Here is a 561,246-nt window from a genome sequence, read left to right as displayed (position 1 = left end):
CAGAAACCAACCCGGGTAGCGTATAATTGACCAACAGAGCTTGTGGATGTGGGGATTCATGAATCAAGATAAATCAGCAGCCCAAGATTAATTTTATATTTAATCACTAAAAAGGTGCACTGAACATATACAGGCATATATTTATAGAACAATAGACAAGTATGCAGGCAAGAGTGTAGTACAAAGGTAAGGTATAGATAGGTTGCAATTACCATGTTATGTAGCATGTGACCACAGGGAGGCGCTGATGGATCACAGGTCCAAATCTTAGTTACAGGCTTTCCTGGCTGTGTCAGCTAACGGATCCTCCTGCCAGTAGACAGTTGCTCATTTTGAGCTTAGTTGTCTCTTGTCTCCTAGGTTGTTCCCTCTCACACTTTGTGCCCACCCCTGGGCTTGTGCAGCCGCTTTCCTCCCATATCTGAGAATATGATTTTCTGTCCAGAATCATAGATGGCAAATAGCTTTCCGCCCGAAACTCTGAATGGGTTGGTGGCGCTGCCATTGAAGTCCTCTGGATTTTATCCATGCATAGAGACTAAATATGCCTACCGTATGTAATTGCTGGTAGCTATGCTTTATAACTCAATAACGCAGAGTGCTACATGTGGCTGCTGGGCACGGGCGTGTGGGGGAAGGAATGTCTTTTCCGATTATGTGCTCCGCTTGTCTCAGAGACATTGCATTCTCTTGTTATAGGTCATTTTCCAGATTCATTACCTCAGAGCCTTGCTGTGACCTATAGTGCCACGCTGTCTCCATATGCTTGAGTCAGACAAAAGAATCCAATTTGCCTGTTGCTGCAGAGAGCTCACACCCTGGTGCTAATTGGAGGGGACCGAGTCTCAAAGAGCTTCTTCCTGAAGCTTATTAAAGGAACACATTGTATTGCTTTTTATGGCCTGAGGAAATGCAAGGGTGGGGGCACATTTCAGGAGTGGAGGGGAGCTCTACCTCAAACTCCCCATAAGTGATCCAATTTACAAACTACCCCTCGCAATGAATTCATCTAAGAGTACAGTGAACATATTGACACCATGGCTGTGTGACAGCATTTTATACCATTGGGCAGCAAAGAAAAAATAATTACATTTTTAGCACAAAAATGTAGTTTTAGCACCAGATTTTACATTTTCACACAGGTAAATGGGTAAAAATGGCACGAAAATTTGTCCCACAATTTGTGGTGATCGTGGCAATACATCATGTGCAGCTGTACAGTACTGCTTAGCCACACTTTGAGACCCTCTGGAGCGACGGAGCACTATTTGATTCTTGGGGAACAAATTTTCTTAGAATACTTTGCGGACTCTATATGCAGACTCCTTAATGGGGTTGTCCCACGAACAAAAGTTCATTTTAATCAATAGATCTTGGAAGAATATATGTTCCATAATTGGATGTGTTAAAAAAAAAAAAAAAAAAGTCACTGTGTGAACTAATCTTATACATATGCCCTTGCGATGTAATGTGTAATGGCTATGTCTGACCATGCAGGAACATGGTCTGATCATACGACAAGCTCCTGCGCAGAGGTGGAAACAAAAGAGTATAATAAGATTACAGAACAGGATCACAGCTGGCCTTTACTACGACCTGCAATGTCTCCGGACTTGTCTCCCATTGATCACAACTGGGACGTCATGAGTTGACAATTGCAAAGGGTGCTGCCAGCCGCAGATCTGACGATTTTCTTGCCCAAATGTGTTTAGCATGACAAACATTAAAAACCTCATTGCTAGCTTCCCAAAGTGTGCATGTACTTTTGGGCAAGGCATTCATACTTGATTTAGAATAAATTAAATAAATTAGGATGTTTTGAAATTTTGCTTCTATTTTTTCATAATTTATATATCATTAACATGTCTGTCCATCCTATGATTTCCATAATTCCACAACTTTTCCTTCTTGGTATTCCAATTTCAAAGAAGAGAAGTGTATACTAGTGTTTGGGTTGGCCTCCATTGAGTCGGCATGCAATGGCGGCCAACGGTCATAGAGGTCTCGCCAGTGGGCCATTCTCCACAGCATAAAAAGGAGAAGTTGTGGAAGGGATGCAGGATCAGCCGGTTTCAATCAGCGATGTCCAGACCTTGGGTACAAAATGTAAAAAATAGCTTTTACTGGAGCAGTTGACAAAGATGATTACAGCTCTTCACAGTTATTCAGTATACTCAGCCAACAGCCCCTCATGGTGTGATGTACCCAGCTCTTTTCCAGCAATGTGTAGCAGCTCTCCTCACTTCTGCTGCATATAGCACTATACCTGCACTAAAACTTCTCCTCTCAGCCTGGTCCTTGGCATCCACGGCACCTTAGGCTTAACAGGAAAGTATGTCAGATCTCTTCCCATGACTGACGACTAAGTATTGTATCTAGAAAACCATTGTCCTATCCCTAACTAACGTCATCTGGCAGTTGAGCAGTTCTTGAACTGCGCAGGACACTGTGTCCCACACGGCTGCACAGATTTCACTGTAGTCCCAACAATGACCGCAGCAAAGGTACTGACTGGCCTCCTTGATCTCCAGCACCTCTCAATCCCAGGGGCGCAGGGTTGCTTTTTCTGGGCTTAAGGGTGTGTGCACACATTGAGTATTCTGCTGCGGATCCGGCCCTGCGGATCCGCAGCAGTTTCTGCTGCGGTATACAGTACCATTTAAGGCAATACAAAATGAAAAATGCAGTGCCCACGGTGCAGAATTTTCCGTGCAGATTTGCTGCGGTTTTAAATCCGAAGCATGTCGCTTCTTTGTGCGGATTCCGCAGAGGTTTGGCACCTGCTCCATGACAGGTGTCAAACCGCAGGCTAATCCGCTGAAAATTCGCAGATAAACTGCAGGTCTTTTGACCTGCGGATTTGGACAAATCCGCATGGACCATTCCGCAGCAGAATCCGCAACGTGTGCACACACCCTAATTCTTCCCCTGCAGGTGCTGCTACACACCAGACTTCACAAAAGCCCTTACACTAGTTACGTGTGTGTAAAAATGGCTGAGGAGCTGGCATTTCACACCATGAGAGTTCACAAATATATGTGACAACAGGTGTCCATCAGGTATCCAGTTTTTAAATATTCTGTACTATTTTTTTTCCCCAGTATTCATATACTGCCAACAGTGTGACATAACATATTGAGTAATTTAATAGGTACCATAATATAATCCTGTATTTCACTGCTTCATGGAGATTAATGAAGGCTAAGCACCCAAATAACCACTAAGCCCTACGTAGAAAAAAATACACAAAAGTCATATAAGAAGTAAAAAACAATAATCTTTATTAAATAACATAACCTGTAACCATAATAAAAAAATAAAGTAGCTCAAATGCAATGGTGACACCACATCACAGTAGGTTAAACAGTTCATAATATAGATATACATAACAGGTGTTCTAAAAAACACAGATCAAAAGTCATAATATATCATATGGGACCAAAGGTATGATTAAATTGTGCTATCAAGGCATTGTAATAATAATACATTTTATTTCTATAGCGCCGACATATTCCGCAGCACTTTACATTTCAGAGGGGACTTGTACAGACAATAGACATTACAGCATTACAATAACCACATAGATCATAACAGATACCAAGAGGAATGAGGGCCCTGCTTGCAAGCTTACAATCTATGAGGAAAGAAAGGGAGACACGAAAGGTGGGTGGTAACAGTTGCCCTGATTGTATGAACCAGCCATAATGTTAACTGTGTAACAGTTCAGACATAGAGGGCTAATGGATGTATAAAGCATGTGGGAACATGATGCGGGGAACCTGGTTATGGTAACAACTTTTGGCTGTGCCACAGAGGGATAGATTAGGTTATTGTGTTGAGGTGGTAGGCCAGTCTTAATAACTGAGTTTTCAGGGCACGCTTAAAATTGTGGGGATTGGGGACTATTCGTATTGACCTGGGAAGTGCATTCCAAAGAATTGGTGCAGCACGTGTATAGTCTTGGAGATGGGAGTGGGAGGTTCTGATTATTGTGGATGCTAACCTCAGGTCATCATCAGAACAGAGGGCGCGGGTAGGATGGAAACTATAGTGAAACAAGGGAGGAGATGTAGGGTGGTGCTGCACCATGGAGAGCTTTGTGGGTGAGGGTAATAAGTTTGTACTGGATTCTGGAGTGGATGGGTAGCCAGTGTAATGACTGGCACAAGGTAGAGGCATCGGTCTAACGACTGGCGAGGAATATGATCCTGGCAACAGCATTCAAGACAGATTGGAGGGGGGAGAGTTTGGTAAGAGGGAGACCGATTAGAAGAGAGTTACAATAGTCGAGACGAGAATGAATAAGAGAAACAGTAAAACAGTGTACATAAACGTATGTAGATAAAGATATCCGGCAACTGGACAGTAATAAAAATAAAAAAAGAGAATCCTCCTGTGAGCCTTGTGGCAATTCCAATGCAGGGTTCAGCGCTAGCATTCTTTAGATGGTGGTGTCTCATTGAATGGTTGAACATTGGTGCTTTATTCAAACACCAGCCTCCAATTAGAGAACTTATTAATTTCTGGTAAGTCACTGGCCATCGTACGGCACATGAAGTGGTTGCAGCATATACCAACAACGCTTCAAGTGGAAAGCATCATCAGGGATATGATCGGAATCCCGATCATGTGAAAAGTCATAAAGTCCGGAAGCCGATTGTGTGACCTTTGACATAAACTGCCTACAGATACGCGCCAATCTGCTCTAGCCACACTCGTTACCATACATGCGCATATCAATGTCAAAAAGATGATTTTATTTTTTGAAATACCAAGAAAAGGGATAAAAGATGAACTCATTCTAAATAATACCATAGTAATGACCATGGTAATTATTAATATAAAGTGCTCAGTGTATGAAGACTCTTTTTACTCATACTTATGATTTCATTTGACATATTGTTTAGCACCTTTGCACTGTGTACTTTTGTAATTCCTATTATGTGAATATGCCTGCCTTATATCTATATTATTAGCTACTTGATCCATTTGAGTGACTCACTTTTTATTTCCATTATGGTTACATGTAATACTGTTACTTAAAAAAAGTTGATGTTTTTCCTTTTTGTGGCTATTTGTGCACTTTTCAGATACTATGTATTGGTCTTTATTAATTCTGATTTTGAGCTTTAATTAAAGTATGCAGTGCAAAGTAAAAATCCTTAGTACAGAGTAACTAAATCCAAATTATTTTAGTGTGAGACTTGAGCCACTGGGAAGTCACATTTCATACAATTATGAAGAAACTTGTGTCACATATATCTGATTTTTTTTTAAATAAAGATGCAGTTTAAACTAAAGAAAATAATAAAACTGCATATAGCAGTTGTGTAATAACTCACTGTCACGTGTATTTTTTTCAGGTTATTGTAGGTTTATTAGTTGTACAAATATATAAATTCCATATAGGCTATCTTCAAACCCTCCCTTTTCCTGACATTCGAATAATATTGTTAAGTTATATATGTTGGGCATTCCTCTTTTATTGCACCTTTCCCAACATTTAATATCTGTGTTATTTTACCATCATCTGACTCTAGCACAGGGATGTGCGCCATTCCACACATCTATCGCTTCCTCCTCAGTTCAATGTGATTTCCTACACCTGAAACCTGTTGAAGACACTCGTTTCTGTCATGACGACGGTCCTAATTAGATAAGCCTGTTACTGGCATTTATATGAGACTGCAATTTAGGCCACATTCACACTATTCAGTAATTGGCCAGTATTTCACATCAGTATCTTAAAGCCAAAACCAGGACTGGGTGATAAATACAGAAATGATGACGTGTTTCTATTATACTTTTCCTCTGATTGTTCCACTCCTGATTTTGGCTTACAAATACTGATGTAAAATACAGACCAAATACTGAACATGCGAACATGGTCTTAAACCTTGTATTGCAGTACTTTGGTATTACAGCATAGAGAACAAGTGATTGGATGATCACAGGTTTAAGCAGAGCTGCCATCAGGGTATTACTGTCCTGACTGGCGAATGGTGCCCAATGAACAGATGGGGCCCGCATCTTCTGCTCACCAGGCCCCAGCGGCAGGCTTCTGCCGGTGCAGTAAATGAAAATGCATCTGAGATGCAGGTTCAGTTAAACTCTTTTGCTGTGCGGACCTGCATGGCAAAAGTTAAAAGCCACCAGCCAGTCGGAGGCTGGCAGCTGACATCAGCACGCACTTTGCCGGCGTATGACGTCATTGTCATTCGCTGGCGAGTCTGCAATTGAAATGCCTAGAGGGAACATCGCCGCAGGAACGTGGCCAGACAAGGAGAAAGTTTTTGTTTTTATTTTTATTAAAAGCGGCAAGCCGTAATATGTTTCATCGGCAGGATGGAGACACATGGACCATGTTACTCCATCCTGCCCGGGGCAGAATGGAAACACGGGGGCAGGATGGAGACATGGTGCAGGATGGAGTCAGATGGGGCAGGAATATGGGGCAGGATTGAGACACATGGTGCAGGTTCATGGGTGTTATGAATGGGTTACCGAGGAGGATGGCAGGAACAGGCTAAGCCACCAGAGAGGTTGGTAACTAAGCGGATTGCAGACCCCTGATCCTATCAACATAACTAGCAGTAGCCATGGAGCATTCCTACGATGCCCTAGACGCCTCGGCACAGCCGGAGAACAAAATAAGCCTAAAGCCAGAAAGGTGGAATCTAAACTGCCCCGGAGCAGATCCCCAAAGGAATAGACAGCCCCCCAAACATATTGTCAGTGATAAAAGACTGAGCAAATGGTGGGGTCCAAGCTGTCTAGATAGGACAGGACAGAAAAGATACTATCCGCAATCATGCAAAAACCCTAAAAAATCCAACACAACATCTGATATTCAAAAAACCTGAGGCCACACGACCTCACCCCCACTAGATCAGCACTCTGGTGTGAACTGGAAGCAAAGCAAAAGATACTAATATAACAGGGGACTGAACAAACTGACACAAGCTGTAACATATGGAGTGGGGCCCAGTGCTACCCCCAGCAGGGAGTATGCTGAACCCTTGCAACAAAGCAGGAAGCAAAAAAAGGCGCAACCAGATTAGATGCAAAGGATTAGTAAAAGAATCACTTAACTGAACCATGCAGATCAGGCAGGAGACTAAAGAACTCCAAATGCATATGGAGGAAATCACCTGCAACCACTAAGGGAAGCCTGCTCACTTATATGCTCCCAGCCACTAATCCCAGATTCCCAATCATCGTCGTCAGGGTGTAAACTTCCATCAACCTGGCCAGCTCCACTACTCCCAGTAACCACCAGAGGGAGCTCCGGCTCAGAAGTCTGAGCAAGGGAATTCACAACACATGGGGCAGGATGGATACAATGGAGACAAATGAGGCAGGATCATGTGACAGATGGGGCAGGATGGAGACTGATGAGGCAGGATACGGAGATCATATGGGGCAGGATGGGACATTACATGGGGGCAGAATGGATATTCATGAGGGCAGGATGGGAAAACATATGGCTGAAGCCAGGAATGAGACACACGGGGGCCGGGATGTGGGATATTATTACCATAGGGGCTATTTAAGGGATATTATTACTGCAGTGATGTATTTTTTATTTTTTGAGGATACTGTTTTAAATGGGGGGCGGTCCTGTTACTGTGCAGAGTGACACTATGTCACCTTTTTTTTTTCTTCATGTGGTGTAGTGTAGAAGTTGGTGCTCTAGATAACTGTTTTAGTGCAGAGACAAGCCCTGGCTTGAAGAAGTGATGGCGGTCAGTGCTGGATGAAGATGAAAAGTGAAGATGAAGGACTTCACCTAGAGACGTCACTGGTGAGTCAGCGTGTTACTTGTACTCTGACACTATACACTGTATACTATATATTCTATAGTTTTTTTTCTTTATTACAGGAGAATGAGGATGTCGCATGGATTAGCAGAACAATAAAAATGGAAAACTGTGTTTATTGTTTTATTTAATTAAAAGACTTTATTCTGGCTGTGTGGTTTATTTTACCCTTTAACAACTATAGGATTAGTAATGGATAGGCATCCTATTGATGCCTCTCCATTTATAAGCTGGGCTTGATGTCACCTTACAATAGAAAGGTGGCATCAACCCCCAACTATTATCCCATGTGCCACCTGCTACAGGGCAGTGGGAAGAGAGAGGCTAAATGCCGGAATTGGTGCATCTTAGAGATGCGCCATTTCTGAGGCGACTGGGGGCAGATGTTTGTAGCCGGGGGGCCAATAACCATGGTCCTGTCTTAGGCTATGAAGATCTGCCCCCAGTCATTTGTTTTCTCTCTCTGGCACAGAAAATTGTGCAGGAGCCCACGTCATTTTTCCCCCCGAAAAGTTTCTTTTATTAAATACTCACATGTCCCATAATTTGCACACACACTATACTAATTATATTGGTCACTGACATCTATATATCAAACTATTATGCATGTGTTTACTGTATGTAAACCATGTCTCCTATCCTGTCGGCTCCTGCATTGATTTTACAGAAACCGACAAATTAATTAATGGCTAATCTATCTATATCTCTATGCAATATAAAGATATACTGTATATATGTGTGTCACTGACCTATTCTACAGTCATGGCCAAAAGTTTTGAGAATGACACAAATATTATATTTTCACATGATCTGCTGGCCTCTGGTTTTTATGTGTGTTTGTCAGATGTTTTTATCACATACAGAAATATAATTGCAATCATATTATGAGTAACAAAAGGTTATATTGACAGTTAGAATGAGTTAATGCAGCAAGTCAATATTTGCAGTGTTGACCCTTCTTCTTCAGGACCTCAGCAATTCTCCCTGGCATGCTCTCAATCAACTTCTGGATCAAATCCTGACTGATAGCAGTCCATTCTTGCAAAATCAATGCTTTTATTTTGTCTGAATTTGAAGGTTTTTGTTTGTCCACCCGTCTCTTGATGATTGACCACAAGTTCTCAATGGGATTAAGATCTGGGGAGTTTCGTTTTGTTCCCTGAGCCATTTAGTTATCACCTTTTGCTTTATGGCAAGGTGCTCCATCATGTTGAAAAAGGCATTGTTGATCACCAAACTGCTCTTGGACGGTTGGGAGAAGTTGCTCTTGGAGGACATTCTGGTACCATTCTTTATTCATGGCTGTGTTTTTAGGCAAGACTGAGAGAGAGCCCATTCCCTTGGCTGAGAAGCAACCCCACACATGAATGGTTTCAGGATGCTTGACAGTTGGCATGAGACAAGACTGGTGGTAGCGCTCACCTGGTCTTCTCCGAATAAGCCGTTTTCCAGATGTCCCAAACAATCGAAAAGGGGATTCATCAGAGAAAATGACTTTACCCCAGTCCTCAGCAGTCCACTCCCTGTATCAGTCTGTCCATGATGTTTTTCCTGGAGAGAAGTGGCTTCTTTGCTGCCCTCCTTGAGACCAGGCCTTGCTCCAAGAGTCTCCACCTCACAGTGCATGCAGATACACTCACACCTGCCTACTGCCATTCCTGAGCAAGCTCTGCACTGCTGGTAGCCCGATCCCGCAGCTGAAACACTTTTAAGAGACGGTCCTGGCGCTTGCTGGTCTTTCTTGGGCGCCCTGGAGCTTTTTTGGCAACAAGGGAACCTCTCTCCTTGAAGTTCTTGATGATTCGATAGATTGTTGACTGAGGTGCAATCTTTCTAGCTGCGATACTCTTCCCTGTTAGGCCATTTTTGTGCAGTGCAATGATGACTGCACGTGTTTCTTTAGAGATAACCAGGGTTAACAGAAGAGAAACAATGATGCCAAGCACCAGCCTCCTTTTAAAGTGTCCAGTGGTTTCATTCTTACTTAATCATGACAGATTGATCTCCAGCCCTGTCCTCATCAACACCCACACCTGTGTTAATGGAGCAATCACTGAAACGATGTTAGCTGGTCCTTTTAAGGCAGGTCTGCAATGATGTTGAAATGTGTTTTGGGGATAAAGTTCATTTTCTAGGCAAATATTGACTTTGCAAGTAATTGCTGTTAAGCTGATCACTCTTTATAACATTCTGGAGTATATGCAAATTGCCATTAGAAAAAATGAAGCAGTAGACTTTGTAAAAATTAATATTTGTGTCATTCTCAAAACTTTTGGCCATGACTGTATGTGTATATATGTAATCTATCTTTTCTATGCTAACCTTTCAGTGTGTTTTTACTGTAGCCGCATATGAATTGCCGGCATGGTTTGAGTGCTGTGTAATTTTTTTTATCGCACCCATTGACTTATATTGCGGAATGCGATCTGTTTTCTGATTACAATTGCAGCATGCTGCAATTTTTTTCCAGCCCAATCGTGATTCGATCAGAGCTGGAAAAAAAATGCAGATGATCACACAATCACAGATTAACATTGGTCCGAATTCAGTCCGATTATTGATCGGATTAAATTTGTTCAATTTCATTGCAAGTGGGCATGAGCCCTTATTGTGTGATTCGTGAGGATTCTTGTGAATTCTCTCTCTGGCTTCCCTCTGGTGATTACTGAAGATAGTGGAGCTGGTCAGATTGAGAGTTCTCTTTCTGGGCTCCCTCTGGTGGTACCTGGAGGTAGTGGAGCTGATCTGATTGACAGAGGCTTGCCACCTGATAATGAGGAAGACGATTGGAGATCTGTGGTTTCTGACTGGGATTTAAGACAGCTGACTCCCTCTATCCCTGCTGGTGATTTTTTTCCTGTGCCTCCTGAGGTCTGATGTCTCCTGCTCTTTTCCTGCATGTTCAGCTAAGTGGTTCATTTGCTATTCTGTTTGCATTTGATCTGGTTTTGTTTATCTCTACCTTGTGCGGGTCAGCTTGCTCCAGCTGGGGCTGTGCTGAATCACCACCCATATGTTACTGCATGTGCCAATTTGTTTTGTCCCCTTTTATACTGGTCTCTTTTTGCTTTGCTTTCAGAATATACCAGAGTGCTGATATAGTGGGGGCGAAGTCGTGCGACTTCAGTGTTTTTGTGCATCAGAAGTGTTGGACTTTTTGCAGCTTTTTTTTTGCATGATTGCAAACAGAGTCTTTCCTGTCCTGTCTAGTCAGTGTGGGCCCCATCGTTTGCTCAGTCTATTTTTCTTCCTGCGTTTGTGTTTTCATCTTGTCTCACCCACAATATATGTTTGGGGGCTATCTATTCCTTTGTTGTCTGCTCTGGGGCAGTTTAGATTTCCCCTTTCTTGCTTTAGGCTTAGTTAGCTCTCCGGCTGTGCCGAGGCGTCTAGGATCATCATAGGTACGCTCCACGGCTACTGCTAGTTGTGTGTGGACAGGATCAGGGGTCTGCATCCGCTTAGTTACCAACCTCTCTGGTTTTCTGTGGCTTAACGTGGCCTGCTATCCTCGGTGACCCATTCATAACAGAGGATGTGGTGCAGATGTGGAGTTTTTCTATGAGTGGGCGGTGGGACTGTGGAAGGTTCGAGGGGTGAAGAAGGGGCTGGGGTGGAGCCTGGGTGGAGTCTAAAGGGGGCCCCGAAAATTTTGCCAGTATGGGGCCCCCTAAATTCATAACGGCAGTCCTGGGTTCAAGTCCAATGATGGAACTAGTAGATAAAAAAGAATCACCCCTCTTTTCCCTCGTTAAAAATTAAGAGCTATCAAATGGGTTTTTTTGGGGGGGGGGATTATGTCCACGTCCATAATAGTCTTGTCTGTTAAAATATAAATTAATTAAGTGCTAAATACAGTAACCAAAAAAAAAAATCTAGTTGCCATAAACGTGATTTTTCAGTTGGCACACCTCAGCTAAAGAAAAGCTATAAGTAGCTATCATAATGTATGTACTCTAACATGATACCAACAAAAACATCAGCTCGCCATGCAAAAAAGAAGTCCTTGCTTTCAGGTTTGATATCGAGGTAATTGTAATGACCTGAAATCTAACAATGACCAGTCATGTTTACCAAAAAATACCGTAAAAGCAAAACCCAAATACAACTGTGGAATTGCATTTTTTTCCACAATTTCACCACATTTGGATTTTTTCTTTTGTTTGCTAGTGCAATGAATGGTAGGATGAATGATGTTGTTCACAACAACAGCTCGTCCTACAAAAAAAGTTGATGGAAAAATAAAATGTATGTCTCCTGGTCATGAAGAGGTTAAAGGCAGGGTGGCACGGAGGCTCAGTGGATAGCACTGCAGCCTTGCAGCGCTGGGGTCCTGGGTTCAAATCCCACCAAGGACAACATCTGCAAGGAGTCTGTATGTTCTCCCCGTATTTGCGTGGGTTTCCTCCGGGTACTTCCTCCCACACTCCAAAAAAACAAACATACTGATAGGGAATCTAGATTGTGAGCCCCATTGGGGACAGTGATGATAATGTGTGCAAATTGTAAAGCGCTGCGGAATATGTTAGCACTATATAAAAATAAAGATTATATTATTAAAGGCTTCTCTAAACTGTATCTACCAAGTTTCAGATGTGCTTTATATCTTATTTTTAAGTTTATTATATATATATATATATATATATATATATATAAATGAGGGTAATGTTGCACTCAAACACCCATGTGTGATCGCATCTTCATTGTCTGCACCTCTTATACCATAAAACATGAGATTCCTGTAAAGTGTAACCCTCCATCACCTGAGCGCTGAGTCATCATCTCTTTATAAGATGCTGTTATTCATCATGTCTTCTCTGAGCAGCTGTGGCTAGGCACAGTAATTTCCTTATTTCTGAAATTGCCAAATTGCAAGCATCTGGGTCCAAGTCTCAGAGGACTGAGACACTTTAGAGTATGTGCACACGGCATCTCTTTCAGGCGGATTCCACCTGGAAATGGCGCTCAATAAACGTTAAAAAGAAGAAACATAAGCACAGCAATGTGAAAACGACTCTCTGTGCATCAGTTCAGTCTTTTTCAGCTTCTTCTATTCACTTCAGACTTCGAAAGCGATGAAGCAGCAGCAAGAAGTGACCGGTCCATTCTTCAGGCGGTTTCTGTTTGGAAGCCGCTCACTACTTTATCTGTAGTTATTTTTTCAGACACAGTCTAAAAAACTTTTTGAAGCAAGAATTACCTCTTAATAAAACATGATAACAACACATTCCTAAATATAGAATTGTTTAGGAAAAAGAGGATCCATTGCAAGAGATACTTAAAAAATCAGTTTTTAATTAATTATATTAAAAAATGTGATAATATAAAAAAATTCAAGCAGATAGAGCAAAAAGTGGCACACTGACGTTAATAATCTGATGAATACATCCTGTATAGAGTCTTCATCAAGGGCAAATTGATGTAAGGTGAGACATAACCAAAAGTATCCTAGCTACAGATTCTACCCTCCAGGTTTCAACTCAGTTGGGTCAATGCATAATTACTCATAGGTAGCTTAATTGTAAAAGGCATGTGCATGTGATATAAAGCCAGAGACGTCAGAGGCGTAGATAGGGTTTTGGTTCGAGGGGGACGAAACTTCTAAGTGGGCCCCTAACCAGGTAACCTTGATTACAACTCAGTGATGCACCCTAATAGTGGAGGAGAACCTCAGCAGATGACCGCGCTGTTGCCGAAAATAATCTCTATATAAAGACCAATATTGATATTACCGCTATATGGTCAGTGGTAGATACCAGTCCTACAGAACATATAAGAGATCACAGCAGAGTTACAGATAATGACTAAGGGTCCCGTTACACATAGCGACACTCCAGCGATCCCGACAATGATACGACCAGGTAAGGATTGCTGGTACATCGCTACATGGTCGCTAGTAAGCTGTCAAACAGGCAGATCTACTCAACGACGCAGCAGCGATACGGAGATTCGTATAATGACCTCGGCGGTCGTTGGGACCTTGTCACACAGCAGCAATTCTGACGACTCAGACCTCGATAGGCGTGCTTCAGCGTTGCCTTTTCCACACCCATCTGCTCCGATTGGTGGCCACTACTGCGCTATCACTACGCGGTTTGCAGCATCCCTGTCTGAGTCGCTAGTGTGCTATTCATGGATCCACCGTCACTGACACGGGGACATGCGATTATTATAACTGTACATGTTAAATGTTATGATTGCTTATAATTGATATATGACCTATAAAAGGAAACGCTGCAAAGATCCTAATTTGAGACCACAAATCGGAGCGGAGGGGACGTTGAAAAGACAAAGCAAAATTACGCCTGCGTCCCTGAGTTCTGAGTCGCCAACGAGGTCACTCGTCGTTGTTATGGCATCAAACACAGTGATGCATGCTGGCCAGCGGGACATCAATGATCAAAAAATGGCCTAGGACATTCGAGCATGATCAGCGATATTGCAGCGGGGGGCCGGTTGCCGCTATGTGTCACTCGTAGCGAGATCGCTGGCGCGTCACAAAACCTGTGATGCTTCAGCGATCTCGCTAACGATCTCGCGATGTGTAAAGTACCCTTTACAGTTGACGTTCTTTCTGATGTAATCGTTCACTTTTCCTGTCTTTTCCATCTGGCCCAGACCGACATGACAACCCCATAGGCAGCCTCTATATTATAATGCACCCCATTGGCAGCCTCTATATTATAATGCACGCCGAGAGGCAGCCTCTATATTATAATGCAGTCCCCCTCTCATAGGCAGTCTCTATATTATAATGCACCCCATTGGCAGCCTCTAAATTATAATGCACCCAGATAGGCAGACTCTATATTATAATGCAGTCCCCCTCTCATAGGCAGCCTCTATATTATAATGCAGCCTCCCTCTCGTAGGCAGCCTCTATATTATAATGCAACCCCCCTCTCATAGGCAGCCTCTATATTATAATGCAGCCCCCCTCTCATAGGCAGCCTCTATATTATAATGCAACCCCCCTCTCATAGGCAGCCTCTATATTATAATGCAGCCCCCCCTCTCATAGGCAGCCTCTATATTATAATGCAGCCCTCCTCTCATAGGCAGCTTTTGTATTATAATGCAGCCCCCTCTCATAGGCAGCCTCTATATTATAATGCAGCCTCCATTTCATAGGCAGCCTCTATATTATAACGTACCCCTATTAAAAAAATAATAAATCTAATACTCACGGCTCTTCCTCCCGTCTCCTGCACTGCTCCCGCTCATCTCCTGACAGCAGGCAGTGACATCATCGCACCTGCTGTCAGTGTCTATGTCAGACGCTGACAGGGAGTTGATGGGAGAAGGAGCATAACGCTCCTTCTCTCATCAATGCGGTCAGCTGTATTAGCTGGATGCCGATACAGCTGACCCTGTGATGATGGGCGGGGGGCCCACTGCTGGCATCGGGCCCCCCACCGCCTGCTCAGGGGCCCATAGCGGCCGGGCGGCAGTGCAGGGAGGTCGATATTTGCAGACACGTGTTTTTGGGGTGTTGCCACTTGTCAGTGCTAAGTATGAAATCTGATAAAACCTTACATTTAAGTGAAAATGAAAAAATATATGGTATCACCTAATTCATTATGAAGTGTAGAATAAAAGTAACCTTTCATTTTTCTCACATGGTAAACAGTGCTGCTAAAAGCATACTTGTTTCTTTGCATGCCACTATATTATATACACATATACACATACATACACAGCCATTGTATATACATATGTAATTCATAAATTAAAATAATCCCAAAATTGTTAAATCATACTAATAAAAAATCTCCAACTATTTCTCAAGTCAACAATCCCTCATATAGCTATGTTCAGAAACAAATATATATTTATGAAGTTGTGGGTCTCTGATTGAGATGACACAAAATATTTTTTTCACGTAAAGCATGTTTTTTGTACCAAAATAATACAACTGAAAAAAGTATATTTGGCATCACCATATCGATAAACTGCAGAATACAGTTACTGTATTCTTACTATAGTTTCTTCCAAAAGGGTTGATAAAAGTTATTCAATAAGTTATATGTATGCCAAAACAATGCCACTGAAAAAAAAAACTCATTCTACCAAGAAACAAGTTCTAATACAACTACACTGATTGGAAATGACAAAGTTATGCCTCTTGAAATGTGACAATGGAAAAATTAAGGAAAAAAAGGTTTTCAAGGTATATAGAAGATAAATATTTTGTTTGGATTATTAATCAATATGTGTTAAAATTGTGATTCAATTTGCAACAAAAAACTTATTTCAAGACTTGTACCATATTATTATTTTTTATTTTAATTTTTGAAGAAACTAATATAAAGATATAACATGAGTAAAATCTGCAATCATAAAAAACTGGTCATCAACATGGGAAAACTTGTACGTTGCTGCCTTATTTGAATGATGGCTGTGTTCTATTGTATCTGTTGTACGTGTGAACACGTATATAGATTTTACTGGTACAGTTTATGGAAACTGGGAGGGAGGTAAAGCTGCACATATGTTCCAGGAAAGTGAAGCCTGCAGCTGCATGCCCCCCTAAGGCAATTAAAATAATGTAAAATTTATGGTTGATAATTTGTTAGTGTAGGAAGTGGAAAGGATTTACTGTAAAAGGGGAAGCCGTAAGGCTTGTTTTAGATACATTAGTCACAACTGTAATGTCTTGCCACAAAAACGTTTAAGCCTACCTGTAAATCCATAATGTCAGTGTTCTATCACATATGTAGGAGCTGATCTATTCAGTAATTTAAATAATTTCTGCTAAATTTGCACGTAACAGATATCAGAAATATAAATACTCTTAATTTGCCATTCCAAAATATATTTCCTGGGGTCCTCTGGCAAGTGTAAATTATGCAGTGGGACTGTGGTGCCAAGGGCCCACCAGTAACCAACTCCAGGGCCCCACTTTTCAACTATATGCAAATGTGACATTATCCTCAATCACAAATTTATGTAGCAATGAATAAGATGCTGCCTTTGTCTGTGCATAGTGATTCTGTTAGGAGTCTGATTTCTCCCTTCTCTATGGTGAAATCTAGACCCTTACATGCTGCAGTCTCCTGCGGTTCATCTGCAGTAAAGGAGAATGCAGAGGAGAGTGCTTTGTGGCAACTCTCTCCAGAGGCTAAGTCCTCTGTTCCCCCCACTGAGCATGCTCATGGGACGAGCTCCCATTGGAGTTCGGGAGTCACATGCTCAGGTCCTGTGTCTAATCCTATTGGCTCCTTCTGGAGTTTGGGAGATCTCCGGAAGGTCCCGTTTGGCATAAAAAGCACGCATGACTGTTCTGCCATGCGCTAGTATTTCATACTGCTGCTGTATGTATGGTGACGAATGCTTGGACTGGTGGCTGACTTATTATGAAACCCCTTTCCTCAGATAATACGAATGTGTGAGTGATTGGGCAGCCGCCAGTAGCAGCGCTTGCGCCAGCGTGCTCCAGCTATATCTGTCTCAGCAGCTAGCGTCCTGCATCGCGCCAGCGATATTGCAGAATCTCTTCTTGGGCTTCGTTCACACAGCGCTGCGATTGCAGTTCTCCGAGCGTTCGCAGTTGCGATGCCACGCACCTCTTTTTCATGGTAGGTCCTTTTGGGAGTAATCCTGATGTTTAAGGCTACTCCTGTGACTTTTTAATACCGTGTCTATATCGCTGTTGTTCTGTGAGTTAAACAGACACAGCGTTTTTGTGTGCTTTAAGTTTGCAGCTCTGTGTCCTCAACAGAGCTTGCTTTGGTGCACTCTAGGTGCAGTTAACCCCGTGCACATTAACGCCACAGTGCTCTGCCTCTCTAGCAGCGGTCATATCACCTGCCGCACGGTGGACCCCGAGTGGCGAAGGCACTTTAATTATTTTTTTTTTTTAGTACCTTCCACCACTCCTAATAGATTCAAGTATATAGTGCCAAGTACTGCTCATATAAGAGTCTGGTGGCCCACTGGAGGATTCTATGGTTCTCCTGTGGGCTGGTCAAAGCCTGTGTCAAATCACCGGACCTCCAGCATCTCAAATGTAAGGAGCCTTTACTCAGTTTTGTCTGATAGATTTGGATTTTTATGATACCGTAAAATAATAAAATGTGATATCTTGTCAGTCCCTAGCCACCTTGTGTCAAGGTTTCCTTGTCCCCTGGAATATATTTATCATGCTTCAGCAATGACCAGTCAATGACGTATGACCACTACAGGCAATGGCTGATTGTAGTGGAGTCTTGTGATCATTGCTGCCGACAGTGAAAGGATGTGACAACCCCTTTACTTGTGGCAGTGGTCAGTTTTCCTATTCGTGCTTGTGGTGACCCATTTCTTAGGATAACCTGAAAGAATTATCCTGAGCTGCTCAAACACCTACTCATGGGCTATGTAGCAGCTGCGTAATCTTTCTTTATGATATGCTTTCAGATTATACAAGTGTATTTTAAAATAGGAGCTGAACCTGCTCCATACACGGAGGGTGCTGGCTGTGTTATACCACTGGCAGCCGCCTCTAACTGCAGCAGTGAGCGTTAGCTAGTTTGAAGATTTAGATGCCAATCTCTCAGTGGTGTTTTGCTGGAATATGTTAGGTGCAACAACTCCATTCCTGTCTATGAGTGTTCAGTTGCTAGATTTGTATGCTGCTTATAAAGTTAGAACAAAAAAAACTCCCAGAGGCTCACACAGGAAGAGCATGTGACTGTATTTCCTGTTTTTCCTGTGTCTGTGTATGAGAGAAGCAGCCTGCTGTAGATGCTGCACAGATGGAGACACACAAATGATATTTACTGATCTATTAAGCTTATCATATATTGCTCTTGATTGTTCCTAAATAAAGAAGCTCTGTTGTCACACGCTTGGAGAGTATCTTGAATAATCCACTGCCAGCAGGTTATGGGCCCTGAGTGACACAGAACCCCAGAGCAAAAGCAGCACAGAGCAACAGAGAAGATTTCCACTAGCAGGAATTTTGTAAGGTTCTCAGTGCCAAGCCTCACTAACCAGAACTGCCAGTCCTGGAAATTCAAGGTGAAGATACTGCTCATAAGAAGGTACCTGGAAATATACTCAGGAACAAGTGCCTCTTCCATTACCAGATGATTGGCTAGAGAAGGATCAGAAAGTACAAAGCACAATCTCCCTCAGTGTAGATGATAATCAGATTGTGAATATATGCAAGTGTGCAACTGCAAAGGAGATGTGGGATGAGTTACAGAAAGTGCATGAAAGATCAAATCTCAGTAATAAGCTTTATCTAATGAGAAACCTGAATCATTCTAAGCTAAGTGATGGACAGAATATGCAGGACTTTCTTCCAGAACATAAGGCATACTCTTTACTGCACTAGATGCACGGCCAGATGATGAGCTTACACTAGAGTATGCTAAAGGCAAACGTGTGAGCGAATTCAAGAAAAAAATGCAGCATGTAAGCAGCAGTAATGAATCCAGAGCAAAAACAGAATTAAAGACACAGGATTTCCCTAAATATAAGAGCAATCTAAGAGAAACGCATGAATGTTTTGTGTGTAAAAAGCCTGGCCACCTTAAAGCAGACTGCAGAATTTAGAAAGCAAGAATGAATCAGCTTAAAAAGCAGAACAGTCATCAAAGGGTTAAAACAGCGGTAAAGAAAGATTCTGCATGTGTTGTAGCTGCATTTAACGCCAGTACAAACCCATCTGCAAAGCATATATGGTGTATAGATTCTGGTGCAAGCAGCCATATGACAATAGCAAGGATTTCTTCACTGACCTTAATGAAAGCAAGTCAGAAAAGGTCATCTTAGCTAATGGTCACTATATGACTTCAGAAGGCATAGGAGATGGCTACCTCCACTGTCCAGTTTCCTCAGCACAAAGCAGAAAGTTGCCAATAAAGGATATACTCTATGTTCCCAGCCTTGAAAGCAATCAGATGTCAGTAAAGAACCTCACGCAAAAAGGGAATGTAGTCACTTTTTGAGATAACAACTGCATCATCTCAAAGAAGGTTCATACTCTTGCAGATGGAAACATCCAAGATGAACTTTATCAGCTAAAATGAAAAGAAAGAGTGCACAGTGCTAGACAAGATCTACATAGGAACTATATCCATGTATGGCACAGACATCTTGGGCACAGAGACCCAGAAGCAGTACGGAAGCTAGCTCAACTTGCAAATGGTATTGAAATCAACCAGTGTAGTCAAATGATGAAGTGCACTAGCTGTTTTAATGGGAAAATGTCCAGAAAATCCTTTCCTAAAATAAGTACCACAAGATCTGCACAGCCACTGGATCTGATACATAAAGATGTATGTGTTATGGTTCTGCAGCACAGGACTAGGGTAGGAGGAGGGAAACTGATCCTGCACTGCGACTAGGCTGATACCCTATGATGGAGTGGGCGACCCATTCCTTGCGAATAGACCCACCAACGATCCTAGGTTAATCTCAAGCAAAGACCTATAGATAGGGGGAAGGGGGTCCCTGAAAGATCTAAGGACTGGGTACAAAAACAGGTCACCTCCTAATAGAAAACAAAGAGAAGGCTGCAGAAACAAACAGAAAACAGAAACTAAGACTAGCAGAACAAGAGGTCCCAGCACTGCACTAATTAAACACACAGAAAGCAAAGCTCCAAGTCAGAACTCAAGTGGATTAACACTGTTGCCCAGCAAGGAATGGGAGACAGGTGCAGGTTAATAAAGGGTGATACAATCACCTGACCCAAGGCAAACCCAGCACAGGGGAGAAAGACCAGCAGCCAGAACACTACAAGAAAATGGCGGATAGTCACAAACTGAACAGATTCTAACAGTATCTCCCCTTTAACGAGGATCCCCCGGATCCTCTAGGCCGAGCCTTTATCAGAAATCTCCTGTGAAAAGCCTTAATTAATCTTGAGGCTGAGACGTCCACAGCTTTCACCCAGGAATTGTCCTCGAGACAGAAACCCTTCCAGGACACAAGATACTGTAAGCCTCCTTTGTGCCACCTGGAATCAAGAATGCATGAAATCTCAAACTCACAGTCCTCATCAATTGGAGGAGCAGACAGCATAGCCACCTTATCAGGCGTGTCAACTTTCTTCAGCAAAGATACATGAAAAACTGAATTAATTTTCCAGGACGAAGGAATGTCCAATCTGACCGCTGCAGAGTTGACAATCTGAACCACTTTGAAGGGTCCTACAAATTTAGGCACCAACTTTTTAGAAGGGATCTTTAAAAACAGATTCCTAGAGGACAACCAAACCATGTCTCCAACAACCAACCTCGCCTCCCTTCTTTTCTTGTCAAAATATTTCTTAGACCTCCTATTAGCCTGATTCAGATTATGGAGCTCACTGGTCCAAACCCATTCCAAATTTCCAGAAAAACTCTCCTCCTCAGGCACCGCTGCCCCAATCCTAGACAAAGGACCAAAAGATGGATGCTTCCCAGTGCAACAAAAAAAAGAACACCCAGCCGAAGAAGACGTATGATTATTGAGAGCAAACTCAGCTAATGGTAGATATTCCGACCACATCTCCTGATTGTCTGCTACAAAACATCTCAAAAACTGCTCAACATACTTGTTCTTGCTCTCGGTCTGTCCATTGGACTCCGGATGATAACCCAACAAAAATGACAAATGAACCTTAAGTCTGTCACAAAAGGCAAGCCAAAATCGAGCCACAAACTGTGGTCCCCTATCGGAGACAATGTCCATGGGGACACCATGGAGTCTGACAATCTCTTTCACAAATGCTCTGGCAAGTGGCGCAAGGTAATTTATTGAATGGGACCAGATGACACATCTTACTAAACCGGTCTACCACAACCCAGATGACAGAAAAACCCTCAGAGACCGGCAGATCGGTGATAAAAATCCATTGCAAGATGCGTCCATGGGGAACTAGGAACCTCTAATGGGCACAGCAACCCTGCCACTGGAGCAAGAGAAGCCTTAGACCTATCGCACATGGTACACTGACGCACCCACTTGACGATTTCTCTTAGCCACCCTGGCCACCAGAAGTTCCGACCGATCGACTTTCTAGTTTCAGCAATCCCTGGATGACCCGCCAAACAAGACTCATGACATTCAGTAAACAAAGCTCTCCTCAGGGCTTTAGGCACAAATAATTTCCCATACAGAGTGTTGGTTGGTGCTGCATCCTGGGCTTTAAAAATGCTATTTTCCAACTCAGAACCTAAGGCTGCCACCACCATCCCTTTCTGCAGAATAGATTTCTCCTTTTCAGTATTAACCGCTGGGGAGAAACTTCGAGACAAAGCATCAGCTTTAACATTCTTTGTCCCAGGGATATATGTCACAGAGAAATGGAACCGGGCAAAAAATAATGCCCACCTAGCTTGACAAGCATTCAAACATTTAGCAGCATCCAGATATATCAGATTCTTATGATCAGTAAAGACTTGTATAGGATGTCTAGCGCCCTCCAAAAAATGTTGCCAATGCTCAAACGTAAGCTTAATAGCCAGCAATTCTCGGTTCCCAACATCGTAGTTGAGCTCCGCCTCCGAAAATTTCTTACAAAAGAGCGCACAGGGATGTACCCCATCCTCTCCCTCCTGTGACAGAACAGCCCCCACTCCTACTGATGAGGCATTCACCTCTACCAGAAAGGGCTTAGTCTCGGCTGTCTGGATCAAAACAGGAGCAGAGCTAAACTTCTCCTTGAGATGCTCAAAGGCCTTAACAGCATCATGGGACCATTGGACAGTATTGGCACCCTTCTTAGTCAGATCAGTAAGGGGTTTGGCCATAACAGAAAAATTATTCATGAATTTTCTGTAATAATTAGCAAACCCCAATAATCTCTGAATTGACTTCAAGCATTCAGGTTTTGGCCACTTCAATACCACCTGAACCTTCACCGGGTCCATCTCAAACCCATCACTGGAAACAATGTACCCCAAAAAGTTAATTTTCTGTACCGCAAACTCGCATTTCTCCAGTTTAGCAAAGAGTGTGTTTTCTCTCAGAATCTGCAGAAGCTTGCGGACTCTCTGCCAATGCGACTCCAGATCGGGCGAGTAGATCAAAATATCATCCAAATAAACAATAACACTCCTACCGATCAACGGCCTCAGAATGTTGTTGATAAAATTTTGAAAGAACGCCGGAGCATTTGTAAGGCCAAAAGGCATTACTAGACACTCAAAATGACCTTTTGGAGTATTAAAGGCTGCCTTCCATTCATCGCCTTCTTTAATCCGCAGCAAATTATATGCCCCACGGAGATCGATCTTAAAGAACCACTTGGCTCCAACTAATTGGTTAAACAAATCCGGAATTAATGGCAAGGGGTAAGGATTGCGCACAGTGATCTTATTAATCTCCCTGAAATCCAGACACGGCCTAAGACCCCCATCTTTCTTTTTGACAAAAAAGAATCCCAAAGCCACATCTTATATGACCCGCAGTAAGACTAGTCTGCAGGTATTCCTTTAAGGCCTCCCTCTCGGGAATCGTCAGATTAAATAAACGACGTTTAGGGAGAGTAGCACCTGGAACGAACTCAATAGCGCAATCGTAATCTCTCTGCGGTGGTAGAGCTTGTGACTCAACTTCAGAAAATACTTTCCAGAATTCCTGAATGGCTTCATGTAGCTCATTTTTCACCAGAGCAGCGATGTGTACATCACAACATTTCCCATAACACCCCTTGACCTAAGGATCTTATAGTATTTGACGACCAGTACAGTACAGGATTGTGCACTTTTAAGCAGGGTAACCCCAGGATGACTGGAAAAGGCAATTTATCAAGTACAAACAAATCTAAAGATTCCTGGTGCTCCATATTCACAGTGAGTGGAAACCCGTGACCTTTTGAGAAATGCACCCATGCTCTAGCGGAGTGTTATCAATCGCCACTACTGGAAAAGGGGATGTTAAAGGTACAGACTCATTCTTATACTTATGACAACACACAAACCATCCACCAATGCCAAATTTAGGCAGAGAAAGGGAGGTCAAGAGTTATTTTATATAAATAGAATTATTAATTAAACAAAGTTGCAAAATCAAACAAAGAATACCGCTAACCAAGCAGGTAAAGGGGAAAATTTCATCACAATTATTATAACCAGCTTTCAAAAATATCAAGGAAATCTATTTATGGACCAAAAAAAGGGGTATTGTGCCTAGTAAATTCTGAATAAAGTGTGGATGCTATAAGAATTAAAGTGCCAAGAACATAGAATTATAAATATGATAATAAATACATAGTAAAGTGACAGTGCACAGATAACTATGCTGATGGCAATGAAAGTGCCTTATAGTGCATACAGCTAAGATTAGCAAATACCCTCAAAAATGCCCTAGTCCATGCAACTAGAGTGTCAGTGCACAACGGTTTTTATCTATTTCTAACCGCATATAAGCCCCACATAATGTCTGCAAGCTAATAAATAACCTAACAAATAAAGTGCATAATCCTAAAATTGGGTAGGAATATGACGAAGAACGGCGAAACGCGCGTTGAGGCGGCAGGCGGGGGTCTATTTTCATCCACATGTAAGTTACCCAATTTTTGATCGATCAAATTCAGTGCAGACCCACAGTCTACCATCACTTGAAAATCCATAGTATGACCATGACAGATAGAACTACCAGAAAAAGAAACTCCTGCGGACAAAATGCAATACGAACGGGAGGGTTACTCTGACCCTTTTTTTTTTTTTCTTTTCCTGATTTATGCAACCTTCACATTGCTTGATAAAATGGGCAGTCTTACCACAATAAAGGCATAGCCCCTCAGATAACCTTCTCTCCCTTTCCTGGGAACGAGAGGACATCGCCCCAATTTGCATCGGTTCCCCATAGTCCACAGGGGTCTCTTGAGAGAAAGGACCCAGCAGAATTGAAGCCTTCTCCTCATTCTGCCTGTCTCTCAATCCTCTATCCACCCTGATGGCTAACTGCATAGCAGCCTCAAGTGTAGCAGGTGCAGGGTATGCAATGAGTAAATCTTTAACCCTGTCATTCAAACCTGCTAAAAACTGACTCTTGAGCGCTGGGTCATTCCAGCTGACTTCTGCAGACCATCGTCTGAACTGGGTACAATATCCCTCAGTGTCCCCAGAACCTCGTTTCAGCTGTCTGAGTTTTGCCTCGGCTGCAGCGACCCAATCCGGATCGTCATATATTAACCCCATAGCAGGAAAATCTCTTCTACTGACATCAAACAAGGGTCATCTGAGCGCAATGAAAATGCCCAAACTTGCGGCTCCCCTCACAGTAAGGACATAATAATCCCCACATGCTGTAATTCAGCCCCTGAAGACCTGGATTTAAGCCAAAAATAAAGTAAACATGCATTTTTTAAATGAAAAAAATTCCTGCCGCTTACCAGAAAAACATTCAGGTAAACTCACCTTAGGCTCTTCAGGGTGGACTCTTGGGCAATTACTCACATGCTGATGTAAGCTGGCAACTTCCAACGTTAACCGTTGCAGGCATTGATCAAGATCCTGAACGCTGTTCATATTGCAGAAATCCGGGAGGGTTTTTTTTTCTTTTACTTTCTCGGGCTGGGCAAACTGTTACGATTCTGCAGCATAGGACAAGGGTAGGAGGGGGGGAAACTGATCCTGCACTGCGACTAGGCTGATACCCTACAATGGAGTGGGAGACCCATTCCTTGCGAATAGACCCTCCGACGATCCTAGATTAATCTCAAGAGAGGACCTATAGATAGGGGGAAGGGGGTCCCTGAAAGATCTAAGGACTGGGTACAAAAACAGGTCACCTCCTAATAGAAAACAAAGGGAAGGCTGCAGAAACCAACTGAAAACAGAAACTAAGACTAGCAGAACCAGAGGTCTCAGCACTGCACTAATTAAACACACAGAAAGCAAAGCTCCAAGCCAGAACCCATGCGGATTAACACTAGGACTACTGGTATAGTCATTTTGACTACTTGAACTTTTTATTTCTCTTCTGTGACTACATTTTTTGGAATTCTGGCTTGAGACTCGGTGACTTTTCCTCAAATAGGATGTGAAAAAAGATTTTGTGACAATAAATAATTTTGGTGAAAAAATTGGGCTTTTTTTTCAAAATTTATCTTTAACTACTAAAGGTAGTCATTTTGACTACCTACTATATTTTGCTGTCCTTTTGTCACTAAATGTTGCTGTAAAGTTTTGTGCATAATTTTTTCACTGTATCTTATTTCCCCTGATGTTCATATAGATGTAGTTCAATTCAGATGTCAACTTTTCACATTTTCCTTGTGTTACCTGGTTCTATTACTGTGTAATGCTAACTGAAGTAATACTGTAGGCTCTTATCTTATGCTAAAGAAGCGTGTTGTTTTTCTCTGGTCCTAGCAGTAGACAGTAGTCTGGATAATAAGTTTACTTTCAGTTCAGCTGAAGAGACAAAGAGAACACATGCAGACATAAGAGCTCAAAAAACTCATACAAGTATATAGCAGATACAACATTTTATTGTCATATTATTCGATTATTTTGTACTGTATAGTGTGAAGCAGCAATTTTTTTGGGGGAAAAAACTATATTTGCATACAGCTTGATGTTATTAGTTATAGTTTACAGCTAGAAAGAATATTTGTTTATCTGCAAATGGGCAATATGCATGAATATAGCAATAATGCAATGTAATGGTTTATGACGCGAAAACGATAAAAATTACATGTTTTTTTTCATTTTTCTTTTGTTTATGATCAACCATGTTCACATGCAGTATAATTCTGCGAAAAAATGGATAAATTGGCTAAAACATCAAGACTTTTATAGGTCCAGTCAAAAATGAATTAACATTATATTTGTATAGTGGTAGCGAACAGAACAGCAGGGATATGTTACTGGTGATTCTCATTGTATGCTGTGTTATATGAATATACTGTATACTGTATATATGTCCAGGACTACATCTTCAGATGTGATGCTTAAAAAAAAATTTTGCCAGATAAAAGAAAAATGCAAAAATAATAGATCTGTTGGCTATTGTATGACTTGCCGTAAGTCTTTGTGTGGGCAATGTACCGCCGTAAATGAAAGACGATGCCTGAAATGCGAATCAACAAATGTTTAGAAGGTCAATTATGCCGTACTTTTTAGGAGGAGAAGGAAAATGTAGAATTGGAGCTGGATCTCAATAAAACGTTATTATGAAGTACAACCGGTATCGACCCAACGGCCTTCTTCAGGTACTGAGGAGAAGGAGCACTGACTTACCTAGTAGTAATTTTCTCTGCTTGTTGTTCTTGAGTTGTTGTTTATATGTGTTCACTTTAATAATAAATGATTGTAAAACGTCTATTATTATTGTTTTACTTAGTTTACTTTTGTTATTTCCTGTAGAAAAATATGAAAAATCAGAAAGAAAACAGTCCAAAGCATTACTGTTGGATCTCACAATAATAATACATTAAAAAAAATATAATTATTAATAAATAACCACAAATGAAACTCTAAAAATAAGTGAAAACAAGTCAGTAGTCAGAATGACTACATTCAGTAGTTCTAGTCGGGGTCACGAGTCTAGAAGTCCTAGTGTTAACACTGTTGTCCAGCAAGGAATGGGAGACACGTGCAGGTTAATAAAGGGTGATACAATGCCCTGACCCAAGACAAACCCAGCACCAGTGGAGAAAGACCAGCAGCCAGAGCACTACAAAAAAATGGCGGATAGTCACAAACTGAACAGATTCTAACAGTATGTGGTCCAATGTATGTTCAAACTCCTAGCAAGAAGAGATTTTTTTCTCACTTTTATTGATGACTACTGCAGATATACAAAAGGGTTAAACCGCACCTCTCAAATGTCAAAATCTTATAGACAAAGTTCCTGAGGCACACATCAAATACCAGTGAGTCCAACCTGGAAAAATTTCATGACAATAAAAAAGAAGACAGGGCCCCAGACCGTGGTGAAGAAATAAGTCTTACATTTAGTCTGCCTCCTGTGGCGACGTTTCGGTCAAGAGACCGAGACTGCAAGAGACTCTGCTTGAAAAAGGTCTCTTGACTGAAACGTCGCCGCAGGAGGCAGAATTAATGTAAGGCTTATTTCTTCACCATGGTCTGGGGTGCTGTCTTCTTTTTTATTTTTTACTCCAGATATACAGTCGCCTACCTGCTTCACAGTAAGGATGAAGTTCCACAGAAACTTGAAGAATATCTTGCTGTAGTGTTTAACAAATTTGGAAGAATGCCAAAAGCCCTGTGTGCAGATAATGGAACCAAATATACAATTGGTAAGGTGCAAATCATTTTGAAAAAGGATGGAATCGTGTTCCAGACTACCATTTCATACAACCCAGAACAAAATGGCATTGCAGAGAATAAGAACCTTACTCTCTGTGAAAGTGGAAGAAGTATGTTATTTGATGCAAATCTACCTACAATGTATTGGGGAGAAGCCATCATTCCAACTTGCAATCTTCCAAACAGAGTGCCAGGTAAAGCCACGAATAAAACTCAATATGAGCTATGAAACTGTGAGAAGCCTAACTCAAGCACCTCAAGATATTTGGAAGCAAAACGTTTGTGTATGTTCCCCTAGAAAAATGTTCCAAGTGGGAATCACACGCAAAGCAAGGAGTCCTGGTGGGTAATAGCAAAACTCAAAAGGATTACAGAATCCTGCACCCACAGACCAACACTGTAACAATCAGCAGAGAATGTGTGATTGATGAAAACTCTGTATCGCTCAAATTCCATGAAGTTACACCAGTTATTCAACCTAAGAAGCAAGAACAAGAATCTCAATCACCAAACCCAGATGTCGAAAAGGAAAACACTAAAGTGTGGATAAGCTCTGAAGCCACCAAGGATTACACAGAAGAACCAAGTCAACCTCCAGCCATGAGATCAGAAAGGCAAAATAAAGGTATCCCAGCTAGACGCCTTTCTAATATGGTCAGAACACTTCCTGAACAAGAGCCACAGTTATGGCAAGAGATGCAAAAACTACCTGTCCACGAGAAGCAGTAGTGGATAAATACTGCTCATGACGAGATGGAGTCCATTCCCCAACTCCAGACATGGTAGCTTATTGAGCTACCACAAGGAGAAAGAGCTATCGGATGTAAATGGGTCTTCAAAAACAAATATGACTCAGAAGGTAAAGTTCACTGGTTTAAGACAAGATTGGTCACAAAAGGGTACTTGCAAAAAGTATGGTGAAGATTCTGATGCTACATTTTCTCCAGTTGCGAAGCAAGCCACATTCAGAACTTTAATGTCCATAGCTGCAGTTCAACAGATGACAGTGAGACATTTTGAAATCAAAACAACCTTCCTACATGGTGACATTGAAGAAGAGTTGTACATGAGCCAATCCGAGGGATACATTAAAAAGAGACTTTGTTTGAAAAATCTCGCTATGGACTTAAGCAGTCGGCAAGAGCTTGGAACTTGAAAATGAATAAAGTTTTGATGGATGAAGGATTTAAAACATCTCAAGTTGATCCATGTTTGTATATGAAAAAAGTAGCAAAGGAGTGGATGTATGTTCTCCTATATGTCTATGATGCAATCATGTGTCATCAAGATGAAAAAGAAATTCCAAAGCTAGGTGAAATACTAAACCAGCACTTTGAGACTAAGGACCTTGGGCAAGTGACATATTATTTGGAAATCCAGAGGGAGGAAGATGGGAGTTTTCTTCTCAATCAAAGTTCTAAAATTTCCGCAATCCTAAACCAGTTTGGAATGTCATTAGCCAAAGGTGCGTCAACACCAGAAGAAGATCTGCTACCCAGCAATGAGAATTACAGACAAGCAGTGGGGGTGCTTCTGTACATAGCAACCACATCTCGTCCGGATATCACAGCCACAGTCAGAATTCTCTGCCGACGTGTAAGCAAGCCACGCCAAAGAGACTGGAATGCAGTTAAGAGAATTGTTCAATATCTTAAAGAAACTCAAAGGCTAAGGGTACCGTTACACTTAGTGATGCACCAGCGATCCCGACAACGATATGGATCGCTGGTGCATCGCTAAGTGGTCGCTAGTGAGCTGCCACACAGGCAGATCTCACCAGCGACATAGCAGGGGTCGGGGGTCACTACTTACCTGTCAGACGCGGCGATCCTGATGTCCTCCTGCCCGCGTCCATGCGTCGCTCGTCGGCGCTACAGGAAGCCCAGCAGGAAGCACCCGACGAGAAATGATCCAGGACGTTCTCGCGCGACCAGCGATGAGCAGCGGGGGAGTCGGTCGGAGGTAAGTATCAGACATAGCGATATCGCTAGCAATATCGCTATAACGTCACAAAATCGGTGACGTTACAGCGATATTGCTAGCAATATCGCTATGTGTAACGGGGGCTTAAATCTTAAGATATCTGCATCAGGAGATCTCACTCTCAGAGGCTATGTGGATGCAGATTGGGCTGGAGATTCAAGTGATCGGAAATCAACAAGTGGTTACTTGTTCAAGTTAGGAGAAAATTCAATTTCTTGGTCCAGCAGAAAACAATTGTCAGTTGCATTATCTTCTACAGAAGCAGAATATATGTCTGCTGCTTATGCAAGTCAAGAAGGAATTTGGTTGCAACAACTTTTGGAAGATATCGGCAAGCCATTAGCTCAGCCAACAGTTATTTATGAGGACAACCAAGGATGCATTAAAACTTGCCAGCAATGAGAAGATTAGGGCAAAGACTAAGCACATTGATGTAAAACATCACCACTTACGTGACTTAGTGGAACGTGGTGTACTCAAATTTGTTTATTGCGAGTCTGACAAGATGATAGCTGATGGTGGACTTCAGAACCGCAATGGGACTAACAGGATAAGTAGTTGTTGACTGGGGGTGTTGGAATATGTTTGGTGCAACAATCCCATTCCAGCCTATGAGTGTTCAGTTGCTAGATTTGTTTGCTGTTCATAAAGTTAGAACAAAAAACTCCCAGAGGCTTACATAAGCAGAGCATGTGACTTTAGTTCCTGTTTTTCCTGTGTCTGTGTATGAGAGAAGCAGCCTGCTGTAGATGCTGCACAGAGAGAGACACTCAAATGATTTATTCCTGATCTAATAAGCTTATATATTGTTCCTGATTGTTCCTGAATATAGAAACTCTGTTGTCACAAGCTTGGAGAGTATCCTGAATAATCCGCTGCCAGCATGTTTAAATGGTTGACTTCCATATGGTGATTTTAGGTTACCATGGCAGGGAGAGTCTTTCAAAGTACCCCAATCACTGCCATTTATGTACTCACACCTCCCATAGGAGAGCACCATTTTTACTGCATGTATTTCAAAATACAGTGAAAGCATTCAAATAATCTCAGATTGGGGTTCCCAAGGGTGACTATAGGTTTAGGGTGACTAAAAAATTGCACACAAATAAGCCTCCTTACCTTGACAAGCCAGAGCTGGCATGTCACTCTCCACAAGGAGAAACCCTACCCCTTAGACCTCAGTCCAGAGCCTCTCACCTAGCCAAATCAGTTCTCATACTTTGCACTGACGAGAGCCAATAGCTCGAAACACCGTGTCTGCAAATTGAGATTCTGATTTGTCTTTTATCCTAAGTCATATTACAAGACTCGTTAAAGGGTTGATTATGACATGTAGGATCGCTGCTACCAACAGGTGGCGCTATAGAGTTCAAGTCCTCTTTTTCTCTGAAGAAGCAATTTGCATAAAAAATGAGTGAAAGTGAACCGAGTGATGAGTGAACCGCTAAAATCTACAGCTCAACAAGACATGACAGAGCTCCATATGGAAAAATAAAAGTTACGTGTCTCAGAAAGAGTGACTAAAAACTAAAAATTTTTTAAAAAGTTAAGATTATTTTAACCACTACTATACATAAAAAAAGAAAGCAAACAAATTTGGTATTGATGGAATCATACTGACCTGGAGAATCAGGCTGCAAGATTATTTTTACTGCATAATGAATGCCATCAAACGAAACCCAAAAAACAATGGTGGGATTGTGTAATTTTCACTATTTCCTAACACTTTTCTCTGCAGTTTATTACGTGATAAAGTGAATAGTGTCATTTAAAACTACATTTCATTCTGCAAAGAACAAGACCTCAGATAGGTATGTTGCCGAAAAAAAATAAAAAAAGTTACGGCTTTTGGAAGAAGGAGAAAAAAAAATGAAAACACCAAAGCGAAAATGAGGCCAGCCAGAAAGGGGTTTAAATAGTGTTTTTACTCTATAGAGTGAGGACATTCCTTCATTTTATGGTAAAAAAAAATGTAATAAATAAAATCTAAAGAAACAGGTATTCAATGTAAATGCTAGACTGGATCCCTAATATCCCTGGTATAATTCATATGAGGATATAGAACATTTGTTAGAGTGCTGTTTTGATTTCATTCATATTAGGATGTCACTGAAGGCTTGTTCTCATTAGTGGTTGTGTAAAGTACTTCTCTTCCTAATTAAAATCCTTCCAGAAGTTCATGTCAAGGTCAATGTGAACAAAACCAAATGTGCAATATGACTTTCGTCTGTTTTAAGAGGAACCTTTTAGCAGAGGTATTCAGAAGGACTACAGCTTAGACTGGGACAAACCAAATAAAAATTCAGCAGCACGCTTCACAAGGATTAATATACCATGGTTCATATTCAAGGACGTATGCATATGATAAACAACACCTGCATAGAAAATAATAGATACAATTTTCCAAAATTTTTCTTTTCGCATGTAAGTCTTCAGTGACTCCCTATTAGGCTGCATTCACACATGTATGAAGTGTTGGCGTGCTGCTGATTTTTTGCCGGATGACACACAGACCCATTTAATATGTCCTATACAGATCGACAAAATTGAATCAGAACAGGACCCATTCTGAGTTTCACGGACGTCATTCTCATTTTAGCCAATGTGTGGATACAACATTTTACTGGCATGGCAGAGAACCTGATAAAGCAAACCATTCTTGTTATTTAACACCTCTTATAAATAATGAATAAACAGCATTCTTGTAGCAGAAGGTATTGAAATTCTTATTGATAGTTTGTAACAAGTAGCATGTACTCAAGCAACCAAGGTAATGAATAACTTTCTTAGTTAATTATGATAATTCTACATAACTTGCTTATGTTGTCTATGTACACAAAGTTTTTAAAACATATTTCAGTCTATTTGCTCAGTGACAGTGCACACACTATTTTATGATGCTCTTGGGTTGTATAGTTTGAACAACCTACTATTGTATACATTGTTTGGGTGTTTCAGCATTATAAAGTGCTCCTCCCTTACCTTTCCCTTTTCTTTCTTCCCCTCTCTTCTCCTTCCCTCCCCTTCTGTCTTTCTCCCCAGAGAGGTGCTACAAGGAGCAATTTACCCTTTTCCAAACCCATCAGTTTAACATTAAGTGGCCTTGATCAGGCAATGCTTCATAGGAAATAAATTATGCAAAGTAGCTCATGCCAGTCAAACCAGAGATTCAGTTGTGGAAAGCACTGTTTCAGGCTTTTTGCCTCTCATCTGTACACAGCATGGTACTGAGTGACTGAATGTCTAGATACGGTTTAGAGATGTCCTAAAAGCGATGCACCTTATTGAACATAATCTTGATATAATGAATATAAAAAAAAGAATTACCCAGAAACCCACAAAGAGACTCTTCATACATGCAGGTCACCTGCTCTCTAAAGTCCACCTTGATATGTAACATTTTTGATATGCTGTATGGCTCATGAGGAATGTAATATAGTTCTACAACAAGCACACCCTGTACGCCAGCTCTCACCTACGGTATATAATAATAATAATCTTTATTTATATAGCGCCAACATATTCCGCAGCGCTTTACAGTTTAACAGTTTCAAAACACAAGTCATAAGTAACAATGTTAACAATACAATAATTAAAGCAAAACAAGACGACCCTGCTCGTGAGAGCTTACAATCTACCATGAGGTGAGGGAGATACAAAGTACAGGTGTGTATTTACAATTGTATATTTACAATGAAGGTCCAGCCATCTTGAGGGAGTGAAGGATGGATGGAGATAGTGAATGGGCTATACACGCACACTTACACATAGAATGACTTTGATTAGTGAATGTGATAAGCCGCTCTGAGCAAATGTGTTTTGAGGGAGCGCCTAAAACTATGCAAATTGTGGTTAGTCCTAATTTCTTGGGGTAGAGCATTCCAGAGGATAGGAGTAGCATGGGAGAAGTCTTGGAGTCGGGAGTGGGAGGTACGGATTAGTGCAGAGGTTAGTCGAAAGTCGTTTGCAGAGTGCAGCGATCAGCTAGGCCGATAGACAGAAATGAGGGAGGAGATGTAGGGGGGTGCCTCACCGTGGAGAGCTTTGTGGGTGAGAACAAGTACTTTGAATTGGATCCTATAATGAATGGGCAGCCAGTGTAATGACTGACGAAGAGCGGACACGTCCAAGTACCGATTAGCCAGATGGACGACCCTGGCTGCTGCATTAAGTATGGTGTTATGAATGGGAAACTGAGGAGGAAAAACAAGACAACAAGCTAAGTCTCAGAAAACCAGACAAGTTGGTAACTATGCAGATTGCAGATCCCTGATTTAACCGCACAACTAGCAGCAGTCGTGGAGCGTTCCTACGTTGATCCTAGATGCCTCGTCACAACCGGAGAACTACAAAAGCCTAAAGCAGGAAGAGAGGAAAACTAACTGCTCCAGAGCAGACCCCAAAGGAAAGACAGCCCCCCACATGTATTGACGGTGAAACAAGATGAAAATACAAACAAAGGCAGGAAAATAGGCTGAGCAAACGATGGGGCCCGGCTAACTAAAAAGGACAGAAAAGGAAAGACACTGTCTGAAATCTGCCAAAAACAACCTACAAAAATATTGTCCAACACTTCTGATAGACTTCAAAACCTATATCAGCACTCTGAAATATTCTGAGACAGAGCACAAAAGAGGCCAATCTAATAAGGGACAAAAAGCAGATTGGCAAATACTGATTAATAGGAGTGGAATTTCAGCATAGCCCCAGCAGGGGCAGGCTGATTACACAACAAACTGAATTGACCAACAAGCGCAAGTGTGAACATTAGCAAAAAACAAACTTAACTTGAGAAGACTGGAAGAGAGCTGAAGTCCAGGACCTGAGAAGCAGACTGAATCACCAGCACCCGGATAGGGCATCGGCTGTCTTATATCCAGTCTGATACTCCAGAGATCCAATCGTTATCTTCCTCATCAAGTGGCAGATCACTACCACTTAAACCAACTGCACTACCTCCTGTCACCACCAGAGAGAGAACGGAAGGGGAACTCTCAACTGGTGGAGCAGAAAATGAGTTCATGACAGTATGGACTGGAGAGGGGATAGTCGAGTGACGGGGAGGCCAATTAACAGAGCATTGCAGTAATCCAGGCGGGAGTGGATCAATGCTACAGTGAGGGTTTTTTCTGTTTCCATGGTGAGAAAAGGGCGAATTCTATAGATGTTCTTTAGGTGTAAGCGGCAAGAGCGGGCAAGAGATTGTATATGGGATGTGAAGGAAAGATTGGTGTCAAACATAACACCCAGACAGCGCGCCTGCTGCCGGGGAGTTATTGTGGTACCACCCACGGAGAGGGAAATGTCAGATTTATCGAAGTTAGTACCTCTGCTGCCTCTCTTTTCTGCTCCAAAAAATCCAAATGGTAATCAACTGAGCCACCCTGCTTGTATTTACTCCATTCACTCCTAGCAAGCAGCCAGAATGGTACAACTTCCCACCTCTGCTGCCTCTTTTCTGCTGCAAAAAATCCAAATGGTACAACTCCATACTTCTGCTGCTTTACCATTTTGCTGCATATTTTAATGTGCTTGCTAAAGCTTTGGTATAATTCATATGTTGCACTGTATGTAATACTTACTGCTTTAGATCCGTGACTGGGGCCTCTCTAGATCTTATCAGGTTGAAGGTGCTGTAGCATATTGACACAGCCTGGTCTAGTGCCTTTGATCATCTAACCATCCCCTGGTATGCTGGCCCCAGCTACCATATTATACCCAACCAAATCCCACAATCCCTCTCTCCTGACCCTGTAGTGTGGCCTATATATGTAGTAGTTCCTAAGGCGAAGCACGCAGTGTGGGGTGCAGCACGCAAGCATCCCATAAGCAAAGCATCACAGAAGCTAAGCATCAGGAAAATGGCAGTTATACATGGCAGTTAATCAGGGCAGGAGTCAGGTAACCCACACTTTGCTCTCCCCTTTAACTATGTGCTTTATTTTTATCCTCCTGTGTTCCTTTGCCATCCACATTCACCACCCTATCCCCCCTCCATCACGACTCATACACATCAGCCCCTCTATACTTCCCTTTCCCATGTACAGTTCCCATGCACTCCTCACCTTCCTGAGAAACCTCAGCCCATCTTGCCCAAACACATCACAGAAAAAAGCTACTTACAATTCCAACAACTATTTGCTCTTTATCTTCCTACTCCTACTGATTTCAGGGGACATCTCCCCCAACCCTGGTCCACTATCCCCCAACCTCAACCCCTACCCTACCTCATATCGAAACCATAATAATCTTATTAATATTACTTGCACTCCCTCTTCTCCATCTTTTAATTGTGCCCTCTGGAATCCACGGTCTGCTTGTAACAAGCTTCCTTTCCTACACAACTACTTTCTGAGCAACTCTCTTAATCTGTTGGCCCTCACTGAAACCTGGATTCAGGATTCTGACACTGTCTCTCCTGTTGCTATTTCCTACGGTGGCTTACAATTCTCTCACTCCCCGAGACCCACAAACAGACATGGTGGTGGAGTCGGCATACTCCTGTCCCCACAATGCACTTTCCAGGTCATCCCCCCTGTTCCATCATTCTTATTCCCTTCTTTTGAGGTCCACACCATCAGGCTCTTCCATACCCTCTCCCTCAGAGTAGCGGTCATATACCGGCCCCCAGGCTCACCCACCCACTTCCTTGACCTCTTTTCAGCCTGGTTGCAGCGCTTCATGTCCTCAGAACTTCCAACCCTTATCCTGGGAGACTTCAACATCCCCATTAACAGCCCTACTTCCACATCTGCATCCCAGCTTCTATCACTAACCACCTCTCTAGGCCTCTCACAGCTTTCAACCTCTGAGACACACAAGGACGGTAACACCCTTGATCTGGTCTTCAGCCGGCTCTGTTCAATCTCCCACCTAAATAACTCACCGCTTCCACTCTCTGACCACAACATTCTCTCCTTCCCGCTCACAAATCCTCGCCCACCCCAGCTCACTCCTACCTACCACACAGTCAGAAATCTACAAGCCATTAACCCTCAGACACTTTCAGACTCCCTACACTCATCACTGTCCCCAATCTCCTCTTTTTCCTGTCCTAATCTGGCTGTTCATCACTACAATGACACTCTTAGACCCACCCTTGACCAAGTAGCTCCCCTCACCCTCAGAACCTCCAAGCACAGAGTAGAACAGCCCTGGCTCACATCTCAAACTCAACTTCTCCAGCGATGCTCTAGGAGTGCTGAACGTCTATGGAGAAAAACCTGCACACCAGAAGACTTCATCCACTCCAAATTTATGTTAAGAACCTATAACGCTGCCCTTCACCTCGCCAAACAGACCTACTTCACCACCCTAATCTCCTCACTAGCCAACAACCCCAAGAAACTTTTTGACACTTTTCACTCCCTTCTCAGGCGAAAATCACAAGCTCCTATCACAGACATTTGTGCTGATGACCTGGCCTCCCACTTTACAGAAAAAATAGATAATATCTGTCAGGAAATCTGCTCCCAACCACCAAGTGCTGTGACTCCCATCCCTTCCTGCATCTCTCCTGGCTCACTTTCCACATTTGATCCCATCACAGAAGAAGTCTCCAGACTCCTCTCTTCTTCTCGTCCGACTACATGCACTACCGACCCCATTCCCTCACATCTTCTCCAGTCTCTCTCTCCAGTCGTCACAACCCACCTAACTACAATCTTTAGTCTCTCCCTCTCCTCGGGCATTTTCCCATCCTCCTTCAAACACGCCATCATTACTTCATTACTAAAGAAACCCGCTCTCGACCCATCCTGCACAAACAACTACAGACCAGTCTCCAATCTCCCTTTCATCTCTAAACTTTTGGAGCACCTAGTTTACTCCCGCCTTACCCGTTACCTTTCCACTCACTCCCTTCTAGACCTTTCACAGTCCGGCTTCCGCCCCCTACATTCGACTGAAACTGCACTCATCAAAGTGACCAATGATCTTCTGACAGCAAAACGTAACAGTGACCACTCTCTGCTCATTCTTATTGACCTATCTGCAGCTTTCGATACTGTTGACCACCATCTCCTTCTCTCTAGGCTCCAGTCACTAGGCATTAAGGACATTGCTCTCTCCTGGTTCTCTTCCTATCTCTCTGACCGCTCCTTCAGTGTTTTGTTCTCTGGCTCATCGTCATCTCCTCTTCCTCTTGCTGTCGGGGTACCTCAGGGCTCAGTCCTTGGCCCCCTTCTCTTCTCTCTCTACACAGCCCCAATTGGACAGACCATCAGCAGATTTGGTTTTCGGTACCATCTTTATGCTGATGACACACAACTATATACGTCTTCCCCCGACCTTACCCCCTCTGTACTACAGAACGCCAGTGACTGTCTGTCCACAGTCTCCAATATCATGTCCACTCTCTATCTGAAACTCAACCTCTCCAAAACTGAACTTCTTCTGCTCCCGCCGTCTACTAACCTCCCTAAATCTGACATTTCCCTCTCCGTGGGTGGTACCACAATAACTCCCCGGCAGCTATATATATGGTATGAAGTAGTGTGCCTTTTTAATCACCATTTAACAATGCAGACAATATTAATCCCATGTCACAGTTTTTGATTGACAAACCAATGAAACATCTGCCCACTGTGCCTTTTTCACAAATGCAATAAAAAGTAAACATTTCTTTAGTCTTCCATTACATAAGAAATGAGCTTGTTATTCATAAATGTATGCAATCAATCTGCCTGTGAAATGTGATTCATTTATTACATTCCCTTTTGTGATTGATCATGATTGTTAAGACCTTTAGAGCGGTAGAATGTCATTCATGGTCCAAAACAAATTACTCATTCATTTGCATGATTATGTTGTTCTTTATTTAGTAGGTCTGATTGAATTGCACTTGCTTTACTGTATGTTTGTAACGTCTCGTTATGTTCAGACTTTTCACTATTTTTGGCCCAGTTAGTTGTTCAATAAAGTTCAAAACCTACAGTACTTATACTGAGGTTTCCAACTTTCAAAGACTTCTTTATACATTAGAGAAAAGTCATTGTCCACCAACTGATGTGTATTTGAACTCCCCAAGTCTTCCCTGACATACGACCCAATACAGAACTCAAGCATGTATGTGGAAAAGGGGACTGGGAAAGATAGCAGTCAGCCGAACAGTTTGGACAACGGTTATCTAGGATATATGGACACTTTTAGAAAGGACCTCTATAGACCGATTCATGTCAGAGATTCATTATTTTACTTTTATACTTTTTTTCTGTGTTCTGAAAGTCACATATAGTACTAGTTTATTCTTTAGCATTCTGGTTATCTTATTTTAGGCTATTATGATGTGTCCTATTTCTTACATATTTTAATTTAGTAATTGCTGATTTGTGCAATATGTTAATCTCCCAAAGATTTGAGACTTTTTCTCTTGTTCAGAATTAAAATGTATTTGATATTAAATTATAATTTGACATGGAATAGATCCATAACAATATTCAGACAGCTCAATAGACATACAAGGGGATTGTGTTTGAACTACATAATAAAGAGGGCTCACCAGTATTGTAACCCATGTCATATTACACACACTATGACATAGCCAATTAATACAATGTATGTGCAAGAATCACCAAAAAAATAGCTGCTTGACAAAGTATCACAAATATTTTAACTTTTATATTATTATTATTTTTAAAAAAAAAATAATGTTTTATTAACATATTTAGGATAAAAAAGCTAATGTATATAAACAAAGGAAATAGGAGTAATAAATGGTTGATTTCACTATAGAGAAACCATTCTATATACAGCATGACTTTATAATACACAATAATGTAGCAGTGTAAATTGCTGTGCAATAGGTTAATGAACAACAAAGTGAACAGTGGTGTCAATTGAGCGCCAATAACAACAATTGCCCATGTTTCCTCCTCTCTTCCATCGAGGAGAATTACAGTGATTGTAGAGGAAATAGTAGTCAAGAATATAGGATACATACACACGGGCCATGCACACAGTGAACAAGTCTATAGGACAGTGTTCACACCACCAGAAGACTGAAACACAGAAAATCACAGTAAAACAAACAAATAAAAATACTCTGCTGTAAAAAAGTAACAGTAAACAGCAAGTGCTAGTAAAAAGATAACAGAACAGGGTATTTGGTTGATACATTTTTTGCAAAAAATGTATATTAAGCCGCACTCCAAACGTCAAGGTAACCCCATATCAGAGCAGTCCCTAACCTATGTATTTAAAAACCTGATCATTTGTACAGTACCTAAGAATATAGTAGTAAAAGAGGATCTCATCCTCGTGGTGCGTGGCTTTTGGTCTCAATGTGGAAAACTAAGGTAACATTATCCGAGGATCTCTCGTCTTTGTTTATTATTTTATCTTTATTATTATATAAGAAAAAGTAAGCATGTGCATGTCCAGTGTAGAAGCGGGTACCTTAATTAAAGCTTTTGCCCCCATTCATCAAGCAGTGTTTTCAAGTATACTGAAAAACTGCTTGAAATGTAGCAAATTTTTTTTGTGTAACTCCTGTTTCCACAAAAATTTTGCAACTTTTGGTATTTTTCACACCAGCTCTGCCCACTTTATGAAAAATAAAAATACAAATGGGCTGACCCAAGGGACTTTGTTAGGTACCATAATTTATTGCCATGGTAATCCATTGGCATTGTGCAATTACATCACATGGCGTTGATAGCCCTCCCTATGTCATGCACCTTAGATGCTATTGTCAGTATTGACCATTTCATATATGGGGTTAAACTACTGAGATTGTTGTTATCTCCAATCCCGACAGTTGTTCAATATATACCAACTGCAGACACAGTCACCCAGATCACAAGGCAATGGGTGGCATTCGTCCTCACGTGTCATCATCATCAAGGTGTTAATCCTCGTGGTCACTAAAATACAAGTTCTGCATTAGTATTGCTGAGCCTCATTAGACCCATATCCATGCTAAATTTAACAAAAAAAATCTGGCCATACAGAGCAGTCTACTTTTATATAGTAAATCAATAGAAATGTAATTATAAATATATATATAAATTAAAAAAGAAAATCAACATTAAAAACCCTCCCCCCAGACATGTTGCTTTGATTTGTCTTCTTAGTCCTTTTCACTGGTCAAATTTGGCAGATTTTATATTTCAGGAAATAAAGTTCTTTTTTTAATGAATGGTTGAGTGTCTGTGTGAGGCATTGGATGAGGAAGTTGCTCCGGTAATTGCTCGTGACTGTTGAACTCAGGGTAATAACACAGAAACATCCTGCAGGAGTTAAGTGAAGGCTCATAAGTCAGAGCTGCAGTTAGTGGTAGACCACTGTGACCTGCTCTGTGAGGAAAGTGTGCGCTTGTGTGCATCGGAAATTCCACTACCTTTAGATTTCTTATTCAGCACTATATATGGAGGAGGATCAATCCAATAAGATTAAGCGTATCTACAATAATGGACAAATACACATGGAAATCTAGATTATTTTTCAGCATTTCAGGTTATTTAGAATAATAAACATGTAACACTTTTTAGTTTCGCCCCCATTATCAGCCACTGGTTACTATTTAAATATCTATAATATCAACGCAGTAGTCCATAAAAAAAGATGCCTGCTTCTTTTCTAGTGGGGGGAATTTGTAGAAAAAAATAAATTATGTTGAAATATAATGCTGCAAAATAATGTCCTAAGAAAGTCAATAAAAGCCTTGATTTAATTACAACTGACCTGTATAATAAACTTATTATACTTATTTATATTTAGAGCAGTACAATGGTGGTATGCAGCGTCGCAACTTGAAGCTCATGGACCCCAGTGTTAAAGCTTCTGTGCGGTCTCTAATTATAGCAAGTCTTTGACAGTATTGGTCTTTTCATGTAGGCCAAAGAGACTTTTGGGGCCCCTTAGGCCGCTTTCACACTTCAGGCTTTCGGTATCCGGCATGGGGCGGCAAAAAACCGGACTACCGGATCCGGCCGCATACGCAGACACCGGATCATTCTTTCTGCTGGATATATTCCTGGCAGAGAAGGTTTCCGGGCATGCGCAGTGTGAAAAACCGGTCCGGCGTTGGGAAAAAACGTTGCATGCAACGTTTTTTCCAGACGCCGGACAGGCTATTTTCTCCAAAATCCGGAAAAAAACAGATGCGCAATGCGGCAGCAATGAAACAGCACGGGGGAAAAGCCGGATCTGGTCGTAACAGGCGCCGGATCCGGCAGTCCGGTTTTTCGCCGCACCAATGCGGATACCGAAAGCCTGAAGTGTGAAAGTGGCCTTAGATTCCAGGGTCCATGTGCGATTGCAACCCTTGCAATCCTGGGGGTAATGACTGGGTTTTTCTCCATTCCCTCCCTCCAAAAATGTAATGAAAATCAGTCAATACTTTAGCAGAAAAACAAGTCAGTAAATGATATGTACTACAAAATAGTAATGGTTAAAAATTACAACTGAAACAAGCTTTCATACATAATAGAAAAAATAGTTATGGTTCTTGTAATGCAGCAATGCATAAATAAAGTATACATGATCTTACTTTTTGGTAAGAGCAAAAAATCAATAGAAAACATGGAATTGCTGTTTTTTTCCCATTTTCTCTTTTAAAAAAATTAAAAAGCATTATGTCTCTTGGAATATGAGGATGAAAAAAAAAGACCCAAACATGCTTGGTCGTTTGGTCAAAATCCGCATTTTCAATTATATTCAATGAGAATGTGGATGCTCCGGGAAAAAAAACGCAAAAAAACGCGAATAAACAGCGCAAAAAATGTGCAAAAAAAATGCGACAAAAGCACGAAAAATAAAAATGCCGATTTGCTGGGAAGGAGTCAGGTTTTGCTCAGGAAAATTCTGCTTACGTGTGCACATAGCCTTAGGAGTAATTGCGCTAAATAAGACTGCTGCTTCCTGTACAGTAGAGATCACTTGTTGGACTTTATACACACTGACTAGCATAGACACAAAGTGTCAGTGCTGCCCCTAGCTGCCAATGAGGGCATTGTTGTAGTTTCAGCCCAGAATGCCATAATCTGGTTTCTATTAGAGAGTGTGTAAATCTTTAAGACGTCCATTCTCCATTGATTGTCCAACATGCAAATCACTCTGATTTACTGCAAATCTCAAACCTGACATATTGATTCTATCATCTATAGTTGCTATTGAGCACTGTGTATATATAGCAGTTAAAGACAGATTTTTGGTGTCAAGGTGTGAACAGACGTCACATTGGGATAATGAGCCTGACCTTGTTAAAATCAGTGGACGGACCATGTTGGGCATAGACTTGCTGTTTCCAATAGAGACTATAACGGCTTTTCAATCCGGCTAATGATGGCAGACTTGAATAAGTAAATCATCCATACTATCCAGCAGGTCCTAATACAGGATTTTAAAAATGAATTGTCTAAATAAAAAGTTCCCTTAAGGCTATGTTCTTATGTTGCGTTTTTGATACATTTGTTCCCGCAGGTAAAACTTGCTCAAAGAAACTTGCTTCAAAAAAGCAGGTTATGTTTAGCTTTTCTTGCGTTTTTTGCTACATTTTTGATGCATTGTCTTTCGCGTTTTTGCCATGGTACATTTGTCTCTTGCGCATGCTGATAAAGTTTAGTGCATTAAAAAAATCTGATTCTAATTCATCAGGTTTTGGCACCAAAAACGCAGCAAAATCAGATACTTTGGCACCATCCATGAAAAACGCTGAAAAAACGTTGAAACAAGTGACATGCTCCTTCAGCAAAAATCAAGGTATTGCACAAAATACTGAGGACAAAAAAAAAACAAGGTGTGTGCATGGGATTTCTGAAATCTGATAGACTTTGCTGGTACTGTAAAAAGCAGCTAAAATTTGCATAAAAAAAAAGCAAAAACTGCTGAAAAAACAACGTGTGAACATAGCCTATGTGTTGAAATAAATAGCTAAGTTCACATTTTCCATATATTTTCTTGTTCCATCTCCTTCTGGATATTTGTCATCTATAACTCCTGTAACAAATTGTATAGTTGGATAACAAAAGAATATAAGGGACATCACTACGGGAAATATTCCTCATATCTTTTTTTCTCCCTCTTTTTCTAAAATGTATGCCTCCATTTCTGGGCTCCTGTGTGGCCAGGTTGCACCAGTGCTATGTCTTGGCAAGAAGTGTTGGAAGTGATAATATGGCCTCTACAGATCTCTGATCTCAACATCATCAAGTCTGCCATGGATAACATAAAGAGAAAGACGGATTTGGGCAGCGTACATCCACAGAAGATCTGTGGTTATTTCTCCGAGATGTTTAGAACAAGCTCCCTGCCGAGTTCCTCAGAGAACTTTGTGCAAGTGCATCTAGAAGAATTGATGTTTTGATGGTAAATGGTGGTCACCAAATATAGATTTGATTTATGATTTATCTTTTCTTCATGCACTGTGCATTTTGTGAATAGGTTAATTAATAAAAAAACACTTCTATTTTTTTGTAAAGCATTCCATATGTGCAGAAGTTGCAGTCACACCTGCCTGTGCCCTGGCACCCAAGGAGCCAATAAGATAGTTATTAGAGCATTCAGGCAAGTGCTTTGTGCCAGGCCCGACTGCAGCCATAGTGTAGCTTACAAAACATTTTTTAACTCTTTCATGGTTTCTTAAAGCAAAAAAAAAAATGCTCCTGCCAGTTACAATTTTTGGGGAAATCTCAGAAGAGAAAAACACACATCATTCACTTAAAGTCACATTTAATAGATTGAATGACTCGGATTTTGCAGACTTTTACAGTGCAGAAACCACCTTGACTATCTTATTATTATTATTTATTTATATAGCACCATTGATTCCATGGTGCTGCACATGAGAAGGGGCTGTACTGCCCTCTAGTGTTGATTACTTGTTATGAGCCAGTATATACATACAGTGTGTCTGTAAAGTCATGGTGCACTTTTGACCAGTCCCTGGATCTGATGCCCTTAGACTTTTACTTTTGGGATATTGTGAAGCAACATGTGTGCATTGAACGTATCAACGACATTAATCACTTAAAACAGAGAATCACAGACGTTATTCACTCTGTTACACCAGACGTCCTTACCCGAGTGTGGCAAGAACTTCACTATCGTTTGGATGTGTGTAGGGCAACAAATGGGCACACATCGAACTCCACTAAATAGATATGAAACTGGGAGAGGTTTTCTTTTATTTGGTACAGATTTCACATTTCTATTGTTTTTTGGTGCATTTCAGTGACTGGTCAAAAGTGCCCATGACTTTACGGACACACTGTGTATTGCTTGTGATATAAAGATGTGTCATTGTACTAGATATAAGCATACAATTCTGCCCCAATTCTGGGACTTGTAGACTATTATTTGATCTTTCTTAATTAAGAGAAATGCATTTGATTGATGCCATTACTATTTTCAGTGATTGTGACCATGACCCAAAGCAAATGGAAATCCGAAACCCTCCTTTCCAAGATTATCTAATCAGATTTTGTTCCACATGGATACAATAAAATATATAGTAAGGCATGAACTTGTTGTAAATGAAATAGTAAGGAAATAGTGTTGCACTTGCTCCTGTTTCCCCTCATAGTCTTCTATGACTGAATTTTCCCTTAAATATAACTAAGAATGACAAATGAAACTTGTCATCAGGCTTTTATCCTAAGTCATATTACAAGACTCGTTAAAGGGTTGATTGTGACTTGTAGGATCGCTACTACCAACAGGTGGCGCTATAGAGTTCAAGTCCTCTTTCTCTCTGAAGAGGCAATTTGCATATCTAAAGGTTTGAGACTCTTCTTTTTTGATTATAGACACCTATTATTATGCAGTTCAATGTTTCCCACTTATTGGTCGAGCAGGTGTTGACATTTTTATGAACTTCAATAAATGTGGTCATGGCTTCCCCAATCTCCATGGTGCAGAGATTATCTCTTAAAGGGAGCCTGTCAGCAGGATTGTGATGAGTAACCTATAGGCAGTGTCACGTTGGCGCTATTATACTGATTACAATGATACCTTGGTTGATGAAATCCATCTTGTGTTTGTTTCTTAATCTTTAGTTTCAGTTTCGTGTTAATGAGATTCTCGTTCCCTAAAGCAGAGTTGGGATATGAGATGCTCTGATTAGGTATTCATAATGCAGACTGCTGACAAGTGACTTGCCCCTAGTTTTCATAATGAATACCATCACATACTGAATTTAAAAAAAAAACACTTCTGCAGACAGGTGCCGGGTGTGGCATCTGCGCTGCAGCATAACCGCATGAGTAATGTGCACTTAATCCCTTTTGCAGATTTACTTGAGCGAGGAAAAAAAAAGCCATTTTGAAAATAGCGCCCGCCACGCCTGTGCAGTAGCAGCTATTGGTTTATATAGATCTCTTCTTTGTATAGATCTTGGTGCAGGACATTTTTTCTCTTCTACTGCAAGATGTCGCGGCTGGTGCCTGCGCAACAGCAAGCTATTGGATCTCTATACAAGCCGATACACATGCAGATTTGGAAGTGTGGTAAATGCTGCAGCGCAGGTTTCCATGGTCGGCACCTGCCGCTGAAACTCAGTATGTGTTGTTATTCATTATGCAAACTAGGAGGCAGGTCACTGAGGGATCAGTAACCTGTCAGTAGTCTGCTTTATAAATATCTAATCAGAGCACCACATACACCAACCGCGCCTTAGGAAACGAGCAGATCATTAACACAAAATAGAAAATAAAGATTAAACAACAATCACAAGATGGATTTCATCACCTAAGGTATCATTTCTATCAGTATAACGGCGCCGACCTGACACTGTCTGTAGGTTACTGTGCACAATGCTGCTGACAGGTTCCCTTTAAGAGATGATCATTAAGTCTCCAAGAAAAACTTCTAGAAGGTTGTAGAAATAAGTCAAGTGACCCAAGAACTGGAGCGTGATCAGACCATGAAAAGCATCCTAAGTGTGGAAAATGTCTAGAAGATTGTGCGAAACGAATATGGAATCTATAAGGCTGTATATGTTATGTATGAGGAAGTGGTAACTGTAGTCCAGAGGTCCCTAACCACTGGTCTGTGCTGACAGTGTGCTCTGCGGTGGCTCAGAGCACACTGCTGGCCTGGACTGCACTTGTCCGGTGGGCCGCGGTGTGGCGCTGCTTGGGGGGCCAACAGATTGGTTTTACGGCTGCCGACCCCTTTAATTTTTCCGGGCGCCTGCCCTGGTGGTTCATTGTCACTGAGGTGGGGCACACATTCAAACTTAGCATTTATCATCTGAAGATGCTATACACATGTGGCTGCAGACAGGAAAGCGCTGATGTTGTTGTGTCAGCGCTGTCTGTGGGTAGAGAGCGTGCACTCTGCTCTCCTGCCCGTGGCCCTAGTTACGCTGCAATCGAGGCCCAACTGGAGCAGCAGGGAATGAAGAAAGGAAGAGAGGTGAGTATTTTTTTTTGTTATATATTAATCAGTACTTTGTGGGGCTATCATACTATATATGGAGGATTACATGTGTGGGATCATCATACTATATATTGAGGATTAAATGTGTGCGGTCATCATACTATATATGGGGGATTACATATATGTGGCCATCATACTATAAATGAGGATTACAAGTTTGGGGCAATCATACTATATATGGGGGATTACAGGTGTGGGGCCATCTTACTATATATGACCAAAGCCACACCCCTGTCCCAACCTGCCAAGGAAAAATGGTCTTGCTTGAAGCCAGTCCATGGTACATAAAAGGTTGGGGACCACTGCTGTAGTCTTTCTGGCCTGGATTGAGTACATGCCGTAAATCTACTAGGTGAAGTTGTTTTAGCCTTTTTTTAATCTAACGGATTGCCAAAAAGGGAACAAACGACCTACCCGTATAGGAGTCAATTGTGGGATCCAAGGGAATATTAAAATCTCTGCGCAAGATGATACAGGACCCCCCTGCAAACTCGTCTAGGGTCTGTAATAGCTTCAAAACGGAAGTCCCTTGATCTGAATTAGGAAAGTAAATGTTAGCAATAAGAAAAGTTGTATTAGCAATAAATATCTTGAGAAAAATGAATCTGCCTTCAGTGTCTATTGTAGAGTCTAATATCTGGATATGTAAGGATTTGTGAAAGGCTATAGATACAACCTTAGCTTTAGTAGAGGGATTAGTAGATTTAGACCATGCCATATAGTACTTCTTTATGCATTTAGGAACCAAAGAAGATTTCAAATGTGTTTCTTGGAGTAGGATTACTGTGACTCTTTTATGAAGGTGATATAATATTTGGTTTTGTTTTGTAAAATTGTTTCACCCTATCCTCCATAGTAACTTTTAGAATCAGGTGGTCTTAATGTATAACTTAGTTCTCACAGTGCTATAATTTAATTTAAAACTCTTTTTAGAGCTTCACAGTTTTTTTTACTTCTCTATGATATATGTCGGCATCACAGATCACTTATCCATTTTGTGAATCATGAAAAATGTGACTGCCTCTTTTTTCAATTTGCATTGTATTAGTTTTATACTAATACTTGATATTGATTTGAACAATCCTATATTTTTAGAGATGACACACTGATTGATACTTTATTATTATTTTCATATTTATTTTTATTTTTGATTACTACACTGCATTGTAGCTGTCCATGATTTTACTTAGTAACATATTCATTACACTGACTGCAATATGTTTTTCAATCTGAATAAATCCCGTATTCTTTGGAGTTCCCTTATTGGAATAATGGCTCTCTTATAGTTATAATGACACTTTACTTTTCACTAATCTTACATACAAAGCAACAGCTCTATCATGAAATTGCAATGTACGTGGTTGCCACCAGGGTGCAGCATAGCACGCTTCTACCTATGGCAGAGCTTCGTGTCCATCTTGTTTTGGGGAACTTGACGTCAGATGCCAAAACGAAGGACAGACGCTGGTTAGAAAACTGGTAAAGAGCCAAATAGTAATAAGTAGATCATCTTTGCTACTGATAAAAATCCAAAGGAAGATTCCAGGAGACAGGATTGGTAGTGATGCGATTTATTAATCAAGGCGTTTCAAAGTCATCTGTCGTTTTCATCAGGAAATAAACCCACAAACTGTTCATCAGTAAAATATTTAATTCCCGTCCCACCCAGCCCATAATATAATAATATCCCTTTCAGTGCATCACTGTTGCTTAAACATATACATAATTTTCATCAAATCAATAACTTTTTCCTGAATCACCTTCCTATAAAAAAACCAAAACGATGCAAGTATACCAAAGTCTAAAAGATGTATACATACCCTTAGAGCTCCACTTGGGGCAGAGATCTTTCACAGTACACACAGTTTTGGCTTCTGACTAAGCTGAAATTGCACACAGCCATCTTTTACTCAGCTACAACACCTCTCAAGGTTGAAATCTTATCTACAGAGCTTCTGCAGTTCTCCAGATGTTCTACATGGTATCAGTCGACCACAACCACATCTCACTCACTGTTCAAGCAGCTACTTCACAGGCACACCATCACATACTCAAGCTACCAGCCTACTGGAGCACTCATCAGTGGAGAAGCTCAGGTGTCCTCTCATACAAGCCAAAGATAGGTACTTTAGTCAGCACGTATAATCTTAAGCCTCATTAAGACATTCATGATATTTCTTATATGTAAAAATAAAAAGGTTCATTAGTGTTTTGGATCCAATTTTCTTCAGTAATTTTTCAAGCATGAAAGAAAAATGCAAAGCTTCTATTATCCACTATAGCTGTGTCCCCAACCTGTAGCTCGTGGTCCCATGAATTGTGGCTCGCGACTGTCTGCCAGCTTGGTGCATTAGGTCCAGATCTAGCAAACAGGTATGAAGAGTACATCTCAAAATGGTGAATTTTGTGCATAGCCCTGCACAGAAGTACAGATGTGGATGCATATTTACTGGTCTTAGGGGTTTAGAGATGTTTTAGGTGTGGTACGCTGGAGGATGGTACTACCTGTTAGAGGAGGTGCTCAAAGCTGGATGTGACTGTGTGTTGGGAGTGCTTGATGGGAGAATACTGAATGGGGGTATTGTGGGAACCCCTGGATCTCAGTGTACTGCTTTGGAGTGACTTCTGTGGAAAAGCTTTGGTTATCATTATACTTGTAATGGGGGCTTTGGTTGACACTACTTTGAAGGGGGTGGGAGCTGGATGTGGCTCACAGCCCTCTCTCAGTGCTGAATGTGGCTTGTGACCCTCTCTCTAAGGATACTTTCACACATCAGGTTTTCGGCGTCAGGCGCGATCCGGCGTCGTGCCGGAACACCGGATCCGGCAAATGTTTAGTAAAACCGGATGTGACGGATCCGGTTTTCTGCCGGATCCGTCTTGTTCTTGACAGACAAAACCGGATCCATCTCATCCGGTTCATCCGTTTTTCTATCCGTTTTTCGACGGATTACGCCGGATCCGGTTTTTAAAATTGACCCTTGTGGCCTTCCGAACGGGATTGGCTACTGGAAAACTATATATAGAGTGTTCCTACAGCCCTTCTTTGACAGGTTGTCGAGGAGAAAGTGCAGGTTGGAGAGAAGAGCAAGTTACTGGCGAAGATGGATGTTGTGATTGGAAATATTTTGAAGAATTTGGCGGATTTTATAGCGGAGGCGAATCGTTTGAGGGTGATTGTTCTGGAGAAGGAGAGAGCGAGACAGCAGCGCATCAGGCATCGTAGACGACGTTTGTGGATCCACCCCATCACAGCCAAGAGAATGACGCGTGGGGTCTATTCTACACTCTGCATGGACCTTCGACGAAACCCGGATAAATTTTTTGGATATGTTCGGATGAAAATGGAGAATTTTGATTACTTGGTCGAGCGCATTGCACACCTCATAAGAAAAGCAGACACCTATTGCCGCTTCTCTGTTTCACCCGCAGAGCGTCTGATGGTGACTTTAAGGTAAGCCACATTTATTGGATGTGATCACATCAGAGCACACTTTCACTGCAATCTTGTTGGTGGTAGTTTGTATCTCCAAGTGTTATAGCTGAGTTTTGGTATGTAATGCTGTGATTTTAAACTAATTGATTGTTTTTTAATTCCCCACAGATTTCTTGCAACTGGAGAATCCCTTTCGTCACTGCATTTCCAGTACAGACTCGGGATTTCCACCATATCAGGAATAGTGAAGTACACATGCCGTGCACTGTGGGACTCCTTAGCTGAAGAGTTTTTACCAGAGCCCACAACAGAGAGGTGGATTGAAATTGCTGACAAGTTTCAACAGATATGTCAGTTTCCCAACTGCTTGGGCGCTGTGGACGGGAAACATATCCGCATTGTAAAGCCAGCCGGATCGGGATCGGAATATTTCAATTACAAGAAATATTTTTCAATTGTCCTCATGGCCATCGCTGACGCGGAATACAAATTTATTGCTGTGGATATTGGGGCCTATGGCCGCTCCAATGACTCTCAAGTTTTCAAACTGTCTGCCATGGGGCGTAAACTGTATGGAAACACCTTCCATTTCCCACCCCCTAGACCGCTGCCGCAAACATCTGGTCCACCTATGCCATTTGTCTGTGTAGGGGATGAAGCCTTCCAGCTGTCAGAACACCTTTTGAAACCATACTCTAGCAGAGGATTGACAAGACCAAAACGCATTTTTAATTACCGCCTCACAAGAGCAAGAAGAATGGTTGAATGTACCTTTGGTATTCTGACAGCCAAATGGCGGGTCCTATTGACTGCGATCAACCTCAAGACAGAAACTGTTGACGAGGTGATCAAAGCTTGCGTGGTACTCCACAATTTTGTTATCTGCAAGGAACCCATTTCCATTGAGGACACCTCTGAAGAAACCACCTTGCAAGATTACCATGACATTACCACTAGAAGTTCTGTGACGGTTTCAGTAATGAGGGACAATTTTGCACTATACTTTATGTCACCTCAAGGCAGAGTACACTGGCAGGATGACAGAGTGTGAAAGATTTGTGCCCTAACCAAACTTGTGTACCTTCTGTACCAACAGTATATACCTTTGCCAACCAAAGTTGGCTATCTTGTCATGGTCTCTATTTTTAGCTTTAGGCCACAGGTGTGTACCTGGTTGTGTTTTATGCAAAGTATTTCACCTTTTAACAAAAGTTGTGTACATTGTTATGAAATCACCAACAATAAACACAACTTTTTAGGTGAAATACTTTGCTTCAAACACAACCAGGAACACAACTGTGGCAAAAAGCTAAAATTTACCCACAGTTATATACCTGGTTTTGAATACCTTTTTACCTTTTAAATACCCTTTATTTAACCTTTTTTTTAAACATATTTCGCCGCAGAAAGAAATGACAGACAACCAGTGTAAACAATAATTTAACTTTTATTTAAAATATTTTTTTGTTTGTAAACTGTTTTTAAAGTTAAAAAAACTTTTTTAATAAAGGTTTGAAAAAAAACTGGGCATTTTTATTACAAATCACATCATAAATCTGTGTAGTGTGGGGTGGAAATACTGCTGGAGGGGCTGCGGGACACTTCGACACTGGGAGTGTGGAGAGAGGATTGGGATCGTGGTGGGGAAGGAACAGTTAGAGGTGATGGTGTGGAAAAAGCTACAGAATGGGTGGACATGTGGGAGGCAGAAGAGGTGGTGGGCGGTGGAGTGGAGGGTTGGGCAGGGACTGTAGGAGCAGATGATGTTGATGGAAAGTTGTATGGGGAAGGAGTTTGGTACGGGGAAGGAGTTTGGTACGGGGAAGGAGTTTGGTACGGGGCAGGTTGCTGGAAGTGGGGACATGTCTGGTACTGGGGAGGTTGCTGGTACTGGGGAGGTTGCTGGTACTGGGGAGGTTGCTGGTATGTAATAGGAGGGGGAGGATGGAAAGTGGCTGGAGGGGGTGCAGATGTAATAGGAGGGGGAGGATGGAAAGTGGCTGGAGGGGGTGCAGGTGGAGGAACTACAGTGGTGGGAGGTGGAGGTTGGGAGGTAACCTGCTGTAGAGCACCGTGGCACGAATGCATTACATGCATCTGCTGGGTTGGAGATAGTGTTGCCATGCGCTCCACAACAGACCTGAAAAAGGTGTGGCTTGGCGAAGATCTTGCTTCTGAATGCATGGTTTGCAGAAGTGTCTTCACCTCCAGAATGCTGGAGTTGATCTGCTGAAAGCCTGCGGAGATTTGCTCTGACAAGACTTTTAGACAGTTCTGGAAAGATGCATTCAGATGCAAGAACTCTGGCGCATAACTCTTTTCCTGACCCCTCTGCCGCTGCCGCCCAGTACCCGCAGGTGTACTAGAGGTGGCAGGGGCAGAAGGGTGGGGTAAAGGGAAAGCGATCTCCTCACCAGCAGCTTCATGTAATGTAGGCGGCCACGATGCTCCTGTGCTGGTGGATGGGACAGATGGGTCGAATGTGTGGGAAGGCTGGGAAGGTGCAGATGTACCGGGGCGGTCGAAGTGTCCCTCGGTGCCGGTCTCCTCAGGGATCGCCTCAGAAGGGTCCAATCGTGCAGGCTCCCGAGTGCTGCTCACCGTGCTGTGGAATAAAGAGAAAAAAAACAATTAAAATAGTGACATGGTATGGCCCTGGCTGAAAAAAAAAAGTTACATCTAAACATTTTTTTGTCACATGTGGTGTGTAATATTTACCTTCTGGTGAGCATTGTCTCCCGGAGGAACGACAGGGCTCGTGCGTACTTGTACTTGCTCCTGCGTCCTCCAGATCCACTCGGGGCCCGCATCTCTTTATTGAACTCCTTCTTGAAACGATCCCTCACAGACCGCCACCGCTTCACAATTCTCTCCCCTGAAACGAGAAAGGACAAAGTGGTTAGTATACAACATCAGTGTTTCCCAAACTCCAGTCCTCATGGTCCACAGGGGTCATGTTTTCAGGATTTCCAAAGTAAATAGAAATCCTGAACACATGATCCGTGGGGACCACGAGGACTGGAGTTCGGGAAACACTGGTTTAAATCAAGCAACCGGTACTGTATATACTTACGCTCTTTAATCTGGGCCCGAGCTTCGAGGTCCTCCCAGCGGTCCACAAGGAGCGAACAGATTTCCTCCCAGAGTCGTCGGGTAACGATCAGGTCAGCGTGGCGGCGGTCAGCCATATTCCAGAGCGGCTCCCTTTCTCTGACGAGATCGATGAGGCGGTCCACATCAATCCCTCCATCCTCACCGTCAGAGTCGGGAGCACGCTGTGAAGGCTGTTAAAGAAAAAGACAAAAATAACATAATTAGCCTCCACAAAAGAAATGAAATAAAAAGTGCAAAAAAAACAAAGCAAAAATATTTATACTTACACGCTGGTGACCGCCGCGTTGCTGTTGCCGACGACCCTGGGAGGCACTGCGAGGACCTCTTGGCCGAGCACCAGATTGGGAAGACTAGAGAAGAAAACAAAAAATGTTATGTCTTTGGATGTAGGCATTTGTTTGCTGTGTGTGGTCTGCAGAACATTGTTTTCTATGTGTTATGTGTAGTGTGATGTCGTGTTTCTGCGTTTGATGCAAAAAACTTACCAATTGTGAGCCCACTCCAAGTGTCTGTCCACCCCTTCCTTCTTCTTCTGGGAGCTCCTCTTCATCTTGTGATTCCTGTTTTGAAATAAAAGGCAATGAATACACATATATTACAGACATGATGGATTTTGGAAATAAAAACTTACCGTCAAACGCTGACGATGCGAGGGAGGGCTCCCAGAAGAAGATGTGCTGTCTTCCTCATGGACAGACTCCATGGCTGTGGGTGGTGTTTCTGCTGCTGCCATTGCTGCTGCTGCTGCTGCATCTATTGGGCGGCTGTTGAATAAAGAGAAACAAAGGGCCAATGAATATCTTGATATTCCATAGCCCTAGTTTGGAGGAATGGGGGATTTGATAATTACCGTCTCTCATCTGCTGCTGGACTCCCCTCCCATTGTTCAGCATGCTGCTCCATTTGGGGTGGTGCTGATGGTGCTGCTGCTGCAGATGTCTGCTGCCTTCTCCTGCTCCTGGTTCTTGGCTTGGGTGGCATGTTGGGTGTGGCTGAGGGTCCCACTGTCTTGCTTTTATATATGTCTTGTGGGCAGAGCTACTGAGCATGCTCAGACCAAAGAAACCGGATCCGGCCGCCGGATCCGGCTGTCGCCGGATCAGGCGCATTGCGGCGCTCATAGGCTTTCATTGTATGAAAAAGCCAGACACGCCGGATCCGGCGTGTCCGGCTTTTTCGCCGGAGACAAAAAATGTTACAGTAGCCGTTTTTTCCAGACGCCGGATCGCGTCACATTGCCGGATCCGGCGAAAATCGGATGAAACGCATGGCCATCCGGCTCGATCCGGCTCTAATGCAAGTCAATGGGGGGGAAACCGGATCCGGCATTGCATTTCGCCGGATCCGGTTTTAGTCAAAAGCGCCGGATCGCGCCTGATGCCGAAAACCTGATGTGTGAAAGAGGCCTAAGCTGAATGTGGCTCTCAAGGTCAGAAAGGTTGGGGACCACTGCTCTATAGTGTCAATCACGGACAGCACATGGATTGTACTGTACACTGATGCCATCTGTATGCTGTCCATGATATTCATGAATCCATAAACTCATATGGGTAATTCTGATCAAAATGAGAAATCTCTCCATGATTTTTCTGCAGACACACGGACACCATAGGCCTTAATGGGTACATGTTCTGTCCTTGAAAATCATGATTCATGTATGATTCCCAGACATCTGTTCGAGACCTTAGTCTTATTAAACCCAGACAAGTACAGCATCTCCAAAGGAGAAACAATTGATAACCTGCCCCAGAGCTGAAGTTCTGCTCACAAGGGTTGAATAAGGGCCCGTTTACCCTACCCGACCTTCAGTAGTAGATCATTCACTGTGCATAGGTTACCATTGTTCTCATGTGCTGCCAACAATGATGATCTATTGTGCAGACCAAAAGATAATTTCACCAGACAAATGAACATTTTGATTGACTGTGTGTTTAATAAATTGAGCATTCCTAGGATCATTGTGCAATGCAAATGGACCTTGTCTTTGCTGGAACCACTTCCCTATTAACATGTCTATATCTACAATATGGTTACTAGACTGATCTGACGCTTCACCTTTGACAGCCAACCTCAATGGGAACCACTCCATGCATCTGGCCTAGTTCTCTTCTCTCCTCAATAATATGGGACCCATAACTTCCATATGGCTTCAACCTGAGAAAGGCAGCAGAGGTAACAGGGTTTTAAAACCAGCCATTGATAAAAGATGCAGAAGCCGCATCATAATCTGTAAAATGCGCCCACGCAGCAGCACAGCTCTTCATGGTACCTACCGAAGAGATGCCCTAGTAGGCCAGGAGATGCCATTTATTATCCATGGATGGCTGTGCTGAATGGTTTGATCAAGTATTGATTCAGTAGTATTTGTAAAGTAGTTCTAAGGTTGTTGGGCGCAGTTGTCAGTGTGCCACTGGTTTGTCTGTATCTAGTGAATATGTTATAACCTGGGTTGAGGGATTCATTAATTTACCATAGGCGAGTCTGGGGAAATAATTAATAATTTTATGTTGTGGGGGGATTTGTGCTACAAGGGGTAAGTGATTGTGATGGGGTGAGGGATTCAAATTGCAGCATCTTTCCATTGTACAGTATAAATAGAAAAAAAAGTGCAGCTTGCTTGCTTGTTGTTAATGGCAGTATAGTTTTGCAGCTATTAGCAATAAATTAATTTGTGATTAATTTCTAATGATACAACAGAAAGTTTCTGAGATATTTAATATTTAATTAATTACAGTAGAATTCTGGCTTCAAAAAGTCGCTTTTATAGCATTGGAAACTTACAAATTGAAATAAAAAATAATTATATGGGATATTTAATTGCCTAAGACATTGTTAAAGAGCCAAAAGACCAAAAGCCATAGCATTTGTTATCATACATACATCACATTGGGGAATGCATTATTTTCGTGGATGAATTATCTAAAAAACTAGAACCAATTCAGCAAAAATAATGAGATTTTTTTAATTCAGCTCCCTCAAAATATCCTAATTCCATTCAAAAAACTTTGGCACCTGAAAAATTTATTTTTTGTAGACCTGTGTTATATAACAAAGAAATGTTTCATACATACATAAAGAGCTAATACTATAAGCTGTCCACACAGGATATATTGTGAAAGACACATTTGTGTAGTCGATTATCTGTAGCATCAGTGCCAATTTCTGCTTCGGCCTCTAGGTGGAGCCTATGTTGTGGTTGATGCTTGACCTATTTTGTTACTGCTTAAATGTCCACCCTTGTTTCATCTTCATCATCTTAGTAGATGGCAGTAGACATTTATCAGGAATGTCTTGGTACATTCATCCTTCCTTCAATTATATGCAGTTTACCAGTGCGATATGCTGAAAAACAGCTCCACACCATGATGTTACCACCTCCAAACTTTACTGTGGGTATGGTGTTTGGGAGGTTACATACAGTGTCTTTTGACTTCCAAACATTATGGCATTCAAAGAGTTCAATTTTGGTCTCATCTGACCAGACTATAGTCTCCCAGTATTTAACAGGCTTATCTAAATGTTGCTAAGCAAACTTTAAACAGGCTTGAACATACTTTTTGTTCAGTAATAGAGTCTTCCTTGGTGAATGTACATACAGTCCATGGAGGTACTACTAAACATTACTTTTAATTTTCTTTGAAACAATTGTACCTGCTAATTTCAGGTCTTTCTGTAGCTCTCCACTGGTGGTCCTTGGATTTTGGACAACTGTTGTAATAATTTTTTTCACTCCTCTGTTTGAAATCTTGTGGGGTAGCACTTGTTTGTGGCTGGTTAATGGTGAAATGATGTTCTTTCCGCTTCTGGTTTATGACCCCAACAGTGCGCATTGCAACCTTCAGTAGTTTAGAAATTCTCCTGCAACCAATGACATTAGTATGTTTTGCAACAATAAGGTTGCGACAGTCTTGAGACAGCCCACTGGTTTTACATATCATGAGATGTTTCTTGTGTGGCACCTTTTTATAGGCCATCAGCTGAACCAGCTGATATTACTTTTCACTAAGTGGCTAACATCCGCCACTCACAATATAATGAGCAATGACTGTAGCTGTGCCAGCATGCCTGCATGACTGAAAGCAGGTGGCTCTAAGGAGGAATATACAGTAGTTCATTTTCTCCCATGTTCCTCACCTTCAGTACAATGTTTGGGCACTGTCATGATGCTATTAACCTGCAGATTAATCCTATATAAGCAGGTTTAAGTGCTTAGATAAGAGCTAGGTTTGGTCCCAGCACACAAAGCAGTTTAGCTGTTTAGAACAGCCAGTTTCATAACTGTATGGGCTCATACTCACTTGCGAGAGACTCGCACGATTCTCGTGTGAGTCTCTCAGATGAAAACCTGGCTCTGCCGCCGGCATTTGGACTGGAGCATGCGGCTACATGTATTTCTATGCAGCTGCACGCTCCGGTCCAAGTGCCGGCGGCAGTACCAGGGTTTCATGCGAGAGACTCGCACGAGTGAGTATGAGCCCTTAGTCAAACTGCAGGAATACACTTGCAATATATGTTTAGAGTTAAGGGGGCTTTACACATAGCGATATCGCTAGCAATATCGCTAAAGCGTCACAGATTTTGTGACGCAGCAACGATATTGCTAGCGATATTGCTACATGTGATACTTACCTACTTACCTCCGACCGGCTCCCCCACTGGCTATCGCTGATCGCGCGAGATCGGCCTGGTCCATTTCTCGTCATCAGCTTCCTGCTGGCGCTGACGAGCGAGCCATGGACGCAGGTGGAAGACGGTCACACCCGCCTCGTCTGAAAGGTAAGTGTGACCGCCGACCGCTGCTGCATCGCTAGTGAGATCTGCCTGTTTGGCAGCTCACTAGCGACCATTTAGCGATGCACCAGTGATCCTGACCAGGTCGTATCGTGGTCGGGATCGCTGGTGCATCGCTAAATGTAAAGGAGCCTTTACGCTGACCAACTAACTTGAAGATGACAATCCCATGACCTACAGTATCCCCAGAACATTACGTCAAGTATTTTTATTGAATTTGTCTCCATTGTATTTAAGTTTTATAAAATAATTGACTATCCCACTCAACAGGTAATAATAATAATCTTTATTTTTATATAGCGCTAACATATTCCGCAGCGCTTTACAGTTTATCATCACTGTCCCCGATGGGGCTCACAATCTAAATTCCCTATCGGTATGTCTTTGGAATGTGGGAGGAAACCAGAGTACCCGGAGGAAATCCACGCAAACACGGGGAGAACATACAAACTCCTTGCAGATGTTGTCCTTGGTGGGATTTGAACCACTGAGCCACCGTGCTGCCCCAGGTAGTGTGTAAATAGCGTTCTTTCTGATATATATATATAAAAAAGCCGTTTTAGGCTCGCTACTCTTATATTCAACCCAAATTGTATCTGTACATAACCAATTGCATTTATTAGTCTAACAAAATACATAAATAAACACATAAACACATTTAAAAAAATAGATGGCATAGAGAAATATCCACCAGAGGGCAGTATGGTATAATACATACGAAAAGTCTCCACACTACAATAATCTAACAATACAATAATCTAATGAATTAAATAGTAGATAGCAAAACATAAATATACAGTTAGTATAATATATTACATATGGGTCTCTTGTCCTTCATAATCTACTATGATATAAATCCCACTCATCAAGGTACTACATAACTTCTGCATCAAATCAAGTCGTCAGCACAGCAGATAGAGAGATCATACAGACCTAGGAGCTGACCAGTCAGCTTCTTGTTAGCTGTGCTTACAGTCATGAGAAAAACTAAATACACCTTCTTCAAATTCTATGGTTTTACGTATAGAGGTATAATAAAATTAAAATCTGTTCTTTCCAAGGTCTTAAGATTATGTAAATATAACCTCAGAAGTAAGCAGTGTGCGGAAAAAGCCAAAAGTAATGCATGCTAAAGTAAAAAAAGTTTTTAAAAATATTAAAAAAAATAAAAAAAAGTAACAGTTCAAATCACGCCCCTTTCGCCTCATTCAAAATAAAACAATAAAAAAATCAAACAAACGCCAGAATTACATTTTTTTTGGTCACCATGACATTGCATTAAAATGCAATAATGGGCGACCAAAAAATCGCATCTGCACCAAAATGGTATCAATAAAAACATCAGATCAGCATGAAAAAAATAAGCCCTCACCCAACCCGAGATCACAAAAAATGGAGACGTTATGGGTTTCAAAAAATGACACAATTTTTTTTTAAACAAATTTGGATTTTTTTTCACTACTTAAATAAAAAAAACCTAGACATGTTTGGTGTCTATGAACTCATAATGACCTGGAGAATTACAATGGCAGGTCTGTTTTAGCATTTGGTGAACTTGGTAAAAAAAATTCCAAAAAAACGTTGTGGAGTTGCACTTTTTTGCAATTTCATCGCACTTGGAATTTTTTTTTCCGTTTTTTGAGTATACGATATGGTGAAACAAATGTTGTGGTTCAAAAGTACAACTTGTCCCAGAAAGAAACAAGCCCTCACATGGCCATATTTAAGGAAAAATGAAAAAAAGTTATGGCTCTGGGAAGAAGGGGAGCGAAAAAAAGAAACGCAAAAATGAAAATGGGCTGCGGAGCAAAGGGTTTAAAATATAACATGAAGTAACCAGATTGATAAATGCCTTACAAGAGAAAAACAATCAAAATGCCTGGTCACCTCACTTCCTTAAAATAAATGTAGTAACCAATCAAAGCATCATATGTACACAAAATAGATATCAATAAAAATATCAGCTGATCACTCAATAAACAAACTCTCACCTAGCCCCATCAACAGAAAAATAAAAATGTTGTCAGGGTCCAGTTAGCGCTGGCGTGCAGCCTCCGCAGAGCAGGGACTCACCCACACTGTAGGGTGGCCCGGGATCAGGTACGGCCAGGAAGCTCAGACAAACAGGACCTGGGGACGCTGAAGTTTAGCAAGCAGTGAAGGACCTACGGTCATGTGACTGCAAGGGGCAGGGCTTAGCGTTCTGCTGCCAGAGATCGGCAGGACACAACTACAGGAATACTCAAATTCAGGCAAATGGGGGTCAAACACAGAGATAGCAGTAAAATACCAGGGATGAGACAGAACGGATAGTCAGGGCCAGAGGTCAAAACCAAACAGACATAGAAGGTACCAAGCAGAATCCAACAAGCAATATCCAGAGAACAGGCCGAGTCAAAACCAAAGTATGAGGCAACCAGAACACAGCACAAACACACTCAGGGGTCAACACTCTCTGCTAAGGGCAAAAGTATAACTGACGGGGATTGGAGCTTCCTTAAGCTATAAGAAGCCTTCCCAGAACCAAGGAGAGGCCACAATAATAAGCCCCAGGTGTGCAGGTAAGAGTCTGCACTGAGATCATAACATTAACATTAACTCTCCACCTGGATCCTTAACTACCTCACGAACTGACCTCAGTTTGTAAAGGTTCGGGACAGTGTGTGAGACACGGTGATCTGCAATACAGGGGCACCTCAAGGTACAGTTCTTGCCCATTTTCTCTTCACACTGTACACTGCAGATTTTAAGTGCAACACATCTAGCTGCTACTTGCAGAAGTATGCTGATGACTCTGCAATAGTAAGCCTCATCACAGAGGAGATGAAAGAGAGTACAGAGATACTAACCAAGCTTTTGTGGAGTGGTGTCAGAGAAACCACCTTAGGATTAATTCCGGGAAGACCAAGGAATTGGTGGTGGACTTTCGCAAGGGAAAAAATCCACCAGTAGTGGTGAACATTCAGGGAAATGACATTGAGATAGTCGACACCTATAAGTACCTTGGTGTGATCCTCAATAATAAGCTTGACTGGGCCCATCAATTGGATGCAGTGTACAGGAAGGGCCACAGTAGGCTTTATCTGCTCAGAAGTCTGAGAGCCTTTGGCGTTAGGGGGGCACTCCTTGCATCCTTCTTCAACTCTGTTGTGGCATCAGTCATCTTCTTTGGTGTGGCGTGCTGGGGTAGTGGCATATCAACCAGGGACAGGAATAGGCTGGACAAACTGATTAGAAGGGCCGGCTCTGTCCTGGGATGCCCCCTTGATACAGTTCAGGAAGTAGGCGACAGGAGGATACTGGCCAAGATGAGCTACATGGTGCAGAATGATTCCCATTCCATGCATGAGACCGTGACAAAGATGTGCAGTACTGTCAGTGACCGGCTACTTAATCCTAAATGTGAGAGGGAGTGCTATCGAAAGTCCTTCCTTCCTGCTGCAGTTAGGCTGTATAACCAGCACTGTCCAAAACGGAGAACGACCCAAACAGTGAACTGATAGATCCAAAGTTGTGATAGTCTGGTTATATCTTTTTTTTTCGTATATGTACCTACCTACTGTCAATGTAATGCCTTTATGCATCTGTATCTGTACTTGTTCCTGCCTTGCTGCTGTAATGCTCTGAATTTCCCCATGGTGGGACGATTAAAGGATTATCTTATCTTAATCCCAGAAGTGCGGTCCACCAGCACTGGTTCCAGACATTAACCCAAAGTGTGCGGGTCCAACCCGCACTGAGATCATGACAGTACCCCCCTCTCAGCAGGGGGCCTCTGGACCCCCAGGCTTGCTCGGGTACCTAGCATGGAAAGCCCGAACCAGGTGATCCGCATGCATCAACCGGGCCGGCACCCAGGACCTGTCCTCCGGCCCATACCCCTTCCAATGAACCAGGTACTGTACTGACCACTGTACCAACCTGGAATCTACGATATGACCAATCTCATATTCCACATGTCCCTCAACCGAAGCCGGAGGAGCAGCGGACTCAGATTCTCCCCGGACTGCTTCAAAAGGTTTCATTAGAGATCTATGGAAGACGTTACGGATCTTGAAAGAGGGTGGAAGGCACAGCCTGTACGCCACTGGATTGATTTTTTCCACAATCTTGTACGGGCCAATGAATTTGGGGCCCAACTTGGCTGACGGAATCATTAACTTAATGTTTTGTGTGAAGAGCCAAACTTTCTCTCCAACCTGAAACGTGGGACTAGGTGTTCGCCTGTCCCTATCTTGCAACGTGTGACCAATTGGGGGTCAATAAGATTAATGGATGATCCGCAGTCCACAAAGGCTGTAGAGGGAAAAGAACTACCGTCCACAAACAGCTCCACATGAAGCAAAACTTTAGAAAACAAGGAAAAGGCTACCTGAGGGTCTGAGTAGTCTCCCCACTGACTACCCAGACCTAGTCGTTTCCCTCCGACCGGGTCGAAGATGGGCAATCAGGACACTCCCTTTTCCAATGTCCCGTTTTACAGCAGTAGAAGCATAACTGCTTGTCCCTCCGGTGTTTTCTCTCCATATCCTTCAGGGAGAGGGCGCCTACGTCCATGAGTTCAGGAACAGTCTCTTTTCCACTGGGGAACAATGGAGTCTCCACCTGCATCACCCCTCTGGCCCGCAACCTGCGGTCAATCCGGACGGCCTGGGTCATGGCGTCCTCGAGAGAGTTAGGTGGGGGATGTAACGCCAAGGCATCCTGCAGCCGCTCAGACAAGCCTCTGCGAAAGAGTCCTCAAAGCAAGGCGGCGTCCCAAGAGACCTCTGCAGCCCAGCAGTGGAATTCAGTACAAAACCGCTCAGCCGAGTGTTTCCCCTGAAAGATGCTCATCACCATGTCCTCTGTCAATCGCACTCGGTCAGGCTCATCATATATGTACCCGACGGCCTCAAAGAATGCATTCACAGACACGCTCTCAGGAGCAGTGGGAGGAAGGGAAAATGCCCAAGCTTGTGGGGACCCTCTTAATAAGGACATAATGACCCCTACCTTCTGGTTTTCGTCCCCAGAGGAACGTGGTCTCAAACTAAAAAAAAGTTTACAACCCTCCATGAAGATCCTGAACTTCTTTTTGTTCCCAGAAAAGAAGTCAGGCACTTTAACAGGTCGTTCTGGGGACACCAGAACAACATCACTCGCCCCAGCCCTCAGAGACCCAGCAGATAAAGCCCCCCTCACTGTCTCAGAAACCTGCTGCTGATAAAGAGCAAGAGCTTGCTGTTCCAGAGATAAACCCTGAAACATCTGACTCAGATTTTTCATCTGTTCAGCCAGAGACTGTATGGAATCCATAATTCTCTGCACAAAAACCCCCCAAAACTTAATGGTCAGTTATAATGTCAGGGTCCTGTCAGTGCCGGCGTGCAGCCTCCGCAGAGCAGGAACTCACCCACACTGTAGGGGGGCCCAGGATCAGGTACGGCCGGGAAGCACAGACAAACAGGACCTGGGGACGCTAAAGTTTAGCAAGCAGTGAAGGACCTATGGTCATGTGACTGCAAGGGGCGGGGCTTAGCGTCCTGCTGCCAGAGATCGGCAGGACACAACTACAGGAATAATTAAAGTCAGGCAAACAGGGGTCATACATAGAGGTAGCAGTAAAGTACCAGGGATGAGACAGAACGAATAGTCAGGGCCAAGCAGAGGTCAAAACCAATCAGACATAGACGGTACCAAGCAGAATCCAACAAGCAATATCCAGAGAACAGACCGAGTCAAAACCAAAGTATCAGGAAACCAGAACACAGTACAAACACACTCAGGGGGTCAACACACTCTGCCAAGGGTGAAAGTATAACTGACGGGGTTTGGAGCTTCCTGAGGCTATAAGAAGCCTTCCCAGAACCAAGGAGAGGCCACAATAATAAGCCAACCCGCACTGAGATCATTCATGACAAAAGTTATGGGTTTCAGAAAATCGTGACACAAAGTAAATTTTTTTTAACAATACTCTGAATTTTCTTCTTTGTTACTTAAATAGAAAAACTCCATTTTTAGTATCGTCGTAATTGTAATATGCAGGTGCTGGGATGCAGTAACACAAATGCTGCAGAGCATTAACTATTTTTAATCAACAGTAGGGAACTCCACGCAGGGAGATAGCAGGGTAAAAGGGTACAAAACTAAACTGAATAAACGGTTGTTTAGCTAACAGCCTCTGGTTAACAGTTCACTTATTGTGACTCTGCAGCGTGTCACTCGCTGAAGATCCCGTGGGTAGCAGGAGGCTGGCGGCAGTCGATGTGATGTCTGTTGGCGTCCTCGCCCAGCACACGGTCCTACTTCTGGCTGCAGCGGGCAGTCTCTGGTTTTGCCCGCTGAGCCTCTAGTCCATATATCTGCGGAGCAAAAGAATAGAGCTTTTAGGACTCCTGTCAGCGCGTCTCTTTGAGCAGCCGTCATCACTTGAGGGGCTGCACTACAATGCTCTGCCCAATGTGCGCCTCTCCAGATGTCAGAGCTGCGATCCTCCGCCGGTCGCATGCTCCACTGTACAGCCGCAATTTCGGTGAGTCCCTCACTATGCCGCCCTTTCTCTTCACGCCGCGGCCTGTCGCTCCCCTCTCCGCATTTGCGGTCTGTACCTCATCAGCGTTCAGGCTGGAAGACCGCTTCCTTTGCCACGCAACCCATTTTACCTCACACTGACTGGCCATGCCCCCTTCACCCTGGTTACTGGCTCGCTACGGCTGCAATCTCATTTCTCCCAAGAACAAGAGGTTCAGCCCCAGCAGTTCTGGACCCAGCACTTCAGCAGCTCTGGCAGTCCGGTCTTCCCTTCTACATAATCTCTCAACTTGGCCAATCATGTTTTTAAAAAAGTCAGATTTCCCATTTAATTTCTCTCTCTTCTGATGTGATTGCACTTCAGAGGAGAGAGAAATGGGGTCCCCCAATGACTCCCCGGTACCTCCGGTGCCCCTGGACCCTCCTGCCCGGGCCTGTCCCCTGGCAGCTCCTTCCAGGAAGAAAATGGCAGGTGCATGCGAAGTTCGCCTACTGGGATCTGCCGGCTGGCACCCAGCAACAATAGGAAATTTTCACTATTGGCTCATTTTGATTACTGTGATAGACCCTATCACAGTGATCAAAATAAAAAAATAGTAAATCAAACCCCTCTTTATGACCCCCTTAGTTAGGTAAAAATAATAAAATAAAATAATGTATTTCCTTTTTTTTTTTTTGAAAATTCTTTATTTATAATAGATGAACAGGAAAATACATCATGTCCAAGTTAAAATCACATCAAGTATCATTAATCCAATCAAGTGACATGAGGGATACAGTGAGGGAGGGGTAGTGGGAAGGAAGTTATGAGCTCAAAGAAGGCCCAAAGTGGGGGGAAGGGGGGGTGACATGGGAGAAATGGGAAAAAGATACTAGGATATATAACAATTGTGGTTAACAAAAAGCCAAGATGGGTACACAGGTCTAATCATTGACATCAGTACTAACCAAGTGCTCGGGTATTATATGGTCTATCAGGGTAAACTCACTTCAGATGATTCAATTTTTACCTTTGCTTTGTAATTCCTTCCATGGAGTCCAAATTCTCACACATGAGTCATGGTTATGGATCTCCCAGCTAGAGAGTTCCTCAAGGCGAGAAATCTGATTCACTTTTATTTTCCACTCATATATAGATGGGGGGGACTCGTCCTTCCAATGTTATTGCTGCACTAACCAATAAGGGGAGAAGTCCATGCTTTTTTGGTTTAAAATGTTTTGATGGGCATGAAAGTAAAGCTTCGGAAGCTTGTAAGTCAAATTTGATCAACCCTAGTTCTTTGAAGATATTGCTGATCCCATCCCAAAATTCCCTTATCTTAGTGCACTCCCAGAATATATGGGTGTGATGACCTCTCGAGTTATGGCACCTCCAGCAGATGTCTGTGTCCGACAACCCCATGTGATGAAGTTTGACTGGTATAACAACAATAGTCCAATTAAGGTAAATAGGGCACTTCAACCAATGATACACAACAAATCCCACATATCACATAGTAGGATAAAGAAGAGATCCCACAATATAATATAATAAACAAGGTGTATACTTTATTGAAAAAATCACTAAAACCAGCGTGAAATAGCAGCAAGATTGCCATGAAGAGGACACACCGCAAAGGCCTTTATCAGGACTATATATGCATGCAGCATGGCATATAAACATGCAATTAACATATGGTTACATAAAAAAGATATATATATATATATATATATATATAAATATGCAGTGCTTTGTTATAGTAAATGCATAAATATGAGCTCTACAATAAAGTAATCCCCAGACACAATGGCTGTAGCAAACACCATAAAAAGCCCATACTGCATGTAGTGCTGACGAAAACTATGTCAGAGAGTGGACCCTCTGGATCGCGGATCCGGAGCCCCCGGGTCGAGCACGCCAGGTGAAGACCGACCCCTATACAGGGACCGTTTGGGGCAGGACCACAGAGGACGGAGGCGCGACAGCCGGAACCAAGAGGGACGGCTCCACAAACAAAAGGACTAGAGAAGCAGCGGACAAATATACTAGCAGGGACAGGTGGCTCAGGGAAGGGCTAAATACGGAATGGCAAAAGGAGGAAACAAGGCGAACTGGAGACAGGGGAAGGGACGTGGAATGGAGGAACCGGAGGGCCTGGACCGACTAGGGAGAGCGGGGAGGACGACACAGAGACAGGCAGGAAGAATGGGCAGAGATAGGACTAACTACAGAAGAACTGTAGGGGCCAGATTGCTACACAATCATCAGGCGTCCTCCTAACAGCGAGGACGCCTGAAATATACCTGCCCCCGGAAGTGCGTGTGCCGGGCCGACCCCTCAGCGCCGCCCACCGCTGGAGACAGAGGAGGGGAGGGGGCGCGCGCGTGACAGAGAGAGGAAGCCAGGAGCCGCCGTGAGGAAGCGTGGACGACGGGCGCGAGGCCGGACGGGGGCGCGCAGGTAGGGAAACGCTGCGGTGCGCGCTGCTCTGGAAGGGACATCGGCGGGCATAGCCGCCGATGTCACAGTACCCCTCTCCTTACATCCCTTCTTACTGAGATTAGCAAAAAACCTTTTCAGAATCCGGGGAGCATTGACATTCTCCCGGGGTTCCCAGGACCGTTCCTCGGGACCAAAACCCACCCAATCGATAAGAAAAAGGGTCTTACCCCGGACTTTTTTCATAGCCAGGATGTCTTTGACCTCGAAGACGTTGTCCGAGATAACAGGTGAAGGAGGGACGATGGAAACTGGTTGGAACCGATTCAGGACTACGGGTTTCAAGAGCGAGACATGGAAGGCGTTGGGAACCCGGAGCGAAGCAGGCAACCTCAGTTTGTAAGCCACCTCATTAATGCGTCCAATTACTTCAAACGGCCCAATGTACCGAGGACTCAGCTTATAAGAGGGAACTCTCAGACGGATATGTCGAGTTGAAAGCCAGACTTTGTCACCTGGATGGTACGGAGGCACGTCCCTCCGTCTTTTGTCTGCATGCTTCTTGATTCGGTTGTTGGCACCCTTGAGCGCGTCCCTGGTCTCTCTCCAAATCTGCGAGAATTCTTTAGCAAGAGAATCGGCTGCGGGTACTCCTGTAGACGTGGAGAAAGGTAACGGAATACCTGGGTTTTGACCGGTTACCACAAAAAAAGGTGACTTGGTGGTAGATTCGCTGGGATGATTGTTGTGCGAGAATTCAGCCCAAGGTAAGAGCGCGACCCAATTGTCCTGATGGGCGTTGGCGAAATGACGTAGGTAGGTGGTTAACACCTGATTAATTCGCTCCACTTGCCCGTTGGTCTGAGGATGGTATGCGGAGGAGAAGTCGAGAGATGTTCCCATAAGCCGGCAGAGAGCCCTCCAGAAGCGGGAGGTGAACTGGACCCCCCGATCAGACAGAATCCGCTGAGGAAGACCATGCAGCCTGAAGATCTGGTGGATGAAGATCTCGGCCAACTTCGGAGCGGATGGTAGTCCCGGTAAGGGAATGAAGTGGGCCATTTTGGAAAAACGATCTGCTACGACTAAGATGGTGGTACATCCGGCTGAGCGGGGTAAATCAGTTACAAAATCCATGGCGATCTGCTGCCAGGGGGCCTCAGGAACTGGCAATGGGTGAAGAAGACCGGCGGGCAAGGTCCTAGCCACCTTGTTCTGGGCACAGATTGTGCACGAGGCAACATAGTCCATCACATCCTGGCGAAGCGTGGGCCACCAGTAATACCGAGACAGCAGTAGGAGAGTCTTTTTAGACCCAACGTGCCCTGCAATTTTGGAGGAATGCCCCCAGCCCAACACCTCCGTACGTCTGTTTTGAGGGACGAAAGTCTTACCGGGCGGAGGAATAGCAAAATTCACAGGGGCCACGGTGATCATCTTGGTGGGCTCGATAATATGGGATGGGACTTCCTCCTTCTCCGATGACTGTAATGACCTGGAAAGGGCATCGGCCTTGATGTTCCTATTACCAGGACGAAAATGAAGTTGGAAGTCAAAGCGGGAGAAGTACAGGGCCCATCTGGCCTGCCGGGCATTGAGTCTTTGGGCAGACTGCAGGTACGCCAGGTTCTTGTGGTCAGTGAGGATGGTAAAGGGATGTACAGCCCCCTCGAGTAAATACCGCCATTCAGCCAAAGCCATCTTAATGGCCAGTAATTCTCGGTCTCCAATGGAGTAGTTGCACTCCGCAGGTGAGAAGACTTTAGAAAAGAAGCCGCAAGGAACCAACCGTCCGGATGAAGCCTGCTGGGACAGGACTGCTCCAGCTCCAGTGGAGGAGGCATCCACTTCCAGGACGAAGGGCCTGCTGGTCACAGGCCGATGCAAAATGGGTGCTGACGCAAAGGAACGTTTCAAGGCTTGAAAAGCGTTTTCAGCTTCAGGGGACCAGCTGTTGGGCTTCACACCCTTGCGGGTCAAGGCCGTGATGGGTTTGGTAACCGTAGAAAAGTGAGGCACAAACTGACGGTAATAATTTGCGAACCCAAGAAATCACTGGATGGCCTTAATCCCCACTGGACGGGGCCACTTGAGTACCGCACTGAGTTTTTCGGGATCCATCTTAAGGCCGGAATCGGTGACGACATATCCCAAGAAGGGCAGTGACGACTGCTCAAAAAGGCATTTCTCAATCTTGGCGTAGAGTTGGTTCTCTCGAAGGCGGTGCAAAACCAAGCGTACGCTTTTGCGATGGGAGGACAAGTCGGGCGAGAAAACGAGAATGTCGTCAAGATAGATGACCACACAGGAGTAGAGTAGATCCCGGAATACCTCGTTGATAAATTCTTGAAATACAGCGGGAGCGTTGCAGAGGCCGAAGGGCATAACCAGGTATTCATAATGCCCGTCACGGGTATTGAAGGCCGTTCTCCACTCATCCCCTGCACGGATCCGGACCAAATTGTAGGCTCCCCGCAGATCCAACTTCATGAAGATCCGGGCTCCTCTCAGACGGTCAAAGAGCTCAGGAATCAACGGAAGGGGGTAACGATTTTTTACGGTGATATTGTTTAGACCCCGGTAATCAATGCAAGGCCGCAGTGATCCGTCTTTCTTCCGGACGAAGAAGAAACCTGCGCCCGCAGGAGAGGAGGATTTCCGGATAAACCCCTTGGACAGATTTTCTTGGATATATTCCGTCATGGCAGAGGTTTCGGCAGGAGAAAGAGGGTAAGTTCTACCTCTGGGAGGAACCGCTCCGGGAATCAGGTCGATGGGGCAGTCGTAGGGCCGGTGCGGAGGCAGGGAATCCGCCTCCTTTTTGCAAAAAACATCAGCGTAGGCGTGGTATGGAGCAGGAAGGCCGGGGAGGTCCGTTGGTCTAAGCTGAGGATGGGAACGAACCAGGGTACGTAAACAGCTGGCATGGCAGGGGTGCCCCCAACGTAGGATCTCTCCGGAGCGCCAGTCGATGACTGGCTCATGCCGCCTAAGCCAAGGAAGTCCTAAGAGAATGGCATGGGATAATTGAGGCAGGACATAGAAGGCAATCTTCTCAGAATGAAGTGCGCCAATTTGTAGCTTTACTTCAATGGTAACCGTGGTAATGAGCCCAGGAAGAGGTTTGCCATCGACGGAGGTGATTGCTCGAGGGTTACTTAGGACGACCACGGGAATCTGGAGTTTGTCAACCTCCTCCTGGCGGATGAAGTTGCCTGCTGCGCCCGAGTCCACATACGCCTCCACAGAGCCATGCCCCCGACCTGCAATAAGCAGAGCTGAAAGAGTAAGTGGGAGAGAGGGGGTCAGATTACCTAGGGGGCCCTCTCCTACCTGGCCTAGGCGGATGCGTTTCCCGGTCTCTCAGGACAAGTACGGACGAAGTGATTGGCCCCTCCACAATATAGGCAGAGTCCCTTAGTCATCCTCTCCTTACGGCGTTATTCGGACAGCTTGATGCGATCCACCTGCATAGGCTCGGGAACAGTGTTACTAGGCAGGGCAACGGTGCGCGGAATGGGAGCTTGGTATAACCTAAAGGACCTCCTCTCCCTGGCTGACTCTCTAGCGCGTTCCTGAAAACGCAGGTCAATACGGGTAGCCAGGGAGATGAGATCCTCCAGGGTGGTAGGAAGGTCACGCCCGGCCAACTCGTCTTTGATTTTACAAGAAAGGCCTCTCCAAAAAGCACCAACCAGGGCCTCGTTATTCCACCCCAGCTCCGAGGACAGGGTCCGGAAACGGATGGCGTATTGCCCTACAGTAAGGGACCCCTGGCAGAGGTTAAAAAGGGCCTCTGTAGAGGAAGCAAGGCGTCCGGGTTCATCAAAAACCTTACGGAAAGTTTCCAAAAAACTCTGGATGTTAGTCACCACCGGGTCATCCCTCTCCCACAACGGATTCACCCAAGCCAGCGCCTCCCCCTCTAGATGGGAGATAATAAAGGCCACCTTGGCACGGTCCGTGGGGTATTGTTGGGGTAGAAGATCAAAGTGCAATCTGCACTGATTTAAAAATCCCCTACATAATTTTGGGTCCCCACAGTACCTAGGCGGCTTACCAAGACGGGGAGGAGGGAAAGAGGCAGCGTCCCGGGCTTGGTTAGAAGCGGCCGCTGAGGACTGCAAAGAAAGCAGCCGATCATCCACGGACGCCATATACCCCAAAATGTGAGATTGCGCATCGCGCTGCTGTGCGAGCTCCTGCTGGAGACTGACTAAGAGGGGTGCATGCGCTGGGTCAGCGGTTTGCAAGGCGGAGAGCCGGGTGTCCATGGACTTCATGAATGACATGATACGGGTCTGATTCTCCCTTAGGAAAAGCAGTTCCTTTTGAGTGGCCGCCGCGGCACCGGCGGGGTCCATGGCCTGATGATACTGTAGTGCTGACGAAAACTATGTCAGAGAGTGGACCCTCTGGATCGCGGATCCGGAGCCCCCGGGTCGAGCACGCCAGGTGAAGACCGACCCCTATACAGGGACCGTTTGGGGCAGGACCACAGAGGACGGAGGCGCGACAGCCGGAACCAAGAGGGACGGCTCCACAAACAAAAGGACTAGAGAAGCAGCGGACAAATATACTAGCAGGGACAGGTGGCTCAGGGAAGGGCTAAATACGGAATGGCAAAAGGAGGAAACAAGGCGAACTGGAGACAGGGGACGGGACGTGGAATGGAGGAACCGGAGGGCCTGGACCGACTAGGGAGAGCGGGGAGGACGACACAGAGACAGGCAGGAAGAATGGGCAGAGATAGGACTAACTACAGAAGAACTGTAGGGGCCAGATTGCTACACAATCATCAGGCGTCCTCCTAACAGCGAGGACGCCTGAAATATACCTGCCCCCGGAAGTGCGTGTGCCGGGCCGACCCCTCAGCGCCGCCCACCGCTGGAGACAGAGGAGGGGAGGGGGCGCGCGTGACAGAGAGAGGAAGCCAGGAGCCGCCGTGAGGAAGCGTGGACGACGGGCGCGAGGCCGGACGGGGGCGCTCAGGTAGGGAAACGCTGCGGTGCGCGCTGCTCTGGAAGGGACATCGGCGGGCATAGCCGCCGATGTCACACTGCAAAGAGAGATATACCATACCATTGCTAAAGAAGTCCTAATAATGCCCAAGAACTCGGCTCCATAATAGCCATCTAATGGAACCGGTATATAATAAACCGGGTAAAAGGTAAAGGAGCAGAGTAAATAAATATATCTACCTGTGGCAGAGCGGTGTCCCCACACCCCGACGCGCGTTTCGCCGCCTGCTTCTTCCGGGGGGCCTTTGCGGTGTGTCCTCTTCATGGCAATCTTGCTGCTATTTCACGCTGGTTTTAGTGATTTTTTCAATAAAGTATACACCTTGTTTATTATATTATATTGTGGGATCTCTTCTTTTTCCTACTATGTGATATGTGGGATTTGTTGTGTATATATGAAGTTTGACTGGTGTCAAGTGCCATCTGGTTAGTATTTTATGAGTTCTCTTGGAGTAGCATACATCTGGAGAAACCACATGCATTGAGAAGAATCCCAGAAATTTGTGCATCAGAGAAGTTAGTGTGAAGCTCTGACTCCCAAGAATACAAAAATGAGGGCTCAAATTCTAAAGGGGGGACATTGAGTCGGGAATACACACAAGATATAAGTTTTAGTCGTGGAGGTGGGAGTTTATTCATGATATATAACCAGGACCAGGTTGACTTATGGGGATATGTTTGTTTGAATTGTTTAAGGATACCTTTTATGTGTTGCAATTGGAGAAAAAATTTTGGCTGGTTAAGCGCAGTGACAGGCCAGTCTCCATTTTTGAGAGTTTTTCCATCATAAAAGTTATTTAATGTTTCCCTGGGTAATTTATACCAGAGATTGTAGGGGTTTCGGAAACCGGGGTCTATCAAGAAATAGGTGTCTGTGTGGATGGATAAGACTCAGGGGGGAGGTCATTGTTTATCATACATTTTACCTGTAATGTGGATAAAGTAATTTCATCCAGCTGAAGAGCTTTACCCTGGTCCACAGATAATATACATTTTCTAGGCCTAGTAGTATCAAATCCACACTGTCCTGGTCTCCTTTTTCATAGCTATAAACCATCTTTAACCATCTGCTCAAATGTATAGCTTTATAGTAGAGGAGCGGGTCTGGAACACGCAAACCCCCCAAGGAACCTGGGTATGAGAGAAGTTTAAAGGGCAGCCATGCAGGTTTTTTCTTCCAAAGAAGACTAGAATTTATGGCTTTTAGATTCTTAAAAATAAGTTTGTACACCTACAGGGACCATAGTCATAGTATAAAGAATTACTGGCATTACATAAGTTTTAAACACATTAATACGTCCCAACCAGGACAAAGTAGGTAGATTGTATGATTTCATCAAATCCTCTACTTTCTTCAATAAGGGGGTATAGTTAACTCTGAACAAACTCCCAGGTATTTTAAGGACTTTGTGGACCAGGAAAAAGGTGTTTGTCTACGGAGGTCGGCTAGCTGATTGTCTGTAAGGGTTATGTTAAGGGCTTCCGATTTCGTGGTATTGATCTTAAAATTAGATAGTCTTCCGAATTGGTAAAGTATATTAAGAATATTAGGAAGTGCCTTTGAAGGGTTGGTTATAAGGAAGAGTAGATCATCTGCAAATGCCAACGTTTTTATCTCTAGTGTGTTTACCTTCAGCCCCTCAATCTGGTCTTCCTGCCTAATCTTCTGAATTAATGTTTCAATGACCAGAATAAATAGAGATGTGGACAAAGGGCAACCTTGTCTGGTACCATTATTAATGCTAAAGCTGTTTGACAGGGTGCCGTTTATCCTCACTTTGGCCATTGGTTGAGAGTATAACGAGAATATAGCAGAGATGTATTGAGGAAGGAAACCAAATTTAGTCAGTACCATATCTATATACCTCCAGCTCACCCTTTCAAATGCCTTCTCGGCATCGGTAGACAGGAGGATCAATGGGATATCATGACTTTTAGCGTACGTTATTGATTGAATGATTTTAGCCGTATTGTATTCTCGCCCCCCTCACAAAACCCGCCTGGTCTTTATGGATTAATTTAGGGAGTATGTTACCAAGATGTCCTGCGAGTATTTTAGCCCATAGTTTAGTATCAGCACTGAGTAGTTACATAGGTCTATAACTAGCACAGAGGTTAGGGTCTTTTCCTTCTTTTGGGAGGACAGTGATAATAGCTTCTAAAGATTGTTTTTGTAAAGGGAGCCTGCTTAAGTTGGAATTAAACAGGGTCACTAAATGTGGTAGAAGGAATTTGATTAGCCTTTTATAATATATAATGGGTAAGCCATCCGGACCTGGCACCTTCCCGTTAGGAATGGATGATAAGGTATCTAAGACTTCTTTAGGCATAACAGGGGCTGTCAGCAATGAAAGGTCTTCTGGAGGAAGTTTAGGAAGCTTAAGGGGGTCTAGAAAGTCTTTTATTTTATCTGCAGCAGTCCCAGGTTCCTTAATGTCTTCAAGTATATCTACATTATATAATTTTTCATAAAAGGCTCTAAACTCCCCAGCAATGTCGGCAGTTTCCCGAACAGCGATCCATCTGGAGCTGTAATCTGTTTAATGAAAGATTTTTCTTTACGTTTTTTAAGTAAAGATGTCATAAGCTTACTGCCTTTATTACCATGAAGGTAGATCCTTTGCTTACTTCTCATATATATTTTAGCTGATTGAATATTTAAAAGGTCTTTCAAGTTTTGTCTAAGCCCTACCAACTCCTCTTGAATCTTACTCGCTTGCGACCTCTTGTGTATCTTTTCGAAAGAATTTATTTGGTGTAAAATTGAGTCAATCTTTTTCGATCTTTCTTTTTTCAAGTGCGATCCTAATGATATAAATTCCCCTCTCATGACGGCTTTATGTGCTTCCCATACCATTGGTGTCGGCGGGCCAAAGGAGGAATTTTCTTGAAAAAAGAGTTCAAGAGTGTCAGACAACATAGAAACATGTACATTTGAGTCTAATAATGTCTCAATAAGTGTCCAGGTCCTGGTGGGTAAGGGCAAGGAGGAAATATTAACTTCCAGAAAAATTGGAGCATGGTCCGAGAGGGAAATCACATCTATCTTTGAAGATTTTATCAACTGGATGCGTGATGACTGCATGAAGAGATAATCTATTCTATGGTAGATATTATGGGGAGGTGAGAAGAAAATATATTCTTTAGTCGAGGGGTTCAAGACTCTCCATCTATCTAGTAAGTTTAAAGATTGCAAATTGAGATGTAGTCTCCTCAAGGCTTTTTGTGAAAAAGAAGATTTACCTGATGAAGTGTCAATTAACGGGTTCAGGGAAATATTAAGATCACCTCCCACAATCAAAAGACGTTCCGTGAAGAGGCGGAGAGTGTTCAAAGCCCTGCCCAACCAACTAATCTGATTAGTATTCGGAGCATATATATTACATAACGTAACTTTTGTGTTTTCCAAGAGGCCTTTGATCATTATGTATCTCCCCTCCGAGTCTGACAGAGTATTGTGTAATGTGAAGGGCGTATCCTTTCAGAAAGCTATACTCACACCCTTTTTAGCTGAAGTACCTGTACTGTGATACCATGTTGGGAATCTGGTCCTAGCCACGTCAGGTACTCGACCCTTCTTAAAATGTGTTTCTTGTAAGAATAAAGCATTGGAGCTTTTGGAATGTAAAAACCTCGTATTTGTCCCCGCTTACATGGTCAGCCCATACCCTTAACATTATAAGAAGTCACAACTATCGTGGCTGACCCTATGTTGCTAGTACTGTTGAGCATTCCGATACTGCAAATATCGGGTATCGGCCGATATTTGCGGTATCGGAATTCCGATACTGAGTTCCGATACTTTTTGCATATCGAATACCGGAATCAGAAGTTCCCATAATGCTATGAGCCAGTTTGATTTGATTCAGCCAATGAGGAATCCTCAGAAGTGTGGGCACATCCTGTTAGGCATGTAGGCATGTTAACTAATGGCATGGCTGTGATTGGCTGCTGAAATGATGTCATGATGCACTATAAAAGCCGCCGCCGCCATTTAGGGTTCACTCTGCTGTGAATTCAGTTAGGGACAGGCTGCTGTTCAAGACTCTGAGGGACAGTTAGAGATAGCGATTTGCTATATAATATTGTGCTTTACCCAGGCTACATTATCAATCACTGTAGCTTTCTTTTGCCTTGCAGCGCTGTTCACAGCTGTCTGCAAGGTCTGTGTGAGTGCAGCTCACGCTGTAGTGTGTCCTGCAGCCACCTCTGGTTGTAGGCCGCTCAGCGTGCGTCAATGCCTCATACATATTTATTTTTGCTTTATTGCTGCTCATTTTTCATTAATTATCCTATTAGTGTGCATCCATCCGTATCCATCTCCATTGGTTGCAAACACTATAGGAGTAGACAGCGAAGCCTTTCTGCAGCCTTTCAGTGCTAGTGCCAAGTTCTCTGCACTGTTCACGGCTGTCTGTGAGGTCTCTGTGTGTGAGTGCAGCTCACGTTGTAGTGTGTTCTGCAGCCACCTCCAGTTGTAGTCCACTCAGCGTGCGTCACTGCCTCATACATAGTCCTTTTTTTTGCTTTAATGCAGCTCATTTTTCCTGATTTTTTTCTCCTATTAGTATGCTTCCATCCCTATTCATCTACATTGTTTGGTTGCAAACACTATACAGGAGTAGATAGAGGAGCCTTTTTGCTGGCTTGTGCCCTGCAGCCGCAGCCAGATTAGTATTAGCCTATTTTTGGAGCCTCATCTATTGCATTGTAGGTTACCTTCCTGCATTCTAATAGCTCCAAAAAGTTTGTGATACTATCGCTTTCACATCTTTGGTCACATCCTTTTTGTTTTTTTGAAAAAAAACACGTAAATAAAGTTCACCAAACACTCCACTTGACAGTTGTGTAGGCCACATTAGCTCATATTAAAGTGTAGTCCACTCACTTTATAAAATTAGTGTTTCTTATACCTGTTAGCAGCTGTTTAGGAATAAGCGCACTAAGCCCCCCTTTGTACTTTTCTGCCTATCTTTATCAGTCTACCAAGATGAAGAAGGCAGGGAGTAAGGCATGTGGTCGTGGGCGTGGAGTTTCAGCATGGAGAGGACGTGAGGATTCTGTGCCTGCTGCGGGCACCAGTGACTTAGCATCCCCCAGCTTAACCAGGCAACAGTCCTTTATGCGCAGCTTTGTAGGACCTCGCCGTACCCCACTGCTGCGGGACGAACAAATTGAAGCCGTTGTCAGATGGATGGCAGCTAACGCATCGACTTCAATTACTTCCACATCCTCTCAGGGCCAGAGCACTGAAGAGCAACCATCTGTCTCTTCACCGCCTGCCAAATTGCCTAGGCAGTCAGAGAGCCCTGGACAGGAGCATTCCTCTTCCAAAACCCAAAACGGGCGCTCCCAGGACTTGCAGTGTGTGGTCCTTTTTTGACACAGTTGCAGATGACATTTGCTTTGTCAAATGCAAGCTGTGTAATCAAAAGTCAAAAGAGGGAAAAGTGTCAGCAACATGAATACCACAAATATGTGGAAACATGTGTGGACCAAGCACGTGGTGGAATTACAAAGACACACTGAAGACGTAGGCCAACCTACAGCACCACCTACAACCTCTTCAGCTCGTGTTGTAGCCTCTTCCTCCAGCTCACACACAGCTGGTTCGGCTTCCTCACAGGATCGCCATGGAAGAACCTCTGGCACTGTAGTCCAGAGACCCAGTGACATTCCACCCACAGCACCACGTTCCCTGTCATCCTCACACTCCCAGGCCACTCTACAGCCATCGGTAGCACAGGTATGGGAGAAAAGGTGGCCATACTCGGCAAACCATCCCCGAGCACAGGCTCTGAATGCTGGCATTGCAAAACTACTGGCCCTTGAAATGCTCTCATTCAGGCTGGTGGAGATTGACACCCTCCGCAACTTCATGGCATTGGCAGTCCCACAATACACCGTGCTCAGCCACTTTTATTTCAGCAGGCAAGCCGTCCCTGCCCTGCAAAAGCATGTGGAGGGAAAAATTAAACATGCGCTACTAAACGCCGTCAGTAGCAAGGTCCACCTGACCACCGATGCGTGGACCAGTAACCATGGACAGGGACGATACCTTTCCCTCACTGCCCATTGGGTCAATGTTATGGAGCTGGGTACAGATCTTGAGAGTGGCGCTGTACATGTTCTGCCAACTCCAAGGATTGCAGGAATCCAGTCTGTACACATTGACTCCTCCTCATACTTCAGTTCCCCTGAATCAGCGCTGCAGGAGCCTGTTACGACCGATATGAGCACAGCCGTGGCCAAACGTCAACAGACCATACTGAAATTAATTTCTTTGGGGAATTGAAGCCACACAGCGCAGGAGCTCTGGAATGCCATCAAGCTTGAGAGCGAAGTGTGGTTTGTGCCAGCGAATCTCCAGCCAGACTTGGTAGTGTGTGACAATGGCCGAAATCTGGTGGCAGCTCTGGGCCTAGGCAACCTCACTCCCATCCCATGTCTGGCACATGTGCTCAACTTGGTCATGCAGAGCTTTCTGAGGGACTATCCGAATCTTGATGCACTGCTGCACAAGGTCTGCATAGAGTGCGCTCACTTGCGGCGTTCCAGCATGGCAAGATCGCGCATTGCTGCTCTGCAGAGCCGATTCCGCCTTCCGGAACATCGCATCATATGTGACCTACCCACCAGGTGTAATTCAGCGTTACATATGTTGGAGCGATTATGTGAGCAGCAGGCAGCAGTAATGGAGTACCAGCTGCATCAGGCGCAAACAAGTCGCACTGTGCGCCGGTCACACTTCAGCACCACTGAGTGGGCCTCTATGAAGGACATCTGCCACGTTTCGCGTGCCTTCGATGATTCCACGCGGACGGCGAGTGCAGATGATGCACTAGTCAGCATGACTGTCCCCCTTATCTGCCTGCTTCAAAAAACACTGCAAGCACTAAGGAAGAGGTTTTGGAAGGTGGAGGATGAGGAGTCACAAATGCCATCTGCTTCTGGACAGTCCGTGCAACGTGGTTCCTCACAAAGGCCTAGGCAGGGGACACTTTATGAGGAGGATGAGGAGGAGTCAATTGGAGGAGGGAGGTACACAATGCTCTAGTAGTCAGTATGTACAGCGAGGGTGGGGTGATGCAGAGCAGGCAGAGATGGCGCCTCAAGCAGGGGACAGCATTTCTTGGGCAGTTGGGAGTCTGCAGCACATGGTTGATTTCATGCTGCAGTGCCTGAGAAACGACCGCCGCATCGCCCACATTCTCAACACGGCTAGTAGTGGGAATGTGGACAGAGCAGGAGACATTGCCGGACACACATCAGGGATCAGCTGACGTTACTGAACCCCAGTAACACAGGAACAAGTGTTGATTGTGCAGACGGCACTTCTGAGCAGCAACTGGCGGTGTTGGAGGCCAGGGTAAATATTAGAGACAGAGTGGAGCCAGAGGCCTAATTGGAGCACGTTTAAAATCAGTAGTAGTCTACAACAGATATTAAACTTGATGAAATTAGGCCTCAGCCTACACCCTGATTGACCCTGGGCTCCAACATCGCCAGTTGCTGCTCAGAAGTGCCATCTGCACAGTCAACATATTCTCCAGTGTTATTGGGGTTCAGAAATGTCATCTGAACCCCAGCTGTGTGTCCGGCAATTTCTCCTGCTCTGTCCACACTCACACAACTACAGATTTTAAACTTGCTCCAATTAGGCCTCTGTCTCCACTCTGTTTGTAGTATTTTCCCTGTGTTCCAGCACCGCCAGCTGTTTCCCGGCATTGTCTTTGGCACAGGTACTCCCTCCAGCCCAGCCTGGTTCCAGCACGCCTGCTGTTTCCGGATAGTGTCAATGTCACTTTGCCACCAATACGTTGTCCTGTCGTGTTGCGGTCGGGTTAGCCGAGTCTATGGTGCCTGCAGTTTATGGGCTTCCTATGTGGGCTGCGGCATCTGGCAACAAAAGCTGGTTCCATAGTGCCAATAGGACAAGCACCCCCTGTAGGACTGTGGGTTTCGGTAACTGCGGCCGGCTCGCGGCCTTGCAACTTTGTTTTTCATGAGTACCTTCTGCTACCCATCCGGGTTCCAGTACCGTCAGCTGGTTCTCGGCAGTGCCTTTGGCTTAGGCGCCTCCCTCTCTGTATCCGAGTTCCAGCAATGTCTGCTGGTCCTTAGTAGTGCTTTCTAGCACAGGTACCTCCTGCTTAGTAACCAGGTTCCAGCACAGTCAGCTGGTCCTCGGTAGTGCCATTGGCTCTTGTTCCTTCTGCTGCCCCTCCGGGTTCCATCACCGTCAGCTGGTTCTCGGCAGTGTCTTTGGCACGGGTACTCCCTCCTGCCCAGCCTGGTTCCAGCACGCCTGCTGTTTCTGTGTAGTGTCAACGTCACTTTGCCACCAATACGTTGTCCTGTCGTGTTGCGGTCGGGTTAGCCGAGTCTATGGTGCCTGCAGTTTATGGGCTTCCTATGTGGGCTGCGGGATCTGGCAACAAAGGCTGGTTCCATAGTGCCAATAGGACAAGCACCCCCTGTAGGACTGTGGATTTCGGTAACTGCGGCCGGCTCGCGGCCTTGCAACTTTGTTTTTCATGGGTACCTTCTGCTCCGGGTTCCAGCACCGTCAGCTGGTCCTCGGTAGTGCCATTGACTCTTGTTCCTTCTGCTGCCCATAAGGGTTCCAGTACCGTCAGCTGGTCCTCGCTAGTTCCATTGGCTCTTGCAGCTTCTGCTACCCATCCGGGTTCCAGCACCGTCAGCTGGTTCTCGGCAGTGCCTTTGGCTTAGGTGCCTCCTTCTCGGTATCCGAGTTCCAGCAACGTCTGCTGGTCCTTGGTAGTGCTTTCTAGCACAGGTACCTCCTGCTTAGTAACCAGGTTCCAGCACCGTCAGCTGGTCCTCGGTAGTGCCATTGGCTCTTGTTCCTTCTGCTGCCCCTCCGGGTTCCAGCACCGTCAGCTGGTCCTCGGTAGTGCCATTGGCTCTTGTTCCTTCTGCTACCCATCCAGGTTCCAGTACCGTCAGCTGGTTCTCGGCAGTTCCTCTGCCTTCTTGTACGTTCTGCTACATTTCGAAGTTCAAGCTTTTGGAAATGTTTTTTGGTTATCACTCTGGATCTCCCTGAAGACGACCCTGAAGACGACGACCCTGAAGACCACCCCGAAGAAGACGACGACCACGAAAACGATGACCCTGAAGATGACGACCCGGAAGACCACCCCGAAGAAGACCAAAAAGATGACCCTGAAGAAGATGATCAAGAGAACAAAGAACATGAAGACAACCACCAAGATACAGAACAACAAGAGACAGAAGACCAAGAAGCTGAAGACCAAGAAGCCGAAGAACAAAAACCAGAAGAACAAAAAGCAGAAGAACATTAAGCATAAGACTAAAAATCAGAGCAAAAGATATTATCTAAATTATAAGCAGAAGAAGACTAAGCAGTGTATGGGGGTGAGTCCGTTCCTCCTCGTGGTGCCCCTGGAAAATGCCTGCTGCTGCAGGCCAAACTGAACGCGGACAAATCCTGTTGTAAATCTTTTGTGACAGGCAGAACGGAAGGTGTTATCTTCAAACTTTTATAGATAACAACTACAGGAATGCCTGTCACAAATAAGAATATGATGAAGAAGAAGAATAGGAAGATGAAGAAGTAGAATATGAAGAAGAATAATAGTTGAATAAGAAGAATATGAAGAATGTAAAAAAAAGAATAATAGGAAGAAGGTGAAGAAGAAGATGAATAAGGTGAAGAAGAAGTTGATGAAAAAAGATGCTGCTGAGGATCATGAAGGAGAAAGTGTGGGAAAAGTAAAAATGAAGGTGAAGAGCATGGAAGTAGTGAAACATACATATCTGACAAAATATAAAAAGGTTAGCATAGTCAATATCTTTGTAACTCCGAACGTCTTTAAAAAAAATTTTTATTCCTGCTATTCCGTTTGATTGGGCTAAACCTCTATGCCTTTAATGTGTCCTCCACCTCCCCCAATACATTCTACATTATTATTAGTTGTTTTTCTTCATGTAGAATTAACCTACAAGGAAAGAAAGGGTTTTTTTTAATTCCGATATTTCTGTCCCATTGACTTGCATTGGTTTCCGGTATCAGAATCGGCGATATCCAATACTTTATGGGTATCGGTCCGATCCAATCCGATCCGATATTTCACGATATCGGATGGTATCGCTCAACACTAGTTGCTAGTCATACCTCGAACTTGGGAGAAAAGAAACATCTTTGCGTGTATACCACATCAACTAAAACAATGAAAATAACTAAATAACATATATTCAACAGAATAACCCATCTGCAGCAGAGGGAGGGGGGGGGAGATACAATAGCCTCCCATAGCAGACAGGTCAAAACATTCCACGATTACAGGTGGCGGCCCATGTTGAAAAAAAAATATGAGTGAAGCAAACATTTCAAACAAAGCAAATTTAAGTATAAAGTATAAAGTTGCCTCCAGCTAAGTCAACTTGAAGGAAAACCAATCTGAAACATCAGAGAAATATTTAAAGGACAAAACAGGCCAGCGTTTCAGGGTGGTTGTTTCTTCTTGGTGGCAGACCTTGCTTGTTTATGTGATGAATTTTTTTTTACTGGTGTCCATTCCCCTTGTCCCACTGGTGGAGGCGGCAAAGACGGTGAGGACTGAAGATCCATATCCAATGGCAGCCAGGAAGGAACCTCTATCTCAGGAATATTGAAGGACTCCCACACCTTTGGAAGGTCGTCTGTGTGTTTAACAATCACCTGCTTTCCTCCATTGTGTATCGCCAGACCAAATGGAAACAGCCACCTGTATAAGATTTTGTTGGAGCGAAGGGTATCCAGCAGTGGCTTCATGGTCCTGCATTTAGCCAAAGTCGATGGAGCCAGATCCTGAAACAACTGGATAGATGCTCCCTCATAAGAGAGGGCCCCACCATCCTGGGAGGCAGACAGAACTGCTTGAGTATCAATATAGCTCAGTAAGCCACAAATAACATCCCTCGGGGGATCTGAAGGCTTTGGTTTTGGCCTGAGCGATCGATGAACTCTCTCAATGACCATTTGTTCGCATCTGTCCTGTGGCAATAATAATGCAAAAATTTCTCTGGTTACTTTTTCTAGTATTTCATTAGACACTTTCCGGAATCCCTTTGATCCTGATGTTCTTTCTGCGGCTCCGATTTTCTTGGTCTTCCAGAGCGAGTGATGCATTGTTTAGTTGGGTTCTGTGGAATTCCATGTGATCTCTGATACTCTTAGAGTGAGTTATGAGTGATGATTCAGTAGATTTCAGGGATTCAACTCTACTGCCAATTTGTTGTATGTGTGCTCTCATGCCAGATATTTCGTTAATTAGAGGTTTCATTGCTTGTGCCAGAGATTTTTTAAGAAATGATTTTGAGATCCTTCCAGAGTCTGGTTGAGGAAGATCACTACCTGAGACATCATCGCTCCAGTCCGAATCATCCATCTGGTCATCTGTGGCAATACTAGGAAGAGAAATTTTTGATGTAGCCCAGGCGGACGAAGATTTATTTTTTAAAAATTTTTCTATCTCACTTTGTTTGACTTCATGTAGAGCTGGGGCCACAATTTTTCTGCTCTCTTTATGAGACTTAACTATTATTCCTGTATATAGCGCGCTCTATATGGGTCACCGCATGCGCATGGAAAAGACAATTAAAACCACAATGTAAGAGCAGCTGCCTTCATCTTATTTCCTATATCTGGAGACATAGAGTTCAAAAGATCGTCTGCTTGGATGGCAGGAATGACAGTATAGAAAATTCTGTATATGTAGAGAAATTGGGAGGATATCTCCAAGATGGCCTCTGATGCAGACAGAACCTCCGCAGTAATCACACTGGTGCCAACAGTCTCGGGCGCTTCAGGGTTAACAATCAGGGAGTGGTGGATGATGAACAAACAAGTAGCTCCAGAAAGGCCAGTAAGATCCGCCTAACCAAAGGTTAATTTTTAGCGCTATTTTCAGGGGTGCCAATATTACAGAACAACTCCGTGGGGGTCCCGGGTAGTGTGGAGTGACAGAGCAGAACTCTGCATTGTTCTCTCTTTTCCCAGCGCTCTCCTCACAGCAAGCTGACTACCGCAATGGCGTCCAGGGCCCAGCCTCTCTGCCCTGCACCCGAATGCAGCCTACCTTCTGATCAGTCCCAGGACCAGCGTCCCCCTGCAAGCAGCACCGTGTGGCTCTTCAGCTTCAGGCCAGGCCATCACTTCAGGTAAGCACCGTTCCCTTTGTACCGGGGGGCAGTCCGCGCGTCTCCGTCTCCAGACACTAGTGCAGGCTGCCCATGCTGCAAGTAGGCATGCCGTCAGGGCCCTGTGTCTCCTTCACCGCCGATTCTGTCACTGGTTGCCACTAAACTCCTCTCCTGCGCACCCGTGCCTTGTCTCTATGGTTTTAGATACCCTCTGAAAGCAGAATATGTTGTCCAAATTGTAAGAAAATTTCTCTTTAGCAGCCTGGAAGCGGGAGCTGAGCCGACATGTGTCCTCCCTGTTGGTGATCCAGGCCACGCCCCCCTGTATTTCCATTTTTACATTAGGGTTAGAGTTGGGCTAAAGTTAGGGTTGGGCTAGTGTTAAGGTTGGGCTAAAGTTAGGGTTGTAGTTATGGTTGGAATTACGGTTAGGGTTGGTATTTGGGTTAGGGGTGTGTTAGGGTTAGATTTGTGGTTAGGGTTATGGTTGGGATTAGGGATGTGTTGGGGTTAGGGTTGTCATTAGGGTTATGGCTGGGATTAGGGGTGTGTTGGGGTTAGAGTTGGAGTTACAATTAATGGGTTCCACTGTTTAGGAACATCAGGGGGTCTCCAAATGCGACAAGGTGCCACCATTAATTCCAGCCAATTTTGCATTCAAAAAGTGAAACGATGCTCCCTCCCTTCTGAGCCCTGCCATGCGCCCAAACAGCGGCTTTCCCCCACACACGGGGTATTGGCGTACTCAGGAGAAATTGCACAACAACTTTTGTGGTCTATTTTCTCTTTATACCCTTGAGAAAATAAAAAAAATGGTTCCAAGGTAAACTTTTTGTCAGAAAAGTAAAATGTTCATTTTTTTCTTCCACATTGCTTTAGTTCTCGTGAAGCAACTGAAGGGTTAATAAACTTTTTGAATGTGGTTTTGCACACCTTGAGGGGTGCAGATTTTACAATGGTGTCACTTTTGGCTTTTTTCTATAATATAGATCCCTCAAAGTCACTTCAAATGTGAGGTGGTCACTAAAAAAATGGTTTTGTAAATTTTGTTGGAAAAATGAGAAATCGCTGGTCAACTTTTAACCCTTATAACATAACAAAAAATGATGTTTCCAAAATTGTGCTGATGTAAATTTGACATGTAGAAAATGTTATTTATTAACTATTTTGTGTGACACCACTCTCTGATTTAAAGGCACAAAAATTAAAACTTTGAAAATTGCAACATTTTCAAAATTTTTGCCAAATTTCCATTTTTTTCATAAGTAAATGCAAGCTATATCGAAGAAATTTTTGTCACGCCGTTCTGTTTGTATTTGGTTGTCGGCGTGACAATGCATGTTTTTTGCTTTAACCCCTTGCTCCTTTCCCCCTAATTGAGCTGGGATACTGCTGGCTGTTACCTGTATGGTGCCTGCTCAGTTCCCTTCTCTGCTGCGTAGCTGCACATGTGGTGTTAGGTCTTTGCTCTGCTGCTTGACCATTCGCATGTGTGGTCCCTGGTCGCCGCTGTGGAAGCTGTCCGCGGGTTGTGAGGTCATTTGCAGCTGGTGCATGACTTCCCACGTGTGTCTAGGCTTGCAGACAATGCCAGGTGCTCTAAGCTGCAGTTCCTGCACTGATTGTGCTGCAATGGTTTCTGTGTGTGCTTAGGGTGTGCGTCGCCACACCTTCCCTGCTTTTATCAGGGTTAGTGTGTGTGCTTGAAATGCTGTCCCCAGCCAATTGCTGAGGGGCAGCCCCTTTATAAACTTACCCTGCCCTATGGGCGGGGCCAGAGCTACTCACAAAGCTCCTGGACTTTGCCATGTGTGTCTCTTGTCGGTATCTCTGGACCTCGACTGTCTCGGTTATGGTACCAAAGTCCCTGCCTTGATTCCTGCTTTGTCCTGTACCCTTGCTCTGCCCCGGAGGCGGTATATCCAGGCCTGAATCCTTGATCCTGTACCTGTCCTGTACCTGACCCTGTCTAAATTCGCCTTGCCCTGGAGGCGGTGTATCCAGGCTTGAATCCTTGGTCCTGTACCTGTCCTGTACCTGACCATGTGTGAACTGTCTGCTATGTTGTGTTCCTGGAATCCCTGTGTTTGGAGCCCTGCACCCAGTGACTCTGAGACTCTTGTAACCGGTGTTCCTGCTGAGCATCTACTATGCTGTGCTCTGACTACCATGCGGTGCTAGTTCCATGCAGGCCCAGCAACCCTGCGGTGTTAGCACCATCACGCTTGAGTTCCTTCCTTGGTCCGATGCCCGGAGCCTGTCGACCACAGTCTGGAACCTGATGACCTCGTGTGTCCTGATGACCTTGTGTCCTGATGACCTTGTGTGTCCTGATGTTCTGATGACCTCATGTGTCCTGATGACCTCGTGTGTCCTGGTTTTGTCTATGTACTGTGACTTTACTTTAAGTAAACTTTACTTTATTTATACCTGAAGTTGTGCGGTGTCATCAAGTCCTACATGTCCTTGTCCACATGATCAGCTGCCACAGTATCCCAGTTGCTGCCCTTCCCTAGTTCGGGTAGGCCCGGGTCCCCCTCTGTGGTATAGAGGGCCCATATTGCGTCAACGGAGGGACGCCTGCCCCCTCGCCATGGCGTGGAGGCTCCTGCTGGGCCGCGGCTGCAGTCCTGACAAATTTACCACTAACATGAAGTACAATATGTCATGAAAAAAAATCTCAGAATCAGTGGGATCCGTTGAAGCGTTCCAGAGCTATAACCTCATAAAGTGACAGTGGTCAGAATTGTTAAAATTGGCACGGTCATTAAGTAACAACAAAACCACAAAAAGAGGACTTGAAAATCCTCCAATAATCTAGAAAAAAACACACTCAAAAACAGAGGCCACAGTTTACAGAGCCATCTGCGCCCAACTGCACAGCGAAAAATATAAAAAGTGCAAAAAACACGTATAAATACATGTGAAGCCTTAGTTGATATTCTGGCCAAAATATGGAAGCTCGCAACCCACCTCACAGGTTCCCATACTTGCCAGTCCTACTCTAACAACAAAACCACAAAAAGAGGACTTGAAAATCCTCCAATAATCTAGAAAATACACACCAAGTGTGGGGACCCGTGACGTGGGTTGCGAGCCTCCATATTTTGGCCAGAATATCAACTAAGACCTTACATGTATTTATATGTGTTTTTTGCACTTTTTTATATTTTTTGGGGTGAAGTTGGGCCCAGATGGCTCTGTAAACTGTGGCCTCTGTTCACACCAGATGCATTATAGTTAGCACTGGGCACCCGCCATAGTGCGTCATTAATAGGCTGTAAGGCTGGTTTCACATTTGCGTTTTTTAGCGCTGGAAAAAAACGCATATGTGCGCATGCGTTTTTTCCCCTATATTTAACATGGGTGCGCATACCTGCGCGCTTGTAAGCGCATGTATGCGATTTTCATGCGCTGCGTTTTTTTGGGGTGTGCGTTTGTATTTTCCAGACGCAGCATGTTGCATTTTTTGGCCCTGCAAAAAAGCGCATGCGCACATATGCGCACGTTTTGCGCTAAAAATGGCCATTATAGCCTATGGATGCGCATATGTGCGCACTGGCATGCTCATGTATGCGTTTTTTTGCATATGCGTTTTTTTTTTAACCATGGAATTTAGGGGTTTGGGTTAGAGTTAGGGTTAGTTAAGGGGGTTTAGGGTTAGGGCTAGGTTCAGGGTTAGGGTTGGGGTTTGGGTCAGGGTTAGGGTTAAGTATGGTTTGGTTAAGGGTTAGGGTCAGGGTTAGGGTCAGGATTAGGGTTAGGGTCAGGGTTAGGGTCAGGGTTAGGGTTAAGTATGGTTTTGTTAAGGATTAGGGTCAGGGTTAGGGTCAGGATTAGGGTTAAGTATGGTTTGGTTAAGGGTTAGGGTCAGGGTTAGGGTTAGGGTCAGGGTTAAGTATGGTTTTGTTAAGGATTAGGGTCAGGGTTAGGGTCAGGATTAGGGTTAAGTATGGTTTGGTTAAGGGTTAGGGTCAGGGTTAGGGTTAGGGTTAGGGTCAGGGTTAGGGTTAGGGTTAGGGTCAGGGTTAGGGTCAGGGTTAGGGTTAAGTATGGTTTTGTTAAGGGTTAGGGTCAGGGTTAGGGTTAGGGTCAGGGTTAGGGTTAGGGTCAGGGTTAGGGTCAGGGTTAGGGTTAGTTAGGGTTTAGGGTTTGGGTTAGGGTTAAGTATGATTTGGTTAAGGGTTAGGGTCAGGGTTGGGGTTAGGGTTAGGGTCAGGGTTAGGGTTAGTAAAGTCATGGTTTGGGTAGTGTGAGGGGCCACCTAAAAATGTTGGAAAAAAACGCAAACGCGGTAAAAACGCACTAAAAACGCATACAAACGCATAAAAACGCTGCGTTTTTTTCATGCATGCTCATAAAAATGCTTGAAAAAAACGCAGCAGTTGTATGCTTTTGTATGCGTTTTTTCAATGCGTTTTTTTGCGGGAAAAACGCGCTGCAAAAAAAAGCAAGTGTGAAACTAGCCTTAGCCAGATGTTCTGCATCCTCTGTGTGAACAGTGCTGCATACAGATTATATTTGTTTGCACTGGTGTACCAAACGGCCAATCCCTGATTGTAGGCTGGCTGTCTTATCGGTATTACTGCACCTGTGTAGCAGTCATCTTTATTTGGGTCCGCTGCACCCTGTTAGTGCATTTGTCCTGAGGCCTAGACAGGTAAGCATCTCTGCCTATTTTTTGGTGTTTTTTTTTGGTCATTAAGTACCAAATTGGCTCTGTCCCTAATGGGTTAAGTCATTTTTTACCGCACAATGAATGCCTTAAAAACAAAACAACAAAAAATGGGGAATCGTACATTTTTCACTATTTCATTTCACTAAAATAAATTGTCACTAACAACTGCAAATGTCATGTAAAAAACAATCTGTCATACGCTTACCGTATATACTCGAGTATAAGCTGAGATTTTCAGCCCATTTTTTAAGGCTGAAAGTGCTCCTCTCGGCTTATACTCGAGTCATATAACAGGAGGTCGGCTTTAGAGGGGGGCACAGGTGTCAGATCATACTCACCCCTTCCTGGCACAGTCTCTGCAGCCCCTGCTTCTCCCATGGTCTCCGGCGCCTGTGTTCAGCGGTCACGTGGTGCCGCTAATTAAAGTAATGAATATGGTCAGAGGGCGTGATGACATGGTTAGTGCATGCCCTCTGCCTGAACAGTCAATGCAGTGGACCCGGAAGACAGAGCGGCATGCGGTGGTGCAATGGGGACAAGTGAATATCGCAGGTGCCAGGGCCCTGAGCCAGTAGTGACACCGGAACCTGGCCCTCATAGCGCACTGGCACCTGGCTCCCAGTAACGAGAGGTGAGTATGTCATTTTTTTTAATTCGCAGCAGCAGCATATGAGCCCTATTCTATGGAGCATCTTATGGGGCCATAACCTTTATGGAGCATCTTATGGGACCATAACCTTTATGGAGCAGCATATGGGGCATATTATTCTATGGAGCATCTTATGGGGCCATAACCTTTATGGAGCAGCATATGGGGCATATTATTCTATGGAGCATCTAATGGGGCCATAACCTTTATGGAGCATCTTATGGGGCCATAACCTTTATGGAGCAGCATATGGGGCATATTATTCTATGGAGCATCTAATGGGGCCATAACCTTTATGGAGCATCTTATGGGGCCATAACCTTTATGGAGCAGCAAATGGGGCATATTATTCTAGGGAGCATCTTATGGGGCCATAACCTTTATGGAGCATCATATGGGACATATTATCTATGGAGCATCTTATGGGGCCATAACCTTTATGGAGCAGCATATGGGGCATATTATTCTATGGAGCATCTAATGGGGCCATAACCTTTATGGAGCATCTTATGGGGCCATAACCTTTATGGAGCAGCAAATGGGGCATATTATTCTAGGGAGCATCTTATGGGGCCATAACCTTTATGGAGCATCATATGGGACATATTATCTATGGAGCATCTTATGGGGCCATAACCTTTATGGAGCAGCATATGGGGCATATTATTCTAGGGAGCATCTTATGGGGCCATAACCTTTATGGAGCAGCATATGGGGCATATTATTTTAAGGAGCATCTTATGGGGCTATAACCTTAATGGAGCATCTTATGGTGCCTTACTCTTTATGGAGCAGCATATGGGGCATATCATTCTATGGAGCATCTTATGGGGCCATAACCGTTATGGAGCAGCATATGGGGCATATTATTCTATGGAGCATCTTATGGGGCCATAACCTTTATGGAGCAGCATATGGGGCATATTATTTTATGGAGCATCTAATGGGGCCATAACCTTTATAAAGCATCTTATGAGGCCATAACCTTAATGGAGCATCTTATGAGGCCATTCTCTTTATGGAGCAGCATATAGGTCATATTATTCTATGGAGCATCTTATGGGGCCATAACCTTTATGGAGCAGCATATGGGGCATATTATTCTATGGAGCATCTAATGGGGCCATAACCTTTATGGAGCATCTTATGGGGCCATAACCTTTATGGAGCAGCATATGGGGCATATTATTCTATGGAGCATCTAATGGGGCTATAACCTTTATGGAGCATCTTATGGGGCCATAGCCTTTATGGAGCAGCAAATGGGGCATATTATACTAGGGAGCATCTCATGGGGCCATAACCTTTATGGAGCAGCATATGGGGCATATTATCTATGGAGCATCTTATGGGGCCATAACCTTTATGGAGCAGCATATGGGGCATATTATTCTATGGAGCATCTAATGGGGCCATAACCTTTAGGGAGCATCTTATGGGGCCATAACCTTCATGGAGCAGCATATGGGGCATATTATTCTATGGAGCATCTAATGGGGCCATAACCTTTAAGGAGCAGCATATGGGGCATATTATTCTAGGGAGCATCTTATGGGGCCATAACCTTTATGGAGCATCTTATGGGGCCATAACCTTTATGGAGCAGCATATGTGGCATATTATTCTAGGGAGCATCTTATGGGGCCATAACCTTTATGGAGCAGCATATGGGGCATATTATTCTATGGAGCATCTTATGGGGCCATAACCTTTTTGGAGCAGCATATGGGGCATATTATTCTAGGGAGCATCTTATGGGGCCATAACCTTTATGGAGCAGCATATGGGGCATATTATTCTAAGGAGCATCTTATGGGGCTATAACCTTAATGGAGCATCTTATGGTGCCTTACTCTTTATGGAGCAGCATATGGGGCATATCATTCTATGGAGCATCTTATGGGGCCATAACCGTTATGGAGCAGCATATGGGGCATATTATTCTATGGAGCATCTTATGGGGCCATAACCTTTATGGAGCAGCATATGGGGCATATTATTCTATGGAGCATCTTATGGGGCCATAACCTTTATGGAGCAGCATATGGGGCATATTGTTTTATGGAGCATCTAATGGGGCCATAACCTTTATGAAGCATCTTATGAGGCCATAACCTTAATGGAGCATCTTATGGGGCCATACTCTTTATGGAGCAGCATATAGGGCATATCATCCTATGAAGCATCTTTTGGGGCCATAGCCTTTATGGAGCATCATATGGGGCATATTATTCTGTGGAGCATCTTATGGGGCCATCAGTAACCTTTGTGCAACATTATATGGGGCATATTTTGTATGGAGCATCTTATTTGGCCATCATGAACTGTATGGAGCATTAAAAGGGGCTCCTGATTCAATATGGATATTCAAAATCATTTAACCTACTGATGTCTCAATTTAACTTTTATTGGTATTCATTTTTATTTTTGAAAAATTTACCAGTAGCTGCTGCATTTTCCACCCTAGGATTATAATTGAGTCAATAAGTTTTCCCAGTTTTTTGTGGCAAAATTATGGCCTCGGCTTATACTTGGGTCTGCTTATACTCGACTATATACGTATGTCAAAGAAAAAATAAAAACAAGTTATGGAGAAACAAAAGAGCAAAACCAAAAACACCAGATTATAATTTCACCATAATATAATTTGCTAATCCTAAAGGTTAACATACTTTTGCCAATCACAGAAGTGATATGGGATCATTTTCCACATTTGAAAACAGTCTCATGTTTTGGACTCATTTGTTTGATTTGGTTCTTTTAATCTATTTTTCAGACTTGAGTTAAAATCTAATGTCATTTTAGGTCTAATTTATGCTGAAATATGACAAATTCTGAAGGATTAACAAATGTTACATACAAATAAATACTTTACAGCACTCATTCTGTTCACAAATCCAACCCTTCTTTAAAAATCTTACAAATCACACTGCATGCGTGCACAAATATTAGGCAATCTGCATTTTTGATAAATACATTTAATAAGCTAAATTTATAACAAAATTGAATAAATTGATGAACAATTACATTGATGTAGGTCAATCGAAAAGACTAATAAACGTGAATATTTATGAAAGTAAAAGTGAGCTTTTGGCTTTCTGATAACATCTATGTGTGCATAATTATTAGGCAACTATTAGTGTGCAGAATTATTATGCAGCTAAATGAAAAACATACATTTTCTAATCTATTTTGTATATTTTTATCTGTTAATGTGAGAATATTAACCAAACAGCTCAAACTACATAAAAAAATATCAGTGACCAATATAGCCACCCCTTTTTTTAATTAGTCATTAGCCTTCCATTCATGGAGTCAGTCAGTTTCTTAATCTGTTGATAAACTTTGTGGACAGCCTCAAGTACAGCCTCCCAGACACTGTTCAGAGAAGACTACTGTTTTCCTTCATCATTAATCTCCCATTTAAGAAGGGCCCAAAAGTCTACTATAAGGTTTAAGACAGGTGAAGAAGGGGGCCATATCCTCATCTTTAAGGTCTTTACGAGTAGTGGAGCTTGATGCATGTGATGGAGTATTATTCTATATAATTTGTTTGAAAGCTGCAGACTTTTTCCTGTACCACTGCTGAAAGTTTCTTCTAATAACTGGCAGTATGTTTAGTTGATTTTGAGTGCATCTTCAACATGAAAAGGGTCAGTAAGCTCATGTTTAATAATACCAGCCCAAAGCAGTATCTCATCACCACTTTGCTGCCAATAAAAGTCGAAATGGAGGTCTTTGTCTGCTAATAATCCAGCCACGGGCCCTTTCATCTGGTCTGTCAAAAGTCACTTTCTTCTAATCAGTTTATAAAACCTTTGAAAAACTGTCTTCAGATATGTTTTGTCCCAGACTTCACATTTCAACTTGTGTGTCTTATTAATTGGTAGTTAGGTTTCATCCTTCCATACCTTGGCAATGTCTTTCAGCACTGAACATGGTGAAGGTTGCAGTTCTGGAATGACAGCAATGGAGAAAATGAGTTTGATGTTTGATTCTTCTCAAATCTTTGGCAGGTAATGTACCTTTTTTTCTTAATCTATTTTGCAGCTCTGTTGACTATTTGCAACAAAACTTTTGAAGGTTCTGTGATCACGCCCCAATCATCACCTGATCTCATTCATCTAATAAGCATCCAAGTTTGTTCAGTTTGGAGTTGGAAAATCTGAATAAAAATTATGAAGTGGTCAAAATACTCATTTGCCTAATAATTGTGCTCACACTATTTCAGATTTGTGTCCTGAAGTAAAGAAATAGCCAACCAACCCCTTAAGTAATATAGAAATAAAATGCTCTTAAAACAAGTAAAAATCAAACCTATCAGAATTCAGTTTATTACTTTATAAAGTATTTGCCCACCGGATTGCCAGCTGTACAAAAATGTACTGTACATTGTCCCTTTTCTCCGAACAAGGTGAATCTATGCAAGTCTGATTTCCCGGTGGTGCAGCACAAGCAATATATCCTGGGGATACAGTTAGCAAAGGTTACAAATTCATGAAGTATTACGGAAGGATATATTCTTAGTTTCACAATATCAAGGATATCTCCCAGTGGAAAATCTTTAGGGGGTTGCACTTTCTACGAAATATCTTAGTTCCTGGATGAGAATTGCTAATTTACACTACATTTATGAATACAGCAATGTCAGCTGTCTTGGAGATCTGCCTTCACCACTTGCTAAAAATAGCTTAAAAAAAGATTTAGTAGCAAACATGGAACCTTGGCAGCACTTGTGTACAGCATCAAACATGCTTAACCGCCATCCTCTATGACACTCCAAGAGAAATGGACACTCTCCAAAACAACTATTAGCATAAACCCAACCATTCGATTAGCACCTTACTGGAATGAAAATATTTTGTTTTCTTTTAGACCATGTATAGAAAAGCCAAAACTAGCACAAAAATACTAAATAATAAAATGGTTTAGCTTTTACTTATATTCATGAAGATTAACTAACAATTTGCTAGAAAATATTGTGCATCTGGGTTATTGGTTATCAGTTTGTAATATAAAAATAAGACAATTACTATGATACTCAAATTAGTTACAAAACTATAAATGCTAAAGTGATTGATAACTGCACAAGATTGTGAAGGAAGTATATAATTGTAAAGGTAGACTATAAAGTCAATAGAACAACTGGCTAAGGCTACAACCATATATTGTCTCTACACATGAGACATAACATCTGCCCACACTTATTGTAGTAACTTAGAACCACAGGAGGGTCTCCTGGGAGCATGCTAGAGGTGTCAAACATGGCAGCTTTACATAGCTAGCAGATGGTTTGTAGCATATCTCCTAATGTGTATAGATAGAGAGAAAGGGAGGGAGGACACAGAATATTTGAAATGCTACAGATTAGCCCATCATCCATTCACAAACAGCATCTTTTAAATGGGCCAGTCCGGGTCATCCTGGAAATATGAACCTATGGTCAAGACTATAAAAAGCTGAGTGAACAAAAGGATTAAACCGCACCTCTCAAATGTCAAAATCTTATAGACAAAGTTCCTGAGGCGCATGTCAAAAACCAGGGAGTCCAACCTGGAAAAATTCCATGACAAAAAAGAAGACAGTGCCACAGACCGTGGTGAAGAAATAAGTCTTACATTTATTCTGCCTCCTGTGGCGACGTTTTGGTCAAGAGTGCTTGAAAAAGGTCTCTTGAACGAAACGACGCCACAGGAGGCAGAATAAATGTAAGACTTATTTCTTCACCACGGTCTGGGGCGCTGTCGTTTTTATTGTTATAAAAAGCTGAGCGACACAAAAGAAGTGGTTCACATGTGAGGGCAGCCAATGAGGCTGATTTGCTCTATAATCCACTTCTCCTCCACTCAAGGAAAACAGAAGATAATTGTAGACAGAAACATTTAGGTATTTCTGTTATTTTTCCCTTTTTCTTTTATAACTGTTTTACATATTTGTGTGTCGTTTTATTTTTACCTTTTTAGATATTTATTGTAAGCACTTGTATACTCTAAAAGAACCCATAGCCTTTCAGAGAGTGTGTGATGTTTTGATTGTCTGACAGCAGCATATGTGGTGGACTCATCACCCTGTGTGTTTGAAGAGTGGTGGCAGTGTGATAAATAATCGGGGTCTGTTGAATGTGTCAGGGTGTGATTTATGCTCTCGTACAATTAAAGGAGTGCTTAAAAATAATAACGTTAACAGGAGAAACTTGCCTGCCATGGTTATCAGTGTGCAGGATTGTCTGCATGTTCCTAATACGATCTTTGTTGAAATCCTTGCAGAGAACAGGTGTTATCTTTCAAGAGAGCTCTCCTTCATTTTTGGCTGACAGAGCAGAGGGGTGTAATATTGTCTCCCATTGCCAACAGAACCTTGGGAGAGTTACCTGCTGTAGCAATTAATCTTACAGTAAGGCATATTATTGTCAGAAAGAGAAGGGAAATGACTGATCTTCTGGTACATATAGTGGAATTATATAGACGTCTCAGTTGAACTTTTAGTACAAGGCAAAACAGAAGAAACAGAGATACTTTTAAAGGATACTATTAAATTCCTGTGACTTTTGGTATTTTTAAAGGTACAAAGTAAACAGTAAACAGAATTGGTATCCATTCAATGAGGTTAGCTTGTCACTGGTGGATGGTGTAGGTGCAACGGGCCCACCAGAGTTGATGTGCAAGGAGTTTAGAGGTGCCGTGATAAACGAGCTCGGAGAATCAATATACCCGCACACACGTAGTGTCCAGCAAAGATTCTGCTTTAATGAAGTGCAGGTGGAGTTTACAGCTCTGGCAAAAATTAAGAGACCACCACATCAAAACCCTGCCATCAGAAGCCCATTTTCCAGACCTGAACCCCATTGAAAACCTCTGGAATATATTCAAGAGGTAGATGGATAGACACAAGCCATCAAAGAACTGCTTAAATTTTTGCGTCACAAGCAGTGTGAAAGACTGGTGGCAAGCATGCCAAGACACATGAAAGCTGTGATTAAAAATCATGGTTATTCCACAAAATATTGATTTCAGAACTCTTTCTGAGTTAAAACATTAGTATTGTTGTTTCTAAACGATTAAGGACATGTTTTCTTTGCATTATTTGAAGTCTGAAAGCACTGTTTTTTTTTAAATTTTGACCATTTTTATTTGTCAGAAAAAAATACAAAATTTATTGCTTGGTAATTCGGAGACATGTTGTCAGAAGTTTATAAACTAAAAGAACAATTTACATTTTACTCAACAATATACCTATAAAGAGATAAACCAGACAAACTGAATGTTTGAAAGTGGTCTCTTAATTTTTGCCAGAGCTGTGTATATACACCTCTAGCCAAAAAATGGGCTTCATGCCGACAAGCAAGCAACTGTTTTGTAGGATTCAGAGGTAGTTGTGTCTATGTGTCTGGTTCCATCCTGAATTTCAGGGACTTGGAATGTGTAAGGGGGTTTCTATGTAAAAGTGCTGCATGATAAAATTCATAACATAAAATGAGGACTGAGAAGATAAAATGGATCCTGATTTCCCACAATTCCCTCTTTTTGTGATTCTTGAAGACCCAAAATGTTCCTGTGCTTGTACTTCAGGTGCTAATCCATCTTGCCGGACTTATTAACTCTTCACCGTTTTCCATACATCAGATAACTTGGGGCTTCTTTGAACTCAGAACATTCTTTCTGTCCTCAGGAAAGATCTTCTCGAAAATGCAGCCTTTAATGTAAAAAAGAAAAACAGTTAGAACTAACATAAGAATATAACATATAAACAACAGTACTAATGATTGGAAAATTAAACTATTTGATTTCCTGAAGGGCTAAATCCCGTAAGCATATCATACCAGTGATGTTCAGTAAGGTGACCTATAGATGAAAAGAAAAGCTTCATCTACCAAAGCTTCTTGTAAAATGAGATTATGATCCTTTATATGAAAATTGTAATCATGTGTTTTCTATTAGTATAACCTTATCAAAATCTACTTTTAACCCCTTAATGACAGAGCCAATTTGGTACTTAATGACCGAGCCAATTTGGTACTTAATGACCATGTCAATTTTTACAATTCTGACCACTGTCACTTTATGAGGTTATAGCTCTGGAACATTTCAACAGATCCCACTGATTCTGAGAATGTTTTTTGTGACATATTGTACTTCATGTTAGTGGTAAAATTTCTTTCTTTGCTATGACTTGCATTTATTTATGAAAAAACGGAAATTAAGCAAAAATTTTGAAAATTTTGCAATTTTCAAACATTTAATTTTTCTGCCCTTAAATCAGAGAATCATATTATACAGAATAGTTAGCAAGTAACATTTCCCACATGACTACTTTACATCAGCACAATTTTGGAACATCATTTTTTTGTTATGATGTTATAAGGGTTAAAAGTTGACCAGTGATTTCTCAATTTTCCCAACAAAATTTACAAAACCCTTTTTTTTAGTGACCACCTCACTTCTGAAGTGAATTTGGGGGGGGTCAATATGAGAATATGAGAGAAAATACCCCAAAGTGATGCCATTCTAAAAACTGCACCCCTCAAGGTGTGCAAAACCACATTCAAGAAGTTTATTAACCCTTCAAGTGCTTCACGAGAGCTAAAGCAATGTGGAAGGAAAAAATGAACATTTTACTTTTTTCACAAAAAAATTACTTTGGAACCAAACTTTTTTTAATTTTCACAAGGGTATCAGGAGAAAATAGACCACAAAATATGCTGTGCAATTTCTCCTGAGTACGCAGATATCCCGTATGTGGGGGAAAGCCACTGTTTGGGCGCTTGGTAGGGCTCAGAAGGGAGGGAGCACCGTTTGACTTTTTGAATGCAAAATTGGCTGGAATCAATGGAGGGTGCCAAGTCGCATTTAGTGACCCCCTGATGTACCTAAACAGTGGAAACCCCAATTCTAACTCCAACCCTAAAACAGCCCTAACCCCAACACACCCATAATCCTAATCCCTAGCTCTATCCCCAACCCTAACCCTAGACCCAACCATAGCCCAACCCTAACTCTATCCCCAACCCCAACTTAACACTAGCTCTAACCCCAACCCTAACCCTAGCCCAAACCCGAACCATACCCCAAACCTTAACCCTAGCCCCAATCCTAACATTAGCTATAACCCCAACCATAACCCTAACCTTAACCCCAATGGAAATTTGTTTTTAATTTTATTATTTTTACCTAAGGGGGGTTTGATTAAGCAATTTTTTTTATTTTGATCACTGTGATAAGGTCAGAGTGATCAAAGTGAACCAATAGGAAAAATCTTCTTTTGTTGCCGGGTGCCAGCCAGTAGATCTCGGCGGGCGCACTGCGCAGGCACCATTTTCTTCCCGGAACAAGACACTGAGGGCCGGGGGACACAGCCAGAGGTACCGGGAGACACCGATGGTACTGAGTTCAGGGGACCCCATTTCTCTCTTCTGTGATGTGCTAGATCATTTCAAAGGAGAAATAAATAGGAAATTGGACTTTTTTTGAGGTCGTCATTACTCCAATAATAATGGTGATCGCAACTCTGGAGTCAGTAAAAACCGACCTGAATCATGTTAGCCGAGACCCCAGAGATTTTCCGACGCAGGGGGTTGCTATAACCTTATTTCTCAGCGCTGTTAAAAAGCAGCACTGAGGAATAAGTGCCCTTAACTGCCGCCATTAAAAGGCATATCGGCGGTCGTTAAGGGGTTAAAAACATCACCAGGAAGGAGCAAATAAATTGTAATAAAAAGTTTTTTTACCTTACTGTTTATAAGCGGATCTCTTCATTCCAGGAGACAATCAAGAGTAGTCCGGATGGGAGTCGTTGTTGTCCAGTCTGTTTGGGAGCCAAATTAACTGTGGGTGCAACAGGCCCACCAGAGCTGATGTACAATGCCAGATTAGAGGTGCTGTGATAAACGAGCTCAGAGATTCAATACAGTACAAGCCCACACATGTAGTGTCAAGCAAAGATTCCGCTTTAATGATATATCGGTGGGGTTTGCATACATTCCTGGCAAAAAATGGCTTCATGCCAATAGGCAAGCAACTCTTTTGTTGGATTTGGAGATAGTTGTTTCTAAGTGTCTGGTTCCATCCCAAATTTCAGTGACCTGGAATGTGTAGGGAAGGGGTTCTGTGTAAGGCTGTGTGATAGATTTAGATAATAACATAGGGACTGAGAAGACAAAATAGATCCTTATTTCTCATAATGGCTTAAGCACTGTTCAGAATTTTTTTACCTCATGTTTTATCTCCTTTTTTTTTACGTGTAGTAGCAATAGTCAGATTGCTACTGCTTAACCACTTAGATGCTTTTGTCAATTGATGATTGATCTCGAGAAGGGAGACAGTCTGTTAAAGCTAAAAAAAATATGTAAGGAATTGTATAAAAAACTTACAAAAAAGATGTATATTTCATATACATGCACAGTGCTCATCAAGAGTATTTTAATCAATATCTCACTGAACACAAAAACAATTTCCAAAATTTTGACAAGACTGAGTTTTATAGAACATTTTTAGCCCATAGCATAAAAGTAAGGTTAGTAATGTTACTTTTATTACAAAATCATCAGGTTTACTCAAATTAGTTGATGCAAATAATGAATACAGTGGAATGTAAAAGTTTAGGCGCCCCTGGTCAAAATTACTGTTATTGTGAACAGTTAAGCAAATTGAAGATAAAATGATCTCTAAAAGGCCTAAAGTTAAAGATGACACATTTCCTTTGTATTTCAGGCAAAAAAATATATATATTGTAATTTTTTAAAAATTACAAAGGAAAATGGGCAGAAGCAAATGTTTGGGCACCCTTGTAGATTTATGTGCTCAGATAAATTCGACTAAGGTTTCAGACCTTAATTAGCCTGTTAGGCTTATGGCTTGTTCACTAGTTATCGTTAGCAAACACCAGGTGATGCAAATTTACCAGCTTTATAAAAACCCAGCCTCCCCTAACCTTGTGCCAAAAAACAGCAGTCATGGGTTCTTCTAAGCAGCTGCCTAGCACTCTGAAAATGAAAGTGGTGGAGGCTCACAAAGCAGGAAAGTGCTATAAGGACACAGCAAAGCGTTTTCAAGTTGCCCTTTCCTCAATTCAAAATGTAATTAAGAAATAGCAATTAACAGGAACAGTGGATGTCAAGATAAGGTATGGAAGACCAAGCAAAATTTCACTGAGAGCTGCTAGTAGAATTGCTAGAGAAGTAAATCAGAATCCCCACTTGACTGCAAAAGACCTTCAGAAAAATTTAGCAGACTCTGGAGCTGTGGTACATTGTTCTACTGTTCTGAGTCACCAGCACAAATATGGCTTTCATGGAAGAGTCATCAGAAGAAAACCTTTCCTGCCTCCTCACCATAAAATTCAGCAGCAGAAGTATGAAAAAGAACATCTAAATAAGCCTGATGCATTTTAGAAAACAAGTCCTGTGGATGGATAAGGTTAAAATAAGAGCTCTTTGGCCACAATGATCAAAGGTATGTGTGGAGAAAAAAAAGGGCACCGAATTTGAGGAAAAGAACATCTTGCCAACCATTAAGCATGATGGTGGATCAATCATGCTTTGGGGTTGGGTTGCAGCCAATGTCACGGGGAATATATCATGGGTAGCAGGAAGAATGGATTCATTGAAATTTCAACAAATTCTTGATGCAAGAATGAAATATACAGTACCAGTCTCAAATAATAACAGCACCCATTGACTCAAATACTAAATTCTCTATAAAAGGAGGCCCTGAGTCATCATATGTTATGATATACAACTTTATTTGTGCAAAAAGAGATTTTTTATGAATACACAAAAAATGATTAAAATGTTTTTATATACTGTATATGGGTACACATGGTTTCTGATCCAAAAAGGTGATAAAAAAGCAGTGGCTGGAGGCTATGGCCAGATAATAAAACAAAACTATCGGTATATTACAATATCAGCCTAATATACACAAGTATATTACAATATCAGTCTAATTTACACAATTAGAAACATTATAGGATGGTAAATCAGATTAAGCAGTCCTTCAATCCTGAATTCAGAAAGGACTCAATGAGTTTATCTAAACACGATTTCTTTACTATAGTTCTACTGTATAACGGATACCGGAAAGACATTATGACAGGACCCTACAGGTCTTTACAGCAGCATGATCGTGTTTAGATAAACTCATTGAGTTTTTTCTGAATTCAGGATTGAAGGACTTCTTAATTTGATTTACCATCCTATCATGAGGCTACTTGTGTAAATTAGGCTGATATTGTAATATACCAGTATTTTGTTCTATTAATACATGATCCTGGCCATAGCCTCCGGCCACTGCTTTTTTTGTCACCTTTTTGGATCAGAAACCTTGTGTGTCCATATATATGAAAACATTTTAATCATTTTTTGTTTTATATTCATAAAAAAACTCTTTTTGCACAAATAAAGTTGTATATCATAACACATGATGACTCCGGTCCTCCTTTTATGGAAAATTCTTGATGCAAACATAACACCATCTGTAAAAAAGCTGAAGATGAAAAGAGGATGGCTTCTACAAATGGATAATTATCCTAAACACACATCAACATCCACAATAAACTGCCTCAAAAAGAACAAGTTGAAGGTTTTACAATGACCCTCACAGTCCCCTGATCTGAACATCATTGAAAATCTGTGGCTCGACCTCAAAATAGCAGTGCATGCAAGGTGACCAAGTAATCTCACAGAACTAGAAGAATTTATGAACATCCCTCAAACAAGAATTCAAAGAGCCTTGGCTGGCTACAAAAAGCGTTTATAAGCTGTGATACTTGCAAAAGGAAGTACTACTAAGTATTAACCATGCAGGGTGCCCAATGACCAGGTCCTCTCATATAGTTCTGGGCCGATACCTGAACTTTCTCAGAATCAGCCTTACCCCACAAGGCTAGATCCTGCATGGAGACCCTGACCAAGGAAGATTGACAGTCATCTTATGTTTCTTCCATTTCCTAATAATTGTGCTAACAGTTGTTGCATTCTCACCAAGCTGCTTGTCTGTTGTCCTGTAGCCAATGCCTGCATTATGGAGGTCTGGAATTTTGTCCCTGGTGTCCTTTCACAGCTCTTTGATCTTGACCATTGTGGAGAGGTTGGAGTGTGATTGATTGAGTTTGTGGAAAAGTGTCTCTTATACAGGTAACAAGTTCAAACAGGGACAATTAATACAGGCAATGAGTGCAGAGTAGGAGGGCTTCTTAAAGAAAAACTACAAGGTCTGTGACAGCCAGAATTCTTGCTTGTTGGTAGCTGATCAAATACTTATTTCATGCAATAAAATTCAATTTATTTCAAAATCATACAATGTTCTGTTTCTTTTACATTCTGTCTCCCACAGCTGAAGTGTACCTACAATAAAAAGACAGACTTCTCCATTCTTTGTAGGTGAAATAACTTGCAAAATCATCAGTGTATCAAATACTTATTTTCCCCACTGTAAATAGTCATGTCCCAAAGTGTTGGCACCCTTGCAATTGTTCCAGAAAATTAAGTATTTCTCCCAGAAAACTATTGCAATTACACATTTTGTTATACACATCTATATTTCCTTTGTGTGTACTGGAACAACAGAAAAAAAAAACAGAAAAAAGGCAAATTGGACATAATTTCACACAAAACTGCAAAAATAAGCCAAACAAAATTGTTAGTACCGTCCACTTAATATTTGGTTGCACACCCTTTGGAATAAATAACTGCAATCGATCACTTCCTATAGCCATCAACAAGTTTCTTACACCTCTCAATTGGAATTTTGGACCACTCGTCTTTTGTAAACTGCTTCAAGTCTCTCATATTTGAAGGGTACCTTCTCCTAACAGCAGTTTTAAGATCTATCCACAGGTCTTCAATGGTATTTAGATTCGGACTCATTGCTGGCCACATCAAAACTCTCCAGAATTTTGTTTCCATCCATATCTGGGTGTTTCTTGAAGTATGTTTGGGGCCATTGTCCTGTTAAAAGACCCATGACCTAGGATGTAAACTCAGCTTTCTGACACTGGGCACTACACTGCAACCCAAAATCCTTTGGTAATATTTAGATTTCATGATGCCTGGTCAAGGCAGCCAAAGGCAGCTAAACAACCCCAAAACATCTTTGAAGCTCTACCATATTTGACTGTAGGTACTGTGTTCTTTTCTTTGTAGGCTTCATTTCATTTTCTGCAAACAGTAGAATGATGTGCATTACCAAACAGCTCTATCTTGGTAGAGATCTCTAGAGATGTACTTGTAACTTTGAGATTGTTATTTTTCAAATTATCAGACAGTTTTCTTCTCCTCTTTCAGTTCTTCATGCTTAGTGGCACACACAATGCAAAGAACAAGTCAACTTGTACCATTTAGTTTCGGGTGTGATCTTCAAATTGCCTACACTTGTTATTTGCCACAGGTGGGTTTTAACAAGCATCACATGCTTGAAACAAAGTTGTTTTTCCACAATTCTGGAAAAGTGCTAACAATTTTGTCTGGCCCATTTTTGGGGGTTTATGTGAAATTATGTCCAATTTGCATTTTTTTAAATCTGTTTTTTTTTTGTGTTGCTCCAATACACACAAAACAAATAAATATGTGTATAACAAAACATGTGTAATTGCAATAATATTTTGGGAGAAATACTTTATTTTCTGGAATGATTTCAAGGGTACCATCAATTTCGGCTATGGCTGTATCTAGCTGTCTCTTTGCACATCTTTATCACCTAAACATCTGTCATTTCTATTTTGCTTTATATTCCACTACGTGTCACATGGATGCTGCACAAGGACAGCCCACATATACATACAGATATCACACGAATGACAAACACATACATGTTTTTTCCAGTACTGCAAATATCAGGATGTGGGAAGGAGACCTTAGTCTGACTTGCCAGTAGGAGACGTGACCACTTAAAGTGCCTAGAGCAGCTTGAATGCCAAATTTGGCCCTGCTCATAGGCTTTCAATGGATATACTGTAAATTACAAACCAAAATTTACTCACCTGCTCAGGCTCAGTGCTGCTCCCAGTAATTATATTTACAGGTTGCAGCAGAAATATCACAGCTACAGTGCACATGACTGCTGCAACAATTAATTGGGTTCAGTAGCTTGTGTTGTTTAGATTAGCAGAGTCACTGAGCCCAGTGATTGGCTGCAGCATTCACATGCAGTTTAGTCACAAAGTTACTACTACAGTCTGTAAAAAGTCACTAGGATAAGAAAGTCGACACCAATGAGAAAACCTGTTTATCTTTAACCCTTTAAAACACCGTAGTCTAATGTCCCTCAAAGATGACTATATAATTTGCGAAACAGCATAATGATAGTATATGAAATAAGTAGCTGATACCTCTGGGACTTAACATATGGTTCTTGGTTAATCTTTTTTTAATAGAATATTACAGTTTGTAAAAGTATCAGATAATGTTGATATCAGTATTTGTGGTTTTCTATTGTCATTCTTCTAAACACACATGTAATAATCTGTACCTGTTAGTAGGATATACTACCTGAACTTATTGCAGGTGTCAAAAGTAGTGCAAATTAACGGTAAATTGTGCTTTTCTTTTATTAACACTGATACATTGATACAAACAGATTTTAAATGCAACAGACATTCTAATGAAATAGTGAACTGTGTACAAAATAACAATTTTTGCATATATGATAAAGTGAAGATAATATTTTAATATATGGAAATGAAAAATAATCAAATGGATCATTTGAGAAGTCTTGTGGTTATTTACTCTCCAAGCTAAATTTCTTCTTTGGTCACTTCTGTGCTTATGGCAGCCTTTGGACTTTAGTTGCAAGTGGATAGGCTGGCTCAAACACATCATCCTCAACGCCTTCTTCTATTGGCTTCATCTTGCTAGAGATTCTCAAGCAAGGGGATTGACCTGTCAAGGTGATCAAACATAATATATTTTTGGCATTGCGAAATTGGAGTTTTGCTCTTGTTAAAAGATTGCTCTTTTTTGACACTCCTGCAGATGAGCCTCCTTCTGTAATACCGTTACACAAATAATAAGTCATTACTACTTTTGTACTGTGATGTATTTTTCTAAAATGTATGTCCTTTTTTTACATGTATTAAGTATATTTTGAGAAAGGAATATCAATTGTGCATACTATAAGGCTATGGGCCCACGTAGCGTTTTAAAATGCACAATAAAAACCAGACTCCTTCCCAGAAATCGCGCGTTTTTTTCCGCGCGATTTCACTGAGATTTTACCGTGATTCTGTTCGCGATTTTGCCGCGATTTTCTCAAGCACTTTCCAAGCGATTTGAAGCATCGCTTGGAAAGTGATTGACAGGTTGGTCACACTCATCAAACATAGTGTTTGACAAGTGTGACCAGCTTTTTACTATTGAGGCCGCCTATGCGGCATCAATAGTAAAAGATAAAATGTTAAAAATGATAAAAAAATAAAAAATCGGGGTATATTTACCTTCCGACGTCCCGCGCTGCCATCCCGGGCCACAGCGTTCCCAGTAATGCCTTGCGAGACCTGTGATGACGTTGGTCTCGCGTTACTATAGCGATCTCGCGAGACCGCTAGAGTCACGCGAGACTACGTCATCACAAGACCTTGCCGCAAGGCATTACTGGGAACGCTTAGGCCGGGAATGCAGCGCGGGATGTCGGAAGGTAAATATACCCCGATTTTTTATTTTTTATTCTTTTTTTTACAGGAGTATGGTACCCAGTATGGTACCAGTCTCCTCTCCTCCACACCGTGGGTACCAACCGCACATGAGACGCTTAACTTCCCGCATGGTGGGCATAGCCACATGCGGGAATTAAGCGATTCTCATGCATTCCTATGGGTGCGGAATCGCGGCAATTCTTTGCGATTCCGCACAAAAGAATGTTCATGCTGCGATTTTTTCCGCGATGCATTTCCGCCGTGGAAAAAAGTGCAGCATTAGCACACCATGTGCGGTATGCCATAGGAATGTATGGGGGGCGCTTTGTACACGATTTTTAAACGTTTTCGCTGCGTTTTCGTGCCGAAAATCGCGGCAAAAATGCTTAGAAATCGCATCGTGGGCACATAGCCTAAAGGTTTAGATCTGGGAGAAAGTTGAAAGTGTTGGTTTGCCCATAGGGTAAGCACTAAACCCAAGGTTCATCAAAATATACTAATAATCATAAACACTAACTTTTATTTATCAAATATTAAAAAACAAAATGAACTAGATGTATATGCAATGCCAAACCAGGCATAAATCAAAATTCTGACAGAAATATGGTGAGATATAATGACCAAATTCTTATTCTTGAGGTAAGAACACAATTACAATAACACAAGTACAATATCTCACTCACCTTATATTTACACTAAAGTCACACCTGCCTTACTGCAAGGGTTGGCACTCTAGCTTGAACACCAATTGGCTCCCCTGCTCACTGGCTGCTCACCCTGTGTGGAGCCTAGAAGCCCCTAATCTCCTCAGATATCACAATAGTGTTGGGATATCGCATCCGACAAGGGTGACAAAATTCAAAAGCCAAACCAATTAACAATACTATTGATTTACATATACAGGCAGTCTCTAAGGGAAAGATGTTGAAAACAGTGTTTAGAATGAGATCCTCAAACTTCCACTTTATATTACTACAATAGTCGATTCTATTTAATCCATTCAAGAAATAAGATCATATCCTATTCCAAAATAAGGCCTGTATGCACTGTGAAACTTTTTTGAATGAGGTCACAGCTGCTCATTAATGGTGCGCTCGCAGCATCTCATTGCTCAGTGGTTCTCAACCTGGATGGTCACATCTTGGCACCGTCCAGGTTGAAAATTGACACGTCACTTCTTTTCTGCGGATTCTGCTGCGGTTTACCATCTCCTCCATTGTAGAGATGATAAACCGCAGGGAAAACCGCGAGTCAATCCGCAGGTCATTTTACCTGCGTTTCCGCAGATAAACAAATCTGCAGACCAATCCGCAGCGTGTGCACTTAGCCTTATAGACGCCTCTCCATTACTAATCTGTGGGTTTGATGTTACCGGAGAATACAAAGGTGACATCAACCCCACAAATGTTACCCCGCTTACCACCACTACAGGGCAAGTGGGAAGAGCTGGGAAAAGTGCCACAATTGGCGCATCTAATAGATGTGCCTTCTCTGGGCGGCAGCAGGCTGTTATTTTTAGGCTGGGGGACCAATATCTATGACCCCTTAACAGCCTGAGAATACTAGCCTCCATCTGTCTGCTTTAGCTTGACTGGTTGTCAAAAAGGAGGGGCACCTTACGATTTTTTTAAATTATTTATTTACATAATTAAAAAAACAGCATGCGGACCCCTATATTCTTGATAACCAACCTTGCTATAGCTGACAGCTGAGGATTGCAGCCCTCAGCTGTCAGTTTTGCCTGACTGGTTATCAAAAATACAGGGGAATCCACAATGTTTTTTTTATTTAGAGTGCAGGCGCCAGATCAGGAATACTTCCATCAGCCATCTGCTCTTGCTGTTATTAGCGGCAGAAGGTGTCGACTGATGGGAGCAGTAGCCCCATCAGCTAATGCCAGTGACCGTAGGTTAACATTTTACCTCCGATCACAGCTGCTAGATCACGATGTCATTTGACAGCATGGGAAACGTGGATTTCTGCCTGTCAGTAATGATTTTACGGCCAATCAGAAGCAGTGTTTGCTGCGCTATCATGCACATGATAGAGTGGCAAACACTGGATGTTACGGCGTCTCAAGTGAATTGGGTCTGGGTACTGTTCTGGTTCCCAAACCCGAATTTTGGGAATTCTTGGTGCCAGAACCAGGAGCGGTAGGTGTGTGACTGCAAGTATGTGATTTGCATATGTGCAGTCACGTGCTGACTAGATGGGTGTTGCCTCACTTAATGAAAGTGTATTGAGAGAAACTGGATTCAATATAATTGTAATGTGGCCGGAAATATGCAAACTGCATAATTGCGGTAACATGAGCACCCACTGCTGGGGCCACAGAATCCTCACAGCGTGGTGCGTGCAATTTGAGGATTCACAATTCTGTAGTTGTATAGAGTGACTGCATACTTGCAGCTTAATAATGAACAAGGGCCATTCTCAGGGTAGTACAGCTGGTACAAAAACAAGGATGAAAGTGGTTTGATACTGCTCTTGTCATTATATTGCTGGCTTACAGGACAAGTTCCCTTCCACACCTCAGAGTAGGAGCCTGATGGACTGAGGCTGTGAATGCTGCAGTGTCCTTGCACAGTAAGCAAGGAACAGGGTAGCCAATTTGACTTTTTATTTTTTCTGGACTGCTTAACAAAAAATCATAGACAAACAATACTGTTTTACAGACACATTGCAAAACCTTTAGAAATCATTATAAGTGATAAATATCTACAGCTCATAATTGCGATATGAAGATGTCAGCTGGATTCACTGTAAACTATAAAATAATGATAATTACAGTCAAAATATTCTGCATAAGTTTCTTCAGCTTCAAAAACATGACAAACATCTTAAATTTTTGTTTTTAAGTGCCTTAATTTTACGGACAGTCCTGTAATTTCTGAACAGTTGGCAACCCTGGCCTGTACTTCATTTGCTACTGGCATCATGACGATTCCTAGAGCCCAGGTTTCTAGTAAGAGCATTTAGTGATATATGTGCTGTATATAAGAGTAATTTGTAAATGTTATGTGTAAAAGGATAGGGGCTTATTTAGAAATCAATTTTTTGGATGAAGCTTTAGTTAAAATACTTAGTGTGGGAGAGGTGGGACTTGTCTCTACATGTACAGTCATGGCCAAAAGTTTAGAGAGTGACACAAATATTATATTTTCACATGATCTGCTGCCCTCTGGTTTTTATGTGTGTTTGTCAGATGTTTTTATCACATACAGAAATATAATTGCAATCATATTATGAGTAACAAAAGGTTATATTGACAGTTAGAATGAGTTAATGCAGCAAGTCAATATTTGCAGTGTTGACCCTTCTTCTTCAGGACCTCAGCAATTCTCCCTGGCATGCTCTCAATCAACTTCTGGATCAAATTCTGACTGATTGCAGTCCATTCTTGCAAAATCAATGCTTTTATTTTGTCTGAATTTGAAGGTTTTTGTTTGTCCACCCGTCTCTTGATGATTGACCACAAGTTCTCAATGGGATTAAGATTTGGGGAGTTTCCAGGCCATGGTCCTAAAATCTCTATGTTTTGTTCCCTGAGCCATTTAGTTATCACCTTTGCTTTATGGCAAGGTGCTCCATCATGTTGAAAAAGGCATTGTTGATCGCCAAACTGCTCTTGGACGGTTGGGAGAAGTTGCTCTTGGAGGACAATCTGGTACCATTCTTTATTCATGGCTGTGTTTTTAGGCAAGACTGAGAGAGAGCCCATTCCCTTGGCTGAGAAGCAACCCCACACATGAATGGTTTCAGGATGCTTGACAGTTGGCATGAGACAAGACTGGTGGTAGCGCTCATCTGGTCTTCTCCGACTAAGCCGTTTTCCAGATTTCCCAAACAATCGAAAAGGGGATTCATCAGAGAAAATGACTTTACCCCAGTCCTCAGCAGTCCACTCCCTGTACCTCTTGCAGAATATCAGTCTGTCCATGATGTTTTTTCTGGAGAGAAGTGGCTTCTTTGCTGCCCTCCTTGAGACCAGGCCTTGCTCCAAGAGTCTCCGCCTCACAGTGCGTGCAGATGCACTCACACCTGCCTGCTGCCATTCCTGAGCAAGCTCTGCACTGCTGGTAGCCCGATCCCGCAGCTGAAACACTTTTAAGAGACGGTCCTGGCGCTTGCTGGTCTTTCTTGGGCACCCTGGAGCCTTTTTGGCAACAAGGGAACCTCTCCCCTTGAAGTTCTTGATGATGAGATAGATTGTTGACTGAGGTGCAATCTTTCTAGCTGCGATACTCTTCCCTGTTAGGCCATTTTTGTGCAGTGCAATGATGACTGCACGTGTTTCTTTAGAGATAACCATGGTTAACAGAAGAGAAACAATGATGCCAAGCACCAGCCTCCTTTTAAAGTGTCCAGTGGTGTCATTCTTACTTAATCATGACAGATTGATCTCCAGCCCTGTCCTCATCAACACCCACACCTGTGTTAATGGAGCAATCACTGAAACGATGTAAGCTGGTCCTTTTAAGGCAGGGCTGCAATGATGTTGAAATGTGTTTTGGGGGATAAAGTTAATTTTCTAGGCAAATATTGACTTTGCAAGTAATTGCTGTTAAGCTGATCACTCTTTATAACATTCTGGAGTATATGCAAATTGCCATTAGAAAAAATGAAGCCGTAGACTTTGTAAAAATTAATATTTGTGTCATTCTCTAAACTTTTGGCCATGACTGTAGGATTGACTTAGCCATATATGCTATGTGTGGGGGATGGGGACCTGGCTATATAAGCTGTATGTGGGGGAAGGATGGCTAAGCTTCCTGTGAGGAAGAGAAGATTGTCAAGATATATATGGGGGCTTGGTTATATATGCCACATGTGGGTGAGGGGAGCTTAACTAGTTGTGCTTTATGTGGGAGAGTAGGGACTGGCTATATATGATAAACATGTGGAGATGGGGGACTTGACATTATATGCTATAAATGGGGGAAGGTGGAGTCGGCTACATATGCTCTATGTGGGAATGGCTATATATGTTATATGTGGAGGAGCAGAGCTTGGTTATATGCTATGTGTGGCGGAAGGGGACCTGGGTATATTGCAGAGGGGTAAATTGGCTATGTGTGGTAGAAAGGGAACTTGGCTATATATTAATATGTGGGGAGATGTGGGCTTGGTTATATATGCCATATGTAGAGGCAGGAAAGTTGGCTATTTATGTTATGTGTGGGAGAGTGAGGACTGGCTATATACAGTGGGGACGGAAAGTATTCTGTGACCATTTTTGACTGGCCTAGCCAGAGCCCTGACCTAAACCCAATTGAGCATCTCTGGAGAGACCTGAAAATGGCTGTCCACCAACGTTCACCATCCAACCTGACGGAGCTGGAGAAGATCTACAAGGAAGAATGGCAGAGGATCCCCAAATCCAGGTGTGAATAACTTTTTGCATCATTCCCAAGAAGACTCATGGCTGTACTAGCTCAGAAGGGTGCTTCTACTCAATACTGAGCAAAGGGACTGAATACTTATGACCATGTGCTATTTCAGAATTTCTTTTAATAAATTTGCAAACATTTCTACATTTCTGTTTTTTTTCAGTCAATATGGGGTGCAGAGTGTACATTAATGAGAAAAAAAATGAACTTTTTGAATTTACCAAATGGCTGCAATGAAACAAAGAGTGAAAAATTTAAAAGGGTCTTAATACGTTCTGTACCCACTGTATATTGGAAAGGGGAGACTGGTTTGTATATGTTATGTATGGGTGAGGAGGACCTGTAAATATGTGGCTGTGGGGGGACTAGCCTATATATGCACTACATGAGGGAGGTTGCAATTTTCTATGTATGGGGTATATTATGGGAGGAGAACTTGGCTATATATATGCTATATGGGGTAGGGTGGCCATATATATATATAATGTGCTATATGTGTGGTAGGGTGGGCTTAAATACATAAGCGCTGTGTGGGGGAGAAGGGATTTTACTATATATGCTATATATTACTGATTTCTCTGTGAAAAACAGCATGTAAAATAAAACAAAAGATATTTATACTCCCTTTCCCTAATGTAGTTCTTTATATAAACCGGCCTCCTGTGATTGATTCTCGGTCTACATGACTGCTGTAACATGGGGCAAAGCATCATCACTAGTTGTACAGAGAACTGCATTAGGTCAGGATGCAGAGCCTACAATTGCAAAAAAAGAGTTCTATTTTTTGTCCAGGACTTGTGTAATTTTCTGTGCATTACCCAAAGATTTTGAAGAAAAATCTGCAACAAATAGGGTTTTTACTTGGATTTTATTTTCAGCATGTGAAATGATATTTGATAAAAATCTTTATTTTTGCAAAATATTGTTACTTGGCTTCTGAAAATGAAAGTACAAAAAGGGGGGAATAATGCAACTTAAATACAAAGTTTGGAGATGGGGAATTCTAGTTTACTAGCATGAGGCTAGGTTCAGTCGCATCTCACAGTCCATATACAGGTATCAATGCCTGGACTGACCATGGGTTTCCTGACTTAAATTAATGTCTCATAGGAAGAAATGTTAAGTTCTAGTCAAGAGACAGTGGAATTGCCACTGGTTAAATGACAGAGATTTGACAATAATGCTAGAATTGTAGTATTAGGATGACTTAAGCAGTAACAGCAATGTTTCACTATTAGGCATGGTTGCAGGGGACCCTGATCATTGAACTGAACAGGGGCCAAAATTTTCAAATGGCATCCGCTCTGACAAAAAAATTGTAAAGGCTGTGGCTCGAATGTGACATGAGTCATGTCACTCTTCAGGAACAGCGGCACCAACATCATTTCAGGGGGTAGTAGGCAACCTGTTTTATTGAATAGATATTAAAGTAAAATTAGCAGCTCACAAAATACAATATGAAAATTTTTATTTCATGAAGATATCAATAAACAGTGCACATTGCAGTCAGTCAATTTATAGATTACTGTTGCACATAAAAGAATGCAGATTATAAAGTAACCCTGACGGCTAAGTCAATACACCATTAATTCTGCCTTATACTGGATATCAATGTGTAAATTAAAGTCAATAATGGAAATTGAATGTTATAAAGTAAGTTCTTCCCCAAGTAATACCTTTACTGTGTTTTTATTTTTGTATTTTTTTTCAAGATGAGTTTTATGTCTAGTCCACTATATGTAAGCTTCTTCGAGTCATATCTAAAAATCTTTTGTTAGTAAGTGCTCACATTTTCAATTTTATAATATCAGATAAAGGTAACATACGGTATTATGGAAACAAACTCATAAAATTGGGTTTCCCTCATACCTACTGGAATAACCTCTTCAATTAAATTACAGATATGTTCTTTGGCAATTATACATGAGAATGACTATAAGTAAATTTTAGTTACATTCCTCAACATTGAAATTACAACACGAAGAAGGAAAAGGCATGGAATTCTGAAAATCACAGGCTAGGATAGACATTAATGGTATGCACATGATGAAAAAAGAAAACATTTTCAAAACATCTCGATTTATTCAGTGTCAAGTATGAGCGCCACGTACAGAAATACACACACTTACACACCTTTGACATGTTATTAATGAGGTTATTAATGATTGTCTGAGGAATGTTCTGATACACTACTAGCGGCTCTTTTTGCAATTACCGACCAATGATGTCCCAGATGTGCTTGATCAGAGATAAGTCCAGAGGCGTTGCAAGCCGTGCGAACACGTTTGGGTCACACAGACTGCTCACAGTAGCAAAAGCAAAATGTGGCTTGGCATTGTAGTGTTGAAAGCTGGATTCTGAGACAATTTCAGGTTCCCTCATGGAGGTCTTTTCATGGCATGGCCCACATGATCTCCAGTCAAAAGCAGGACTCGTTGATAAATAGAATAGACCTCCATTTCAACCTTCACTGTAGTCTTGCTCTGCACCAGTGCAGCCGATAAGAAAGGTGGAGTGAGGTCAATGGTACAAATGTAGCTGGATGTCTGTCTCGTTGTCCAATCTCATGCAAACGCCTTCTGATGGCTTGTTTGGACCAGTGTGCTAAGATGATGGAATTATCAACTGAGCAATGCTAAGAAAATCATGAAAACATGATCTGTTAGTGGCTCTTGGGGACTGGAGTTGGGGAACACTGGTTATGACACTGCTTGATGCTTTATACAGGAGGTCCAATTTCACTTGCAGTACAAAATTTATCACTATGACCCATTAATTCTTAGAATCTGACGAAACTACATGGACAACCCCATGAAGAGGCCTTCACAAGGAAACATCACACCGGTCCTACTCCTAGGATTATGGTGTAGGGAGACATAATGTACGGTAACTGGACTCCACCAGGCTTCATTCCAGGTACACTAACAGCTCAGTTTTACTCAACATTAAAAGCCAATTTTCAAAACAACGTCAGCTGGCGTGTTGCTGCTGCTACTGTGAGAAGTAGTCTGTGTGGCTTAAATGTGCTACCATGGCCTGGCAGAACATTCATTAGATAACCATTAATAACCTCACTGATAGCATGACAAGGCGTGTAAGTGGTGCTGATACTGAATAAATTGAGATGTTCTGAACATTGTATTCACCCATTTTATTCATCATTTGCATGTCTATCAATCCTCATCATTCCATGGCTTTTCCTTCTTGGTAATGTATTTTCAGTGATAAGGAGTGTATTTCCTCAGAGAAAATCCCACTTTAGCCCTTTAAGAACCATGTACAGTGGGAACAGAAAGTATTCAGACCCCTTTAAATTTTTCTCTCTTTGTTTCATTGCAGCCATTTGGTAAATTCAAAAAAGTTCATTTTTTCTCATTAATGTACACTTTGCACCCATATTGACTGGAACAAAAACAGGAATGTAGAAACTTTTGCAAATTTATTAAAAACGAAAAACTGAAATATCTCATGGTCATAAGTATTCAGACCCTTTGCTCAGACACTCAGATTTAAGTCACATGCTGTTCATTTCCTTGTGACCCTGCTTGAGATGGTTCTACTCCTTCGTTGGAGTCCAGCTGTGTTTAATTAAACTGATAGGACTTGATTTGTAAAGGCACACACCTGTCTATATAAGATCTCACAGCTCACAGTGTATGTCAGACCAAATGAGAATCATGAGGTAAAAGGAACTGGCCTAGAGCTCAGAGACAGAATTGTGGCAAGGAACACATCTGGCCAAGGTGACATAAGAATTTCTGCAGTTCTCAAGGTTCCTAAGAGCACAGTGGCTTCCATAATCCTTAAATGGAAGAAGTTTAGGACCACGAGAAGTCTTCCTAGACCTGGCCGTCCAGCCAAACTGAGCAATCTTGGAAGAGGATGAGCTCCACAGATGCAGTAGGAAGATGGGAGAAAGTTCTACAAAGTCAACTATCACTGCAGCCCTCCATCAGTCGGGCCTTTATAGCAGAGTGGCCCGACGGAAGCCTCTCCTCAGTGCAAGACATATGAAAGCCCGCATAGAGTTTGCTAAACAACACATGAAGGACTACCAGACTAGGAGAAATAAGATTATCTGGTCTGATGAGACGAATATAGAACTTTTTGGTGAGAATTCTAAGCGGTACGTGTGGAGTAAACCCGACACTGCTCATCACCTGCAAAATACAATCCCAACAGTGAAACATGGTGGTGGCAGCATCATGCTATGGGGGTGTTTTTCAGTTGCAGGGACAGGACGACTGGTTGCAAATGAAGGAAACATGAATGCTGCCTAGTACAGAGATATCCTGGATGAAAACCTCTTCCAGAGTGCTCTGGACCTCAGACTTGGCCGAAGGTTCACCTTCCAACAAGACAATGACCCAAAGCACACAGCTAAAATAACAACGGCGTGGCTTCAGAACAACTCGGTGACCATTCTTGACTGGCTCAGCCAGAAACCTGACCTAAACCCAATTGAGCATCTCTGGGAGAGACCTGAAAATGGCTGTCCACCAACGTTCACCATCCAACCTGACGGAACTGGAGAGGATCTGCAAGGAAGAATGGCAGAAGATTCCCAAATCCAGGTGTGAAAAACTTGTTGCATTATTTCCAAGAAGATTCATGGCTGTACTAGCTCAAAAGGTTGCTTCTTCTCAATTGTGAGCAAAGGGTCTGAATACTTATGACTATGTGATATTTCAGTTTTTCTTTTTTAATAAATTTGCAAAAATTTCTACATTTTTGTTTTTTTCCAGTCAATATGGGGTGCAGAGTGTACATTAATGAGAAAAAAAAATGAACTTTTTTTGAATTTACCAAATGGTTGCAATGAAACAAAGAGTGAAAAATGTAAAGGGGTCTGAATACTTTCCGTACCGACTGTATATTTATTTAAGAGGCCTCATTTTGTTGGGAAAACTTATGTGTGTGTGTATGTATTTGATGTACAGTATATACTTCTCATCAAGTTGCTGTTCAGTAAAAAGTTTATTTTTGCAATTTAGTCTTCCTCATTCATCTCTACTTCATCTGGTCCTAGCCTGGAAAGTCAAACTGTAGTTTGCGGTCTACATAGGTATATCACCAGAGTAAGAGTAGCAGACACCTAGTCAGGACCCACATTTTCCTGTAGCATGGTGGGACATGGATGATGCTCCCCTCGCCAATATCGCTGCCTTGCACCCTGTTACATAGGTTTATGTTTATACAAGATGATGCACAACTGAGAAGAATGATCTTTTAGGCTGTATAAAGTATCATTTCACCCGCTGAATGATTGTTTTGGATCAGCAGCCTGTTTACATGGCAACATAATAGTGAAACAAACGTTTTTAGCAACACTGTTTCTCATTTATCTTGCAATGTAAATGCCCCATAACTCTATAACAATGGCAAACATTAGAACATTGTATGTGCTGACTATTTTAGCAGTGGCGTAACTACAAAGTTATGGACCCCGGTGCGAACTTTCAAATGGGGCCCCCCCATGCCAAAATACACGTACATCTCCGCTCCGTACACCTCGTACACATGCGGCTTTGCACACCTCGTACATGCGCGGCTCCTCTCCGTCCACCTCGTACACACGCGGCTCCGCTCCGTACACCTCGTACACACGCGGCTCCGCTCACCTTTTACACACGTGGCTCCGCTCCGTACACCTCGTACAAACGCGGCTCCACTCCGCACACCTCGTACACACGCAGCTCAGCTCCGCACACATCGCACACACGCGGCTCCTCTCCGCACACCTCGTATACACGCGGCTCCGCACACCTCGCACACACGCAGCTCCGCTCCGTACACCTCATATACACGCGGCTCTGCTCCGCACACCTCGTACACACGTGGCTCCGCTCCGTACACCTCGTACACACGCGGCTCCGCTCCGTCCAAAATTGTACACACGGCTCTGCTACATCCACCCTGTAAACCCCTCCTGACCGCACACATAAACTTACCTCATCCAGCACCATGACAACCAGCACAGCAGAGTCATGCAGACACGGAGGATCCTGATCATGTGACCCCTGACTCCTCCCCTCCTGTGACCTCATCACAGGTCCTGTGCCCACAGAAAAAAGAACAGCCTAGCGACATTGCAGGCTGTGGGGGGTTGGTTGCGGTGGGTCTATCTGGGAGGGAGAGGATGGGGTGTATGGGGGGGCATGGCGGCTCAGTGCAGTGCAGGAAGAATAGACTTCCGGGCGGGACGCAGGGGGTGTCAAAAACGGGACTGTCCCACGAGAATCCGGACGGTTGGGAGGGAGATGTGGTCTGACCTGCCGAGCCCCTGACTTCCCCCGGGTCCGGTCGCAGTGGCGACTGCTGCGACCGTGGTAGCTATGCCCCTGCATTTTAGTACATCATGCACGAAAGGCATATTTAATATTTGCACGCAGTTAAAAGGCAAGTCAGTTACAACAGCTAGGGATCGATCTGATAAAATAACCAGAAAATGACAAATGAAAGACATAGTTAGCAATTTACAGAATTTTGTAAGTAGAAACAAGAGAAACATCAGAAACGAAGATTTAAAGTAGAAGATAAAGTAACATACAATGAGTCACATCAGCATTAGTCTTTTTGTTAATAGATAAAGAAGATGCTATAAGAAGAAAACCTTTTTATTAATATTCATTTTGCACTTAGTTATCTTTGAGACAATTGAATTAAAAAGATTTGCACTACTGAACAGTGGTCTAGTGCAGTAACTGCTTTGCTTAAAAGCATCGTTAACAATGTTGTAAGATGCACCCATTAGTACCTTGTGAGTAGTTCTTGTATTTTTTAATGGACGTAATCAACAGAAAACACCATGCGTCACACGACCCATTCCATATGAAATATAGAACTCTTGGTGGTTATTTCCTTAATGTAAAGGAAGATGGTTAGTATTGCTTATTAAGCAAACACTTAACACACATTAGTCTTGGCGTTAAATACAATACTTCAAAAAGTATCCCTGTAAACAAAAAAATAAGCAAATTGATTAATTCATATATAAAAGTTTGTGCCTATACGGAAGCTGTTTAAGATATAAAGAATCATTCATAACATTTACATGAATTAGTAAACTTAAAAAAATAAATAGAAAGATTTACACTTTTTCATAGCGTAGCCATGTTATTGTCATAACAACTCTCATACTGCGAGGGCCTCAAATGCTACATCTAAAAGGTCCAAACATCATATCCAGCCACATAATCATCAACAGATTGGCACCTTAAACGAGAAATTTAGGGGAACATGTCAGGTCCCTTGACAGCCCCTAATTACTACTATAGTGGTATGGGTCAAGGTTTCATTATTCTAAGAAGGTTTTTGATGTAATTGATTAGCGGTACAATTTTTGAACAATGTTGCTTTATTCAGCACCATGTAAAGGCAGTACTAATCCAGTAGGGCGTTACGTCCCCCAGACTAGTCCTGCCTCCCTGGGCTAATCACTTACATCAAACACATTATTATAAAAAAGAAATCAGCACCCTTACAACTAAAGCTATATCAGGAGACCTCCTCACACAAAAGTAGTGCAAACAGAATCTTACTGTATTGTATGCCTTTAGAAGACAACATTTTGTATATGTCCTTTAGATGTATTCATCATGGGTCATAAAGCAGAATTCATTGTGTTAGCAATGTTCACCCTATTCGGATCTTAAAGTCCATCATGATGTTTTATAAGCCTTACAATATGCAGTTATATATTGCATTACCGTCTGTTCACAAACATGAAGACAGATGCTGGCATGAATATTTTTTTTCTAAAGGGGTACTTACGCAAAGAAGAAGCCGTTGATGTTCCTCGTAAAAAGTTATGCAAACCATCCTCACTGTCACTTGTGCTGGCCATGCTGTTTCTCATCTGCATGACTGACAGCTGGGAGCAGAGACTAGACTGACGGTCGATTTTCTTTGCCACCTAAAAAAAAAATTGGAAATGTTTTCTATCACAATTATCCATTTACAGAAAGTACATATCAGCACTTTCAATTAACTGAATATTCTATAAAAAACAATAGGAATTTTGATTCAAAATGCTAAATCAAGTTTTTTCCATTTAGTTCTGGAAATTGAAAATACAGAACAAAACAAAATAAAACACCATTTAATGCAGTACAATTAAAGGGAAATTGTCAGCAGGTTTTTTGCCATGTAATCTTGTATGACCATTATGTAAGAGCAGCGAGCCTGATTACATTGATATGTCACTGTTTCAATACAATCAGTGTGTTATTAGCAGGAGATTATCACTAGAGGAGCACTGGCCTCATGCATCCTAGTCCATCCATACCCCCACCACTGATTACCAGCTCACGCTCACTATAAAATGTACATGCAAAGCTTTGGTGTTGATAGGGTTAACAACTGGGTTCTAGTAGAACTGCAACAGAGAAAATTTGTATTTTGTCTGAACTGCTGCACCCAGTAAACTAAGTGACACATAGCTGGGATTAGGGTCTCTGCCTCTACCTTATACTACTGTCAGAATATTTTTGTGACATATTGTACTTCGTGATGGTGGTAAAATTTGTTGGATACAACCTGTGTTCGTGAAAAAAAAAATCATAAATTTTGCTAAATTTTTGGAAATGTAATTTTCAAACTTTTAATTTTTATACCCTTAAACCAGAGTTATGTTACACAAAACAGATAACATTTCCCACATGTCTACTTCACAGCAGTACAATATTTGAATCCAATTTTTTTTGGAAGTTAGGAGAGTTAAAATTGACCAGCGATTTCTAATTTATCCAACAAAATTTACAAAACCATTTTTTTTAGGAACTACATCACATTTGAAGTGACTTTGAATGGACTATGACAGAAAATACCCAAAAGTGAGCCCATTCTAAAAATTGCACTTCTCAAGGTGCTCAAAACCACATTCAAGTTTATTAACCCTTCAAGTACTTCACAGGAACTGAAGCAATGTGCAAGGAAAAAATTAACATTTTACTTTTTTCACAAAAATTTTACTTTAGGTACAATTTTTTTTATTTTTACAAGGATAACTGGATAAAATAGACCCCAAAAATTATTGTGCAATTTTCCCGAGTATGCCAATACCCCATAATGGGGGGGGGAACTAGTGTTTTGGCGCAGGGCAGGGCTTGGAAGGTAAGTAGCGACATTGGACTTTTGGAGTGCAAAATTGGCTGAAATCATTAGCGGACGCTATGTCATGTTTGGAGAGCTCCTGATGTGCCTAAACTGTGGAAACTCCACACAAATGACCACATTTTGGAAATCAAACCCCTCAAGGAATGTATCTCGATGTGTGGTTAGCACCTTGAACCCCCCAGATGCTTCATAGAAGAGCAGTGAAAATAAAAAAAAACACATTTTTCCCACAAAAATGTTCTTTTAGCCCCCCAAATTTTTATATTCATATGGGTAACAGAAGAAAGTGGAAACCACAATGTGTGGTGCAAATTCTAGTGAGTACGCAGATACTCCATATGTGGGGGAAAACTAGTGTTTGGGCGCACGGCAAGGTTCAAAGGAAGGAGTGATGTTTTGGAATCCAGACTTTGATGGAATGGTCTGCGGGTGTCATGTTGTCTTTGTAGAGCCCCTGATGTGCCTAAACAGTGGAAACCTCCCATAAGTCACCACATTTTGGAAACTAGGCCCCTCAAGGAATTTAAGCATCTTGAACCACCGGGAGCTAATTTTACAACTTTGATCTGTGAAAATGAAAAAAATATAATTTTTCCCACAATGTTGTTTTAGCCCCAATTTTTTTCATTTTCACAAGGATAATAAAAGAAAACGGATCCCAAAATTTGTTGTGCAATTTCTCTTGAGTACACCAATGCCCCTTATATGGTTGAAAACTACTTTTGAGGCAAAGTGCAAAGTTTAGAAGGGAAGAAGCACCATATTGGATTTCAGATTTTGCTGGAATGGTTTGGAGGGTGCCATGTCACATTGGCAAAGCCCCTGAGGTGCCAGAACAGCAGAAACCTCACATTAGTGACCTCATTTTACAAACTACACCCCCTCATTGATTTAATCTAAGTGTGCAATGATCATATTATACTTCACATGTGCCTCACAGATTTTTGTACCATTGGGTGGTGAAAAAAGAATAATTACATTTTTCCCACTAAAATGTTGTTTTTGCCCCAAGTTTTTAATTTTTTTAAGGGCTAGTAGGAAAAAATTGACCTGAGATTGTTGTAAAAATTTCTCTGAGTGCGCGAATATGCTACATGTAATCGGAAAATACTTTTCAGGCACAGTGGAAAGCTCCGAAGGAAAGGTGCGCCATATTATAATGCAGATTTTACTGTTATGGTTTACGGGTGCTATTACCCACTGAGAAAGCCCCTGAGGTGCCAGAAAAGCAGAATCCCACTTAACCTCTTCACGACCGCCCACAGTAGATAAACGTTGGCGCTTGCTGGGCTTTGTGCAGCGCCGACGTTTATCTACTGTCGGCGGTTTTGTGCCCCCCGGGACCCCCACATACCTTCCAACGCGGGGATCCCGGTGCGCAATGCATGCTGGGACCCCCGACGTCATCGAGACCTGATTGGTTCAGGTCCCGATGACGTCAGCGTCACAGCAGCCAATGGGAGCGATCGCTGGGAAAGCTGCTTGTTTCCCGGCGATCTCCCTCATTATAACGCGGCTTCTCCCTCTGATCTCACTGACAGCTGATCAGAGGTGAAGCAGCGTTATTGTGTGACTAGATCGCTGCCTGGCACAGCTGATCGCTGCCTGGCACAGCTGTGCCAGGCAGCGATCTTGTCACACAGTAACGCTGCTTCACCTCTGATCATCTGTCATTGTGAGATCAGAGGAGAAGTCGCGTTATTATGTGCCAGGCAGCGATCTTGTCACATAGTAACGCTGCTTCTCCTCTGATCTCACACTGACAGATGATCAGAGGTGAAGTGGCGTTACTATGAGTCAGATCGCAGTGCAGCGATCTTGTGACAAAAATAAAAAAAAAAGTAAAAAAAAAAAAATGCAGGGGCTAGGGTTAAGGCCCCGTCACACTAAGCGACTTACCAGCGATCCCGACACCGATATAAAGGTGTCAGGATCGCTAGTAAGTCGCTATGTGATCGCTGGTGAGCTGTCACACAGACAGCTTCACCAGCGATCAGCACAGCGATGCCGAGCGCCCGGCATCGCTAGCCATCCTGTAAAAATTAGAATCAAAATAAAAAATATAGTTATTCTCACCTTCCGACGTCCCGTTCAGCCATCCTGCCTCTCTCCACGCTCCGGTCCCAGTGATCCTTTGCACGAATGACCGCGAGATGTCACAGTCTCGCGGGATAACAAAGTCTCGCGGTCATTCGTGCAAAGGATCACTGGGACCGGAGCGTGGAGAGAGGCAGGATGGCTGAACGGGACATCGGAAGGTGAGAATAACTATATTTTTTATTTTTTTTATTATTTTTTACACCTGATCGCTGGTCTCCCGCCTGTCACACACAGCGATGCGTGCTGGCCAGCGGGAGACCAGCGACCAAAGAAATGTCCAGAGATTTCTTCCAGCGATCAGCGATACCGGCAGGGGGGCCGCTCGCTGATCGCTGTCACACATAGCGATCTCGCTGGTGAGATCGCTGTTACGTCACAAAAGTTGTGACTCAGCAGCGATCTCGCTACCGAGATTGCTTAGTGAGACGGGGCCTTTAGGGTTAGGGCTAGGGCTAGGGTTAGGGCTAGGGCTAGGGTTAGGGCTAGGACTAGGGTTAGGGCTAGGGTTAGGGCTAGGGTTAGGGCTAGGGCTGGGATTAAGGTTATGGGTGTGTTGGTGTTAGGTTTGTGGTTAGGGTTATGGTTAGGGCTGAGATTAGGGTTAGGGGTGTGTTGGGGTTAGGGTTGGAATTAGAATTGGGGGTTTCCACTGTTTAGGTACATCAGGGGCTCTGTAAATGCAATATGACGCCCGCAGACCATTCCATCAAAGTCTGCATTTCAGAACTTCACTACTTCCCTTCCGAGCCCCACCGTGTGCCCAAACAGTAGTTTTCTCCCACATATGGGGTACCAGCGTACTCAGGACTCAGGACAAATTGGACAACAACTCTTAGGGTCCAATTTCTACCGTTACCCTTGTGAAAATAAAAATTGGGGGCTAAAAGATCATTTTTGTGGAAAAAAAATGATTTTTTTATTTTCACGCCTCTACATTATAAACTTTACTGAAACACTTGGGGGTTCAAAGTGCTCACCACACATCTATATAAGTTCCTTGGGGGGTCTAGTTTCCAAAATGGGGTCACTTGTGGGGGGTTTCCACTGTTTAGGTACATCAGGGGCTCTGCAAACGCGACATGACACCCACAGACCATTCCATCAAAGTCTGCATTTCAGAACGTCACTACTTCCCTTCCGAGCCCCACCGTGTGCCCAAACAGTAGTTTTCTCCAACATATGGCATACCAGCGTACTCAGGACAAATTGGACAACAACTCTTAGGGTCCAATTTCTCCTGTTACCCTTGTGAAAATAAAAATTGGGGGCTAAAAGATCATTTTTGTGGAAAAAAAATGATTTTTTTATTTTCACGCCTCTACATTATAAACTTTAGTGAAACACTTGGGGGTTCAAAGTGCTCCCCACACATCTAGATAAGTTCCTTGGGGGGTCTAGTTTCCAAAATGGGGTCACTTGTGTGGGGTTTCCACTGTTTAGGTACATCAGGGGCTCTGCAAACGCGACATGACACCCGCAGACCATTCCATCAAAGTCTGCATTTCAGAACGTCACTACTTCCCTTCCGAGCCCCACCGTGTGCCCAAACAGTAGTTTTCTCCAACATAAGGATACCAGCGTACTCAGGACAAATTGGACAACAACTCTTAGGGTCCAATTTCTCCTGTTACCCTTGTGAAAATAAAAATTGGGGGCTAAAAGATCATTTTTGTGGAAAAAAAATGATTTTTTTATTTTCACGCCTCTACATTATAACCTTTACTGAAGCACTTGGGGGTTCAAAGTGCTCACCACACATCTATATAAGTTCCTTGGGGGGTCTAGTTTCCAAAATGGGGTCACTTGTGGGGGGTTGCCACTGTTTAGGTACATCAGGGGCTCTGCAAACACGATATGACACCCGCAGACCATTCCATCAAAGTCTGCATTTCAGAACGTCACTACTTCCCTTCCGAGCCCCACCGTGTGCCCAAACAATAGTTTTCTCCAACATATGGCGTACCAGCGTACTCAGGACAAATTGGACAACAACTCTTAGGGTCCAATTTCTCCTGTTACCCTTGTGAAAATAAAAATTGGGGGCTAAAAGATCATTTTTGTGGAAAAAAACTTTAATGAAACACTTGGGGGTTCAAAGTGCTCACCACACATCTAGATAAGTCCCTGGGGGGGTCTAATTTCCAAAATGGGGTCACTTGTGGGGGGTTTCCACTGTTTAGGTACATCAGGGGCTCTCCAAATGCGACATGGCATCCGATCTCAATTCCAGCCAATTCTGCATTGAAAAAGTCAAACGGCACTCCTTCCGTTCTGAGCTCTGCCGTGTGCTCAAACAGTGGTTTAGCCCCACATACGGGGTAATGGCGTATTCGGGAGAAATTGCACAAAAAATTTAGTGATTCATTTTCTCTTTTTACACTTGTGAAAATAAAAAAAAATGGTTTTGAAGTAAAATGTTTGTGAAAAAAAGTTAAATGTTTATTTTTTCCTTCCATATTCCATTCATTCATGTGAAGCACCTGAAGGGTTAATAAACTTCTTGAATGTGGTTTTGAGTACATTGAGAGGTGCAGTTTTTAGAATGGTGTCAATTTTGGGTATTTTCTGTCATATTGACCCCCCAAACTCACTTCAAATGTGAGGTGGTCCCTAAAAAAAATGGTGTTGCAAATTTTGTTGTAAAAATGAGAAATCGCTGGTCAACTTTTAACCCTTATAACTTCCTAAAAAAAAAAAATTATGTTTCCAAAATTGTGCAGATGTAAAGTAGACATGTGGAAAATGTTATTTATTAACTATTTTGTGCGATATCACTCTCTGATTTAAGGGCATAAAAATTAAAAGTTTGAAAATTGCAAAATTTTCTAAATTTTTGCCAAATTTTGATTTTTTTAACAAATAAGTGCAGATCATATCTAAAAAATTTTACCACCATCATGAAGTACAATATGTCATGAGAAAACAATGTCAGAATCAGTAGGATCCGTTGAAGCGTTCTAGAGTTATGACCTCATAAAGTGACACTGGTCAGAATTGAAAAAATTGGCCCGGTCACGAAGGCAAAAACAGGCTCGAGTGCGAAGGGGTTAAGTGACCTCATTTTACAAACTACACCTCTCAACGAATTCAGTTGGGGATGCAGTGATCATATTGAAACCACAGGTGTGTCACAGAATTTTATACCATTGGGCAATGAAGAAAAAATAATCGCATTTTTGCGAACGAAATTTTGTTTTAGCACCAGATTTTACATTTTCACGAGGTCAAATGGGTAAAAATGGCAACAAAAGCTGTCCCACAATTTCTGCTGAGTATACAAATACCACATATGTGGCTGTGCATAACTGCTTAACCATACGGCAAGACTCGGGAGAGACGGAGAGCTATTTGCCTCCCGGAAAGCAGATTTTCTAAGAATAGTTTGTGGACTCCATGTACAGAACTCCCAAGTACCATTAAAGCAGAATTCCCCCTCAAGTGACCCATTTTGGAAATTATACCCCTAAATGTGGTTTAGGTTCACTGTGGGGCTCAGAACGGAGGGGGCATCCGGATTTGCGAGCGCATAATTTGCTGAATTTCTTTTGGGGGGCGAGGAGCCATTTCGCTTTTCCATAGTCTTTGTACTACCAGTAATGTGGAAGTTCCCTGAATTTCCATTAATAGATGACAGTCCTGAATCAGGACCTGCTTTTTTTGTAGAGTGAGTTGAAGATTTTGTTGAGAACATTTTCCAAAACATTTTGGATCACATTTATCCTGCACTATACGTTAAACTCTTACTTTGGAGTTTCCATCTAAATCTCCTAGTGACGTGATTCAGATGAAACCCACAAGGGATCCATTCACTATAATGAAGCAGCAGAGTTACTCTAAACTCAGTCTGGCCTCTGTTCATCGGTGTCCTTTTCAGAGTTGCACTAAACTGTGGCCGACAGCACTATTATGCATACTTAAAAAGACAAGACATTGCCAGATCATAGGCCAGACGGCTTACACAGTGACTCCATCTGCTTAGTTATAGAGAATCTTTCGCCGGTGATTCCGTCTGAATCACGTATTTCAGAGATCTACAAGGAAGACCCCGCTGTAATTGCTCAGCATTGAGCGCAGGATGGATGTGAGCTGAGCCTTACCGCTAAATTTAGGAAGCAGAAAGAAGAAATCAACAGCAGGTGATGAATTGGTTTTATTCATTTTTTATGCCGTTCCTTGTGCGGTATAAGTGGTTAGATGATTTTATTCTTCGGGTAGGTGAGATTACAGTGGTTCCACTGTCACGCTAAAAAATGCTTTTATTGCAAAAACAAGTTTTTACATTGCCATATTTGAAGAGCTATAACTGTTCATATGTCAGCTGACAGAGTCATATGAAAGATTGTTTTTTGCAGGACTAGTTGACGTTTTTATTGGCATCATTTTCAGGCACATGACATTTTTTGATCGCTTTTTATTTCAGTTTTGGGAGGAACAATGAATAAAAATTAACAATTTAGTAATTGTTTTTTTTATGCCATTCACTATGTGGTAAAAGTGATGAGGCAGGTTTATTCTGTGGTTCAGGATGATTACAGCGATACCACATTTATATCTTTTGTTATGCTTTGGTGCTTTTACACAATAAAAACTATTTTATAGAAAAAAATTATTTTTGCATCGCTATATTCTGAGAGCTATAACTTTTTTATTTTTCCAATGATGGAGTTGTACGGAGGCTTGTTTTTTTGTAGGACAAGATGACGTTTTCAGCTGTACCATTTTTTTTTACATTTGTATTTTTGATCGCATTCTATTCCACTTTTTGTTCGGTGGTATGATGAAAAAGCATAGTAAAGGGGTTAACAAGTGTGACAGTTTTATGCGGTGGATCATTCAAGACACGGCGATACAAACGTGCACTTTGTTTAGTTTTTACATAAAAATACAAATTTATGGGTACAATATACAGTCATATGTTAAAGTTGGGCAACCCTATTAATGTTAACCTTTTTTCTTTATAACAATTTTGGCAACAGCTATTTCAGTTTCATATATCTAATAACTGATGGACTCAGTTATATTTCTGGATTCAAATGAGGTTTATTGTACTAACAGAAAATGTGCAATCTGCATTTAAACAAAATTTGACCAGTGCAAAATTATGGGCACCTCAACATAAAAGTGACATTAATATTTCGTAGATCTTCCTTTTGCAAAAATAACAGCCTCTAGTCGCTTCCTGTAGCTATTAATGAGTTCCTAGATCCTGGATGAAGGTATTTGTGACCATTCCTGTTTACAAAACAATTCCAGTTCAGTTAAGTTTGATGGTCGCCGAGCATGGACAGCCCGCTTCAAATCATCCCACAGATGTTCAATGATATTCAGGTCTGGGGACTGGGATGGCCATTCCAGAACATTGTAATTATTCCTCTCCATGAATGCCTGAGTAGATTTGGAGCGGTGTTTTGGATGATTGTCTTGCTGAAATATCCATCCCCTGCGTAACTTGAACTTCGTCGCTGATTCTTGCACATTATTGTCAAGAATCTGCTGATACTGAGTTGAATCCATGCGACCCTCAACTTTAACAAGATTCCCGATGCCGGCATTGGCCACACAGCCCCAAAGCATGATGGAACCTCCACCAAATTTTACTGTGGGTAGCAAGTGTTTTTCTTGGAATGCTGTGTTTTTTAGCCCCATGCATAACGCCTTTTTGTATGACCAAACAACTCAATCTTTGTTTCATCAGACCACAGGACCTTCTTCCAAAATGTAACTGGCTTGTCCAAATGTGCTTTTGCATACCTCAGGCGACTCTGTTTGTGGCATGCTTGCAGAAACGGCTTCTTTCGCATCACTCTCCCATACAGCTTCTCCTTGTGCAAAGTGCGCTGTATTGTTGACCGATGCACAGTGACACCATCTGCAGCAAGATGATGCTGCAGGTCTTTGGAGGTGGTCTGTGGATTGTCCTTGACTGTTCTCACCATTCTTGTTCTCTGCCTTTCTGATATTTTTCTTGGCCTGCCACTTCTGGGCTTAACAAGAACTGTACCTGTGTTCTTCCATTTCCTTACTATGTTCCTCACAGTGGAAACTGACAGGTTAAATCTCTGAGACAACTTTTTGTATCCTTCCCCTGAAATGCTATGTTGAATAATCTTTGTTTTCAGATCATTTGAGAGTTGTTTTGAGGAACCCATGATGCCACTCTTCATAGGAGAATCAAATAGGAGAACTACTTGCAAGTGGCCACCTTAAATACCTTTTCTCATGATTTGATACACCTGGCTATGAAGTTCAAAGCTCAATGAGGTTACAAAACCAATTTAGTGCTTCAGGAAGTCAGTAAAAAGTAGTTAGGATTGTTCAAATCAAGAAAATGATTGTTAGAGTGTTAGCGACTCCTGGAGTGGACCCTCTGGGTCGCGGCACCAACCCTCCCAGGGCGAGCTAGCCTAGTGAGGACCACCCCCTATACAGGGAGTGTCAGGAGCAAGCCCCAGGGGATACGATACCACGACTGCTGGCACCAGGCGGCCGGCTCACAGGAGATACGAGACTGTGACTGGAGGGTGCAGGATACTAGGGAACACAGGAGAGTACACGGGAGTGCGCTGAGCACAGGGTAGTGCTAGACGGGTACACGTGGGCACATAAGGCGTGTAGCAAGTAACAGAACACAGGAATAGAGTGAATGCCAGGAGGCACGGCGGAGCATGAAGAAACAAGGGTTCAGAGCAAGTGCTAGGAGCACCACAGAATAGCAGACAGAGCAGAGGACCTGAGAACAGCGCACAGCCAGGCTGGGACACAGCTGACCCAGCCAGGAAGCACAACAATAATCAGGCACCTCCCCTAGGGGGAGGTCGTCTGATATAGCACATGACTACTACTGGTTCCGGGTCAGGACCTAGCCAGAAAGCACATGACCACTAGTGGTTCCGGGTCAGGTCCTCCAATACCATAGAGAGGACCGAGCCCTATACAGCACTGACAGGAGCGCGCAAGCGCAAACGTGGCATGGAGGAGGAGACCCAGGGACGAGAGTTGCGCGTGCGCACCCGACGGGGACCCCTGAGGGACCGCCGTACCGGAGGGAGTGACGTCGGGGCCGAAGCCCCGCCTCCTTGTGAGCGCGGCATAACAGTACCCCCTCCTTTAAGCCCCCTCTCTCTAGAACTGGAAAATAGCACCTTGACACTAGGAGCGGGATCCAGACACTTCCTAACTGCATGAGGACCAATGAGATCCAGAGTCTCAATACGAGAAAATTCGGTCTCCTGCCATACCCTGGAGAACTCCACGGACAGAGAGTCGGAGGCAGGTATCCCCGAGACAGGTCAAACCGGCAGAGGCACACAGACATGCTTGGAGGCCGAAATGGTGGTGCAGTCATTGGAAGTCAATTCATCCTTAGGAGGCGAGCAGTCGGAGGATGGTTGCTTGGGAAGTTTCTTCTTGGCACACGATGGGCAAGCAGCCACGAAGTCTTTGACGTCCTGAGCAATAGACGGCCACCAGTAATCGTGGGATAAACGGGAGAGTGTCCTCTTGGCACCAACATGACCGGCAGCCGGAGAAGAATGTCCCCAGGATAACACACCTATACGGTTACCTTTAGACACAAAGGTCTCCCCTGGACGCTGGGGCGTCAACTTGACGGAAGCCACGGTAATTACCTTGGGACGGTCACTTGACGGAGGTGGAGACTGACTCTCAGCCCCCCTGTTGATAATGTCACAAGTCACAGACCGGTTGCTTGAATGATGTGGAGACTGACTCTCAGCCTCCTTCTCGACAATGTCACAAGTCACAGACGGAATGCTTGACGGATGTGGAGACTGACTCTCAGCCTCCTTCTCGACAATGTCACAAGTCACAGACGGAATGCTTGACGGATGTGGAGACTGACTCTCAGCCTCCTTCTCGACAATGTCACAAGTCACAGACCGGTTGCTTGAATGATGTGGAGACTGACTCTCAGCCTCCTTCTCGACAATGTCACAAGTCACAGACGGAATGCTTGACGGATGTGGAGACTGACTCTCAGCCTCCTTCTCGACAATGTCACAAGTCACAGACGGAATGCTTGACGGATGTGGAGACTGACTCTCAGCCTCCTTCTCGACAATGTCACAAGTCACAGACGGAATGCTTGACGGATGTGGAGACTGACTCTCAGCCTCCTTCTCGACAATGTCACAAGTCACAGACGGAATGCTTGACGGATGTGGAGACTGACTCTCAGCCTCCTTCTCGACAATGTCACAAGTCACAGACGGAATGCTTGACGGATGTGGAGACTGACTCTCAGCCTCCTTCTCGACAATGTCACAAGTCACAGACGGAATGCTTGACGGATGTGGAGACTGACTCTCAGCCTCCTTCTCGACAATGTCACAAGTCACAGACGGGATGGTGGACGGCGGACCTATAACCGTCGAAGACGAGCAAGCAGGGTTCTTCGGATGAATGAACAGCAGGCAACTCTTTTGACAGGACGGTCCCCAACGGAGTATATCACCAGATTGCCAGTCCAGGGTCGGCCCATGAATACGTAACCAAGGAAGTCCAAGAAGAAGGGTATGAGGCGAAGTCGGCAATACGTAGAAGGAGATCCGCTCCCGATGACATGTGCCAATCTGCAACTCAACTTCCTCAGTGACCTGGTTAACGGTGTCCTGCAAGGGTTTATCGTCGACCGGAACTACTGACCTAGGAGACTCCAGGGATCTGACAGGGATGCGAAACTTCTTAACTGCCTCGAGACTAATAAAGTTACCCACTGCGCCAGAGTCCACAATAGCTTTCACAGTAAAAGTCTCGAAACCAAAATTCAGGGAGACAAGCACGGTCAGGGGTAGAGAGGAATCACATACACTTGGGGAGACCTCACTTAACAGTCCCAGGCGGAGAGACTTCCCCGGTCTCTTGGGACATGAGCGTAGAAAGTGGGAGGCATCCCCACAATAGAAACAGAGCCCTTGTGCCTGCCTTTTCACACGACGCCGTTGAGCTATCTGGAGGCGATCCACCTGCATAGGCTCAGGTACCGGATCTGCCGCAGATAACTCGGGTGACGGATGAGAAAAACTGCGAGTGAACGAAGAGAGGCGAGAGGACCCTCTCTCTCTGGCTGACTCGCGGGTGCGCTCCTGGAAGCGCAAATCAATGCGTGTCGCGAGAGAGATAAGATCCTCCAAATTGGTAGGGGTATCTCGGCCCGCCAGTTCGTCTTTGATCCGACCGGACAGACCACGCCAAAAGGCCCCTACGAGGGCATCATTATTCCAACCTAGCTCAGAGGACAAAGTGCGAAAACATATCGCGTATTGTCCAACCGATAGAGAACCTTGACGAAGATTAAAGAGGGACTCGGTGGTGGAAGCAAGGCGACCCGGCTCATCGAACACCTTACGGAAAGTGTCCAAAAAGATGGAAAGCTGAGCGACGAGCGGGTCATTACGCTCCCAAAGGGGATTCACCCACGCAAGCGCCTTACCCTCTAAGTGAGAAACAATAAATGCTATTTTAGCACGATCGGTGGGGTAATGCTGCGGCAAAAACTCAAAATGCAAACGACACTGGTTCAAGAATCCGCGACACAACACAGGGTCACCACTATACCGGGGTGGCTTGCATAGGCGCGGAAGTGAGTGTGGAAGCATGGCCTGGACAGATTGTATGGAAAGGAGCCGATTATCTACCGACGCTATATAGTTGAGAATCTGAGCCTGGGAGTCGCGTTGCTGCGCAAGTTCCTGCTGGAGACTAGCCAACTGGGCAGCATTCCCAGGCTCAGAGGACTGAGAGGCAGATAAACCGGACTCCATGGACTTGAGAAATGCCATAATCCTAATCTGGTTTTCCCGGAGGAACGTCAGCTCCTTTTGGACGGAAGCCGCAGTACCAGCGGAGTCCATGGCCTGATTATACTGTTAGAGTGTTAGCGACTCCTGGAGTGGACCCTCTGGGTCGCGGCACCAACCCTCCCAGGGCGAGCTAGCCTAGTGAGGACCACCCCCTATACAGGGAGTGTCAGGAGCAAGCCCCAGGGGATACGATACCACGACTGCTGGCACCAGGCGGCCGGCTCACAGGAGATACGAGACTGTGACTGGAGGGTGCAGGATACTAGGGAACACAGGAGAGTACACAGGAGTGCGCTGAGCACAGGGTAGTGCTAGACGGGTACACGTGGGCACATAAGGCGTGTAGCAAGTAACAGAACACAGGAATAGAGTGAATGCCAGGAGGCACGGCGGAGCATGAAGAAACAAGGGTTCAGAGCAAGTGCTAGGAGCACCACAGAATAGCAGACAGAGCAGAGGACCTGAGAACAGCGCACAGCCAGGCTGGGACACAGCTGACCCAGCCAGGAAGCACAACAATAATCAGGCACCTCCCCTAGGGGGAGGTCGTCTGATATAGCACATGACTACTACTGGTTCCGGGTCAGGACCTAGCCAGAAAGCACATGACCACTAGTGGTTCCGGGTCAGGTCCTCCAATACCATAGAGAGGACCGAGCCCTATACAGCACTGACAGGAGCGCGCAAGCGCAAACGTGGCATGGAGGAGGAGACCCGGGGACGAGAGTTGCGCGTGCGCACCCGACGGGGACCCCTGAGGGACCGCCGTACCGGAGGGAGTGACGTCGGGGCCGAAGCCCCGCCTCCTTGTGAGCGCGGCATAACAATGATAAGGGTGCCCATACTTTTGCACCGGTCAAATTTTGTTTAAATGCAGATTGCACATTTTCTGTTACTACAATAAACCTCATTTGAATCCAGAAATATAACTGAGTCCATCAGTTATTAGATATATGAAACTGAAATAGCTGTTGCAAAAACCAAAATTGTTATAAAGAATCATAGAATCGTAGAGTTGGAAGGGACCTCCTGGGCCATCTGGTCCAACCCCCTGCTCAAAGCAGAAAAAAGGTTATCATTAATAGGGGTGCCCAAACTTTAACATATGACTGTACATATATTTTTTATTTTGTGATTTAAAAAGATATTTTTACAATTTTTTCTTACAATTGTTTATTATTTTTTTCTTTACTTTTTTTTAACTAAAAGAACTAGCCTTTATAGGACTTTCACTTTCGTGTGCCCAAATGCTGGTTTAAACAATTGCAATGCACCATAGCCTATGCACTGCATGGTCTATGGGGCTTGCCGTAGCCTGGTGACCTGGATGTCGACGTTGGGTCACCATGGTTACGATTGGGCCCCTGTGATCGATATCAATCTTAGCATTTAGAGAGTTAAACTGCTGGGAGCGTTGCAGGCACAGATCCTGGCAGTGAGAGCCAAGTGTCAGCTATGATATTAGCTGAACACTCAGAGGCAATCGCGCATGCACAGGTCCAGTGAGCGCAAAATTGCCAGGACGTACCCAGTTCCTCCAAGGTCGGGAAGTCATTATTAACCAGGACATACTGAGTACCTCCAAGATTGGTAAGTGGTTAATATTTAATTGTATTACTGATATATAGACAATACCTTCACATTTGAGAATAATTTTCATCCAATTTTTGAGCCCACCTGCCAATACAACCTCTTCAGATGGAACCTACACTAAAGTTCTCTGCACACATTAGACTAACGCTGGCTGAACCCGCAATATTTCACGGACTGACCTTGGGATGTGTTTTCTGGGATTTCCAATCCTGGAAAGATTGTCAACTGTCTTTAATGTTTTCTCTTGTGATTAATCTATCTAACTGTAGAATGATGGACTGCAAACTGTTTAACTTATAACCCTTTGCAGAGCAGCAACAATTGCATCTCTAAAGTCATTGGGGATGTTTTCCCCCCTCGGTATTGTGTTACTACACTCCTAAATGCTCCAGACCTGCAAACTTGAACAATTATTCAAGGGAATTTATAGGAAGAACTTGGCTGTAACTATCTCTTAATGCCTATTCCTAAAGAACCTCATCCACAACAACCACAAAAGACTTCAATCTGTCATTGATGTTAGAGGGGGCAATACATGTTATTAAGAAAGGGGGTATGTAAACTTTTGATCAGGGTCATTTGGATGTTTTGGGTTGTCATTATGATTTAAAAAGAGAAAACACAGTAGTTTGACAATAAATGGCTTCACTCAACCACTAACCATGAGTGGAGAAAAAGGTTTCGTGTTATCATTCATATTCTCTGAAAAAAGGCCAAGAAAGCAACAATTCTACCGGGACATGTAAACTTGAGCACAACTGTATATTGCAGCTAAACTAACATCCCGGTGACAATTATGAGTTTCAAAAAGATGTGGCTGATATAATATGTAATAATAAGGATTATACCTTGTCACTTAATGTTGGGTCATTTAAGGAGTACAGCTTATTTGTAATGTCTTTACCGATCAAATATTTAAATATTTCATCCAAGAAAGGCTCAGACTCCAGGAAATAGGTTAGCCTTTCCCGAGACCAGCACAGAAACACACAGTTATCTTCTGCAGTTATTGTGACCTAAGATTTTAAAAAGAGAAAATTGTTGGTGGAAGGAAAATAGTTGCATTGCACAGGTTTACTTGAGTATGTGACTTAACTGCTATATATATTTATGCACATTTTTCTCCTCAAATTCCTAACCAGAAATGTCAGAAGATGTTCATTTTTTCTGCAATAACCAAAGAGATAATTGACTACCAAGTCAAAAATGCTAGACAGACAAAGAGAAAAGACTGGAAATATATTACTTTTACCCTGCTCAGCATGCATCAAGTCCTGTTGATTAATCAACCATTGTCTTAATGAGTTTCCTGAACTGTCTGAATGCTTACAAGCTGATTGTAGGATAGCTCAAACACAATTTTCATTTCCATTGTCTTGCCCAGCTTTGTGCTGCACCTTTGTTTTTATAACACCAGAGATTGAGGTGGACAGGACTATCAGTGTAAAGGACTATAGTGTCCATCTTTTCTCTTCCCTCGCGAGATACTGCCTAAATTACAACTGCTTACTTGCTACCTGATTACAATTTTCATGGTAGTGCTGCAATTACTCCGTATGATGAACTCTTGTTGTTCTGCTGCAATGGCCTTGATTCATTATGGTGCTTGAACCTCTATGTTCAAGCAACATATTGTAATCCGATTTCTTATATTTATAGCGCTTTGAAGAAAGCACTATCATGTAATCCGAACGCTGCCAACTTATTATAGTGCTTTGAAGAAAGCACTATCATGTAATCCGAATGCTGCTAACTTATTATAGTGCTTTGAAAAACTTATTCTTCTTATTATTATTCAGTTGATTTCCGCAATTACTGAGGTGCCGAATGTGCCAGAGTGGCTACCAAGTGGCCAAAGTGGCAACCGAGGTGCCAAATGTGCCAAAGTGGCTACCAAGTGGCCAAAGTGGCTACCGAGGTGCTGAATGTGCCAAAGTGGCTACCATGTGGCCAAAGTGGCTGCCGAGGTGCAAAATGTGCTAAAGTGGCTACCAAGTGGCAAAAGTGGCTACCAAATGGCCAAAGTGGCTACCGAGGTGCTGAATGTGCCAAAGTGGCTACCAAGTGGGCAAAGTGGCTACCGAGGTGCCGAATGTGCCAAAGTGGCTACCAAGTGGCTACTGAGGTGCCGAATGTGCCAAAGTGGCTACCAAGTGGGCAAAGTGGCTACCGAGGTGCCAAATGTGCCAAAGTGCCTACCAAGTGGCTACTGAGATGCCGAATGTGCCAAAGTGGCTACCAAGTGGCCAAAGTGGCTACCGATGGGCCGAATGTGCCAAAGTGGCTACCAAGTGGCCAAAGTGGCTACTGAGGTGCCGAATGTGCCAAAGTGGCTACCAAGTGGCCAAAGTAGCTACTGAGGTGCCGAATGTGCCAAAGTGGCTACCAAGTGGCCAAAGTGGCTACTGAGGTGCCGAATGTGCCAAAGTGGCTACCAAGTGGCCAAAGTGGCTACCAAGGTGCCGAATGTGCCAAAGTGGCTGCCAAGTGGCTACTGAGGTGCCAAATGTGCTAAAGTGGCTACCAAGTGGCCAAAGTGGATACCGAGGTGCCGAATGTGCCAAAGTGGCTACCAAGTGGCCAAAGTGGCTACAGAGGAGCCGAATGTGCCAAAGTGGCTACCAAGTAGCCAAAGTGACTACCGAGGTGCCGAATGTGCCAAAGTGACTACCAAGTGGCCAAAGTAGCTACCGAGGTGCCATATGAGCTAAAGCTGGCAGCGCTGTTCAAGCACCATGTATTTCCTTCAGGAAATCCCCATCTAGTTAACATTGGAGTTTCATACACCATTTTTAAAGAAAGGCATGCAGGAATAAGATGCAACAAATTTATTAAGAGGCGCACACCAGTTAATGAATTTGGCGCATGTCATCAGTGTTGTAAGCCTCACCAAAAATGTTATTGAGGCAGACTGGAGTAAAAATTCTGATGTAAGAAATGGCAGCACTTTGGCTGAAGTTGATGGGCTGGCAGAGTCACACTCCATACAGGCTAATCTCTTGCTCCTGCCAACTGGCAGGAAGGTTTTCTGACCTAAAAGCTTAAATGAATGCTTTCTGAGACAAGAAAGAAGATGGGAGTGCCAGGACTCAATGGAGATAAGAGGCCTGTGTGATATGCGATATCTATCACCTATCCAGAGAGTAGGTGACAAATGTCCTTTGTGGAAAAACTTCTGAAAAGGGCAAGAAACTTTGTAACCAACCACTTGTTTATGAAAAAAATACTCCAAACTACACAAATATGAAATAACCCATTTTTAAGCATGATTTCAGAATTTATAATCCATGACAGTACAAATTATATATTTCCTATACATTTTATCTAATGTTACAATCTGCATAAAATATTTAGAAAGTTTTACTTATAACTAAAAAGTTGACAATTTTCCCTTTCTTTAGTACAGAGCACAGTACTTTAAAACTTGCAAAGATCACATTAGACTGTTGTCACCATGAGGATAGGGGAAATATCACGAATACATACTGTATCTGCCCCTATAGGAAGCAGGAGACATCTAACATTTTTAGGATGGTATGTTTGCGTCACAGTGCGCAAATCCCACGCTTGCGAAGTGTGGCGCTTGGAGATGCACTTGCGCATTGTCGCTTGCACAATGTTGAGCGAGGATAAATAGATAGAAAATATAGACATAACATTTATATTGAATAGGTTTACCTGAAATTTTTCACCCCTGTCCATCTCTGTTGATCTGAATTCAGGAGAATCAATATATGCATTGGGATAAATGTTATGTAGAAAATGACCTCTGTAGGAAACCTTCATCCTGATAATGTATTAAGATAATAAAACAAAAATTAGTGTATATTCTGAAGTAATGATTTGTGAGTTACGCACTTGAGCAAAGTAAGTATGGTGGAAATCGAGTGGCCCTGATCTCAACCTCAATAAACACTTTGGGATAGATTGGAATCCAATTGTGAGTCAAAAATTCTGTCCAATATCAGTGAGAGGTACAAATGTCCACTGACACACTCCACAATCTTGTGGAAAGCCTTATCAGAAGAGAAGAGCTGTGAAAGCCACAAAAGTTGGCCTAACTCAGTGTTAAAGGGCATGGTTTTGGAATTTCCAACATAACCAAGTAATGAAAAAATACAGCTGTGGAAAGAGTTTTTGTGAAAAAATACAGCGGTGGAACGAGTTTTTGCCTTAGTCTATCAGGAATACTAAAATTAACACTCCATCTATCCCCATCGAGAATGAGTTTATTAACACCTTCTCTGACAAGAGACCCATAAAAATAAAGGCATTTCACTACTCGACACCGCAGGAGATGGTTTCAGTAACCTTTTTACTGCTTTAGACCACCAGAGGCGAAAACAATAATCCCTTTTCTGATCTATTGTAAGGATGGTAAGTAAGGACTGTCGCATTCCTGTCCTTGCAGACAACAGTCATGTGAACAGTATCATGCGTTTTTACATATAGATATGTTAGTTATGTGCTATGATGTGAATTGAAATGTAGTGTATTATGGCAGTGTACAGCGTATAAGTAATGTAGAGAGTTAATGTACAACGTGAGTAGTGCGTAGAGCAGAATGTGCATAGGGTAAGAACAGGATAAGACATAGTTTAATGCTCAGGACAAAGATAGTGTACGTAGTGTACAGCATAGGACTGCATAGGGTAAGATATAGATTAAGATTTAGGATATAGAGTGTAATATGCTTAGTGAATACTGTTATAAGATGCACAGTGTTTGTAAGGGAGATCTGCCCAGCTACAGGCTGTAGGGACAAATATACGGTAGTTAAGTGTTTCTTCTAGTCCACAGTGGGAAGGGTAGGGACAAATAAAAGGACACTGCTTTCTGTTTCTAGAGGAAATTTTTTTTGCTAAGTAACAAGGTGATGTTCAAGGTGCAAGAGGGCTGATAGCAGAAGCATGTACAAAGTGTTCTAAGCAGTATGAGGTCTTGCAAAACTCCATGCAACATCTGGAGCCTACAGCTTGATACAGGTGCCATGGAGAGTACCTTAACCCCTTCCATAAAGAGGTCGTGAGGTAAAAGTAATAGATTTCAGATATACTGCAGGACTGAACAAGAAATCCCTGGGGCTGGCAGGATCAGTGGATGTAGGGATAGTTCAGGAAGAACGGAAAGTGAAGTGGGAAATGTACTGTATTACTTAAATAAGAAAGGGTGTTGTGCCTAATACTAGAATATACAATCTGATGTACTTGAAACTGCCGAGTAAACTATTGAATGTTGAAAATAACTGGGTGTCCCCTGATGTGTGTGCGGCTGTTCCTGAAGATAGAGAATGGAAGACAACGAAGGCTTGCAGCCTGAAAGAAAGTGTAATGTACCCTACATTAGACAGCACACTGCGGCTGGGACACAATTTTCCTGTAAAGTGCCAGGGTGTTATGGAGAAGCAGATCGACCATGGCTACCACCCTCTGGTACCTTATGCTAGTCTACCAGGGATGTTGATATTACTCTTTTACAGTTCTAGACCCTCAATGATAGTGTCATTAATCACCTTTCTGTCCTATACCACCATAAATCCTGACAAAATAGCCAGGGATGTTGAAATCAAACCCTTGACTATCCTAGATAACCACAGTTGCAGATATTTATGTCTACTCCATAGACCCCGAGAATGTTATCACAAGTTTATTTAAAAAAAAAAAAAAAAAGCAGAAAAAATTTGCAATTGTCCCTCTGGATGCTAAGCCTAATATTAGGCACATACTTCCTGTTTGGTAGCGATTTACTTTTCAGCATTCTCATTAAAATCATCGACAGAATTACAATAAAATGTAAACTGCTGCTGTACGCCTTATCTCTAAATTTTGTTGGCAAAGAGAAAGGCTTCTCCCATAACATGTACAAAACTAGAATAGTATGATCTGCAATTATAAGATTAAAACAAACTTTCTATAATATATTTTATTATTAAAAAAATAAAATAAATTTTACATTTCATTTCAATGTGATATATACTGTATATATCCCCTGTTCAGCCATAATCCACAAAGCACAAAAACATAACACCATGTGCACATTCAAATGAAAGGCCTGTATTTCAACCCTGACTATATGGTATCTAATTAAGAATCCAGAGAAGGTTAGGTGTACAATAAACTCTATTATGTACAGTTGCGCTCAAAACTTTACATACTCTGGCAGAATGTTTGCTTTCTTGGCCTTTTTACAGAGAATATGAATGATAACACCAAACCTTTTTCTCCACTCATGGTTAGTGGTCGGGTGAAGCCATTTATTGTTAAACTACTGTGTTTTCTCTTTTTAAATCATAACGGCAACCCAAAACATCCATTGATATTAGAGGGGGCAATACATGGTATTAAGAAATGAGGTATGTGAACTTTTGATGAGGGTCATTTGGATGTTTTGTGTTGTTATTATGATTTAAAAAGAGAAAACACAGTAGTTTGACAATAAATGGCTTCACCCAACCACTATGTGGTATTTAAACTTTTGAGCACAACTGTATATGTACACATAACATGCATACTGTACACATTACACACAACATGCATACTGTACAGACAAGATGCCTACTGTACATAAATATGTATTTGATCTGGTAGGAATATCAATTTAGCAGTACCTGGTATTTTGTAAAGTTGGTTACACTGTTTTTATTAATGACTGCAAAACAAAATGATCTGTCTTTTACCACTAGAGAGTTTGCACTATTGCACTTCACATAAAGTTCTAACTTCAGGGCAACACAACTCAAATATGTAACAAAGGAAAATTAGACATTATATAAAATGTCTGGTTTTATAGTCCCATTGCAGCACCGTACTGCTTTCAGAACAGAAGGAACACAACATTCATATTTATTACCAGCTCTAAGAACTTAATATTTTCCACAACCTTGAGCAGCCAAGATATCTCATGGAGCTCTTAAAGGGAATGTGTCATAAAAAAGTAATATATGTTTTACTTTTTGAATAGGATAAAATATGAAAAATGTTAAAAGTTTTTATATTTTAACTTTTAAACTCTAGGGGCAGCAGATGCTGGTATTTGTCATGAAAACTTAGTGTTCCGCTAGCTCACATTGTGACTGAAGTAAATGTGAGCTGGATCTGTTTCCCTGTGTCTGACATTACTCCTCCCCTCCTCTTCTGGGTGCCGATTCTAAAGATCCTGCTAACCAAAGCTAACATTGAAATGGCGCCACTTCCCTACAAGTCAATATACACATGCAGTGATCAAATACAATTCCTCCATTTATAGGAGGGTTTACTTACTGCTTTCATTGTGTGATAAAAATGACCTGTCATCATGATTCTGGCTATACAAAACTTTCATTATTTTTTTTCTTATTTAATGCAAAGAATAAAATCTGAAGTTTAAAAAAAATAATAAATATGTGCATCATTATTACAGGAGGGCATAACTTTGGAATAGAGGGCCAGATAGGAAAAAGAAAACTTCCAGATTCCGTGGATTTTTTTAAATAAAAAAAATACAGTGAAAGGTCCTTTATAGGCATCTTTGTAAAAAAAAAAAGTGGGTTCAAACATCTCCAAAACGCAGTGAGACTAATAAAATCATACAGAAAAAGATTACTTCATATGAGAGAAGAGAATCATACTATTAACCCTCCGTCAGGAACAATGGATCTGACAGGCACAGCTCTTCTACTTTCATTTCTCCCTTCTCGCCAGATTTTCAGGAAACCCCCTCCCTCTAGATAGTCTCCTGGCTCTAGCTGCTGTGTGAAACCTGATACCACAGTTGGTCTGCAGAGCTTCAGGAAGGAAGATATAGCTGTGCTGGCTTCTCAGGCTCATTGGTCCTGAACACATCACACTTTATAAGGTTGGTATGTAATGTTTTTAGTCATTACTATTGTTTATTTAGCTTGTTTTATGAATGGATAGAGAAAGGTTTGTGGATATTTCATATAAATAAGGCAGATTTTCTTACAAATGAAAGTGTACTTCTCAGGAGTTTTGACATTTGTGTATATCAAAGTTATTACTTTTATGTTGAGTAAATGGGTTTGTTTTGCACCTGATAACGTGTAGTCTCTTTTATTACATCCCTATGAAGGTCTCTGATCACTTTTAGATCACTGAAATTGAGAAAATTAGATATTCTAGGCATTTTTCTAGCCTGCGCTTGACAGGCACATTGTTCCATTACGAGTTAGTGCGAATATTGTTCCTGACGGAGGGTTAATATGCCTAATCATGAAAAACTGGTAAAAAAATTGTCAGGAAGCGTTAATACATGAGCTATAATCTTTCTGTATTACTGTCGACAGAGTCATGTGAGGGCAATTTAATGATGGATGAATTTGTACCCTTTCTGAGGCACATAACATTTTTGGATCGCTCTCTATTCCTATTTTTGGAAGGCATAATGAACACAAACCAGCAATTCAGGAATTTTTTTTTGTATTGTTTTTTATGCCGTTAATTGATAAGGCACCTTTATTTTTCGGGTCAGTACAATTACAGCGATACCACATTTATATCACTGCTTTATGTTTTGCACAATAAAAACAATTTTTAGAAAAACATTGTTTTTGCATTGCTATATTCTGAGGTCTATAACTTTTTTTTTCTCTGTTGATGGAGCTGTATGGCAGCTTATTCTTTTGCGGGACAAGATGACAGTGATAACTTTTTGATCGCATTCACTCCACCATTATTTTTTTTTTACGTTGTTCATGGAAGAAGCAGTTTTATAGTTAGGCCGGAGTCACACTAGCGAGGAATACGGACGAGTGAGAGGCGCTAAAAGCACGCATTACACACGGACAAATGATTCTCTATGGGGCAGCTTCCATCAGCAGTCTATTTCTCGGGCGTATTCTACGGTCCGTGCCAATCGCAGCATGCTGCGATTGTCAGCGTACTACGCCCGTAATACGCCAATGCAAGTCTATGGGTGCACAAAAAATACGGATTACACACGGACCACACATGTGACTTGCGAGAAATACGCACCCGGTGTCTTTTAGAAAAGCCGGCAATTCAGTGCGCTATACAGTAAACTCATACTGACAGGTTTAATAAAGATAGAAAGAATAGATATATACACATAGAATATATATATATATTGTGGTGTAGTTACCACTATGTCAGCTAGGGGGCGCTGTGTGGGTGTCCCAGGACGGGTGTACAGGCACATTCAGTGTGGTAACAGGAGCAGGGTCCTAAATGACCATTATGGGTCTCAAGGTGGGTGGCCTTGGGATGCAGGCTCCAGGGTGTATTGATCAGCAGAGGTACTGCTGATCTTTCTGTTACACTGTGTCAGGGAAGCCTGTGTGTGTCTATACAACCTTTAGTGATGTCATAGCCATGTGATCACCTGTGGGTGTGGTTACAGGGCTATGTAATTGAGGTGTTTGGCACATGTGAGAGAGTGTGGAGGGAGTCTGTCAGAGTGTGGACAGACTTCCATGTGTCCAGGTGGGACACTACAGAGAGTGGTCTGTGTTCCAAGGAAGGAGAAGCCTTCCTGGGTCTGCGGCTGCAGATAGAGCGCTGCTCGGGACATTGCCCTGGCCTATGTATATTAGTTGTATATGGGGAGGACTACACCTCCCAGCATGTGCTGAGACTCTCAGTCCGAGTCTGAAGCCACGGACATTTCTGTTCCTTTGCCTGAGCTGAAGGTTACATTTCAGTGTTATGCTGCCTTGTGGGTTTATGAAGTTAATAAACCACATGGACTTTGGGAAAACCTGCCTCATAATTGTCTCCCGCTGCACCTGAGCGAGTCACATCCCTACAATTGGCGGAGAACGCGGGCAGCGATTCCCAGAAGCACGTGTGGCAGCGCTGGCGATTCTGAGCCAGGAGAGCAGACAGTCTGACAACCGTGAGTAATCCTGACCGAGGTCAGAAAAAGTGACTGTATTAATATTTGTGGGATACCTCTGAGGAGAAGAGGCGTCCAGGAACCTGTGTGGCCGACACAGGTAACAGACAGGAGTCTGTGTTGCACTGACCAGGGTCAGTGAGAGACTGTGTTCCTGGAGGGGTCAGTGAGCAAGGTCCTGGAGGGTCAGTGTTGGGAGGTTCTGGGAGAGGAATCGGATCCCTGGAACACGTGACATGACCTTGGACCTGGTGAGGCGTGTGTTGGGCAGTCTCAGGCGGAGACGGATGTCCTGAAGAGCACCCGCTGAGCCCCTGGACCTGGTGAGGCTGGTGTCTTGGGAGACCCTGGGAGGAGGGTCGGCTCCCTGAATAGTACCCGGTGTGCCCTGTGTGTTGGACGGTCTCAGGCGGAGACGGTACGTCCTGAGTGGCACACGAACAGGACATGTGAGAGACTGTGCATGTGTTTTTTTTTTTCTTTTTTTTTTTCTTTTCCTCTGCAAAACCTGACGGTGCTTGCTGTGGCTCAGTGGGGTCACGAAGGTCTCGTAGCACAGGGACCTGGTGTTTTCTTTAAGGGATCTGCCCTGGGAGCATTGGTAGCAGACGCTGTCTGTCTACGCCATCCTGCTGCAGCTTTATTGCATATGACTAAGCGGATACAGTAGTTGTGGCTTTACACAACTATTAAGGGTGAGTACCCTGTATTATTGCTGCATAACCCATTATACCTGCACTGGTAAGGCCCTATGGGTGCACTTTTGTGGCTTTTTTGTCTTTGAGGGTGACAAGCGGCTTCCAGTAACCCGGCGGGGTTACGAAGGTGACAAGCGACTTCCGGTGGATCGGCGGGTCCACGAAGATGGCGCAGCAGGAGCTGCAGTGACACCAGCCGCTGTGTATGTGTGTGAACAGCAGCCGGAGGTGCCGGTGATCAGTGTCAGCAGGAGCTGTGGTGGTGCCAGCAAAGACTTGTGTGGTATCGTTAAAAGACAAACTGTACTGTGTGAACTGTGGCCTAAAGAGGTTCTGCAGGACGGACATGGGGAAATCCCAAAAGGGGGCGGTGACCCAAAAGGGGGCGGTGACCCAAATTGGGGAGGTGACCCAAATTGGAGTGGTAACCCAAAAGGGGGCGGTGACCCAAATTGGAGTGGTAACCCAAAAAGGGGTGGAGTCCCAAAAGGGGGCGGTGACCCAAATTGGAGTGGTAACCCAAAAAGGGGTGGAGTCCCAAAAGGGGGCGGTGACCCAAATTGGAGTGGTAACCCAAAAAGGGGTGGAGTTCCAAAAGGGGGCGGTGACCAAAATTGGGGTGGCAACCCAAAGCGGGGTGGTGGTCCAGAAAGGGGCCAAGTGTGAAGAAGTGACAGCACTGGGTGTCTCAGTAGGTATGTCTGGAGTACCGCAGTGTATGTGCAGGTCTTTTTCAGAATGTGGAATATCCTTTCCGGGTAGTAATGACGGGCCACAGATGTGTACAGTGATGCTGCACCGGGAAGGAGCCTTTGGTCGGCTGGAATCAGAGAGTCAGGTGACTCTGACAGGAACTCCTCTCGTTTTCTCTCTGACCGAGAAAAACATCAGGGTTCGCTGTAAACACGGGGTCACGGTGAACTACGCAGTAGACAGAGTAGTGTTTGAGGGGACCAAAGGTGGTGAGTGCCAAGGTAGAGGAATACCACGGGACTTAGTCTATGCCTGGGAGAGGGGCCGGGACTTTCTTTTGTTTGATGACGTTTGGTCTGACGATGGAGATGCTTCGACTGTGGGGCAAGCGGACACTGAGACAGTGACGGCTCCTGACATGGACAGGTCAGAGGTAGAACTGACCAGAGGAAGAAGTACATCTGCCCAACTGACGGACCTGACGTCTCGTGATAAGACAGATGGTGGGCTGGGAGATGAGACGACTGGACTAGACACATTGGTGCTGGACGGTAACTGGAGGGTTCACTCAACTGGGGTGACTGACCCAGTGGTACCCTTTAACGATATAATTAAAGAGGTAGTAGTGAGACACGTGATGGACAAAAGAGAGCAGGATCGTGAGATACAGCTGATAAAGGAGACTGTAACAGAACATGTCGAACGGGAAAGAGTCCTAAGGCAAGCAGCTGAGCACAGAGTGGATGAGCTGGAGAAGGAAGTCTCTGAGCTCAGAGGTCACCTGTCAGCATGTAAAACTATGAACAAGACCCTGTTGGAAGATATGGAGGTGCTCAGAGAGGCCCAAGAGAAGCATCAACAGGAGATTCTCAGGAGAGAGGATCAGCGTCGCTACCTGGCAGAGGAGCGAGATAAAGTTCTGCAAGAACTCAGTGGAGTAGTAAAAGGTCTTCTACAGGAGAAGAAGTGGATGGGCGAAGACGTACAGCGGCCTTGCCCGACTGATAGCAAGGCAGAACTGCCAAAGCCCATCTTGGAAAAGGGTCCTGAAGACTGTAAATCTCAGGAAGATGGTGAGCCAAGAGCTGCACAAGACAGTCACCCGGTCTTGGCAGATACCTTGAGGGAAGTGTCCGTGGGGAACCCAGAGCCATCTGTCCAGGATGAGAGCAAGTCCATGACCTTCAAGTGTGTGATGGAGGTACCCGAAGACGTGCGAGAAGCGTGTGCCAGCGAAGGTGTGCATGAGACCTTTAAAAAGGCAGTAAAGGCCTATAGTGTGAGCTGGGCACCAGAAACAGACCAGTTGGTGATACTGGCAGAAACGGAAGACACAGAGAGAAGGGTGGCTGTCCTGAAGGAGATGCACCTACAATGTCTCCGCACGAAACAGATGCTCGTGGAGCGTAATAGGAAAGCCGCTCGACGTCTGGAGCTTGCAAGGGAAGCACAAAGTCGGCTGGGCTTTGTGGAAGACATAATTCCGGTACCCAGAAATCTGGTGGGGAAAGTCATTGGCAGACTTGGAAAGGTGATGCAGGAGATGGTGAATAGATCCTGTGTGAAGAGAGTGAGGATCCCACCTGCTGGTGAAATCCAAGTCGTTATTGAAGATGACATGGTTCCTGTCATTGTGGTTGGTTCAGTGGAAAGCATTGGGAAGCTTTGCATGCTCCTGGAATATCGGGTAGCGTACCTGAAGGAGATTGAGCAGCTAAGACAGGATCGACTGCAGATGAATGAGCAGATAGAGAACGTCAGGTGGCGTCCCCCTCCAACCCAAGGTGTAAGGACCCGAAGGGATCCTCCAAGGAATGAAAGGACAGGTAGTCGAAGGCAAGAACGTCGAGAGTCCGCAAGTGGCCGTTCTAATCTTAGTAACATAGGCACGAGACTCGGTGGTGGACATAGCGACAGAGGGTCAGACTCAGACCAGCCAGTTGGCCCAGCTGGACGTGGGACTCATGACCGTGCGAACTGGGAGAGCCAGCCAGTGAGAGAAAGGTCGCGTGATGAAGCACACTGCAGACAGGTGGAGACTAAAGAGTGTCTGGTCACACTGACGGACGTTGACGGGAAGGCCAAAGCCCAAGGCCGAGATACTGACCGCTGGGGGCAGGGGAGGCCTAACGTAAATATGCAGTATGACTACCGAAACAGACGGAGATGGTCCTCCCGACTGGTAGGGCAAGGTGACATGGGTGCCAGGTCTCAAGATCCCTGGGTGATGTCATGTGTTCAACCCCACAAGTTTGAACAGAGGGGGGAGGTATGTGGTGTAGTTACCACTATGTCAGCTAGGGGGCGCTGTGTGGGTGTCCCAGGACGGGTGTACAGGCACATTCAGTGTGGTAACAGGAGCAGGGTCCTAAATGACCATTATGGGTCTCAAGGTGGGTGGCCTTGGGATGCAGGCTCCAGGGTGTATTGATCAGCAGAGGTACTGCTGATCTTTCTGTTACACTGTGTCAGGGAAGCCTGTGTGTGTCTATACAACCTTTAGTGATGTCATAGCCATGTGATCACCTGTGGGTGTGGTTACAGGGCTATGTAATTGAGGTGTTTGGCACATGTGAGAGAGTGTGGAGGGAGTCTGTCAGAGTGTGGACAGACTTCCATGTGTCCAGGTGGGACACTACAGAGAGTGGTCTGTGTTCCAAGGAAGGAGAAGCCTTCCTGGGTCTGCGGCTGCAGATAGAGCGCTGCTCGGGACATTGCCCTGGCCTATGTATATTAGTTGTATATGGGGAGGACTACACCTCCCAGCATGTGCTGAGACTCTCAGTCCGAGTCTGAAGCCACGGACATTTCTGTTCCTTTGCCTGAGCTGAAGGTTACATTTCAGTGTTATGCTGCCTTGTGGGTTTATGAAGTTAATAAACCACATGGACTTTGGGAAAACCTGCCTCATAATTGTCTCCCGCTGCACCTGAGCGAGTCACATCCCTACAATATATATATATATATATATATATACACACACACACACACACACACACACATGTCATTGTGACAAAAATATACGGTATATATATTTATATTTCACAGAGTTCTTCATAGCAGAATAACCGCTAATTAAATTGCCAGCTTCTATCAAATCCTTCCCCAACCCGACATGAAATGACACATGGTTTACATTCAGTAAACCATTTCATTTCATGTTTTTTTGTATGTCCTTGACTAATAATTAGATGGGGCCTTGTGTGCAAAATTTGGGAGTTGTAGTTGTTATTTTAAGGGGTTAATTCGTTGTTAAAAAATGCGTGGGCTTCCCTTTGCCCTATATTGGTGGCGAGTGGGTTAATCTAACAAAGGCTTAATGTCACCATTCGATTGTAAGGTGACATTAACCCTTTGTTAGATTAACCCATTGCTTTGGGTGTGGACTCCAGGATAGTGCTCAGAAAAAGCAGCTGTAGTAATCAAACAAAAAAGTTCCAGCAACAGACATCCAAATTATTGGATAGACGTTAAAACTTCATTTTTATTTTAATGCCTTTAAAAACATGCTGTTAAAATTATAAGTCCATGGGATTATACGTTTCAAACAAAAATGTTCTTAATCATATCTGTGAAGGTACGAGACGTGCAGCATCTGAAACAACTGATACTGGAAGCCTGTGCTAACATTTCTTCTGTGGTGGTGCTATCAGTGTGTCAAGAGTGAGAGAAGAGGGTTGCATTGACAATCCAACACAATGGGCAGCACTTTGAACACATTTTATAAGTGGTCATAAACTTGTAAATAACTCATGAAAGAATAAAGTTACGTTAAAACCAAGCACATAATTGTTTTTCTTGTGAAATTCTCAATAAGTTTGATGTGTCACATGACCCTCTTCTCATTGGAAAAAATAAATTTGGATCCAAAATGGCCGACTTCAAAATGGCCACCATGGTCACCACCCATCTTGAAAATGTTCCTCCCTCCCATATACTAATGTGCCACAAACAGGAAGTTGATATCACCAACCATTTCCATTATATTTAGGTGTATCCATATAAATGGCCCACCCTGTATATATATATATATACATATATATATATATATATATATATATATGTCTCAGAAAATGTTTTTTATTTTTTTATACAATATTTAATTTTTTTTTTTAAATCAATAAAATATTTGGGTTGCCAGGCCATTTTTACTGTACAATGAACACTGTAGAAATAAAACCAAAAGACAATGTCAAAATAGCATTTTTTTTACCATTTCACAGCACATGGAATTAGTTTTTGCCTGTTTCCCTTACTCTATATTGTAATATGAATGGTGTTATTCCAAACTACATCTTGTTCTACAAAACCCTCATGTCTATGTCAAAGCAAAAAAAAAAGAAAGAAACATTACGGCTATTTAAATAGAGAGGAAAAAATAAAACCGCAAAACTGAAAATTGGATGAGGAGAGAAGGGGCTGAAGATGTCAAGTAACAAAATAAAACACTCACTTTCCTCTCAGAAGTATACTTAAACGGTCATCAACAGAAGTCTTGTCTTCTACTGCATATGTTTGCCCTTTTTCCAAAGCTTGAATATTACAAAATTGTCCAGTGAGTCTCTTAAATAGCTCAGGAGGCACATGAAGAGGTTCGAACATTTTATGGTAAATGCCTTTTAGCTCTTTTTCTATTTTGATCTAGAATGCAAAGGAAAAGCAGAGATCAATTAAATAAAATCAACCATTTCTAGGGTCCTCATAATCACAATATTCAGATGCAGAGCCAATCACATGTCTGCTATATAAATGGGACAAACACTGACCAGCACAACTGTTCTTGTCTATCATTTCCACAATTTCTTGCAGACCTGTATTGATTGTAAGGTTACGGTCACAGTATCAGTATTGCGTCAGTATTTTACATCAGTATTTGTAAGCCAAAACCAAGAGTGGGACAGTCAGAGGAAAAGTCTAAGGCTATGTACACACAGTGCGCTTTTGGTGCATTTGTTCCGGTTGGAAATGGGCCAAAAACGCTGTGGAATCCTTATGCCAGCTAATTCAATGAGAATCCTGAAGCGCTGTGCACAAGATCAGTAATTTTTCTTGAGTATTTGCAGTGCGTTTTTTCTGCAGCATGTCAATTCTTTGTGTGGATTTTTAGCGTTTTTCACCCATTGACTACAATTGAGTCAGTCAAATGCCCAGGTATAAAAATGTTTGCGGATTTGCTGCGGATTTACTGATTTTTTGTTTGTGGTTTTACATAGCTTCCCATAGTGTTTCCCACGCGGTCATCTGTGTGACAGCGTGGTAAACACCGGAGCGTGGTAACGTTACCGCCGGTAAGAACGTTACCACCGTCAGAGCACTGTGGGGTCATGCTGTCAGATGTCAGCATGACCCCACAGAGATACTGTGACCCATGGTAAAAAACTTACCATAGGTCAGCAGGCGTCGACTGATGAGAGAGAGACTACTCCTCCCATCAGGCTAAATCTGATGTCACAGATAACAGTTATATTGGCTCCTTCTCAGAATATTAACATTAGCCCTCAGCCGTTGGCTTTCCCTCTGCTGGTTATGAAAATTACGTGGGAGCCCACACAATTTTTTATTTATTTTTTTTTAATTTACAGTTGCGGTTTTGGTAACAGCCTATGTAGGTTTATTCTATCAACGCTCCAACATAGGCTGGTTACAATGTATGTGTGTTTGTGTTTACTTACCGACTTAGTAATGAGGGTGTCTGGCTGACACCTTTTCATCACTAAACATAGGTCTAGGTCTCAATAACAGCTACTGAAACCAAGCTCTAATCCCATTGCCCTGATGCCACACTGCATCAGAATGAAAAAGGTGGTGTTGAACCAAGAAATTACATCACAAAACTTTTTTTCAAAATATCTTTATTTAGCTCAAAGAAGCCTTTATTGATGTACAAAAACACATGCAAAAACACATGCAAAAAAACGCATTCAAACTCGTGGCAAAAATGTACCAAAAACAGCGTTTTTGCTGCCAAGAGATGCAGAAAGCAAGAGAAGAGAAGCAAATACTTAATATGCGCACATACCCTAAGGCCGGGGTCACACTAACCAACGCAAAATATGGTCCGTAGTTTACAGACGTAATACGGATGAATGACCCCTAAATAGTGCTCCGTATGTCAATCGTAAGCAAGGTGTGGTCGCGTATTTTGCGCATGTCAGCATCCGTATGTAATCAGTATGGCATCCGTATGGCGAGATTTTCTCGCAGGCTTGCAAAATGGACATATAATGGAGCCCTATGACAGGGTTTCTATCAGAAACCAAAGAATAGATATAGACACATAGAATGCATATATATATATATATGTATTCTATGTGTATATATCTATTCTTTCGTTTCTTTATTAAACCTGTCAGTGTGAGTTTACTGTATAGCGCACTAAATTGCCGGCTTTGCTAAAAGACACCTGGTGCGTATTTCTCGCAAGTCACATGTGTGGTCCGTGTGTAATCCGTATTTTTTGCGCACCCATAGACTTGCATTGGCGTATTACGGGCGTAGTACGCTGACAATCGCAGCATGCTGCGATTGGCAAGGACCGTAGAATACGGACGAGAAATATACGTCTGTTGGGAGCAAACCCATAGAGAATCATTGGTCCGTGTGTAATGCGTGCTTTTAACGCCTCTCACTCGTCCGTATTCCTCGCCAGTGTGACTCCGGCCTAACAGAAACACGTCACCACTACTGCATTTTTCACCCACTTCTAATTTTGGCTTACAAATACTGATGTGAAATACTGAAAAGATACTGATATTGTGACCATAGCCTTAGACAAAATATATATACATTATATTCTACAATTCTGTCCCATTTCTCTAGCGTCGTTCATCATTTTACAAATATCAAGATTTTTATTTAGTTAAAGTAACTAAGGAACAAATAGGGGAAGAAGCATAAACCTGTACACTCCTCTTCGCAGCATCCACTTTTTCATGAGATAAGGTTTCCGTCACTCTTTGCATAGCTCAAACCCCTGGTTCTGGCTTACACTAATACGGACCAAAATGCTGCCCAAACTACTGCTGTTTAAAAGTGGCCCTAAATACTGTAGATCTGAAGTGAGGCACAGATTGAAATGTTGTTTATCACCCACCACTGGGATCTTTCGCAATGCTATTTAGATGTGAGGGATTGACAGCAATGACACTAAAGTGAAACTGTATGTCACTTGTCTTTTGAAAAAAAAGACAGCATCAAATATTTATGTAATCTACTGCACTTTACGGGAAAAAAATCTCACAGCAATACAAACATCACACAGTAAGAATTGTCCAGCATTAAAATAACTAAACTCCTAGGTTTCACAAACTTGTTTACACTCACTTCCAAATATTATGAATTACTATTATTATTTATATACAGTATGTATAGTATTATATATTTTTATATGTGTGGAGATAAATATACAGTGGGGAAAAAAAGTATTTAGTCAGTCAGCAATAGTGCAAGTTCCACCACTTAAAAAGATGAGAGGCGTCTGTAATTTACATCATAGGTAGACCTCAACTATGGGAGACAAACTGAGAAAAAAAAATCCAGAAAATCATATTGTCTGGTTTTTTTTCATTTTATTTGCATATTATGGTGGAAAATAAGTATTTGGTCAGAAACAAAATTTCATCTCAATACTTTGTGATATATCCTTTGTTGGCAATGACATAGGTCAAACGTTTTCTGTAAGTCTTCACAAGGTTGCCACACACTGTTGTTGGTATGTTGGCCCATTCCTCCATGCAGATCTCCTCTAGAGCAGTGATGTTTTTGGCTTTTCGCTTGGCAACACGGACTTTCAACTCCCTCCAAAGGTTTTCTATAGGGTTGAGATCTGGAGACTGGCTAGGCCACTCCAGGACCTTGAAATGCTTCTTACGAAGCCACTCCTTCGTTGCCCTGGCGGTGTGCTTTGGATCATTGTCATGTTGAAAGACCCAGCCACGTTTCATCTTCAATGCCCTTGCTGATGGAAGGAGGTTTGCACTCAAAATCTCACGATACATGGCCCCATTCATTCTTTCATGTACCCGGATCAGTCGTCCTGGCCCCTTTGCAGAGAAACAGCCCCAAAGCATGTTTCCACCACCATGCTTTACAGTAGGTATGGTGTTTGATGGATGCAACTCAGTATTCTTTTTCCTCCAAACACGACAAGTTGTGTTTCTACCAAACAGTTCCAGTTTGGTTTCATCAGACCATAGGACATTCTCCCAAAACTCCTCTGGATCATCCAAATGCTCTCTAGCAAACTTCAGATGGGCCCGGACATGTACAGGCTTAAGCAGTGGGACACGTCTGGCACTGCAGGATCTGAGTCCATCGTGGCGTAGTGTGTTACTTATGGTAGGCCTTGTTACATTGGTCCCAGCTCTCTGCAGTTCATTCACTAGGTCCCCCCGCGTGGTTCTGGGATTTTTGCTCACCGTTCTTGTGATCATTCTGACCCCACGGGGTGGGATTTTGCGTGGAGCACCAGATCGAGGGAGATTATCAGTGGTCTTGTATGTCTTCCATTTTCTAATTATTGCTCCCACAGTTGATTTCTTCACTCCAAGCTGGTTGGCTATTGCAGATTCAGTCTTCCCAGCCTGGTGCAGGGCTACAATTTTGTTTCTGGTGTCCTTTGACAGCTCTTTGGTCTTCACCATAGTGGAGTTTGGAGTCAGACTGTTTGAGGGTGTGCACAGGTGTCTTTTTATACTGATAACAAGTTTAAACAGGTGCCATTACTACAGGTAATGAGTGGAAGAAAGAGGAGACTCTTAAAGAAGAAGTTACAGGTCTGTGAGAGCCAGAAATCTTGATTGCTTGTTTCTGACCAAATACTTATTTTCCACCATAATATGCAAATAAAATGAAAAAAAAACAGACTATGTGATTTTCTGGATTTTTTTTCCTCAGTTTGTCTCCCATAGTTGAGGTCTACCTATGATGTAAATTACAGACGCCTCTCATCTTTTTAAGTGGTGGAACTTGCACTATTGCTGACTGACTAAATACTTTTTTTCCCCACTGTATATATATATCTATCTTCACACATATGTACAGTCATGGCCGAAACTGTTGGCACCCTTGAAATTGTTCCAGAAAATGAAGCATTTCTACCAGAAAATTATTGCAGTTACACATGTTTTGCTATACATATTAAACCACATCAAAAACAAAAGGAGTGCTACTAGGGTCCCATAAAATTTTATATGTATTTATATAATTGCCTTGTAATGTTTTCATTTCCTGTTCTGTCCAGATGTCACCGCATCCCAGAATTCCAAGCGGAGGAATTTCACCGACCGCCATATTGAGACACCCAAGTGATGGGTGCCTCATTATGGAAACTGCTGCTGGTACCAACCTATTGCGCGGTACCACCAGCAGAACACCGTTGCACCATACACACTCTATACGCCGTACGCATCACACACACACACACTCACTCACTCATGCAGCGTCTGGCACGGTACCACCAGCAAAACACCGTTGCACTGCACCTGTGTGAATTCCGCGGAGGCGCAGTGAATCATGCGGCTGATCCCGGCGGCAGATACATGACGTGTCCACAGGCAGAGGAAGCCGGTCACATTAAAGGGGTTTTCCCATGAACGAAAGTTCATTTTAAAAATTGTCTGTGTCTGACCGTGCATGGAGCATACCACATCTCCTGGGCAGGGGAGGGGAGGAAGCAAAAGACAATACTGACATTACAGCAGGGGATTACAGGGGATTCATTTTGTGAGGTAATATATTTCACTGACTGTTTTTAAACAATATTTTACCTCACAAAATGTATCATCTGCGATCTCCTGCTGTAATGTCAGTATTGTCTTTTGCTTCCTCCCCTGCCCAGGAGCTGTGGTATGTTCTGTACACGGTCAGACATGGGTGAGAGAGACGGAGCACAGTGGGAAGACAATTCAAACGGGACAGCAAATGAGGGGAAGACACAACACAGGAAGGAGAGAGACAGCAGACAAGGCGGATAGCACATGGGGTAGACAGGTCAAAGAAGAGAGCACAGATGGAATAAGTGAGCACATGGGGAAAGAGAGAGTCGATACGTGGGTGAGCACATGGTGGGGAAGAGATTCTCAACGCTGCAAAGCATGCCCTCATCGAGACAGTACCGCCCTCCCGATGTGATAGTATTGGGCCTCCATCTAGTTTTATTAATAATTATTAAATCCATACATGTATATAACAGAAAACTGGGAACTGTACAAAAAAACAGAATGCTCCTATGTAGTGGTACCAGAGCACCTAAATCATAGATATCATATGCACATTGATAAAAGCAAAGTGCAAAAAAGATGTGCAGACAACATTGAGACTGAAAAAAACCCCTTTGTCATACTAGCCTAATCCTGAGACTAACTCTTAGTAAGAGAACAATGTAAAAAGTAGTTACAAATAGATGATGTGTCAGTAAAAAAATAATAATATTTTATGGGACCCTAGTAGCACTCCTTTTGTTTTTGAGGTGGACTAATATATCTATGTTTTGATTGTCTCTCTTGTTATGTTTTTCTTATGATTAGCTCTATCTTTGGTTGGTATTGTTTTGTTATACATGTTTATTTCTTTTGTATGTATTGGAACACCACAAAAATAACTGAGAAAAATGCAAATTGGACATCATTTCACACAAAACCCCCCCAAAATGGGCCGGACAAAATTATTGGCACCTTGAACTTAATATTTAGTTGCAAACCCCTTGGAATAAACAACTGCAATCGCTTCCTATAACCATGAAGAAACTTCTTACACCTTTCAACTGGAATTTTGTACCACTCTTCTTTTGCAAACTGTTCATGGTCTCTTATACTTGAAGGGTGCCTTCTGCCAGCAGAAATTTTAAGATCTCTCCCCAAGTGTTCAATGGGATTTAGATCTGGACTCATCACTGATTGTGGAAACTTCACACTAGACCTTGGAAATCAAGGTCCCAGAGTCTGGAAGAAGAGTAGAGAGGCAGACAATCCAAGCTGCTTGAGGTCTAGTGTGAAGTTTCCACAATCAGTGATGGTTTGGGGAGCCATGTCATCTGCTGGTGTAGGTCCACTGTGTTTTATCAAGACCAAAGTCAGCACAGCCATCTACCAGGAAATTTTAGAGCACTTCTTGCCTCCCTCTGCCGTCAAACTCGCCTGACCTTAACCCCATAGAGGATCTATGGGATATTGTCAAGAAGAAGATGAAAGAAACCAGAGCCAAAAATGCAGATGAGCTGAAGGCTGCTATCAAAGCAACCTGGGCTTCCATAACACTTCAGCAGTGCCACAAACTGATCGCCACTATGCCACGCCGCATTGATGCAGTAATTGATGCAAAAGGAGCCCCGATCAAGTATTAAGAGCATTTACCGAACATACATTTCAGTAGGCCAACATTTCGGATTTTAAAATCATTTTTTAAGCTGAGGTTATAAAGTATTCCAATTTACTGAGATAATGACTTTTGGGTTTCCATTGGCTGTAAACCATAATCATCAACATTAACAGAAATAAACACTTGAAATACATCACTCTGTAATGACTCTATATAATATGAGTTACACTTTTTGTATTGAAGAACTGAAATAAATTATCTTTTTGATGATATTCTAATTTTGTGAAAAGCACCTGTATGTATATTGACTGCAATGATGTACTAACTGTGGGTCTTCCAACCCAAATTTCCAGACTCATATGCATCTATGAGGCTGTAAGTTCTAGTAGGGAAACTGTTGTCAGTCCGGGCATTGCTGTCCATATACAAACCATGAAATACATGAGTGTGAGCAGGGTCTAACACTATTTAATGCATTCATTTCATTTACTGATAATTGATAAAAATTGATGCATGTATTTGCTTAGTACTCACGGGTCTTTTCTTATATACCAGGTAAACAAAATGCATAAAATTGATACCCAGAAAAGCAGAATTCCATATCATTATGTCCAAAGCACAATGAAAGAGAGTGGCCCAGATAATGAAGAAAGAACAACCTATAGAAAACAAAACATAGGCTTTAATATCTCATCTGAATATAACGTAATTATTTTTCTATTTCTGAAGTTAATTAAAGGGTATGTACGTTAAACACAACCTGCCACCTAACCTATTTATATGTTAACACTATTAGATTAGGACAGCCCAATTTTTAAGATTTGTGTCCCCTGAATCACCTTATCAGTGGCCAACAGTTGGGTGTAATTGCTCTTGGATATCTTTATCAATGCTATAAATGCTAAAAGGAGCGGCAGGGAGAATGTGTGACTAGAACTCTACTCTATAACTGGGGATGAACAGGGGACACAGGGCCTCTGTTTGGTGATCAGTGAGGGTCCAGGTGGTTGATCATACACTGATCTACCTGTACTCAGCTATATCGACTAGTGATGAGTGAGTATGCTCGTTACTTGAGATTTCCGAGTATGCTCGGGTGTTCTCCGAATAGTTTGGGTGTACTCGGAGATTTATTTTGTGTCACCGTAGCTGCATGACTTGCGGCTGCTAGACATCCTGAATACATGTGGGGATTGCCTAACAAACAGGCAATCCCCACATTTTCAGGCTGTCTAGAAGCCACAAATCCTGCAGCTGCGTGGACACAAAATAAATCTCCAAGCACGACCAAACTACTCTGAGAACACCTGAGCATGCTCAGAAATCTCGAGTAACGAGCATACTCACTCATCACTAATCTGGACCAGTGCTATAGACAATGAATGAAGCAGTGGTCACACATTTGCCCTACTGCTGCATTTACAAAGATGTCCTGAGAAATACAATGTGTTTAGTGGGAAAACCTATATAAATTTTAATCACCTGTATTACAAAACTATTCACATTGGATTGTAGTGTGAATATAAAAATGGATATTTTGAGGCCATATTGAAATATACAGAATGCATTCAAACAATGACAGCGCAGCATTACTGGTCATACATACAGGAAATATATATATCTTTGTACCATGTTAGCCAGTAGATAGAAGAATATTTAGAATTGAGAGTCCTCAGTGGTTGATATCTTTTAATGGCTAACTGAAAAGATGGTAACCAATTGCAAGCTTTCGAGACTACTCAGGTGTCTTCATCAGGCTAAACTAATACAACATCTGAAGAATCACATATTTACACACAAGACAGCACAGAAATAACGCAATAGATAAGACAAGTGATGTGAAGCAGAATTGTCATTATGGGAGAGGGTTAAACATAAATATTGGCACAGTTCATAGATAAGGAGCCTGAAAGTTTTATTGCCCTCTGATGGGGTCTAGTTCTGTGTTGTGATGACCCCAGAAGGTCTGAGGGGCAAATCCCTTAATTGATGTAAAAAGACATAAATCCATGCGACACATTCATTCCTTCACTGAATGTGTTGAAAGTTTTCATAAATTTGTACTCCGAGATTCTTCTCTCTCTCTGAGACTTGAAGTTACCTTTTAGTACAAGTAATTTAATGTCCATTATGCTATGGCCAGTGATACAAAAATGTTTTGCCACAGGTAGATCCATTCTTTTTTCTCTTATTGTGTGAGGATGAGAATTCATCCTTGTTCTCAGTTTTTGCCCCGTCTCCCTCATTCATGTTATCCCAAAGGCTTGCCACTAGACGGCAAGGCTGAACCAGACTTACACATAGTAATTTGAACTATGTAAGGCCAGAGAAACATGACTAAGATAGAAGCAGAAAGTTGTGTACCTGTACTTATAAGTGTACAGTGTTGTAATACCTGAACAAGTGGGGACGCCCATGCAGTGTTGTGAAATTTCCAAGATTTCTCTGTCTTGGTGCTTGCTTCGCTGATATTCCAGACCGATGATGTTTAAAAGCTCCTTGGTGATGATGTGAGTGTATGTACTTAATTTTTATATGTAATTAATCATTATATGTACTTAACCTTTGTAGCTTAAAATATACAAAAGCATACGCAATAATAGTATTCCTTTAATTTTGTGCTTCTAAATAAAATTGCATTATATAGCAAGTAGTAGCCTTCTTTAAAGCCGCATCTGAACCTTAGCGTTAAAAACTTGGCAATACATGGATACAGGAAACAAATAAAAAAGGTAAATGGAGAAATATTTTCTATTTTGGCATGGACTTTGCATGTAGCTACACACAGACTTCACTATCTGCTATCTGCAGGGTTTTTCCCATGAACAAAAGTTAATTTTAATCAATAGGTCTTGGAATAATAAATTACACAATGTTTTCTCGTGACATTTTGTACTTCATGATAGTGGTAAAATCTCTTTAATATGACTTGCGTTTATTTGTGAACAAAACTGAAATTTGGAGAAAATTTTGCAATTTTACAACTTTGAATTTTCATGCCCTTAAATCACAGACATATGTCATACAAAATACTTAATAAGTAACAATTCCCACATGTCTACTTTACATCAGTACAATTTTGGAACCAAATTTTTTTTGCTAGGAAGATTTAAGGGTTAAAAGTTGACCAGTGATTTCTCATTTTTACAACACCATTTTTTTTTTAGGGACCACATCACATTTGAAGTCACTTTGAGGCTCTATATGATAGAAAATAACCAAAAGTGACACCATTCTTAAAACTGCACCCCTGAAGGTGCTCAAAACCACATTCAAGAAGTTTATTAACCCTTCATGTGCTTCACAGGAATTTTTGAAATGTTTATTTATTTCAGATCCAATTTGTTTTATTTTAACAAGGGCAACAGGGGAAATTGGACCACAAAAGTTGTACAATTTATTCTAAGTACACCGATATCCCATATATGCCCACTGTTTGGCGCATGGCAGAGCTCAGAAGTGAACAAGCGCCGTTTGACTTTTCAATGCAAAATTGGCTGGAATTGAGATCGGATGCCATGTCGCGTTTGGAGAGCTCCTGATGTGCCTAAACAGTGGAAACCCCCCACATGTGACACCATTTTAGAAAGTAGACCCCCTGAGGAATTTATCTAGATGTGTGGTGAGCACTTTGAACCTCCAAGTGCTTCACAGTAGTTTATAAAAATAAAAAAATATTTTTTTCACAAAAATGATCTTTCCGCCCCCAATTTTTTATTTTCCCAAGGGTAACAGGAGAAATTGGCTCCAAAAGTTGTGCAATTTGTCCTGAGTATGCTGATACCCCATATGTGGGGGTAAACTACTGTTTGGGCACAAGGCAGAGCTTGGAAGGGAAGAAGCGCCATTTGACTTTTCACTGCAAAATTGGCTGGAATTGAGATCAGACGCCATGTTGCGTTTGGAGAGCCCCTGATGTGCCTAAACAGTGGAAATCCCCAAGTTCTAACTCCAACCCTAACCCCCAACACACCCCTAATCTTAATCCCAACCCTAACCATAACCCTAACCACAAACCTAACCCTAACAAACCCCAAACCCTAATCCCAACCCTAACCCTAACTTTAGCCCCAACCCAAACCCTAACTTTAGCCCCAGCGCTAACTTTAGCCCTAAGCCTAATGGGAAAATGGAAATAAACACATTTTTTTAATTTTATTATTTTTCACTAACTAAGGGCGTGATAAAGGGGGGTTTGGTTTACTATTTATAGCAGGTTTTTAAAGCGGGCTTTTATGTTTGGCAGCTGTCACACACTAAAAGACGCTTTTTATTGCAAAAAATAGTTTTTGCATCACCACATTTTGAGAGCTATAATTTTTCCATATTTTGGCACAGAGTCATGTGAGGTTTTGTTTTTTGCGGGATGAATTGACGTTTTTATTGGTACCATTTTGGAGCACATTACATTTTTTGATCGCTTTTTATTCTGATTTGTGTGAGGCAAACTGAACAAAAAACAGCAATTCATGTATTTCTTTTTGGGGGGTGTTTACACCATTCCGCGTGGGGTAAAATTGATAAGGCAGTTTTATTCTTTGGGTCAGTACGATTACATCAATACCTCATTTATTTTTTTTTATATGTTTTGGCGCTTTTATACAATAAAAACTATTTTATATAAAAAATAATTCTTTTTGCATCACTTTACTCTGAGAGCTTTAACTTTTTTTTCTGGTGATGGAGCTATATGGCGGCTTGTTTTTGCAGGACAAGATGATGTTTTCAGCGGTACCACGTTTATTTATATCCGTCGTTTTGATCGCGTGTTATTCCACTTTTTGTTCGTGGATATGATGATAAAGTATTGTTTTTTTGCCTTTTTTTAATGTTGTTCACTAAAAGGGTTAACTAGTGGGACAGTTTTATAGGTCGGGTTGTTACGGACACGGCGATACTAAATATGTGAACTTTTATTGTTTAAATTTTTTTTAATTCAAATATTTATTTATTGATGGAATAAATATTGATTTTTTATTATCTTTTTTATTATTTTTTTAAATATTTTTACAATTATTTAAACAATTTTTTTAATTTAATTCTTACTTTTACACTTTGTTCCACTATGGGACACTCATTTTGTGCAGGCTGATTGGCCATGACATACTATCCTGTCCATGGTCTAATTGTGCTGGGGCACATGGACGGGATATTACGTCAGATGTCAGGGAGGGGTTAAACAATGGTCCCGTTACACGTAGCGACGCTCCAGCGATCCCGACAACGATACGACCTGGTAAGGATCGCTGGTACATTGCTGCATGGTCGCTAGTAAGCTGTCAAACAAGCAGATCTACTCAACGACGCAGCAACGATACGGCGATCCGTATAACAACCTCAGTGGTCGTTGGGACCTTGTCACACAGCAGCGATTCTGACGACTCAGACCTCGATAGGCGTGCTCCAGCGTTGCCTTTTCCACACCCCTCTGCTCCAATTGGTGGCCACTACTGCGCTATCACTACACGGTTTGCTTCAGTGTCCCTGTCTGAGTCGCTAGTGCGCTATTTATTCGAGGATCGACAATCACTGACACGGGGACACGCGATTATTATAACTGTACATGTTAAATGTTATGATTGCATATAATTGATAGCTGACCTGTGACGTTTCAGCGATGTCGCTAACGATCTCACTATGTGTGAAGTACCCCTTACTTCAAAGAAAGAATCAATTGTGATCCTGTGCTGTAATGTCTGCATAGGTCTACCTCACACTCCCCTCAGGAGCTGTGGTATGATCAGACCATGTACCTGTACGAGACACAGCCATTACACAGTACACAGCAGGGGCACATTTATACGATTTTCTCGGCACAGGAACATTTATTTAAACACATAAAAAATGGAAATTATTGTATTTCCAAGATCTATTGATTAAAATACATTTTTGTTGGTGTGAAAACTTCTTTAAGAAGCCCTGTTCTACATCACTTACAGGGGTAAGGTATTGTCCGGTCTTCTCGTGAAAGTCTGCAGTCTTTTGAATCCTTACAGTCTACACACCACACGCTGTCAGGATTCTTCCATGTTGTGATTTGCATACTTCAGGCCACACTCATTTGTATTGAGTGAAGCCACTCACATCTAGTCGCCATGTGACCATATGTATGCAAATTGCATACTCGCGGTCACGTGACCGCCCACTCTCACCGGCAGCACCGAACAATCCTGACAGCATGTGGTGTGGACACTGTAAAGATTCAGAACACTGTCACTTCATACTTTCACCAGAAGATCAGACAAACTATTTAAATAATTTTACTTTTACATGAAATTCTACCATCTTTACAAATCCAGGACTACTATAGTAAGAGCTATATTACATTCAGATATTTCTTTCAATCCATACAGTTCATTTTACTCGGTTTAACTTAAAATGTCTCACGTTTATAATAAATATGGACATCTTTTAGGAATTTCTTTATGATCATTGATGCTTGAATAAAGTTATCTGAAAATGAAAGTAGATGCCATACTGTAAATAGCCAAATTGTAATATGCAGAAAACGTTGTGTTTCTCTGGAAAAATACCCCTAAATTAACTGCCATCAGGTGCTTCCCCTCCAGCCAATATTGCTTGTTGTCGGGAGAAATCTCTCTCTAGCAACTGAAACACAAACTGATTTAAAAAAATAAGGGCAGGTCTTATTTTTTGTGCCCGTCAATGCGACGTCTCTCCTATCTGTCATAATACAGTAAAAACAGAGGAGGTGGAGAGTTCGGGGCAGGCATCCAATTTATCAATAACTTCCCAAGCTAGGAAAGGGAGGTACCAGCATTCATAGCGTTGGTAGTCTTTGCAGTGTGTGCACATATCCACACAAATCAAGTGGATAATGTAACTGATTTGGGACATTCTTAGGGGTTAAATAGAAAGCATGAACAGTGGAAACACTTTCTTTTTGTAAAACTACAACAGGTTTTCTTTAACCCCTTCCCAACATGCGCCGTACATATACAGCTTTTAGAGAGCTCCATTCCCGCAAACAGCAATATATATGTACAGCGCCACAATCGCGTGGTCTCACACTGAGCGCCGCAGCGATCAGGTGTGGGTGTCAGCTCTGTGTGAGAACTGAAACCCTGCAGCAACCCCCCATCGCAGAGATTTAACCCATCAAATGCCGCTGTCAGTAGTGAAAGCGACATATAGTAGCATCACGCAGGGAATGGATTCGCTGCACGCTTATATCAGGACAATGAGAAGTCAGTTCAAATGTGAGTAGGGCCCTAAAAAAAATAACGGTTTAGCAAATTTCGCTGTAAAATTGCTGGTCGAATTTTAACTCATACCTTCCTAACAAACAAAAAAAATATAGGTTTCAAAAATTATGCTGATGTAAAGTAGACATGTGGGAAATGTTATTTATTAACTATTTTGTGCAATATGACTGACTTAAGGGCATAAAAATTAAAAGTTTAAAAATTGCAAAATTTTCAAAATGTTGGAAAAATTTCAATTTTTCACAAATAAATGCAAGTCATATCAAAGAAATTTTACCACTATCATGAAGTACAATATGTCACGAGAAAACATTCTCAGAATAAGTGGGATCCATTGAAGTGTTCTAGAGCTATGACCTTGTAAAGTGACAGTGGTCAGAATTGTAACAATTGGCCTGGTCAGGAAGGTGAAAACAGGCTTTGGAGTGAAGTGGTTAATCATATTTATTTTTGGCAGAAAATAAATTTTGCTGTGGGCTTTTATTAAAAACTTATTTTGTTTGCCTTCTACATCTTTGACTCTTCTCTCTGATCTCCAGATCTTACTCCTATTTTTCTTGTTCATTTAGAGGGAACCTGTCACCCCCCCCGGGCATTTTTAACTAAAAGAGCCACCTTCAGTAGCACTAAGGCTGCACTCTGTGAAGGTGGCTCTTCCATTTCTGACCCACAGTAACGCCGAAATATTAACTTCTATACATAGGTCCTCATACCTGTAATGTGTCCCATAGGTATGGTGTGTCCCCCTGAAGCAGCCGCCTCTCTGCCGTCAATCATGTGTCTGTAGCATCTGGGCCCCGCCTCCCATAGCTGTCCATCATGCCCCTGCTCTGCTTCTGTTCCCCGCCTCCTTCTGTTTCCTATGCTGGTGAATGCTCTGTGAAAACAGCTCTCGGGCATGCGCAGTGCGCGCTGCCTGTGAACTTGTTAAGGACGGCGGAACACACTAAATAAAAATATAAATAAAGCGTGTTCGCCGCCCGGGGTCCACCATGCGGTAGGTGACAAAACCGCTGCTGAGAGAGGCAGAGCACTAAGGCGGTAAGTGCACAAGGTTGACTGCACCTAGTGCACAAGAGCAAGCTCTGTTGCACACACAGAGCTGCAAGCATAAACATATGTTGCAAAAGCAGACTGCTTCACACACAGAGCTGCAAGCATGAACACAAATACAAACACTGAGTCTGTTAGAACTTCACAGAAGCTCAGCGACACAGACGCGGTATAAGGTCACAGGAGTCGCCAAGACTGACGGGACTTACTCCGTCTAGACCTACCGTTAGACGTCTGGTGCAGAGGCGTTGCAACCACGAATGCACACTGTGCTGCAACTGCAGCGCGGCAAGTATAGAGCCACTGGCAAGGCACTGCTAGAAATGCTGGTGCAATGCAGGACGCTTTAGCTGCTGCAATGGATGAGGCTTGAGCGCGCTGGCGCTAGCGCTGCTACTGGCTGACCCAATCACTCACACATTCATAATTACCAAGGAGGGGGACATTTAATGAGTCAGTCACCAGTCCAAGCATCCGTCATCAAACATACAGCAAGTATGAGAATACTAGTGCATGGCGGAACGGTCATCTGCACTTTTTATAGCGTACGGGACTTGCCAGAAATCCCCAGAAACCTGAGCATAACCAATGGAATCAGGAGCAGGACCTGAGCACCTGACTCCCGAACTCCAATGGGAGCTCATCCCATGAGCATGCTCAGAAGAAGGGACGAAGGACTTAGCCTCTGGAGACAAATGTGAGAATCTGGATTCCTGCATAGGCATTGCAGAAACCAGATTCCTAACAGAACTGACATCAGGCGATCACGCCTGCGTGTTGTGGAGGCCCCAGATGCTGCCCCGCAGTGTGAATACATCATAACACACACTGGCAGGCTTATTACTTTCTTCTCACATGCCTTTTTGTGTTTCTCTAGGCCCATATGGTACTATTTTTATGCACTTCATAGCCATTTAAGGTTTTTTTATCATCTTTTATAAAATCTGTGCGCTATTGGTATTTTTACCTTTTGCCATTGCTGAGAGACCTGCATTCAACAGGTTAAATTATTCTCTTCTCATACGCTTTTTTTTTTTCTGTGGATCTCTGGGCCCACATGGTATTTCTCACATGCACTTTATAGTCACTGAAGTATTATCTGATGCTGCTACATACAGTATGTATTATATTTATGATGTGCAATACATTTGACAGTGGCTTTATGTACTTATCTGGTTCTTTGGAGATTAGTAGGTGTGGTAAGTCATTGCTTCTATAATAAGGCATGACTCATTGTAGGTCCTTTTTGTATTTTAAATGTTTTTAATATGCTTTGTGTCCTTTTATGCTTTTTGTAATATTGTCTAATAAAGTGTCATTATTCTTTATATATACAATTGAGATGCTCCTTTATATATGGGCATGATCTTCAGTCAGTGAGATGTAACGCCCCTGCCCATGTTTGCACATCAAGTTGTCAGTGGTGAAATGCACCCTGATAGACATAGATTTTTTCATGGAATGGGTGATGTTGTCGGCAACATGATGGTGTAGCTCAGGCACAGTTTTCTTAGAGATGTAATGGTGACTTGGAAACTGGTACTGGGGAAATGCGATGGCCGTCAACTTTCTGAATCCGACTGTATCAACAAGGCAGAAAGGCAGCATTTCAGTGGCCAACAGATTGGAGATGGTGAAGTTCAAGCTCTTAGCTTTTTCATGTGTAGAAGGAAACATTCTTTTACGTGACTACAACTGTGGGACCGAGTGCTGGCTGCTGTGTTATCAGAGGGTGGAGTATGCAGAACAGGACAAACTGCTGGACTGTGAGTGAGGTGCAGGTGGAGATGTTATGGTGTATTGTGAAAGATTTGTTGCGCTAGGTGTCACAAAAACAGCAGTCACGTCAACTTCCTTAACAGCTGACAGGCAACTTCCTTAACAGCTGACAGGCTCTCACTAAACCCGACTGTAGGGGGTAAACAAGAGGAGTTTCTGTGGTCAGAGATCTGTCTGACAACACTTGGCACGGTGATGGAGGAGGAAGAAGCAGCAGATGTGGGTGATGGGACGGCCGGTAGATGGCAAGGCCCACTTGTCAGCATTTAAGCACATTGATATTCCCACACGAAGGCATGTTTATTGCTCATGTGCCGGATCATGCTTGTAGTTGTCAAATTATTACAATTCTTACCTAGACTGCATTTGTTTTGCAAATTTTGGAGTTAAAGTAACTTGTGTCATCCTTTCTGGTCTCAAAAGGCCCAGACTAGGCAACCCTTGCTGCCCCTGCGAACTGCACACTCGTGACCGATGCTGGTCACAGTCAGATTTGGGGCGGAGGATGCAGTGCTTGTCGTTGTTGCATCACTTCGTGTCTGTGTGGGAAACAGCAATGTAACCTCCTCATCTTACTCTTCCTCCAACTCCTTTGCTGAGTCACTCAGCTGCATACCTCCGAGTTCAAACCAAGTGGGATCTACAACCTCATCATCATTTTCGCTGTTCTCACAATCCTCACCCTTAGTCACCCTCCTCCTCTTCCTGCCCTTACAACACAGTACAATCCGCATGTATCTCTCGCATCAGAGCCTCATCAAGATCACCTCCCCCCCCCCCCGGTGATTAACGTCTGGTGACAAGGGTCTGGATTCTGCTCTGACCATACTTTGTCCGGCCCTGACTCCAACATGAAAAAAATTGAGGCATTGAAGCAGATGCTTTCCTACTCTGATTCTTCGGAGCAGACCTCTGATGCGCATGGAATAGAATGTGTGAACAGCTCTGCAGAATGGCCCATCTGTGGTTCTCCCATTTGGAAATTTGGGATGTGGGGGGGAAACAAGGTTGATTGGGGTGCCACCTCTGAGGATTGTACTGTGTGTGATGTTAAGGTGGAGGAAGAGGAGAGGCCACTTGGTGCAGCGCTTGCCATCCACTGAAGTGCATGCTCTTTCTTGCCTTCATCTACACAGTGTACCGCTGTGCAGCTGCCAAAGAAAGGGAGTGGAGTATCCCGTCCAGCAACAGATGTTGTCAGTGGTCTTCGGATAGGACGAGATGGAGTTTGTTCAGTTGACATTTTAACATTATTACCTAACTCACGTACGCATTTAACACCAAGCCTATTCCCTCTTCCACCATGACCTCGCTTTTTCCCCACTCATGTTATAAGTAGTCTTCCCCTCTTGTACCCTGCGTTTCACAACCTTAAGCCCCCATTACACATAGCGATATCGCTAGCAATATCGCTGTAACGTCACTGGTTTTGTGACGTAGCAGCGATATTGCTAGCGATATCGCTACATGTGATACTTAGCTCCGACCGGCTCCCCCGCTGGTTATAGCTGATCGCACGAGAAGGTCCTGGACCATTTCTCGTCGGGCGCTTCCTGCTGGGCTTCCTGTGGCGCCGACGAGCGACGCATGGACGCGGGCAGGAGGACGTCAGGATCGCCGCGTCTGACAGGTAAGTAGCGACCCCCGACCCCTGCTATGTCGCTGGTGAGATCTCACTAGCGACCACTTAGTGATGCACCAGCGATCCATATCGTTGTCGGGATCGCTGGTGCATCGCTTAGTGCAACGGTACCCTAAGGCTCACAGCTATCACTCACCTGTCACTAAATGAACAATCACTATTTATTTTCTTAGATAGTGTGCCTTAACAATCCTTTTATATCTAACGATTTGTAAGTGGAAATCTGGCCTTCTGATTTCTCACTGAAACAGTTTTTACACTATCTAATTAGATGCTGGAAGATCGATTTCACACAGGATCCTATCTAGATAATTGACAAGTTTACTTGCAGCACTATCAGGAGTGGCTTGTCTGTACTGTGATACTCAGAAAATGGCACCAGCAAAACAAGATGTCCGCTTTTCATATGGCCAGGGACATGCGACTTTGGCAGCCAATCACAGAAAAGCTTGCGTCACACAAAATTAAGGGGGAAAAAAATCCTTGCCGCTCCTCTAACCTCTCCACACACTCTCTCCTCATCAAACATGTCCCCCCGTTCTACTCCGGCTAATATACAGTACCACTATCCTATCCAAAGTAACAACAAAAGCATTAGTGGAAACGTGATGATTTACCATACTGTGACTGAATTTTGCCGACTTTGAGTTAAAATGCTTGTGAAATCGAACACAAATCCAAATGTGCTAGGTTCGGGTCAAATTTGAGATTGGCGAACGTTTTCCGAACAAGTTAGCTCATCTCTAGTCAATATAGGGCAGCGGGCGGGGAGATGCTATAAGGCTATGTGCCCACGCTAGCGTTTTTAAACGCTCAGGAAAAGGATCCCCTTCCCAGAAATCGTGCGTTTTTTTGCGCGATTTTTGACGCGATTTTTGACACACGATTTCTGGGATCATTGGGGATGGCTAAAAACGCTGAGCAATGCGGGAATTAATGAGCATGCTGCGTTTTTAGCCGCTAAGCGATTCCTGAGCGGTTAAAAACGCATGCATTGGCACAAAAAGCCAAAAACGCATGCTAATTAATTTGATGCATCTTTTAAGCGTTTCTGCAGCGTCTGATCCGGCTCAAACGCTGCGGAAACGCTTAACAAAACGCATCGTGGGCACACAGCCTTAAAGTATGTTTTTCTCTGAAACACCACACCATTCAGCGTCAAATTAACCTAAGTTTAATAAGTTCATATAGCCAGTGCCTGATACATGGTGCCTGTGGGTTGGACAGCATGTATCAGCTAACAGTTTAATTTTAAACAGATGTCATGAGCTTTTCATGAAATATCCACTAAATTGATGTCATTATAGCTTATGAATGATGAATGTGTTACATAAATGCCTAACAAAGGCATCCGTCAGCAATTGATAATGGCATCTTTAACACCTTCCCGACATGCGCCGTACTTATATGACGCTGAGGTAGCTGCATTCACGTAAACTGCTTTATAGGTACGGAGCTACGATTGACGGGGCTCACGCTGAGTGCCACCACAATCGGGTGCGGGTGTGTAGAGACCGGTAGCAGGCTGGGGCGGAGGGTAGCGTGCTGTGGTATTTAGGTGGTGTGGCTGGTAGGCGGCGGAGGTGTGCTGTACTCACAGGAATGGGGGGTGACCCACTTCTTGACGTCGACAGGCACGAGACAGAGGCAGGAATTGTATTCAACAGGTTTGCTTTTATTGGCCGCCCTCACGACGACCAGAACAAAACACGACAGATGTTTCACACTGTTATCCTCCTGCAGACAGGCCCGGGTACCTTCACTTCTACACTTTCTCTGTCAGGACTACTTCGTGACTCTATCCGCCGTGGCTGCCCTAGGCCAATTCACCACGGCGTTTCACCTTACAAAGTCCACTAATAATCCAGGTCCTCACAGGCCATCTCTGCCTGTGACCAATGTCCTATAGGGTCACTCCCGTGACTGTTTCCACTGTCCAAAGTCTCTGAGGGGTCTCCTTTGTGTGACAGACTCTCCTAACCTGTGAGCTCCCCTGGCTGACTGAAGCTTCTGGAAGCTTACCTCAGTATTTATTCAGACAGACCAGGTAGCCCCACAATCTGTCACCTGACAGTCACCTCTGCCCAATCAGAGTCACCTCGACCTCTGGCAGATATGTAATACTCAAATGACAGTTACATAATCACTCCCATCGGTGCTCTCTAGTGACCTCTGATGGGCAGATTGCCAAATGACAACTGCTGTCAAACTCTTCTGTCTTCTATCACAGACAGAACCGTACCCAGCTCAACCTCCCCACAGGTGTCAGCTCTATGTGACAGGTGACAGCTGACACCCTGCAGCAATGCCCATGATCGGTGTTAGCACCAATTGCAGAAGTTTAATCCCTCTGATGCCGCTGTCAACAGTGATAGTGTCATCGTGGAGCATCGTAAAGGGAGTGAGCTCCCTCTCTGCGATCATGTTGTATCCTTGGTAACCCCAGGCTGCAGGATCCTTCAGGGTCTTGTAGGGAAGGTAGCCTTTGAGCGCCTGCTAAGAGTAGGAGCTGACACGCCTCCTCCCCTGCCTGTCAGATGCTGCTGTAATGCCCTGCAGTGCAGGAGCATTGCAGAGTATCAGATCAGTGATCTGTCACTATACAGTGAGGTCCCTTCCTGGGACAACGTAAAAATGTTAAAAAGTTATTAAAAAGTTTAAAAATAAAAAAGAAATCTCCAAATAAAGAACAAAAACATGAAAAAATATTAATTCAATAAATACATTTATGTAAAAAAAAAAATAAAACAAAATAAAGTAGGCATATTTGGTATAGCCGCGTCTGGAATGACCCAACTTATAAAACTGTCCCACTAGTTAACCGCTTCAGTGAACACCGTGAAAAAAATAAAAAATGAGGCAAAAACCTATGCATTATCATCATACCACCGAACATAAAGAGCAATAAAACGTGATCAAAAACACGAATATAAATAAAAATGGTATCGGTAAAAACAACATATTGTCCTGCAAAAAACAAGGCGCAATAAAGCTCTGTCAGTGGAAAAATAAAAAAGTTATAGTTCTCAGAATACAGTGATGCAAAATTTTTTTCTCTAAATTAGTTTTTATTGTGTAAGAGCTCAAAAACATAAAAAATGCTATAAATAGAGTATTGCTGTAATCGCACTGACCTGAAGAATAAAGCTGCCTTATAAATGTTATCATGCGCAGAACGGTATAAAAAGAAAACTCGAAAAAACAATTCCTGAATTGCTGTTTTTTGTTCATTCTACCTCCTAAAAATCGGAATAGAAAACGATAAAAAAAGTCATGTGCCCGAAAATAGTACCAACAATAACGTCAACTTGCCCTGCAAAAAATACTTTGTCGGCCGAAATATAGAAAAATTATAGCTGTCTATAAATATGGCGATGTTAGTTTTTGCAATAAAAAGCAACTTTTAGTGTGTGACAGCTGCCAAACACAAAAATGTGATATATATCTGGTATTGCTGTAATCGCACCAACCCGAAGAATAAAGTTGTCTAATCATTTATACAGCAAGATCAACTGCATAATAAATGAATAAAACCAATTCTTTACCTGCTGTTGATTTGTTCATTCTGACTCCCAAAGATCACAGTAAGGATTGGCTCATATTTATCCTGCACTCTATGCTGCATGCTTACATCAGGGTTTCCATTTAAATCTCTGAAATACGTAATTCAGATGGAATCTCTTGTGGAAGATCCCCTATAATGAGGCACATGAAGGCACTGTGGACGCCCTAGAACCTGTGATCCGGCGGTGTCTGTCTTTTTAGGCGAGCACAAAAGCACAGTCGACAACAGTTTTGGGCACTTCTGAAAAGAAGGACACTGTTAAACAGAGGCAAGATGGAATCCAGAGTAACTCTGCTGCCTCATCATAGAGAATGGATTCCTCGGGGGTGTCATCTGTCACGTCACTCGGAGACTTAGATGGAAACCTCAAAGTAAGGACTCAGCGTAGAGCGCCAGAGTAATTTGATCCCAAATATTTATGTAAAATGTTCACAATAAAAGATTCAAATCAATCCACAAACAACCAAGTCCCCATTCAGGTCCGTTATGTGTTAATGGAAATATAGGGGCTTCCACATTACTTGTAGTACAAATGCTCTGGAAAAGCTACTCACACCTAAAAAAAGAAATTCATCAAATTCTGCGCTCCCAAATCCAAATACCCACCTTCCTTCTGAGCCGCAGTGTATCTAAATAACATTTAGAGCCCATATGTTTGGCATTTCTGTAGCGATGAGAGCCCTTCTAATTTAACGGTGCATGTCTCCAGAAGCATACTGGTCAAAATTCTGTGAAACACCTGTGGTGTCAATATGATCACTGCAACCCTATATGAATTAACTGAGAGTTGTAGTTTGTAAAACAGGCTCTCTTATAGAGGGGTTCTGCTGTTTTGGCAACTCAGGTGCTCTGCCAATGTGACATGGCACCCTCAAACCAGTGCAGCAAAATCTGCATAGTAATATGGCGTTCCTTCCCTTCCAAGCCCTGGCGTGCGCCCAAACAGTAGTTTTCTTTCACATACTGGGTATTGGCGTACTCAGGAAAAAATGTGCAACGAATTGTATGGTGCAATTTCTCTTGCTATCTTTATGAAAATGCAAAATTTGGGGCTAAAAAAACATTTGAGGGAAAAGCTAGATTTTTTTTATTTTCACCGATAAACGTTATAAACTTTTGTAAAGTACCTGGGGGTTCTAGGTGCTCACCACACATCTAAATAAGTTCACTGAGTGGTCTAGTTTCCAAAATGGTGTCACTTGTAGACGGTTTCTACTGTTTAGGCACATCAGGGGCTCTCCAAACGCGACATGGCATCCACTAAATATTCCAGCAGATTTTATAGTCAAAAATTCAAATGGCGCTCCTTCTCTTCTGAGCCCTGCATTGCGCACAGTGGTTTTTCTCCACATGTGAGGTATCAAGGTACTCAGGAGAAATTGCACAACAGATTTTGTGGTCCATTTTCCCTTGTTACGCTTGTGAAAATAAAAAAAAAATTGGGTCTAAAGTAAAATTTTTGTGAAAAAAGTTAAATGTTCATTTTTTTCCTTCCACATTCCATTAATTCCTGTGAAGCACCTAAAGAAAGATGGTTCCAGCATCTGCTTTGTGTAATAATGTTAAAACATGACTTTTAATAACAACATTAAATGAGAGGACCATGGTATATAATTAAAGTGTCCTTTTTATCCCCCCCAAATCCAATCTCCCCTACCTGCTCTCCTTTTTATATTAAATACTATGGTCCTCTCAATTTGATGTTATTAAAAGTCATGTTTTAACCCCTTTCTGACATCAGACGTAATGATCCGTCCACGTGACCTGGGCCAATTTGACCATGCACGGATCATTTTGTTATCACGATCGCCCGCGCTCACAGGCGGGGTGCGTGGGCGATCGCTGTCGGGTGTCAGTTGATTCTGACAGCTGACACTCGGAATTAGGTGCTGGGAGCGAAGCGCTCCCAGCACTTTAACCCCCGAAATACTGTGATGGAACAAGATCGCAACATTCCTTAATCTGACAGGGGGCTGACAACCCCTTTGTATGTGTGACGCGTGGTCCCAATCGTTGCCATGGTGACCCAATGTCATCATGACGACATACGGGTCACCAGAGCTAGGAAACTTGTTGATCATGTGCAGTGCCTGATCAGCAAGTCTCTCTGTCAGTGCAGCGCTGACAGCTTCTATGGCATGCAGATGCTGTTTCATCTGCATGTTTTAGAAGTGATCAGCCTGCAAAAAAAACAATTGTCCCATAGTGGGACAAAGTAAAAAAAGTTAGAAAAAAAGTAAAAAAAAAGAACTTTTTTAAATAATTGTAAAAAAAAAATATATAAAATAAAAAAAAATCAATATATATTCTATCTCTACATAAATTGTTTGAATGAAAAAAATGTAAATAAAAGTACACATATTTGGTATTGCTGCATTCACAATGACCCGACCTATAAAACCTTACCACTAGTTAACCCCTTTCGTGAAACTATAAAAAATAAAAAACAAGGCAAAAAACAATGCTTTATCATCATACCACCGAACAAAAAGTGGAATAACATGCGATCAAAAATATGGATATAAATAAACATGGCACCGCTGAAAACGTCATCTTGTCCCACAAAAAAGAAGCCACCGTACAGCGTCATGAGCGAAAGAATAAAAAGTTATAGCCCTCAGAATAAAGTGATGCAAAATTTATTATTTTTTCTATGAAATAGTTTTTATTGTATAAAAGCACCAAAACATAAAAAAAATATAAATGAGGGATTGCTGTAATCGTACTGACCCAAAGAATAAAATTGCCTTATCAATTTTACGACACACGAACAACATAAACCTTTCCCTCCAAAAAAGAAATTCATAAATTGCTGGTTTTTGTTCATTCTGTCTCCCAAATATCGGAATAGAAAGCGATCAATTAATGTCATGTGCCCTAAAATTGTACAAATAAAAACGTCAACTCGTCCCGCAAAAAACACATGACTCTGTGGGCCAAAATATGGAAAAATTATAGCTCTCAAAATGTGGTGATGCAAAAGCTATTTTTTCAAAATTCAATTTTTATTGAAAGGTTAAATAATTTTCAATCACAAAAATACAACAAAAAAAGAACTAGGACAATATCAGCATCAATATATCATAGAATATACGTATAATGTCCAATAAAACAACAAGATATAGGAAGAAAAAGGAGGGAAGGGAACATTTTAGGCCATCAGTATTACAATTATGAAGTTACTAAAATCCAATGGAAACCATACATACTGCAGTCAGGCGCAAACCAACGCGGAGCACAATCTGGACAGAGAAGAAACACACTGGAGAAAAGGGTGGGTCACATCAGTCTGATGTAAGATGGTAAGCCAAAAGCTATTTTTTGCAATAAAAAGCGTATTTTAGTGTGTGACAGCAGCCCAACACAAAAATCCGCTATAAGGCCTCTTTCACACGTCCTGGTATTTCTGGTACAGGAGATGTCAATGTCAGAGTTTGTAATATGTGTGGCACACATGTGGCAACCGTGTGCCACACCATTACCACACGTACAGGTGCCAGGGAAGAAGCGTTACAGTAAGCGCTGCTCCTCGGCGACGGGTGCTGAACATGGCTCTCATCATTCACCCCTGCTCTGTCGGCGATCAGGGGAGAATGATGAGTTATATTTAAGTGATAAAAGAGACAGAAGGCAGCGGCTGATGGGACTATTACTCCCATCAGCCTACCCCTGCTGCTGCTAATAACAGTGACAGCAGGACCGGCTGATGGGTGCTATAAATAAATGAAAAAAACGGCATGGGTTCCCCTGTATTTTCAATAACCAGCCAGTCATAACTCACAGATTGGGGCTGCAGCCCCAAACTGTCAGCTTTAGCAGGGTTGGTTATCAAGAATAGAGAGGTGCCCACTCTGTTTAAATTATTTAAATAAATAATTTTTAAAAAAGTAACGGGGTCCCACACATTTTTGACAACCAGCCTTGCTATAGCTCACAGCTGGGGGCTGGTATTCTCAGGCTGGCAAGGGGCCATGGATAGTGACCCGCCAAGCCTAAAAATAGCAGCCCACAGCTGCCCAGAAAAGGCACATCTATTAGATTCGCCAATTCTGGCGCTTTGCCTGGCTCTTCCCACTTGCCCTGTAGTGGTGGCAAGTGGGGCTCATATTGGTGGTGTTGATGTCACCCTCACCGAGAATGATGAGAGCCATGTTCAGCACCCGGTGCCGGGGAGCTGCGCTTACTATAACGCTTCTTCCCCGATGCATGTCAGATGGATCACATCCATGTGTGTTATGCGTATGCACATGTGTGGAACGTTTTGTGGCCCATGCTGACATTAAAAAACAGACATGTCAGCATATTTTGCCCATGGACACACGGTCTCTGGAAGCACACTAACATGACCCATTCACCTGAATAGGCAAATAGTGCTCCGTTCCTCCCAAGTCTCTCCGCATGGCTAAGTAGTACTGTACAGCCACATATGGGGTATTGCCACGTTCAGTAGAAATTTTGAGACAAATTTTGGTGCCATTTTCACCCACTTCTTGTGTAAAAATGTAAAATCTTTGGCTGAAACAAAATTTTGGTGGTAAAAATGTAGTTAATTTGCCTTCACTGCCCAATAGTATAAAATTCTTCGACACACCCATGGTGTCAATATGTTCACTGTACCCCAAGATGATGTCAGTACTCTGAACATTTTTTAATTACATTTTGGGCATTCCTGCCCACTTTCAAGATGGTGTCTTGTCTCATGTGCCCTGTGTCTTCCTGCTTTATAACTCCACCTCAGGCTTTAGTCTGTGCTAGAGTAATCTACCTGTGTCCAGCTCCTGACCCTGGTGGCTTCCTGGCTTTCTACCCACTTCTGTGAACCGTTGTGGATACCCTGTCACTCCGCACTCAGTTTCTGCTGCATACTCTGGTTTCCAGTATTCCTCCTGCTTCCAGCTGTTCGTGTTGCTCTCATCTGCATTTGTTGTACACGTAAGCTGATTGCTGCTCTGCTGTGCAATACCTGAGACTTCCTGCCCAGGCCTCCCTGGATGAGTAAATATATTATTTGAACTGCCTTATATATATTTATCCGTGTATTGACTAGACAAGGACTTCCTTGTTTGCAAGCAACCTCAAGTGTGCTTCACAGACTGCCTCGCTGATTGCATTTTCCTCTGAGGTTACCTACAGACTCTGTTCAATAGCTTCACTGTGTGATTATGGACTTTGATGTTTTCCCTGCACCTGTTTGAAACACTGTGTGATAATACAGCCTTTACCACTCAAACTGTGTTCTGTAGTGTCTTGCTCCATGCAAAAGACTCCTGAGTCATCCATTATAATTATTATAGATGAATTCATTGAGAGGTGTAGTTGGTAAAATGGGGTCACTTATCGGGGGTTCTGCTGTTCTGGCACCTCATGCAAACCATAAAAGCTGGGGCTCCTTGACTTCTGAGCTTTTTTCCTGAAAAATATTTCCCGGTTACATGTAGGGTATTGGCACACTCAGGAAAAAATGGACCTGTTTGTTGTAAAAAAAAAAAATGTCCTATTAGGCCTTGAAAAAATTAGAAACTTGGGTTAAAACAACATTTTAGTGGTAAAAATGTTATTTATTCTTTCTTCACCGCTTAGTGGTATAAAATTCTGTGAGGCACCTGTGGTGTTAATATGATCACTGCACCCCTAGATGAATTCATTGGGGAGTGTAGTTTGTAAATAAGTTCACATATAGGGGGTTTCTGTTGTTCTGGCACCTCAGGGGCTCTGCCAATGTGACATGGCACCCTCAAATCATTCCAACAAAATCTGAACTCCAATATGGAGCCTCTTCCCTTCTGAGCTTTGCACTGTGCCTCAAAAGTAGTATTCCCCTACATATGGGGTATCAGTGTACTCAAGAAAAATTGCACAACAACTTTTGGGGTCCAATTTCAGGTTCCCCTTTGAAAATAAAAAATTGGGGGCGAAAAGATCATTTTTATGGAAAAAATTATTTTTTATTTTTACGGCTGTGCGTTATAAACTTCTGTGAAGCGCTTGGGGGTTCAAAGTGCTCACCACATATCTAGATAAGTTCCTTGGAGGGGGTCTAGTTTCCAAAATTGTGTCACTTGTGGTGGGTTTCCACTGTTTAGGCACATCTAGGGCTCTCCAAACGCGACATGGCGTCCGATCTCAATTCCAGCTAATTTTGCACTGAAAAGTCCAACGGCGCTCCTTCCCTTCCGAGCTCTGCAATGCGCCCAAACAGTGGTTTACCTGCACATATGGGTTATCAGTGTACTCAGAACAAAATGCACAATAACTTTTGTTGTACAATTTCTCCTGTTACCCTTGGTAAAATAAAAAAAATTGGATCTGAAGTAAATTTTTTGTGAAAAAAAGTTAAATGTTCATTTTTTTTAAACATTCCAAAAATTCCTATGAAGCACCTGAAGGGTTAATAAACTTCTTGAATGTGGTTTTTGAGCACCTTGAGGGGTGCAGTCTTTAGAATGGTGTCACTTTTGGGTATTTTCTATCATATAGACCCCTCAAAGTGACTTCAAATGAGATGTGGTCCCTAACAAAAAATGGTGTTGTAAAAATGAGAAATCGCTGTTTACCTTTTAACCCTTGTAACTTCCTAACAAAAAAGAATGTTGCTTCCAAAATTGTGCTGATGTAAAGTAGACGTGTGGGAAATGTTACTTATTAAGTATTTTGTGTGATATATCTCTGTGATTTAAGGGCATGAAAATTTGAAATTTTCACAAAATTTGTTTTTTTTCACAAATAAACGCAAGTCATATCAAAGAAATTTTACCATTAACATGAAGTACAATATGTCATGAGAAAACATTCTGAGAATCACCGGGATCCATGGAAGCTTTCTAGAGTTATTACCTCATAAAGGGACAGTGGTCAGAATTGTAAAAATTGGCCCGGTCATTAACATGCAAATCACCCTTGGGGTAAAGGGGTTAACCTTATTACACAAAGTAGATGCTGGAACCCTCTTTCTTTTTTGACTGTTGCCCAGGACTGGAGTCCATGCACTGTATCGTGATGGAGGCTACAATTTCACATTTTGAGAGCTGAATAATCTTTTTTCCCCTTTCCGTGTTTTTATTTTTCGAAGCACCTGAAGGGTTTATAAACTTCATGAATGTGGTTTTGAGCACCTTGAAGGGTACAGTTTTTAGAATGGTGTGACTTTTGGGTATTTTCTGTCATAAACCCATCAATGTCACTTCAAATGTGATGTGGTCCCTAAAAAATGTTTTTGTAAATTTTGTTGGAAAAATGAGAAATCGCTGGTCATCTTTAAACCCTTATAACTTCTAATAAAAAAAAATATGATTCAAAAATTGTACTGATGTAAGGTAGACATGTGGGAAATGTTATTTATTAATTATCTTGTGTGATATAACTCTCTGACTTAAGGGGAAAAAAATTAAAAATTTGAAAATTGCAAAATTTTCACGAAATTTCAGTTTTTGTTCACTTATAAACACAAGCCATTTCAAACAAATGTTACCACTATCATGAAGTACAATATTTTATGAGAAAAAAACAATCTCAGAATCAGTGGAATACGTTGAAGCGTTCCAGAGTTATCACCTCAAAGTCACACTTGTCAGAATTGCAAAATTTGGCCTTGTCATGAAGATGAAAACAGCCTCGTGGATGAATAGGTTAAAGCCCAAAAAAAGAACACTAAGGTGTTTGCAACAAATCAGCTACATGCAAGTTATAAAAGTAGCCAAATTTTCTATAATCTATGTACAGTATGTATGAAAATTGAGAAAATTTTGTTTTTTTCAAGGAAGATTCACCTAATTTGTTTTTTTTAAGGAAAAAGGCATTATTTTTCATGTTGCCACTTACCGTATTTTTAGTTAGTACGGAAATAGTTAACACATTCTGAGGCTGACATATTTAGACAGTGAGAACTAACATTAGATAATTTTAAACTGAACTAAAGGCCCCCATACACATTAGAATAATGTCAACTGATTGTTGATAGACACCTGAACACGCCAACGGATACTCATCGCAGCATAGGAGGCTGCACTTATACACTGCAACCCGGCACTGTCTCTATCAGACTACACTTTAATAACGGAAGCACGCCGATGGACACCCTTTACAGATGCCCTTGATAAAGGTAATAACACCGAAACATTGGATGGACCTTTGTCTGTAAATCTTATTATGTCGGCTGTAAATTAAAATTGAAAATTATCTTGAAATAGAACTTTTTTGTGATTCATTGAGTGCCGAATGTCACCGTTCTACAATATTACTTAATTTTCCATCAAGCATCATCTCTATATTTAGAGTGCACTACTCTTGATCGACTTGACTTAGGTCATTAAAAGTCACAGGTGACCGAGCTACACTGAAGACAGGTCCCCGACAGCTCCTGCTCGCCCGCTGACCTGAATTGGGTCCCTCTCAACTTTTAAACTATACTTTTCTCTGAAACTCTGCAGTGATTCAGAGTTGATCAAACCTGTCTGATTTCATGCAGCCAGGGTCTGATAAGAGCTGCCCTTGGTTCAGGCAGCATGTATCAATTGTTGGATTCCCTTTAATTCAAGATACTGGTGCAAGTAGCTTAGGCCTGTTTCATACCCCAGTCGTCGGCGGTCAGCTGAAATCCGCCACAGGGTCAAAACAAAGGATCCGTCTCTGTTTAGAGATGTACGGATGACAGCGGACCACGTTGTGGTACGGATCCGTGGAAGTTGGAAAGCAGTGTGATTTAAAGTGACCGCAGCCTTCCAGGCGGGGTCATCGCCGCGATCTCATCGCCACGATCTCGTGGCCTTCAATCTCGTGGCCTTCCATGGCCGCGATCTCGCGGCCTTCCATCTCGCGGCCTTCCATCGCCACAATCTCACGGCCTTCCATCTCGCGGCCTTCCATCGCTGCGATCTCGCGGCCTTCCATTGTCGTGAGGTCTGATGCCGATGAGAGAGAGGTCTTCCATCGTCGTGAGGTCAGATGCCGATCGGAGAGAGAGAGGCCTTCCATCGTCGCAAGGTCAGATGCAGATCGGAGAGAGAGGCCTTCCATCGTCGCGAGGTCAGATGCCGATCGGAGAGAGAGGCCTTCCATCGTCGCGAGGTCAGATGCCGATGAGAGAGAGAGATTTTATCGGCTCCCGGAATGGCATTACATGGTTAAAACTGCTCCCGGTTTTCACCTTATGGGCATGCGCAGTTAAAAATAGCGGACCGTCAACCAAAAAAAACGTTGCAGTGTCCGTCTGGTCCGCCCGGGAGCCGATAAAATTTGCACGGATCCGTCAAAAAACGGACCCAACGGGCGACCATCAGTCAAAATCCAACACTAATGCAAATCAATGGGGGAAAAAACGGATCCGCCCCAAAATGGGCGGGTCCGTTTTTTTCTAACAGTAGCGGATTTTGACTGACGTCAAAAAACTGAAGTGTGAATAGCTTTGTTACTCACAGATAACGGTGTTTCTCGGAACCCATGACAGCACCACGGAGGGGATCCGCCCTTCAGGGACAGGAACCTACAGAAAAAGGGCGGTACCTCTTCTCCGCCTCCAGTTGGTTACAGAGCATCAGAGGGTCTCCAGGTTAGTTAGACAACAGAAATATATACACAATATTATAATACTGCTTACTTATCAAAGCACCGTGCCTAAACGGAAACACTCTACTAACAGTAAAACGTGCTCACCATACTCGTGACGGGGAGGGGAATAAGCGGGTGCTGTCATGGGTTCCGAGAAACACAGTTATCGGTGAGTAACAAAGCTATTCTCTCTCACCCATGACAGCACCACGGAGAGAATTTCAGAGATTGGTAGCTTAGGGAGGGACCACCGCCTGAAGGATCCTTCTCCCGAAGGTCAGGTCAGATGTAGAGGCTAGATCTAATCTATAGTGCCTAAAAAAGGTCGAAGGTGATGACCAGGTGGCCGCCTTACAGATTTGTTCTATTGATACCTCAGATTTTTCAGCCCATGAGGTCGCCATTGCCCTTGTGGAATGAGCTCTCAGCCCCTCTGGGATGGTATTCCCGATGGATGAATATGCCAGGGCAATCGCATCCCTTATCCACCTTGCCAGGGTACTCTTGGATGCTTTGAGCCCCTTCCGAGGACCCTGGAAACATACAAAGAGAGAGCCTTCCTTCCTACACTTTTTGGTGGCCTCTAAGTACTGTACTAGGCACCTTTTAACATCTAAAGTGTGGAACTTTTCTTCCCCCTTATTTTTTGGATTTGGGCAGAAGGAAGGAAGGACTACCTCCTGGGACCTGTGAAAATGTGATGACACTTTAGGTAAATAGGCTGGGTCAGGTTTTAGGATGACTCTATCCTCTAGAATTTTTGTAAAAGGAGGCCCCGCTGACAAGGCTTGAATATCGCTCACTCTTCGGGCTGATGTTAGTGCCACCAGAAGCACAGTTTTAAGAGATAGGATTTTCAGGGGTGCCGAGTGATTTGGTTCAAACGGAGGGCCTGTCAGTGTTGAAAGTACAAGATTCAGGTCCCATGATGGTAATCTTTGACTGGCTATTGGCCTAGATCTGGTTGCGGCTTTAATAAACCGTGCTACCCAGGGGTCACCTGCCACATCATGGTTATAGAGGGCGCCTAATGCCGCTATTTGTACTTTTAATGTGTTGACCGCCAGACCCTGTTCTAGGCCCTCTTGTAGGAATTCTAGGATCTTATCAATCTGAACCCCGTCCTGAACCTTTGCCCTAGAGGTGGATAGAAATGTTTTCCATGTTCTGCCATAAGCTCTCATTGTAACCGGTTTCCTACTCTTTTGTAGTGTAGTTATCAGGTTTTCTGAAAAACCCCTGTCCCTCATCAGTGCCCTTTCAAATTCCATGCTGTTAAATGGAGGTTCGGTGCCTGAGGATGTAGCACTGGCCCTGCGATAGCAGGTCCGGGAGATCCGGTAGGACCCATGGGTCGGTTACTGAGAGCATTCTTAGCCAGGAAAACCAGGTTCTTTTGGGCCAGAAAGGGGCTATCAGTATGATTCTCGCCCTGTCCTCCCTGACTTTCTTTAGGACTGCTGGAATGAGCATGATTGGGGGAAAGGCGTATGTTAGACTCTGTGTCCATGGGAGCATAAATGCGTCCAGAGTTAGAGGATTCCCCCTGGGATCTAGGGAGCAGAAGGCGTCTACTTTTTTGTTTTTGAAGTCGGCGAACAGATCTACGTCTGGGGTCCCCCACATTTTTACAATCTGCCGAAAAATGGACTGCTTTAGTACCCATTCCCCCTGTCGTAATTGGGTGCGGCTCAGAAAGTCTGCCCTTTGATTCTCTGTACCGCGGATGTGTAGGGCTGTCAGAGATAACAGGTTTGCCTCCGCTAGTTTGAGGATTTTGGCGGATATGTCCATTAGGGCTCGGGACCTGGTTCCCCCCTGGTGATTTATATAGGCCACTGTGACCCGATTGTCCGAAAGGATACGGACATGGTGGTTCTGGAGTAGGGGTAGGAAGTGTGTTAGGGCATAGCCTACTGCTAGAAGCTCCTTTTGATTTGAGGAGGCTTTTAGTTCTTGATTTCCCCATACGCTCTGAGTCACCTCGTTGTTCATGTGCTCTCCCCATCCTGTGGGACTGGCATCCGTTGTCACTATGTGTGTTATCTTTGGTGCCCAGGGGATCCCTTTGGACAGGTTCTCCTGGTTTCCCCACCAAGCTAGGGAATGAATAGTGCTTGAATTTAGGGTAATGCGACCCTCTAGGTGTCCCCCTATTACTGCCTGGTTGGCCAATACGTCCCACTGGAGATTTCTCGTGTGTAACTGAGCCCATTGAACTGCTGGCAGGCAGGCAGATAGTGATCCCAACAGTGACATGGCCTTCCTTAGTGTCATGGAGGGATTTTGGATTGCTCTTGCTGTAATTTGAGCGATCTCCTTTTTGTGGTCTGGGAGGCGACACTCCTGAATGTTTGAGTCTAGTGTTAGGCCCAAGAATTCTTGTACCCTGCTGGGCTCCAATCTTGATTTTTTTAGATTTAGAAGCCAGCCCAGGTCTTGCAGAGTGTTCATCACCCTGTCACTCTGTTCCCTGCATTTTTGGGCTGAGCTGCCCGCTATTAGGAAATCGTCTAGATACGGGATTATTATTATATCTTGTTCCCTTATGTGAGCCATCATTTCCGCTACTATTTTGGTGAATACTCGCGGGGCTATCGATATTCCGAACGGCAGGGCTCTGTACTGGAATTCTTTCACCTTGCCTTTTATTGAGACGGCTAACCTCAGATACTTCCTGGAGTCTTTGTGGATAGGGACGTGATAATAAGCGTCGCTGAGGTCCAACACCGTCATGTAGCAGTTTGGGAACAGGACTTTGGTGGTAGATTTGATCGACTCCATTTTGAAGCTCTGGTTCTTGAAGTATTTGTTTAGCTTTCTCAGATTTATAATTGTACAAAAGGTGCCGTCTGGTTTGGTCACTAGAAAAAGGGGGGAGTAGAACCCTCTGCCCATATCCTGCAGGGGAACCTCCTGGAGGACTCCTTTTTTTACTAGGCCTAGAACCTCGCTTTCTAGCGCTTCCTGTTCTCGCATGCTGGATCTCAGCGGCGTTGTTACATATTTTTGAGGCGGGAGAGAGAGAAAGTCTATCCTTAGGCCCTCCTGGATTAGGTTTATTATCCATGGGTTTGTTGAAATTCTCCTCCAGGCTGGAAGGAAAAAGGATAACCTTCCCCCCACCCTTGGCGTACTGTCACTTGGAGGGCTTTTTGTCCCGGGGAGAGTTATTAAAGAAGAAGCCTCTATCTCTTCTTTTATCATCCCACTTTTGTTCCCTTGGTGGTCTTCTCTGAAAAAACATCCTATTCCGAAAGGGTCTTTTAAATGCCGCTGGCCCTAAATTTGGGAATCCTTTTTTCTTGTCCCCTGCTTTCTGGAGGATGTCATCTAACGTTTCTCCAAAAAGGAATTTTCCTTCACAGGGGATGGAACATAATTTCATTTTGGTCTGTAGGTCCCCTGGCCAACTTTTAAGCCATAGTGACCTTCGGGCCGCGTTTGAAAGTGCTGCAGTTTTGGACGATAATCTGACTGAATCGGCCGATGAGTCTGCTAGGAATGCAGCCACTCCCCTTATTACTGGGATAGAATCTAAAATTTTATCTCTAGGTGTCCCTTCCCTCAGCTGTTTCTCAAGTTGGTCCACCCATACCATTAGGGCTCTTGAGGTACATGTCGCCGCTATTGCTGGCCTGAGGTTACCGGCTGCAGACTCTCAAGCCCCCTTTAGAAAGGTATCCGCCTTCTTATCTAGGGGGTCCCTGAGGGTGCCCATGTCCTCAAAGGGAAGTTCGAATTTCTTTGAGGCTTTAGCAACTGCTACATCGAGTTTCGGGGCTCTATCCCAAGACGTGGATGCCTCCTCCTCAAAGGGATATTTCCTTTTAAGGGAAGGGACTGTAGTATTTTTCCTATCTGGCTTATCCCATTCCTTTTTGATTAGACCCTTGACGATTTCGTTCAGTGGAAATACTCTCCGTTTTTTCTGGCCTAGCCCCCCGAACATTATGTCCTGGACTGTCTTATCCGGCCTCGGGTCCAATACCCCCATGGTAGACCTTATAGCTTTCACTAGTTTGTCTACCTCTTCTAGGGGAAAACAATGGCGCCCTCCTGTTTCCTCGTCTGAGGAGCCGGATTCTGAGGATTTAGACGAGATTTCTCCCGATGTGGAAGAATCTGACTGGGAGGTTTCTACCGTGTCTTTTTTCCTCGTTTTATCCTTATGTTTAAGGGATTCGAGGGCACTCTGGACCTCTGATTTAATTGCGGCCCTTAGGTCAGATGCAAAATCCGGAGTCTCCTGACAAACAATTTCTTTTGTACAGGACTCGCATAGTTTTTTCTCCCATGATACCGGTAGGGGTTTAGTGCAAGTGGGACATTCCCTGTTCTTCTTTTTAGCCTTCTTCTTTCCCTATTAAGGGAGAGGGATTGCATTACAAGGGTGACATTCACGAAGATCACTTACCCCAAAAAAGGCGCGCGGCTGCAGGTACCGGTTCGGGAGACGGAGTCAGGTCCAGTATTGGCTGATTTCCTGGTGGCGTTTTGCTCCTCGCTGCTGACGTACTATGCCGCATGGAGTGACTGCTGGAACGGCGCTCTGTGTTTCGTTCCTTTTGTCGGTGGTGGTGTTGGTGGTGCTGCTGCTGTTTCAGCTGCTGCCTCTGCTCCTGTTGCTGGTCGCTATCCTCCATTATTAGGATCGCTTCCAGCCAGGAGTTTCTGCGCCTCACCTTTTTTAAACTTAGCGCCGCGTGACGTCACCGCTCCCCCTGCACGCGCTGGTCGGGGAGTGCGCTCCTGCGCATGCGCCCGGTTCCGGGACCCAGAAGTCGCTGCTCTACTCCCGGGGCAGCGGCCATCTTGGTACTCTCCGTACCATGGCGCTGCCCACCCTCCACCGGGTCCCGCTGAGCCCCGATCTCCTTTCCGGAGCGGCGACTCCGGCGTCTCCCCCCCCCCGCTCACCCGGCAGCCCGCATCGGCCCCGGCGGTGGCGGCTTCGGGCACCGCACCTGCCACGACAGGGGCCTCCCCGCTGCCGATAGCCGGACAGGCCGGCCCCGGACTCCTGGATGCACAGGTACCATCCTGTGGGTCCCTCCGTCAGGGACAGGAACCCAACTGGAGGTGGAGGAGAGGTACCGCCCTTTTTCTGTAGGTTCCTGTCCCTGAAGGGCGGATCCCCTCTCTCCGTGGTGCTGTCATGGGTGAGAGAGAAAGAGGCCTTAGTAAATCACCCAAAATGTGTTTTTTTGTGACTTCTTTTAATACCTGCGTGTTTTGAAAGTTTTTTTTTCAAAACTGGAGCATGCCTTAGGTGTACCATTGATCTAAAAAGAAGGTAATCTTGAAGTGAAACAATCTGCTTGGAAAACACCTTGGGCCCAGTGAATATACTGAATATACAATTTATTTAAAGGCAGCCTATTTTAAACTTATCTGACTTATTTAAATTAACTTCTACCTATGAACTACTTAAATATATCAGATGCTAGAAAAAAACTGTATTCAGCATCTCTAAATTGCTTTAATTTAGATAGGAAGCATTACCAATCGCATTTCCTAAATATCAACAAAGAAATATGTCACTTCTGAAGGGCCCTCTGATCTATGGCTTATAATTTTCAGGATTTGTAGCAAGTCACAAATCTTGTGTCAAGCCCTGGCATTTAATCCAGCTGATATAACTCTTTGACCTATTTATATTTCCTCACCGCAATCTGAAAGTTTGGAATGCAAAGCCACTAAATGTGCATGAAAGTGAATGACATATTTAATTAAAGGCAGAAAGAATAATCTGAATTTAATAGAGAATGCATAAGGTCACGGCTGGAGAGCACAATATCGTTTCCTTTGCACATACTTCAGAAACTTTTAATGAGAGCTTATTTAATAGGGCAATAATAAATAGCATAATATAATAACCAAAAAATGACTAATAGGCAGTAGAAGAAAAATTATGCTCTATATTTACAATTTCAGATGCCACTTGGGCACCTGAACAAAACAAAAACTTTTTTCCCTCTCTTAATTTACTGAGCCCCTCCTATATACAAAGAAATGTAACTTTCATCTATTTCTAAGTGATAGGAACACACTGGTGAAGAGATGAAAAGTTGGTGGAGTTTAGTCAGCTGTGGAACCAACCATTATTTATACATACAGTATCCGGGGACCTGCTTGCAAGCATTGTTGCTAAAGTACAGCCAGTGCTGCTGGAGTTGGTGCGCAATATGCCTACAATGCCCCATCTGTTATTGTCACAATGATCCTTACACACCAATTCAAAATCAGTAGCACATCACCCTCTATCCAACATGTTTCGCCTGTCCAGGCATCCTCAGGGGTCTATGGGAAAATGGAGTTGTGAGAGTCACCGCCAAGTTTTTTGAAACCTCATTACTTACATCAGACACCCGTATAATACTAGCTAATAAGGCTGTAGGAGCGAAACATTACCACTGATGTTATACATGACTGGCATTCTCAACAGTCTGTCAAGTGCCACAATATCATCCCATTTCCTCCCTTCTTCTGCAACAGGCTGCTTCAGATAGGGAATGCTTAGAGAGTCTCATACCTCCTGCTAGTCTATACTGTGCATGCCATTAGCCTTATGGCGTATTTCCACTGCCTGACTTTAGGTCAGTAATGACCACTGGTCGAATACAAATCAATTAGTGCTTGCTTACTGGCCTGTTTACACAGGCCGAGACATAACGCAATAGGTCTGTACCCATATACACTGCATGTTATTGGGATCACCTGTTTATGCATGCAAAAAAAATCAAATTATACTTTAGTCAACCTACCCAGGTCCAGTGCTGAGTCTCCACTATGGCGTCTGTTACTGTCTGCATCGCTGAAGTCACATCGAAGCTGCTGCTGCCAATAACTAAGCTCAGCAGCTTTGCCTGAGTTGATGGCACGAGCCATTCAGCTCACTGATTGGCTGCAGCGCTGCAGATGATAACAGACATCAGTGGCAACTGTGGAGATTCAGCAGTAGACCCAGAGACGGTGTGTAAAGCCCAGCTAGCTTTTTTTTTTGTAATTTGTAATTTATCCTGTTTCAATATATTTCATATTAATTGTATCACAAGTTATTTCTTTTTCATTTATTTATAAGCGGCCATTCGTTCCTACAAGAGTGACAACATAGGCAAATGTTACCATAACATTAGGATGGGACACACTGGAAAATCGCCCACCAATTCAAACAATACAGGCTACTATTTAACGACACTGCTTGCCAGCAGGTCCAGAGTTCCGGCTTAAATACACAAATAATAGTTTATTTCACAACTGTCTGAACTCCACCAATTTTTAATTACCGTACATACTCGAGTATAAAATCGAGTTTTTCAGCACATTTCAACACTGCGAGTGCAGTGAATATTCATTTCTCTTTAGGCTATGTGCACACGTAGCAGAAAATTTCTGATGAAAAACCTGACTCCCTTCCCAGAAACCGCGCATTTTTTTCTGCACGGTTTTTGCGCAAAAACTGCGCGGATTTTATGCGTTTTTTTCCGTGCGTTTTCAAGACGCATAGAAATAGCCAGAAACGCGGAAAAATCCGCGAAATTATTGTGCATGCTGCGTTTTTTACCGCAAAGCTGTTTTTTCGCGGAAAAAAACGCATCAGTATGCACAAAAAGTGCAAAATGCATAGAAATGAATGGGAAGCTTATTTTTAGCGGTTTTATAGCGGTTTTATTGGCAAATCCGCTAAAAATACCGCTAAAAAACGCTGTGTGTGCACACACCCTTACAGCGGGCACACATGATCACACCGCTACTGAAGCTGCTGGCATCAGAACAAGACGCTGCAAGGGAGTGCAGGGACGGTAAGTAGCATGGTTTATTCTTTCTAACATTTTTCTGCGGGGGCAATGCATACCAGGATAGGAATGAGGAGCCATGTAGACCAGCATAGGGATGAAGAGCCATGCAGACCATGATAGGGATGAAGAGCCATGCATACCAGGATAGGGGTGAGGAGGCTATGCACACCAGGATAGGGATGAGGAGGACATAGCCACTGTTCAAGAGTTTTTCACTTGAAACGCATATGGCAATATTTCTTATACACACCACCCCATAGTATATGCTTTGTCATCTGAGATGTCCATTTTTTTGTCTTTTCTACAAGTTTTAAAAGGATTTGCCAATAAAGATTGTTGAATTTTAATTAATTTCCTGGTGTGTTGAGCTGGATCCACTTCCATTTCCTCATTGTCCCAGGCGCTGTGCAGCAGCAAGGATATCGTGCTCCGTGCCAGACCGGGATTACAACTCAGGGGTGAGCTGAAATTTTCTTTTTGTTTACATGAGGAGGACATGCACACCAGGATAGGGATAACGAGGACATGCATACCAGGATAGGGATGAGAAGCCATGCATACCAGGATAGGGATGAGGAGGCAATGCATACCAGGATAGGGATGAGGGGCCATGCATACCAGGATAGGGATGAGGAGGCCATGCATGCCAGAATGGGGATGATGGGGCCATGCACACCAGTATAGGAATGAGGGGGCCATGCATACAAGGATGGGGATGAGGCGGCAGTGCATACCAAGATGGGGATGAGGGGACAATGCATATCAGGCTTATACTCAAGTCAATAACTTTTCCCAATTTTTTGTGATAAAATTAGGTGCCTCGGCTTATACTCGGGTCGGCTTATACTCAAGTATATACGGTACTTCACCACTGTGCATCTATCAATCCTAAGAAAATAAAAGTTATATTTTATTTGTACATAGGAGGGGCTCAATAAAGTAAAAGAGAGGAGAAAGGGGTTATTTTTTTCAGGCGCCCATCTGAAACTACATATAATAAACAGCAGTAGAAATATGAACACTGATATCATATTCCTATAACAGGAGTTATGGTGTTAAATACCGTAGATGACAGCACGGTGGCTTAGTTGTTAGTATGACTGCCTTGGGGTTTGTAGAATGGTTTACCCTCTGTTTGTGTGAATGCTTGTCCGGCAGTCAGGTTTTCTAACATACTCAAACAAAATTAAAAAAGTTTTTTTGCTTTAAAAAATTTGGAGGGGTTATAGCCTTGCTATAGCACTAAGCAGATAGAGCATCTAGAGCAAGCACATATGGGGAAAATGGGCAAGAGGAACAGAAAATCTTCTCCATACCACTTATGAACCCTAGCACCTACCAGTATATAACAGACACTACTGTTATAGAAATTTGTACCTACACACGTGGTCAAAATTGTTGGTACCCCTCATTTAGTGACAGAAAAACCCACAATGGTCACAGAAATAAGTTGAATCTGACAAAAGTATTAATAACTAAAAAATCTATGATAATGAACAAATGAAAGTCAGACATTGCTTTTCATCCCTGTTTCCATAGAATTTCTTAAAAAATAAATCCCATTAAATAGACCTGGACAGAAATGATGGTACCTTTGAAAATAATATGACAAAAGGGACATGTTACATCATGGTATGTCCACTAATTAGTATCACAGGTGTCTACAATCTTGGAATCAGTGAGTGGGCCTGTAGAGGGCTACAGATACTCACTGTACTGTTTGGAGACATGGTGTGTATCACACTCAACATGGACCAGAGGAAGCGAAGGAAAGTTGTCTCAGGAGATTAGAAAGAAAATTATAGACAAACATGTTAAAGGTAAAAGTTGTAGGACCATCTCCAAGCAGCTTGATGTTCCTGTGACTACAGTTGCACATATTATTTAGAAATGTAAGTTCCATGGAACTGTAGCCAACTTCCCTGGACATGACTGCAGGAGGAACATTGATGACAAATCAAAGAGACGGACAATGCGAATGGTAACAAAAGAGCCAAGAAAAACTTTGTAAACAGATTAAAGATGAACTTCAAGCTCAAGGAACATCAGTGTCAGATCGCATCATCCATCGTTGTATGAGTTAAAGTGGACTTCATGGGAGACGACCAAAGAGGACACCATTGTTAAAAAAAAAACATTAGAATTTTGCCAAACTGCATGTTGACAAGCCACAAAGCTTCTGTTCACAGATGGAAAAATGAAGCATATCAAGAAAAGAACACTGTCCCTAATGTGAAACATGGAGGAGGCTGTGTTATGTTCTGGGGCTGCATTGCTACATCTGGCATAGAGTGTCTAGAATCTGTGCAGGGTACAATTAAATTTCAAGGCCAGCAAGGGATTCTAGAGAGAAATGTGCTGCCCAGTGTCAGAAAGCTTGGCCTCAGTCACAGGTCTTGCAACAGGATAATGACCCAAAACGCACAGCTAAAAACACCAAAGAATGGCTAAGAGGAAAACATTGGACTATTCTGAAGTGGCCTTCAATGAGCCCTGACCTAAATCCTATTGAGCATCTTTGGAAAGAGATGAAACATGCCATCTGAAAAAGGCAACCTTCAAACACAAGACAACTGAAGCAGTTTGCTCTTGAGGAGTGGGCCAAAATACCTGTCGAGAGGTGCAGAAGTCTCATTGACAGTTACAGGAAACGTTTGATTGCAGTGATTGCCTCAAAAGGTTGTGCAACAAAATATTAAGTTACGGGTACCATCATGTCTGTCCAGGCCTATTTCATCAGTTTTATTTATTTATTTTTTTTAATTTCCGTGGAAGCATAGTTGAAAAGCAATGTCTGACTTTCATTTGTTCATTATCATAGATTTTTTAGTTATTATTACTTTTGTCAGATTCAAGTTACTTCTGTGACCATTGTGGGTTTTTCTGTCATTAAACGAGGGGTACCAACAATTTTGACCACATGTGTATACCCTAATTTGGCTGTATCTGCAACCCACCTTGGATTCACGTGCTTACACGTGCAGAATTATTGCTTCTCCAGTTATTTGTGAATTATGGTCCAAGGTGTCTCCCCTATTTCCTCATAGATTGTAAGCATGCCAGCAGGGCCCCCCATTCCTCTTGGTATCTGTTGTTTAATGTGATTATTGTTATTCTGTAATGCCTTTTATTGTCTATACAAGTCCCCTCTATAATGTAAAGTGCTGCTCAATATGTTGGCGCTATAGAAGTAAAATTATTATTATGGGGCAGCACGATGGCTCAGTGGTTAGCACTACAGTCTTGCAGCCCTGGAGTCCTGTGTTCAAATCCCACCAAGGAGTTTGTATGTTCTCCCTGTGTTTGCATGGGTTTCCTCCAGGTTCTCTGGTTTCCTCCCACATTCCAAAGACATACTGATAGAGAATTTAGATTGTGCGCTCCATGGGGGACAGCGATGATAATGTGTGCAAAAATTGTAAAGCACTGCAGAATATGTGGGCGCTATAAAATAAAGAGATAATTATTATAAGACACCTCTATCCAAGAGGCTAATATGGTGACAGAATAAATAAACATTCTCTGCTCATAGGCAGAGGCTTAACCCATATGATAGAGGTAATAGCTGAATTGCCAAGGGAAAGAATATGTGAATCTCAAGCGCTAAAGGATCTTTCCAAAATGTAACTAATTTCTCTTAAAGTTTCCTGGCAATTTCATAAAGTAGTGGTCTCTATGCTACACATATAGCGGGATTGTCTGCTGATAAATCACTTATGGGACAAGGTTTGACATCTTTTCTCACATCACTTACTGCCAAATGAATGATTATTCCATGTCACTGGCATTGCACTGTGACACCTTCTATTTGGAGTGGATTCTAGAGGTTGACCTTTTCTACCAAATAAAGGACAAAGTAGTAGACGAAAGGGATAAAGCATAAAGACTGAGACATGCTACATGCATTTCCACATTTTATTGTATGTGATATGCTAATAGATACATGTGCAACATACTGAATGCTATTTTTATTTCTTTTGTTCTTGTACTACTGCCTCTTTGCTAATATGGGCATCCTTTTGGTATATGGAGAGGGGTAGTCTTTATAAACCCACATATTAGCACTTTTTGGGGATTCAAAAGGCAGTGTGTTTGGGGCCCAGACTGAGCACACATACAAACCCCCTGAAAAAAATAATTTAGCTTATACAATAAAGGAAATTTCATTTATCTGGAAGGTTTTCTTCAAATAAAAAAAAAAAAAAAAACATCCAGCAAACTGTGAGTTCTTCACACTCCATAACTTACCTAGACACAGTAAAGCACGAAGAAATATCATATGAAGGTTTAATGTTGTAGGAATAATCAGTCCCAAGGCAAAACATACATTGGCTAAATGAAAAACCAGGTGGTGAATTTCTCTCCAGTTTTCACACACCTCATCTTCTGTAGTGTTCTGAACGGCAGCTGTAGAATTTATGGGTAGAATGATGCTTACTAGGCTTTCTGTAGTCATCCTTACAAATCCTGCCAAACAAACAGAAAGCACAAGTTTAGTTTCTGGCAATATCAGCAACCCCTCAACTTCATATAGTCATTACAAGAATTCATTAAAAAGGACCTTTTTAATTGATTTTTTTTTTTTTATTTAAACGGAGTATGAAAAGTGACCGTTCAACTGTTTATGGAAAATTTTTTCCCATGCCCCTCCGTTACAAAGTTATGCTCCCTAGGCAATAAAGAAGTACTCTTAGGCTACGTGCACACGCTGCGGAATGGGATGCGGATTTTGCCGCGCGAATTTTGTAAAATCCGCAGGTAAATCTGCAGGTCAAAAGACCTGCGGTTTTACCTGCGGATTGCTCTGCGGTTTTTCATCTCCACAATGGAGGAGATGGCAATCCGCAGAAAGAATTGACATGTCAATTCTTTCTGTGGTTTCAAAACCGAAGGAAAACCACGTGGAAAAATCCGTACCGTCTGCACTGCATTTTTTTATTCCCATAGGGAATAATGGTACTGTACACCGCAGCAAAAACTGCTGCGGACCCGCATAGGCCAAATTCGCTGCGGAACCGCAGCAGAATCCGCAGCGTGTGCACACACACCCTTAAAAGTTTTCTACCTTTATTTATTTAAAGCTAAATTACTACTGTATATAAATTGTATATAATGATATATAAAATTATGCATCCCTATACATACATGAAGGTAGATTTACTGTACTAAATTTATCAACCTTCTAGTACTAAGTAAAAATTTGATAATACAAAAATTTTGCCAAAGGCCAATGTAGGGTACACATACCTGGTGCCCTCCTTTTGAAAATCATTTTGCAGACAGGTAAATGAGGCTACGGATCAGAGGTATGACATCAGCAATTTGCAACCAGATAGCAACGGATACATGTACAGGGTGTGCCGTTTATATGGATACACCTAAATAAAATGGGAATGGTTGGGTGACATCAACTTCCTGTTTGTGGCACATTAGTATATGGGGGGGGATAAACTTTTCAAGATGGGTGGTGACCATGGTAGCCATTTTGAAGTCAGCCATTTTGGATCCAACTTTTTTTTCAATGGGAAGAGGGTCATGTGTCACATCAAACTTATTGAGAATTTCACAAGAAAAACAATGGTGTGCTTGGTTTTAACGTAACTTTATTCTTTCATGAGTTATTTACAAGTTTATCACCACTTATAAAATGTGTTCCAAGTGCTGCTCATTGTGTTGGATTGTCAATGCAACTCTCTTCTCTCACTCTTGACAGACTGATAGCAACACGCAGAAGAAATGCTAGCACAGGCTTCCAGTATCCGTTGTTTCAGATGCTGCACATCTCGTATCTTCACAGCATAGACAATTGCCTTAAGATGACCCCAAACATAAGTCTAAGGGGGTCAGAAAGGGAGACTTTGGTGGCCATTCAATTGGCCCACGGCGACCAATCCACTTTCCAGGAAACTGTTCATGTAGGAATGCTGGGGTACAAAGATAGTGGGGCCATTCTTCATCAATGGAAACCTCAATGCCACTGGATATCTGAAATTGCTACATGATGATGTGTTCCCCTCTTTATGCACTGAAGATGGCACGTTCCCTGAGTTTTTCCAGCAAGATGGTGCACCACCACTGTTATGATTAGGTCACCGAGGAGGAAAGCAAGACCAAGCTAAGCCACAGAAAACCAGAGAGGTTGGTAACTAAGCGGATTGCAGACCCCTGATCCTATCCACACAACTAGGAGTAGCCGTGGAGCGTACCTACGATGATTCTAGACGCCTCGACACAGCCGGAGAATTAAATAAGCCTAAAGCAAGAAAGGGGAAGTCTAAACTGCCCCAGAGCAGACCCCAAAGGAATAGACAGCCCCCAAACATATACTGTCTGTGAGACAAGATGAAAACACAAACGCAGGTAGGAAAATAGGCTGAGCAAACAATGGGGCCCACACAAACTAGACAGGACAGGAAAGGATAGACACTGTCTGCAATCACGCAAAAAACCCTGCAAAAAATGCCCAACACGTCTGATAGAAAAATACTGAAGTCACTAGACTTCGCCCACTATATCAGCACTCTGGCATTTTCTGAGAGCAGAGCAAAAAAGAGACCAATCTAGTAAGGGACAAAAACAAACCGGCACAAGCAGTAACATAAGGATGAAAATTCAGCACAGCCCCAGCCGGGACTGGCTGACCACACAAAATTGAACAGATAAAACCAAATCAAATGTGAACAATAGCAAAAGAACACTTAACTTGAGCATGCAGGGACTGAGCTGGAACTAAGACCTCAGGAGGCAGGAAAAAATCACCAGCAGGGAAAGAGGGAGTTGGCGGTCTTAAATCCAGTCAAAAACTCCAGATGTCCAATCGTCCTCCTCATTATCAGGTGGCAGGCCTCTGTTAATTAGATCAGCTCCATTACCTCCTGTAACCACCAGAGGGAGCCCGGAAAGAGACCTCGCGACCCCTCTGTCAATACAACCAGTTCCACTACCTTCACTAGCAACCAGAGGTAGGCCAGAAAGTGAATTCACAACACACCACATTATGGGTGTCAGGTCCAAGCATTCCTACAAGGAATCTCACCCCTTTAGGCTAGCATTTCTTCTGCGGTGTTGCGATCAGTGTGTCAAGAGTGGGAGAAGAGGGTTGCATTGACAATCCAACACAATGGGCAGCACTTTGAACACATTTTATAAGTGGTCATAAACTTGTAAATAACTCATGAAAGAATAAAGTTACGTTAAAACCAAGCACATAATTGTTTTTCTTGTGAAATTCTCAATAAGTTTGATGTGTCACATGACCCTCTTCCCACTGGAAAAAATAAAGTTGGATCCAAAATGACCTACTTCAAAATGGCCACCATGGTCACCACCCATCTTGAAATGTTTCCTGCCTCCCATATACTAATGTGCCAGAAACAGGAAGTTGATATCACCAACCATTCCCATTTTATTTACGTGTATCCATATAAATGTATTGTACGTTGCCTAATTATGATAAAATTTATACTTTAAACTGTAAGTAAGCTTGTAATTCTGGCCCATGACGTGCAAAAAAATGCTGTAATGGTGTCTCTCCAACAGTTTTGAAAATGTTCTAAAAAAGGTAGGAGTGTATTAAAATGTATTTAAACTGCACCAAATTTGGGGATAAAAATTGGTCAAAAGTAAGTCAATGAAGTGACAGTAGCCATTGTGGCAATTTGTTACATTACCTACCTACCTGGTCTAGCTGCAAAGGCTTTGTCTGCCACAGCTCAGTTCTGAAGCTAGAGGTGAGTGGTGCAAATAACATCACATTTACACATACTTGTGTGCATGATCATCAAGTATTGTAAACCTATTCTATACAGTAGGAAAACTGCACAATACCCACCAATCATGCAAACTTCACGGCAGCTAAGTGTAGACATAAGATCATCGGCACTGATCACCTTCCACTGTAGAAGTGAGCAGCACTGGATCAAGGACAAACCCATTAAGCTGTCAAAGCTTAAGGCTACGTTCTCTAAATGAGCTTTTATAGCGTTTTTGATGCTGCATGTCTTCCCTGCATCAAAAGTGTAGCATCTCAGAGGGTGGGAGCGAGGCCTTAGTAATAATTTACAGTGGTTACAGAAAGTATTCAGACCCCTTTAAATTTTTAATACTTTGTTTCATTGCATCGATTTAGTAAAATTCAAAAAAGTTCTTTTTTTTCTTAATCTACACTCTTGCACCCCATCTTGACTGAAAAAAACAAAAATGTAGACATTTTTGCAAATTTATTAAAAAGGAAAAACTGAAATAATACATGGTCATAAGTATTCAGACCCTTTGCTCAGTATTGAGTAGAAGCACCCTTTTGAGCTAGTACAGCATGAGTCTTCTTGGGAATGATGCAACAAGTTTTTCACACCTGGATTTGGGTATCCTCTGCCATTCTTCCTTGCAGATCCTCTCCAGTTCCGTCAGGTTGGATGGTGAATGTTGGTGGACAGCCATTTTCAGGTCTCCTCAGAGATGCTCCATTGGGTTTAGGTCAGGGCTCTGGCTGGGCCAGTCAAGAACTGTCACAGAGTTGTTCCGAAGCCACTTCTTTGTTATTTTAACTGTGTGCTTAGGGTCATTGTCTTGTTGGAAGGTGAACGTTCGACCAAGTCAGAAGTCCAGAGCACTCTGGAAGAGGTTTTCATCCAGGATATATCTCTGTACTTGGCCGCATTCATGTTTCCTTCAATTGCAAAATGTCGTCCACCTCCAAAGAATGATGCTGCCACCACCATGTTTCACTGATGGGATTGTATTGGGCAGGTGATGAGCAGTGCCTGGTTTTCTCCACAGAATTATCACCAAAAAGTTCTATCTTCGTCTCATCAGACCAGAGAATCTTATTTCTCATAGTTCTTCATTTGCTTTTTAGCAAACTGTATGAGGGCTTTCATATGTCTGGCACTGAGGAGAGGCTTCCGTCGGGCCACTCTGCCATAAAGTCCAAACTGGTGGAGGACTGCAGTGATAGTTGACTTTGTGGAACTTTCTCCCATCTCCCTACTGCATCTGTGAAGCTCAGCCACAGTGATCTTGTTGTTCTTCTTTACCTCTCTCATCAACGCTCTTCTCCCACGATTGCTCAGTTTGGCTGGATGGCCAGGTCTAGGAAGACATCTGGTGGTCCCAAACTTCTTCCCTTTAAGGATTATGGAGGCCACTGTGCTCTTAGGAATCTGGAGTACTGCAGAAATTCTTTTGTAACCTTGGCCAGATGTGTGCTTTGCCACAATTCTGTCTCTGAGCTCCGTGGCCAGTTCCTTTGACCTCATGATCCTCATTTGGTCTGTCATGCACTGTGAGCTCTGTGATCTTATATAGACAGGTGTGTACCTTTACAAATCAAGTCCAATCAGTTTAATTAAACACAGCTTGACTCCAATGAAGGAGTAGAACCATCTCAAAGAGGTTCACAAGGAAATGGACAGCATGTGACTTAAATATGAGTGTCTGAGCAAAGGTTCTGAATATTTATGACCATGTGATATTTCAGTTTTTCTTTTTTCATAAATTTGCATAAATTTCTACATTTCTGTTTTTTTGTCAGTCAAGATGGGGTGCAAAATGTACATTAATGTGAAAAAATAACATTTTTGCATTTACCAAATGGCTGCAATGAAACAAAAAGTGAAAAATGTAAAGGGGTCTGAATACTTTTCATACCCACTGTATCTGTCCTTTAGAATATCCAGCCATTGGGCATTTCCTAGTCTCTTTCTTAGTCCATTAAAATCTGCCTTTTTGAAGACCAACATTAGCCTGACCTCTCACAGGTCTTCCTCCTCTTGTAATCTAAATTTCCTCCCTGTTGATAAGAATGTAACAGTTTCTACAGAGCTACCATTCTCTTAAGCTTTAAGGGCCCGTTACACATAGCAAGATCGCTAGCGAGATTGTCGATTTTGTGACGCATCAGCGATCTCGCTGTGTGTGGCACGCATCAGCGACCGCCCCCGCCCCCCCCCCCGCCGGGTATCACTGATCGTGCAGGAACGTCCTGGGCCATTTTTTGATCGTTGGCCTCCCGCTGGCCAGCGCGCATCGCTGCGTGTGGCAGTGGGAGACCAATGATCAGCGAGCTCCCAGCACTGTAAGCAGATGCTGGGAGCTGGTATCGAAGGTAAATATCGGGTATCTAAGCGCACACAGCGCTTAGTTACCTGCTGTGTACCTTGGATAATAGCGTGCTCGCGCTGGGAGCTGGTATCCAAGGTAAACAGCGGGTAACTAAGTGCCGCGCGCGCTCAATTACCAGATATTTACCTTGGATACCAGCTCTCAGCGCGAGCATGCTGATATCCAAGGTACACAGCGGGAAACTAAGTGACGCGCATGCTTAGTTACCCGATATTTACTTTGGATACCAGCGTCCTCGCTGGTCCTCATCACTGGTGTGTCTGCCTGTTTGGCAGCTCACCAGTGATCATATAGCGATGCACCAGTGATCCTGACCAGGTCGTATCGTTGTCGGGATCGCTGGTGCATCGTTTGGTGTGACGGGACCCTTACTCTCTGTGGAGATATACCCTTTTCTAACATATCCTCCCTGCTTGTTAAGCCTGTTACTTATAAATAAGTTGTAGACTTCACGGTTTGTATTCTAATCATGTGCATCATCCCAAGTTTCAGTGATGCCTATTATATCATATTTCTCTTCCTGTGTTAGCAGCTCTAATTCTTCTTGCTTGTTTCCAATGTTCTTTTTAGGCCTCTTTCACACTTCCGTTTTTTGCCGTCAGTCAAAATCCGCCAGTTTTTTAAAAAAACAGATCCGCCAAAAAAGGGGCGGATCCGTTTTTCCCCCATAACCTTACATTATTGGCGGATCTTGACAGACGGTCGTCCGTCCCACCCGTTTTTTAACGGATCCGCCAAGATTTTAGCGGCTCTCGTGCGGATGAGATGGACCCTGCAACGTTTTTTTCTTTGACGGTCCGCTATTTTGAACCGTGCATGCCCGGAATCTTAACTCCGGGAAGCATTTTAACCCATTTAAATACCGTTCCGGGAGAGATTCTCTCTCTCCCCTCATCTGAACTCGGCTCCACTGCCACGATCATGGAAAGCCGATCTCATAGAAGCCCACGAGTTCGCGACAATCTCGATCATGGAAGCCCGCGAGATCGTGGCGATCTCGATCATGGAAGATCTGATGAATGCCCGCAATATCGTGGCGATGGAATGAAGCCCGCGAGATCGCAATGATGAAGGCCGCGGTCACTTTAAATGAAGCCGCTTTCCACCTTCCACGGATCCGTGGTCCACTGTCATCTGTACATCACTGAACGGCGACGGATCAGTTTTTTTTCACCTTTGGCGGATTTCAGCTGACTGCCGACAACGGAAGTGAGGAAAGAGGCCTTAGCTTGTTGTCAGTTTCTCTTTTGCTCCTCTATTTTCATTCAGAATTTGTTGTCTTGGTTCTTTATTTCCACTTATAATAGCAGGGTTCTGAACAGAATTCATTAGCTGCATACGTTTTCCTGCCCATCTATTTCCCATCCTATATTGCTCTAGTTTAAAGCTCTCCTGATGATTGTAGCAAGGCGTCTACCAAATATGTACTTTCATAAGATGCAACCCATATGTAGCAAGGAGTCCATCATACAGGTAATTCACTTCATGGTCAAGAAACCCAAAACGTTGCTGACGGCACCATCGACCTAGCCAGTTGTTTACCTGTAGAATCCTGTAGCTCCATCTCAAGGAGGCGCAAAAGGAAATGGACAACATGTGACTTAAATATGACAGTCTGAGCAAAGAGTCTAAATACTTAAGGCCAAGTGATATTTCAGTTTTTCTGATTTTAATAAATTTGCAAAAATTTCTACATTTCTGTTTTTTTCAGTCAACATGGGGTGCAGCGTGTACATTTATTAGAAAAAATGAACTTTTTTGAATTTACCAAATGGATGCATTGAAGCAAAGAGTGAAAAATTTGAAGGGGTCTGAATACTTTCCGTACCCACTGTATCTGCTTTATAGTGTTGAAATTCTTTACCATTTTCAAGTTTTACTTTCTGTATGTTCACATACAGCAAATTTTTCCAATGACAGAGAACAAACCTTGACAGAAATTTATGGCAAATCCTCTATAAAATAAGAGTGTTTAACAAGCAGATTGTGAAAATCATTTGCTGCAATTTTTAGCCAATGCATTGAAAGCAGCTAAAATTCAGCGCGACGGAAAATTAACATGCTCCAGATGTTTGTGCCGCATTCTGCCTGTGGATGAAATTTGCAGTGTGCATCCCTACACAGAAAATTCGGAGCAAGTTTGCTCCATATGAACATACCCTGAAGACCTCCAACTATGTTTACCCCAGAATAAAATTGTTGAGTTTAAGCATCTGTTCCTTTTGTTCTTGTGGGAGCTAAGTGCCAACAGAAGCTTCTGCCAGCAACTTTCTCCCCTCATCCAATTGTAAAGAAAAGAATACTAGGTCAAGCAGTGGATTCATCTGTATGTCGAAGTCAGAAAAGAGATATTTATGACAAAACCAATTCATGTGCACCTTTGAAGACAATTAGTCTAGTTCTCTTTTCAGCTGAAAAGTGGAGTCAACTATCAGTAAAAGAATTATGAAGATGATGCGCCTTTTCCTGACACCCTATTTGAGCACATGGTTGCCATAGTGCTAACAAATAACGACTCTTCCCCAGAATATCTGACCCAACAATAATTTAGTCATGCATTTGGCGTTCTGAGAAGTAATGCTACACCACGGAAGAAAATAGGACAGGCCAGCCTGCAACTGTGAAATTTAACGGTACACCAGTGGTTTCAGAAGCTTTACTTGGGACCATCATTTGATCAGCAGGTTTTTTCTTTATGAGATAACATCTGTAAAGACCTCTGAAAGTGGTCAGGCTAAAATCCATTAACAGAACACATACAGAAAAGACAACTGTATCATGTTTGTTCCAATTAAATATTAACGGCACATTGTTTCTAAAACAATTCCAGTCACTCCCCAGCCGCAGTAAAACGGAAATCATCCCTGAATACCCTATAACTCAGTGCTCTCCGTGGTGCTGAATTACACAAAACATTGTAGGGCATGTATAATACTGAGAATATTTCTTTTGCAGCTCCTACAGTCAAGGTTTGAAACCAATGCTTCGAAAACTAAAGCAGGGTTTCCAGACACAGGATATCCTAGGCATTTTATCATTAGTGGATTGCCAGGTCATGTCTTCAATGCCTTTACAATCAAATTATTGTCAGTCTTTTCTCAGTATACTGACAGCAGAGTTACATATTCTTGCAAAGTATTACAGCCAATCTCACAGTGATTCTTCCAAGATGTCTGCTGTTTGCATGCAGAGTAGTAAACTGAAAATTCAGTTTAACCACTTCACGCTGTGGTCGCTTTCATTTTTTCCTCCCCTTCTTTCAAGAGTCATAACTTTTTAATTTCTCCAACAATATACCCATGTTTCTTGCTTTTTTGCAGGACGAATTTCTACTTTTGAATGACACCGTTGATTTTACCTTATAGTGAAGAGGAAAAGCGGGGAAGAAATTCCACACGCAGTGAAATTTCAAAAACGTCACAATTTTTTATTATTATTATTATTATTTATGATGTTCACTCTATGGTAAAACTGACCTTTTAATATGATTCCCCAGGTATAGTTCATTTTTTATTTAAGTTGTGAAAAAAAATTCTGAAATTTGTAAGAAGAAAAGTTTTTGCGTTTGTTGCCATTTTCCGAGACCCGTGGTGTTTTAATTCTCGGGATCTGGGGCTGAATGAGGACTTAGGTTTTGCACCTTGAGCTGATATTTCTATTGATACCATTTTGAGGTAGATACAATTTTTTGATTGCATCTTGTGTTTTATTAAAATATTGAGACAAAAAAAAAATAATAATTCTGGAGTTTTGATTTTTTTTCTTGTTACGCCATTTATCAGATTAATTCCCGTTATGTTTTGATAGATCGGACATTTCTGAACGCAATGAAACTAAATGTGTATTTTTTTTTAATTGTTTTACTTTTAATTGGGCAAAAGTGGGTGATTTGAGCTTTAGTCTTTTTATTTTTTCATATTTTTAAAAACTTTTTTCACATTTTACTTTAAATAGTCTCCTTAGGAGACTTGAAGCTGTGATCGTCTGATTGCCTGTGCTACACAAAGCAGGGCTCCAGCTCTGCTACGTATAGCAGAAATAACAATCTCCTGTGAACGCATGCCACCAGCCAGCTGATGGGCGAGATTTGTGATGTGCTTCCACCTGATGTGACTGAAATCTCACCATCAGAGATTAACAGCATGATTTAACTGGTTAACAGCCACAGTGTCAAAATGTGATGGTCTTCAGTAAGGGAAAGGAGAGGGGCCTTAAACTGTCCCTAGAACTGGGACCCCAACAATCCCTGTCCCACGGGAACTCTTGGGGTATGTTCCCATGGGCAGTAAACGCTGCGGTTTGGGTACTCCGTACCTCCGCAGCGTCAAACCCGCAGCGGCCAGATGTTACAGCATAGGGGGATGGGATTTCTTGAAATCTCATCTCCACTATGCGTCCTGAGACGCCTCTAGCTTCCCTGCGGAGACGCACATGCGACGCGTCTTTCCAGACCGCAGCATGTCTATGTATGTAGCAGAGAAATTACCCATTCACTTTCACTAGATGCAGTTAACCGCATTATCTTCTTAGTCACAGGTGTATGAAGTGCGGGAACGCAGCTTACTATGCATGTGTACAAATTTAAATAATGTCGTGCCTTGTTTAAGCCGGAAGTTCGTGTACACTCACACTGCAGTTCTCGTGACGAGCTGAGCTGACCGTGAGAACTACAGTGCACATGACTGCCGGGGTTATCTCTGGTCATCAGCATAAAGCTCCGCTGGGTCTGGATGTCAGGCTGAATGATGGCATAATGCTACCACCGTTCAGCCAGAAGCATCCAGATGTAGCAGAGCTGGACTCGTCGTTGGACAGTATGTATAACTTCTCGGTGGGCAGGTATGGTATACTGTTGCTTTTTTATTTTATTTCTCTTACAGGAGAATGAGGGCATCAGTGGAATAGGCGATGCAGTAAGTATAGTTTAATTAAGATCCATTAAAGGAGTCTGTGTCATTATTTCAATTAAAAGACTTTATACTGGCTGTGTCTTTATTTACCTTGTAATTATAGGATTAGAAATGGATAGGTGTCTTATAGACGCTCTTGTAGAACTCTATGAAATGTAAATATATATATATGTGTGTGTCTCAATGACATATATATATATATATATATATATATATGTATTCTATTTGTATATATCTATTCTTTCGCTTGGGTTTTAACCTGTCATTGGGCTCCATTATATGTCCATTTTGCAAGCCTCACGAAACAATCACTGACCTCAGGGAGACCAGTCAAAGAAAACACTGCGGCAGCCGGCAAAGGCGCTCAATCAGTGAAATCCTAGGTGCATTGCTCCCTGGGAAATACGAATATGCAAATAAAGTCTGTGAAGCCTCATTTAAGAGTCTCAAACACGGGACTAGCCAGATCTTCCTCCAGGGAAGGACCCAGCCAAGAAGTGTCTCCTTTCGGAAACCACCATTACCACCAAATGAAGTGGCCCTTTAAGTCAATATCCAGCTCTTTACGAGTTTACAGAAATGACAAGGGAAATACCAAGGCCAGGTATCCATCCACAGACAGCTGTTTCGGGGTGTTGCCCCTCATCAGTATGGAGTAGGATTCTGGCTAGGTGGGAGCAATGCCTAGTAGACCAACATCACGAAACAATCACTGACCTCAGGGAGACCAGTCAAAGAATCCTACTCCACACTGATGAGGGGCAACACCCGAAACAGCTGTCTGTGGATGGATACCTGGCCTTGGTATTTCCCTTGTCATATCTGTAAACTCGTAAAGAGCTGGATATTGACTTAAAGGGCCACTTAATATGGTGGTAATGGTGGTTTCCGAAAGGAGCCACTCCTTGGCTGGGTCCTTCCCTGGAGGAAGATCTAGCTAGTCCCGTGTTTGAGACTCTTAAATGAGGCTCCACGGACTTTATTTGCATATTCATTTTGCAAGACTGCGAGAAAATCTCAGCATACGGATGCTTACATGCGCAAAATACGCGGTCACACCTTGACAACGGATGACATACATATCACTGTTCAGTAAACATTTCTGCGTATTACGACCGTACAATACGGTCTGTATTTTTATACGTTAAGTGTGACTCCAGCCTTAATGGAAGATCTGCGATTCACAATATGCAGTGATCTTCTACCCCCAGATCTCCCAGGCTGGTGTGTAACACTCAATACACATGGGTGGAGCTCCGATCCACTCACAGCTTTTATAAGCACATGACAGCTGATTAAATCAGTTCACATATCTTCTGAACTTTTGGCCATGCATAGAGCATCTTTGAAATTGGGAAGAGTACACCAAGCTTCAGAGACGCAATGACGAGCCTGAATAAAACCTCAAGCATGTTGAGGTTTGCAGAGTCTGCAGAGTGCTTGCAATGATGCCGGCTCTTGAAAACCATGTTATCACATCCACAGCGGCATTATAACATGCAAAGAGGGACAAACAGTCTGAGGGAACTAACGCTCCATCAACGAGTTAATAGGACTAATTTGCATAAGAAAAACATCTTCTGAATACTTTTTTCAACATGTATTTAGGGGACCAACATGACAAAGGGCTGGTTAGGCAAGAAATGTAGCTATAAATACACAAATACTGGTGGGTTTGGGGGGATATGGGGGATCTGACAGGTTCATTTTAACAATTTACAGGGTGCGTGCCTCCAGAATCACAAGCTGGGCAGAATATATTGGACACTACATTGGCATATTTGCAATTTTCATTCTGAAACATCAAATGCGTAATTGTTTTTTGGAAAACACTAACTAAATCATCCCCACCTCCATAAATGATTTTCCAGAAGGGTGTTTTTGCTGTCCTGGCACTTAGGGGCTCTCCAAATGGAGTCTACAAACTGTTATAGGAAAATTTGCACTCCAAAAGTCAAATAGTGCTTCTTTCCCTCCTGAATAGAGATGAGCGAATTTGTTCAGATTTTGGGTCTGAATCTAATTTTGACATATTCGGGCCATATTCGAACAATATTCAGGCCGAATGTATGTCTTATGTTCGGTTCTGAATATATTCAGAAATTTCTACTCCCACTGACGCTAATGAGATTCAGCTGTGTTCGACGAATACTGCAAAAACAATATTCGAATCCGATCATATTTGGAAACAAATCAAAAAAAATTTGCCCACCTCTACTCCTGAGCACTGACGTATGGCCAAACAGTGCAGAACATCCACATATGTTGTCCTGCAACCTTCAGGTGAAATTGTGTAATAAATATATAGGGCTACTTTTACCTATTTCCCCTTGTGAAAATGGAAAATCTGGTACTAAAATAACATTTTAGTGGTACAAATATATATTTTTTCACAATCCAATGGTATAAAATTCTGTATAATACCTCTATAGTCAATATGCTCATTGCACTCGCTACATAAATTCATCGCAGGGTGAGATTGTAAAATTGGTTCACTTATGAAGGGTTTTCCTGTTCTGATATCTCCGTAGCTCTGCTAATATGACATGGCACCCGCAAACCAATCCAACAAAATCCACACTCCAAAATGGAACTACTTCCGTTCTCAGCTTTGCACTATGCATGTAGTACTTTCTTATTTCATATGAGGTGTCGTGAACTCAGAAAAAATTGTGTAACAAATTATGTGGTCTGTTTTGTGCTATTAGCCCTTTTCCACAGCTCAATGTTATAAAATTCAGGGAATCACCTATGGGTTTAAAATGCTCAGTACAAACCTGGATGAATTCCTTGAGGGCTGTAGGTTCAAGAACTAGGTAAACTTTCGGGGTTCTCCCTTGTTTTGGCACATCTGGAGCACTACAAACGCAGCATTTGCAATCTATTTCAGGCAAATTTGCACTCCAAAAATCAAGTAGCTTTCCTTCCCTTCTCTTTATCTAAACAGCAGTTTTTGACTACATATGGTGTGTTGGTGTACTTAGAAGAAATTGCTCAACAAATTGTTGGGTAACATGAGAAAATGGACTTTGTGAATGTGATAAATTTTCATGGAAAAACTGTAATATTTTATTTTAACAGTTATAAATTTCCGAGAATCACCTGTATATTCAATATGGTCACTACTCCCATTGATTATTTTCTGGAAAAATGCAGTTTTCAAAAGGGGTGGGTGGTTATAGCTTTTTGGCATCTCATGGGCTCTTCAAATGATACATGATGTCCACAATCTGTCCCAGAAAAAAAAATTGCGTTCCAAAAGTCAAACAATGCTCCTTCCCTTACATAACCTGCAGTGTGTACAAACAGTAGTTTCTGTTCATATATATGGTATCGGTATATTCAGGAGAAAATGGACTGCACAAACTATTGTAAAAAATTTTCACTTAGCCTTGTGAAAACGAGAAATTTGCCATTACAGGAACATTTTTGTGAAGAAAAAAAAATGTAATATGTCATTTTCACAGTCCAACATTATAAAATTCTGTAACGCTCCTGTGGATTTAAGATTGTCATAACACATATACATAAATTCCTTGAGGGGCGTAGTCTCCAAAATACTTGGAGGATTTCAGCTGCTGTGGCACTACGGAGGCACTGCAAATAAGACATAGCGCCACAACCTATTCCGGCCAAATTTGCGCTCCAAAATCAAATACTGTGCCTTCTTTTCCGAGACAACATATTAGATATAAGGGAATGTTCACACTGGGCGTTTTCACTGCATTTTTTTTCCTGCAGCAAAACCGGATTTCTTGGCAGGAAAGAAGCTGTGGCAAAAAAGCAGGTTTAGGTGCGTTTTTCATTGCGGTTTTGGTGCATTTTCTGGGCTAACTTAGTGCATGCTAATAAAGTTGAGTTGCTGTCCATGACTTTTCTGCAGCAAAAAGGCTGCAAAAAATGATACCTGCATTTTTGCAACATTTTTAAAAATGCTGCAAAAATGCTGAAAGAAGTGACATGCTCTATGTCCAAAAAAAAAAAAAAAGCACAAAATCCTGATGAAAAAAAAACTGTGTGTGCATGAGATTTCTGAAATCTCATAGGCTTTACTGGTACTGTAAAAAGCAGCTGAAAATTAGCATAAAAAAAACGCAGCAAAAATGCCCAGTGTGAACACACCCTAAATCTACTCTGGAGAAATGGCATAACAAACTGTGCGGTCTAGTTCAACAATTCATTTTGCTCAACATGGGGGCTTACTCATATGGTATGCTGTGTTTACAGACTTGCCAGAGGAAAAGAAACTTTACGTGCCAAAAATGAAAGCTTATGAGTGTTAGAGGAAAAGGTGCAAAGTGTTCAGGAGAGAATAGCTACAATGAAGTTCACCAAAAAAGATGAGGATTTCCTTGACAAAGCAGAATAATCTCTTCAGAATGTTGCAAGAGAAGAACTTTTCTGCTTTCCTGCAGAAGCAATTGACAGAGTAGTAATAACTTTTCAGAATCTTTGAAGAGAAGCACCTTTCAATGTACCTGCAGAACAAGAGAAATGGAACCACGTGTCCCAAAGAAACAGAAGGATGAGGAGGCAGTTGGAACGCCCGCTAGGGCCGGGGGACTCGGTCCGGGCCTTAGTCAGTTCTTCAGGGGTTTTGTCAAGGCAGCGCTGACCAGGTCCATGGCCCTGGGCATCCAATCAAATAAAGATGGGGAAGTTAGTTGAAATAAAGTCGTGACGCCACCCGTGGTATTCGGCAATAAGGAGATAGCCGACGCTGCTTAAGGAGGACACTGGGGCTGTTGGTGATGCAACAGAGTTGATACACCTCTCCACGGGTAGAGCTATGCCCCAGGGCAATTATAGTGTTATAGATGTTGTTAAAGGTTGTAGAGCAAGGCAGATGACACAGTAAATAATCTGAGGACATAGCGGAGTGCAGTCTTCACACTTTTACTCAGTTCTTCCAGTTACAATCCCCAGCCAGGGTGCTGTGTCCTCCGGGTCAGTGGTCTAGCCAGCTCTCATGTAATTTGGGGTGCACTCTACCAGAACCCCTTTCTGATGTTCCTTCCCTGGCCGTCTCACTGCGCTGACTCCTACCTCTCCTGCCCTGCGCCTTCACACACAGTGTCCCAAGCCAGCAGCCTCGGATCCTGTCGGGCGACGTTCTCTTGGTCCCCTTGATCCTATCTGGCTGCCTTTTCAGCGAATATGTGCGGGTTTGGCTGTAGCACATGAAGATGCTGCAGCCTTCGGTTTCTAGCTGAGTCATCCGTTTCTCCGCTAGTCTGGGGCTGGTCCCCTACTGTGACCTGGTCTCTCCACCTGACTACAGTCGGTGTGAATTCGGGTGCCACGGGTGCATCCGTCACTTCCCGTGCCCATATGACCCCTTCTTTCTCTAGTCTTTTCTTTCACACTGGGCTAGTCTAGGGACGTGCTCCTCTCTCCTTCAGTCCCCAGCACAACTCACTTCTCCTCACTCCTTCTGACTCCTCCTACAACTGTCACTCCTGTTACCATGTCAACTCTCCACTCCCAACTTTTAGCTTTCTCTCCAGCTGTCCTACTCATATGAACTTCCTCCACCCACACCCGCTACCTAGTTCCCCTTTGGTCTAGAGGGATCTGGTGATGGATGCTAGTGTGTGGGTACTGGGTAGTGTCCCCTCCTTACCTAAGAGTGGGTTACCACACATCTGGCAGAGGTGCAGTACCTCTATGGCGACTGGACCTTCAGGGGGGCCACACAGTCAGCACCCATACCGCTGAAGCACTCCAACCAGGCTTTCATGCAGGACAACTACAAAGATGTAAAAAGATGTACATCAAAAAAGTGCTTTGCCCACAAAGAACACTCCAGTAAACAATCAGAAGCCTCTTGAAGGGAGAAAAAGAAGCGATATGGTGAAGAAGAAAAGGAGTGTGGTGGTCATGGAGTATTCCCTACTGAGAGGAACCGAAGCTGCTATCTGTCAACCGCACACCACTTCACGAGATGTGTGCTGTCTTCCAGGTGCCCAAATTAAAGATGTGTCTGATAGGGTATCAAGACTTATACTGCTATAGATGACTACCCATGTCTACTCATACACATAGGAACAAGTAACACAGCAAAAAAGGACCTGGAAACTATATGCAGAGACTTTGAAGACCTAGGCCGGAAACTGCAAGAACTGGCATTGCTGGTCATCTTCTCATTCATCCTCCCAGTGGATGGACATAGAACAAGGAGATTGAACAGGATTCTAAAGGTGAACAACTGGCAACTGGTTACGTCGATGGTGCTGTCAGCAACGTTTTGGATTTCTTAACCATGAAGTGAATTACCTGTATGATGGACTCCTTGCTAGATATGGGTTGCATCTTACAAAAACAAATATTTGGTAGACACTTTGCTACAATGATCAGGAGAGCTTTAAACTAGAGCAATATGGGATGGGAAATATATGCAGCTAATGAATTCTGTTCAGAACCTTGCTATTAGTAGTGGAAATAAAGAACCAAGACAACAAATTCTGAATGGAAATAGAGGAGCAAAAGAGAAATCGACAACAAACTAAAAAGAACATGGGAAACAAGAAGAATTGGAGCTGCTAAGACAGGAAGAGAAATATGATGTCATAGGCATCACTGAAACTTTTTGGGATGATACACGATTAGAATACAAACCCTGAAGTCTACAACTTATTTATAAGAAACAGGCTTAACAAGCAGGGAGGATATGTTAGGAAAGCGTATACGTCCACAGAGAATAAAGCTTAAGGCTGTGTGCACACGTTGCGGATTTATTGTGGATCCATTTCGGATCCGCAGTGGATTTTCCGCTGCGGATTCGCTATATAACTCCGCAAGTGTGTATCAAAACAATGTTATTCTATGAAAAAAAAAATTTGCTGTGCACATGCCGCGGAAAAAAAAAATGTGCGGATTCGCAATGTTTTATTTTACGCAGCATGTCAATTCTTTGTGCGGATCTGCAGCGTTTCTGCACCCATTGACTTGCATTGAGTTGGGCACTTCTGCAGCAAAACCACAGGTTTAAAAAAGATCTGCGGTTTTGCTACGGAAGAAACGCTGCAGATCAGGAGGAGGGAACAGTGTGGGCGGTGACTGTGTGCGTGTATAGTGTGTGGGCGGTGACTGTGTGTGTGTATGGTGTGTGCGGGGCACTGCGTGTATGTGTGTGTGTGTGTCTGTGTAGGCATCCATTGTCTGATGGGACTACTGCTCTCATATGGCAATGAATGCTCACAATGACAGCATTGGGCGATGTCAGTGCTCTACACGGCCTCCACTATGAACTGACAGCGGAGGTAATCCTCCGCGGTGTATCCCTCCGCCGCTGCTGGGAGAGAGGTCACTTAAGTTCAATCTCTCACCAGCAATGCTGGGTGAGAAAATTCCCATGCAGCATTGCCGTAAAGTGAGAGAATTAACTCACTTGACCTCTTCAGTGATGCACTGCATGAGGATTATCTCCTGTCAGTTCATCACTGGGAGGCCCTATAGAGCAGTGACATCACCCGATGTCACTGTTCTATAGGGGAGATCGTCGTGGGACACTCGTTATTAATTGGACTGTGTTGGACAGGGAGTATACGGTTGATTTATTATTTTACTTTTTATTACAGGAGAACGAGGGTGTCGTATGGATTAGGCGTGCAATAAAAATATGAAAAACTGTGTCTTGTTTTATTTCATTAAAATACTTTATTCTTATGTGTGTGGGTTTTTTTAAACCCTTTCAAGCTATAAGGTTAATAATGGATAGGAGTCTTATTGACAACTCTCCATTATTAACCGGGCTGAATGTCACCTAACAATTGCAAGGTGACATTAACCCCTTATTACCCCATATGCCACCGCTACATGGCAGTGGGAGGAGAGGGGCTAAGTGCCGGAATTAGGAAGAAAAAAAAATGGTTAGCACTCGACTTTTTGTGAAATGGTGCTAGTGAAAGGAACCCAAGGTCCCATAAGCATAAGTTCAGAGAAAATCACTGCACATGTACAAGAAAAATAATGCTTCAGGTGAGTATTTATTTGATGCTAATATGTGAAGCGACAATTTAAACAACGTTTCGGCCAATCATTGGCCTTCATCATATAGTCGCCATTTCAAAAAAGCATCATGGGAAAACCAGGTAAGTAGTGTCTCCACAATAAAATATCTCATAGAGCCTATTGGGTCCAGTTTTGAGTCAATGCCCAATGTAAGCAATGAGTTCAGGAGCAGCCGGTCTCTGGGGAGTATGGGCTTGATTCATTGGTGACACAGCAGAGGATGCAGATACTTCTGTGTCCCTGTGCCAATTCTGGGGCGGCTGGGTGCTGGTATTTTTAGCCGGGGTGGGGGGGCAATATCCATGGCCCCTTCCTAGGCTATGAATATCAGCCCACGACTGTCTACATAGTCTTTCTGGCTATAAAATATAGGGGATCCCCATGTCATATTTTTTTGGGAGTCCCCCTATTTTAATAGCCAGTAAAGGCTAGCTGCGGGCTGATATTGATAGCCTGGGAATCTCCATGGGTATTAACCCCATCCCAGGCTAGAAAAATTGGCCCCGGCCATCAGCTTTTCCCCTCTGGCCCAGAAAATTGCGCGGAGCCCACGACATTTTTTTCCCCGTTTTTTTAAATTGAAGATATTGCATTAAGATTTTTTGTGTGTGTGTGTCTTTAACTATTTATGTACCATTTTAGCTATCTATCCCATATCTATCATCTATCTATCTATCTATTATCATCTGTCTATCTATCTGTGTGGTTGGTTTAATGGAGTGTGGGTTGGACAAATGTAAAAGAGGAGGTTGGACAAGAAATTACATCACAAATCTTTTTTTTTTAGTTAAATAACATATCTTTATTTAGCTTACAAAAACGCATACAAATCTACATGAAAAAAAACATGAAAATCCGCATCAAATCCGCACCTGCGTTTTCTGCAAAGAGGTGCAGATTCTGTACAGAAAATTCCGCAGGCTAATCTGTAATGTGTGCACATACCCTAAGAGAATGGTATCTCTGTAGAAACTGTTACATTCTTATCAACAGGGAGTAAATTTAGATTAAAAGAGGAGAAAGACCTGTGAGAACTCAGGCTAAGGTTGGTCTTCAAAAAGGGAGATTTTAATGGACTAAGAAATAGGCTAGGAAAGGCCAATTGCTGGATATTCTAAAGGACAGATATGTCCAAGAAGGATGGGAGATATTGCTTAATTCAATTCTCACTGGACAGTCAGTAACAATTCCTAAAAGGAGGAAGAATTGGAAGTATTTAAAGAGCCCAGGATGGATGAACACAGAACTTAGTCACTTGTTAAAAGGGAAAAAAGATGGTATACCAAATGGAAAGAGGTGGCAATATCTAAAGAAGAATATAATGTTGCCTGCAGTGAATGCAGGGCAAGCGTTAGAGAAGAGTTAAAGCCAGTATTGAAGGATTTTGGGGGTATGTTGAAAGCAAAAGAGAAGTCAAAGATGCTATACGATTTTTACAGGATGAAAAGGGTGAAGTGGTTAAAAATGAGGTTGAGAAGGCGAAACATTTAAATTACTATTTTGCATCTGTGTTCTCTAAGAAAACAAATGTAACTTCAACTGTATTTCCCTGTGCTATTAAAGGAATAAATGAATGCACACTCTCTATAAGTAGAGATGGTGTGGGAACACTTAGATAATTTAAATGAATTTAAATATCATGCTCCAGATGCATGTAAGTAATTGGATAAGAAATACAGTAACTAACCAGAGTCAGGTTGGGTTTGTAGCAAACAAGTCATGCCTGACTAATCTAATTTCCTTCTGTGATGGAATCACTGACTGGGTGCATCAGGGAAATGCGGTAGATATAGTAAATTTCGACTTCAGCAAAGCATTTAATAAAGTATCTCATACTATCCTTATTGAAAAAAAGACCAAGTATGTGATTGACAAGGTTACGGTTAGGTGGATTCATAACTGGTTCAGTGATCGTACTCAAATGATGGTAATAAGTTGTTGCACATCCAATTGGAAGAGTGTTTCAAGTGATGTACACCAAGGCTCTGTCCTGGCCCCAGTGTTTTTCAACATTTTTATAAATGAACCAGATAAGGGAAATGAAGGTAAACTAATCAAATTTTTCAGAAGATGCAAAGCTAGGAGGGATAGCCAAAAATTAGAGAAGACAGATAAAGGATTCAGAAGGATCTATAAATGCTTGAAAAATGGTCAGCAACTAATAGAATGTTTTTTTTAACCAAATTTCTGCACAAAATTTAATAGAGTACATTCACACATCATGTGATACTTTTGATGTTTGCCCCACAACTGTGCACTGAAGTGCAATGCAATGTTACAGGAAAGATGTATATCTTTGTACCGTGTTAGCCAGTAGATAGAAAAATATTCAAAATTGAGAGTCCTCAGTGGTTGATACAACCACTGAGGACTCTCAATTCTGAATATTTTTCAATGCAATGTTAGTGAGTGGAGTTTTACCAAAATCCATTCACTTGGGATAAAAGATTCCAAACAAAATACAAAATGTCAGCAAGCTGACTGGACTACATATATGCTAAATTTACACCAATTTTGTGGAGTAAATTAGATTTGTCAAGCCATTCTAGGCCACATCCCATCAACTAAACAGCAATATTTCGCAATTCAGGCAGCTACATGTTGTGCAAATTTTTTTAAAAACTTTTTTTTAATCACATTTGCAACATTTTTATGCTGGATACCTTGGTTCAAAACTGTTTGATGAATCAGGCGTTTGTTTGTTTTTTGTATGAAAGATGTCTTGAATGAGGACTTACAGAAATCCTGTAAATGACCTAGTTAAGGTAGAGACAAGAGAAACTCTAATTCATTCAGACAGGGCAGTTCAGAATTTGGCTGCCTGTGTACCTAGATAAGTGCATTTCTTGCTGATTTTCAAGTATTGTGAAGCGATTAAAAATGGAAAATATTAAACTGCTCTTTATGATTCTATCTACTTGACTGATAAACAAGGGTAAAAGTTGACTGAGCAGACCAGCAGCCATTTCATTAAAGTACCAGAATACCATCATAAAATAAGTAACAATGCAAAAACTAAAACAGAATTTTTGTCCAAATGTACAGTAAGTGTCTTTTAGGCCGGGGTCACACTTGCAACTGCAATGCGAGAAACTCGCGCGAGTCTCTCACCTCAATACCTGGCATTGCCACCAGCACTCGGGACCGGAGTGTGCAGCTGCATGGATTTCTATGCAGCTGAACGCTACAGTCCCGAGTGCTGGTGGCAGTGCCGGGTATTGAGGCGAGAGACTTGCGCGAGTTTCTCGCATTGCAGTTGCAAGTGTGACCCTGGGCTTACAATAATAATCACCTAAGCAATCCTTTTGCATGTTTATTCCCAATTATTATCCTGTGTAAACATGTGCAGTGAGAACATGCTCTTTTGTTTGCAACTAGTGATGAGCAAATTTGATCGCATCAGGTGTTATCCAAGTATGCGCATGTGCTAACCGAGTGTCTTCAGCGTGCTTGAAAATATGTTCGAGTCACAGCGGCTGCATGTCTCACGTTTGTTCGACAGACACAACACATGAAGGGGTTGCCTAACAAACAGTCAAACAGCTGTGAGATATGCAGGAGTAGGAACTCAAATATATTTTTCGAGCACACAGAAGACACTCAGCACACGAGCATGCTCGGATAACATCTTATCCGAGCATGTCCACTCAGCACTATTAGCAACTTTTATGCCAATACAAAAATGATCACTTTTCAGCAGCACAGGAGGCTGTGTGCCCACATAACCATTTTTTAAGCGTTTGTCCCGGTCAAAACACTTCACAAATGCACAAAAGAAGCATCCCATTCATTTTAAATGAATTCCGCACATTTTGTGCACATTGATGCTTTTTTTTCCACTCAAAAAATGCTTAGCGGCCAAAAAAGCAGCATGCTCCTTAATTTTAGAAAACAAAAAGCAAAAAACACAAATATAACTAAAAGTAAAAAATATACTGCAAATAATGCATAAAGGTAATGATAATAAAAAGGGTATTTAGTAAACATAATTTTTATCAAAATAATGTACAAGCCATCCCGCCACGTCACGGCAACCCTTGTGGGACAGTCCCTACTCTAGTATTTAAAACCTTTTCACTTGCCAAGTGGCGTAAATGTGAATAAGGGTCGAGCGGCTGAACCACTAGTAACAGCTTAGGCCAGACTGGATGGCTTTCCCAGCTCAGAAAGAGCTAGTTATATTTAGTTATATTTGTGTTTTTTGCTTTTTGTTTTCTCTGGTTAATGGTCATGTGTTAATATGCACTTACATTGTGCATACACATTAACTTACTTTTCTCAGTTCAGATTTGTTTTTTATTCATTTCATTGTGCATTCAGTGCATATATGGGTGTGACCGCCCTCTTTCTGAGCTGGGAAAGCCATCCAGTCTGGCCTAAGCTGTTACTAGTGGTTCAGCCGCTCGACCCTTATTCACATTTACGCCACTTGGCAAGTGAAAAGGTTTTAAATACTAGAGTAGGGACTGTCCCACAAGGGTTGCCGTGACGTGGCGGGATGGCTTGTACATTATTTTGATCAAAATTATGTTTACTAAATACCCTTTTTATTATCATTACCTTTATGCATTATTTGCAGTATATTTTTTACTTTTAGTTATATTTGTGTTTTTTGCTTTTTGTTTTCTCTGGTTAATGGTCATGTGTTAATATGCACTTACATTGTGCATACACATTAACTTACTTTTCTCAGTTCAGATTTGTTTTTTATGCTCCTTAATTTTGCAGAAAAGTCCGCATTTTTGCTATTTTCTATGAGTCAGAAAACGCGCGGAAAAAAAACGCGCTGCTTTTAAACAAAAGCCGCACGGAAAAAGCGCAAAGTAAAACGTGCGTTTTCTGGGAAGGTGTCTGGTTTTGAAGCAGAAATTTTCTGCATACGTGGGCACATAGCCTTAAGGCTATGTGCCCACGTATGCAGAAAATTTCTGCTTCAAAACCGTACTCCTTCCCAGAAAACGCGTGTTTTATTTCCAAGCGTTTTCCGCATTTTTTTTATGCAAAAACAGCGCGTTTTTGATGCGTTTTTTTCCACGCGTCTTCTGACTCATAGAAAATAGCTAAAACGTGGACTTTTCTGCAAAATTAATGAGCATGCTGTGTTTTTTACTGCAAAGCGTTTTTTTCGCGGAAAAAAACGCATCAATGTGCACAAAAAGTGTGGAATTCATTTAAAATTAATGGGATGCTTTTTGTATGCGTTTTTGAAGCGTTTTGACTGGGACAAATGCTGCAAAAACAACCGCTTACGTGGGCACACTGCCTAAGGTTATGTTCACACATTGAGTTCTTGCTGCGTTTTTTTCCTAAAGCAAAATCTGCTCTCTTGGTAATAAGAAACTTGCCTCAAAAAAGCAGATTTTGCTTAGTTTTTGTTGTGGTTTTTTTTTGCTGCATTTTTGGTGTGTTTTTTTGCACCATTTTTGTCATGGTACATTTGTCTGTTGTGCATGCTGATAAAGTTTACTGCATAAAAAAAAATCTGATTCTACTTCATCAGGTTTTGGCACCAAACACAGCAAAATCTTATACCAGCGTTTTTTCAGCATTTTTTGCACCACTCATTGCTTTCAATGGGTGAAAAACGCTGGAAAAACATTGAAAGAAGTGACATGCTGCATTATGCAAAAACTAAGATATTGCACAAAATACTGAGGACAAAAAAAAAAAAAAAAAAAACAACTGTGTGCATGAGATTTCTGTAATCTCATGGACTTTGCTGGTACTGTAAAACGCAGCTGAAAAGTTGTAAAAAAAAAATACACTGAAAAAACGCAACGTGTGAACATAGCTTTACTTATCACAGCAGGAATCTGCCTTTTTTTTTAAATTAAAAACTGAGAACAACGAGCAATCATACAAGCAATTAGAAGCACAAAAAAACACCGACTTGTAACATAATTACAGGCAATTTATCTGCCCCGTTAAACATACCATACATTGTACTGCTTTTTAAGATTGACAGCTTGTTGGAGGAGACTTTCCTGTGAGTGTTGACTGATAAGTGCATGTCCTGGACATTCTCCCAGGAATTTTCCTTTGCTGCCAAGAAGATAAACAGGACAGCGATAAGGACCGATTTCTTCACATTCTGTGAGAACATGGCACCCTTTCAGGATCTATATTTAGCCTCTCTCGTCTAACTTCAGAGCAATTCATACGTAACACGTGGACAGCAAATAGCTGCAAAGTGTAAGAGACAGCACTGGCTCCTGCGGTCTTATGAGTAGGAACCATCACATACTCCATCAAACGCTGACCGAATGGCAATGTTTAGTCAGGGTTTTTATATCATGAAATAACACTTGATGGTTAGAGAAGCACTCCATCTATATATATTTTTATTACATGTGTGCATATTTGCATGCAGTGTAGTGTGAATGTATTAATACACTCACCTATCGCTGCTCTCTACGTAATCCAGCGCTATTCTTCTCCCCTTCTCAGTGACGCCTCTGCTCTGCATTCTCTGGATGGGGCATCAGAACAAGGCTCCATAGGTTTTCATGATAAGGCCATGTGCACACATTCAGTATTTTACATCAGTATTTGTAAGCCAAACCCAGGAGTGGGTGAGAAATACAAAAGTGGTGCAAGTGTTTCTGTAAGGGCTCGCTCACATGAGCGGATAACTCAGATAGCACTAGGACCAATGTTATATAATGGGGAAGTGCTTATTTGCATTTTTTCAATTAGACGGCGACCTGGAGAGGCGTACAAGCCACAGTGTCTTGCAATCGCTGTGAAATTTGGTGGAGGATCGGTGAGGATCTGGGGATGCTTCAGCAAGGCTGGAATTGGGCAGGTTAATCTTTCCGAAGGACGTATGAATCAAGCCGCATACAAAGTTAGGCCTCATACTCACTGGCGATAAAATCGGACAATTGCAATCCGATTTTAAATCTGATTGCACTCTGACCCATGTTAGTGAATGGGTGACATCTCACTTGCGATTTTTTTCTCAGCCAAAATCGGTCTGAGGAAAAAAAAAAAATTGCATCATGCTGCGATTTGCAGCGATTTTCCTCAATAGACGTCAATGGGTGCGATTAAAAAAACGGACCAAAAACGGACCATCCGTTTTTAACCTTTTGTGTTTGGCGCTGGTCGGCACGTCAAAAGGACGCATGCGCCGCCAAACGCATACTGCGCACGGCCTGCGTCCCCAGTGCTAAAGATAGGGGACGCAGGACGCATCTAGCATCATGCGTCCGTAGGCGGAGCTACCGGCGGAGGCACGGCAGGGGGCGGGGCTTAGCAGCGGCCGTGCGCAGCCCGACGCTGCGGCCGTAAACGCTAATGTGAAACTAGCCTTATCCTGGAAAAACAGTTGATTCCTTCTGCTCAGTCAATGTTTCCCAACTCTGAGAACTGTTTTTTCCAGCAGGACAATGCGCCATGCCACACAGCTAGGTCAATCAATGTGTGGATGAAGGACCACAACATCAAATCCCTGTCACGGCCAGCCCAATCGCAAGACCTGAACCCCATTGAAAACCTCTGGAATGTAATCAAGAGGAAGATGGATCGTCACAAGCCATCAAACAAAAAACTGCTTACATTTTTGTACCAGGAGTGGCATAAGGTCACCCAAAAGCAGTGTAAAAGACTGGTGGAAAGCATGCCAAGACGCATGAAAGCTGTGATTAAAAATCATGGTTATTCCACAAAATATTGATTTCTGAACTCTTCCTGAGTTAAAACATTAGTACTGTTGTTTCTAAATGATTATGAACTTGTTTTCTTAGCATTATTTGAGGTCTGCAAGCACTGCATTTTTTGTTATTTTGTCCATTTCTCATTTTCTGAAAATAAATACAAAATTTAGTGCTTGGAAATTCAAAGACATGTTGTCAGTAGTTTATAGAACAAAAGAGTAATTTAAATTTTACTCAAAAATATACCTATAAAGAGAAAAATCAGACAAACTAAAAATTTTGCTGTGGTCTCTTAATTTTTTCCAGAGCTATATATACACATTTAATTAAAAAATATATAGATGGGACTCGTGAGTACTCCTTTAACTGCTTCTCAATAGCCGACAGTACATAAACGTAGGCGCTTGCTGGGTTCTGTGCAGCGCCGACGTTTATAAGTGGTCGGTGGTCTCACAGCTCTCAGGGCCCCCAGGAGCTAAGAGCTACAAGACCAGCAGCTGAGTCTAACAAGCGATCTGATGGAATAAAACTGTCAGGTCTCATACAATGCAATACACGCGAATTGCATTGTATGAGACAAGCGATCAGACAAATAAAAATTGAAGTCCCATACTGGGACTAAGTAAAAAAGTAAAAACAAAGTAAAAAATGTTTTAAAACTATAGTAACATAGTTATTAAGGTTGAAGGAAGACTTTAAGTCCATCTAGTTCAACCCATATCCTATCCTAACTTGCCCTAACATGTTGATCCAGAGGAAGGCAAAAAAAAACCCATGTGGCAATCAGTAAGCTTCACATTGGGGAAAAAAATTCCTTCCCAACTCCACATACGGCAATCAGATTAGCTCCCTGGATCAACGCAATATTAAGGAAACTAGTGTATATACCCTGTAATATTATACTTTTCAAGAAAGGCATCCAGTCCCTTCTTAAATTTTAGTAGGGAATCACTCATTATCATTACAACATCATATGGCAGAGAGTTCCATAGTCTCACTGCTCTTACAGTAAAGAATCAGCGTCTGAGAGTATGCTTAAACCTTCTTTCCTCCAGACGTAGAGAATGCCCCCTTGTCCCTGTCACAGGTCTAAGAGTAAAAAGATCATTAGAAAGGTCTTTGTATTGTCCCTGCATATATTTATACATTGTAAAAAAAATAATCACAAAATAACTAAAAAAGAAAAATTATTAAACCAATAAATACATATATTTATGTAAAAACCAAGTAAGTACACATATTTGGCATTGCTGTGTCTGGAATGAGCTGACCTATTAAACTGTCACACTTGTCAACTCCTTCAGTGCACATCGTAAAAAAAAAAAAATAAAAAAAAAGGGAATTAGACCTACCGGTAATTCTGTTTCCAGTAGACCCTCAGCACAGCACCATGGAGGAAGTCCTCCCTTGACCTATAGCGGGACAGGATCACAGAGAGGTTAAAAGGTCCCTCCCCCCTCCACCCTCCAGTGTTTTTTCAAAGTATCACCGAGGATGGATGGAAATGGTCCAAATGCGCCCTTACAAACGCATCTATAAGAGACCATTTAACAGCTTCATCTTAGTCTGGAGCCATGGCGACCTGATGGACGAACGATCTGCCAGAAGATTGATCCCGTGCAAGCCTAAAGACAAACATAAGGGAGGGAATTAAGGGTGCTGTCCTGAGGGACTACTGGAAACAGAATTACCGGTAGGTCTAATTCCCTTTTTCCATTTCGTCCCTCCGGACAGCACCATGGAATACCAAAGGAAAGATCCCAGGGTGGGTACAGAAACCCAAGGACCTAAAGTCCCAGGCAAGAACCAGGGTAGATATAGAAATGATCTGCAAGATCAAAGAAATATAGATGTCTAAAGAAAACGCAAAGATAAACACCGTAGTGAGTGTCTGATCTATGTCTATAATGGCCAATTTCAGTATGAATGTGGGAAACAAGGTATGCAGCAGAAACAGAGAGTGAAACACACCCGCCGCACCCCAATACCAATAACGAACAGCCGTGAATTATAGTTGCTGTGATAGATACTTATAAAACACCGCAGCCACAGAATAGGTTTAAAAACCATATTCCCCAGCAAAGTATGGTGATAGCCGCAGCCACAACACCATGAGGACTGTACAGACCAGTAATCCGCTGCATGTGGTTAACGACAAAAGGCTGCTCCTTTGTTGGTCCTCCTGGGCTCAGGTTAAACCCTGGTTAGAGATCAGCTTACCAAAGTACAAGGAAACCTGCAAGACAGAGACCCTGGACTGCGGGAAGATCAAACCAATAACAGTTAGTACATGGATAATGGGCAGAGCATTGGGATGCACATACACTACTCATCCAGGAGATCACGTCTATTCCGAACCCTTTGATGTCAAAACCCCCAAGTAAGGGTTGATTATTATTGAAGCTAAGGAAATATGCTATCTGGCAGGTAATATCTCCTGCCATTACCAACATAGGGCTTCTTATTAGAAGCACTGAAAGGGAAACGTGGATCATGCCTATTTTACCTACAGTATGTTAGATACAGGGAGTCTGGACTCTGGAATCGATGAAAGTGGTGTTGGTGGGGGGTTGTTGGTAAAAAACCTGTGATACGAGAGATTATTTCGAACTGCCTCTATACGAGTCATTAGTCCGGACATTATATATAAGTCAACTTATCTATCTATCTATATCTATATATACACACATATATATATATATATACACATAGCCTAAAAGGCAATTTTCTAAGTGATATTTATACACCCAGTCTGCCATGGTGGGAGTAACCATACCCTATAGCTAGAGAGAGTAGTTTTCTCCCCATCACAGAGGGGGATTACCTACTGTGAGGCAATGGGACTATGGGTTCTTAACTCTAAGCGTCCAGGTTACAGATTCTTTATCTCAGGAGCCCCGACTGCTGTAAGGACAGTGTGTGTGGTATCCTCTGCCACCTGACACAGTGCTGCTGTTTTGCCACAAGGTAATGAAAAAACAGTGTTCAAGAGCCGTGTTGCTCGAAACGCATATGGTCTCATTACACACCACCCCCTGTCATTGCTGTGCCATCTGAGATGTCTGTTTTGTTATTTTGAACTTTTTAAGGATTATCCAATAACATTTTTTGGATTTTTAAATAATCCTTGTGAGTGGGCTGGATCCACTTCTATTTTCCCTATTGCCTTGGAGGCTGTGCAGCAGTGAGGAAGCCGTGCTCCTTCTTGTGCTTGGAATTATATCTCGGGGGTGAGCTGAATGTTCTCTTTTGTTTTTACAAAGGCAATGATGCAGTCCCTGGTAAACACAATACAACAGACTTATGTGACAAGAATCTGTCTACTGGATGTTGATCAAGGCAACTAGTCTGATTGCTGTATGTGGAGCTGGGAAAGATTCTTTCCTTCCACCTCATGGGATTTACTGCTCCCAGGACAGTAGTATGTCCTTTGTAGGATGAACCCAAAGATGTATATCTCCCTTTAAAGCTAATTATGAAAGAGACTTGCCCTTAGCACTCAAGGCAGTAGCTGCTTGAGAGTTCTGTTGGCCTAGTAAAATGCTATTTTACTAGGCCAATTTAAGCATAGGTGTTTTTTTTTCTTACGCTCAGATGCCAAGAATGAAGAAACAGAAGTTGGATCTGGGTCCAAACTGAAGGACTCTGGGCCTGAGACAAAACGTGAAGTGGTAGGCTAACAATACAGGGTGCGGCCACACGACAAGGCCCAAGTCAGATGGTCTAAGCCAGAGGCCCACAGCCAGCGGCACAAAGCCATAACGCCCGAAGTACTATGAAGCACTGAGGAACCATGATGTACTATGAAGCACTATGAAACACTAGTGATACACCCTGAGGCACAGGGGCACCAAAGCACTATGATGCCATATGATGCACCGAAGCATTATGACGCAATATGATTTATAGAGACGCTATGAAGCACTATGATGCCATATGAAGCAAAAAGGCACTTATGAAGCGCTATGATGCAATATGATGCACGAAGGCACTCTGAAACACTGATGCAGTATGATGCATAAAGGTACTATGATGCAATATGATGCGAGGGCACTGTGAAGCAGTATGATGCAATATGCACAGAGGCCTATGAAGCACTATGATGCAATATGATGCCTAACGGCAATATGATGCACCATAATGCGATATGATGCAGCGTTGCTGTGAAACACTCTGATGCAATATGATGTCGAGTTACTGTGAAGCACTATGGTTCAATATGCAGAGGCACTATGAAGCACTATGCCATATGGTGCAACCTGATGCACTCAATATAATGCCTAGAGGCACTATGATGCAATATGACGTGCATAGGTATTATGATGCACAAAGGCACTATGACATAGAGGTACTATGATGCAATCTGGTGCAACGTGATGCACTCCATATAATGCATAGAGGCACTATGATGTAATATTATGTACAGAGGCATTATGATGCCATCTGATGCCCCGGGCACTATGGATGCAATATGATGCACTATTATGTAATACGATTCAGAGGCATCATGAAGCAATATGATCCATAGAGGCACTCAATATAAAGCATAGAAGCACTATAATGCAATATGAAGCATAGAGGCACTCAATATAGCGCATAGAGGCAATATGATGCATAGAGATACTCAATATGATGCTATGATGAAATAATATGCACAGACACTCCATATAAAGCATAAAAGCACTGTAATGCAATATGAAGCATAGAGGCACTCAATGCATAGAAGCAACCTGATGCATAGAGATACTCCGTGCCATGCATAGAGGCACCATGATGCAATATGATGCACAGAGGCCCTCAATAAAAAACACAGAAGCACTCTAATGCAATATGAAGCATAGAGGCACCCAATATAATGCATAGAAGCAATATGGTGCCCAGAGACACTCAATGTAATGCGTAGATGCAGTATGATGTCCATAGGCACTCAATATAAAGCATAGAAGCACTATAATGCAATATGAAGCATAGAGGCACTCAATATAGCGCATAGAGGCAATATGATGCATAGAGATACTCAATATGATGCTATTATGCACAGAGGCACTCCATATAAAGCATAATCACTATAATGCAATATGAAACATAGAGGCACTCAATGCATAGAAGCAACATGATGCATAGAGATACTCAGTGCCATGCATAGAGGCACTATGATGCAATACGCTGCACAAAGGCCCTCAATATAAAACATAGAAGCACTGTAATGCGATATGAAGCATAGAGGCACCCAATATATAGCATAGAAGCCATATGGTGCAGGGAAACACTCAATGTAGTGCATAGAGGCAGTCTGATGCAATATGATGCACAGAGGCCCACAATATAAAGCATAGAAGCGCTATAATGCAATCTGAAGCATAGAGGCTCAATATAATCCATAGAGCCAGCCGTTGGTCTCAATCCTGTTGAGTGGTGTGATTTTCTTTCTTTTCCTTTCCCCCTCTCTACGGCTAAGGCTAGCGCCATGAGCTGCCACTCTGAACGAAACACCTCATTTGTCAGACTGACCCCACCCAAAGGAGCTAATTACTAAGCTACAGCTGGAGGGCCTTCATGGAGACACTGTGCTGCATTAACCCTCTGTGTCCTCCTATGGATGGAGTAGTTAAGTCGAACCATGAGATGTAGCCTGGACATATGGCCTTATTATAGCCTAGAGGTCCAAGGCTTAGCTGCATATATGTGAACAAATACCTCATCACCTGAGCAGCTTTCGGCACAAAGGCATGAGACTAGCATCCGTCCAGAGGCCTAGGCCATCAACAGCATTCCACCGTGCACTTACCTGTGCTGGCTCCATACCTGCTAGAAAACAGGGGGAGCTGGTAACGCCGAGAGCCCACCATGGAGGGAAGTGGCGTTCCGTCAGGCATGCTGCATTACTGCCAATGATTTCCTCTCCTGTGCCCCACGAGATTCAGGAAACTCGCCTGTTGCCTGTCTCGTTCTGCACAACCGCGTTCTACAGTGGAACGCACGCCGACCTGCTCTGGCATCACCAGAGGAGCGACGCCTTCTTCTCCACCCGATTTCCGTAAGTAGCAGTGGCATGCAGGCCGGCGTCGGAGCCGAGAGCCTCCACTGTGGGAGGAAGCGGCTCTACCCAGGAGCCTCGTCCGCACCCTGGTCTCTGTGGCTGAGGGACCCCCCTAGGAGGGTTTCAGCCCCGGGCTGCTTGACAGGGTGAAGGTTTGGCCCAGCCGCCCGATCCCCCTGGGCCCCGTCAAACGTTCACCTTCTATCTTCACTCCTCCTGGAGAAACCTCTCCTACGACCGTCCCCTTTGGGACAGGAAAAACACTGGAGGGTGGAGGGACCTTTTAACCTCTCTGTGATCCTGTCCCGTTATAGGTCAAGGGAGGACTTCCTCCATGGTGCTGTCCGGAGGGACGAAATGGAAAAAAACCTTTGCATTTTCATCATGACGTCAAACAAAAAGTAGAATAAAATGTAATCAAAAAGTAAAATCGAAATAAAAATGGTAGCAATGAAAATGTCACCTTTTCCCGCAAAAAACCAAGCTGCCATACAGCTCCAACAGCGGAAAAATAAAAAAGTGTTAGCTCTAGAATAAAGCAATGCAAAAACAATTATTTTTTCTATAAAACAGTTTTTATTGTAAAAAAGCGGCAAAACATAAAAAAATATTGTAAATGTGGTATCACTGTAATAGTACTGACCCCAAAAATAAAATTGCCTTATCAATTTTACCACACGCTGTTAATGGAAATATAGTGGAATTCCACATTGCTGGTAGTACAAAGGCTCTGGAAAAGCGTTATGGCTTCTCATCCCACTAAAAGAAATTCTGCGCTTCTAAATTCAAATGCCCCCTCACTTCTGTGACTAAAAACATATAGTGTCCACATGTTTGGCATTTCCTTAATGATGAGAGCCCACCTAATTTACGGGTGTCTCCAGAAGCACGGGTTGGGCATAACGTACTGGTGACTGCAAAAGTACTGGTCACTACAGCGTACTGGTCACTACAATGGCAGTTTGCAATTTTCACTCAGCAACATCAACTTCTGCTTGTATCTGGAAAACGCTTAGGGTATGTGTCCACGGTCCGGATATGCAGCGCTTTGAACGCAGCGGAAACCCGGCTCCGCCCAAAGCGCCACTCCCGTTGTACGTGCGGTGATACCGGATGTGTTCATTGAACACATCCGGAATCACCGCATCCTATTCATAGACATTGAACACATCCAGATTCACCGCATCCTATTCATAGACTGTGTTATTTATCTTGCGAAGACGGAGGTCTGCCGCCTGCATGTTTGCTGCATAGTAGAGACGGGATTTCATAAAATCCCCACCACTATGCTGTAACATCTGGATGCTGCGGATTGGACGCTGCGGCTGTATGCAACGTCCAATCTGCAGCAAATGCTGAAGGAATACGTCCTGTGGACACATACCCTAATAGAGTCAAAATCATCACTACACCTGTAGATAAATTCCCAAAGGGGTGTAATTTCCAAACTGGGGTCACTTGAGGGGGGGAATCTGCTTTTTCTGGCATTTAGGGGCTCTTTATATGGAGTTCAGAAACTATTCTATAATAATTTGTTCTTCAAGAGTCAAACTGCATTCCGTCCTTCCCGAGTCTCGCTGTGTTTCTTAGTAGTACTGTATAGCCACATATGGGGTATTGCCAAGTTCATAAGAAATTGTGTGACACATTTTGGCATCATTTTTAACATTTTCCCAGTGTGAAAATGTAAAATCTGGGGCTAAAACAATTTTTTGCGGTAAAAATTTAATTATTTTTTCTTCACTGCCCAATGGTATATAATTCTGTGATCCACTCGTGGTGTCAATAAGATCACTGCACCCCTGCAGTTTGTAAAATGGGGTCACTTACAGGGGTTTCTGATGTTATGGCACCTCAGGGGCTCTGCCAATGTGACATGGTCAACTCAAACCAGTGCAGCAAAATCTGCACTGTAATATGGGGCTCCTTCCCTTTTGAACTTTGCAATGTGCCTCAAAAGTAGTTTCGACTACTTATGGATTATTGATGTACTCAGGAAAAAAATGCATAACAACTTGTACTGTTTGTTTTCTCCTATTACCCCTTCCGAAAATTGCAAACTTGGGGTCAAAGCAACATTTTAGTCGAAAAATATTTAATTTACTCAGTCCAATTTTATACAACTCTGTGAATCACCTGAGGGTTAAACATACTCACTACTCCCCTAGATGAATTCCTTGAGAGGTGTAGTTTACAAAATGGGATCACCTGTGGGAGTTTCTGCTGTTTTGGCATGTCGGGGCACTTCAAATGTGACATGGTATCTGCAACCTATTGCAGCCAAAACAGCGTTCATTCTCTTTCCAGCCCTACCAGAAGCCCAAGCAGTCCTTTTTCCAACAAATATGGGGTACCTGCATACTTTGGAAAAATTGCACAACAAATTTTGGCATCCCTTTTCTCCTGTTACCTGTGACGCTAGTCACTTCTCAAGCCGTGAGTCGGGAGTGGTCAAGGAGTCCAAGGTCAGAAGCCAGGAGGGTACATCATAAACAGAAGGAAGAGACAAAAGCGTAGTCAGGTAACATTCCGAGGTCAGAGTACCGGGAGGTTAATGGATCACAACTGAAGGGATAAAACAGGCGGATGGTCAGAACGAAGTCCAAAGTCAGGCAACAGATCAAGCAAACAGGACAGCTTATAGCACAAACCTCACAAGATGAATGTACATCTGGTAGTGGTCTGGGAGAAGCTGCTCAGTTAAGTAGGCATTGCAATTACCCAGGATAGTGAACATCTGAGACAGCCGACTACTCCCAGTCACAGATTAGCTAGTTGAGCTGTCAATCAACACACTGACAGCTTTAGCACGCCCCTGTACCGTATAGGATGGCCAAGCTGTCAGTAACTGCATCCCAGTCATGCTGAGGGGTGGAACCGTGACATTACCATTGTGAAAATTAAAAAAATGGGGCTGAAACATTTTTGATGGAAAAATGTGTTTTTTAATTTTCACATCTCAACATTATAAAATTCTGTGAAGCCCCTGACGGTTCAAAGTGCTCACCACAAATCTAGATAAAGTCCTTGAGAGGTCTAGTTTCCAAAATGTGGTCATTTGTGGGGGGTTTCTACGACCTCAAGGCTCTCCAAACACAACATGGCGTCAGCTATTGATTCAAGCCAATTTTGTATTCCAAAAGTCAAATGGCATGCCTTCCCTTCCAAGCCCTGCTGTGCGCCCAAACAATAGTTTTCCTCCATATATGTGGTATCGGCATAATCAGGAGAAATTGCACAACAAATTTTGGGGACCATTTTTCTTGCTACCCTTGTGAAAATACAAAATTGAGACTAAAATAACATTTCTGTGGAAAAAATGTGTTTTTTAATTTTCACGGCTCAACATTATAAAATTTTGTGAAGCCCTTGAGGTTCCAAAGTGCTCACCACACAACTAGATAAAGTCCTTGAGGGGTCTAGTTTCCAAAATTGAAACATTTGTGGGGGTTTCTACTGTTTGGGGACCTCAAGGCTCTCCAAACACAACATGGCGTCAGCTATTGATTCAAGTCAATTTTGTATTCCAAAAGTCAAATGGCGTTCCTTCCCATCCTAGCTCTGCCGTGTGCCCAAACAGTAGTTTTCCTCCACATATGTGGTATTGGCGTACTCAGGAGAAATCACACAACAAATTTTATTGTGCATTTTCTTTTCTTAACGTTGTAAAAATGAAACATTTGGCACTAAATTAACATTTTAGTGCGAAAAAGTTAAATGTTCATTTTTTCCTTCCACATTCCATTAATTCTTGTGAATCACCTGAAGGGTTAAAAAACTTCTTGAATGTGTTTTTGAGCACCTTGAGGGATGCAGTTTTTAGAATGGTGTCACTATTGAGTATTTTCTGTCATATGGGCCCTTCAAATTTCACGAAAGCGAAAACAGGCTGTGGTGCGAAAGGGTTAAACAGCTGAGTATATTTGACAAATGCCGTACGCAGCTGACATTAAAAAACTGACTATCAGTACAGTAAAATAAAGGTAGTTTATTTTATGGATGGAAAAAACTAAAAATAATCAATAACGGCAACACATTTCACATACAAATAAGAGCTGGCTGACAAGTTAACCACAAAGTCCTTGAGAACAAGAATAATTTCTGTACTGCATTCCAAAAGTCAAAACATATGAAATCTTGATCTATACAAAATAAGTGCAGTACTTTAAAAAATGAAGGTGCTCTGTTAAAAAAATTAAAATGAACATACTGTAGTTTACCTCCTGGCACTCCATCATGACCACAGCGCGCGCATGACAATTTATGTTGTGTTTTTCAAGTCAGATTTCATCCATTTACAATGCATAGGGTACAATCTGCGAAAAATCAGCATGCAACACATTTGTGGATTTTGATGCGAATTTGTTGCACAACGATGGAAAGATAAGCCAAGCAAAATTTGTAGACTATTTTATGATTCACACTGTAGAAAATGTTAGTCATAAAACAGTGTTTCCTCTGAGGTGAATAATTGTTATGTACTATAGTATTCAGAATGCCCAGAGCTCAAACATAAAAAATAGTCTATTTATTGTTAGAGTCTGCAGTAAGTGTAGTTGTTTCCACAGCAATCCCTGTGCTCTCAGGGAAACAATAAATCTAAACCTCAGCTCAGACATGTGTAACCAGCAGGTAAAAGACAAGTGCTTCCTCCAGCCTGCTTGGTGCACACATTTAAACGGTTGTCGCCTAGCAGAAAACTTTGGGCTTTATATTGCTTAGATGAGAAATTAGCTTCAGCGCCGTTGGCGTGTCAGTGCTGCAGACGAACAACAGAGCCAGAGCAGCTGTGAAGAGCTAGCGTTGGATGACCCGGGGATGGTATGTAATACTCAACTTGTTTTTGTTTGTTTTTTAATAGCTATAGCAGCTAATAGCCCAAAGTTTTCAGAAAGTGGACAACTCCTTTAATGGCTTTCATGGACAGCACCGGTTTATGTAGCACGTACTACAAACGCAATTCAACACCTTGTACTCTTTGCCATGTTCCACAAACAGTTCTTAGACATTTTTTTCAGTATGAAAGCCACATTAGCTTGATGAATGAGACCAGTGCCACAAGTGAATACTAATGCCATAAAGGGGTGTACTTGGCCTGCAACAACCTTTGGGAAAGTGGTATATGTCAGAGTAAAATCCGATTGAATGCAAGGACCCAAAGTTTGCCAGCAAAACACTGTTAAGAGAATCATACAGCCTCCATTACCTCGCCTTATTAATTCATATGCATGTTTGTTACTTACCTGGTGCCATTTCTTTACCGCTTTACCGGGTAAGTAATATACATGCACCCAGCCACCCATGTTATGGAAAAATCAGGCCAGGCCACTTCCATGTAGAGCAAATCTGTGCTACAATAGCTCTTTTGTAAGAATGGAACAGATATGCTAACCTTCACTTCCCATGCGCATAAAAAATTCTTGGCACCATGAGGACATTGCCAATTCGCAAGTTGTCCACCACTGAACCACTTTCAGACAGTACTAACCATAGCAAACTGGTAACACCCCAGAGACCTGCTGCTTTGGAGATGATGCGAACCAGCATATAGACATCACGATTGGCCACTGTCAAAGTGAATAAGATCTTTACGCTTGCCCACTTTACTAATTTTTCTTGCTTGCAACAGATCAGTTTCAAGAAATTACCATACTTTTCACCTGCTACCTTATATAAACTTACCCTTTAATATGTGCCAGTCTAACAAAATAATTAATGTCATTCAGTTCACCAGGGGTTTTACCATTAGGTACAATAAAACAAGCGGCTGCTCTATGGCACTTCTGCTCAGCTCCTATTGAGGTGGAAAAGGACATGCAAAAATGCCAAAAAGACTATAATGGGTATGTCATTTAATAGCCTGTTACACAGGCTAACATGGCTTCAGATGCGCACTAAGCAATCTGTAATAGATCATTCAGTACATATAGGCTGCCAATAATTCTCTTCTGAGTATGATAATTTGTTGTGGAGCCAAAAACATCATTTTGTGTGACGTATGATCATTTTCAGTTGTTCGGCAGCTTGCACAGACTGCACGATTATTATTGTGAGCAAGGGTTCCTAGGAACACTCGCTCTCAATAATTGGATCTTTGAAGAGGATCTGTCACTAGATCAAAAATACGCTTATAGATGATGTCACCAGTCTGCTTCAGAATAATGTCAGGCTACTAGTAGTTAATTCCAAAATATTTCAACAAGGACAAGGAAATTAATGCATGTCCCAGTATTCTTATAAACCCTTTGTACAGTAAAAGAAAATTCAGTGCATGTTAAAAAAAGAATGTTAAAAACAATTTCCAATATGATAATTAGTTTCACTTTAGGCCACTGTAATCAGAAATGTATTATTAAAATATAAATAATGGAGGGCGTGGCCTGGAGTGAGATGTGAGCAGACTCGTGTTCTTACAGCTCCAGCATGGCATCTAGCCAGGACATTCCTTGTGGCACCCAGAGACGCTCCAGTTCACCCCCACTGTGAGGCTTAAGGTGCAGTGATCATACCGAACCGCCCGGAACATACAGGCGCCACCCATGGCCGGCAAAAGAGGCCTCAGAAAGAACGCCCGGGATCCGGACAGGAAGGCTCAAGATGGCTCCCATGTCACCAGTGAATGGAGGAGGGGCAGGCTCATGGATGCTGTCAGCAAACTGCAGCGTTTTGCCAGGAGCACGGAGGAGCCCCGGACTGAGGCTGGAGATAGAGGAGATATAGCCACGCTACAGAGGTATGAGAGGGGAGAGGAGCAGGGGGAGGAAGACGATGAGAGTGAGCACGGGAGCCGGAGCAGCTCACAGGGAGGCCATGTAGGGCATGGTGAGGTGGCTGCAGGGCTGATGCGGGGGATGATGGGAGAATTGCTCTTGCCAGAGGAGCCAACCTTAAAATATGTTTTCCGTGCCATTATACACTGTGATTCCTCCATTATCAGCATGGCGGCACAGCTGGGCAGCATCCAAGCTAATATGACCAAATTGCAGCACAATATGCATGTGGTAAAGGAGAGGGTAGGAGAAGTTGAGAAGAGAGTTAGCTCTGCAGAGGACTATATAGTGAGAGCCGACAAAGAATCTAAGCAAATGGCATTGGCCCTCAATGCTGTCCAGACCAAATTGGACGACCTGGAAAACAGGTCTCGACGTAATAACCTGAGGCTGGTCGGCGTGCCGGAAAAAGCTGAGGGTAATACCTCTACGGAATTCTTTGAGAAGTGGCTAAAGGATAAAATGGGTGCTGATAAGCTGTCTCGGTTTTATGCCATTGAATGGGCCCACAGGGTCCCCACACGTCCCATTCCCCCTGGTCGTTCACCACGGACTGTAATAGCTAAAGTGCTCCACTATCAGGATAGAGATACCATTTTGAAGCTAGCTAGGAGCCACTCTGATCTCTCAATTAACGGCTCCGCAATTTCCATCATTGCGGATTATTCTATCGAAGTGCAGAAGCAGAGAGCTAGGTTTATTAACATCAAGAAAAGGCTACGGGAGCTTGGTGTGACATATTCCATGCCTTACCCTGCCAAGTTGCGGATCGTAGCTGCAAACAAAGTTCACTTTTTCACTGAAGCCAAAGATGCACTTAGATGGCTGGACTGCAACGAGAAACAACTGTGGCTGGAGAAGGCGAGAGACTGCTGACTGAGGGTCTAACGAATTGAGCGCTTGTTTTCCTACTTGGCACTTCTGGTAGCCTCCTGGGGTTTTTTTGTGGTGATCTGATTTGTTAATATTGTTCACAAGGTTAAGTCATAATGGATCCCTGCATTGAGGAATCTGATGCAGGACTGGATATAGAGAGTTAAAGGACAGATAAGGATACTATACGTCTGTTTTTACAGTAAAGGAAAAAATACTTGTTTTTTTCTGTAAAAAATATCTTTGTTCTGGGGTTAGTTTTTAGGGGAAGGGGGGAGGTGGGTAATGGGGAATGTTTGTCATGCTTCTTATCCAGGTTTTATATATATATATATATATATATATATATATATATATTGGTACACATGATGTATTATATACAAGTCTAAGCTGTAATGTCGGGAGACTTAAAAATTTTAAGTTGGAATGTTAGAGGCCTGGCTGCTGATATTAAAGAACAAGCAGTTTTTCAGGAGACCTATATGGTCCCAGAAATGACTCACACTCTGAATGGGCATTGGATACAAAAGAGTTATCATGCTACATACTCTGCGTATTCGAGGGGAGTCAGTATTCTGATATGTCGGGGAACACAGTTTGAAAAGCTCACCTTAATCATTGACTCAGAGGGGCAATATGTGAGTATACTGTGTACACTTAATAAAAGGCCTATGCTACTCATGTCTGTGTATGTTCGGCCGCCAAATAATTATCAGTTGCTCCGGAGAATATTGGAATATTGGAAATTATTGGAGGCTTCCCAGGGATCCCGTACTTGGCGATGGGTGACTTCAATAATGTACCCGACTCTCATTGGGACAGAGGTAGGGGGGAGGATATAAAGCGGGGGGGGGGCAATTGTACTCCATTTGGTGCTTTGTTAAGATAAACAACCTTTTTTTCTTTGTCAAGGATTGATCTGGCGGGGAATGACCAACCGTTAAATCTTATGACAGATGTGGGATATTTGACCAGAACGGTGTCTGATCACTCCCCAATGTATGTGCTGCTTGGCGAGCAGGGACGACTAACGAGTAGTAAACCTCTTTGTTGATTAAATCCCTTCTGACTGCAGCTAATTGACAAAGGAGGTGATTTAGAGAAGGAGCTTCGGGAGTTCTTTGGGATTAATAGCGGTATGGCGCATGAAGGGATTGTTTGGGAGGCTATGAAGGCCTTTTTTAGGGGATCTGTATTAAAGGGATATCTAAGGTTCAGACGAGCACTAAACAGAAAGACCAGTTGATATTTAGGGAGCTAAGGGAGGCGGAGGAGGAATTGACCCTGAACCCATCCACCAGGGTGGAGGAGAGACTTAAACAGGCTCAGGCCGGTGTTAGTGCTCTGTCTCTACGGAGGGCAGAATGAAAAAAGATGTTTTGAACTATGCAATATTTTGAGGAAGGATAGAGAGCCGGTCATCTCCTGGCCTTGGTGGCTGCTAAAAGAGATAATGCCTACATACTTGCTTTGAAGGGGAGAATGGGCGGGAAGTTAGAGATACCCTGTGTCAGGATCTTGTCAGCGCCGGCAAACTGCCACGACTGCACAGGGTGACTCACTCACACTGCGGAAGGGCCCGGGGTCAGATACTGCAGGGAAAGTTCAGGCAGACAGGACCTGCCACGCTGAAGGTAGTAAAAAGTACAAGGCCCTACGATCATGTGACCGCAGGGGGCGGGGCTTAGTGTCCTACTGCTGGAGATGATATAATATACTTACTACAGGGATACTCAGGTCAGACAAGCAGAGGTCATACACAGAGAGGGCGACGCGGCACCAGAGGGACGAGCAGAGAGTAGTCAGAATGTAAGCAATGAGTCATACACAGAGAGGGTAGCGCAGTACAAGAGGAACAGGCAGAACTCGTAACAGGGACGGAATCGGATCAAAACCAAACAAGCAAGTTATCAGGCACAAGGCACACGTACGCAAGGGGTCAACTAACTCAGCCAAGGGCAGGAGTATAACTGACACCGGACCTAGGTCGAGTGGTGACTAAATAGCCGCCCTCTGCCAGAGAGAGAGGCAGAAACAATTAACCCCTGTCTGACCAGGACGGGCCAAAGACAAAACCCCATCCTGGATCATGACACCCTGGGTATATTGGATGTGATGGTAGGCTTCTATAATCTATATAAGTCACAGAGGCAGCCGACTGATAAAGATTGCTTGGAAAACGCTAGCATTCTGCAAGCTAATTACACTTGCAAATCGCTAATTTTTCCGTGGGAAATAGGCGGGAATTAAAATGCGGTTTTCTCGCATATTTCCCGCGGAATGGAATTCCGGAATTCCCACGGAAATTTCCGCGGCAATTCCGCAACGTGTGCACATAGCCTTCGGCTTGGCGCTCATTTATCCTGCACTGAGTGCTTACACCGGGGTTTCCATGTAAATCTTTGAAATACATGATTCAGACAGAACCCTGGCGGAAAATTCCCTATAATAAGGCAGATGGAGGCACAGTTGACGCCATAGCACCTGTTATCTGGAGGGTGTCCGTCTTTTTAGGACTGGATAAAAGTGCCGTCGGCCACAGTTTTGTGCACTTCTGAAAAGAAGGACATCGCTAAACAGAGGCCAGACGGCGTCCAGAATAACTCTGCTGCCTCATTATAGTGAATGGATCCATCAGGGATTTAATCAGAATCATGTCACTCAGAGATTTAGGCCGGGATCACACATGCGAGAAACACAGCCAAGTTTCTCATGTTAATACAGGAGCAGTGCGTGCAGCCGCATAGCAATACATGCAGCCGCAGGTGTATACATGCAGTCCGTTAACACTGCCATTCAGCCTCATTGTCGGGCGCATGTCGTAAAGCGGCACGCGTTTGCGATGTTCCATCATTCACTGACGGAACCTTGGACGCGGGCTGCAGCATCTGAGGCTCCGTCACCACTAGCGCTGATGAATCATCAGCGCTAGCAGTATAGCATAACACACATCGCGTTATGCTATAGCGTTAACGCAGTCCGTCAACGCTATACGTTGAACGGGCTGTGTTAACGCAATGTGAATCTAGCCTTAAAGGGAACCTGTCACCTCGCTTTTCAGCTATAGGCTGCGGCCACTGCCTTACGGGGCTTATCTACAGCATTCTAGATAAGCTCACCCCAGGGTGAGTATAATATAATTTGCTTTTCTTATGTTTCAGGTTAGATCGGGGGCTTATCTACAGCATTCTAGAATGCTATAGATAAGCCCGAAAGGCAGTGGCCACAGCTTATAGCTGAAAAATGAGGTGACAGGTTCCCTTTAACAGAAATATAGGGGGCTTCCATGTTACTGGTAGCACAAAGGCTCTGGAAAAGCGAAATGGCTCCTCACCCGCCAAAAGATATTCAGCAAATTCTCCGCTCCCAAATCCAAATCCCCCCTCCCTTCTGAGCCCCAGTGTGCCTAAGCCACAAATAGGGTTCACATGTTCGGCTGTAGTGATGAGAGCCTGCCTAATTTACAGGTACGTGTCTCCAGAAGCATGAGCTGGGCATAGTGTACTGGTCACTACAATGGCAGTTGGCAATTTTCACTCACCAACATCGACTGCAAAATGGGGTCCCTTATGGGCGGTTCTGCTGTTCTGGCACCTCAGGGGCTCTGCAAATGTAACATGGCACCCTCAAACAAGTGCAGCAAAATCTGTACTGTAATATGGCACTACTTCCCTTCTGAGCTTTGCACTGTGCCTCAAAAGTAGTTTTCGACCACATATCGGGTATCTGTGAACTCAGGACAAAATGGAACAAACCTTGGGGTCCATTTTCTCCCTTTTTCCTTGTGAAAATAAAAACTTTGTAGATAAAAAAAGATTTTGTGATTTTTTTTTTTTTTTCCACGGCTTAACGTTATAAACTTCTGTGAAGCACCTGGGGGTTCAAGGTGCCCAATACACATCTAGATAAGGACCCAAAGGGATCTAGTTTCCAAAATGGTAGTATTCCCCCACATATAGGGTATCGGCGTACTTAGGATAAATTTCACAACAAATTGTTTGGAGCAATTTCTCCTGTTACCCTTATGAAAATGCAAAATATGGAGCCAACAAAGATTTATTTGGGAAAAATGTGATTTTTTTTTTTCTGTTTTTATTTCCACGGCTCTACGTTATAAACTTCTGTGAAGCATGTGTGTGTTCAAGGTGCACAATACACATCTAGATAAGTTCTCTAACGGGTCTAGAGTCCAAAATAGTGCCACTTGTGGGGGGTTTCCACGGTTTAGGCACATCAGGAGCTCTCCAAATGCGACATGGCAACAACTAATTATTTCAGCATATTTTACATTCAAAAAGTGAAATGGCGCTCATTCCTTTCCGAGCCCCGCCATGTGCCCAAACAGTAGATTTCTCACCACATATTGACTATCTGCATGCTCAGGAGAAATTGTACAACAAAATGTATCATCCATTTTCTCCTTTACCCTTGCGAAAGTCACAAAAAATAGTTCAAAAGGAAAATTTTTGTGAAAGAAAAGTAAATGTTTATTTTTTCCTACCACATTCCAAAACTTCCTGTGAAGCACCTGAAGGGTTAATAAACTTCTTGGAATGTGGTTTTGAGTACCTAGAGGGGTGCAGTTTTTAGAATGGTGTCATTTTTGGGGTTTTTTTGTCATATATGCCCCTTAAAGTCACTTCAAGTGTGAGGTGGTCCCTAAAAAAAAAAATAGTTTTGCAAATTTTGTTGTAAAAATGAGAAATCGCTGGTCAACTTATAACCCTTATAACTTCCTAACAAAAAAAATGTTTCCAAAATTGTACTGATGTAAAAGTAGACATGTTGGAAATGTTATTTATTAATTATTTTGTGCGATATGACGCTCTGATTTAAGGGCATAAAAATTTAAGTTTGAAAATTGCAAAATTTTAAAAATTTTCCCCAAATTTCCTTTTTTTTCATAAATAAACGCAAGTTATATCAAATAAATTTTACCGCTAACATAAAGTACTATATGTCACGAGAAAACATTCTCAGAATCACCAGGATCCGTTGAAGCCTTCCAGAGTTATGACCTCATAAATTGACAGTGGTCAGAATTGTAAAAATTGGCCTAGTCATTAAGGTGAAAACAGGCTTATTCTCAAAGGGGTTAATGGCCTATACGTGCACATAGGCAGAGAAATGTCAATCCAGGGCACTGGGCAGGGAGCAGCCGCTGGTTCAAGCTATTTGGGAAGCGTTATAACTATTCGGATAAGCACTTATCCAAAGCTATTGGATCAACCCTACTCTTAATATATTGCAGTCATATTACATAGCACTGTGTACTTCCAATTGCACTTTGCCTTTGCCTTCTCTTCTCTGCTCTACCTAGAAACAGGAAGTCTATTTTCCCTATGTGAGTCATCCCCCTTTTCAACTCATGAGCCAGTTGCTACACTCTTCCCCACAGCCATGAACTTTTGCAATGACTCATGACTTGTGGGGGAAAAGAGATTTACTTGACTGCAATATTGATGACCTATTCATAGAGGTACAACACCTGGTGCTATGAATGGGTCACCGAGGAGGAGAGCGCATTAGGCTATGCCACCAGAACACCAGAGAGGTTGGTCACTCAGCGGACTGCAGACCCCTGATCTTAACAACACAACTAGCAGTAGCCGTGGAGCGTTCCTACGCTGCTCTAGACGCTTCGTCACAGTCGGAGGACTAACTAAGCCTAAAGACAGAAAGGAGAAATCTAAACTGCCCCGGAGCAGATCCCCAAAGGAGTAGACAGCCCCCAAACATATATTGTCAGTGAGACAAGATGAAGCACAAACACAGACAGAAGATAGACTGAGCAAATGATGGGGCCCACACTGAATAGATAGGACAGAAAAGGCACTGTCTGCAATCACGCAAAAACCCTAAAAATTCCAACACGACTGATGTACAAAAATACTGAGGTTTGCACAACCTCGCCCCCACTATATCAGAACTCAGGTGTGAACTGGCGGCTAGCAACAGGCTAATACAGCAGGAGACTGAGCAAGCAAACACAAGATACAAAAATACAGGGCAGGAGCAAGCAGCCCCAGGGGGAGCAAGCTGACCCCTGACAGCAAGGCAAGATCAGATGCAAAGGGTTTAGCAAATGACAGTTAGCTGAAAAATGCAGGATCAGGCAGGAGACAGAAATCCTCAACAAGCAAAGAAAGGAGTATCACCGGCAGCCACTGAGAGAAGTCTGCTCGCTTATGTACTCCCAGTCACTACCCCCACTCCTCCAATTATCCTCTGCAGCTGTTGGATTAACATCATGTTGACCAGCTCCGCTACCAGCAGTGTCCACCAGAGGGATCCCTGCCTCAAAAGTCGGACTAAGAGAGTTCACAACAACCTGGTAACCTGGTATCCCCACTGATCAGTTGTTAGCAAGTCCTAAAGTATGAACTCAGGGTATAAAAAGGTGGAAACCCAGTTTTGTGAACTGTGTAGTAGCCATTTTTAGGTTATGTATCTCAGCTACAATTTAGTTCAACGTGATTTGAGCAGCAATACCCAAGAACGGCCTTTGCACAGTGTACAAAGATGTCTTTTTTTGCTCCAGACATTGTGTGCATAAATAAATTGTCCTCCTAAAGCAATTTTCATAAGTCAATAATCGAATAACATGAAAAACCAAGAAATTTTGCCACTTATGGAAAAACCAAGAAATTTTGCTACTTATGAATGAATGTAGTGTGATGTGTTTACATTGTGCGCAAAGGAAGATAAAAATTCATGACCTATGTTAAGCACTGCATATCTATGCAATAGAATAAGGTAAGGAAAAGAGTTCCTATTTTTTATCGAGTAGCTGTCAAAATCTCTTCTCAGCTCTAGCTTACAAAGTCTGTGCTCTTCAGATGAGTTCTAAAGAATACTCCCCTCTTCAACCACCCTGCCAAAAAGCAAACAAATCATAACTTGAGGTGGTGTTGAGCCTTCCTCCTTGAGGATGATGCACATGGCTTTACTTTAGATCGAAGCCAACATGATCTACACAAACCAAAAATACAGGCTTGGAGAGGTATAGCACATAAAGACGGAAGCCACCGGGGAACGCGGAGGGTCCCTTTGAAAACTGAGAAACCTTGTTTCTGTTTTCCTATAGTGCTTTATATCTAAATCCATGAAATTACATCAGGCCACTTGATCTTACAGGTTACTGGTTTATGTAGCAAGTTTGTTCAGTGCAGCAAATAATTAGATCTGCCAAAAAACCTTCAAAGGCCTGGTCTAAATGACGGTCACAGCCCAAATTATTTACTGTACTGACAACGTACCTCTGGATTATTTCCTTTATTGTACAGCTGATGGTACATAACTAGGGCCAATTTATTTCAGCTTGATTCCACAAGCAAACAAAAACCAGACCGAACGCCAGGGTCAGGGAGAAATGTACTTTTCTTTCATCTATAGCCAGCAGTAAAGGGAAGAAAACAACAGAAAACAAGTTTTTATTTTGTGTATTTAACAAAATATATTTAAAAAATTGTCCATTTTTTTTGCCATAATTACTGTCTTTGCTAAAAAAAAAAAAAAAAAAACAGCAGTAGACCTCATTCATACATCAGTGTTGTATCTGTTTTTTTTTTTTCACGAATACAACATGTACCTATTACAATCTATGGTGATGATCACATGTCAGCTTTTCACAGACTGTGCGTCCATGCAAAGTCCACGGAGACATGTCTGGTTTTTTTTCTGGCAGCACGGATGACAAGGGCTTATACAAGTCTGTGGGTCTATGACAAACCAGGTGTGTCATAGGAGAAGCTTTGCTACTTTTTTTCTTTCTTTATTCATTCGTGAAAAATACTTATAACACTGACGGTAAGAATGGACACACTGATCCAAAATACCGATGACACCTTTACCATTTGTTCATGTACGTGTTTAAACACAAACGTGTGAAAGAATATGTAGCCAGTGTGACAATTCCAAGATAACTTTTTTTCATAAGGCCAAATTCACACGTTCAGTATTTAGGCAGTATTTATAAGTCAAAATCAGGAGGGGGTGAAAAAATGCAGAAGTGATGACATGTTTCTATTATACTTTTCCTCTGACTGTTCCACTCCTGATTTTGGCTTACAAATGCTGATGTAAAATACAGACTAAATACCAAACGTGTGACCGTAGCCTAAGGCAGGGGTCACACTTAACATATGAAAAATCGCGCTGAGTCTCCCTGCCAAGTGAAATGCCAGTACAATCCGATTTCTCACACCTAGCATCAGGGTGGATTTGATTTAAATCTAACTGATTTAAATCACGATTTAAATCACTAGTCAGTAAGACTTGATTTAAATCAGTGATTTAAATCAAAGTTTCTACCTAAACTAGTTCTTGCTACTTTAACATGCAAGTAGATGAAGATTTTTAGAATCACTTTTTATATTACTTTTTTCTCCCCAGTTTAATGGGTTAATCATTCATATTTGGACACCACTGTTCTGTTGTACTTAGGAAGGAGAAAAATAATCCTGACCTTAATAACAATTTAAATAGATTTATTCAACTGAAACAATAACAACATTACAGCATAAGTTATTTGCTTAAACAAACATCCATGTTTGTTAACTAATTTGGCTAAACAAAATATATATATATTTTAAGAAACTTAGACTGTCAGCCCAGCCGACACATGAAAAACTTAAATACTACTGTCCCTGCTGTCCTCTGTAGCTCACTTGTCGTCATCTTCATCATCATCTTCTTCTTTGTTCCTATTCATAATCTGGAAAAGAAAAACAAGCTTTCCTGCTTTATTGGGTCCCAACCGATTTCTCAATTTAGAATGAATGAGTCCAAAGGAAGAGAATATTCTTTCAACGCCTGCAGAAGAAGCTACTGCTGTTAAAAGTGAAATCATTACTTGAACAGTCTCTAAATCCAAGCGCTTAAGTGACTTCCACCAGTTTACTGGTGTGACCTTCCTTAAAATATCTTCAGCAAACATATTTCTTGAATGGTTCCCCCTTAGCTCTGAAGTTTATTATAGTTGGCATTAAAGATGGATGATTGCTGGATACCTGTGTCATAGCTAACTCCTCTTCCTCAGCACTTAGGTTTTGACCCTGATATTGGATATTGACAATATTTGCCAAAAAATGAGCTGGAGTCAGTGCTTGTCCCATTCGTTTGTTTACTGCTTGTAATTTAATTCTGTCCATGTGTAGTTCTGTTTTTAAGTGTTCACTCAGTTCCTTCCAAATTTCAACAGCATCCGCAATAAAACAGCTATTTTTCTGTATTTTGTTTAAAGCTTGAGAGATGGGTTTCAGGAAGCTCAGCATATGTTCAACATTTCTCTTAAGCCCAATGTTGAGGATTTTGGCCGTGACAGTGCCATCTATTTTATCTCGATTTTCTTCACAAAGTGTCATCAGAATAGGCCAGTTTTTGATATACTGCTCAAAACAGTCCACCACAGAGTTCCATCTAACATCTTGTGGGAGCGTTAGCTTGGTTCCACCCATCCTTTTGAGAGCTGCTGCAGCAAAATGATTATTACGGAAGTATTTAGCAATTTCAACATTAGCCTTTATTTCTGGAACACTTAAGTCTTTGGCTAAGAGGTGCAGCAAATGAGCACTGCAACCATATGTTATTAGCAGCTTTGTATTCCCTCCCTGCTCTTCTAAATCTCTTCTCATCTTGGATACGTTTGCAGCATTGTCAGTGACCAAACTGCGTACTAGACATTTGAATTTTTGTTCACATGATGTCGTTATAGCTTTTACTGCCACTTCTTGTAAGTATTCTGCTGTGTGTGCATTTCCTGACGTATCAGTTGTTTGTGCAAGGAAGACTTTACCTTCTTCTGTTGTTATACAAGCACATACAATAGGATCACTGTGGACATTACTCCACCCATCAATACTTAGGTTAACAATTTTACCCTCCAGAGCTGTTGCACATTGCTCCATTTCTCTGTCATACACTTGATCCAGCAGTTTCCCTGCAACATCAGCTCTGCTGGGTGGACTGTATCCTGGTCTCAGTGACTGAACCATATTAATGAAATGTGGGTTCTCAGTCAGACGGAAAGAAGAGTTCGTTGCATAAATAAACTGGGCAATTTTTTCATCAATCAACTCTTTTTCTAATCTGCTAGTTCTTATCACAAACCTATCTATGGTGGTTCCAGGAGGTAAAGGTTTTTTTCTTCCTTTTGGGTGATGGTGAATTCCCCTAAACAAAAAAAGTCAATGCTGTTATTTTATTGTTTATACAATTTCTGCTTATTGTACACAACACATCACTGCCCCTGCCCCAAAAGGAATATTTGTTTTTCTTCATAACTGTACCAAATGACAGTAACATGCAGTAATAATAAGAAATAGAATTTTTCTCACACATGACAGTTCAGTCTTTAGAAATAGGATTCAATAAAAATGTTTACCAACCTGAAGATCCTGCCTGTTCAGAAGTGTTTCTTTGGTCATCTTCATCACCGCACTTCTCATGATGTTGCCTCATTCGCGCCACCAGGCCTTGCATCTCTTTGTTGCATCGTTGGCATTTTGCACGCATGCCTGCCTTACCGATAGGCGAAGGAGCTTCATTAAAATATTCCCAAACTGGGTCTCTTTTACGGCCTGCTGCCATTATAAGGAAAGAATGTAATAAACCTCAGATCGTACACACAAACAGATCCAGACTTGTCTGTCTGTGGCTATGCTGCAGTATTGTGCTTAAAGTTTCACTTTCATTTTCTTGTCTGCTTGCCCTTCCTCCTCCTCACACTTAGATTCACATTCTTCTTGTGTGGTGCAGATCTATTCCACTCCAAACAATCAGAAACATATTGTCTAACTTCTTGGACTTGGCACTGAAGGGGTTGATTCTGTATTCATAGGTTTGTAGAACAGTAGGATTAAGGTCTTTTTCTCAACTCTGTTCATGTTGCAACATTTTTGCCGTGAAGAAGAGGCTGGGACCTCTGCGGAGTCAAATTCAGTTTTGAGAACTGCGTAAGTAAAGCGAGCGTCTGTGATAATATAGGAGAGAAACTGCCCACTAATCCTACAGAAACCTCTGGAAGAGCATGGCATTGTGAATGTTACACATATACAGCCTTTATTCTACTGAGTTAAACAACTCAGCTTTATCTCATGATGGAAGAACCTTTGGATGGTAAAATATTTTCCTCAAAAAGCAGTTTATTGAAAAAAAATCCAATTTAAATCAAAAAAATCCGATTTAAATAAAAAAAATCCGATTTTTTTGATTTTTTTTAAAAAAACATTGATTTTTATCCACCCTGCCTAGCATCCAATATACGTCTGAATGCAGTGCGATTGCAATGCAATTTTCACATGAGCTTTTACATACAGCAATTCTCTGTCATTTACACATCGTTTTCAAGTGAAATATTCTTCAAAACAAACATATACAGTTGTGCTCAAAAGTTTACATACCCTGGCAGAATTTTTGCTTTCTTGGCCTTTTTTCAGAGAATATGAATGAAAACACCAAAACTTTTTTCCACTTACGGTCAGTGGTTGGTTGAAGCCTTTTATTGTCAAACTGTGGTTTCTCTTTTTAAATCATAATGACAACCCCCAAACATCCAAATGGCCCTGATCAAAAGTTCACATACCTCATTTCTTAATACCGTGTATTGCCCCCTCTAACATCAATGACGGCTTGAAGTCTTTTATGGTAGATTTGGATGAGGTTCTTATTTTCTCAGATGGTAAAACTGCCCACTCTTCTTGGCAAAAAGCCTCCAGTTCCTGTAAATTCCTGGGCTGTCCAGCATGAACTGCGAGCTTGAGATCTCCCCAGAGTGGCTCAATGATAGTGGGGTCAGGAGACTGAGATGGCCACTCCAGAACATTCACTTTGTTCTGCTGTAGCCAATGACAGGTCGACTTGGCCTTGTGTTTTGGATCGTTGTCATGTTGGAACGTCCAAGTACGTCCCATGCGCAGCTTCGGGCTGATGATTGCAAATTTGCCTCCAGTATTTGCTATTTGCTGATAATGTGCTGCATTCAACTTTCCTTCGACTTTGACCAAGTTTCCTGTGCCTTTGTAGCTCACACATTCCCAAAACATCAGCGATCCACTTCTGTGCTTTACAGTAGGTATGGTGTTCCTTTCATTATAGGCCTTTGTTGTGAGTTCATTTTTCCCTTCACCATTGAGGTCTGATGAACACCCTCCTCTGGTGAAGGAAGGTAGTGAGGCTGATTACCAAACACCTGGGCAGCTAGATGATGACTGGGTGGCTGGAATTGAGGACTGGATATAAGGCTGCCGACGCCCTTCTTCCTGGCTGGTGATTTCCCTGCTGGATTCTTGGAGACCAGTCTGATTCCTGCATCTCAAAGCTAAGTTTTTCTGCTCTGCTTTGTACGCTTCAGTTTTGTTTTTGCTTTGCCTTGTTTTTTGGGAGTTCTGTCATCCCCGGCCGGGGGTGAGCTGAATTCCATTTTTGTCTCTGATCTGATTGATCTTTTGCTCTGTCTTCAGAATATACCTGACTGCTGATATAGTCTTTTGAAGCCTAGCGACTTCAGGGCCTGTTTTTCCTATCAGTCGGTTGGCTCATTTTGATAGGGTTTTTGCGGATGGCAGACAGCAGCTTTCCTATCCTGCCCTATGTAGTTAGCTTGGGCCCCATCATTTGCTCAACCTATCTTTCTATCTGTGTTAGTGTTTTCATCTTGCTTCACCGTCATTATATGTTGGGGGCTGCTTATTGCTTTGGGGTCTGCTCTGGGGCAGTTTAGTTTTTCCCCTTTCTGTCTTTAGGCTATGTAGTTCTCCGGCTGTGATCGAGGGGTCTAGGGCACCGTAGGAACCCCCCACGGCTACTGCTAGTTGTTGTGGATAGGTCCAGGGGTCTGCAATCCGATAGCTGCCAACCTCTCTGGTTTTTCTGGACTTAGCTGGTATTTTGTTTTTTCCTCCTTCGGTGACTCATCATAACAGGCCTTGTTGACCTCTCTCCAAATGTAACATTTATGCTTGTGGCCAAAAAGTTCAATTTTGGTCTCATCACTCCAAATTACCTAGTTCCATAAGTTTTGAGGCTGGTCTCTGAGCTGTTTTGCGTATTGTAGGTGAGAAACTCACGGTGATCTGCTATGCAGGCACTGAGCTTGAACTGCGGTGACCTCATCACTGACATTTTCCCACGGTCCAGAGGTCACCGCAGTTCAGCCTGGCTGGCAGCTCAGCCTCACACTTGCTGAAGGACAAAGTGTTTGGAAGTTGTTATTTCCATTGACATTATATGTCTTGGCATTCAGAGTGCTGCTGTGCCTTTTTTATACAGGTTTTGCAGTCACTGCAAATTGTACCTATTCACACTTAGGAGGTGATGGTCATGTTTTTTTGTATAGTTAATTTGGAGGGTGTGACTCCCTCTGATCTGACACTTGCACTTCTCCCATTAACCTGCAAGTGTTCTCAACCAGTTCTACTTGCCCTTTCAAATTGTAGGCTTGCAGCCCAGGAGAGACATGTTTGTCCATTGTTGTAGGTTTTTTAACCCGAAAGTGGCATGTAAAGTAGGCTTTGGAAGGGTTAACACAGGACCCCTCAGAGAAGTGTCACCTTGCCATGGTTGACGGGTACACATGAATTGGCCAATTTATGCGCTAAGAACATTCGCTTTTTTGTCCCTTGCTGAAGGACAAAGTGTTTAGAAGCTGTTATTTCCATTGACATTATATGTCTTGGCATTCACATAGTGCTGCTGTGCCTTTTTTATACATGTTTTGCAGTCACTGCAACTTGCACCTATTCACACTTAGGAGGTGCTGGTCAGGATTTTTTGTATATGTATTCTATATGTATATATAATAAATAATAATAATCTTTATATAGTGCTAACATATTCCGCAGCGCTTTACAGTTTGCACACATTTTCATCACTGATGGGGCTCACAATCTAAATTCCCTATCAGTATGTCTTTGGAGTGTGGGAGGAAACCGGAGTACCCGGAGGAAGCCCACGCAAACACGGGGAGAACATACAAACTCCTTGCAGATGTTGTCGTTGGTGGGATTCGAACCCAGGATCTACTCTATACTATATATCTAGATATATGCCCATATCTATTCTATTCTAACCTGTCAGTGTTATTTTACTGTACAACGCACATGAACTGCCGGCTTTTCAAAGGACACCAGTGCATAAACATTTGACAGCACTCGCATGGTCCGTGTGGTGTCCGATTTTTTTTTTTTCTCGCACCCATAGGCTAGCATTGGAAAGAGTCGGCCGATATACGAGTAAAATCAAATACTGAGATTTTACACTCACATACAATACGCCCGACAAAACTGGGGCTGTGACTACCATACTGTTGTTTTATTTTCCTAATAAAATTCTTACTTTTATATACATCAAATTCCTGAAGCTGGATTTACCTTTTTCGGCTATTGGTTTGTTTTTCTTTGTGTACCAGAAAAATCACAGACGTCTGAATGAGACCTCAGGGTCATAAGTGTCCACTGTATTCTTCCATTGCTCCTATTCATCCACCTATTATCCAAAATTTACATGATTTTTTTGTGTTGTTTAACCCCTTCACAAACTTGCAATTTTACATTTTTGCGTTATTTTTTTGCTCCCCTTCTTCACAACGCCACGCCCGGGCATGCTCCTGATGGTCTCCTGAGGGATCTCCTTCCACACCTGGAATAAAGCATCCACCAACACCTGGACAGTCTGTGGTGCAACGTGACGTTGGTGGATGGAGCAAGACATGATATCCCAGATGTGCTCAATCAGATACAGGTCTGGGGGACGGGTGGGCCAGTCCATAGCTTCAATGCCTTCATCTTGCAGCAACTGCTGACACACTCCAGCCACATGAGGTCTGGCACTGTCCTGTATTAGGAGTAACCCAGGGTCAACCGCACCAGCATATGGTCTCACAAGGGGTCTGAGGATCTCAGTACCTAATGGCAGTCAGGCTACCTCTGGCGAGCACATGGAGGGCTGTGAAGCCCTCCAAAGAAATGCCACCCCAAACCATTACTGACGCACTGCCAAACCGGTCATGCTGAAGGCAGCAGATCGCTTTCCACGGCGTCTCCAGACTCTGTCACATCTGTCACATGTTCTAAGTGTGAACCTGCTTTCATCTGTGAAGAGCACAGGGCGCCAGTAGTGAATTTGCCAATCATGGTGTTCTGTGGCAAATGCCAAGCTTCCTGCACGGTGTTGGGCTCTGAGCAGAACCCCCATCTGTGGACGTTGGGCCTACAAACCATCCTCATGGAGTCGGTTTCTAACCGTTTGTGCAGACACATGCACATTTGTGGCCTGCTGGAGGTCATTTTGCAGGGCTCTGGCAGTGCTCATCCTGTTCTTCCTTACACAAAGGCGGAGGTAGAGGTCCTGCTGCTGGGTTGTTGCCCTCTTACGGCCCCCTCCACGTCTCCTGGTGTACTGGCCTGTCTCCTTGTAGCGCCTCCAGCCTCTGGACACTACGCTGACAGACACAGCAAACCTTCTTGCCACAGCTCGCATTGATATGCCTTCCTGGATGAGCTGCACTAATTGAGCAACTTGTGTGGGTTGTAGCGTCTGTCTCATGCTACCACGAGTGCGAAAGCACAACCAACATTCAAAAGTGACCAAAACATCAGCCAGAAAGCATTGGTACTGAGATGTGGTCTGTGGTCCCCACCTGCAGAACCACTCCTTTATTGAGGGTGTCTTGATAATTGCCAATAATTTCCATCTGTTGTCTAATCCATTTGCACAACAGCATGTGAAATTGATTGTCAATCAGTGTTGCTTCCTAAGTGGACAGTTTGATTTCAGAGAAGTTTGATTTACCGTATATACTCGTGTATAAGTCGAGATTTTCAGCCCATTTTTTTGGTCTGAAAGTCCCCCTCTCGACTTATACACAAGTCATATACCGGGGGGGATCAGCGGGGGAGGGGGAGCTGGGGTGTCAGATCATACTCACCCTTCTCTGCAGCTCCCCTGCTTGTTACATGTCAGCACTGCTCTCTTCCTGCTTCAGCTGTCAAACGGTACCCGCTCATTAAATATGCGCATATTTAATGAGCGGGTGCCACGTGACCGCTGAACCAGGAAGAGAGCAGTGCCGACAACATGGAACAAGCAGAGAAGCTGCAGAGACAAGCGCCAGGACCCGGTGAGTATGAAGGGGGGGTTGGGAGGCATATTCACCTGTCCCTGCGCTCTGCTGTCTTGCGTCCTCTGCAGCGACATTCAGGTCAGAGAGCGCTATCGCTCTCTGCCTGCACAGTCACTGCAGAGCGCAACGCTGATGAGCAGGGGGCAGCGACTGAGGTGAGCATACAGGTTTTTGGTTTTTTTGTAAGGGAGGCAGCGGCAGCAACATGATGGGGCCACTCACTGTGCAAATAACTGGGGCCACTCACTGTGCAAATAACTGGGGCCACTCACTGTGCAGAAAAGCTGGGGCCACTCACTATGCATCATAACTGGGGCCACTCACTGTGCATCATAACTGGGGCCACATACTGTGCATCATAACTGGGGCCACATACTGTGCATCATAACTGGGGCCACATACTGTGCATCATAACTGGGGCCACTCACTGTGCATCATAACTGGGGCCACTCACTGTGCATCATAACTGGAGCCACATACTGTACATCATAACTGGGGCCACTCACTGTGCAGAAAAGCTGGGGCCACTCACTGTGCATCATAACTGGGGCCACTCACTGTGCATCATAACTGGGGCCACTCACTGTGCAGATAACTGGGGCCACTCACTGTGCAGATAACTGGGGCCACTCACTGTGCATCATAACTGGGGCCACATACTGTGCATCATAACTGGGGCCACATACTATGCAGATAACTGAGGCCACTCACTGTGCACCCTCGACTTATACGCGAGTCAATACATTTTTCCCAGTTTTTTGAGGTAAAATTAGGGGGGTCGACTTATACACGGGTCGACTTATACACGAGTATATACGGTACTTGGAGTTGCATTCCGTTGTTTAAGTGTTCCCTTTATTTTTTGAGCAGTGTATATATGTGTGGGTGTGTGTTTTGACAAATATTTCCTTTGAAAATGATGTGTAAATGACAGAGAACTGCTGTATGTAAAAGTTAATGTTAAAATCGCATTGCAATCGCAATGCACTCGGTTGTAAATTGGATGCTAGGTGTGAAAATCGCATTGTACTCGCATTACACGCGTCCATTTTTTCGGTCCAGATTACGGAATGGTTTTTTTTTCTCACATTTTTTTTCATTTTTTGAGGGAAATCTACAAACTTTATTTTTTTAGGGACCTATCTAGTTTTGAACTGACTTTAGGGGTAATATATATTGGGAAACCCCCAAAAGTGATACCATTTTAAAAACCGCACCCCTCGACATATTGAAAACTGCTGTCAGGCAGTTTATTAACCCTTCAGGTAATTTTCAGGAATTAATGCAAAATGACATGAATGAAAAAGTATATTTTTATCACCTAAATGTCGGTAATTTCTGAAGAGGCCGCTATAGCCAGCAGACTCTAAAGCTGCTATTTGGCTGAGAATTGCCATGAAAAACATCAGGACCACGCAATCATGATCTCAGGGTGCCGATTGGGATAAAGAGGAAGCACCCACACGCTATTAACCATTTATATGATGTAGTCACTATTCACAGCAGCATTTAAGGGGTTAAACAGATATGGACGATGCCAACACTGATCATGGCTGATGCAGCAAGTTGTCAGCTATAGTGTACAGCCGACAGCTGCTGGATTGTCACCTGTATGGGGATGCTATTCTCTTATATCTCAGGTCAGTAAAAAGACATATTGGCGGTCAATACGGGGTTAAACAATACCATTGATTTTACCTTATAGTGTACTGGAAAACGGGAACAAAATTCCAAGGGCGGTGATACTGCAAACAAAGTGCAATTCCACATTTTTTTTTTTCTACCATGTTCACTAATTGCTAAAACTGACCTGCCATTATGATTCTTCTTCAGGTCAGTACGAGTTTGCAAATAAGACCATGTATAGGTTCTATTTATTTAAGTGGTGAAAAAAATCCAAAGTCAGTAAAAAAAAAAAAAGAAAAAAAAAATGCTATTTTCCGAGACCCGTAGTGTCTCGATTTCTTGTAATTTGGGGCTGGGTGAGGGCTTATTTTTTGCATGCCGGGCTGATATTTTTATTGATACTCTTTTAGGGTAGATACGATCTTTTGAGTTTTATTGCAATGTTTGGGAGACCAAAAAAAAACAAATATTTGTCTATTTTTTGTCGTCTTTTATTTATGTGTTTTTAATTCCCAGTTTTTAGTCTTTTTTAGGTTTCCATATTTATTCCTTATTATCCATTAATATCTGATGATCCATTTGGTGATGTGGTTTCGGATCAACTACAGAGTGTGAGCTGGATCTCGATGTGATTATCATATGGAAGAAATCTCTCTTTGGCTGTGTGCACACGTAGTGATTTTTAAGCGTTTTTGCCGCTATTTTCGGCGCGAAAACGCTTAAAAATCGTGTACAGAACGCCCCCCATGCATTCCTATGGCATTCCGCACATGCTGTGCTAATGCTGCGCTTTTTTCCGCGGCGGAATCGCATCGCGGAAAAAATCGCAGCATGCTCATTCTTTGTGCGGAATCGCAAAGAATTGCCGCGATTCCGCACCCATAGGAATGCATGAGAATCGCTTACTTCCCGCATGTGGCTATGCCCACCATGCGGGAAATTAAGCGTCTCATGTGCGGTTGGTACCCACGGTGTGGAGGAGAGGAGACTGTCCTCCAGGCCCTGGGTACCATACCCCTGTAAAAAAAGAATAAAAAATAAAAAAATCGGGGTATATTTACCTTCCGGCGTCCCGCGATGCATTCCCGGCCTCAGCGTTCCCAGTAATGCCTTGCGGCAAGGCCCTGTAATGACGTAGTCTCGCGTGACTCTAGCGGTCTCGCGAGATCGCTATAGCAACGCGAGACTACCTCATCACAGGTCTCGCAAGGCATTACTGGGAACGCTGTGGACCGGGAATGCATCGCGGGACGCCGGAAGGTAAATATACCCCGATTTTTTATTTTTTTTTTAGCATTTTAACATCCTATCTTTTACTATTGATGCCGCATAGGCGGCCTCAATAGTAAAAACCTGGTCACACTTGTCAAACACTATGTTTGACGAGTGTGACCAACCTGTCAATCACTTTCCAAGCGATGCTTCAAATCGCTTAGAAAGTGCTTGAATATCGCACGCGAAAATCGCGGCAAAATCGCGATCATAATCGCGGTGAAATCGCGCGGGAAAAAACCACGCGATTTCTGGGAAGGAGTCCGGTTTTTAGTAAGCGTTTTAAAACGCTACGTGTGCACATAGCCTTTGAGAAGAAATGAGAATTAGATTTTGAAGGACAATATTAATTAGGGTTGAGAATGTATGATGATTGAATTCAGTATTCAATGTGTACTAAAAGAATTTACACATTTTATTTCACTGTATTATAGTGATTTTTCACTTTGTTAATTTTTTTATATGTTGTATTTTTTTGTGCACATATATCTTTTTTAATATTTTTATGAAAACATTTTTTCATGTATGAGCACATATACAGTTGCACATATATTTGCACTTTAATTTTATACTTTTGTTATTTTATAAAATTATATGTAATCACATACTGTATATATTGGATTTATGCATCTATATATTCTTGTCACTATAGCATTTTTTATTATAATTGAACAACTCTGTGATTACCACTATGGTAACATTTAGGTAATCAGTCACACTTGTATTTTACATCTGTGCATTTTTTGCACCACAGAAGTTCGTATCACGTTTTTCTTAATTTTGTGATTGTTATTATGGACAAACATGTAGAATCACTTGCATTTATAATCTTCATTCTGTGAATGATTTAGTTTTTTTTATTTTTTATTTTTATTATTATTTTTTAGTTGTGTTATAGTGGTTAAGATTGGTGTAGATTTTCTCATCTAAATTCTCTATCTCCTTTTTTATGATATTAAGCATTTTCTTTTTGAGAGATTTGTAGTCAAAGATCTGCTATCTCACTGACATTATACTTGTCTGGCTCACTTCTGTGGTTTGATCTTATTGCGCGGTGTGCGCTCTCGCTTGCTGTTGGGCAGTGAGTCACTGTGGTGACGCGTCCGTAGTGCGGCTGACTCCGCCCCCTGTCCTGACGCGTCGGGCTGGGGGTGGATCAGTCACATGGGATGCTGACCTGCCTGACGTCGCTCCCCTTCACAGCAAAGCGAACGCCATTACATGCCGCTGCCACCAATGTAGACAGGACTATAAATAGATCCTAAAGATACCCTGCAACCAACACTTATACCCCCCAAAGAAGAAGCTACACACGAAACGCGCGTCGGGGCATCAGGACAGCTTGCAGGTCAGGTACAATTTTCCCTGTAATGTTTCTCTGCACAATAATGTTTTGATTGGACAAAATCTCCATTGATCTAAAAGTCGCTATGCACTAATTGCACTTTGCAGGCATATTTAATGGGTATGCATTGTTGCACCTTGCAGATGGGTCTATTATCTGGCATTTGCCAATATTCTTTCTAAAAATTATGCTGCTATGCACTATTGCACTTTGCAAAGATGATAAGAAATGCTTATGTGAATTATGATGATATACGCTGTTGCATAAAGCAGGGCTGTAGAGTCAGAGTCGAGGAGTCGGTGCTCATTTTGGTGGAGTCAGAGTCAGTATAAAATGGACCGACTCCTAAAATATATAATAAATTGGGTACAGTAGTTCAATGCAGAATGTGCTGAATATTTTTTCATAGGAATTTGGGAAAGTTATGAAATGTCCTATAAATGGCTGTTCTATTCCTGATCTAAGGCTACATTCACACACAGCGTTTTTGCTGCGTTTTTTGAGGATCCGTTTTTCAGCTGCAAAAGCAGATCAGCTTTTTAAAAAAAACGCATCACCTGAAAGGTTTTTGAGCTCATAGATAATGTTTTCAATAGCAAAAGCAGATTAGAAAAACACTACACAAACTGACATGCTCATTCAGCCCAAAAACGGATCCTCACAAATCGATGTGTCTGAATGTCATATGTTGAAACCCATTGACTTTGCTGGGATGCCCAGTGTCACTGCATTTTACTGCAAAAAACGGATCCGCAAAAACGCTGTGTGTGAATCATGGCCGTAGCCAGCGAGGGGCAGGGGGGGCAGCTGCCCCCCCCCTAGAAGCAGGGGCACTCACCTATCAAAACGCTCTTATATGCTGCAGTGCTCCCGTCCTGCACCGGCTCCAGACTGCAGGGGACAATCTCCCCTCCTCTGTCCTGTCTTCTGCCGTCTTCACCAGAGAGAGGAGGGGGAGGAGTGCCAGCCCTGCACAGGATCCGATTCCTGGGCCCCGAGCTGGAGAAAGTTGTGCACACGCTGCAGCTAGCAATAAGAGATAGTCTGCAAGAGGGCATGCTGGAAATCTGATTGGAAAAGTGAGGAAATTGGTTATTGTCGCCAGAACCCCTAAAATTGATTCCATCTTGAAGAGACGTGCTGGGAAATAGGTAATTGTCGATCAAGCCACTCGGTGGGGCAGCACTTACTTAATGATTGAGCGATTGCTTGAACTAAAACCGTTTCTTATAGATATGGTGAACCCTCTGGTAACCCTAAATGAAGGTCAATGGACACAGGTGGCTGAATTGAAGGAATTGCTTATTCACCCATTTACCGTGACTAAAAAATTACAAGCTGAGGATTTAACTCCTGGCATTTTCATAAGGGAGTGGAGGAAAGAGCTATTTTGCCTGTCCCAAAGAGGAGGTTTAATCGCAGATGGCATTTCTGCTTCAATGAAATGGAGAGAGACACAGCTATTGGAAAATAAACATTTTCTGGCAGCTGTTTATGTGGACCCAAGTCATCATATATGTCTGGATGATCAACAGCTTACTAAAGGAAAAGAAACTCTGACTGAGGTAGCAGTTAGGATGAGTGGCCTACAGGAGGACTGCCATGCGCAAGAGGACTTGGGTCCTGACAGTGCTACTGCTGCCATAGCTTCATCCTCATCAGATGAGGAGTTTGATTTTGACAAGTATTTGGATGACATGGAGTAGGCAAAGCGTTTCCGTAAGTAAAAAGATTTCACTCCATTTCCTATAGCAAGCAGATTGACCATATTTCAGCAAAATGTTTCACTTGCTCTCAAAGAAATAGAAAAATTCAACCGTTCATCAAAACTGACTGTGCACGAGGCAATTCCTTTATACCCGGAAATTGTTATAGATGTTGCCCATGTGGTTACGGCTTTGCCTCCAACTCAAGTTAGTGTAGGGAGGTTGTTCTCTAGCCTTAAAATTATTAGGTCAGATTTGAGGTCATCTATGAAGGAGGATCCGATGGAGGCAATTCTATTTCTTAGAACAAATTCATAGACTGCACAAATGTTATTTAGTATGTTTTTATTGAAAACTGTTTTTTGCCACTTACATAGTTTATTACATAGTGTTTTATATATACTGTATATACAGTGGGGCAAAAAAGTATTTAGTCAGTCAGCAATAGTGCAAGTTCCACCACTTAAAAAGATGAGAGGCGTCTGTAATTTACATCATAGGTAGACCTCAACTATGGGAGACAAACTGAGAAAAAAAAATCCAGAAAATCACATTGTCTGGTTTTTTTTCATTTTATTTGCATATTATGGTGGAAAATAAGTATTTGGTCAGAAACAAAATTTCATCTCAATACTTTGTGATATATCCTTTGTTGGCAATGACAGAGGTCAAACGTTTTCTGTAAGTCTTCACAAGGTTGCCACACAATGTTGTTGGTATGTTGGCCCATTCCTCCATGCAGATCTCCTCTATAGCAGTGATGTTTTTGGCTTTTCGCTTGGCAACACGGACTTTCAACTCCCTCCAAAGGTTTTCTATAGGGTTGAGATCTGGAGACTGGCTAGGCCACTCCAGGACCTTGAAATGCTTCTTACGAAGCCACTCCTTCGTTGCCCTGGCGGTGTGCTTTGAATCATTGTCATGTTGAAAGACCCAGCCACGTTTCATCTTCAATGCCCTTGCTGATGGAAGGTTTGCACTCAAAATCTCACGATACATGGCCCCATTCATTCTTTCATGTACCCGGATCAGTCGTCCTAGCCCCTTTGCAGAGAAACAGCCCCAAAGCATGATGTTTCCACCACCATGCTTTACAGTAGGTATGGTGTTTGATGGATGCAACTCAGTATTCTTTTTCCTCCAAACACGACAAGTTGTGTTTCTACCAAACAGTTCCAGTTTGGTTTCATCAGACCATAGGACATTCTCCCAAAACTCCTCTGGATCATCCAAATGCTCTCTAGCAAACTTCAGACGGGCCCGGACATGTACAGGCTTAAGCAGTGGGACACGTCTGGCACTGCAGGATCTGAGTCCATGGTGGCGTAGTGTGTTACTTATGGTAGGCCTTGTTACATTGGTCCCAGCTCTCTGCAGTTCATTCACTAGGTCCCCCCGCATGGTTCTGGGATTTTTGCTCACCGTTCTTGTGATCATTCTGACCCCACGGGGTGGGATTTTGCGTGGAGCACCAGATCGAGGGAGATTATCAGTGGTCTTATATGTCTTCCATTTTCTAATTATTGCTCCCACAGTTGATTTCTTCACTCCAAGCTGGTTGGCTATTGCAGATTCAGTCTTCCCAGCCTGGTGCAGGGCTACAATTTTGTTTCTGGTGTCCTTTGACAGCTCTTTGGTCTTCACCATAGTGGAGTTTGGAGTCAGACTGTTTGAGGGTGTGCACAGGTGTCTTTTTATACTGATAACAAGTTTAAACAGGTGCCATTACTACAGGTAATGAGTGGAGGAAAGAGGAGACTCTTAAAGAAGAAATTACAGGTCTGTGAGAGCCAGAAATCTTGATTGCTTGTTTCTGACCAAATACTTATTTTCCACCATAATATGCAAATAAAATGAAAAAAAAACAGACAATGTGATTTTCTGGATTTTTTTTTCTCAGGTTTGTCTCCCATAGTTGAGGTCTACCTATGATGTAAATTAGAGACGCCTCATCTTTTTAAGTGGTGGAACTTGCACTATTGCTGACTGACTAAATACTTTTTTGCCCCACTGTATATGTAATCGATATTACATAGTGTATTACATATTTACAATTTATTACAGTTTTTGTGTTCTAAAATTGTATTCCAATAAATATATATTATGTTCTATCTAAATATCTTGATTATTGTATCATAAAAATGATTAAATGTCTGATGTTCACATTATAATACAATACATTTTTCACTTAAAGGGAAGGTGCCGTGTTTTTTCATAATTTAATGTAAAAAAAGAAAATGGTATAAAAAGATATTGTCCCCTAAGCTTGACTCAGTGGTGTGTATGTTTTTGTTTTTTTACTATATTAATGCAGCCACAGGAGGCTGCCATCTTACCTTTCTGGCGGCTGAACGACACTTTCCATGCTCATTTACGGCAGTCCCTGGGCATAAGACACAAGAGTCGGCTGCCGACCCTATCTGTATCATTGCAGCAGCAGCAGCTGTGAACTGGGCACGCCTCTGTGGGCAGCTTAATTCACGGATGTAGGTGTGGCCAGGCGCCATCTTATTAGTGCCCAGTGCTTTCCTTTTAGCTCCATTTACACTCTATTGCAAGCCCTGGATGCTGTACTGTTCCAGCATCACAGGGCTTGGATGTTCACTCTACACATACCAGCTGCAGGAGAGGATACAGGACAAGCTCCTGGAGACCGAGCTGCTCTTTTCAAAACACCCTACCAGCTTCAGCCCCTGCACTTGCAAAACATAGGAGGAGCTGCTCCCTGCTCTTTCAAAACACTTGGCCATCTGCTGGACATCTAATCCTATCCTGTGTGATACTGATTGCTGAGCCGTGTATCTAATCCTCTCCTGTGTGATACTGACTGCTGAGCCATGTATCTAATCAAATCCTGTGTGATACTGACTGCTGAGCAGTGTATCTAATCAAATCCTGTGTGATGCTGTCTGCTGAGCCGTGTATCTAATCCTATCCTGTGTGATACAGTCTGCTGATCCGTGTATCTAGTCCTATCCTGTGTGATACTGACTGCGGAGCCGTGTATCTAATACTCTCCTATGTGATACTGTCTGCGGAGCCGTGTATCTAATCCTATCCTGTGTGACACTGACTGCTGAGCCGTGTATCTAATCCTCTTCTGTGTGATACTGTCTGCTGAGCTGTGTATCTACTCCTCTTCTGTGTGATACTGTCTGCTGAGCTGTGTATCTAATCCTCTTCTGTGTGATACTGTCTGCTGAGCCGTGTATCTAATCCTATCCTGTGTGATACTGACTGCTGAGCCATGTATCTAGTCCTATCCTGTGTGATACAGTCTGCTGAGCTGTGTATCTAATCCTCTCCTGTGTGATACTGTCTGTTGAGCCGTGTATCTAATCCTATCCTGTGTGATACTGACTGCTCAGCCGTGTATCTAATCCTATCCTGTGTGATACTGTCTGCTGAGCCGTGTATCTAACCCTATCCTGTGTGATACTGTCTGCTGAGCCGTGTATCTAACCCTATCCTGTGTGATACTGTCTGCTGAGCCGTGTATCTAATACTCTCCTGTGTGATACTGACTGCTGAGCCGTGAATCTAATCCTATCCTGTGTGATACAGTCTGCTGAGCTGTGTATCTGATCCTATCCTGTGTGATGCGATGCTGACTGCTCAGCCGTGTATCTAATCCTCTCCTGTGTGATACCGTCTGCTGAGCTGTGTATCTAATCCTCTCCTGTGTGATACTGTCTGCTGAGCCGTGTATCTAATCCTATCCCGTGTGATACAGACTGCTGAGCCGTGTATCTAATCCTATCCCGTGTGATACTGCTCTCCTGAAATACTCTGTGCTGCTGTCACCCTGCTGGTTTTATGTGTGATCTACATGGTGGTATTGTGTATGATCTATATGGCGGCATTATGTGTGAAGTATATGGCGGTATTATGTGTGAAGTATATGGCGGTGTTATGTGAGAACACTATTGCAGTATTATCTGCTAAAAAGGGGACCCATTCTAGGGTGGTTCTGGCTGAGCACCTGCACACAGGTCAGGGGTAATAGGTGCAGTCAGGGGAGGGCTGGTGAGGCAGCTGAAGAGAGGAGTCTCATTTTTATCGTTACTCTATGGCTACATTTCCCCCAGCCTGCTCCCCAGCGTCATCCCGGACTGCGCCTGTCGCCTCGCTTTCACACATCGCCAGGACAGGATCTGAGGAGGGGAATGGGGTCTTTGCATGCAAAGTCTGGATCAGAACAGGCCATCAATCAGCAGAAATGTTTCCTGGATTTCTGTGGTGCTGTCACCCTGCTCCCCTCCCATATATCTCCCTCTGTGCCCCCCATAGACCAGCACACTGCTCTCCTGAAATACTCTGTGCTGCTGTCACCCTGCTCCCAGAATCCTTGCTGCATGCCATCCTCGGTGACTGAAGACCCCATTCCTCTCCATAGATCCTGTCCTGGAGATGTGTGAAAGCGAGGCGACAAGGGCCTGATATATGGTGGAAGGAGCAGGGTGACAGCAGCACAGAGTATTTCAGGAGAGCAGTGTGATGGTCTATTGGGGGCACCCTGTTCGGTGCCAGGGATTATACATAGAGCGCTGTGTTATATACACATGGATGGACCGTCTTCTTGTCTGCTCCACAGAAATCCAGGAAACATTTCTGCTGATTGATGTCCTGTTCTGATCCAGACTTTGCATGCAAAGACAGTCAGTAACTTTGCAGGCCCCATCAAAATGGCTGCTCACTGTGTTCCTAAATGTCATCCTCTCTTTTCACTTAGCAAACACCCAGAAGGGGAGGAGAGGAGTGACACCACACCCATGTCAGCAGATTCCGCCCATAATTACTGCAGGGCACTAATGTGAGCTAGTTGTACACTAGGTTTTTGTGCCAAATTTCAGTAGCTGCTCCCCCTAGTGTTAGCAAGTGGAAATGCCAAACTTTTTAAAATTATTTTTCATATTTTACAAAATTAAAAACAAATGATAATATTTTTTAAGAAAATGTAAACATTAAATCTTTACATTTTTTCAATTGCTGAAAAAAAAAATTTTGGATGGCACCTTCCCTTTAAATATAAGCAATATATGTGGGAGTCGGAGTCGTGGAGTCGGTGTACGGGAAATTGAGGAGTCGGAGTCGCAGGTTTGGCTTACCGACTCCACAGCCCTGTGCATAAGTGCAAAAGAGATTTTGTGAGACATTTTTCTCCTGTATATATTTTTTGGTGGATATTTGTATGCGTAATGAGATTGAGAGAACATTAATATTTAGTAGGCTGAATATCCTGCCACTTATATATATCTTAAGAGAAAAAATTCCTTTTTGTCCCTGTATTAACTCTCTGCAACATCATAAATACAGGTTAAATTGTACCAATATATGATCTGTGATTAGCAGTCGCTTTTGCATATGTATCCCCATTATGTGATTTTAATTATTTGTTTGAATAAAGATGGATAATGATTATTACTAGGCGCATACTTCCATTTTTTTTAGGTTTTTATATCTTTATTTAGCTTGCAGATCTGCAGACAAATCCGCAGAGAAAACCGCATGAAAATCCACATCAAAATCACGTGTATTTTCAACTGCATTTTCTGCCAAGACAGGAAGAATCTGCGCAGAATTTTACAAAGGCAAATCCGCAAGGTGCACACATACCCATACTGCGGCAGTTAAGGGTACTTAAACCACAGGAAAAAGTGTATAGAATTTTCTCATTGGCTGCTGGGTTTTGATTACTGTAATAGACCCTATCACAGTGATCAAAACCCCCAATATTTAGTAAATATGACAGCAATTGGGTTGTGCCTGTCTTCCCTAGTTGCAGTTGTTCGGGGAGAGGTCAGAGGCCGCGATGACGTGGTTAGTATGCGCCCTCTGCCTGAACAGTCACTGACAGAGGACCTGGAAGTGGTGGAACGCGGAAAGGTGAATATATCCAGTGCCGGGGGCCTGAGCAAGCGGCGACACCATCACCTGACCCCCATAGAGCGCCGGTGTTCCCGCCTGCTTAGGACACAGGCATCTGGCCCCCAACGACGAGAGGTGAGTATGTCATTTTTTTTTCTAATCACAGCAGCAGCCTTATATGGGGCATACTGTATTATGGAGCAAGTTATGGGGCCACAATTAACCTTTGTGCAGCATTATTTTGGGCATATTGTATTATGGAGCACATTATGGGGCAAAAATTAACCTTTGTGCAGCATTATATGGGGTATATTGTATTATGGAGCATGTTATGGGGCCACATTTAACCTTTATGGAACATAATATGGTGCATATTGTATTATGAAGCACGTTATGGGGCCACAATTAACCTTTGTGCAGCATTATATGGGGCATATTTTTCTGTGGAGCATCTTATGGGGCCAACATTATCCTTTGTGCAACATTATATAGGGTATATTTTAATATGGAGCATTTTATGGGGCCATCATCAACCTTTATGGAGCATTATATGGGACATATTTTGTATAGAGCATCTTATGGGGCCCATCATCAACCTTTATGGAGCATCTTATGGGGCCCATCATGAACTGTATGGAGCATTATATAGGGCTTCTGATTCAATATGGATGTTCAAAAACATTTAACCTACTGATGTCTCAATTAATTTTATTGGTATCTATTTTTATTTTTGAAACTTACCAGTAGCTACTGCATTTCCCACCCTCGGCTTATACTCAAGTCAATAAGTTTTCCCACTTTTTTGTGGCAAAATTAGGGGCCTTGGCTTATACTCGGGTCAGCTTATACTTGACTATATACGGTAATCTCCCACCAAACAAACTTATATGTCCCAAAACCCCACTGCCTTTCATTCCCATTCCTGGATGCCCACAAATGTCCCTGAAATAAAAAAAATTTGGGGCCTTACTCTAAATATGGGATTAGTAAAAAAAAACCCGATCCTACTGGGCAATAAAAGCTGTCCACAGCACCCCTGCATTTGCAGCCGTCATGTGCAGAGTCCATTATGAAGCCCTGATGAGATTCCTGCATTCAGTGACAATTCCTAAGCCCCCTCAAGAACTGACCCCAACTATGATCAGCTAAATAAATTGAGATCCTTAATTTCCCTCCTACAAAATTCATTTCTAAATTCCTATACCCCAGAGAAAAACGTGGCAGTCGACGAGTCCTTAATGAACTAAAAGGGCCATCTGTCATTCGCCAATTTATCTCTTCCAAAATCCAAACGAGCCAAATATGGCATCAAATTGTACAAAACTTGTGCAAGCTCTTCGGGGTACTCTTCCACCTTCCTAATTTATGAAGGTAGGGACCGCCAAATCAACCCACAAAGTGCCCCCAGACAATTGGCATCCCAGGCAAAATTTTCTGGGAGCTAATGACGCCCTTTCTCCATCAAGGGTACCACGTGTATATGGTAAACTATTACACAAGCATCCCCCTATATTAATCTCTCCACGCTGCAAATACAGGGGCCTGTGGGACAGTCAGGAAAAAGAGTGGGGTTTTCTGGTGTCCAGACATTTGGATAAGGGGGCATCATTCTCACTCGCAAGTGACCAACTTCTTGCAGTGATGTGGAATGACAGGAAGGACGTCTACATGCTGACCACACTGAATGCAGACAACACTGTGATGGTCAGAGACGGGCGCCACCAGGCACAAAGAAAAAAAATCTGTGTCACAGATTATAACAAATTTATGGGTGGTGTTGACCTGTCAGACCAGGTTCTGCAACCATACCTGGTGAAGCAGAAGACTAGGGCCTGATACAAAAAGGTGGCAATCTACCTTATCCAAACTGCCACATACAACAGTTTTGTCCTGTACAAGAAGTCCCAAGGACTGCTTACATTCCTCGAGTTTCAGGAAAAAAGTGTCGAGGGCCTCATGTCTGAGTCAATGGCACAGGGGAAGGCTTCGAGTCTGAGGATTCCCGGAGACTTGCAGAGCGCCATTTTCCTTGCCCTGTCCCTCCCATCTAAATTATCCTAAAAAAAGAAGATGCTGGGTTTGTAGGAAGCATGGTAGACGGAGTGATTTCTGGTTCTATTGCCCAACGTGCCCATCCCACCCAGGTCTTTGTATCTCCCCCTATTTTGACACCTACCACACCATCTACAATTATTAGGGTTTTTTGTTTTTTTTCTTTAATAATTTTTATTTTCTGCTTATTGGCCCCAGTAGAGTAATTTGGAACAAGTAATAGAGAATATTTTCAATGGCAGATCCCATTTCATTTTACCCCATTTCACAATTAATTCCAGAACTTGATCAACCACATACCAAACTACTATTTCAACAAATTCTCATCCACGTACCCACGTCTGTAAACTCCAGAGTATGGACCCCACAAATGTTCTTGAAAAGTCATGTCATCTGAAAATTAATTCTAGGACTTGACTACTCACAAACATTTTTGACCGTGTATCTAACTCCCTGACGAATCAAGAGCGAAACGTGCGTTGGAGTGCTGTGTGCAGGTGGCAGGAGGAAACCTTGGTCAGTAATCATATGTGGTCACACTCTTCAATCATATTTATTATTGCTGGTGGCTGGCAGCTGTTGGTGGTGATCAAGATTGTTTTTACACCACATTTTTTGCACAGTATTTTTGGTTTTATATAGAGAGGGTCATGAGACCCTTTCAGCACTGAGCACTTTTATATTCTAGCGTAATTGTATACCTAAACAAATATCTATGCACTTTATTTATGAGGTATAATCAATATTGATCGCATTATATGTGCACAGCGCACTTTATGTTTATAGGTGATTGTATATATACTTTTTGAATACCTCAGTCAATATTCATGCACTTTAATTATGAAGATGAATTATTATTAAATGTATTGATTATATTATATGAATTATTCACTGATTAATTGTTATTTATTTATTTAATATTATATATGATTTTTTTTGCCAGTCATTTTGGATTTCTTCTTGCCCCCTGCACACTATTTGTGTATTTGTTTTTAACCTCATTTTATTTCTATTTTTATCTGAAATTATGAGATATAAATAAAATTCTTATGGTAACACATTGTCCTTGGTATCATTAATTTTATTTTAGATTTTCTTGAATGTAAATTGTATTATTCAATAAAAATAGTCAGTACACTGAATATTTCTGGTTTTGGTGTATGTATCTAACTTTGACTGTTTTTTCGACTGCCTTGCTACACAACTTTGATTTCCAGTTAAATTACTTATATTTATATTGGTGATATGGGCATGATCATTTTATTGTAAGGTCTCTAATAATGAGGAAGTTATATACAGTGGCATTTAAAAGTTTGGGCACCCCTGGTCAAAATTACTGTTATTGTGACCAGTTATGCAAGTTGAAGATGGAATGATCTCTAAAAGGGCTAAAGTTAAAGATGACACATTTTCTCTGTATTTTAGGCCAAAAAAAAAATTATATACTGTCATTTTTTTACATTTTAAAAATTACAATAAGGAAAATAGGCCAATGCAAAAGTTTGGGCACCCTGCATAGTTAGTACCTAGTAGCCCTCCCTTTTAAAATATCACAACTTGTAAACGCTTTTAGTAGCCAGCCAAGAGTCTTTCAATTCTTGTTTGATGGATTTTCATCCATTCTTCCTTGGAAAATTCTTCCATTTCTGTGAGATTCCTGGGTCGTCTTGCATGCACTGCTATTTTGAAGACTAGCCACAGATTTTCAATGATGATCGAATCGGAGGACTGTGAGGGTCATTGAAAAACCTCTACCTATCGCCTTTTGAGGTAGTCTATTGTGGATTTTGATGTGTGTGATCATTATCCATTTGTAGAAGCCATTCTGTTTTCAAATTCAGCTTTTTTACACATGGTGTTATGTTTGCATTAAGAATTTGTTGAAATTTCATTGACTCCATTCTTCCCTCTACCTGTGAAATGTTCCCTGTGCCATTGTCTGCAACACAACTCCAAAGCATGATTGATCCATCCCCATGCTTAATGGTTGGAGAGATGTTCTTTTCCTGAAATTCTATGCAATTTTTTCTCTGCACATACCTTTGATCATTGCGACCAAAGAGTTTTATTTTAACTTCAACGATTCACAGGACTTGTTTCTAAAATGCATTGGGCTTGTTTAGATGTTCTTTTGCATACCTCTGATGCTAAATTTTATGGTGAGGGTGCAGGATAGGTTTTCTTCTGATGACTCTTCCATGAAGGCCATATTTGATAAGGTGTCTCTGAACAGTAGAACAATTACCACAACTCCAGAATCTGCTAAATCTTTCTGAAGGTCTTTTGCAGTCAAGTGGGGGTTCTGATATGCCTTTCTAGCAATCCTACAAGCAGCTCTCTCTGAAATTTTGCTTGGCCTTCCAGAACTTATCTTGACCTCCACTGTTCCTGTAAACTGCTATTTCTGAATTACATATTGAACTGAGGAAAGGACAACTTGAAAACGCTTTGCTATCTTCTTATAGCCTTCTCCTGCTTTGTGGGCCTCCACCATTTTCATTTTCAGAGTGCTAAGCAGCTGCTTAAACGAACCCATGGTGGCTGTTTTTTCGCACAAGGTTAGAGGAGGCTATGTGTTTCTAAACCTGTGTAATCTGCATCAGCTGGCCTTTCCTAACATTGAGGGTGAACAAGCCATATCCCTTACAGGCTAATTAAGGTCTGAAACCTTGGTCAAAGTTATCTGAGCACACAAATCTCCAAAGGTGCCCAAACTTTAGCATCGGACCATTTTTCATTTTGTAATTTTTAAAATGTGAAAAAATGACAATGTGTATTACTTTTAAGCCTAAAATACAAAACAAATGTGTCATCTTTAACTTTAGGCCTTTTAGAGATCATTTTATCTTCAATTTGCTTAACTGTTCACAATAACAGTAATTTTGACTGGGGTGCCTAAACTTTTGCATGCCACTGTACTTATATACTATCGGCTTTACTTTATGGTTCTTGCCGAACCACTGGCACCAGACAATACTTTACGTTTTCTGTAGAGAATTGGTGGTTTTGTGCATATAGTGGTTCCTACCTTGGCGAGTGGGAGCTTGCTATGGTGTACCACGTCTACTGGCACATTCGTCTTTCATATAGGGATTGATGGAGCTTAAAGGATGTTGTACGACCAGTCTCTGAAAGTGTCTGCCATTCTAACCCTTCTGGTGTTCTTTCATCTTTGGTACAAACTCAGCTCTGCCACAGAGTTGGCTGCTTTTTCCTCCACAGTTTGCCCTTCAATCTAGTACTGTTTATTCTTCCTGCTACAATATATGCAAATGCGGGACAACTGTTTTGTTAGGAAGACCAAATTTTACAATCTGCCAATGTGTTTTTAGAAGCATACCTCTCTCTGTGAGTAATAATTCATGGAAGGATTTTCTTGTTTGCTCAATGTCTCTAGAAGCTTTGAATGGGTCCTGGAACTTTAACTTTACCGTAAAGACCAAATGGTGTGCCATCTATTATCACAGGCAAAGCCGTGTGTCCAGTACTCACATTGGTGCCATATTGAATATATTTCTGAACACATAAAAACTAGTGCAATAAAATTTGAGGAATGTACCTTAGAACATACAAAAAAAATCATAAAAGAGACAGTTAAAAAATGAAAATTGTAAATTTTCAAACTTGTGTTGCATCAACTGCATAAAAAATGGTGGCATCACCTTTGTGTGAATGACTGACTGTGTGCTTGTCCACCAAAAACATCAAGTTGAAAATTCCTTCCGGGAAACTGGGTCCCAGGATCAATGGTTCATATAAGGTGGTCGCTATCATTAAGGGAACTGAAGTAAACTAATCAAATTTGCAGACGATGGTTGAGATTCAGCAAGAAGCAGGACATAGGCTTCCAGGCTGGGTTGCTTAAATAATTTGACAGTAGAGACACTCAAAATATGGCACACTTTCTGTAAAGGATAATATCCCTCTGGGAGTATCAGTCCCCTTACATCACTTTTTTTACTCCATCTTTTGGCCCAGGTTATTTGAGAGAGACTTTTCTCAGTTGGAGGGCAGTGGAGGACACCTGTATACATCATGTTCTTATTGATGGTAAGCTGCCAACATTCAATTCTCTGCAGGCTCAATCAATGTCCACGGTGCTTTCTTGGTTCGAATATCTACAATTGCAATCGCTTATATCTTCTAAGCGTCTAGACCGCTCATGTCAACTCACACCCTCCCTTTTTTTTTCAATTATTTTTACAGGAATCTCCGCCTAAGCATGTGATTTCGGTTATATACAACTACCTAATCAGAGAGGGACTCGGGGGGAAAATGGGCTATCAGTTAGCATGGGAAAGGGAACTTGGGGAATCTTTATCTCATTCAGAGTGGGAGAAAGGATTTCTATTTACTCATAAGCTATCATAAAATTATTACAAGATGGTATCCCTCAAAATTGCATGCTATTTTTCCATCTGTTCCCGACACATGTTGGAAATGTGGAAGAGATAGAGGTAATATGATACATACTAGATGGTGGCCCGATTCTAACGCATCGAGTATTCTAGAATATGGCCAGCGGGAGACCGACGTTCAAAAGATGGTCTAGGACGATCCACCATGATCGGCGATCTCACAGCGGGGGCCTGGTCGCTGCTGCGTGTCACACTGAGGCTAAGTACCCACGCAGCAAATTTCCGCAGCATTTCTGCAACTCCCGTCGCGGGAAAAATGCATGCGAATTCACATGCATTTTTCACGCGATTTTCACGTGCGGAACTCAAGCGCATTCCAAGCGATCTGAAGCATCGCTTGGAATGTGATTGACAGGTTGGTCACACTTGTCAAGCATAGTGTTTGACAATTGTGATCAACTTTTTACTATTGATGCTGCCTATGCAGAATCAACAGTAAAAGATAGAATGTAAAAAATAATAAAAAAAATAAAAAACAAAGGTTATTCTCACCTTCCGACGGCCCCCGATCTCCTCTCCACGCTCCCGGCATCTTCTGGTCCCAGTAATGCTTAACGCGAAGGACCGGAGATGACGTCACTTTTGCGAGAGCACGACGTCATCAGCAATCTTTCGCGCAAAGCATTACTGGGATCGGAAGATGCCGGGCGCGTGGTGAGAGGAGGGAAAGAGTCCGGGGGCTGTCGGAAGGTGAGTATATCACTATTTTTTATTTTAATTCTATTTTTTACAGGTTTATGGTACCCAGGGCCTGGAGGAGAGTCTCCTCTCTTCCAGACCCTGGGTACCATCCGCACATTGAGCGCTGCGCCGGTCATCTTCCGGCTGCGTCGCCACTGACCTTCGTGCGGCAGGAGATGACCTGCGGCAACCATCGGGAGATCAGCAGCTAGCACAGCAGATCTCCTGACGGTAGCAGTGGCGTGTGTTCTTTGAATGCTGCGCCAATTCGCGGATGGATTGCGCCTGTCGCTGATTGGTCTTGGCCGGCTGGGCGCGACCAATCAGCGACGCGGGATTTCCGTTACAGACAGACAGACAGAATTAGACAATTATATAGTAGATATGGTAGTAGAATCAAGCCATTCTGGGAAGGTTTTTTTTTTTCAAATTACTCTTTCTTTACGGGTAGAAGTTTGGAGTTCAGCCCTAAGATTGCTCTTCTTTCTATTTATTTTTAACTCTTCAACTGGTTCCCAAAAAAAAAAGGATAGTCTCCGGCTTATTTAACTGCAGCGCGGTCAGTGATTCCAAGACATTGGAAAGCAACCCATACTCCCCTAATGTTGGAATGGTTTGCCAAGATGTTTAAAGTTTGTAGAATGGAAGAACTCCCAGCCGGAAGCTCTGGACAGGGTGATAGATTTAGGAGATTGTGGAGCGACTAGATCCTGTTTCAGGACGCAATGGATTTTTATTAAATTATTCCAATAGATGGGTTGTTATCACATGAAGTGGTCCTGGGTTGATGTTGTGTGCTTACCTCAAGACTGCTGCCTCATTTCCTTCATCTTCCCTTCCCTCCCTTTTTCCATACCCCTTTTCCCTGTTAACACTCCCCCCCTCTTTCATCCCTATTCTCCCTTCTAACCCTCCCCCCTCTAAAATGTTTTCCTTCCTTTTACTTATAGTTCCATACTCATATGGATTCCCACATGTTTTTTCCCCTCTCTTTCTAACCTCTATTTTCTAATTTTCAGAATAATTCTTCATTTGCTGATATGAAAATACATTGTTTTTTGCAGCTGCTATGTTGAGCGACCTGTTTTTATTCCTACATGAATACTGTTATCTTTACAAGTTTTGTTAAGTCCTGCGTGACTTATTTGATCATAATATATTTGGTTGAATGTTCTGTTCTTTTCACTACTGATTAATAAAAACAAATTGAACATAAATTTGCAGACGATGCAAAACTAGGAGGAATAGCTAACAGTAGAGAAGACATAGAAAGGTTTCAGAAGGATCTACTGTAGATAAGCTTGAACAATGGGTAGTGATATTGATTGATATTTAACAAGGAGAAATTCTAGATTCTACATCTGAGCAAAAAAAATGAAAATTACATCTACAAAATGAGAGGAATAGAACTAAGCAACAGCACATGTGAAATAGACTTGAGTATACTAATAGATCACAGACTGTACATGAGTCAACAGTGTGATGCAGCAGCAGCAGCAAAAAAGGCAAACCCAGTTATTAGATGCTCTAAGAGAAGCATAGAGTGCAGCTCAAGTGAAGTAATTATCCCCCTCTATTCTTCCTTGGTCAGGCATTATCTGGAATACTGTGTCCAGTTCTAGGCACCAAATTTTAACCCCTTTACTCCCAAGGGTGGTTTGCATGTTAATGACCAGGCCAATTTTTACATTTCTGACCACTGTCCCTTTATGAGGTAATAACTCTGGAACGCTTCTATGGATTCTGGTGATTCTGACATTGTTTTCTCGCAACATTTTGTAATTCATAATACTGGTAAAAATTCTTTGATATGACTTGCGTTTATCTGTGAAATAAATGGAAACTTGGCGAAAATTTCACAATTTTCCAACTTTGAATTTTCATGCCCTTAAAACAGAGAAATAGGTCACACAAAATAGTTAATAAATAACATTTCCCACATGTCTACTTTACATAAGCATAATTTTGGAACCAAAATTTTTTTGTTAGGAAGTTATAAGGGTTAAACTTTGGCCAGCGATTTCTCATTTTTACAACACCATTTTCTTTTAGGGACCACATCACATTTGATGTCTCTTTGAGGGGTCTGTATGATAGAAAATACCCAAAAATGACACCATTCTAAAAACTGCACCCCTGAATGTGCTCAAAACCACATTCAAGAAGTGTATTAACTCTTCAGGTGCGTCACAGGAATTTTTGGAATGTTTAAAAAAAAAATGAACGTTTAACTTTTTTTTCACAAAAAATTTACTTCAGATCCAATTTGTTTTATTTTACCAAGGGTAACAGGAGAACTCCGACCCCAAAAGTTTCTGTACAATTTGTCCTGAGTAAGCTGATACCCCATATATGCAAGTAAACCACTGTTTGGGCGCATGGCAGAGCTTGGAAGGGAAGGAGCACCGTTTGACTTTTCAATGCAAAATTGGCTGGAATTGAGATCGGACATGTCGCGTTTGGAGAGCCCCTGATGTGCTTAAACAGTGAAAAAAAAACACAAGTGACACCATTTTGGAAAGTAGACCCCCTAAGGAACTTATCTAGATGTGTGGTGAGCACTTTGAACCCCCAAGTGCTTCACAGAAGTTTATAATGTAAAGCCATAAAAATAAAAAAAACTTATTTTTTTTCACAAAAATGATCTTTTCGCCCAAAATTTTTTATTTTCCCCAAGGGTAACAGGAATAATTGGACCCCAAAATTTGTTGTGCAATTTTTCCCGAGTATGCTGATACCCCATAAGTGGGGGTAAACCGCTGTTTGGGCGTATGGCAGAGCTTGGAAGGGAAGGAGCACCGTTTGACTTTTTCAATCCAGAATTGGCTGGAATTGAGATCAGACGCATGTCGTGTTTGGAGAGCCCCTGATGTGCCTAAACAGTGGAAACCCCACAATTCTAACTCCAGCTCTAACCCCAACACACCCCTAACCCTAATGGGAAAATAGAAATACATTTTTTTATTTTATTATTTTTACCCTTACTGATGGGGTGATAAAAGGGGGTTTGATTTACTACTTATAGCAGGTTTTTTTGACAGCTGTCACACACTAAAAATAGTTTTTGCATCTCCACATTTTGAGAGCTATAATTTTTCCTTTATTTTGGCCCACAGAGTCATGTGAGGTCTTGCTTCTGCGGGCCAAGTTGACGATTTTATTGGTACATGACATTTTTTGATCACTTTTTATTCCGATTTTTGGGAGGCAGAAAACCAGCAGTTCACGAATTTCTTTTGGGGGGGCGTTTACACCGTTCCGCGTGTGGTAAAATTGATAAAGCAGTTTTATTAGTCGGGTCAGTATGATTACAGCGGTACCTCATTTATATAATATTTTTATGTTTTGGCGCTTTTATACAAAACTATTATATAAAAAATTATTATTTTTGCATCGCTTTATTCTGAGAGCTATAACTTTTTTATTTTTCCGCTGATGATGCTGTATGGGGGCTTGTTTTTGCGTGACAAGATGATGTTTTCAGTGGTACTATGTTTATTTATATCCATCATTTTGATCGCGTGTTATTTCACTTTTTGTTCGGCGGTATGATAAAGCATTTTTTTTTGGCTTTTTTTAAATGGTTTTCACTAAAGAGGTCAACTAGTGGGACAGTTATAGATCGGGTCGTTACGGATGGTATCCCCAAATATGTGTACTTTGTTTAGATTTTTTTTAGTTCAAAAATTTATTTATTGCTGGAATATTGATTTTTTATTTTTTATTATTTTTTTTTAAATATTTTTACAATTATTTTAAAAAAATTTTGTTATTTAATTCTTACTTTTACACTGTGTCCCACCATGGGACATTCACTTTGATCGCTTCTTTAACATGCAGATCTGCATGCTATAGAATCTGTCAGCACTGCATGCATTTTACACTGACCTGTGAGACTTCCTGACATGCACTGTGCATGACAGGAAGTCTCTCAGGCCTGGACTCGGATGTCATCATGAGGACATCGGGTCTTCATCGCACCGATCGAGACCCCAAGTCATGCCGCGGAGTTTCCAATCCAAAGGCAGAGGGGCTGTCAGAGTTGACAGCTCCTCTGCCAGCTCCCGGAACGCTGCAATCATGTTTGATCGCAGTGGTCCAGGGATTAAAGTGCCAGGAGTCAGCTTTGAGAATCAGCTGACACCCGGCTGTGATCAGTCGCGCTCCCTAGGACAGCCGCGCTGATCGCCTAGGGCGTACTACCCCGTCCATGGGAATTAAGTCCCAGAGCACATGGACGGGATAGTACGTCATCTGGCAGAAAGGGGTTAAAAAAAGACATTGAAAAACTGGAGCAAGTTCAGAGAAGAGCTACCAGGATGTCTGAGTAGAGATGCGTGAACATCGTCGGCTCCCTCATTTGGCAAGCTACAGCGCATACCGAAGAAGCTGCATTGCTAAGTTGGATACCTGGAGCGCTCCCAATAATCAGCTGTTCGGTGCTGCAGCTGCATGCATAGAAAGCCTGTGTGTTGTGACTGTCACACAGCCGCGACACATGCAGCTGCGACGCCGAACAGCTTATTATCTAGAGCGCTCCAGGTATCTGGGTTCACGATGCAGCTTCTTCGGTAAGCGCTATAGCTTGCTGAATAAGGAAGAAGCAGACAATGTTCACTCATCTCTAATGGTGAGCATACTGCAAAATATGTCCTACGAAGAACAAATAAAGAATCTGGGAATGTCAAGCCAGATATGTCTGATTAAGGTCCTTGGAGTGATGCATATAAAATCTGTTTCCATAATGTCCTTCCTGTTTCATGTGGAAGCTAAATAACTTGGAGACTCGGGACTTATCTTTCATAAAGTTTATTTGCGCGTGAGTGTACAGATTGCAGTATTCAGCTAAAATATGTTGTTTAATATAATAAGATACTTGTAATTGCTATGTGGTTCGAAATAAGGAGGGGTTGGGAGGTTTGGTTGGGCGTTGTCTTTTGTTGTATGTTGAAAAATTCAATAAATTTATCTGATTTTAAAAAAGGATCTGGGAATGTTTAGCTTTTAAAAAAGAAGGCAAAGAGGAGACTTAATAACCATCTACAAATATATAAAGTGATGTCGCAGTGTAGCAGGATCATCCTTATTCTCATCTGCACATGGAAACACAAAAAGCAATGGAATGAAACTGAAAAGGAGAAGATACATATTAAATATTAGAAAAAACTTTTTGACAGTGAGGGTGATCAACAAGTGGAATAGGCTGCCATTAGAGGTGGTGAGTACTCCTTCAATGGAAGTCTTCAAATAGAGGCTGGACAGACATTTGTCTGAGATGGTTTAGTGAATCCTGTGCTGCATTGAGCAGGCTGTTACCACGGCTGGTCGGGTGAGGATAATCTCCAGGAGTGGACCCTCTGGATCATGGCACCGAGGGGCCCCGGGCAAGCTGCCAGATGGAGCCGACCCCTATACAGGGATCGTTAGGAGCAGGCCCAGGGGTTCGGGTACCACGATAGCCGGTACCGAGAGGGGCGGCTCAGAATGGACTGGAGTAGGAGCACAAGACTGTAGGAGATAGGACCAGAGTGGGGTTGCGGGACTGGAGTATAGACAGCAGGACGGAGCAGGATAACTGGAGACAGGACCGGAATAGGACTGCGGGACTGGAGCCTAGACAGCAGGACGGAGCAGGAACTCGGGAGGCAGGACCGGAGTAGGATTGCAAGGCTGGAGCTTAGATAGCAGGATGGAGCAGGAACACAAGAGACAAGACTGGAGTATGACTGCAGGGCTGGAGCATAGATAGCAGGACGAAGCAGGAACACGGGAGGCAGGACTGGATACTGCGGCAGGAACCACGGAGTACAGGACTGAGAAACTGCGGCAGGAACACGAGGAAGCAGGACCTAGTGTGCCAGCAAACACAACGATCAGGCACCTCCCTCAAAAGGAGGATGGCCTGATATGCCCCTGTCTGAACTGCCATTGCTCCGTTGGTGCTTCCGGGTCAGGGCATTGCCGGAGCATAAGTGACAGGAGGGAGGCGCAGCCGCAGCCTATATTGCATGCACATTGCATGCAGAGACGCCGTCGGCCGCGGACCTGTCAGAAGGGACCGCCGTGGATGTCGGACGGCGGAGGGCTGCGGCGCGGGAGCGGAGGCCGGGTGAGTATACAGTGGCGGCGTGACAGTACCCCCTCCCCTAAGCCGCCCTCCCCTGAGGTTAGCAAAAAATCTCTTGAGGATACGGGTAGCATTGATATTCTCCCGAGGTTCCCAGGATCTCTCCTCAGGACCAAAGCCCATCCAATCAATAAGAAAAAGGGTCCTACCGCTAACCTTTTTCATTGCGATGATGTCCTCCACCTCAAAGATATTATCGGCACCAACCGGCTGAGAAACAGGATCAGACACGGAGTGGAAGCAGTTCAGTACCACATTTTTTCAGGAGAGAGACGTGGAAGGTGTTCGGGACCCGGAGCGAAGCAGGCAACCTCAATTTGTAGGCGACTTCATGAACACGTCCAAGAATTTCAAACGGACCGATGTAGCGTGGACCAAACTTGTAAGAGGGCAGTTTCAAGCGGATAAATTTGGACGAGAGCCAGACTTTGTCCCCGATGTGATACGGCGGGGGATCCAATCTCTTTTTGTCTGCATAATTTTTCATCCGGTCAGCGGCCCTCGAGTGACGTGTTGGTTTCAGCTCAGATCTTGGAAAGTTCAGAGGACAAGAGGTTGGCCGCGGGTACCTCGGAGGCAGGGGTTACCGGAAGGGGAACACCAGGATGTCTACCAAACACAATGAAAAACGGAGACTTGGCCGAGGACTCGTCTGTGTGGTTGTTATAGGCGAATTCTGCCAAGGGAAGTAGGTCAACCCAGTCGTTCTGGTGGGCGTTGGAGAAATGGCGTAGGTACCCAGTCAACGTCTGGTTGGTACGCTCCACCTGTCCGTTGGACTGTGGATGGTAGGCGGAGAAGTCGAGGGAAACGTTCATGAGCTTACAAAAGTGCCCGCCAGAACTTGGAGGTGAACTGAACCCCCCCGGTCAGACAAAATACGTTGCGGTAGTGCATGGAGTATGAAGATCTGGTGGATAAAAACTTTGGCCAACTCAGGAGCCGAGGGGAGACCGGACAGAGGGATGAAATGGGCCATCTTGGAGAAACGGTCCACCACCACCAGGATGACTGTACAGCCAGAAGAACGGGGTAGGTCGGTGATGAAATCCATGGCTATGTGTTCCCACGGAACTGCAGGGTCAGGCAACGGGAGCAATAAACCAGATGGAAGTCATCGCGGCACTTTGTTCTTAGCACAGGAGGGATAAGAGGCCATGAAATTAAGCAGATCTTGGCGAAGCGTAGGCCACCAGTAGTGACGCGTGATAAGGGCAAGTGTCTTCTTGGTTCCGGCATGACCGGCCAATCTGGAAGAGTGTCCCCATAGAAGGACCTTTCGCTTGAGATTTTCAGGCACAAGGGTCTTGCCGGGGGGTGTAGAAAGCCAGTTCACTGGAGGGACCGTGATGATTTTAGTGGGCTCAATAATGTGCGAAGGTTTCTCCACTGTTTCAATTGGCTGGAAGACCCTGGATAGGGCGTCGGCTTTGGTGTTCTTGTTGCCGGGGCGAAAGCGGAGCTCGAAGTCACATTGGGCAAAAAATAAGGACCATCTGGCCAGACGAGGATTGAGTCTCTGGGCAGACTGGAGATAGGCCACGTTCTTGTGGTCAGAGAAGATTACAAAAGGATGGACAGCCCCCTCCAGGAGATGACGCCATTCTTCCAGGGCCAATTTTATGGCCAACAGCTCACAGTCGCCGATTGAGTAGTTGCACTCGGATGGAGAGAAGGCCTTTGAAAAGAAGCCACAGGGATGCAGATGACCGGAGGCAGATCTCTGGGACAGTACCACCCCGACACCTGTTGAAGAAGCGTCCACCGAGTACAAGGGTTGGTTGCTTTCAGGATGGTGCAACACCGGAGCCGTGGAGATAGCCCGTTTTAGGGTCTGAAAGGCCTCCTCCGTCTCAGTAGTCCAAGAATTGGGAGCTGTCCCCTTACAATTGAGGGCGGAAATTGGTTTGATTAAAGCGGAAAAGTGAGAAATGAATTGCCTGTAATAATTGGCAAATCTGAGAAACCGTTGTATCGCTCTTACTCCAACGGGGCGAGGCCATTGGAGAATGGCAGTCAGTTTCTCGGGATCCATCCTTAATCCAGTGTCTGAGATTATGTATCCCAGAAACGGCAGAGTGGTATGCTCAAACAGACATTTCTCAATCTTGGCGTACAGACGCTGCAACACCAGGCGAACACTCTTTCTGTGGAATGCGAGATCCGGAGGGAAGACGAGAATGTCATCTAAGTACACGACCACACAGGAGTACAAGAGGTCCCGGAAGATCTCGTTGACGAACTCTTGAAACACCGCAGGAGCATTGCAGAGACCAAAGGGCATGACCAGGTACTCGTAATGGCCGTCTCGAGTGTTGAAAGCAGTCTTCCACTCGTCACCTGCGTGGATACGGACCAGATTATAAGCTCCCCTAAGGTCTAGCTTGGAGAAGACCCGAGCCCCTCTGAGGAGGTCAAACAGCTCCGGAATGAGTGGAAGAGGACACCTGTTCTTGATTGTGATCTCATTCAATCCCTATAGTCAATGCACGGCCGTAGAGATCGATCCTTTTTCTTGACCAAGAAAAACCCAGCTCCCACGGGCGAAGAGGACTTCCGTATAAAACCTTTGGCGAGGTTCTCCCGGACGTACTCGGACATGGCTAAGGTCTCTGCGGGAGACAGAGAGTAGATTCTGCCCCTAGGAGGGATCGAACCAGGGATTAATTCAATTGGGCATTCAAAAGACCGATGTGGAGGAAGGACCTTCGCTTCCTTCTGATCAAAGACATCGACGTAGGAACTGTAGGCTGAAGGAAGGCCCGCAAAGTCAGAAGGTGGCCGAGGAACAGCCGCAAGACGGACTGGAGTCAGGCAGCGAGCTTGGCACGGGTGGCCCCAGCGGAGTACCTCCCCTGAAGACCAGTCTAGGACAGGCTGATGAGTCCTTAACCAAGGGAGACCGAGTAGAATCGCATGGGAGAGCTTGGGCAAAACGTAAAAGGCTATCTTCTCTCGATGTAAGGCTCCGACTTGTAACTCCACTTCCTCAGTGACCAAGGTGACAGTCTCCTGTAGCGGTTTGCCATCCACTGCGGCAATCAGGCGAGGATTACCTAGGGTAACCACAGGAATTTGGTACTTGTCCACCTCTTCACGCCGGATGAAGTTACCTGCTGAGCCTGAATCCACGTAGGCCACCTCGGACCCACGTCTCTGCCCTGAAACCACAAGAACAGAAATGGTAAGAGGTTGAGAGGAATCATTAGTACCTAGGGAGGCCTCTCTTACCTGACCTAGGTGGAGGAGTTTCCCGGTTTCTCAGGACAGGTACGGACAAAATGAGACGAACCCCAGCAATAGAGGCATAAGCCATGAGCCCGTCTCTCCCTCCGACGCTACTCGGCCAACTTGAGGCGATCCACCTGCATGGGTTCGACTGAGGAGGGAGAAAGGGACCCAGCAGGACGGGGACTAGCGGACCGGTTGGAAAGGGAAGGCAGTCTAGTGGACCTCCTGTTTCTCGCTGATTCCGGGTGCACTCCTGTAAGCGCAGGTCGATGCGGGTGGCCAGTGAGATAATGTCCTCTGGGTGGTCAGGGTATTCCGACCCGCGAGTTCATCCTTTATTCTACTCGAAAGACCGCGCCAGAATGCCCCCACCAATGCCGCATTATTCCAACCCAGTTCAGAGGAGAGAGTGCGAAAGCGGATCGCATACTGCCCGACCGTGAGGGAACCCTGATGAAGGTTAAAAAGAGATTCAGTAAGGGAGGCTTACCGACCTGGCTCATCGAAAACCCTACGAAAAGTATCCAAAAAGACCGGAAGACTCGAGACAATGGGGTCGTCCCGTTCTCAGAAGGGGTTCAGCCAGGATAGGGCCTCTCCCTCCAGGTGGGACATAATAAAGGCCACTTTGGCCCGGTCAGAGGGATATTGCTGAGGCAACCATTCAAAATGGAGGCTACACTGATTTAAGAACCCCCTGCAGAGCTTGGGATCGCCACTAAACCGAGGCGGCTTGGTGAGGCGGGTGGTCGGGAGAGCTGTAGGCACGGAAGGCGGAGTCAGGGTTGTGGCGGCGCACTGAAGGACTGACAAACGGCTATCATCGGAGGCTATATTACTCAAAATATGGGCTTGAGTCTCCCGTTGGTGGCCCAGATCCTGTTGAAGATTGGCTAGTTGAGTGGCATTTCCAGGATCAGCCACCTGCGGGGCCGACAAACGGGTGTCCATAGACTTCATGACAGACATGATGCGTCCCTGATTTTCCCGTAAAAAGAGCAACTCCTTTTGGGTAGCAGCAGAAGTACCGGCGTAGTCCATGGCCTGATCGTACTGTTACCACGGCTGGTCGGGTGAGGATAATCTCCAGGAGTGGACCCTCTGGATCATGGCACCGAGGGGCCCCGGGCGAGCTGCCAGGTGGAGCCGACCCCTATACAGGGATCGTTAGGAGCAGGCCCAGGGGTTCGGGTACGGGCCTATGGCACATGCGCATTGCATGCAGAGACGCCGTTGGCCGCGGACCTGTCAGAAGGGACCGCCGTGGATGTCGGACGGCAGAGGGCTGCGGCACGGAAGCGGAGGCCGGGTGAGTATACAGAGGCGGCGTGACATAGGCGTTGGACATGATGATCCTTGAGGTCCCTTCCAACTCTAAAATTCTATAATTAATCATGTAGCTTTTCACCTTGAGTTACCACAAGCACTTAAGATTCACAATGTCTTTCACAGATCATTGCTTAAAAAAAAAGTATGTTACATTGTCTGATCCATCACTCTTGCCATCGCCTCCAACCATGATGGATGGTAATTTAGAATTTCAGGTAGCAAGAATTGTTGATTCTCGTTTTGTCCCATGTTCCCTCCAGTACATGGTGCATTGGAAAGGTTATGGTCTGGAGGTGAAAATGTGGTTACTGGCATCTAAAGTTAATGCCAGTAGATTAGATTGTTCTTTTCATGTAGCTCTTCCGGACAATCCTGGCCCTGAGCGTCCAGAGGCCCCTTGTGGAAGGGGGGGTACTGTCACGAGTGTGCCGCACCTGGCTGGGGCCTGTGGTACACCTGGGATCAGAAGATCACAGAGATTGGTCACAGGTCCTTTTTGGAGCCTACGTTACCACTCACATTAGTGGTGCAGGTTTACTCTTTCTTTCGGTACGGAACGGGTTAAGAGTCCTTGATTTAAGTCTGCTGAGATTCCATATGGCATTGGTCTCTGCTACTGTTTTTTCATAGACTCCCCCTTCACTATTTACACTCACTTCTGGCTTCCTCCCATGCCAGCAATAGGCTTCACTATCCTGAGCCTTGATTACCTGGAATAGCTATTGTGTTTCTGTACAAACCAGTGTTCTTGGAAAAGTTCTTGTGTTCCTGTGGCTATCCTTTGTTATGTGTTTCTCCTGTCTGTCCCTTTCACTGTGTTGACTTATTGTAGGAGTAAGACTAGTGTCTTGATGGCCAGCTCACTATCTAGGGAACCAGAGTCAGCCAGGGCTCAGGCACATGACGAAGCAACGGGAAAGAAGGACCCATCCAGTGTGATAGGGCGCGCAGGTGTCAGCATAAGGTGAGTGTTAAGGGGTCACCATCTTCCCCCTCTCCTTAATGTCAGGGCTCCCCTTTATCAGCTCCCTCACCCCCTCTCTTTGCGTTGCACGCCAGGCATCTCCCTGACCTGGCGTGACAAGGTAATGGCGTATACAAATTATTAAGCTATATTTATTTTTGATAATTTTTCAGATGCCATGGTAGCATAGTAACTGTTTTGGGTGTGCAGTATATATTTTTAGCATATTTGTTGGAAGAAGGCCAAAATCTACTTGACGTCTGTACTCCGAAAAGTACTCAAATAATCTCTTAGTGGCAGAGATTCTCATAGTATATAAAACGGTACATTGGTTTTGTGTTTAGAGGGGTTGACCAGTCTTTTGCTAAAAGTCTGCAGTCACTCTATGTGACTACAGAATCTGAATTTTTACAGTGTGTGCAACACACATTGTTAAAATTCTATTGTGTCGGCAGTGAGAGTGGCCAGTCAATGTGATTTGCATACTTCTGACCACATTCCGACTAGACACGCACTGCCTTTCCGAAGTCAAGAGAATTGAGTGAGGCTGAATACGTCTAGTCGGAATGGTGCTGGAAGTATGTAAATCACATACTTTTGGTCACTTGACCGCTTGCTCTCCCGGCAAACACTGGAGAATCATGATAGTGTGAGATTTGCATGCAATAAGGATTCAGAAGCCTGCAGTGACATATAATTACTTTATGTGACTGCACTGCAGACTCTTTGTTCATGTCTCCGACATTTAATTCATAATCCATGGTTATCTGCTTGTTATTGTTTTCATTGTTTCTGGCTCCATCTAGAGTCATAACCGCAGTTTTATTGTGTTATTTCACTTTCACTTCCTGAATCTCTATTTCCCTCCATTCACAATGCATTCTGGTAAGGTTGCAATGCACCCTGGTAAGCTTTGCAAAGGATTATGGTTAGTCCAGCCCCCATTTTCCCTCCAGTTCTCCATTTTCTCTTAGCCTGCGTCCTGGAAGCATGTCATTTCTCTTCTCCCCTCGTGACAGCATCGCTGGTATGTACTTATGTTTCGATTATCTAATTCCTGTCCCATATTAGCCTGCCTAGTTAGTTTTCCCCTGCTCAGCTAGTAGTGCAGATGTTGATTTATAATGTATACATGTATTCCAATGTACACTGTATTGACTGAGTGTATTTATATGTTTGTATTGTAGTTTCACGGCGCCAATATACCATCACGTTCAATAAAGCACAGATTTAACCTACAGTCTCCGGTTTAGCTGCCTATATATGCTACATGAATTCTGCTTCATTTAGTGATGACAGAACAAAAAAAAACTGGACAACATCTTTAAGCACAAATTTGTCAGTTATATGAAGGCAGCCATAGCTGTTAACAACACTTCGGCTATTAACAAATATTGTTTACATTTTCGGCTTAAAATCTGTATTTTTAAGTGTTAACTTTAAATAAAAATTGTAGTCTGGGGGTTTAGTGTAAATTATTTAATTTTGCTATTTTTTTTATACAATTAAAAGATATGAACATTTTTACAGTTACTATGAAGAAATCCTTATCCTTGTGCATTCTTGGAAGCTTTCTATTTTGGCACAGCTCAAGTGGGTACACTGACCCTTCTAGGAGTCAAAATGGAAAGTCACTCTGACCCGCTTTTCCATGTATTATGTCATGTAATGCTACATTTTTCTCTTGAAGCTAGATTCTTAAAAGAGGCTGTTATAAGATAACATTTAGCCACTAATCCATTAGAGATATTACAAGGAATATTATCAAAATCCTGTAATCCAGATGATTGTTTTGAGCTATTCTTGTGGTATCCACAATTGTATAATTTAAAGCAAACCTGTCACCAGGTTTGGCCGATATGAGATACGGCCACCACTTTTCAGGCCTGATATACAGCATTCTATAATGCTGTTATATCTGCCCCCAACCCGTCCTGTAAGATAAGAAAAAGAGCTTTTATTACACTCACCTGTGGGGCGGTCCGGTCCGAGAGGAGTGTCAGTCTTCCTGGTCTGACAGCTCCCATCTTGTTGCGATGCCGTCCTCCTTGCCTCGCGTGGATGATGTGTCCCTATGTCATCCACAGTCATCCCAGCATCACGCTCCTTTGCAGACGTACTTCTCTGCCGCAAAGTACTGCAGTGTGCAGGTGCTGGGAAAGGTCAAAGAGCCCTGGCTCATGAGCACTGCAGTACTTTACTCTGCCCTCAACAGGGCAGAGAAACACGCATGCACAGGAGCGCAATGCTGGGCAGACAGCGTGGATGACATAGGGAAGCGTCATCCACAAGAAGCAAGGAGGATGACTACGATTGCAAGAAGATGGGAGGCACCGAACCAAGAACATCGACAGCCCTTGGATCAGATAGCCCCGCAGGTGAGTATAATAAAAGGTCTTTTTCTTTTCTTGCAGGTCATATATCATATATCATATTTCTTCTCTTGCAGGTCATATATCATATATCAGGCCACAACGGTGGTGGCTGTATCTCATATCAGCCAAACCTAGTGACAAGCTCCCTTTAAAGGGAAACTGTCAGTAAATTATTGCCATCCAATCTGAGATCAGAAAAATGTAGGTTCAGAAATCCTGCAATGTGTCACTTACTGGGATACATGCTGTAGCTTTGATAAAATCGCTGTTTAATCAGCACAACTTATTACTAGAAGACTGGTAAAACTGCTACTATGTAGTCCTCCATATTCATGAGCTTTGTATAATCCCACCCCACCAATTTTCATGGTACACTGTGCAAAGGCAGAAAGCTGCCAATCAGTGGTAGAGCTCAGCCTTCCAAGAACTGCTCAATCTGCAGCAGATACAACAGTGATGTTCAGGGCCGTATTTGCCACTAGGCACTTGAGTCTACCGGCTGCTGCGGGGGTCTCGGATCCCGCGCTGTCTCCGCTGTAGAGGGTGAGCCCCACCTATAAGGAGGCAAGTTGAGCGCTTTGCCTCAGGCGGCGGTGAGTCCCTGAAGACAGGGGGCGGCAGCGTGGCGCCACCCCCTGCATTCAGATAACATGGTGCCGACTCTCCATGTAATCCCTGCTGTGTTGTGCATGGTGCCCAGAAGGTGACTGTTACCAGGGCTGAGGCACAGCGGCGGCGCCCAGTCTCCCTGGGACACACATTGATGGGACTCGCAGTCACAGAGCAGTAATTAAACATCTCCCGCCCACCCACGCTCCTGCTGCAAGGTTCAATGGAGAATGGAGACACGGGGGTAGGGAGTGAGGCACAGGGGCAGGATGGGAGGCACGGGGGCAGGATGGGAGGCACGGGGGCAGGATGGGAAGCAAGGGGGCAGGATGGGAGGCACGGGGGCAGGATGGAGACAGATGTGACAGTTTCAAGGGGCAGGATGGAGACAGATGGAGCAAGATCATGTTGCAGGATGGATACGATGGAGACAGATGGGACAGGATCATGGGGCATATGGGGCAGCATCATGGGACGGATAGGGCAGGATGGGACATCACATGGGTGCAGAATGGATACTCATGAGGGCAAGATGGGAGAACATATGGCTGGAGCCAGAAATGAGACACACGGGGGCAAGGATGGGGGATATTATTACAATAAAGGCTAATTAAGGGATATTATTACTGCAGTGATGTATTTATTTTATTTTTTGAGTACACTGTTTTAAATGGGGGAGGTGGTCCTGTTTGCTGTGCAGAGCGACACTGTTGCCTTTTTTTATTCATCTGGTGTAGTTTAGAATTTGGGAAAAAAATTAATGTGTTCTGCAAGTGGTGCTCTAGATAACTGTGTTATTTCCTGAAGAGACGAGACCTGGCTGGATGAAGGTGAAAAGCAAAGATGAAGGACTTCAAAAGTTTGGGGTCACCCAGACAATTTTGTGTTTTCCATGAAAACTCATACTTTTATTAATCAAATGAGTTGCCAAATGAATTTAAAATCTAGTCCAGACATTGACAAGGTTCGAAAAAAAGATTTTTAGTTGAAATAATAATTTTCTCCTTCAAACTTTGCTTTCATCAAAGAATGCTCCCTTTGCAGCAATTCCAGCATTGCAGACCTTTGGCATTCTAGCAGTTAAATTGCGGAGGTAATCTGGAGAAATTTCACCCCATGCTTCCAGAAGCCCCTCCCACAAGTTGGTTTGGCTTGATGGGCACTTTATATGTACCATACGGTCAAGCTGCTTCCACAACAGCTCAACGGGGTTAAGATTTGGTGACTGCGCTGGCCACTCCATTACAGATACAGTGCCTTGCGAAAGTATTCGGCCCCCTGGAACTTTTCAATCTTTTCCCACATATCATGCTTTAAACAAAAGATACCAAATGTAAATTTTTGGTGAAGAATCAACAACAAGTGGAACACAATTGTGAAGTTGAACGAAATGTATTAGTTCTTTTAAATACTCCGGCACCTGCGCAGTATGCTTTGCCCAACTGCGGGCGAAGCATATAATCGGTACTGCGCATGCACCGGTATTTTCCAGTGCGGTCTATGCCCCGGAAGTCTTCATATGCAGGACACACTTCCGAGGCATAGATCGCGCTGGAAAACACCGGCGCAGGCGCCGGAGGCCATTTCAATGCGCAAGCGCGGAAACAACGTTATCTGTGATATTCACAGATGAAGATTACGTTCAGGAAGCCGAGGGGGGGGGGACTAAGCCACGCCCATCGGACCAGACAGCGGCGATTTGCATACATCTCCAACAAGATAAAAAAGGTATTTATGCATCAAAGGTGTGGGGTCAGGGGGAATAAAAAATCCTAATAGAATCCTTATGGGACGCACAATTGGGTGATATCTTTATATGATATCACTAAAAATGGGTGACAGATTCCCTTTAATCGCTTGATGATTTTGAAAAGCTGACTTTGAAAAGAAACGTTCATTGTTTTAGTGCTTAACTAGCACTTTTTAAAGCGTTTTACAGAGTAGATCTGCCTTAAATAGATGTTGTGTGCACAGACTCAGTGTGTGAAGTCAGTAAGGGGCGCGACCACTAAAAGTGCCTAGGGCAGCATGAAGGCCAAATACAGCCCTGGTGATATTCACCAAACTGCAACAGACAGCTCAGTAAGTGATACGTCGTTGGAATCTGGGTCTCTGATCGTACATTATAGTGCTCTTAGATGAAGTTGCAAAAACTTTGTGACAGATTCACTTTAATTGAAATGATGTATAGAAAAAAGGAAATGGATTTCTATACAACCCCTTTTAGTATCACAAACATCGAGCTTCAACTACTATAAAAACATCATGAAAATCACAAATTTACTATTATTTATACAATGCAACCAAATATATTAAGAGAACTACAACTTTAAAGGACCCCCTTTATGATAGCTTGATAGCTAAACGTCAATATTCTCTCTGGATACTGGTAATTCCAGCATGTAATTCTTACATGCTGATACACAATATTACATTTTTATTCACAAGCTTGAGCATCTGCACACTGGACGCCATGGTCTATAGCCATCTCTTGCAACTCCCCGTACACAAGTTTCCTCTATGAGTGAGCAACAAAGAAGTGTAAACACCCCTTTATTTAGGAATGAAAGATTCATAAAGTAAGTATCAGTTTTATTGTTGTACTAGCTGAAGAGCCCAGTGCTGCCCGGGCATAGTAACTAACTATGGTTAGTTATAACAAATTATGATATATATATATATATATATATATATATATATATATATCCCCACCCACTCCGCAAAGCCACATTCACTATAATATCCCACATCATCCCGTCAGCCAGAGCTACCGGACTACTACCCCAAATATCTCACATCATCCCGTCAGCCAGAGCCACCGGACTACTATCCCAAATATCTCACATCAACCCGTCAGCCAGAGCCACCGGACAACTATCCCTAATATCCCACATCAACCCATCAGCCAGAACCACCGGACAACTACCCCTAATATTGCACATCATCCCGTCAGCCAGAGCCACTGGACTACTACCCCTAATATCCCACATCATCCCGTCAGAGCCACCGGACTACTACCCCTAATATTGCACATCATCCCGTCAGCCAGAGCCACTGGACTACTACCCCTAATATCCCACATCATCCCGTCAGCCAGAGCCACCGGACTACCCCCCTAATATCCCACATCATCCCATCAGCAAGAGCCACCGGACTACTCCCCCTAATATCCCGCGTCATCCCGTCAGCCATAGCCACTGGACTACTACCCCTAATATCCCACATCATCCCGTCAGCCTGGTTTCAGAACCACAGTGCTGAGTGGAACGGTCCTCACTTCCATAATGGGGATCCCTTTAAGAGAGGCCTGGCATCAGAATCAGAGCGCTGAGTGGATTTGCCCTGACTTCCATACCAATGATCCCTTTTATAGAAGCCTGGGGTGAGAATCAGAGCACTGAGGGATTTACCCTAACTTCCATACCGGAGATTCCTTTAAGAAAGCCTGGGATCAGAACCAGAGCGCTGAGTGAATTTGCCCTGACTTGCATACCAATGATCTCTTTAGTAGAACCCTGGGGTCTGAATCAAAGCGCTGAGGGATTTACCCTAACTTCTGAACAGGAGATCCCTTTAAGAGAGCCTGGGGTCAGTACCAGAGCATTTGAAGGCAATTGCCCTGACTTCCATACCGGGATCCCTTTAAGAGAGGCATGAGGTCAGTACCAAAGTGCAGAGTGGATTTGCCCTCACTTCCAAACCGGGGATCCCTTTAAGAGGGGCCTTGGGTCAGAACCAGAGCACTGAGTGGATTTGCCTTAACTTCAATACCAGGGATCCCTTTAAGAGGGATTTTGGGTCAGAACCAGCATGCTGAGTGGATTTGCCCTAACTTCCATTCCGGGGATCCCTTAATGAAAGCCTGGGATTAGAACCAGAGCGCTGGATGGACTTGCCCCGACTTGCATACCAATGATCCCTTTAATAGAACTCTGGGGTCAGAATCAGCGCTGAGGGATTTGCCCTAACTTCCGCACAGGAGATCCCTTTAAGAGAGCCTGGGGTCAGTACCAGAGCATTTGAAGGCAATTGCCCTGACTTCCATACCGGGAATCCCTTTAAGAGAGGCATGGGGTCAGAACCAAAGCACTGGATGGATTTGCCCTGACTTCCATACCGGAGATCCCTTTAAGAAAGGCCTGGGTCTGTACCAAAACGCTAAGTGGATTTGCCCTAACTTGCATACTAATGATCCCTTTAAGAGACCCTGGGGTCAGAACCACAGAGCTGAGTGGAATGGTCCTAACTTCCATACCGGGGATCCCTTTAAGAGAGGCCTGGGGTCAAAACCAAAGAGCTGGATGGATTTGCCCTGACTTTCTTACCGGAGATCTCTTTAAGAGGGAAGATGTGCCTATGGGATGGAGGATGTGTGATGTGTATATGGTCAGGGAAAGGGGATTCATTTCTGTCATGTCCTCTCTGCTCCTTTCTGGGGGGCAGACAATGGCTGGAAGCTTATGTTTCCAGGGATGCTAGATTTCTCCCACCATCTCAGAGTCTGCTGAGGTGTTGTCAAGTGGGAAAACTTGCTCATAGCAACCCCACACAGCTCAGCTTCTTGTAACCAGCTCTGGTTAAATGAGAGATGCTTAGTGATTGCTTGCAAGGAAAACTGTTGCTCATAGCAACCAATCACAGCTCAGCTTGTTTTGAACAGCTCTGGTGAAATGAAAGATGCTTTGTGATTGGTTGGTGATACACACATACATACAGTTTTATATACAGAGATATCATAATAATTCAAGCAGCTAAAAATCAGACATACCACCCCAACAAGTTTCGCCTTGACAGGCTTCCTCAGGGGGCTGGGGCTACAATGAAGTTTCTCATGCGGCGAGAGGTGACGTCAGTAAGTTTATCGCAGTTCACATACTGGTTTGCCCAGAGAATGCCAAGAGAACTGCTGCCTGTGACCGGCGGTAACATTAATTACATCACCGCTGGTCACTGGAGGCATATTCTCATGCTACTGTCAGTGTGTTCTGGACGCCACACTGAGAAGTCACATTATTCATGTCACCACTCAACACTGCAATTGGATGTAGCAGAGTTGGGGATCATCGTGGGATGATTTTACAGTGAACTGCTTGGATTATTGTTTGTTTGTATGGTAATAAATGGATAAAAGAGAGATAGGAAGTGATTTTTACAATTAGGCCGGGGTCAGACTTGCCGAGTGCCGAAGGCAGTGTCAGGTATTGATACGAGAGAATCGCGCTGCTCTCGCAAGTCTGACCCCTGCCTTGAAGAACTTTTCTCTGTGTGTTTATTACTTTTGTCTACGAGGTTAGTAATGGGGGTGTCTGACAGACGCCTCTCCATTACTAACCCCTGGGTTTGATGTCAGCAGTCATTACACAGCTGACATCAACCCCAAAACCATTACCCAAATTGATGCATCTAATGGAATGCACCATTTCTGATGTGGCTGAGGGGTGGTGTTATTAGTCTTGGAGGGGGTCAATATCCATGGCCCCTTTCCAGCCTATTAATATCAGTCCGGAGTTGTCTGATTAGCCTTTGCTAGTCAGTAAATATTGATGGGACCCCCAAGTCATTTTTTGGAGTACCCTTTTCAATAACTAGTAAAGGGTACGCAGACAGCTGTGAGCTGTTATTAATAGGCTGGGAGCCTTTATTGGATATTGGCCCCTTCCCAGAATAATAACACTGCTGCCTAGCTGTCTGCTTTCCCTCGGTCGCGTAATAAAAAATAAGGGGGACTCCATGCCATTTTTTACTTATTAGATAAATCCAAGAACAGAAAACTACACATGAAAAGCACTGATACACTATCTATCTAAAGAAAGAGAGAAAAAACAGCACTAGCAAGCAGTAAAAAAGATGCAGGTGCCAAGTCTTCCAGGCATAGACCAATTCTCAATATAGCATAAAAAATGAAGACAGCACTACACTTAAAAAAAAAAAATATTTAAATGGTGGTTTAATCCTTTTCCCACAGTGGGCGTACATTTACACCGATGTCGGACCCCCTCCCTTTGATTTGAGCTCCAGCGGTGAGCCCACATCTCTACCGGCACATATCAGCGGTTTTGAACTATATTACTAGATTCTTACAGCTTTCCTCCCGCCTAAACCTTTAGCACAGTAATGTGTGTGTGAGCATGTATGTACAGTCGTATGTTAAAGTTTGGGCACCCCTATTAATGTTAACCTTTTTTCTTCATAACAATTTTGGTTTTTGCAACAGCTATTTCAGTTTCATATATCTAATAACTGATGGACTCAGTTATATTTCTGGATTCAAATGAGGTTTATTGTACTAACAGAAAATATGCAATCTGCATTTAAACAAAATTTGACCAGTGCAAAATTATGGGCACCCTTATCATTTTCTTGATTTGAACACTCCTAACTACTTTTTACTGACTTCCTGAAGCACTAAATTGGTTTTGTAACCTCATTGAGCTTTGAACTTCATAGCAAGGTGTATCAGATCATGAGAAAAGGTATTTAAGGTGGCCACTTGCAAGTAGCTCTCCTATTTGATTCTTCTATGAAGAGTGGCATCATGGGATCCTCAAAACAACTCTCAAATGATCTGAAAACAAAGATTATTCAACATAGCTTTTCAGGGGAAGGATACAAAAATTTGTCTCAGAGATTTAACCTGTCAGTTTCCACTGTGAGGAACATAATAAGGAAATGGAAGAACACAGGTACAGTTCTTGTTAAGCCCAGAAGTGGCAGGCCAAGAAAAATATCAGAAAGGCAGAGAAGAAGAATGGTGAGAACAGTCAAGGACAATCCACAGACCACCTCCAAAGACCTGCAGCATCATCTTGCTGCAGATGGTGTCACTGTGCATCGGTCAACAATACAGCGCACTTTGCACAAGGAGAAGCTGTATGGGAGAGTGATGCGAAAGAAGCCGTTTCTGCAAGCACGCCACAAACAGAGTCGCCTGAGGTATGCAAAAGCACATTTGGACAAGCCAGTTACATTTTGGAAGAAGGTCCTGTGGACTGATGAAACAAAGATTAAGTTGTTTAGTTATACAAAAAGTCGTTATGCATGGAGGCTAAAAAACACAGCATTCCAAGAAAAACACTTGCTACCCACAGTAAAATTTGGTGGAGGTTCCATTATGCTTTGGGGCTGTGTGGCCAATGCCGGCACCGGGAATCTTGTTAAAGTTGAGGGTCGCATGGATTCAACTCAGTATCAGCAGATTCTTGAAAATAATGTGCAAGAATCAGTGACGAAGTTGAAGTTACGCAGGGGATGGATATTTCAGCAAGACAATGATCCAAAACACCGCTCCAAATCTACTCAGGCATTCATGCAGAGGAACAATTACAATGTTCTGGAATGGCCATCCCAGTCCCCAGACCTGAATATCATTGAACATCTGTGGGATGATTTGAAGCGGGCTGTCCATGCTCGGCGACCATCAAACTTTACTGAACTGGAATTGTTTTGTAAACAGGAATGGTCACAAATACCTTCATCCAGGAACTCATTAATAGCTACAGGAAGCGACTAGAGGCTGTTATTTTTGCAAAAGGAGGATCTACAAAATATTAATGTCACTTTTATGTTGAGGTGCCCATACTTTTGCACCGGTCAAATTTTGTTTAAATGCAGATTGCACATTTTCTGTTAGTACAATAAACCTCATTTGAATCCAGAAATATAACTGAGTCCATCAGTTATTAGATATATGAAACTGAAATAGCTGTTGCAAAAACCAAAATTGTTATAAAGAAAAAAGGTTAACATTAATAGGGGTGCCCAAACTTTAACATATGACTGTATATGTGTATATATATCCCCTCTGTGCCATCCGACGTACTATTCCATCCATGTGACCTGGGACTTATTTCCCATGGACGAAATAGTACGTCATGGCGATTGGCCGCGCTCACGTGGGGAGCGCGGCCGATCGAGGCCGGGTGTCAGCTAATTCTCACAGCTGACTCCCGGCACTAAGGCCTGTTTCACACTTCAGTTTTTTTACGTCAGTTGCAAACCGTCAAAGTGTGAAATAACGGATCCGTTTCTGCTTTGCAACAAATGGATGCACCGGATCCGTTTTCTGGACGCATCCGCTGCAGCCACTAAGTGCATGAAATTTAAAGGAACCTCTACATCTGGAAAAGGAGAGAGAGAGAGAGATTTTTTCGCCGCTTCCAGACCGCCGTTTAGGGTTAAAATTCATGAAAGGAAAAATCTTCTGGGCATTCGCAGTTTAAAATAGCAGTCTGCCGCTGGAAAAAAACTTTCCTTAGTCCGTCTACTCCAGCCGGCGAACGCTAAAATCAAACAGATCCTTCAAAAAACGGATGCAACGGACGACCATCAGCATAATCTGCCGCTAATGCAAGTCTATGGGGAAAAAGAAAGGATCCGCCAAGAAAATGGCGGATCCGCTTTTTTATAAAAACGGCGGATTTTGACTGACATCAAACAACTGAAGTGTGAAAGAGGCCTAAGTGCCAAGAGTGGTCACAGACCGCTACCGGCAATTTAACCCCCGAAACACTACGATCAAACAAGATCACAGCGTTCCAGAGTCAGCACAGGGGCTGACAGCCCCTCTGCCTTTGGATCGGAGACCCCGCGGCATGACGCGGGGTCCCGATCGCTGATATGGAAACCCGATGTCATCATGACGACATCCGGGTTTCCAGAGCTGAGAACTTCCTGTCATGCACAGTGCATGTCAGGAAGTCTCTCAAGTCAGTGTGCAGTAAGTGCAGCGCTGAGAACTTCTATAGCATGCAGATGCTGCTTCATTTGCATGCCATATCAGCATGCAAAAAATGGTTGTCCCATAGTGGGACAAAGTGTAAATGTTAGAATTAAATAAAAAAAACTTTTTAAATAATTGTAAAAATATTTTAAAAAATAACAATAAAAAAATCAATATTTATTCTATCATTAAATAAATATTTGAGTGAAAAAAATCTAAGCAATAAAAAGTACACATATTTGGTCTCGCCGTGTCCGTAACGACCCGATCTATAAAACTGTCTTGCTCGTTGACTCATTTAATGAACACCATTAACAAAAAAACAAGGCAAAAAAACAATGCTTTATCATCATACCGCCAAACAAAAAATGGATAACACGTGATCAAAAACACGGATAGAAATAAACATCGTACCGCTGAAAACATCATCTGGTCCGGCAAAAAACAAGCCGCCATACAGCTCCATCACTGGAAAAATAAAAAAGTTACAGCTCTCAGAATAAAGCAATGCAAAAATAATTATTTTTTATATAAAATAGTTTTTATTATATAAAAGCGCAAAACATAAAAAAATGACATAAATAAGGTATCGCTGTAATCGTACTGACTCGTAAAATAAAACTGCTTTATCAATTTTACCACACGCGGAATGGTGTAAAAGCCCCTCCCCCAACCAAAAGAAATTAAAGAATTGCTGGTTTTTGTTCATTCTGCGTCCCAAAAATCAGAAAAAGTGATCAAAAAATGTCACGTGCCCGAAAATTGTACCAATAAAACAGTCAACTCGTCCTGCAAAAAACAAGACCTCACATGACTCTGTGGGCCAAAATATGGAATATTATTATTATTATTATTATTATTATTATTATTATTATGCGCCATTTATTCCATGGCGCTTTACATGCGAAAAGGGGAAAAATAGACAAGTGTAATATATACAAGAGTAATATACAAGTGTAAGACAAGGGACACACAAGTACATAGGGAGAGGGGACCCTGCCCGCGAGGCCTCACAGTCTACAGGGATGGGTGAGGATACAGTAGGAGAGGGTAGAGCAGGTCGTGCGGTGGTTCAGTAGACCGAGGATCATTGCAGGCAGTAGGCTTATCGAAACAGGTGGGTCTTCAGGTTCTTCTTGAAGGTTTCCGTTGATGGTGAGAGTCTGATGTGTTGCGGTAGTGAGTTCCAGAGTATGGGGGAAGCACGGGAGAAGTCTTGTATGCGGTTGTGGGAAGAAGAGATAAGGGGGGAGTAGAGAAGGAGATCTTGGGACGATCGAAGGTTGCGTGCGGGTAGGTACCTAGAGACCATGTCACAGATGTATGTAGGAGACAGGTTGTGGATGGCTTTGTATGTCATGGTTAGGGTTTTGAATTGGATCCTCTGGGCAATAGGAAGCCAGTGAAGGGCCTGGCATAGGGGGGAGGCTGGGGAATAGCGGGGAGACAGGTGGATTAGTCGGGCAGCAGAGTGTAGGATGGACTGGAGCGGTGCTAGAGTGCTAGAGGGGAGGCCAGAGAGTAGGAGGTTGCAGTAGTCGAGGCGGGAGATGACAAGAGCGTGCACTAGTGTTTTTGTGGTTTCGTGGTTGAGGAATGAGCAGATCCGGGAAATATTTTTGAGTTTGAGGCGTCAGGAGGAAGCGAGGGCTTGGATATGTGGTTTGAAAGAGAGAGCAGAGTCGAGGATCACCCCAAGGCACCGGGCATGCGGGACTGGGGAAAGAGAGCAGCCGTTGACATTGATGGACAGGTCTGGTGGAGGGGTAGAGTGAGATGGGGGAAAGATGATGAATTCTGTTTTGTCCATGTTCAGTTTGAGAAAGCGAGCAGAGAAGAAGGCTGAGATAGCAGACAGACATTGTTGGATGTCAGTCAGTAAGGAGGCGAGGTCGGGTCCAGATAGGTAGATCTGCGTGTCATCGGCATAGAGGTGATACTGCAAACCGTGGGATTCTATGAGCTGTCCCAAGCCGAAGGTATAGATGGAGAATAGTAGGGGTCCTAGGACAGAGCCTTGGGGAACACCGACAGACAGGGGGCGAGGTGAGGAGGTGGTGTGTGAGAGGGAGACAGACAGTGAATGTACGGTCCGTTAGGTATGATGAGATCCAGGATAGGGCCAGGTCTGTGATGCCAAGAGATGAGAGAATCTGTAGCAGGAGGGAATGGTCTACGGTGTCGAAGGCAGAGGACAGGTCCAGGAGAAGGAGGACAGAGTAGTGTCGCTTGCTCTTGGCGGTTAGTAAGTCGTTAGTGACTTTAGTTAGGGCAGTTTCAGTTGAGTGATGAGGTCGGAAGCCAGATTGTAACCGGTCAAAGAGGGAACAGGAGGAGAGGTGGGAGGACAGTTCAAGATATACATGCTGTTCCAGTAGTTTTGAGGCGTAAGGGAGAAGAGATATCGGGCGATAGTTAGACACAGAGGATGGGTCAAGGGAGGGCTTTTTGAGGATGGGTGTGATTGAGGCATGTTTGAAGGATGAGGGAAAGACACCATTTGTAAGTGAAAGGTTGATGGGATGAGTTAGGGATGAGGTGGGATGGGAGTGGGTCGAGGGTGGTGAGGTGCAAAAACTATTTTTTGCAATAAAAAGCGTCTGCCATGCGCCAAACAGTGGTTTACCCCTACATATGGGGTATCAGCATACTCAGGACAAATTGCACAACAACTTTTGGGGTCCAATTTCTCCTGTTACCCTTGGGAAAATAAAAAATGGGGGGAAAAGATGATTTTCTATTTTTACAGCTCTACGTTATAAACTTCTGTGAAGCACTTGGGCGTTGAAAGTGCTCACCACACATCTAGATAAGTTCCTTAGGGGGGTCTACTTTCAAAAATGGTGTCACTTGTGGGGGTTTCCACTGTTTAGGCACATCAGGGGCTCTCCAAACGCGACATGGTGTTCGATCTCAATTCCAACCAATTTTGTATTGAAAAGTCAAACGGCGCTCCTTCCCTTCTGAGCTCTGCCATGCGCCAAAACAGTGGTTTGCTCCCACATATGGGTTGGTTATCAACGTACTCAGGACAAATTATACAACTTTTGGGGTCCAATCTCTCCTGTTACACTTTGTAAAATAAAAAAAAATGAATCTGAATTAAATTTTTTGTGAAAAAAAAGTTAAATGTACATTCCAAAAATTCCTGTGACGCCCCTGAAGGGTTAATAAAACTTCTTGAATGTGGTTTTTGAGCACCTTGAGGGGTGCAGTTTTTAGAATGGTGTCACTTTTGGGTATTTTCTATCATATAGACCCCTCAAAGTGACTTCAAATGTGATGTGGTCCCTAAAAGAAAATGGTGTTGTAAAAATGAGAAATCGCTGGTCAACTTTTAACCCTTATAACTTCCTAACAAAAAAAAATTTGGTTCCAAAATTGTGCTGATGTAAAGTAAACATGTGGGAAATGTTACTTATTAATATTTTGTGTGCCATATCTCTGTTTTAATGGCATGAAAATTCAAAGTTGGAAAATTGTAGCCAAATTTCCGTTTTTTTCCACAAATCAACGTGTCACATCAAAGAAATTTTGCCACTATCATGAAGTACAATATGTCACGAAAAACAGAATCACCGGGATCCATGGAAGCGTTCCAGAGTTATTACCTCATAAAGGGACAGTGGTCAGAATTGTAAAAATTGGTTTGGTCATGAACGTGCAAAACCACCCTTGGGGGTAAAGGGGTTAAAGCAATACACATATATATATATAATTTTACATAGTGGAAACAGAAGCTTAACGGTTAATTGTGTGACACTGTTACTACAGAAGGCAGATGTGAGGTCGGGAATATAAATGCCACATCCAGTCCCCAGAGAAGCCTCATGTCTCTGGCAGCAGCACCCAGCTCCCCAGTGCAGGCTGTGGGTGGAAAGTTTCCTCATGAAATATTCAGCGTCTCCTCTCCGGTTACTGAGTGACAGCGGGGGCTGAGCTCGTCTCCTGCACCTGTCACCGTGCCCTACAGTGACCGGGACACTACATGACTGCAGCCATACACACCCCGGGATACACAGCAGGGGAAACGGCGCCTCCGGTGTGAGGGGACGGGGAAGTTTAGCGCCGCTCTCTCCCGCCGTCCTCTTACCTGGCTCCGTACAGCCGCCGTCCCGGGAAAGTTTGTCACTGAGGCGCTGACGAGCAGCCGGGAAGACGTGACTAAAATAGGCATGAAGAGGGGAGGCTGCAGCCTGAGCGGCGCACACTCCCCTTCACAGCAGCGGCAGCTCCCTCACTGCTGGGGAGGAGGAGGAGACGGACAGCGGGAGGAGACGGACAGCGGGAGGAGGGAGGATGTGCCGCGGTCAGTGCCCGGGAGCCGCTGCTGGAGTGAGCGCGGATTATGAGGGGCTCAGTGATGAGGACAGGGGGCAGAGCACGGTGGCGCGGCACACCAGTCCTTCCTGATAACTGGGTACACATTCTGATAAGAGACACTGCATGGCGGCGGCCTGTGGGTTCCTGCACAGTGGGATAGACGGAGCTTTTCAGGTGGAAATGCTATTTTTCTCTGCGCACATGGCTTCTGTTAGGGTGAGTCTCCACAGTCCGGATTGTCTGCTCTTTGGACGGAGCGGAAACCGCGCTCCACCCAAAGTGCCGCCACATCGTATACATAGAGTAGGCTATTTACCTTGCGGATACTGAGCATCTCTGCGAGGTAAACAGACATGTTACGTACTAAAAAGATGCGCTGCATGTCCGGTCTCGCAGGTGTGTCACCCGCGTATTAGGACGCATAGTGGAGGCAGGATTTCCTAAAATCCCCTCCACTATGCAGGAACATCTGGCCGCTGCAGATTAAGCACTGCGGCTGTACGCAGCGTTCAACCCGCAGCTAATCCGGATGTATTCCTGAAAGTGGAAACACACCCTTAGGCGGCGACACAGCTGCTAGACTTTCCCAGGAAAAGCTGCTTCACGGAAACAACGGCGGTCATTTAGTTGAACCCGCCCAGTTTGCCATCATCCTTGCAGTGACTCTGCCAACACAACACCGTATCTTACACTGTTAAAGGGAATCTGTCAACTCATTTTTGGGCTATGGGATAGAATCATAGAATGGCAGAGTTGGAAGGGACCTCCTGGGCCATCTGATCCAACCCCCTGCTCAAAGCAGGATTCACTAAATCTTCCCAGTCAGATGTCTGTCCAGCCTCTGTTTGAAGACTTCCATTGAAGGAGAACTCACCACTTCTCGTGGGAGCCTGTTCCACTCATTGATCACTCTAACTGTCAAAAAGTTTTTTCTAATATCTAATCTGTGTCTCCTCCCATTCAGTTTCATCCCATTGCTTCTAGTCTTTCCTTGTGCAAATGAGAATAAAGATGATCCTTCTACAATGTGACAGCCCTTGAGATATTTGTAGACAGCTATTAAGTCTCCTCTCAGTCTTCTGCAAGCTAAACATTCCCAAATCCTCCAACCTTTCCTCAAAAGACAGGGTTTGCAGACCGGTCACCATTCTGGTCGCTCTTTTCAGAACTTGCTCAAGTTTGATGATGTCTTTGAGGGCAGAGTAAAGTACTGCAGTGCGCAGGCCCCGGACCTCTCTGACCTTTCCCAGCGCCTGCGCACTGCAGTACTCTGCTCTGCCCTCAACAGGGCAGATAAAGTACACCTACGCAGGAGCCGTGGCAGAAGTAAAAAGGAGGACGTCATCGCTAGAAGATGGGAGACGCCGGACCCGGACCTCGACACCCATCGGTTACATCGGGGGCTTATCTATAGCATTACAGAATGCTGTAGATAAGCCCCTGATGGCGGTGGCCGCATCTCATAGGCCAAAAATGAGGTGAAAGTTTCCCTTTAAGAGCAGGCAGCTAAGCTAGAGGAGAAACCGTCGAAGAACAATCATCATCTTGTCACTTCTTTTAACGCCTTCTCCACTTTGCGATTTCCATTTTTGAACTTTCGTTTTTTTGCTCCCTTTCTTCCAAGAGCCATAACTTTTACCTATACGTCCAAAGTCGTGAATGAGGCTAAGGGTTAAGGGTTTCCGAACCCTGAAGTGGCTAAACCAGTGACATATGACAGAAAATGTACACGGCAGTGTCGTTTTTGGCATTGCCATGCATTATGTTAATTTTATGGGGCGTTTTTTCTAGCAGAATCCACCTGAAAAAGACTGCATGTGCATGTTCCCTCTCTTTGGCTTACTGGAGCATTTTTTTGGCAGCCTTTTCATTGGCCAGTGCCTACTTTGGAATGGATTTCAAGAAGAATCGTCCGCCTCACTTCTTTTGTTTGAACTAGTGTTTCTCAAATCACCGTCAGGGGAAAAATAAGCCAGGAGAAGGGTAGAAAATAAATTCCAGGGCATTAGATATTCTATGAAAGATTGTGAAAGGCGGTTCATCAAAAAGTAGCTTAAAAGTGGCACAGCAGTGACATTATCTAGAGTTGATTTAAACAGCTGGCTGAGGAGAAAAAATAGCGCAAATTAGGGTCTTATCCGATAGTAATTACTAAAAACGGTATCAATATATGCTGATAACCTGATACCAGATTGTATTGCTGCTGCAGATCCACAGGTGATTTCACCAGAGAAATATAGGTTCGTCTCACAAAATTAAAATATCATCAAAAAGTTAATTTATTTCAGTTCTTCAATACAAAAATTGAAACTCCTATATTATATAGAGTCATTACAAATAGAGTGATCGATTCCAAATGTTTATTTCTGTTAATGTTGATGATTATGGCTTACAGCCAATGAAAACCCAAAAGTCAGTATCTCAGTAAATTAGAATAATTACAGTTAGGTCCATATATAGGGCGGCACGGTGGCTCAGTGGATAGCACTGCAGCCTTGCAGCGCTGGGGTCATGGTTTCCAATCCCTCCAAGGACAACATCTGCAAGGAGTTTCTATGTTCTCCCCGTGTTTGTGTGGGTTTCCTCCAGGCACTCCAGTTTCCTCCCACATTCTAAAGACATACTAATAGGGAATTTAGATTGTGAGCCCCATCGGGGACAGTGATGATGATGTGTGCAAACTGTAAAGCGCTGCCGAATATGTTAGCGCTATATAAAAAAAATAAAGAAAGATATATATTTGGACAGAGACAACATTTTACTAATTTTGGTTTTAGACATTACCACAATGAATTTTAAACCAAACAATTCAGATGCAGTTGAAGTTCAGACTTTCAGCTTTCATTTGAGAGTATCCACATTAACATTGGATGAAGGGTTTAGGAGTTTCAGCTCCTTAACATGTGCCACCCTGTTTTTAAAAGGACCAAAAGTAATTGGACAGATTAAAAAATTGTAAATAAAATGTTTATTTCTAGTACTTGGTTGAAAACCCTTTGTTGGCAATGACTGCCTGAAGTCTTGAACTCATGGACATCACCAGACGCTGTGTTTCCTCCTTTTTGATGCTCTGCCAGGCCTTCACTGCTGTGGTTTTCAGTTGCTGTTTGTGGGCCTTTCTGTCTGAAGTTTAGACTTTAACAAGTGAAATGCATGTTCATTTGGGTTGAGATCAGGTGACTGACTTGGCCATTCAAGAATATTCCACTTCTTTGCTTTAATAAACTCCTGGGTTGCTTTGGCTTTATGTTTTGGGTCATTGACCAATCAGTTTGGCTGCATTTGGCTGGATCTGAGCACACAGTATGGCTCTGAATACCTCAGAATTCATTCGGCTTCTTCTGTCCTGTGTCACATCATCAATAAACACTAGTGACCCAGTGCCACTGGCAGCCATTCATGCCCAAGCCATCACACTGCCTCCGCCGTGTTTTACAGATGATGTGGTATGCTTTGGATCATGAGCTGTACCACGCCTTTGCCATATTTTTCTCTTTCCATCATTCTGGCAGAGGTTGATCTTGGTTTCATCTGTCCAAAGAATGTTCTTCCAGAACTGTGCTGGCTTTTTTAGATGTTTTTTTAGCAAAGTCCAGTCTAGCCTTTTTATTCTTGATGCTTATGAGTAGCTTGCACCGTGCAGTGAACCCTCTGTATTTACTTTCATGCAGTCTTCTCTTTATGGTAGATTTGGATATTGATACGCCTACCTCCTGGAGAGTGTTGTTCACTTGGTTGGCTGTTGTGAAGGGGTTTCTCTTCACCATGGAGACTATTCTGCGATCATCCACCACTGTTGTCTTCCGTAGGCGCCCAGGTCTTTTTGCATTGATGAGTTCACCAGTGCTTTCTTTCTTTCTCCGGATGTACCAAACTGTAGATTTTGCCACTCCGAATGTTGTAGCAATTTCTCGGATGGGTTTTTTCTGTTTTTGCTGCTTAAGGATGGCTTGTTTCACCTGCATGGAGAGCTCCTTTGACAGCTTGTTTCCTTCACAGCAAAACCTTCCAAATGCAAGCACCACACCTCAAATCAACTCCAGGCCTTTTATCTGCTTAATTGAGAATGACATAATGAAGGGATTGCCCACACCTGTCCATGAAATAGCCTTGGAGTCAATTGTCTAATTACTTTTGGTCCCTTTAAAAACAGGGTGGCACATGTTAAGGAGCTGAAACTCCTAAACCCTTCATCCAATTTTAATGTGGATACCCTCAAATGAAAGCTGAAAGTCTGAACTTCAACTGCATCTGAACTACTTTATTTAAAATTCATTGTGGTAATGTCTAGAACCAAAATTAGAAAAATGTTGTCTCTGTCCAAATATATATGGACCTAACTAACAAAAACACCTGTAAAGGCTTCCTAAGTGTTTAAAAAGGTCCCTTAGTCTGTTTCAGTAGGCTCCACAATCATGGGGAAGACTGCTAACTTGACAAATGTCCATAAGGCAGTCATTGACACACTCCACAAGGAGGGTAAGCCACAGAAGGTCAATGCTAAAGAAGCTGGCTGTTCACAGAGTGCTGTATCCAAGCATATTAATGGATAGCTCAGTGGAAGGAAAAAGTGTGGTAGAAAAAGGTGCACAAGCACCCGGGATAACCGCTGCCTTGAAAGGATTTTTAAGAAAAGGCCATTCAAACATTTAGGGGTGATTCACAAGGAGTGAACTGCTTCTGGAGTCATTGCTTCAAGAGCCACCACACAGAGACGTATCCAGGACATGGGCTACAAGTGTTGCATACCTTGTGTGAAGCCACTCATGACCAATAGTCAATCCCAGAAGCATCTTTTCTGGGCCAAGAAGAAAAAGGACTAGATTGTTGCTCAGTGGTCCAAGGTGTTGTTTTCAGATTAAAGTAAATTTTGCATTTCATTTTTAAATCAAGGTTCCAGAGTCTGTAGGAAGAATGGAGAGGCACACAATCCAAGCTGCTTGAGGTCTAGTGTGAATTTTCCACAATCAGTGAGGTTTTGGGGAGCCATGTCATCTGCTGGTGTAGGTCCACTGTGTTTTATCAAGACCAAAGTCAGCGCAGCCGTCTACCAGGAAATTTTAGAGCACTTCATTCTTCCCTCTGCCGACGAGCTTTCTGGAGATGGAAATTTCATTCTCCAGCAGGACTTGGCTTCTGTCCACACTGCCAAAAGTACCAATACCTAGTTTAAAAACAACAGTATCACCATGCTTGATAACCTATGGGGTATTGTCAAGAGGAAGATGAGAGACACCAGACCCAACAATGCAGATGAGCTGAAGGCTTCTGTCAAAGCAACCTGGGCTTCTATAACACCTCAGCAGTGCCACAGGCTGATTGCCTCCATGCCACGCCGCATTGATGCAGTAATTGATGCAAAAGGAGCCCTGACCAAGTAGTTAGTGCGTTTACTAAACAAACATTTCAGTAGGCCAACATTTCGTATTTTAAAATAATTTTTCAAGCTGGTGTTATAAAGTATTCCAATTTATTGAGATAATGACTGTCATGCCTTCAGCTGCAGTCGCGGTCTTCGCTGCGCAGGGAGACCAGCGCCTATCTCGCAGCTCCACTGCTACTACTCACCCTGTCCGTGGCTACAGACAATCAGCGGCTCCTTTCTCTGCTAAGAACCTGTGTCCTCCTGGCAGGTCTCCTGATAATGCTCTTAGGAGGCGCGCCCCGCTTCCTGCACATACTTAAAGCAGCAGGGCACCTGTTCTCTTTTAGGGCTGTCTGTGCTGTGATGTTGTGTGCATAAAAGGCATCCTCCCCTTGAGGGAGGTGCCTGAACAACGTGTTCATTCTGTGGGATCTCTGCCTCCCACTCAGGCCACACTCTATTGTGCTCTGCGTTCTGAAGTCTGTTGTTTGCATTATTCTAATATCTCAGTCTCCTCAGAATCCTCTGCTGGCAGTTCCCTCTCCTGGATCTTTCTGGACACTCCGGTTTCTACCTCAGACTGACCAAGGCTCTCCTCTTGGAATCATCCAGTTACCATTGCAAGCTAGATCAGCCTTTCAGTGTTTACACAGACCTTCCGGGATTCTTGCCACCTCCTCTATACGGTCTGTATGGGTCGTCCCTCTGGTCCGGGTATCGCGGCATTAAGGTCATCTGGTGTTGCGACGGGGGAGCCCCCGTATAGGGGTACACCTTGCCAGGTGCTCCACTACGTGGTTCTGTGTCATGGTCCAGAGGCTTCTTCCCTCAGGCACCTTGTCCATTTGTTTGCTTTCTTTAATAAAAATCCTTAGTTTTTTGAAGCTCATTCTCCTGTCTCTTGTGTATCGGGTATACAGCTACCACTACACCATCAGTGGTCTAGTGGGTCCACTATACATCTCCACGCCCTGTGGGCGTAACAGTTTGTTCAGGCCATGGACTCCGCTGATACCCGATACTCAGTCTAGGGAGAGCTGGCTGTGCTTCGAAAGAGTCAGGATCAGCTAGTGGCCTTTATGCAAGCCTTGGATACCCACCTGTCTACTCTACAGGCTGCTGAGCCCACCAATGCCTCCCAGCTAGCACAGCTCCATCTGGAACTCACCAACTAGAGATGCAGACCAGCTTGTTGGACTACATGACCTCTGTGGAGGACCAGTTAACTAAAGTACTGCTGGTTGCTGCTTCCCCAGACTTTCAGCCACCAGTACTGCATCCTATGGTTGTGCCCACTACAGGACCCATTCCTCACCTCTGCAAACCTCCTCGTTACAATGGTGACCCCAAGTTGTGCAGAGAATTTATTAACCAGTGCTTGTTGCATTTTTGTTTTTTGCCTCAGCATTATCCGACTGACATGGCCAAGGTGGCTTTCCTTGCCTCTCACCTGGAGGGAGAGGCTTTAGCCTGGTTCAACCCCCTAATGGAGCGGAATGATCCTATTGTTTCTGATTTGTAGGTATTCCTGGACACCTTCCGCAAGATATTCGATGAGCCTGGTCATGCCACATCTGCTATGGAGTCTCTCTTCAATTTGCAAAAAGGCCCTCTCTCAGTCAGTATGCCATCCGCTTCCGTACCCTGGCTTCGGAGCTCCGGTGGACCAATGAGCCTTTGGTCGGAGCTTTCCGGCGAGGATTATCCGGCAGAATCAAGGATGAATTGGCAGTCAGGGACCTACCTGAGACCCTGGATGATCTCATATCCCTCGCCATTCGAATTGACCTGAGTCTCCAGGAGCGCTCCAGAGAGAGGATTCTCGAAAAGCGATTTCCTCGTCCTGCATCTTCTTCACTGAAACCTCGGTTTCCGCCTTGTCCTGCTCCGGTCTCTAAGATCTCATGGAGCCTGATCGCGTTAAGGAGGAGAGGAATAGGCAAGAGAAAATGTCCGCTTGGAATCCGCATCGCTATGGTGGACGCCCTGCTCCCAGTCAATGCAGTGGAAAGGTGAGGCCGGAGAAACTCTTCCGCCTGGGACAGGTAAAAGGAGCCTCCTTAGGTGAGAATGATTCCTCCCCGCCACTAACTATATCCATACAGGTGATCTTTGGAAAGGTGCGGTTCTCTGAGATGGCCTATCTGGATGCCGGATCTGGTGGAAACTTCATCTAGCAAGCAGTAGCCAGGCGGTTCGAGATCCCTATCACTCCTCTGCAGCAGTCCCAGCACATCATCTCCGTAGATGGAAGACCCCTGAAAGATCCCATTCTTGGTATCACTGAAGAGGTGGAGCTTCAAATCGGAGCGCGCCACAAGGAGAGAATTACCTTCTTTGTGTTACCGGATCTTTCTCCACCGTGTCTACTAGGCCTTCCGTGGCTGCGCCATCATGAACCCATCCTGTCAGAAGATTTCCTTTGATGGGGTCAGTCTTGTCACGATCACTGCCTCATACCTGTACGGCCTGGTTCAACCTCGCGTCCTCCTGCAGCCTTACCCGGGTTACCAGCTGCCTACTGGTGTCACGTGGACCCGTCCTGTGTGACACGACCCGCAGGTCGGTAACTAAAACAACAAAACTGGCACGTGTAACTGTCCTGTGTGACATGACCCGCAGGCCCGTAACTGAAACAACAAGACACGGGGGAAGGGGAAACAGTTACAACGGTGGGCCCTGCGATAGGGAACGGGGACGTGGAGACCTCCTGCACTCCCCTGAGTCAGTGTCCCTCACACTCCTAACGTTCCCTATACAGGCTCCTCACCTGTCGCCAAGCCGGATACATGTCACCCTAGCACACCCTACACCTATCCCTTGCTAGAGAGCTGGGTGGTGCAGGCACTGGCCCCACCGCTGTACTAATACACACCAGGAAAAATACAAACAGGGAAAACACCAAAAACACTTATCTTGCTCTGCTGCAGCACCAGGCAGCAGAGTACATCACCGGATTAACTTTTCGCAGTGGCTCGACACCTCAGAGCCAGCTGCCACCTTCACCATCTCACTCTGCTGCGGACACCGGGCAGAGTTCAATGCCAGTTTTAGCAGTGGCTCCAACCTTCAAGCCAGCTGCTAACCACCAGGTTTCTGCAGTGGCTTCACACCTCAGCCAGCTGCTCCCTTCACCGTCGTTGGAATCCCAAAAAGACGCTATCATGAACACCTGAAATGACACCCGTGGCCACTGGGGGGCAAAACTAACCTTAAGCCAAAGGCTTGAAGGAAAAAAAAAGGTTTACATGCGTTAATCCAGAAGCTGACGCGGCTCCAAGAATTGGATAGTGACAACTGGTCCTTCGCAGACGTATTCGACAAGAGGGAGGCCGAGACTCTTCCCCCTCACAGGCCTTATGATTGTCCCATCGACCTAATCCCCGGATCCACTCCGCCTCGAGGTAGGATCTACCCTCTTTCTCCCACTGAGACTCAAGCCATGTCTGATTACATCAAGGAGAATTTGGCTTGAGGGTTTATCCAGAAGTCCTCCTCTCCGGCTGGAGCTGGATTCTTCTTCGTCAAGAAGAAAGATGGATCTCTTCATCCGTGTATAGACTACCGTGGTCTCAATCTAATAACTGTAAAGAACAGATACCCTCTTCCCTTAATTCCAGAGCTTTTTGATCGTCTTCGAGGATCCAGGATTTTTACCAAGTTGGATCTCCGTGGGGCTTGCAACCTCATCAAGATACGATCTGGAGACAAGTGGAAAACCGCCTTCAACACGCGAGTCACTATGAATATCGGGTGATGCCCTTCGGATTAAGCAATGCGCCCGCCGTCTTCCAGTAGTTTGTCAATGATGTATTACGTGACCTGCTCTATGTGTGGTGGTGTATCTAGACGACATCCCGGTATTTTCTCCCAACTTACCATCTCACAGGAGGAATGTTCGTCTCGTTTTTCAACGATTGAGAGAGAATCGCCTCTACGCGAAGTTTGAGAAATGTCTGCTTGAACAGAGATCTTTACCCTTTCTCACCTTTATCATTTCTGATACAGGACTCGAGATGGATGCAGAGAAGGTCACCACCGTGCTTAAGTGGCCCTGACCGGAGGGAATCAAGGCCATACAGCGGTTCCTGGGATTCGCCAATTACTGTCAGCAATTCATTCCTCACTTCTCCTCCCTGGTAAGACTACTCACCACTTTGACTTGTAAAGGTGCCAAACCAAGGGATTGGACTCCTGAAGCCGAGTGAGCTTTTACTTCCCTTAAGGCCTCTTTCACACTTCAGTTTTTTGCATCAGTCAAAATCCGCCAAAAGGACGGATGGCGGATCCGTTTGAGTACTGATGACAACGGATGCCACTCGTCCGTTTTTTTGACGGATCCGCAAAATGAAGAATTTTAAAGGAATCGCAGCTTGGAAAAGAGGAGAGAGAGAGAGAGAGATTTTTTTTTTTTGTCCGGAACCCAGAAAGAATTTCGGGTTAAATTTGTGTCTGGAGGATCCGCCAGAGAAAAAAACGTTGCAAGCTCCGTTTTGAAATCTTTGAGGATGGTGACGGACAGCAACTTTTGGCGGATCCGCAAAAAAAACGGATGCAACGGACGGCAATCCGTCACAATCCGCCAGTAATGGAAGTCAATGGGGAAAAAAAACGGATCCTCAAAAGAAAATTGAGGATCCATTTTTTTTAAAAACCTGGCGGATTGTGACTGATTGTAAAAAACTGAAGTGTGAAAGAGGCCTAAGCAAGCTTTCTCTACTGCCCCGGCTCTTCACAGACCAATGATCAACAAGCAGTTTTTCCTGGAAGTGGACGCTTTGTCATCCGGAGCCGGAGCTGTCCTCACACAGAAACTGTCTACCGGTAAGATGGTGAAGAGGAGGATGAATGAACTCATGGAGATCAACATCCGACAGTAGGCATTGCTCCTACCAGCCAGTTTCCTACTCCACACTGATGAGGGGCAATACCCCGAAACAGCTGTATGTGGATGGATACCATGTTTTGGCATAGGTGGTTTCCTTCATTGGAGACTGCCCTTCCCGTGGTTGTTCCTTCCCGGGCAAAGACCTGGCTGGTCATTGCTTGCGTTGAGAAACACGTGATGGTGTCTCCGCAGCTTCTGTTTTGCATGTTTTACATATTTCCCATAAGGGATGGGGGCAGTGCTCTAGAATCACTGCGTTGAGAAACACGTGATGGTGTCTCCGCAGTGTCGGATGTTGATCTCCATGAGTTCATTCATCCTCCTCTTCATAGTCTTTTTACTAGGCATTGCTCCTACCAGCCAGTTTCCTACTCCACACTGATGAGGGGCAATACCCCGAAACAGCTGTATGTGGATGGATACCATGTTTTGGCATAGGTGGTTTCCTTTGGAGACTGCCCTTCCCGTGGTTGTTCCTTCCCGGGCAAAGACCTGGCTGGTCATTGCTTGCGTTGAGAAACACGTGATGGTGTCTCCGCAGCTTCTGTTTTACCGGTAAGATGGTGACCTGTGGTTTCTTTTCCAAGGCATTCTCGCCCTGCGAACGTAACTACTCAATTGGGGATAGAGAGTTACTGGCAATTAAGTTAGCCTTAGAAGAATGGCGATATCTGCTTAAAGGCGCAGTTCATCCATCATTTACACAGATCATAAAAACCTGTCCTACCTCCTGTCAGCTTAAAGACTCAGCCCTCGCCAGGCACGTTGGTCTTTATTTTTTGCTCGTTTCAATTTCTTTCTCCATTTCCGTCCTGCAGAGAATATCAAAGCCGATGCGCTTTCCAGGTCCTTCCTGTCAGACGACCTTGAAGAGGAGCCTCAGCATATCATTGAACCGCCCAAGATGATCACGGTGGCTCCAGTCAGACTGTCACAGATCCCGCCTGGTAAGACTCTTGTATCTGAAAAAGACAAGAGGAGAGTTCTACACTGGGGTCATTCTAAGCTTGCCGGACACGCCGGTCAAAAGAAGACATTACAACTTATATCTCGACACTACTGGTGGCCCACCTTGCACCAAGATGTTTTGGACTTCGTTGCAGCCTGTCCCTCCTGTGCTCGTAATAAAACACCCAAGAAACTGCCAGCCGGTCGCCTATTTCTGCTCCCGATTCTGTCTGCTCCCTGGCAACACATTGCCATGGACTTCATCACGGATCTGCCAGCATCATCTGGTTGTAGAGTAATCTGGGTTGTTGTTGACCGGTTCTCCAGGATGGGACACTTCACTCCGCTCTCCGGTCTTCCTTCCGCTCCTAAACTCGCAGAACTCTTCATTCAGCATGTCCTTCGGCTTCACGGACTTCCACTCCACATTGTCTCTGACACGGGAGTTCAGTTCATTTCCCGCTTCTGGCGGTCCCTCTGTAAGTTGTTGGATGTCGCCCTGGACTTCTCCTCGGCCTATCACCAACAATCTAACAGCCAAGTGGAGAGAGTGAATCAAGTCCTCACAAATTATCTGCGACACTTTGTGAATGGTCACCACAGCGACTGGGCCAACCTGCTGCTGTGGGCGGAGTATTCATACAACAATCACGTCGGTGAGTCCTCCTCTAACTCCCCTTTTTTCATTGTTTATGGACAGCATCCTAGGATCCTGACTCCTCTGTCTCTTGCTTCCGGCAATCCTGCAGTCCCTGGCCAAGGATTTCTCAAAGGTCTGGACAGAGACCAGGACTTCACTGGAGCAGGCATCGGTTCGAACCAAGGAGCATGCGGATAAGAGACGTCTTCTTGATCCACCACCTTACCAACCCGGAGATAAGGTGTGGCTGTCTTCCAGGCACATCCGTCTTAAGGTCCCTTCTTTTAAACTGGCTCCTCGTTTCATTGGTCCCTTTGAATTGCTCCACTGGATCAACGATGTGTGCTATCGTTTGAAGTTGCCAGCCTCCTTATGGATCCATAACTCCTTCCATGTCTCCCTGCTGAAGCCAGTTGTTCTCAGTCGCTTCACCCAGGATCCAGGAAAATTTCCTTCTCCTGTTAGTTCCAAGGATGTCAATGAAGTGAAGGACATCTTGTCCATGAAGAGAAGAGGGGGCAGGTCGCTCTTTCTGGTTGACTGGAAGGGATAAGGTCCTGAGGAGAGATCCTGGGAGCCTGAGGAGAACATTAATGCCCCGGTGCTTCTTAGAAAGTTCCTGGCAGGTTTGAAGACGGGGGGGCGTAAGGGGGAGGGTACTGTCATGCCTTCAGCCGCAGGCCCGGTCTTTGCTGCGCAGAGAGACCAGCGCCTATCTCGCAGCTCCGCTGCTACTACTCACCCTGTCCGTGGCTCCAATCAGCGGCTCCTTTCTCTGCTAAGAACCTGTGTGTTGTGAGTTCATTTTCCCCTTCACCATTGAGGTCTGATGAACTCCCTCTTCTGGTGAAGGAAGGTAGTGAGGCTGATTACCAAGCACCTGGGCAGGATGATGATGAATGGGTGACAGGAATTACTGACTGGATATAAGGCAGCCGACGCCCTTCTGCCTTGCTGGTGATCTCTCTGAGGGATTCTAGGAGACCAGTCTGATTCCTGCTCCTCAAAAGCTAAGTTTTCTGCTCTACTTTTTGCATTTGTGTTTTGGTATTGTTTTGCATTGTTTTCCTTGATTTCTGCCATTCCCTGCTGGGGTGAGCTGAATTCCTGGCACTAAGAATGTCAAGGCTGACGCTCTCTCTAGGAGCTTCTTTGCTGATTCTCCTGTGGTGACCAAGCCTGCTACCATCTTAGGCGAAGGGGTAGTTCTTTCTGCCATCTCGCCCGATTTGAGACGTGCTCTGTAAGAGTTCCAGGAGGACAAACCTGAGCATTGTCCCAGTGGAAAGTTGTATGTTCCTGACCAGTGGAAGAAGAGTGATGTCTGAAGTTCATTGCTCTGCATTGGCTGGTCATCCAGGTATTTTTGGTACTAGAGATCTGGTGAGTCGGTCTTTTTGGTGGCCCGCCTTGTCTCGTGATGTCAGGAATTTTGTGCAGTCCTGTGGGACTTGCTCCCGGTCTAAACCTTGTTCTCGTTCTAGTGGGTTGTTGATGCCTTTGCCGGTTCCCAGGAGGCCATGGACCCATATTTCAATGGATTTCATCTCTGATATGCCTGTCTCTCAGAGAATGACTGTTATTTGGGTGATTTGTGATAGGTTCTCTAAGATGGTTCATCTTGTACCACTCCCTAATTTGCCATCTTCCTCTGAGTTGGTGCCCCTGTTTTTACAACAGGTGGTTCGCTTGCCCAGGATTCCTGAGAACATTGTATCTGACAGAGGAGTTCAGTTTGTGTCTAGATTTTGGAGGACTTTCTGTTCCAAGCTGGGAATTCAGTTGTCCTTCTCCTCTGCTTTTCACCCTCAGACCAATGGGCAGACGGAGAGAACAAACCAGACCTTGGAGTCGTATTTGAGATGTTTTATTTCCGCTGATCAGGATGATTGGGTTTCATTTTTGCCCTTGGCCGAATTTGCTTTAAATAATAGAGCTAGTTCTGCCACTTTGATGTCACCTTTTTTTGTAACTTTGGGTTTCATCCTCGATTTTCTTCAGGGCAGGTGGAGCCTTCTGCCTGCCCAGGTGTTGACACTGTGGTGGAGAGAATGCACCAGATCTGGGACCAAGTGGTGGATAAGTTATATCTCTCCCAGGAAAAGGCCCAGCGGTTTTCCAACCGACATATGACCATTGGTCCCCAGTTTAAGGTCGGTGATATGGTTTGGTTATCATCAAAAAATATCGCTATGAAGGTGGCTTCTCCTAAGTTTAAACCTAGATTTATTGGAGCTTACAAGATTTTGAAGATTATTAATCCGGTCTCTTTTCGTTTGGCTCTTCCTGTTACATTTAAAATCCATAATGTGTTTCATAAGTCCTTGTTGAAGAGGTTTGTTGAACCAGTAGTTCCTGGGGTGGCACCTCCGGACCCTGTATTGGTTGAAGGTAACATGGAATATGAGGTAGAGAAGATACTGGATTCCCGTCTGACTAGACGGAGACTCCAGTATTTGATTAAGTGGAAGGGTTATGGTCAGGAGGATAATTCCTGGGTCTCTGCCTCTGATATTCATGCCAAAAGATTGGTGCGTGCCTTTCATCGGGCTCACCCTGATCGCCCTGGTGGCGTGGATGAGGGTTCGGTGACCCCTCCTCAAGGGGGAGGTACTGTTGTGAGTTCATTTTCCCCTTCACCATTGAGGTCTGATGAACTCCCTCTTCTGGTGAAGGAAGGTAGTGAGGCTGATTACCAAGCACCTGGGCAGGATGATGATGACTGGGTGACGGGAATTACTGACTGGATATAAGGCAGCCGACGCCCTTCTGCCTTGCTGGTGATCTCTTTGAGGGATTCTAGGAGACCAGTCTGATTCCTGCTCCTCAAAAGCTAAGTTTTCTGCTCTACTTTTTGCATTTGTGTTTTGGTTTTGTTTTGCATTGTTTTCCTTGATTTCTGCCATTCCCTGTTGGGTTGAGCTGAATTCCTTTTTGCTCTGTCTTCAGAAAATACCTGAGTACTGATATAGTCTTTTTGAAGCCTAGCGTCTCCAGGGCTTTTTTCCCTATCAGCTGTTGACTCATTCATAACACTGCGTCCTCTTGGCAGGTCTCCTGATAACGCTCTTAGGAGGTGCGCCCCGCTTCCTGCACATACTTAAAGCAGTAGGGCACCTGTTCTCTCTTAGGGCTGTCTGTGCTGTAATGTGTGCATAAAAGGCATCCTCCCCTTGAGGGAGATGCCTAAACAACGCGTTCTGTGGGATCTCTGCCTCCCACTCAGGCCACACTCTGCAGTGCTCTGCATTCTGAAGTCTGTTGTTTGCATTATTCTAATATCTCTGTCTCCTCAGAATCCTCTGCTGGCAGTTCCCTCTCCTGGATCCTTCTGGACACTCTGGTTTCTACCTTAGACTGACCAAGGCTGTCCTCTTGGAATCATCCAGTTACCATTGAAGGCTAGATCAGCCTTTCTGTGTTTACACAGACCTTCCGGGATTCTTGCCACCTCCTCTATACAGTCTGTATGGGTCGTCCCTCTGGTCCGGGTATCGTGGCATTAAGGTCATCTGGTGTTGCGACGGGGGAGCCCCTGTATAGGGGTACACCTTGCCCGGTGCTCCACTATGTGGTGCTGTGTCGTGGTCCAGAGGGTTCTTCCCTCAGGCACCTTGTCCATTTGTTTGCTTTCTTTAATGAAAATCCTTAGTTTTTCGAAGCTCATTCTCCTGTCTCTTGTGTATTGGGTATACAGCTACCACTGCACCATCAGTGGTCTAGTGGGTCTGTCACGCCGCCTGTCACGCCGCTCTCACCTGGGGGGCGGGACCTCGGCCCCGATGTCACCTCTTCCGGAGTCGCGTCCGCTCCGAGGGTCCAGTCGGGTGCGCACACGCACCTCTCGTGCTTAGGTTCTTGTGTGCACTATGTTCTGTGTGCGCACGCGCGCTCTTCTCAGTTCTGTCTCCAGGCCTCTCCTCTCTATGGTATTGGAGGACTTGACCCGGAAGCCCTAGTGATCATGTGCTATATCAGGCTACCTCTTCCTATGGGAGGTGCCTGATTATTGTTGTACTTCCTGGCTTGGTGTGCCTTGTCCCTGCCTGGCTGTGCGCTGTATTTGGGTCCTCTGCCTAATACTCTGTTGTGCCTCTTGGCACATGCTCTGAACTGTACTCTGCCTTGTAATCTGCTGTGCCTCTTGGCACATGCTCTGAACCTGCACTCTGCCTTAAAGGCCTCTTTCACACTTCAGTTTTTTGCATCAGTCAAAATCCGCCAAAAGGACGGATGCTGGATCCGTTTTAGAACTGATGACAACGGATGCCAGTCATCCGTTTTTTTTGACGGATCCGCAAAATGAAGAAGTTTAAAGGAATCGCTGCCTGGAAAAGAGAGAGAGAGAGATATTTTGGCGGATCCACAATCCGCCATTAATGAAAGTCAATGGAGAAAAAAAAACGGATCCTCAAAAGAAAGTTGAGGATCCGTTTTTTTCAAAACCTGGCGGATTGTGACTGATTGTAAAAAACTGAAGTGTGAAAGAGGCCTTATGCTCAGTTGTGCCTCCTGGCACACACTCTGATCCTGTGCTCTGTCTTATACTCAGTTGTGCCTCCTGGCACACGCTCTGATCCTGTGCTCAGTCTTATGCTCAGTTGTGCCTCCTGGCACACGCTCTGATCCTGTACTCTGTCTTATGCTCAGTTGTGCCTCCTGGCACACACTCTGTTCCTGTACTCTGTTACACCTCCTGGCACACCTGCTGCCTAACGCAGTACTCTGACGTGCTCCTTTGTACGCGTCCTTCTTTGCTCACACCTGGACGTACTAGTCGCTGCACGCCATACGTGCTCTCGTGTACCCATCTTGCACTATCCTGAATCTAGCGCACTCCCGTGTACACGCCTTGTGTTCCTGAGTACTCTCTGTGCCTCTGCACACTCACCTTGTACCATCCTGTACACCACGTGTCCCTATGTCCATGCTTTACATGTTCCTGCAGACACACTCACTCGTGTCTCCTGTGAGCCGGCCACCTGGTGCCAGCAGCCGTGGTACCTTACCCCCTTGGGCTTGCCCCTGACACTCCCTGTATAGGGGGTGAGCCTCACTAGGTCAGCTCGCCCTGGGAGGGTTGGTGCCACGACCCAGAGGATCCATTCCAGGAGTCGTCACAGTATAATCAGGCCATGGACCCCGCTGGTACCACGGCTCCCATCCAAAAGGAGCTGGTGTTCCTCCGGGAAAACCAGACTAGGATTATGTAATTTCTTAAGTCCATGGAGTTCCGTTTATCTGCCTTACAGTACTCTGACCCTGGGAATGCCTCAACTATATGGCGTCGGTAGATAATCGGCTCCTTTCCATACAATCCGTTTCTGCCCAGTCCTTGGCCCCGCACCCGCTGCCGCGCTTATGCAAGCCACCCCGATATAGCGGTGACCCTAAGTTTTGTCGAGGATTTTTGAACCAATGCCGGTTACATTTTGAGCTTTTGCCGCAACATTATCCCACCGAGCGTGCAAAAATTGCCTTTATTGTTTCCCACTTAGAGGGGGAGTCATTAGCATGGGTGAATCCCCTCTGGGAGCGCAATGATCCACTCGTCTCTCAGCTTTCCGCCTTTTTGGACACCTTCCGCAAGGTGTTCAACGAGCCGGGTCGTCTGGCTTCTACCACCGAGTCCCTCTTTAACCTCCATCAGGGTACCCTATTGGTGGGACAGTATGCCATCCGTTTTTGTACCCTGTCCTCCGAACTCGGTTGGAACAATGAGGCCCTCGTAGGGATCTTTTGGCGTGGTCTGTCCGGTCAGATCAAAGATGAACTGGCAGGTCGGGATACTCCCACCTCTTTAGAGGATCTGATCTCTCTGGTGACACGCATAGACCTGCGGTTTCAGGAGCGTGCCCGTGAATCAGCCAGAGAGAGAAGGCCTTCTCATCTCCCGTCGACTACCCGCAGACCTCTCCACTCGCGCCCCGTGCCTTCTGCGACCTCCGTCTCAGAGCCTATGGAGGTTGACCGTTGCGAGTCGGCCGAACAGCGTCGCAAGGAGAGGCTTACTCTTCGTCTCTGCCTTTATTGTGGGAGTTCCTCTCATATCCTGTCCCAAGAAGCCGGGAAACTTCTCCGCCTAGGATTGTTAGGAGAGGCCTCCCTAGGTGTATGTGACTCCTCTCCCTCCCTGGTCGTGTCCGTTTTACTGAATCTTGGTACCAAGCGTTATTCAGAGGAGGCTTTTCTAGATTCTGGCGCGGCTGGGAATTTTATCACACTCGAGGCGGTTAAAAAATACCGGATTTCTGTCAGATCCCTGGAGACTCCTCAGTCGATAGTTTCAGTCAATGGTACATCCTTGCAGGAGATCGTTACCCAGGCCACCAAAGAGATCGAGCTGCAGATCGAAGCCCTGCACCGGGAGAAGATCTCCTTCCACGTCTTGTCTACTATGTGTCACAAGCTTCTTCTAGGTCTCCCTTGGCTACGGACTCATGAGCCAATCCTAGACTGGCAGTTGGGTGATATACTCCGCTGGAGACCATTCTGTCAGGAGAAGTGCCTGTTGCACGTCCAGCCGATGAAATCTGCCTGTCCGTCCTCGGCACCTACAGGCCTGCCGTCGGCTTACTGGTCCTTTGCAGACGTCTTTGACAAGAAGGAGGCCGAGACTCTGCCCCTCCATTGGCCATACGACTGTCCGATTGACCTCGTTCCTGGCTCTACGCCACCCAGGGGTAGAATATATCCGCTATCCCCTGCTGAAACCCAAATGATGTCTGAGTATATCCAGGAGCCCCTTGCTAGAGGTTTTACCCATAAGTCCTCCTCAGCCGCAGGAGCCAGATTTTTCTTTGTCAAAAAGGACAGCTCCCTCCATCCCTGCATAGACCACCGAGGGCTGAACGATATCACGGTCAAGAACAAGTACCCATTGCCATTGATCTCAGAGCTCTTTGACCGGCTTAGAGGAGCTTGAATTTTCACCAAACTGGATCTTCGTGGGGACTACAACTTGATCCGCATTCGTTCTGGTGATGAGTGGAAGACCGCCTTTAACACCTGAGATGGTCACTACGAGTAGTTGGTCATGCCCTTCGGCCTCTGCAATGCCCCAGCGGTGTTCCAGGAGTTCGTGAATGATATCTTCCGGGATATGCTATACTCCTGCGTGGTGGTCTATTTGAATGACATCCTCGTTTTTTCTCCAGACCTCTCTGCCCACAGAAAGAACGTGCGTCAAGTCCTCCAGCGCCTGAGGGAGAACCGCCTTTATGCCAAGCTCGAGAAATGTGCCTTCGAGCAAACGTCCTTGCCATTCTTAGGGTACATTATCTCGGACTCTGGTCTTCGCATGGATCCGGCAAAGGTGTCCGCCGTTCTCGATTGGCCACGGCCCCATGGGGTGAAGGCAATCCAACGCTTCCTTGGTTTTGTGAACTGCTACTGACAGTTCGTTACTAGTGTTGAGCATTCCGATACCGCAAGTATCGGGTATCGGCCGATATTAACGGTATCGGAATTCCGATACTGACTTCCGATACTTTTGTCATATCGGATTCTGGAATCGGAATTGGAAGTTCCCATCATGCTATGAGCCTGCTTGCTTTGATTAAGCCAATGGGAATCCTCCGAAGTGTGGGTACATCCTGTTAGGCATGTAGGCATGTTAACTATTGGCATGGCTGTGATTGGCTGCCGAAATGATGTCATGATGCACTATAAAAGCCACCGCAGCCACCATTTCTGGTTCACTCTGCTGTGAATTCAGTTAGGGACAGGCTGCTGTAGAAGACTGTGAGGGACAGTTAGAAATAGCGATTCCACCAAACATCTAGTGCTTTACCCAGGCTACATAAACCACCACTGTAGCCTTCTTTGCCCTAGCAGCAGTGTTCACAGCTGTCTGAAAGGGCTGTGTGAGTGCAGCTCACGCTGTGGAGTGGGTCCTGCAGCCACGTCAGGCTGTAGGCCACCCAGTGTGATCACTGCTGCCTCATACATCTTTTATTTTTTGAGCTGCATTTTTTACATAATTTCAATCTAGTGTGCTTCCATCCGTATCCATATACGTTGGTTGCAAACACTAGTAGTAGACAGCGGAGCCTTTCTGCAGCCTTTCAGTGCTAGTGTCCACTTTGCTGCACTGTTCACGGCTGTCTGAGAGGTCTCTGACTGTGTGTGAGTGCAGCTCACGCTGAGTAGTGTGTCCTGCAGCTACGTCTGGCTGTAGGACGCTCAGCGTGCGTCAGTGCCTCACACATATTTTTATTTGAGTGCAGCTCATTTTTTCTTCTATTAGTGTGCATCCATCCGTCTCCATCTACGGTGGTTGCAAACACTATATAGGAGTACACAGCGGAGCCTTTCTGCAGCCTGTCAGTGCCAGTGCCCACTTAGCTGCACTGTTCACGGCTGTCTGAGAGGTCTCTGACTGTGTGTGAGTGCAGCTCACGCAGAGTAGAGTGTCCTGCAGCTACGTCTGGTTGTAGGACGCTCAACGTGCGTCACTGCCTCACACATATTTGTCTTTGAGTGCAGCTCATTTTTTCTTCTCCTATTAGTGTGCATCCATCCGTATCCATCAACATTGGTTGGTTGCAAACACTATATAGGAGTAGATAGAGGAGCCTTTTTTTCTGGCTTGTGCCCTGCCGGCGCAGCCAGATTAGTATTACCCAATTTTTTTGGAGCCTCATCTTTTGCATTGTAGGTTACCTGCCTGCATTGTAATAGCTCCAAAAAGTTGGTGATACTATCAGTTTCAATTCTTTGTTCACATACTTTGAGTTTGTTTCCAACAAAGAAACCACAAAAAAAGTTCACCAAACACTACATTTGGAACTTGTGTAGGCCACATCAGCTCCTATTAAAGTGTAGTCCACACACACACACTTCATAAAATTAGTGTTTCTTGTACCTGTAACCAGCTGTTCAGGAATAAGCACACTAAGGCCCCCCGTTGTACTTTTCTGCCTATCTTAAGCAGTCTGGCAAGATGAAGAAGGCAGGGAGTAAGGCGCGTGGGCGTGGGCGTGGCGTTTCAGCAGGGAGAGGACGTGGGGATTCTGCAGGGAGAGGACGTGGGGATTCTGCAGGTAGAGGACGTGGGGATTCTGGGCCTGCTGCGGGCACCAGTGGATCAGCATCCCCCAGTTTTAGCAGGCAACAGTCCTTTATGCGCAGCTTTGTAGGACCTCAACGTACCCCACTGCTGCGGGAGGAACAAATTGAAGCCGTTGTCGGATGGATGGCAGCTAACGCATCGACTTCAATTACTTCCACAGCCTCTCAGGACCAGAGCACCGAAGAGCAGCCATCTGTCTCTTCACCACCTGCCAAAGTGCCCAGGCAGTCAGAGAGACATGGACAGGAGCCATCACAGTCTCTACTTCTGTTCTCGGAATCTGTTGGCTTGGAAAGAGGGGGCCAGCCAAGCAGCATTCCTGAATGTGAAGAAGAGGGAGTATGCAGTGATGCGCAACTTCTTTGTCCCTCTGAATCTGAAGAGGCGAGTGGGCCAGTGCCTATGGTCAGCACACCTCAGTACGCATCAGATGATGACGAGACTCAGTTGCCACTTTCTGGTGCGTACGGTGCTGGCGAGACAACCCCGGAGAAGCAGCTGTTTGAAGAGGGGAGGGAAGATGATGAGGTCCTTGACCCATCATGGCGTGAGGAACAGGAAGGTGGTGGGAGCAGCTCGGAGGAAGAGATTCCCCTACCGGCCAAAACAGGAGGCAGAGGGAGGGGGAAGACTTGGTTGCCTGTACCCTCCACTTCGGCACCCATTAGGAGCATTCCTCATTCCAAAGGCAAAACGGGCGCTCCCAAGAGTTGCAGTGCGTGGTCCTTTTTTGACACAGTTGCAGATGACATTTGCTTTGTCAAATGCAAGCTGTGTCATCAGATAGTCAAAAGAGGGAGAAATGTCAGCAACCTCAATACCACAAATATGTGGAAACATGTGCGCACCAAGCACGAGTTGGAGTTGCAGAGACACCCTGAAGACGTAGGCCAACGTACAGCACCACCTACCACCTCTTCAGTTCGTGTTGGGGCCTCTTCCTCCAGCTCACACACTGCTGGTTCGGCTTCCTCACAGGATCGCCAAGGAAGAACCTCTGCCACTGTTGTCCGGAGACACTGTCAGATTCCACCCATAGCAGCACGTTCCCATCCATCACAGCCATCGGTAGCACAGGCATGGGATAAAAGGCGCCCTTACTCGGCAAACCATCCCCGAGCACAGTCTCTGAATGCTGGCATTGCCAAACTTCTGGCAGTTGAAATGCTGTCATTCAGGCTGGTGGACACTGACACCTTCCGGGACTTAATGGCATTGGCAGTCCCCCAATACAACGTGCCCAGCCGCTTTTATTTCAGCAGGCGAGCCGTCCCTGCCCTGCAGAAACATGTTGAGGGCAAAATAAAACATGCGCTACTAAACGCCGTTAGTAGCAAGGTCCACCTGACCACCGATGCGTGGACCAGTAACCATGGACAGGGACGATACCTTTCCCTCACTGCCCACTGGGTCAATGTTGTGGAGCCGGGTACAGATCTGGAGAGTGGCGCTGTACGTGTTCTTCCAACGCCACGGATTGCAGGACTCCAGTCTGTACACATAGACTCCTCCTCCTACTCAAGTTCCTCAGAAACAGCAGAGCAGGAGCCTGTTACGACCGATATGAGCACAGCCGTGGCCAAACGTCAACAGGCTGTACTCAAATTAATTTCTTTGGGGAATCGAAGCCACACAGCGCAGGAGCTCTGGAATGCTATCAAGCAGGAGAGCGATGTGTGGTTTGGGCCAGCGAATCTCCAGCCGGGCTTGGTAGTGTGTGACAATGGCCGAAATCTGGTGGCAGCTCTTGGCCTAGGCAACCTCACACACATCCCATGTCTGGCACATGTGCTTAACTTGGTCGTGCAGAGCTTTCTGAGGGACTATCCGGATCTTGATGCACTGTTGCACAAGGTCCGCATAGAGTGCGCTCACTTGCGGCGTTCCAGCACGGCAAGATCGCGCCTCGCTGCTCTGCAGCGACGATTTGGCCTTCCGGAACATCGCATCATATGTGACCTACCCACCCGGTGGAATTCAACGTTACATATGTTGGAGCGGTTGTGTGAGCAGCAGGCAGCAGTCATGGAGTACCAGCTGCAGCAGGCGCAAACAAGTCGCACTGTGCGCCGTTCACACTTCAGCACCATTGAGTGGGCCTCTATGAAGGACATCTGCCTCGTTTTGCGTGCCTTCGATGAATCCACGCGGATGGCGAGTGCAGATGATGCACTAGTCAGCATGACTGTCCCCCTTATCTGCCTGCTTCAACAAACACTGCAAGCACTAAGGGATGAGGTTTCGGAAGAGGTGGAGGATGAGGAGTCCCAAATGCCATCTGCTTCTGGACAGTCTGCGCTACGTGTTTCCTCACAAAGGCCTAGGCAGGGGACACTTTGTGAGGAGGATGAGGAGGAGTCGATGGAGGAGGAAGACATCTCTCCAGAGGAGGGAGGTACACAAACCTCTACTCAGTATGTACAGCGAGGGTGGGGTGATGCAGAGCAGGCCGAGGTAACGCCTCAAACAGGGGACAGCGGTTCTTTGGCAGTTGGGAGTCTGCAGCACATGGTTGATTTCATGCTGCAGTGCCTGAGAAACGACCGCCGCATCGCCCACATTCTCGTCTCGGCTGATTATTGGGTGTACACCCTCCTAGATCCTCTCTACCGGGACAGCGTACAAAGGCTCATACCAACGTTGAACCGGGAGCGTAAACTGCGGGAGTACGAAGAGTCACTGGTGCAGTCCATAATGTTTTCCATTCCACCCGACAGCATTGTTGCTACTGCTTTACAAAGCAGCTCTGTGCGTCGAGGCAGTGGAGGAAACTCTGCACAAAGAGGGAGCAGAGGCAGCGCCGCAGCACAAGGCAAGACCACTATGGCCCAAATGTGGCAAAGTTTTGTGTGTCCACCACAATTGTCTACACCATCAGCGATGCCTCGAGTCAGCAGGAGGCAACGCTTCCGTCAGATGGTGTCAGACTACATGTCTTGCCCTGTCACTGTACTCCCAGATGGCTCTTCCCCCTTCAAGTTTTGGGTCTCTAAGCTGGATACATGGCCAGAGCTTAGCCAGTATGCATTGGAGGTGCTGGCTTGCCCTGCTGCCAGTGTATTATCTGAACGTGTCTTTAGTGCCGCAGGTGGTGTACTAACAGACCGTCGCACGCGACTATCTTCCGATAATGTTGACCGGCTGACTTTTCTGAAAATGAACAAGGCCTGGATCTCCAAAGACTTTGCCATTCCTCTTACACACTAAATTAGTGGTTGGCAACTGTATCCAGGTCTGCTGGTGTGTTCATTTTTCTACCACCTGAACTATAATCCCTGTGCTTCAACACAGCCAGTTGTCGCTCAGATGTGTCGTCTGCACAGAGAAACACACTAGCTCCTGTGTTAGTGGGGTTCAGTAACGCCAGCTGATCCCCTGCTGTGTGGACGGCAAAGTCACCAGCTCCATCAACATTGAAACCACTACTGATTTTTACCCGTGCCCAACTTATGTCTCTGGCTCCACTGTCTCTATTTCCCCTGACCTCCAACCCCGCCATCTACATCTCTGAAGTGGCGTCAGCACAATCTACACTTGTTCCTGTGTTCCTGTGGCTCAGTCCCATCAGTTTATCCCCTGATGTGTGTCCGGCAAGGTCTCCTGCTCTGTCCACATTCCCATAACCAGTAGTGGGAATGAGGACAGAGCTGGCGAACTTGCCGGACAAACATCAGGGGATCAACTGACGGGACTGAGCACCAGTAACACAGGAACAAGTGTAGATTGTGCTGACGCCACTTCAGAGATGTAGCTGGCGGGGTTGGAGGCCAGGGTAAATAGTAGAGACAGTGGAGCCAGAGGCCTAAGTGGAGCATGGTTAGAATCAGTAGTAGTCAACAACCTCCATAAAAACCGCTGCCCATTGGCCTCTGCATGCGGCATGCGTAATCCTGGGCTCCAACAGCGTCAGTTGGTGTTCAGAAGTGTCGTCTCCACAGAGCCAAACACATTCGTTCAAGTGTTAGTGGGGTTCAGCACTGCCAGCTGTTCCCCTGCTGTGGAGATGGCAAGTCTCCTGCTGCCTTCACCTGCCAAAAGCAACAGGCCCCAGCCTGCTCCTCGCCTAATCCTGGGCTCCAACAGCGTCAGTTGGTGTTCAGAAGTGTCGTCTCCACAGAGCCAAACATTCGTTTAAGTGTTAGTGGGGTTCAGCACTGCCAGCTGTTCCCCTGCTGTGGAGATGGCAAGTCTCCTGCTGCCTTCACCTGCCAAAAGCAACAGGCCCCAGCCTGCTCCTCGCCTAATCCTGGGCTCCATCAGCGTCAGTTGGTGTTCAGAAGTGTTGTCTCCACAGAGCCAAACACATTCGTTCAAGTGTTAGTGGGGTTCAGCACTGCCAGATGTTCCCCTGCTGTGGAGATGGCAAGTCTCCTGCTGCCTTCACCTGCCAAAAGCAACAGGCCCCAGCCTGCTCCTCGCCTAATCCTGGGCTCCAACAGCGTCAGTTGGTGTTCAGAAGTGTCGTCTCCACAGAGCCAAACACATTCGTTCAAGTGTTAGTGGGGTTCAGCACTGCCAGCTGTTCCCCTGCTGTGGAGATGGCAGTCTCTCCTGCTGTCTCCGCATTCCAAAGACAGTAGGCCTCTGCCTACACCCTCCTATTTCCTGGGCTTCAACACAGCCAGTTGTAGCTCGGAAGTGCCGTCCACACGGAAAGAGACACTTGCTCCCGTGTCTCAGTGGGGTTCAGTAACGTCAGCTGATCCCCTGCTGTGTGGATGGCAGTCTCTCCTGCTGTCTCCGCATTCCAAAGACAGTAGGCCTCTTCCTACACCCTCCTATTTCCTGGGCTTCAACACAGCCAGTTGTAGCTCGGAAGTGCCGTCCACACGGAAAGAGACACTTTCTCCCGTGTCTCAGTGGGGTTCAGTAACGTCAGCTGATCCCCTGCTGTGTGGATGGCAGTCTCTCCTGCTGTCTCCACATTCCAAATACAGTAGGCCTCTGCCTACACCCTCCTATTTCCTGGGCTTCAACACAGCAAGTTGTAGCTCGGAAGTGCCGTCCACACGGAAAGAGACACTTGCTCCCGTGTCTCAGTGGGGTTCGGTAACGTCAGCTGATCCCCTGCTGTGTGGATGGCAGTCTCTCCTGCTGTCACCACATTCCAAATACAGTAGGCCTCTGCCTACACCCTCCTATTTCCTGGGCTTCAACACAGCAAGTTGTAGCTCGGAAGTGCCGTCCACACGGAAAGAGATACTTGCTCCCGTGTCTCAGTGGGGTTCAGTAACGTCAGCTGATCCCCTGCTGTGTGGATGGCAGTCTCTCCTGCTGTCTCCACATTCCAAATACAGTAGGCCTCTGCCTACACCCTCCTATTTCCTGGGCTTCAACACAGCAAGTTGTAGCTCGGAAGTGCCGTCCACACGGAAAGAGACACTTGCTCCCGTGTCTCAGTGGGGTTCAGTAACGTCAGCTGATCCCCTGCTGTGTGGATGGCAGTCTCTCCTGCTGTCACCACATTCCAAATACAGTAGGCCTCTGCCTACACCCTCCTATTTCCTGGGCTTCAACACAGCAAGTTGTAGCTCGGAAGTGCCGTCCACACGGAAAGAGATACTTGCTCCCGTGTCTCAGTTGGGTTTCAGTAACGTCAGCTGATCCCCTGTTGTGTGGATGGCAGTCTCTCCTGCTGTCTCCACATTCCAAATACAGTAGGCCTCTGCCTACACCCTCCTATTTCCTGGGCTTCAACACAGCAAGTTGTAGCTCGGAAGTGCCGTCCACACGGAAAGAGACACTTGCTCCCGTGTCTCAGTGGGGTTCAGTAACGTCAGCTGATCCCCTGCTGTGTGGATGGCAGTCTCTCCTGCTGTCTCCACATTCCAAATACAGTAGGCCTCTGCCTACACCCTCCTATTTCCTGGGCTTCAACACAGCAAGTTGTAGCTCGGAAGTGCCGTCCACACGGAAAGAGATACTTGCTCCCGTGTCTCAGTGGGGTTCAGTAACGTCAGCTGATCCCCTGCTGTGTGGATGGCAGTCTCTCCTGCTGTCTCCACATTCCAAATACAGTAGGCCTCTGCCTACACCCTCCTATTTCCTGGGCTTCAACACAGCCAGTTGTAGCTCGGAAGTGCCGTCCACACGGAAAGAGACACTTGCTCCCGTGTCTCAGTGGGGTTCAGTAACGTCAGCTGATCCCCTGCTGTGTGGATGGCAAAGTCTCCTGCTGCCTACACAGTCGTACCACTACTGATTTTTAACCGTGCTCCAATTAGGCCTGTGGCTCCACTGTCTCTCGTATTTCCCCTGTCCTCCAACCCTGCCAGTTACAGCTCCGAAGTGGCGTCTGCACAATCCACACTTGTTCCTGTGTTACAGGTGTTCAGTCCGGTCAGTTAATCCCCTGATGTGTGTCCGGCAATGTCGCCTGCTCTGTCCACATTCCCATAACTAGTTGGAATGTGGACAGAGCAGGCGACATTGCCGGACACACATCAGGGGATTAACTGACCGGACTGAACACCTGTAACACAGGAACAAGTGTGGATTGTGCAGACGCCACTTCGGAGCTGTAACTGGCGGGGTTGGAGGACAGGGGAAATATGAAAATCAGTGAAGCCACAGGCCTAAGTGGAGCTTGGTTAAAATTAGTAGAAGTCTACAACCGATCTTAAAATTTCTTCAATGCAGCCTCAGCCTGCTCCGTGCTTGTCCCTGGGCTTCAACACAGCCAGTTGTTGCTCGGAAGTGCCATCTTCACAGAGTAAAACATTAGCTCCTGTGTTTGTGGGAATCAGTAACGTCAGCTGTTCCCCTGCTGTTTTGATGGCAATCTGTCCTGCTGCCTCCCAATTGACAGCACATCAGGCCTCAGCCTGCTAAGTGCTTGTCCCTGGGCTCCAACATCGCCAGTTGCTGCTCATAACTGACTTTGGCACGGGTACTCCCTCCTGCCCAGCTTGGTTCCAGCCCTGCCTGCTGTTTCCGGGAAGTGTCAATGTCAGTTTGCCACCCCAAGTTGCCATGTCGTGTTGCGGTTGGGTTAGCCGAGGCTAGGGTGCCAGCAGTTTAGGTGCTTCCTATGTGGACTGCGGGTTCTGGTAAGAAAGGCTTGTTCCGTAGTGCCAGTAGGACAAGCACCCCCTGTAGGACTGTGTGATTCGGTAACTGCGGCCAGCTTGCGGCATGCCAACTTTGCTTTTCAGGGGTAACTTCTGCTACCCCTCCGGGTTCCAGCGCCGTCAGCTGGTTCTCGTCAGAGCCTTTGGCCTAGGTGCCTCCATCTCGGTATCCGAGTTCCGGCAACGTCTGCTGGTCCTTGGTAGTGCTTTGTAGCACAGGTACCTCCTGCTTAGTAACCGGGTTCCAGCACCGTCAGCTGGTCCTCGGTTGTGCCATTGGCTCTTATTCCTTCTGCTGCCCCTCCGGGTGCCAGCACTGTCAGCTGGTCCTCGCTATTTCCATTTGCTCTTGCAGCTTCTGCTACCCCTCCGGGTTCCAGCACCGTCAGCTGGTTCTCGTCAGAGCCTTTGGCCTATGTGCCTCCATCTCGGTATCCGAGTTCCGGCAACGTCTGCTGGTCCTTGGTAGTGCTTTGTAGCACAGGTACCTCCTGCTTAGTAACCGGGTTCCAGCACCGTCAGCTGGTCCTCGGTTGTGCCATTGGCTCTTATTCCTTCTGCTGCCCCTCCGGGTGCCAGCACTGTCAGCTGGTCCTCGCTATTTCCATTTGCTCTTGCAGCTTATGCTACCCCTCCGGGTTCCAGCACCGTCAGCTGGTTCTCGTCAGAGCCTTTGGCCTAGGTGCCTCCATCTCGGTATCCGAGTTCCGGCAACGTCTGCTGGTCCTTGGTAGTGCTTTGTAGCACAGGTACCTCCTGCTTAGTAACCGGGTTCCAGCACCGTCAGCTGGTCCTTGGTAGTGCCATTGGCTCTTGTTCCTTCTGCTGCCCCTACGGGTGCCAGTACCGTCAGCTGGTTCAAGAGGACAAAGAACAGGAAGACAACCACCAAGATGCAGAACAACAAGAGAGAGAAGACAAAGAAGCATAAAAAAACAAAGCAGAAGAACATTAAGCATAAGACTAATACTCTGAGCAAATGATATTATCTTATTTATAAGCAGAAGAAGACTAAGCAGTGTATGGGGGTGAGTCCGTTCCTCCTCGTGGTGCCCCTGGAAAAGGCCTGCTGCTGCAGGCCAAACTGAACGCGGACAAATCCTGTTGTAAATCTTTTGTGACAGGCAGAACGGAAGGTGTAAACTTCTAACTTTTCTAGATAACAACTACAGGAATGCCTGACACAAACAAGAATATGATGAAGAAGAATAGGAAGAAGATGAAGAAGTTGAATATGTAGAATAATAATTGTTGAATAAGAAGAATATGAAGAATGTAAGAAAAGGAAGAAGAAGAAGAATATAAAAAAAGGAAGTAGAAGAATTTAAAAAAAGGAAGAAGAAGAATGTAAAAAAAGGAATAAGAAGAAGAATGTAAAAAAAGGAAGTAGAAGAATGTAAAAAAAGGAAGAAGAAGAAGAAGAATGTAAAAAAAGGAATAAGAAGAAGAAGAAGAAGGTAAAAAAAGGAAGAAGAAGAAGAAAGAAGAAGAAGACATACATGTCTGGCAAAATATAAATGAGGCTAACATAGTCAATATCTTTGTAACTCCTAATGTCTTAAAAAAAAAAGTTTAATTCCTGCTATTCCATTTGATTGGGCTAAACCTCTATGGCTTTAATGTCTCCTCCACCTCCCACAATATATTCTACATTATCCTTAGTTGTTTTTCTTCATGTAGAATTAACCTACAAGGAAAAAAAGGGTTTTTTTTAATTCCGATATTTTGGCCCCATTGACTTGCATTGGTTCCCGGTATCGGAATCGGCGATACCGATACTTTTTTTTAAGATCGGCCGATCCATTCCGATCCGATATTTTCAAGTATCGGCTGGTATCGCTCAACTCTATTCGTTACCCATTTCTCCTCGTTGGTTCGCCCCATCTCGTCCCTTATCCACAAAGGAGCTAACCCAAAGGCTTGGCCTCCTGAGGCTGAAGATGCCTTCCAGTCGTTGAAACAAGCCTTCGCCTCTGCTCCGGCGCTTCATCGTCCTGAGGTTAGTAGACCTTTCACTCTCGAGGTGGACGCATCCTCTACCAGGGCTGGCGCAGTCCTTCTGCAGAAATCATCTTCTGGACGTTTTGTCACCTGTGGCTTCTTTTCTAAAGTATTTTCCTCCACTGAGCAGAACTACTCCATTGGCAACAAAGAGCTATTGGCCATTAAATTGGCCTTGGAGGAGTGGAGGTACTTACTGGAAGGTGCCATCCATCCGTTCAAGATCTTCACGGACCATAAGAACCTGGCGTACATCCAGTCCGCACAGAGGCTCAACCCTCGGCAAGCCAGGTGATCCTTATTCTTCACCCGCTTTGACTTTGAACTACATTTTCGGCCCGGTGATAAAAACGTTAGAGCGGATGCGTTGTCAAGATCATTCCTGCCATCTGATACAGAAGAGGAACCTTCTCATATCATTGACCCGTCCAAAGTAATTACTGTGGCTCCTATCAAGTTAACCACGTTACCTCCGGGAAGAACCTTTTTGGCTGAGAATAACCGAAAACGAGTGTTAAACTGGGGACATTCGTCTAAGATTGCCGGCCACGTTGGTGTCAAAAAGACTTTTTTGCTTAATCTCTCGCTACTATTGGTGGCCTTCCCTTTCGAAGGACGTTAAAGACTTTGTGGCATCTTGCCCTTCCTGTGCCCAGAACAAGAAACCCAGACAACCACCCTCCGGTCTTCTGCTCCAGCTTCCCGTACAGTCGACTCCATGGCAGCACGTAGCCATGGATTTCATTACGGATCTGCCTCATTCTTCTGGTTGTACTGTGGTCCTAGTGGTTGTAGACCGATTCTCGAAGATGGCCCACTTCATTCCTCTTCCCGGACTACCCTCTGCTCCTGACTTGGCAAAGATCTTCATTTCCCATATCTTCAGAATTCACAGCTTCCCTCTGCAGATCATGTCAGACAGAGGGGTCCAATTCACCTCCCGGTTCTGGAGAGCTCTATGCAGACTCATGAAAGTGTCATTGGATTTCTCTTCCGCCTATCACCCCCAAACCAATGGGCAGGTGGAATGTACCAACCAGATCCTTACATCCTATCTTCGGCACTTTTCAAATACTCATCAGAATGACTGGGTCAGCCTACTCCCTTGGACTGAGTTCGCCTACAATAACCACTCCAGTGAATCGTCCTCCAAGTCTCCTTTCTTCATCGTCTTTGGACAGCATCCCAGTGTGCCTCTACTGGTACTTCCTGTCTCGGGGATACCTGCTGCCAATTCTCTGTGGAGTTCTCCAGGGTATGGCAGGAGACCAAAACCGCTCTCGAGAAAGCACGGGACAGAATGAAACTACACGCTGACAAGAGACGCCTGGACGTTCCTCCATATCTCCCAGGTGACAAGGTGTGGCTTTCCTCCAAATATAGCCGCCTTAAGGTACCATCTTACAAACTTGGTCCCTGTTACATAGGTCCTTTTGAGGTCCTCAGGCGTATTAATGATGTTGCATACAAACTGAAGTTACCTCCTTCGCTCCGTATTCCCAATTCCTTCCATGTGTCACTCCTTAAACCTGTGGTACTTAACCGGTTTCATCCCTCTCCAGGCCACACACCCCAGCCTGTTGGCATGGGGGATGAGTTTGAGGTGAATGACATTTTGGCCATGAAGAAAGTAAGAGGGAGAACCATGTTCTTGATTGATTGGAAGGGTTTTGGCCCTGAGGAAAGGTCATGGGAACCCAGGGAGAATATCCATGCACCCCAGATTTTGTCTAAGTTCCTCTCCAGCTTTAGAAAGAGGGGGCGTAAAGGGGGGGTACTATCACGCCGCCTGTCACACTGTGCTCACCTGGGGCGGGACCTCGGCCCCGACATCACCTCTTCCGGAACCGCGGCCGCTCCGGGGTCCCGTCGGGTGCGCACATGCACCTCTCGTGATTAGGTTCTTGTGTGCACTATGTTCTGTGTGCGCACGCGTGCTCTTCTCAGTTCTGTCTCCAGGCCTCTCCTCTCTATGATATTGGAGGACTTGACCCGGAAGCCCTAGTGATCATGTGCTATATCAGGCTACCTCTTCCTATGGGAGGTGACTGATTATTGTTGTACTTTCTGGCTTTGTTTCTGCCTTGTCCCTGCCTGGCTGTGCGCTGTATTCGGGTCCTCTGCCTTATACTCTGTTGTACCTCTTGGCACACGCTCTGAACTTGTACTCTGCCTTGTACTATGCTGTGCCTCTTGGCACACGCTCTGAACCTGCACTCTGCCTTATGCTCAGTTGTGCCTCCTGGCACACGCTCTGATCCTGTGCTCAGTCTTATGCTCAGTTGTGCCTCCTGGCACAAACTCTGATCCTGTACTCTGACTTGTGCTCAGTTGTGCCTCCTGGCACGAGCTCTGATCCTGTACTCTGACTTGTGCTCAGTTGTGCCTCCTGGCGCACGCTCTGATCCTGTACTCTGTTACACCTCCTGGCACACCTGCTGCCTAACTCAGTACTCTGACGTGCTCCTTTGCACGCATCCTGCTTTGCTCACACCCTGACGTACTAGTCGCTGCACGCCATAGTGCTCTCGTGTACCCATCTTGCACTATCCTGTATCTAGTGCACTCCCATGTACACGCCTTGTGTTCCCGAGTACTCTCTATCCCTCTGTACACTCACCCTGTACCATCTTGTACACCACGTGTCCCTGTGTGCACGCTTTACACGTTCCTGCAGACACTCTCACTCGTGTCTCCTGTGAGCCGGCCACCTGGTGCCAGTAGTCGTGGTACCTTACCCCCTTGGGCTTGCCCCTGACACTCCCTGTATAGGGGGTGGTCCTCACTAGGTCAGCTCACCCTGGGAGGGTTGGTGCCACGACCCAGAGAGTCCACTCTAGGAGTCGTCACAGGGTCCACTATACATCTCCACGCCCTGTGGGCGTAACAATGACTTTTGGGTTTTCATTGGCTGTAAGCCATAATCATCAACATAAACGGAAATAAACACTTGAAATAGATCACTCTGTTTGTAATAACGCTATATAATATATGAGCTACACTTTTTGTATTGAAGAACTGATATAAAGTAACTTTTTGATGATATTCTAATTTTGTGAGAAGCACCTGTGTGTAAAAAATGGAAAGTTTCTCGCCTTTATCCATGCTGTCAGATGATGAAGAAACATCAAATGCCAGAGATAATGTAAAAACAGTTTCTTTATTTTTCTCCGCGTTTCGAAGTGTAGCGCACTTCTTCAGGAAACAAAAACCATATCTATAACTATACTGCTCAAAAAAATAAAGGGAACACATCCTAGTACATCGTGTTGTTTAAGTCTTCCCTTTATTTTTTTGAGCAGTATATATAACCATATATATGTTTTTTGTTTCCTAAATAGTAAGTGGGTTACACTTCGAAACGCATAGACAAAAAACAAAACATTTTTTACATTATCTCTGACATTTGATGTTTCTTCATCACCTGGCAGCGCGGATACAGACTACAAACTTTCCATTTTTTTCATATAACCTAGACTTGGTCGTCTCACAAAAATTGATGAAAAGAAAATTGGTTCGGGGGGCTGCCTAAAGGCTTGCACAACTTTAACCCCCTTTCAGACTGCAGAGACCTGCGTGTCGCAAGCAGTGCCTTCCCGCCTCCCACCAATCCCCTAATAACAAAACACCAACAAGCATGAATGGGTTGAACAGGACGGTCACAGTTTATTAATAAGCAGAGAGAGGCAAGTACAATTTGCAATGGTCTCATAGCTGGAAGCCCGTCACTGACCGCTGGGCAAGGAAGCTGATGAGAGGTTACGAACCTTGCCCCCCTCTACAGTACACCACCGCTGTGACATAATAACAAGATAACGTGAATAATACATTTGCACAAAACAAAATATATATATATATATATATATTTTTTTTTAATATAAATGTTAAACAACAGTCGCACTGCACGTCCGCTAATCTATAAGGGCGAGAGGGTAGGTCAAAAGCTTCTAGGTATTAGCCGGGAAGGAAGAGTAAGACCCCCACCCCAGCACCTGAATTTAACCCCTGAGGGTGTGGCTGGACGCCCCTTCCTCTTTCTTCTCGTTGGTCAGTTGGGCGTCCTAATTATGGCATCACCTGGGGGGAGTAGTGGGAGGGAATGCACTGCACAGAGTTCCCTTCTAAGTTAAGTCCATGGGGGCTCTACAGTCAGATGCACATTCCTTAAGCAGTACCGTGCCTGCCAGACTGCAGAGACCTGCGTGTCGTAAGCAGTGCCTTCCCGCCTCCCACCAATCCCCTAATAAAACACGACAATAGATGGGTTGAACAGGTCGGTCACAATTTACTAAGCAGAGAGAGGCAAGTACAATTTGCAACGGTCTCATAGCTGGAAGCCCGTCACTGACCGCTGGGCAAGGAAGCTGATGAGAGGTTACGAACCTTGCCCCCCTCTACACCACCGCCACGGAGGATCATATGTATGACCTACACAGGACTTCGACCCCCACACAACATCATTAAGGCCTTCTCAACGCTATCCTGCAAATTAGGTAAAAGTATATCTAGCCCGATATCCGTTAGATGAACGCCGTCCGGTCTCAGGAAGAGTGAGATGTCTTTTTCCAGATTGTGGTGGTGAGCCACGATGCCATAGTTCTCCTTGACGAATTTTGCCATCTTCGAGTTTATCTTTCTTCTTGATTTGTCGATGGCTTTAGGGTCTTTAGCTCCATGCCAGACCGCTTGTTTTATTATGTCCGACCACACCACCACCATATCTGGTATAAAACAATCAAACCGCTTTATGTCCGTTTTCATTGTTGTGAAGAGCTCCGCACCTGTTTGCTTGCACAGATCATTACTACCAGCATGTAACACCAATATCAGTGGCCCTTTGGCCATTTTAGTAATTTTTACCACCTCTGGGAAGATTTGATCCCAGTGGAGCCATCTGATGCCTCTCCAGTTGACCTCTAGACGTGGGAAGTAAAAAAATTTTCCGCCAGGGCGTATTTCGGCTCTTTTGCACGTCCAATATATAAAAGAATGTCCCAAAACCCAAACTGTGGGCTTATGACCTCCTGTAAGAGACAAGATGTGTTATAGCAGGTCTGGTCTTATGTATCTTGTAAAGCATGTGGATTTCCAACTACCCAATCTCTGTACTTCAGCTTCTGCTACATCGGCCGTAGCAGCTTCAGTGGCCGCTCCAATTCTAAAAGAATGCGTTCCGTATTCTTTAGGGTCTACACCGACAGCTTGTAGACATTGCTTAAAAATTGTGTGAAATTGATATTTAGTAAGCAGGGACCCGTCGGTGTTAGAGAGAAAAAATGTACTTCCGTGTCTTATAGCCGCGTAGTGTCTGACTATTTTAACAGGGCATATGGGGCCATCTAGAGCCTTAACCAGGACCACGACCCTCTACCTGTGGGGTCACATTTGGATTTCCGCACTCTAACGCGCAAAGCGTCACTGCATATTACAAGGTCCTCATTAATTAACCCGCCTACTGCTGCTGTTTTTGACCGTGGCACTAGTTCGCTGATTCGTAGCTCCCCGAAGAATGCGATTACAAACGCTGTAGAAATTAGGGTTGACTCGTATTGTGACCTGCATAGCGTTTTAGAGATTGTGATAATATCATGTAACAGACTAAAGAAACGGGGCGACGACATTCCTGACTAGGTTGAAGCCTTTTCCAGCCTTTAATGGCTTGCTTAATGAAAAAATATTTAGTTACATCGGCCCATCCCATTAGCTGGAAGAAAAAGGCTATTCCCGATAAATGACGCTGTGCTAATGTACCCGACGCGCCTCTACTCTTGAGCTGATTCAGGAGTTCTACTACCACATCGCATCTCGCCCAATCACACGTATCGACTAGCCACCCTTTAATTAGCGAGCACCACTCTTCCCATGCCTTACCATAAACCTGCCAGGTAGTCGGTGTCACTGTGGCGCGGATCAAGGGCATCAGTAATTGGCCACTGTGTCCCAGAGGGAGGGAGGACACAGTAGGCCCGTTGGTTCTGCGATGGGAAGGAATACTTTGAAAGCCTGCCAAACGGAAGACAGCAAAGAGTTAACCATCTTATCATCCACAGAAGACGTCACTCTGGCATGGCACCAGATGTTTTGTCTAAGGCATAATAATGCAAGGCAGCGCTACAGCGCAAGAACCGGTGGCGATGAGGAAGACATAGAGTTCAAGCATTTGGCGGTTCCTGGGTTTTTGATTAAGAATCTGATGTTTGTATTTTTAATTTGTCGCCCCAAAGTTCTACTGATGTTACTATAGCAAACATCTCCAACAAAACGGGGTTGCGGCCCCACGCGGCTGAGGTCCAATGGTGCTGCTTTTGCACCATTGGTCCTTGTAGATTGCGACAAAACCATTTGTGAGATCTGCACCTACCAGTAAACCTAGGTCATCGTTTAGCATTTCCTGAGACATGACACATGTATGCCCATTGTACAATTCCAAGAATTTTTTCCAGACGGACAAATCCGCTTTCATTGAGTGATTAAGTCTGATTTTGTGGCTCGACTGGGCGATGCCCTTCGTTGCTAATGATAATCTGCGGGAAAAAGCTCTGCCAACCTGCATAACTCGACAAGCAAAGTTGAGTAAACCTAGTAAAGACTGCATTTGCTGAAGGGTGACTTTCTTTTCAACGAGGAAATTTTTAACTGTTTGGAGTGTTTTTTCTAATTTATCCTCCGGTAAACGAAAAATAACTTCATTGGTGTCTATTTCAAAACCGAGGAAAGGGAGCACATTGCACGGACCGATCGTTTTTTCCAGCGATAGTGGAACACCAAAACGTCTAGCAATAAATTTAAAGTTCTGAAGAAGGAAGGAACAGAGTTTAGACTCCCTTGGTCCGACAAACAAAAAATCATCGAGGTAGTGGATTGTAGAATTGCTGCCTGTTTCGTGACGCACTACCCAGTCTAAAAAGGTACTGAAAAGCTTGAAATAAGATAAGATAAGATAAGATAATCCTTTAATCATATCACCATGGGGATAGTGACAGGAAATGGAGCAGCCCATTGGTAGGCACTACCCAGTCTAAAAAGGTACTGAAAAGCTCGAAATAAGATAAGATAAGATAATCCTTTAATCATATCACCATGGGGATAGTGACAGGAAATGGAGCAGCCCATTGGTAGGCACTACCCAGTCTAAAAAGGTACTGAAAAGCTTGAAATAGTGACAGGAAATGGAGCAGCCCATTGGGAGGCACATGTCGAAATAATAAAGCTGGCCCACTTTGCAAACTAACAAATGGAAGCATTCAGCATGCACCGGTAAAAGACGGAAAGCAGACTCCATGTCAGTTTTTGCCAGTAGGGCGCCGTGCCCCGCCGTATGCACAAGTTCGACTGCTCTGTCAAACGAAGCGTAGGTTTCGGGGGTATTGCGTCGTTGACCAATTCGCCTTTTGGGTAGGAAAGGTGATGTATTAGCCGATATTTACCGGGTTGTTTTTTGGGCACAATACCTAAAGGCGAGATTCTGAAATTTTTGAATGGTAATGATTTAAATGGGCCCGCCATCCTGCCTAGTTCAACCTCCTTTATGATTTTTTGCTGTAAAATCTTAGGGAACTCTCGAGCTGATTTTAGATCTTTTGCTGATGTTAGTGTTCGGTTAAATTTGAAGGGGATAAAAAAGCCGTATTTAAAACTGTTGTATAATTGCTGAGCAGCTTCTTTATTGGGATAAAGGCTTAGCCAGGGGTCCATGGCGGCTACGCTCACTGGTGTTTTGCCTCATAGTAATTCCGCTTGCGTGGCGTGTACACCTTGATGCAGGGTGTCCGCCTCCGCAGGCTGAGCAGTCGTGTCTGTATCTACATGCCGCCTGGAAGTGTCATTTTCCGTCATTATATAACAGGCAGGCCCCTGGTCTCCGTACGACCACTGAGTTCTGGCCTGCGGCTGCTGAGAAACTAGTGGCCGTTGATGAAAAGGGAGGATGTTTTTGTGTTAGCACTAGTCGCATCCAAACATCTGTCGCTTTTACTCCCCATCCTAGATCTGGTTGCAGGGCTAGCCACCTGCGGAACTCCTTGTCTGTGTAGTGTTTAGCGGGGAGGATGGCGTTATATCCGCCAATGAAGTGGGGTGCGTCGAGCGTAATTGGGTCATTGGGGGGTTAGCGGTGTATAATGTGCTTGTTCTACGTGTTTCACATTGGTTATGCAGCAGAGCGCGCTGAGCGGATGGGTAGGTCTGGACAGTGCACTCGGCAGCAGCATTGATTCTTCTGAGTCCCGATCTCGCATCATCCCGCACGGGCAGCAATGCTGCGCCCGCAGGGGAGACGGAGACTAGGTTTTGCAGGTGAGATCGGGGGGGTGTCTAGAGGGCCTGTTCTGAGACACCCGGTTCCGAGACCTGGAGGCCGTTCGGATGTCTGGGTATTCTGAGGCAAACGGGGCTGATGGGCGATGATTGTCGGTTGTAACATTTAAATGTCCCGCAGCGATGCCTGCTGCGGGAGCTGGGGACTGATGTGATGAGGCCGGCCTTGTAATGGGAGTGGGTGGGACAATGGGTGGAGAGCCGGCTGTGACATGAACAGGAGCTGGGGAACTGGTGGGCGGGACTATGGCCGGGCTGCGGGCTGTGGGAGGTGGCGGTAGAACTGTAATGCGAACCAGAAGTGGGCGTGGCCTGTGGGTGGCTCGGACGCTTGGGGCCTGCGGCCTTTGTTTAGCGCTGTCGGGCGCAGCGCACCGGGTGGCAATGGGGACGGGAGCGGTGGCAAGTGCACGGCGATTTGACAAGGAGGACCCGCCACCCACGTGAAGCCGCTCTGGCAGGCGCGAGGACCTAGAAGAGCACCTGCCAGAATGCAGCTCTGGATCTGTAGCGGGGCGAGAACGGAGAAGGTAGCAGCCCTGACAAGAGGCTGCAGTGAAGAGGACAGTGCAATGGAGGTAGCAGGGGGAGACCTTGAAACCGGATGGGCAGTGCAGGGGCTGGGAGAGGGCGAGGTACCAAGGGAGGCTGGAGCGGCATGCAGTAAGGGCAGAGATGGGGCTGCGGGGGGTGACAAAGAAGTCTGGGGCCCGGTAGAGGATTGGGCCCCGGGAGATAAAGGGGAGGCCAGCGGCGAAGACAGGGGGTTAAGAGAAGGCACAGGAGGGTGAGCATCCAGGCTAGATAAAAGGGCTATAACCCATGGATCACCCACCTGTGCTGCTCCCTCTGCTGCAGGGCCACAATCAATGCTTCGGACATGGCTGCAGGGGATTCCTGAAGGTCCTGGAGGTCAAAAGCTTCTAGGTATCAGCCGGGAAGGAAGAGGAAGAACCCCACCCCAGCACCTGAATTTAACCCCTGAGGGTGTGGCCGAACGCCCCTTCCCCTTTCTTCCCGTTGGTCAGTTGGGCGTCCTAATAATGGCATCACCTGGGGGGGAGTAGTGGGAGGGAAGCACTGCACAGAGTTTCCTTCTAAGTTAAGTCCATGGGGGCTCTACAGTCAGATGCACGTTCCTTAAGCAGTACCGTGTCTGCCATTACTTTGTTGCCAGGTACAGACTGGCTTTCACAGAAGTACCGTAATAACAGGCACAGGGGTCTTCAGCCGACCCCCAAACTATCATGACAACCCGCCAGCAGCTCAGAATTACATCACGAGCATATAGATTGGCGCATAGAATGAAGCGTCCTCCTGCCAGTGAGTGTTAAATGCCTCTCACAGAGGTTTAACAGGTTCCTTCTATCTATCTATATCTATCTATCTATCTATCTATCTATATATCTATCTATCTACAGTTGTGCCCAAAAGTATTGACACTGCTGCAATTCTGTCAGATAATACTCAGTTTCTTCCTGAAAATGATTGCAAACACAAATTCTTTGTTATTATTATCTTCATTTAATTTGTCTTAAATGAAAAAACACAAAAAGAATTTTCCTAAAGCCAAATTGGATATAATTTCACACCAAACATAAAAAAGAGAGTGGACAAAAGTATTGGCACTGTTTGAAAAATCATGTGATGCTTCTCTAATTTGTGTAATTAACAGCACCTGTAACTTACCTGTGGCACCTAACAGGTGTTGGCAATAACTAAATCACACTTGCAGCCAGTTAAATACACTATAGGAACAAAGAAGCGCAATAGGGTCTTATCTGGTGACAATGGTATAAAGATATATAAAATCTACTCACCCGCTAAAGGAGAGATCAGACATAAGGAAATCGTCAGCTGCTGCACGTCCAAATGGTCAGACAAGAGACCGCCAGTAAATCGCTTCTTATGGAACTTATTTTTTGGACTTACATGCGCTGCTTGACATAATACACAATCCAGTTATATTAAAAGATCATTTATTCCCATTTTATCTCAACGTGTTTCGAAGTGGAAAACACTTCTTCAGGGGATGACAAATATTTGTCATCCCCTGAAGAAGCCAGTTGACATGGATTAAAGTTGACTCCACCTCTGTCCTGTGTCCTTGTGTATATCACATTGAGCATGGAGAAAAGAAAGAAGATCAAAGAACTGTCTGAGGACTTGAGAAACCAAATTGGGAGGAAGCATGAGCAATCTCAAGGCTACAAGTCCATCTCCAAAGACCTGAATGTTCCTGTGTCTACCGTGCGCAGTGTCATCAAGAAGTTTAAAGCCCATGGCACTTTGGCTAACCTCCCTAGATGTGGACGGAAAAGAAAAATTGACAAGAGATTTCAACGCAAGATTGTGCGGATGTTGGATAAAGAACCACGACTAACATCCAAACAAGTTCAAGCTGCCCTGCAGTCCAAGGGTACAACAGTGTCAACCCGTACTATCCGTCGGCGTCTGAATGAAAAGGGACTATATGGTAGGAGACCCAGGAAGACACCACTTCTTACCCCGAGACATAAAAAAGCCAGGCTGGAGGTTGCCAAAACTTACCTGAAAAAGCCTAAAACGTTTTGGAAGAATGTTCTCTGGTCAGATAAGACAAAAGTAGAGCTTTTTCGGCAAAGGCATCAACATCGAGTTTACAGGAGAAAAAAAGAGGCATTCAAAGAAAAGAACACGGTCCCTACAGTCAAACATGGCAGAGGTTCCCTGATGTTTTGGGGTTGCTTTGCTGCCTCTGGCACTGGACTGCTTGACCGTGTGCATGGCATTATGAAGTCTGAAGACTACCAACAAATTTTGCAGCATAATGTAGGGCCCAGTGTGAGAAAGCTGGGTCTCCATCAGAGGTCATGGGTCTTCCAGCAGGACAATGACCCAAAACACACTTCAAAAAGCACTAGAAAATGGTTTCAGAGAATGCACTGGAGACTTCTAAGGTGGCCAGCAATGAGTCCAGACCTGAATCCCATAGAACACCTGTGGAGAGATCTAAAAATGGCAGTTTGGAGAAGGCACCCTTCAAATATCAGGGACCTGGAGCAGTTTGCCAAAGAAGAATGGTCTAAAATTCCAGCAGAGCATTGTAAGAAATTCATTGATGGTTACCGAAAGCGGTTGGTCGCAGTTATTTTGGCTAAAGCTTGTGCAACCAAGTATTAGGCTGAGGGTGCCAAAACTTTTGTCTGGCCCATTTTTGGAGTTTTGTGTGAAATGATCAATGTTTTGCTTTTTGCTTCATTCTCTTTTGTGTTTTTTCATTTAAGACAAATTAAATGAAGATAATAATACCAAAGAATTTGTGATTGCAATCATTTTCAGGAAGAAACTGAGTATTATCTGACAGAATTGCAGGGGTGTCAATACTTTTGGCCACAACTGTATCTATCTATCATAATGAGCGGCGTCCAAGCAGAAGACTCCAGAAGAGTAATAGTACGTCGCTGTCGGAATCCCTCCCTTTGATGTGGGCTCGGACTGCAGGGCAGCTTGAACTTGTTTGGATGTTAGTCGAGGTTCTTTATCCAACATCCGCACAATCTTGCGTTGAAATCTCTTGTCAATTTTTCTTTTCCGTTCACATCTAGGGAGGTTAGCCACAGTGCCATGGGCTTTAAACTTCTTGATGATACTGCGCACGGTAGACACAGGAACATTCAGGTTTTTGGAGATGGACTTGTAGCCTTGAGATTGCTCATGCTTGCTCATAATTTGGTTTCTCAAGTCCCCAGACAGTTCTTTGGTCTTCTTTCTTTTCTCCATGCTCAATGTGGTACACACAAGGACACAGGACAGAGGTTGAGTCAACTTTAATCCATGTCAACTGGCTGCAAGTGTGATTTAGTTATTGCCAACACCTGTTAGGCGCCACAGGTAAGTTACAGGTGCTGTTAATTACACAAATTAGAGAAGCATCACATGATTTTTCGAACAGTGCCAATACTTTTGTCCACCCTCTTTTTTATGTTTGGTGTGGAATTATATCCAATTTGGCTTTAGGACAATTCTTTTTGTGTTTTTTCATTTAAGACAAATTAAATGAAGATAATAATACCAAAGAATTTATATTTGCAATCATTTTCAGGAAGAAACTGAGTATTATCTGACAGAATTGCAGGGGTGTCAATACTTTTGGCCACAACTGTACTGACAGCAGGTCAGTGGAAGAGACTTATAGGACACCTCTGCGGTAGAGGGGTCCAAAAACCTGCACGGCCAGCAGGTGACGGTTGTGAAAGCCGTGTTGTACTGACCGGGGTAAGAGAAAGAGACTGTGGATTGCTATAGGGTGCCTCTGTGGATATGAGGTACCCGAGGACCTGTGTGGCCGGCACAAGGTAACGGACAGGTGTTCATGTTGTACTGACCTGGGTCAGTGGGAAAGACTGTGTACCTGGAGGGTTCAGTGAGCAAGGTCGTGCCAGCAGCCCAGATCACTGGGACCTGCTGCAGCATGTCCCTCAGACACCCATCTTCTCTCTTCTCTCTCTCCAACTACTTCCCGAACTTTCACTCTTCCCACTCTTTTATATCATCTCACTCCACCCGCCTCCCAGCACATCTCGTGTTACGAAGCAGGGTTCCACGAGGGGTGCTCTGCTAACCCCCAGCCTGAAGCTGTTAGGTGGCCCCACTGAACTATCCTGTGTGTGGAATGCAGGTGTGGAGTGTGGTCAGGAGTTCCCACCTTACCTGGATGGTGGGGCACTACACCTTAGGAGAAGGTGCAGTACCTCTGTGGCGACTGAAGCCTCAGGGGCGCCTCATATTCAGCGTGTGAGTGAAATCGTATATCCTCCGAGACTCGCCAACGCAAGTCTATGGGTGCGGAAAAAACTTGGACACAACATGGACCATCTGTGTCAGTTGCCACAAATACGCTCACATTTTCCTTATTTCAACCCATTGAGCAATTAAATTCATTGGGGAAAATCAGTGAGAAATGTAAAGCCATACGCATGTCATACGGAAGTCATATGGATACATAGGTGCGAGAAAATCACAACATCGCATTGCCAACGCATTACATTACACGGATGACCATATAGAGAACATTTGTGTGACTCTCGGCCGAGACCGATTTTTCATACGTTAAGTGTTATTCCGGCCTAAAGAAGCATCTTACACTCAGGCGTATCTAGGTGTTCAATGCTTTCCATTAATTGATATTGTTTATTGCAAATTGACGTTGCTTGCATAAAAACTTATCAGCATTGGCAGCAGTATTAAGCGTAAGCAACATTTACATTTGCAATGCCTCTTTGCTCTTGGGAGAACTATTACTAGGCAATGACGACACTGCACACCAGGGAGAGGAAACTCCTTCCTGATGATTGCTCCGAGGTAAGCAGCTGCAGTGCAATACATGTTAAAAAAAATCCCATCTGAATTCTAATTATTTTTCTCTGACTAATTTTCAGGGCAGTTGCAAGATCATTCAGTTGGTACAAATAACTACCGTAACTGAAAAGGATCTAAAGTGAATAACAGCTACGTGTACATTGTTGATTTGATATGTTCTACATCTAACAAACATTTTTTGTTGTTTTTTTTCTACAAGAGCATATGAAAAGTTATGAGAAAAATTGCAAACAGATGCTATAACTATAATAATACTCTAGCTGTAGATTTGTTAATGTTCAGTGATATTCAAATTACATTAATTTGTTCACTGATAATACTGTACTTGAGACTAAAACTGGTTATTGTTGCAAAACCCCTCAAATGTTAACCCAAAGAGATCCATATGTGCATGTTTAAAGAGGTTGTCCACTACTTTAGCACTGACGATCTATACTTAGGATAGGCCATCAATGTCTGATCAGTTGGGGTCCAACACTCGGCACCCCTGTTGATCAGCTGTTATCAGTGTCGGCGGCTGCCAGCCAAAAGTACTCACTTGCAAAGATGACCATGCTCTGAAAGTGGCCGCCACAGGGTACTGCACATCGGACTCCTATTGATTTGAATAGGAGGCAGATGTGTAGTACCCGAATTTGGCCACAATCAGAAGACAGAGCAGCTTCGTAACTCTAATTCCAGCTGGCACTGCCAACAACAGCTAATCAGCATGGGTGCCGGATGTCGGACCCCGACAGATCAGACATTGATGATCTATCCTAGGGATAGGACATCAATGCTAACGTAGTGGGCAACCTATTTAAGGTACATTTGTGCTGTAAGATTATAGTGAACAAGGTTTTGTAGCAAAATCCTGCAGTGTAAACAGATTGACAATCACCTGACGAATGTGTGTAGGTCAATGGCAGCCTATGCACACTCAATGATCTATACATCATTCATTGCACACCTGAATAGTAGGCTGCCTATGTAACAGGTTATTAAAATGATCGCCAATCAGCAAATGAGTAGCCAATTGGCGGTCCTTTTGTGCTGCTGGTCATCATGTGTAAGCACCCCTTTATTCATAATGCAGAATTTAACAACTCAAAGACCAAGCCATTTTGTATTGTTTACTCCTCTTCTTCCTAAAGCTATAAATTTTTTGTATTGCAATAGTGGTATTAGAGCTGGTTATTTTGCGGGGCAAATTGTAGTGTTGAATTGCACTTTTCATTTTATAACACAATGTACTGGAAAATGGAAAAATTCCAAGTGGGATGAAATGGCGGAAAAAAAATGCAATTCCACCATTGTATTTTTTCGATTTTGTTTGTATAGCTTTCATTTTGTGGAAAGGGGCTGTGCTCATGAAGTGTTTTTCTGGTAGATGCCTGAAAAAGTGCCACAAACCCACAGCAAGAAATTAAGATAATGCACAGCAATGTAAAAATGACATTTCGGTGCACATGTTCTGTCTTCTTTTAACTGTTTCAGTGTTTGGAAATCGTGAAGCAGGTTAAAGTAATATTGTCATTCATCAAGCTGCATCCATTAGTAAGGAGCAGCCTGCAAAGCTGCCTCAGGAAAAAGCCTGTCTCTTAGGCCGGAATCACACTAGCATTGAATATGGACAAGTGCTATTTGATAAAACATCACACAGCACTCGGACCACTGTTAATCTATGGGGCAGCTCCCATCACCGTTTTTGTCTCAGGCATATTCTACGTGCAAGAGAAATTGCAACATGCTGCAATTGTACGCATATATCGGCTAAGACTCACCAATGAAAGTCTATGGGTGCGAGAAAAAATCATGCAGCTTGCGACAAATACGCACACATTATCCTCATAGTAGCCCATTGAGTCATTAAATTCATGTCATACGGATGCCATACGGATACATAGTTGTGAGAAAATCGCATCATCGCATTGCAAACGCATTACACACGGATGACCATACGGAGAACATTTGTTCGACTCTTGGCCAAGAGAATTGGACCGATTTTTCATACGATAAGTGACTCTGGCCTTAAAGAAGTACTCCCATCAAAATTTTTATCCTCCTAATATATTTCAGTCATCATATTATATAGAACTGTGTATTTACAAGTATTCATTTTAACGTTCTACCCAGTTAATTCTTCTGTTTTCCATTAGGTCTAGACATCACGTGATTAATAACTGACTAGCTGAATCTTTCTAAGCTTTATGTAGAAACAGGAGATCAATTTTCCCTGTATGAGTCACCAGTTACTGCAAGAGTCAGGGGAAAAAGGGAGCAGCTGGGTCAGGAGTTGAAGAGGGGAATGAGTGTAACAGTGGTGGGAGCTGAATGATTGTTCCCTGACACTCAAGGGTTAATATAAAGGTATTATTATACCCACTGGGGCAGCAGTTAGCTGGGTCAGGGTTAACTATAGTGGCCGGCCCAGTTTGGGAGGGTGAACTGAGTGTTACTTGCAAGTGCATGAAGTGACAGTCGGTCAGTGTGAGGGCAGCAGTGAGTAACGGAGCAGTTTTGAGGTCACTAGGGACAGAGTGAGCCAAATACTCGGGGCAGTGGACTGCCGCAAACACCCTTCCATGTAATTCCGTCTAAATGGCCAGGGGCAACGTCGAGATAGACGTTGTGGGCCAGAGGCACACTCACCTTGAGAAGTTACAGAGAAAGATGGACTCAGACTACATGGGGTGGAAGGTATTGCAATCTCGATATAATGCTAGAGGTGATGAAGACCTTTGGTCACTAGTGTCAGCTGATGGGACGACTGCTCCCATCATCCGACACCTGCTGCCACCAATAACAGTGAGATAAGGAGCGGTGGATGGGAGTATTCATCAGCTGCTTCTGCGATGTAAATGAATAATTTTTTTTAAAGATGGCATGGGTTCCCCTGTATTTTTGTCAACCAGCCAGGCAAAACTCACAGCTGGGGGATGCAACCCTCAGGTGTCAGCTTCAGCAAGGCAAGTTATCAAGAACAGAGGGGTCGCCATGCTGTTTTTTAATTATTTAAATAAATAATTTTGAAAAACGGCATGGGGTACCCCCAATTTTTGACAACCAGCCTTGCTAAAGCTCAAAGCTGGGGGCTGGTATTCTCAGGCTGGTAAGGGGCCATGGATATTGACCCCCAGCCTAAAAATAGCAGCCCACAGCTGCCCAGAAAAGGCACATCTATTAGATGTGCCAATTCTGTCGCTTTGCCCGGATATTCCCACTTGCCCTGTAGCGATGGCAAGTGGAGTTCATATTTGTGGGCTTGATGTCATCTTTGTATTGTCAGATGACATCAAGCCCACAGCTTAGTAATGGAAAGGCATCTGCAAGACCTATCCATTAGTAATCATACAGTTGTATTGTAAATAAAGACACAGCCAGAATAAAGTTGTTTATTAGAAATAAAACAAAATACAGCTTTATTTTTTAATTTAAAAATAACATTTATTCTTATGTAATGCACAATTCCACCGAAGCCCTCGATCTCCTGTAATACAGTTAAAATAAAAAAAAACAATATACCCATACCTATATGTTGTTCTGTCCCACTCCGTATTCCATGTCTGGGGGATAAACAGACGGTGCCAAGATGCGACTGTCCAGGCTGAGAACCACTGGTGAGTGAACTACTGCAAGAGCAGCCTCAGTAACTGGCGGTGACGTCATTGAGGTTAGCTCTGGTCACTGAGGCTACATTCCCAGCTGGGCTGAACTGCCATGACTTTGATGACATCCCCACTAGCACCATGAGAGTTAATATCCATGGCGCCTTACCAGCCTGAGACTAGAAGCCCCCAGCTCTGTGCTTTAGCAAGGCTGGTTGTCAAAAATGGGGACCCTATGCCATTTTTCAAAATTCTTTATTTAAATAATTAAAAAATACGGCATGGGGACCCCCCTATTCTTGATATCTAGCCTTGCTGAAGCTGACAGCTGAGGGTTGCAGCCCCCAGCTGTGAGTTTTGCCTGGCTGGTTAGCAAAAATACAGAGGAACCCACGCCAGGTTTTTTTTTTCTTATTTATTTACTGCGCAGGAGTGGCTGATGAATACTCCCATCTGCCACTCCTGCTCTTGCTGTTATTAGCTGCAGCAGGTGTCGGATGATGAGAGCAGTTGTCCCATCAGCTGACACCAGTGACGGGAGGTCAACTTTATACGTTCGATCACAGCTGAGCGCTCACGCTGTCTTTTGACAGCCTGGGAACTGTGGCTTTCTGACTGGCGGTGATGATTTCCCCACCGATCAGAAGCGATGTTTGCCGCGCTGTCATGCACATGACAGTCCAGCAAACACTGGATGTTCAAGCCCCCTGTTATGATTGGGTCACCGAGGAGGAGAGCAAGCCCAAGCCAAGCCACAGAAAACCAGAGAGGTTGGTAACTAATCGGATTGCAGACCCCTGATCCTAACCACACAACTAGCAGTAGCTGTGGACTGTGCCCACGATGATCCTAAATGCCTCGGCACAGCCGGAGAGCTAACTAAGCCTAAAGCAAGCAAGGGGAAATCTAAACTGCCCCAGAGCAGACCCCCAAAGGAATAGATAGCCCCCAAACATATATTGTCGGTGAGACAAGATGAAAACACAAACGCAGGCAGGAAAATAGACTGAGCAAATGATGGGGCCCACACTGACTAGACAGGACAGGAAAGGAAAGACACCGTCTGCAATCACGCAAAAAACCCTGCAAAAAAGTCCAACATGTCTGATGCAAAAAATACTGAAGTCGCACGACTTTGCCCACTATATCAGCACTCTGGTATATTCAGAAAGCAGAGCAAAAAGAGGCCAATCTAACAAGGGACAAAAACAAACTGGCACAAGCAGTAACATATGGACGGTGATTCAGCACAGCCCCAGCCGGAGCTGGCTGACCCACACAAAACTGAAATAGACAAAACCAGATCAAATGTAAACAGAATAGCAAATGAACACTTAGCTGAACATGCAGGGACTGAGCTGGAAACAGACCTCATGAAGCAGAAAGAAAATCAGCAGGGATAGAGGGAGTCAACTGTCTTAAATCCCAGTCTGAAACCCCAGATCTCCAATCGTCGTCCTCATTATCAGGTGGCAAGCCTCTGTTAATTAGATCAGCTCCATTACCTCCAGTAACCACCAGAGGGGGCCCAGAAAGAGAACTTGCAACACCTCTGTCAATTTGACCAGCTCCACTACCTTTAGTAGTAACCAGAGGTAGGCCAGAAAGCGAATTCACAACAGTACCCCCCCTTGAGGAACCCTCATCCACGCCACCAGGCCGATTAGGATGGGCCCGGTGAAAAGCACAAACCAATCTATCGGCTTGATTGTCAGAAGCAGAGACCCAAGAATTATCCTCCTGGCCATAACCCTTCCATTTGACCAAGTACTGGAGTCTCCGTCTAGCCAAACGAGAATTCAATATTTTCTCTACCTCATATTCCACATTGCCTTTAACCAATATAGGGTCAGGAGGCCACGCCATAGGAGCTACTGGCTCCACAATCCTCTTCAACAGAGATTTATGAAACACGTTATGGATCTTAAACGTAACTGGAAGAGCCAATCGAAAAGAAACAGGATTAAGGATCTCCAAAATCTTATAAGGTCCAATGAATCTTGGCTTGAACTTTGGAGATGCAACCTTCATAGGAATATTCTTTGACGACAACCAAACCATATCACCCACTTTAAACCGGGGACCAATGGTCCTATGCCAGTTGGAAAACCGTTGGGCTTTTTCCTGAGAGAGGGACAACTTATCCACCACTTGGTCCCAAATCTGCTGCATTCTCTCTACCACAGTGTCCACACTTGGGCAGGTCGAAGATTCCACCTGCCCTAAAGAAGATCGAGGATGAAACGCAAAGTTACATAAAAAGGGCGACATCAAAGTGGCAGAACTAGCTCTATTGTTTAGTGCGAATTCGGCCAAGGGCAAAAATGAGACCCAGTCATCCTGATCAGCAGATATAAAACATCTCAAATAGGACTCCAAAGTCTGGTTTGTTCTCTCAGTCTGCCCATTGGTCTGAGGATGAAATGGAGAGGAGAAAGATAACTGAATTCCCAGTTTGGAACAAAAAGCTCTCCAAAATCTGGAAACAAATTGGACTCCTCTGTCCGACTCAATGTTCTCAGGAATCTCGTGCAACCGAACCACCTATTGTAAAAACAAGGGCACCAACTCTGAAGAAGATGGCAACTTTGGGAGTGGTACAAGATGGATCATCTTAGAAAATCTATCACAAATCACCCAGATAACAGTCATTCTCTGAGAGACAGGAAGATCGGAAATAAAATCCATTGAGATATGGGTCCATGGCCTCCTGGGCTCCGGCAGGGGCATCAACAACCCACTAGAACGAGAACAGGGTTTGGACCGAGAACAAGTCCCACAGGACTGCACAAAATTCCTGACATCATCATAAGGCAGGCCACCAAAAAGACCGACTCACCAAATCTCTGGTATCAAAAATACCTGGATGACCAGCCAACGCAGAGCAATGAATTTCAGACATTACTCTCTTCGTCCACTGGTCAGGGACATACAATTTTCCCATAGGGCAACGTTCAGGTTTGTCCTCCTGAAATTCCTCCAGGGCACGTCTCAAATCGGGTGAGATGGCGGAAAGAACTACACCCTCATTTAGAATGGTAGTAGGCTCGGTCACAATAAGAGAATCCACATAGAAACTCCTAGAAAGGGCGTCCGCCTTAACATTCTTAGTGCCTGGAAGAAAAGAGACCACAAAATTAAAACGCGTGAAAAACAATTCCCACCTAGCCTGTCTAGGATTCAAGTGTTTGGCTGATTCAAGATAATCAAATTCTTGTGGTCGGTGAGGACCACAACTTGATGTCTAGCTCCCTCCAACCAATGTCTCCACTCTTCAAATGCCCACTTCATGGCCAACAATTCCCGATTCCCCACGTCATAGTTACGTTCAGATGGGGAGAATTTTCGAGAAAAGAAGGCAAAGGGATTCATTCCCCGGATCTTTTTGGGACAAAAAAGCTTTTGCACCAATCTCAGAAGCATCTACCGCCACCTGAAATGGGAGTGAGACATCAGGTTGCCATAGAACCGGAGTAGAAGTGAATCTCCGCTTAAGCTCCTGAAATGATGAGACTGCCTCTGGAGACCAATTCACCACATCAGCTCCCTTTTTGGTCAGATCAGTCAGTGGTTTGACAATACCAGAAAAATTACTTATAAATTTATGGTAGAAAATGTATGGAAGACTATATGGTGCTCAGAATACTGTATGGAGGACTATGTGGTGCGCATAATATTGTATGGAGGACTATGTAGTGCCCATAATACTGTATGGAGGACTGTGATGCCCATAATACTGTATGGAGGACTATGTGGTCCCAAATTCGAACGTTCTGCCCTATCTTCTGGATAGGGGATGACTTTCTGTTTGTTATGGATCTGATTGCTGGGACCCCCATGATCCTGGGAAACGTAGCTTTGAAGAGCACCATGTAAATGGAGCTGTGGTCGATCATACTCACTATGGTGCCATTCACATGTGGCTCTTCAAATAACTCCTCTAAGAGAGCGGTGAGGGCACGACAAAGTATAGCAAAAATTCACTGATCGGGGCTGATTAATGTTAGAGTATATGTGCTAGTTTGTTTTTTGTGGCAGGGCTGCTTTTTTTGTCCCAGTTCCCTGGACAGTAAACTTTCTGTTTTTACACAGGACAGAGAAAACAGAAGAATTAGCTCTGTAGAAAGGCAAAATGAGCAATTGTAACTACACAGAGCTATATAATATGATGACTGCAATTTATTAAGAGGTTAATGTGCTGTCCCATCTAAGATTATGATTGTATGCTTATATAGTTGTCATGTTACCTTTCTTTATGTTCAGTTTTGCATTTGGTCTGCTGCCACCTGCTGTCCTTTTTCTGCAGCTTATTAATTCTTTTACATGCCTTCAACTTCCTGGTCAGGTGACTCCTTCTCTTCCTTCCGGTGGCCATTACTAGATTCATCTTCACCCGGTAGAGACACGCTTACCAGGCTGTGGAAGGCATCAGTTTTTTGACCACACACTTCATTGCTCACACAACTAGCTGAATCATCTTGCTGTACCACCTGGATTGTTACACCTGCATTTCTGGAGAAGTACTGCATTACCAATCATACGCTGTATGTCCAGATTTCCAATAAACAAGTCTGGACTTCACAATATCTGGTGTGTATCATCTCTCCGGACACATGAACGGCAAAACAGCAACAATGGTCCTGTCTGCTCTGCATTGAGGAAACGGAAGGTAGGAATCTCTCCCAACCCCAATCAACTACACCTCCATTCGCCTCATGTGGGGACAGAACAGTCAAAAAACTGCCTTGAAGCCCGGCAAAAAATCACCCTCAGGCTGAGTTCACACGTGGTGTTTTTTTCGCGTTTCCGCGGCGGTTTTAACCGCGCGATTTTGCCAAGAAAACGCGAAAAATAAGCATCCCATGCATTCCTATGGGATTCCGCAATGCTGTGCTAATGCTGCGGTTTTTACAGCATTGTTCCGCTTACTTCCCGCATGTGGCTGTGCACACCATGCGGAAAGTAAGCAGAACAATTGCGGATGGTACCCACGGTCCGGAGGAGAGGAGACTGTCCTCCAGGCTTTGGGTACCATATCCCTGTAAAAAATAGAATTTAAAATAAAAAATATTGTTATTCTCACCCTCCGGCGTCCCGCGCAGCCTTCCCGCTTCTCTTCACGCTCTCGTTCCCAGTAGTCCTTTGCGAAAATGCTCGCGATGGCGTCGTTCTCGCGGGATCGCGAAGTCTCGCGGTCATTCGCGCGACGTCATCGCGAATTACTTCGAGACGTCGCGATCCCGCGAGAACTGACGTCATCGCGGGCATTTTCGCAAAGGATTACTGGGAACGGATGCGCGGGACGTCGGAGGGTGAGAATAACACTATTTTTTATTTTTTTTACATCCTATCTTTTACTACTGATGCTGCATAGGCGGCCTCAGTAGTAAAAAGTTGGTCACACTCGTCAAACACTATGTTTGACGAGTGTGACCAACCTGTCAATCAGTTCTCCAAGCGATGCTACAGATCGCTTGGAAAACACTAGCATTTTGCAAGCTAAATACGCTTGCAAAATGCTAGTTTTTCCGCGGGAAAATCGCGGGAATTTAAAATGCGATTTTCCCGCGGACTGGAATTCCGGAATTCTCGCGGTAATTTCCGCGAGAGTTCCGGTACGTGTGCACTTAGCCTCAGGCCAGGGTCACACTAACCAACGCAAAATACGGTCAGTATTTTACATGCGTAATACGGATGAATGGCCCCTAAACAGTGCTCTGTATGTCATCCGTAATCAAGGTGTGGTCGCGTATTTTGCGCATGTAAGCAACCGTATGTAATCCGTATGGCATCAGTATGGCGAGATTTTCTCGTCACCTTGCAAAATGGACATATAATGGAGCCCTATGACAGGTTTTATAACAGAAACCAAAGAATAGATATAGACTCATAGAATGCATTTATATATATATATATATATATATATATATATGTATTCTATGTGTATATATCTATTCTTTTGTTTCTTTATTAAAACTGTCAGTGTAAGTTTACTGTATAGTGCACTGAATTGCCAGCTTTGCTAAAAGACACCTGGTGCGTATTTCTTGCAAGTCACATGTGTGGTCCGTGTGTAATCCGTATTTTTTGCGCATCCATAGACATGCATTGGCGTACTACGGCCGCAGTACGCTTGGCACGGAGCCTAGAATACGGATGAGAAATATACAGCTGGTGCGAGGGACCCCATAGAGAATCATTGGTCCGTGTCTAATGCGTGCTTTTAGCGCCTCTCACTCGGCCGTATTCCTCGCCAGTGTGACCCCGGCCTTATATCCTAACCCGCCTGCCCACTCACATACTGTAGCCCTGCTCTGCTAACAAACTCTGCAGCGTCACCCCAGACCGCATTGTGCATAGAGACGGTCTGTATATTATACATCATTGCTGCAGATTGTCGGACTGCAAAACCCCATGATTCTCTAAAAACACATTGGGAATCTTAATAGGATGTCTTAACTAAGCTGCACTGCGATTTACAGCCCCCAATTCAAAAGTTCAGTTTCTTAAAGAGACAGTGCACCTTAAATCAAAATGGCTGAAAAAGACCCTGCACAGTCTCCCACTTCTGAAACAGAGCAAATACTACCCGATACTGTCTATTATGAAGAGGGGGAAATAGAGTCAGCTTCAGAAATGGACCAAGACTCACGACCAAGACGCTCTGTCAAACCAACCATAAAGGTCATTGAAAACTATCACAGTACAAAGGATGAGTTTAATGACAACCTGGACGACCTATGGGAACGAGTCACCTCCCTCAGGCCAAGAATCCAACGCCACAAAAATGATGCAGCGTGTCTACAGGACACTATAAAACAGCTAGACACGGCCCACGGAAGATACAAGAGACTGTCCACAAGGTACGTTGCCTTCCTAAAAGACTCTAATATTGATGAAGCCTCATCAGAATTAAGCAAAGTGGATTCCACAGAAAGAGAAAGGGACACCGCTGTGCAAGACACCAAAGATAAAGCGGAGCTCCGTATCGCTTATCTGCAAGAAGCTGGATCTCACAGGTCAGGCTCATCCAGACACTCTGCTCGGTCATACAAATCATCCTGCTCAAGAAATTCAGCCCTCAGCGACAGAATCCTAGAGGCCCGTTTAAACGCAGAGCGATCCAAATTAAGACGCTCCTACACAGAAAACAAGGCAGAAGCAGAGGCAGAAGCCAAGAAAGCTGAGGCAGAAAGCAAGAAAGAAAGCAGAAGCGGAGGCAGAAGCCAAGAAAGTGGAGGCAGAAGCCAAGAAAGTAGAAGCAGAGGCAGAAAGCAAGAAAGCAGAGGCAGAAGCCAAGAAAGCGAAAGCAGAAGCAGAGGCCCAAGCAAAGATCCTTCAAACAGAAGCAGAGGCTCGGGCAAAGATTCTTCAAACAGAAATGGAGGAAGAAATCACGCTAGCCGAAGTAAAAATACTTGAGCAAGCATTGAAGCAAAACCTCGACCCGATTTGCCTACCATCACTGGAAGAAGAGGACCCAGCTGTCCGTACCAGTGATTACGTGCAGAAACAAATATCTGCAGTACACACCTTCTCCAGCGACGTTCAACCCAACAATGTGGAAATGTCCAAGTCAGCCCAACTTACGGTGCCAGTGTTACCCACAGCATCTACAGAGACCCAAGACCAACGCCATAATGTGTCCACTCAGGCACAGCAATCATCACAAGACGACCACAAGATGCACTCCAGTCCATCTCCACAGTTCAAGCCGCAGTCATCGAAACCTCCAGAGGTTAAACCACAGCTCAACCCTGCAGCAACATCGTTCTACCCGGGAACAATTCACCCTTCCACGCCACACAGCTTATACGCCCGAGAGGCAACATAAGCTAACATGGTAACAAGGAGTGATGGATCGGATATGACTGAGTTAGCCAGGTTTATGGTGAACAAAGATCTAATCAGCACCAGCCTCTCAAAGTTTGATGACTGTGTAGAGAGTTACAGAGCCTAGAAAGCAACCTTCAAGGCCACCATTGCTGACCTCAATCTATCTGCAGAACGGGAGCTCGACATCATGGTAAAATGGTTGGGTCCTGACTCCACAAACCGTATCAAGAGTCTTCGGTCCGTCTACGTGGGGAAAGCTGAAGCAGGTCTCGCTGCTGCCTGGCTGAGACTTGAAAGAACCTATGGCAGTGCTGAAGCCATAGAAAAGTCCCTATTCAAGAGACTGCAGAAAGTTCCAAGGATCAACCTTAAGGATGCCCACAAGCTTCTGGACTTAAGTGATCTGCTTATGGAACTGGAACTCGCAAAAGGAGACACTCGTCTGTCTGGATTATGCTACCTGGACACTGCCCATGGGGTGAACCCAATCGTCTCAAAGCTGTTGCATAGTCTGCAAGAGAAGTAGGCAGTATGCGTTTCCAGGTACAAAAGGTCACATGATGTTACCTTTCCTCCGTTTAATCAGTTCTGCAAGTTTGTCGACGAACAGGCCGAAATGAGGAACGACCCTAGCCTAGACTTCCTGGAGTCTAACACTACAGCTCCAGCAACACTGTCATCAAGGTATGAAAGCGTCTCACATAGACGCAAGGACTTGAGGAGCAGTATAAGTGTCAGAAAGTATATTGAAGCACAGCAGATAAATCCACAGAATATTCACTAAAAATACAGGCTCAAATAGCTAGATGTACACATGAAAGCGTGCAGCAACATTTAAAAAGGACATATGTCTCCCTATGCAAGCCATAGGCGAAACGCGCGTCGAGGCTCCCGGTGTCCCACACGTGCCTGCTACACCCACTCTCTGCTACATCATGACCGAAGGTATTTAATATATGAGTATATCCACTCATCTGCTCCTACCTACGTTACATAATGTATGACATAGCGATTACTTCATTTACTAATGAGTTCCTTACAACAGCTATGCCAAATATGTTAAAGGGGAGCACTTCACCCTATTGAGAGTGGCTGCAGTGACCATGTTAGGCAGTGTGAGACAGTTTCCCTTCTTTATGTTTATATACCTTGCATAGGGAGACATATGTGCTTTTTAAATGTTGCTGCACGCTTTCATGTGTACATCTAGCTATTTGAGCCTGTATTTTTTGTTGAATATTCTGTGCATTTATCTGCTGTGCTTCAATATACTGCTGTATATAGGACATATATCTTTCTCCTTGTCTTGGTTATTTATGATAACCCATACCCATAACTTTCACTGTCCCATGTCTTTTTTGCTCTCATGTTGTCACTATTTATGTATTATGTTTAATAATAAAAATTTTTCTATGCTAATTATTAATTATGTATGGAGCCTCTATTACATCAAGGAGTAATGTTATTATACATTCATATTTGTGGTTACGAATTGGTGAAGGACATTTATTTATGAGACTTCATTGATAACTCTTGACAGATATTCTCCCTTCTTACCATAGAAGAATCACGTTTACCCTTGATTCTTTTGACCTTAATGGTCATTCCCCTTTTTTCGGTTTTCATGTTCATGGTTTAGAGGCTTCTTTCCACTTGACCATGTGGAATTTTGTTTTGGTTATATAAGTGTCAGAAAGACTAACCTGCCACCACCTACAGTAACTGCCGATAAACAGTACACTATTCCATCGAGAGATAAGTCTTTCAGTCGTGAGTGTCCCATTCACAAAAAACCACACTCATTGAACAAATGTAGAGGCTTCAGGTCCAAAACCATGCAGGAGCGCAAGAAAATCCTCAGCGAACTTGGGGTATGTTTCAAGTGCTGCACCTCATTAGAACACATGGCCAAGGACTGTAAATCTGCCATTAAGTGTGAAGAGTGTCATAGTGACAAACACCCATCAGCTTTGCATCCAACCTCAGTCACCAGCGATCCAGCAGTCGCAGTTACCTCTAGTCCGGCTGCAAGCCATGGCGGGAAGCCACAGAATAACGCCAATTCTACCACGGCTGTCTCCTGCTCATGCTCAGAGGTATGTGGGGAGAGCCAAAGTGATAAATGCTGTGCCAGGATATGTCTAATCAGAGTTTATCCAGAAGGGCAACCAGAGAAGGCAGTAAAAATGTATGCCATCGGTGGAAGAACGGGTGGGAAGCGCTGAAGACCAGGTTAATGAACTGTTGAAAAGGGAAAAAAGTATGTGCAGCGTATAGCTGAACTGGAATTTAAAACCGATGATCTGGAGAACCGCTCCCGTAGGAGCAACCTGAGGATTGTGGGGGTACCAGAAAAAGCGGAAGGAAATAACCCCACTGAGTACATTGAGTCATGGCTGAAAAATACTGTAGGAGGGGATGGTCTCACTAAAATGTTTTCCGTTGAAAGAGCACATCGTGTGCCCACTAGACCCGTGCCTCCAGGATCAGCCCCAAGAGTCATCTTGGCCAAAGTTCTGAACTATCGGGACCGGGATACTCTGCTGCGGAAAGCCAGGTCCTGTGCGGAACTTACCATAGATGGAAATCGCATCTCCATCTACCCAGACTATTCTGCAGCGGTTCAAAAGCTCCGGATGACGTTTGGAGAAGATAAAAGACGACTACGGGACATGGATGTGCACTATTCAATGATCTACCCAGCTAAGCTGAGAGTTGTAGCTTTGGATCGAGTGCACTTTTTTCAAAATCCAGAGGAGGCGACACTCTGGCTTGACTCTAACATAAAGAATATCAGAGCGGGACAGTCCCGTTGAAGCATACTCTGAGTGATGTTGAAACAGTGACTAACTGTGATTTAGTTTGAATTTGATAAGTTAATGGTCATCTCTGAGATGAAGTAATGCCATGTTGGTTTATGTGGGTTGTGTTCGGCGGCGCAACGCTTATTGCAGTTTGATAAATGTGGACGGGAGAGTAGTTGGAGTGCAGAGCTTGTATTGTTAGGCTGTAAAAATGCCCTTCTTGATCTCAAATAGAGAGGGAGAGAGAATTCTTTTCAGCTTAAATGTTGTGGGAGACAACTAATTTTTCGGGAGGGGGATGGGGGGGAAGGTTGAGAGTTATTTCAGTTGGAAGGTTGAGACAGGGGGTAGAGGCGGGAAGGGGTTGTGGTGGGGGAGGGATGGGTGGGAGGACCGAGATTTCAGGTATAACGTGTCAAAAGTTTGGTATTGCAACATATCATGGGGGGTAGAATTAAAATTCTAAGCTCAAACATTAGGGGTCTCGCTAATGTCTCAAAACGGGCCGCAATTTTACAATATCTGTTGAAGCTGAGGCCCTCAGTGATTTGCCTCCAAGAAACACATCTGGTAAAAGACAAAGTAGCTATGCTACAAAAAAGGTGGGTGAGGAAGGCTTATCACTCAACGTACTCAGCCTATGCTAGGGGAGTGTCGGTGTTGATCCACACTTCTACTCCATATGAAGAAGTGGAGGCTATAATAGACAAGGATGGGCAATACATGTTTATTGTATGTAGGATATTGAATAGGTTATTATGTATTGTGTCTTTGTATATCCCTCCACCATTTTCTGGAAAAAAGATACAGGAAATTCTGGACTTATCCGGGAAATGGACTGGGGTCCCGTTGCTTGTAATAGGTGATGTGAATAATATTGCAAATGATCTTTGGGATAAGGGTAAACATGCGGGGAGCAGAGAGGGAGGGAATGTGACACCTTTTGGAAACTACATGAGGGAAATTGGTTGGATAGACTTGTGGAGAGTTCGGAATATGGAGAACTACACTTACTCGTGCTACTCGGCGACGCATGGATCCCTGTCTCGCATTGATGTGGCTTTGGGAAATGAGGGGATGGATAACTTGGTACAGGAAGTGGAATATTTGCCCAGAGTCCTATCGGATCATTGTCCACTGGTGATATCTCTACAATTGGGAGAACGGGGGAGGTTGACAGGTATGGGATGGAAAATTCATCCCTTTTGGTTATGGTTGCTGGATATGGGAAAGATAGGAGAGGAACTGGGAGAATTCTTTAGGATAAACGAAGGTAGTGCAGAGGGTCATGTATTCTGGGATACTATGAAGGCGTTTTTGAGAGGGATTTTATTCAGAGAAGTGTCTCGATATAAGACTAGGTCTCAAAATCTAGACAAAGCAGTGATGGAGGAATTAAGGGCGGCTGAGGAAGCATTGGGTGCGCAGTGTACTAAAGCTACGCAGACCCGCATGAGAGTGGCCCAGTCGGAAGTTAATAAACTTCACATCCTTAAGGCAGAGAGACGGCAGGCATTTCAGAACAAGGCATTCTATGCGGAGGGTGAAAAAGTGGGGCACCTGCTCTCAGTGATAGCTTCGGCACAACGGGAATCCTCACATGTATATGCAATTAAAACTAAGGAAGGTAATGTGGTTACACAGGGGGATCAAATTTTGGATGTATGTAAACAATTTTATAGTGAGCTATACTCCTCAAAGATACATAAAGGTCAAGAGGAGATGGACAGGTATCTGAGGGCAATTAAGCTTCCTAGATTAGGGGAGGAAGACAGAGAATGGATGGATAGGCCGCTTGCAGTGGAGGAGTTGAGTATGGCACTGGCGGACATGGCAGGAAATAAGGCCCCGGGGGCGGATGGTATTCCGGCAGAGGTGTATAAAATTTTTAATGAAGAAGTAATAACTAAATTGGAGAAGGTATTTAATGAGTCATTGGAGAGGGGAATGCTACCTACATCTATGAGAGAGGCCATTGTGGTGGTCATTCCTAAAGCTGATAAGGACCCATTGAATCCGGAGTCCTACAGACCAATTTCACTCCTTACGGTAGATGTAAAGATTCTGGCAAAGGCCTTGGCCAACAGACTGACCCACGTGATTGATAAAGTAATCCACCCAGATCAATCGGGATTTATGCCCAATAAATCTACAGCAATCAATTTAAGGAGGCTATATTTAAATATGCAAATTCCAGCCGAAAATGCTGGAAAGAGAGTAGTAGTGTCTTTGGATGCCCATAAGGCATTTGATTGTGTAGAATGGAAGTACTTGTGGTCGGTTTTGATGGGCCTTGGGTTCGGGCCCAAGTTTATATCGTGGGTGGGGTTGCTATACTCCTCTCCAACGGCAAAAATTAGAGTGAATAATGAATTATCTGATAGTTTCTCATTACATAGGGGTACGAGGCAGGGATGCCCGTTGTCTCCGTTGCTGTTTGCCCTCGCCGTGGAGCCTCTGGCCACTAAAATAAGGGATGCACAAGAGATAAAAGGATTTGTTTATGGAGTGAAGGAGGAGAGGGTGTCTTTGTATGCCGACGATATTTTGTTATTTTTGGAGGACTCAGGGGAGAATTTGGATAACGCGGTGGCATTAATTAAGGAATTCGGGGAATTTTCCGGACTCAAAATCAATTGGGACAAATCGTGCATAATGCCCATTGATGAGGTAGATAGGGATATGGGGGAGGTGGAAAGGTCAGCGAAATTGAAGGTGGTTTCGGGATTTAAATATTTGGGGATACAAATCGCCCTTCCGTTGACTAGGTTTGAAGAACAAAAAATTCGTTCCAAAATATCAGCATGGAATAAATTACACCTTTCGGTGATTGGAAGGGTGAACCTTTTAAAAATGATTGTGATGCCACAGCTTTTATATGTACTGCATAATTCTCCAATTTGGATCTCGCAGAGTAGGTTCCACAAAATTAAATCGCTGTTTGGCGAACTAATATGGGGGGGGGGAGCCCACGGTTTAAACAAGAAACTTTGCAGAGGCCAAAGGAGGTTTGGCGCTTCCCAACCCCTGGGTCTATTTTTTATCAGCACAATGCCAGGATATTGGAGGATGGGGGGTGGAGACGGGACAGGGACAATCGCCTAGTAGTTTGAGATATTTGTTTGGAAAATGGCCTCTGGGAGAGAGTTTGGAAGGGGGGCAGTTTTTAAAATTAGGCTCTCGGTTTCCTACTGTTCTCCTAATTCATAAGGTTTGGGAAAAAGTTAAACAGATAAGGGGTGTCACGGGCTTTACCAAATACTCTCCTGTATGGGATAATATAAATTTGCAAGAATTTGAGCAAATGGAAGGATTTGGGCCCTGGAGAGAGGCAGGAATCAGAAGGATGGGACAGCTAATGGGTCAGGGGAGACTTAAGTCATTTGTGGAACTGCAAACAGAATTCCAGTTACCGCATTCCAATTTGTTTCATTATAAAAGAATTCAGCATGCGTATCGGTCGCAATGTCGGAGAAAACTTATTGAGATCCAGTTTGATATCACGCTGGCCTCCATTTTGGAGAACAGCGTGACAAGGGGGGCAATCTCAGAAGTGTATAGAGATTTATTATTCACTTTTCTAGTCAAACATCCCATCAAGTCTAGAATGAAATGGGAAGCTGAATTGGGAGAGATAAATGACAATAGATGGGAATCTATTTTAGAATATGTGCCTAAGATCTCTATGAGCGAACCTGGGAGGATGTCTCAGCTATACGTAATTCATAGAGCTTACAGAACTCCCGATAGACTGTTCAAGATGGGTTTGAGGTCCGATTCCGAGTGTCCACGATGTTCGCAGGAACGGGCAGACATGCTGCACATGCTGTGCATTGCCCTAGATTGTCTACGTACTGGACAGTTGTATTGAGTCGGATTGAATTGATATATACAGTCATGGCCAAAAGTATTGACACCCCTGCAATTCTGTCAGATAATACTCAGTTTCTTCCTGAAAATGATTGCAAACACAAATTCTTTGGTATTATTATCTTCATTTAATTTGTCTTAAATGAAAAAACACAAAAATAATTGTCCTAAAGCCAAATTGGATATAATTCCACACCAAACTTAAAAAAGAGGGTGGACAAAAGTATTGGCACTGTTCGAAAAATCATGTGATGCTTCTCTAATTTGTGTAATTAACAGCACCTGTAACTTACCTGTGGCACCTAACAGGTGTTGGCAATAACTAAATCACACTTGCAGCCAGTTAACATGGATTAAAGTTGACTCAACCTCTGTCCTGTGTCCTTGTGTGTACCACATTGAGCATGGAGAAAAGAAAGAAGACCAAAGAACTGTCTGAGGACTTGAGAAACCAAATTGTGAGGAAGCATGAGCAATCTCAAGGCTACAAGTCCATCTCCAAAGACCTGAATGTTCCTGTGTCTACCGTGCGCAGTGTCATCAAGAAGTTTAAAGCCCATGGCACTGTGGCTAACCTCCCTAGATGTGGCCGGAAAAGAAAAATTGACAAGAGATTTCAACGCAAGATGGTGTGGATGTTGGATAAAGAACCTCCACTAACATCCAAACAAGTTCAACTGCCCTGCAGTCCGAGGGTACAACGGTGTCAACCCGTACTATCCGTCGGCATCTGAATGAAAAGGGACTGCATGGTAGGAGACCCAGGAAGACTCCACTTCTTACCCCGAGACATAAAAAAGCCAGGCTGGAGTTTGCCAAAACTTACCTGAAAAAGCCTAAAACATTTTGGAAGAATGTTCTCTGGTCAGATGAGACAAAAGTAGAGCTTTTAGGGCAAAAGCATCAACATAGAGTTTACAGGAGAAAAAAGAGGCATTCAAAGAAAAGTACACGGTCCTTACAGTCAAACATGGCGGAGGTTCCCTGATGTTTTGGGGTTGCTTTGCTGCCTCTGGCACTGGACTGCTTGACCGTGTGCATGGCATTATGAAGTCAGAAGACTACCAACAAATTTTGCAGCATAATTTAGAGCCCAGTGTGAGAAAGCTGGGTCTACCTCAGAGGTCATAGGTCTTCCAGCAGGACAATAACCCAAAACACACTTCAAAAAGCACTAGAAAATGGTTTGAGAGGAAGCACTGGAGACTTCTAAGGTGGCCAGCAATGAGTCCAGATCTGAATCCCATAGAACACCTGTGGAGAGATCTAAAAATGGCAGTTTGGAGAAGGCACCCTTCAAATATCAGGGACCTGGAGTAGTTTGCCAAAGAAGAATGGTCTAAAATTCCAGCAGAGCATTGTAAGAAACTCATTGATGGTTACCGGAAGCGGTTGGTCGCAGTTATTTTGGCTAAAGGTTGTGCAATCAAGTATTAGGCTGAGGGTGCCAATACTTTTGTCCGGCCCATTTTTGGAGTTTTGTGTGAAATGATCAATGTTTTGCTTTTTGCTTCATTCTATTTTGTGTTTTTTCATTTAAGACAAATTAAATGAAGATAATAATACCAAAGAATTTGTGTTTGCAATCATTTTCAGGAAGAAACTGAATATTATCTGTCAGAATTGCAGGGGTGTCAATACTTTTGGCCATGACTGTAGGTGTGCAATCCCCAGAGACCCTTTGGTCTGTATATTAGGTTATGTGGAAGAATTAGTAGCGGTATCCATGGTCAAACTGGCGATTGCTAGACTGTTGTTCATAGCAAGGAAGTTGATCGCTCGGTTCTGGATCAGAGAAGAGCCTCCGACTAGACGAGACTTTCTTACGCAGGTGGAGCATATAATTTCATTGGAAAAAGTATTTATACTAAGAGAAATAAACTCGATGTATTTCATAAGATATGGCAGCCATGGGTAGAATGGAGTTAGATTTGTGGGGAGGATGTATTATGATATAGATTATGTTCATAATAAACAATTATATATGGATGTGGGAAAGAGTACCGGAATAGAAATGAGGAAGACACTGAAGGGGTCTCGGAGGGGGGGGGGGTGGGGGGGTTTGTTCATAAAAATATATGATTATATGTGAACAACTGCTTGATGTCATATATGTTATAATTGTTATCATTTAATAAAAAATTATCTGATTAAAAAAAAAAAAAGTATGCCATCATTGACGATCAGAGCAATCGATCCCTAGCTGGACCTAAGTTCTTTGAAGCCTTTGGAATCAAGGGACCAGCAATGCCCTATACTCTGAATACTTGCTCAGGCCGCATAGAGACTAGCGGCAGGAGGGCGCAAGGTTTCATTGCTTCTCCTGTCAACGGAGGCGTAGAAATACCCTTACCTACGCTAATCGAATGTGATCAAATACCCAACCAAAGGGATGAGATCCCTACCCCAGAAGCTGCGTTCCACCAACCACACCTAAGGCACCTAGTCAGTGTTATCCCACCTATGGACTCAGATGCTGATATCCTACTTCTGCTCGGCAGAGACAATTTAAGGATACATAAGGTCCGTCAACAGTGCAATGGTCCTGACTATGCCCCCTACGCACAGAGACTCGACTTGGGGTGGGTAATCATAGGAAACATGTGCTTGGACCGAACAAGGGTCGATTCCTTTAAGACTTATGTACGCAGAGATGGACGAGCTACTTTCTGCAAACCATGCCCTCATCACTACGAGGTGAAAGAGAAGCCTCCAGATCCCGTCCAGCTGCCTGATGTCATTCCTTCTCCCTATGCAGATGACTTGGGAAGATCGGTGTTTCATACAACTAAGGATGACAACAATGTAGCCCCGTCAATGGAAGACAAGGAATTTGTCAGGATAATGGACGATGAGTTCCTTAAGGACGAGACCAATCACTGGGTTTTTCCCCTACCCTTCCGAACTATCAGGGTAAGACTTCCAAACAATCGTGAACAAGCCTTGTCCAGATTCAACTCTCTCCAGCGCACACTAATCAACAAACCGGAGATGAAAGAACACATTGTCACCTTTATGAGCAAGATATTCCGGAATAACCATGCGGAACCAGCGCCTCCTTTAAAGGAAAACGAGGAGTGCTGGTACTTACACTCATTCGGAGTATATCACCCACGGAAACCTAAGCAAATTAGAGTTGTCTTTGATTCAAGCACCAAACATCAAGGTGTATCTCTCAACGATGTCCTCCTCACGGGTCCTAATCTTACAAACAACCTAGTAGGAGTGTTGATGAGGTTCCGGAAAGAGCCCATTGCCATCACCGCCGACACTGAACAGATGTTCCACTGTTTCATAGTCAGAGAGGACCATAGGAATTTCCTCAGGTTCCTGTGGTACAAGGACAATGACCCCAGCAAAGAGATGGTGGAGTATCGCATGAGGGTGCACGTATTCGGGAACAGCCCTTCCCCAGCAGTGGCAACATATGGCCTGCGGAGAACCGCTCAAGAAGGAGAGTCTGAATATGGAACAGATGCCAGAGACTTTGTAGAGAAAGACTTCTATGTAGATGATGGACTAAAATCTCTACCCACAGAAGAAGCGGCTATCGATCTACTCAAGAGGACCCAAGGTATTCTGTACCAAGCTAAGCTTAGATTGCACAAAATTGCTTCAAACAGCCAGGCTGTCATGTCTTTGATTCAAGTGACCACGCATCAGGATTCAAGGACATAGACCTGGGACCAGACTGTCCGCCTGTGCAGAGAAGCTTAGGCTTGAGGTGGAACCTGTCAGTTGACACCTTCAGTTTCCAACTCAACTGTGCAGACAAACCATTCACTAAATGTGGTGTCCTGTCAGTGGTGAATAGCTTATACGACCCACTGGGGTTCGTAGCACCAATTACCATACAAGGTAAATCCCTTCTGAGACAGCTTTCCGAAACCGTCAAGGACTGGGATGCCCTACTCCCTCCTGAGAAGGAACCAAAATGGGAAACCTGGAAGCAGTCTTTGTGTGCCTTGGATGAGATCCACATACCGAGATGCTACACCAGAACCTCACTTGCTGCTAGCACTAGGAAGGAACTCCATGTGTTCTCAGATGCATCCACGGAGGCCATTGCAGCAGTTGCCTATCTGAAGGTGACGGGACCAGACAATCAAGATCACGTTGGATTCGGCAAGGTAAATTGGCTCCCAAGCCTGACCACACTATTCCCAGGCTTGAACTCTGTGCGACCATGCTTGCAGTAGAACTTGCAGACTTTATACAGCACGAGCTGGACACCAACATAGATGACATGCAATACTACACTGACAGTAAGGTTGTCTTAGGTTACATCTACAACCAAACAAGGTGCTTCTACGTGTACGTCAGTAACCGCATTGAGAGAATAAGGAGGTCTTCCAAGCCTGAACAATGGCACTATATCCCATCAGAACTTAATCCAGCTGACCATGCCACTAGACCTATGTCTATAAGGTCCTTTGCTAACTCTTCTTGGCTTTCAGGTCCTAAGTTTCTGTTGGAACAGAAGGGAAGTGAATGTGTCCAGGAAGTCGTCAGCATCCAGGATCCGGATGGCGATCCAGAAGTCCGCTCCGAGGTCAGTGCATTGGCGACGAACACTAAACCAACCTCCAGCCTCGGTTGCCAGCGCTTCAAATACTTCTTCAATGGGAGGAAACCTCTTAAGACTATCGCAAGGTTAGTCCACATTGCGAGATATTATCTCAGCTCACGTGGAGACAAAGACTGTCACGGCTGGCACTTCTGCCACAAACCACTCTCTACCCAGTACGTTCCGGTAGGATGAATCACGAACAGAACACTGCCCTACTATTTCGTCCATTGGATTACTGTTGGGTCGGAGACAGTTTGGCCTAGTGCGGCTTCTCCGATCCGAAGATGGGTATCATTGGATTGTCTCAGGAACTGACTGTCATCTTCCTTGTTTATGAAGTTGTTATTATTGCATGCATATTCATGTTTCTTTTCTAGGTTATTGAACTTTAAAGAAAAACAAACAAAAAAAAACTATATAGTGAAATCCCTTACGGAATTTCAGACGGGGAGTGTGCTGTCCCATCTAAGATTATGATTGTATGCTTATATAGTTGTCATGTTACCTTTCTTTATGTTCAATTTTGCATTTGGTCTGCTGCCACCTGCTGTCCTTTTTCTGTATATCAGACTGCAGCTTATTAATTCTTTTACATGCCTTCAACTTCCTGGTCAGGTGACTCCTTCTCTTCCTGCCGGTGGCCATTACTAGATTCATCTTCACCCAGGAGAGACACACTTACCAGGCTGTGGAAGGCATCAGTTTTTTGACCACACACTTCATTGCTCACACAACTTTCTGAATCATCTTGCTGTACCACCTGGATTGTTACATCTGCATTTCTGTAGAAGTACTGCATTACCAATCATACGCTGTATGTCCAGATTTCCAATAAACAAGTCTGGACTTCACAATATCTGGTGTGTATCATCTCTCCGGACGCAAAACAGCAACAATGGTCCTGTCTGCTCTGCATTGAGGAAGCGGAAGGTAGGAATCTCTCCCAGCCCCAATCAACTACACCTCCATTCGCCTCATGTGGGGACAGAACAGTTAAAATGTTGATGAGAGCGCTTTTTTAAAGATGCCAGGTGCACACACCCTAAAAAAGTACCTGAAATATAATTCTCCAGGTCAGTGACCAAACTTGCATAGATTTGTATTTTTTATTTTAATGGTGAATAAAAAATAAGAAGTTTATAAAACACTAGCTGCTGGCCCGATTCTAAAGCATCGGGTACTCTAGAATATGGCCAGCGGGAGATTAAAATAAAAAAAAGTGATATACTCACTATCCGACGGCCCCCGGACTGTGTCCCTCCTCTCCACACTCCCGGCATCTTCCGTTCCCAGTAATGCTTTTCGCCAAAGACCGCTGCTGACGTCACTCTCGCGAGAGCGCGATGTCATCAGCAGTCTTTGGCGCAAAGCCTTACTGGGAACGGAAGATGCCGGGAGCGTGGAGAGGAGAGAAAAAGTCCGGAGGCCGTCTGAAGGTGAGTATATCACTCTTTTTTATTTTAATTCTATTTTTTACACATTTATGGTACCCAGGGTCCTCTGGACCCTGGGTATCGCTAGCCGGTCATCTCCCAGCTGCATCGCCGCTGACGCCTGTGCGCCTGGAGATGACCAGCGGCAACCTTTGGGATATCAGCGGCTAGCGCTGCTGATCTCCCGACGGTAGCGGTGGCGTGCGTCCTTCTAATTGAGGACCGAGCCTGCGCACTGCGCCTGTCGCTGATTGGTCGAGGCCTGGCGGCCGCCACCAATCAGCAACGCGGGATTTCAGTTACACAGACAGACACCATAAGTCGATTATACATATAGATTTTTGGTTTGTTACACCATTTCCTGAGACCCATATTGATTAATTTTACCATCGATGAAGCTGTGTGAGGGTTTTCTTTTGTTTATAAACCTACAGATTTTATTGATACAAAATTCAGGTGCATACAACTTAATGCGGTTCTTTAATGCAAATTTTCAGCTGCATTTTACAGTACCGGTAAATTCTATGAGATTTCAGAAGTCTCATGCTCACAACTTGTTTTTTTGTGTCACCAGGATTTTGTACTTTGCGTGTTTTTTTGTACAATGGAGCATGTCACTTCTTTCAGCGTTTTTCACTTGAAATTAATAGGTGCTGAAAAACGCTGAAAAACGCACCAAAAATGCAGGTATCAGGTTTTGATGCATTTTTTTGTGCCAAAACCTGATTTTATAGAATATGACGTTTTTTTCAACACTAAACATTTTTGCACAAGAGACAAATCTAGCAAAAATGAAAGCAGCAAAAACCAAGGAAAACATGCATTTTTCTACAACTCCTTTCCTGCCAAGAGATCAGGTTTTGCTGCAGAAAAAAACGCTAAAAAACCGCCTAGTGTGAACTTACTCTTAGAGAGGAATGGTAACAAAAAATGCTATTTTGCTGTTTAATTCTTTTTCTTGTTACATGCTTTTACTGTATAGGTTAATTAGTTTTATATTTTGATAGCCCAAACTTTTATGGACATGGCAATACCAGATATATTTTGCTATTACTAAGGAGAAGCTATAACCTTTTGAGTTTCTGACCTTTATCCGTGGGGTGCAGAATAAGCATTGGGAAGTCCATACTGCTTGTTTAAATGGTACTTTGCTTACACAATATAGTTCTGTATTAATATCTAAGTTCATTCATACCATTAATAGAAAATACAGGAGTTACTGTAAAGATTTGATTTTTAGGATTCTGCACATTAAAAAAGTGATGGTAACCTAGCTAATGCAAAGGCTCCTCTATCCTCACAGTTCATGATGAAGTCATGCTTGGGAAAGAATTCCATGCATGGAAAATGTCAGCTGCACATTTAAGCCTTGTCATCATAGAGAAAGTGTTATGCTAGTTAGATAACTATGACATTGAAAATTCCTTACTAGAACAGCCATTACAGGCATCCTAAATTCAATTCACGATGCTGTGAGCAGCAGACAGGGCCATAGTCATGGCCCGCCAAGGTGTCTGGTTTAGCGCACCCTGGCCACCCACACCACATATATAAAGTCTCACTTGCCTGGTTCTCAGAGGCCTCCTTTAGACGCAGAGACACCTCTTCACATAAAGAGACATAGTCCAATTCCAGCTTTAAACGTAGAACTTTACTTGTTTTCAATCATAGCACATCCACATCAGTTACAGCATCAACACAGAATTCTGCACAGTTCACATCCTTCACTTTCCCTGTGCTCTTCCCTTTGGCCTTCGGTTTGTACCCAGGTCGTCCCGTCTCGACCGATACCGCAGCGTCCTCCCTATTCAGCTTCACTACCTTCAGGAGTTCCCTTGCCTATTTTGCCCCACACATGAGGGCATCTGCCCATGTAGTAAGCTGCCACATATTAGAGTGATTTGTGATTCAATTCTGCTGTGATTTCTGCTGTAGCTTTATTCCTATAGGTTCTGGCCACCATAGGCCCTGGACAGCTGGGCTTGTGAGGGAGGGCCAGGGCTGCAGTCAAGGCCGTGGACACTGGGGCTTCTAAGCCCTGGCCTCCCATCACATGAAAATAAAGTCCATTAGTCAGCATACCTGTGACCTCAGGTCCAGCATTGTCAGGATCTCTTCTGCGCTACTGATGGATGTCTGCAGACGATTTCGCGTATTTCACAGCATTAATCACAGGTTTCACACTACATGTGTGGCGCCCCTGTGGGTCCAGTTGCCACAGAGGTACTGCATCTCAGCCAGAGGTGTGGTATCTCACGATCAGGTAAGATGGGGGCACCTCACCACACTCTTAACGCTGCATTCAACACACACACACTAGCTAGTCAGGGCACCTGGGCGTACCCTACGGGAGGAGGGCCTCATCCCAGACTGGCTAGAAAAGGGTGTTGGAAGCTAGTGGGGAAGGTAGGTAATGGGGAGGAGCTTAGAAAGTGGAGTGATGTAGAGCAGCCAATGGGAACATCAAGTGGGCAGAGCTTAGAGAATGAGTGGGAGTTTTGAAGACAGTTGAGAGAGTCCCCTCAGGGGAAGAGAGAGAGAAGGATGCGCTTGGAGCAGCTCCTGTCAGGAACAGCTGCTGGATAGATTGGCTGGGAGGAGAAGCTCCTGGGAGGAAAGAAAGGATTTTCAAGAAACCCACGCTGATTGCTATCAGGTGGGAGAAGAAAATAGGTCGCAGAAGGGTCTCAGCCCCTAGCCTAGCGAAGTAAACAACGAACTTAACTAGCAAGCTGACAGCTGTGGTTGCTGTATGAGCCACAGCGAATCCCACAGTTATCTTCCTAGAAAGGCAGCCAGATAGGATCAAGGAACCGCCTGAGTGACGAATTCTGACAGGATCCGCGGCATATGGCCTGGGACACTGACTGTGAAGGTGCTAGAAAGGAAGGAAATCAGCATAAGTGAGACAGCCTAGGAAGGCACATATTGAAAGAGAGTGTTGGAGAGGTAAGCTCATCTACCTGGGAGTTTACTGGACCCCTGACCTGGAGGACTCAGCATCCAAGCGGGCATATGGTGCACCGGACAGTGAGTAAAGCCCATTGAACTACATGTGACTGTGTCCTCCAATTTATTCCTGCACCACTCCTTCACTCCATTCCATATCTACCAACTCTGTCAACAACTACATCTATTCTGCCCTGGGACTACGGCCCTACCTGTGGAGGGTTACAACATCACAGCTGCGCCCAACATCCATCCCAGAGAAGCGACACTGCAGCGCTGGTCACCTCTGACCAGATTACCACAGGTGGCGTCAGGTATTTCACCATCTTTCAACTATAAACTTTATTACTTTATTCCCATCTCCTTAAATACCCCCACCACAAACTATAGCCATTGACCGCATGTGGCCACGGACCGGTTCCCAGCCGCCATGACACCGTCCCCCATTGAAGTCGACGGGCCCGGCTCCGAGTACCCCACGGCCCTCGGGGCGCGTCACATGTAACTTCATCTTTCCCTACACTCTTTTCCACGTCCTCCAGTACATTTCGTGTTAATAGCGCCTTTGGCAGTACCGCAGCATCCTCCTTGTCCAGACTCACTGTATTTGGGGATTCCCTCATCCATTTTGCCCCGGATCTGAGGGCATCAGCCCATGCATTGACCTGCCGCATATTGGACCATCTGCTCCCTGTACTCTTCCCGGACTACTTTCTTCCTTCTCCAAACTCAACACTGCTGCTTAATACTGTCCTTTTCTCCTAAGGACCCCGAACGGCTGGGCTTCTCTGCTTTGCTAACCTTACGTGACTGCTGTAGCATCCTAGGCCTATAACCCTTCTGGACGGTTTGGGCGCCCAGGCCCTTCTGACTCTACCCACACTATGCTACCCCTTAGCACCCAGCAGCCCCTCCTACAGTTAACTATGTCCTATTAAAGAGCTGTATACTCTATGATGCCCTCCATCTAGTCGTTAAACTTATGACTCCACTTACCCTATCACTAAACATAGCAGAACCAAGGTTTATAACGCTAAATATAATACATGGACATACATACTCTTATAACGTGCGGTACTGGGACTAGCAAGAAAATGGCGAGAACAGCAAAGACATATCATACCCCCTACAGGCTCTTAGCTTCAAATGTTGTGGGGTCACTGTGCTGTCCCGAGCTCTAAAGCCCAACCAGACTATGCGGGCTCCTTGGCCCCTACTGACTACAAACAGGAAATGTGCCTAGGTTAACCACAGTGGCCCCTCCTATCTTAACTATATACTGTAATAATCCTGGGCCCTTTCCTGTCATAATGTCCTCTATCCTGGCCCCTTACTGTAATAATGTTCTTACCCTGTGTTGCTTCCTGGTGTAACGTTCCACATCTAGAGTCCCTTCCTGGTATAATGTTCCCAATCCTGGACCCCTTCAAGTAATAATGTCCCCCATCTTGGGCCCTTCTAGTAACAATGTCCCTGTTCTGCAGTTCTTCTCCAAGAAATGTAAGATAAAATAAACAATTCTTCTTACTTTCCTCTGCTCCCACGTCATATGGCACACTCTTCTAAATTATTTCAGTGTGCAAGCAATGGGAAGTGCATGACATCACTACCATGTGCTGCCCATGACTATCATGCTGACCACTGGTTGTTTGGCAGCGTGTATTGCTACTCAGGAAGCTGTGCTAAAATACATTTAAGCTAAATGTGTGCATACCTCCCAACTTTTGAAGAAGGGAAAGAGGGACAAAGGCTGCGTTGTGCACAGTGCGCCGCAGCAAAATTTAGGCCACACCACCGACCACACCCATTTCACAACTATTCACACCCATGTCCACCCCCCAACCGCACCAATTTAGCACTGCTCATCACACTGACTGGTACCGAGGGCACAGTGGCTGGCATTATGGGTACAGTGGCTGACATTATGGGCACAGTGGCTGGTACTGTTGGCACACTGACTGGCATTAAGGAAAAGAAAGACCAGAGACAGAGAAAAGAAAACAGAAAGAAAGAACAGAGAGGGCAAGAAAGAAGGGAAAAAAAGAACAGAGAAAGAAATAAAGAAAAAAAGAAAGAGGGGAAAGAAAGAGAGAACAGAGAAAGAGAAAGAAAGGGGAAAGAAAGAAGAAAGAAAGAGAGAAAGAGAGAGAAAGAAAAGAGAGATAAAAGAGGGGACAGAAAAAAAGAACAGAGAGAGAAAGAAAGAACAGAGAGAAAGAAAGAAAGAAAGAGCGGAAATAAAGAGAAAAGAGAAAGAAAGAAGAGAAAAAGAAAGGAAGAACATAGAGAGAGAAAGAAAGAACAGAGCGAAAGAAAGAACAGAGCGAAAGAAAGAACAGAGAGAAACAGAAAGAAATAGGGGAAAGAAAGAACAGAGAGAAAAAGAAAGAAAGATGGGAAAGAAACAGAGAGAGAAAGAACAGAAAGAAAGAGGGGATAAAAAAAGAACAGAGAGAGGAAAAAAGAAATAGGGGAAAGAAATAAAGATCAGAGAGGGAGAGAGAAAGAAAGAGGGGAAAGAAAGACCAGACAGGGAGAGAAAGAAAGAGAAAGAGAACAGAGAGAGAAAGAAAGAGGAGAAAGAAAGAAAGAACAGAGAGAGAGAAAGAAAGAGGGGAAAAAAGAGAACATAGAGAGAAAGAAAGGAAGAACAGAGAGAAAGAAAGAACAGAGAACGAAAGAAGGAAAGATGAGAGAGAAAGAAAGAATGAGGGGACAAAAAAAACAACAGAGAGAGAGAAAAAAAGAAAGAGGGGAAGAAAGAACACAGAGAGAAAGATAGAAAGAACAGAGAGAGAAAAAGAACAGAGCGAAAGAAAGAGAAAGAAAGATTAGAGAGAGAAAGAAAGAGGGGAAAGAGCAGAGAGAAAGGGAAAGAAAGAAGGGAAAGAAAGAACAGAGAGAAAGAAAGAGAAAGAAAGAATAGAGAGAAAGAATGAGGGGACAGAAAAACAGAGAGAGAAAAAAGGAAAGAGGGGAAAGAAAACACAGAGAGAAAGAACAGAGAGAGAAAAAGAACAGAGAGAAAGAAAGATTAGAGAGAGAAAGAAAGAGGGGAAGGAAAGATCAGAGAGAGAGAGAAAGAGAGAAAGAAAGAAAGAAAGAGGGGAAAGAAAGAAAGAACTAACAGAGAGAGAAAGAAAGAGGGGAAAGAAGAACAGAGAGAAAGAAAGAGGGGAAAGAAAGAAATAACAGAGAGACAGAAAGAAAGAGAAAGAAAGAACAGAGAGAAAGAACAGAGAGAAAGAGAGAACAGAGAGAGAGGAAAGAAAGAACAGAAAGAGAGAAAGGAAGAACAGAGAAAGAAAGATTAGAGAGAGAAAGAAAGAGGGAAAAGAAAGAAAGAACAGAGCAAAAGAAAGAACAGAGAGAGAAAGGAAGAGGGGAAAGAAAGAAGAGAGAGAGAAAGAAACAGAGAGAGAAAGAAATAAAGATTCTATAAAGATACTATAGCAGCCCGGCTCACATTTTAGTGCCCACCTGAGCCTCCTGATGCAGGACATATCATGATCCACTCGCATGACCAACATCCCCGAGTCCAAGGCGATCCCGCTGTCCGTGCTGTTGGAGAAGGACATTTCTGGCCAACTTCCAACACATCATTTCCAGTGGAATGTCACGTGCGAATTTTAAAGTAAAAGTAACCTCCCGGCCAGGGCAGTGGGGCGGACTCAAAATCGGGATTGTCCTGCTGGATCCGGGACGGTTGGAGGTATAAATGCTCCCCACCATACACCTTGTACACGCATGGCTCTGCACACCTCAGACACACATGGCTCCGCTCCGTACACCTCACGCACACACGGCTCCACTCAGTACACACATGGCTCCACTACGTAAACCTCGTACACATGCGGCTCTGCTCCCTACACCTTGTACACATGCGGCCACGCTCAGTACACCTTGTACACACATGGCTCCACTCCGTAAACCTTGTAGGCATGCGGCTTTGCTCCATACACCTCGTACACACGCGGTTCTGCTCCATACACACGCGGCTCCACTCTGTACACCTCGTACACACACGGCTCTGCTCTGCTCTGTACACACACTGCTCAGCTCTGTACACTTCGTACACAGGGTTCCGTTTCGTACGCCCGCACACACGCGGCTCCGCTCCGTACAACCCGTACACACATGGCTCCGCTCCATACACACGCGGCTCCACTCGGTACACCCCGTACACACACAGCTCGGCTCAGCTCCATAAACACACAGCTCAGCTCCGTACACTTTGTACACACAGGGCTCCGCTCTGTACACCTCGTACACACGCGGCTCCGCTCCGTACACCTCCTACACACGGGGTTCCGCTCCGTACACCTCCTACACATGCGGCTCCACTTCGTACACCTACACATGCGGCTCTACTCCGTACACCTCCTACACACGTGGCTCCGCTCTGTACACCTCCTACACAGCGGCTCCGCTCCGTACACCTCCTACACACGCGGCTCCGCTCCGTACACCTCCTACACACGCGGCTCCGATCCGTATACCTCATACACACACGGCTCCGCTCCATACTCACGCAGCTCTGCTCCGTACACCTCTACATGCGGCTCCGCTCCGTACACCCCGTACACACGCGGCTCCGCTCCATATGCATCTCTGCTCCTTACACCTCGTACACACGCGGCTTTGCTTCGTACACCTCGTACACACGCGGCTCTGCTCTGTACACCTCGTACACACACGGCTCCGCTCCGTACACACACGGCTACACTCCGTACACCTCGTACACACGTGGCTCTGCTCCATATGCATCTCTGCTCTGTACACCTCGTACACACGCGACTTTGCTTCATACACCTCATACACACGCGGCTCCGCTCCGTACACACGCGGCTCTGCTCCATACACACGCGGCTCTGCTCCATACACACACGGCTCCGCTCTATACACCTTGTAAACCACTTCTGACCCCACACATCCCTCATTCAGCACCATGAAGACGAGCACAGCAAAGAAAGTCCTGCATACACCAAGGCTCCTGATCACCGCAGCCCCTCACAGCCTGCAATGACGTCGCTAGGCTGTAGTTCTCTTCTCTGTTCACACAGGACCTGTGATGTCACAGGAGGAGAGGAGTCAGGAGTCACATGATGATCATGTGACTACTGACTCCTCCCGTCCTGTGACCTCATCACAAGTCTTGTGCGCACAAAAGAGAACTACAGCCTAGCGACATCATTGCAGGCTGTGAGTGGCTGCGATGGGTCTCTGGGAGGGTGAGCATGGGGTGCATGGGGGGCGTGCTGCTTATCTCCCTGCAGTGCATGAAAAATAGTGTCCCGGGCGTAACAGCAGGTGGGCGGAGCAAAAACGGGACTGTCCCGCAAAATCCGGGACAGTTGGGAGCTATGTGTGTGTCCTCGGCTTCACATTCAGCTGAAAACACCACTGACATCGGCGGGTCCCCCTCCAGCATGGGCCTTTTTGCAGTTGAACCTCTGTGGCCGCTATCATTATGCCCTTGTCATGTCGGACGCTGTTCACACCACAGCGTCTGGCAGGCAGAGGTAGTTCCACCTCCAGCCACTATAGCCTCAGTGGTGCCGGCTTGATCTTCAGGCTCTCGGGGATTAATCCTGCTGGAGACCAGGTTGGAAGGTTAGTCACGCCCACGGTCTTTAAATAGTCATACTGGCATATGGGCGTCGCCGATTATAGCTTGTGTTTTCATACCAAGTGGTTCCGGTCTGGAGTGGAGGTGTTGCAGAGAGAGAGATTCGTATCTGGTGTCGTATGATTCGTCGTTATCCTTTCTCCTTCCCATATTTGTGTTTAGTTGTGCCCTGTTCACATTACTGTATATTCCTGTGTGTGTGCGGCGCAGTGCAGTTTAAGTTCTCCCTGTCTGTCATTATTTGTGTAGGGGCTTTGGTGGTGTGTCTTCTCACTGGGTGGAGGGTGGAGGGTTAAGTGCAGGGCTGAGCAGGAGATAAGGAAAGGGTGGAGGCTCAGGCATTTGCACCTTCAGCAAAAACCCTGGGTTGAGGGTCAGACAGGGTTTTCCCTAGTTATAGGGACATCACAGGGGCCCCGGGAATTACAGCCTTAGCTGAACTAAACCCCTGTGACATTATAATCGGCCCACATTTTTTCAGGAGTCCATGGATCCATTAGATTCCATAACCCGCCAGTTGGCAGCGCTGTCCTTACAGGTCTCCGAGTTGAAAGGGGCAGTTCAGCAGCAGGGCCTGGTAGTAGCGAAGATTCAAACGGCATCTGCAGGTATCGGTGCAGAGCCGAAGTTTCTGCTGCCAGAACGATTTTCAGGCGATCGCAGCAAATTTGTCGTATTTCGGGAGGCCTGCAAATTATTCTTCCGCATGCGGCCAATCTCTTCAGGTAATGAAGCCCAGCGAGTAGGGCTGGTGTTGTCATTACTGAGTGGTGACCCCCAAGCATGGGCATTTTCCTTACCAGCTGACTCTGCTACATTTCATTTGGTCGATAATGTTTTTTCTGCCCTTGGGCTCATTTACGATGACCCTGACCGACTGGCTCTAGCGGAATCTAAAATCCGCGCCCTCCGCCAGGGGGAGCGCTTGGCAGAGGACTATTGTTCGGAATTTCGCCGCTGGGCTGTAGACACACAGTGGAATGACCCAGGACTGTGGAGCCAGTTTATTCATGGGGTATCAGGGAGGGTGAAACAAGCCCTCCTGGTGTATGAGACTCCGGCATCATTGGAGTCTGCCATGAGTTTGGTGATACGTATTGATCGCCGTTTTCGTCAGGGGGCACAGGAGACGCTACCTCTGGGGGAAAGCAGAGGTGCAGGTGTGGTTGAAGTAGATGAGTCCCCTGAACCTATGCAGATTGCTGGCGTGGCACAGGTTCAGCCTCGCGCTCCGGGATTCCGGAAGCCCGGAGCATGTTTCTACTGTGGAAAAAGAGGTCATTATGTTAACGTTTGCCCGGTACTACCTAAGAGGGTCACATCGGCGGAAAACTGTTAAGCTCAGAGGGTATGGAGGAAACCCAACTGAGCGTATGCATATCCTCCATGATGGTATCTCAATGATGGCTCCCTGCCAAGGTTATTATCGCCGGCAGAGAGCTACCTATATCAGTGTTTGTGGATAGCGGTTCCGCCACCAATCTCATAGATGAGGAGTTTGCACACACCGCCGGGTTTAAGATCGAAAAACTTCCTCACCCCATACAGGTGGTGACCATTAATGCTGTTCCCCTCCCTCAAGGGGAGATTACTGAGGTTGTGGCAGAGGTGAAACTCCACATTGGGGTCCTACATTCTGAGTCGGTTACATGTAGGGTCCTCCGTAATCTCCCAGCTCAAATGGTCCTGGGTTTTCCATGGCTGTCCAGGCACAACCCGGTAATTGATTGGAAAACTCAGGACATAGTACAATGGAGTGGTTTCTGCCGAGATAATTGCTTGGCCACATGTGTATCCGCCGTGACGCCCAGCCTGCCGGAGGCTTTGCAGGATTTCGCGGATGTTTTCTCTGAGAAGGGTTGCTCAGAACTGCCTCCACATAGAGCCTATGACTGTGCGATTAGGTTAAAACCCGGGGCCAAATTGCCTAAGGCCAGGATGTTTAATATTTCTGGTCCTGAGAGACAAGCTCTGAAAGACTACATCACGGAGAGTCTGAGCAAAGGACACATCCGGCCTTCGTCCTCGCCTGTAGCCGCGGGGTTTTTCTTCATTAAGAAGAAAGATGGGGGGTTACGCCCGTGTCTTGATTTCTGAGAGTTAAACCAGATTACTATCCGTGATCCCTACCCAATGCCGTTGATCCCGGATTTGTTCAACCAGGTAGCGGGGGCGAAATGGTTTTCCAAGCTGGACCTCAGGGGGGCGTATAACCTCATAAGGGTCCGTCAGGGGGATGAGTGGAAGACGGCATTTAACACTCCTGAGGGTCATTTTGAGAGTCTGGTTATGCCGTTTGGGTTGACCATCGCGCCTGCCGTTTTCCAACATTTTATTAATGATGTATTTGCTCATGTCCTGGGGAGATTTGTGATTGTATACCTGGATGATATCCTCATTTATTCTAGTGATCGGGACACTCATTTGGAGCAGGTTAGGCAGGTGTTACAGTTGCTCCGGGAGAACCAGCTCTATGCTAAGCTGGAAAAATGTTTATTTTTTGTCCAGGAGTTGCCCTTTTTGGGATATATTGTGTCCGCAGCCGGGTTTAAAATGGACACCGCTAAGGTGCAAGCGGTGCTGCAATGGGAGAGGCCAGAGAGTCTGAAAGCACTCCAGCGGTTCCTTGGGTTTGCGAATTATTATAGGAAATTTATAAAACACTTTTCGACTATCGCCAAACCGCTCACGGACATGACAAAAAAGGGTGCCGATCTGGCGAACTGGCCTGAGGTGGCTATAAGTGCATTTGAGCGTCTGAAGAATAGTTTTGCTTCAGCCCCCATTCTGGTGCAACCAGACGTGTCTAAACCTTTTGTGGTAGAGGTTGATGCGTCGGAGGTGGGAGTGGGGGCAGTACTGTCTCAAGGCTCGTCCTTCAGCGAGATGCATCCATGCGCCTACTTCTCCAAGAAGCTGTCGCCGGCCGAACGGAATTATGATATCGGCAACAGGGAGTTGTTGGCCATCAAACTGGCTTTTGAGGAATGGCGACACTTCTTGGAGGGGGCGGCTCACCAGGTCACAGTTATCACCGACCATAAGAATCTGCTCTATCTGGAGTCGGCCAAGCGTCTGTCTCCTAGGCAGGCTCGCTGGGCTTTGTTTTTTACTCGTTTCAATTTTCTTGTGACGTACCGTCCCGGGGCTAAAAACACAAAGGCGGATGCTTTGTCTAGGTGTTTTCCAGGGGGAGAACCTCGGGAAGAGCCGGTACCCATCCTCCAGAAAGGGGTAGTGGTCTCGGCTCTCACGACGGAGGTAGAGACGGAGATTGCTGAGGCCCAAGAGGAGGTACCACCAGGACTTCCCGCCAACAAATCATTTGTACCCCTGCATCTTCGGCTTAAGGTGTTGAAGGAACACCACGATTCGGTACTGGCTGGTCATCCAGGGGTGAAGGGCACCTTAGAGCTGGTATCGCGTCGTTTCTGGTGGCCCAAAATCCGGCAGGACGTGGTCTCGTACGTGGCAGCTTGCATCACGTGCGCTAGGGCTAAGTCACCCCGAACCCGTCCTGCTGGCATGCTACAGCCTCTGGGGGTACCCAATAGGCCATGGACAGAAATCTCCATGGATTTTATCACTGACTTGCCAGCCTCGGCAGGGAACACGGTCATCCTGGTGGTGGTTGACCGTTTTTCAAAGATGGCGCATTTTGTGGCGTTGTCTTCTTTGCCCAATGCTAAGACGTTGGCTCAGGTATTTGTGAAGGAGGTGGTCAGACTCCACGGAGTACCGTCTGACATAGTATCTGATAGGGGTACGCAATTTGTGGCGAGGTTTTGGAAAGCTTTTTGCTCAAGGTTGGGGATCAAGTTGTCACATTCATCGGCGTTTCATCCACAGTCTAATGGACAAACTGAGCGCATGAACCAAAATCTAGAACAGTATTTACGATGCTTTGTGTCCGACAACCAGGAGGAGTGGTCTACTTTCCTTCCTCTGGCCGAATTCGCGTTAAATAATCACCGCCAAGAGTCATCAAGAGAGTCTCCATTCTTTTGTGTGTACGGTCAACATCCTCAGTTTTATACCTTACGTCAGGGTGACTCCGGGGGTGTCCCGGAGGAGGATCAGCTAGGAGCCCAATTGTCATCAGTCTGGAGGTGGGTGAAACAGCGTTTGTTGAGCATGAGTGCCAGGTACAAACGGGTGGCTGACAGTAGACGCGTGCCAGGTCCGGACCTGTGTGTGGGTGAATGGGTGTGGTTAGCTACGAAGAACATAAAACTCAAAATTCCATCTTTAAAACTGGGTCCAAGGTTTATTGGGCCTTTTAGGATTTCTGCCATCATTAACCCAGTGGCTTATCGGTTGGAACTTCCTGCGGTGTACAAAATACATAACGTTTTTCACAGGGCTTTATTGAAAAAGGTGGTAGGCTCGGTGGACACGATGCCGATGCCACCTCCAGTCATGGTGGATGGCGATTTAGAGTTTGAGGTCGCCAAGGTACTACTCTTGAGTAGTACGCCGTACTCTTCAGTATTTGGTGCACTGACGGGGGTATGGTCCGGAGGAGAGGTCTTGGTTTCCAGCCTCAGACATACATGCGGATCGGCTGGTCAGTTCTTTTCACCGTCGTCATCCGGACAAGCCGGGTCCTATGAGTCTTGAGGGCCCTGGGGTCCCTCATAGAAGACGGGGTACTGTCATGTCGGACGCTGTTCACACCACAGCGTCCGGCAGGCAGAGGTAGTTCCACCTCCAGCCACTATAGCCTCAGTGGTGCCGGCTTGATCTTCAGGCTCTTGGGGGTTAATCCTGCTGGAGACCAGGTTGGAAGGTTAGTCACGCCCACGGTCTTTAAATAGTCATACTGGCATATGGGCGTCGCCGATTATAGCTTGTGTTTTCATACCAAGTGGTTCCGGTCTGGAGTGGAGGTGTTGCAGAGAGAGAGATTCGTATCTGGTGTCGTATGATCCGTCGTTATCCTTTCTCCTTCCCATATTTGTGTATAGTTGTGCCCTGTTCACATTACTGTATATTCCTTTGTGTGTGTGCGGCGCAGTGCAGTTTAAGTTCTCCCTGTCTGTCATTATTTGTGTAGGGGCTTTGGTGGTGTGTCTCCTCACTGGGTGGAGGGTGGAGGGTTAAGTGCAGGGCTGAGCAGGAGATAAGGAAAGGGTGGAGGCTCAGGCATTTGCACCTTCAGCAAAAACCCTGGGTTGAGGGTCAGACAGGGTTTTCCCTAGTTATAGGGACATCACAGGGGCCCCGGGAATTACAGCCTTAGCTGAACTAAACCCCCGTGACAGCCCTTGACTCTACCCTTTTACTAGTCTTCTTTACAGTGGAAGTACATACTGTAATCATTAACTATCAGTATAATGAGCATTAAGCTGACATCTATTGAAAGTTTATTGGCTGCTGAAAATTTTAGGACAGCTGTAAAATACTGTACACTATTTATTATTTGTTTTAACCCCTTTCCGACATCGAGTGTAATAGTACGCTGATGTCACACTCCTTACCTTTGATGTGGGCTCTGGCAGTGAGCCAACATCTTTTCCAGGACATGTCAGCTGTTTTGAACAGCTGACATGTGCCCGCAATAGCCGCGGGTGGAATTGCGATCCACCCGTGGCTATTATCCCATTAACTGCCGCTGTTATATTGACAGCGGCAGTTAACAAGCGCATCCGGCAATAGCGCTGGAAATATGCACACCGGTGACCCGCGTCACACGATCACAGGTCACCGGTGTGTTGGCATGACAACCGGAGGTCTCCTGAAGACCTCTATGGTTGTCAGTGCCGGATTGCTGTGAGTGCCACCCAGTGGTCGGCGCTCATAGCAAGTGAGCAATTCTACTACTTAGAGGCGATCTGACCATCGCCTCTATGTAGCAGAGCCGATCGGGTTGTTGCAGCTTCTAGTGTCCTATGGAGACTATTGAAGCATGCCAAAAGTAAAAAGAAAATGTTTTTAAAAATATAAAAAAATATAAAAGTTCATTTGCCCCATTCAAATTAAAGTAAAACAATAAAAATAAAATTAAACATACACATATTTGGTATCACCGCGTCCAGAATCGCCCAATCTATCAATGAAAAAAACCTGATCGCTAAACGGTGTAGCGAGAAAAAAAGCCAACACACCAGAATTAAAACCTAAGCCCTCACCCAATGCAAGATCATGAAAAATGGAGATGCTATGGGTATTAGAAAATGGCGCAATTGTTTTTGTTTTTTTAACAAAGTTTGGAATTTTTTTTCACCACTTACATAGAAAAGAACCTAGACATGTTTGGTGTCTATGAACACACAATGACCTGGAGAAACATAATGGCAGGTCAGTTTCAGCATTTAGTGAACCTAATAAAAAAGCCAAACAAAAAACAAGTGTGGGTTAGCACTTTTTGTGCAATTTCACCGCACTTGGAATTTTTTTCCCGTTTTTTAGTACATTACATGGTAAAACCAATGATGTCACTCAAAAGAACAACTTGACCCGCAAAAAACAAGCCCTCACATAACCATAATGACGGAAAAATAAAAATGTTATGGCTTTGGTAAGGAGGGGAGAGAAAAACAAAAATGCAAAACCGAAAAAAGCTCCGAGGGTTAAGGGGTTAATTAGATTTCAACCCAGATACAGGACCATTTTTGTATGCTATTTAGCTCCAGGCATTGGGGATGTATCAGTTACCAGTTAACCCCATCCTGTTATACTGTAAAGAGATAGATGTTTTATGCTACTGTATATGCTATACTTTTGTGTACATTTTCTATGCCATTTTTTAATTCACTCGTGCTTTTTATTTATCTGTTTGTGCTTGATAGTTATGGATGTAGTGTTCAGATTACTATTTTTTGTAAATAGGCACACAACCTCACATATCTATATTCACACCAAACCTGTACAAGCATTTTTTATTGTTTGACAGTGGAAGGCTGAGGTCACACTAGGGTTTATTTTATACATTGCTATGATTAGACTGACCGCGGGTCTCTCAACCTGAACTTACAGCCTCATATGTGTCTATGAAGCTGTAAGTTCTGGTCAGGAGACCCCCCTATTAGTTAAAGCAGTGACTATATGCACAGTTGAATACACCTTGTGATCCCGTACTAATAATAGTTTATATCTCATGCTCTTTTTGTTCATAGGAGTCTAGTCTAGAGACAAGCAATTTTGTTTTCTTTTCTCTGTATACAGGAGAGCTAAATATTATGTTATTCACAGTAAATAACTTTCCCTCCACTTACACTGAAATGCCTCACCATGGGATTAAACATTAACCTCTTAAGGACTAAGCCACATTGTAGGTTAATGACCAGGTCTTAATTTTGAAATCTGACCACTGTCACTTTATCAAATCTCAATACCATAGGGGCAGTAATTCAACTACTACTAACAAGAAGAGAACCATACATAAAATAAAAATCAATTTATTAGATCAATTTTAAAATCCATGAAAATCGCTACTTATCCATAATTACAATAAACATACCCCAAGGGGACTTTGACCACAACAATTCACAACAACAATGAAGCATGAGCAATATTGCACATAGTACATATCCTAAATGGGGGGAAGGAAGGGGATGGAGGAGAGAAAAACTTATTCCTATCAATAGAGTAACAATAGGTATCCACATGTATATTATGCCCAAGGCATTAGTAAGTTATAAGAGTTGACCAGCGATTTCTCATTTTTCCAACAAAATTTACAAAACCATTTTTTTTAGGAACCAAGTCACATTTGAAGTGACTTTGGGGGCCTATATGACATAAAATACCTGAAAGTGACACCGTTCTAAAAACTGCACCCCTCAAGGTGTTCAAAACCACATTCAAAAAGTTTATTAACCCTTCAATCGCTTCACAAGAACTGACGCAATGTGGAAGTTAAAAATGAATATTTAACTTTTTTTCACAATTTTACTTCGAATACAATTTTTTAAATTTTCTTAAGGGTATTAGGAAATGAACCACAATAATTGTTGTGCAATTTCTCCTGAGTACACCGATACCCCATGTGTGGAGTAAAATCACTCTTTAGGCGCACGGCAGGGCTCAGAAGAGAAGGAGCTCCATTTGAGGTTTTGAACGTAAAATTGGCTGGAATCGAGAGCGGAAGCCATGTCATGTTTTGAGAGCCCCTGATGTGCGTAAACAGTGGAAACCCCCCATAAGTGACCCCATTTTAGAAACTAGACCCCTCAAGTGACTTATATAGATGTTTGTTGAGCACCTTGAATCCCCCAGTGCTTCACATAAGTTTATAATATAGAGCCAAGAAAAATAAAAAATCAAATTTTTTCCACAAAAATCATATTTAAGCACCAAATTTTTTATTTTAACAAAGGTAGTAGTAGAAAATGTACCCCAAAAATTGTTGTGCAATTTCTCCTGAGTACACCGATACCCCATGTGTGGAGGAATACCACTGTTTGGGCGCATGGCAGGGCTCGGAAGGGAAGGAGCATTGTTTCATGTTTTGAACGCAAAATTGGCTGGAATCGAGAGAGGATGCCATGTCACATTTGAAGAGCCCCTGATGTGCCTAAACAGTGGAAACTTCTCACAAATGATACCATGTTGGAAGCTAGACCCCTAAAGAAACTTATCTAAATGTGTGGTGAGCACCTTGAACCAGCAGGTGCTTTACAGAAGTTTATAATAGAGCCAAGAAAATGTAAAAAAAAAAAAATTTTCCCGCAAAATTTTTCTTTTTGCCTCAATTTTTTTATTTTCTCAAGGGTAACAGGAGAAAATGGACAAAAATTTGTTGTTCAATTTCTCCTGAGTGTGCCAATAATGGGTGAAAACGACTTTTGAGGCACAGTGCAAAGCTCAATAGAAAAGGATCACCCTACTATAGTGCAGATTTTACTATTATGGTTTGAGGGTGACATGACCCACTGGGAGACCCCTGAGGTGCCAGAACAGTAGGACTCATAAGTGACTCCATTTTACAAAATACACCTTTTGATTAATTAATATAAGGGTGCAGTGATCATTTTGACACCATCGTTAGGTCACAGAATTTTATACCATTGGGCAGTGAAGAAAAAATAATTACATTTTTACCACAAAAATTTAGTTTTAGCCCCAGATTTAGCATTTTCACACAAGATGTGGGTAAAATTGATACCGGGATTTTTCCCACAATTTCTGCTGAATATAGAAATACACCATATGTGGCTGTACAGTAATGCTTAGCCATACGAAGAGTTTCAGTAGGGATGGAGCGCTATTTGCCTCAAGGAGGCCAGATTTTCCTAGAATAGTTTGCGGACTCCATATACAGAGCCCCCTAAGTGCTAGAGAGCAGAATCCCCCCCCGCTCCTTCCCAAGTGACCCCATTTTGGAAATTATACCCCTGTCAAATGTGAAAGCTAAAAGTGGTTTATGCACACTGGGGCTCAGAAGGGAGGAGGGCATTTGGATTTGGGAGCGCAGAATTAGCTGAATTTCTTTTTGGGGGCAATGAGACATTTTGCTTTTCCAGAGCCTTTGTGCTACCAGTAACGTGCAAGCCTCTTATATTTCTGTTAACATTTGACGGACCTGAGTGGGGACTTGATTTTTTTGTGGATCGAGTTGAAGCTTTTATTGGGAACACTTTTCATTTTCATTTCATTTTATTGGGATCACATTTATCTGGCACTCTATGCTGAGCTGATACTTTGGGGTTTCCATCTAAATCTCCGAGTGAGGTGACAAATGGATTCAATCACTATAATGAGGCAGCAGAGTTACTCTGGACTCTGTCTAGCCTCTGTTCAGCATTGTCCTTCCTTGCAGAGGTGCACAAAACTATGGTGGACCCTGTTTTTATGCACGCCTAAAAAGACTGACGTCGCCGGATCACTGGTCCTATGGCGTTTACAGTGCCTCCATGTGCCTCATTATAAGGAATCTTACGGCGGCAGTTCTGTCTGAATCACATATCTCGCTTCGGTGTAAGCGCTCAATATAGAGCGCCGGATAACAGTGTTCTGAGCCTTACTGCGATCTTTGGGAGGCAGAATGAACAAATCCACAGCAGGTGAAGAATTGGTTTTATTTATTTTTTATGCCATTACTCGACGGTATAAGTGATTAGGCGACTTTATTCTTTGGGTCGGTGCGATTACAGCGATACCAGGTTTATATCGGGTTTCATGTTTGGCTGCTGTAACACACTAAAAGATGATTTTTTTTTGCAAGAAAAAGTTTTTGCATGGCCATATTTTGAGAGGTAAAGTTTTTCCATATGTCAGCCCACAGTGACATGTGAGGGATTGTTTTTTGCGGGACAAGCTGACTTTTTTTTATTGATATAATTTCCGTGCACATTACATTTTTTTATCGCCTTCTATTCCAATTTTTATGGAGGCACAATGAACAAAAACCAGCAATTCAGAAATTGTTTTTTTTTCTTCCGTTCTGCATGTGGTAAAATTGATAAGGCAGTTTTATTCTTCGGGTCAGTACAATTGCCACATTTATATATTTTTTTATGTTTTGGTGCTCTCACACAATTCTGAGAGCTACAACTTTTTTATTTTTCTGCTGATGGAGCTGTATGGCAGCTTGTTTTTTGCGGGACAAGATGGCATTTTCAGTGATACTGTTTTTATTTACATTCCTCTTTTTGATCACGTTTTATTCCACTTTTTCCAAAGTGATATGATGATAAAGCATAGTTTGCTACTTTTTTTTGTAGCAATAATAGTCGGTAATAATAATGACATAAAAAGTGATTTTTTAAAAAAAAAAAAATATTTTACAAATTTTGCTTTACATATTTGGGGTTTCTAGCAGGTATAAGTTATAGGTAACGTGCATATTTTGTACTGGGCACTTAATGGTTTCCTCTTTAGGAGCATATTTTATAGTTATATTGCATCACTTTTGTGGCATAAAAAGTTACAAATTATGATGCACATGATTTTTGTTCAACAATTTGCAATTTTTCCACATCTTAACTTTTCAACTTGAAGAGGCATGATTAGCAAATTTCTTAAAATATTGCAAACTGAGGCAAGTACACAATGATTACTCTTAAGGGGGATAGATTAATATGTTTAAGACAGTTCCAGATACACAAATGTTTGTGTAACAAGGCCGGGGGGGGGGAGAGTTGTGGCCAGGTTAATTGAAGAGACAGTACATAGGCAAAGTCCACTGAGCACACTATCAGTGAGCACCCCTGGTCCCTTGCAAATAAACAGACGGGACCAACACAATTCTTTCCCCACAGATTACCTTCTCTGTTAAGGTCACAGCAGACTAGGTGATTACTACTCCAGAAAGGCAGCTGTTCTCCAACAGGGAAAATAACTTTTAATAAACAGGGATGGAGTAGAATAACAGAAGAATACAGCACTGGATTCCTGATCTTTCCCTGACACGCTCCACAGCCTCACCCACAGCAGCTGTGGCAGCCAGCAATGGATAGTAGTCCACACGCTGGGATTACCTCTTCAGAAGCGGGGGCCCTTCCATAGTCCTAGGTCCCGTGTTGTGATTTTCAGTCCTTTGATCCCTGGGACCCCTCTTAAGTCCCTGGAATCCTTGGAGTCCTTTGAGTCCCGGGGAAACAGACCTCTCCCATCCAGCGGTCTGGCAGTGCCATGTCTGACAGTCATGTCTGCCCTGGCCAGAGTCCCAGGCAGTTCTGAGGAAGCTGCAGCTTCCTGTCCCCTTGTGGCTGCAAGCCCAGCCCCTTTTAACCATTGCCTGTTCCTAACTCTGTACAGACATTTAAAGGGGAACCTACACAATACAAGGTATAACAATTACAGCTCATACATTACATTACACATAAGACATATATACAGGAAAGTGCACAGGGAGTCACACAGAAGGAGGAGAGGGTGCAACTGAGGGGACCTGCCATCTCCTTACACTCCTCCCTACTTAAACATGGCCATCCCCGACCATGGCAACCATGAAAAGACAACAGTTCATAAAGTTCTCGTAACTTTTTAAAATGGCCGGTTAACCCTTTAACACGGGCGGCCAAAGTCCTTGAAGTGGGCCATGCTCAGACCCAATAGTCCTTCTTCTGTGTGGGGGTCCACATGACCCTGGTACTTCTGAGGACAGTCTCCCCCTCCCTCCTTTTAGCAGATTACAGGCCCCTTTAGCAGTGGTGGGCTGCTTTTAGAAACATGGAGCTAGTCTGTGGTTTGAAGTGGGGACAAAGTTCAGGAACAGGCAGTCCAGCAGCTGCATCCGGAGACCACTGCTATTAACCCCATGGGGTCCTGGTTCAGTGATCCAGCAGGGAAGACACCAATGGGTGTAAACAAAACTGGGAGGAGGAAAACAAACAAATGTGGCCGTCAACAGGTGGTCACCACAAACGGCATTGTCCTTGGCCGCTATGCAAGGTCCATTATCCTCTTAGGGACACAAAACAGTCCCTCATATTTGTTGGGTGCAACCAGCACCAGTGAACATCAATCCTTAAAGGGGCCACTCAATCTGCACACGGCCGCTGAGCTGCATAGTGGGTCGCATTTGGCCCTTGTACTACCACATAGATATTGGATGAGGACCCACTGGAGGAGGAGGAGTCCCCATTGTTCTTCTGGCTCTGCATTCCCTCCAGTGCTGGTCCTGTAGCTCCTTGAGCCTCCGGCTCTGTGAATAGATCTGCAGCTGCCTCACTGCCCTGATGCACCACTCTCTCCTGTGCAGCTGGGGCAACTGCGTCTGTAGCAGCTGCCTTTCCACACCTGGGGTATCCTGTGGTGGACCAGTCTCCCGGTCGGAGGCCATTCTTATGGTCACTGCATAGGGGTCCTTTCTCCTTTATAAATTCCACATAATCCCCTTGTCGGAGAGGACCACGGAACAGGAGGGACCTAGCATTCAGATAGACTTTGGCCCCGGTTTGCAACTCCTGCAGGAAGCCATAGCCCCTGTGCACATCAAAGTACCATACGAGGTCGCGGGTCATCTGGCCTGCTTCTGTTCATCAGCCAGGGCGCTGCAGCTCCTCAATGACATGATACCCCTGCCGCCTTTTCTCCCGGATCACCTCGTGTTTCTGCTCGGCCTCCATAAGCATGTAGCGCTTCTCTGTAGCTGCATGGGGTTTCTCCACACTTTCACCACGGGCGTCGGCCGGAACAGGCGCAGCCGGAGGAAGCGCTGGGCCTCCGCTGTCAACATCAATGACTAGGACCCACGGGACGGCTCTGAGAGGACGGGGACCTTGGAAGGCAGGTAAGCAGTGAGCAAGATGATGGGTCAGCAGGGTGGAGAGCTTTTACTCACAGCTGCACCGGATGGTAGTCCTCTAGCATTGCCGCCGATTTCAGCAATCGTGGCCACCACGATGCCTCACAAGGCCATCTCCAAAGTCTCTTTCTCGCCTGCGGCCTCTCATCGGGGTATTGCAGGTCCTCCATCCCCCTCGTAGTCCTCGGCCTTCGCAGGAAGCAGAGGTGGCCGTCGGGGTAAGGACCGCTCCTCCAGGTCTTCTGACCACCAAGCCTCATACCACAGACCCGCCTCCATCCAGGCCTTGGATCGCCTCCAGTCTTGTTGGCCAATGCCGCCGCAGAGCGACATGCTGTTCCTCTCCATGTCAGCCGGTAATGACGCCTCATCTCCTGACAAGCAGTCCATCTTTTCAGAAGTCAGATAAATATATTTGGCTATAGAATAGGTGCTTTCAAAAAATTACAGTGAAAACCGAAGAGAAAACTGAAAGCTTTATACCATATAATAAATCCAAAATTTATTGAAATCAATATATGCAACAGTGCAACAATATAAAAAAGGGGGACAACATACACAAAAAATGCCGCTAAACGTTCATGGTATAAATACACAAAATATTTTCATTACAGCAAAAATATATAGGCCCAAATATTGAGAAAATAATAAAAATTATAAAGTGTAAAATAGTGCCTCTTAATCATATATTTATAGGCCGAGATAGAAAATAACTGATGATTGTTACATTGGGTTACCTTTGGTGTAAAGTAAAGTGCAAATGCAAAAATTAAGAAAAATCCCCATATACCAACAAAATACATGTATGACAGTAAGGGAAAATTTCAAAGAGGTAAACAATAAAGTGTCTGTGCATTAATAAGAGAAATTCTCAAAAAAAGGGGTTGAAATATGTTCATATAAAGTGCATATGCAAAAATATGGGGAAATATTCCAAAGGCATCCAGTGAAAAGTATGGAGGTTTAGGCCATAATACAAATGCTGGTGCAAAAACAAACATAAGTAATTCAAAGAGTTAATATGCTAAGTAAAAGTCCATGTGTATACCTGAAAGAAGCGAGCACCCCTCCAAAATTTATTGAAATCAATATGTGCAACAATGTAAAAAGAGGGACAACATACACAAAAAATGCCGCTAAAAGTTCATGGTATAAATACACAAAATATTTCCATTATAGCAAAAATATATAGGCCCAAATATTGAGAAAATAATAATAATTATAATCTCTCTGCTTTCAGGTATACACAAGGACTTTTACTTAGCATATTAACTCTTTGAATTACTGATGTTTGTTTTTGCACCAGCATTTGTATTATGGCCTAAACCTCCATACTTTTCACTGGATGCCTTTGGAATATTTCCCCATATTTTTGCATATGCACTTCATATGAACATATTTCAACCCCTTTTTTGAGAATTTCTCTTATTAATGCACAGGCACTTTATTGTTTACCTTTTTGAGATTTCCTTTACTGTAATACATGTATTTTGTTGGTATATGGGGATTTTTCTTAATTTTTGCATTTGCACTTTACTTTACACCAAAGGTAACCCAATGTAACAATCATCAGTTATTTTCTATCTAGGCCTATAAATATATGATTAAGAGGCACTATTTTGCACTTTATAATTATTATTATTTTCTCAATATTTGGGCCTATATATTTTTGCTATAAAGGAAATATTTTGTGTATTTATACCATGAACTTTTAGCTGCATTTTTTGTGTATGTTCTCCCCCTTTTTTACATTGTTGCACTGTTGCATATATTGATTTCAATAAATTTTGGATTTATTATATGGCATAAAGCTTTCAGTTTTTTCTTCAGTTTCCATCTTTTTCAAGTTCCACCCATTCGTGGGTGGGGAAACTTCATGCGTCTCCACCCGTTTCTCTAAGTTCAGCTGTGGGGGCAGGAACTCTGTCTTTGCCTGCACCCATTTCGGGCGGGCATCTCCTGCACTGGGGTGAGGTCTTCTCCATTCTAGTACCAAATTCTTTGCCTGACGCCCATGAAAGGTGGCAATTTCTTCAGTTTTGAAGCCAACAGATGCCATCTTTTTGGGGGTCAGCGCCATTTCCAAGTCCACAAGATGCGCCACCTGCAATCCTGTCATGGCGGGCAACATCACAAGTCCCAATCTCAAAGTCAAAAATCTCAGGATCGCTGTCAGCCAACAGCTCCATCTCTTCCAGTTTGGGCAGCACATCACAAATTTCAGGTTCACAGTCACAATCAGCTGCCATCTCTGTTTCTTCTATGACAGACAGCATTCCAAAATCACAAGTTTGAAGCATTCCATCCATCAGTCTCTAGGCTGCGGGGGTTCATCCTGCCACACTATGCCAAGTGTAACAAGGACTCCGGGGGGGTAGTTGAGGCCGGGTTAATTAAAGAGACAGTACATAGGCAGAGTCCACTGAGCACACTATCAGCAAGCACTCCCAGTCCCTTGAACATAATCAGATGGGACCAACACAATTCTTTCCCCACAGATTACCTTCTCTGTTATGGTCACAGCAGTCTAGGAAATTAATACTCCAGAAAGGCAGCTGTTCTCCAACAGGGAAAATAACTTTTAATAAACAGGGATGGAGTAGAATAACAGAAGAATACAGCACTGGATTCCTGATCTTTCCCTGACACGCTCCACAGCCGCACCTAGAGCAGCTGTGGCAGCCAACGATGCACAGTAGTCCACACACCGGGATTACCCCTTCAGAATCGGGGGCCCTTCCCGAGTCCTAGGTCCCGTATTGTGATTTTCAGTCCTTTGATCCTTGGGACCCCTCTTGAGTCCCTGGAGTCCTTTGAGTCCAGGTGAAACAGACCTCCCCCTGTCCGGTGGGTCTGGCAGTGCCCTGTCTGACAGTCACGTCTGCCCTGGCCAGAGTCCCAGGCAGTTCTGAGGAAGCAGCAGCTTCCTGTCCCCTTGTGGCTGCAAGCCTAGCCCCCCTTTAACCAGTGCCTGTCCCTTACTCTGCACAGACATTTAAAGGGTAACCTACACAATACAAGGTATAACAATTACAGCATATACATTACATTACACATAAGACAAATATACAGGAAAGTGCATGGGGAGTCACACAGAAGGAGGAGAGGGTGCAACTGAGGGGACCTGCCACCTCTTTACATATGCTCTTACTAGATTTGGCACATTTAGTTAGTCTTCAGTTTATGGCCAAGTTCACTTGACCGTATAAAAAAATTGTCATATACAGCTCTGGCAAAAATTAAGAGACCACTTCCAAATGTTCAGTTTGTCTGATTTTTCTCTTTATAGGTATATTTTTGAGTAAAATGTAAATTGTTCTTTTAGTCTACAAACTTCTGACAACATGTCTCCGAATTTACAAGCAATAAATGTTTTGTTTTTTTTTCTGAAAAGGAGAAATGGTCAAAATGAAAAAAAAACCAGTGCTTTCAGACCTCAAATAATGCAAACAAAACAAGTTCATAATCATTTAGAAACAACAATACTAATGTTTTAACTCAGGAAGAGTTTAGAAATCAATATTTTGTGGAATAACCACGATTTTTAAAAACAGCTTTCATGCGGCATGCTTGCCACCAGTCTTTCACACTGCTTCTGGCGCAAAAATTTAAGCAGTTCTTCTTTGTTTGGTGGCTTGTGACTATCCATCATCCTCTTGATTACATTCCAGAGGTTTTCAATGGGGTTCAGGTCTGGAGAATGTGCTGCCCATGACAGCGTTTTGATGTGGTGGTTTTTTATTTTTTTTGCCAGAGGTGTATATATATATATATATATATATATATATATACACATATATTGTAAGTTAGCGCTTATTGTTAGTGTTGAGGAACACTCACTTGGCAGCGGATTCACGGCACACAGGAACACTTTCCATTTAAACAGTCTATGTGGTTTATTATACAGCATAAACCATAAAACGCAACAGTCTTACATCAGACAGGTCAGTGTTCATATTAGGGCTCTGCTCTCTCAGACCTGTGGCCACACAGGTTGTGCCATGTCCAGTAAACAGGCTCTATAGCCTCAACACAGTTATTTCCCCCTGTCTGGGGTTACCTCTTAGGAGCTCCTGCTCCAGACGCCGGCTCCATAGTCTGAACCCAGTCTCTTTCTGACCTCGGTCAGTATCACTCACGTTTGTCAGGGAAGCTGCCAAACTGGGATCACCATCCCAGACAACGCCTTGCTCACTAGGCTGCCTAACAGTTTAAGATCCTCAGTTGGGTGGTAGCTTCCCCATGCAGAGCCGTCACTGACTCTGGAAACACGGCCTCTCCGTGTGCTGTTCAGGACATCTGTCCCCACTTGGAACCGTTCAACACACAGACCACCAGGTCCAAAGCCTCCTTGTGCTCTTCAGGGAGGTAGCACACCTTACAACACACAGGCCTTCCAGGACCTTCCACATGAACCAATCAGGTCCATGCACTCTCTCCCATGTGACCAGACCTCAGGCACATTATATGGTCCATAACTATACCCACCTGTGAGGTATGGATCACATGGTTATGACCTCACTAAAGGTTCTATTTCACACAGCCACACACACAGGCTTTATCCGGGGCGTTCAGACACACGCCCCTGGGTGGGTTTGTAGGTGACTGATCCCACCCATCTCACCAAGTCACCTGGAAGCTTTCCCAATAAACAATAACAAACCCTCAGCAGTATATCTGCTGAACAACACACTTTCCGGCTTCCATCACACGACCACCCATCCTTGTGATACATATCGGCCATTCACAACCCTGCAGCTCCTCATTTCCCCATCACAATAAAGGAAATGCCTGCATGCATGTCCTGGGAAGGCCATACAGCACCCCCTAGCTGTCACAGGGGGTCACTGCATCACTATATATACTGTATATGAAAGTTTGGACACACCTTCTCATTCAAAGAGTTTTCCTTATTTTAATGACTATGAAAACTTGTAGATTCACTCTGAAGGCATCAAAACTATGAATTAACACATGTGGAATTATATAATTAACAAAAAAGTGTGAAACAACTGAAAATACTCAAAAAGAGAAAAAGAAGCCAGCTCACCTGAAGGCATGTGTAGTGGATAGCCCGGACCACGTGCAGTCTTCACGCAGTAACCAAGGAAAAAGAAAAAAGGTCCAGCTTTGCAAATTCAAGTCCAATTTATTGTTAAAAACAAGTCCAAAACAGAGCAAAAAATAGTATGTTCACATGAGTTACTCATGTGAACATACTATTTTTTGCTCTGTTTTGGACTTGTTTTTAACAATAAATTGGACTTGAATTTGCAAAGCTGGACCTTTTTTCTTTTTCCTTAACTGAAAATACTGTATGTCTTATATTCTAGGTTCTTCAAAGTAGCCACCTTTTGCTTTGATTACTGCTTTGCACACTCTTGGCATTCTCTTGATGAGCTTCAGGAGGTAGTCACCGGAAATGGTCTTCCAACAGTCTTGAAGGAGTTCCCAGAGATGCTTAGCACTTGTTGGCCCTTTTGCTATCACTCTGCGGTCCAGCTCACCCCTAACCATCTCGATTGGATTCAGGTCTGGTGACTTGTGGAGGCCAGGTCATCTGGCGTAGCACCCCATCACTCTCCTTCTTGGTCAAATAGCCCTTACACAGCCTGGAGGTGTTTGGGGTCATTGTCCTGTTGAAAAATAAATGATGGTCCAACTAAACGCAAACCGGATGGAATAGCATGCCGCTGCAAGATGCTGTGTGTCCAAACTTTTGGTCTGTGCTATATATATATATAGTAGTGTCGCGGTAGCACACTTATGCAATGATGAGGCAGTGACCCACAAAGTTCAAACACAAAACTCCTTTAATGCGTTACTTCACGGCATTAAATGTCCAATTCACACACAAGTGCATATAATCTCAGTGCTTTGTATCAGTGTTCATTTCACCGCACTACATACTGCACAGCATCTTCCATTTACAGTCACTAAACACGCTGGCCTTCCCTTTGACCAGTAGCCATGGATGACTGCACTGCCGTGTCAATGTCTCTTATTCACAGTTTAACACAGTCCGTGATATCCTCCGGATATCAGTCGGGAACCATATCCTCCTGTTTCAGGCACTAAACATGCAAGTCCTCCTTTGACTGGTGCCGTGGGCATCTGCACCGCTGTGTACGCTGGATGCCAGACCTTTCAGCTGCCTAGGCTGTTCGGCTCCGCTTGCTTGTGTCGCTTTACACACACAGCCAGCGCGCTACAGGGCCTCCTGCTTTCCACTTGCCTAACACCAGACTCACACTGACATTTCACCTGACACTGACAGACCCAAACTCTTTCATGCAAGGCTTTTAACAAAAGAACCTGCGGCCTTCAGCCACATGGAAAACCCAGGCATGAAATTTAACGGACTGCAAGACTACCATCCTGCAGTCTGTTTCACAACACAACATCCCAGAGCAGGTTTTCCCTACATCTGCCTTGGACACTAGCATGTCCAAGACTACACTTACTCTTATTATTTCTAGTCTGCATTGCAGTCACCGCTACGCCCGTGACTGCCATGCACTCCTATGGTCTTCATATGCCTCCATTCACATCCTTGGGAGAACACACAGTGACCCCTACCTGTGACATCAGTCACTGCTTCAGTGTTGCAATCACAGCTACACCTGCAATGCCGTTCATGACCTCAGTATGCCTCCATGCGCATCCTGGGGAGAATGAACAGTGACCCCTACCTGTGACCCCGGTCACTGCCTCACAATATATACAGTGGGGGAAATAAGTATTTCATCCCTTACTGATATTGTAAGCTAGCCCACTGACAAAGACATGAATTGTCTATAATTTTAAGGGTAGGTTAATTTTAACCCCTTTACCCCCAAGGGTGGTTTGCATGTTCATGACCGGGCCAATTTTTACAATTCTGACCACTGTCCCTTTATGAGGTAATAACTCTGGAACGCTTCCATGGATACAAGGTGATTCTGACAATGTTTTCTCGTGACATATTGTACTTCATGTTAGTGGTATAAAACTTAATTCATATAACTTGCATTTATTTGTGAAAAAAACGAAAATTTGGCAAACATTTTGAAAATTTCACAATTTTCCAACTTTGAATTTTTATGCTCTTAAATCACAGAGATATGGCACACAAAAAACTTAATAAGTAACATTTTCCACGTTTACTTTACATCAGCACGATTTGGGAACCAACATTTTTTTTTGTTAGGAAGTTATAAGGGTTAAAAGTTGACCAGCGATTTCTCATTTTTACAACACCATTCTATTTTTAAGGACCACATTACATTTGAAGTCACTTTGAGGGGTCTATATGATAGAAAATACCCAGAAAATACCCAAAAGTGACAACATTCTAAAAACTGCACCCCTCAACGTACATACTCAAAACCACATTCAAGAAGTTTATTAACCCTTCAGGTGCTTCACAGGAATTTTTTTAATGTTTAAAAAAATTAACATTTAACTTTTTCCCAAAAACAATTACTTCAGGTTCAATTTTTTTATTTTACCAAGGGTAACAGGAGAAATTGGACTGCAAAAGTTATTGTGCAATTTGTTCTGAGTACGCTGATACCTGATATGTGGGGAGGAACCACTGCTTCGGTGCATGGCAGTGCTCAGAAGAGAATGAGCGCCGTTTGACTTTTTCACTGCAAAATTGGCTGGAATTCAGATTGGGCGCCTTGTCACGCTTGGAGAGATCCTGATGTGCCTAAACAGTGGAAACCCCCCACAAGTGACCCCATTTTGGAAACTAGACCTCCAAGTAACTTATATAGATATGTGGTGAGCACTTTGAACCCCCAAGAGCTTCACAAAAGTATATATCGTACAGTCGTAAAATTAAAAAATCATATTTTTTCCACAAAAATGATATTTTCACCCCCAATTTTTATTTTCCCAAGGGTAACAGAACCCCAAATGTTATTGTGCAATTTGTCCTGAGTACGCTGATACCCCACATGTGGGGGTAAACCACAATTTGGGTGCATGGCAGAGCTCGGAAGGGAAGCAGCACCATTTGACTTTTTTGGCTGGAATTGAGATCGGACGCCATGTCGCATTTGGAAAGCCCCTGATGTGCCAAAACAGTGGAAAACCCCCACAAATGTCACCATGTTGGAAAGTAGACCCCCCAAGGAACTTATCTAGATGTGTGGTGAGCACTTTGAACCCCCAAGTGCTTCACAGAAGTTTATAATGCCCGGGCATGAAAATAAAAAAATTATATTTTTTCCACAAACATGATCTTTTAGTCCCCAATTTTTTTTCCCCAAAGGTAAGAGGAAAAATTGACCCCAAAAGATGTTGTCCAATTTGTCCTGAATACGCTGATATCCCATATGTGGGAGAAAACTACTGTATGGGCACACTTCGGAGCTCGGAAGTGAAGTAGTGACGTTTTGGAAGGCAGACTTCGATGGAATGGTCTGTGGGTGTCATGTTGCCTTTGGAGAGCCCCTGATGAGCTAAAACTGTGGAAACCCCCCACAAGTGACCCCATTTTGGAAACTAGACACGCCAAGGAACTTATGTAGATGTGTGGTGAGCACTTTGAACCCCCAAGTGCTTCACAGAAGTTTATAACGCCCAGGCGTGAAAATAAAAAAATCATATTTTTTCCACAAACATGATCATTTAGTCCCCATTTTTTTTACTTTCCCAAGGGTAACAAGAGAAATTGGACCCCAAAAGTTGCTGTCCAATTTGTCCTGAGTACGCTGATATCCCATATGTGGGAGAAAACTACTGTATGGGCACACGTCGGTGCTCGGAAGGGAAGTAGTCACGTTTTGGAATGCAGACTTCGATGGAATGGTCTGCGGGTGTCATGTTGCCTTTGGAGAGCCCCTGATGTGCCAAAACTGTGGAAACCCCCCACAAGTGACCCCATTTTGGAAACTAGACACCCCAAGGAACTTATCTAGATGTGTGGTGAGCACTTTGAACTCCCAAGTGCTTCACAGAAGTTTATAACATAGAGCCATAAAAATAAAAAATCATATTTTTTTTCCACAAAAATTATATTTTTGCCCCCAATTTTTTATTTTCCCAAGGGTAACAGGAGAAATTGGACCCCAAAAGTTATTGTACAATTTGTCCTGAGTAGGCTGATACCCCATATGTGGGGGTAAACCACTGTTTGGGCGCATGGCAGAGCTTGCAAGGGAAGGAGCACCGTTTGACTTTTTCAATGCAGAATTGGCTGGAATTGAGATCAGACGCCATGTTGCGTTTGAAGAGCACCTAATGTGCCTAAACAGTGGAAACCCCCAATTCTAACTCCAACCCTAACCTCAACACACCCCTAACCCTAATCTCAGTCCTAACCCTAACCCTAGTCCTAATCCTAGCCCTAACCCTAGCTCTAGCCCTAACCCTAATGGGAAAATGGAAATAAATACATTTTTTTTTATTTTATTATTTTTACCTATCTTAGGGGGTGATAAAGGGGGGTTTGGTTTACTATTTATGGCGGGTTTTTATGTTTGGCACCTGTCGCATGCTAAAGGACTCTTTATTGTAAAAATAGTTTTTGCATCATCACATTTTGAGAGCTATCATTTTTCCATATTTTGACCCACTGAGTCATGTGAGGTCTTATTTTTTGTGGGACAAGTTGACGTTTTTATTGGTGCCATTTTCGGGCATGTGACATTTTTTGATCGCTTTTTATTCTGATTTTTGGGAGCAGAATGTACAAAAACCAGCATTTCATGAATTTCTTTTGGGGGGTGCGTTTACACCGTTCCACGTTTGGTAACATTGATAAAGCAGTTTTATTCTTCGGGTCAGTACGATTACAGCGATGCCTCATTTATGTCTTTTTTTATGTTTTGGCGCTTTTATGCAATGAAAACAATTTTATATAAAAAATAATTATTTTTACATCGCTTTATTCTGCGAGCTATAACTTTTTTATTTTTTTTGCTGATGATGCTGTATGGTGGCTCGTTTTTTGTGGAACAAGATGACGTTTTCAGCGGTACCATGGTTATTTATATACTTCTTTTTGATCGCGCGTTATTGCACTTTTTGTTCGGCGGTATGGTGATAAAGCATTATTTTTTGCTTTGTTTTCTAATTTATTTTTTAAGTTGTTCAATAAAGGGGTTAACTAATGGGACACTTTTATAGGGCAGGTCGTTAGGGACGCGGCAATACCAAATATGTGTACTTTTGTTGTTTTTTTTATGTCCAAAAAATGAATTTATTTTTTTTATTTTTTTTAATGATTTTTTTATAAAAATTTTTTTTTTTTTACTTTATTACATTGTCCCAGTGGGGGACATCTCTGTTATGTGTCAGATCGCTGATCTGTCACATTACAAAGCTGTGACAGATCAGCGATCTGACACAGGCACTGCAGCAGGCTTCCTCATGCCTGTGCTCTGCAGGCACTGAGGAGGCTGCCTCCCTGCAGGCCCCCGAAGGTCCCCGCCGCCTTATTGGATCCAGGGACCTGCAGGGAAGGAGGCCCCCGCAGCAGCACTGCACATCGTGCTGCTGTGGGGGTCTCAGGGAAGCACGGAGGGAGCCCCCTCCCTGCCGATGCTTCCCTAAACCCCCGGTACACTGCGATCGTGTTTGATCGCAGTGTGCCAGGGGTTAACGTGCCGGGGGCGGCCTGTGACCGCCGCTGACACATAGTGCCGGGTGTCAGCTGTGATAATCAGTGATCGCCGCTGATCGCTATGACATACTATCCCATCCTTGGGAATTAAGTCCCAGGGCACATAGACGGGATAGTATGTCATATGTCAGAAAGGGGTTAATATTGAGAGATAGAATATCAAAAATAAAATCCAGAAAATCACATTGTATAAACTATATACATTTATTTGCATTTTGCAGTGGGAAAAAAGTATTTGATCCCCTACCAACCATTAAGAGTTCTGCCTCCTACAGATTAGTTAGATGCTCCTAATCAACTCATTCCCTGCATTAAAGACAGCTGTCTTACATAGTCACATTTATAAAAGACTCCTTTCCACAGATTCAATAAATCAGTCACACTCTAACCTCTACAACTTGGGCAAGACCAAAGAGCCTTATAAGGATGTCATGGACAAGATCATAGACCTGCACAAAGCTGGAATGGGCTACAGCTGGGACCACAGTCACCAAGAAAACCATTGGTAACATATTATGCCGTAAAGATTTAGAATCCTGCAGTGCCTGCAAGGTCCCCCTGCTCAAGGAGGTACATGTGTAGGCCCAGTTGAAGTTTGCCAATGAACACCTGGATGATTCTGTGAGTGATTGGGAGAAGGTGCTGTGGTCAGGTGAGACAAAAAAATTGAACTCTTTGGCAATAACTCGCCATGTTTGGAGGAAGAGAAATGCTGCCAGGACTAATTCACAGCATCAATGGGAGAATAGATGGGGCCATGTACCGTAAAATCTTGAGTGACAAACTCCTTCCCTCCGCCAGGACATTAAAATGGGTTGTGGCTGGGTCTTCCAGCAAGACAATGACCCAAAACATACAGCCAAGGCAATAAAGGAGTGACTCAAAATTAATCATATTAAGATCATGGAGTAGCCTAGTCAGTCTCCAGACCTTAATCCCATAGAAAACTTATGGAGGGAGTTGAAGCTCCGAGTTGCCAAGTGACAGCATCAAATAATATTGATTTAGAGATGATTTGCAAAGAGGAGTGGACCAAAATTCCTCCTGACGTGTACGCAAAGCTCTTCATCAACTACAAAAAATGTCTGACTGCTGAGCTTGCCAAAAAGGGTTTTGCCACCAAGTATTAATCTTGTTTGCCAGAGGGATCAACTACTTATTTCTCACTGCAAAATGCAAATAAATGTATATAATTTAAACAATGTGATTTTCAGAATTAATATTATTAAAATTAACTGACCCTTAATACTTATTTTCCCCACTGTGTGAGTGTGTATAGTGGCTCAGTGGTTAGCACTTTGCAGCACTGGGGTCCTGGGTTCCACTCCAGGCCCGGATTGCTAATCTGCCCAGCTGGGCTGGCGGCTCTGTAATACAAAGTGGGCCGCCTGCCCTTTAAAGCAGTGGTGGGGAACCTCCGGCCCACGGGCCACATGCCGCCCACGGTGACTTTTCATGCGGCCCGCGGGCAGGTCCCCGGAGTACGCAATGGTCTGGTGGCAGTCATATCCTGCCAGCTGCTGGCCCTTTAACCCCCATGTGCATGCAGCATCGGGATGGACGGGGTTAGCGCCGAGGTGGGCGGGATTAGCACCAGGGTGGGCAGGCTTAGCTCCCAATGTGCTCCCATCCTCCTGTCCCGGAAGAGGAGCTGCTGCCACTGCCAGAGAGTCCAGAGCGATCTCTGTGCCTACAGCTCAGGGCCTGTCTGCTGGTGATTTCTGTGACTTTCTGCTGTTGATCTGTGCCCCTCAGCTATGTGCCCCAATATAATCTCTGTGCTCCCATGTGATCTCTGGGGGGGGGCATAGAGATCCTTTTTAATAAATTTGCAAAAATTTCTACAATTCTATTTTTTTTCAGTCAAGATGGGGTGCAGAGTGTACATTAATGAGAGAAAAAATGAACTTTTTTGAATTTACCAAATGGCTGCAATGAAACAAAGAGTGAAAAATTTAAAGGGGTCTGAATACTTTCCGTACCCACTGTATATATTAGATAGATAGATTTAAAGTCGGCAAATCATTTCCCACGTACAGTATAATCACAGTGACAAGTTAGAATAGAATAGATAGAATAAATATATACACAAAGAATAGATGTGTGTATAGATATATATATATATATTTCAGTGACACACACATATATATGTGTATTTATATTGCATAGCTAGATAGAAGAAAAGCCGGTAATTCAGCTACCGTGTTCTGTAAAATCCTTGCAGGAGCCGACAGGATAGGAGAGATGGATTACATACAGTAAATACAAATAGAATAGGTAGATATATAGATATCAGTGACAAACACAATTAGTACAGTGTGTGTGCAAATTACTGAACATGTATTTAATTAATAAAAGATTATTTTTCGGAAAAAAAATAGTGTGGGCTCCCACACAATTTTCATAACCAGCAGAGGGAAAGCCGACGACTGGGGGCAGATATTTATACCCTCGGTGTTATATACCCAAGGAGCTTCCCAGGCTATTAATATCAGCTCACAACTGTATAGTTAGCCTTTACTGGCTATTAAAATGGGGACCCCAAAAAAATGACATGGGGTCCCCCTATAATTAATAACCAGCAAAGGCTATGCAGACAGTTGCGGGCTGATATCGATAGCCTAGGACGCAGCCATGGATACTGGCCCCCATGGCTAAAAACATCAGCTCTCTGCTGCCCCATAAAAAGCGCATCTCTAAGATGCGTCAATTCTGGCACTTAGCCTAGCTCTTCCCACTTGCCCTGTAGCGGTGGCAAGTGGGGTAATAGTTGGGAGGGTTGATGTCACCTTCGTATTGTCTGGTGACATCAAGCCCTGAGGATAGTAATAGAGAGGCGTTGATAAGACACCCCCATTATTAACCCCTTAGTCATATTGTAAGAAAACACAGACACCCAGAAAAAAGTCCTTTAATTGAAAGAGACATATACTCCTTTAACCTCTTAATGACCGCGGTAGTTAAGGGTACTTAAACCACAGCGCCATTAATTACCAGCGCTGTGGAAAAAGTGTAGCACCCCCCACTTGGATTTTCTCCGGGATCTAGGTTGCCGGGGATAGCTGAGACCCCAGAGAAAATGATTCGGATCGGTTTTTACCGACCCCACTTTTGCAATCGCCATTATTAACTGTATAACGGCCACCGCAAAAAAAAGCCGAGATTTTACTTTCAGGGTGAGTGCACACTGCAGATTCACCTGCGGATTTGCAGGTAAAACCGCAGGTAAAGTGACCTGCAGATTTGCCAGCGATTTTCCTCTGCGGATTGACACCTGGTCAATGGAACAGGTGTCAAACCGCTGCGGAATCCACAGAAAGAATTGACATGTTGCGGATTTAAAACTGCAGCAAATCCACGTGGAAAAATCTGCAGCATGTGCACTGCGGATTTGAAATCCAATTGGCTAACATTGTACTGTACAATGTCTGCGGAACTGCTGCGGATCCGCAGGGCCAAATCTGCTGCGGATCCACAGCAGAATCCGCAGCACATGCACATACCCTCACTTTCTCTCACCTCTGATGTGATCGCACATCAGAGGAGAGAGAAATAGGGTCCCCAATCCCCTCCGGTACCTCCCAGTGGTCCTCCTGCCTCCTCCGGTGGGCGCCGCCATCTTGGTCCGGGAAGAAAATGACGGGCGCATGCGCAGTGCGCCCGCCGAATCTGCCGACCGGCAGATTCCATTCATCCATTCAATATACATTTTGATCACTGTGATAAACCCTATCACAGTGATCAAAATAAAAAAAATAATAAATAACCCCCCTTTTATCACCCCCTTAGTTAGGGAAATATAATGAAATAAAGAAAATATATGTATTTTCATTTTTCCATTAAGATTAGGGTTAGGGTTGGATTTAGGGTTAGAATTAGGGTTAGGGTTAGAATTAGGGTTAGGGTTGGGATTAGGGTTTGGATTGGGGTTAGGGTTGGGATTAGGGTTAGGTTTGGGATTAGGGGTGTGTTGGGGTTAGGGTTGGAGCTAGAATTGAGGGGTATCGGCTATGTAGGCACATCAGGGGGTCTTCAAACACGACATGACACCACCATTGATTCCAGCCAATTTTGCGTTCAAAAAATCAAATGGTGCTCCCTCCCTTCCAAGCCCAGACGTGTACCCAAACAGTGGTTTACCCCAACATATGGGGCATCAGCAAACTCAGGACAAATTGTACACCAACTTTGGGGTCTAATTTCTCCTGTTACCCTTGGGAAAATAAAAAAATTGGTGGCAAAAAATCACTTTTGTGAAAAAAAATATTTTTTATTTTCGCGGCTCTGTGTTATAAACTTCTGTGAAGCACTTGGAGGTTCAAAGTGCTCAGCACACATCTAGATAAGCTCCTTGCTCCTTGGGGGGGTCTAGTTTCCAAAATGGGGTCACTTGTGGGGGGTTTCTACTGTTTAGGCACATCAGGGGCTCTGCAAACGCAACATGACGCCCGCAGAACATTCCATCAAAGTCTGCATTGCAAAATGGCGCTCCTTCCCTTCCGAGTTCTCCTATGTGCTGAAACAGTGGTTCCCCCACATATGAGGTATCAGCGTACTCAGGACAAATTGCTCAACAACTTTTGGTGTCCAATTTCTCCTGTTACCCTTGGGAAATTAAAAAATAGCGGGCTAAAAAATCATTTTTGAGGAAAAAAATTATTTTTTATTTTCACAGCTCTGCGTTTATAAACTTCTGCGAAGCACTTGCGGGTTCAAAGTGTTCACCACACATCTAGATAAGTTCCTTAAGGGGTCTAGTTTCCAAAATGGGGTCACTTGTTGGGGGTTTCCACTGTTTAGGCACATCAGGGGTTCTCCAAACACAACATGGCATCCGATCTCAATTCCAGCCAATTCTGCATTGAAAAAGTCACACGGTGCTCCTTCCCTTGCAAGCTCTGCCGTGCGCACAAAAAGTGGTTTACCCCCACATGTGGGGTATCAGTGTATTCAGGAGAAATTGCATAACAAATTTTGCAGTTCATTTTCTCTTTTAACACTTGTGAAAATATAAAAATTGGATCTGAAGTAAATTTGTTGCAAAAAAAGTTAAATGTTAATTTTTTCCTTCCACATTGCTTCAGTTCCTGTGAAGCACATAAAGGGTTAATAAACTTCTTGAATGTGGTTTTGAGCACCTTGAGGGGTCCAGTTTTTAGAATGGTGTCACTTTTGGGTATTTTCTGTCATTCACACCTCTCAAAATGACTTTAAATATGATGTGGTCCCTAAAAAAATGGTTTTGTTAATTTTGTTGTAAAAAAGAGAAATCGCTGGTCAACTTTTAACCCTTATAACTTCCTAGCAAAAAAATTTTGTTTACAAAATTGTGCTGATGTAAAGTAGACATGTGGGAAATATTATTTATTAAAAAATTTGTGTGAAATATCTCTCTGATTTAAGGGCATAGAAATTTAAAGTTTGAAAATTGCAAAATTTTCAAAATTTTTGCTGAATTTCCGTTTTTTTCATAAATAAACATAAGTCATATAGAAGAAATTTTACTACTAACATGAAATAAAATATGTCATGAAAAAATAACCTCAGAATCAGCGTGATCTGTTAAAGCGTTCCAGAGTTATAACCTCATAAAGTGATCAGAATTGTAAAAATCGGCCTTGTCATTAAGCTGTAAAATGGCTCTGTCACTAAGGGGTTAATAATCTCAATTAAATCATACTTATGACCTTGTTTAATTCCACCAAAGCCCTCGATCTCCTGTAATAAAGCTAAAATAAAAAACAACAATATACCATACCTGTCGGTCGTTCTGTCCCAAGCCATACTCCATGTCCAAGGAGAAATAGTTTTCAACCTGAACGGTGCCAAGATGCGACCTTCCAGGCTGACAGCCACTGAATGAGATGCTGTGAGTGCAACCTCAGTGACATCACTGAGGCTGCGCTCCCAGCTGGGCTGAACTGCAGTGACCTCTGATTCTCATTTGGTCTGACATGTACTGTGAACTGTGAGGTCTTAGGCTGGGTTCACACTTGCATTTGGGTAGAGTGTGTAGGGCTGCGTACTTCCTCCCGCAAGCTCTGCCTACTTATGCACTTCTTCCCTTAAGCTCCACCTACTTCTGCATGCGTCCTGCGTACCTATCTTTAACATTGGGCGGGATTAGCACCAGGGTGGGCAGGCTTAGCTCCCAATGTGCTCCCATCCTCCTGTCCCGGAAGAGGAGCTGCTGCCACTGCCAGAGAGTCCAGAGCGATCTCTGTGCCTACAGCTCAGGGCCTGTCTGCTGGTGATTTCTGTGACTTTCTGCTGTTGATCTGTGCCCCTCAGCTATGTGCCCCAATATAATCTCTGTGCTCCCATGTGATCTCTGGGGGGGGGGCATAGAGATCCTTTTTAATAAATTTGCAAAAATTTCTACAATTCTATTTTTTTTCAGTCAAGATGGGGTGCAGAGTGTACATTAATGAGAGAAAAAATGAACTTTTTTGAATTTACCAAATGGCTGCATGAAACAAAGAGTGAAAAATTTAAAGGGGTCTGAATACTTTCCGTACCCACTGTATATATTAGATAGATTTAAAGTCGGCAAATCATAGAATCGTAGAGTTGGAAGGGACCTCCTGGGCCATCTGGTCCAACCCCCTGCTCAAAGCAGGATTCGCTAAATCATCCCAGTTAGATGTCTGTCCAGCCTCTGTTTGAAGACTTCCATTGAAGGAGAACTCACCACTTCTCGTGGCAGCCTGTTCCACTCATTGATCACTCTAACTGTCAAAAAGTTTTTTCTAATATCTAATCTGTGTCTCCTCCCATTCAGCTTCATCCCATTGCTTCTAGTCTTTCCTTGTGCAAATGAGAATAAAGTTGATCCTTCTACAATGTGACAGCCCTTTAGATATTTGTAGACAGCTATTAAGTCTCCTCTCAGTCTTCTCTTTTGCAAACTAAACACTCCCAAATCCTGCAACCTTTCCTCATTTCCCACGTACAGTATAATCACAGTGACAAGTTAGAATAGAATAGATAGAATAAATATATACACAAAGAATAGATGTGTGTATAGATATATATATATATATATATATATATATATATATTTCAGTGACACACACATATATATGTGTATTTATATTGCATAGCTAGATAGAAGAAAAGCCGGTAATTCATCTACCGTGTTCTGTAAAATCCTTGCAGGAGCCGACAGGATAGGAGAGATGGATTACATACAGTAAATACAAGTAGAATAGGTAGATATATAGATATCAGTGACAAACACAATTAGTACAGTGTGTGTGCAAATTACTGAACATGTATTTAATTAATAAAAGATTATTTTTCGGAAAAAAAATAGTGTGGGCTCCCACACAATTTTCATAACCAGCAGAGGGAAAGCCGACGACTGGGGGCAGATATTTATACCCTCGGTGTTATATACCCAAGGAGCTTCCCAGGCTATTAATATCAGCTCACAACTGTATAGTTAGCCTTTACTGGCTATTAAAATGGGGACCCCCAAAAAATGACATGGGGTCCCCCTATAATTAATAACCAGCAAAGGCTATGCAGACAGTTGCGGGGTGATATCGATAGCCTAGGACGCAGCCATGGATACTGGCCCCCATGGCTAAAAACATCAGCTCTCTGCCTCCCCATAAAAAGCGCATCTCAAAGATGCGTCAATTCTGGCACTTAGCCTAGCTCTTCCCACTTGTCCTGTAGCGGTGGCAAGTGGGGTAATAGTTGGGAGGGTTGATGTCACCTTCGTATTGTCTGGTGACATCAAGCCCCGAGGATAGTAATAGAGAGGCGTTGATAAGACACCCCCATTAACCCCTTAGTCATATTGTAAGAAAACACAGACACCCAGAAAAAAGTCCTTTAATTGAAAGAGACATATACTCCTTTAACCTCTTAATGACCGCGGTAGTTAAGGGTACTTAAACCACAGCGCCATTAATTACCGGCGCTGTGGAAAAAGTGTAGCACCCCCCACTCGGATTTTCTCCGGGATCTAGGTTGCCGGGGATAGCCGAGACCCCAGAGAAAATGATTCGGATCGGTTTTTACCGACCCCACTTTTGCAATTGCCATTATTAACTGTATAACGGCCACCGCAAAAAAAAGCCGAGATTTTACTTTCAGGGTGAGTGCACACACTGCAGATTCACCTGCGGATTTGCAGGTAAAACCGCAGGTAAAGTGACCTGCAGATTTGCCAGCGATTTTCCTCTGCGGATTGACACCTGGTCAATGGAACAGGTGTCAAACCGCTGCGGAATCCACAGAAAGAATTGACATGTTGTGGATTTAAAACTGCAGCAAATCCACGTGGAAAAATCTGCAGCATGTGCACTGCGGATTTGAAATCCCATTGGCTAACATTGTACTGTACAATGTCTGCGGAACTGCTGCGGATCCGCAGGGCCAAATCTGCTGCGGATCCACAGCAGAATCCGCAGCACATGCACATACCCTCACTTTCTCTCACCTCTGATGTAATCGCACATCAGAGGAGAGAGAAATAGGGTCCCCAATCCCCTCCGGTACCTCCCAGTGGTCCTCCTGCCTCCTCCGGTGGGCGCCGCCATCTTGGTCCGGGAAGAAAATGACGGGCGCATGCGCAGTGCGCCCGCCGAATCTGCCGGCCGGCAGATTCCATTCATCCATTCAATGTACATTTTGATCACTGTGATAAACCCTATCACAGTGATCAAAATAAAAAAAATAATAAATAACCCCCCTTTTATCACCCCCTTAGTTAGGGAAATATAATGAAATAAAGAAAATATATGTATTTTCATTTTTCCATTAAGATTAGGGTTAGGGTTGGAGTTAGGGTTAGAATTAGGGTTAGGGTTGGAATTAGAGTTAGGGTTGGAATTAGGATTAGGGTTAGGGTTGGGATTAGGGTTTGGATTAGGGTTAGTGATTAAGATTGGGGTTAGGGTTGGGATTAGGGTTAGGTTTGGGATTAGGGGTGTGTTGGGGTTAGGGTTGGAGCTAGAATTGAGGGGTATCGGCTATGTAGGCACATCAGGGGGTCTTCAAACACGACATGACACCACCATTGATTCCAGCCAATTTTGCGTTCAAAAAATCAAATGGTGCTCCCTCCCTTCCAAGCCCAGACGTGTACCCAAACAGTGGTTTACCCCAACATATGGGGCATCAGCAAACTCAGGACAAATTGTACACCAACTTTGGGGTCTAATTTCTCCTGTTACCATTGGGAAAACAAAAAAAATTGGTGGCAAAAAATCACTTTTGTGAAAAAAAATATTTTTTATTTTCGCGGCTCTGTGTTATAAACTTCTGTGAAGCACTTGGAGGTTCAAAGTGCTCAGCACACATCTAGATAAGCTCCTTGCTCCTTGGGGGGGTCTAGTTTCCAAAATGGGGTCACTTGTGGGGGGTTTCTACTGTTTAGGCACATCAGGGGCTCTGCAAACGCAACATGACGCCTGCAGAACATTCCATCAAAGTCTGCATTGCAAAATGGCGCTCCTTCCCTTCCGAGTTCTCCTATGTGCCGAAACAGTGGTTCCCCCACATATGAGGTATCAGCGTACTCAGGACAAATTGCTCAACAACTTTTGGTGTCCAATTTCTCCTGTTACCCTTGGGAAATTAAAAAATAGCGGGCTAAAAAATCATTTTTGAGGAAAAAAATTATTTTTTATTTTCACAGCTCTGCGTTTATAAACTTCTGCGAAGCACTTGCGGGTTCAAAGTGTTCACCACACATCTAGATAAGTTCCTTAAGGGGTCTAGTTTCCAAAATGGGGTCACTTGGGGGTTTCCACTGTTTAGGCACATCAGGGGTTCTCCAAACACAACATGGCATCCGATCTCAATTCCAGCCAATTCTGCATTGAAAAAGTCACACGGTGCTCCTTCCCTTGCAAGCTCTGCCGTGCGCACAAAAAGTGGTTTACCCCCACATGTGGGGTATCAGTGTATTCAGGAGAAATTGCATAACAAATTTTGCAGTTTATTTTCTCTTTTAACACTTGTGAAAATATAAAAATTGGATCTGAAGTAAATTTGTTGCAAAAAAAGTTAAATGTTAATTTTTTCCTTCCACATTGCTTCAGTTCCTGTGAAGCACATAAAGGGTTAATAAACTTCTTGAATGTGGTTTTGAGCACCTTGAGGGGTCCAGTTTTTAGAATGGTGTCACTTTTGGGTATTTTCTGTCATTCACACCTCTCAAAATGACTTTAAATATGATGTGGTCCCTAAAAAAATGGTTTTGTTAATTTTGTTGTAAAAAAGAGAAATCGCTGGTCAACTTTTAACCCTTATAACTTCCTAGCAAAAAAATTTTGTTTACAAAATTGTGCTGATGTAAAGTAGACATGTGGGAAATATTATTTCTTAAGAAATTTGTGTGACATATCTCTCTGATTTAAGGGCTTAGAAATTTAAAGTTTGAAAATTGCAAAATTTTCAAAATTTTTGCTGAATTTCCGTTTTTTTCATAAATAAACATAAGTCATATAGAAGAAATTTTACTACTAACATGAAATAAAATATGTCATGAAAAAATAACCTCAGAATCAGCGTGATCTGTTAAAGCGTTCCAGAGTTATAACCTCATAAAGTGATCAGAATTGTAAAAATTGGCCTTGTCATTAAGCTGCAAAATGGCTCTGTCACTAAGGGGTTAATAATCTCAATTAAATCATACTTATGACCTCGTTTAATTCCACCAAAGCCCTCGATCTCCTGTAATAAAGCTAAAATAAAAAACAACAATATACCATACCTGTCGGTCGTTCTGTCCCAAGCCATACTCCATGTCCAAGGAGAAATAGTTTTCAACCTGAACGGTGCCAAGATGCGACCTTCCAGGCTGACAACCACTGAATGAGATGCTGTGAGTGCAACCTCAGTGACATCACTGAGGCTGCGCTCCCAGCTGGGCTGAACTGCAGTGACCTCTGATTCTCATTTGGTCTGACATGTACTGTGAACTGTGAGGTCTTAGGCTGGGTTCACACTTGCATTTGGGTAGAGTGTATAGGGCTGCGTACTTCCTCCCGCAAGCTCTGCCTACTTATGCACTTCTTCCCTTAAGCTCCACCTACTTCTGCATGCGTCCTGCGTACCTATCTTTAACATTGGGTACTCAGGGACATGCGTTGTGTGCGGATGCGTCTGCATACGCCGTTTTGACGTGCCCACCGAACGCAACATGTTGCATTTCTGTGCGGTCGGTGGGCACGTCAAAACGATGCATGCGGACGTTTCCACATACAATGCATGTCCCTGCGTACCCAATGTTAAGGATAAGTATGCAGGACGCAAGAGGAAGTAGGCGGAGCTTAAGGGAAGAAGTGCGTAAGTAGGCAGAGCTTAAGGGAGGTAGTACGCAGCCCAAACGCAAGTGTGAACTTAGCCTTATATAGACAAGTGTGTGCCATGCCAAATCAAGTCCTATTAGTTTATTTATACACAGCTGGACTCCAGTGAAGGCGTAGAACCATCTCAAGGAGGATCACAAGGAAATGGACAGCATGTGACTTAAATGAGTGTCTGAGCAAAGGGTCTGAATACTTATGACCATGTTACATTTCGGTTTTTCTTTTTTAATAAATTTGCAAAAATTTCTACATTTCTGTTTTTTTTCTGTCAAGATGGGGTACAGAGTGTACATTAACGGAAAAAAAATGAACTTTTTTAAATTTACCAAATGGCTGCAATGAAAAAAAGAGTGAAAAATTTAGAGGGGTCTGAATACTTTCCATACCCACGGACTATCACAGCTTTAAGTTCTCTAAGGGCACTAACAAATACAGTAAAAAGTGAAAAACAAAAAGTTTATAAAAATATGATTAAAAAATCAACACAAGTTCAAATCACCCCCCTTTTTCCCTGTGAAAGGTAATGAAAAATTTTTAAGAAAACATCAAAATGCCAAAATTACAGTTTTTTTGGCCATTGCAACACTACAATAAAATGCAATAAGAGGCGATCAAAACATTATATCTACCCCAATGTTGTATCAGTAAATCATCAGCTCAGGCAGCAAGAAATAATCTTTATTTTCCACCTTAATTTGCTAAATAAATCTTGCCAAATCAGACAAGGTGATTTTCTGGATTTGTTTTCTTATTTTGACTCTCATAGTTGTGGTCTACTTATGATATCAATTAGAGACCTCTTTCATCTTTTTAAGTGGGATAGCTTGCCCAATTGGTTGCTGACTAAATACTTTTTCTTCCCCACTATATATTGTCGGAAAAATAAAAAAGTCATGTCTCTTGGAAGAAAAAAATTGTCATGTCATGAAGGGGTTAATACATCACCATAGTAGTTTTGAAAGAGCTAGTACTGATTTGGATTATATACAGTTATACAATGTTCTCATTTACTTTTGTATATCATTCTTTGCATGTTTTCAAAGTTTGACTTTTTATCAGTGAATGGAAACATTTTTATTAAGATGTAGAGGAAGAAAACCATCATGATTAATGTTTTTATAAGCAAACATCTTATATAAAAAAATCTAATATAGACTTTTTTTTAATTTTGCAATTCATTTTGATTGGTTGGGTTTAACCCCTTACCTACAAAGGACGTAATATTCCGTCCATGTGACCCTGGACCTAACTACCATGGACGGAATATTACGTCCCAGCGATCAGCGGCGCCCATGTGGTGAGCGCCGCTGATCGCGGCCGGGTGTCAGCTAATTATCATAGCTGACACCCGGCACAATGTGTCAGGGGCGGTCACGGACCGCCCCGACACGTTAACCCCTTGCACACCGCGATCAAACGCGATCGCAGTGTACCGGGGGTTAAAGGGAAGCATCGGTAGGGAGGGGGCTCCCTCCGTGCTTCCCTGAGCCCCCCACGGCAGCGCAATGTGCAGCGCTGCTGCGGGGGGCTCTTTCCCTACAGGCCCCCGGATCCAAGATGGCGACGGGGGCCTGCAGGGAGCTGACTTCCTCACTGCCTGCAAAGCGCAGGCATGAGGAAGTCTGCAGCAGTGCCTGTGACAGATCGCTGATCTGTCACAGTGATCTGTGATGTGACAGATCAGCGATCTGTCACAGGACAGTGATGTCCCACCTGGGACAAGGTAATAAAGTAAAAAAAAAAAAAAAAAAAAAGTGTTAAAAATAATTTTAAAAAAATCGCTAAATTAGTAAAAAAAAAAAAATATTCCCCAATAAATCCATTTTTTCAAAATAAAAAAAACCAAAAACAATAAAAGTACACATATTTGGTTTCGCCGCGTCCGTAATGACCTGCCCTATAAAACTGTCCCATTAGTTAACCCCTTTAGCGAACCCCTTAAAAAATAAAAATAAAGAACGAAGCAAAAAATAATGATTTATTATCATACCACCGAACAAAAAGTGCAATAACGCGCGATCAAAAAGACGCATATAAATATCCATGGTACCGCTTAAAACGTCATCTTGTCCTGCAAAAAATGAGCTGCCATACAGCATCATCCGCAAAAAAATAAAAGTTATAGCTCGCAGAATAAAACGATACAAAAATAATTATTTTTTATATAAAATAGTTTTCATTGCAAAAAACCGACAAAACATAAAAAAACGACCCAAATGAGGTATCACTGTAACCGTACTGACCCGAAGAATAAAACCGCTTTATCAATTTTACCGCACGCGGAACGGTGTAAACGCACCCCCCAAAAGAAATTCATGAAACGCTGGTTTTTGTTCATTCTGCGTCCCAAAAATCGGAATAAAAAGCGATCAAAAAATGTCACGTGCCCGAAAATGGTACCAATAAAAACATCAACTCGTCCCGCAAAAAATAAGACCTCACATGACTCAGTGGGTCAAAATACGGAAAAATTATAGCTCACAATATGTGGTGATGCAAAAACTATTTTTACAATAAAAAGCGTCTTTTAGCGTGCGACAGCCGCCAAACATAAAAACCGCCATAAATCGTAAATCAAACCCCCCGTTATCACCCCCTTAGTTAGGGAAAAATAATAAAACTAAAAGAAAATGTATTTATTTCCATTTTCCCGCTAGGGTTAGGGTTAGGGCTAGGGTTAGGGTTAGGGCTAGGGTTAGGGCTAGGGTTAGGGATAGGGCTAGGGTTAGGGCTAGGGTTAGGGCTAGGGCTCAGATTAGGGCTAGGGGTGTGTTGAGGTTAGGGTTGGAGTTATAATTGGGGGGTTTCCACTGTTTGGGCACATCAGGTGCTCTCCAAAGGCAACATGGCGTCTGATCTCAATTCCAGCCAATTCTTCGTTGAAAAAGTCAAATGGTGCTCCTTCCCTTCCAAGCTCTGCCATGCGCCCAAACAGTGTTTTACCCCCACATATGGGGTATCAGCCTACTCAGGACAAATTACAAAACAACTTTTGGGGTCCAATTTCTCCTGTTACCCTTAGGAAAATAAAAAATTGGGGGCAAAAATATAATTTTGCGGAAAAAAATGTTTTTTTATTTTCATGCCCAGGCGTTATAAACTTCTGTGAAGCACTTGGGGATTCAAAGTGCTCTCCACACATCTAGATAAGCTCCGTGGGGGGTCTAGTTTCCAAAATGGGGCCACTTGTGGGGAGTTTCAATAGTTTAGGTACATCAGGGGCTCTCCAATCGCACATGACACCCGCAGACCAATCCATCAAAGTCTGCATTCCAAAACGTCACTACTTCCCTTCCGAGCCCCGACGTGTGCCCATACAGTAGTTTTCTCCCACATATGAGGTATCAGCGTACTCAGGACAAATTGGACAACAACTTTTGGGGTCCAATTTCTCCTGTTACCCTTGGGAAAATAAAAAAAATGGGGACTAAAAGATGATGTTTGTTGAAAAAATACGATATTTTTATTTTCACGCCCGGTCGTTATAAACTTCTGTGAAGCACTGGGGGGTTCAAAGTGCTCACCACACATCTAGATAAGTTCACTAGGGGGTCTAGTTTCCAAAATGGGGTCACTTGTGGGGGGTTTCCACTGTTTAGGTACATCAGGGGCTCTCCAAACGCACATGACACCCGCAGACCAATCCATCAAAGTCTGCATTCCAAAACGTCACTACTTCCCTTCCGAGCCCCGACGTGTGCCCATACAGTAGTTTTCTCCCACATATGAGGTATCAGCGTACTCAGGACAAATTGGACAACAACTTTTGGGGTCCAATTTCTCCTGTTATCCTTGGGAAAATAAAAAAAATGGGGACTAAAAGATGATGTTTGTTGAAAAAATACGATATTTTTATTTTCACGCCCGGTCGTTATAAACTTCTGTGAAGCACTGGGGGGTTCAAAGTGCTCACCACACATCTAGATAAGTTCATTAGGGGGTCTAGTTTCCAAAATGGGGTCACTTGTGGGGGGTTTCCACTGTTTAGGTACATCAGGGGCTCTCCAAACGCACATGACACCCGCAGACCAATCCATCAAAGTCTGCATTCCAAAACGTCACTACTTCCCTTCCGAGCCCCGACGTGTGCCCATACAGTAGTTTTCTCCCACATATGAGGTATCAGCGTACTCAGGACAAATTGGACAACAACTTTTATGGTTCAATTTCTCCTGTTACCCTTGGGAAAATAAAAAAATTGGGGACTAATTGATCATGTTTGTGGAAAAAATACGATTTTTTTATTTTCATGCCTGGGCATTATAAACTTCTGTGAAGCCCTTGGAGGTTCAAAGTGCTCACCACACATCTAGATAAGTTCCTTGGGGGGTCTAGTTTCCAAAATGGTGTCATTTGTGGGGGGTTTCTACTGTTTTGGTACATCAGGGGCTTTCCTAACGCGACATGGTGTCCGATCTCAATTCCAGCCAAAAACGTCAAATGGCGCTGCTTCCCTTCCGAGCTCTGCCATGCGCCCAAATAGTGGTTTACACCCACATGTGGGGTATCAGCGTACTCAGGACAAATTGCACAATATCTTTTAGGGTCCTGTTACTTTTGGAAAAATAAGAATTGACGGTGAAAAGATCATTTTTGTGGAAAAAATATGATTTTTTAATTGTACTGCTGTACGTTATAAACTTCTGTGAAGCCCTTGGGGGTTCAAAGTTCTCACCACACATCTAGATAAGTTCCTTGGGGGGTCTAGATTCCAAAATGGTGTCATTTGTGGGGGGTTTCCACTGTTTTGGTACATCAGGGGTTTTCCAATCGCGACATGGTGTCCGATCTCAATTCTAGCCAAAAACGTCAAATGGCGCTGCTTCCCTTCCGAGCTATGCTATGCGCCCAAATAGTCATTTACACCCACATATGGGGTATCAGCGTACTCAGGACAAATTGCACAATAACTTTTAGGGTCCTGTTACCCTTGGAAAAATAAAAATTGGGGGTGAAAAGATCATTTTTGTGGAAAAAATATTTTTTAATTGTACCGCTGTACGTTATAAACTTCTGTGAAGCCCTTGTGGGTTCAAAGTTCTCACCACATATCTAGATAAGCTCCTTGGGGGGTCTAGTTTCCAAAATGGGGTCACTTGGGAGGTTTCCACTGTTTAGGTACATCAGGGGCTCTCCAAACGCGACATGGCGTCCGATCTGAATTCCAGCCAATTTTGCATTGAAAAAGTCAAACGGCGCTCCTTCCCTACTGAGGTCTGCCATGCGCCGAAACAGTGGTTCCCCCCCACATATCAGGTATCAGCGTACTCAGGACAAATTGCACAATAACTTTTGCAGTCCAATTTCTCCTGTTACCCTTGGTAAAATAAAGAAAATTGAACCTGAAGTATTTTTTTTGTGAAAAAAAGTTAAATGTTCATTTTTTTTAATATTCAAAAAAATTCCTGTGACGCACCTAAAGGGTTAATAAACTTCTTGAATGTGGTTTTAAGCACCTTAAGGGGTGCAGTTTTTAGAATGGTGTCACTTTTGGGTATTTTCTATCATATAGACCCCTCAAAGTGGCTTCAAATGTGAAGTGGTCCCTAAAAATAAAATGGTGTTGCAAAAATGTGAAATCGCTGGTCAATTTTTAACCCTTATAACTTCCTAACAAAAAAAAATTTTGGTTCCAAAATTGTGCTGATGTAAAGTAAACATGTGGGAAATGTTATGTATTAAGTTTTTTGTGTGCCGTATCGCTGTGATTTAAGGGCATAAAAATTCAAAGTTGGAAAATTGTGAAATTTTCAAAATTTTCGCCAAATTTCTGTTTTTTTCACAAATAAGCGCAAGTTATTTGAATGCAATTTTACCACGAACATGAAGTACAATATGTCACGAGAAAACAATGTCAGAATCACCGGGATCCATGGAAGCGTTCCAGAGTTATGACCTCATAAAGGTACAGTGGTCAGAATTGTAAAAATTGGCCCGGGAGTTAACGTGCAAACCACCCTTGGTAGTGAAGGGGTTAAATAGTATATAACAGACTGCAGAATGAGTTAATTGAGAATCAATGTGAACTCTTCTAATGGCAAAATTTGAAACTTCTATATCATTTCAATGTGTCACAGATAAATGTCACAATTCCCATAAGGCGCTGCTGTGTACATAATACCTTGACAACTTGTATTTGATGGACCAGAGTGAATAATGGCTTTTGTATGATACATTACCTTTGCTAGTCTATGTTATTAAAATTATTAATGTTAACATATCTATTATGGCCTTATTCAATGAGTAAAGTGAAGCTCTGGGAAAATTTTCATAATTAAGAGTTGATGGTCTATCCTTTGTTTCTGAGAAATGTAAAGATAACCCATCAATTGTGTGAGCCATAAAACTCTTAATTATGAATATTTTCAGAGTTTCACTTAACTGATTCTGGACCCCATAGACATTAAAAGTCTGGGTGGACTGGGGCGTGGCTTGATACCGGACTGAGCAGACATGTCGCTGAGGAGCTCCCACTAGGCACTTCATCATTCGGCTAAAGCACACTGCACCGGCGCTTTCCCTACTCACCGGATGGGCCCCAGATGAAACAAGATCCAGGCACAGTCAGGAGTGGCGTCTGCTGGTCCCACGACAGCCCTGGACACCTTCTTCTGGGACCAGAGCGCCGTGGGAGTCCGGGCGCCATCTTGCCATGTGGATGAAGCGGTCCAGGAGCGAGCGAAAGGCACCAGAGAGGACGTTGGGCAGAGCAGTGAGGGGCCTTTGGGCCAGGCGGCAGACAGGACATCTGAAGCTGTGACCACATATCAGGGGGATGCCCCCATCCTGTGCTCCCCTGCTGGATCACTACAAGGGTCCTCCTCTCCTGGTGATCAGGCGGCAGCCTGAGGCGCTGTGCAGCACGTGGGGAGGAACAGCAATCATCCTCGCCCATCTGAGCTCTACCAGACTGCAGCTCTGTCATATCAGCCAAATAGCTCAAAGCTCTATAAGGGGGAACGGCTCCCTAGGTATTTTAGGGGACTATGCCTCAAAAGGGGAACCTCCTAAGTTAACCGCTAGCTACCCCTGCATAGATGATGGGTCAGATTACATGGAGGGGTTCTCTGAGGAGGAGGATCGCTCACCAGAAGATCATCTGCCTCCTCAGTGGCTGAAATTCCTCCCTTGTTTTCCTTTAAGAGAGGACTTCAAGGCATTAATATCAGAGGTCAAAGTTGCTTGTAGATCAGAAATTGCATACGTGCACAGGACCTTCAGCTTCTGGCGGGCAGAATTAACTATTTGAATGGAGAACATGATGAGACTACATCCCATGTGTTTGCCTTGCATCAGACATCTAATATGCAGCTGAAGGTGGTCAGGGACCTACAGGCTCAAGTGGAGGATCTGGATAACAGGGGCCGGAGGTGTAATATTAGAGTGAGGGGATTTCCTGTGTCGGATGGTCAGGAAAATGTTAAATCAATTCTTCAGGAAATATTCACCTCCATTCTGGACGATCCAGCCTCCACTCGCTTTAAATTAGATAGAGCGCATCAGGCTCTTCAGCCCAAAGGATCTTCCCCCTTCTCAAAAGACATCATTTGCTGCCTCCATGACTTTGAAATTAAAGAAAGGATCATGAAAAAGGCCAGGACCCTGAAGGAAATTTTGTACCAAGACACCGGCATCCAATTGTTCCCTGACCTCTCTCGTATAACGCTACAAAAAGAGGAGACTCCTCCGACCCTTGTTGTCTATTCTGAAGTACCTCAACATCTCCTACAGGTGGGGGTTCCCCTTAGCCTTGACTGCTCAGAAAGATAGAGTGTCTGGGACTCTGCGTTCCCTTGCTGATTTGCCTCCTTTCTGTAAGAAACTGGATCTCCAGATTCCCAAGATTCCTGATTGGGATATCCCAGACCCCTCAGGATAGCCTCCACCCCTGGCCTGGACCCAGAAGAGAACGAAGAGCTGACTGAGAAACGGAGCAGAGGGGTGGGGATTATCGGGCCTTCGCTGACCTCATGGACAGAACTCTTTTCCTTTTTCACCTCTTCTTGCATAAAAGAGGGAAAGAAGCAGAATTTGGTTCTGATGAGTGCTTATGACTCCTTAGTTGTATTTGCCGGTGCAGGCTCATATTTGTATTACCCTATAATAGCTTCATAGCCATTTCTCACTTTACCCTTCTTGTAAGGGGGTCATGCATTTAGATAATGTTTGGTGCCTGGGAGAGCTCTGTCTGGCCTTGTTTTCTCCTTTTGTAGTTTTGGAGGTGGGCTATGACTTCCTGGCTATTTTTATTGTGGCTGCTGGGGGTTACCAATCCTGTGGGTTTATTTCCTTTTTTTTCCACAGGGCCAGTCGCAGTCCAGGTTGTCTTCTAGCTCCTGGGAAAAATTATGTTATATTTACTTCCATTGCTTGTTTTTTCTTTTTGTTTTCTCTGTTGTCTTTGTCTTCCCCACTTCCTCCTGTTTTTCCCCTCCCTATTCAGCTGTCGGCAAGTACCTGAACATAGTTTTCAGCTCACTCTGGAGCAGAGGACCGGGTTCCGCCTCTTGAGGGGGTAAGTGTGGTTCTGGCTCTAGTCGGTCACTGGTAAGTGAGATTCATTACTTTCCCAAATAGTATGCTTATTATCTATGAACGTCAAGGGACTTAACTCCCCTAGAAAGAGGGGGCTTGCCCTACGGGAGTTGAAGTCCCAAAAAGCAGATATTGCCTTTTTCCAGGACACACATTTTGACGGTACGGGTTCTTTTAGATTCGCTTCTGGCGCCTTCCCCGTGTCATACTCGACGTTCTCAAATAATAAGAGAGGAGGAGTGGCTATTTTGATCTCCTCGGGTTGTTCTCCTCAGGCACATAAGGCACATCTAGACCCCGAGGGCAGATATTTCATTTTGGAGGCCTCATTAAGAAGCAGTCCTATCATCCTATGTAATCTCGACGCTCAAACTCAGGCCAGATTAAATTTTTGAGAAAAGTTTTCTCCCTAATACAAAAACTTCTGCCGGCTTCCTTGCTGATGGGGAGAGACTTCAACATTCCTTTCTCAGAGCAAATTGACAGATTCTCTTTAAATGGTAAACCCCCTTCACAATACTTGATCAATTTAATGAGATATTTCAGAAAGTTAATCATTACTAATTCCCTTTTTGACTTATGAAAAATAGACCACCCCAGGGACTAGAACCTTCTCTTTCTACTTTCCCTCCATTGCACCCTTCGTGGGCCTCATTTTGGGCTTACAATAAATGGACAGAAATAGAGACGTTGTGGTTGGCCCCAACCCATCCTAATTCTCTATTATGGTCAAAGAGGACCACAATAATTCCAGAGCCCCTTTTGGGCCCAATTCGATTCAGAAGGGAAATTTGGCATTCATGTATGAAGAAGTTTGGTTTAGCATCTCCAAATTTGCCTATGATTTCCTTCATTTTCCAACCCCTGTTACCACGCAGTCTAGAACATGCAATGGGCCACCTTTGGTCCTCTGCAGGCCTATTTAGATTTGCGAATATGGTGGACAGGGACATGCTTGGACTTCTTTCATTTGATGAAGTTAAATCTAAATTCTCTTTAATTAATGAAGAATTTTATCAATACTTAAAGATTAAGCATTTTGACTCTTCCCCTTTTGGCTCCTCGGGAATCTCCCTGCCAACTGATTTTGAGAGGATCTGTAGGAAAGGGATGACAACTAAAGATTTAATCTCAGAAATTTATAAAATTCTCTGTTCCCCCCCGAGATGGTCGTCAATCAAAACACCCCTACATGAGCAGATGAGAATCTATTCTGGGAAAGGAACTCTCGCCCAAAAATGGCATATCATTTGGGAAAAGGCAGCTAAGTCATCTATTTGCACCATCTATAAGGAGAATCAGTATAAGATATTAATGTTTTGGTACCACACTCCTGACTTTCTGCAGACTGAACCCTGCAATTCCAAATGTGTGTTGGCGTTGCGGCCTGGATGTGGGTACACTGTATCATATCTTCTGGACGTGTCCAGAGATTCAGAATTTCTGGGGGGAAGTGGGTTCACTGATTTCCAAAGTGCTTTATGCTGAAGTGGGACTAGATCTGACTATATATCAGCTAAATCTTACCCCTAAAGGGATGGGGAAAAGGGCAGCAACACTGTTATTAAACATTCTTACCCCAGCAAGATGTCTGATCACCCTTAATTGGAGGCAGATTTCTCTGCCGCCTTTCCTCCATCTACTTTGCAGAATTAACGACATCAGACGGATGGAGTACATGACCGCGATCCTAAATACAAGGGTAGAGTACTTTGATTCGGCCTGGGCTCCTTGGGACTACTTCTGGGTGTAGAGACCATAATAGATCATTATTTGAGTTTTGACCTCCCCTCCTCCTGGTTCTTACTCTCTCCCATTCCCTTCTCTCCCTTTCCCAATGGTGTGTGTCTAGTCTTTTTGTCTGTGTAAATTAAGGTTACATCTTTGACAAACTGTTTTAGGTCTATTTTTTGGTGTGTTGGAAGAGATATTGATACTCTCCCAACTTTCTTTGTTTTGGATTGTAAAGTTTACTTTTGACTTTTATATATTTGTCAATAACTGATGCATCATTAATAAAAATTTACAGTTAAAAAGAAAAGTCTGGGTGGACTGGCTACTACTCTTCTAAAACTACGTACTAGTTCCCCAATAATAAAAAGAAGTTGTCTTGTCTTCTATAGTCCCGTGAACTAAACTCAACATGGATGATTTGTAATGAACTGGACAATCAAAGACAGAGCTGCTGACATAGCAGACATATTTGCAAAACGCATGCAAATTTCTTCTCCCAACTGAATTGGTTGGCATTTATGTAATTATGTAGTATCATTGTTAGAAATAAATGTAATCAATATATGAAGCAACTCTATAGAATATATTGTATGCTTTTATTATTGCCAGGCAAATGTCACAAATTCTAGCAAAGCTGTGCCACTCTCTCCATTTATAACATTATATCGGCAATTACTGAAGCAGCTGCTGATGTCAGAAGCCTTGTAGAAGCTTTTGTGCCTCAGCAATTCAATTTGTGTGATGAGCGGGACTCCTAAAGGAAATGAAAAAAACGTATTACAAAGGATAACATTGAGTATGGTAATATTGCCTATTAATTTATTTACTCGACGTCTGCAAACACATCTGTGTGAAAATGTGAGCACTTGTAAGTATGGCAGATGTTTGAACTAATGATAGGCCATGTTGACAAGCAGATTTTTCTACAGATTACAACCCCTTCTGCAGCATACGGATTACCTAAAGGCTTTTCCTTGTGCTCGGGGACTGCTGGATAAACTTTACCAATACAATAACTTTGCGTATATTATAGATATATATTTATACATATAGTGTATTTGTCCCAATGTAATTCATTTTCTAATCCATTTGGCACATATTAACCCCCAAAGGATACCAATCCAGTCTTTGGAACCATCCTGTTTGATCATGCACAATGTAGTCTCTCAGTTGGCTTCCTGCTAGCTGTAACAACCTTGCTGGCATCACTTCATGGCCTCCCATCCCCCGCACACCAACTTACTTTTTGCTTCAAGCCATGCTGTGAAATCTGTCTGTTGCCAGCCCTGAGCTCCATGTGCTATGCCTCTTGTTCTCCTGCTTGCTCTCCATGTTTCCTGACTGTGTGTATAGGGGGCGGCGCCTGAACTCTCTGGTTCTTATGCAGTCTGGGTGCACCTGGGTAATCTGTCCCTGACCAATCACCTGGAGCCCTTGACTATTTAGTTTCACCACTCCCACTGAAACATTGCCTGTACAATGTCTAAACTCAGTTAGCTCTTTGCTGCTGAACTAGCCAGGCCCTGTTCTGTGTATCTCCTTCTCTGTAGGAATACTCTGTCTCGCTTTGTACCTTGTCCGCCTGCCAGGAGGCAGAATATCCTGGCCCTTGAGTCTTGTTCCCTGTACCTTGTCCATGCTCTGTCTCAGAATATCCTGGTCCTTGTGTCTTTGCCCCTGTGTCTCTGTCTGAACTCAGTCTTACCTCTGTCTGTCAGTCTCCTTGTTTGTGGTTCCTTCTCTGCCGTGTCTTTCCTTGTGTCCTCCCTGTGTGTGCATCTGCACCCTTGCAGCTTTATCTGTGTTCCGCACTCCTGCGGCTCTGCCTGCTCCGCACTCCTGCGGCTCTGCCTGCTCCGCACTCCTGCGGCTCTGCCTGCTCCGCACGCCTGCGGCTCTGCCTGCTCCGCACTCCTGCGGCTCTGCCTGCTCCGCACTCCTGCGGATCAGTCTCCTTGTTTGTGGTTCCTTCTCTGCCGTGTCTTTCCTTGTGTCCTCCCTGTGTGTGCATCTGCACCATTGCAGCTTTATCTGTGTTCCGCACTCCTCCGGCTCTGCCTGCTCCGCACTCCTGCGGCTCTGCCTGCTCCGCACTCCTGCGGCTCTGCCTGCTCCGCACTCCTGCGGCTCTGCCTGTTCCGCACTCCTGCGGCTCTGCCTGTTCCGCACTCCTGCGGCTCTGCCTGCTCCGCACTCCTGCGGCTCTGCCTGCTCCGCACTCCTGCGGATCTGCCTACCTACATCTCCTGTGTGAACAGGTCCAAACCTGTTCTCTCATATACCACACCTTCCTGCCTATATCCATACCTGCATCTCCTGTGTGAACAGGTCCAAACCTGTTCTCTCATATACCACACCTTCCTGCCTATGTCCAAACCTGTTCTCTCATATACCACTCCTTCCTGCCTATATTCATACCTGCATCTCCTGTGTGAACAGGTCCAAACCTGTTCTCTCATATACCACACCTTCCTGCCTATATCCATACCTGCATCTCCTGTGTGAACAGGTCCAAACCTGTTCTCTCATATACCACTCCTGCTTGCCCTGTGTCTCCAAGCCGTGTCCGCTTGCCCTGTGTCTCCAAGCCGTGTCCGCTTGCCTTGTGTCTCCAAGCCGTGTCCAGTGTCTCCAAGCCGTGCCCGCTTGCCCAGTGTCTCCAAGCCGTGCCTGCTTGCCCAGTGTCTCCAAGCCGTGTCTCCAAGCCGTGCCTGCCTGCCAGTGTACCAAGCCGTGCCTGCTTGCCCAGTGTCTCAGCATGCTTGTCACTCGCACCTGTCCAGGTGTCCTGTTCCCGAGTGGGATCAGCAGCCACAGCCAGACACCACCCTGGAGTGGCACCCGGCAGCTACCTGCCGCACAAGCCTGACCTCACCATCAGAGGCTCCAGTGAAGACCAAGGTAGCTGTCGCAGTCACGCCCATTCCAGGGTAGTCTGGTCTGTGGCACAGTGGGGCCACAACCCCTGGCTCGCGCCATTCAGCCAAGGCGTGAGCGTGACAGTTTGCACAGGCCATGGTCCCCGCTGAGTCCCATGTCCTTCCACTCGCAGAGCGTCAGGAACTCTCTCCCTGCCAGTGTGAGCCACCGGAAGAGTTTGTTCCGCCTTGTGTGGTTCCAATTGTGGAGACTTCTGAACCACTCATAGTCTCCAAGGCCATCTATGAACAGCTCCTGGCCTACGAAGAGCACGACCCAGCAGATCCACCTAGGTTCTATGGGGACCCCAAAGAGTGCCAAGGGTTCCTGAAAAAGTGCCTGCACTACATCCTGCAGAATGCAGTTTGTTTCCCCTCTGATCGGGTCAAGGTGGCATATATCATGTCCTACCTAGCTGGTGATGCCTTGATATGGATCTGTCCCCTTTGGGAAGCAGGGGATCCTGTCGTCTTGAGCCTGGGGGCCTTCCTGGTGGCCTTCCGTAAAGTGTTCGACATGCCTCGTCCAGCTGTTCTTGAAAAGTCTTCCCCTCCAAGCTTCCAGAGACAAGAGGAACCTGTGGATGAATCGTCTCCACCACCTATGACAGTCCAGCCATCACCTGTTCCACAGTCTGCCGATGCGGCCTCCCGTGCAAGATCCAAGAGGTCTAAAAAGAAGAAGCGGGCCAAGTTGCAGCCGGAATCTGGCCTCTGTCCTGTGAAGCCTGTACTCCAGAACCCTGGGCCAGTAGAAGAGGCTGTCCCTGGCGAGAGTACTCCCTCTCCATTAAACTCTTTAGCTGTTTCTCTGCCTTCAGGGAGCTTTGGTGTATTTAAGTCGCCAGTCTTACAGAGTCAGTGTGTGGTCTCTGTCATACAGCTCCCGAAGCCGGCGTGGGCGTTGTCTCGAGGTGGCCGAGCCCTATTGGAGAACAGTCTAGTCCTGCAAGGACAACTACAGCTCCAGGTCGGAGCTTTGTATACGAAGAAGTTCGTCTTCCATTTGCTGTCTGGTATGCCCATGGGTCATTCTGAACCAGAGATCCTGATGCCCATTTATGTTTGGAGACCCAGCAAGGCACCACACTTGAAACAACCAAGTGACGAGAGGTGTCTGGTTCCCTTGTGTCGCATTCAGTCAGCAAAGTCGTCTTCTTCGCCTGGTTTGCTAGTCGCCGAGTCAAGGTGTGAGGATGCCTCTGAAGAGGGGGAGGCGGTCTCAGTCTCCTCACACGTCCCCAGCGACTATACCAGTGTCCTGCTCCCAAGAGCACCCCTGCCTCTTGATTGTCTTCCCCAGGATAGAGGGCTGAAGATGGATCCTGAGTGTATGCCTTCAGCTCCCCTGTGGCCCAGGGGTGAAGGTCCCAAGACAGAGCTTCACCCATTATCTAACCAAGAAGATGTGGTCCAGTTTTTTCAGGGTAACAGGCTGAAGTGGCTCCCTGTATGTATGCCTCCAGCTTCCATTTGGCAGGTGGGTGAAGATTTTGGAGCAGTGACCTACCTATCTCCATTTCTCACCAACCGGGAGGAGGAGGTCCAATTTTTCTGGCACATCGGGCGGAAGTCGGACTCGGTGATGGTGTCTTCTGTTTCTAGCTGGCCAGCTGATGTAGGGGTCAAGTCTGAAGCTTCCAGGTCCCTGCCTTCTGCCAATCAGGAGGAAGAAGTCTTTGTACCCTCTGTGTTGGAAACTGACTCCCTTGGGCACCAAGAAACCGGGCAATCTGGGATCCCTGATGGCACACATACTCCACCCTACCTAAAGGATGTCATGTCAACCTGGACTGTGTGTGGTCCCATACTCCTTCTTCAGGCCATTCTAGCAGGCTTAAAGAAGAGGGGCCGTAAAGGGGGGGTACTGTAACAACCTTGCTGGCGTCACTGCATGACCTCCCATCCCCCGCACACCAACTTACTTTCTGCTTCAAGCCATGCTGTGAAATCTGTCTGTTGCCAGCCCTGAGCTCCATGTGCTATGCCTCTTGTTCTCCTGCTTGCTCTCCATGTTTCCTGACTGTGTGTATAGGGGGGCGGCGCCTGAACTCTCTGGTTCTTATGCAGTCTGGGTGCACCTGGGTAATCTGTCCCTGACCAATCACCTGGAGCCCTTGACTATTTAGTTTCACCACTCCCACTGAAACATTGCCTGTGCAATGTCTAAACTCAGTTAGCTCTTTGCTGCTGAACTAGCCAGGCCCTGTTCTGTGTATCTCCTTCTCTGTAGGAATACTCTGTCTCGCTTTGTACCTTGTCCGCCTGCCAGGAGGCAGAATATCCTGGCCCTTGAGTCTTGTTCCCTGTACCTTGTCCGTGCTCTGTCTCAGAATATCCTGGTCCTTGTGTCTTTGCCCCTGTGTCTCTGTCTGAACTCAGTCTTACCTCTGTCTGTCAGTCTCCTTGTTTGTGGTTCCTTCTCTGCCGTGTCTTTCCTTGTGTCCTCCCTGTGTGTGCATCTGCGCCCTCGCAGCTTTATCTGTGTTCCGCACTCCTGCGGCTCTTCCTGCTCCGCACTCCTGCGGCTCTGCCTGCTCCGCACTCCTGCGGCTCTGCCTACCTACATCTCCTGTGTGAACAGGTCCAAACCTGTTCTCTCATATACCACTCCTTCCTGCCTATATCCATACCTGCATCTCCTGTGTGAACAGGTCCAAACCTGTTCTCTCATATACCACACCTTCCTGCCTATATCCATACCTGCATCTCCTGTGTGAACAGGTCCAAACCTGTTCTCTCATATACCACTCCTTCCTGCCTATATTCATACCTGCATCTCCTGTGTGAACAGGTCCAAACCTGTTCTCTCATATACCACACCTTCCTGCCTATATCCATACCTGCATCTCCTGTGTGAACAGGTCCAAACCTGTTCTCTCATATACCACTTCTGCTTGCCCTGTGTCTCCAAGCCGTGTCCGCTTGCCCTGTGTCTCCAAGCCGTGTCCAGTGTCTCCAAGCCGTGTCCGCTTGCCCAGTGTCTCCAAGCCGTGTCCGCTTGCCCAGTGTCTCCAAGCCGTGTCCAGTGTCTCCAAGCCGTGCTCGCTTGCCCAGTGTCTCCAAGCCGTGCCCGCTTGCCCAGTGTCTCCAAGCCGTGTCTCCAAGCCGTGCCTGCCTGCCAGTGTACCAAGCCATGCCTGCTTGCCCAGTGTCTCAGCCTGCTTGTCACTCGCACCTGTCTAGGTGTCCTGTTCCCGAGTGGGATCAGCAGCCACAGCCAGACACCACCCTGGAGTGGCACCCGGCAGCTACCTGCCGCACAAGCCTGACCTCACCATCAGAGGCTCCAGTGAAGACCAAGGTAGCTGTCGCAGTCACGCCCCTTCCAGGGTAGTCTGGTCTGTGGCACAGTGGGGCCACAACCCCTGGCTCGCGCCATTCAGCCAAGGCGCGAGCGTGACACTAGCATAGCTCTGCTTCCACCTCATTGTGTATATTCTACCTTTACAATACACTCTTAGCTCTTGTACACTGTATGCACCTTTACAGTATTCTGCCTGAAAGATTTTAGCTTCTGCCATCGATATCAATATAGCTGCAGATGGGTTTTTACATCTTTATAAGCTGGTATCCAGCAGAGCTCAACTCTACTGCACAACGGAGCTTGTAATAATTAGGCAATGCAGTGCTGAGCTGTATTTCTTGCTTGCTGCTAACAGATCAGTGATGTTAAACTGCAAATGATGCTTTTTTGATGCATAATGCAGAGGATTATCATCTGCCATATGTAACAAGAGAGCAGCAATTGCGGTTTCACATCACTTATCTCTCAGCAGCAATCAACAAACTCAGCTCAGCACTTACTAGTTATTACATGCTCCGTTGTGCAGGAGAGTTGGTTAGAAACCAGCTAACAATAATGGAAAAACAAACTGACAGCTGAATTCTAGACTTAAATTAACTTGGTGGAAACTCAGGGGTGGGACTAGTCAGAAGCACACGAGAGGGGTGATGTGTCTGCAGTACTGAGAAGAAGCAAGGTGCTACTGGCAAATGTAGTTTTAGCAGTGGAAGAACAAGACTGTCCCCTTAGCTATATAAAGCTTGATGCATAAAGGGGTAGATAAGAGATGAAAAAAGACACAAAGGTGCAGGAAATTATCTTTGTTTGTATTGCATAGCCTATATATTAACAATAAGTATGCATTTACTGTTCTATGTGAAAAATAATTAAATTGTGGAAAAAACCCTTTAAGTTTTCCAGGCACAGTAATGTGCACTACTTTTTTCCGGTGTATTTATGATTCTGTCATTACTCTGACATTTATGTAATGTTAAAGGAGAACCTTAAAATCTAGCTTATTGTGTCTCATTTCTACTAGAATATGTAGAAATTACCTGAATTATCCTCATTCATGCACTGCTGGCAATCTGAACAAGTAGAGCATACTGTATATCAAAGGATAGAGAAGCAACCAGAGTATCTGATGAGACAAAGTGGATTTGAGTATCACATACTCCATTTAAGTTTAAATTAGTGATCCCACAGCTAGCCTAATAAAACACACCTAGAAAAAAATACATTATTTAAAATGATTTTCATGTGATTTTTGAGAACACAACTGAGGAAATCTTTGCAAGTCAGTGATCTGAGTTTTTTCTCATTTCTGCCAGAAATATGGATAAATTACTTGCTCACAATATGAAGTCTGTGGTATACATGGTTGGGTCTAGCCATTCCCTCTGTAATCATTATGCTGAGAAATCACTCAGTTCTTCTCAATAATTGAATATAAATAATTAACAATGTTTAGAGGCTGCATATTCTTGACCTTGATTGTGCTCATGAACCATATATCTTCACCTCTCACTTGCTTCCCACTGAATAAAATTAGGAAACTAAGTTCCTTATTTAATGCTGAATAAGGCTGCCTGTAAGCCAGTTATATAGGTCTGGTAGAAATAGCTTGTTTTCAGGACAGGACAGAACAGAACAAGTGGATATAATTGGTTGCCAAATGTTCTTATGATTATTCTGAACTATCAAGAAGATATTGGTAAAGAAGATTTTCTAATTGGTGACTTGTACTGCTGGTTACTCAATGCAGGGGTACTATGTTTAAACCATTAACTTTGATGTGGGCTCCAATATTGAGCCCGCATCTTTCACCGCACATGACAGCTGCATTAAGCCGATATGATCACGAGGTGTCAGTAGGATGTCATAACAGCCAAGGGTCACTGAAGACTCCCGTGCCTGTCATGATACTGCTGTGAACACCAGGTCAGGGCCGACATTCATAAGAGATCGCAATTTCTGCTATACACAGCAGTTCTGAAGCACTGCTACATATGGCACAGGAGATCAGATAATTGCAGCTCCAAGTCTCCTTATGGGACAGTTAAATAAATCAAGGAGGACAAATGCCTCTGTCACGAGATGACATCAGGTTTCTTTATAATTGTTACAGCCGATCCCCATCCTGGCGCTGCATCCAGGTCTGCCGCTGTTATACCTGGCCCCCGTCCTGCCACTGCGTTCAGGACTGTCGCTGCTCTCCGTTCTGGGCACTCACCTCGAGCCTCACATAGGCAGCAACCGGCCCCCTCTGGATCTCATGCTGCTGCTCAGAGTTCTGTCCTCCCTCCTGCCTCCTCCTCCTGGTGTCCTGTGAGGAGATCTGTAGCTAGGACTATTAGGGCACGCCCGCCGGCTCTCTTGCCTTCTTAAAGGGGCAGCGCGCATTATTCAAAAAATACAATTAACCAATGGCAGCTCACTGGCTGCTATTTCTGGCCTCTCCTCCATAGGGAGAGCGTCAGAGCAACGAGTATCTATCATTGCTACATCCGGTTCTCATGCTAACCTGTCTGCGCTGCATCTGCAGTCTCTGTGCATTGTCTAATGCTCTCTGTTTCCACAGCATATCAGTATCCTGTGTTACCTGGTTATATCTGCAACCATCTGGGCCTAAGCCATCCTGTTCTGCCTACAGCCATCCGAGTCCAAGGACTGTGTGAAGGTCACTGGAACCGACTCTTACCAACTAACCGGATCCAGGACCCAGCGCATTATGGACTCTGCTGTAACTTTTGTTATCCCTTTTGGTCCTGCTGGGACAGCTGCCACGTGTTCGGGGTCTAACTGGAGGTAGCACCTGTGTCCTCTGGGTATTCCATTCTGGCCCTGCCTGAGGGGCTTTACTACGGGTGCCCGGGGCTCACTAGTCACGCCCCCTTTGGAGCCCCCCGGACCATGGTCCCGAGGTGCCACTTAAAAAATAAAAATGAATGTGAACTTCACCATCTCTGCCTCCGCTTTCATTCGTTACAGATTGCTCCAGCCATGGAATCCGCTGGACCCCAGAGGCCTCCAACGTTGGAGTTGTGCCAAGAGGTGGCCTGTTTAAGAGATCAATAGGATAAGATCACGACGTATCTACGTAACCTGTCCACCCGCCTGGATTCCCTGCAGAACCCGGCTGCTCCTGATTCATCTAGCAACACCCAGGTACCTGCTGTCATGACAAGCAAGGGCCCCTGCCTGGCGGCTCCTACCCGCTTCCATGGTGATCCCACTCAGTGTCGGGGTTTTCTCAATCAGTGTACCCTGCACTTTGAAATCTTAGGGCATATGTTTACTTCTGACCGTGCCAAAGTGGGCTTCATTATGTCACATCTAGCAGGAGAGGCTCTCTCCTGGTTAAATCTGTTATGGGAAAGAGAAGACCCGCTGGTTAATGATCTTCAATTCTTCCTAGAGACTTTTCGCAGGGCCTTTGATGAACCTGGCTGGGTCACTTCGACCGCTTCTGCCCTGCTTTGCTTATGCCAAGGAACCCTCACGGTGGCTCAGTATGCTGTTCAGTTCTGCACCCTCTCGTCTGAGCTATCATGGAACGATGAGGCCTTGCTGGCTACCTTCTGGGAGGGCCTATCTGGAAAAATTAAGGATGAGCTGGCGGGACAGGTCTACCATCTTGGATGACCTGATTTCCTTGGCGACCCGGATTGACCTGCGTTTTCAGGAGCGTTCCATGGAGATTAAGCATGACAGGAGGTCCTACCACCTGGACTCTAATTCTTCCAAAACGTCTACCTCATCCTCTTCTCCTGAAGCTATGGAGGTAGATCGAGTAAGTCTGGCCAGCCGCCGCCAGGAGGCTCGTTGCAAAGACGGAAGCTGTCTGTAACGTGGTCGTTCCAAACACCTGATCTGATCCTGTCCAAAGAAGTCGGAAAATTCCTGTGCCTAGGCTCGGTAGGAGAGGCCACCCTAGGTAGAGAACGTTTCTCTCCTTTGTTGCAGATCTCAGTCTCCGTGACCTGCGGAGCAATAAAATTTTCTGGACTCTGTCTGTTGGACTCCAGAGCCGCCGGAAGCTTTATCCAGCAGACGCTTGTGGATCGCTACCACTTACCAGTTCAGGCTCTTCCCAACCCATTGCGAGTAACCGCTGTCGATGGCCAGCCTCTGACCGAACCCGTCCAGTTCCAGACTGAGCCAGTGGAACTCCGGGTAGGTCTTATGTATTCTGAAAGAATCCATTTTTATGTGTGCCCTGGTTTGTCTGACCCCTTGCTTTTAGGTTTGCCTTGGTTTCAGAAACATGAACCAGTCCTTAATTGGAGAACAGGCGAAATTCTACGTTGGGGAGATTCCTGCATGGACCGTTGTTTATCCCAGATTGAACCAGCTTCACCCCCGGTCCAACCTGCTACCCTGCCTGGATTACCATCCACTTACTGGTCCTTCTCGGATGTCTTCGGGAAAAAGGGGGCTGAAAAACTCCCCCCCCCCCCCCCACAGGTCGTATGACTGTCCAATAGACCTTCTTCCTGGAACATCTCCCCGTGGGAGAGTTTACCCTCTTTCCCAGGCAAAGACTCAGGCTATGTCGGACTACATCCAGGAGAACTTGGCCAGAGGGATTATCCGAAAATCATCGTCACCGGCAGGAGCAGGCTTCTTCTTCGTGAAGAAAAAGGACGGATCCCTGCGGCCCTGTATCGACTACCGAGGGCTGAACCAGATCACGGTAAAAAACAGGTACCCTTTGCCTCTAATTTCAGAACTGTTTGACCGTCTCCGAGGGGCCAGGATCTTCACCAAGCTGGATCTCAGAGGTGCTTAAAATTTGATCCGAATCAGAGATGGAGACGAATGGAAAACAGCCTTCAACCCCCGTGATGGTCACTACGAGTACCTGGTAATGACGTTTGGTCTAAGCAATGCACCCGCTGTTTTCCAAGAGTTCGTCAATGACATTTTCAGGGACCTGCTTTACACCTGTGTTGTTGTCTACCTAGACGACATTCTGATTATTCCTACTGACTTGGTCTCGCATCGCAGACAAGTGCGCCTGGTCTTACAGAGGCTCAGGGAGAACAGACTGTACGCCAAGTTTGAAAAGTGCCTCTTTGAACAATATTCTTTGCCTTTCCTCGGTTACATTGTTTCCTCCACAGGATTAAAAATGGATCCGGAGAAGTTATCGGCTGTACTCAAGTGGCCTCGTCCGTCTGGGTTGAAGGCCATACAGCGATTCCTGGGCTTCGCCAACTACTATAGGCAATTCATTCCTAACTTCTCCACCCGAGTGGCGCCCATCTCAGCTCTAACCCGGAAAGGTACCAATCCGAAGGATTGGCCTCCTGAGGCTGAGGCCTTTGTTTCTCTCAAAAAGGCCTTTGCAGTCGCACCTGTTCTTCATCGTCCTAACTCCAATGAACAATTTTTTCTTGAGGTCGATGCCTCTTCAGTAGGTGCGGGAGCCGTACTAACCCAGAAATCGTCCTCCGGGCGAATGCATTCCTGTGGTTTTTTTCCAAGTTTTTTTCTTCCGCAGAGAGGAATTACTCTGTTGGGGATCGGGAATTGTTGGCTATCAAATTGGCTCTGCAGGAGTGGAGGCATCTTCTAGAAGGAGCTCTTCATCAGGTAGTCGTATACACCGATCACAAGAACCTTGTTTACCTCCAAACTGCACAAAGGCTGAATCCTCGTCAAGCCCGCTGGGCTTTGTTTTTTGCTTGTTTTAACTTTGTTCTTCATTTTCGCCCAGCTGACAAAAATGTCAAAGCAGATGCACTTTCCAGAGCCTTTCTACCTCCCGATCAAGAAGAACCACAGCACATCATTGAACTCTCAAGGTTAGTCACGGTCGCTTCTACTGATCTTGCCCGGCTGCCTCCCAGGAAGACTTATGTGTCAGCTTCTGAGCGTACTCGTGTTCTTCGGTGGGGTCACTTGTCCAAGTTGGCTGGGCACGCCGGCCAGAGAAAGACTCTGCAACTCATCTCCCGATACTACTGGTGGCCTGCCATGGCTAAGGACATTCTGGAGTACGTCACAGCCTGTCCTTCCTGTGCTCGTAACAAGACGGCCAAGCATCTACCCGCAGGTAGGCTTCAGCCTCTTCCAATTCCGTCTGCTCCCTGGCAACATATCGCAATGGACTTCATCACAGATCTCCCGGTCTCATCTGGCTGTTCTGTGGTGTGGGTAGTGGTGGATCGCTTCTCTAAAATGGCTCACTTCGTTCCACTACCCAGTCTTCCAACTGCTCCTGAGTTGGCAGACCTGTTCATTCGGCACATCTTCCGTCTCCACGGTTTCCCTCTCCACATCGTGTCCGACAGAGGAGTCCAGTTCACCTCAAGATTCTGGAGAGCAGTTTGTAAACTGGTAAGAATTGAACTGGATTTTTCCTCAGCGCACCATCCCCAGTCCAATGGACAAAAGGAGAGGACAAATCAAATCCTGGCTGGATTCCTGCATCACTTTGTTAATGCCCATCATGACGACTGGGTAGACTTACTGTCCTGGGCCGAATTTTCTTACAACAATCAAGTGAATCTTCTGGAAAGTCTCCCTTTCAGATTGTCTTCGGATTGCAACCCGGAGTACCTCTTCCCATGTTCGGATCATCTGGCGTTCCAGCTGCTGATACCTTCTCCGAAGATTTCTCCAAGGTCTGGAGGGATACCAAAACTGCTCTGGAGAAAGCCTCCCAGCGTATGAAAAGGCATGCGGAGAGGAGACGTTTGGATGCACCTATCTTTCGCCCCGGAGACAAGGTATGGCTCTCTTCTAAGTACATCCGGTTAAAGATGCCATCCTACAAATTGGGTCCTCTGTTCATCGGACCGTTTGAGATCTTGAGAGAGATCAATCCAGTCTCATACAAACTGACGTTGCCCGCTTCTCTATGTGTGCCTAACTCCTTTCATGTTTCTCTCCTCAAACCAGTAGTTTTGAGTCCCTTCTTTAAGGATCCGGGTACAACTCCTGTTTCGGAGGATGATGTTTTTGAGATAAAACATATCCTGGCTCTAAAAAAAAGTAAGGGGTAAGACCTACTACCTGGTGGACTGGAAGGGTTTTGGTCCTGAGGAGATCTTGGGAGCCTAGGGAGAACATCCAGGCTACTCTCCTCCTTAAACGGTTCTACGCAGGCTTGAAGAAGAGGGGGATACTGTTACACCCGGTCCCCGTCCAGGCGCTGCATCCAGGTCTGCCGCTGTTACACCTGGCCCCCGTCCTGGCGCTGCGTTCAGGCCTGCCGCTGCTCTCCGTTCTGGGCACTCACCTCGAGCCTCACATAGGCAGCAGCCGGCCCCCTCTGGATCTCATGCTGCTGCTCAGTGTTCTGTCCTCCCTCCTCCTCCTGGTGCCCTGTGAGATCTGTAGCTAGGACTATTAGGGCACGCCCGCCGGCTCTCTTGCCTTCTTAAAGGGGCAGCGCGCATTATTTAAAAAATACAATTAACCAATGGCAGCTCACTGGCTGCTATTTCTGGCCTCTCCTCCATAGGGAGAGCGCCGGAGCAATGAGTATCTATCATTGCTACATCCGGTTCTCATGCTAACCTGTCTGCGCTGCATCTGCAGTCTCTGTGCATTGTCTAATGCTCTCTGTTTCCACAGCATATCAGTATCCTGTGTTACCTGGTTATATCAGCAACCATCTGGGCCTAAGCAATCCCGTTCCGCCTACAGCCATCCGAGGCCAAGGACTGTGTGAAGGTCACTGGAACCGACTCCTTACCAACTAACCGGATGCAGGACCCAGCTCATTACGGACTCTGCTGTAACTTTTGTTATCCCTTTTGGTCCCGCTGGGACAGCTGCCACGTGTTCGGGGTCTAACTGGAGGTAGCACCTGTGTCCTCCGGGTATTCCATTCTGGCCCTGCCTGAGGGGCTTTACTACGGGTGCCCGGGGCTCACTAGTCACGCCCCCTTTTGAGCCCCCCGGACCGTGATCCCGAGGTTCCACTTAAAAAATAAAAACGAATGTGAACTTCACCATCTCTGCCTCCGCTTCCATTCGTTACAATAATCTGTCTGAAATTCCTGGAACTTATGGTGAGGGCCCTTTCACTAACAAAGAAAAAGAGTAACAAAATGCTGCCGATCCAAGGTGATTTATCCACCATTTACATTTTTGTACAACTTGTAAAAAAAAAAAGATTTAGAGGATTTTGGTGTCCAAGACAAGAGCAGGAGATTCAATTCAACCAAGTTGGAAAAGGAATCCCTTATTAACCTTGAAAATGACCATCATTTTGTTATAAAACCTTCCGAGAAAAGTAAAAATGTAGTTGTCATGGATTTTACCTAATATCAAAACATATACTGTACCTAATCATCCCCAAAGACAATTCTATGGAAAACTTACTTCAAACCCGATGCCCCGATTTCCTAGTCAACTCAAAGCCATTCTGGTAGAGGGCTTCTCAATTGGTTATATCGACAAAAATGAGTTTGACTTTATGCTCCCCTTGCATCATATCCTGGCCTTTACGGTCTCCCTAAGATCCATAAAGGATCATCACCTTTGAATCTCTGAGGCATTTTGTGCCTGAAACGCATCTGAGCATTATCCCATCAACCATCCTGAATTTTAATCCTATATCTTAAAATAGATCTTTGAAGATTTTATCCAGTTGCAACATTTGGACTTTTTTTCTCCATATTTTATCATGGGTCAGCGGTTTTCCTTGGAGCAGCAAAGCTATATTGTGATTTGTGAACGGGTTTGACATTGAAGAACACGGTAAGGCTGTAAACTTTTTTTTCTTCCTACATGAATACATTTTATATTGTGTTCATGTTAATTTTGCCATATACCTTATTAGACATTGAATCAAACAAAGTGATATTTGCTACGCAAGGTTATATGCTCATAAATGTCATCTATCCAATAGCCTATGATTTTTTATATTGTTTATACATTAAAAGTTAGGTTTTAGCATTCCTACCCTGCTGCAACACAAGTTTAAATCACCCCCGTTTTGCCGCATTGAAAAATCAAATAAAAAAAACACTTTGGTATTCCTGAGTTCAGAAATGTTTGCTCTATCAAATTAGAAAATATATTAATCTGATCGTTAACCACTTCACCACCTTGCTTTTTTTCCGTTTGAGTTTGTTTTTTGTTCCCCTTCTTCCCAGAGCCATAACTTTTTATTTTTCTGTCAATATGGCCATGTGAGGGCTTGTTCTTTTGCGGGATGATTTATGCTTTTGAACAACACAATTGGTTTTGCGATATAGTGTGTTGGAAAACAGGAAAAAAAACTCAGTGCGGTGAAATTGCAAAAAAAAGGGCAACTCCACTATTGGCTTTTGTTTTACAATATTACCATGATCACGAAATGCTAAAACTAACTTGCCATTATGATTCTCCATGTCATTACGAGTTCATAGACACCAAACATGTCTAGGTTTTTTTTTATTTAAGTGGTAAAAAAAATTTCAAAGTTTGTTAAAAAAAAAAAGTCACAATTTTCTAAGACCTGTAGCGTGTCTATTTTTCGTGATCTGGGGCTGGGTGTAGGCTTATTTATTGCGTGCCAAGCTGAAGTTTTTGATACAATTTGGTGTAGATACAATCTTTTGATCGCCTGTTATTGCTATTTTAATGCAATGTTGCCGCGACCATAAACATACCTCTGGCGTTTTGACTTTTTCTTGTTACGCCATATACCGATCAAATTAATTATTTTATATATTGATAGATGGGGTGATTATGAATGTGGCAATACCAAATATGTGTATTTTTTTCTTTCTTATTTTATTTTGAATGGGGGGTGATTTGAACTTTTATATTTTTTTTTTATATTTTTAAAAACTTTTTTTTTTACTTCACTAGTCTCCATGGGAGACTACAACTGCGATCATTCGATCGCTTGTGCTACACAGAGCAGGGCTTGAGCCCTGCTCTATGTAGCTAAAATGCTCATTTGCTGGGCGGCGCTCATAGAATTCCAGCAATAACAACTATAGGGGTCTGCTGCTGACCCCGGGTTGTCATTTCAACTCATCGGCGACCCGTGGTCATGTAACGCAGGCACCGATGAGCGGGAATAAAAAGGAGCTTCCAGCACGAGCATGTTAAATGCCCCTGTCAGAGATTGACTGCGGTCACACTTGAGAGTACGATGCGAGAAACTCACACGAGTCTCTCGCATCAATACCCTGCACTACCACCGTCACTCGGGACCGAAGTATGAGGCTGCATGTATTTCTATGCAGCCGCATGCTCCGCTCCAGAGTGCCTGTGGCAGTGCCGGTTATTGATGCGTGAGATTCTCGCATCGTCCTGTGACCGCAGCCATTGACAGTGGCATTTAACATGTTAACAGCTGTGCGTGGATCGCTATTCAAATCAGCTGACATGTGCCAGAAAAGTTGTGGGCTCACCGCTGGAGCCCGCAGCAAAAACGGGGAGCCCACCTTAGACGTAACTATACGTCTAAAGCTGGGGTCACACTTGCGAGTATGATGCGAGAAAATCGTGCAAGTCTCTCTCATCTACACCCGCCGGCTCACCACCGGAGTCCACATCAAAGGGAGAGAGTCCGACATCAGCATAAATGTATGTCCAATGTCGGAAAGGGGTTAAAAAATATACTATATGGTATGGTTTGGTATGGTATCGGCGTATTTGTACTTAGTTGGGAAATCATTGCCAGGTCAGTTTTTCCATATATTAAACATGGTAAATAAAAACAAAAACCCCAAACAATTGTTGAATTTCACTGTACATTATATGGTAAAATCAATGGTGCCATTCAAATTTACAACTCGTCCTGCAAAAGACAAGCCCTCAAACGGCTATATCGACTGAAATGGCTCTTGGAAAACAAAGGAGGAAAAAATTAAAGATGTCCTTGGGTGAAAGGGGTTAAATGAACTTCAAGCATAAGACACGGCCTTGCGAGTGTGATGCGAGAAACTAGCGCGAGTCTCTTGCATCAATACCCAGCACTGCTGCCGGCCCTCGGACCGGAGTGTGCAGCTGCATGTATTACTATGCAGCCGCACACTCCGATCCCGTGTGCTGGTGGCAGTGCTGGGTATTGATGAGAGTTTCTCGCATCACACTTGCAAGTGTGACCCCGGCCTAAGAATATTCCTCTCACCAATCCTGCAATGTTAATTAGAATTGATTCATATGCAGGCTATGCTCACATGTGAGTTTGGGAAAAGTTTGCAATGGATCCAGTTGAAAATAATGGAAATGTAAAAAACATACATTTGTTTGATAAATCCATTTAAAAATGAAAACTTTGGTTTACGTTTTGTATCTGATTACATTCATTTTGAACAAATCGGTTTCTGCATTTCTGAACACCTCTAGTGTTCTGCATATGCGCTGTGCTTAAATTAATTCAATCAATGGGTGACACAATAGTTGACATCCCATTACAATCCATTTTCCATAGACTTAAATGTTAAAAAAAATAAAAACACCAAAAATTTTGCTTTGCTGCTATACATATTTGGGGACAGACTGTCTTTTTCATCTATCCCAAAAATGGACAAAAGACGCAACAAATATTAACTGATGACATGTCAGAAAAAAAAAAATTTAAAAAAAAAAAATAATCGATCAGAAAAACAATTAAAATTGTGAATGAATAGGACTTGACCTAAAGCTGAATGATACAGATAAGGGATTTTCCAAGGAATGACTGTCTTCTCTTCCAGTAGACCCTTCAAATCTTACAACACCTGTCATGCTTCAAACTAATTCTGGATTGTCATATTTTGACAAAGTTGTAGAAGAGGGAATGCCAGCCTTGAGGATCACAGCAGGAGATCATGTAATCTGTCGTAATTCAGGACTATTATCTCTCCAGGAACAATCTTTCATAAATATTCATCAGTTCCCTCTAATATAAAGTACAACGTGCTCTGATATGAGCAAACAGATGTGCTTTATTAATAACATTTCTTTCCCGTCAATGAGTGTCTATTAGTTTGCATCTGCAATGTGCAATTTCAGCTTTAGTTTAACGTAAGTAGGAAAACCACAGCTATCTATATCTGACGTACAAACAAGGAAAAGAAAAAAACAAAAAAAAAATTATGACTGAATAAAAAATTTTTTCTGTGATTACATTGGTGTGGACTTATGATTCACTAATATTAGACTACTAGCTGAAGAGCCCAGCGTTGCCCGGGCATAGTAACTAACTACGGTTAGTTATAACAAATTATAATGATATATATATATAGCTGAGTGTAGAGCACCGCCCACTCCGCATAGCCACATTCACTATAATATCCCACATCGTCCCGTTAGCCAGAGCTACTGGACTACTACCACTAATATCCCACATCATCCCGTCAGAGCCAACGAACTACTACCCCCAATATCCCACATCATCCCGTCACAGCCACCGGACTACTATCCCTAATATCCCACATCATTCCGTGAGAGCCACCGGACTACTACCCCTAATATCCCACATCATCCAATCAGCCAGAGCCACCGGACTACTACTCCTAATATCCCACATCATCCCATCTGCCTGGGGTCAGAACCAGAGCGCCGAGTGGAACGGTCCTAACTTCCATACCGGGGGTCCCTTTAAGAGAGGCCTGGCGTCAGAATCAGAATGCTGAGTGGTATTGCCCTAACTTCCATACCAATAAACCTTTTAAGAGAGACTGGGGTCAGAACCAGAGCGCTGAGTGGAATAGCCCTAACTTCCATACCGGAGATCCCTTTAAGAGGGAAGATGTGCCTATGGGACTATGGGATGTAGGATGTGTGATGGGTATATAGGCAGGGAGGGGGTGATTCATTTCGGTCATGTGCTCTCTGCTCCTTTCTGGGGAGCAGACAATGGCTGGGAGCGTATGTTTCTGGGGATGCTAGATTTCACCCACCCGGTCAGTGTCTGCAGAGGTGTTGTCGTGGCGTGGGAAAAGTGTTGCTCATAGCAACCATTCACAGCTCAGCTTCTTTTAAACAGCTCTGGTGAAATGAAAGATGCTTCGTGACTGGTTGGTGATAAACACATACATTCAATTTTATATATATAGATTGATTACATATACCGTCTGGATGTTGGACATGTTCCCAGTAATCATTAACTGTCAGACATAAATAACTATTTTCTGCAGCTCGTACTACACAAAAACCTGGGTGGAGGATGCATGACAAGAATATGCTACGTCTACATGTATTATATTTAATTGGCAGCCGTTCAGTAGAAGATGCATCACATATCTACTACATATTTATAATGACAACAAGGTTTGATTATTGGACGAAATGCCGCATTTACCCGTTGGGTAATACCATTGGTGCCTGCAATGCCTTTAACATTATATTTATTAAAATGGCAACTATTAGAAGGCATTTACAAGAAGTCAGTACACAATCAGCATTAAAAAAAACAGTGAATATTAATAAATTACTGCTATAGATGAAAGCAGCAATTGGAGCAAGTGGCACTTTGCTTTGAATAGTCGATGAGTCTTAACTATTATGACGCTAATATTCCAAATAAGAGTTAGAAAGTTGAAGAATGGTTTGTTATGGCCACTTTCCTGTTTTTTTGTCTCGTGGAGAAGTCCTGAACACGGATGGTGGGAGCACTTGAGTGGGACTGTTCTGGCGAGGACATATGGTAATAGTTTGGGAGCCGGATGTCAAATCGAAATCCACTATCTACATAGACCTTTTCATTTAATGCATAGAGTTTGTTTGCAATATCTCCCCTTATTAACATTGAGAAAAGTCTTGAGATGTAGCGATGTTTCGCAAATAATAAATAGAGTTTTTTCCTCCTCCAAGTAATGTACTTGCACCTCGTTTCTGCAGTAAGTGTTACCTAAAAAAAGAGCATTAAAAATATCAAAAAAACAAGAAAATGTAAACTTATAGTTTATCAATAATCAAGACATTTTGAGATGGTCTTAAAGCAGCTCTCCCAGCATTTTTTTTGCTCTAATCCTTCCCAAAATATGAGTGTAGTGTCATGTGAGTGTACGAAAATACTTACCGATTGCTGTATTCTCTGCGTTCCAGAGCTGCCCCCGTTCACTTCTGGATAATGTGACAATTCTTCAAGCTTTGCTGGCTCTCAGAGGGTCTATGTTACGGAGCATTAGCCGCTTTCCTTATATAAGTCTATGTGATACAGGATAAAGCTGTAACAGGCTTACACAGAGAGAGACTTCCGGTCCACACGAACCCCTGTGTAAACCAGCTAATTTGAGGTCACATAGTCCAGAAGAGGACGGGAATGAAGCTAGAAATCAGAGAAGACAGTCATCTGTTAGCATTTTAATACGCTTGCACTACATAAATACTTGGAAAGAATTAGGGCAAAAAATGTTGGGAGAGCTTCTTTAGGATCCCTTGTAACTTTCCCGCACAGCATACCTCCAATGATGCATGACTTAGGGTATGTGCCCACGTTGCAGAAATGCTGTGGAATGGTCTGCAGCATTTCCGCAACTCCCCGCCGCGGGTAAAACGTATGCGGAATTCGCATACGTTTTCCCGCAAAACACAAGCGTTTTGCAAGTGTTTTTAGCTTGCCGAATGCTAGCGATTTTCCAAGCTTTTTGAAGTTTATAAAAGTGATTGACAGGTTGCTCACATGTGTCAAGCATAGTGCTTGTCAAGTGTGACCACAGCATCAATAGTAAAAGATAGAATGTTAAAAATAATAAAAAAAAATAGGGATATACTTACCCTCTGTCAGTCCCCGGAGTCCTCCTGGCCCTCAGTAACGCTGCCGGCAACTTCCCTTCCCAGGGATGCATTGCGCGAATGAGCTCTGATGACGTAGCATCACGCGAGACAGCTATGTAATCAGAGGTCATTCGCGCAATGCATCCCTGGGAACGGAAGCTGCAGGCAGCGTCGCTGAGGGCCAGGAGGACTCCGGGGGCTGACAGAGGGTAAGTATATCCCTATTTTTTAATTCTATTTTTAACAGGATTATGGTACCTCTCCTCCAGACCCTGGGTACCATCTGCACATGAAGTGCTCACTTTAAGCAAGGTGGGCATAGCCACATGCGTAAAGTGAGTGTTTAATGCAATCCTATGGCAGTGGAATTGTCGCGATTCTGCAGAATTAATGGACATGCTGCAGATTTTACCTCTATGCAATTCGGCAGCGGAAAAATCCGCAGCATTGGCACAGCAACTGCGGAATCCCATAGGATTGCATGGGAATGCGTTTTGTTAGCGTTTTTTTTTAAGCGTTTCCACAGCGGAAAAAACGTGTTGGAAACGCTTAAAAAACGCAACGTGGGCACACAGCCTTAAAGTGGGGTTCTAGCCCTAATCAACAGCCATTTTGTGAACACAAATATTTACAGCCAATTAATTACTCCCAAGTAAGCTACAGTTTGCCAAAAACGCTGATGCTTTTTACCTGAAAAACACCCTCTTCAGAAGGTCTCAGCGAGTCCCATTCTGGAGAATCCAAAAACTGAAGTGGGAAAATATAATGAAGAAACTCTCCATCCACTGTCACGCGTATTCTGTAAAATGGATATGATTTCCATTATTACATAGCCATTGACAACCTCAAATTACATGAATACAGTGTTTGTTGCTGCTTGGAGGTCGTTCAACAGGAATTCAACATTTAAAAAAAATGGCTTGTAACTCCATAAAATTTCACTTGATTTAGTGTAGTATATGAGTGTTCACATCACTATCATTACAGTAAAAGATATGCCCATGTCAGTTTATATGGTACTCTTTGGATTATATGTAGATGAGGAGGTCTACCTCTAGACATTCCCCCTTTTTTTCTCCCTCCCCTCTAATCTTATCAGTCGCAGGTGCCATCTCCTATCTCAGTAATGGGGAAATTTATCTTCAATGAATACAGATTTTACTGTAAATTAAGAAGTATGAGAATGAATGATCAGTCCAGGAGGCGAAAAAAGCAGATTTCTCTCGGAAATGACAAATTCCTTTTTTTCACGTGTAGTATTGATTTATGAAATAAAAATTAAAATGACAGTTACTCTTTAATATTTAGAACCTTTGCTAAGGTCTCTTATTTATGGTCCATCACAATAAATGTAAAGTTCTCAATATTAAATTTAGATTCAAATTGTGTAAAAAAATATATTTACATTTTTGCTCTTTTTGAAATTAAACGAGTTGCCAGTCAGCCATCAGAATATATTGGTGGGAAAGAACAGTAGTTAGGAATATCACTTTAGAATTTAGCAACTGACCTACCTACCCTTTAATTAACTAACTTGCATTCTAAATGACTTTATTAGGGGGTCCAAATGTTCAAGAGATTCTAATCAAATGTTGAATGTCACTAAAGTAACAGAATGTCTTGGTTTACTACATTTTCATTAAAAGGGTTGGCTATAACTGAAATGTATCACTCATCCACAAGATAGGAGAAAATTGTCTAATCAGAGTGAATACCTCTGCTGGTATCCCCAAGCATCACTAGACCGAGGATCCGAAGTACAATCTCATTTCACTAAAACCTGTGGTCATGCATTGAAAAGGAACATGAACGGTTCAACTGATTCGAGGGGATCCCCGTGGTGAGGTTCCCAGCGATCAGACATTTATTGCCTATGCTGTGGTTGATAAATATCCACTGTGAAACTACCACTTTAAAGGGAATCCTCCCAAACAGTTTTTTCTTCATGAGGGCGAGTGATGGAGCGCCTGACGAGTGGCGTGCACTTCTGTAAAATAAGGAAGAAATTTCATTCCAGTCAAGTACAATACATAGAAAAAAATTTGTAGCTGACAGGCTGCATTCCTTGCGTGACGAGATAAAGTTTTTAGGGATACCATTTCATCATCACACTCCCAGGGTGAATAATATCTGTCCTTTCAGGTCCTAATGAAAAGTGGCACTGTCCATTAGGAAGTGAAAAGCCAATGCAGTGACGGGAAATGTTAAGGCGTGCAGGTGCGCTCCTCTTACTCTCTGCTGTCCCAACGATGTCTCAGGGGCTTTAGTGCCTTGTGGGTCGTAGACGGAAGCCTAATGGGTTGCATGCAACCAGTGGGTCATGTTTGAGACCTATAATAAAGACTTTTTCATAAGTAGTCCATTTAAAAGGGAATTAGTAGTCATAAAATCACCTGTTTAAAATGGCTTTGTGTTTTACATGGGTTTTTCCTCTAACAGACAACCTATGCTTAACCCATTAGCGACCGCCGATACGCCTTTTAATGGCGGTGTCTAACTGTACTAAAACCACAGCGCCGCTAATTCACGGCGCTGTGGAGAAAGTGAATAGCGGCCCCAATGTTGGATTTTCTCCGGGGTCTTGGCTGCCGGGGGTAGCCGAGACCCCAGAGAACATGAATCGGTCAGTTTTTACCAACCGCGCTTTTGCGATCGCCGTTATTAACCCTATAACAGCGACCGCAAAAAAAAAAAAGCCGCGATTTTACATTTAATTTCTCTTTCCTCTGATGTGATCACAAATCAGAGGAGAGAGAAAGAGGGTCCCCGATCCCCCCCGGTACCTCTCCATGGTCCTCTGTCCCCTCCCGGTGGTCCTGCGTCCCGCCGATGTCCTCCGGTGGGCGCTGCCATCTTGGATCCGGGGAAAATGGTGGGCGCATGCGCAGTGCGCCCGCCGAGAATCTGCCGCCTCTGGCTGGCAGATTCCATTCATTCATTTTGATCACGATGATAAACTATCATCGTGATCAAAATAAACAAAATAGTACATAATCCCCCCCATTTATCACCCCCTTAGTTAGGCCAACATAACGAAAGAAAGAAAATATTTTTTTTTCAGTTTTCCATTAGGGTTAGGGTTGGGTTAGGGTTGGGCTAGGGTTAGGGCGAACTAGGATTAGGGTTAGAATTAGGATTAAGGTTAGGGTTGGGATTAGGGGTGTGTTGGGGTTAGGGTTGGAGCAAGAATTGAGGGGTTTCCACTATTTACCAACTTTGGGGGTCTAAAAATTGGGTCTAAAAAAAAAAAAAATCACTTTTGTGGAAATAAAAAAGACTTTATTTTCACGGCTCTGCGTTTATAAACTTCTGTGAAGTGCTCGGGGGTTCAAAGTGCTCACCACACATCTAGATAAGTTGCTTAGGGGTCCAATTTCCAAAATGGGGTCACTTGTGGGGGGTTTCTACTGTTTAGGCCCATCAGGGGCTCGGCAAACGCAACATGATGCCCGCAGACCATTCCATCAAAGTCTGCATTCCAAAATGGCACTCCTTCCCTTCCAAGCTCTCCCATGTGCCCAAACAGTGGTTTCCCCCCCCCCCCCACATAAGGGGTATCAGCGTGTTCAGGACAAATCGCACAATAACTGTGGGGGTATGATTTCTCCTGTTACCCTTGTAAAAATAAAAATTTGGGGGCGGAAAGATCATTTTTGTGGAAAAAAATGGATTTCTTATTTTCACGGCTCTACGTTATAAACTTCTGTGAAGCACGTGAAGGTTCAAAGTGCTCACCACACATCTAGATAAGTTCCTTAATGGGTCTAGTTTCCAAAATGGGGTTACTTGTTGGAGGTTTCCACTGTTTAGGCCCATCAGGGGCTCTGCAAACGCAACATGTTGGCAGACCATTCCATCAAAGTCTGCATTCCAAAATGGCACTCCTTCCCTTCCAAGCTCTCCCATGCGCCCGAACACATTGCTTTAGTTCCTGTGAAGCACGTAAACGGTTAATAAACTTCTTGAATGTGGTTTTGAGCACCTTGAGGGGTCTAGTTTTTAGAATGGTGCCACTTTTGGGTATTTTCAGTCATGTACACCCCTCAAAATGACTTTAAATGTGATGTGGTCCCTTAAAAATTGGTTTTGTAAATTTTGTTGCAAAAATGAGAAAATCGCTAGTCAACTTTTAACCCTTATAACTTCCTAACAAAAAAAATTTTGCTTCCAAAATTGTGCTGATGTAAAGTAAACATGTGGGAAATGTTATTTATTAAGAAATTTGTGTGACACATCTCTCTGATTTAAGGGCATAAAAATTTAAAGTTTTAAAATTGCAAAATTTTCAAAATTTTTGCCATATTTCCTTTTTTTCATAAATAAACACAAGACTTATCGAAGAAATTTTACCACTTACATGAAGTACAATATGTCACGAAAAAAACAATCTCAGAATCAGCAGGATCCATTAAAGCGTTCCAGAGTTATAACCTCATAAAGTGACAGTGGTCAGAATTGTAAAAATTGGCCTGGTCATTAAGCTGCAAAATGGCTCTGTCGCTAAGGGGTTAAAGTTCTCCCACATTAGTAACGTCCGGGGAAGGGACACACAGGTGTGTGGTGGGGGGCTCAGAAACTGAGCTTTCCTCTATACATGGCTGGTGCTGGCTATATTACATAGCTGACATCTGTCTCTAACAGGCTGTTAACCATGTAATTTCCATCAATCTGACATTAATGGAATGTTGGTGTGCACTCAGCATTGATTAGAGATGCTGATTGAACCGAGAGTGATCACAATGATCAGTAAAAGAAGAATCAACCGCACTCAGTTGTTTAAAGGCTTCACAGGGAGATGCTTAATTCATGTATCAAGCACATCATCAGTGAAGTTATGTAGGGGCACATGTGACCATTTAGAGGACGTTTCAATATGTCCTGCATCTTTATCACTCAATTGCTGCAGAGGTAAGAAGCAATATATCAAAGTGCGGTACATATAGAACGGTGTAAAAAAAAACAGGAGAAATGCAGCAGTCTTGCAAATTCTGTAGATTAATAAAATTACTTTTTTTTAAAAAAAAAAGAATACTAAAAAATCCAGCACCTGAAAATGCGAAGAGTGCTGTACATTTAATATGTACCTACACTGTTTTATAAGAAAAAAAATGCAAAGAGAAAAAATCCAAAATAAAAACAAAAGGTTGAAAAAGGGGAAAAAAATTCAAGTGAGTAGCACACAAAGAAATTTGATAGTGCAAACATGACAAAGAATTCATAGAAAAGGGGTATAGGTCAGAATCACAGTCAAGCCGGGGTCACACAACCGTAGAATAACATTGCACAGCACTCGGACCAGTGTAATCTATGGGGAAGCTCACATCACTGTATTTTTTCTCAGGCGTATTCGACGTGCGTGTAATGCTGCGATTGTACTCGTATATCGTCCGAGACTCTCCAATATAAGTCTATGGGTGATAGAAAAACTCAGACACTACACGGACCATCTGTGTGACTACGCACACATTTTCCTCATTTCAGCCCATTGAGCCATTAAATTCAATGAGGAAAATCAGTGAGAAATGTAAAGCTACGCGTGTCATACGGATGTCCTATGGATACACAGGTGCGAGAAAATCTAATCATCGCATTGCAAATGCATTACACACGGATGACCATACAGAGAACTCTTGTGCGACTCTTGGCAGGGACACTTGAACCGATTTTCCACACGTTTTGTGTGACCCCGGCCTTATATAAACAATATAAATGTGTCAACAATAATATAAATAAATATAAACTGCCCCAGAGCAGACCCCAAAGGAATAGATTGCCCCCAAACATATATTGTCAGTGAGACAAGATGAAAACACAAACGCAGGCAGAAAAATAGACTGAGCAAACGATGGGGCCCACACTGACTAGACAGGACAGGAAAGGAAAGACACTGTCTGCAATCACGCAAAAAACCCTGCAAAAGTCCAACACGTCTGATGCACAAAAAACAGTGAAGTCACACGACTTCGCCCCCACTTTATCAGCACTCTGGTACATTCTGAAAGCAAAGCAAAAAGAGACCAATATGACAGGGGACAAAACAAACTGGCACAAGCAGTAACATATGGGCGGTGATTCAGCAGAACCACCGCCGGAGCTGGCTGACCTGCACAAAGCAGAGATAGACAAAACCAGATCAAATGCAAACAGAGTAGCAAATGAACCACTTAGCTGAACATGCAGGGTCAGAGAAGAAGACATCAGACCTCAGGAGACACAGGAAGAAAATCACCAGCAGGGATAGAGGGAGTCGGCTGTCTGAAATCCCAATCTGAAACCCCAGATCTCCAATCGTCTTTCTCATTATCAGGTGGCAAGTCTCTGTCAATCAGATCAGCTCCACTACCTCCAGTAACCACCAGAGGGAGCCCAGAATGAGAGCTCGCAACCCTTCTGTCAATCTGACCAGCTCCACTACCTTCAGTAATCACCAGAGGGAAGCCAGAGAGAGAATTCACAGCAGATGAGGGGACAATGCATATCCGGCTTATACTCAAGTCAATAAGCTTACCCAGTTTTTCGTAGCAAAAGTAGGTGTCTCGGCTTATACTCGGGTCAGCGTATACTCAAGTATATATGGTACATCCAGGGAATTTCAATAAATAGAAGTGCCCATATGTCAATATATCAAATGGAAGTGGTCACATAGATCCAATGGAATATCCAGATGTCAATGAAAAATGCAATCATATATAAATACACAGGTAGGATCCAGGAAGTGATAAAATGGGGTTAGACAAAGATAACAAAAATTGCAGAAAAAAAATGTACATAAGAGCAGCGGCTCAATGTGCCCAGGGTGGAAAAGATGTGAGAAAGGTGCTGCAGGTGAGTGGGGGAGGATCCTGTATAAGCGTTTTACCAGAGCCAGGTTGGATAGGGTTAAGTCTTACTTTTGTTACACAGGTTAAAAAAAGACCTAGCTCCATCAAGTTCAATCTTTCTCCACCAATAATACATATTTTGTCACTAAATTATCTATCACCAACAATGTTATGTGTACTGAAGAAATCATCCAGCCCTTTATTACGAGTATAAGTTGTCTTTGGAAATAAGTTGAGTGCCATTCCTTTGTATTGACCACACATATATTATTACACAGGGGTGGACACAGACTGCAAAGGGCCCCTGTGCAAGAAATCAAGTCCCCAGTCCCCATACCGCAACAAAGTTATGTAAACATACCGGTTGTAATATTTATCACCAGTTTAGAACACAACTATCAAATCTAAATAAAAGTTCCATATTTAACAACTGAATAGAACACAAAGCAGTCATGCAAATGAAGTCTTATCTAGCATATATGGATGTGCTTATTGTGGACTATGAATTATCAAGCAGCACAGACTGTTATTACTTCAGAAATTGGAGGAAATAATACTGTAGTGAGGAGAATTGGATTTTTTGTTTACAAAACTGTGTGACAGCTTATTTTTAGCAGGGCGAGACAATGTTTTTATTGATACCATTTTGGGATAGATGACCTCTTTATCTCTTATTACAGCTTTTTTTGGTATTTTTTTGCTACAACCAAAAAAGATAGATCAGACTTTTCTGAAATTTTTTTAACTTTTCACTATTCAGGAATCATGGAATTCCTGTAAGGCCGGGATCACACATGCGAGAAACACGGCCGAGTCTCACATGTTAATACCCGACACTGCCGCCGGCACTCGGAGTGGAGCGTGTGGCCCCATATATTGCTATGTGGCCGCATGCTCCGATCCAAGTGCCGGCGGCAGTGCCAGGTATTAACATGCGAGACTCGGCCGTGTTTCTCGCATGTGTGATCCCGGTTAAGAGGCGTAATCTGAGATACACAAGGACACACAGCTTGCATTCAGGAGTTTTGGAAGGAGCCAAGGACTGAGCAGTATGGATCTCAGCTTCCAGCTCAGAGAAAACCATGTCCACAACAATACACTGAGGAAAAATGGAGGAAGGAGGTTCTGGAGAAGACCCAGAATCAAGACTACGAGAAGGCATCCGCCTTCACGTTCTTAGACCCTGGTCTGAACGTAATAGGAAAACTGAATCGTGAAAAAAAATAAAGACCATCGGGCCTGTCCAGGTGTCAACCACTTGGCAGATTCAATATAAGCAAGATTTTTGTGATCCGTCACCACGTTGACTGGATGAACAGCTCCCTCCAAAAAATACCTCCACTCTTCAAAGGCCAACTTGACCGCAAGCAACTCCCAATTACCCACATCATAGTTTCAGCAGGAGAATAATTTTTTTTAGAGAAGGCGGCCAATGGTTGCAGGTTAAAGTCTCAGGGCCTTGAGACAATACAGCCCCCACCCCAACCTCAGAAGCATCTACTTCTACAATAAGCGGCCTCTGGAAGTCTGGTTGCACAAGAACAGGAGCAGACATAAAACATTTTTTCAAATTTTCAAAAGCCCCAACAGCTTCCAGCGACCAAACCTTTAGCTCCGCCCCTTTACGAGTGAGGTCTGAAAGAGGCTTGATGATCTGAGAAAATACTCTAATAAATTTTCTGTAATAATTTGCAAACCCTAAAAACTCCTGCAGAGCCTTAAGGTCGCTGGGTTGAACCCAATCAATGATGACCTGAACTTTCCCAGAATCCATCTTAAACCCGGAGGTTGACACAATGAAACCCAAAAACGATATTTCTTGAACAGAAAAGATACATTTTTCAATTTTAGCGAACAACCAATTATCCCTCAACCTTTGCAAAACCAAACGGACATGTTTATGATGTGAATTCAGGTCAGGTGAGAAAATCAAAACGTCATCCAAATAAACCACAATACATCTCCCAGTATAAATCTCAAAAAATATCATTCATAAAATTTTGAAAAACTGCAGGTGCATTCGGTAGACCAAAAGGCATGACAAGATTTTCAAAGAGACCTTGAGACGTTAAAAATGCTGTCTTCCACTCATCACCCTCACAAATTCATATAAGATTAAAGTATATTTAACTATTTTGTTTAATTCTCAGAAATCGAGGAAGGGATGAAGACCTCCATCTTTCTTTTTAACAAAAAAAGAATCTGGCAGCTACCGGCGATGAGGTAGGGTGAATATGAAATTTACGTAAACTCTCGCTAATATACTTTTTCATGGCTGACCGCTCAGGGCCAGACAAGTTATACAAGTGAGCCTTGGGTAATTTGGCATTAGGAATGAGGTTAATTGCACAGTCACAGGGGCGGTGAGGAGGTAATATCTCAGGCTCTTTTTCCGAAAAAAACATCTCCAAAGTATTTCAGGTGTTCTGGAAGACCCTCCAGACTAACGGAAACAACATGCACAGGTTTAAGACATTTTTCAATACAAAAAGGACCCCATTTGACAATATTTCTCTGATTCCTGTCAATAATTGGATTATGCGTACGCAGCCAAGGAATACCCAACACAATTCCAGCATGTAAATTGTCCAAAACATAACAGGAGGTATTTTCCGTATGAATACACCGCACTTTGAGTTCACTGTGAACTCCACTGTAACTTACCGAACCAGATTTTTGAGCAACGGTGTTCTGTCAATGGTCATAATTTGAATAGGGCTTTCTAGCTTAACTGTCCCTAATCCTAACTTCAGAACCAGTCCCACATCTATTAAATTAGCAGCAGATCCGCAGTCAATAAAGGCCAATGTGAACAGACACTGATATTGAAAAAGTAGTTCAGCATTGAACAACACCTTATCAGAGGAGTAAAAGGGTACCTGTAAGTCCAAGTGACCACCTCGACAATCACCCAGACTTAGGAGTTTCTCGATGGCTTGTTTGCTGCAGGTTGCGCCAAGCAATCCTTTAAGAAATGTCCAGCTTGGCCACAATAGATACAAAGTCCAAGTTCCTGCCAGCGTCTCCTCTCCTTAATCCTAGAGCTGGCAGCACCAACCTCAATATGTTCAACCTCAGGTGCACAAACCGGATCAGTTGGACAAAATGGAGCCTCTTTTTGCACCTCGCATCTCTCCAGCATCCTCCGATCCATGCGGATAGTCTGAGTCATGGCCTCCACCAAAAACCAGGTGGAGCATATAGAACCAAAGCATCCTTAAGAGACTCCGAAAGACCCTTGAGGAATTGGCATCTGAGAGCTGCGTCATTCCACAAGACCTCAGAAGACCACTGACTAAACTCAGTACGATAGTCTTCTGCTGTGTGGTTCCCCTGTGTCAGGTTCACGATCTTTGTCTCTACCACCTTGACCCTTGTCAGGTTCATCATAGATCTGTCTTAAAGCGTCAAAAAAAGAAAAAAAGTGTTCACCGAAAGACGTTCAGGAGCAAGATAGGGTAGGGAAAATGCCCAGGTCTGAGGACCCCCTGAAAAAGTGACATTATAATTTCCACCCGCTGTGACTCACTCCCTGATGACTGGGGGCACAAGGTAAACAATAATTTGCAACTCTCTTTTAAAATTCTGAACTGGTCCTTTTCTCCTGAAAATTTGTCAGGGAGTGCAATAGCAGGTTCAGGCGGGCTGAACGAGATGTCAGATGGTACAAGAGTCATAACAGCGGTTTGAGGAGAAGCATTCTGAGGGGCAGTAAGAGTACCAGAAATCTGGCCCTGAAACTGAGCATGAGAGGAAGCCAGTTTGTGTTGTTCCAAGCCTAAGGCCAAGTTCACACGTTGCGGAACTCCCGCGGAAGTTACTGCAGGAATTCTGGAATTCCATTCCACAGGAAAATCGCATTTTAAATTCCTGTGATTTTCCAGCGGAAAAACTAGTGATTTGCAAGGGTAATTAGCTTGCAGAATGGTAGCGTTTTCCAAGCGATCTGTAGCATCGCTTGGAGAACTGATTGACAGGTTGGTCACACTCGTCAAACATAGTGTTTGACGAGTGTGACCAACTTTTTACTATTGAGGCTGCCTATGCAGCATCAGTAGTAAAAAGATCCAATGTTAAAAATAAAAAATCGTGTTATATTCACCTTCCGACGTCCCGCGCAGGGTCCCCAAGCCTCCGCGATGCTCCGGCAGGTCCCGTTCCAGTGATGCATTGCGGCAATGACCTTTGATGACGTCGCGGTCTTGCAAGACCGCTACAGTATAGCGAGACCACGACGTCAACAAAGATCATTATCGCAATGCATCACTGAGAACGGGACCTGCCGGAGCATCGCGGAGGCCTGGGGACGCTGCGCGGGACATCGGAAGGTGAATATAACCCGATTTTTTTTTATTTTAATTCTGTTTTTTACAGGGATATGGAACCCACAACCCGAAGGACAGTCTCCTCTCCTCTGGACCGTGGGTACCATCCGCAAATGTTCTGCTTACTTTTCGCATGGTGGCACAGCCTCAAGAGGAAAGTAAGCAGAACAATGCATTCCTATGTGGGCGGAATCGCCGCGATTCCGCAAAATAATGAGCATGCTGCGGATTTGTCCGCGATGCAATTCCGCCGACGGAAAATCCGCAGCATTAGCACAGAATTTCGGAATCCCATAGGATTGCATGGGATGCTGTTTTTTGCATTTTCGCGGCAAAATGTCGTGTTAAAAACTGCCGCAAAAAAAACGCAACGTGTGAACGCAGCCTAAATCTTGGACTAACTGAGTCAGATTCGCCACCTGATCACACAAAGTATGTAACAGATCCATAGGTGGGAAACTGAAAAAAATTTAACGGTCAATCGTAATGTGATACGAATCATGTCGGTAAATATATATACTACTTAGTGTAAATAAACGGAGGTCAACAATCCAAGGTCATGTCCAGGAAATGGCGCAGTACGACAAAGGGAAGTCAGAGATGAAGTCCAATACACGAGCCGAGGTCAGGAAAGCTAGAGAGACAAAACAGATTACAGGGAGGAGACACAAGCAAAGTCAGGTCACAAGCAAAAGGGTCTGAGTCCGGGAAAAGAATCAAATCAAGCAAGGTCAGGCACAGAAGGCAGAGGGATCAATGTTCCACAGGCAACAGCAGGTGTATGATTGACACTAGGGGGAGGAATTAGCATGCTTAAGTAGAAGCCTGATTAAGGAAAATGAACACAGGTGACTGCAGCACAGATTGACAGCCCCGACACAAAGTAACAAAAGGACAGAAACAGAGTGGAAATCGTGACAGCGAAAACTCAAAAAGGGTAATGGTGATTATGGAACAAATTATCTGACAAGGAAATTGGGGAGGGGAAAGACGTTATATTACATTCACTGGTTAGCTACATTATTGCACAACAAAAGTACAATTTAAAGTGGATTATTGCAAACACATGATAAATATAATATAATATGGTAGTAAGGTATAATTCCATACTGTGAGGTAATGACCGGTGTTACATGTAGGGGGCGCTGTAACATGTAGGATGCGCACAGAGGAGTACTGAGGCCATGAGAGTGTGTTGCAGTCATAGGCGTAGCTGTGATTGCAATGCAAGGTAAAAGTAAGTGTGGGTCTTGGACATGCTAGTTGTCCAAGGCAGATTTAGGGAAAACCTTCTTTGGGCTTCTGTGTTTTGAAATAGACTACAGATGGTAGTGGTACAGTTCGTTTAATTCCCGGCTCGGATTTTCCATGTAGCCCATGGTTAAAAGCCCTGCAGTAAAGGGTTTGGGTGTGTCAGGGTCAGTGTCAGTCTGGAGTTTGCAAGAGTGCAGAGCAGAAGGCTCTGTAGAGCTCCACCTGTGTGAGGCAACACAGGCAAGCGGGGCCAAACAGCCAAGGGAGCTGAAAGACCTGGCACCCACAGTGTACATGGCAGTGCAGTCACCCACGACAACCGGTCTCGTGCCCGGCTGTGATCCGGAGGTGGACTGTCTTGTGCCTGGCTGTAAACCGGAGGTGGACTGGCGTGTTTATTGACTGCAATCCAGAGGATATAGTTCTTGGCTGCGATCCGGAGGATATCATGTGCTGTGCTTATGTGAGTTGAGCAATAAAGAAACTTTTGTTTTGGAACTTTGCTGGGTCACTGCACAGCGTGGATACCTCTGCACTACAATACACATATCAGTAATTAAATGTAGCAATAATACACTTACATACCATGAAAGAAAACATGAACAATTCTGCTATGAATGGTCTAACGTCAGATCAACAGATCTGTATTGTAAAAATAAAGTGCAAGTGCTAACAAAGTATTCTCTCTGTCAAAAAGCCAGTGGAGTGTATAAATGTTTCACAAGGTTTAATGCATGGCCGTCCATATATCACCATACTGGAGTATAGATCAAAAAAGGGGTATAATGAAAAATTCATTACATCTATTGCTTACCCATATTGGTAAAGGAGAGTAATTACCTGCAGTCAGAATCCCTAAGCGCTTTTCACTATTGCTGTACTGAGGGGTGATCTTGGGTTTGTATAGGAGATCCTTATATGGATAGCCATGGAAAAGGAGCAGGGTGAAGTATGCAATTGGATCACCTGGTGATAAAGGGAACCTGTCACCAGTTTTTCTGTCACCAAACAAATGCCAAAACCTTCATCTGCTTGTGTGCAGATTCCACAAAAGTGCATCACCTCCTGACTACCTCTGTATACCCCCAAAAATATTTTAATGGCTCATTGATAAAATATCACTGCGCAAGAGCTAGGTGACATCATTCCGGCTCCAACATACCTTACCACGGGAAATTACCGTAATCTCGTCTCTCGGGCAGTGATATTTTATGCACTGCCTTCACTAAGGAAGAATACAAGTGAGACTGCGTGGGCCTGCGAGGCTACTGCACATCCACAAAATCTTGTTTTGCTATGTGTATGACACAGGAAGCGTCATCAATGTCAATCAAAGTCAGAGGATGGTGATTAGGAGCAGAGGAGGTATGGATGCCGCAGCAAGGGCGCCCAACGGACCGGACCGTCCTCAATTAAATACAGAGTGGGAGCAATTAAAATTGTATTTTTGTGGGTATACAGGTGAAGATAGGAGATGAATTGTGGAATTGTGCAGGAGCAGATATGGGTGGTGGCATTTGTTCAGAGACTCAAAAACTGGGGACAGGTTTCCTTTAACACCTGTATATAGAGTTGTTACCAGCCATTGTAATCCTGATATGAAGCCAGCAGAAAACTTCCTAAATGTAAATGAAGCACAAGTCTAAAATAACCATAGTGGCCAGTCATAAAATTTCAAGAGGGCTTACTTTGTTTGTTTTTTTTTAACACAGAATATGATTTACAAAAAAACAAAACAAAAACACAAACACAACACATTGCTAAAAATATAAAAAAAATACATGCAATACGAAAACCTGTCTAATATTGCTTTATGAGCACACCGCTCCCGTTTCCTGATTGTCAGGGGTGAGTGGTGCCCTCCTGAAGATTGACAGCTTAGACCAGCTGTGTGTTTGCGTTGCTAGTCTGAACCATGCCCTCTCCATTGCTAAAAGCAGAATCGGATGGGCGTAGGGACACTGTGTGAGCCGAGTGAGCCCGCCAGTTCCCAGCTGCAAGCTCTATAACAACTTGAAAAAGAGTGTGCTTTTTCACTAGGTAATCGCAGCCAGTTTGATAAGTGACAAGTGGCCTGGGGATGTGCACTCCACAGCAAGTCCTAAAAAGCAGGAGGAATGGCATGCAGATTGATCAAATGAGTCAAATGTAGAGCACCAAGTAAAGGCACGACTGTGAGAAATGTGGTCACTATTCAGTTCTTAGGTGGAGGGTTGCTTTATCCTATTAAACATTTCATTTCTCTAATTAAATAGTTTTTAGTTTGAGTCTAGTAGCCTTGATACAAAGGTTTTAAGTGTACACAGATTTTATTAAGACTTGACAATTTTCAGATAGTATATTATTATACTTCCAAATGAGAAACTACCAATCAGTCCTGTTAACAGCAAGAGCTAGTCTGTGACAAACAAAAAACACTGTCACCATCGACAGTACAAAAATTAGCTGCTTCAAAACACTGTATGCAAAACTTAATGAGGGAAAGTGATTATTATCAAAGTAATTAATCATATACCGATACATCTATATCTGCTGCAATGCCTGTGCATTTCTGACAAGTTCTTGCAGTGTGCTCCTGTGCCTGTCATACAATCTATAACCCTGACAAGTGTCACAAGCACATGTAGGTCCCCGGTCACAATTTGTTTCCTAGGGTCCCTCCATATCTGCAGGTCATCTTTCTATTTCTGGCACACACACAATGGCGGTTAGAGATTCCATTCTACCATTTGGGAATGTGCTCTTTGTAAAACGAAACAGAAGCAGGACAGAATCCTGTTATGACAAGTAACAAGTGTACAAAAAGTGATAAGGTTTGGTGATAAATCTACGCTGCCTGGAAAAGAGGCTTCTAAATACTTACATGCACATTAAAAGGATAGATGAAGGTCTTATAAATGCCACAGAGCAGAGTGGTAGTACTGGCAACCAAATAAGGCAACACAATCAGATTAGAAAATAAATGCTCCAGGGGTACATTACTACACAAAAGTACGTATTATTTGGAATCCGCACATTTCAAAGTCACTCACTGACACCCCCCCCCCCCCAAAGTGAAGTAAAATGCCAGTTCCATGCTTTCGGCATTTAATAGTATTTGTGTATTTGAGATAAGTAATTGCAAATGTGAGCACCAGTGCTCCAGGGTCAGAGGTGACGTGCAGCCAGACTCGGACTGGCCCATAGGGGAGTCGGGCAATCCCCCGGTGGGCCCCTGTGCAGATCTTGGCCCCCAACCCCACTGTTTAGACCAGGGTTCCCCAACTCCAGTCCTCAAGGCCCGCCAACGGGTCATGTTTTCAGGATTTCCTTAGTATTGCCCAGGTGATAATTGCATCACCTGTACAATACAAAGGGAAACCCTGAAAACATGACCTGTTGGTGGGCCTTGAGGACTGGAGTTGGGGAACCCTGGTTTAGATAGTACTTGGCATAATTCACTGAATTCAATTTGTAAAGAAAAAAGCAGCATCTCCTCATTCATTAACCGAACACTATCCATTTTATTATTATACTAGATTATGGCCCGATGCTATCGCATCGGGAGGATGCGATAGCATCACGCCTCTTGCCATGTTAACCCTCAACACACACACTCCTCTCATCTTTCACCATCTCCACTCACTCCTTCACTCCACATACGACCCCTTCTCTCACTCCGTCTCTCATACTCACGCCGTCATCGCCGCTGCTCCACGATCCCCGACATCTTCTTCCGCCGGCGCCATCCTGGATCCAGACGTTGTCCACGCCGGCGACATGTTCTTGCGGCGACGCCATCTTGAGTATCGTGAAATCCCGCGATAGTCAAGATGGCGTCGCCGCAAGAACATGTCGCCGGCGTGGTCGACGTCGGGATCCAAAATGGCGTCGGCGAAATCTCGCGAGTTTTCGCCGACGCCATTTTGGATCCCGACGTCGTCCTCGCCGGCGACATTCTTGCGGCGACGCCATCTTGAGTATCGCGGGATTTCGCCGATCCAAAATAGCGTCGCCGCAGGAACATGTCACTGGCGTGGATGCGGTCGGGATCCAAAATGGCGTCGGCGAAATCTCGCGAGATTTCGCCGACGCCATTTTGGATCCCGACGTCCTCCACGCCGGCGACATGTTCTTGCGGCGACGCCATCTTGACTATCGCGGGATTTCGCCGATCCAAAATGGCGTCGCCGCAAGAACATGTCGCCGGCGTGGAGGACGTCTGGATCCAGGATGGCGCCGGCGGAAGATGATGTCGGGGATCGTGGATCAGCGGCGATGACGGCGTGAGTATGAGAGACGGAGTGAGAGAAAGGGTCGTATGTGGAGTGAAAGAGTGAGTGGACGTGAGTGGAGATGGTGAAAGGTGAGAGGAGTGTGTGTGTTGAGGGTTAACATGGAAGGAGGAAGCTGCTTAGGGCAATTATTATTATTATTATAGATAGAGCCCGGCGTTGCCTGGGCATAGTAACCAACTGTGGTTAGTTATAACAAATTATAATGATTATATTGCACATAAAAACATTTCACATCATATATTCAACACTACAGATTTGCAACACAAATTAACTAAACGATTACCCAAGTATTGATAGTATTTTATTTTCAACTCATTCAAGAGCCTTTTGATAAACAAGTTTGGTTTTCCTTTCGGTGCAAAGATGAACTTTTGTGTTTCGACTATTATGTGGCGAGGTTGGTGTATGTGTGGTGAAATGTGTGCTGAGGGTGGTATATGTGTTGAAGCACGTGGTAGTGTGTGGTGCATTTTGTGTTTGTTCATGTGGTGAGTATCCCATGTCAGGGCCCCACCTTAGCATCTGTATGATATATACTCTTTGGCGCCATCGCTCTCATTCTTTAAGTCCCCCTTGTTCACATCTGGCAGCTGTCAATTTGCCTCCAACACTTTTCCTTCCACTTTTCCCTATTATGTAGATAGGGGCAAAATTGTTTGGTGAATTGGAACGCGTGGGGTTAAATTTTCGCCCCACAACATAGCCTATGACGCTCTCGGGGTCCGGACGTGTGACTGCAAAATTTTGTGGCTGTAGCTGCAACGGTGCAGATGCCAATCCCGGACATACACACACACACACACACACACACACACACACACACACACACACACACACACACATTGAGCTTTATATATTAGATATAGGTAAATTTGTGAAAGAAGGTAGTGTAATATTTGTATACAAGTAAAAAGTTAGCCCTCCCAAGTCAATGTTACTGGTTGGCTCTTAAAAGAAAAACAAACGGAGGTATCACATATGCGCTGCTGAGATGGAATATCCTTGGAATAAAAACATTAGAACAGGTTAAAAGTCAACGCATTTCGAGGTCGCGCAGGACCTCTTCATCAGGACAAACCAGGTGGGCCCTTGGCATCCCAGTCCGACACTCCATGCAGCAGTGTAGTAAGGTCACCTTACCATATAGCTGAAGTCACTGCTGTGACACAGTAATAAGGAAGACATGGTCTATAATAAGCACTTCGTAGTGAATCCGAAGATACCTGGGGCTTATCGTAGATGGGGTGGGGGGGGCAGTGTTAGTGTAAAGACCCATTATGGAAGGGATATGCAGAGTGTGGACAGCGTGGGGGTGTACAGTTTAAAGGCATGCTGTGAACAGGAGGCTTCATGGGTGGGTGTCACTGATGACAGGGACAATGTGCTGGAGCAGCTGTATGGAGAGTGACACAGCATAAGGGGGAATAGTATGAAGCAGGAACTGCAAAAATGGAGAGATTGTGTAGAGTGCAGCGTGGGGGGGGCAGTGTGCAGACAGCGACATAGTTCATATGGGGTGATGGCGTGGAGGCCATAGTTCATAAGAGCCAATAGCGTGGAGACCACTGTACATTTCAGTGGACAGCATGGCAATCATAGTTCATAAGGGGGACAGCATAGCTGTTATAGATCGTGGAAGCAAACTGTGAGGCAGTTATAGTTCATAAGGGGCGAGTGTGGACGTTGTAAACCATAGGGAAGTACAGTGTGGAGGCAATATTTTATGGGACAGGATAGTGTGTAGCCAATGTACCACGAGAGGGACAATACAGGAGATGCATTTTGTGCACATATTTTGTGCATTGAGCACAGTGAGGCGCAATTATTTCTTCTAGGGCACAGATTAGTCAATATTTTGTTCCCTGCATAAAAAATGTTATTTTTTAGACTAAGGCTACCCAGCAACATGTGTCACATGACACTGAAATCACAATTAAACATAGCAACATTGGATTTAATTCTTTCCCAAGGTGTCGTGTTGTGACATATACGCAGAAGCTTTTATTTATTTGCACTTTAATTGCCAAGCTTCTACTTTTGCACTTGATGCACTTGTGCCACTGCATGATATACTGGCATTTGTTTACCAGGTTTCTATCTTCTGTACTAATTCACCTGCGCCCCCGTATGTTCCGGATTACTTACAAGCATTCATCTGCCAGTACCAATCCTGTACTCTCTGCGCCTGCACAGTCATCTATTTCTGGTTCATGTTACTCGAGGATTTGATCTGAGATGCTTAGTGAGCCTGAGTTTGACATACATCATCAGATCGTGTTTCCAATCATTAGACCTCTGTCCAATTTACAATTATTATTTTATATTTATTGACCATCCTTTCTGCTTATTCCAACTACTTTCTCCCCCTGAGCAAACTGCTCTTCCTGCAGCGATACATGGGAGTTTCTCCACTCATTCTGATTTTGACTTTGACATGGGGCACACATGTAATACTCTGGCCCATGGTCCAAATCTGGCCCGCAGGGTGATTATATTTGGCCCCACGATGCTGACATCACCCCCCACTCTGCCCAGCATTGCATCGTTAAAGGAAACCTGTCACCCCCCCAGGCATTTTTAACTAAAAGAGCCACCTTGTGCAGCACTAATGCTGCATTCTGTCAAGGTGGCTCTTTTATTTAGCGTCCCTTCCACTGCTGAAATAGTTTTTAAAATTGGTCAGACATACCTGAAGTTTGACCGGGGGGCAGGTCTTTCCCCCCCGGACACAGACGCCTCACATCCGTCAGTCATATCCTGCTTTTGAATTTGGCGCCGCCTCCTCAGCGTTCATTTCTTTTTCTTGCGTCTGCGCTGTAATATTCTTTCTTGGCCATGCGCAGTTAGCGCTGCCCGTCCTATGACATCACATGATGTGACACCATGTGACCAGGAGGGGCGGAGCTCAGCAGAGCAGTGGTGCAGCAGGACCTGTGATGATGTCAGCACCATGTGACCAGAAGGGGCAGAGCTCACCAGAGCAGTGGTGCAGCAGGACCTGTGATGTCAGTGTCATGTGACCAGGAGGGGCGGTGCTAAGCAGAGCAGTGGTGCAGTAGGACCTGTGATGACGTCAGCACCATGTGACCAGTAGGGGCGAAGCTGAGCAGGGCATGTTACCACTAACATGAAGTACAATATGTCACAAAGAAGAAATCTCAGAATCTGCGGGATACATTGAAGCATTCCAGAGCTATAACTTCATAAAGTGTCAGTGGTCAGAATTGTAAAATCTGGCCTGGGCATTAAGGTCAAAATTGGCTCAGTCACTAAATGGTTGAGGGAGGGAAAAAAAGTGACATTTGTAAAAACATTCGCTTTTGTCGCCATTTTCACAAGACTCGTAATGTTTCCATTTTTCGGGCTATTGGGCTGTGTAAGGGCTTATTCTTTGTGGCATGAGATGATGTGTTTTTTTTATTGTTGATTCATTTTTAAACGGGGCAAGTGGTGAAAGTAGAGCAAGTTGAACTTTTTTCTATTTTTTTTTTTTTTTCATATCTTTAAAAACTTTTTTTGCTCTATTTAAATAGTCCCCTTTGCAGACTTAAAGCTGCGATCATCTGATCACTTGGGCTATTCATAGCAGTGCTTCAGCACAGGTCGGCATTCACAAGAGTATCGTAATGACAGGCATGAGGGTCTAAAGTAGACCCTCAGATATCACGACAATGCATCCGTACCCCGCGATAACGTCACAGGTGCGTCGATGGGAATGTGGAAAAACGTGCGCCCATATTGGCGCGTGTTAAATGCCGCTGTCAGAGATGGATAGTGGAATTTAACAGATTAACAACTGCGGGCTTCACCCATGGCTGTTGGAGCTGATTAAATCATGTGTCGGGAAAGATGCGGGTTTAGCGTATGAGCCAGCATGAAAGGCAGGGGCGTGACATTTCTCTCCATCTATGTTGTGCATATACCCTTTATAACAGTGTTCTATAATAGATGATAACTGTAGACTTTATGAAACACTGAGATCACTCATGGAGTCTCATTTTTGTTTAGTATCCATCAAATGCTTGAGTTACCATCATTTCTATTTTTATTAAAAAAATCAATAGTGTACATGAAAATAAGCAACTTTGTAATACATCTTATCAAAAAATCTGCTCTCTCTTTCTCCTCCAGGACTGATCATTCATGTTCAAAATTCTCAATTCTGGGGTAAAATCTGTGTTCAGTGTAGACAGATTCTTACATTACGGAGATAGGAGATGACAGTTGTTAATGAAAATACTCTATGAACATTTGAGAAGGAAGGAGCTACAGGGAGAACTGTCATCTATCCCCATAATGTAACAATCTGTCTTCACTGACTACAGATTTTATTTGAGAATTTTGAAAATGAATAATCAGTCCTGCCAGAAAAGAAGCATATTTCTCTGATAAGGTATATTACAAAGTTTCTTATTTTTATATGGACTACTGATTTATTAAATAAAAAATAAATAGACTGTAAATTCTCTGGTATCACGTGACCGCTGAAAGCAGGAAGGGAGACCGTGGAGTAGTGGGGGGGGGGGTGCAGAGACCATGCCAGGAGGGGGTAAGTATAGTGATATTCACCTGTCCGGGGTCCATGCTGCGCATCGCTTTCTGCTTTGTCCTGTGTCAGTGACGTTTAGGCAGCAGGGGGCGCAGTGATGTGGTTAGTGCATCTTATGGGGGCATAATCTATGGAACACCTTATAGGGTCATAGCCTTTATGGAGCAGCATATGGGGAATATTATTCTATGGAGCATCTTATGGGGCCATAACCTTTATGGAGCAGCATATGGGGCATATTATTCTATGGAGCATCTTAAGGGGGCATTATTAACCTTTTGCATGGAGCATCTTAAGGGGCCCATCATGAACTGTATGGAGCATTATATGGGGCTCCTGATTCAATATGGATATTCAAAAACATTTAACCTACTGATGTCTCAATTAATTTTACTCCTATTGGTATCTATTTTTATTTTTGAAATTCACCAGTAGCTGCTGCATTTTCCACCCTAGGCTTATACGCGAGTCAATAAGTTTTCCCAGTTTCTTGTGGCAAAATTGTGTGTGTGTGTGTGGGGGGGGGGGGTTGGCTTATACATGAGTATATACGGTATTTGGCATTTCGACAAGAGACTACAATTTTACAGGGTGCGCGTCTTCAGAAGCACAATGTATGTGCACTACATATACTGGGCACAGCAATGTACAGTACAGGCACTACAATGGCAGGTTTGCAATTTTCACTCAACAAAATCCACTGCTGCTTGATTCTGGAAAACATCCATGGAGTCAATATCATCTCTACACTTGTACAGTAGATTAATTTCCAGAGGTATGTAATTTCCAAAATGGGTTACATAAGGGAAGGTTCTGCTCTTCTGGCTCTGTATATGGAATTTGCAAAATATTCCACAATAATTTGTTAATAGCGCTCCTTCACTTCAGAGTCCCGCCGTGTTGCTAAGCAACACTGTACAGCCACATATGGGATATTGCCACCTTCAGCAGAAAGTGTGTGACATGACATTTTTACCCACTTCCCTGTCCAAAAATGTAAAATCTGGGGCGAAGACAAAAATTTTGTGGCAAAAATGTAAATATTTTTTCTTCACTACCCAATGGTATAAAATTCTGTGACACACCTGTCTTTTCAACATGATCACTGCTCCCTTATATGAATTCATTGAGAATTGTACTTTGTAAAATGGGGTAACTTATGGAAGGGTTCTGCTGTTCTTCCACCTCAAGAGCTCTCCCAATGTGACATGACACCCCCAAACCATTCTGGTAAAATCTGAACTCCAATATTGTGCTCCTTCCTTTTGGAGCTTTCCTCTGTGCCTCAAGAAGTTTTAACCACATGGGGTAGTGGAACACTCAGTAGAAATTATGTAAGAAATTGTATTGTCCATTTTCTTTTATTTTCCCTTTTGAAAACTGAAAACTTTAGGCCAAAGCAACAGTGCATATTCCAAAATGAGGTCATTTGTGTTTGTTTTGGTGTTTTGGCATGTCACGAGATGCTTCAAATGTGACACGACATCTGTATTCTGCGCTCCAGTATTCAATTTGTGCTCCTTCATTTCCAAGCCTTGCCGTGAGCCCAAAACAGTACTTTTCAACATCATATGAGGAATCTTTGTACTCAGGAGAAGTTGCACAACAAATTATATGGCCCATTTTCTATGGTTACCCCTGTGGAAATGAAAAATTTGAGGGTGAAGCAACATTTTTTGCCAGAAAAAATAGTTTTTTTCATTTTCACTGCAAAACTTTATAAGATTATGTGAAGCACCTTTGGTTTCAAGGTGCTCACCACACCTCTACATAAGTTCCTTGAGAGTTATAGTTTTCAAAATGGGGTCCCTTGGTTGGGGTTACATTGAGGTTACCCGGTTGGGGGCCCGCTCAGATGTTTTACCCCATCCCATCGCTCCTTGAACCCCTAGCTATGCCTCTGACTGGGACCCTCAGACTGGGACCCCCAGCAATCCTGAGTTCAGGGCAGTAAAACACTGAGAACAGGACACTTCACACCCTTTCCTGAATAGAGCAAAAGTGCGTATACTCAGCCTCCGCTCAGTCATTGTCAGTGGCACAGCTTTCTCCACTAGTACCATGACAATGAATAAAACACAGTGTGATTAATTCATTGCTGGAACAAATATTTATTAACGGAAACTCCCATTCAAAATGTCTACCAGGTATTTGCACAATCAAGACAATTTCATTAGCTCAATGAACCCTGGGGTTATATTCCAAAAGTCACTGCTCTGTGTTAATCCATATGCTTAGGTCTTTCACATACAGTATATACTCGTGTATACGCCGAGATTTTCAGCCCTGTTTTTGGGCTGAAAGTCCCCCTCTCGGCTTATACACGAGTCATATACCAGGGGGTCGGAGGGGGAGCGGGAGTGTCAGATCATACTGACCCCCCCCCCCGGCGCATCTCTGCAGCCCCCCTGCTTGTCCCACGGTCTCAGGGGCCTGACTTCAGCGGTCACGTGGTGCAGCTCATTAAAGACATGAATATGCGCAAGTCCTGCTGTGCGCCCAAACAGTAGTTTTCCACCACATATGGGGTATCGTCGTACTGAGGAGAAATTGCACAACATAATGTATGGTTCATTTTCTTCTTTTACCCTTGTGAAAATGCCAAATTTGGGGTTAAAAAAATATTTTTGTGGGAAAAAAAGTTACATTTTCATTTCACATTGCTTTAATTTTGGTGAAGCCCCTAAAGCAGGGTTCCCCAACTCCAGTCCTCAAGGCCCACCAACAGATCATGTTTTCAGGATTTCCTTAGTATTGCTCAGGTGATAATTGCTTCACCTGTGCAATACAAAGGAAATCCTGAAAACATGATCTGTTGGTGGGCCTTGAGGACTGGAGTTGGGGAACCCTGCCCTAAAGGGTTAATAAACTTATTGAATGTGGGTTTGAGCACTTTGAGGAGCGTAGTTTTTAAAATGCCACGTTTGGGTATTTTCTGTCATATAGGCCACTCAAAGTTACTTCAAATGGGATGTGCTCCCTAAAATAGGTTTTGTAAATTTTGTTGGAAAAATGAGAAATTGCCCTCTAATTTCCTAATAAAAAAAAAAAAGTTTAAAAAATGATGCTGATGTGAAATAGACATGTGGTAAATTTGATTTCTTAACTTTTGTGTGATATACCATATTTTTCAGACTATAAGAGGCAAAATATACTTACAAATACTGTGGCGGCAGCAGGAGTCGGGTGAATCTGCGGCGGTCCCGGTCCAACGCTGCTGGGTGATGATCACACCCCATTGCTAGGCAGGTGCGGCGGTAGTGCTCTGTGGTGCGGGTGGGGCTCCGCCGGCATTTTGTGAAAGCCACCGGGAGCGGCGCATGCTAAGATTGAGATCTCTGCAATGAGATCTCGAATCTGCTGCGATGTGGTGGCCTCCGGGAAATGGCCGCCGGGGACGGTGCATGCTCAAATTGAGATCTCGGCAATGAGATCTCAATCTGCTGCGATGTGGTGGCCCCCGGGAAAATGGCTGCCGGGGATTGGGCATGCTCAGATTGAGATCTGAGCATGTGCCGCCCCCGGTGGCCATTTTCCCGGAGGCCACTGTATTGCAGCAATGGATATGTGGGGCCTCCGGTCTTTCACAAGATGCCGGCGAAGAACCCTGCACCACCAGCCTGGAATGGGATTTCCCAGAGGCAGGCACACCTGCCTGGGATGGGAGTCATAGCACCAGACTACCGAACACCCCCTGTGACCCCGCTCCACTGGCGCTGATCCTCTCCCAGGTAAGCTGAATTCGGACTGTAATACGGACCCCCATTTGACACATTAACTTTTTTTCCCTATTTTCCTTTTGAAAATTTGGGGTGCGTCTTGTAGTCTAAAAAATATGGTAACTATCTGGTTTAAGGGCTTAAACATTCAAAGTTTGAAAATTTCACTTTTGTTTGCTAAGTTTCTTATATTTTCATAGATAAAAAAAAAAAATCATAATTGACCAAAATTTACCACTAACATGAAGTACAACGTGTCATGGAAAAAAACAAACAATGTTGAAACTACTGGGATATGTTGAAGCGTTCCACACTGTCCTCAAAGTGACACAGATCAGAATTGAAAAAATTGGACTGGTCAGGAAGGTGAACATGCTCAGTAGTGACCAGTGCTGTGGGGTCAGAGGTGAGATGAATAAATAAAAACAACAGAAAGTTGACTGCAAGCAGTATATTTCCAAGAGCAATGGCCACAAGCCTAAAGTAACAGCGACCCAGTGTTTACATTGCCCAATAATTTTCTTTGTGACATGGTCTTTTGGTTGTCTCTCCTACAGTAAACAGACTATGCAGAATAAATACAAGGGAACGCTTGGATCCAGTGCGTTTCGTTTAATGCTCATTGGGACATTGACAATCCTTCTGCACCTACTCCATCCTTCTAGTAATTCTCCCTCTGTGTTTACAAAATGACACTGCCACTTATCCAGCAGGACAGTAAAGAGCTTTAATAGAGGTTAGGCTTAGTTCTCATCTGTTTCTGACCTCCATGACTAATTTTCATCTGAAGAAAAAAGTGCAGGCACACGAATGGTAACCAAACGTATACCATTATAGACAAATAGTGCTGTGTAGTCAGAGTCCGAGTCATGGAGTCCGAGTCAATTTTGGTGGAGTTTATTTAAAATGGACTGACTCCGAAAATAAAAAAAATTGGCTAGAGTAGTTCAATGCATAATGTGCTGTAAATTTTTTAACAAGAATTTGGGAAAGTTATGAAATGTCCTATAAACGTCTGTTCCTTTCCTAATGTAAGGGTAAGAATCAAGACGTTTAGCTGAGTCAATCTGTGCTGCAACTTATGAACATGCTCAGTAGTGAGGCCAGGCTGTGGGGTCGTAGCAGAGATGAATCTGTGCTGCACTTTATGTACATGCTCAGTAGTGACCAGTGCTGTGGGGTTGGAGGTGAGATGAATCTGAATCTGTGCTGCACTTTATGTACAAGCTCAGTAGTAAGGCCGGGCTGTGGGGTCGTAGCAGAGATGAATCTGTGCTGCACTTTATGTACATGCTCAGTAGTGACCAGTGCTGTGGGGTCAGAGGTGAGATGAATCTGTGCTGCACTTTATGTACATGCTCAGTAGTGACCAGTGCTGTGGGGTCACAGGTGAGATGAATCTGTGCTGCACTTTATGTACATGCTCAGTAGTGACCAGTGCTGTGGGGTCGGAGGTGAGATGAATCTGAATCTGTGCTGCACTTTATGTACAAGCTCAGTAGTAAGGCCGGGCTGTGGGGTCGTAGCAGAGATGAATCTGTGCTGCACTTTATGTACATGCTCAGTAGTGACCAGTGCTGTGGGGTTGGAGGTGAGATGAATCTGAATCTGTGCTGCACTTTATGTACAAGCTCAGTAGTAAGGCCGGGCTGTGGGGTCGTAGCAGAGATGAATCTGTGCTGCACTTTATGTACATGCTCAGTAGTGACCAGTGCTGTGGGGTCAGAGGTGAGATGAATCTGTGCTGCACTTTATGTACATGCTCAGTAGTGACCAGTGCTGTGGGGTCACAGGTGAGATGAATCTGTGCTGCACTTTATGTACATGCTCAGTAGTGACCAGTGCTGTGGGGTCGGAGGTGAGATGAATCTGAATCTGTGCTGCACTTTATGTACAAGCTCAGTAGTAAGGCCGGGCTGTGGGGTCGTAGCAGAGATGAATCTGTGCTGCACTTTATGTACATGCTCAGTAGTGACCAGTGCTGTGGGGTCAGAGGTGAGATGAATCTGTGCTGCACTTTATATACATGCTCAGTAGTGACCAGTGCTGTGGGGTCGGAGGTGAGATGAATCTGTGCTGCACTTTCTGTACATGCTCAGTAGTGAGGCAGGGCTGTGGGGTTGGAGTCAGGGAAATTGAGGAGTCGGAGGTTTGGCTTACCGACTCCACAGCCCTGTTGCTAACAGGGCCCATCTGGTGCCATTTGTGTCGGTCTATTGATGGATCAGTTTCCTGCATGAATGCCATTTTTCTTTTCCTATAAAGTAGCAGAAACACACAATTCTAAATGCAGGTGTGAGCCTTTAAGTTACTTTAAATGATCCTCCAGTGTAAATAGAATGGACTATACATAGCAAATGTATGATACTCATAACTGATGTATATAAATCCTTCTGTCATGATCCAGGTTGGATATGACAGGTTTTCAATAAGTAACCTTTTTTTTCATTTGAGCTGGTTGCTTGGAGTTGGTTTTGCCCCCGGTGGTCATTGGGGTTATTGCACAGTGGTGTCTTTTGTTCTAGTTTGCCCCCAGTGGTGGTGAGCGTTATTGCACGGGAATCTCTAACAGGTGTGAGACTCTGGCTCCTAACTATAAAGGTGTGTCAGGTGTTCTCACTCACTGTTGGTGATATTGGTGTTTTCCAACCATCCTTGGTGAAGAAAGGAGCTAGAGAGTTCCTGGCAGCTCAGTCAGAATCCTGGAGTGGCAGCTATGGTGTCAGCGAGGAGTTCTTGCAAGGCTTGGTGGAGTGGCAGCTATGGTGTCAGCGAGGAGTTCTTGCAAAGCTGGGTGGAGTGGCAGCTATGGTGAAAGCTGCACTCAGATGCTGGACTCTGTTGCTGGAAGAGCTGCACTGGAAGAGCTGCACTGATATGCTGGACAGCTGCACTAGGATGCTGAACTCTGTTGCTGGAAAGCTGCACTCAGGTGTTGGATCTGGTTGGAGGAAAAGATGCACTCAGGTGTCGGACTCTGTTGCTTGGAGCATTAGCAACAGAGCAAAGCTAAGTGGTGTTTCCCTGTTTGTCACTTTCCTCAATGTGTGTTTTAGTACAGTGGTGGGATTAGTTTCTGCACCGTCCACTTCACTAGTAAGGGATTGGTTCAGGGCGAGCTAGGGATTTCAGGTATCCTGATCGGCGCCCGGTGCGGAACCGGCCTAGGGATCGATAGGAGTGTAGAGACACTGACTCAGGGGAGTGCAGGAGGTCTCCACGTCCCCGTTCCCTATCGCAGGGTCACCATTGTAATTGTTTTCCTGGTTTTCCCCTTTATTCTGAAATTCGCCCTGCTGGAGGCGGTGTATCCAGACATACGTGTGCTACTGAAATTTGCCTGCTGGAGGTGGTGTATCCGGCTGCACGTTCTATTATTTAAATTCGCCCTGCTGGAGGCGGTGTATCCAGGGTCACGCGTGTCATAAATTCGCCCTGCTGGAGGCGGTGTGTCCAGTCACACGTGACCATGACACCTTCTTTGGAAAGCGGTTGTCATTATTTTGCATTCTTGAACCTTATGTGCACTCTGCAAAATGACTACTAGTCTCACATTCCCCAATACACACTGGGGGTTTTAGAGGATTTGTCTCAGATTTCCTAGAACGCTCCACCATATACAGTACTGGTCTTGAGACCTAGACAATCAGTACTACCAGATCATAATGAAACAGCACACTGGAGCCCTCTCTGCCAATCTATAACTGAAAGCTTGCTTAAATTAGCCAAGCACGTGTGTTCTTTTCAATAGAAAAAAATACCTTAGATTGTTGGATATCTTGTATTAAATCAGTAGACTTGAAAAAAAGTCGATCTGATGCATGTGGGCAGCTGAAAGTGAAAAGTCTTATCACAAAAATAATCTGTTTGAATCAACGTCATTTTTTTTACATTTTGATAATTATTTTTCATATCAAAATCTGCATTAAAAAAAAAGTTGTACTCCTGCAATTTTTGACCTGACCACTGGGGTTTACATTCCTGCTTCTTGTTCTTTCAGTAAACTCACATGCACATTACTAGCAGAAGACTATTTTTTGATTATAAGCTTCACTAGCGTGGAATTTTTACCGGGGTCCTCCCTTGATGCGTTAGAGGTTGTGGAGGAGAAGGAACATTATTTCACATATGGTGGTCCAGTCCTAACGTCAAGATTTTTTGTTTATTACTATCACTATATACAATCAGCTACTCATATTTATATAATCCATTCCCTATGGGAGGCTATGTTAACTAGACCAATAACCCAATACACATTCAGAAAGTCATTTTATTCAAGTTTGTTGCAGCTATGATAATCATTGCAAGTCTCCCTCTGTTAGAACAATTGAAACATTCATGGCTGGTGGTTAACAAGAAACTTTCTAGTCTTCTATTAGTTTGAACACCCTTATACAAAAGGGCTTGTCCTCCTTTTATCCAATACTCAGGACATGTGAATACTATGTGTAGTAGTCATAAATTCAGTTGTCATTAGTCGAGTCTTAGAAAGTGAGGTCTAGAGAATTTACCTGCTATTTCTGGTTACTTTGTGATGTTTCTTCTCCTATTTCTACACTTATTTCTGGTTTCCAAGGCACCAATTAGTGAGCTAAAATACTTTGGACCAATATGTGGTAATGTTTCTATTAAGCAGATGAGATCCCCAAATTTTTTTTTTGTAAGGATGCCGAGACCAGATCCTGAGACCAGAGAATCTCATCTTTTTTCTTCTTTCCTTTCACATGTTCTGGGGTTAAGTTTTATTAACCCCTTTCCGACATCGGGCATAATAGTATGCCCACGTCAGACTCCCTTCCCTTTGATGTGGGCTCCCAGAGCTGAGCCCAAATCTTTTACAGCACGTCAGCTGTTTTGAACAGCTGATAAGTGCCTGTAACAGCTGCAGGTGGAATCGCGGACCACCTGCGGCTGATAACTAGTTAAATGCTGCTGTCAAGCTCTGACAGCAGCATTTAACTCGCACGTCCAGCAAGAGTGCTGGGAATCCCGCCCATCGGTGACCCTGTCACGTGATCGTGGGTCAACGATGGGTTGGCATGACAACCAGAGGTCTCCAACAGACCTCTATAGTTGACACTGCCGGATTGCTATGAGCACCGTCTGGTGGTTGGCGCTCATAGCAAGTGAGCAACTCTGCTACATACAGGTGATCTGATCATCACCTGTATGTAGCAGAGCCAATCGAATTATGGCAGCTTCTAGTCTCCCATGGAGACTATTGAAGCATGCTAAAAGTAAAAAAAAATGTTTTTAAAAATATTTTAAAAAATATCTAAAAGTTCAAATCACCCCCCTTTTGCCCCATTAAAAATAAAACAATAAAAAAACCCACACACACATATTTGGTATCGCTGCACTCAGAATCGCCCGTTCTATCAATACAAAAAGAAAAAAAATTAACCCGATCGCTAAACTGTGTAACAAAAAAAAAAAAAATCAAAACGCCGGAATTATATTTTTTTGGTCGCCGCAACATTGCATTAAAATACAATAACGGGCAATCAAAAGATCGTATCTGCGGCAAAAAGGTATTGTTAAAAACGTCAGCTCGGCGTACAAAAAATAAAAAAAAGGCCCTCACCCACCCCGAGATCACATAAAATGGAGATGCTATGGGTATTGGAAAATGGTGGGTTTTTTTTTTAGCATTTAGTGCCCATAGTAAAAAAAACAAAAACTGTGGAATTTTTTTTTTTTTTGCAGCAATTTTGCCGCACTTGGAACTTTTTTCTCCGTTTTCCAGTACACGATATGTTAAAACTAATGGTGTTGTTCAAAAGTACAACTCGTCCCGCAAAAAACAAGCCCTCAGGCTAGTTTCACACTAGCGTTTTTTTTGCGCTGCGCCTCGTGCGCATACCAAACGCATGCAAAAAATGCATCATGCGTTTTGCATGCGTTGGTTTTTTTGCGCATGCGATTTAACCAGTTTGACACCATGTTAACTGAAAAAACACGAGATTTTAAACGCATGCGTGCGCATGTCCTAGTGCACGCGTGCGTTCCCATAGACTGTAATGCTGTTGTTTTGCGCATTCCGTGTGCATGCATTTTTTTGAGACAGGTCGGACGGACCAAAAATGCAACAGGTTGCGTCCGGCGCGCCTAGGCGCACACTACAAAAAAAACGCATGAGCACGAAAATGCATACGAACGCGTGCATGCGCTAGACCATGCGCACCCATGTTAAATATAGGGGAGCAATGCGCACACGCATGATAGCGCACAAGGCGGAGCGCTAAAAAACGCAAGTGTGAAACCAGCCTCACATGGCCATATTAACAGACAAAAAAAAAAAAAAAAAGTTATGGCTCTGGGAAAACAGGGAGCAGAAAACAAAAATGCAAAAACCTCCGGGGGTTAAGGGGTCAAACACTAGTCACTGGCGTTGGATTGTACACATTATATCTAATTTTATGTCTAATTTGCAATCTCTTGTTCAAAATATATATATATATATATATATATATATATATATATATATATATATATATATATATATGGGTTTTTTTAGCAATGATTGCAATACAAGATAAAAAAAATTGCCAAATGCTGCACAAAGCATCACTAGTCAGGTAAGTAAGGTTTCTAAAATAAATATTGACAATCTAATCAATAAGGGTATGATTAAGAAACGGAAACCAGCAGGGCTTCCTGTACCATAAAACTCAAATCTGCCATCTCAAATCAGAGTAGCACATCATTTTGAAGCACATTTACCAGGCAATATGAATAATTGATATTGCACATAGACGTTACAGAAAATCCACTAACCTTCCAGACACAAGTAGAGAAAGTTTATCAATTGGCGTTTTCCCTTGAATTGCATAGCAATGTTCCCTCTCCAACGTTATCACCTCTGCGTTACAGTAGGAGATGATCTTTCGGAAAACAGTTAGTGAGATCCCCAGTGGTTGAAAGACTGAAGTGTAGACATCTTGAAATTCTTTCTCAAAGGTGACACTCCGCAGCTGATAGGCCAGATGAATAATTTGCACAATACAGATTACTAGGAGGATGAAGTTCCAGGAGAAGACATCAGCGGCACAGACATTCAGCCAGGCCCAAATAGAAGTACAGAGAAAACTCAAGGCAAAGAAAATGTAGACGTATAAAAGTCCCGAAAAACCACTTCCTCCCATGCAGCCCAATACAAAGAGAATACTGGCCAGGTGGTATATAGATCCCTCAGCCTCTTGCTTCCAGCTGGTGCACACAGGATGTCCAGTCACAAGGCTCTCCCAAAAACTCACGTTTCCCTCCATGCTTTCTGCTCTCATGTTGGCTTCTACATCTGAATTGCAGTGTTTCTTCCTTTCAAGTAACCAGTCATGTTGTTTTCCCATATCTTTTGTTTCCTGAAATGCAACAATTTCACATCCACTCCAAAAATAACTCGATGGTCATGACAGCTCAGAATGAGGTTTGCGTTCATCCAGATTAGATGACCGGTATGTATTTAAAGTAAGGTTCTTGCCATTAGGGAACGAGCAGATTGAGCATTAGATCAGTCTTTCACAGCCACAGCAGCATCCTTATCCTCAGTAGTATTCAGATTTGTGTACGCCTCTGGTGTCCCAGTGTAGTAAGCATTGCCTGTCTGAAAAGAAAGCAAACACAATTATATGTATGCAGACATAGTCCTTATATTCTACGACAATCAGAAAGAGCACCATAAGAATAAGTTGAATTTGTGGAGGACGCTCATGTTTTGCAAAGGCATGCTTACCTCCTACATACTGCCGACACACTTCCACTTCATTTCACATTTATTTGGCTTCCCATGAACATGTGTACATCAGATTTCAAGTGCAATTCCACACTTCTCTTTGCTAATATTATTTATAAAAATGTAAGTCATTTTTTTTTGTTATATAATGCATGTATTTTGGGTTGGGGGGTAATTTGCCTTTGTTTTATGTTATTTCCTATTTTAGCCATACAAGTCACTGCGAAAACCCTTTGGAAGCACCTATATTTCTGGATTAATTACTAACAAAATAAGGTCTGAGTGTTAGCAAAGTGACAATCATAGACAAACACAACATAAGCAAACTAACAACAAATGGACAGTTGTACGATTTGTGTATTTTATTGGGCACACTGAGTAAACATCCAGCGCAGATTAAAAAAAATAAAATAAAATTAGGTGAACCCTTCCTTGAAGTTATTAACCTGAAGATCTACAATGATTTGAAGAGGAATTTTCATTAATTCTTCAGGATTGTGCTTTCAGTCTTTAATATTTCTGGGGTGCCTTGCATGCATAGAACTCTTTACATTATGTTACAAAATCTCATCCGGTGTCCGGACTCATTCTTTATCTTAATTTGTGTACCAATGTCCCTTAAGCTTGAGGTAATAGACTATTGTCATTACGTTCTACTATAAAATGTTTTAATACACTATTGCATTATACTTTTCCTCAATGGTTACATGGCATCCAGGCCCTGAAGCAGAAAATCTATTCAAAACCCCATGAAGCTCCCTCCACCATGCCTCACAGTTGGGATAGAGTTTTGGTGTTGGTGGGCAGTGTTCTCATAACATTTGCGCTAAAAGGTTCTAAATAAATTTCTTCAGAAATTATTTTCTTAAAAGCATCATGGAACACACAGATTGTCTCAGGCAAACAAGATGGGTCACAATGTTTGTTGAATGGTAGTGGCTTCCTTTCATGAACAACATTCTTGTTCATTATTTAACATATGTCCCAAATTTTTTTTTTATAAGTGTGGGGTGCTAGACAATTCCACCATAATATCTCCTTTTGTAACCAGTTATATAGCTTTTTTTAATATACTGCTTAAAAATACGAAAAAATTCTAGCATAAATGAAAGTTAATATTCTTTATTAATCAATTAAACTTGAAACACGAACACCAAACAATAAATAAACAAAATGACAGCGTAAGAAAAGGACCTCCTATGGGGCGTGGTACAAAAATAAGCTGCCCACTATAGGATCAAATCAATATGAAGGCAAGTAAATCAAGATATTAGATATCATTCAATGCCCAATGCTAGATATAAGATGACGAGTACAATGTAAACATAGACCAATTTATTATACTGTACATTTCATTATTACTGTTTTGCCCTATGTCATCACTTGCAGCTATATTGTAATCTATTGAGAAACTTAATTAAATCTGCAGTGTTTTGTTGTTTTTGTAAAATTGACTGACAATTATGGCTATTTGTAAAGGATTTAGTCCCCTGTATAATAAATTGGTCTACATTTACATTGCACTCGGCATCTTATATCTAGCATTAGGCATTCGTATTGAATGATATCTAATATCTTGATTTACTTGTCTTCATATCGATTTGATCCTATAGTGGGCAGCTTATTTTTTTTTACCACTCCCCGTAGGATGTCCTTTTCTTACTCTGTCATTTTGTTTATTTATTGTAAATAATAAAGATTATTCATTTTAATTTATGCTAGAATCTTTTCATATTTTTGTTAAGCAGTATATTAAAAAAGAAGCTATGTAAATGCTTACAAAAGGAGATATCATTCTTGTTCAATATTTTTCTAGTAGTAAATGCACAAGGTTTCTGCAGTCAAAAATTTTCACCGTTACCCTTGGGATCATCATTATCCCTTTAAGGATTACTTCTTGTGACCTTGGAGTGATCTTACTAGGACACTAGGATTACTTCTTGTGACCTTGGAGTGATCTTACTAGGACACTTTCTCCTTGTGAGAGGCAATAGTTCCAAATGTTATCTATTTGTAAACAATTTGTCTAACTATAAAATGATATAACATTGCTTTTGTATACTTTTCTAGCATCATGAGTCTCCGTAACATTCTTCTGGAACTTGTTAGGTCATTTACCTCCAGGCATGTTTCATACCAGCTAATGTTTCTAAAAAATAACATGTCAATAACATGGCTTTGTATGCTATTATTTACCAGAAAAAGTACATGGGACACAAAATTTCAGTTATCTCCTTGACTGGAAATAAGTATTTGCCAATTAGCTGTTGGTGAAGTCATTTACACAGAGGTTCCCTGAAGGTCCATTTAAAGGGGATGATAAGGGAACAAAGGCTTCAAGAAAACTTTGTTTTTGGTTATTGGGCTGCCTAAACTAGCTATGTCCAGGTGAATGAGAAACGCTTGTGGGCTGGGTGCGATAATTTTTTAAGAAGCTTATCAGCAGCATATTGTCTTGCGTAAACAGGTGTTGTGCTGCTAATCAAATGAGGTTCTATGTACACAAAACAAACATTAGTGATCAAGCTGTGCGCATAAAACATTTATTGGCCCTGTCTAAACAGGCCATTAGACAAGAGCTGATTGGCAGTCATTTAACTGGCATGGAAATCATGTCTAAAGGGGGCTTTACACATAGCGATATCGCTAGCAATATTGCTAAAGCGTCACCGATTTTGTGACGCAGCAGCGATATTGCTAGCGATATCGCTACTTGTGATACCTCCGACCGGCTCCCCCGCTGGTTATCTCTGATCGCGCGAGATCATCCAGGTTAATTTCTCGTCGGTGGCTTCCGGCTGGCGCCCACGAGCAATGCGTGGACGAGGGCGGGAGGACTTCATTATCGCCGCGTCTGACAGGTAAGTAACGACCGCTGCTGCGTCGCTACATCGCTGGTGAGATCTGCCTGTTTGGCAGCTCACTAGCGACCATTTAGCGATGCACCAGCGATCCTGACCGGGTCGTATCATGGTCGGGATCGCGGGTGCATCACTACATGAAAAGGGGGCTTGAGTGCCCCAACTTGCTTCTCCATACTCTATGAATGTTTACTCAAAGTATACAATAAATGGCATGAAATATATATATGGTTGTTTATTAGTTTAGTTAGTTTGAGTTTGTTTACAATTGTGACATAAATAATATTCGAACCACACTGTATTAATAACACAGGTATGCAAAATTTGGGTTTATGACTGATTGTTTTCTTATGCGCTAATTTAAAAAACACTCCTATTTTTAACAATCACGTATGGCTATTGCACCAAATGCGTGTGACGTACAGGAGAGGTGAACAAGAAACATTTTTTATTGTAGCCAAATATGTATACAATATTATATATAAAAATTATTGAACATTCATTCTAAAACTTTATGGGAAATTAATTAAAGCGCCTTTTCATTTTCTCTTCAAAGCTTCTCAATCCCTTTTCTCTGATAGAAGGCTTGTGGATCTTCTCTGTGAAGCATCCAGCAGTAGTCCCCCATCATATTCACGTTCCATCTCCTTAATTTCCTGATGGAATCTTTCACCTTGCTCTTCTTTAACAGACAACCTAATGCTTTGAAACCTTTCAGCATGTTCTCCACAATGGACTTAAATTTTGGATCTTTATTGTTACCTGGAAATTTCTTCACAACTTCTTTAAAAGAATCCCAAACCCTTTTCTCAACAGCTTTCATTTTTGCTTTGAACACGTCGTCCTTCATGAGTTTCCGAATATCTGGACTCACAAAAATGCCTTCCTTCAGTTTTGCTTCGGACATTCCCTGAAACTTGGTACACAGGTACTTAAAAGTCTCTTGCTTTCGGTACAGTTTTCACAAACTTTCATCAGTCCAACCTTAATCTGGAGTGTTGACAGGAGAACTTTAGTGGGAACAACTAAACTTTCTGCAACGTGCAAAGATATTCTTTAGTACAGGTCGCAAAGCCGTTTTTGGCTCCAGTGATTAGTCCTATGCTGGCTGTCCCAGTCACACAAAAAAACTGCGTGTACCTTCTTTGCTGCCTAAGGAGCAAGGAGAGAACTTTCAGAACACCACATTTTTACCATCCTTTATCCTCATAGTTAAGTTTCTTGAGAATAAAGTCTAAATTCTCATAGCTTTCCATAAATGCACAGAATGCTCTACAGGCACTGAAGCATACTCTCTGCCATTGTGCAGTAGCACATTTATCAGACTTTTTTTTTTTTTTTTTGATGAATCAATAAAGAATCTCCATTCATTCACAATGTACTCAATGTTACATTTTTCAATCATCTCATACCCAAACTGCAACCTAAAACCCAATTATTTATAAGTGCCAACAGCGCAATTTAAATTACACTGCGCAACAAATTTCAGGGAAGTTCTTGACCCTGAGATTATAGATTTTGATATGCTGAACACGAATATGTGCTCCGAAAGTCTGTATCAAGTAAGGTTTTTAACCCCTTGACTGGAGCCTTTTTCAATTTTTCTTTCCAGAGCCATAAGTTTTTTTATGTTTCTGTTAATATGGCCGTATGAGGGCTTATTTTTTGCGGGACGAGTTGTACTTTTGAATGTCACCCTTGGTATTACCATGTCATGTACTCTAAAACGGGAAAAAAATTCCAAGTGTGGTGAAATTGCAAAAAAAGTGCAATCCCACACTTGTTTTTTGCTTGGCTTTCTTGCTAAGTTCACTAAATGCTAAAACTGACCTGCCATTATGATTCTCCAGATCATTACGAGTTCATAGACACCAAACATGTCTAGGTTCTCTTTTATCTAAGTGGTGAAAAAAAATTCACTCAACGCCGGAGACCACCTCAAAGCGGAGGATACTGCCAGCTGACGTACTATTCCATCAGCTGGCAGTAAGGGGTTAAGAAATTAGGAATTAGTCTTAACGGTAATGTTGTTGTTTCCAGGAGTCCATCATGACAGCACCACCAGGAGGTTGTCCTTCATATCCTTGATAGGGACAGGAACACAGAAGAAGTTAAATAGCCCCTCCCCATCACCACCCTTCAGTGTCTTTTACAAGTACCACACCAGTATGGATGCAACACTATTTTATTGAATTTCCCACTACAGTGTTTACACCACATAACAGATAGGAAATCCAAGGGAAGGAATATAAGGGGTGCTGTCATGATGGACTCCTGGAAACAACATTACCGGTAGGACCAATTCCTACTTTCCAGGACGTCCCTCCTGACAGCACCACCAGGAGAAGTACCAAATAAATCCTATTAGGGCGGGATTACTGCTTGGCGGACTTTCCTTCCAAAGGCCGTTTGTTAGTTTGACAGAACGTCCAGTTTATAATGCCTACAAAAAGTATTTATTCTGAACCAAATTGTGGCCCTGCAGATCTGTTCCATAGAAGCCCCTGCACTCTCTGCGCACGAAGCCGAGATCGCTCTCAGCGAGTGAACCCTGAGGCCTTCCGGCGGAGTCTTTCTCGAATCTTCCCTTATTAGTGGTATGACCAATTTGAGGGTTTCCATCTTGAAACGCTTGTAGGATACCCACTGGTTCAATGACTTCAAATTTATAATGGTCCTGTATTCTCCTCTGTTTTTTTTTTTTTTAATGGAAAACAGGCTGGAGTAATGGCCATGAAACTGTTGTGAAGGGGGTACCGGAACTATGGCTTCTAATTCTATGAGATCCTGTATGTCTTTTAGAAGTCTTTGATGGACCATGGGGGATTGACTGCGAGTCAGGCAATATCCTTGGGCGGGTATCTTGGTGAATTCCACCCTGTATCCTTGAGCAACTGTCTGCAGGATCCACAGATTCTGGGTAACTTCTTGTTGTCCCTCTAGGAAGTAATGAAGTCTCCCCGCCGATGCGCCTGGCGTCATTGTCTGCCCGACCCAGTTCCCGGGTCACGAAAGAAGCTCCTACCCTTCCCTCCCTTGGGGTAGATCCACCTCCCTGTTTTACCCTTGCCTTTATAATCCTGCCTCGGATGGGATCGAGTCCTCCGAAAGGCCGGTGCCCTTCTTTTTATCTGAAGCTTTCTTCAGTAATTCATCTAACACCAGACCGAACACATGGAGACCGGAGAATGGTATCGAGCAAAGTTTATTTTTTGATTGGGTATCCCCTGACCACGATCTCAGCCACAAAGCACGCCTTGACACGGTAGATAGTGCGTTGCTTCTGGCTGCAAAACGGACTGACTCTGCAGAGGCGTCCGCCATAAAATCCATCGCCATTTTCAATAACGGTAAGGATTTCAGGACTTCTTCTCTGGGGGTTCTCTTTCTTATGTGATTTTCTAGTTCCTCTACCCAGAGACTCATTGATCTGGCCACTGAAATTGCTGCGATGTTGGCCTTCATGATTGATGCGGATGCTTCCCATGCTTTTTTTAAGGTCCTCCGCTCTTTTGTCCATCGGATCCTTAAGGCCTGATGAATCCTCAAATGGGATAGCTGTTTTCTTTGATACTCTGGCTACTGGTATATTAATCTTTGGTATTGATTCCCAAATCTTAGTCTCCTCCGGATTAAAGGGAAGGCGGAACTTGAAGTCCTTTGGGACCACCAGCTTTTTGCCCACGTCTTCCTATTCTTCTAGTATCATTTCCGTTATGTGGTTATTCACAGGAAATACTCTGTTCCTACGGGCCGGCCCTCAGGCCGCCAAACATTTCGTCCTGAATGGTTAATTGCTCCGTGGAGTCCTCTACTTTCAAGGTACTTCGGACCGCCTGTAGTAGAGTGTGTCCTCGGATGAAAATAAATATCTCTTCCGCTCTTCAGGAAGAAATATTGAGGAACTCTCGCCTTCGGCTGAGTCTGGGTCAGAGTAGCCCGACACTTCCCCTTCCTCAGAGCTTGGATCCATGTCCCATCTGGGTCTTTTAGGGGAGAGAGATTGGGGTGGTCCTAGTGTAGCTACGCTGGCCTGAACCTCTTCTCTGATCATGGTTTGTATGTTAGCCAGTAAAGAGGCTGTTCCTGCTCAAGGAACTTGGCAATGCATGTTTCACACAGCTGTTTGTCATATGCTTCGGGAAGTCTGGTCGAGCATAATGGGCACTTATTGGACTTCCTTTTGACTACTGCTGTGGATCGCTTAGGCGTCTCCTTGTCCTAGAAGGCAATATGGAAAGGAAGGTTCTGTAGCCATCTGTATATAGCCCAGCTGAGAGTCCCTCACTATACCCCACTCACGTGGTCCAGGGATGGCTCTAAGGACTGGACGTTAGGACGGCTAGTAGTCTCCATCTTCACTAAGTCAGTGTGTGCTGTTAGCTGTCTGTCTTAAGCAGTCTGCCTTACTCGGCTTCCAGACATCTGATTTGTCCTCCTTCCGAGCTCAGCTGCTGCCAATCTGGGTGTTGCAGGTGTTCCCCCCGGACTCCACATGCACCCAGTAGAACGCACGTAGTCTAGACCGGAAGTGTTCCTGCTCGGCGCCTGTCTTCCTGTGTTAGCTACACCCCCAAAATCTGACCCCAGCAATGAGGAGCGTAGGGGGTCTTGTATCTGGCCACGCCCCCGGAAGTGGTCACGCGCGCCTTCTGATGACGGGGCACACCGGAAGTAAAGGAGGGAAATGCGGGCATTCCCGGCCTGAGAGGCTCCGCCCCCCGGAATTAACCCACGGCATGCTCCCCAGCCGGAAGTTCAGATCTCGTGGCCGCCCGTTGGGAGGGCCCCGCCGCAGCAGCTGCAGCCCAGGGCCCCTTTCGCAGAGGGATGTGGCCTACGCCGAGAGCTCACAACTCGACCTGTCCGCTGAGGGACCTCTCGTGGTGTCATCGCTGCTGTGGGACTTATGCCACCGAGCCTCCACTACCCTGGAGCCCCCTAGGGAGGGATGGAGTTTCGATGAGAGCCCCTGCTCGACCGGACTCAGGTATTCATCTTCGCACATCTGTGCTCCTCTCCTGCGTCTGTCCCTGATAGGGACAGGAAAAACACTGAAGGGTGGTGGTGGGGAGGGGCTATTTATCCTCTTCTGTGTTCCTGTCCCATTCAAGGATATGAAGGGACAATGTCCTGGTGGTGCTGTCAGGAGGGACGTCCTGGAAACAACAGTTTATAGTCTACATTATGACGTCCGAGACACTACATACATGTGCACTGATGTCAGTAGCAAAAGCAATTGTTCAAAAGTGTTTTGCAGACAACTTTTATATATAATCCATGTCAGATGCTTCCCAAATAAGATTCCAGCAATAGGCAGCCAGCATTGACGTACTCCACTTTCCCTGGTACCTTTTCTCCATCAGCGCAATGTCTTGGTGAAATCTTTCACCGTGTTCATCGCTAACAGCACCAAGATTGGCTGGAAAAATGTCCAAGTGAGAATGTAGAAAATGCATTTTTAGTGACATATTGCATTTCATCAAATGATATACTGTGAGCATGTTGTCCACCAGTTGTTCAAAGTTCGGTGCACTGCTGTTGCCAAGGAAGTTGAAGGTCACATCTTTAAAGGCTCTCCATGCCACTTGTTCAGCACCTTGCAAAAGACAATTAGAGCTCTTATGTCTGATCTGTGGGCCAATAAAAATACCTTCTTTAATCTTTGCATCACTTAAGGTACTGTCATACTTAGCGATGTACCAGCGATCCTGACCAGCGATATGACGCAGTCAGGATCGCAGGTACATCGCTAAGTGGTCGCTAGTGAGCTGCCACACAGGCAGATCTCACCAGCAACATCGCTGGGGACGGGGGGGGGGGGTTCGCTACTTACCTGTCACACTAGGCGATCCTGACGTCCTCCTGCCCGGCTCCACGCTCGTCGCTCGTCTCTCCACAGGAAGCGCTGCAGGAAGCTGACGATGAGAAGCGGTCCAGGACGTTCTCGCGCGATCAGCAATAACCAGCGGGGGAGCGGGTCGTAGGTAAGTATCAGACACAGCGATGTCACTAGCAATATCGCTATAACGTCACAAGTTATAGCGATATTGCTAGCGATATCGCTTAGTGTGACAGTACCTTTATTCTTGGAAATTTCTGTTGCAAGTAAGAAAAGGCTTCCGATTCTTTGTTCATTGCTTTGACAAAATTCTTCATAAGCCCAAGTTTAATATGCAAAGGAGGGAGAAATATCTTTGCTGGATCAACAAGAGGATTATGAATAAATAAATAATAACATTTAACATTTTTCTGTCCAGAGTGGCCAGTTCTTTCTGAAAATAGAATTAGACTTACAGGTAATTCGGTTTCTAGGAACCTTCCACGACAGCCACCTTGAAGGTTGTCTCCCCGCCCTAATGGGGGACAGGAAACACAAAGAGGTTAAATAACCCTCCCCTTCCTGCTACCTCCAGTGATTTTTCTGGACATACTAGCATGAATAGTTACCGCCAGTAGAGCAGGAATCGTCCGGTAAAGATATTAGATAGGGAGGGAAATTAGTGCTGTCGTGGAAGGTTCCTAGAAACCGAATTACCGGTAAGTCTAATTCTATTTTCTCTAGTCACCTTCCATGACAGCCACCTTGGAGTTATACCAACACTAATTTTTAGGGAGGGACCACGGCTTTCAGAACGCGTCTGTAGAATGTTAGATCCCTATTAAAATTCAGTCTGTAGTGTTTGGTAAAGGTGTGTACAGAGGACCAGGTGGCAGCTCTGCTTATCTGCTCCGAAGACGCGTTCCCTCTTGCTTCCCATGATGTAGCGACTGATCGAGTAGAGTGGGCCTTTAGCGTCTCGGGAGGAGAGAGATCTCTTGATGAATATGCCAGGGAGATGGACTGCTTGATCCAGCTTGCTATTGTGTTTTTTGCTGCCTTCTTTCCCTTGTTCCGTCCTGAATATTGAATAAACAGGTTCTGGTCGATTCTCCAATCCCTGGTTAGTTAAAGGTAATGGAGAACCACTCTGTGGACGTCCAGGGTGTGGAACTTCTCTTCCTTCGTATTAGAAGGATTCGGGCAGAATGAGGGCAACACAATATCCTGACCTCTTTTGAAGTCTGACACCACCTTGGGCATAAAAAAGGGGTCTAAGCACAGTACTATACTGTCTGAGTTGAGCAGGCGGTATGGTTCCTGTATCGATAGGGCCTGAAGCTCCCCTACCCGTCTAGCCATGGTGATTGCTACGAGAAAGACGGTTTTGAGTGTGAGGATCTTCAATGAAATTTCTGACAAGGGCTCAAACGGGGCCTGTGTTAGGCTATTCAGCACTATATTAAGATCCCAGGGGGGAACCCGACTAGGGAGTGAAGGCCGTATTCTACCTGCAGCGGTCATGAATCGTTTGACCCAGCGGTGTCTGGCTAGTTCCTGGTCAAAAAAGGAGCTAAGGGCAGATACCTGTACCCTTAGCGTGCTTGGAGTAAGTCCTAGCTCTAACCCTTTTTGCAGGAAATCTAGGACCTGGGCAATATTGGGATGGAAGGGACCAGGAACCCTAGGAAGACACCAGGACGAAATTTTTTTCCATAAATGGCATTTGTTACCGGCTTTCTACTTTTTTGAAGGGTCAGGATTACTTCATCCGATAGTCCTTTGGCCCTCAGAATATTGGCCTCAATAGCCAAGCCGCTAGTCTTAATTTGCTGGGGTTTGGGTGCAGTAAGGGACCCTGGAACAGGAGGCCGGTTTTTCGGGATAGGAGCAAGGGACCCTTCAGGGCCATGTCCAAGAGGGCGCTGTACCAGCTCCGTCCTGGCCACATAGAAGCCACCAGGATTGTTGTGACCTTGTCTTCTCTGATCTTCTGCAGTGTCTTTGCCAGCATAGGGATTGGAGGAAAGGCATAGGCCAGTCTGAAGACCCATGGATGAGCAAACGCATCCGTCCCCCGGGCTCCGTACGTGGGACTGAGGGAGAAATAAGTTGTCGTTTTTGCGTTTTGCGCGTTTGCAAATAGATCGACTTCTGGGTCTCCCCATTTCGAGGTCAGAGACTAAAAGACCTCCCGATTCAGACACCACTCTCCCGGATGGACATCCTTCCTGCTTAGGATGTCCGCCTGGATGTTTTCTGACCCCTTCAGGTGCACCGCAGAGATGGATAGAAGGTGTTTCTCTGCCCAGAGGAAGATTCTTGTTGCTACTGTCTTCAGACTGACGTACTTTGTGCCCCCCTGGTGTCTAAGATATGCTACCGTGGTTACGTTGTCGGAGTATACCCGAACGTGATGGCTCCGTACAAGGGATGACGTGGCTTTCAGTGCTTCTTCCACTGCCTTCAATTCCCTTAGATTTGAGGATCTGGATCTTATGTTCTGGGACCATTGTCCCTGGAAGTAAGATTCCTCCACCACGGCTCCCCAACCTCTCAGACTGGCATCGGTACATAGTATTTTCAGCGGAAGCTGGTCCCAGCTTATTCCTCGCCTCAAGTTCCGGTAATTCAGCCACCACACGAGGGCTGATCTTACGTGTCCTGGAAGTAGAACCCTTTTTGACAGCTTGTTCGGATACTTCCTTGCATTTGCCAGGACGTATGACTGAAGGACTCGCGTGTGTGCCTGTGCCCAGGATACTGCCTGAATACACGACGTCAGGGAACCGAGGATAGACATGGCGTCCCTCAGAGTAGGTGTCCTTTGTTCTCTGAACCGCATTATTCTCGGACAAAGGTCTGATTGACGATCCTCGGGGAGAAAGGACGTCCTATTTTCTGAATCTAAGAGGATCCCCAGGAATTTCTTCCTTGGGGAAGGATAAAGGTCCGACTTCTGGAGATTTGGGATCAAACCTAGGGATTCGAGCATCTGCAGGGTCTTTGATGCGTCCTGGTTCAGCCGGGGTATCGATGGAGCGACAATGAGCAGATCGTCTAAATATGGCACAATGCATATTCCCTGAAGACGGATAGAAATGACTGCTTCCCTCATAATTTTCGTAAATACCCTTGGCGCTGGGGATACGCCAAATGGGAAGGCGTTGAACTGGAGATGGCTGATCCCCTGGTCGTGTGAGACCGCGAACCTCAGGAACTTCCGGTGATCCGGATGAATTGGGACGTGGTAATAAGCGTCCCTTATGTCTATCGTAGCCATCTGCCATCCTTGTCCGATGAGAGGGATTGCTGATTTTACTGACTCCATCTTGAACCTCCGGTATTTGATGAACGATTCAGGGGTTTCAGGCTTATGATAAGCCTGTGTTTCCCGGAGGGCTTCTTTACCAGGAATAAACGGGAGTAATGTCCTCTGCCTATTTCTTGTAGAGGTACATACAAGATTACTCTTTCCCGTAACAGATCTTCTATCTGAAGAAGCAGGACCTTTTGGAGACTTGGGGACTGTGCAGGGGTGACTCTTAATGAATGTGGGGGGGGGGGGGGGGGGGAAGAGAGCTCAAACTCCAGTTTCAGCCCTGACTGTATAGTATGCAGGATCCACTGGTTTGAGGTCGTGGCCTGCCATTTGTGAGCCGACCCCCCCACCGGGGAGTTTGTCCGGGGGTGGTTGTTGCTGAGGGACAAGGATGTTTCTCCCCCTACCCCCCTTCGGGTAGCTCCATCGTCCCATCTTGCCTTTCCCTCTGAACTCCTTCTGGGAGGACTGTTCTCGTGGGGGACGGAAAAATCGTCTTTTGGCGACTCTCTGCTCAGGTAGGGATTTCTTTTTATCGGAAGCCTTTTCGAGGATGTCATCCAAGTCTGGCTCGAACACGTGGTGCCCCTGGAAGGGGATGGCACAGAGTTTTGTCTTAGACGTGATGTCACCCCCCCATGCCTTAAGCCACAGGGCTCTTCTAGCCAAATTTGAAAGGAATAAGGACCTTGCTGCTACCCGCACCGTTTCTCCTGAAGCATCGGCTAAAAAACCTGTTGCTTTTTGGAGGATGGAAAGGGAATCTAAGATTTCCTCTCTGGGATTACCCCCTGAGAGGTGCTCCTCTAATGTACGAAGCCAGAAAAACAATGATGTGGCGACGCAAGTAGATGCAATATTTGCTTTGAGCTAGTTCGTTGAAGCTTCCCAGGATTTTTTAAGATGGCTCTCTATCTTGCGATCCATAGGATCCTTCAATTGGGAAGCGTCCTTGCAGGGAAGGTATGTCTTTCTAGTCACTTTAGAGACCTGAACATCCATTTTAGGGGCCTCTCAAATAGAGTTGTCACCCTCGAGGGGAAAGCGTTTTTTTTTAGTTTGGAGGGTACATGGAGTGCCTTCTCGGGAGAAGACCACTCCTGAGCTCTCAGATTTTGTATGATTTCGTGAACTGAGAACCCCTTTGTATCTCTGGGTCTCAGCCCCCCAAACATCTCATCTTGGACTGAGAGCTTGACCTCCTCCACCCCCATGGAATTTCTCACCATGGAGACTAACTCCTCCATATCCATATAGGAGAAATAGTATTTCTTTGCGTCATGTTTGGAGGTGGATGTGGAGCCCTCATTCTCCCAAATATCCTCTGACCCTGAGGAACGGACTTCCTCCGAATCTGAATCGGCTTCCGTAGGTGCCCTTTTCCTCTTTTTTGGGGGAGGGCCCTGGGTCACTGGGGACTGGGCTGCCATGGAGGTCTGAACCTCCTGTTTAATGAGAGTTTTTATGCTGTCAAACAGGGTGGGTTGTTCAGTGCGCAAAATGTTTTGCATACAGGGTTGGCATAACTTCTTCTAATCAGAAGGGAACCTGGCACCACAGATACCACATTTGCGGGGGTTTCTTGGGGCAGAGGCCTTGTCTTCCTGTAAGAACAGAGAGAAGGCTTACTCAGACCCGTGCCACCAAAGTTTGACAGGTAAGGGACCGGCCCTGCTACTCAGTGTAGGAAGGGGAACGCTGGGCTCCGCAGATGCAGCAGTCGAGGGCTTTTCACCATCGATGTCTGCACTCACACCACAGACACACTGCGCTTACCTGGAGCCTGTGGCACCCTTATATGGGTGTTGCAGCGTTGCTTGTTTCGTGCCCCTCCTTCCTACTGGTGCGTGGGGAGGAATGATCGCCCAACCCCATGCTGCTACAGGTTTTCCCGGGTTGCTGGGTGCCGGCACGCGTCCTCCATCACAGGGAATGCTGGAGGACACGAATCGGAAGTGCGCGCCGACGTCACTTCCGGTCGGGTGCCCGCCCCCTCCTGACCCGCGCACTGGCCTCCGTACAGCAGCGTGGGAGGAAGGAGGAAGCCGGGGAGCTGGCTAGAGGACCCCGGCCGGCACTATACCGCCCCACTTTACCCCGGAGGGTGCGGGAGGGGCGGACCAGTCCCGAGTCACACCGGGAGGTGGAGAAGGGAGCAGCGACGTGGAGGAGGAGAGGCGAACCCCCCGACCTCAGCTGCCCAGCTGTGAGTATCTAGGAGCTCTGTTGGCTGGCCACGGCAGCCCCTTGTAACCTCTTCATGCCCCAGTGAGGGACATGAAAAGCACTGGAGGTAGCAGGAAGGGGAGGGTTATTTAACCTCTTTGTGTTTTCTGTCCCCCATTAGGGCGGAGAGACAACCTCCAAGGTGGCTGTCGTGGAAGGTGACTAGAGAAAGAGTGCATTTCTCGTGCAGTCCAAGAAGAAGTGCAACAACTTTTAGATCACCACATATGTTTCAGCTATAATTTCTATAATGTAGGTCAACAGTAACTCCATATTCTCATACATTTCTTTCATGTGTTTGGCATGTCCAATAGGTATAGAAGGATAGATATTTCCGTTGTGTAGTAAAACAGCCTTCAGACTTAAAACTGACGAGTCAATAAACAGTCGCCATTCCTACGGGTCATGTTCACATCCAAGAGCACCAAACAACCCCAAGACGTCGTTGCAAAAGGTTAAACTATCGACATGTTTGAAATTGATTAAGGTCTTCTTGACGACTTTGAAAAACAGAAACTCTTGTTCCTGGTAATAAGAGATTCCGTTCTTGTAGCCTTGATCCCAATAATTCTGCCTGCCTCTTTGACAATTTCAAATATCTGCAGCAGTTTCATTTTTCACTGACATTGTTAGGCTACTTTCACACATCAGGTTTTCGGCGTCAGGCGCGATCCGGCGTCGTGCCGGAACGCCGGATCCGGCAAATGTTTTGTAAAACCGGATGTGACGGATCCGGTTTTCTGCCGGATCCGTCTTTTTCTTGACAGACAAAACCGGATCCGTCTCATCCGGTTCATCCGTTTTTCCATCCGTTTTTCGACGGATTACGCCGGATCCGGTTTTTAAAATTGACCCTTGTGGCTACTGAGCATGCTCAGACCAAAAAAACCGGATCCAGCGCATTGCGGCGCTCATAGGCTTCCATTGTGTGAAAAAGCCGGACGCGCCGGATCCGGCGTGTCCGGCTTTTTCGCCGGAGACAAAAAACGTTACAGTAGACGTTTTTTCCAGACGCCGGATCCGGACACATTGCCGGATCCGGCGAAAACCGGATGAAACGCATGGCCATCCGGCGCGATCCGGCGCAAATGCAAGTCAATGGGGGGGAAACCGGATCCGGCATTGCATTTCGCCGGATCCGGTTTCTGTCAAAAGCGCCGGATCGCGCCTGAAGGCGAAAACCTGATGTGTGAAAGAGGCCTTAGTTCATCTTCGTCATCCTCCATTGTCCATACTTTGGGTGGCTTTGGAACACGAAGACTTTCATCGTGTGGCACTGTTCTTATGGCTGAAGGAAGATTAGAATATTCTATTGATTTCTTGATCTTTGCTGAATATCCTGTTACATTTGTAAGGCAGAAGTAGCAATCTGTTACATGATCTCTCCGCTCTCTCCATATCATTGGGACAGCGAACGGCATTGAAGGTCGTGATCCATTCAGCCATGCTCTAAGTACAGTATGTCAGTATTGCCTTTTGATTCCTCCCCTGCCCAGGAGATGTGGTATGCGCCATACACGATCAGCCGAATGATTCACTGCGCCTGCGCGGAATTCGCATAATAAGTGCTTGAATATTTGTAAATCAGCGATTTATGTTATTTCAGTGGAAAATTCAGATTATACGGTTTCAGAAAAAGTTCATATGCATGTTTTTAGAATTATAACAGAATATTATGTTTCGTATCATTTCTCAAAAACCTTACGTGATAGGAAAAATATGAAGTCATTTCTGAAATCAGCATGGAAAAAAAAAAAAAAAAAACAACTATCAGGAACACTCAAAATTGTCCGAGGGACAAAACCTTCGTAACAGTGTTATCAATGTGCAAGAGAACATATATATATATAAATAGATAGATTTTAGCATGAGATGCAAGCAGATTCCATGCTGAAATCCACTTCTACCTTTCAAAGTATGAATATCTCTAATCTTTAGCCACAGTCACACAAATGTGATAACACTTACTGTATCTGGCTTCTGCTGACTTCTGAATCCTGGGCTGGCATGGAGATTGCTGGCTTAGAAAGCTGGCTTCATGGTGGATAGCACCTGGCAAGAATGGCAGGCTAGGAGGCTTCAACGTGAACTGAAAAAGTATAAATATGGAGACGCTACGGGTATTGGAAAATGGCAAAAGTTTTGTTTTTAAACACACTTTGGAATTTTCTTTCACCACTTAAATAAAAAAGAACCTATACATGTTTGGTGACGATGAACTCGTAATGACCTGTAGAATCATAATGACAGGCCAGTTTTAGCATTTAGTAATCATGGTAACAAAAAAAAAAAATCCATAAAAATATCTGTGGGATTGTTTTTGCAATTTCACCACACTTGGGATTTTTTTTCCACCATTTTCCAGTTCATGATATGTTAAAACCAGTGGTGTCATTCAAAAGTACAACTTGTCCTGAAAAAAACAAGCCCTCATATGACCATTTTGACCAAAAAGTAAAAAAGTTATGGCTCTAGGAAGAAGGGGAGCAAAAAACGAAAATGCAAAAACATAAATACCTCTGGTCGTTAAGGGTTTAAGATAGCAGTGTCATTATAATGCTTCTGAATAAAAATATCTACCCTACACTGAGCCCCTGAATAAATAATCACTATATTCCCTGCACAAAATATGACTTACACACGGCCCTCTCCTTCCATGCTGGGCCCCCTCTTCACACTGTCCTCTCGCACTGTGTCCTCCCTATAGGGCCCAGACTCTATACTGTGCCCCCTCACCACACTCTTACTTAGCTTACTATCCCTTCATGGCTGTGCCCTTACGCTGCCCCCCCCCCATATTACCTACCCACACTACTCAGTCTTTATTCTGCGCACACTCACATTTTTTTTCCTCCATACTGTCTCTTCACACATTTCCCCCTCCCTCCTCATGCATTTACCCTCTCACTCTCCAAAATGTCTCCTCTCACATTCTCCCACTCCCCATAATGTGTCCGTACCCATCCCATCACCCTCGCTCCACATACATTTTATACTTGCTTCTCATACTGTGTCTGCACCCCCCCACTCACCATACTGTGTCCGCAACCATACTCCCACTCACTATACTGTGTCCAGCCCATCCCAAATATACATCCCCTTCAATGGAAGTCTTCAAAGGCTGGACAGACATCTGTCTGGGATGATTTAGTGAATCCTGCTTTGAGCAGGGGGGGGTTTGACCAGATGATTCAGGAGATGCCTTCCAACTCTACAATTCTATGATACATGCCCCCCCATCTGCCTCCTTGCTCCTCATACTGTGTCTTCATATTTCTCCTCTTCCTCATATTGTGTTTGCAACTGTCCCTTCCTTGCATCTCAAACTTTTGTCCTAAAATCATCCCCACATTACACAAAGTCTCCCCCAACCCTGTTAAACTAAATCTCCCAGATTGTCTCTTCAGAGAGGAAGAGGACTAGAATTCTAGTGCCACCTATTGGAAGTAGCAATCCTAAAAGTCAATGTCGACCCTTTAACAAGCCTTGTTACATGACTTAGGATAAAAGCCAAAACCAGAATCTCAATTTTTTGGCTTTTATCATAAGTCATGTAACAAGGCTTGTTAAAGGGTCGACATTGACTTTTAGGATTGCTACTTCCAATAGGTGGCACTAGAGTTCTATTCCTCTTACTCTCTGAAGAGACAATTTGCATATTTCCCAGAGGAGCATTGCGGCTTAAAGTCTCCTCATCTCAGCATGCTTAGCATGTCATTCTCTGCAAGGAGAAACAATACTTCTTGGAAATCTCCCAGACACACAGTAAATCCAATGCAGTCGCCGGGGGAAGACACATTGGACCGCTGCATTAGGCGGCCCATCTGTGTCCACCTAGATACGCATTTGACAGCACCTGAAAAAAAAAAAAAAAAAGGGCCTCGCTCAATCACTGGAAAGGATGCCTAAAGCAAAATAAAACATCTCCCACTTCCTCCTTCAGCGATTTACAAGGTAATTAAATAGTAGATGTCCTAATTTAATATCATTATCTACTGTATACACTTATCCAAATTTATTCTTCACACTGACTGAGATTTTCTGACTTTTTCTATTCAATTATAAGCCAGAGAGTGGGAATAGTGCGGTCATCGGTTTTAGGAAAATCAAAATACTAGCAAGCGTAATTGTAATTTTCCACATCACAACAACCCAGAGAGGATTTCAGTTGAACACACTCCAATAGGGAAGAAGCACTGCTTATAAGATCTTACATCTGAATGAAGGATTCAAAGAATACCCAATCTAAAGGGTAGCACTTAAAAGGTAATTTGTCAGGATCAATCCTCCTAACCTACCTATATGGACATGCAGGTCATAGAAAGTTTAATAAAATGATACCTTGTTATCTGTGATCTGATGTTTTATCCCAGAGAAATCCATGTTTTTCTTAAGTAAATGAGTTAAGACCATTGGTATGGAAATAGATCTCCGTGAGAATCTGCCTCCATGACTTATATAAAGAGGGCATTACCAGTGTGATAGGTAATGACTGACAGTCTGCTCTCCTGATCTCACTGCAGAGCTGTGTGATTATAACGAACACTTCTGCTTTTATCTCACAGGCAGACAGTGTGGTGTGATGGACAGTACAGCAGAGCTGAGCTTTGTATCATTACAAACACATATGCAGCTCTTATAGTGGTGTCAGCTCTGATGCAGAAATGTATCTGATTACAACTAACACTTTTTTCAGCTTTGTTTTCGTCTCTGTGGGACGGGGCAGTGAAGCTGTACAGGCTTTACATGTCTGACATTGGTAATGCCCACCTTGCATATAAAATCAGTTCTTGAGGCAGACTATCTGGGAGATCTATGTTCTGCACAAAAATCAGTTAATTTACATATTAAGGAAAAAAAATGTTTTTCTCTGGAATAAGACATCGGATTGCAGATATTAAGGTATCATTTTATTTTTTATTTATCTCATTTATATAGCGTGAGTAACTCTACAGCCCTTTACGAACATTACCAGCACTGTCCCCATTGGGGCTCTCAATCTAGATTCTCTATAAGTATGCTTTTAGAGTGTGGGAGGAAACCCACCCAAACACTGCAGAACATGCAAACTCCTTGCAGATGTTTTCCTTGGTGGGAATCGAACCCAGCACCCCAGTACAGCAAGGGACCACTGAGCCCCATGATGTCCATATTATTCAACGTTCTATGACGTGTTGGCCCATATAGATACTTTATGGCGCCTGGCCCTTCTGACAGATTCTCTTTAAAGTGGTTGTTTGAGCTTGGGATCAACAACTGCTGCATCCTGCCAAATAATGACAGGGGCTCCGTTGCTGCACAAAGAGCCGCCGCCGGCCCCCAGCACAGAGCCCCCACGCTGCTGAAAGATGAGCCGGAGCCGCCACCGCCCCCCCAGCACAGAGACCCGCAGAGAGCACCGCTGCCACAATGAGGTAATAGTGGGATACTCCACTTACACCTTCCCTGACACCTGGCGTATAAGACGACCCCCGACTTTTAAAAAGATGATTTTCAGGGGTTAAAAGGTCATCTTATACGCCGGAAAATACAGTAGTTCATTAGGGGAGCATATGTGGCAGTGTTAATGATGTCCGTATTTCTTTTGCAAAAAATAAAAAAAAATGAGTAGTTAGCGCCTAGAAACTTTATAGGTAAGTTAGTAGGTTATTAGTATAGTGAATGTCACTGATTTTTTTCTAAACTTTTTTTTTTTTTTTTTTTTACATCTGATTTTTCTTTTCATTTTTTTACTTCTAAATGTTTCTTCTAAATTTTTCAGTTTCACTATTTTTTCCCTATTTTTTATAATAAGTAGTACCCTTTGCACAAGCTCCACACAATACACATGTAAGAACACATTCCCAGTGTTTTGAAGAATAACATAAAAATAGGCCAGTTATCAAGAAGATGCTATTCACCAGAGGAGACATACACTTTCCTTGCCTCCGGCACAGATTCCACATTCCTCTACTTCTCTTCATCCTCCTCACCTTGTGAGGAGGAACCACCAGCAAGGCACCCTAGGACTGAGGCAACCCGTTCAGTAATCGATCTCAATTGGAATTCGCTCCCACCCCATTCCCCCCGGAAAATTATCAGCCTGTAAGGGCCCCGTTGTAGGGAAGGTGACCTGACGGACGGACGGACTAGTCAGAGTGAAGAAAGATAGGTTTGCACAGTGTAGGTAGGAGACAGTGATTACAGTGGGGAAACAACTAGGAAAGTGTAGTGGACGTGCAGTACCTTGGGATGACCATTAGATGGCAGGGTGGAGTGTGAGCAAAGGACTTTACAGCAGCTTAGGGCTTTAGAAACCGTTGGTCATGGGGGGCGTGGTGACAGTTGGAGTGACAGTTTCTAGGAACCGGGTGAGCTATAAACTCTGAGGGAGGGTTCCAGAAGATTCCAGTCCCCAGGGGGAGCTCGTGACAGGAGGACTACGACAGTCTGTGCACTCTGAGGAGAATCCAGACCAGGGGGACTGAGGAGAGAGGACGTCAGGGGGGTGGTCCTGACAGGAAAGGACCGCAGTTGAGACGAGGTACTGGGTGTAAGACACCGTATGTGACACGACGACTGAGCAGTAGAAGCGCTGTTGGTTAATGGGCCTAAGGCGGCCACAGTGACGGAACTGTCAGGAGCGTCGACAGTAAAGGAGGGGACGGTGTGTGCAGACACGTCTCCAGTGTACGGTGTGAGAAGCGGCTCTGGAAACGGAGGGCCGCGAGGTGTGCCGTCAGTCGGACGGCAAGTGAAGAAATAAACTTGGACCTGTTGCACCCAGAATCTGCCTCCATCGTGTCTCTGTTGTCATCTCTGCGCGGTATAAAAGTAGGACCACCCCCCCCAGCTCGGCACCCCACCACCGATACTACATTTGGCGTAGTCGGCAGGATCTCCGCCGCTAATACCTCATCTTCTGCGGCAGACCTGCCTCAAAGAATGGAAAAGGACTCGGACTACTCAGTTTGGATTACAATTACCGGTGGATTACGATTGGCTTACCAGTGGAATACAAATGGGAAGCGCTGTGGCGGATCTGTGTGGCCAGCAGAGGATCCGGGGCGGTACCAGGTACTGTGCAGTATGGCGGTGTTGCTTCAGCGCAGAGGAGAGGTCCGGGTGTTTGCAGTCATGTTGAATAGACTGGGACCCCCTCCAACGTATCCCAAAAGGAAACAGTATGTGCCTGGAGATCGACGCTTCCATATATTGGACCCTGACAGGAGGGTGGAGAGGCCTGCCGACACCTCACCTCACAGAGGGAGTGGCACAGAAGAAAAACTTGGCTACGGCTGTCTGATGCCATTCGAGTGCTGCCCAACAGACGGTATGAGACTCTGCAGGTGTCGGGGCATCGGCTGCCTAGAGTGGCAGTGGCGGCAGGGGATGGAGCTGTGCCAGAAGTCGCCCTCAGAGCCACGGGAGAGCAGCGGGATGCTGAGCTGGGGAGCGGAGCCTGAGCGGAGTCAGCGAGAACGGCCGCCACCAATACCAGCAGAGGACTTCTCAGCGGAGCCCCCGAGTTTGGGGGAAAGACCCGCGGGACAGTGGAGCGAGGGACGGAGGCTGCGGGTGAAGCCGCGTATTGATGTGATGGAGGCCGCAGCGCCGGGGAAGGTGAGAGTACCCCCGGCACCACCAGTGCCTCCGCCAGCGGCCCTCATCATTCCGCCGCAGCACGCTGCCCCCTGCGCACCGGAAGGCCTGGGTACATCGGGCCCAGTGGTGTATGCAGAGTTGTGCGAGGCCCCTGCTCAAGTCCCTGAGGTACCCCGCCTGGAGCCGCCAGTGCGGAAGTCATCCAAAGAAGACGCTGCTGCGTTCCCCCTGCTGATAGCAGCTGCGTCGTTGGAACCGGCCGTTACTCCGGCTCCATTGGAAGTAGTGGATGCGGCCTGTCCTGAGGCCGCGGTTATGCCACTGCTGAAGTCGACTGCGGCCGGCTTAGTGGGCCTTGTGATTCCAGCCTCCAAGGACCCGGTTGTCCCCATTTGCCACCTGGCCCCGGCGGCTGCTGGGCCACAGATATCATCGACCGCCTCTGCCCCGCGCCCCTTCTCGGCAAGGTCCCGCCCACCGGACTCTGGGACTGGCGCGGTACCCTCCGTTTGGGTTGCGGAGGTGGTAAAACAAAAGAAGGTTCGAGAGCAGGAGGTATGGAGCCTGCTTCATTCAAAAGGGGAGGCTGGCATGGCGGTGGAAAGATCCCGGGGGCGGCTGGTGTACACCAATGTGGCCCGGGGGTATGGCTTCATATGTGATCACACTGGTCAGAAGGTATACGTGAACGTAGCCTCCATACGCCACGGCCGTGCCCTGGAAATAGGGGACTTTGTCTCTTATTATAAAGAATACTGCCCCCGCGGGTATTATGTGGTGGCAGTACTGGCGGTACCTGAGGAACGCGAACCCCCGTAAAGAGGACTGTATTGGACACTCCCTTCACCCCAGGAGTTCCACGGCTGTGGGCCCCTTGCTACCGGCCATCAGGAGATGGCCTGGACTGTCAGAGTCTGAAAGAACAGTTCTAGTTTAAAAAAAAAAAAAAATGTTTTATGTGATTAAGCTGTTTTTTTTTAGAATGTTCCTCTTACAGGATGTTATTTTACTGATTTGGAAACTTGACAGAACGGGGATACGAAGACAAGAGGGAGTGTTCATGTCCAAGGAAGGGGGAGGGAAAAGGAGTACTGGCGATGTTTATTGTTGAACGTTGAGTTTTAAAGCAAAAGAAAATGAAAAAAAAAAATATAAAAATGGGTACTTGTGCTATTATAAAGTTGTTTATTGTATGATATGCCAAAGTAAAATGCAACAGGTCCGGGTTAAGGGAAGGTCTGCGGGACCAAAGGAAAGTGTGAGATCCGGTAGGGATCTAAGAGTTGAGGTCTGGGAGACCGGGACGCCGACCATGACATGTAATTGAAAGAAGGAAAATGTGTGGGAAGACGTGAGAAAGACAGCCGTCCTAGGTCAGGTCCCCAACACCACGGACACCCCTGAAGAAGGAAAGGCGGGCGCCGGCAATGATCTGGTAGGTGATTGGCCTCGATCATGGCGTACCGGATAGTGAAAGGTAACAGTAGGGGAGAGTAGGGGAAAGATACACGCCGTAGAGAGAATACGGGTGTACCTTGCCCAATTTTAAAGACGTTGTCATGTGGCGTGCGCGCTGGTGAGTAGCAGTAGGCTGCTCAGAGCATAGTGCTCCCAGTATGGTTCGGCCCCCGCAGATAGTGGGTTTGGCTCAACTTCTGGTCCGACAACAGAATGTAGGTGTAGATTCAGAACGACGAAGGCAGGGATGACGATTGTCGAGGACGACTGGACAAAGGAAGGGGGAGTGTAGGGAAGGTGACCTGACGGACGGACGGACTAGTCAGAGTGAAGAAAGATAGGTTTGCACAGTGTAGGTAGGAGACAGTGATTACAGTGGGGAAACAACTAGGAAAGTGTAGTGGACGTGCAGTACCTTGGGATGACCATTAGATGGCAGGGTGGAGTGTGAGCAAAGGACTTTACAGCAGCTTAGGGCTTTAGAAACCGTTGGTCATGGGGGGCGTGGTGACAGTTGGAGTGACAGTTTCTAGGAACCGGGTGAGCTATAAACTCTGAGGGAGGGTTCCAGAAGATTCCAGTCCCCAGGGGGAGCTCGTGACAGGAGGACTACGACAGTCTGTGCACTCTGAGGAGAATCCAGACCAGGGGGACTGAGGAGAGAGGACGTCAGGGGGGTGGTCCTGACAGGAAAGGACCGCAGTTGAGACGAGGTACTGGGTGTAAGACACCGTATGTGACACGACGACTGAGCAGTAGAAGCGCTGTTGGTTAATGGGCCTAAGGCGGCCACAGTGACGGAACTGTCAGGAGCGTCGACAGTAAAGGAGGGGACGGTGTGTGCAGACACGTCTCCAGTGTACGGTGTGAGAAGCGGCTCTGGAAACGGAGGGCCGCGAGGTGTGCCGTCAGTCGGACGGCAAGTGAAGAAATAAACTTGGACCTGTTGCACCCAGAATCTGCCTCCATCGTGTCTCTGTTGTCATCTCTGCGCGGTATAAAAGTAGGACCACCCCCCCCAGCTCGGCACCCCACCACCGATACTACACCGTCACACATAGCGACTCACCAGCGATCCCGACAACGATATCAACGTGTCAGGATCGCTGGTGAGTCGCCACATGATCGCTGGTGAGCTGTCAAACAGACAGCTTCATCAGCGATCAGCACCAGCGACGCCGAACGCGCAGCGTCGCTGTGTACTTTAGTTACCAGCGAGCTGATGCAGGGAGCTGGTAACTAAGGTACACATCAGGTTTCTAAGAGGCGTGCGTCACTTAGAAACCCGATGTGTACCTTGGTTACGAGCTCCCTGCATCAGCGCGCTGGTAACTAAGGTACACATCGGGTTTCTAGGCACAGCACGCCCCCTTAGAAACCTGATGTATACCAGCTCCTGCTCGCTGGTCTCCCACCTGTCACACGTAGCGATGCTGACCAGCGGGAGACCAGCCACCCCAAAAATGTCCAGGGCTTTCCAACAGCGATCAGCGATACTGGCAGGGGGGGCCGGTCGCTAATCGCTGTCACACACAGCGGGATCACTGGTGAGATCGCTGTTGCGTCACAAAACTAGTGACTCAGCTATGTGTGACGGGGCCCTTATTCCGGATTTCATGGGCAGCTCAGAAATCCAATTTGATGTTACAAGCCTCACTGAAAGAAAGAATTTGAAAAAAGTCAATTTTAGAGAGGAAATAATAAATCTTATGGTGCCCCAGACAAATTTGTTTGCCCATCAATTTTTTTTTTTATTTTTACAAACTGTTCTTCCTTCCCTGCCGAGTGCTGGCGTGCGCCCAAACAGTTAGTTTTCTACCACATATGGGGTACTGGCGTAGAAATTGCACAATTATTTGGGGTTGATTTTCTCTTGTTACCCTTATGAAAATAAAAAAAATTCGGGCTAAAACCATTTACCGTATTTTTCAGATTATAAGACGCTCTGGTTTATAAGACGCACCCCAAATTTTGAGGAGAAAAATAGGAAATTTTTTTTAATAAAATGGTGGTGCTTCTTATAATACATGTGTCTTATTGCTTACTGGGGGTGGTGGCTACGGTGAAGCTGAGTCCCAGGTTCGCTGTTGGAGGAGGCAAGAGTGGAGTGTTCCGATGTGCGGCGCGCCGCAGCGGGTGCTGCTGCGCCTTGTCCGATGCTACTGCTGCTGCGGGGGGCTCTGCTGACATTTTGGGAAAGGTCAGAGCCCCCGCAGTTCTGTTTCCTGTGCGGTGGACTCCGGGAAAATGGCCGCCGTGGGGTGGCGCATGTATAGATGGAGATCTTGGTACCAAGATCTCAGCGCTGAGGTCTCATCTCCCGAGATCTCCATCTGCACACAGGAAACCACGGAACTGCGGGGGTTGCGGCCTTTCACAAAATGTCGGTAACGCCCCCCCAGAGCACTGAAGGACACAGTGCAGCAGTACTGGACACAGCGCAGCGGTGGACACCCGCAGCAGCAGCATCGGACACCCACAGCGGCGTGCCGATTAAGTATATCCACATTATAAGATGCATAATTTGCGGAAAAAAGTGCGTCTCATATTCCAAAAAATACGGTGTTGTGGAAAAAATTTGATTTTTTTTTTAACTTTCATGGCTCAACGTTTTAAATTTCTGTGAAGATAAAAAAATTGGGGCTAAAATGAAATTTTTGTTAAAAAAAAAAAAATGATAAAACCACCATGGTTGCTTACCGGTAGCCGTTTTTTCCCGGAACCCATGACAGCACCACCTGAGAGAGGGATCCGCCCCGCCAGGACAGGAACCTACTGAGACATAAGGGGCGGCACCTCTCCCCCGCTTCAGTTGGGTTACAGAGCACTGAGAGGACTTCCCGGTTAGTTACATGTTTAATCCAACACCACAACACTCAAAAAACACCCTACTAATTTTGTGCACATCCATATGGTGAAAAGGGGGGGGGGGATATACGGGTGCTGTCGTGGGTTCCGGAAAAACCGGCTACCAGTAAGTAACCATGGTGGTTTTCCCTTCACCCATGACAGCACCACCTGAGAGATTTTTGGAGATTCGAAACACCTTAGGGAGGGACCACCGCTTGCAGCACCCTTCTACCAAAGGTTAAGTCAGCAGAGGAGGATAGATTCAACCTATAGTGCTTAAAGAAGGTTGAAGGTGAGGCCCAGGTAGCGGCCTTACAAATCTGTTCGATCGATACCTCTGCTTTTTCGGCCCAGGAGGTCGCCACGGCTCTGGTGGAATGAGCCTTGATGCCGTCAGGAATCGGGATACCACTAGCTGTGTAGGCTACACTAATGGCCTCCCTAATCCATCTAGCAATAGTCCCTTTTGAAACCCCATAGCCTTTTCTGGCACCCTGAAAAGCTACGAATAGGGACTGGGACCTCCTCCACTGGCTAGTCATAGATATTTATTCTACAAGAGCTCTCTTAACATCTAGATTATGGAACTTCTCCTCCCCCAGATTTTTTGGGTTCTCGCAGAAAGATGGAAGGACAATTTCCTGGCCCCGATGGAAATCTGATGCTACTTTGGGCAAATAAGCGGGGTCTGTTCTTAACACTACCCTATCCTGAAAGACTTGCGTATAAGGTGGATTTACTGAGAGAGCCTGTAAATCGCTTATCCTGCGGGCTGACGTGAGGGCCACTAACAGGATTGTTTTTAGGGTCAGAAACTTTAGGGGTAGCTGATGTAATGGCTCATACGGGTCTTTTGTAAGGGCCTCTAGCACTAGGTTTAAATCCCAGGGGGCTATCCGGGGTATTGGGATAGGCCTAGCTCTATGGCAGGATTTAATAAATCTGGCTACCCATCTATTTGATGCCAATTTGCAATTGTAGAGCGCCCCTAGTGCAGACACCTGAACCTTAAGCGTGTTCACCGCTAACCCCATCTGCAACCCCGATTGTAAGAACTCCAGGATGGCATTAATTGGGGGATCTTTCCCTAACGGCCTACCTAAGAACTGCAGGAACTTATTCCATGTTCTGCCGTAGATGTTAGTCGTCACTGGTTTCCTACTCTTTAGCAGGTTGGCCACCAACCCGGGGGAGAACCCTCTATCCGTTAAAAGCGACCTTTCAAATTCCACGCCGTCAGATGGAATCCTTTGACCGGAGCATGGAATATTGGACCTTGAGCTAGTAGGTCCGGGATTTCTGGTAGAACCCATGGATCGGAGAGGGACATGCTTCGTAGCAGAGCAAACCAGGGCCTTTTTGGCTTGCATCTGTTAAGATTATATCTGACGTCTGTCTGTCCCACGGTATTCCCAAGGTCAGATTTTTCTTGTCCAGCCACCAATTGAGAGAGTCTCTGGTTTTTAAGGAAAGCTCCAGCTTTCCTTCTAAACGCCCTCTTAGCGATCTTTGTGCTGTTAGTATCTCCCACTGGAGTTGCCGGGTGTGGAACTGAGCCCACCTGACCGCCGGAATACAGCATGTTAGGGTACCTAGCAGGGACATTGCTCTTCTTAAAGTCATACGTGGTTGGTTTTGGCCCATGACGGCCAGATTCTGCACCTTTTCTATTTTGGACTCTGGGAGCAGACACTCTTGCTTTTCTGAGTCTAGTACGAATCCTAGGAAGGTCTGTTGTTTTAGGGGTTGCAATTTTGATTTTTTGAAATTGACTATCCACCCTAATTCCTGCAAGGTGTTGATCACCCGGGTCAACTGCACTGTACAGTGGTCCTCTGAGCTGCCTACTATGAGAAAATCGTCCAGGTATGGTATTATGACCGTGTCGTGAATCCGGAGAAAGGCAGTCACTTCCGCTATGACTTTGGTGAAAACTCTCGGGGCTATAGATATGCCAAACGGAAGAGCCCTGAACTGAAAGTGCCTTAGCGTGCCTTGAATATAAAGTGCTACCCTCAAGAATTTCTGGAAATCTGGGTGGATAGGGATGTGATAATACGCATCCTTTAAATCGACCACAGCCATGAAGCAATCTTGGTGTAGCAGCTTCACCGCCGTAGTTACTGATTCCATCTTGAAGGTCGAGTTCCTTATCCATAGATTGAGCCGTTTGAGATTTATGATTGTCCTGAAAGTTTGATCGGGTTTTTTTTATCAGAAAAAGGGGTGAACAAAACCCCTTCCCTTCCTGTAGGTGTGGTACCTCGGAGAGTACCCGCTTGTCTATCAGGCTCAGGATCTCTGTTTCTAAGGCCACCTGCTCTTCGGTCACCTTCCTGATGGGTGTGATGACGACTACGGATTTTGGCTGATGGATGAAGGGAATTTTCAGGCCTTCTGTTAGGATGGTTAGTATCCAGGCGTTGGAGGAGATCTTCTCCCAGGTTTGGAAAAAGAGTGCCAATCTCCCCCCCACTGGAACACTGGCGTCACTGTGGCGACTTTTTTTGAGGTGGAGGTACCTCCACCAAACATAAATCCCGATTCTTTTTTTCTTTTATCCTCCCATCTTCTCCTGTCAGCGGGAGGGCGCCCCCTATTGAATCTTCCCCTCCGAAAGGGCTGTCTCCTCTGATCCATAGGAAATCTGGGGAAGCCTTTTTTCTTATCGCCTGCTTTCTCCAGTATATCGTCCAAGTTCTTGCCGAACAAGAATCGACCGTCGCAGGGGAGAGAACATAATTTGGCCTTGGACTGAAGGTCACCCGGACAGCCCTTAAGCCATAACGTGCGTCTAGCAGCATTTGATAGTGACGCTGCCCTGGCTTTCATCCGCAGAGTCCGCCGAGGTATCGGCCAAAAAAGCTGCTGCCCCGTGCAAGAGATACATCTCCGATAAGATTTTCTCTCTTGGGACCCTTGAAGCCAGCTTTTCTTCTAACTGCTGCAGCCAGATCATGAGGGAGCGTGCCGTACAAGTACCCGCTATTGCCGGCTTTAGTCCTCCTGCTGTCGCTTCCCATGCGTGCCTCATATATGAGTCCGCCTTTTTGTCTAGTGGGTCTCTAAGAACCCCTGCATCTTCCAGGGGCAGGGCCGACCTTTTGGAGGATCTGGACACCGCTGCATCTATTTTGGGGATTTTGTCCCATATCTCTGCATCCTTAAGCTCGAAGGGATATCGTCTCTTGGAAGTGGATGGAAGGGCCCCCGATTTTTCGGGCTTTTTCCACTCAATAAGTGCCTGGATCTTCTCGTTTCCTCTCCTGAAGCCCCCAAACATAACATCCTTTAGGGTTTTAGCCGCCTTTTCTTCCTGTAGGCCCATTATAGCTCTGATGGGCTTTAGGAGGGCGTCTGTCTTCTACAGGGAAACATGGTTTACCCCCCATGTCGCTGTCTGAGGAGTCTGAGGAGGATGATTTTTCCGCCTGAGATGACATTGACGCGGAATCCGAGGGGGAACTAGGGGGATCCTTTCTGGGTTTTTTTCCCTTTTTTCAATAGGGACTTAATTGAGCCTTCCATTTCTGATCTTAGGGCAGATATCAGATTGGCTGCGAAACTAGGCGCTTCCTCCGCCATAGTCCGCTGAATGAACGCAGCACAGAGATCTTTTTGCCAATCTCTTGCTAGGGGAGATTTACATATAGCACAATCCCTTTTGTTCTTATTGCTTCCCGCTTTCCTAGGCCTTTCCTACAGGGTGAAGCATATAACAGAAGCCCTATTAACATAAATGCTATCATTCACGAAGATTACTCACCACCCGAAATCAAGGGTACCGGACTCGGAGGCTGCGTCGGGGCACGTGACCTGCGTTCTTTGGATCTTGCTGAATCCCCCGACCTGCGGCTGGGGCGACTGCTGCTGGAATGGCTTCGATGCTTTCTGCCAGAGGGCTGAGAGGGAGGCAGGGACGCTGAACGTTCCTGCTCTGACTCCATGTTGCACCGCCGTCTGCTGCCGCCTTCCTTCTTTAAATACCGCGCCTCAGCTCAGGTGAGCGTCTCTCCCCTCCCCCTGCGACCACCGGCCGCCGCTTCAGAAAGCCGGCCGGCGTCATTAAACCGTCGCCCTTCTCTGACGTCAGCCGGCGCACCCAGCATGCAATGCGCCGCTGACGTCAGCGGCCGGAAGAAGCCAGCGTCTCTCCCCTGCTATGGGGATCAAGATGCGGCGTGCGCGAGGGGAGGGCGGCATGGTGGGGGCTTCCCGCAGACCCCGGGGATCCCACCGACGCCCGCACGAATCCGGAACCCCGGAGGGCCCGGGGACTGCGCATCCAGCACCCGACGGCCGGCGCTGCAGGTGAGACACCTGTTCTTCCTGCGCCGGGACGGGGCTGGGTCCATTTTCTTCGCCCATGACAGACACCGCTGACCGTGGGGTTCCTTCCAGGACAGGAACCCAACTGAAGCGGGGGAGAGGTGCCGCCCCTTATGTCTCAGTAGGTTCCTGTCCTGGCGGGGCGGATCCCTCTCTCAGGTGGTGCTGTCATGGGTGAAGGGAAAAATGTATATTTTTTCTTTCCGTATTGCATTAATCCCTGTGAAGCACCTGAAGGGTGGGTTAATAAACTTCTTGAATGTGGCTTTGAGGACTTAGAGGGGTACCGTTTTTAGAATGGTGTTACTTTTGGGTACTTTGTCATATACGGCTCTCAAAGTCACTTCAAATGTGATGTGGTCCCTTAAAAAAAAATGGCTTTGTAAATTTTGATGGAAAAAATGAGAAATCTCCTTTAGGCTATGGACCCACGTAGCGTTTTTAAAAATGCACAATGAAAACCGGACTCCTTCCCAGAAATCACGTGTTTTTACCGCAATTTTCTCAAGCACTTTCCAAGCGATTTGGAGCATCGCTTGGAAAGTGATTGTTTAACGAGTGTGACCAACCTGTCATAGTGTTTGACAAGTGTGACCGGGTTTTTACTATTGAGGCCGCCTATGCGACCTCAATAGTAAAAGATAAAATGTTAAAAATGATAAAAAAAAAAAAATTAAAAAAAAAAAAATCGGGGTTTATTTACCTTCCAACGTCCCGCGCTGCCATCCCGGGCCTCAGTGTTCCCAGTAATGCCTTGCGAGACCTGTGATGACGTTGGTCTCGCGTTACTATAGCGATCTCGTGAGACCGCTAGAGTCACGCGAGACTACGTCATCACAGGACCTTGCCGCAAGGCATTACTGGAAACGCTGAGGCCGGGAATGCAGCGCGTGACGCCGGAAGGTAAATATACCCCGATTTTTTATTTTTAATTCTTTTTTTTACAGGGGTATGGTACCCAGGGCCTGGAGGACAGTCTCCTCTCCTCCACACCGTGGGTACCAACCGCACATGAGACGCTTAACTTTGCGCATGGTGGGCATAGCCACATGCGGGAAGTAAGCGATTCTCATGCATTCCTATGGGTGCGGAATCGCGGCAGTTCTTTGCGATTCCGCACAAAAGAATGATCATGCTGCAATTTTTTCCGCGATGCTATTCCGCCGCGGAAAAAAGCGAAGCATTAGCACAGCATGTGCGGAATGCCATAGGAATGCATGGGGTGCGTCATGTACAAGATTTTTAAACGTTTTCGCGCCGAAAATCGCGGCAAAAACGCTTAAAAATCGCATCATGGCCACTCAGCCTTAACATTCTAAGGCTGTGTGCACACGTTGCGGATTTTGATGCATTTCAGCAACGTTTTTGGAGGCGTGGAACTGCATCAAATCCGCAGTGTAGTACAGTACCATTGATAGTCAATGGGAATTTGAGAATTGCTGTGCACATGCTGTGGAAAAATCCATGCCAATTCGCATTTTATTTTCCGCAGCATGTCAATTCTTTGTGCGGAAATGCAGCGTTTCTGCACCCATTGACTATACATTGAGTAAGTCAAATCCGAGCATCAATGAACGCATGACAATCCGCAACAAATCTGCAAAAAATCTGCATCAATACCGCATGAAATCCACAAGCATTTTGGCCTGCGTTTTCTGCCAAGAGGTGCAGATTCTGTGCAGAAAATTCTGCAGACCAATCCGCAACATGTGCACATAGCCTAACTAAAAAAAAATGATTAAAAAAATTGCGCTGATGTAAAGTAGACATGTGGAAAATGTTATTTATTACCTATTTTGTGTGATATACCTCTTGGTTTAAAGGCATAAAAATGAAAAGTTTGAAAAACGCAAAAATTTTTGCCAAATTTCTGATATTTTCACAAACAATTTTTACCACTATCATGAAGTACAATATGTCACGGGAAAACAATTTCAGAAATACTGGGATCCGTTAAAGCGGTCTAGAGTTATTACCTCATAAGGTGACACTGATCAGAATTGAAAAAATTGGCCCTGTTAGGAAGGTGAAAACAGGCTTCAGGGAGAAGGGGTTAACACAAAGTTACAAAAAAAAATGATTATGAACCCAACAAGGAATACACGTTTGATAAACTTGCATAGTTATTTTTCTTATTTTTTCCATGGTGCTGAGGTCACAGGATCATGCGGTCAGCGAGCACAGACTCAGTGACATCATCGCTAGTCACAGAGCCTGTGTGCACTGCTTCCCATTCATTCCACAGTAGTTTACAGCCCGAGCGGTCGCATTAGCACCGCTCCGGCTGTAAACTGATTAACCCCCAGATATGGATTTACGCCGTGGGACTTGACTGAGCGCTGGACAGGTGTGGTATATTGTTTTTTTTTTTTTGCAGGAGATCGAGGGATTCAAGATGGGATTAGGCTAGTTTCACACTTGCTTTTTTTTGCAGCGCGTTTTTCCCGCAAAAAAACGCATTGAAAAAACGCATACAAAAGCATACAACTGCTGCGTTTTTTTCAAGCATTTTTATGAGCATGCATGAAAAAAAACGCAGCGTTTTTATGCGTTTGTATGCGTTTTTACCGCGTTTGCGTTTTTTTCCAACATTAGTTGGCCCCTCACACTAACCCAAACCATGACTTTACTAACCCTAACCCTGACCCTAACCCTTAACCAAACCATACTTAACCCTAACCCAAACCCTAAACCCTAACTAACCCTAACCCTAACCCTTAACCAAACCATACTTAACCCTAACCCAAACCCTAACTAACCCTAACCCTGACCCTAACCCTGACCCTAACCCTGACCCTAACCAAACCATACTTAACCCTAACCCTGACCCTAACCCTAACCCTTAACCAAACCATACTTAACCCTAACCCTGACCCTAACCCAAACCCTAACCCTGACCCTGACCCTTAACCAAACCATACTTAACCCTAACCCTGACCCTAACCCCAACCCTAACCCTGACCCTGACCCTAACCCTAACCCTAAACCCCTAAATTCCATGGTTAAAAAAAAAAAACGCATGTGCAAAAAAACGCATACATGAGCATGCCAGTGCGCATGTATGCGCATCCATAGGCTATAATGGCCATTTTTAGCGCAAAACGTGCGCATATGTGCGCATGCGGTTTTTTGCAGGGTCAAAAAATGCAACATGCTGCGTCTGGAAAATCCAAACGCACACCCCAAAAAAACGCAGCGCATGAAAATCGCATACATGCGCTTACCAGCGCGCAGGTATGCGCACCCATGTTAAATATAGGGGAAAAACCGCATGCGCAGGTATGCGTTTTTTTCCAGCGCTAAAAAACGCAAATGTGAAACCAGCCTTAGCAGTGTAATAAAGATGGAAAAAATGTGTGGTGTATTATTTCATTAAAAGACTTTATTCTTAATGTGTGTGTGTTTATTTAACCCTTTTCTTAATATAGGATTAGTAATGGATAGGTGTCTTATTGACTCCTTTCATTACTAAGCCGGGCTTAATGTCACCTTACAATAGAAAGGTGACATTAACCTCTTATTACCCCACTTGCCACCGATACAGGGCAAGTGGGAAGAACCCGACAAAGCTCCAGAATAGGCGCATCTAATAGTTGCACCTTTACTGGGCAGCTGCGGGCTGCTGTTTCTATGCTGGGGGAGGCATATTCATGGCCCCTTACCAGCCTGAGAATAGCAGCCCGCATCTGTTAGTTTTGCCGGGTTGGTTCAAAATGTAAGGAGGACCCCACGTCGTTTTTTTTTCATTCATTCTTCCCTGCTCACGCTGTTGCCGGCAGAGCAGGAGAGAATGACAGCCGCGATCTGCACCACATGCAGGGGAACAGCGCTTACAGTAGCCACTTCTCCCCCAGCGGCTGTCTGTGCTCAAAGAGGACAGTGTACACTGTTCTGTGCGCATGTGTTGCGGCCCGTGTGTCCGGATCAAAACGGACTGTGAATACACACTGACATCTGCCTAGACCCATTCATTTGAATGGGTCAACGTGTGTCAGTGTCTCCGGTATGTGTGAAAGTTGTCACTGCACGTATCGGAGCCACTGACGTATGAAGCAGGCCTAACAGAAATCATTGCAGTCGCCGTGTACGTCCTGACCTGAGACTAGGTTTGCACATTTGCAAATCAACATTATGTTCTAATTTTTTTCAATCCCATTCAGTGCATAAATATTTGTGATCTTCTTACTTCATTTTATTGCTTCTTAAAATACAGAGCATGCCAGACACAGACAGATCTCGTCTGATACGACAGTTACCGTATTTTTCGGACTATAAGACCCAAGGGACCATAAGGTGGAAATTAGTGAAAAAAAATTGAGCAAAAAAATTTCAATTCTGTACTTAATATCCCCTATCCTGGTATATATGGTCCCCTAATCCCCATCCTGATACACATGGCCCCCTCATCCCTACCCTGGTAAGCATGCCCCCTCATCCATATCCTGATGTGCATGGCCCCTCATCCCTATCCTGGTAGGAATGGTCCGCCTCATTTTAATCCTGGCAGGAATGATCGCCCTCATCCCTATCCTAGTACGCATGACTCCATCCCTATCCTGGTATGCATGGCCCCCATCTCGTTCTAGTATGCATGGCCCCCATCTCGTCCTAGTATGCATGGCCCCATCCCTATTCCGGTATATATGGCCCCGTCCTTATAATTGGCCCTCACACCCATCCTGGTATGCATGGCCCCATCAGAAAACATTGAAAAAAAAAACAAAAACCATTACACTTACCTTTCTGGCACTCTCTCGCACCATCTTGCGCCTATGCCAGAAGCTGCTTTATGCTTGTAAGCACCGCACGGCAGGGATGTCGTGTGCTGCTCACAAGCAGAGCACAGCTGCCAGAATACTCACTGCTCTGCAAGACGAGACTGTGAGCGAAGAGAGCAGTGAGTATTCATTGCTCTTCAATAGCGCGCACAGTGTCAGCCGCCGGCTTCCTGCTGCTGCCAGCGGTCACTTGTGTCCGCTATTTGAGAGAAGTGAATATTCATTTCTTTTAAGTAGCGGCACACATGACCACTGGCAGCTGCAGGAAGGTTCCGGTTGGCACTGTTCACGCTACTGAAGAGCAATGAATACTCACTGCTCTCTGCGCGCACAGTCCCAGCGTGCAGAGCAGTGAGTATTCTGGCAGCTGTGCTCTGCTTGTGAGCAGCGCATGACATCCCTGCCGTGTGCAGCTTACAAGCATAAAACAGCTGCTGGTATCGGAGCAAGATGCTGCGAGGGAGCACCGGGAAGGCAAGTATAATGGTTTGTTTTTTTAATGCTTTTTGATGGTGCATACCAAGATGGGGGTGGGTGGGGGCCAAACATAAGGTTGGGGCCATGAATACCAGGACCGGGGTTGAGGGCCAATCATACCAAGATGCTATTAAAGAGAAATTAATATTCATTGTCCTCCACACCCATGTGTGTGGAATGCAGGGAATATTCATTTCTCTTTATTAGCGGGCACAGGATTTAGCCGCAGCCGCCGGCTCCAGCCTCCTGTGTCCCACTGCTCCACCGATGCCGCACCCCCACCATAGTCAGAGACAGTACATCCGGACTATAAGACGCATTTATGTCAAAGGTCATGCCCCTGCTATCTTTACCTGCACATGTTGAATGATTTGACTGGTCGATCATAGCTTAAAAGTCTCCTAAGGGGCCTATTGATGTCACTAAAGAGTGATTATACAAGAATGTTTAAAATAAATAAATAAAAATCGCTTCATTAAAAAAAACAAAAAAAAAAAATTTGGTATTGCTGCGTTCAGTAATATCCCATCTATCAAAATATAAAGTAGATTAATCATATCAGTACATGGCATAAGGAGAAAAAACAAAACAAAACGCCGGAATTACTTTTTTTGGCCGCCGCAACCTTGCAGTAAAATGCAATAACAGGAAATGAAAACATTGTATCGACCCCAAAATGGTATCAATAAAAATGTCAGCTCAATACAAGCAAAAAATAAGCCCTCACAACAGCCTCATGACCTGAAAAATGAAAAGTCTCAGAAAACAGCGACACAAGTTAAATTTCTCTTTGAAATTCAGATTTTTTTTTTCACAACTTAAATTAAAAAAAACAAAAAAAAAAAAAACAAAAAAACTGTAAATGTTTGTTAGCTGCGTACTCATACTTCCCTAGAGAGTCATCTTGCCAGTTTTAAACCCCACAAAAATAATCGTGGAATTTTACTTTCAATTGAAAATGGAATTGCACTCAATCAAAAGTACAATAATGCTGTCTATCCAATGTTTCATTGTGGGTATGGCTATGGCGTTCTTTTGTGGATGTGCAATGTTGGCTTTGCACCAAACATACGTTTTGGAAATATGGCCAAAAAGATCAACCTTAATTCAAGTTTAAGTATTTTTTGTTTCTGTATTTTTTAATCCCAATAGGATTAAAAATTGAACCTGCGATCGTCTGATCACTTTTATTATATACTTCAAGAGCACAAAATTGCAGCATATACTAAAAATTACGGTCTCCTATGAAAGCGAGTCACAGACTGGTATTCACAGGATCTCTATCATGACTACGATGGCAACCCAGCACTTTAAGGCTATGTGCACACATTGCGGATCCGAGTTTTTTCTGCGCGGAATTGTATCAAATCCGAAAATGATTGCTCAAGCAATGTTAATCAATGGGAATGCAGAATTGGTGTGCACATGTTGCGGAAAATTCCGTTCGGATTCGCAGCGGTTTATTTTCCGCAGCATGTTGATTCTTTTTGCGGATCTGCAGCGTTTTTCCCCCCATTGACTTCCATTGGGGCAATCAAATCTGCAGGTGTAAAAACGTTTGCGGATTTGGTGGAAAAAACGCAGCGGATTTACAAAATGCAAATATATCAGAAGAAGGAAGAGTGTGTGGGCTGAGAATCAAAAATAGAGCCAATCTTGATTGAAACACATCAACAATGGAGGTAGGACTTTGAAAAGGCAATTGTTTTTTTAATAGTAGTACATCGTTATTGATCTAATAAATCCACAGACAAAACCACATCCAAATCCGCATTTCAATCTGCATAAAAACCGCATGAAATCCGCACAAAAAAAAAAACAAAACAAATGGAGGCCAGTTGCCTCATTCAGTGTCTGTGGATGGAGGACTGAAGACCTCCCATATGTGTGTGCTGAAGACACTGACCAGAGAGGGTGGATCCGCATTATTATATGGACTGTTTGCTTTTCACCTCGTGGCGGGAAAGGCTATTCATTTGTTTTTGAGTCCAGAGCGGTTTATGCAATTTTAATACACTTTCTTGGACATTTCCACAATACCGCTTGCTACGCCTACCTCAACCACCGCCGAGTGAGCACAGAGTCCTATAACACAGTAGGTGTAATGTTTGTACAGAACATTTATCAGAGCTCTATCATGCAACAAGAAACCGTTGTGATCATCATGTGACCAAAGCCCATTTTTATCTCCAGAAGTAAATCATCCTGCTTATTAGAGCTTGGCCACAAGCATCTTGAAAATTATGAAACATGACGAAGAAAGCACAATCGAAAAAAATATTTATTTGCCGAAACTGGAATAGTTTCCTAGGAAGTGGTGCCTTAAGAGTGACTAAAAAAAAAAAAATGCAGAAGTGGTGACGCGTTTTGATTTGACTTTTCCTCTGATTGTTCTTCTTCTGGTTTTGGATTACAGTTATTGATGGAAAAAACTCACCAAATCTTCAACGTGTGCATATGGCTTTAAGGTAAAAAAAAAATCTTCTGTGATGCATAGTATTACTGACTGCTTCTGTGCCATTTACTTCAATCTTGCCCGATTTATTATTCATTCGTGCAATTAATAGCAAGTTCACAAAGATATTCAAAACTGCGCAAAGCTACCAGCCTGTGCGTTATCCAAGCCGTCTTTAAGATTGCAGTCACACATGCAGTTTTTAATGAAGCTACCAAACATCAAGTGGACGCAAACACCAGAGGAGATGTATCGGCCTCGCTTTTCTATTTTTTCTCCACTTAGTACTCAATAGTTTTGGCTTAAAAACTTTAAGTAAATCTAGCCTCCAACTATTTTTCACAATTACAGAAGGTACCTGACTATCATAGGCTCATATTATACTTTCATCTACCTACAACGAAAAGATGGCCCGTTGGCTCTCCTGACATGTCCGTTTTGGAAAATAATTGTATTCTTCATAATCTACTGGTAACCCCAGTTTTCCGTATAGAATATCATGAGAAGAGATGTTCTAAATGTTTAATTTATGGGTAATGCAAATGCTTTTTAAAAATAGACAAGTCATAAGGTCCTCATTAACCCCTTAAGTTTTCTCAAGATGAAATTAGTATAGTTGTACAGCATGAAAATAAGCACGTTTGCAGTTGACTTGCTTTTTCTATTTGCTGTCATTATCCTACTGCGAGTTTGCTGCTCCCGTTCTAGTCAGCTCCTGACCTTTTATCAGTTCTGCAAAAACATAAGCTTGACCCCCCAAACGCTTGCTGCATCTGGATCAGCTCTCCCAATCACTGTGCTCACATTTCTGGGGCATGTGCTTGACTAAAGACACTTATCTCTCTATTCAAATTTAAAAGGGTATTCCCATCTCCAAGATCCTATCCCAATAAGTAGTATATGTAGTAGTAATAATAATAATAATAATAATAATAATAATAATAATAATAATAATAATAATAATAAATAACATTGGAAATGTAGAATAGTGTTTCTGATATGTTATGTCTCTTTCCTCATGTGCAGGCATTGCAGGACCTTAGGTATCCATGGTTACAACCACTAGCAACTAGCTGTCACTATATCAGTGATCATAACCACAAACACCTAAGGTCCTGCAATCCCTGCGCATGAGAAAAGAGACATAGCGAATAAGAAAAAACTATACATTTCTAGTTGGTGGTATGATTACTACACATACTACATATTGGGATAGGATCTTGGAGACTAAATTATCACTTTAATGATAACAGTGTAAACCTAAGAACAAAGGACTATGACCATAAATGTGTTACAATAGCAAGCACAATAGGAGTGGAATAAAGCTACTGAATAACAATCTGCACTGAAGGAGGAGTGCCTGTGTGGCTATAAGATTAATGAAAATAGGGTCTTTTAGATTTGTTTTTTTGGTTGTTGTTGAAAATTTGTATAATACCTCCAATCGCTGGTCTAATGTTGCATGAAATAGAGCGGCCATGGACAAAGTCCATCTGGGAAGATGTTATAATGTTGGAAAAAATTAAGTGAATAAACTTTATATTTTGAAAGGGAACCGGTCACCCTGGAAATGCCATTCAATCTGCTGACATCATGTAATGGAGCAGGGGGAGCGGAGAAGATTGACATATATTATATTATTGAGAGAAACTATTTAATGTAGCTCATCATTTAAACCTCTGCTCTTTCTGGGATTTTCCGTCCAGTAATGACAGCTTCTCTTGTATAAGTATAAATACGGACAGTGTTGGACTGTGGTGCCAAGGGCCCACCAGTAACCAACTCCAGGGCCCCACTTTTCAACTACATGCAAATGTGACATTAACCTCAATCACAAATTTATATAACAATGAACTGGGTTGATTGTTAAATTAATAAGATGTTGCCTTTGTCTGTACATAGTGACTCAAGTACAGTGCCAAGAACTGCTTATAGAATGGTGGCCAACTCTTCCACAGGGCCCACCGGCGGATTCTCCTGTTCTTCTATGGGCCAGTGCATGCCTGCATACAGAGATAGCTGTCAGTCACTGATGGGACCCAAAATCCCAGAAACAGCAGAAGATTAAATGAAGAAAATACATGTTAGGCCACATTGACATGTTCAGTATTTGGTCAGTATTTTAGATTAGTATCTGTAAGCCAAAACCAGGAATGTGGGAAAAATACACAAGTGGTGACGTGTTTCTATTATACTTTTCCTCTGATTGTTCCACTCCTGGTTTTAGCTTACACATACTGACGTAAAGTACCGACAAAATAGTCAGGCTAGCTATTTTGTAAAGACATAAAATTCAGGACAGCTGCAGTGTAGGATACTGAAAGAAAATCATAGTCACATAAAACAATGTATACAACTTATGAATTTTTAATGAATGTCCACAGTTCCATCATCTTTTTTGTTCCAAGCTAATGTTTTCAATGTAAAGTGAATTAATGTATCTGTATGAAATGTTTACTGCTCTCCTGTGAATAACACTGTAAAAAACAGTAATAGTGTTGCACTATAATAGATGTATATGCCGAATCATGGGATGTGAGGCTATTGCAGTCACAGTAGCTTACACTTTTCGTTATATGGAGATTATCCGGGGTATAAAGCATTGTCAGGAGGTTTTTTCTGCAGACCATCTGCTGTGACTCAAGATGTGACATAAATGACCCATGTCACTACTTTAAGAATTGGGCCACCGGGGTCCTAAGTCATGTTATCAGCTGTCCTGCAATATCTAACTTGCCTGAAACAAGAAACCACTGTAGATTGCCATTTCTGCATACAACAGATCAATTTACACAGAAGTATTTGGTGTGATGACAAGACACTGTCTCGTGCTGTCTAAAGGGGGTGAACCTATAAGTTGGAGGTAAAAGCACCATATTCACAGTCAAGGGGTGTACTTTTCAGTTATAGAGCTATTCCCTATCTCATAAATGTCATCATATACAGTTGTGGCCAAAAGTATTAACACCCCTGCAATTCTGTCAGATAATACTCAGTTTCTTCCTGAAAATGATTGCAAACACAAATTCTTTGGTATTATCTTCATTTAATTTGTCTTAAATGAAAAAACACGAAAGAGAATGAAGCAAAAAGCAAAACATTGATCATTTCACACAAAACTCCAAAAATGGGCCAGACAAAAGTATTGGCATAGAAGGAAAGTTCTGCTCCAGCTGCTATTAAAATCTTCTTTAATGAAAAACCATTAAAACATACAATGGTGAAGACTCTCCATATAACCACACCACAACAGAGATGACAGGCTACGCGTTTCGACCAGACGGTCTTTGACGTTGGTCCGCACGGAGCTCCGAGTTTCTGCGCTTGATCTCTGGTGAGCTGGCTATTTCTTTCTATTTGAAAAGTATTGGCACCCTCAGCCTAATACTTGGTTGCACAAGCTTTAGCCAAAATAACTGCGACCAACCGCTTTCGGTAACCATTAATGAATTTCTTACAATGCTCTGCTGGAATTTTAGACCATTCTTCTTTGACAAATTGCTCCAGGGCCCTGATATTAAGGGTGCCTTCTCCAAACTGCCATTTTTAGATCTCTCCACAGGTGTTCTATGGGATTCAGGTCTGGACTCATTGCTGGCCACCTTAGAAGTCTCCAGTGCTTTCTCTCAAACCATTTTCTAGTGCTTTTTGAAGTGTGTTTTGGGTCATTGTCCTGCTGGAAGACCCATGACCTTTGAGGGAGACCCAGCTTTCTCACACTGGGCCCTACATTATGCTGCAAAATTTGTTGGTAGTCTTTAGACTTCATAATGCCATGCACACGGTCAAGCAGTCCAGTGCCCGAGGCAGCAAAGCAACCCCAAAACATCAGGGAACCTCCGCCATGTTTGACTGTAGGGACCGTGTTTTTTTCTTTAAATGCCTCTTTTTTTCTCCTGTAAACTCTATGTTGATGCCTTTGCCCATAAAGCTCTACTTTTGTCTCATCTGACCAGAGAACATTCTTCCAAAACGTTTTAGGCTTTTTCAGGTAAGTTTTGGCAAACTCCAGCCTGGCTTTTTTATGTCTCGGGGTAAGAAGTGGGGTCTTCCTGGGTCTCCTGCCATACAGTCCCTTTTCATTCAGACGCCGACGGATAGTACTGGTTGACACTGTTGTACCCTTGGACTGCAGGGCAGCTTGAACTTGTTTGGATGTTAGTTGAGGTTCTTTATCCAACATCCGCACAATCTTGCGTTGAAATCTCTTGTCAATTTTTCTTTTCCGTCCACATCTAGGGATGTTAGCCACAGTGCCATGGGCTTTAAACTTCTTGATGACACTGCGCACAGTAGACACAGGAACATTCAGGTCTTTGGAGATGGACTTGTAGCCTTGAGATTGCTCATGCTCCCTCACAATTTGGTTTCTCAAGTCCTCAGACAGTTCTTTGGTCTTCTTTCTTTTCTCCATGCTCAATGTGGTACACACAAGGACACAGGACAGAGGTTGAGTCAACTTTAATCCACGTCAACTGGCTGCAAATGTGATTTAGTTATTGCCAACACCTGTTAGGTGCCACAGGTAAGTTACAGGTGCTGTTAATTACACAAATTAAAGAAGCATCACATGATTTTTCGAACAGTGCCAATACTTTTGTCCACCCTCTTTTTTTATGTTTGGTGTGGAGTTATATCCAATTTGGCTTTAGGACAATTCTTTTTGTGTTTTTTCATTTAAGACAAATTAAAGATAATAATAAAGAATTTGTGTTTGCAATCATTTTCAGGAAGAAACTGAGTATTATCTGACAAAATTGCAGGGGTCTCAATACTTTTGGCCACGACTGTAGCTGTAATGTGCCATTGTGGGGGTCTAACTTTTGTGAATGAACAGGCCCCACTAATTTGTTTAAAGCAGTGCTGCAGAAGAAGCGGCCAGGCAACGTAAAGAAGTTGCAGCACTAAAACAACATTGTGACCCTTTTCAGTGTAGTCCCAATAGGCCAGACCACCCTGACCATCGGAATCAGAAGTAATTTGGAGTATTACACTGAATGGCATATACTGTTTCACACTATAGGAACGGAATAAAGCGCAAATAGGGTCTTATCCGATAAACAGGGTAAGAAACGTATTGAAATTCTACTCACCTGATAAAAGAGAGGTATAGTGCACGAAATTACCAGTTAGCTGCCGCACATCCACAGGTCAAACCAGTGACCGCCGAAACATATAGTTAAATGCAACTTTTTAATGGATTTAGTGCGCTGCTTAACATGACACACAATTACCTAATTTTATATATATATATATATATATATATATATATATATATATATATATATCATCCCCTGAGGAAGAAGTGATTTGTACTTCGAAACGCATTGGGAAAATGAATAAAACATCGATCTGTTAATGCACGAGTAATAGTGTGTCATGTTAAGCAGCGCACTAAATCCATAAAAAAGTTCCATTTAACTATACTGAATGGCATATTGCACACATTTTAACCAGAAATTGTTTTAGTTTAGCAGTGCATTTTACATGTAAAACATTGGTTATTCATTATGCTTGCTTGTGCATAACCTTTATCCAATAAAAAAGGGGGGAAGCCAGTGCTGTCTATGGTCAGAACGCAATACATAAAGTGCATGTGCACATATTGATTTCTAACTGTACTTTAAAATAAGACATTTAGCAAACAATTGATCAATTCTTTGAGCCACCCCACCACGTCACGGCATTCTCATATGGGGCAGGGTGGCTCAAAGAATTGATCAATTGTTTTCTAAATGTCTTATTTTAAAGTACAGTTAGAAATCAATATGTGCACATGCACTTTATGCATTGCGTTATGACCGTAGGCAGCACTGGCTTCCCCCCTTTTTTATATAACCTTTATCCACCTCTGAAAACCATGAGGTCAATAAGTATATTGTAAAACTAGGGAAATTCATTTTTTTCCCCCGCAGTAATTGGTTGTGTGGTACACTACCACCAAAGTGATGACATAGCTTATGCCATATTGAGAAGTTGGGTATAAGTATGCATCTATAAAACCCAATGCATTACTCTAATAAAATATCCAAAACAAAGTTCATTGTAGTCCATATGCCAGAAACCTTACCATATGTCTCACATCCAGAAAATCTCAACTGCAGCAGTTGCAGGCGTACTGGGGCCATGTACTTTATACACAATGCCTCTTTCTTTCATTCAGTAAACCACACAGTGTCCTTGAGGACAGCTGCCATATGTCACGCATTGCTCTCTGCCACCACCCTAAGGCATGATCAAGTCTAACCACAAGGGTACAAGACCATGTCTGATGTAGAGGAGAAGTAATAATCCTATTATATGCATATAAAATATGTAAAAAGTATGAGGATGATCATAGCTCAGTAGAGGGTCATAAAGACTAGTTCAAGGGTGCAGATACCGATTGCTGATCAGATATGCTGCAGGTTGAGAAAAAAAAAAACGTAGCGTATTACAATAGCAGCAATGTGGTAGAGATTTTATCAAAGGGCACAGTGTGCTGCGGAATTTGGATGGAAAGTGACCTATTGAATATTTCCAAAAAGTTAAAATAAAAATATAAAAAAATAATACTATACTCCCATCCAAGCCTGGTCCTTTGCCATTCTCTGTATCACCTGCCATCTGTGAGGGTGTCTCATTCGTTGTGACCCCTGTAGCCAATAACAGGCTACATGTCCACATGGGACAAGACAAGTCATCAGCACAGGAGGCTGGTTTTCACAAGAACAGCAATGGATGACAATTTGTCAGCAGTTTGTTCACATCTCCATTGGGCCAAGTTCACACAACTGTATTACAAAATCATCAGATTTTTATCCGGAAACAGAGTTTTTCATCTGTATGCCATATGTTTTTTTTTTTGTTTTTTTTTCCACAACAGCAGTGAATAAAATTTATAAAACCATAATCAGTTTCAGATGTTCATTATTTACTATGCATCTGTATGGATGATCCATTCACAATGATCCAGGGCATCAGCCATCACCATAATAAAGTGGACATACATCGAATCGGTATGTAGAAACTCTTTATGTCCTCTTGATCATTGTGCTGGCTTCCCTTTAGATTTCATATTGATGCCCTGAATCATTGCGTATGTTCGTTATTTCAATTGTTACCTCTCGTTTCATTTAAACAATTTTCGTATATATATTGGTTAGGATTTAATAACACTTTGGATCCACATTCTTTGCAGCCAAAAACAAACAATCAGCATAAAGATATTCTACATTGAGATATGTGCAATATATTTACTTTACCCATTGGTATGATACTATATATATTAGTTGCACTGATCCACTTTATAAGGGCTTTGTTGCAATGATCCTGTTTTCTATGTGATACCATATGCTGCTATATTATGATCATTGATATGCGACTTATCTATATATTTTATGCCACTTTTTGCGTGAGCGTCTTCTGTGCCACCACACACCCAATTCACCTAAATAAAGGCATTTTCAATTGTACTTGCCTGTTTTTTGTGATTTTTTTTGACTGCACCTCGGTTTTTCTTTCTTTCTTTGGGTCTGTGTATTGTCGAGTGGCCTCCACTCCAGTCTGCTGGAGTATAGAGTAACAATATGAGTGAATTTATACATATAAAACCTATACTCCATATGCACGTGTTCTTGCATAAATGGTTAACAAAGACAACATCTACAAGGAGTTTGTATGTTCTCCACGTGTTTGCGTGGGTTTCCTCCAGGTTCTCCAGTATCCTCCCACACTCCAAAGACATACTGATAGGGAATTTAGATTGTGAGCCCCAATGGGGACAGTGATGATAATGTCTGTAAAGTGCTGTGGAATATGATGGTGCTATATAAGCAAAGCATAATAAATAACAATAGACTGAGATTTTTTTCACATGGACATTCGGTCGAAGTGAAAAGATTTTTCAACTGAACAGCCCAACTGTATAACATTGGTCAGAGGGCTAGCCGTGTGAGGTCAGTTTTTCCTCACAGACAGGAATCAGAGTTAAAATATACTAGTGGGAACGTAGCATTAAGATGGGGCGGCACGGTGGCTCAGTGGTTAGCGCTTCAGCCTTGCAGCGCTGGGGTCCTGGGTTCGAATCCCACCAAGGACAACATCTGCAAGGAGTTTGTATGTTCTCCCCGTGTTTGCGTGGGTTTCCTCCGGGCACTCCGGTTTCCTCCCACATTCTAAAGACATACTGATAGGGAATTTAGATTGTGAGCCCCATCGGGGACAGTGATGATGATGTGTGCAAAAAAAAATGTAAAATATGAAATGTAAAATGTAGAATATGTTAGCGCTATATAAAAATAAAGATTATTATTATTATAAGATGCTGTTATTTTCTGTTTGGTTGGAGGAACATAAAAACATCATTCCTGCATGTGATGGATCTGTTAAGAAGACACAAGCAGTGCCTGACGGCCCCCATCCGCTATAGGTTTTGACATGTATCTGTCATTTTAATAGAGAAAAAAATACTACAACATGCAACTTTTTCCAATCTAGTCTATTATTTCTAAACACTGTTTCGGTGATTCGTTTGTATCCCCGTTCATAGTGCACCCACACACACAAATGATACACCATTTGAAAGGTAAACTTGCCCCCTTCAGCAAGAAAATAGCCAAAAAAACCACACATCCACGATTTGATCACAAAATACAGTTTAAACATTACTTTTCATAAACCTACAGTAAGGAAAAATGATCTGCAGGTGGCAGCACACTAACCCAAAGCACACTACCACAAAGCTGCTTACAGACATCACAAACAAATCCAAACATTTGCCTTAGGGGGATTTCCAGTTTGTCGAACTGCTGCCCAGCCTATTTCAGGCAAATTGGAGGATTGCACACTTCACTGCAGGTGAGTCACATATGCAAACACATTTGTATACATTGTAAGGCAGCGCTTACTGAGTGTATTGGGGGACACTCACTTGGCAGCGAATTCACGTCACACAGGAACACTTTCCGTTAAACAGTCTATGTGGTTTATTGAACGGCATAAACCATATAAGGCAACACAAAAAAACAGTCTTGTATCAGATAGATCAGTGTTCACATTAGAGCTCCGCTCTCTCAGTTCTGAGGCCACACAGGCTGTGCCATGTCCAGTAACAGGCACTATAGCCTCAACAAAGTTATTTCGCCTTTTTGGGAGTTACCTCTGAGGAGCTCCTGATCCAGACGCCGACTCTTGGTTAGTCCTTTCTCCCGGGGATGTGGCCGCACTGGGTTCACCGATCCGGACAGTGCCTTATTCACTAGGCCACCCCATGGTTCCAGAACCACAGCAGGGCAGTGGCTTCCACAAACCCAGGCCGTCACAGACTCTGCTCACACACGTGGCCGGGTCCGGCTGCTGTTCAGGGATTCGACCCTACTCCTTGGGTCTTCCAACACACCAGCCTCACCAGGTCCAGGGCCTCAGCGGGTGCTATTCAGGACGACCGTCCCCTCCTGAGACCGTCCAACACTCACGCCTCACCGGGTGCTATTCAGGGATCCGTCCTTACTCCTAGGGACTCCCAACACACCAGCCTCATCAGGTCCAAGGTCGCAGCAGGTGCTATTCAGGAAGGCAGCACACTTTCCAACACCTAGACCTTCCAGGACCTTCCACCCGGAACCATTCAGGTACACACTCTCTCCTCATGTGACCTACCTCAGGCACATTATATGGTCCGTAGCCACACTCACAGGTGATCACATGGCTATGACCTCATTGCAGGTCCTTTTCAGACACCCAACCATACACACACACACACACACACACACATATACTTTGGGCATTCAGACACATGCCCCTGGGCGGGTTTGTAGGTGACTGGTCTCGCCCATCTCACCAAGCCACCTGAAAGCCTTTCCCTGATTACATAGTAACACTCAGCATTACCTCTGCTGATTACCACATATTTCAGCTTCCATCCCAGGGCCACTCACCCTGGGATACATAACAGTCATTTACCATCCTGCCGTTCATCCTTTCTCCATCACAATAATGGAGATGCCTGTGTGCATGACCCAGACAGCACCCCCCAAGCACTCACAGCGGTCACTGCATCACAACATGCACTGCTTTTTCAGTGATTACTTCGCCCCACACACACAAATGGTGAATCACATATACAAACACATTTGTAAACATGGGCTGCTTTTTCGCTGATTATTTCACCCCACACACACGATACACCTTTTGAAAGGTAAACTTGCTCCCTTCAGCAAGAAAACAGCCAAACAAACCACACATCCACGATTTTATCACTAAATACAGTTTAAACATTCATTTTCATAAACATGAAGACACAATGACCTGCAGGTGGCACCTCAGCCGGAAGACATTTTTTGGCCTCAACTTATCAATCCAATTTATTGTATTACCAATCTACATATATAAATACCTAAACACAGGAGAAAAATGAGCTACTAGGTATAGATATAATAATGTGTATTATTTTATTAAACAAATAATCAAGACATACAAAAATATAATTGCATACGATTTGGAACACAAGACTGCAGCAGGAAAAAACCGGGGTGCGTCACAGGAGGAACCATGGTGCTCAAATAGGCCTAATATCACATAGGTATAGAGTTAAAGGCAAATACATGCACCATCAATGCCAGGGGACAGCTCAGAAATAACGGACTCAATTGTGAATCAAAAAGTTGATGAAATTACTAGCAAGTGCATATAATTCAACGTACACAATGAGAGATCGGAAAAGATCTGAGAACTCACCAGTAAGGTAAAGGGCACCGGATGAAGACCCCAGGACCGGGTATTAGAGCCCCAACGCACGTTTCGCGTGCACTAAGCACCGCTTTCTCAAGGGGAGTAACTGCGACGTATGCAGAAGGACCTTAAAAGTCCATGTGACATAATCAGCTGATCACCGCCAGGCCAATAGCGGTGCTTAAATCGGCACATGCAAACTGCGCGCCACAGAAGCCGGCGGAAGAAGGAAGACGTCAAGTCCCACAGAAAACGCGCAAAGGGAAGGGAATTCCCGATGAGCGCACCAGGGACATGTAAGACGCCCCCCGCATCCCCGGGATCAGGGCGCACAGCACGCACGCACCGCTAGAGGAGTCACCAATGCAACAATAAAAATATCCACAGCAGCAATATCCACAAGAGTTTACACCATAGAAATATATCAAAATGAAGTCATAAACATTGCGCATGAGCGTGCAATTATAGCATTATAAAAGTGCAAAGTGCATACAGCAATATATATATGACATATACAAACAAAATACAAAAAACGCAAATAAGAAAAATACAAAAATAAAAAATAATAATGAACAACAAATCATATTGTGGATAATACGGCAAAGAAGGATCACAAAAATGGATAACAAGAAGGCGGCCAGGCTGGAGGTAGATCCAAGAATAACAATTGCATAATAAGGTCCAACTAGAAAAAGATAAGAGAAAAAAAAAACACAAATTAAAAATGATTAAAAACACGAAGTTACTAAAAAATACCCGGATTTGGAGGTCATAGGGGGATATATGCAGAAACTAAAATGGAGAATAACTGGAACTCAAAAGAACCCGACAGACATATCCATTAGGACCACAATCCCAGGGGTCACAAAAAAGAGGAAAAGGTAAGGGATTCATTGAGACCCAAAGGGGTCATAGTATCTAGGGTAACTATCCATTTAGTTTCGACTTGTGATAAGGTCTTTTTATAATCACCACCTCTGATACCAACATGTATACAATCGATCCCTCGCACCTTAAAGCTAGAGGGTTCACAATTATGATGTTGGAAAAAATGGCGTGGGATGGTTTTTAATAAGGAGGGGTTGGTCGCAGACCTGGCTGCGCAGATGTCCCAAACATGCTCCCTCACTCGCGTCCTCAGCTCTCTGGATGTCAAACCGACAAATTTTATTACAGCCACGTCGCAGATACTCCCCTTAAGAAAGCGGTGCTTAGTGCACGCGAGACGTGCGTTGGGGCTCTAATACCCGGTCCTGGGGTCTTCATCCGGTGCCCTTTACCTTACTGGTGAGTTCTCAGATCTTTTCCGATCTCTCATTGTGCACGTTGAATTATATGCACTTGCTAGTAATTTCATCAACTTTTTGTTTTGATTCACAATTGAGTCCGTTATTTCTGAGCTCTCCTCTGGCATTGATGGTGCATGTATTTGCCTTTAACTCTATACCTATGTGATATTAGGCCTATTTGGGCACCATGGTTCCTCCTGTGACGCACCCCGTTTTTTTTTCCTGCTGCAGTCTTAGGCTATGTGCACACACTGCAGATTCACCTGCGGATTTTTATCTGCAGAACCGCAGGTAAAATACCTGCGGTTTGCCACCTGGACAATTGAATAGTTGGCAAACCGCAGCAGAATCCGCAGAAATAATTGACATGTCAATTGTTTCTGCGGATTTAAAACCGCAGCTTTTCCGCAGTTAAAAATCCGCAGCGTGTGCACAGCAGAATGTTAACCCCATAGGATAACATGCTACTGTACACTGTCTGCAGAACTGCTGCAGTTCTGCTGCGGCCAAAACCGCAGCAGAACCGCAGTGTGTGCACATAGCCTTATGTTCCAAATCGTATGCAATGATATTTTTGTATGTCTTGATTATTTGTTTAATAAAATAATACACATTATTATAGCTATACCTAGTAGCTCATTTTTCTCCTGTATTTATGTCTTATTTGAGCGGGTATTGTGTCTCCCTGTTGAGGGAATTTGGGCATTTTGCCAATCGGCGTTCTTTTTGCCACCAAGGTTTTTCATATTTATATATAAATACCTGTCTGTCTTCATCATCTCATGAAATACATTTATATTTGACCAGCTTGCTTTTTCTGAAATTGCCTGCGCCTGCCGACGACCAATGTGCAAAAATTTTGCACGGACCAAGCTAGTTAAGAATAACAGAATATGCAACATTAATATGAACAGAGCCATAAAAAATAAAATGTCTCACTATTTATTGTTTTAAAGAATACAAAAAACATAAATATCAACTTAGACTAATCTGTGGTTCCTCCACCCTCACATTTATCATGCAGGGTATCACATTCAGCTGTGCTGCATCTGCACCTATGGCGTCATTTACCTGACTAGCAGAATTAGCCAGACAGCCCAGGGATCAGGGATGGCTCAGACAAGAAAATTTGTCTCCTGCCATCACTGCCAATGATGTTGATATAGTAGTTCTTGTTTTGCTGAGGAATCCAAATGCACAGCTGTTATCAGTTGGGAAAAGTTTCCTACATTTGCCAATTCTTCCTTGGGCTGTGAACACGTATGGGCCAGGGAAGCCCCCCTGTCACTCCAAGGTCTCATTTAAATTAGATTGTGACAACTTTGTTACCCAGAGGTTCTTAGGAACACGGTGATTGCTGAAAGATGGGCCACTGTGACCAGTGAGTTTACTGGTATTTAGCGAGGAGGCGCTAAACAAGAATACAGACCTCCATCGTCAAAAGCCATTATTGGGATCATTTCTTTCTGAAGCAGAACAGACAATATCTGTGTAGTGAAGTGTACAGTGTAAAATCCCTGCACAGTCCCTGCACATTCCCTGCACCCAGTGTAAAATCCCTGCACAGTCCCTGCACCCAGTGTAAAATCCCTGCACAGTCCCTGCACCCAGTGGACAGTCCCTGCACAGTCCCTGCACCCAGTGGACAGTCCCTGCACAGTCCCTGCACCCAGTGGACAGTCCCTGCACAGTCCCTGCACCCAGTGGACAGTCCCTGCACAGTCCCTGCACCCAGTGGACAGTCCCTGCACAGTCCCTGCACCCAGTGGACAGTCCCTGCACAGTCCCTGCACCCAGTGGACAGTCCCTGCACAGTCCCTGCACCCAGTGGACAGTCCCTGCACAGTCCCTGCACCCAGTGGACAGTCCCTGCACAGTCCCTGCACCCAGTGGACAGTCCCTGCACAGTCCCTGCACCCAGTGGACAGTCCCTGCACAGTCCCTGCACCCAGTGGACAGTCCCTGCACAGTCCCTGCACCCAGTGGACAGTCCCTGCACAGTCCCTGCACCCAGTGGACAGTCCCTGCACAGTCCCTGCACCCAGTGGACAGTCCCTGCACAGTCCCTGCACCCAGTGGACAATCCCTGCACAGTCCCTGCACCCAGTGGACAATCCCTGCACAGTCCCTGCACCCAGTGGACAATCCCTGCACAGTCCCTGCACCCAGTGGACAATCCCTGCACAGTCCCTGCACCCAGTGGACAATCCCTGCACAGTCCCTGCACCCAGTGGACAATCCCTGCACCCAGTGGACAATCCCTGCACAGTCCCTGCACCCAGTGGACAATCCCTGCACAGTCCCTGCACCCAGTGGACAATCCCTGCACAGTCCCTGCACCCAGTGGACAATCCCTGCACAGTCCCTGCACCCAGTGGACAATCCCTGCACAGTCCCTGCACCCAGTGGACAATCCCTGCATCCAGTGGACAATCCCTGCACCCAGTGGACAGTCCCTGCACCCAGTGGACAGTCCCTGCACAGTCCCTGCACCCAGTGGACAATCCCTGCACCCAGTGGACAGTCCCTGCACAGTCCCTGCACCCAGTGGACAATCCCTGCACAGTCCCTGCACCCAGTGGACAATCCCTGCACAGTCCCTGCACCCAGTGGACAATCCCTGCACCCAGTGGACAATCCCTGCACAGTCCCTGCACCCAGTGGACAATCCCTGCACAGTCCCTGCACAGTCCCTGCACCCAGTGGACAATCCCTGCACCCAGTGGACAATCCCTGCACAGTCCCTGCACCCAGTGGACAATCCCTGCACAGTCCCTGCACCCAGTGGACAATCCCTGCACAGTCCCTGCACCCAGTGGACAATCCCTGCACAGTCCCTGCACCCAGTGGACAATCCCTGCACAGTCCCTGCACCCAGTGGACAATCCCTGCACAGTCCCTGCACCCAGTGGACAATCCCTGCACAGTCCCTGCACCCAGTGGACAATCCCTGCACAGTCCCTGCACCCAGTGGACAATCCCTGCACAGTCCCTGCACCCAGTGGACAATCCCTGCACAGTCCCTGCACCCAGTGTAAAATCCCTCCAGACGTCCAAACAGAGTACAATCCCTTCACAGCTGTGCACCCAGTGTACCAGGGCTGTGGACCACAGCACTGGTCACTACTGAGCATGTACAAAAAGTGCAGCACAGATTCATCTCACCTCTGACCTCACACCACTGCCTCACTACTGAGCATGTACATAAAGTGCAGCACAGATTCATCTCACCTCCGACCCCACAGCACTGGTCACTACTGAGCATGTACATAAAGTGCAGCACAGATTCATCTCACCTCCGACCCCACAGCACTGCCTCACTACTGAGCATGTACATAAAGTGCAGCACAGATTCATCTCACCTCCAACCCCACAGCACAGCCTCACTACTGAGCATGTACATAAAGTGCAGCACAGATTCATCTCACCTTTGACCCCACAGCACTGCCTCACTACTGAGCATGTACATAAAGTGCAGTACAGATTCATCTCACCTCCAACCCCACAGCACTGCCTCACTACTGAGCATGTACATAAAGTGCAGCACAGATTCATCTCACCTCCGACCCCACAGCACTGGTCACTACTGAGCATGTACATAAAGTGCAGCACAGATTCATCTCATCTCCAACCCCACAGCACTGGTCACTACTGAGCATGTGCATAAAGTGCAGCACAGATTCATCTCAGCTACGACCCCACAGCACTGCCTCACTACTGAGCATGTACATAAAGTGCAGCACAGATTCATCTCACCTCTGACTCCACAGCACTGGTACTACTGAGCATGTACATAAAGTGCAGCACAGATTCATCTCACCTCCGACCCCACAGCACTGCCTCACTACTGAGCATGTACATAAAGTGCAGCACAGATTCATCTCACCTCTGACCCCACAGCACTGCATCACTACTGAGCATGTACATAAAGTGCAGCACAGATTCATCTCACCTCCAACCCCACAGCACTGGTCACTACTGAGCATGTACATAAAGTGCAGCACAGATTCATCTCATCTCCGACTCCACAGCACTGGTCACTACTGAGCATGTACATAAAGTGCAGCACAGATTCATCTCACCTCCAACCCCACAGCACTGCATCACTACTGAGCATGTACATAAAGTGCAGCACAGATTTATCTCACCTCTGACCCCACAGCACTGCCTCACTACTGAGCATGTACATAAAGTGCAGCACAGATTCATCTCACCTCCGACCCCACAGCACTGGTCACTACTGAGCATGTGCATAAAGTGCAGCACAGATTCATCTCACCTCCGACCCCACAGCACTGGTCACTACTGAGCATGTGCATAAAGTGCAGCACAGATTCATCTCACCTCTGACCCCACAGCACTGCCTCACTACTGAGCATGTACATAAAGTGCAGCACAGATTCATCTCACCTCTGACCCCACAGCACTGGTCACTACTGAGCATGTGCATAAAGTGCAGCACAGATTCATCTCACCTCCGACCCCACAGCACTGGTCACTACTGAGCATGTACATAAAGTGCAGCACAGATTCATCTCACCTCTGACCCCACAGCACTGCCTCACTACTGAGCATGTACATAAAGTCCAGCACAGATTTATCTCCCCTAAAAGCCACGATCCTTAGATCAGGAACAGAACAGACATTTATAGGACATTTCATAACTTTCCCAAACTTACAGCACATCCTGTATTGTACTACTGTACCCAAGGTATTATATATTATTGGAGTCGGAGTCTTTCATTTTATACTAACTCCACCAAAATAGTGTGTACCGGTGGGAGGAGGCAGTGCTGCTCCCCTCATGTCACCAGAGACCGGGGTGGGGGAATTTTATCTGAGAAGGCTGTCCTGGAGGTTACTCCAAGAGGTAACACAGCAGGACCTGACGTCTGCGCACGCCACACTGCCATCTCAACGTGAATTGCACTGACATAACAGTGCCAACAGCACTGCCATCAGTGTCAACTGCGTACATCGCACTGACATTACAGCACCAACTGCGCCCATCACAACGCCATCACAGTGCCAACTGCGCTCACTGCACTGCCATCACAATACCAACTGCCCTGGTTCACAGCACCAACTGTACTACCATAACAGTAACTGTGCCCACCCACTGCCATCACAGCACCAACTGCACTGCCAACCCAGCACCAACTGCATGCACTGCACTGCCATCACAATACCAACTGCCCTGGTTCACAGCACCAACTGTACTAACATAACAGTAACTGTGCCCACCCACTGCCAACCCAGCACCAACTGCACTACCGTAACAGCAACTGCACCCATCACAGCACCAATTGTACTGGTTCATAGCCCCAATTACACTGCCATCACAGCACAAACTGCCATAACAGCAGCAACTGCGCCCACTGCCCTGCCATCTACACACACACTGCCCTGCCATCTACACACACACTGCCCTGCCATCTACACACACACTGCCCTGCCATCTACACACACACTGCCCTGCCATCTACACACACACTGCACTGCCATCTACACACACTGCACTGCCATCTACACACACACTGCACTGCCATCTACACACACACTGCACTGCCATCTACGCGCACACTGCCCTGCCATCTACGCGCACACTGCCCTGCCATCTACGCGCACACTGCCCTGCCATCTACGCGCACACTGCCCTGCCATCTACGCGCACACTGCCCTGCCATCTACGCGCACACTGCCCTGCCATCTACGCGCACACTGCCCTGCCATCTACGCGCACACTGCCCTGCCATCTACACGCACACTGCCCTGCCATCTACACACACACTGCACTGCCATCTACACACACTGCACTGCCATCTACACACACTGCACTGCCATCTACACACACTGCACTGCCATCTACACACACTGCACTGCCATCTACACACACTGCCCTGCCATCTACACACACTGCCCTGCCATCTACACACACTGCACTGCCCTGCCCTGCCATCTACACACACACTGCCCTGCCATCTACACACACACTGCCCTGCCATCTACACACACACTGCACTGCCACCTGCGCCCACCGCACTGCCATCTACACACACTGCACTGCCATCTACACACACTGCCATCTACACACACACTGCCCTGCCATCTACACACACACTACACTGCCATCTACACACACACTGCACTGCCATCTACACACACCGCACTGCCACCTACACACCGCACTGCCACCTACACACACCGCACTGCCATCTACACACACTGCACTGCCATCTACACACACTGCCATCTACACACACTACACTGCCATCTACACACACACTGCCCTGCCATCTACACACACACTGCCCTGCCATCTACACACACACTGCCCTGCCATCTACACACACACTGCACTGCCATCTACAGACACACTGCACTGCCATCTACGCACACACACTGCACTGCCATCTACAGACACACTGCACTGCCATCTACGCACACACACTGCCATCTACACACACTGCACTGCCATCTACACACACTGCACTGCCATCTACACACACACTGCACTGCCACCTGCGCCCACCGCACTGCCATCTACACACACTGCCCTGCCATCTACACACACACTGCCCTGCCATCTACACACACACTGCCCTGCCATCTACACACACACTGCCCTGCCATCTACACACACACTGCCCTGCCATCTACACACACACTGCCCTGCCATCTACACACACTGCACTGCCATCTACAGACACACTGCCCTGCCATCTACACACACACTGCCCTGCCATCTACACACACACTGCCCTGCCATCTACACACACTGCACTGCCATCTACACACACTGCCCTGCCATCTACACACACTGCCCTGCCATCTACAGACACACTGCACTGCCATCTACACACACACTGCCCTGCCATCTACACACACTGCACTGCCCTGCCATCTACACACACTGCACTGCCATCTACACACACTGCACTGCCATCTACACACACTGCACTGCCATCTACACACACTGCACTGCCATCTACACACACTGCACTGCCATAACAGCAGCACCTGCGCCCACCGCACTGCCATGATCACAGGCGCCGCTGCTGTCTCCTCGCTAGCCCCGCTGGTCCCATACACTACCGCAGTTACACTCGCTCCGGCTCTTAGCGCCGCTCTCTCCCGCCGTCCTCTTACCTGGCTCCGTACAGCCGCCGTCCCGGGAAAGTTTGTCACTGAGGCGCTGACGAGCAGCCGGGAAGACGTGACTAAAATAGGCATGAAGAGGGGAGGCTGCAGCCTGAGCGGCGCACACTCCCCTTCACAGCAGCGGCAGCTCCCTCACTGCTGGGGAGGAGGAGGAGACGGACAGCGGGAGGAGGTCTGTGCTTGCAGAGCACGGCGTGAGGTGAAGCCTCCATTGCCTGACACCTCATGTGTGAGGCGCCATCTATAATCCGGCGGAGCATATGTGCTCTTCTCACATTACAGGTAGCGGTTCTTCCGAAGCGAGTTTATATGGAAAAAAAAATCCACAAAACTGGGGAAAAAATCAAACTTTTTTTTTTTTTACTTTCTTCAGTGATTGCTTCACCAAATTAAAGTTAGTACTTGACCATTCCCCTCTGATCACATTGCCATGCTTCCCAGGGGTAGTGGTGCAGAGGAGCCCATTATCAGCGCAAGTTCACACCAATAGAAAATCGTTTGGTTTTCATCCAGAAAACAGGACAATATGTCACCTGTCGCGTCATCTTTATTACATCCCGTTTTTATACATCAGCGGCAAATAATAATAATCTTTATACAGCGCCAACATATTCCGCAGCGCTTTACAGTTGAAGAGTTTCAAACACAACAGTCATAAGTAACAACGTTGACAATACAATAATTAAAGCGAAATAACATTTCCAAGCCCAAATGCAGTGTCCTGTTACTAATGGCAGTGTTTCTGTAACTATCGGGGGCTGTGTGGAGAGACGGATTGGAGAACCCACCAGAGAAAATTATTCTTGGGGCCCACTTTGAAGCTACATAGAAATAAATACAAGACCACCAAACGTGCTAATATCATGGTATAATGTAAGGGAGTACACAACTTAATGATATAGCAGGGGTTGGGGAAGCCCCCTCATAGAGTATAATGCAGCTCCTCCATAAAATACAATGCAGACCCTCATGGAGTATAATGCAGGCCCCCATAGAATAATTTTATTTGTATAGCGCCAACATATTCCGCAGCACTTTACACTTTAGAGAGGACTTGTACAGACAATAGACATTACAGCATAACAATAAACACGTAGATCAGAACAGATACCAAGAGGAATGAGGGCCCTGCTCGTGACGAAAAAGGGAAGACACCAGTAGCGTAGCTGCAGAGAGGGCGGTTGCCCCGGGCCCTGCTCTCTGAGGGGACCCACCGGAGCTACACTAATGTAACTGTATCGGCGTGCACAGCGCGCCCATACAGTTACATTCTGCGGCAGAGCAGGGAGAATCGATCTCCCTACTCTGCCACCCAGCCACTATGGGCCCCTGAGAAGGCAGTGGGGGGCCCCGATGCCAGCAGTGGGCTCACAGCCAGCAATGTCATCCTGAGTTAATCTGTGCGCAAAGGACCTGTGATGAGGTCACACGAGGGGCGGAGTCAGGGGGTCACATGATCAGGGACTTCAGTGGCTGGCTGCAGGACTCTGCTGTGCTGGTTGCCATGCATTGGTGCTGGATAAGGTGAAGTTTATGTGTGGGGTCGGGAGGGGTTTACAGCCAGGTGGATGTAGCAGAGCTGTGTGTGTATAAGGTGTACAGAGCGGAGCCATGTGTGTAGAAGGTGTACGGAGCAGAGATATGCATGTATGAGGTGTACAGAGGAGCGGAGCCGCGTGTGTATGGGGTGAGCGGAGCCGTTTGTGTACAAGGTGTTCGGAGCAGAGCTGTTTGTGTACAAGGTGTATGGAGCGAATGGGGGGTGCTGCCTTATACTGCAGTCTGACTATAGGGGATGGGGGTGCCTTATACTACAGTCTGCCTATGGGGGGAGTGCTGTCTTATTTTACAGGCTGCCTATAGGGGGGTTGGGGGGGTGCTGCCTTACAGTCTGCTTATGGGGGGCTGCAATATACTATTGAGTCTGCCCATGGGGGGCTGCATTATACTGTAGAGTCTGCCTATGGGGGCTGCATTATACTATATTGATGACTATCTGGCTTATTATACTATATGGAGGCTATCTAGGGGGCCATCATACAATGTGGAGATTATTGAGGGGGCCATCATACAGTGTTGAAGCCATCATTGGGGGATACTAAGGGGTCAGTATGTATACAGTGAGGGGGCATATTACTGTGTATAGGGGAGCTGTACAGGGGGGGAACTCAGGACATTAATAAATGTGAAGTGGGCACTTATTGTTATAGGGCAACTCAGGTTACAGTGACTTTCAAACGGGGCACACAGAGGGCAATATTACATTCTAGGAGACAATATGTGGGCAATGTTTTCTAGGGCAATTGCACCCGGCATTACTATATTATAGGGGGATGCTTTAGAATTTAGAGGTCACACAGAACCACACAGTAGGTGCAGTAATAGGGACACATACCCCAATGCAGAGCCGCTGCTGCTGTATCAGGTGCAGTAATAGGGACACATACAGCTGCAGCGGCTCAGTATTGGGGTATCAGGTGCAGTAATAGGGACACATATGGCAGCAGCGACTCAGCATTGGGGTATCAGGTGCAGTAATAGGAACACATACGGCAGCAGTGGCTCAGCATTGGGGTATCAGGTGCAGTAATAGGGACAAATACGGCAGCAGCTGCTCAGCATTGGGGTATCAGGTGCAGTAATAGGGACACATATGGCAGCAGTGGCTCAGCATTGCGGTATCAGGTGCAGTAATAGGGACACATACGGCAGCAGAGGCTCAGCATTGGGGTATCAGGTGCAGTAATAGGGACACATACGGCAGCAGCGGCTCAGCATTTTGGTACCAGGTGCAGTAATAGGGACAAATACGGCAGCAGCGGCTCAGTATTGGGGTATCAGGTGCAGTAATAGGGACACATATGGCAGCAGCGGCTCAGCATTGCGGGATCAGGTGCAGTAATAGGGACACATACGGCAGCAGAGGCTCAGCATTGGGGTATCAGGTGCAGTAATAGGGACACATACGGCAGCAGGGGCTCAGCATTGGGATATCAGGTGCAGTAATAGGGACACATACGGCAGCAGCAGCTCAGCATTGGGGTATCAAGTGCAGTAATAGGGACACATATGGCAGCAGCGGCTCAGCATTGGGGTATCAGGTGCAGTAATAGGGACACATACGGCAGCAGCGGCTCAGTATTGGGGTATCAGGTGCAGTAATAGGGATACATACGGCAGCAGTGGCTCAGCATTGAGGTATCAGGTGCAGTAATAGAGACACATATGGCAGCAGCAGCTCAGTATTGGGGTATCAGATGCAGTGATAGGGACACATATGGCAGTAGCGGCTCAGCATTGGGGTATCATGTGCAGTAATAGGGACACATACGGCAGCAGATGCTCAGCATTGGGGTATCAGGTGCAGTAATAGGGACACATACAGCAGCAGAGACTCAGTATTGGGGTATCAGGTGCAGTAATAGGGACACATACAGCAGCAGAGACTCAGTATTGGGGTATCAGGTGCAGTAATAGGGATACATATGGCAGCAGTGGCTCAGTATTGAGGTATCAGGGGAAGTAATAGGGACACATATGGCAGCAGTGGCTCAGCATTGAGGTATCAGGTGCAGTAATAGGGACACATACGGCAGCAGCAGCTCAGTATTGGGGTATCAGATGCAGTGATAGGGACACATATAGCAGCAGCGGCTCAGTATTGGGGTATCAGGTGCAGTAATAGGGATACATATGGCAGCAGTGGCTCAGTATTGAGGTATCAGGGGAAGTAATAGGGACACACAGCAGCAGTGGCTCAGTATTGAGGTATCAGGTGCAGTAATAGGGACACATACGGCAGCAGAGGCTCAGCATTGGGGTATCAGGTGCAGTAATAGGGACATATGGCAGCAGCGGCTCAGCATTGGGGTATCAGGTGCAGTAATAGGGACACATACGGCAGCAGAGGCTCAGTATTGGGGTATCAGGTGCAGTAATAGGGACACATACAGCAGCAGCGGCTCAGTATTGGGTATCAGGTGCAGTAATAGGGACACATACGGCAGCAGCGGCTTAGTATTGGGTATCAGGTGCAATAATAGGGACACATACAGCAGCAGTGGCTCAGTATTGGGGTATCAGGTGCAGTAATAGGGACACATACGGCACCAGCGGCTCAGTATTGGGGTATCAGGTGCAGTAATAGGGACACATATGGCAGCAGCGGCTCAGCATTGGGGTATCAGGTGCAGTAATAGGGACACATACGGCAGCAGCGGCTTAGTATTGGGGTATCAGGTGCAGTAATAGAGACACATACGGCAGCAGTGGCTCAGTATTGGGGTATCAGGTGCAGTAATAGGGACACATACGGCAGCAACGGCTCAGTATTGAGGTATCAGGTGCAGTAATAGGGACACAAACGGCAGCAGCGGCTCAGTATTGGGGTATCAGGTGCAGTAATAGGGACACATACGGCAGCAGCGGCTCAGTATTGGGGTATCAGGTGCAGTAATAGGGACACATACGGTAGCAGCGGCTCAGCATTGGGGTATCAGCAGGATGAGGAGTTTGTGCAGGTTGGGGATAGATGGTGATGGGGCTGGAATATGAGAAGTGATGCATGTCTTTGTTGTATTCTCTGTAGCAGAGTCGTGGCTGGAGAAGTTGTCATGTCGGTCTGGGCCAGATGGAAAAGACGTGAAAAGTGAACGATTCCATCAGAAAGAACGTCAGCGGTAAGGCTCTATCTGTAACTGTGCAGTAATCACTTGTATGTTTTGTAGGACTGGTATTTACCACTGACCATGTAATATCCATGTTGGTCTTTATATTGAGATTATTTTCAGTAACAGCGCAGTCATCTTCTACATCCACTATTAGGGTGCGTCACCGAGTTGTATTCAAAGTTGCCTAGTTAGGGGCCCACTCAGAAGTTTCGCCCCCCCCAAAGCAAAACCCTAGCTACGCCTCTGGGAGACACGAAAGGTGGATGGTGACAATTGCTTTCGTTGTTCGGACCAGACATAGTGTAGGAATCGTGTGCTCATGTAAAGTGGCATGAACTGGTTTCACTGTGTTACAAAGGTCTTGTCCCTCGGACAATTTTGAGTGTTCCTGATAGATTTTTTCGGCCTGATTTCAGAAATGACTTCATATTTTTCCTATCACGTAAGGTTTTTGAGAAATGATACGAAACATTATAATATTCTGTTATAATTCTAAAAACTCATTTATAAACTTTTTCTGATACAGTATATTCTGAAGTTTCCACTGAAATAACATGAATCACTGATCTACACATATGTAAGCACTTATTATGCGAATTCCGCGCAGGCGCAGTGAATCATTCGGCTGACTGTGTACGGAGCATACCACATCTCCTGGGCAAGGGAGGAATCAAAAGACAATGCTGACATACTTAGAGCATGGCTGAATGGATCACGACCTTCAATGCCGTTTGCTGTCCCAATGATATGGAGAGAGCGGAGAGATCATGTAACAGATTGCTACTTCTGCCTTACAAATGTAACAGAATATTCAGCAAAGAACAAGAAATCAATAGAATATCATAGTCTTCCTTTAGCCATAAGACCAGTGCCACTCGATGAAAGTATTAGTGTTCCAAAGCCGCCCAAAGTAAAGACAATACGACAGACGAAGATGAACTAACAATGTCAGTGGAAATTGAAACTGCTGCAGACCCAGACTTTGAGCCTTCTACATCTAATCCACATCTGCTCAGTCAAGCTGATCTGAGTGCCTTGGTCAGAGATTTGAAATTGTCAAAGAGGCAGGCAGAATTATTGGGATCAAGGCTACAAGAATGGAATCTCTTATTACCAAGAACAAGAGTTTCTGTTTTTCGCAGTCATCAAGAAGGTCTTAATCAATTTTTCAACCATGTCAACAGTTTATCGCAACGACATCTTGGGGTTGTTTGGTGCTCTTGGATGTGAGCATGACCCGAAGGAATGGCGACTGTTCATTGACTTGTCAGTTTTAAATCTGAAGGCTCTTTTACTACACAACGGAAATATCTATCCTTCTATACCTATTGGACATGCCGTACACATGAAAGAAACGTATGAGAACATGGAGTTACTGTTGACCCACATTAATTAGCGAAAGTCGTCTGCAAAACTCTTTTGAACAATTGCTTTTGCTGCTGATATCGATGCACATGTATGTAGTGTCTCAGACGTCATAATGTAGACTATAAACTGTTGTTTCTTAACCCCTTACTACCAGCTGACGGAATAGTACGTCAGCTGGCAGTATCTCCTGTTTTTAACACCTGACATGTGCCCGCAATAGGCGTGAGCGGAATCGCGATCCACTCGCGCCTATTAAGTAGTTAAATGCCGCTGTCAAACTCTGACAGTGGGCATTTAAATGCACTTCTGGACGCCGGTCCGGAAATATGCGCAGTGATGACCCCCGTCACGTGATCCGGGGTCATCACTGCGTTGCCATCACAACCAGCGGTTCTCCTCGAGACCTTCTATGGTTGTTGATGGCAGATTGCTGTGAGTGCCACCCTGTGGTCGGCGCTCATAGCAAGCCTGTAATTCTGCTGCATAGAGGTGATCTGAGCATCACCTCTATGTAGCAGAGGTGATCGCGCTATGGCAGCTTCTAGCCTCCTATGGAGGCTATTGAAGCATGCCAAAAAAAGTTTAAAAATATAAAAAATTTAAAAAAAAAACATAAAAGTTCAAATCACCCCCCTGTCACCCCAATCAAAATAAAACAATAAAAAAAAGTCAAACCTACACATATTTGGTATTGCCGCGTTCAGATTCGCCCGATCTATCAATAAAAAAGAAAGAATTAACCTGATCACTAAACGGCGTAGCGATAAAAAAATCAAAACGCCAGAATTACTTTTTTTGGTTGCCGCGACATTGCATTAAAATGCAATAACTGGCAATCAAAAGCACATATCTGCCCAAAAGTGGTATCATTAAAAATGTCAGCTTGGCACGCAAAAAAATAAGCCTGCACCCAACCCGAGATCACGAAAAATGGAAACGCTACGGGTCTTGGAAAATGGCGCATTTTTTTTTGTTTTTACCAAACTTTGGAATTTTTTTTCACCACTTAGATAAAAGAGAATCTAGAAATGTTTGGTGTCTATGAACTCATAATGACCTGGATAATCATAATGGCAGGTCAGTTTTAGCATTTAGTGAACCTAGCAAAAAAAAGCCAAACAAAAAACAAGTGTGGGATTACACTTTTTTTTGCAATTTCACCGCACTTGGAATTTTTTTCCCGTTTTCGAGTACACAACATGGTAAAATATCCAGTGGCGTAACTACAAAGTTATGGCCCCTAGTGCAAACTTTCAAATGGCCCCCCCAATGCCAAAATGCACGCACATATCCGCTCCGTACACCTCGTACACGCGCGGCTCTGCACACCTCGTACACGTGTGGCTTTGCACACCTTGCACATACGCAGCTCCGCTCCGTACACCTCGTACACATGCTGCTCCACTCTTTACACCTCGTACACGCTCCGCTCCATACACCTCGTACACGCGCGGCTCCGCTCGGTACACATCGTACACGCTGCGCTCCGTACATCTCGTACACGCGCAGCTCCTTATACCTCGTACACGCGCGGCTCCGCTCGGTACACCTCGTACACGCTCCGCTCCGTACACCTCGTACACACGCGGCTCCGCTCGGTACACCTCGTACCCGCCCTGCTCCGTACACCTCGTACACGCGCAGCTCCGCTCCGTACACCTCGTACACGCGCAGCTCCATACACCTCGTACACTCGCGGCTCCGCTCCGTACGCGCACGGCTCCTCTCCGTTCACCTCATACACATGCGGCTCTGCTCCGTACACTTCGCACACACGCGGCTCTGCTCCATACACTTTGTACGCACGTGGCTTCTCTCCGTACATACACGGCTCCGCTCACCTCGTACACACAGCTGCGCTCCATACACTTCGTACACATGGCTCTGCTCTGTACACCTTGTACACACACTGCTCTGCTCCGTACACCTCGTACACGCGTGGCTCTGCACACCTCGTACACGTGTGGCTTCGCACACCTTACACACACGCAGCTCCGCTCCGTACACCTCATACATGTGCTGCTCCGCTCTTTACACCTCGTACACGCTCCGCTCCATACACCTCGTACACGCGCGGCTCCGCTCAGTACACCTCGTACACGCTCTGCTCCGTACACCTCGTTCACGCGCGGCTCCGCTCGGTACACCTCGTACACGCTCCGCTCCGTACACCTCGTACACGCGCGGCTCCGCTCCGTACACCTCGTACACGCTCCGCTCTGTACACCTCGTACACGCGTGGCTCCGCTCGGTACACCTCGTACACGCTCCGCTCCGTACACCTCGTACACATGCAGCTCCATACACCTCGTACACTCGCAGCTCCGCTTCGTACATGCACGGCTCCGCTCCGTACACTTCGTACACACGCGACTCTGCTCTGTACACTTTGTACGCACGTGGCTTCTCTCCGTACACACACGGCTCCGCTCACCTCGTACACACAGCTCTGCTCCATACACTTCGTACACATGGCTCTGCTCTGTACACCTTGTACACACACTGCTCTGGTATGTACACCTCATACACACACGGCTGCACTTCATACACCTTGTACACACATGGCTGCGCTCCGTACACCTCGTACACACACATCTCCGCTCCATACACCTTGTACACACACGGCTCTGCTACATCCACCCTGTAAACCCTTCCTGACCCCACACATAAACTTACCCTCATCCAGCAGTGCACCATGACAACCAGCACAGCAGAGTCCTGCATACACGAGGCTCTTGATCATGTGACCCCTTACTCATCCCCTCCTGTGACCTTATCACAGGTCCTGTGCGCACAGAGCAGTTATCCTGTTAGGCCGATTGCAGCCTGGCAGCCAATCAAAGAACGGAGCTGCACAGCCAATGAGCGGCTGCAGATCCACGATCGGTCCCCTAAGGACTCCGGGTCCCATCGCAGCTGTGACCGCGGTAGTCCCGCCCCTGGTAAAACCAATGGTGTCGTTCAATAGTACAACTCGTCCTGCAAAAAATAAGCCCTCACATGGCCATATTGACGGAAAAATAAAAAAAAAAGTTATGGCTCTGGAAAAAGGGGAGCGAAAAAACGACAAATCGAAAAAACCTCCGGTCATGAAGAGGTTAAAAACCTTACGTCATACAGACTTTTGGAGCACATATTTGTGGGATAATTAAGTTAGTGCATTGAGGCGGTAGGCCAGATTGAACAAATGCATTTTTAGGGCACGCTTAAAACTGTGGAGATTGGGGATTGATAGTATTAACCTGGTAAGTGCATTCCAAAGAATTGGTGCAGCATGTGAAATGTCTTGGAGACGGGAGTGGAAGGTTCTGATTATTGAGGATTCTAACCTCAGGTCATTAGCAGAATGGAGGGCATGGGTAGGATGGTAGGCTGAAACGAGGGAGGGGTTGTAGGGTGGTGCTGAGCCATGGAGTACATTGTGGGTGACGGTGATAAGTTTGCACTGGATTCTGGATTGGTAACCAGTGTAATGACTGGCACAAGGTAGAGGCATCGGTATAACGATTGGTGAGGAATATGATCCTGGTTGCAGCATTCAAGACAGATTGGAGTGGGGAGAGTTTGGTAAGAGGGAGACCGATTAGTAGAGAGTTACAATAGTCCAGACGAGAATGAATAAGAGAAACAGTAAGAGTTTTTGCAGAGTCGAAAGTAAGAAAGGGTTGAATTATAGAAATGTTTTTGAGGTGCAGATAACAATTGCAAGCCAGTGATCAGATGTGGGGGGTGAATGAAAGCTTGGAATCCGGTATGACCCCAAGACAGCGGGCATGTTGCTGGGGAGTAATGGTGGAACCACACATGGAAATGGCAATGTCGGGCATATGTAGGTTAGTAGAGGGAGGAAACACAAGGAATTCAGTTTTTGACAGGTTCAGTTTCAGATAGAGGGAGGACATGATGTTAGAGACAGTGGTAAGACAATCACTGGTGTTTTCTACAAAGGCAGGCATGATATCATGAAAAGAAGTGTATAATTGGGTGTTATCAGCGTAGAGATGGTACTGGAAGCCAAATCTACTGATTTTTTGTCCAATAGTGGCAGTATACAAAGTAGAGGGGACCCTAGAACTGATCCATGAGGAACCCCAAGTCAACATGAGAGGAGGAGGAGCCAATAAAAGATATACTGAAGGAGCGGTCAGAGAGATAAGAGGAGAACCAGGATAGAACGGTGTCCTTGAGGCCGATGGCGCGAAGCATAGTGAGGAGGAGCTGGTGATCCACAGTATCAAATGCTACAGAGAGATCCAAGAGAATTTGCATGGAGAAGTGACCATTCGATTTAGCTGTTAGTAGATCATTAGAGACTTCAATGAGGGCAGTTTCAGTAGGGTGTAAAGAGCGGAAACCGGGTTGAAGAGTGTCGAGAAGAGAGTTATCTGAGAGATAGCAGTTAAGATGGGAGTGGACAGGTCTATAGTTAGCGGCACAGTTTTGGTCGAGGGATGGTTTTTTAAGTAATGAATGTATGATGACATGCTTAAATGAGGGAAAGATACCAGAAGAGAGCGAGAGGTTGAATATTTTTGTTAGGTGAGTGGTGACAGCAGGGGAAAGGGACTAGAGGAGATGTGACGGAATGGAGTCACTGGTGCAAGTGGTAGGGCGAGAAGATGCAAGGAGCCTGATTACTTCTTCTGTGACTGGTTCAAAATTAGAGAATGAGCTAGATGCAGTGGGGGAGGGAGGACAGTGCATGGTATGAGGGGATTGGGAGATAATTTCCTGTCGGATATGGTCATTTTTTTCTTTGAAATAATTAGCCAGATTGTCAGCATGGAAATCCATGGTTGGGGCCTGCACTCTTGGGTTGAGTATGGAATGAAAAGTGTCAAAGAGACGTTTAGGATTATTGGTTAGTGAGGTGATGAGGATGTTGAAATAGATTTGTTTGGGGAGGTGAAGAGCAGTGTTGTATATTTTAAGCATAAACTTATAAAGGATGAAATCTTCGGGTAGATTGGATTTTTTCCACAGACGTTCTGTGCACGTGGAGCACCCCTGTAGGAAATGTGTTTGCAGTGTGTGCCAGGGTTATCGCCATCTGTGCCGTGCTGTTCTATGTATAGGAGGTGCAGCTTCATCCAGGGCACGTTACAGTGTTTCATTTTAATGCTTCAGTGCAGAATCAGGACATAAGAGGGAGAAGATAGGGGCCAATGATGGCTCCAAGTTCTTCATATGTTTCCGGGTGTTAATGACCTGTATATTTCTATAAGTGTGAAAAAAGTGGGGGTGAACTGAACAGGATGGCAGTTCTTGATAGAGAATGAAAGAAGGTTGTGGTCAGAGAGCAGGAGAGGGGAGTTTGTGAAATCATCCACTGAGCAAAGCCGGGAGAACACCAAGTCGAGGGAGTTTCCATTTTCATGCGTAGGAGAGTTAGTAAGCTGCGAAAGGCCAAAAGAGGTTAGAGATAAAAGGTGAGTGGCAGATGGGGAGAGGGGAAAAGCAATGGGGATGTTGAAATCACCCATGATGAGGGTGGGAATGTCACAAGAGAGAAAATGTGGAAGCCAGGCGGCAAAGTGATCCAGGAATTGATGGGAGGGGCCCTGAGGACGATATACCACAGCCACTAGCATGGAGAAGGGGATGTAGAGTCTGACAGCATGGACCTCTTGAGGGATAACCTGAAAGGTACATTTGGTTGATAGAAGCAGACCAACGTCTCCACCTGCTCTGTTGCCCGATCTTGGGGTATGAGAGAAGTGTAGTCCACCATATGAGAGAGCAGCAGCAGCAGTGGTATCTGACTGCTGGATCCAGGTTTCAGTAAGAGCCAGAAGGTTAAGAGAATCAGAAAGGAAGAAGTCATGGATGAAGGAGAGTTTATTACACACAGAGCAAGAATTCCTAAGGGCACAATTAAAAGAGACTGAAAGCATGTGTGACACCCCAGAGTCCGGTTGTCACAGTGACATTGCTTCCCTCTATGAGGTGAAGTCATGCTTAGAGGCAGAAAGGGGACCCCCATGCCAGGTAACATAGATTAAATCACAATTCCTGCTGCAGGTCAGAAAAGGGAGCTGCCTTATAAATTCTGGCCAGCAGAGGGGGTTGGTGAGTCAGCTAGAAGTGAGCTGAGGGGGTTGTCATGGAAACAAGAGCAGCTGTGAGGAAATGACAAGACAGTTAAACGTGAGGTAAAAAGATCTTTCTGGAAGATCCAGTCAGTTCAAGACAGAGAGAGCTGACCTGTGAAGAGGGAACGGACACGAGCAGAGACGGAGAGGCTCTGGGGAAGCTAAAAATTGCGTATAGCAGCCCCCAGTGCGAAGCGCTAATAGAGAGAAAAGGGACGTCTGAGTCCTGGGTGGTCAGGAGCTGTATGTCCTGATCGCCAAATCTGAAAGTACAGGGGATTGTAAATTCCGGTGCGACATTGAGCACCTGAGGGCACGGCAGCAGATAGGGAGCCCGGGGCTGATGGTGAAAAAGACGGTACCCCTTGAACAGGCTCATTCTGACAGCCATACAGGTTAGTGAAATCATCACGCAATTGAGGGTCGCAGCATAGTTATAAACAGCGGAGACCCACACACAAAGCGCAGAAGGAAGGTCCTAAACCCCCACCTGGCAAGGTGGATCCCCTGAATGCCTCCAGGTGAGCCAGACTCATACCATCACCTGTATGTGGTACTCCAGATTGCATTCAATTGACAGTAAAAGGTAAAGAAACTGCACCTCTCTGCACCCCAACGTTCACAGCCATTTTGACTATTAATCTAACATCTTTGCCCTGGCACTATTGCTCTACCTGTGGAGAGCTATTTTCACCTCAGCTGCGCCATATCAACAGTCTCAGGGAAACAACACCGCAGCGCTGGTCACCTCTGACCAGAATACCACAGGTGGCGTCACATATTTAATCATCTACAAGCTTTATCTTCATTTTTACCACATCACCAACTTTTCCCCTTTCATCATATTTTATTTAATGGATGCCCCAGGGCCACGGACCGGGTCGTCGCCGCCGTGACACCGTCCCCCGTTGAAGTCGATGGGCCCAGTACTGAGTACCCCACAGCCCTGTACGCCTGCACCGCGCGCACCCCAGGCGCTCCAACTGGTGTCACGAACAGGATTTAGCGAGCCTAGCAAAGCTGGGTAAAGGAGCATGGCAAAGCTGGGTACTGTGTGCCATAGACTTTATTAAATTGTGTGCTAAAGACTTTAATGCGCTTTCAAATAACCGCCATAACTGCGTCACACAGTGCGTGCGAGCAGAGAGGAGCGTGTCAGTGAAGCTGGAGCTGCGCTGTTTTGTGAGCAAGTGAAAAACAGGAAGAAAAATGCCCAACTCGGGTGAAGATTCAGCGGCGGTCGCAGCCGCAGCCTCCATAATGCCGCTATCAATGCCATATATACCAGGAGCAGCCTGGTTACCTCAGTACTCAGGGGAGTCTCACACCCTGAGCGATTTTAAAGAAAGACTAGTAGTTTGTTCAACGTGTACCCCCTGTCAGAAAGCCAAAAAGTCAGTATCCTCATTGGCCAGTTAACTGGTGCGGCCCAGAGGGAAGTAAAGTCCTGGCCGGACACTGATAAAGGGACTGTCCAACAAATGCTGGCCAGACTGAAGAACACTTTTGATACCCGCACTGCAACAGAGATAAAAATGAGGTGCAAACAGAGAGTACAGGACAGTATACAGGACTATGCCCTTAATCTTCAGGAGGCACTACGGGCCGTAAAGCAGGTTGACCATGAGAGCGTGCAAGATGAAGATAGATTACTAACAGAGCAGTTCATAGAGGGACTCCAGTCTAACAACCAAAGGACACCGCTGCGCATAATGGCCCTACAAAATCCTGAATTGGACTTTGCACACTTTAAGGATAAAGCCATACGGGTGATACGTGAACCGAATCCTAGCAGCACAGAGCCCTCTAAGCATCCTGCAATTACATACCAGCAGGAGACCGCATCCTTTCCAAAGACCTCTATTGAGACTGACAAACCGTCCCAAGATGATGATTCTGCTGCAGACTTACGTCTCCAGGTCAAGGAACTAACCAAAAGTGTGGCTGCACTCACAAAAACTGTGCAGTCCCTGCAAGTGACTCCAAAGAAGAAGATCCAGCTGGCCTCCAGTCCAGAAGACGTCCCGTGGTGAAAGCAGAAGAGGATCCCACCAACCAGAGGGAGAGACAGTGATCGCTACGACGAGGGCGGACAGCCCATCTGTCGCCGCTGCAACAAGGTGGTACACCTAGCCAGATCCTGTCATTTAAACAAGCAACCCCTGGGGCAAAGGGCCAACCCTCTGGAGTAAGACGACCAGGCCCACCAAATTGGCGAGACAAGTACGTAGGAGGACGACCAGTCTTGTCTGTTGTGATTGACGGTTTTCCGATGAACGCTTTACTGGACACTGGCTACCAGGTGACAACAATACCATATGTTCTTTTTAAGCAGTACTGGGCAGATTCAGACATTACTCATAGCCCAGATAAAGACCTTACCATTTTTGCCAGCAATGGTCAGCCCTTGCCTCAGATGGGATATAAAGAGGTGACCATCAAGATTGGCCGAGTAGAATTGCAATCGTAAGGTTTGATAATAGTTGATATTGACAAACGAGAATGCCATCCTATGATCACTTTAGGCACTAATGTAATTGAAAATTGTCTTGGAGAAATTATTGCTTTGTTACAACAGGTAGCCGAGACCGCCAACTCCAGTCAGCAACGGGTTCTGCAAAAGGAGATCAGAGCCCTGATGCAGAGACAACAGGTAGAGCTGTCTGGTGGAGAAGTCGGCAGTGTCAGAGTAAGTGATCCTTTTCCCATTGCAGTACCTCCCAGAAGTGAAATGTTAATTTGGTGTTGGGCAGCAATAGGCCTAAGGGGTCAAGATTACCAAGCCCTGGTAGAACCCATGTACTCTGATAGTAGGCCCACTATCCTGCCAGCCAGAGGGGTAGTTGATGTCTACAAGGGAAGAGCACCAATACGCATCTTAAATTGTGGGGAGAGAGTGGTCCAGTTACCCCGGTATGCCACCCTTACTAAATTGTTCACTGTCAGTAACAATGCAATCGAGACACTAGAACCCTTGCTTCCGTCTGACAAGGTGGAAGAGAAAGGCTCTAAAGGGCAGCAGGAGGATTGGTGTCAGCAGCTACACGTAGGCACTGACTCCACCCCCTTCGCACCTAAAGCATGGGGCTTACCGGGTGGCTTGAGAATTTGAATGGGTCTTCAGCAAGCATCCTCTAGGCGTCCAACATCATATCCCCACCGGAGATCATCCACCCATTAAAGAGAGGCACCGGCCTGTACCCCCAGCACACTATCAATGAGCCAAGAGTATGTTACGGGAGATGAAGGAGGCTGGGGTAATTAGAGATAGCTGTAGCCCCTGGGCAGCTCCATTAGTCCTCGTTAAGAAGAAAGATGATACTATGAGAATGTGTGTAGACTACAGGCGGATAAACAGCATTACACATAAAGACGCTTGCCCATTGCCTAGAATTGAGGAATCACTAGCCGCACTGAGAATTTCTGATTATTTCTCTACCTTAGATCTCACCAGTGGGTATTGGCAGGTTTCTGTGGCAGAGGCAGACAAAGAGAAGACAACATTTACAACACCAATGGGCATCTGCAAGTTTAACTACATGCCGTTCGGGCTCAGCAATGCGCCAGGAACATTTCAGCGGTTAATGGAATGCTGCCATCGACATAAAAACTTTGAAACCGTTCTGCTGCACCTGAATGACATCATCTTCTCCAAAACCGATGAAGACCATTTGAAGCACCTAGCCGAGGTATTCAAAGCCCTGTCCAACTTTGGCTTGAAAGTAAAGCCGTCCAAATGTCACCTTTTGAAACCCAAGGTGCAGTACCTAGGCCATATGGTGAGCGCGGAAGGTGTGGCACCAGACCCCAACAAAGTCACCGTTATCCGTGACTGGAAAAGACCCAGCACTATTCATGAAGTGAGGCTATTTCTTGGGTTAGTAGGCTACTACCGAAGATTTATCAAGGACTTCACCAAGATAGCAGCACTGCTGCAAGATCTTCTAGTGGGCCAATCCAAGAAGGCCAAGAACAAAAATCTTCCATTCGAGTGGAACAAAAGGATAGAAGAGTCCTTAACCAAGTTGAAATTGGCCCTCACGGGAGATGAGGTCCTGGCCTACCCTGACTATGACCAACTGTTTGTACTTTACACTGATGCCAGCAACGTGGGATTGGGAGCAGTGCTGTCACAAGTGCAGAAAGGCAGCAAGAGAGTGATTGCCTATGCCAGCAGGAAGCATCGTCCCACTGAGAGGAACCCCGACAATTACAGTTCCTTTAAGCTGGCGTTCCTCACCATAGTCTGGGCGGTAACAGAGCGCTTCAAGCACTACTTGGCTTCAGCCAAGTTCACCATCTACACGGACAATAATCCGCTAACCCACCTTGAAACGGCAAAGCTTGGGGCACTTGAGAAGCAATGGATGGCCCGGCTGTCCAACTACGAGTTCACCATCAAGTACCGAGCAGGACATAAGAACGCTAATGCGGATGCGTTGTCCCGGATGCCCAATTCACCAGACGGGGGAGAAGATCCAAAAGAACTCAAAGAAATCGAGTTACCAGCCTTCCACCGTCCATTTGCAGCCCAGCGCTCTCAAGGAGTGAGGAATAAGCGCTTTGTCGTACGAGAGGTAACGTTGAATCCATTACCCCATCTTGAGTGGGCAGAGACACAAGACAGTGACCCAGCTGTTCGCCTCGTAAAGGAGTGGCTGGCACAAGCTGATGCACACCCTGGTCCAGATGACCGACAGGAAGCACAGCAACTATGGAAGGAGAGAGGCAAGCTGTTTTTCTACGAGGGTAAACTGTGTCGGAGGAACATCAACTCGCGCACACACGAACTGGTCTGGCAGGTGATAGTCCCGAAGAGGGATGCGCCAATGGTCTTGGAGGCGTACCACAATGGAGCAGGACACTTCGGTTGGAAGAAGTTGGAGGTCCTACTTCGTGAAAGGTTCTACTGGGTTGGCATGAGGACAGCCATTGAGAAGTGGTGCCGAGAATGTGGCCCATGCAACCTGCGCAGAAAAGACCGTAACAGTCAGCGAGCCCCATTACAGACGATCATCACAAAACAGCGCTTGAACTGGTAGCCTTGGATTACGTGAAGTTAACTCCGAGTAGGAATGGCTACACCTATGCTTTGACCATCGTGGACCATTACTCAAGGTTCTTGGTAGTCGTGCCAGTTAAAGCCCAAACAGCAAAGACAGCAGCCAAGACATTTCAGCAACACTTTTGTCGACCACACGGATACCCTGAACAAGTGCTCACCGACCAAGGTCCAGCCTTTGAGGCAGAAGTGTTCCAGAAGTTCTGTAACATGTACGGTGGCAAGAAAATCAGAACGACGCCGTACCATCCACAGACAAATGGCATATGTGAGAAGATGAACCAGATGGTAATTGACTTATTGAAGACCTTACCTCTAAAAGAACGAAACCAGTGGCCAGAGAAGTTGCCAGATCTGGTAGATCTATATAACCATATACCGGTAAACTCTACAAACTGCACTCCGGCCTACTTGATGAGAGCAAGACCTGGCAAGTGACCCATTGATTTAGACATTGGAGTCTTAACACCAGAGACAACATCACCAGATGCAGACTGGGATACAGAGCGGCAGCAAGAATACCGCAAGGTACAAGAATGTGTGGAGAAAAGTTTGTCCCAAGCAAGACAGAGGCAGGAAAGAAATTACAACCAACACGCCCCTGCAGTTCCCTTGGCACCAGGAGAACAAGTACTCAAAAGAAAGAGACGTGTTCACAAACTAGATGACCAGTGGGAGGCAGAGCCATACACCGTGATACCTTCAGACTTTAAGAACACCAAAGTATGTATCATCAGCAAAGATGGAGGAGAAACCTTAGAAGCAGTCTCAAGAGATCATCTAAAGATGTGCCCTGATCAATTGAAGGACAAGAAGGAAGGCCAAGATGCTCCACAACCCATAGTAGACGTGGAAGAAAAGATTCAAACTATACTTGGAGAATTTCCTCGGACGTGGACACAAGTAAATCAGGCAATAGTAGTACCAGTTATAACCTTTCATCAGCTTACAGCACCAGATAAAGCAGAGACTCATAATGAAATGGCTCCAGTAACAGATATCACTTCTGCAGTGGAATGCGAAAATCTGTCCCTTGCTAAAAGCGAATCTGACAATCTCATGGTGAGTCTATGAGTAGAGAGAAGGCAATCTAGAATACCTATCTTACACAAGGCTACTTATAGCGTAGTGTCTAATGCACCAACAGTAGACATCAGAGAACAGGTCAGGTCGTCAGAAATACCTATACTGCGTAGATCCACTCGTAGTACTAGAGGTCAGATCCCTGCCCGTTGCAGAGATTACGTAATGTAAATAAAGTAATAAGAATGTATAGTTGTAACCGTTAAGCATGAGAGCCTACAGAGACTTACTGTATGAACCTTTTTAAGCATTCGTAATAACCAGTTAAAGGACAATTGGGCCACAGAACTATGTGTGGTCAGAACTGTATTTGTAAATAGTTACTCCAAAAAGGCCTTGAAAATAAGCTGCCGGCGTGGCCGAGAAACAGGCCCATCTACAGAGTGCTATGTAGCCACGCCGCGGGAAGACACACAAAGTGGGTTAAGGCGGTTCCCACCAACCAAACTCCAGGTACAAGCCCAAAGACAATTCCTGGACAGCAGTGTAAGGACTGGTCGCTGCAGTAACTGTGCTATTGTTTCTTTTTCTTGTCTGGTTTTTGATAATTTTTACATTTTTAAGACTTTGTAGATTTTCAGTAATTGCTGTTGACAATTCTTGTTATGTTTCCTCAGTCCAGGAGTACTGAACTTAACTGGGGGGGAATGTGACACCCCAGAGTCCGGTTGTCACAGTGACATTGCCTCCCTCTATGAGGTGAAGTCATGCTTGGAGGCAGAATGGGGACCCTCATGCCAGGTAACATAGATGAAATCACAATTCCTACTGCAGGTCAGAAAAGGGAGCTGCCTTATAAATTCTGGCCAGCAGAGGGGGTTGGTGAGTCAGCTAGAAGTGAGCTGAGGGGTTTGTCATGGAAACGAGAGCAGCTGTAAGGAATGACAAGACAGTTAAACGTGAGGTAAAAAGATCTTTCTGGAAGATCCAGTCAGTTCAAGACAGAGAGAGCTGATCTGTGAAGACAGAACGGACACGAGCAGAGACGGAGTGGCTCTGGGGAAGCTAAAAATTGCGTATAGCAGCCCCCAGTGCGAAGCGCTAATAGAGAGAAAAGGGACGTCAGAGTCCTGGGTGGTCAGGAGCTGTATGTCCTTATCGCCGAATCTGAAAGTACAGGGGATTGTAAATTCCTGTGCGACATTGAGCACCTGAGGGCATAGCAGCAGATAAGGAGCCTGGGGCTGACGGTGAAAAGGATGGTACCCGTGGAATAGGCTCATGCTGACAGCCGTACAGGTTAGTGAAATCATCACACAATTGAGGGTCGCAGCATAGTTATAAACAGCGGAGACCCACACACAAAGCGCAGAAGGAAGGTCCTAAACCCCCACCTGGCAAGGTGGATTCCCTGAATGCCTCCAGGTGAGCCAGACTCATACCATCACCTGTATGTGGTACTCCAGATTGCATCCAATTGCCAGTAAAAGGTAAAGAAACTGCACCTCTCTGTGTCCTCTCATTTCTCTGCACCCCAACGTTCACAGCTATTTTGACTATTAATCTAACATCTTTGCCCTGGGACTACTGCTCTACCTGTGGAGAGCTATTTTCACCTCCGCTGCGCCACATCAAAAGTCTCAGGGGAACAACACCGCAGCGCTGGTCACCTCTGACCAGAATACCACAGGTGGCGTCACATATTTAATCATCTACAAACTTTATCTTCATTTTTACCACATCACCAACAACTTTTCCCCTTCCCCTTTCATCATATTTTATTTAATGGATGCCCCAGGGCCACGGACCGGGTCGCCGCCGCCGTTACATCGTCCCCCGTTGAAGTCGACGGGCCCGGTACCAAGTACCCCACAGCCCTGCACGCCTGCACCGCGCGCACCCCGGGCGCTCCACATGCAGGGAATAGTAATAAGATTAGAGGGATTTCTGACTAGCAGTGGAGGGGATTTGACTTACTATAACAAGGGGGGTTGGGAGAGCTATCTCCTGTGACTAGGAGAAGGAGGAAGGGCCGGTGTTATGGGCAGGCAGACCAGGCAGCTGCCTAGGGCCCCAGGCACAGAAGGGGCCCCCTGCTGGTTCCACAATGGAGCTCACAATTCAAAAAGTACAAGGCAGTGCTTCGCTTTACAGAAGAGGCAGATATAAGTGCATCTTATCTGTTCTGCAACGCGAGCCTTTCCCGACGCTGCGCTGCCAAGTGTTATTTATTGTAATGTTTGCGGCGATCTTGGAGGCAAAAGTAGTCAGGTATGTTACACTGACCTGACCTGCACTCTGCATGTTCTTCTGATATATGGCCATCCATCCTCACTCTTACAGGCTTTAGTGTTATAATTTTTGCTGTGTCCTGACCGCTTCTATTCAGCGTCAGGACCTTACTATGTGACACCTGACCACTGATGTAGTCCTAACGTTGTACAGCAGCGCCTGTCAGGACACAGTACAGGAGCCGTGCTTCCACCCAGGAGAAGTTTTCCCATATAGACAACACTACTTCATAGTTGAGCTTTTTTTTACTGCACCTCCACACCAGTCACACACTGCACAGCAACACAAACCTCCAATGTAATAAACAGAACAGAAATGGAAAAGAAAAAGCACAAAATGATATAAAAAAAAAATTGATACCTGCTGTCACTCATCAGGATCCTGCACAGGCCGCTCTGTGGTGTGCGCTGGTACCAGGAATGATGATGTCACTGTGATCTCTGTCCACAGGTGTGCTGCGTTCTGTAATAAGCTGAAGCAATCCGGTGACCTGAGCAGAGCGCCATTATAGAATCATAGAATCGTAAAGTTGGAAGGGACCTCCTGGGCTATCTGGTCCAACTCCCTGCTCAAAGCAGGATTCGCTAAATCATCCCAGACAAATGTCTGTCCAGCCTCTGAAGACTTCCATTGAAGGAGAACTCACCACTTCTCGTGGCAGCCTGTTCCACTCATTGTCACTCTGTCAAAAAGTTTTTTATAATATCTAATGTGTCTCCTCCCATTCAGTTTCATCCCATTGCTTCTAGTCTTTCCTTGTGCAAATGAGAATAAAGATGATCCTTCTGCAATGTGACAGCCCTTGAGATATTTGTAGACAGCTATTAAGTCTCCTCTTAGTCTTCTCTTTTGCAAGCTAAACATTCCCAAATCATGCAACCTTTCCTCATAAGACAGGGTTTGCAGACCGGTCACCATTCTGGTCGCTCTTTTCTGAACTTGCTTCAGTTTGTTGATGTCTTTTTTGAAATGTGGCACCCAAAACTGGACACAGTATTCCAGATGAAGTCTGACCAAAGAGGAGTAGAGGGCAATAATGACTTCACATGATCTAGACTGTATGCTTCTGTTAATACATCCTAGAATTGCATTTGCCTTTTTTGCTGCTGCATCACACTGTTGACTCATATTCAGTCTGTGATCTATTAGTATACCCAAGTCTTTTTCACATGTTGCTTAGCCCTATTCCTCCCATTCTTTATGTTTTTTTCATTTTTATTGCCCAGATGTAGTACTTTGCATTTTTCCCTGTTAAAAACCTTTCTGTTAGTTGCTGCCCACTGCTCCAGTTTATTTATATCTTTTTGAATCCTCTCTTCTCTAGTATTAGCTATCCCTCCTATCTTTGTGTCATCAGCAAATTTAATCAATTATACCCTCAATTCCTTCATCTAAATCGTTGATAAAGATGTTGAACAATTCAGGTCCCAGGACAGAGCCCTGTGGTACCCCACTTGAGACATTCTTCCAACTGGATGTGCAGCCATTTATGACCACTCTTTGGGTCCGATCACTAAGCCAGTTATGAATCCACCTAACAGTTGCCTTGTCCATTCCATACCTAGTCATTTTTTCAATAAGGATTGTGTAGATATTTTGTCAAATGCTTTGCTGAAGTCAAGATATACTATATCTACAACATTTCCCTGATCCTCCAAATCCGTGATTTCGTCATAGAAGGAAATTAAGTTAGTCTGACATGACTTATTAGTTACAAACCCATGCTGTTTAATCACTTCATTCTTGTCCAGGTACTGACATACATGTTTAATAATTTGTTCAAAGATCTTTCCTGGTATAGAAGTCAGACTCACCGGTCTATAGTTGCCTGGGTCCACCTTCTTCCCCTTTTTGAATATAGGAACAACATTTGCCCTTCTCCAGTCTTCTGGGACTTCTCCTGTTCTCCAAGAATTTTCAAAGATTATGGATAGGGGTTCAAAAATTTCTTCTGCTATTTCCTTCAGTACTCTGGGGTGTAATTCATCTGGACCTGGAGACTTGAATTCATTTAGGTTAGCTAAGTGTTTCCTCACTATCTTTCTGTTTATAGATATCCTGGATTCTTCTGTTCCCTTAATAGCATAGTGAAGAACAGTTGATGTTACATTTCCTTTCTGAGAGAAAACAGATGCAAAATAGGAATGTAAAAGTTCGGCCTTCTCAACATCCTGTCTTACCATTTCATCATTTTCATTCTGTAAAAATCCTATAGCATCTTTGACTTTTCTTTTACTTTTGACATATCCCCAATTATGAAAACATATGATGGTGATACGTTGTACCAGTCACCTGACTGATGCAGCTTACGTACTCGCTCACATTAGCATATAACACGGCCGAGTGCACCAGGAGTGATGATGCCACTGTGATTGCTAGCCACAGGACCATTGTATTCTGTAATAAGGCTCGCTCACACTAGCACCGATTATCCTAGTGACACTCAACACAAACTCTCATCAGGGTTTAAGCAGAGTCAGTTCCCTGTGATCCAATTCTTTCACACAAGAGAATGGTATCACAGGTGCACATAAGACAGAGAACTTAATTTCTCCATTGTCTCTGTGTGTGTACATTGGACTGCACTCGGATAACATCTGAGAGCAGTCTGATGTCTTACATGCACCCATAGACTTGTATAGGTGTATATGGTTCGAATTGTGGAGCACTCGCTGCACGCTGCCATTGTCTTATGCAGGTCTGCACTGCCTCACAGTATAACTTTAGGTTGAGTCCCATCCAATAAAACATCGCATAGCACTTGGCTGTGTTATACGCTAATGTGAGCGAGCCCATGAGCTGCATCAGTCAGATGACTTGTACAACCCCTGACAAAAATTTATGGAATCACCGGCCTTGGAGGATGTTCATTCAGTTGTTTAATTTTGTAGAAAAAAGCAGATCACAGACATGGCACAAAACTATAGTCAATTCAAATGGCAACTTTCTGCCTTTAAGAAACACTAAAAGAAATCAAAAACAAAAAATGTGGTAGTCAGTAATGGTTACTTTATTAAACCAAGCATAAGGAAAAAATTGTGGAATCACTCAATTCTGAGGAAAAAAATATGGAATCACCCTGTAAATTTTAATTCCCAAAACTAGCACCTGCATCAAATTAGATCTGCTCATTAGTCTGCATCTAAAAAGGAGTGAGCACACCTTGGAGAGCTGTTGCACCAAGTGGACTGACATGAATCATGGCTCCAACACGAGAGATGTCAATTGAAACAAAGGAGAGGATTATCAAACTCTTAAAAGAGGGTAAATCATCACGCAATGTTGCAAAAGATGTTGGTTGTTCACAGTCAGCTGTGTCTAAAATCTAGACCAAATACAAACAGCATGGGAAGGTTGTTAAAGGCAAACATACTGGTAGACCAAGGAAGACATCAAAGTGTCAAGACCAGAAACTTAAAACAATATGTCTCCAAAATAGGAAATGCACAACAAAACAAATGAGGAACGAATGAGAGGAAACTGGGGGCAACGTCTATGACCGAACTGTAAGAAACCGCCTAAAGGAAATGGGATTTACATACAGAAAAGCTAAACGAAAGCCATCATTAACACCTAAACAGAAAAAAACAAGGTTACATTGGGCTAAGGAAAAGCAATCGTGGACTGTGGATGACTGGATGAAAGTCATATTCAGTGATGAATCACGAATCTGCATTGTGCAAGGTGATGATGCTGGAACTTTTGTTTGGTGCCGTTCCAATGAGATTTATAAAAATGACTGCCTGAAGACAACATGCAAATTTCCACAGTCATTGATGATATGGGGCTGCATGTCAGGTAAAGGCACTGGGGAGATGGCCGTCATTACATCTTCAATAAATGCACAAGTTTATGTCGATATTTTGGACACTTTTCTTATCCCATCAATTGAAATTATGTTTGGGGATGATGAAATCATTTTTCAAGATGATAATGCATCCTACCATAGAGCAAGAACTGTGAAAATATTCCTTGGAAAAAAGTCACATAAGGTCAATGTCATGGCCTGCAGTTAGTCCAGATCTCAATCCAATTGAAAATCTTTGGTGGAAGTTGAAGAAAATGGTCCATGACAAGGCTCCAACCTGCAAAACTGATCTGGCAACAGCAATCAGAGAAAGTTGGAGCCAGATTGATGAAGAGTACTGTTTGACACTCATTAAGTCCATGCCTCAGAGACTGCAAGCTGTTATAAAAGCCAGAGGTGGTGCAACAAAATACTAGTGATGTGTTGGAGTGTTTTTTTGTTGGTTTGTTTTTCATGATTCCATAATTTTTTCCTCAGAATTGAGTGATTCCATAATTTTTTCCCTATGCCTGGTTTAAAAAAGTAACCATTACTGACTACCACATTTTTGTTCTTGATTTCTTTTAGTGTTTCTTAAAGCCAGAAAGTTGCCATTTGAAATGACTTTAGTTGTGTGCCATGTCTGTGATCTGCTTTTAGTCTACAAAATTAAACAACTGAATGAACATCCTCCAAGGCTGGTGATTCCATAATTTTTGCCAGGGGTTGTACTATCTATCGTATGTGTTTCTGATGTCCCTCTGCTCAAGTCACCTGACTGCGGGTGCTTATTACAGTAGTCCTGTGGTCAGAGATCACGGTGACATCATCACTCCTGGTGCCAACAGGAGTGATAACCTCCTATTAGACCAGGGGTCTCAAACTTTGCTAGGTATATGGGCCGCATATAGAAAAAATTTGAATTTGGGGGGGGAGCATTCTTTGAAGGACAAAGTGACATTTTTAGTGATACCATTTTTTTCTACACATCTTTTGAACATGTTTACTGTGCTTTTTTATTTCTTTAGAGCTTGGGTTGTTATGGATGTGGTGATAACAAAAATGTGTGTCATATTGTAGTTATGTCCCCATATTATTATTATTATTATTATTATTATTACTAGCTGAAGAGCCCGGCGCTGCCCGGGTATAGTAACTAACTACGGTTAGTTATAACAAATTATAATGATTATATCTATATATATAAAGCTGAGTGTAGAGCCCCGCCCACTCCGCATAGCCACATTCACTATAAAATCCCACATCATCCTGTCAGCCAGAGCTACCGGACTACTACCCCTAATATCTCACATCATCCTGTCAAAGCCACTGGACTACTACCCCTAATATCCCACATCATCCCGTCAGCCAGAGCCACTGGACAACTACCACTAATATCCAACATCATCCCGTCACAGCCGCCGGGCTACTACCCCTAATATCCCACATTATCCCGACAGCCAGAGCCACCGGACTACTACCCCTAATAACCCACATCATCCCGTCAGCCAGAGCCACCCGAGTACTACCCCTAATATCCCACATCATCCCATCAGCGTGGGGTCAGAACCAGAGCCCTGAGTGGAACGGTCCTAACTTCCATAAGGGGGATCTCTTTAAGAGGCCTGGCGTCAGAACCAGAGCGCTGAGTGGATTTGCCCTGACTTCCATATCAATGATCCCTTTAATAGAAGCCTGGGATGAGAATCAGAGCGCTGAGGGATTTACCCTAACTTCCATAACTGACATCCCTTTAAGAGAGGCCTGGGGTCAGTACCAATGCGCAGAGTGGATTTACCCTGACTTCCATACCGGAGATCCCTTTAAGAGAGGCCTGGGGTCAGTACCAATGCGCAGAGTGGATTTACCCTGACTTGCATACCAATGATCCCTTTATTAGAACCCTGGGGTTAGAATCAAAGCTCTGAGGGATTTGCCCTAACTTCCATGCAGGAGATCCCTTTAAGAGAGCCTGGGGTCAGTACCAAAGCGCAGAGCGGATTTGCCCTAACTTCCATACTAATGATCCCTTTAAGAGAGCCTGGGGTCAGAATCACAGAGCTGAGTGGAACGGTCCTAACTTCCATACCAGGGATCACTTTAAGAGAGGCCTGGGGTCAAAACCAAAGCACTGGATGGATTTGCTCTGACTTCCATACCAATGATCCCTGTAAGAAGGAAGATGTGCGGGATGGAGGATGTGTGGTGTGTATATGGGCACCGGAGTGGGAGTTTCATTTCTGTCATGTGCTCTCTGCTCCTTTTTGGGGGGCAGACAATGGCTGGGAGCTTATGTTCCCAGGGATGCTAGATTTCTCCCACCGTGTCAGTGTCTGCTGAGGTGTTGTCAAGTGGGAAAGCTTGCTCATAGCAACCAATCACAGCTCACCTTCTTTTAACCAGCTCTGGTGAAATGAGAGATGCTTAGTGATTGGTTGCAAGAAAAACTGTTGCTCATAGCAACCAATCACAGCTCAGTTTCTTTTGAACAGCTCTGATGAAATGAAAGATGCTTTGTGATTGGTGATACACACATGCATACATTCAGTTTTATATAGAGAGGTTATTTATATAGCACCATTGATTCCATGGTGCAGTACATTAGAAGGGATAACATACAACTTACAGATATCGCTTACAGTAAACAAACTAACAGGCACAGACTGCTACAGAAAGGAGAAGACCCTGCCCTTGCAGGCTTACAATCTACAGGTTGTAGATATGTCCCCATTTCCAGGCCCTCATATTGTAGTTATGTCCCTAGGATTTAGAGGAGGAAAATAAAAAAAAAGGGAAGCAAAAAAATTTGATCAATTCTGTACTAATATCCCCCACCCTGGTATATATATGTTGCCAATCCAGGTATACATAGCCACATCATCCCTATCCTGGTATGCATGGCACCCTAATCCCTTTCCTGGTATGTATGGCCCTCTCATCCCTGTCATGGTATGCATGACGCCCATCCCTATCATGGTATGTATGGCGCCCATCCCCTTCCTGCTATGCATGGTGCGCATTTCCATCCTGGTATGCATGGTCCCCTCACCTCATACTGGTATACATTGTCCCCTCTTTCCTATCTTGGTACGCATAGCCTTCTCATTCCTATCCTAGTATGCATGGCCCTCTTATCCCCATCCTGGTAAGCATGGCTCCATCATCCCCATCCTGGTATGCATGGTCTCCTCATCCCCATCCTAGTACGCATGGCCCCCCATCCCTATAATGGTATGCATGGCCCCCTCATCCCTATCCTGGTATGCATGATGCCCATCTCTAGCATGGTATGCATGGCGCCCATCCCTATCCTGCTATGCATTGGGCCCATTTACATCCTAGTATGCATGATTACCTTATCCCCATCCTGGTATGCATGGTCCCCTCATCCTGGTATACATGGTCTCCTCTTCCGTATCCTGGTATGCATAGCCCACTCATCACTATCCTGGTACGCAGGCCCCCTCATCCCCATCCTGGTATGCATGGCCCCCTCATCCCTATCATCCCTATCCTGGTAAGCATGGCCCCCTCAACCCCATCCTGGTATGCATGGTCTCATCCCCATCCTGGTATGCATGGCCCCCTCATCCCCATCCTAGTATGCATGGCCCCCTCATACCTATCTTGGTAGGCATGACCTCGTCAGCCCCACCCTGGTACGCATGGCCCCCTCATCTCTATCCTGGTACGCATGGCCCCCTCATCCCCATCCTGGTATGCATGGCCCCCTCATCCCTATCCTGGTACGCATGGCCCCTCAACTCAATCCTGGTATGTATGGCCTCTTCATCCCCATCCTGGTATGCATGGCCCCCCATCCCCATCCTGGTATGCATGACCCCCTCATCCCTATCTTGGTACGCATGGCCCCATCATCCCTATTCTGGTATGCATGGTCCTCTCCTTGGACAGAAATGTTGTCTTTATTATGTGAATGGCTACTTGGCACTTAAAGATGTTACTACTAGCTCAGAACTCACTTTAATGCACTGAATCGACTGTAATGCTGTTGTTAGTGCAATATTTCAGAATCTGGAGCCCTACTTTGAATTTTGCCTTGGGCCACAATTTGTCTAAAACCGGCCCTGGAAGGAGGATAGATAGAGTAAGAAGATGGTTAAGTGATTTGTGAGAGCGTCTCTTGTGTTGGATGGTGGGACTTAATGGATCTGTGAAGTTTAGCAATGTGAAAAGAGCATGAGTGCTATACATAGGAGAGGACTGAGGGGCTGATATGGATGGAGTGTAAAGAGTTAGTGCAAGGACGGTGGATTTGACTGAATGCAGCAGCCATGATATAAATTATACAAAGGCATATGGTGAATATTTGTTGTAATCCAAGTGTAAAGGGAATAGGTTTGTCTAATTGTCTTACCTGTCTCCTGCCCTGTCTAACTGCCATGGTATAACTGTCAGGTACTTTGATAAATGTACTTCGATTAAGTGTACATAAATGCTACCCCTGCATGTAATGTAGCCCCCTCATTTTGCATAATGCAGCCCCCCATAGAATCTAATGTAACCCCCTCAGAGTATAATGCAGCCCCCTCATAAGGTGTAATGTAGCCCCCCATAGAATATAATGTAGCCCCCTAATAGAGTATAATGCAGCACCCCCATAGAATATAATGTAGCCCCCACAAAGGGTGTAATGCAGCCCCCTCATATAGTATCATGCAGCCCTCATATAGTATCATGCAGCCCCCCCATAGGGTATAATGTAGCCCCCATAGAATATAATGCAGCCCCCTCATCGGGTATTATGCAGCCCCCCATAGAATATAATGTAGCCCCCTCATAGGGTATAATTTATCCCCCTCATAGGTTATAATGCAGCCCCCCTCATAGAGTATAATGCAACCCCCCATAGAATATAATGGAGCCCCCTTGTAGTGTATAATGCAGCTCCTCTCATATAGTATTATGCAGCCCCCCATAGAATATAATGTAGACCTTCATAGAGTATAATGGTATAATGTAGCCCTCCCTCCATAGAATATAATGTAGCCCCCTCCACAGTATTATGGTCATCTGCACTCACTCACTGATATATATATATATATATATGTGTGTATATATATATATATATATATATATATATATATATATATATATATATATTACAGCTCTGGAAAAAATTAAGAGATCACCACATCAAAACCCTGTCATGGGCAGCCCATTCTCCAGACCTGAACCCCATTGAAAACCTCTGGAATGTAATCAAGAGGATGATGGATAGTCACAAGCCATCAAACAAAGAACAACTGCTTACATTTTTGCATCAGAAGCAGTGTGAGAGACTGTGGGAAAGCATGCCAAGACGCATGAAAGCTGTTTTTTTTTTTTTTAATCCTAGTTATTCCACAAAATATTGATTTCAGAACTCTTCCTGAGTTAAAACATTAGTATTGTTGTTTCTAAATGATTATGAACTTGTTTTCTTTGCATTATTTTAAAACTGAAAGCACTGTGTTTGTTTTTTTAATTTGTACCATTTTTCTTTGTCAGAAAAAAAATACAAAATTTATTGCTTGGAAATTCGGAGACATGTTGTCAGAAGTTTATAGACTGAAAGAACAATTTACATTTTACTCAAAAATGTACCTATAAAGAGAAAAAAAAGTATAAAAAACCCTGCTGTGGTGTTCACAATCCTCTTGCAATAGGACAAGCTGGATGACAAAACAAGTGCTAGCAATATCCCAAAAGTAATAGGAATGAAAAAAATAACTTTTAACCAAAGGAGTTGAAAAGAAAAGTCTTGAGTAAGGAAAAAAGGGCTCAATTATGGCTTTACTAGCAGAGGGATACAGTGAGCGTCATGTTGCCTCCATCCTTAAAATTTCTGCAGTCCATTATAACAAGGTCAAGCAGCATACATTGGGGACAGCAAAGCTACAGACCGGGAGAGGGCGAAAACGACCCTTCACTGACCGGGATGACCGTCATCTTATTCGACTGTTTCTCCGCAACTGCAGGATGACATCAAGTGACCTACAAAAGAAATGGCAGCTGGGGTGAAGTGCACGGGAAGAACAGTTTGTAACAGACTCCTAGAGGCAGGGCTCAAGTCATGTAAAGGTAGGAAAAAAGCCTTTCATCAATGCGAAACAAAGGAGAGCCAGGCTGAAGTTTGCCAAAGAACATAAGGATTGGACCATAGAGGACTGGAGTAAGGTAATCTTTTCCGATGAGTCTAATTTTCAGCTTTGCCCAACACCTGGTCTAATGGTTAGACGGAGACCTGGAGAGGCGTACAAGCCACAGTGTCTTGCACCCACTATGAAATTTGGTGGAGGATTGCTGATGATCTGGGGATGCTTCAGCAAGGCTGGAATTGGGCAGGTTAAGCGAAGGACGTATGAATCAAGCCGCATACAAGGTTATCTTTGAAAAACAGTTGATTCCTTCTGCTTAGGCAATGTTCCCCAACTCTGAGGACTGTTTTTTCCAGCAGGACAATGCACCATTCCACACAGCTAGGTCAATCAATGTGTGGATGAAGGACCATCTCATCAAATTCCTGTCCGACCCAGTCCAATGTCCAGACCTGAACCCCATTGAAAACCTCTGGAATGTAATCAAGAGGAAGATGGATAGTCACAAGCCATCAAACAAAGAACTGCTTACATTTTTGTGCCAGGAGTGGCATAAGGTCACCCAAAAGCAGTGTGAAAGACTGGTGGAAAGCATGCCAAGACGCATGAAAGCTATCATTAAAAATCATGGTTATTCCACAAAATATTGATTTCTGAACTCTTCCTGAATTACCGTATTTTTCGCTTTGTAAGACGCACTTTTTTTCCCCCAAATTTGGGGGGAAAATAGGGGTGCGTCTTACAATGCAAACATCCTTTTTTGGGCTGCCGCTGCGGGTGCCGTTACTTGCCGCCACCGCGCTGGGTCCTCCGGGTGCTGCCGCCGCGCTGGGTCCCTTAGGTGCTGCTGCTACCGCCGCCGCGCTGTGTACCCCGGTGCCTGCCGCCACCACCGGGCTCTGTCCCATGCTGCGTGGGGGGCTCTGCCGTTCCATCCATGCCTGCGCGGTGGCTTGCTTCCTGGAAAATGGCATCTCCTGAGATTTCAGTGCCGAGATCTCCATCTGCGCTTGCGCGGTGGCCATTTTCCAGGAAGCAAGCCACCGCGCAGGCATGGATGGAACGGCAGAGCCCCCCACGCAGCACAGGACAGAGCCCGGTGG

The 561,246-nt window shown here is 44.2% G+C and overlaps 1 protein-coding gene across 5 annotated transcripts; it reads right to left on the bottom strand.

Annotated features, from left to right (window-relative positions):
• Window positions 1–105,698: 105,698 nt before the first annotated feature.
• POPDC1 (popeye domain cAMP effector 1) lies at window positions 105,699–471,665 on the bottom strand. Of its 5 annotated transcripts, none has more exons than XM_073576100.1 (9): window positions 218,962–219,066; window positions 194,231–194,449; window positions 157,907–158,031; window positions 150,510–150,697; window positions 138,495–138,603; window positions 135,665–135,832; window positions 119,959–120,100; window positions 118,943–119,046; window positions 105,699–106,043 (listed from the first exon to the last, which is right to left on the bottom strand). In XM_073576100.1, exons 1-8 carry the CDS (start codon window positions 219,035–219,037, stop codon window positions 118,979–118,981), a joined length of 1,095 nt encoding a protein of 364 aa, XP_073432201.1. In that variant the 5' UTR covers window positions 219,038–219,066; the 3' UTR covers window positions 105,699–106,043; window positions 118,943–118,978. The 5 variants fall into 5 exon arrangements, with proteins under 5 accessions (XP_073432201.1, XP_073432200.1, XP_073432203.1 ...); XM_073576101.1 differs by lacking the exon at window positions 105,699–106,043 and adding an exon at window positions 113,035–113,590; XM_073576099.1 differs by lacking the exons at window positions 118,943–119,046; window positions 218,962–219,066 and adding an exon at window positions 471,473–471,665.
• Between the last annotated feature and the right edge of the window lie 89,581 nt (window positions 471,666–561,246).

Source organism: Dendrobates tinctorius, unplaced genomic scaffold, assembly GCF_039654945.1.
Source record: "Dendrobates tinctorius isolate UK_male_01 unplaced genomic scaffold, ASM3965494v1 ptg000046l, whole genome shotgun sequence".
Lineage (NCBI taxonomy): Eukaryota > Metazoa > Chordata > Amphibia > Anura > Dendrobatidae > Dendrobates > Dendrobates tinctorius.
The sequence above is the reverse complement of the archived record's forward strand: the minus strand, read 5'-3'. Positions and strand labels throughout refer to the sequence as shown.

Excerpts from the sequence above, each read along its gene's own strand:
- POPDC1 (XM_073576098.1), bottom strand. The coding sequence starts at position 219,037 with ATGCACTTATCAGTCAACACTCACAGGAAAGTCTCCTCCAACAAGCTG. Across the intron at positions 158,032-194,230 it reads TCGTGCTTTACTGTGTCTAG|GTTGTTCTTTCTTCATTATC; the intron begins GTAAGTTATGGA and ends TGTTTTCTATAG. Across the intron at positions 150,698-157,906 it reads TGGTATATAAGAAAAGACCC|ATCAAAATAGAAAAAGAGCT; the intron begins GTGAGTACTAAG and ends TTTGCATTCTAG.